This window comes from Ceratotherium simum, chromosome 12 (assembly GCF_057802395.1).
Source record: "Ceratotherium simum simum isolate JZ-2026a chromosome 12, ASM5780239v1, whole genome shotgun sequence".
Lineage (NCBI taxonomy): Eukaryota > Metazoa > Chordata > Mammalia > Perissodactyla > Rhinocerotidae > Ceratotherium > Ceratotherium simum.
In genome coordinates this window covers 38695490-39272205 of record NC_141911.1, presented here as the reverse complement: position 1 = coordinate 39272205, position 576716 = coordinate 38695490, and the positions used below count along the sequence as shown (strand labels likewise).

The window sequence follows — 576716 nt, the reverse complement described above, 5'->3', positions numbered from 1 at the left end:
CTCCACAATGTAGCAAAATGGAGGTACAGCTCCAATCTCACAGATCCAGCATGGGAAGAGAGAGGGACTCTTTTCCAGAAGTATCTGTTAGGTTTCATTGTGTTTCATTGGCTCTGACTTGGTCATTTACTTACCCTTGGCCAAGTCACAGTGCCTTGGAGGAGTGTGAGATATACTGATCGTCTTAGGCCTGGGTCACCTAGTAGAGTGACTCGTGGTGTCAGAAAGGGCAGTGGGATGCCCCAGAGCCACAGACAGCAAGAATGAGTGGAGTGGGACTTCCCAGACCACAGTTACAGGAAGTAGGGTGTATGCACGCTGAGTGGCCAAAAAACAAATGTCCACTACTCTTGGATCCAGACAGAAAGTGTAATGGACTGGTTTGGCATAAAAGGCCTGGACTCTAACTAAGAGGCTGCAGGAAATTATGCTAAGTATTGGATTCCTTAGGGACAATGAGAAAAGATCATTAGCAAATGTGGAGGAAAAGTAGATTCCCTTTCTCACAATTCTTGTGTCCTGTTCTGTAAGCAATTTTTATGATCTAACAAATGAAGAAGGGGAGTTCATTTTACTGAAACATTAAAAAAAAAAGACACAAGACATTAATTTTGTTTTAACCCAGCTTTGGCCTTGAACCATGGGTGTGGGTGTGGGTAGGGAATGAGTTACCCTTCTTCACAAAAGGGAAAGAATCTGTCCCTTGGGGAAGCTGTTGGATAGGAGGAGTAGGTGGGTTTTCTACAGCTTCTTCTGACCAGATTATCTTAAGTAAGTCATTTCTGTGCCTCAGAGAAGTTGGGTCAATGTCAGTTGACTTTCTCGGCCTTATGTGTTAGGTGAGAGCTTGGTAGATATTTTATTATGTCTTACTTTATTTAGTACAGAGAGGAGATGGATGTTCCCCCAGTCCCCCTGCTAGTCACAGCCCCCTCACAAGAGCAAACCTGCCTTCCTCCAAGCTATGGTGTTGAGGTCAGAGGGAAGAGAATGTTCCTGTCACTAGAAAGTCCATCGAATCATAGGCCACACGGAATTGAGAGATCTGCTCACCTCTCCTCCTGCTCTGAAGCAGAACGCCACTTTAAGACCAGATCAAACAGATGAACGCTCCCATGTTCTTTTCTTCAACGCTATGAATGGTTGTTCTGTTGAGTAACAAGTTCCATTGAGCCACAATTGGAGTATCTTGCCTCTTTAGAGGAAAAAGAAAAACACAAAACAAACTAAATAAGAAAATATTTGATTCAATTCAGATCGCAACCACCCTATTTCATTGCCATCGACTTTTTTTTCTAATAAAAAAAGTGTACTTTCTATTCCAAACTGAAAATATTGTAAAAGCGACAAAAATTGAAATTCAGTAAGTGTGTTTCTTTTAGAGAGTGGGGGTGCCAGGTTAGGAGCTGTGCTCTCTGTTGACCTATCTTGCACAGTAAGAGAGCAAATGTGTGTAAATACTTGGCAGTCCTTTGGTTCAAGGTACGTAATGGAAAAAAAAAACAATCTTTGAAATGATGCTACCTTAGTTCTGTTTTGTTTGACCAACTAAAATGCTGCAGAATGTCTTACTTCTTATGCCTCCTTCCTTCACTTAAAAGAGAGAGCATGCAACTTTAATTAATTGACTAGATTTATACACTAAATACTGATTTCCTCCTCCTTGGGGGGAAAATGGGTTTAGAATTTTAGACATGGATTTATAGTCTGATATGACTTGAGCATCTGTTATAAGGCTTTATGAGTCTTCTCTGAGACAAATCTTCCTTGTCTTTCCTCTCTGGCCCCCAACTTTTACCCCCACTGTCAACATCAACCTAAAGGAACCTAAGGAGATGACATGATGGCTTCAAACTCAGAAGCAGCAGGATGTAAAATCTTGACACCAATCTGGATAACTCAGCTAACATCCACCCTTCCCTCCTGCCTTGAATGAATGAATGCAAGGATGAACGATATTCCATCCATTCAACTTCCTCCATCCTGATATCCCTCTAATACTGCCCTAGATCAGCTGTCCCAGAAAATCTCTATTCCCACATCCATTAGCAGGATTTCAGTACATTTTACCCAACTGCATCTTTCTACCATCTGCCTTTTGCCATGGGAATCCCTCTATCTCTTTTACATTTTTTTGATCCCCTATTTCATCAACGTAACTGAAACCTGGATTTCTGTCATGATGCAATTCTCTTACCAACCTTCTCCAACAGAAGCTGCCTTCTTTCTTAGTGACTTCAGATATGGGTTCCATTTAATGCCAACATCCACTGGTATTCTGGAATTCACATTAATGATACCACAACCCTTCAGTTTCTTGATGTCTTAGGCTCTAGGGACAATAATCTCCACTCTACTTTACTGGGCCATTGGTGCAACCTCACCTTAAACTTGGACTTAATTGTCATTTAGGACTGTTCCTTTCTAAGCCTTCATGGTAGGTAAACTCCAAAAATGGCTCCCAATAAGTTTCTCCTCCCTGTTTGATTGATTCTATTGGTCCTCCTCCCCTTCCGGAAATTCTCTCCTCCTTTGGTCATTTTAATACTCAGGGTTTTATTTATTTATTTGTTTGTTTGTTTATCCCTTTGTAATATCTCCCTCATTATTGAGTTTTGTTTGTTTTTGTTTTTTTTTAAGATTAATTTGTGTAATTTTTTTATTGAGGTATAATTGAAGATTTTTTTTTAAATCACACTTCACTTTCTGTGCTCATTTGAATACAAACCATCCTCCCTACTTGCCTGCAAACCCTTTGAGAGCACAGACATGGATTGTTCATCTTTGTGTACCGATGCCTAGCATAGTGCTCTTGATTTTTAGCAGAGGCTCAATAAATGCATATTGAGTGAAATCTGAAACACAATAGCACAAGTCAGTGTATGGGAAGCACCCTCGGAGGGACACAGAGCTGGCCAGCACTTCCTCAGGGTGACTAACCATCCCAGTTTGCCCAGGACACTGAACTTTCAGTGCTAAAACCAGGAAAGCCCTGGGCAAACCAGGATGATTGGTCACCTAGCGCTTCTAAACCTCGTTCAAGTCATGGCATGTGGAAAACAGTCATATTTATAAAGCATCCTGGAGTGGATGTGTGAGACCAGCCTTCACAAGAGCTGGCCTGGGGGTTCTCAAATCCTCAGCCCTGCAGGGCCCCTGGGAGGGCCACAGGGACTTGCCAACTGAGCACTGTTCCAGCCCAGCTGGGAAAGTGTGTGTGCCCTCACCAGGTGGGAAGCCCTGCTGATGGTTGTTCCAAGGAGGAGGCGGCTGGCTGGTGCGCTGGGCCTGAAACTGGAAGACTTGAGTTTGAGCCCTCACTCTGCCACTCGTTATTTTTATGAGCGTTGGTGAGTCACCTCACCTCTCAGAGATTTAAAAGCGGGAAAACAACAATAATAATAATACAATATTCTCTAGACCGATTGTGAAAATTCAAAGGAAATTGTGTACATGAGAGCATTTTGTATACTAAAAATACCATACACATGTTATATCTTATTATTGCTTCTATTACATAATATAAATGTTTAGAGGGAGAAGAGCTGGTTGAAAGGATGGAGCCACAGAGGAACTCTTCAAGACAAAGGTGGAGGGTGAGGCTGGAACATGGGAAAGGATACCATCTTTCCTGAGAGAAGAGAGAAGAAAGAAAGAAGAGATGAAAACGCACTGAGTTGGGGAGGGTTAAGTGGGGGCCTGTTTAAATCTCACAACTTTAAACCTCTCAGGAAAGTTAAAAATAGTGTTGTTTGTTCAAACTTAGGTGACACTGGGAGCTGAAGACGTCTGAAGAAGGTTTGGAATAACTTTGTTTTATTAACACAAGTGTGGTGGTGGGTGGCAGGGGAAGGCATTGGGGCTGTCTTTGGGATAAGTGAGTAAAGGAGACCCCCACAGGTATTTAGCAGGGGAGCAGAGTCGGGAAGGAAAAGCCATGACTGAATATAATCATCTTATTTTCTCTTCTTTCTTTCATTTCCTCATCTTTCTCATGTCTCTTTTTTTTCCCCTTAACTGACCATAATGCACCCAGTTTAAAAACATTAGTCCTATTACTTGCATTTATTGAATTCAGTATTACTTTAAAAGCTTGAAAGTTTTAATGCTTCGTCTTCCTTTCTCTCTCAAAAAAGAAATTAATACTGAGAGTGTTTTCATTTCCATGTGACCAGTAACGATTTTTTTGTGTGTGGATCCTTTATTACTCTTATAGGGGGAAAAAATCTCCCCACCCTAAGACTACTCTATAATGCTTAAGATATGTGGCATTAATGGCTCTTTAATATTCATGTACCACCTAGTGTGTCATTTTCAACTTTTATTTCCTGTGCAACTTTCTTTCTGGAGAGGCAAAAATCTCTTTTTTGACCATCTTTCCCTTGATGCTAAGGGTATACAATGGTTAGATACTCCCAAAGGTCATCTGCCTTGTCGCCTGTCCTGTAGCCAGTGCTGTCCTATGAAGAGGAGGATTTAGGTTCAACAGCAGCTAAGCCTTACTGCCCCAGATGTTAGTATGCTTTGAGTGGTTATGATTATTCTCATAAATAATGAATTTCCTTAAATTATTGCTTTAGTCCTCATGTTGTAATTTAATTTGTCCCTATTCTCATGACCATGCTCTCACCATTTATTTGCTATGCATACCTTCACACGAGCACACTTTTTCACATGCTTTCTGGAACAATCAGGGCCACATCTCTATCTTTGGCCTGCAACAAGAGAAAGATTAACCCTCTGCCATTTCTCTGTTTATTGAAGTCTGAGCCAAGAGATCATTTCTCAAGTTGAGTTTACTTATTTGGCTTTGCTGTTTGAAGTTAATTTATGACATGCCCAACTAACTTGTTATCTCCTTACCAACCCATGACGGTTTGATTTTGCAGTCACAAGGGAATATTATGTAAGTGTAGAGTGGTCTTAGACTTTCAAATGCTATATTTATCTTCTTTCCTACGGCTTTAAATATCAACCATGAAGTCAATATGCCACTACTTGGCGTTATTGTTCAATATGCAAATATGTCTCCATCCATCTGGGCATTTCTAATGACCATAGATTACATTGAGTTACTGGGATATCTGTTGAATTCCACATTTACACAGGAAGCAGCTCAAGACATTAATTACGGTCATGCGTCACTTAACAGGGGTATGTTATGAGAAAAGCGTTGTTAGGTGATTTCATTGTTGTGTGAATGTCATAGAGTGTACTTACACAAACCTAGGTGGTATAGCCTACTACATACCTAGGCTGTATGGTACTAATCTTATCAGACCACCATTGTATATGTGGTTCTTTGCTGACTGAAACATCGTTATGTGATGCATGACTACATACAGAGTTTTGAAATACTCAAACTCAGATATTTTAATAAGACTACTGGGTTTAATACATTATTCTCTATCAAGATTGTATCCCATTGGAATCTCATTTGGTATCAAAATGAATGACTATCAGAAAATTAGACTAAACCTTTCTCACTGCAGGGCATTGAGTCTACCATAATAAAGTCAGTTTTAAAACTTACACCTAAGAATTTAAAGATTCATAAATAAATTTATAATAGCTTTGCCACCTCTCCACATCATTATTTGCTGCAATCTTCCAACCTCCAAGTTACTCTTCTGCTTTTGTGGAGCAGTTAGAATTCCTATTTGCTATTTTTCTCTCCATCCCAATTCCTGCCATCAGCGTAGGTTACATCGGTATCCGTGTGAGGATCCATTAAACACCCTACCTCACAGCTCCTTAATCTCCTGGAGGCCAATGACCTTGGTCTCTATCTTCCCAAACCTTTACCAAAATCATACCCTGTACTTTGTTATCATCAAGAATCACCTCACCTCTGAAACTCCACTGTTCTCCTTTTAGACTCAACCTCTTATTCTTTCAGCTCTAGTTCTCTTATTCTATACCTTGCAACGCTCTTCTCTCAGTCTTCTTCACTAGTGCCACCTTTTCTATTTCTTAATATGCTATTGAAAAAAGATGCTATTGATTATAAAATACATCATTGTTTTATATACCACTAGGAAAAATAATGATGCCAATCAAACAATGGCATGACGATTTCTTATCACTTAGAATTTTTGTTTAATATTTATTGAAAGAGCTCTTTTAGACTTATTTAGGCATACTTTTTACTATGTATCATTCTTGTACATATACAAATAAAGGAACTTGATCACAAAAAGTGTCTGAATTTTCTGAATCATGTTTCAAAGCAGAGTCATTGATACCCGTGATTTTCCACACAAAGTTGTCTTCTGTGTTGTTCACAGTAGTGGTGATGTTGCATTTTCTAAGAGAGAGCACCACTATTGTCTCTACGTTTTCTTCCACGACAATGACACTCACTCTGCAAGTTTTGATGCTGACACTTTATTGATCTTAGAAGAAAGTATCAATGGAAAGTTTTTGACAACTACAAGCGCTCATATTCTTCCTCTAATGGTCTTTAAATGATTTGTTGATTGAAATGTCAAGGGGATGTCGTTGTCCAGTCATGACACCAGAAATAACAATAATATCACCATACTTTCTAACAAGCTTATCTTTAACTGTTAATATACAAATTCATGAAATGCATCAAGAGATAAATGTATTGGGTAGGTTATGTGGGGTTTATGGAGGACTATTCCAGATGACAGTTAGTGATTTCCACTTTCTTTCCCTGTGCTCTGGGGCAATCTTTTTTGGTCCAGGAGAAAACCTCTTCTCCTCAACCTTATTTGAGAGGACCTCTTATGTCTGTGAATTTCTTTCCTCTAAAGGCTAAGCCTATGATCAAACAATGTACCCAACTCAATTAAAATGATACAATATAAATAGATATGATCACATGTGCACACACAGAGACTGAAACAACCATGTTGTAACTGCAGCCTAATAACAATTGAAAGACAGCTTCCAACTTTAGAGAGGTTAAATGTATACCTTAAGATTTCTGCTTCTAGGGACATGGAGTAGACTAGGTGTAATTTTCCCTATTCCTCCTGGTAAGTATAGCTAAAAATCCTAGACACTATAAAACAAACACAGCAGAGCTCCCCTACAAGAATAGTTATGGGGAATTTCTCTAAACAGAAAGGCAACAATAAAAAAAGAAACATTGGAATATCAGGAGGTAAGAAAGAGCATCCCAAGCAAAAATATAGGTAAACATAATAGGCTTTCCTTCTTTTCTTGAATTTTCTAAATTATGTTTGATGGTTGCAGCAAGAATTATCGCACTCTTTCATGTGATTCTAAATGTATGTAGAGGAAACTTTAAGACAATTATATTATAAACAGAGGAGGGTAAAGGGACCTAAAGGGAGTTAAGGTTTTTATACTTCACTCAAATTGGTAAAATGATGACACCAATAGACTATGATAAGTTATGTATGTATAGTGTAGTACCTTGAGCAAACACTAAAAAGGCTATACAAAGAGATACACTCTAAACACTTTATTTTTTTATGTTTTTATTTTTTGTGAGGAAGATCAGCCCTGAGCTAACATCCATGCTCATCCTTCTCTTTTTGCTGAGGAAGACCAGCCCTGAGCTAACATCTATTGCCAATCCTCCTCCTTTTTTTTTCCCCAAAGCCCCAGTAGATAGTTGTATGTCATAGTTGCACATCCTTCTAGTTTCTGTATGTGGGACGCAGCCTCAGCATGGCCGGAGAAACAGTGGTCAGTGTGCGCCCAGGATCCGAACCCGGGCTGCCAGTAGCGGAGCGTGAGCACTTAACCACTAAGCCACCGGGCCAGCCCATCTAAACACTTTAGATAAATCAAAATGGAATTCTAAAGTGGATGAAGTAATCCAAAGGAAGGCATGAAAAAGAAAAGAGAAATAAAAAACAGAGAGAACAAACAGAAAACAAAAAATAAAATGGAAGACTTAAGCCCTACCGTATTGATTGCCATATTAATGCTCATGGTCTAAATATACCAATGAAAAAAACAGTGGATGGCAGAGTGGATTAAAAAACATGACACAATTACATGATGTCTACCAGAAACTTACTTCAAATATAATGACATAGGCAGGTTGAAAGTAAAAGGATATAAAAATATGTATATATCATGTAAGCATTAATCAAAAGAAAGCATGAGTGGCTATATTTATATCAGATAAAGTAGACTTTAACACAAAGAAAATTTCCAAACCGGAAAGGGACATTATATAATGATAAAAGAGCCAATCCACTAAGAAGATATAGAAATCTTAAATGCGTGTGCACCAAATAATAGAGCTGAAAAATATGTGAAGCAAAAATTGACAGAACTGAAAGGAAAAATAGACAAATCCTCAATTTTAATTGAAGACCTTAACTTTTCTCTCTCAATAATTGATAGAACAACTAGACAGAAAACCAGCAAGGATTTAGAAGAACTCAACAATATCATCAACCAACAGAATCTAATAAAAATTTATAGAACACTCTAGCCAACAACAGTAGAATACACATTCTTTTCACATACTCATGGAACTTATACCATGGCAGACCATTCCTGGGTCATAAAACAAACCTCAACAAATTTTTAAAAATTGAAGTCATACAGTGTGTGTTCTCAACTACAATGGAATCAAACTAGAAATCAATAACAGAATGATAAGAGGAAAATCTTCAAACACTTGGAAATTAAACTACACCCTGCTAAATAATCCATGGGGCAAAGAGGAGCTCTCAAGGGAAATTAAAAAATAACTTTAACTGGAAGAGAATAGAACATATCAAAATTTGTGGAACACAGCTAAAGCAGTGCTAAGAGGGAAATTTGTAGCACTAAATGCATAGTTTAGAAAATAGGAAAAGTTTCAAATCAATAATCTAAGCTCCTACCTCAAGGGCTTAGAAAAAGAAGAGCAAAATAAGCCTAGAACAAGCAGAAAGAAAGAAATAATAAAGAGTAGAAATCAATGACATTGAAAACAAACAAACAAAAAAACTGAGAAAAATCAAGGAAACAGAGAGCTGGTTCTTTGAAAAAAATCCATAAAATTAACAAATGTCTAGCAAGACTGACAGAGAGAAAAAAAGAAATGACAAAAACTACTGATATATAATGATTGAAATGGGATATCACTACAGACCCCGCAGACGTCAAAAGGAGAATAAGAGAATGCTACAAACAACTCCACAACACATAAATTTGAAAATTTGGATGAAATAAACCACTTGCACAAAAGAACATAAACTACCACACTCATCCAACATGAAAAAGATAATTTGAATAGCCATATAATTATTAAGAAAATTTAATTAGTAATTTAAAAACTCCTAAGAAAGAAATCTTCAGATAGTTTCACTGTAGAATTCTCATGAACATTTAAAGAAGAATTAACACCAATTCTACACAGTCTTTTTCAGAAAATAGAAGAGAAGGGACCACAACTCAGTTCATTTTATGAAGCTAATCTTATCCTGATACCCAAACCAGATAAAGATAATACAAAAACTAAATATACAAATATCCCTCATGAATGCAGATGCAAAAATCCTTAACAAAACATTAGCAAATGGAATCTAGCAATATATAAGGAGAATTATACACCATGACTAAATGTGGTTTATTCCAAGGATGTGAGGCTGGTTCAGTACTTGAAAATAAATCAGTGCAATCCACCATATTAAGAGGCTAAAGAAGAAAAATTATATGATCATATTAATTGCAGAAAAAGCATTTGACAAAATTCTATACCTGTTCATGATAAAAACTCTGAAGAAAAATAGAATAGAGGAAAACTTTCTCAACTTGATAAAAAGCATCTACTGAAAAAACCTATAGCTAACATTATATTTAACAGTGAAAGACTGAATGCTTACTTCCTAAGTTGGGAATATGCCAAGAATGTCTCTTTTCACCACTCTTATTCAACATAGTGCTGAATTTCTAGCCAATGCAATAAGGCAAAAAAAGGAAAGAAAAAGCATAGAGATTAGAAAGGAAGAAATAAAACTATCCCCATTTGGAGATGACATGATTGTCTACATAGAAAATCTCAAGAGTATACAAAAAAACCCTCCTAGAATAAGTGAATTTAGATTGCAAGATACAAGAATAAGTGAATCAAGATACCAGATAAACATACAAAAATCAATTATGTTTCTATTTAGTAGCAATGAATACATAGACACTGAAATTAAAATACAATCCCATGTAAACTTGCTAAAAAGAAGAAAATAAATAGGCATAAATCTAACAAACGTGAACAGTACTTATATGATGAGAAGCATCCAAGACTGATGAAAGGGGGAAAAAAAACCTTAAATAAAAGGAGAGACATACTGTGTTTAAGGATTGGAGGACTTATACATAGTAAAGATGTAAATTTTCCCCAAACTGATATACAGGTTTAATTGATTTCTTTCAAAATCTCTGCAAGATTTTTTGTAGGTATTGGTAAGATTATTTAAAAATTTTATATGAAAAAGCAAAGGAAGTAGAATAGCTAAAACAATTTTGAAAAAGAAAAGTAAAGTGGGAGGTATCAGTCTACCCAATTTCAAGAATTTCTGCATAGCTACAATAATAAACATTGTGGTATTGGTGGAAGGATAGACACATAGATGAATGGAACAGAATAGAGATCCCAGAAATAGATCCACAAAAATACGCTCAACTGATTTTTGACAAAGGTGCAAAAGTAACTCGACGGAGGGATGCTAGCCTCTTTAACGAATGGTACTGCAACAAGTGGGCATCCATAGGCATAAAACTGAATCTCAAATTCAACCTCACATCTTATATAAAAATTTACTCAAAATGGATAGCAGACTTAAATGTATAATGTAAAACTATAAAACTTTTAGAAAAAAAATAGGATAAAATCTTCAGGATTTGGGGCTAGGTGGAGAGTTTTAGAATTGACACCAACAGCATAATCCGTAAAAGTAAAAAATTGATAAATTGGACTTCATCAAAATAAAAACTTTTGTGTTACAAAAGACTGTTAAAAGGATGAAAGACAAGCTACAGAGTGGGAGAAAATATTTGCAAACCATATATCCGGCAAAGGATTGTATCTGGAATATATAAAGAGCTTTTAAAACTCAACAGTAAAAAACAAACAATTCATTTGAACATGGGCAAAAGATAGGAAGAGGTATTTCATTAAAGAAGGTATATAGATGGCAAGTAAGTACATGAAAAGGTGTTCAGCATCATTAGCCATTAGGGAAATGAAAATTTTAATCACATTGCAATATCATAACAAACTTATCAGAATGGCTAATGCTATAAAATATAATGACAACATCAATTGCTACTGAGGGTGCAGAGAAACAGAATCACTCATATATTGATGGGGAGAATTTTAAATGGTACAGAGAGTATGGGAAACAGTTTGGCAGTTTCTTAAAAAACTAAACATGCACTATGATATGACCCAGCCATGGTACTCCTGGGTATTAATCCCAGAGAAATGAACACTTATGTTGACACAAAGACTTGTATATGAATGTTCACAGCAGCTTTAATTGTAATAGATTCAAACTGGAATCAACCCAGATGTCCTTCAATGGGTGAATGGTTAAACAAACAGTGGTATATCAATACCATGGAATTTATTCTGTACTGTGGAATAAAAAGGAACAAAATATTGATACATACGGTAACTTGGATAAATCTCAGATGGATTATGCTGGGTGAAAAAGACTAGTCCCAAAGTTACTTACTGTATAATTCCACTTATATAACTTTCTTGAACTGACAAAATTATAGAAATGGAGAACAGTTTAGTGGTTGCCAGGGATTAAGGAGTGGGTAGGGAGAGGAGGAAACTGAGTATGGCTATAAAAGGATAATATCAGGGACCCTCGTGGTGGTGGAAATGCTCTGTATCTTGACTGTACCAGTGTCAATATCCTAGTTGTGATGTTGCAAGATGTTATCGTTGGAGAGAACTGGGTAAAGGGTACACAGGACTTCTCTGTATTATTTCTTAAAACTACACGTGAATCTACAATTAGCTAAAAAAAGTTTAATTTAAAAAATGTACATCTTATATCTGATAAAGTACAGTATCTTGTTCAGGGTCACACAGAAAACAAGTAGGGGAGCCTATTGGAACCCAGCCTTCTGGCTCTGTCTTAACCCCTATGTCATAGTGCTTCTCAATATGTCTATTTAACATTCCTCTCTTTCTTTCTCTTCCCTTCCCTTCCATTCCTCTCTTTGCCATTCTCTTCTTTTCTCTTCCTTTCCTTTCCTGAATAATTTGGTCCTAAAGCTGTTAGGTGGGGCAGAACAAGGTAGGTGTCTGAACATAAGGTAGGGTAGGGGGTGAGAGCGGACCTGCGGTGCCCCAGAATGGGCTATCAGAGCCTGAGTGGGGTATCTATACGGAGGGCAGTCCTGCAGGAGGTGTCCGAGGCTGAGTGGGGTGAGGAGGGCCTCTGTGCAGGGGAGGGAACAACAGGAGAGCTGGGATATGGGTTACATATGGTGGATTGATCAAAAGTAACCAGAAAGCCAGGTTTTTCACTATTGGTGAATGGACTTACAGATAAGGAAAAGGAGAAAATTAGAGTGAACCCTGTGACATTGGATTGGAATTGGCAGTATCAGTATGAACTCATGGTTTTCACTATATGTAGATAGATTTGAAAAAAATAAAGATACAAATGTGTGTGTGAATCTATGTATGTTTGTATGTGTGTATGGATGTAAGTACACAGATATATTAGCTAGCTCTGTTCACTGAGAGGGCCTGGAACAGTGACACTCCAATTATATGAGCACATCCAGCCCCCAGAACGTAGCTTCTAAATATTATTCTCCACTAAAAGGAACCAAGGATCCTTAGAGAAATGACTTGAAATTTCAAGGGCAGGTTGGGAAAGTACAAGATGAGTCTGCAATATCTTATTTATGCCAGAAAGCAAAGAAGTGTTCAAAGAATGATAGATCCATGGCAAAAGGGCACAGAAAACAGCCTGAAGGGGCTCCCACTGACCAAATCTGGGACAGTCTGAGCACAGAAATAAATAATGAGAGTAACGGATTGTAACCAATTGAACAAAGAAATCACGAATCCATTCTGATATAAACCAATGAATGAATAAATTGAAAGTTTGATGAAGAAGAGCAAATTTACTTTATAATTACACAGAGAAAAAAGTAACTTTAAAGTGAAGAAAACTGGCAGATATCACTTTGATCAAGCAATCAAAGCAAACATCATCAGTAATGGGATAAATTGAAATTGTGCACCACTTGATAAGATGCAATAAGAAGAAGGTAGCATCACTTCATTGATTTTCCTGCCAAAGATGCATAACCTGAATTTAATCATGAGGAACATCAGACAAACCCAAATTGAGGAGTATGTAACAAAATAACTGACCTGTAATCTGCAAGAGTAAGGACAGGAAAGGAAGGAAGGACTGAGGTACTGTTCCAGACCAGAGGAGACGAAGGCGACTTCACAACCGAACACAGCCCATGATCCTTGAGAGGGATTCTTTTGCTAAAAAAGACTGATGGGACATTTGGCAAAACTTGACTGAGGTTTGAGGATTAGATAGAAGTAATGTATCAAGTTAATTTCCTAATTTTGTTGTTATCTTCTGATTATGCGGACAATATTCCTGTTTGTAGGATATACATACTAATGAATCAGGGGGTGATGGGGCATCAGATCAGCAACTTAGCCATAGTTAGTGGGGTTTAAGGGATATAAAGGATTCTTTTCTTTTGTACTGTATTTACAGCTTTTCTATAAGTTTGGGATGTTTCAAAATTTAAAAGAAAACAAAGGGAAAGAAAAAATATATTGCCACCTGGTTAAACCCCAGGTATTTAAAATTTACTATATCTCAAACAGAAATGTCACCCTTCCAATTTGCTCCTTTTCTGATTCTCAATTTTGATTAATGGTATTTTTACCTAAGCACTTACTAAAGCTGGAAACCTTGGGATCATTCTTAACGTCTCCCCCTCTTTTACTCCCGTATCTAAGCTTTATCTTTTCTGCCTCAGAAACATTTCTCAATTTTAACCCATCTTCTCCACGCCCATTGCCACCACCTTGGCCTCTTTCTTTGTCCCTGACATCACCGGCTAGTCTTTCTGCATCCAGTCTCTCTCCTCCACAGTCCTGCTGGAAATTATCCTACAAAAAGTGAAACTTTTAATGTCATCCCCCTGCTTAGAGACATTGTCTGGCTCGCCAGGGCATTCAGGATAAAATCTAGTATTACAAAACAGCTCTCTAAGCTTTCCTGCATCCTAACCAACACATAGTCATTTTATCTTCTGCCCCTCCTGAAAAACTACAACCAGTTGCCCAAACTTCTCAACTGTCCTCAGACATACCTACCCTTCCTGACTTCTGTTTTTATGCATGTTGCCCCCACTGCCTAAAATGCCTCCTATGCCACCTTTCAAGTAGGGGACATAAATCGGAGGGCTCACAAACTGAATTTGGCCTCCAGAATATTTTGTCTGGCCAACACAGAGGTTTCTAAAAGGGTGAATGTGTATCCAATAGGTGGAGCCTTTTCTCTGCAGCTCATCACGAAACCCTCCACATCTGGCAACTTCACACATTCATTTGAATTGGATCTTTCAACACTTATCTCTCTTGAAGCCCTTTATGACTTCTCCGTCGTCAAAGCTCCATTCATAACCCTAAAATAGCACTTATCATATTATCTTGAGGTCTCTGCTGCATGTTGCTCAACTCTATGAGCTTCTCAGCAGGAACTGTGGCACCAACCTAAATTCTACAGAGGGAAGTATAGACATACAGTGGAAAGCACTAGTTAGTGATTCAAAAGCAATTCACTCCTTGCGTGGAACATTTCTGAGCTCCAACGGTATAATCTGGGGCACTCATTTTCATATGATCCCAGGTCATACATCTTTTAGAGGAAAGTTCCAGGGGGAAAAGTACTTTGAAAGTTTCTTTCATCTTCTTTGGGAAAGCAGTGATCCTAAATGTTTGGTCTGGACAGCATATTTTGTCTGATTATGCTTTTTGCTGGGTTGTGAAGCAGAATGAGAGCTTTTTCTTAACTTTGGCGCTGGCTGAGTCCGTTTCTGTTTCAGGTCTGCAGGTCTTTGGACAGAGAGCAAGCAAATGAAGAAACACCATCGCTATATACGATTATTCCAATCCAGCAGGGCAGGAAACACATTTCTGTTACAATAATGAAAAAGCCTATTGGTTATGTGAGCAAACATCAAACTTTGGCTCAAAGAGAAATAAGCAAAAGGATTTGCATGATTCTACCAATATTGTATGAATGTTTATTTTTTTTGGTAATTTTTTTTGGATTTTAATTATGTTCTCTCACCACATGTTTTTAGAGTGTTTGAGAAATTAAGAAGCACAACAAACAGATGAAAAGAAATGAAGAAACAACAAAAGTACTCACCAGGTGGATTTCCTGGGTGCATTCATAGTTCTGTGCTCCCATCAGAAATTAGGACTCATAAAAGCCAATTAACCACCGGGATGGCCAACAGATGCCAGACACATGTGGTTCTTTTTAAGAATGATCTTCTGTGGGGTGTTCTCCATGCTTCTGACAGTCTTCTCTGTGTGTCCAATTCCCGGATCCCTTAGATTAAAGCATGCTCCTTGACTCCTTCGTGTACTGAGAAAGAAGGAAGTGGGCTAAAAGAGGAAGGGGCATGAGAGGGTGTGGGTTTTGTACTCATAGTGGAGTGGCACTCAATTCCTAAATCAGATCCCTTGTCTATCTACAGAGAAAGCCACAAGTTTCTAAGTCAAATTCTGGTGATAGTCAAAGTTAGCAAACTTTATTTCTTCATTTTACTGTTTTGGATAGAGTTGGTAGAAGTGGAAAGTTTCAGTCTCTCAAAATCTAGAAAAAGGGTTTAAAAAATGCATTATATAATTAGGAATAGTGGTGGTAATACTTAACTGTGTTTAAGATGGGGCAATCTGTTACAGACTTTTTGGTGACAAGTGGGTTTATCAGCTTGAAAGTATTGAGCTCAAATAAATATAATAAGCCTTGTCTCTCCATTTGGTTCTTTAAAATTACCTGGAAATTTGTAATATAAATATAAACTACATATATCTCTGTCTAGAAGCATTTATTAGGACCCTTTAACCTGGGACCATGTGGGTAAACAGCATGCAGCTGACCAAACTGACTTCCCTCATTTAAGTTCTATAGTTCTATAGTCTCTGGTCCTGAGATGCCATCATAGGCAAGATGCACCATCAATCTAATAACTTTTCAGGGGGGAAAACCTCCAATTACATTTAATATGCATATTGATTGTATGAAAAGTCCTGATTTTAGAAATTTTGTAAAGTGTCAGAGAGGAGGAGGGAGAAACACATCTTAAAATTAGGGTAGAAAGGTGAATACCTGGAAATGGTTTGTTCTTATCAAATTGGTTCAACAAAAAATGGCGCTTATTTTAGAGACATAGAAAGATCTCCTAGCATCTGGTAGCGGGAAATACAGGAAGACTTTACAAGAACCACACAGTCGTTAGGCACCAGGATCTCAAGTGCTGGTGTCACCTTCTCTCTGCGTGTCTCTCTACTTCATCTTCCTGCAGATCTTCCCATTCACCAGTCTGTAACTTTTGCTCCCCCATAATTTCAAGTTTGACTTTTCATGATACCAAATTTGGACTCAATTTGACTGTTTCCCACTGCTCAGTGACTTATTCTTAAAGTGTTCCAATTACAAAATTCAGTAGGAGGAATCTGATTGGCTCAGCTTGGGTTAGGTATTCTCTTTTTGTCCAATCAGGTTTGGCCATGGACTTTGGGTCACCTAATAAAAATATGGGCTCATAGACTCACTTCATCAGGGGATGGGTGGAGCTAGGGTCTCTGAATATGGGAGGAGAGATAATGATTGTCATTGCATGAAAATCATGGGTGTGTAGGGAATTTTTCAAATCCATAGATTTTAGAGTGAAAGAAAGCTCGTAGTAAGAACCTTGGCTTATATGTGAAAATGACCAAAATTGTTATGTTTACTGATCACCTAACTTATATCTATTGTTTTAAGTTGTGAGGCTCTATCCTCTAGGCTATAAGCTAGATACTCTGCCATTTAAATGTCAAGGATTTAAAGCCACAGGACACTGGGTTTATGTAACACACAATTTGTGTGACCCATTCTTTTTACTTAAGGTTTTTATTTAACGCAATACATACAGTGAGACAGGGATTTTCCTACACTGCTTGTGGGAGTGCCAATTGTCAGAATCCTTTTAGAAAGCAATTTGGAAATGTGTATCAAGAAGCTTAATGCGTCCATGACTTCATTTTGAATTTGGTTTGAGGCTTATTTGAGCTGGTTACATAGTTGGTGCTCAATGAAAGCTTGTTGAGAGATTAGTTTACATTTTATTTGCTTTTTACATCATGTCTTTTCATGCTTTTCTGTTCCATTTGCCTTACTATGTATGCATATCAAGCTAATGTTTGAATGAATAGAACAACATTTGTAAAAGCAGGTTAAAATGTGTGCATGCAATTTGTATAATTGAATATAGATTGCATGAAAATGGAGCTTTGTATTCAAGTTGGCCTGTGAATACAGGTTTATAATGTGAGCTTCAGGATGTGATGACTGAAGGCAAATGGGAAAAGGGCACTGATGAGAGGTTGAGGTTTATTATGTCCACTCTTGAGTGAAATTTCATCGTCCCAGAATTTTCTTGGCCTGGCTCAACTCAACTTCACCTGCAGCCAGAACTCATCACCTACTGAATGTGCGAGAGGCCCGTCTCTTTCCTTCAACACTGCCTCTTTGTCAGCAGATGGAGAGAAGGTTGTGTGGTATGATGTGTCTTAATGTTATAGGCTTAAGAACTCCCATCCTTTCCTCACTCATGTTCCCACATATTTTATGACATTCTACCTAAGCCATGCTGTTCCTATGGAATTTTCATTTACAAAGTCTTCCAAGAGTGAGATCACTTGTTGGTCCTTCTGGGGCTAGTATGGAAGGAGATCTATTATTTTTTCTTCTAGTTTTATTGAGATATAATTGACATATAACATTGTATTAGTTTCAGGTATACAACATGATGGTTTGACATATGTATGTATTGCAAAATGATAACCACAATAAGTTTGGTTAACATCCATCAGCTCACATAGTAACAAATTTTTTTCTTGTGATGAGAACTTTTAAGATCTACTCTCTTAGCAATTTTCAAATATACAATACAGTATTGTTAACTGTAGTCACCACGCTGTACATTACATCCCCCGGACTTATTTCTCTTATAACTGGAATTTTGTACCTTTGGCCACCTTCACCCATTTTGCCCACCCCCTACCTCCCACCTCTGGCAACCACCAAACTGTGGGCAAGAGATCATATAACCTGATTCTGGGTGTTATTTTACAGAACGACACAAAGTTATTCCCTGATCTTGGAGAGAATTTGTCATCACATATTCTTGTTGCACACATCAAGGTGTTTACTTTGATGTTTACTTGTTTACTTTAGGACTGTTGTTCCCAAAGCAGCAGTGGGGATTGGTGAATGCCAAGATTCTACTTCCTCATTGTAGACAAGCTCAGGTAGACTTCCACCTTTACCTGTGGTTTGTCAGGAACTAGACAAATCTAACTTGAAATCCCTGTACTTCAAGAGTGCGCTGACACATACATGTGCATGGTAATAGCACTTTTTATTTGACATGTTGAATTTAGACATTTTTAACACAATGTGAAAATTCATCACTAAGAACTCAGCCTTTGTGAAATTACTTAAAATAACTTAAAAATTCAGTATTAACTGAACTCAGAGTTTTTCTTTTTGTGTGTGTGTGTGTGTGAGGAAGATCGGCCCTGAGCTAACATCTGCCCATTCTCCTCTTTTTTGCTGAGGAAGACTGGCCCTGGGCTAACATCCATGGGATGCCACCACAGCATGGCTTGACAAGCGGTGCATCCGTGCGCACCCAGAATCCGAACCGGCGAACCCCGGGCCGCCGCAGTGGAGTGTGCGCGCTTAACCGCTTGCGCCACCGGGCCAGCCCTGAACTTGAGAGTTTTTATTAGGATTCTGAGATTCCAATGAAATCTTTAACAACATCTGTCATGAGAAGTGCCACCTGCTTTTGGCAGGTTTGCATGATCTATGCTGAAGAATATTTTACTAATTGCTGCTGTAGATTTCAGACATGTACTTTTTCTCATCAAGTACTTTGGTATGTTACCAAAAAGCAAGGTAGACTGAGTTCTGGGAGTTGAGAATTTGTGAGGAGGAGTAAGGAAAAGAAAACAATGATTTTGTCTGTATTGGTTTTGAAATAAAAGTTCTAAGTGGGCCCCTGCCAAAAATCATTATAAAGGTAGGCTGTTGTAGTTCAATTTATACTCAGTGTTTAAATTGTAATTCTAGCTGGTTTCTCAGGATTTCCTGCTAAAATTTGTATTTTCTAAGAGTTAATGATAGAGTGACAAGATGGCTCTTCTGATCTCCAGTTAGTTCTAGGCCTTAGTGTGCAAAATCCTTTTCTCCCAAGGCTAAGGGGTGATTGTAGGCTTATCTCCGCTTTCCAGACTCTTTAGGGTTCCGGGAAGCCTTGGCCTTATGTTCCTTTGTCCATGAGCTCCCACAGAACTGCAGACAGATCTGGCCACTGGGTCATCATGCAGAACACTAGCCTGCCAGGATGGCAGGGGGACTTCCTATTACCCACCTGTTTTTGTTGTCAATTCCTAAGTTCAACAACAAAGGGGAACTTTCGCCCTGTCCCTGGACCACATTCCTTCCTGGAAGTGAGAAAGCTGTTGGCACTAGTACACACGTTCAGAACAAGAGGAGCCCGTTTTCCTTGAGTCTTGTGATAACTGAAGGTATAGATGACCACAGAGCTTTCCTTGGGAATCACTTTGAGGCACTGAGGCAGATTTGACCTTAGTCCCTTGTCGTTCAAGGTCAGAATAAGAGCTATCCCATGCTGATGCCAGCTGCATGTGTAAAGTATGCTCAACACTACATTCCACATTAAGAATTATATGGAAACAAATTGGAATCTCAGATTCAGTATGCCATATTTTTCAATCTTGTTCAAGTAAATAGGTTTGGAAAGGTAAATGTTTTCACTCTTCCTGCCAAGGGCAAGGTGTTTCAGTCTCTCCTTTGTGGTGACTGCAGCAAAAGACAAAGAAAGTGACAGTGTTCAGCCTGGACAGTTGTTAAACATCTATACTTAATGTCATGACTCTGTCACCATGAAATATCATAATAGAGAACACTGGATTTTTATCTTAATTGCTTGATAAACCACATGAATAATTAAAATTCAAATAAAGACATCTCGATGTATACACCTACAAGGTTTTTTTATGTTTATTTTATTTGTTTGACTTGAACTATTTTTCTAATATAACATTTTATATGTGGATATAAAAACACCTTTTTATATGTAAAGAGTTTATTCTTCAGAAGTTTTTAAATGAATGCTTTCTTGAGTTTTATTTTTTTTTTTTTGGCAGTTTTTTTAGTTTTATAGTTTATTTAGCAGAGGAGAACTCAACAAAATTCTGCAAAGCATTTCTTTAACTTGCAACCGGCTGTGATTATGTTTACAATGCTTACTTATGCTTCAGTTAAATGCGTTAAATACTATTGTTTCAATGGCCCTTGCTGTGTCAAACTGTTATTTCTGGCATTTCAATATAAGCATGAGGTCAAGAAGAATGGAGAACACCAAATAAATTTCTCAGTAGGAATTCCAGCTTCCCTTCTCCTATATGTTCATACTTCTGGTTTCCAGGAGAAAAAAGGAAATCTTATAGGTAGATAAAATTGTCTGAATTTTGCTATCATTTCTGTTCATGACTTTAAGAACACTAAATGTATAGTATTCTATAACACAGTGGATAGTTTTGCATAGTGGATGCTAATTATAAATCTTCTTGGCTTGTATAGAAAGAATAATCCTAAAATAAATATATTTTAAATCCTGAATTTATACTCTCTCTGAATCCTTCCTTGTATAATTCTCCTACAGGAAAATAAACCACCATGAAATCTCTTTGCAGAGCTCTCATTGGCTGGCGCTTTCCAAACTTTGATGTCTGAATGTCTTTAAAAATGTCTAATCATCGTAATATATAAAACAATGTGAAGCAGTCTGACACTGTTTGTCTTTGTGTGGTTGAAAAAATGCAAAAATAAATTGTTTGGATAGTGCTGAAAATGGAGGTTGGGATTAAATTGACCTAAGGTTAATGATAGGATGAAGATCAACTGTCAAGTAGTAAGAAGATGCTATAGCCTTGGCAATAATTAATGTTGAGCAATGACTGGAGTTCAGATTATTGTAATGAGAGATGATATGCTGTTCTGACTATCCAGAGGTCAATGTTACTTGGTTTCCTATGGTTAGGAGTAAATAAGGAGGACTTCCTAGTAAAAACAATGTAACTGGATACGAGTCTGCAGTGACCCAAGGTTCATGGGAGACATTGTTAGTATGTATAAAGAGTTTATAAAATATGTAGCAACCAATGTTTTACGGAATTTGGTGCCTGAATGGAGAGGGGAGGGAGCCTGTGGAGCTAGGGAGGTGTTTATCTCACTGTGGAAAATAGACCAAGATTACAGTTTCCAGAGTGCCATATGCTGGCTATTATCCTGTAATTCTAATGAATCTTTTCTTGAATCCTTCATTTTCTGAATGGCACCATTCTTCCCGTAATATATCATCAGTTGTCCTTGCTCTGATAATGTATTACATTAATATATCATTAAAGCAACAGATGTATTGGAGTAATACATTATCAGAACAAAGCACTCTGGTGTATTTCACAAAAGATGGCTCCATCTTGAGCAGAACAGTTCCAGAAGTAGAGTCAGTTCAACAATACAAGTCCATGTCACATGTTTGTTGGCACCTAACATTTGGCTCCAGCTGTAGGTTGTGACTCGAGTATAATGTACATTCCTGTTTCGACTGGCCCATTGCATCTTCATCAAAATCCTTGAATATGGTGAGTCTCATTTCTGAAAAAGAACAGTGGAATGCAAGTCTTCTATGAGAGAGGATCGTTTGTGGGCAATGAATTATCCAACACTGCTTTGTTTCTGGGAAGGCAAGTTCATCTGGGAGTACAAACCCAACTCTCACTGATCAGGGTGGATCTATACGATTTGCTGACACAGAATGGCAGCTGTGTTTGCTTTCCCTGCCACCTCACTACAAGCATCATTTTTTCTCTCAACACTTGATCAAGTCCTTTAACCTGAGACAGGTGCTTTCAGAACAAAACATTTGATCTATAAGTAAAGAGAACAAGTTCTAAAGATGTTCAATACCTCCAGAAAAAACAAAGTAGGAAAAAAAGGTAAAGAGAGAAAACCAATACACTTCATCTAAGATGGGCGTGTGTGAGTTCTGCTACAACTGGGCTAGAGAAATGGTGCCCAGACTAGAGCAAATATGGAGTATTTCAATACTTGCTTAGTGTACTTTCAGATAAAGATGGATTTTTCTTGTTTTTAACTCTGTCTATTGTTATCTTCATTCTCTCTATAACTGGTTTAGGAATTCAGGATATGGGGAGGGGTGGACCTGCAGGGCATTCAGGTCACATATGGGTATGTTGACATGTTTACATGCAGACAGGGCTGTGGCCAGTGCCATGGCCAGTGTTGGGAGTTTTATGGCAAAACCCCAATCACATTATTCCTACCACTGTGCAGAAATCAGATTTCTTGTTCACTGCCACCCTTTGCAGCTACTAGGCTTGACCTGCAAAAAGTTCAAGGAAAGGAACAGAATATTTATAATAACTCAAAGGCAAGCTCGCTAGAATCTGCAATTGATGGGAAGATTTCATTAATCATGATATGGGTGAGGAGGAGGATACTACTTTCTAGTGACCTCTTCCATTTGAATGAGCCTGAGAGAAAGGGTTATTCACTTAAATTCTTTTCCTTTCAGAATCCTCTCACAGCTCTGAAGTCATTCAGCTCCTCCTTTCCTCCCACCCAGGAAAAAGCAACAGTCACCTCCTAACAAGAGCCTGCAGCAGCAGCCAACGCCTTGAGAAAATAGCCCCAATTTAGAGGATGGCATGCCATAGGGGTTTTCCTTTGACACTTGAAGGAAGAATTTGAGAGTGTCCAAAGGGAGGAGCATATATACTTGCTAATGTGATTTTATGGTAATTGTTGTGACTCTGTCACATGACTTTTTCCTAGACTCTTGGCCTGGGATGTTTGTTGATTAACTGGCCGTTTTCTAAGTGGATGACTTAGATGAATTGACAGATTCATCCCTTAATGGATTGACTATCTCTTAATAGATTGCCAGATATCCCAAGAGAGAGAGGTAGAGGGAGAAAAGAACTGCTGTTGTCTTTCTAATTCTAGTTCCTTACCTGGAAGTTACAGAGCAAAATACATGTGGATTATATGCCTGGAAGGGAGAGAACTTTGAGTGAGACTCACTGAAAAACGCTGACTTTAAATAGAAGGCAGAGCAACAGGCTTGTAAGATCAGACTCTTATCTCTCACACGAACTTGGGTTCCATTGTGTGTATATTTACCAGTGACCTTGCCACTGTCACTTAATACTAGATGATATGAGAAATAATTGAGTGCCATTTTTTACATTTTACCAGAACAGACTCAGTCCCCACAAGGGGACTGATATATCCAGTCCCTGATGTACCATAGATTAATTCATTGATTTTAAATATTTTATAAAATGCACCCTTCAAAAGGCTAGAAGCGTATATCCATCAATTAAAAATTAAACAATCAAGGCAAAACAATACACACACACAAACACACACACAAGAATGCCATCCATTACTATGAATAAGCCATCAACAGGAGACCAAGAAAAGACAAATAACTTACATCAGGCCTGCAAGTGAAATACATTTATCAGCCCACTTAATAAATGCTTTTTGACATTTAAGAGCCTGTTTCTATGTGGTCCTGTACCAAGAGAGATTTATGTATACATACTGTGTGCATTCTCAGAGCTTAGTCTAAGAAAGACAACTGAGCAGGGTCTACTGAGGGCTCCCTGGCATGCTATACTAATAGGAAATTGTTTTTTAAATATAACAAATTAATATGGGTGTCTTTTGGGGGTTTTCTTATATCACAATCTGAATTTGGAAGATAGATGAATTAGAAGTCTCACATCATATGAGTATGCAGTGACTCACAGATATTACTGAGGGAAGAGCAAATTGTTTCCAACTTCCTAGGGCAATTTGGCAACGCATAGTCAAAGCCTTGAAAATTTTCATTCCCTTTGGCCTAGAAATTCTCCCTATAGGAATTTATTTTAAAGAAATAGTCATGGAGATTATGAAGATTTAGCAACAAGAATATTCATTTCAGCATTGTTCATAATAGCCCAAATTTGTAAACAGTCCAAATGTTCAAAACCACAGGATTATTTCAATCTATTATGGAACACTCATATAGTGGAAGCCTATCAAGCTCCTAACAAAATAAATGAACAGTTAATGACATCATAAGATGAAAGAAGGATACTGCAGAACAATATCACTGAATCATCACTTTTTGGTTAAAAAAATACGCACATGAATACACATACATACTCTGAATTTCTGTGTGTATGTAGATAGCACAAGACTGAAGGAAACACATTCAAACATTAATAATAATTACCCGTGTGATAAAATTATGGGTGATTTTTATTTTATTTTGCTTATTTATATTATCTTCATTTCTAAATTGAACCATTTAAAATTAATAAAAATGTGCTAAGGTAGGTGAAAACAAGTGTCAGTATGGCTGAGGATGGGAGTGGCAAGGAGATAAAGTTGGAGATGTGGGTAGAAGCCGGAAGAGCTTTGAATACTAAGCTAAGAAACAAGTCATTTTCTCCATGTGCAGTGCATTTTATTGAAGTTACATAAAATTGACCTAGTGCTATATAAAACATTGGCAGTCTCACTTTATGTTCAAAATTAAAGACGATTTAAATTCCCCTCCCCTACAATTAAAAAACTTTCATCAAGAATCACACACTATCAGAGCTGGCGGGCTGAGTAGTCTGGAACCTGTGTTTGCTCTGTGGCCACATAGTGGCACCACCTTAGCTGCCATCATCCTTGGTAAGAGCCTGGTGAACCACGGCTGTTTACCTGTGTTGGAACTCTGTTGGAGACCTGATGGCTTCTCCTCTGTTATTGTAACATTTCCTGCCATTATAATTTAAAGTCTTCTTTATATCCTGCTTATAATCTTGTAACAAGGTCACCCAAGAGATCATTCAGCGGTAAAGCTGTAAAACACTCAGGAAATTCAGAGACTTTGGAACAGAACTTAGATGTGCTAAATCTCTATTGAGAAGGCCAAACAACCACCGTGATGCTGTGCTGTTAATTTAAGGGAGAGCACTTCAAAATATTAGACAGAATACAGGCAAAATAAAAAGTAGTCTTAAAGCAAATATACACTACAACGTTTGCAGATTTATGCACTCCAAGATTGCATTCCCTCTCCTGCATACACTTTATATTCAGTCCTCTGGGGAAAGCAGGCTTGAGTTATGTAAGTTTTGAATTATAGGAGGTCTCGAGGAATACATTCTTTGCATAAAATGTAACTCTCTTGTACAGTGGGGATGGGGTGGGGTGAGGGTGGTGGTGGCAGAATGGAGGGCAGAGGGGATGTTGTAAAGAGGGCGACATTAAGCGTAGGGTTTTAGAAGCCTGCTCAGGCTTCTGCTCATCTAGGAGGGTCAATTGGAGGGAAAGAAGATGGGGCCTACGAGACAACTGGAAAGGAGCAGGAAGGAATTAAAAGTGGCTCGTATCATATGCTGGGGGAATCGATTTATGTGGATCACGTGGCTTAACTTGCACAACCTACAAGACATTTCTTCTTGACAAGAGGAAAAAACAAAAGAGCCCCAAAAAGGCTGCATGGAAAGATTCCTTTATTTAAGCATCAATTTGTTTTTCATTGTTCTGATAGTTTTAACATGAAACTTTTAATTATAAAAGTAATGCATGCTTTCTTTTAAAAAAAAATTCAAATAATGAGGACGTATTTAAAATAGAAAGTGGAAGTCCCCCATCCAACAACTTCCCTGCTTCCCCACCATTGACTTCTGCTCTTCAGAAAGAATTGCTGTTAACCATTTAGTTATGACCTTCTAGACATTTTTACACATACAAACGGATCATTCTATACCTCTGTCTGTAACTTGCTTCGCCCCCATCCAGTCACATGCTGTGGATACCGAGACATGAAAAATCTTATCCTTTTTTTAAAAAAAAATAATAAACTTTATTTTTTGCAGGAGTTTTTGGTTCACAGCAAAACTGAACAGAAAGTACAAAGAGTTCTCATATAGCCCCTGTCCCCACACATGTACAACTTCCCCCACTGTTGACATCCCAAAGAGCAGTGGTACATTTGTTACCATCAATGAACCTACATTGACACATCATCATTACCCAAAGTCCCTAGTTTACGTTAGGGTTCACTCTTGGTGTTGTACATTCTATGGGTCTGGACAAATGTATAATGACGTGTACCTATCACTGTGTATCATACAGAGTAGTTTCACTGCTCTAAAAATCCTCTGTGCTCTGCCTAGTCATCACTCCCTCCCCCAAGCCACTGGGAAGCACTGATCTTTTTACCATCTCCACAGTTTTGCCTTTTCCAGAATGTCATATATTTGGATTCCCACAGTATGTAGGCTTTTCAGATTGGCTTCTTTCACTTAGTAATGTGCATTTAAGGTTCCTCCATGTCTTTTCATGGCTTGATAGCTAATTTCTTTTTTGCCCTGAATAATATCCCATTGTCTGGATGTACCAAGGTGTATTTATCCATTCACCTGCATCTTGGTTGCCTCCAAGTTTTGGCAATTATGAATAAAGTTACAGAAATTTCCAGTTTCCAGTTCCACATGTAAGGAACTTAGAAGTCACCATGCCATCCTGCTAACAAGTAAAAAGCTGAACAGACTGAAAAATAAACAACTTTTCTTGGATCCACAAGAGATGTGAGGACACAGGGAAGACTGCTGCTCCCAAGACTGGAGAGTCAGATAGGTGAATACAAGGAATCACAGTTGCCAGAATGGACAATCAAGAGTGGAAAACTCAGTGGGAACCAGTGCCGGGGTAGAAAACCTGAACTGTAATTGACAAACTGCTGGAAGCTCAGTGCCGATAACTTGAGAGTTAAAAACTCCAGGGGAAGCCAGTCATGAGGAGGCCCCCATGATATTGTGAGTTTTACCTTCAGAAGCTCGACCCGATTTCCATAGCAAATATTAGAAAAAAATCCCCTTGTGCTTCCTGCAGGGGGAGGGGAAAAAGAATGATTTTGAAATATTCCAGAGCACTCTGTTCTTAATAAGACCTGCCCTCCGGGGAAACTAGTTAACCAGAGCCTAATTGGCTGGGGTATTATCAGAGCCTAACTGACCTGAGGAAGGGAAATACCCCAATCCAGCCCACTCTAGCCATCCTGTGTGCTTAAGAGAGGAGAAAAAGACTGAGCCACACTTGTGAAGTTCACTGTCCAGAGGCATACTCACTAAAGACTGAGACCTAATCCTAGGACCATAGGATGCTTCTCCTCCCCCAACACCTCACCACCACCTCACTAATGGCTTATTTACAGCAATTCCTTTGACCTGGTACATCATGTCCAGCTATAAAGAAAAATTACAAGGCATACTAAAAGGTAAAAAACAATTTGAAGAGATAGAGCAAGCATCAGAAGCAGACATAGCAGGGATGTTGGAATTATCAGACTGGGGACTTAAAACAACTACGATTTCTATACTAAGGGCTCTAATGGATAAAGTAGACACATGCAAGAACAGATGATCAATGTAAGCAGAGAGATGAAAATCCAAAGAAAGAACCAAAAGGATATGCTAGAGATCAAAAACACTGTAACAGAAATGAAGAATGCCTTTGATGGGCTTATTAGCAGACTGAACATAGCTGCTATAAACATCCATGGCCTGTTTTTTGTATGGACATAAATTTTTTTTCCTTCAGGTAAATACTAAGGAGCTTGATTGCTGGATCATCTGGTAAGAATATGTTTAGTTTTGTAAGAAACCACCACATTGTCTTCCAAAGTGGCTGTACCATGTTGCATTCCCACCAGAAATGAATGAGAGTTCCTGTTGCTCCACATCCTCTCAGCATTTGGTGTTGTCAGTGTTTTAAATTTTGGCCATTCTACTAGATGTGGAGTAATATCTTATTGTTGTTTTAATTAGCAATTCCCTAATGACATATGATGTGGGACATCTTTTCATATGCTTATTTGCCATCTGTAATCTTCCTTGGTGAGGTGTCTGTTCCAGTCTGGTTCACTTTTTAATCAGGTTGTTTGTTTTCTTATTGTCGAGTTTTAAGAGTTCTTTGTATATTTTACATAACACTTCTTTATCAGGTATATCTTCTGCAAATATTTTCTTCTAGTCTGTGGCTTGCCTTCTCATTCTCCTTGACTTTGTCTTTCAAAGAGCTGAAGTTTCTAATGTTAATGAATTCTAGCTTATCAATTTTTTCTTTCATGAATCATGCCTTTGATATTGTGTCTAAAAAGTCATTGTTATACCCAAGGTCGTCTAGGGTTTCTCCTTAATTATCTTCTAGTAGTTTTATAGTTTTGCATTTTACATTTAGATCTATGATCCATTTTCAGTTAATTTTTGTGGAGAGTGTAAGATCTGTGTCTAGATTCCTTTTTTTTTCACATGTGAATGTCCAGTTGTTCCAGCATCATTTGTTGAAAAAAGACTATCTTTGCTCCATTTTTTTGCCTTTGCTCTTTGTCAAAGATCAGTTGACTATATTTATGTAGGTCTATTTCTGGGATCTCTATTCTATTCCACTGATGTATTTGTCTATTCTTTCACCAGTACCACACTGTCTCGATTATTGTAGCTTTATAGTAAATCTTCAAGTCAAGTAGTGTCAGTCGTCCAACTTTGTTCTTCTTCAATATTGAGTTGGTTCTTCTGGGTCTTTTGTCTTTCCATATAAACTTTAGAATCAGTTTTTCAATATCCACAAAATAACTTGCTGAGATTTTGATTGGGATTGGTTGAGTCTATAGATCAAGTTGAGAAGAATTGACATTTTGACAACATTGAGTCTTCCTATCCACGAACGTGGAATATCTCTCCATTTATTTAGTTCTTTGATATCTTTCATCAGAGTTTTGTTGTTTTCCTCATACAAATCTTGTACATATTTTGTTAGATATACTGAAGTATTTCATTTTGGGGGGTTGCTAATATGTTTTAAATTTCATATTCCACTTGTTCATTGCTGGCATATAGGAATGTAATTGACTTTTGTATATTAACATTGTATCCTGCAACCTTGCTATAATTGCTTTTTAGTTCCTGGAGTTCTTTTATCAATCCTTTCCGATTTTCATATAGGTGATCACATCTGTGAATGAAGACAGTTTTATTTCTTCCTTCCCAATCTGTATACATTTTATTTCCTTTTTTTAATCTTATTTTGTTAGCTAGGACTTCCAGGACAATGTTGAAAAGCAGTAGCGAGAGTGAATATCCTTGCCTCCTTCCTGATCTTAGTGGGAAAGCTTCTAAGTTTCTCACCATTGAGTATGATGTCAGCTGTAGAGTTTTTGTAAATGTTTTTTTATCAAGTTAAGGAAGTTATCCTTTATTCTTAGCTTTCTGAGAGTTTTTATCATGAGTGAGTGTTGGATTTTGTCAAATGCTTTTTCTGTATTTATTGATCAGATCATATAATTTTTCTTCTTTAGCCTGTTGATGTGATGGATTACGTGAATTGATTTTTAAATGTTGAACCAGGCTTACATGCTTGGATAAATTCCACTTTTTTATTCACCAGTGAATCCACCTGGGCCTGGTGCTTTCTGTTTGGGAAGGCTATTAGTTATGATTCAATTTCTTTGATAAATATAGGTCTATTCAGATCATTTATTTCTTCTTGCATGAATTTTGGTAGATTGTGTCTTTTAAGGAATCAATCCATTTCATCTGGATTATCAAATTTGTGGGCATAAACTTGTTTATAATATTCTTTTATTACCTTTTTAATGTCCATGGCATCCATAGTGATGTTATAGATGCCTCCTCTTTCATTTCTGATGTTAGTAATTTATGTTTTCTCTTTTTTTCTTAGTTACCCTGGCTAGAGGCTTATGGATTTTATCTATCTTTTCTTTTTTGTTGATTTTTGAAGAAGATTAGCCCTGAGCTAACATCTGTTGCCAATTCTCCTCTTTTTTGCAGAGGAAGATTGGCCCTGGGCTCACATCCATGCCCATCTTCCTCTATTTTATATGAGACACTACCACAGCATGGCTTGACAAGCAGTGCACAAGTCCGCACCCAGGATCCAAACCCACGAACCCCAGGCCACCAAAGTGGAGTGCACACACTTAACTGCTACGCCACTGGGCTGGCCCCAGATTTTATCTGTCTTTTCAAGGAACCAGGTGTTTGTTTCATTGATTTTTTTCTAGTGATTTCTTGTTTTCAAATTCATTGATTTTTTCTCTAATTCTTATTATTTCTTATCTTCTGTTTACTTTGGATTTAATTTACTCTACTTACTATAGTTTCCTAAGGTGGAAGATTAGTTTATTGATTTTAGATCTCTCTTCTTTTCTAATATATGCATTCAATGCTATAAATTTCCCTCTAAGAACTACTTTCGCTGCATTTCACAAATTTTGATAAGCTGAGTTTTCATTTTTATTTAGTTCAAAATATTTTTAAATTTCTCTTGAGATTTCTTCTTTGACCCACGAGTTATTTATAAGTGTGTTGTTCAATCTCTCCATTTGTTTTTTGACTTTCTAGTTATCTGTCTGTTATTGATTTCTAGTTTAATTCCATTGTGGTGTGAGAGAAGAAATTCTATGATTGCTATTCTTTTAAATTCATTAAGCTGTGTTTTATGGCCCATAATCTGGTCTATCTTGGTGAATGAATGTCCATGTGAGCTTGAGGAGAATGTGTATTCTGCAGTTGCTGGATGAAGTTGTCTCTAAATATTAGTTATATCCAGATGATTGATAGTACTATTGAGTTCAACTATGTCCTTACTGACTTTCTGCCTGCTGGATCTGTCCATTTCTGATAGAGGTGTGTTGAAGTCTCCAACTATGATAATGAATGCATCTATATCTCCTTGCAGTTTTGTTAGTTTTTGACTCACATAGTTTGACACTCTGTTGTTAGGTGCATACACATTAAGTATTGTTATATCTTCTTGGAGTATTGACCCCTTTATCATAACTCTAATAACTTTCCTTGCTTAGTAGTCTGCTCTGTGTGAAAATAATATAGCTACTTCTGCTTTCTTTTGATTAGTGTTAGCATGGTATATTTTTCTGATTCCGTTACCTTTCACCTATGCATCTTTATATTTTAAGTGGGTTTCTTATAGACAACATATAGCTGGGCCTTACTTTTTGATCTGCTCTGACAATTTCTGTCTTTCAATTGGTGCATTTAGACCATTGATATTCAAACTGATTATTTATAAAGTTGGATTAATATCCACTGTATTTATTACTATTTTCTATTTGTTGCTCTGTTCTTTGTTCCTATTTTTGTCTTCCATTCTTTTTCTGCTTCGTGTGGTTTTAATTGAACATTTTATGATTCAATTTTCTCTCCTTCTTAGCATATTGATTATACTTCTCTTTTTACTTTTTTAGAGGTTGCCCTAGAATTTGCAATATAAATTTACAACTAATCCAAAATCCACTTCAAACAACATTTATCACTTCACAAGTAGTGTAAGTACCTTATAATAACAAAATAATCCTAATTCTTCCCTCCTGTCCCTTGTATCATTTCTATTATTCTTTTCACTAATATATACGCATACATAAGCACACATATATACATAAGGCATATACATAAGCTTACATAATAGAATCCATCATTGCTATTACTATTTCGAACAAACTGTTATCTGTTAGATCAATTAAAAATAAATAATAAAAGTTTTTGTTTTACCTCCACTTGTTTATTCTCTGATGCTCTTCCTTTTCTTATGTAGATCCAAGTTTCTGACCTATCTCATTTTCCTTCTGTGTGAAGAACTTTTAACATTTCTTGCAAGGTGGGTCTACTTGCAACAAATTCCCTCAAATTTTGTTTGTCTGAGAATGTATTTTTTCCCTCACTTGTGAAGGACAATTTTGCAGGGTACAGAATTCTAGGTTGGTGGATTTTTTTCTCTCAACACTTTAAATATTTCACTCAACTTCTTTATTGTTTGCACGGCTTCTGATGAGATGCTGGATGTAATTCTTATCTTTGCTTCTCTATAGGTAAGGAGTTTTTTTTCCTCTGACTTCTTTCAAGATTTTTTCTTTATCTTTGTTTTTCTGAAGTTGAAATGTGATGTGCCTAGGTGTAGTTTGTTTTGCCATGTAACCTTCTCGATGTTCTCTAAGCATCCTGGCTCTGTGGTTTGGTGTCTGATGTTATTTTGAAGGAAATTTTCAGTCATTATTGCTGCAAATATTGCTTCTTTTTTTCTCTCTCTCTTTTACATTTGGTATTCCCACTACACATGTTACATCTTTTGTAGTTGTTCCATAGTTCTTGGATTTTTGTTCTTGTTTTTTTTTCTTCTTCAGTCTTTTTTCTCTTTGCTTTTCAGTTCTGGAGGTTTCTATTGTCATAGAGATTTCTTCTTTAGCCATGTCCAGTTTAATAATGAGTCTCTCAAAGGCATTCTTCATTTCCATTACAGTGCTTATCTCTAGCATTTTTTATATTTTTTCCTAGAATTTCCATATCTCTGTTTACATTATCTCTCTGTCTTGCATGTTGTCTACTTTTTTCATTAAAGCCCTTAGCGTATTAATCATAAATTTTAAAAAATTCCTATTCTGATCATTCCACATTCCTGCCGTATCTGACTCTGGTTGTGATGATTGTCCAGTCTCTTCAAACTGTGTTTCTTGACTTTTAGTATGCCTTGTAATCTTTGGTTGAAAGGCAGACATGATGTAGTCATAAAAGGAACTGTGGTCAATAGGCCTTTAGTATTGTAGTGGTGAGTTGTGGGGGAGGGGAAGCATTTAGTCTTTTGATGAGACTGTGTCCTCGACCATGAATATCACCAGTGCTTCTCATTTCTCCCTCTCCCCTTAGGTGGGACAGGATTGGTAGAGGGGTTGGAGTTGGGTATTTCCCTTCCCCTTGGTGGGTTAGGCTGTGAAGAAACTCCAGCAGGTTAGGCTCTGTTAAGATAGTTTCCCCTGAGAGCAGGCTTTGTAAAGAAGAACAGAATGCTGTAGATGGTTCAAAATGCTTCCTTTTCCCCTCCTTCTGCTGGAAACATGTGGAGATTTTTCTCTGATATTCACTGTGAAAATCTAGTAGAGCTCCTGGAGGTAAATCTCACAGTATTATGGGGTTCCCTATGATTGGGTCCCCCTGGAGTTTTTTTTTTTTTATAATTTTATTTATTTAGTTTTTTCCCCCAAAGCCCCAGTAGATAGTTGTATGTCATAGTTGCACATCCTTCTAGTTGCTGTATGTGGGAGGCGGCCTCAGCATGGTCGGAGAAGCGGTGCATCGGTGCGTGCCTGGATCTGAACCCGGGCCACCAGTAGTGCAGCGCACGTACTTAACTGCTAAGCCACGGGGCCGGCCCCCACCTGGAGTATTTAACTCTCAGACTTGTCCACACTGAGCCTCTAGCAACTAATTAATTACAGTTCATGTTTTCCTACCTGGGCACTGGTTCCTGCGGAGGTTTCTTCTCATGGGTTTCTGCTCTGGTAAGTTGAGATTCTCTGTACTTTCATGTCTGTCTTTCCAGTCTTGGGGGAAGCAGTTTGCCCTGTGACCTCACTTGTGTGATGGATCTAAGAAGAGTTATTGATTTTTCAGTTTGTTCAGCTTTTTACTTCTTAGGATGGAGTGGTGACCTCTAATCTTCTAACATGCAGGCTGAGAAACTGGATGACTCCATCTTATCCTTTTTAAAATAGCTTCATGGAATCTCAGTTATGGTTGTACCATACTTTAACCATTCATCCATTATCACGGACATTTGTCATTTTTTTGGCCACGCAGCTTCTATTCCTTGTCCTTGATTGGCACCTTAGTTTCCTTGTATGTAGTCTTGGTGGGCTGTTAAATCCTGAGTCTGCCTCTCACCTTGAAGTCAAAGGGGTCCATCCTTCCTCTCTCTGTCCCAGAATCTCCTAATTATCAATCATATGTTGCCTCTGTGACCTTGGTAAATGTACATGATCCCCCAAACACCATTTCAATTACTTCTATTTTTAAAAACTTTAAGTATAATTTACATATCATGAAATTCACCCATATCAAGTATACAATTCAAAGACTTTTTTGTAAATTTACTGAGTTATGCAACTACCAGCAAAATATAGCTTTCATTACCCCAGTAGCCACTATTCTACTTCCTGTCTCTATAGATTTGCCTTTTGTGGACATTTCATATAGATGGAATCATACAGTATGTGGTCTGGCTTCTTTCAATTAACAGCAACATTTTTGAGGTTCATTCATGTTGTAGCATGTATCAATAGTTTGTTCCTTTTTACTGCTAAATAATATTCTATTGTGTGGATATACCATATTTTGTTTATCCATCCATCAGTTAATGGGCATTTGAGTTGTTTCCACTTTTTGGCTATCAAAAGTTATGCTGCTATGAACATTTGCTACAAGTCTTTGTGTTTATGTAAGTTTTTAATTCTCCTGGGTAAATACCTAGAAGTGGAATTGCTGAGTTTCAATGACTTTTTATTTGACTTTGGTAAGTATATGGTGAACAAAGATCCCAGTCAAAATAGATCCATTTCTACCTGATCTACTGAACACAAAGAGATATTAATGAGGGCAAGAAAGATAAAATTATGCATGAAAGGATGCTGAAATTTGTGTTAGGAAATTTGTGTTGCTAAATGTTATTTGTTGTACATCTCTTATCCCCAAAGTGAATATTCAAAGTTGGCCTTTGAAGGAACCTATAGTAGATAAGATGACTGTCACTTACCATCCATTCCAACTTCCTCTTCTTGTGCCTTCATGTACTACACATGCTGGAAACCAAAAACCTCTATTTTCCAGACTTCCTTAAAGCTGGGTTTCTGGTTGTGTATTAGGTTCTTCTGATTAGATCCTGAGACTTGGAGAGTGGTAATGTGGCAGGGCCTTATTCTGGTCGCTTGGCTATTGTTCCTGACAAACACAGGGCACATTGTGTTTTTCTGCAGCAGTATTGCTGTGTCCAGGCTCTAGTTTTATGAATGTTGAAGATCAGGGCAGCAGTAACAGTGGTTTCCTGACTCTTTGAATACAGCTACAGTGGAGTGTTCTTATAGTTAGCAGTTCTGTCCAGTTCCAGCTTCAAGATTATGAGAAGTAGTCCCTCCTGGTGAGCTAGTTTGGCAATGTTATAGGGCGTCATTCCTGGAGACCTAGCCTAGTACCACCTTCCTAATGATTTGTAAGGGCTTAATTCCCTTATTAAATTCCTTCTGCTTAAAACATTTAGAGCTGAGGCCAGCCTGGTGGCCTAGTGGTTAAGTTTGGTACACTCCACTTTGGCAGTCCAGGGTTTGTGGGTTCAGACAGGGCATGGACCTTGATGAGTGGCAGTGACCCACATACAAAATAGAGGAAGATTGCTACAGATGTTAGTTCAGGGCCAGTCTTCCTCAAGCAAAAGGAGGAGGATTTCGTCACCAAAAAAAATCCCCCAAAAACCCACCTAGAGTCGTTTCTGTTTCTAGCAACTGAATCCTACTAATTCCAAAACCTATAAAATATTACCTAGTAATGAAAGATAATCAAGGTGTCTGGTTCCAGTTCCCCAGGAACAATTATTTAGCAAGACAAGAATTCACAAGCAAGTGATTTATTAAGGAAGTTCTTCCAAGAAAGACTAGTAAGGGTATGGGAGAAGCAGACAGGGGAGGGTAAGATGCCAAGCAAGTATGGGATTTCAGTAAAGCCCTGTGGAGGATAGTTTCCACCTACTCCCACCAAGGAAGTGATGGTAAGTGTAGGGTATAGAGTTATCCAGATCCAGGGCAAGGCAGCTGGGTCTCATATTCCCACATCTGTCGGCTGCCCCAGGGGATGAGAGTTTTCAGGCACTTCCAGCTCTCTGCACTTGTGGGCAATGTGGTTCCAGTAGCAACGCTAGTCCTCCAAAGAAGAACTGCAGGTGTCTGCTGTTGGAAGTGACAGCACATCAAAGATAAGAAGCATGCACAAAACTGGTAAAAAGGGAACTGAGGGAGTCTGATCAGTGCTCAGGGATACACTAGGCTTGTTGCTAGACTGGGGCTGAGATTCTGGAGCACTGGCAATCCTTAGACATAGCTAGTTCCTTTTTATCTTGGTGTAATTTGGGGGTTAATCATAAAAACAAAGTTGACGCCAAGGGGCAACATTAGCCATAGACAAGAAATTTCACTCAATATTTACTTTTTAACTAGTTACGATTTTCTCAACACTGCAGGTTTGTTTTCTCTTTTGGTCTCGACAACCATTAACACTTATTGGGCATCTGCTTTTATCAAGGCACTGTTAGGCGCTGAGGATATAAAGAAATGTAGAACCCAAATTCATTGGCAAGGCCCACAGAGAGCATCATGTTTCAATCCTGCCTTCTTCTCCACTGTCTCCCATTTCCTTGCTCACATCTGGGGCTCCAGCCATACAAACTTTTGTAAACGATTAGAATACATTGTTCTTTTCCCCAACTTCACGTCTTCTCACATGTCATTTCTTTAGCTTGAATGGACTTCCTTGCCCATTTGGCAGTTTCCTACCAATTCACCAGGATCCAGCTGATGGAAGATGCTGTGGAATGGACCCAACCACACTCCCAGATCCTTCTACCTTGTTCATTTCCCCTGTAAAGGAGAGAGATGGTCGCTTTTGTAGCCTCCTTTGCTGCCATGGTGGACCATGTTCTAGGCAAAAAAGCAAAGGGGATATCTATATCTATGTGGGGCTCTTGGGAAAGTCTTTGCTTTCTAATAAAAGGGACAAGCACAAGAGGAGAGCTGCTGGGGTTGCCTCTTCCTCTTTCTGCCTGACTTGAACATGGATGGACCCAATGCCAGAGCTATTAAATTCATCTCGTGTCATGAGAAAACAAGCATGAAGGAAGGCAGAGAGCAGACACATGGAAAGAGCCTGGAATCATAAAGGCAACCAGGAGCTCCTGAGCCAGAACAAATAACCACACACTTCTGAGTTCTTGTTACATATTAAAAAAAAATAGACTTCTATTTTTTAAACCAGGGGTTGGCAAATTATGGCCCTGGATCTGGTTGGCTGTTTTTTCTATTATTTGCAGCCAAAGCATTCTTAATTGAAATGTGACTGAAAGATCACCTCTTCTGAGAGCTTTCCTCCACTTCTTGCTACTAATGTATCATGTATGTTCATAAATTATTTTATTGCACTCATCCCACAGAGCTAGAATAGCTGCTTTCTCTCTAGGCTTTGAGCTTGTGAAGGGGAGGGCCTGTGTGTTATTCACCCTAAATATTTAGTACCATTCCGGGCCCCTGCTCAATTTTCAGGAAATGGTTGTTGAATGAAGGAAAGACATAGTTTTCCCTCTGCGGGGGACACTGAGGGTCGCCTCCCCAACAGCCAAGTCATTCTGTGGCTGCAGCGTTCTTTCCAATCTGCTCGATGCCTAGCGTGGCCATTCTCCCTCCTCCTTCATTCCGCAAAGCACCACCACCAGCAGGCTGTTGGGTCTAGCCACTTACAGTGAGAGTTTGAGGGTAATGGATGAAGATGGGATGGACGAAGAAGCACAGCTCAGAGCAGAAGCCAACTTAAAATGAAGTTTGGTATTGGCCATCACTGTCTGAAATTCTTCAGTGACCTGTACCATGGGGAATCTCACATTGGTTGTCTTTCATTTCTCTCTTTCTCTTTCTCTCTCTCTTTTGCCCCGGAGACCCCCTCTTTTTCTCCCTCTTTCCCCTCATTCCAGAGCTTGCTGCCTGTATTTGCCCCACCTCATTACCTAAATATGTTAACCAATTTGACTCTCAAGGGCTTTCTGAAAGTATTGGAGTTACTTTTGGTTATCAATGGTATCTTGCTCAACAAAAGTGCCATCTATCTCTGATAACACTAGGCAGAAGTTTTGAAATTCATTTTTCTTCTACTTTTGCAAGATCAGTTTATTAAGCAGGTTTACTGTACCGTATAATCTGTGCACTAAGGGTAGAATGGAGGTGGAATGATTCTTATTCTTGCTATAGGTGGGGAAAAAGTGAGATGATTTATTCTAGAAAAGAGAAAGCTAAGAAACAATTTAATAGGTTTCAAATAAAAATTTTATTAGTATCTTGAGAGAGGAGAGTGGTAGCTCTGATAACCTCAAATTTATGAACAACACAGAAATGCATATGTTTGCACAGTTGACTTCGCTAATTTTATAATGAGTTTGCATTCATCTGCTTTTTGAGAATATACTAGCTGAGTCAGAAAAGATGAAGCTATGGTAATGTGTAGGATGGCAGGGGAACCTAACCTAGGATTTAAAAAATAAAATACCACAAAGTGGATAATTAAGAGCTAACTATCCATGGAGAGATATTATGTAACTATTCTTCAATCCCAGGAAAGACAGAAGTGGGTTGAGGGAAGGGGAGGGGAGTGAGAAAGCAGAGAGGATGAGCTAGCTGTTCTGTTTCTTTATGCTTGTGGTGCTAAAATTTTCTGCCATCTCTGCTGAAGGTCTTTCCTGTCCCTTTAAACAAGAGTCACAAAGTCTTTCCATGGCAGCTTGTGACTATCTTAGTTCACTCTGCTGAAACTATGGATCTAGAAGCTGGTAGTACAGTCTAGACATACACAGCCTAGGCCAATGCTTTTCAGCCAAGATCAGTGTTCCTTGGAACAGCTTCCACTGAGCTTCTGAGAACTAAACAGAGACCAAGTAACCGTGTGCTTGACTCTCCCCTTCCCTCCTCCCACATGTTGTTTTCCTGAGGATGGCATAGAAAGTATGCACAATCAGAGGAAGAAGAAAAGGAAGACCATTCTGCTGCCATACAAGAAGAATAGAAATGATAAAAATCCCAGGTTGCAGGGCCCTTCAGGACCCTATTCCCTGCAACATACTCACTACCCCCAATCCCATGTGTCTACCTGGTTTACGAATGAGTGATCAAGGGTGTATCTGAAGTGTGTCTTAGCACAGGCCTGAACTCTACTCCATCCAAGAAGCAGGTTTTCTAGATTCTAAAGAATTAAAGAGACAAAATGAAGGTTGCCTTGAGGGAAGGGAGGCAAGGGGATTAGGTAAGTGGGTGAAGAAGAGGGAGGGAGTATGGGAACCACATGATGCATTGTGATAAAGGCTATTGTCCAGATCCCAGGTTTGGTTAAAGGTGGTGGGCCCTAGGTGCTTATGATATTATTAAAAATAACCAAATTACCAAATAAGCCAAAGCAGGTTATGCATGAAGCTGCAATGATGAGAGTGTGTCATGAATCAAGGATTCTGATCAACCCAGTGCTGATTTCCTGAGTGAACAGAAAAAAGATAGAGACTGGTTCTCTCCCAGAGAGAGAATGTTGAATTCCTGACCCGTTTCAAAACTTCGAAATACTGAAAGGAATGTAGGAGGGAAGGAAACACCATCGATTGTGGTAGGTGAGCCTAACACTGAGTTCTACGGATACGCACATAATACAATCTCACTCAATCCCGCAGAGAGTCCATGGATTTGGTGTTACACCCATTCCACGGATGAGAGAACTAAAGCTCAGAGATTAGATGGTGTGCTCAAGGTCGCAGAGTTAGGAAATGCTGTCGTCAGGTTTGTAACCTGGGTCTAACTCCCAACGCCTGAGCTCTCCCTCCGCTGTACCACTAACAGGCCAGTGGCCCATGGAGAGTGATGGGTCCTAGTCTGGTGCCAGGTCTGTGGCCAGTGTTTGTACTTTTGTAATGATCCTTTAATAGCGTGAAGCACAATAATAAATCATAATCCTTCCCCACACAACGGACAGGCTCAACATACCCAGTTTCCCAGAAATCTTCATTTTGGGTAATAAAAATGCTTTCCCTAGGAACCAAGTTTTATAAGTTTCTAATATTAAACAATATTAAAACAGTGCTACATTATCATTTGTTAACCAAAATATCAACAACAACAACAAAAATAACAGCAAAGCCCCACAGTAGGCATAAGGCACTCTCAGGACTAGCAAGAAGAAAATATGGTGACAAACAGGCTGGCTATGCAACACGAGGTCATGTAACCTCTCTGTACAGGACTCACAACAGTGTCCCTTAAGATAGCCAGTCTTGAGCCGTTAGTGGGTTTTGAAATTAATCTAGTAGGTCTCAGCCAGTATTTAAAAAAATAAAGAAAAAAAGAACAGAATGGAAAGTAGAATTAATCTATATAGTAAGGGTAACTATTGTTTTATAAGGCTTCTGTTTCTGTCATATAGGTGTATTTGCACGTGTGGGCGTGTGCACATGTACATGCCTTAGGTTGTGGACTTCTTACTGTGAGTAGTGGTCAAAAAAGCTTGAAGGCCCTTCTGTGCGACCCCGTCAGAGTATTAATGAATGCCTTGGAGGTGTTAATGGGAAGGTAGCTGAGAATGTACCCCGAGCTTGTGCATGCACAGGGAACACGAGTGAGTTCACATACAGGATTTATATCTGTGACCGGTGCTTGGCAGGGTTAGAATTAGATATTGAGGCAAATCATGAGTGTGTGCCACTTCAAAGCAGATGGCACCTGGGTGTAATTTGGAATATGAATGGTCAGTTAGAGAGTTGGGCTGGATGTAGCCATTCAGACCAAGTAATTGCATGAGTTATAAGAGGGTAGAGAATTGCAGGCCCTTAGAAATATTGTGGCCTAACTGCTATTTCATGCCTTTAGATACATTGGGAAAGAATGTCTTCTTTTATTATGAGAAAGAATTTCTATTTATTATGGACAGTAGTTATTTATTACTCCTTATTAATTCAAGACCTATATAATTATCTCCAAAATACAAATAATAACAACAGCAATAACTCCCACATGTTTTGTCTACTAGGTGTCAGCCATCCTCTTAGGTGTTCTGCCTACATTACCTTTAATCCTCTCTAAAACATTACAAGGTTGTTCTTGTAGAAGTGTTACATAAAAAGACAGCAGCTATTCGTGGTTCCTAGTTAACAGCAAGCTGGTCATCCATGCACAAGGCTCACAGGATGCCGTTAATTTGGTGGCTTTAGCTTGGTCTTTAGCTCTGCAGGCTCAGATGCCTGTTTTGTCAGCAAACTGAGAATTGGTCTCTCAGACGCAATTCATGCCATCCAAGCTGATAGTGCAGGTGTGGACAACCAGAATGACTGTTGAGTAACTTATGATGAGAATAACTATGACACTGCCTGGACGACTGAAGTAAGCGTGAGCAGCCCATGGAAACTCAAACTCAATTAGAAGTTATCTTGGTGAACATGGAATTAGAAAACGGGTGGGAGGTAGCTATCAGGGTTTAATGATGTCAAGTCTGAATGGCTGAAGCATCCCTTGGAGGTGAGGGTTGTTCATCTTAACCCTTCACCCAGGTAGGGTTCTCAGTGAGAAGGAGAACAGACGCAGGGAATTGTTCAGGGGTCAAAGTAGTAGCTGTCCCCTGAAGGCCCCATGCTCTGAGCAAGAGATTTCAACTTGGGCTTGAAGCCAAAATGCTGACTTTGATAATTCACCCAAACTGAAGAAAGGGCAGGACCAATCTGACTTAGCCATCCAAATGCACCCTGAGAAGCTGGAGCAGAGAGAAGGCAAAAGGCAGCCTACCGAAGACGTGAGGCTCAGGGGCCCCTGTGCTGGGCAGGCTGATCAAACAAAGCAAAGGAGCATGCCAGGCACGAGCAGTGCCCTTGACTCCATGGTCCCGCTCGTGGCACACGAGGTCCAGTAGTTGACAAGCTGTCCCACGTCTGATGAGCTCCTCCTCCTTTGAGGAGAAAAGGATAAAAGGGTGGAGGGAGAGATTCCAACTGTTCTCTACAATAGTCTGCAAATTGGGTGCGGGAAGGTCCTCTCATCTATGAGCCTGAGATGGGAACATGGGAAGGGGAATAACATTCGTAGTCACAAAGGGGCCAGCACTGCCCAGGGCCTGCAATATTGGATGTCCTTGACCAAGCTGCCTTTTTCCCCTGAGTTCTTCTTAGATGGACTCTGTGACTTTGGCCTGGGACCCCGTGAAGGCAAGGTAGGTAGGATTTTGTTCACTGCCTTAGCTCAGTGCTTAGCAGTCCCCCAAAATGTAGATGGAGTGCATGAATTTGCTCTCTCTGCTCTCTCCTTTTCCTTCTCCCATAGTTTCTAACCCTACTTCAAATTGACTATTATTCTTTTAGCTGTGCTAATAACTTCAGTCAGATTAGTATGTTCAACATGATGACTTTGCACATCTCTGCTCCATAATGTGTATATTGATTTTGTTGTTTAGCTCTTGGAGGACAATCTCGTTTTCCTTTATTCCTGATATCAAGTTCTTTAGGGGGACATTTCCCTGTGGCTGTCAAGTGCTTTCCATCTCATTCCCATTCTACAATTGCTTGAGAGCAACGTCAAAGTTAAGATCCAAGGTCACAGGAAAAAAAAGTTAGTGGATGTACTGTTTGAACCACTCCTGTTAGATGAGTGTTTCAAGAGAATTCATCAGAGAAACCCAAGTCTTTGCAAAATTCTACATTAATTTCCATCTCCCACAGCAGTCATCTTACGCAAGAGAGGAAATTGTTTCCAATTTGTACATGGGAAAGGGCACCTTCTGAAAATTTTCCTTTGGGGACCAGAATTTAATCTTATCACTGGGTTAGCACTCTTATTTGGGTGGCTCGTGAACCTAACTAAGTGAGCGATACTTCCTCCAACATCACTTCTATAATTGCTGTGAAAAGAGGCTCTGGTGGGCTTGCTGCGGAGGCAGCCTGGGGAAATCCAGTGAAGTTAGATGCTGCTGCTTGAAAACAGAGATGCCCACTTCCAGCCACTCCAGCCCCAAGCCATGAGATCTGGTCACCAGGAGAGCAGGGCAAAAAGGCTGGTTTCTCTATGCCATTTTCTTCCACTTCCTGTTCTGCTGCTGCTTCTGTTGCCTTGCCACAACTAACCTGGGAATGCTCCTTCCTTTTCTCTGCTCTTTTCATATTCTCAAATGACAGGATAATTTTCAAAGCCTTTCTTTCCTCCCTCTGTCCACATACCCTCAGCTACTCAAATGCACAAAGTTCACCCTCCAGCTAAGGAGACAAGGCAACTTTCATAGTTGAGAAGGTAGGCCACGAAGCCAGACTTCTTGGGACTGAATCCCTGCTGCCTCGGAGAATTATTTAATCTTTCAGTGCCTCAGTTTCCACATCTGTAAAATGGGGGTAATACCAATAGTACTTACCCCATAGGGTTATTATGAGAATCAAATGAGTTAATACATGTGAAGTGCTTGGAAATGTTGCTTAACACAGATAAGTGTGTTTGCTGGGGGGAAAAACCCCAAAACATGTCACAAGTGGGTAAGAATTAACAGGAAAGTGAAAATGGGCCTTGGAACACTGATCATATTCCACGCTTTGTTTCTTTGATTGAGGATGGTAGCTTGGCTGCATCTGTGTTTCTTCTCCTAGAATACCCATGTATTCAACCCTGGATCTGTCCTTTTTCTGCAAGCTGAACTTAGTCCAGAAGTATTTGCTCATATTTGCTACCATTTTCTTTTTGCAGAGTAAAAAACTCTTTTGTGAAGAGATATCTCTGGCCAGTTTTTAAATACTGTTTATATTAATGACTATTGTTTACGCTCATGCGATGTAAAAGCTAAGTGACTGCCCTGCATTACATGATTCAAGTCCCAAGGTATGGGGAGAAAAATGCCAGGATAGCATGGAGGAGAAAAACAGTAAACATCACCAACCCACCAGTAAACTACCCCCTCCCATGTTCACTCTTTAATTACAGAGCTGTATTTACGTACACATTTAGATAATTCCATGTTTATATGTCTTGTCTCCCCTAGATCATAAGCTAGTGTCTGTTTTATATTATGTACTCTCAGCTCTCAGAACAGTGCTACTTACTTACCTACGGGCGTGTATGTATAATTTGCTGACAAACTGAAGTTGTTTATGCAAATCAATAAAAATATACATATATTAAGTTAGTTTCAAAAATATAGAGTCTGTCAAATTTATGAGTTTTACTTGACGAAAGTTAAAGGAAAGAATTAAAGAAAATGAGAGTGGTTTGCATTTTTCTAATCACATTTTCTGCAAAAAGATTTGAGAGGTAATGCTAAGCATACTTTTATTCCCATAAGTACATGGAAGGGATATATATGGCAAATATACGTGAGGCATATATATATATATATGTGTGAGGTGTATATATGTATATATGTGTATGTGTATGTATACACATATACACACATACACCTACCTAATGGGTGAATTAAGTTATTAAGTCAGTTTGCCCACAAGGAGGAAACCATGTACAGCCAAAATTATCTTAGAAAACTGCCTATATCACTCGGGGCTCCATGCTTAGAAGCTCAAAAATTAAAGTTTAGCTCCTTTTGTTTCTATTTACATTCTCCCTGTGGCCTTGTTCTCTTTGGAGCACTGGAGTCTAGAGTCTAGTTTGAAAGGGGGGTACATGAAATGGGGTAAAAAAAGAATTTTTCCTTTTTCGTACACTGAGATTTATGAAAACCAAATGCTTTTAAATATAACCTCATAGGAGAGATATATGTGTGTCTGTATGTGTGTATACATATGTATGTGTATATACGTGTGTGGCATATTATAACACTTTCATTTTCATTATTTCATTTAATTCTGTCAACAAACCTGTAAAACAAGTTTTCCATTTACAGAGCAGGAAACCAAGAATGTTGAAGGGGTTTGCTCACAGCTCGTAGGTGGTAGAGCCCTAGGTTGGAAATGGGGAAAGAGGCTTATGGTTTGATGCTTCTCTACTAACACTACTTCCACCAAAGCTCATCACAAATCGTAATAATGAAGGAAGCTTTGAAACTATGGATCTAGAACATCCTTTTTACAGCATCATGTGATCACAGGACTGGAAGGGCCCTCAATGAAATAATTCTATTTACAGACGGGGAAATTGAAGCTCAGATATGCCAAGAGACTCACCCCAGGTCACACCTTGTTGATGGAAGGCCTAAGAGACCAAGTCTGGCTCTCCACTCCCAGCCCTTTCTCCACTCACCTCCTTCTCCCTCAACCAAGGGCTAGATCTTAGTGTGCAATAAGAACAATCCTTTGCTGATAAATCATAAGACCATCATGCTAAGTGTTAACAATTCCTTGGAAAATGACAAGGAGCATGCATAGATAATTTATAAAGGAAGATACATATTATTTCTAAAATTTCACTTATCTTGTCAATTAAGAAATGTAAATTAAGAGCCAGCCCTGATGGCCTAGTGGTTAAAGTTTGGCGCTCTCACCGCTTTGGCAGCCCGGGTTCGGTTGCCAGGCATGGAACCATACCACTTGTCTGTCAGCGGCCATGCTGTGGCAGTGGCTCACATAAAAGAATCAGAAGAACTTACAACTATACACAACGATGTACTGGGGCCTTGGTGGGGGGGAAAGAGGAAGAAAAAGGAGAAAGATGGGCAACGGATGTTAGCTTAGGGTGAATCTTCCCCTGTGGGGAGTGGGGGGGAGGGTGGGAAGAAATGTAAATTAAAAGAAAAACCATTTTGACTTAGTTAGCAAAAATTTTTTTTAAATGCTAATACTCATTGTGTGAGTATTAGCACACAGTGAGGGACCTCACTGTGTGACAGACACCGTTTTAGCAGGTGAAAGAAAAACTGTTTGAATCTTTCAAGAAAGCAGTTGAGTATTGTGTATCTAGAACCGTATAAATGTTTAAGGCTTTTGATCTAGCAATCTGAATCTGAGGAAAATTCTCCAAAGATAATCAGATATATGACCAAAGGATATTACTTGCAGTATTATTTATAATAATGAAGAATTGATAATCATGTATGTTCTCCCCAAGTAGAAGAATGATTTAATAAATTAGTGTAAATTCATATGATGTGATATTATGCAGCTGTTAAAATCATAGCTTTGAATATTGTTTGATAACTTGGGGGAAAGATTTATGATATGTTAAGTGAAAAAGAGAATCCAAAACTGTATAGAATCTGATTCCTATTTTATTATTAAAAGTGCATTGAGAAAGGGCTGGAAGGAAATCAATCAGAGGCTAACATTTCTGGATGGTGAGCCTTGGAACATGCCCTGCACATAGTAAAGTGTTCAATTTTGTATATTTGTCGCTCGATTAAGCAAATGAATGAATTGTGGGATTATGGATAATTTAGATTTTCTTCTTCATAGTTTTTGGAATTTTCCAGATTTCGGACAGTGAGAATATATTCTTTTTATTATCATAAAAATTTACCACTATAGAAAACTTGTAGTGTACTGACACTGACTGAACAAGACAAGAAAAACTAGGGCGTTTTTTTTTTGTTCAATAGCCTTCATTTTTATCATTTTCCAAAAGTTCAGAATACTCGGGCTTAATGTTGGCTCAGTACTCTTTTCATGGGGAGGCTGGATGATTCTCTTTAAAGATTAGTTTGCTCTCCATTCCATTCAGGGATCCTGGTTGACAGAATTTCTTCATTCCTTAAGACCCTCTGCTGAAGAGCACCGTGGTGTTAGTCAGAGTTCTCCAGAGAAACAGAACCGATAGGACATGGAGATATAGATGTAGATATAGCTATAGATACAGATGTAGATATAGATGATATAGAGATTTATTATGAGGGATTGGCTCACATGATTATGAAGGCTGAGAAGTCCCAGGATCTGCTGTCCGCAAGCTGGAGGCCCAGAAAAGCTGGTGATATAGCTCCCGTCCAAACCTGAAGGTCCAAGAAGGGGGGCGAGGGTGTAGGGGCTGATGGTCTAAGTCCCAGACAGGGTCCAAAGGCCAAAGAACTAGGAGCACCAATGTCCAACGGCAGGAGAAAATGGATGCCCAGCTCAAGCAGAGAGAGCGAATTTGCTCTTCCTTCCACTTTTTGTTCTGTTTGGGCCCCTCGATAGATTGAATGATGCTCACTCGCGTTGGGGAGGGTGATCTTTACTCAGTCTACTGATTCCAGTGGTAATGTCTTCCGGAAATACCTTGACAGACACAGCCAAAAGCAATATCTTACGAGCTATCTGAGCACCCCTTAGCCCAGTCAAGTTGACACATAAAATTAACCATCATAGCCCTCAAAATTAAAATCATTGTAAAAAGCTCTTTCCAATTTTGCAGAGAGATTTTTGTTTTGCTGCGTGAATTGTAGATATGCCCAAGGCTTGTATCATTTTCGTATGAATAGAGACATGTGTTTTCCAGAGGGCAGACTGTAGTTAGGGCTGTGCTGGTCCTATGGTGTCTCTGATAAACCGACTGCCCTGTGTGGATGGGAATAGGACTTTTGAGCTCAGTCTCATTGGTGTCATACATTAACCAAGTGACTTTATATGTGCTAGAGGTCACAGTGGGAGCTCTCAATGTAGAGTTATGGATGGCTCAGCTTAACCCATTTCTTGTTTCTGAAAAACAATCTTAGCTTAAAACCTAGAGCTGGAGGCAATTGGGTTTTATTCATACAAAGGCAGCCCAATTTCCTTCCATGTTATCATTTCTTTAGAAAGTCAAAAATAAGTTGCTATGTGTCATCACCAAGCATGGAGAAATTGGTGCGGAAATTATAAAAGATGTCTCTTTAAGAAGACCCATCTCCCACTTTTTCATAATTGAGTAATTTTTCATAATCTTTTATAATTTAGAAGGGCAGAAATTGCCCCCAAAATTACTATCAAATTATCACTGACTTTTTTGCAAAGGCAAATGGAAAAGTTTTAATTTTTACTAGATATGGAGTTACAAATTGGGAAATTACTGAGGAACCAAGAGGAACCTATGTACCTGTTCCAAGTAGAGAAATTATATTAAAATAATTCTGTCATTACAAAAGGAGAGAGTGAGACACATGGCTGAAGTCAAATAAGACATCTCCATCTCAGCACAGAAAGCAAGATTCCACCTAGTTCCTACTCTCAAGGAGTCCATTGGAATTTATTGTATATTTTATAAGAATTTATTGCATATTTTATAAGAATTTATTGTATATTTTATAAGTAATCGAGCAATTAAAATTATTTTGAACAGTGAAACTATCTGCCCTTACAAGTTGTTAAAAAAAACCTAAATACATAAATTAGCTAAATGTGATATTAAGTTTGGTTTCTATAAACATATATGTAAGAGTCAAGCTGAGAACAATCTGGAACATTGTGCCTGACCTGTTTCATATGGAAACACATGAGAATGGGTTAGGCATCTCCAAGACACAAATAGTAGCTAAATATATTACTGCTTTTTTTCTGAGCAGAATTGAGCAGTCTTTTGCATAAACAATGACCTGTAAGATCATAAGATGAAAAAAATCATCTCTTATGGAAAGAGCATTCATTCTGAATGAGACTCAGTGCTGAGTGGTTTCCCTCAATGACTTGCTAAATGATGAAATTGCCCGCTGTGATAATCAGTCCTACAGGCCTTCTAGACGCCTACTCATTTCCTCTTAACTTCCAAATAAGTTTTTGGTGAGTATCTCCTGGGTGCTGAGTGCTATGGGAGATAAATAATTAAGCAGACAATGACTCAAACCCTAATCCTGTCCCCAGTGAGCTTTCTCTCAAGTCAATAGGAGGACCACACATCTACTCAAGTACTTATATAATCCAAGAAGAAAGTGTTAAATATAATTAGTAGAAGTTACAGCACAGTCATCTTTGAGTTACACTGCTGTGGGAATTTGAAGGAAGGAGAGTTCATATTTTAATTGGGTTAAAGCATTAAGTCATCCAGGAGGATTACCAAACTGACAGGATATAGATTGTTTCATGGGTAAATTGCTACCACCCTCCATTATCTTCAGCAGTGATTTCTAAACATTTTTGATAGTACAGGCCAATGGTAAGTAACATTTTGAGTAGCAATTCCCAGGTGTGTATATTTATATTTTGTCCTATACATGTATTGATGTATTAATATGTCAAATACATCATAACATACACAAAATAGACATTTTTAAAGGATGAGCTAAATTTGAAATAGACAATATTTGGAAAAATTTGTCAACTTTTATTCATGGCATAAAATTTTTTTCTTAAAAATGCTATTTTTAATCAGTGCAAGGTGGTTGAATATACTTCATTATTTTTGAAAATTGTAGTTTAACATTTTGTGATACAGGAATTCAAAGGTCTGCTTCTAAGTTCAGTTTGTTTTAACATTGGTTTTAATGGCTGTCATAGTTGAAAAAGACATTTCACAGACTCAATATAAACTCAGCAGATACAGCTAAAATAAAATTTAGGTGTATGATAATAGATATATTTCCATATTTCTGGTAGTCTTCTTGACATTTTCAGTTTGGTGGGAACAGCTTGTTAGATCTGATTAGATCATCCTTGTTTTTACTGGGTGACGTGGCTGAAGAAACCTTGTTCTAGGAAGGCAAATGTCAGCTCTGCCTTTATCTTGTTTGATTTTGCTTGCCTTAGTAAGATCTTCAATCAGAAGGGCTTTTCTTTTTTTCTGTCATTTTTTTAAAATTTTTTGTTTATTGCAGTAACATTGGTTTATAACATTGTATAAATTTCAGGTGTACATCATTATACTTCTATTTCTGCATAGATTACATCATGTTCACCACCCAATCATCGATGCAAAAATCCTCAACAAAATACTAGCAAATTTTCTGTCATCTTTTAAAGTCATTTGTATGTTTTGTGAGGGCTAGTTTACATAAAATTAGACACATGATCTATAAATCCACTTAACCGGGCATAAAAAAATGGCCATATGTTGCAAGACATTGGAAGAGCAGGAAGGATTAGGGTGCCACAGTCAATCCCCCCAAGCTGTGGACTCCTTGACCTTCCATAGAAATATCCCCTATGGTAAAGGAAGCCTGACCATCTGACATCTCTACCTAGTGTTGGCACCACTGTCAATCCATATATTGGATATTCATAATGCCTATTTCCCTTATTTTTAAGATAATCAATTTTTAAATGTTCTAATATTTGCTTCTCACATCCCAATGATTGCATTGAGAATCCCATGTGGTGCATGCTTCCACCCCACTTTGGAGACCTTCGAACTAGAAGAGACGCTCTCCTTTCCACAAAAGAGGTGATGGAAGAGGGACTAGACACCCTAGGATGGATCCCTGAAGTGGCGCTCTTTCCCTGGCAAATAAAATTCTAGGTGTTCACAAAGTCAGACAACCATTATGTTGCAACTACACCTTCTCTTTTCTTTTTTGGGACCCTTTTGACAAAATAACCAGATTCACTCTGTCCTATTCTCCAAGTCTCTTTAAGTTTTTTCTTAAACTTGTGCCAGTACAGTAGATTCATTAGATCGACAGATTAGAGCCCCGTTCCCCAGCATATCAACAATGTAACACAGAATATGAGGCTTCGATTTGTTCATCATTAGCATTAGAAGCTTGATAAACAGTTTTAATACTAAATGCCAAATATCTGTGTTTGTAGACGTATCAAAACAGATGGTCCATGTTGTTCTTTTCTTACATCTCGGACTCAAAATGAAACACTGCCCTCTCTAGGATCTCACTAGCTCCGAGGACAGCCCCCATGGCCGTCTCTGGGGTCTTGCTAATGCACCAAGTTCGTTTTATTCTTGCTCCTGCAAAGGCCAGAGAACCTCTGCCTTCTGCTATTTAATGCTTGTCTTCGACCAGCCCCTGGACTCCAGCTGTGTCCCCCCCGCAGCTCTTTTCACTCCATTAGCTAGTGTCTCACTTTCTGGAATTTCTATTGGCCTGAGAATATTTGTATGACACGGAAACCACCAATTCAACTCTGAGTTCACTTAGATTAGTTGTTTGACATCTTTGAAGTGGGCACAACACCTAGATGCATGCTTATTAACCTTTTTTTCGATCATCTACTCCTTTAAGGATCTATGCAACGTTTAATCAGAAAAAATGCTCAAACACATACATTATGCACAGATTTCAAAGAGGAGTGTAGCTTATATTTCTTCTGAAGTTCATCTTAAACTAAAACTTTTTTTTTAAACTAAATTTACTGAATTGATGTCCTACAAACCAGTTCATAGTGGAACTGATTGTTTTAGGTTTTTAATTTTTATTGCAGTTTTTTTTCAGTAGGTTAGCTTTGAACAGTTATAAAATGTTTATGGTCTATTTATATTGCCTTGAACAGTTAAGGACTGTTCATTATGGCATAATGTTTACCCTTAAAGACATAGTTACAAAGCCCCCTGCTTTATAATTTGGTTGTCACAGAAGCCTGAACATAGGCTGCTAGTTGTTTACCCAAAATCAATCTCTCTCCTTCTTCCTCACTAAGAGAACCCTGGTTTTGTTGCAGGTGGCAATGTGCCCACCTGAAAATCTATATTTCCTAGCTTCCATTGTGGACAGAGGTGGCCATGTGGCTACATTATTGCCAATGCCGATTTAGGAAATGCTCCTTAAAAGAGGCTGACTCAGCTGGAATTGCCCTTTTGCCCTCTACCCCTCCCCCCCATCATATTCTTTCTTTTCTTGCCTAGCATACAGATATCATGGCTGGAGCTCTTGTAGCCATCTTACAACTATGAGGCAACCTTGGGAACAAAAGCCATGCTCTTTGCAGATGGTAGAACGGAGAGTTAGAAGGAGACTGAAAAATTTATAATCTTAAAGCCTCTAACTAGCTTTGAGCCTCCTTCCTTTGGCCCTCTGGTCTTTAAGTTACATGAGAGAAAAATAAACTCTGACCTTGGTTAAATAAATAAATAAATAAATAAAGTGTGTGTGTATACAAACACACATGCACACATGTCCATATACACACATACACACATTTACGCAGCTTAACACATTTCTTAACTAATACAGCCTCTTATACATGCATTTTTAAAAATTTTATCAACCTTAAGTAGCAAATTCTTCCTCATAAAAAACTGATAATTTCAGCAAATTCAGCAAAGTCTTTTCAAAGTGAGTTATTAAACAACCTATTTGTAAGGTATCATCAAAAAATATATATTGCTGTATAGCATACAAACAATACATTCTTGCAAAAATTCCCATTTTAGAAGTATTAATGTCTCTTCATGTCTCCTGCCACTTCTCTCTCCCCCAAAATCTACTTCCCAAGAATAACAGTTTCCTATTGCTGCTGTGACAAATTATCATAAATGTAGTGGCTTAAAAAGAAACCCCACAAACTTATCATCTACAGTTCTGGACATTGGAAATCCATAAAGGGTATCACTGGGCTGAAATCAAGGTGCTGCCAGAGCTGAGTTCCTTTCTGGAGATTCCGGGGAAGGATGCATTTCCTTTCCTTTTCCAGCTTCTAGAGGCTGCCTGCATTCCTTGGCTCCTGGATCCCTTCTGTTTTCAAAGTCAGCAATGGCTGGTTGGTCTTTCTCACATCACATCTCTCTGACACTGACTCTCCTGCCTCCCTTTGTCACTTGTAAGGACCCTTGTGATTACACCAGGAACACTGGAATAATCTTGGACAATCTTCCTATCTCAAGATCATTAATTTCATCACATCACTGAAGTTTCTTTTGTCATGTAAGATAATATATTCACAGGTTCTGGGGATTAAAATATGGACATATTTGAGGGGCCATTATTCTGCCTACTACACCACTATTCCAAGTTTGGTGCATATCCCTGAAGACTTGTTGGGAACGTATTCAGTTATATTTGTATTTTAAATATTTCACCAAAATGAGATTTCATACTATTCTGCAACTTGCTTGTTTTTACTTAACATACAAATGTACAACTTTCCACATCAGAATAGATAGATCCAGTAAGGTAATGTTTTAAAGAAAGGCTTCCTTCTCTGGAATTTTGAGAAAACGTGTGTTTTTTTTGCTGTAGAAAAAATGAGAAGAAGAAAAAAAGAAGATTCTCGGAATCTCTCCTAAGGCTAATGGAAGTGAAAAACCAAAGTGAGAGTTTCAAGAGAAACATTCTCACTTATTTACATACTGCAGGTGAATGTGATATTTTAGAAAGCAGTTGATATCCAACTGCGTTCACCTTAGCTCTGTTGAAAACACTGGAAGCTGTCTGCAGTGGGCATTCATGGTTATTTTACTGCTTAGCACCCATTCCTCTTACCAACAGCATCTGAATTCCCTTGGAGAATTACCACTTCTCAAAGGATAAAGTTTGTTAGGATTAAAATAGATGCCTTGCCCATCTCTTAGCCAAAGATGGCCATGTGACCCAAGCTAGGCCAATCAAATGTTCCCTCTCCAAAATCTGAATTTTGATCAGTGTGTTATGGACTGATTGTGTCCCCCCCCCCAAATTCATATGTTGAAGCCCTAACTCCCAGTGTGATTGTATTGGAAGATGGGGCCTTTGGGAGGTAATAAGGGTTAGATTAGGTCATGCTGGTAGGGTCCTTATGAGGGGATTAGTGACCTTATAAAGAGGAAAAGAGGGAGATTCCCCCTACCCTGTGCCCATGTACCAAGGAGAGGCCACGTGAGGGCACAGGAGAAGGTGGCCGTCTACAAATCAGAAAGAAAGCCTTTACCAGGAACCTAATCCACCAGGACCTTGACTTCCCGGTCTCCAGAACTGTGAGAAATAAGTCTCTGTTGTTTAAACTGCCGGTCTGTGGTATGTACGATGGCAACCCGAGCAGACTAAGACACAGAATGACAATTAAACTGAAAATGGCTGACGTTCATGCATCATTGCAGCGACTCTAAAAAGATTGAAAACAGAAGGAGTACTCAGTGAAACATAAAACCAAACCCCTAAAAACAACATTGAAGCAGGGGCGGCCCGGTGGCGCAAGCGGTTAAGTGCACGCACTCCGCTGTGGCGGCGTCCCATATAAAGTAGAGGAAGATGGGCATGGATGTTAGCCCAGGGCCAGTCTTCCTCAGCAAAAAGAGGAGGATTGGCAGATGATAGCTCAGGGACGATCTTCCTCACCAAGAAAACAAAACAAAACATTGAAGCAAGTCTCCAGAAATATATCCAAAAAATTGTTAAGAATTGTCAGTCCTGCGGTGTTAGATAAGGGCTATTTGCTGAGATCTCTTGTTTTTATCATTGGGGTAAAAAGTCAGGGTAGTCCTTGGAATTGCTTAGGTACTCTCACGAACACCGAGAGCGCCTCAGCTTTAGGAAACTGATGCTACAATTTAGGGAGATATGTTCCCTATCACACCTGAGATGTGGTGCCTGCCTACCCTAACCTGTAGCCAGACCAGCGCGTTTAACAGCTTTAGTCAATATCTGAGCTGGGGGCCGGGGGTGGTGTCAGGGGGTGGAGAACTGCACATGAGAAAAATCCCAGTAAGAAGGCATATGTTCCTTAGAAATCAATGATTGAGAAATCAAAAAGGAAAAGCCGTAGAATGCTTTGCCAGATTTTATAACAATCTGATATAACAACAACAAAGGTGAATGCAGTACATTCATCAGGGCTCTGAGTTGTAAATACTAGAAACCCCAGTTGACTTACTTTGAGCACAAAAGAAGAATAAGGGGAAAGACATGAGACGAGGTTGCAGAATAGAGGGAAAAGGGGGACGACCAAGCCCCAGAAGGCGGAGGAGGCCAGAAGAGGGCAGTGATGGCCCCAAACACTAGAGTCAAGGACACTTTGTATCACCTATCTCTGCAACTCAGCCTTCTCCATGTGGTGGAGTTACATGGCTGTTTCAGGTATCATCACTAGAAAAGAAAGAGCTCTCTTTCTACCCCTAGCTACACTTCGAAAATTCTGGAGAAGACTTCTAATTGGTTTAACTTCCATAGCCTCTTGGAACCATCACAAAATACAGTGCATAATACATGAAGATGAATCACATTCCTGACCCCATGACAGGAACAGAGAAGTCAGGGCTCCATGACTGGAAGTTCATACTTGAACCACATGGTTGAAATGGAGAAAGAACAGTTCCCTCCAAAAAGTGAGGAAGTTGTTATCAGGAGAAGGGATAAGCTGTACTAGGTAGACCAAAAATAAATAAATAAATAAGTTCGACAAAGCCTGTGTGGGGGGCAATACGCCAAGGAGTGCCTTTGGGTGCTCAGTAGGCACGTGGGAAGAAAGAATCGAGCTATCATTTGCTTTTAGAAACCGATGCTCCGTCCAATGTCAAGACAAATAAAATAGGATTTATTCAACAAATATTTATGTAGTTTAAAATGAGCAAAGATTGTTTATTCCTGATTTTTGACCATTCTCTGGCTTTCTTAGGACAATACTGATATTTTCTTCCTCTGTGAATGTGGAGGCCCTTCTAAATTTGGCTTAGCAATATCACTTCTGGAGGATTCCTACTATGTGCAGGAGATAAAGGACGAGCTATCATCCACTCCCTCCCAGGGTGGATATCTTTGTAAGCTGCGTTCTAGAGGGAATACTGCGTGCATTATCAAAGTCAAAATGCAGAGTCTGTAGAGCTACAATTTAAAAACATTTAAAATACAAAGTGTGTGTGTGTGTGTGTGTGTGTGTGTATGCATATATGTGAAAACTCTTCTGTAAAGTGAAAGACAAAGGGGGCTGAGGAACCTAATAGCTCAACAACTTTTAAAGGAAAAAAGTATACCTATCAAATTTGGCTTAGAACGTTTATGTCTCCTGCATCATGAAAACGTTGATTTCATTAGTCTTAGTAGTTGGCCAATGATAGCAATTCCAAAATAATCCCTTGATAGTTGACAGCCTTGCCAACTATTTCTATGGTTATTAAAACATTCCTCTTCTTATGGTATGAGTATGTATTACTGCACTTTTTTCAAAGTTCAATTTCCTCATTCTTTATAAACTAGTGAAAATAACTCTTTTTTCCCTATTCTTCACATTTTTATTATTACTACAAATATGTATTACTTAGGCCTATTGACTAAAATTGTATTATTTTTCTCAACAAAATTATTTATTTTTACAGGGAAAGATTTGCCCTGAGCTAACATCTGTTGCCAATCTTCCTCTTTTTTTTTCCCCTCCCCAGAGCCCCAGTGCATGGTTGTATATCCTGTTGTAAGTCCTTGCAGTTCTTCTATGTGAGCTACCGCCACAGTATGGCAACTGACAGAGGGGAGATGTGGTTCCGGGACCAGGAAGCAAACCTGGCCACTGAAGTGGTGAGAGCACTGAACTTTAACCATCAGGGCTGGCTCTCAACAAAATTATTTTTGTAGCAAATAAATCAGTATGGACAGACATACTTATAAAATGAAAACTTTTAACCATCTTTGTTTGGGTTCTCCAAACAAACGGACACTGAGATAAAAAGTGGACTGTGGGTAGTATATTTGGTGATCCCAGGAAGCTCATGGGATGGAGTGGCCAAAGGGAGAGAAAGAAAAGAGAAAAGTCAAAAAGGTGCATTAATGAGCAGGTGACACTTTGGGCAACTGGGGCTCACCTCCACTGGGGGTCCTCTGAGAAACCACATAGAGCATGTCTCAGAACTAATCACTGAGGGGTGAGGAAGTTGGAGCATTTGTCTTCTGACTCTTGAACCTCACTGGTTAAGGATTGACCTTGAAGGCATTAATCCCAGCACTTCCAGGCTACCCTACCTGTGGGCTGAGAAGAGCCTCAGGCAGAGCAGCAGAGAGCTATGGGACTCCAGGTAGGAAACCGTCCGTGTACATGGAGATGTTTGCTACTGCTGCAGCGGAACTAAGAGGTGGACCTGACATGAGCAGGGTATCAACAGTGACCATCATGTTCACTCCTTGCTCTGATCAGATCCTTTCATTCCCACCTTGAGATTACTCTGTTCCTGGCATTTCAGGGTTGTGACTGGCTACAATCTCCAAAGACTGAAAATAACAGAATCAGTGGGACAAGCCACAATGTCTCCTGTGGTGGCTGGTCCCAAGGCTGTAATCTTTCTCATCATCTCTCTCCTCTCCTACCTATTCTAGATTTCTCTTACCCTTGGCTAGTATTTCCAAGGTCTAAGTTGCTTGCTCCTAGGATAACCAGAGCTTTATCTCTGAGCAGTTGAGCCCTGGTTACCCTGCCCTTGTCAGGCCACAGTTGCTTCAATCGCCCTTCTATCATTGTCACCAGGTGTAGAAGCACTAAGGGGTACCCCAGTGAATCCTCCAAGTTCCAGATGTCTTCCTTCCTGTCACCATTATGTAGCAGCATCTTCAAGAGAATCAGAGTCATTTATCCCCACCAACATAGTAATTCCCATTTTTGCTTACTGATCTATCAACGTGAGGATCCTCAAATCATCAGGTGGCAGTCATTGGTTTAGATGCAGTGGAACCATTACTATATCCCTGTGGAAATGTGCCAGCACTGTGGTCTAGTCGTTAAGATTCAGTGCTTTCATCACCATGGTCTGGGTTTGTTTCCCAGTCAGGGAACCAAACCACCTGTCTATTGGTTGTCATACTGTGGCAGCTGCGTGTTGCTGTGATGCTGAAAGCTATGCCACTGGTATTTCAAATACTAACAGGGTCACCCATGGTGGACAGGGTTCAGCAGAGCTTCCAGACTAGTAAGAAGGACCTGGTCACTGACTTCCAAAAAATTGGCCATGAAAACTCTATGTATAGCAGGTGAGAAGAAAGACCAGGCACAGTTCTGCTCTGCTGTACACAGGATCACTTGGAGTCCAAATCCACTTGATGGCACTAACAACAAAAGTGGAAATTTCCCTCTCTCTATACACATATACTGAGACCAAGGCCTCCTTTCAGGAAGAACCTAAAGTTATAAATATTAAAAACACAATTTCCATTAATGGGTCACTGGGAGTATGGTGAACTGGGCCAATCCTACTTGGGTCCTTTAATTAACATTCTTATCTTTAGAAACTGGGGACACAGCACATATAGTGATGGTTGGTTTAACTTATATGCTGCATCCTTGAGGACAATGGCCCAACAAAGCAAGGTGTCATCCCTAAGCTGATCCATTAGCTGAGATTTTAAGAGGCTATTCAAATACTTTATCAGGATCACTCAAAACCAACAGTCTTCTACTAAATGAGTCAGAGTAGTATTCTCAAGGGCTGTATTTTTTGCCTCAAAAATCCAAAGTAGCTCACCAAGAGCTGTGCCACTTTCTTAGTGGTAGTACATACAATGCATTCTTTTAGATGTGACATCTTAGATCTTTGGGCCCCTAAAATCTTCCCTGATTTGGCAGGCTTGAGAAACTGTGTAAGGTTTATCTCTCATCCTCTGGCATGCAGTATTTTACTAAAGTAACCAGCACACTTTCTCCTACCTAGAAACCAAGTCCAATTATCATGCTCTTATTAATATAATGGGCCAGTATGATGTTCTGCAGGATGTCAGGATGATCAAGGTCCCTGCAGACTATATTGTAACATAAAGGAGGACCATTAACATATCCCTAGGACCAGGTAGTGAAGGATGAGTTGAATGCATTCACTAAAACAACAGCCTTTCACACTTAGCAGGAGGCTATTGCTAAAGCGGTTCACAAAAACAAGAAAAAGGTAACAGTGCACATTCACCATAAAATATCTTACGAAAGCAACCATGCTCTTCACGTGCCTTGGCTTTCTTATGGCATGGAGGCATCGGGGTAGTTGGTCTTCTAACCTGGTAGCTCAGGCCTACAAAGGCAAAGGTCCCCATGAACAAGGCAGAAGCTGCGTCACCTTTAAAACTCAGCCTTGGAAATCACACAACATCACTTCTGCTGTACACTGTTGGTCAAAGCAAGTCAAGTCCAGCCCAGATTCAAGGGGAGAGGAATTAGACTCCATCTCTTGGTAGGGGAATGGCAAGGTTGCATTGCAGAAGAGCTGTTGGGATGAGGGATATTGTTGCTGCCATCTTTAGAAAATAAAATCTATTACAACTATCACCACAGGAACTCAGGAGATGCTGAGACCTCTCTCTAGTTTTTGAAATGGAGGCAGTGAGGGGAAGTAGGGATAGACCTTGAAGTAGACAAGCATAGTCTATGAGGCATGTGCTTCAGAGGAGGGCTTTGTAGGGTCTAGGCATTGGGAGGCTGTTCTCTTCAACTAACGGGGTGAAGGACACTTCTGCCAGCCTGGATGGTTCAGGGAAATCTAGGGGTTCAAGATTCTTTAGTACATCTACCCCCATGCCCTCATCCCAGTTCTCGGGGCCCATTTCCTCCCTGCCAGGGCTTTGACTTTTGCATTAGAGGCCTGCCTGGACTGTGCCTTCAATCTACGTTGCAGTTCTGTTACCTTTATAATTAACCCCTGGCCTGATTTTTCTGAACAGTCTGCCCTCTGGCTGCAGGAAATGGGGATCTCCAAGGAGGCTTTCTGGCTTTCATTCCATGTTCTGAATTGAGAGTTGTATGATGTAAACCCAGCATTCTCTTTCCTCAATGCTTCTGGCCAGTGAATGAAAGCCAGATACCTCTTCAATTCCTATCATTACCACAAGCCGCATATCTTTGAGGTGCAGCACTGTTGCATAATCCAAGCTCCTCTTTTCACCTTTACCTTGCTGTGGTATACCACATGTAAAAGTTTTGGTAATTGTGATTCTACAGAGTGCCAGGGTTTATCACCACCCAACTTACCACCATCAATTGGGTCCTTATTGCTGCCGTACTATTGAGAATATATTTTCAGGGGCCACTTCTAGTACCAATTGTCTTAGTTTGAGTTCCTCCAAAATCAGACCTTGAGACGAGGCCTTGGATACAAGGAATTTTTGTGGAGAGGATCCCAGGAAGCACAAGTGAGAGTGTGGAAAGTGAGAGAGGGAAAAGATAAAATCGAATTGATGAATGGGTTATTCCTGTGGGCATCTTAGGCTCAGTCCCACTGGGGACTTCTGAGGAACCACACGGAATGCCTCATAACAGCCCCAACAAGGGATGAGAAAGTTGGCTATTAATCCACTGATTCCCATTCTTCATTGTGTAAGAGGTGTTAAATTCCCAGCAATCCTAGGACACCTTGTGTGAGGGCAGAGCAAGCTCTTGCCGTACTGGAGAAAATCCTGTCAGAGAAGGAGAATGATGCAGGTGCTTGAAGTGGGAAGCTGTCAGCACGCTTAGGAAGTGTTCACTGCAGCTTCAGAAGTGAGTCAAGGGGCGATGGAGAAGGGCATCAAGAGTGTCTGCTATACCAACTATTCAGTAATTCATATGAGAAAATCAGGAAGAGGTCTCTGTTAAACATGGTGGATTGAATGCATGCATTTATCACACCTTTGTCCTGTAGCCTCTCAAAAATGAGTGAAAAGGAATAAAATTTTGAAAAAATAAAACTCAGAAGGATAAAGAGAACAGAAGAGGCAACAGCAGACAAGAGCTAGCAACAAAATGTTGGAAGACAGAAGGCAGATGGAGGAGTGGTAACAAAGTTAACAGAGCAGCAAGTTTGCTTTGCTGTGGAAACCATCTCAAAGCAAAGGGATCTCCACTCTAAAACCCTGAAAAGGCTCAGAAATTGGAAGTAGTTTTTATCTCTGTAGGAAGGGGTGCAGGGTGGGGCTGAAATAAAGAAATTGTAATTGGACCCTCAGAATCCCTCTCCTCTCCTGTGCAGATGAGGCTAACATCATCACTAACCCAGCTGGAACAAGACTTTTAATTTCTGGGGAAATGGAACCAGAGTCTTCAGATTGAATGATACCAGGTTTGGTAGAGGACAGGAGTAACACTGAAAAAGGAGGATTAGGTAAAGTCTACATACCACATACTGAATAGTGAGACCCCATCCTCCTTCCCTCACAGTACCAGGGCACTGGCAGCTGGATTTATATTCCCCAGACAGGCGATTGGAAGATTCACCTCTGATGAAACCACGTGGTTGGAGAAAAGGCACATACTAAGTTGGAAGTCCCCCAGTGAGGACCAGGTGCCTGACTGATTATTCTACAGTAAATAGCAGTAATTGACAAGCACTGCAAATATACACAGAGCTTTCAATCAGTTTTTTTCAGTGCCTCATTCTTAAATATGAAGACAGTCAAGTAACATCAGACATGTAAGGAAAGTCTCTAACATAAAATATAGAGATTAAAAGAAACAAACAAAGAAATGAACAAAGGTAATTTAAAGTAAACAAAGACAACGCAAGTGAAAAGCAGAACATTTAAACAAACTTGTTACTAATGACCTTAGAAATACAAGATAAAATAAGAACATGATGTTAAGTGAAAAAAGGAACATTTAAAGAATAAGAAATAGCTCCTGGAAAATAAAAATAGGATTACAGAAATAATAGATTCAATGAAAGAGCTGGAAAATAAGTCTTCAAGGAACTAAGCAAAAGACAAAAGAGATGGAAAAATAGGAGGGTCAAGTAAATTAAAGGATCAAACCAGGACACCCATCATTTACTAACAAGAGTTCAAAAAAGAGAAAATGTAGAAAACAGAGAGAAAAAGTTATTAAAGATACGATTCAACAAACTTTCCCAGAACTGAAGATTCTGAGTCTTCAGATTGATAGACTCATGACAACAAGCACAATGAATGAGAGAAGAGCAACTCCTGGCTTACAGTCACTCTCTCCAATATTAATACCCTCGTAGAATTCTTGGTGACTCAATATCTATGTAGCTATTTCTTCCAGAATCCTGGCCTCTTGGCTCCTTCACCTCTTTTCCTTCAATTATTTAATTAATTTCCACCATTTTTTCAGCCAACTTCTTCCCACTGGTCAGATCCTAGATCTTATCAATACCAATAACTGCATTCATATTAACTTAATCTCAACTTCAAGCTTCCCACTTTCTGACCACTACTGCCTCTTTTTTCAGTTCACTCCCGCTAGCATCCCAACTCCTAAAATATTTCAAGTCCTTTGGACCTAAAATCAGTTAATCTGATCCTACCAGCTTTTCACAGTCCCCCATCCACCTCATGTCCTTGCCTAGTTTAGATTCTATGATCCATCATTATAAACATGCCTTTGCATATACTTTCAACTCTCTTGCTCCTCTCTCCTTTCATTGTATTTTCTTGAAAAAGACCCAATCCTGATTTAATCTAACTTTCCACCTCTTATGTTCTCACACATGCATGCAGCATGACATGGGTGGAGGAAAATCCATTACCATACAAGGTGGTCTCAGTTTAAATTCATTATCACTCACCTCCAGAAAGCCTTTTGTGCTACTCAGAAATCCTACCACATTTTCTTAGTCTACACACTGTCCACTCTTCTTGTTTATTTCCTCTCTCTCTCCCCTAAATGACTATTAGCATCTTCTCCTACAATATCGCATTTCCTACCCTCATTTAAAGTCAATGACCTTGCTTCCTAATTCACTGAGAAAGTGAAAGCAATCTGAAAAGAACCTCTGCTCATTCCCACCACCACATCCACTTGCATCTGTTGGTATACTCTACCTGTATATAGGCTGTTCTTGCTCTGGTCTAAAATAATCCCTCTATTTGCGTTCTAGAGCCTGTCCACTTGTGTGCAAGTTCCAGCAATTGTCACTTTTCACTCCTGTATCATGTTTTTTTTTTCTCTCTTGGATCATTTTAACCAGCCAACAAATAATACTATAATATCTTCCATTAAAAAAATAAAAAACTCCTTATATCATATTTCTGCTCTTCTTCAGGACAAAATTTAAAGAGTTGTCTATGTTTTACTGTCTCTACTTCCTCTCTTACACTTCCTCTTGAACGCAGTCCAATCATGTTTTTTCATGTGTGTGAGGAAGATTGGCCCTGAGCTAACATCTGTTGCCAATCTTCCTCTTTTTGCTGAGGAAGATTAGCCCTGAGCTAATGTCTGTGCCATCTTCCTCTATTTTTTTTGTATATGGGATGCCACCACAGCATGGCCTGATGAGAGGTGCGTAGGTCTACATCTGGGATCCGAACCCACAAACCCCGGGTCACAGAAGTGGAGCATACAAACTTAACCTCTATGCTGTCGGGCCGGCCCCAATCAAATCATGTTTTTATTCTTGTAGGTAGATCTAATCAAAGTCACTGATGACCCCTGTGGGGGATCAGAATAGGCCACCCCAAAATGTGTCTCTTTGGCATGAGGATTATTTAGGCTGGTTACTTGTAAAAACTGTGGACATGGGAGAAACTCTGAAAAGTAGAGTTTACCCTTTGTAAGAGACATTTACATTTGTAAGGGAAATCTCCATTTGTAAAGGTATCTCCCTCTTTGTGCCAGGAAGAAGGGGGCATGAGCTTATCTCTAGAAACTCTTATCAGTGCAGAAGGCAAGGACTTAAATCTGCGTAGTAACCTTACTCTTGTTTACTGTGCTTTTCTGGTAATCTCCCATAACTGACACCCCCTAACCCCCAACATCCTCCTTTGCCTTTACCTGAAGATGCTATTTAAGATGACAACCTCAGCAAGAATGCTGAGTTACCCAGTTTTTCCTGGGTGTCTCCCATGTATACATGTTATAAAGCTTTATCTGATTTTCTCCTGTTATTCTGTCTCATGTCAATTTAATTTGTACCCTAACCAGAAGGACCCAGAGTGGGTAGAGGATATGTCTTCCTCCCCTACACCCCCATGTTGCTAAATCCAAAGGTTAATTCTCAGTCCTTATCTTACTTCATCAACCAGCAGTTGATCACCTCCTTCTTCTTCAAACTATCTCCTGGTCTTCTTTCTACCTCCCTGGCCATTCCTTTTTAGTCTCTTTGGTGGGTTCTTCCTTTGCTCCCTGATCTTTCATGTATTGACATGCCCCAGGTTTCAGTCCTCAGACCTCTTCTTTTTTCTGTATTCCCTCACACCTTTGCTGATCTCACCCATTTTGTCATTATTTCTATGCTGATGACTTCAAAGCTTATATATCTAGCCTAGACCTCTTCTCATAATTTCAGACTCCTATATCCAGCTGCCTACCTGAGATCTCCACTCAGATGTCTAATAGGTATCTCAAACCGAGATGTCCAAAACTAACCTCCTGCTCTTCCTACAGACTTCTCCACTTCAGTAAATAGCAACTCCTTCCTTCCATTTGTTCAGGATAAAAACATTGGTGTCATATTTGACTCCTCTCTTCCTTTATCCCACATACAATCATTAGCATATCCTGTTGGCTCCACACTCAAAACATAACCAGAAACTGACCACTTTTCGGTGCTTTCAACACCACTAACCGGAACACCACTCCCTGGGAACAAGCCCATTATTGCTTGCACGGCTTACTGCAGTCAGCTCCTAACTGGTCTCCCTGCTTCCGCCCTTACCGCATTCAGTCTATTCTCAACATAGCAGCCAGTATGATCCTTCAAACATATTTCAGATCATGCCATTTCTCTGCTCAAAACCCTTCATTGCCTCCCTGGATTATTCTGAATAAAAACCAAACCACCAAAGCCTGATATGATCTGGCCACTGACTACCTCTTGCATTCCACATCTTACCTCCCACCCCCTCACAAATTCTGCCCCAGCTGACCTGGGCCCTTGCTATTCCTGCCCCTCCCCCCACAGTCTCTTTACACTGGATATCCATTTTCTGGATTGCTCTTCCCTTAGTGGCCCACTCTCTCACTTCTTTAAGCTCTTTTCTCATACTTCAAGTAAAAAGACAAAGTAGCAATGCCTTTAAAAACTTTACTGGAAAAGATTTCTAATCTATAATTCTCTATGTATCTAGAATATCAATCAAGTTTGAGAGTAGAAATGATACTTTAAGGCATGAAAATGCTCAACAAATTTCCCTTCCATTTCTTTTTCAGGAAGCTCTTGGAGGATGTACTCCACCAATATGACATAATAACCCAAAAAAGAGGAAACAGGGCATCCAACACCAAATAGAGGCAACGGGAATTCCCAGGGTGATGGTGACGGGAAGTCCTGAGCACTAGTTGTGCAGCCAGCTTCAGAAGAGGGCTCTGGGTAGAAGGTACCAAAGGATAAAAATGGAACCGCAAGATTGCTTCATGTATTTGATCATAGGAAGCAGAGGGATGCAGTTTTAGAGAGTTTGGGGGCGATATATGAGAGTTACATAGAAAACCAGGGCAGGGGTGATCTTCAGGAAACAAAGCAATTGGGCAAGAAAGATAAAACACATCCATAATATTCAACATGCCTCAACTGTTAACAGTATTTTCATAGTCGTAACAATGACTTAACACAAAATTGTGTAACAACTATCTTGGGAGGATATAAGACGGGTGTGTGGAGGAGAGGGGCTAGGAAGACAGCTAGAGCCTCAAATTCCCAGTTAGGAAGCTAATACATTATGTCTAAAAGTTTAAAAATAAAGATATAGCATTGGAGTCATGTTATTTAAGGATATGGAGGTAAACACCAGAAATGACAACTAAAAGATTTGAAAATGGTTCCCTCTGGGAGCAGAAATTATGATAGAGGAGGAGGTTTTTTCTTTTTTAAATTAAAAGCCTTATAATAATTGACTTTTTAAAACTAAGCTGAGAGGGTTAATTTTATGTGTAAACTTGACTGGCCATGGGGTACCCAGATTAAACATTATTTCTGGATGTGTCTGTAAGGGTGTTTCTGGATGAGATTAGTGTTTGAATCAGTGGACTCATTAAAGTAGATTGCCCTCCCCAATGTGGGTGAGCATCCCTCAATCTATTTGAGGGCCTGAATATAACAAAAGGCCGATGAGGGAGGAATTTGCTCCTTTTTTCTTGCCTCACTGCATGAGCTCGGATATCTCATCTTCTCCTGCCCTTAGACTGGGATTTACACTCTCAGGTCCCCGGCCATTCAGGACTTCAGACCTGGACCGAAACACATCACTGGCTTTCTCAGGCCTCCACCTTGCAGATGGTAGATTGTGGAACTTCTCAGCCTTCACAATTGCATGAGCCAATTCCTCATAATGAATCTATCTATCATCTATCTATCTATCTATCTATCTATCTATCTATATCATCATCATCTATCTGTCATCTGTCTATCTATATCCTGTTGGTTCTGTTTCTCAGGAGAACCTAATTAATACATAAGTACAATAATTTCTTTGTGAAAATAAAAATAAAATAAAAAATAGAGCAAAAAAAAAAAAACCTCTCCAAACCACACAAAAAAGAAAATCATGAATTACATAAATCATACTTAATATAATTGACATGTAAGTGGTATAAATTTCTCATAGGGAGGAAACAAAGGAAATTATCTCAGTATGCTATAACCCTATGGATATCTAATAGCCTGGTCAGCTAACATTCCTTTCTTTTAGGGAACGCATCCCTTCGTTTTAGGGAATTTCTACTTTTTCCAACACAAACACACGCTTTTGGATGTATCTATCAGAGTATCGTGTACATAGGGTCAGGCACATGACTCAATCAGGATAATCTGAGTCCTGTCCTGGAAATTTTTGAACTGAATAGAGAAAGAGAGCTCTGTAAATGCAGCCCCAGATCTGCTAGCAGGCGCCTTCTGTGTGAAAATCCTGTCTGGCACTTCTGGTTTACAGTGCTGCATGGAAGGAGCTTAGAAGTCACCACTCCAACCTAACAACAGGTAAAAAGCTGAGCAGACTGGAAAATCAACAAATCTCCTTAGTTCTGTAAGAGACAGGAGGACACAGGGCAAACCACTGCCCCAAAGATTGGAGAGACAGGTGAATACAGCGAGCCACAGTTTACCAGAGCAGAGACTCACAATTGGAAACCACTGCAGAAACAGTGCCGGGGAGGAATACCTGGACTATAATTGATGAATTGCTGGAGGCTCAGTGCAGACAACTCTGAGTTGAAAATGTCAAGGGACCCAGTCACAGGGGCCGCCCCCGTACTTTTGTGAGTTCTACCTCCAGGAGCTCGACCAGCTTCTTACAGTAAATATTGGAGAAAAATCTTCTGATGCTACCTGCATGGGGAAGGGAAAAGAAACCATTTTGAAATATGCTGGAGAACTCTGTTCTTTTTAACAAAGCCTGCCCTCAGGGGAAACTAGTTAGCCAGACCCTAACCTGCTGGGGAATTATCAGAGCCTAACTGATCTGAGAGAAGGGAAATACCCAACTCCTGCCCACTCTGGCCATTCTGTTCCACCTAAGAGGGAGAATAAAACTGAAAAACACTTGTGAAGTTCACAGTCCAGAGGCATAGGCTCCCTGAAAGACTGAGACCTAATCATAGACCTATAGAATGCTTCCCCTCCCCTACACTTTACCACTACATTACTAAAGGCTGATTTACAACAGTTCCTTTTACCTAGTACATCATGTCTGACTATTAAGAAAAAATAACAAGGTATACTAAAAAGCAAAACAAACAAACAACTCCCCCCCACACACACAATTTGAGGAGAAAGAGCAAGCATCAGAACCAGATATGGCAGGGATGTTGAAAATATCACACTAGGAATTTAAAACAACTATGATTAATATTCTAAGGGCTGTAGTGAATAAAGTAGACAGCATGCAAGAACAGATGGACAATGTAAGCAGAGAGATGGAAATCCTAAGAAAGAACCAAAAAGAAGTGCTAAAAATTAAAAACACTCTCACAGAATAAAGAATGTCTTTGATGGGCTTATTAGTAAACTGGACGTGGCTGAGGAAAGAATCCCTGAGCCTGAGGTTATGTCAACAGAAACCTCCAAAACTGAAAAGCAACGAGAATATAAACTGAAAGAAACAGAACAGAATATCCAAGAACTGTGAGACAACTACAAAAGATGTAACATACACATAATGGGAATACCAAAAAGAGAAGAAAGAAACAGAAGAAATATTTGAAACAAAAATTGCTAGAATTTCCCCAAATTAATGTCAGACACCAAACCACAGATCCAGGAAGCTCAGAGAACATCAAGCAGAATAAATTGGCAAGAAAACTACAGTTAGGCACATCATTTTCAAGTTACAGAAAATCAAAGATAAAGAAAAAAATCCTGAAATAAGCCAGGGGGAAAAGAAAACCTTACTTATAGAGGAACAAAGATAAGAATTACATCCAACTTCTCCTCAGAAACCATGCAAGCAAGAAGAGAGTGGAGTGAAATATTTAAAGTGCCGAGACCTAGAATTCTCTGCCCTGTAAAATTATTGTTCAAAAGTGAAAGAGTAATAAAGACTTTCTCAGACAAACAAAAATTGAGGGAATTTGTTGCCAGTAGAGCTACCTTGCAAGAAATATTAAAAGAGGTTCTTTAGAGAGAAGGAAAATAATATGAGTCAGAAACTCAGATCTACATAAAGAAAGGAAGAGCATCAGAGAATAAATAAATAAGTGAAGGTAAAATAAAAACTTTTATAACATATATATGCTTATGTATGTGTGAAATGAATGATAGCAATGAAGACACAAGAAGGAGGAATTAGAAATATTTTGTTATCATAAGGCAATTGCACTACCCATGAAGCAGTATAGTGTTATTTGAAAGATGACTTGAATTACTTGTAAATATATATTGCAAACTCTAGGGCAACAACTAAAAAAGTAAAAAGAGAAGTATAACAAGCTAAGAAAGGAAAGAAAATGAAATTATATAAAATGCTCAGTTAAAATGACAAAAGACAGAAAAAGGAAAACAAAAATAGGAACAAAGAACAGGGACAACAAGAGAAAACAATAAAAAATATGGAGGGTATTAATCCAACTTTATAAATAATTACTTTGAATATTAATTGTCTAAATGTACCAATTAAAAGACAGAAATTGTCAGAGCAGATAAAAGCAAGACTCAACTATATGTTGTCTACAAGAAACCCACTTATGAGGAATAACCCAGTTATCAGGGATAAAGAAGGGTATTACACAATGATAAAGTGGTCAATACTCTAAGAAGACAAAACAATCCTTAACTTGTATGTGCCTAACAATAGAGCATTGAACTATGTGAGGCAAAAACTGACAGAACAGCAAGGAGAAATGGATGCATCCATTATTGTAGTTGGAGACTTCAATACATCTCTATCAGAAATGGACAGATCCAGCAGGCAGAATATCAGAGAGGACATAGTTGAACTCAATAATATCATTAATCAACTAGACATAATTGATATTTATAGACAACTTCATGCAACAACAGCAGAAAATATACTCTTCTCAAGACCACATGAAACATTCACCAAGATAGACCACATTCTTGGTCATAAAACACACCTTAACAAATTTAAAAAAATAAAAATCATGGAATGTCTGCTCTCAGATCATGATGGAATTAAACTAGAAATCAATGATAGAAACTTGAAAATCAAAAAATAAACTTGGAGATTAAACAACACACTTCTAAATAACGCATGGATCAAAGAAGAAATCTCAAGAGAAATTAAAAAATATTTTGAAGTAAATGAAAAAGAAAACACAACTTATCAAAATATGTGGGATGCAGTGAAAGTAGTGCTTAGAGGGAAATTTATAGCATTGAATGCATATATTAGAAAAGGAGAAAGATCTAAAATCAATAAACTAAACTTCCACCTTAGGAAACTAGAAAAAAAGAGAGCAAATTAAATCAAAAGTAAGCAGAAGATAAGAAATAATAAGAATGAGAGCAGAAATGAATAAAATTGAAAACAGGAAATCAGTGAAACTAAAAGCTCGTTTTTTGAAAAGATCAATAAAATCAATAAGCCTCTAACTAGGCTAACTAAGAATAAAGAGAGAAGACACAAATTACTGTAGGGCCTCGATCTTCTTAGAATCCCTGGCTGGGTCTGAAAATTAAACTCACGAAGACAGAGTAGCAGGAGAAAAGTATACAAATTTTATTGAATTTTTACATGTACATGGGAACATTCACAAGAGAATGAAGACCTGTAAAAGTGACCAGAGCAGGAAGCTGTTACATTTTTTTAGACAAAGAAATAATAAATTTGTGAAGCATTGACAAGAAAAAGGGGTTTGGACTAGAGGTAGTAAATGGTGAAGAACTAACTAGGAAGATAAGGGTTATTTTAACAAGGTTTGTCTGTACAGATTTCTTGGCCCCAAATTCCCTGTCTCTGGTGATAAGAATGTCCTCCCTCTTCCTGGTATGGGGAGGGTACCTTTCACATGGGAGTTTAATGACCTATTTCAGAGAAGAAAGGCAAGTTGGGTGGGGAAGTCAGAGTGATCTTCCTGCTTCTGCTGTTTTTTAAAATTCCTTCAGCTTAAGATATTTCATATGCCAAGGTGGCATATTTTGGGGTAGTGGGTACTGAATTCTATCATTACTAATATAAGAAATGAAAGAGAGGACATCACTACAGATCCCGTGGACATTAAAAAGATAATAAAGGAACATTATGAACAAGTATATGAAAACAAATTTGATAACCTAGATAAAATCCACCAATTCCTTGAAAGACACGCTCTGCCAAAACTCACACAAGAAGAAATAGACAATCTAAATAGGCCTATATCCATTAAAGGAATTGAGTAAATATTTAATAACTTTCCCAAACAGAAAGCACCAAGCCAAGATGTGGTCACTGGTTGCTATAGGCTGAATTTTATTGTCCTCCAAAATTCATATGTTGAACCCAAATACCCTATGTGATAGTATTAGGAGGTGGGGCCTTTGGGAGGTGATTATGTCATGAAGGCAGAGAGCCATCATAAATGGGGTTAGTATCCTTATAAAAGCAGCCCAACAGAGCTCCCTAGCCCCTTCTGCCACATAAGAACACAGTGAGAAGTCTGCAACCCAGAAGAGGGTCCTCATCCAGTTATGCTAGCATGCTGATCTCAGGCTTCCAGCCTTCAGAACTGTGAGAAATAAATTTCTGTTGTTTATTAGCTACCCAGTCTGTGGTAGCTTATTATAGCAGCTTGAATGCATGAAGACACTAGCGAATTCTACCAAACATTTAAGGAAGAAATTATGCCAATTCTCTACAATTTCTTTCAAAGGATAGAAGCAGAAGAAATACTCCCTAACTTGTTCTATGAGGCCAGCACTACCCTACCACCAAAACCAGACAAAGACCTTACAAGAAAAGAAAACTACAGGCGAATATCTCTCATGAACACAGATGCAGAAATCCTCCACAAAACATTAGCAAGTTGAATCCAATAATGTATAGAGAGAATTACACATCATGACCAAGTGGGATTTATTCTAGGCATGCAAGGCTGGTTCAACACTTGAAAATCAGTTAATGTAATCCATAACATCAACAGGCTAAAGAAAAATATCACACGTTCATATCAATAGATGGAGAAAAAGCATTTGACAAAATTCAACACCTATTCATGATAACAATTCTCAGTAAACTATGAATAGAGGACGAAGTTCCTCAACTTGATAAAGATTATCTTCAAAAATCCTACAACTAACATCATGCTTTATGATGAGAAATTTAAAGCTTTTCCACTAAGAGTGGGAACAAGGCAAGGATGTCCCCTTTCAGCACTCCTTCTCAACATCATATAGGAGTCTTAGCTAATGAAATTAGATAAGAAAAGGAAATGAAAGGAATAAACAAAACTGTCTTTTTTCATAGATGACATGATTATCTATGTAAGAAAACCTAAAAATTTGACAAACTCCTGAAACTAAGAAGTAATTATAGCAATGTTCAGGATACAAGACTAATATACAAAAATCAATTACTTTGCTATATACCAGCAGTGAACAAGTGGAATTTGAAATTAAAAACACAATGCTATTTACATTAGCACTGCCCAAAATGAAATACTCATGTATAAATCTAACAAAAGATGTACAAGATATATATGAGGAAAACTATAAAACTCTGATGAAAAAAATCAAAGAAGAACTAAATAAATGAAGAGCTATTCCATGTTCATGGATAGCCAGACCCAATACTGTCAAAATGTCAGTCCTTCCCAATTTGATCTATAGATTCAATGCAATCCCAATCAAAATTCCAGCAAGTTGTTTTGTGGATATAGATAAAATGATTTTAAATTTTATATGGCCAGGCAAAAGACCCAGAACAGCCAACACAATATTGAAGGAGAATAGGATTGGAGGACTGACACTACCTGACTTTAAGACTTATAGCTACAATAATCAAGACAGTGTGATATTGGTGAAAGAATAAACAAACAGATCAATGGAACAGAATGAGAAGCCCAGAAATAGACTTACATAAACATAGTCAATTAATCATTGACAAAAGAGCAAAGGCAATACAACAGACCAAAGATGCTGGAACAACTGGAAATCCACATGCAAAAAAAAAAAAAATATCTAGACACAGAACTTAGACCCCTCACTCTTCACAAAAATTAACTCAAAATGGATCATAGTGGGCTGGCCCTGTGGCTTAGCAGTTAAGTGCCCTCTCTCTGTTACTGGCGGCCCGGGTTCGGATCCCGGGCACGCACCTACGCCCCTCTTCTCTGGCCATGCTGAGGCTGCGTCCCACATACAGCAACTGGAAGGATGTGCAACTATGACATACAACTATCTACTGGGGCTTTGGGGAAAAAAAGGAGGAGGATTGGCAATAGATGTTAGCTCAGAGCCAGTCTTCCTCAGCAAAAAGAGGAGGATTAGCATGGATGTTAGCTCAGGGCTGATCTTCCTCACAAAAAAAAAAAACACAAAAAACCAAGGATCATAGACTCATATGTAAAATGCAAAACTATAAATCTCCTAAAAGATATCATAGGAGAAAATCTAGATGACTTGGGTGTGGCAATGTCTTTTTAGATACAACACCAAAGGCAGGATCCCTGAAAAAAATAATTGATTAGCTGGACTTCATAAAAATTAAAAACTTCTGCTCTGCCAAAGACAATGTCAACTGAATGAGAATACAAGCCACAGACTGGGAGAAAATATTAGCAAAAGACACATCGGACAAAGGACTGTTATCTAAAATATAGAAAGAACTCTTAAAATTCAACAATAGGAAAACAAACTACCTGGCTAAACAATGGGAAAAATATCTCAACAGATACCTCACCAAAGAAGATATCCAGATGACAAATAATCACATGAAAAGATGCTCCACACTATATGTCATCAGGGAAATGCAGATTAAAACGACAATGAGATACCACTACACACCTACTAGAATGGCCAAAATTCAGAAAACTGACAGTATCAAATGCTGCTGAGGATATGGAGCAACAGGAACTCTCATTCATTGTTGGTGGGAATGCAAAATGGTACAGTCACTTTGGAAGATAGTTTGGCTGTTTCTTAACAAAACTAAACATACACTTACCATATGTTCCAGCAACTCTGCTCCTTTGTATTTACCCAAAGAATCTTAAAATTTGTGTCCACACAAAACCCTGCACACGAATGTTTATACCAGCTTTATTCATAATTGCCAAAACTGGAAGCAAGCAAGATATCCTTCAGTAAGTGAATGGATAAATAAACTATGGTACATCCAGACAATGGAATATTATTCAGTGCTAAAAAGAATAGAGCCATCAGGACCGTGAAAAGACATGGAGGAACCTTATTGCATAGGATGTATATTGCTAAGTGAAAGAAGCCAATCTGAAAATGTTACATACTACATGATTCCAACTATCTGACATTCTGGAAAAGGCAAAACTATGGAGACAGTAAAAAGATCAGTGGCTGCCAGGAGTTGAGGGTAGGGTGGTGGAGGGATGAATAGGTGAAGCACAGAGAATTTTTAGGGCAGTGAAAATACTTTGTATGATGTTATAATGATGGATATATGTCATTATACATGTGTCCAAACTCATAGAATGTATAACACCAAGAGTGAACCCAAATGTAAACTGTTGATTTTGGGTGATTATGATGTGTCAATGTAGAGTCATCAATTGACACAAATGTACCACTTTGGTAGGGGCTGTTGACAGTCAGAGATGCTTTGCGTATGTGGGAGCAGGTAGTATGTGGGAAATCTCTGTACCTTTCTCTTGATTTTCCTGTGAACCTAAAACTATTCTTAAAAAATAAAATCTTAAAAAATCCTGTTTGGGCTGGCCCCATGGCTTAGTGGTTGAGTGCTCATGCTCCGCTACTGGCGGCCCAGGTTTGGAGCCCGGGCGCGCACCAACGCACCGCTTCTCTGGCCATGCTGAGGCCGTGTCCCACATACAGCAACTAGAAGGATGTGCAACTATGACATACAACTATCTACTGGGGCTTTGGGGAAAAAAAAGGAGGAGGATTGGCAATAGATGTTAGCTCAGAGCCGGTCTTCCTCAGCAAAAAGAGGAGGATTAGCACGGATGTTAGCTCAGGGCTGATCTTCCTCACACACACACACAAAATCCTGTTTGTAGTAGGTAATAGGCAACAATGACTCATATATGCAGAGAAATCTGGGGAAGAGATGAAGAAAGAACCATAGAGTGGGAGAGAAATAAAAGGCTGACAGCATTCAAGTTCCTGGTTCCAGTTGTCCCCAGATACTTCATTGCATTCCTAGTTCCCAAGCCAAAAAAGCTCTCCTTTACTGCTTAAGCTCTTGCAGGTTGGATTTATAGCAACCCCCAAAAGCACAAGTAATATACATGTTACTCAGGCAGAGGTAGTATCACCAGCAAACATTTATTGTTCCCCTATTAAGTGTGGGGCACCATGCTTGACACTGGGTCCACCCTCAAGGAATTTAAGCAATCATGACAAAAAGGCAAATAGAATCCTGCAGAGCCTCAATTGCAAGAGGATTTGTGTAGGTAGCAAGGGCATGCAGAGGACGGCATAGTAATCCAGGAGTAGGGAACCAGATCAGGAAAGGACTCAAATGCTTACTAGGGCCAGGCATGAAATGAATCAGGCTGCAGGGGATTGTGGGAAGCTCGTGCTCCATCTGCAAAGGTCTCCTGTGCCCAACAGATGAATGCTGCCAGGGAATGCCCCAGTGTTACCAGATCTTCCAGTTTTTCAGGAAAAGCAAGAAATCTAAATTATATTGTGAAATTTATTACTTTTAAATGTTGACAACAATTTTAAAAAATTAAAACAGTGTGTGAGCCAAACATAACATGTCTGTTGGCTGACTCTGGGTTGTGGACCTCCAGTGAGAGACTGATGCTGTAAGCAAAGACAAAGCAGGAGGAGAAGTGCTTGTGTTTGTAAAAAGGAGACCTGGAGCAGATGGTTCGCATAGAATAGTAGTGGAGTTTGGAGAGTTAGACAGGGGCCTCAAGCCCTGTTAACAGGTTATTCAAGAGAAATGTGTGCAGAACAATATTTTAGGAAGATATATTTGGTAGCTGGTCAAAGGATGAGTGAGACATGGGAAAGACTAGAATACTATTTTATTTAAAGATACGATTTTAAGGGATTGGTACTTTTGTGTTTTTTATTGCAAACTGGGGTCCAAGTTATTTTCATGTGAATCCGTCAGGTTTTCCTCCTATGAGCCTGGAGCAGGACTGATCTCTTTGTCACCTCCTGACAGAGCAACGTTGAAATGACAGGTGATTTAGTGGGGAGATGGGGGGGAAGATTTACATTGTACAGCACTTAGAGTACAGTCTAGTGAAATTCCCCCTAGATATTTCTATACTCTCCCAAAGTCCCTCTTTGATCTCCAGCCACCGAGTCTCCTCTCTCAACTCTGTCCCCCTCCATCACTACCCATAAAATCCTCCTCCCAAATAGAGTTGCAGTAGCCATGGAATTGCACACCCAGATCTCCCTTCTAAAGACAATCTGCCATGAGTTGAGTTAGCTGACAGCCTCCAGCTGCAGTACCTTTTGGGATCCGCCACAGGGCTCATGCCGAGGTCATGCTCTCCACAGGCTCTTCCCAGCCAGTAACTGAACACGCACCAGTACTGGTGCTGGTCATTTCTGCCCAACATGGGACTCTTTGGGTGGTCAGTATTTACTCCGGTGCTCCCCCTTGTGCTGCCTGAGATTTTCTCAGAGCTCCACTTCAGCTGGAACGTCTTCCTACCCAACCCTCCTTCTTTCCCCATTTCCTTTCACAGAGTCAAACATACAGCATGGTCTGAAGGTTTTCCCTGACTACTCCTGCTCTCTCGCTTCTATATTTCACAAGTGTTTCTCCCAATAAATCTTTTGCGCTTCCATCTTGGTGCCTATCTCCCAGAGGACTGAACTGACACAGTTGGAACAAGGATTAGTCCAAGAAGGCAGGTAGTAACAGGGGTTTGGGGGCTGGATCATTCACTATCAGGGAAGACCTCCACCTTGAATGGAATGTGGGGCATGGATCATCTTTAGCACAAGATGGTGGCCTAATTACAAAAACTTTTATTGGTGGTGATTTGGGAAATCAGGCCTTTGAAAGTTTGGAGATTGTATTTGGTTATATTTAAAATTATATTTGGTTATATATATTATATATTTATATTATTATAAATATATGTTATATATAAAAATATTATATATTATATTATTTTTACATTCTTTATATTATATAAATAATATATTATGTTTTTAAAATATATAAATATATTTGGTTATAATATCTATGTAGTGAGTTTTCTTCATTTGCAGGAAAGTTTTTCTAGTCTTTCAGAGTATTTCATCCTTGAGAGTGTTTGAATGGGTCTTGTGTATATTCAGTATTTATTAGTTCATTAAAAAAAAAGAGAAAGAAAGTTGTGAGGGGAATAATGTATACAAGGACAATGGACTTGGTGGGGATTTTACTACATTGTCTTATGCCCTGCAAAGGGATTATGAACAAAACACAGGTAAAAACCATGTGTGAAAGACAAAAAAATCATTTTAAAAAATGGGAAGGAGATTTGAATAGATACTTCCCCAAAGAAGAGAAATGGGTGGCAAATAGGCACATAGAAAAATGCTCACTCTCATGAGTAATGAGGGAAATGCAAATTAGAACCAGAATGAAATATAACTATATACCTATTAGAATGGCTAAAATTAAAAATACAGATAACTCAAAGTCCTAGCACAGGTGTGTGACTACTGTAAGGCTCATAGATGGCTGGTAGGAATGCAAAATGGTATAGCCACTTTGTTAAAGTTTGGCGGGTTTTTATAAACTTAAGCATACACATTATCATATTATCCAGCAGTCCCACTCCTGGCTATTTACTCAGGAGAAATGAAAACATAGGCTTCACATAACGAGCTGTGTATGAATCTCTGTAGCAGCTTTATTCATAATCAACAAAAACAGGAACAACCCAAATGTCCATCTAATGGGGAATGGAAAAATAAATCATGATATATCCACACAACAGAATACTATTCAACAATAAAAAGAAATGAACTGTTGATACGTGCAACAGCATGAATGAATCTCAAATGCACCACAGTAAGTGAAAAAAGCCAGATGCAAAAGGCCTCATGAATGATTCCATTTATATGACATTTTGTAAAAGTCACAGAGACAGAAATCAGATCAGTGGTTTCCAGGGCCTGGGGTTGGGGAGGAGAAGACTGATTACAAAGGGACCTGATGAGGGAACTTTTTGGGGGTGATGATAATGGTCTATACCTCAGTTGTGGTAGTTGTTACATGACCATATACATTTATCAAGACTGATCAAACCATTCACCTAAATTTTACTATATGTAAATGCTACCTTAATAAATCCAAATAAAAAAAAAAACCCAAAGTATGAAAGCCAAAGACCCTTTTTGGTAGCTTACAAAGCAGCCCTTGTCTTTGGCTGTGGAAAGTGGGCACAACTGAGAAGTAAAGTCAGTACTTAAGGGAGTCACAAAACTACAAAGATGACGGAATGGTCAGGCAAGGCAGGTCTGTTATGCTAAGGTCAGGGCCCTGGCTCAGAAAACCTGGGACCCTGAAACATGGGATGGGGACATTTGGTGAACGCCCCCCAAAGATCGTGGCTCTGAAAACTCCCTGAACTCTCAGAGCTGCAGAAGTGTCCCACCCCTCCATATGAAGAGCTAGCAGTTCATCTAGGCAGGAAGACACTGCAGGGACCTCTTTCCCTCAAGACAAGTGACCCCTTAGGACACCACCTCTTCTGGTGTCATGTGGATAGAGTTAAGTCCCAGCATAACCCTGCTGAGGATGTGCTGGGCCTAATGAGGAAAGAAAGAAATTACATCCCAAAGGAGCTGGAAGAATTAGCCAGTACGGACTGGCAGGAGCCGGGGTGGTTACTAGTGAGATTTGATGTTGAAAGTGTTTGATCAAAGAGGCCAGAATACAAGACTAGATAAGTAAGAGTTCATTGTCTTAGGGACACTATCTTGGGACATTGGATTTAACATCCTGACAAGGACCCCAGGAGATGAGGCAAATTTGTGGCTGGGTGGCTCTCAGAAACATGGAGAAAGCAATGACTCTAGGAGAAAGTGTTTGCCATGGAAAAAGCTCTGAGTCAGCAAGTAAACAAAATGACTTGGTCAGTTGATGTGGCCAGAATTGGCACGGCTGGCACATGAATGGAGCAGCCATAGAAGCAGAGACGGCAGCCACATATGGGCCCAGTAGCATGAACTGCCATGATCTAGCTATTGCTGCCTCTGAATGACCAACCTTCCAGTAACAGATACCAATGCTGAGCCTGCAATAAGGAACTTCTCTTGAGAAGACCAAATTGCCACTTGGTGGCAAGTTGACCACATTGGGTCCCTTCCAGGATGGGACCTGATTCATTCTCATGGTAATAGACATCTATTCCAATATGAGTTTATATTTCTTGTCCACAAAGCCTCAGCCTGCACCACTATTTGGGAGCTTATGGAATGCCTGATCCACAGGCCTGGAATCCCACACAATATAACATCCAACAGGAGACCAAGTTCACACTAAAGGAAGCCCATGACCATGGGGTCAACTGGATGTACCACATACCATGCCATCCAGAAATAGCCAGCCTCAAAGAGCACTGGAACAACCTTCTAATCACCCAACTTCAGTGCCAGTGTGGATATTATCCTTTGTAAGAATGGGTGTCATTCTCCGGGATTCAGTGTATGCATTGAATCACAGACCTCTTTATGGGGCTATGTCTCTGATGGGAGGAACACATGGGTCCAGAAACCAAGGGGTGGAAGCAGGTATATTTTCATTTCTCACCTGATTCACAGGGGACATTTTATGTTCTGGCTGCACCACTGTGGACTCTGCAGGGTTAGAGCTCCTGGTCCCCAAAGTGGGTGCATTCTTGCCAGGGGCATAGCCAGAGTTCCACTGAACATAAGTTAAGGCTACTGCTTCCACGGCACCTTGGGCTCTTTGTCTCCAGGGACCAGCAAGTGAGAAGAGAGTCAGCTTCTTATCAGGGGTAATTGATCTAGATCAACAAGATGAGGCACTCAGGGGATCTATTTTGGCGTCTCTTGGTACTCCCTTGCCCAACTGTACTGTAAAAGGACATGTACAGCAACCCAGGCCAGAGAAAGGTACGATTGATTGCCCAAGGCTCAGACCCCATAGTAATGTGGTCTGGGTCACCTCACCAGGTAAGTCTCCGTGACTTACAGAGGTACTAGCTGAGTGTGAAGGGAATTTAGAATGGATAGTGGAGGAGGGAGAAAAGAAGTGCCAGTCACAACCTCAAGACCAACTGCAGTGATGGGGGCTGAGGTTCATCCCACTAACCTCCCCACTCTGAGTTTCTCCTCAGGAACCAAAGCTCACAGTAACTCTAGAAGTGCTGCTCCCCGACCTTGCACGGAGAAGTGGGTCACACGGATGAACTGCAGTGGTCATGGATTTGTGCCACTCAAATCCCCCTTCAAGAGAGAGCCTGTTGCAAGGCGTGCAGTTAGTTGACAATCTTCAGTTGCAGAACCTTCTGGATCCTGTGTAAAATTCAGACACATTGAAATCATGCTCTCTTGAATGACTGAGCCTAGCAGGGATACTACAGCTTGTCCATTTCTGCCCAGTGAGGACTCCTCTCATGGGCAGTCTTTGCTCTCTGGTTCCCTGTTGGGCTGTTGAGACTTGCTGAGAGCTGCAGCACAGTCCAAGGATTTTTTTACACAACCCATCTTCCTTCTCTCTTTGCTTTCACAGGTGTCAGTTCTACAACAGTCTGAAGACTTTCCCTGACTACGCCTGCTGTCTCTGTCCTTTTAGAAGCATCATCAGAACCCTCACTGAGGGAGAAGTCTCTTTTGTTGGGCGAATGCCTGCACAGAAACTGGACTTCTGGTGAGATCAGGCATAAGAAAGTGTAATACTTCTCCCCAATAAATTTCTTCTATTTCCAATTCCGTCTTGGCACCTGCTTCCCAGAGGGAGGACTGTGCTGACAACCACCCTTTCTGGTGCCTGATCCCACTAGAAATCCAGTTGCTATGCAAGCATTTGCCCAACAAAAGAGACCTCTCCTGCAGTGAGAGTTCTGATTATGCTACTAAAATGAAGAACAAAAAAATTTATGTTTCTTCACATTTTAATATCCAGAACACCTAAGCTATTAAAATCGAGAGAAAGATTTCATTTATAAATACAAATATATGTAACCATTTATATTTTAGCAAAGCACCATCCCACAAAGTGAGTGCACACATAGTGCATCTGCTCAAGAAATTTCCAAGAGATCCCCAACCAGGTTTGCATCTATTCTTTTAGGTCTCATCGAGTTTTGTTAATTTCCACAACTCCTTATCCTAAAACGTACAAGTCAATTTTTCTGCTCCATAACACGTTAAGAAAAGTTCAAATGTCCATTGATTGAAAAGGAAACTACAGCTTTGGAGGGGCTTGCACCATTATGCTGAAATGGTTTTGAGTGTTTTAATTTCATCTCCAACCAGATTTTATGCAAATAGAGAGTAAGGTCTATGCCTTATGTTTCATATAACCCTCCTAGACCCCAGGCACTCTGCCTGTGCTTAACAAGTTCTCAATAAACAACCAATTTTCTTTTTTTTAATCTCTCCCCATGCCCTCCTCTCTTTCACCACCACTATAGGATAATGGCCATTATACCTCTTAAGGCCAAATCATTTCTTCTCTTGTTTTTCTTCTCCCAATATGCCTAAATATTTAAAATTATTGTTTTTAAATTATAAAAGCAAATATGCTAACTGAAGAAAGTGGAATATATTCAAATATATATAAAGAAAACATCAATAGCCTCTTCTAGCCCCTTCCATTCACACCCTATGGGTGAGCAATGGTAATAGTTTAGTGTACGTTGGTCCATATTATTCCTCATGCTAATACAGAAATGTAAAAACAGGTATACTTATGTGCAGTATGTTTTTGTTTGACAAAAAAAAAAAATCACAAAAAAATCACACAAGCAATTTGATTTTCTCATCCCTCTATCAGTAAGTAGAAACTGGCTCAATTTTTAGAAAAACTATATCATATTCCAAATTATTGGTAAAACCACAATTTATTCAGTTTGCTTTTCTCTGAGTTCTAATGACATTGGGCATATTTTCGTAATATTATAAAACATATAGTTATTTCTCTTCCGTGAATTGCATGTTTATATTCTTTATTTCTTACTTTTAAATCTCCAAGCCATCAGAAACTTATTTTTGTGTATGGTGTGAAGTAGGGGTTTACATTGTTTTCTTCCAGATTGATGGCCAGTGTGTGGTATCATTAAAAAAAATAAACCAGCCTTTACCTCTGAATTGAAATACTATCTTTTCTCTTTTTTTTTGCTGAGGAACATTTTCCCTGAGCTGACATCTGCTGCCAATCTTCCTCTTTTTGTATGTGAACCACCACCACAGCATGGCCACTGACAGATGAGTGGTATAGGTCCGTGCCCGGGAACTGAACTCGGGCTGCCGAAGTGGAGCACACTGAACTTAACCACTAGGCCACCAGGGCTGTCCCCAACCCGAAATACTACCCATTCTATATTGTAAGTTCTCATATGTACTTGCATTTATTTGGGGATCAATTTCTGATTCACTGATAAATTTCTCTATTCTCCTTTTAATGTCGTTTTGGTTATAGTGACCTTATAATATATGTTAGGATTTGGTAAGGAATTTCTCCCTGTCTCTGGTCTTTATTTTCACAATTTTCTTGTCTATTCTTGGATAGTCATTCATTTTTTCATATGAGCTTTAAATTCATTTAATCCAGTTTCATAAAATAATGTGATTCTAATAGAAGTTGCATTATAGCATAATTTTTGTAATAATTAACATGAACACAATCTTGTCTGAAACAATGGTATGTCTCTCTACTTGTCTAGAACTTTTTTTCTGTCCTAAAAAATAGTTTATAGTTTTTTTCATATAGGCAGTGTACTTTACTATTTAAAAAATTCTTAACCATTGTTTTTAACATTTTTAAGAAGACATTTTAAATTTCAAATTGTATTATTAAATATTTCAAACATATAGAAAAGTAATATTCAAAGCAACAAGTGCCCTCTTCTCATGCTTATTAGATTTTAACGTTTTAACATATTTATTTAAGGTTTCCTCTTCTGAGTTTCCTGGTTTCCCATTCACTGGAAGCACATTCACCTGAATAACTCCCTCACCTTCTTCAAGTCTTTGCGCAAATGTCACCTCAGAGAAGCCCAAACTGATGGCTTTATTCAAATTTGTGGCTCACCTCTCTCTATACCCACACAACTAATGTCCCTTACTCTGCTTTTTTTCTATAGTGCTTTTCATTTTAACACAATTTAACTTATGCATTATGTTTATTAACTATCTGTCTCTTCTCCCTCACTGTAGCTCAAAATGGTCAAGGGAAACCAAGGGAAGTTTCTTCTCCGGTTTTATTTTTGCGAGTGGACTTGCCCAATGTTCCTGATACCCACTTCCTACTGAATACACTTTTCTTAGTACTAATAAGACTTCAATTTAGTTTGGCCCCCCCCTTCCCAGCAAGATAATGCAATTCATTCGAAGAAATAAGGTGCTGAAGGGTTTTTAATCTCAGATGAGTACTTTGCATTTCCAGGGACCTCAAGATAGGTGATGCCCATGCTAGTTTGGATTTGGCTCCAGCTAAACTAGCATAATCCTTACAGACATCTCTTCACAGAAACTTATATGAAATAATGTAGGTTCCCCTACGGAATCTGCTTCCTATTTTAAAAGACCCTAAATGCCTAACTACAGTGGTTTTATTAATAAAATATTTCAGTAAATTAAATATTATGAGGCAATGCTTTATAGAGTGCATGGCACATGGTAGGTACTTATTAACTATGTTTAGACACTCTCACATTCTCTCTTCCTTAAAATGTACTACTTATTTAATCTAACATCTTTCTCCTAAGAGCTCTTGGCTCAGCATGGCTCAGGTGAGTTTACAGCTATTACTCCATTAATTCGACTTATGAAGTCGAGAGTTACCAACTGCTATTACTCTCATTTTGTGGAAGGGGAAATGGAGTTACCTGTAAGTCAAAGTGATTTGCCCTAACTTTTATGTGTCATCCTCACAGGTTTTCTTTCCATCAATTCTTGGTACCTTAAAGCCAATGTTTGTTCGCAGTTTCATGAGAGCTTTTAAGTGAAACTATCTGTAAGAAATCAGCCTAGCAAAAATACTTTACATTTATTACACTTCCCTAGGACCCTTGAGAATTCAGCATCTCAGTACTCAAGAAACGGGCAGTAAATTCTGAGGTCCATTTCATGCTGAGTGAAATGATTGAAGTCAACAGTCATTAAAGGTGATGAAAGTGATAAATTCTACTCCATATTTCAACTATCATCACTGTCTATGCTCATCAATCAGCAAATTAGAAGATAGTGCCTATATTGACATTGCTATTCATTCAAATCATTTATTTAACCACTCTCATAGACTTTTAATATAGTAAAAGGGACATTAAAAAAAACCCCACCAAATTTACAAAAAAGATAAATATAAATCCAATTCAACCTATTAGCAGCCTCACAAATTACATTTCTAAGAACTCTAAATGAAAGCTATGAATATCAGCTCAATCAGTAGTTCCCAAACCTGGCCATGTCTGAATTATCTCAGTAGATTTAAAAAAAACCACAGAAAAAAACATGGACCCAATCCCAAACATTCTGGATTCAGTAGCTTTGAGTTGGTGGCTCAGGAATCAGTATTTGAAAAACATCTCCCCACTGAATCAGATGGAAGCAGGTTGGGGAATCACTGAGTTAAATAGACAGACTATTAGGATGAAAAGAGAGTCAGTCTGGAACTTCTCACCAACCGGCTGATTATTAATGGACCCAGGCCGGACAAACCAATTTCATTGGAAAGTCTTCATTCAGAATGTTAAGCAGATAACTTAGCATATTAGATTTCCTTTACAGACTGCTGACCCATGCCATGTAAAGCCAATGTGGCAACTTGCGTAAATATGTGTAGAGACCCATCTCTTCCGATACTGCCATCACTTAGGTATGCTCCCTACCTGTACGCTCGCAAGTGCCCGAGTTTTCTCTTCTCCTCCTGACTAGTCATCGTCTCTTACGCCCTCGCCCTCAATTTCTCCTCCTCCCACGCAAACTACCTTGCCCCAAAGTCTTCTCCCACCCGGGAAGTGTGAACCGAGAGGATGTGTGTGTGAAGTAGTGGGCCTCAGGTAAACAAAGAACCCATGCAGGCCCTGAGTACCCAATTTATTCTGATAGAGTCTTTTTAAATAATCACCCCACACAAGATCATATTTTTATTTGCTGTATTACTCCCTAATCCTTTCCCCCTACTTAATTCGTCCATTGAATCATTACTGTCTTCTGATAGCTATTCTATGTTTATCATTATTAAACTCATTTTATTGATCTCATCCTTTGCTCCAATTTGTCATGATTTTATGAATTTTAATTCAATTCCTTCTGCATTTGTGATCCCTCCAGCATCATATCATCTTCACATTTTTATTAATATGGTCTCCAGTCTATCTTCTATGCTGCTAGTTATTATTATTATGTGATGTTAATGAGACTATTTAAAAATATTGTGTTGCTGTGGCACCTTATTGGAAAAAAGTCTTACCTTGACATTAAGCCATTAATATTAACTTTTATGTTTAATTTTTCTGCCAATTTGGCATTCATTTTACAACCGAGTTGCTTGATTCATGTGTCTCTAGTTTTCCTCTGAGTGTTGTGTAAAGGCAAATGCTTTTCTAACCCAGTGAAATAATACCATGAAACGTTCACTTTGACACTGTATTTCTTTTACCTACAGAACTTCTTAGTCCATCAAATAGACAAATTCTCACCTTCCTACACCTCCATTAGTTAAGGTAAAAAACAAAATTCAAGGCAATGTTAAAATAATATAAAGCCTTTGACATAAAACTACAAATTCTAGGCATTTATAGGTAATGCTGATGCTACATCCTAAATTCGTTCTGTGGAATCTAAGTTCTAGTCAATACAGGATTTTCAGGTCTCCCCAAAGAGTGCTTATCATGGATACTCACTGTACATAAAAGAAGTGGGTTAAAATAAATTAGTGGATTACGATACAGATATCCCAGAGCTTTCTGGCAACTTCAGTCAAAATATTATATGTCTGCATAAAGATGATAAACCTCAGTAGTGACAATCTGCACTTGTTTGCACCTTCTAGTCACAAATTTTAGCTCTTTCTAGAATCATTAAATTTCAGAACCCTTGAGAAACAATTTTAAGCAAGGTTATTCTCTATTTCTATATCAATAAACAGAAGAGTGAGGAGTATTTATGTATCCCTGGCTTTTAAGCCAAGAGATCCATCCCATTCCTGTCTCCAACACTGTTGCACAGTTCTTTCTGCACTGTTCTCTCCCTGGTAATCTCAAGGCTTGCTTCCAAACTGGGCTTTTGACATGATGACCAGATTGCAGGCAGAAGGCCTCATCATTGCCACTTGCCCACTTTTGACCTTTTAATTCCTAATGGCTTAAAACTCATGATTTAGAATCTCCCTCCAACTGGGCTTGTCAAGTACTTCTGGTAATCACATTTCTGGGCCTAGCCCCTAAGGCATTTCATTTCAGCAGGACCTGGGGTCTGGCACTCGGCTGTGTTTACCCTGGATCCTTCTGGAAAATCCAGATGGCGTCCTTGCAACCACAACCTAATAGGCCTGAAATGAAAAATGTGGTTATTTCAAATCAATGAGTTTTGTCTGTATAGCCGAACCATGTGGTACTGCCCCTAATGATTATAAGGCTTTAAGACATTCCCCGCCATACCTATTAATGTGAAAAAACGGCATTTTATGGTATATGTTTGATCTTCCTAGAAGAAAAGACCGAAACTATCACTGAACTAAAAGAGACTTCAAAAGTCAATTTGTCTAAGGTTTTCAGTTACTGGATAGACTGTACAATGCAGACTTCCAAAGATGGTCTCCTGAATTCCTTTCAGTCTCATCAAATATTAGGAGTGGGAGGGAGGAACCTCAAAGAACATATAATCGACCTTCTCATTTAACAGAATAAGAACTATAAATCACAGAGAAGCTAAGTAAAATTTCTAGAGCTCAAACTAGAGCCCAGATCTCCAGTCTTGACCTAATCTCTTTATCACTCTGCTTGACCTTAGTGTGAAAATGTTTCTACTTTTCCAAAGACTAGTAAAATAAGACCATAATGTATTGGTAACAAAATACAAGCACCATAAGGAAAATAGTCTAGCATATATGGAAATTTCTGGAATGCTTTATGAATTGTGCCCTATTGTGAAATAGGACCATGGCATTTTAAAATTGGAAAGAACACCTCATCTTCTCCACTCCAGCTTGCATTAAGAAGGCAGTGGACATGCCTTATGCCTATATTAGCTTAGAGTTCACTAACCAGTTCCCTGTACTTAATTCTATCCATAGAAGTTGCCACATTTGGTGGTCTCATAAAAATGTAGCTGAAACAACCACATGGAGAAATCTGTTTTGAAAATTCTCAAATTCATCCACTGGAATTGTATCTTCATGATTCCAAATAGTTTCATTCAACACCCTAAGCCAATAAAGCCATACCTAAGGCATAACAAGCCAGTCCAAATTCACTGAAGAATTTTAAGCAACGAGAATAAATCTTCACATCATAGATAAAAAGATGACAAGAAAATAAACAAATAAATGTCACTCTTCTGCAAACGGTCAAGACTGGTATTTTAGTTTATGATAATAGATTGAGTGACAACATTCTGACATTGTCTCATAGGACAGCCACCAGTCTACATTTGCTGTCCCTTGGACACCTGGTTCCAGTCTTTTGTGTTCCTTGGCAATTTCATCTGGCTGTTTCTCAATCAGCTTGACACGGTGTGGAACCCCACTTATGGAGGTGAGATTTTATGCAATACTTCAGATCAGTAATTAACTGGATCGATCTCTAACAGCTTAACAGAGTGGTTCTCAAGTTTTGTGGTCTCAGGAACCCTTTATATTTTCAAGAATTATTGAGGACACCAAAGAGCTTTTGTTTATGTGCACTTTCTATTGATGTTTACCCTACTGGAAATTAAACCTGAAAGTTTTAAATTACAGTATCTATTTATTAATTTAGTTAAAAGTAAAATGATAAGCCTCATTACTTATTAACATATGTAACACTTTTAATGAAAAATAGCTTTTTTTCCAAAACAAAAAAATTATTGAGAAGAGTGGCTTGTTTTACATTTTTGCAAATCTCTTTAATCTCTGGCATAATAGGAGACAACAGGATTCTCAGATATGCTTCTGCATTCAATCGTTGCATATTCTTTAAGTTAAAATATGAAGAAAATCTAGCTTCACTCAGATATGTAGTTGGAAAAGAGAAGAGTATTTTGATAGCCTTTCCCGATAATTGTGAATATTCTTCTTTGAGACCATACCAAAACTTGACAATTGGGAATTTCTTAATGGTTAGTTGCAATGTGAAATCTGAAATACACCAATGCATTTTCTATTATGTTTTTGTATTGTGTTTCTATTGTGTATTGCATTAAAATTGATTTAAAATGATTTTGTAACTTGCAATGGTTATTTGGAAAATATTGGTTTACTGAATTATGCAGATCTTCCAAATGTTGACATACCTCACTATATGATATCAGAACCACATTCATTAATGTCACGCCAAACTCATTTAAAAAGTCTTTAAGTATTGGCAAGTTGTCAGGCTGACAGTGGCAAATATAGATTTTCAAAAATTCTAATTTTCACTTGAAAGCTCAAATTTTATCATTAGCAACAAAATCTCTCAGTTGTTTTCCTTCAAATTACAGGATCATTTCATTCATTAAAAAAAAGAAATGTCTACCAAATACATCAGTAGCAAAAACCAGTTTGTCTGAGAGTAATTTTTTCAAATATAAATGATATTCTATGAAAAAAGAGTCTATTTCAAACTATCACTCTAGTACTTTTCCTTGAGACAGTCATTGTACTTTGGAATGCAGCAGAAATGCTTCATGTGTACTACGCAGAGAATATTTTAAAAACCTGTAGTCAAGGGTCTAGATTTAATAAAAGTAATAATTGTTGCGGCCTCAACAAGGACGTTCTTCAGTGAAACTGGCGTTTTTCCCCTGCGAGTGTGTGCTGGTGAAGAACGCCAATGACGACCAGAGCAGTCCAGACCCACTGCCTTGATCCACACTGAGGCACCAGCAATCTGATCTACCATTTTTGTAACTCAGTGTACCATCAGTGCATATGCCAACACACTGAAAAAGGCAAATAATGCTTTAGGATTATTATAATTATAGCTTTGATGTCATAGGCTCCCTAAAGGTTCTTGGGGCCCCCAGAAGTCCATGGACCACAATGGGAGAACCATGGGGCTAATAAGTTAGTGGGTGTCTAAGCCAACCAAATGAGAGGCTTTGTAAATCACTATCATTGCAGAAGCAGGTGAAAATAAGACCCGTCATCTTAGTTTACACTCTTTGGTCATAATTTTATCTAAATAAAGAGTAACCTGTCCTGCTTTCTTGCAAGATCTTTTTCTATCTTACTCTAAGTATAGGCCAAATATGATTTTAAAATCTGGAATATCTGGGTATGTAACACCTTGTGACCAAACTGGTTATTTTGCTACTTTGACCTCTCACACTGTGGTAGGTTGTGCCATAAAGTATCACTAAACTCATTTCGAAGAGTGAGGCTGGAGTGTCAGCAAAGGTTAATTGACTTGAGCTCTTGTAATGATGTGTGACTATGTTAGTTTAGATATCAGAGATTCCAGGAGGTGGGGTCAGTGAAACTTCTCCTGAAATCCAGCCTTCGTGGGTGTTGGCCCCTTGATTAAAAACTTTTAATGTGCAGTGAAATAAGGGGCAACGGTAAAGGTGGGGATGAGAATTTTACATGAACTAGCCTGAGCTGGCACCACAGAAAGGATTCTGCTACTAGATCGTATTATGGGATTGGAAATAACAAGGAGAACCTGCAGTCAAAGTTCTCTTTCCAGTAACAATATATTAGAATAGAGAGCCAGTTACAAACCCACCGTCAGGTTTAGAGAGCTTTCTCACTGGTCATTTTGAGTATTTTAATTAATGAGTATTGGAGAACCTATTTATTTCTCTGGAGAAAATACGTTAAAGTTGCTTTTGTACACCATATCTGGTGAAGCCTGGGGTGAAAAAAATTCTCAGTTTGAAAGGAAAGGTTAATTAGATAACAAAAAGTTAATCACAGTTTAAAACATCCCCAGTTAAAAATATATGATAAAAATTCTAAAGAGAAATATCTGGTAGCCAAATATATATCAAGTTATGTGGTTTGTATTTTTATTTTAAAGGAGTTAAACTGTGAAGAATTGGTGTATATAAAAGGCTGGGCACACAAATCCTTCAAAATACCTCTCACACTTAGAGTGTAGCTAAAATTACAACATGTCATTATGCAGTAAAACTCCTGCATATCTTGCCTTGGGAAGGTAATTCAAGGAATCAGTGTCTTTGGCCTGGCACAAGGTCAAGGTCGTGGGCAGGCCAAGTGCTGGTGGGGCTTGGAGGTCATGAGAACCATCTTCATTGCTGGTGGGGTGGGAGACAGTCCAAATGCAAAACAACATGGCAATATTAAAAATCTGAAGATACACATACTCTAGGACCCAGAAATTCTACTTCTAGAAACATTTCCTGGAGAAACTCTCGCACATGTGCACAAGGGGATATTAGAAAGAATAATCATTACAGCATTATTTATAACAGCAACATTAAAAAAAAGAAATCTAAATAGCCAACATTGGGAAATGGAGAAATAAAGTGTGAGATGACCAAACAATAAAATAATAAATAGTTAAAAAGAGTAGACTAGAGCTACATGTTGTGAGTCTCTCACCATGAATAAATCTTATAACTATAATTGTGAGTATAAAAACCAAGCTGCAAAAAGTATACACACATCATGATAACATTAATGTAAGAAGATAAAATAAGCAGCATACCAAATTTTCTTATGGATACATTCACAAGAATTAAATATATATACAAATATGAAAACACGGATGGGAAGGATGCTCCTTAATTTCAGGCTAGTGGCTGATTTTAGAGAGGGAAAAGGTGGGAATCAGGTGATTTTAATTTTGTCTATGACATTCTATTCTTAAGTTGAAAGGATCAGAGGTAAATATGGCAAAACAATAACATTTATTAAAAGGAGAGTATGTGGAAACTTGATATATTATTTATATTTTTATGTTTATCATTTTCATATTGAAACAACAAACAAATATTTAAAAGGAGAATGGGCCTGAAAGTTAGAGAGATCTAGGTCCCAATTTAGTTCCCACTATTTACTAGCTGTAGATCCATGGGCAAGTTATTTAATCTCACTAAGTTGCTCCCCCGCCTCAGCCTGCCCCATCTGTATTCACTTCTTGGGGATATTGTGGAATTTAATGGAGATCGTATAATGCACCCGGAACACAGCATACAAAACAAATGCTAGGTCCCTTTCTTGCAAAGTAAGTTTGGTAACATTGGTTCAAACTCCATGCTTTTGTGTAAATTAGAAAAAGGCTCTAAGTGGGGAGAGGAATGCAATGAGACAAGATACTTTCCTATTTGCCTTATCCTGCCTTTCTCTCCTCTTAAACCCCTACTTCGTCTCAGGCGTTTAAATGCGTATGTGCATCCATGTGCACATAAGCAATAATTCATAAATGCTTTAGAGTAGAGGCTAAGCTTTTGGAGGGTGGGAAAGCTGTCTGTTTAATTTCACATAAGCATGAAGCATCTCTTGAACTTATGGGCTCCTAAGAATTATATTGCAGTGAAACTGGAAATCGGTTAAACTTTTCATGTTAAGAAAAGTGCTTGCTGGTTAAATTCTCATAGTGTATGCATTCATTTTTATGTAGGCTTTCATAGCAATATAATGAGGACAGTTTTGTGTGGTCAGCTTTCAATTATCCTTGCTATGGAGATATCAGAGAGCTCAGAAATCCAGTAACTTCATCTGAATCGATAGTTTCAATTTTTTTCAATTGCCATTTGAACTAGCAGAAAAGATAATAGATTCCAGTACCTATTCCTTTTTTTTTCATGCTAGAGACTTTATTAAAGAAAAAGGTGAAAGTCAAGATATCAGCAGCAATAAAGGTAAAAAAAAGTGACTGAACAATTAAAAGGTCCTTATTACTTTGGGGATCTTGTAAAATGCCTACTAAAAATCAAGCTGACCAAAACGGTTGCCTGCGATTCTACGTTGTATGTCTCCAGACAGAAGCTCAGAGCTTCTTATACGTTAGCTCAGTTCACAAAGGGGGAAGGGGTGGAGAGAATAGATGGGAAGGAGGCTAGATCACTGAAGAGTGCCATATATGTTGTGCACTGCACAACCCCAGAGAGCCCCTTTCATGTGAACAACCATATGTGTATGCAGGGCCCTGAAAGGAGATATCAAAGTAAGGAAGAGAAAAGGCCCCTCATGGTACAAAAGAGTCCCCAGTCTCTGGAAATGCCCTACAATCCAACTCTGTGGGTAGAGATCATTTTTACCTCACTACTGAATAAGTGACAGATTATGGAGAATCCAAGTCCATAATGCAGTTAACATATAGGATTATTCAGTGGAGTACCTCCCAAGAACATGGGAATAAAGAGAATGAAACTAACAAGAACAAACATAATGAATAAGGTTACCTATCTGCAGAAGTTACCCAAAGGATTGAAATTGTGTAGAAAATAGAGTGATAAACAGCCAAATATAATTTAAAAAATCAGTCAATCAGACCCTGATGTATGTTGGGTAGTTTCCTATTTATATAAGGTTTATAAAGATATAAAGATTTATAAAGATAAGATAAGGCAATAGTAACCAGTATTGGATTGAAAGAATGTATTTAATGAAGAACTCCGTCTTTCTATTAGTAGACACATCTGAGGAATGCAGTTTATACAGTTTTTGCGGCTCTGAGAATGAGCTACTAAATGTGTAGTGAAGAAAAATAGTACTGGACAGTTTTGAAGAGTATCTTGAGTTTCATTGCTTTGGTTGGAAGCGTAAAGTGGTGAACCCTCAAAACTCCTTCCATTCATGTATGAAATCAAAGGTAAATTCATGAGTTCTTTTTAACTTTAAGGTTCTGTGATTCTATTAGCAATGATGGGTGATACACAAGGAAGAGGAGCAGAAAGAAATCATTCCTTTCCATGGATCGATGTTGTACTCCTTTATCACTGTATTTGTGCATGATTAAATACTTTAATTTTGGTAAAACAATATACTATTCCAAATGCTTTGCTCCAAATCTGAAGAGAGTGTCTTTGATGTAAGCAATGCAGGGCAATTGTTTAAAAATGTGATTTGGAGATCAAGTTCTTGACCTAATATGGTCAAGGTCTATTTAAACTCTTTCATTTGAAAGTAGCAACAACAGATTAAGAACAAATTTACACTGTAAATTGAAAGTAGAAATGTCTTTTTGACCAACATTGAATTTCTTGCTCTTTAAGATTCAAATTTGCTAAGTCTTTAGAGGTTGAATATTAAGATCATATTACTACTTTGTGCAGAAAAATAATTCTAGTCTATATAATGGAATGGTAAGCATTCAGAGAGGTCCACTGCTTGTTTTCATGGCACATTGATGGCTACTGGCTTGTGACCCATTAGTAGGTCAAGTTCATTGTCAGTAACCACCGTATTATCATAACCTTTCATGCTGACCACAGAGCAAATGAACCAGAAGATAAGGTTCTTTCCTGGATCATTAAATGTTTCCATTTTGGTAAATTTATATCTTTCCCAATGTAACAATGTAGCATTAACCACTGTAATTTCAAGAGCTGAAGCAGAGGTGTTATAGAAAGAAGCCAGATGGCTGCCAACACAGTGGTGGTGTTGTGGTGAGGGCTCCACTGTCCCAAGTCTGTACTAAGATTTTTAGGTCTAAAATTAGTTCTGGATTTGATTGGGCTCAGGAGTAACAGCAAATAACCAAACTCACAAGGCATTGATGTAAAAGCCAATATTCCAATTACTTAATTATAGTGGTAAATATTACTATATCATGAACAGATTATTTAGGTTTCATATTCATGGACCACTTTTTTAAAGAATCTCAGTTTCTGGGAACTTGAGTGAATTTCAGATACTTGCTATATGAGCCAGGTTCCAGTCAAGAGAGAGAAAAACCACACAGTAATTCAAACAGGGAGCATTTAATATAAAGAATTACTAACTGTAACAGAATTGGAGTTATAAGGAAGTCGCTAGTAAGAACTATAACTAACTCTGAGGCACACAGGAATAGCAGAGACAAGGAGCAGCCACCACCCCTTGGGCTGAGATAGAGCACTCAAGGAAGAAACAGATCTCATTGGAGAGCGTGCAGTCATGGCTCACTGGATGGCTAACAAGTCACTGAGATGCCTTGCCAGTAGAACTTGCTGGAAGCCCACCCTCTGGGGTGTTGCAGAAGCTGTCACAGAGAGGCACCACAGATGGAATTTACTGTGAAGTAGTTGGGGAGGCGCAGGCGGAAGCTGCTGGCCACTGGGTGCTGTTGGCTGCTGCGTGCTGCAGGAGCCCGGCAGTGCAGAGGCCACACACAGCGAGGGAATCTGGAGGGAAGAGCAGACCAGAGCCAGGAAGAGAAGCCACTTCCTCCTCTGGTGTCCCTCCTGCACGCTCTACTGACATGTATAACATCATGCCAGATGGAAAAGAAAAGATATTTACAGGGCCCTCCTCCATTCACATAGAGTAGGTAATAAAGGATGGATTTAGGACCAAGAGGCAATAAATTAATACACGTGCCAAGTTGGTCAGATGAAATTAGTTCAAAGAAAGGTAGACAGTTTTGAAAAATACATCATTCAAGCCAAGGAAAATCCAATAAACAGAGCATCCTGTCCCAAACAGAGCATACTTCTCTGTTCAAGGAAAATGTCTATTGGGTTCCAGACTCATAATCCTTGGGCAGTTCTGGATGAACACGATCCAATTCTTGTCCTATTGTCTAATATCTGTGATGACCATCTTCTTGCTATTTTGGTAGGGTATAATACAATCAACCTGGTTTACATTTTCTTAGGTTTTCATCACTTTCATGGCCTATCTCCTTCATATTATAATCTTATTACTTTGATTAACCTTGGGTGTTACCTCATGTCTTCAGCCATACATTACAATCTTTGAGTGAGAGCTACAGATGGCTAACCTTCCAGGCCAGAGTTCCAGACCAGAATTCCAGACCAGACATGACTTTAGTTCCAAGTTACAAAACAGCTGTCACTATAGCCTCCTTCCTGCCTATGGGAGGAGCTCTAGTTCTCTCCAACCTGATCTGAGAGAGGGGAAATCATTTATCTTTTTAGGCCAATAGTGTTTGATTTCATGAAGCAGTAAAAAACTTTAATAGCCTTCCTAACAACATTTCTTACTCCCTGGAAATAAGCTTTGCAAAGGGAAACTTATAAAACAAAAGGAACACTTACTCAGGAAGATAAGTATTTACTAATTGTGTAACCTTAGGCACTCTTTGTGCCTTGTTTCTTCACAGAGCAAAATATGGATACTAATAGCAACCGTTTCATTGGGTTATTGAGAAAATCAATTGAATTAAGACATGCTGAAGAGCTTAGGCCAGTGCCTGGTACATAGTAAATACTTGCAAGTGGTATATATGATCTGGTGTGAAAACTGGGAAAAGACTGAGAGAAATTATGCCTACTTTGAAAGAAAAACATCAATAAGAATAAAGAATTATAATTTTTGAAATAAAAAGAAGGTATTGTACCCAGTGGTACTAGACTAAGTCTACCTCCATTGACTACAGTCAGATATGCTCTATTTACTAAGCTTAGTGGGAACTTGTGAAAATTTAGAGCTGTCCACTTAGGGCCTAAAAAACTTGAGGGAAACACTCTCTTCAACGAGTTTATGATGAATTGCGATGCTTGGTGCAACATTCAGTGTCACTAGATGGCGCTGTAGAGCAATTAAGCTTTGTACTTGTTAAGTGTGATTTTAAACATTATTTTAAAATTAGAATATTCTTATACAAACATTTTGCACGGGCACGGGTAGTTATGTGAACTGAAAATAACATGGGGGTATGTTCGCCAGGTTTTTTTACTCTCAAATGGTTGGTGTGGCAAGTGTGAGAGACCTTGAGAACAAGCGGACTAGGAGGAACAGTACGCATTTAGGAAGACAATGAAACACAAAGCAAGGTCATATTCAGTCACTAGTAGAGCAACTAAGGTTCAAGGTCAAATTGTCAAGGTAAGGCCGACATCGCCAAAATGAAATTGTGTGCTAAATAAACACTTCAAAAATAGAGCGTTAGAAGAGTATGATTTGATATCATTATTTATACGTGAGGTCTCAACAATATTACCTGATATTTTGCATCTAGTTCACGTAAACAATGCTAAATTAAAATTATATTTTTTTCTAGTCTTACTTTGCATTAGTATTTTCACTTTGTAAAGATCATGTTTTAAGGGATGTAAGCACACACAAAAAGTTGTGTTCAGGATATAATACTTTTAAGGAGATAGCGAGTGAAGTAGTGAGGCATGAAGTCAAGCAAGACACGAGTTGGTTTTATATACAGATGTTAAGGAAGGCTGTAAAGGAAGAGAAGGTGTGGGCTGTGTTCAGACATTTGACTCACACTACAGTGCAGTAAAACTAGTCGATTCAGCTCATTGCCTTCAATCTCCTCAATCAGTACAGCCTTGCCAATTTTTAGATCAGACAGCAGAGAACAAGAATGACTGGATGGCCATGCTGCAGTCTATTTATTGTACTACACAGAGCTATAGCTAGATTCCTACTATGCGGTAACATCAAAAAGGAGCAGATTCCACTTAACTTATAGATGAATGGTTTTTGATGGGGACTTGGAGATAAGGGAAGTTAGCTGTAATGGCTCAAACATTAGAAATGGGGGGAAAAGGAAACAATCTAACAGCCTTAGAAATTGGGGGAAAAGGAAACGAACAAAGGAATAAAGAAGAAATGGAGATAAGAGATTTACAAGGTCAAGAAACGAAGAGGAAATATAAAAGAACTTAAAAGGAAACTATTCCTTGGCTTCAGGAAATTGCTGATTTTTTCCTTGGTAAGTTGGAGCCTTAAGTAGTCAGAGATGCCTGTGGTGTGTTGAGAGGAATGTCTGTCTGATTGTTTTGTAACTCAGGACACTTGTTGATGTCCAAAGGTATAAAATTTCAGTAATCTGGACCTTAGAATCCCAACTGGTTTTACTGCTGTAATCTTTTTAGTCTCTACAAAGTTCTCCACAACTGAGTATTGATACTTCGTTATCTTCAAATTATTAGACTTTAGGTTGAGTTATAGAATTCCTACTTTAGATATCTTAAAATTAACTAGGGGCAAACGTGATTCTTAGGTATTGCCTCTACAGTCAAGGTTCAGGTGATAGTTCAGTTAAAAAAAAAGTCAGTTACTGAGTATAATGATACAGAGGAAATGTTATTTCTATTGCAGCTGGTATGAGAATCCCATCTTTGAAGGGGTTTTGCTGAGCAGAAGCGGACCACTCGTCCCAGGGGCTCTCAATGGTGGGAGGTGAGGTGGGGATGGGCCTATGGGGAAGATGCTAAGGGAGGGGAAGAGATGCTGGTGAGATGGCAGAAAGTGAAGCAATGCTCATTGTAACCTGTCCTGTGGCCCATCAAATCTTCTATCACATTACTTAATACGTGATATGCTTGGTGTGACTAATTACAGGGTTTTTAGAAAAAACCCTGAAGATACTGGGCCTTGTGTCCGGCTGGCATGTTTGAACTTAGGGGCAAAGATAGAAGCAGAAACCATGAGAAAGTATGATGTCAGAGAATTATGACATTTATTTCCTGCAGTCATTTAAAGCTGACAACAGGTCACCCAACAAGAGAGCAGCAGACCCGCCACACCACACTTACCCTAACAGAGTGTAAAAGTAAACTCTTGTACAATGAAATTAATGAACATGGAAGTTGCTTCTTTCTAAATGCTGAATAGTATTCCATTGTATGTATATTGTATATCACATTTTCTTTATCCATTCGCCTATTGATGAATGTTTAGGTTGTTTCCAAATCTCAGCTATTATGAAAAGTGCTACAGTGAACATGGGAGTACAGCTATCTCTTCAAGAGCAATATGCAACAACATGGATGAACCTTGAAGACATTGTGCTAAGTTAAATAAGCCGGTTACATAAAAACAAATGCTGCATGATTCCACTTATATGAGGTATCTAAAAGAGTCAAATTCACAGAATCAGAGAGTGGAATGGTGGTTGCCAGGGGCTGGGGAGAGGGGGAAATGGGGAATTACAAATCAATGAGTAGTTATTAATCAATGGGCGTAAAGTTTAGTTAAGATGAATAAGTTCTAGAGATCTGCTGTACAATTCTGTACCTACAGTCAATAATACTGTATTGTACACTTAAAATTTTTTAAGAAGGTAGATCGCATGTTAAGTGTTCTTACTACAATAAAATAAAATAAATTAAAAAAAACTTAATGAACATGGAGATTAGTGAGGCATTCCCTGTACCACAAATGACCCCTCTTTAATTATGTGCAACAACCCTTATGTTAGCCAGCACCTCCCTGTCCTTTGAAGGCTTAGGTAAACTGAATAACTGATAAACTACCCCTTTAGTTTCCTTATCTGTGAAATGGGGACTTAATAGGGCCTCCCTCATAAGATGTGGTGATAGTTAGTATAAAGCTCTTAGACTATTGCCTGCCGTATGGTTGACTATAGAATATATGTTAGTTCTGATTATCATTAAAAAATGAATTGGGGAGTTGTTATTCAAAGGGTATAAGATTTTAGTTATGCTAGATGAGTAAGTTCTAGAGATCTGCTGTACAACATAGTGCCTATAGTTAACAATATGGTATTGTGCACTTCAAAATTTGTTAACAGGGTAGATCGCACGTTGTGTTCTTACCACAAAAAACAAAACAAAAACAAAAACAAAAAAACCCAAAGGGACACATCGAAACTCTGGAAGGTATCGGATATGTCTATTACCTTGATTGTGGTGATGGTATGAATATTTGCATGTGTCCAAACTCATCAAATTGTACATATTAAATATGTGCAGTTCTTGTATATGAATTATACCTCAATAAAGCTGTTTTATATATATATATATAAACCCTAGTCTGGTGTTCTTTGCAGTAGTAACAGGTGAAGGAAACATCTTCGGTGTTTAAACTTCCCTCGGCCTGTGCTTTACTACCACGATTTCCGAGCCCCAGCAAAAGTACCAACTCTGGAGAAAACTCTAACGTGGGAAAACATCCAGAGGTCTTCATGCCATACAATCCACCTTCCAGCTGTAGACACTGTGACCAAACGCCAAGCATGAAAATATCCCAAGACAGATGAAGACTGGAGCCAGAGAAAAAAGATATTATAAAGGGAAAAATAATCATTTTAATGACACCCAGTTATAATTAAATAGTACTCAACTAAAACTGAGCATTTTTTATTACACCTTCTATGAGTAATATTTGTACTCTGAAACTTTTAAAATATTTAAGGTAAGAAGAAATGAAGCTCATGGCAACCAGTTAAGGTCATACATTTAGGACAAAAATGATAAAATATTAAAATGAAAGAAATAAATGTTCTGACTGAAACGCTAAGATTCTGTGGAGATGAATTATTCAAGGTAGGAGACACATGTGACCTCCAATCTATTATATAATGAGGGAAAAGGGTAGTGAAGATCAAGTGTAGAGCAACGCCAAGAAATGAGGAAATGACAGCAGGTGCTGCTTAATAATATTCTAACTTTATGCTTAGATTCAAGGGAAGGGACTTCAAAGAAAGAAGAGATATGGTTGGTTGGTGTGAAATGGAGTTGGGAGTGTAGATCCTGGGGGCTTGAAAGTCATGTTTTCAGTCAGGACACCTAAGTGGTCAGGACAGACTATGTTATGCTGCAGTAACAAATAAGCCCAAGCCTCCAGGCCTAAAACAACACAGCTTTATTTCTTGCTCACAGTAGATGTTACCACGAGTTAGTAAAGATCTCTGTTCACCAGTCACTTAGGGAGCGAGGTTGCCGATGGTACAGCCACCATCTTGAACTTTGCCAATTTCTGTTCTAAAGGGAAATGAGAGCCCAGGGTTCAGATCACGTGAAATGCTAAGGTCCAGAAGTGACACATGCCATCTTTGCTCACAAATCCCTGGCTAGAAACACCCTGGTGTTGTCCTCCAAAGAAGTTAAATTAATAAATTAGGATCAGTAACATCACAGGAGCATTGGTCAGAAAGTACAATCTTACCCTGTTCCCAGAAGTCAGGAAGGGACAAAAAGATTTGGAGAAAAACTCCAGCGATTCCCATGAAGCTCTAAGGAAAGAAAGGAACGAAGGAATGAAAGGAAGGATTTCCTTGTTGGAAGGAAAACCTGTTTGCTTGGCTGGGGGCTTCACATACCGTCTTTGTTCATGAGAAAAATAGTTCCTGACCCCAGCACTTAACACAAGCAGAACATTTGTGGCTAGGATGTTCATAAACTCAGGGTGACTTTAAGAAAAGGATTTTAGCTTTAATTTTAGTACTAATTGCCATAAATGTAATGGAAATTCAATAGATCACGGGAACAGGCAAGAGCCTTAATAATCATCCAGCCTCAGGGTCTTGAACTCAGACGGCTGCAGGGTCAAGGCAGGTAATGTGAATGAATGGAGAGAGCCAGGAGTCATACAAGAGGGAGCAGTGGGGACAGGGTGACAGAGAGGACACGTCCTGTCTAAAGGGAGTAGCTGCTTCTCAGCACAGCTAATTGTCATCATGATGCACTGTGAGGTGAATGTTGCCAGATTTTCTGATATTTTAAGAGGAGCCAAAGACATACATATAATTTTTAATGTGAAATTTTCTGATTTTTAAATGTTGATTTCAAATTTCAAAATTTTACAACACCATTTGGAACCAACAAAACATGGCTAGAGCCCATGGCCTACCAGTTTGTGATGACTAATTTAGACAGTGTTTTTCACCAACCGCCCCCCCACCTTTGCCCACCCCCCCAAGCCCCAAGCAGCAGTAGCAGCAGCAGCAGCAGCAAAATCCTTTGTTCGGCCAAAATTAAACTCAGAAACCCAATCTGTAGAGTGGATGTATCTGGAGAACTGCTCTGATTGAAGAAGAGTGAGGGTCTGCACCATAAAATTCAGCTCTTTTCACTCTTCTCGCAGGACTCAAGAAGCACAGTTTGAAAACCAAGAAATGAGTGGAAACCTCTCCTTCTGTAGGTGAGGCTTCTGACCAGGAGAAAGACCAGTCAGAGGCTGAAGTCAGGGTCCAGTTCCCCTTCTGGAGTATCAGCATTCTGTGCAAAGAGTGCTCATCAAATGCGCTGACCGAAAATGCCCATTAAAGTTCCCTGTTTATTTAGGGATTCACTGGGGTCTCTGTTAGACGTTGTTTTGGTTGTCAAGGTCATCACCACCTTCACCATCACAAAATGTGCCCTGAAAAGACTCTTGTGTATGACACCCTGCTGGTAAGAGGTGAAGCAAATGGTGCAGATGCTGCCTTCTCCACCTTCTAGGATGTGCATTTCCATCTCGGCAAGCTCAGAGAGAAACACCCCGGTGTCGTCCTCCAAAGAAGTTAAATTAATAGATTAGGAGCAGTAACATCACAGGGAGCACTGGTACAGGTGTTCTTTGTGTAGTGGGAGAGGGGAAGTGTGAGTGACATGACAGACTCTGTGGCAGGGTGGTAGGACTTACGTGGACTCATTGGTATACGAGAGTTTGAATAATTTAATAAGCATCATTACTTTGCAAAGAATTCCATGTATCTGCACCCAGACTTTTCAGGTCTGGAGATATATATATACATATATATAATTTTTATATAATATATACATATTTGCATAAATATATAATTATATATATTTACTATATAATTTTTCCAGTGAATTTTATTTTAAAATAAAACATACACAAGTTATTATTTTTTTGAGGAAGATTTGCCCTGAGCTAACATCCACTGCTAATCTTCCTCTTTTTTGTATGTGAGCCACCACCGAGTGGTATGGGTCTGCACCCTGGAACCAAACCTGGGCTGCCAATGCAAAGCATGCCAAACTTGACCACTAGGCCACCGGGGCTGGTTCCACAAGTCATTTTTTTAAATTCAAATATGAATATGTGCAAAAAAAACAACTCATTCATCATCTAATCAGCGGTCAGTCAATTACGGCCTTAGACATAAAGTACTATTATTAGTCTCATGAGAAAATTGCGGCTCAGATTACATGATTTGATGGCAGAGTAAAATTCAACCCCATGTGTTTCTCCCCTGAAGACCCTGCTCTGATTCAGAGCATCTCACCTTTGTTTACACCACTTGCAGAGGATGTCTGAGCCTCTTATTTACCTCTAACTTCCTTATTCTTCCATCCCTCTATTTCTCTGTTGCCTATTTCTTAAAATTTTCACCCTGAAGGATACAGACATCCTCTGCAAGTGGTGTAAACAAAGGAGAGATGCTCTGAATCAGAGCAGGGTCTTCAGGGGAGAAACACATGGGGTTGAATTTTACTCTGCCATCAAATCATGTAATCTGAGCCGCAATTTTCTCATGAGACTAATAATAGTACTTTATGTCTAAGGATTATTAAAAATAGTCTACGTGAAAAATTCATACAGGCTTGACTCATATTTATAGCACCTACAAGGACAAGGGGGGACCATCAATGGAGTAGGGCTAACTTTCTCTGATGCCTAAAATCAGGGGGCTGCCTCCTCCTCGGTGTTGGCCCACCCACTCCTTCACTGTAAGCATTCTCACCACTGACCAGCAGGCTCCCTTGGCCTGGGCTCATAAGGCGTCCATAGCATAGGAGTTGCTCAAAGGGGAAGGGTACTTCTTGCGATGTGCTTTACCCAGACATTCCTGAAAGTCAAATAGCGTGCCTTTAGGATGGCCTGGGCTACTCGCTGCCCTCAGGATCTGAAGTGGGGGTGGCTGTCCCCTTTCCTGCCTTAATTATTATTTTCTTCCCCAAAACTGACTATAGTGGGTCAAGTCAGACCTGCCCGAGGCTGTCCGTGCATTTAGACTTCTTCTGACCAATGTTCTTCATCTTTAAAATGTACCAGTTCTGGGGGCCGGCCTGGTGGTGCAGCGGTTAAGTGTGCGCGCTCTGCTTCTGCGGCCCGGGATTCTCAGGTTCGGATCCTGGTGCGCACTGACACACCGCTTGTCGAGCCATGCTGTGGTGGAGTACCATGTAAAGTAGAGGAAGATGGGCATGGATGTTAGCCCAGGGCCAGTCTTCCTCAGCAAAAAAAAAAAAGGAGGATTGGCATCAGATGTTAGCTCAGGGCTAATCATCCTCACACACAAACACAAAATTAAAATGTAACAGTTCTGTAATTTTTTTTTTAAATTTAGGGTCTCTCATCCCTCCTATCCAACACCAACACTACCAAGCAGGACTGTTGCATAACACAGAGAGAAAGAGAATACGTTCACTCCATTTGTGGGCAACTATATTCCTCTCCTGCTCTTATAGATCCTTCCTCGCCTCCTTTAAGGTAAACAAAGGCCAAAAGTGAGTGGGAAAATGCCCAAAGGGAAGAATAAAGCCACTATGACAGTCAAAAGCGGGCTCACCATTATAACCTCAGGGACCCCCCTTCCTGCCTGCCATCACACATGCACACTCCTTTTTTAACCAGTATCTCAGTTAGCAGAGAACTAAACACTTCGGGAAAGTACTAACATTTCTTTAGGAAGTAGTAGTCAATGCTCTTCACAAACTAGAGAAGTTCTAGCTGTCTCTTGAATTGGTAATACATTGTATTGGCAAAGATGAGATCGCACAATCCAGACAACCTCACTGTGACCACAGAAAATCTTCTACCACTCTGTTCAATGGTCAGAAACTGAAGAAGTAGTGTCGGTATTTTACCAACTTCAGAGCGATTGCTGAGAGCACCAGCCAAGTTTTTGAAACAAAGAGGAGATGGCCATGCACTTGCAAAGCAACTACAACTCAATCTAAATATTCCAACAGTTGGTTTAATTGCTAACAGGAGAAAGCTGCCTGTTTCCGTGTGGAGTCCAGAAAGTGAGTGGAAAGGTTACATTTTCATAAAGATGTGTATAGGGATGCAAAACCAGTCCTTGCTTGCTTAAGAAGAGACAGCAGCCCTGTGTGTGCACGTACTTTCAAGTGCAAGCATGGAGACCAGTGATTGAGTTTGTCCCAAAATGACTGCCTTAATGAAGCCACTCTTGGGTCTACATGAGGGAACAGCCACCAATCTTTAGGGAGATTCTTTTGTTGTCCTCATCTACCATGTCCCAACTCTATTTACCTAATATATTTCCCAGTGAAACGATTAGTTAATGCATTCACATGTGAAACTAATTATGATAGAATTAAAGCTTCGCCTGCTCCTCTCTGCAAACTGAATTACTGAGACAGACTGAATTCTAAAAAATCTCTTCTTGAGTCACTCAGGGGGAACATGAATCACGCGTGTTGTGAAGCTTGAGCGTCTCGGTCTTCTTATGTCGCACCAGTGCCGGGAGTTACATGTTCCTGGAGGAGTGGGTGAACCTGCATGACAGAAATCAGAAAATGGGAGTGGGAACCTCAGCTGGATCTTTAAAACAGACCCCAGGGAGCACAGAACTCAAAATAATGACACAATTGGTCTTGTAGCTGAGATTTAGACAGTCTAAGGCAACCATTTGTAAACTTGTTTAGTGATGACTCCCTTGAGAAATTGTAATGTCTGTCACGTCTTGGGCATTTTGTAGGTTCCAAATCATAAAATAGGATGTCCAGAATATTCTGAATGGCTGTATTTACATCATCCGTTTTAACTGACATGTCAACATACACGTTGCTGGAGAAGTCGCTTTGGAAACTATTGCTCTGAATACAAATTAATGATGGACTGCACCAACCCAATAGGATGGTGTGCTGGAAAATCTCAAATACTTTTTTCAAAAACTATATATGAATTGTATGTGTGTGAGTGTGCTTGTGTGCTAGTGAGTATTAATAAACTGGTACTGGGCAACACAATTAAAACTCACTTCATTGGAAGCACACATTACATTAGGATTTTTTTCCAAATGGTGTTTCAGAACAGGATGCTTTTGTCTAAAATACAGTGAAACGGGCAACAGTGTGAATTCTAAAGCCCTTCACTCCTTTCTTGTACCTAGTAGATTAGAGGCACTGTGGGAGACACAAAATAATCAACCCCAGACCCCACCTTCAGGATATTTACAGCCTATTAAGAAATAGTATGTTTTCCCTGTAACAGAGAGAATTAAAATACAGCCAGTTCCTCCATTTGTTGTCAAAAATAGAAAGAACACCATACTCTGCTGGAACATATTATTATTTGCTTAAAAAAACATATAAACAGATGCCAGCATAATAAACTTAAAGTACCATGGAATTGGAAGTCCCTTGTTTATACCGACCAATACACTGAGTCAAAGCAAGTTTGAATGTCTTGCCCAGGGTCACAGAGCTATTTAATGGCTCAGATGGCACCAGAAACCAGTTTTTTGACAATCAGATGGAGACTTATATGCACTCTGAGAGTACCAGACTAGGTTTTGGTCTGGATCTAAGAATCTATGACCCTTTGAGGACTCTGTGACCATGCTGCCACATCCCTGTCATTCCTTTTAATGAATAAAATCACTCAATTGAACAAAAATAATTGTTTCATTAAGATGGAGAAAATGCCACATTTAATTACTAAAAATGATATAATGCCTCATTCACTTTAGGGAAACTTTTGTATTTACAAATTTATTACAGAGATTTTTTTTTTGAGAATTGCCAAACAAGGTAGCAACTAGTCCATTATTGCATAATGTTTGATTACCTATAAACTTTTTTTTTTTTTTAAAGATTTTATTTTTTTATTTTTTTTTATTTTTTCCCCCCAAAGCCCCAGTAGATAGTTGTATGTCATAGCTGCACATCCTTCTAGTTGCTGTATGTGGGACTCGGCCTCAGGATGGACGGAGAAGTGGTGCCTCGATGCGCACCCGGGATCCGAACCCGGGCCACCCAGGGCAGTTTCTACTCTGCCATTTTGTTGTTTCTAGAACATATTTCCTTTTATTTGAAATGACATTTTAAACTGAGCATTTGATGTCAACATCGTCACTCACTAAAAAAGTGCTCTCTAAGCGCTTCCTGAAGAATGCAAGACAGAACGAACCTTTTCAAATCAGTGCATGAGGCTGTGTTAGCATTTGCTGTGTCCAGCCTTCAGCTCGGCTTGTGAGGTGAAAAAAGAAAGTTTGTGCCTGTTTTTATTGCATGTGGCCAGTGCCTTTGTATCAACTTGCTTCCCAGCCCCTGCTTACTCAGTCTTGGGAAGTCAGTAATTGTATTGGAAGACAGCGGTAATAGTGATAAAATGCGACATTTGTATAGATAGTACTCTGAAACCTTGTTTCAATGCACTTTCCTACACAGTATCTCAATAACCCTAAGGGAGACAGAAAAAATATATTATTATGAGAAAACTGAGGCTCAGAACATTTAAGTGACCTGCCTGAAATTTGACAGAGGTCAGACCCTGGACTAAAATCCAGGTCATCGGAAGCTGGATCTGGCGCCATTCCTCCATGACAAGGAAGGGCATGTAAATAGATTACTCCGTTTCAAGCCTCCTTAGGCATGGGAAATATTTCTGCACCTGTCCTCCTGATGATCCCAGGAGTGGATCTCTGGCTGGTGGGTATCCCCGTCTGCAAACATCTTACCTGACATTGGTCATGGCTACGTCTTACCCTCAACGTTTATGTACGGCTCTGTGCTTTGGTCTGTTTTGTTGGCACTTTGATATGTCAATCATAGGCTACCTTACACTCCCAATTTTAATTTTTAGATAAATTGGAGGAAATGGTTGGAAAACTTTGGACTGCAAGACTTTGAGCCTAACCCTTCATTCTTTTTTTCTTTTTTCTGCTGAGGAAGATTTGTCCTGAGCTAACGTCTGTTGTCAATCTTCCTCTTTTTGCTTGAGGAAGATTTGCCCTGAACTAACATCTGTGCCCATCTTCCTCTATTTTGTATGTGGGTCACCACCACAGCATGGCCACTGATGAATGGTGTAGGTCCACGCCCGGGAACCAAGGCCGGACCAGCAAAGTGAGGCATGCCAAACTTAACCACTAGGCCGTGAGGCCAACTCCCTGACCCTTCATTCTTAGTCCCAAGCTATGCCTACATTTCTAAAAAGATATCATTGGAATATGAAAATAATATCATTAGCATTTATTGGGCACCTAAAGTGCTAGGCATTATGCTAAGAACATCGAATGTTCTCAATATCCTAATGAGATGGAGACCTCAGGCATTTAAACCCAGACAGTCTAACCCTAGAACTCACACTCTGGGATGTGAAGGCACCATTGTCTCCCACAATACTATACTTGCGACTTTTCTGTAACACAACATTTAGAAATCTCTTCAAAATTATGGGATTCTGGGTTTTCTTCCTTTGCTGTGGCATCAACACAAACTAAGAAGATACCTAATGAACAGCTGCAATTGATATTTTCATGTTAATTGCGGATTAAATATCAAAGAAATTTTTCTATTTAGCATGATTTATGGTGTCCTAACTCGTCCAGTAGTTCATTTCAAACAGATTTTTTAAATAGTGGGAGAAAACAGTACCATAGTAGCTTCTTAAAGGATATGTGGGAAATTAACCACAAATATTAAAAAGATCACTCACCCACTGTTAGCATTCATTTTTAACCCCCAAACAACAGCAACATGAGCAAATGGGACTATTATTTCTCTTTTATCTTTGCTATACTTTCCTCTCTGAAAAATAAGCCCATTAATAAGGAGGTATGAAAAGAAAATTTAGGTGTCTCAAGACAAATTATGCTAAAAGTTTTTTCCAAGAAGTAATTTTATCAGGACAAGTTTGCATATAAAAAAATAACTACCAATGAACATAGCATAGCCATTAGGCATGTTTTTATTATGCAATAATTTATCCATAGACAGTTTATATTTCACATCCATATTACAGTATTTCTTCCCTGTCACTGGGAGTACTCAAGCAGAGTTGAATGAATACTCATCAATCTGGAAAGTTCCAGAAGGGATTTTGCAGAGGGTAGGAAATTGAGTTAGGGTGGACAAAAAGATCTCTTCTAATTTGGAGATTCTATAATTTCCAACTTAGACAACTAAAATAAGGTCAATATTCTCATGGACTTCATTTCATAATGAAATAAAAGGCCCTAGTAGTGGTAAGCAGTAGAGAGCCCTCCTGGGCTCTGGAGCCAGCCTGCCTGGTTTTGCCATTTGACTCCACCACTTACTAGCTGTGTGACCTGGGCAAGTGACTTCCCGTGTCTGTACCTCAGTTTTTCATCTGTAAAATAGGGATAATAATAGTTCCTATCTCATACAGTTACTGTGAGTGCATGTATATAAAGTGATTAGAATGGTCCCTGGTACGTGGTAAACATTCTATAACCTTAGCTATGCTATTATTTTCTCAGAACTGTGGGGCTAGATTGTTCATTTCCAATTAAGAGTCTTATCTGGTCCCCCTCATTGTCTCCAGCGTGAAGCAAAATGTGGTCTATTCTGAGTTTAATTAAGGTGGGGTTAGGACTCATATCTTGCCTGAAGTAAAGAAAACACGGACGAGAAGGAGAGAGGTAAAATGAGGGATTTTATTTAAAGAGAACAGAGAAATGTCTGATGTTCAGGGAGAGAAATGAAAATTCCATGAGCCTAGCGATGTTGGGAATGACAGTATAATATCAGGAGGGAGAAAGCTCATAATACTTACTCGCATCACACACACACACACACACACACACACGCATTAACAAACAAATTTGGGAATTACTGGTCTCTCAGTGTCTTAAGGTTTCCACTGTAGCACAAGTTTTCAGTTCGAATATTGACCTCTGGCTTCAGTTTGGCAGTTCAAGGCCACAGATTCGCCCTGAGCCCTGCTAAGGTAGAAAGCACAAGTATGAAGCACTATGGAAGCAAAGACGATGCTGCCCTGAGGTGCTCAGTCTAGGAGGGGAAGCCAGAAGGCAAACACCCACGGTTCTCATTCAGTGTGGGAGAGCTATGATCAGCCTCTGTGTAGGACACCATGGGACGGGGAAGACTTTCAGGAGGAGGTGAAAGCTTCGTTAGACTTGAAGCAGCTATTAGACCGATGAAGCAAGTAAGCCATACAAAACAAAACAATAGCCCCAAGAAAATTAGACTTATGAAGTTTTAATTCCCTCCATCAACTTTGAAATTTGACAGACCTCGTTCTGCTACTTATTAGTTATGTGATTTTGGGCAAGTTGTCTAAACTCTCTGCACTTCAGTTTAGACATCTCTGAGATGGAGTCTCCAGCTCATTAGGTTGTTCTAAGAATTAGGGAGACAATGTATGAAAGGCTGGTATCCCTGTGCCTTATTTGTTTATTTATTTTTGGTGAGGAGGACTGTCCCTGAGCTGACATCTGTGCTAGTCTTCCTCTATTGTGTATGTGGGAGGCTGCCACAGCATGGCTTGATGAGTGGTGTGTAGGTCCACATCTGAGATCCAAACCCGCCAATGCTGGGCCACCGAAGTGGAGGGCGAGAACTTAACCACTACGCCACCGGGCCGGCCCCTCCCTGTGCCTCATTTTGAACACTGGTGGCATTAAATCAGTCATATTAAAATATAATAAAAGAGGAAGTAATGATTGTTGAATTCAGAGTAGGAAGTAACGTCAAGCAAAGCCAAAAGTAGCGCAATAAGCTCGGCGTTAAGACTCATGTGTTTTCCTGCCGGAGCCACTAGTTCGGAGCCTGGGTAGAGGGAGCTGGCTGAAGTCCGCCACATTCCATCTAATGAAACGCCTATGGGGGGCGAGGGGAAGGCTTTCAGCAACTCACCTTGTCTACTGCCCTCCCGTTGTACCACAAAGCTCCAGCCTAAACTGAAAATTTAGAACAATCATCAGGATCTACTGTCTCAATGACTATGACACTTAAATTGTCCACAAAAGTTTAATGCAAAGTATTAATCTATTTCATTAGCACCATCTGTTATTCCACCTAAACATCAAGAGAAAGCCAAACAGGGGCCTGGAAATTGGTTTATAATAATAGCTACCATTTATCAGAGGCCTGCTATGACTTGGGCACTCTCCATATGCTGTTTCTAATGCACCTTGCAACTTACAAGAAGCTTCTGTTCTCGTTTCCAAATGAAGACTCTAAGGCACAATTGGTGACTTAACAAAGGTCACATTGCTTCTACGTGGGAAGCCACCGGAAGTCAGAGCTGTCTGGCTACAGAGCTGCTGTCTCCATCAAGAGGCTAGTACACTTCTTACTCTGTGATCGGGAATAGGAGGTGCCATGTGTGGTCAAGGAGCTCCCACGTCCCCAGGAGTCTAGGGAAGGCCATTCTTCATCTTTCTGCCTCTGTGATTTTGCCACCACAATGTTGTAATAATATTGTGAACCGTCCTGGTAAGTCAGAAATTTTTGCAGAAAAGAGAAGAGAAAGGATCATCCAGACCGAGAGAGGAAAGACTAAATTGGAATTCTCCAGGAGGTGAGTGGAGTTAAGAACTTGATCCTGGATGGGGCTGTCACAACCCAACAGTGCACTTAGTCATGTTAGATCTCTGCTTTGCAAATGACCCAAGATGCAGATGCAGTCTCTTTGAAAAAAGAGGGAGTTCTCTGGTTGTGAGGCAGTGTATTTACTTCTTAGGTGGAGTGGAATGGTTTTTTTTGAAAGTGAATTTTAAAAATCAGAGACCTTAGTTCAAATCCTGTCTCTGCCACTTAATTGTGTGATATACCCTTCTAAGCCTCACCTACTCATCTGCTAAGTGAAATTAATAGTATTTACTTCACTTTTCTTATCTCTAAAATGGTGATAATAATACCTCCCTCCCAGGATAGTTGTGAGGATTAAATGAGAATGAAGCTTGGCAGGTAGACGAATGTTCCCCAAAATTATCTATTATTTTTGTTTTCATTAGCTATATTACAGCATTCTTATATAAAGTGCCTGGATGTAGTAGATGATCAATAGATGGCAGCCATTGTTACTAACAGGCAACATTTTTGTATTGGTGCTGGCCTACTGGTGGAATTTAGTGGGTGGAATGAGGAGAAATCCTAAGTCCATGTGCAAACATAGAAACAAAAACAGCAATAAAATGCAGAACTGGAAGGAAAAGAATCCTAGCTGGAGTCAACCAACTTGTTACCAGAATCCAGTAATCAGAAATCTCTACACTGTAAATTTGGCCTTGAGAGATTTTTTAAATTGCATCGTTTACTGTTTTCTTTTGTTTTTACCGAAGTCTACTTGAAGATTCCAGTCTTCAGTGGGCCAAGGGAGAAAGGGAAAAGGATTTAAATTTCTATTCATTTAGTTAGTCTTGCTTTGTGAGAGAAAAGAACCGTTCTGTCCGGGGGCAGATTCTTAACTCCACTCACCTCAGAAGAATTCCACTCAGTCTTTTCCTCTGCCTCTTTGGGTGGTGCTTTGTCGATGTCCATATTAGAGGGAAATGGGAACCATATGCCCCAGGGGTGATGAGGACAGAATGTAAAGCACTCTATAGAAAGAGGAAGATTCAGGGGAGAGAGTCAGAGGCTCCTTGTACAGTTATCCTCCCCTCCCCTTGGACTGGTTTGTCCCTAAATGCTACCTGTTTGTTCTCTTGGCAGTTTTTTTTTTGCCGTACCATGGATCTTGGTGGAGCTCAAGTCATTATATGGCCAAACACCCAACAACTGCTGTCTGGTGAGATGGCCAGAGCCAAGGAGGGTCAGCTGGAGGAAGGGTGTGAGGGTTCCTGAAACACCACATCCCCAGGCTTAGGCAGAGCAGCCTGGGCAGCCAGCAAGCATCACATCCCTGAAAGTGTGATCGTCTGCAAGGAATGCTGCCACATCGTGGGTCACCTGACCTATGAGCAGAGACCAAGAGGGAATGCCGACTTGCAGGCGGACATGGGAATACTCTGGAGCTGTGGCAAGCCAATATGGAAATAGTTCTCAGGAAGTGAAGCTCACAATTTCTCTCTATATCTATCTATCTATCTTCTACCTATCACCTACCTACCTACCTACCTACCTATTTATGTGTGTGTGTATTTGGGGGTAGAATGGTCTAAGGTAGGTTTGCAGACACTGCTATTTTTAAACCTACCTAGACTTTGTGCCTCTTATTCTAGGGGTGGAGACAGAATTAATCCTCAGGGAGACCATCCATTTGTTTGGGAAAACACTGCAATAGGTTTTTTGGTAAAACAAAGATAGGGCCATGCTTCTATTCCGGAAGACACAGATTAAGTCAGAGAAAAGCTAAACTGCTCTCTAGAGATTTTTTTTTCCCCTAATAGGTTTTTTATGGCTTCCTCAGGGGAGAGTGGAGATAAACAAGGAGATTCCATGAGAAGAAGTAGACGTTAGCCTTACAGTGGCAGGCAGGAGTTTCCAAACAGAGTTTAATTGTAAGGGATTCCTTTGACAGGGCTATGACCAATGGGCTTTAGGAGCAATTATATCAAGTTTTTAATTTCTCTTTTCTGTGTTGTGACTCCTCTTTACTTCCACACTTCCAACATCCTTCATTGTCTACAGACCTATAATTAAAACGCCAGCATGCCTTGTGGGGGGAGGCGGGAGCAATTACAAAGGCAAATATCAAAGCAAAAGTCTTTATAGAAAAAGAATCAATTTTCTTTGTATTTTATATTGTCAAAAATATCTTTGGGGTATGATTGGGGAATGGATTTTCAGGTGCTAGGTCAAGGAGGGGGACAACACACATGTAAACTAAAGAGACTGTGTCTTTATCTTGGTGGGGGGTGGCCTTCCAGGGCTTTCTCTAGGTCCTACGCAAAGAGTTAATCAAACCAATCTAACATTCACCAGGGAATTGCTAAGATTAATGACAAAATTAGCTATTGGAAGCATAAAATGGTTTAGTATCCCCATATAACTTTCTGGTTTGACTGGAGTAGAACATGGATGGATCTTAGAGAGTAGAGTAGGTTATTGTCAGCTCAGTCAGATGATGACTCTAATTGCAGCTTCTACTCCAGACGTGGCCTCGTTACTGGAGGAAATTATCAGAGCCTGTGTGTGCAGATTAGTTGAATCTGTTTTCTTTATCATATGGTTCCCATTTCCCCGTACCATAAACTTAGACAAAGCATGAGCCGAGCATGAAGCATGCTCATGTTTCAGGTCTCCCACTCTGCTTACCTCCACATTTCTTTTTCCTAGAACTAATTCTCTACTCTCTCTTGGTTTCTGTTTCTGCTCGTTACTTCTACAATTGAACAACTATTTTTAATCTTCTCTGTTTATCTTAAGATTTCTGTTCACTCAGAGCTTCTACTACCATCCACTTTTTGCTTACTGCCTTCTTTTTGCGCATGTGTCTCTTGGCCTCTCCAGCCTGCTGACTCTCTCTGAATGCTTTGTATTCAATCTCTCAAGAAGAGTTTCTGGTTGGACTCTTAACTCCTATCCAAGTCCTTCATATGGCAGAGCTCTTGTGCTGGTCTCCCTCACAGGCCTCTAGCCCAGTTATAGATGGCTCACAAACACCCATCTCTGGTCCAATCAGCTTTGGCCGTGGCTGTGACATCACATGATACAAACGCAGGAAGCGATGCAAGGGATTTTTCAGAGGAGGCCATGGTTGTGGCAGGCACACTAAAACTTCTCAGAATGGGGACATCGTAGCCAGTAGGCACCTTTGCTGTCCTACTGACAATTTACTTTGCCTGTCCAGACAATTTACTTTGCTGTATTGACTAAAGGAGGACCTCAACCTTTAACACCTTAAAGATTTAATGAAAAAAATGAAAAATCTTAGTAATTTCAATTTGGCAGATGAGTTCACAAGTTTTGATTGAGAGGAAGGTACTTTGGGAGATTTCCAGTCACTAGCATCCTTTCTCTTCCCCTTTCTCTGCTTATCTAGGTAAGGTTTTCCTCTCAGAAGATACTCTTGGTTTGTGGTGGGAATATGAATAGGGTTGTGAAGAAAAAGAATACAGTGGCTCCTACCCCCACAAATAAGTCTGGTGGCCGCCATATTGTCGGAATGCTATAGAATTAGAGCTCAGTGGGATACTTTGTTAGTCCCTACTTGGGTTGGGTCTTGTGTTCAATGATCAACTTCTTGCTGGTCTTTTTTTTCTTTAAAAAAGTTCAGCTGGGGCCGGCTCCGTGGCTTAGCGGTTAAGTGTGCGCGCTCTGATGCTGGCGCCGCGGGTTCGGATCCCGGGAGCGCCCCGAGGCACCACTTCTCCGTCCAACGCGAGGCCGAGTCCCACGTACAGCAACTAGAAGGATGTGAACCTATGACATACAACTATCTACTGGGGCTTTGGGGGGAAAAAACTGAATAAATAAAATCTTTAAAAAAAAAAAAAGTTCAGCTGAACTTGGCAACTATGTGTTTGCTCATGGAAATCTGCTCATTGAAACTGTTGGCACAGTTGGTTTGATTTTTGAGTCCCTGCACTCAATCTGCAGGCCTCCCCAGCCTCTCTCTGGCGCTGACTACAGAGCCCTGCAAGGTGTGAGTGATGAAAGCATGTCATTTGGATTTTCTCTCTCTGGCTGCCTGTCACAGCGGCTGCTATCAATCCCTGGATTCATCCCTCTTGAATTCTGTGAAATTCTCTCCTTAGTCAATCAATGTGAAAAAAAGAAAACTCTTTTTTCCTGATCTAATTTTTTTGAGGGAAGGGGCTTTATTGATTGCCTTTTCAATAACAAATGGGTTTCACTGATATTTCCCATTATACCCACAAACACTCCTTACCTGTCATGATCTTGTTGCTGTCATTTCATATTAATGTTAAGAGGTTATTGAATGGAATCTTCTTTCAATCACCACTCACATTAGCACTTATTTTGTTTGCAATTTTGAAACTAAAGATCTATGGAATATAAAATATAAACTCCCCAGACAGAGGTTCTCAAACAATCATGAGTTACTGTATTTAGTACTGAACTTAAAATTCAGAGAGAAAGACTTGGTGAAGTGAAGAATACCTCAGAGACTCAGAAATCATATCTCCAAAAAGCTATCATAGGTTTTATTTTTTTGAATCAAAATGGCACCATAACAGGATTAATTCAAGTTAATATCTAAGAAAGTTTCAACCTATGCACTGTACATAGCTTCAATACACAGTTTCACTTTGCTACAAGGAACTATAAATTTTATTGGACAAGCACACAAGAAGCCTGTCATATTATTCATGACCCCTAGAAGCAGGTCATAGAACAGCAAAGTAATGTCACTAACAAGAAGCAGTTTTCTGTCATAGACAGCAATTCTTACCCTGTCATAGATTTATCTTATTTATCTTATTATTGACAGCAAATTTGGTTGGCATGGACTAGAACTAGTGCTCTATCCAGCCCCAAACCAAAGCCTGAACATCAGATAGGCTTATACCACACTCAATGTCAGTCATGTGTTTCCTCCACTCAAAGACACACCCCTCTTCTGATCTGAATGATTAAGGAGGCTGTTTAAAACACAGACATTTCTATGCTTTGTTATAGAGTGGTTGGTAAGCACTATTTTGCAATATTTTGCCATGGTCAACAATTGTATGAGGAGACAGCAACTACTTTAATGTGATTAAAGGTAGCAGCATTCACTACAACAAATGAAAGTGTAACATTGGCCACCAGTCATTTCTTTGTGGCTGGCTAACTTTCGATTTACTTTGTTCAGAAAAAAGGAATTTGCTGGGCTCACAAATGACCCCATGAAGAGTTGGCATTCTATTTTTCTAGTTCTATTATTTCTGTTGTCTTTTTAAGATATGTTGTATGATAAAGTATAACGTGACACTCAATCCTTTAAAGTCACTTGAAGGATGTGATACCGATGAGAATCTGGGGATGTATCCAGAGGCAGTAACTGGTAAAAGTTGCATGAGTAATTGGGCTCAGGCTGTGCAAATAAACAGAGAGTAGGATGTGCCCCCTCAGTGAGCAAGTGCTGGGTTGAAAGCTGCTGAGATGGGGAACCTGCACGGGGTCAGTGAAGGGACTGGTGAAGCAAAGACAGCTCCAGGAAAAATGACGCCTGACACCGAGGCCATTTGGATGATGGTGTGGTTAGGCACAGATTCCACCTCAGAACATGGGAAAAAGAAGTGAGGCCTCTTAAAAGGAAAAGCCAACTTTTCTAGCTGGCTGTCGAATATGATTTGGAAAAAGGAACAGGACCAAGAAAAGTGAGGCAATGCTCTTCCCTCTGCCTGTAATATACTGCTTATCACCATCTTTTTGTCCATTTAACTCTTCTTCCTCCTTCGGTTCCTAGTTTAAATGTCACTTCCTGTATCACTGGTAATGTTGTCCTTTTCCCTAGTACTTTTCCTTCATAGCACTTTTCACAGTTTGTAATTATATATTATTTGAGTATCGATTTGATTGATGGCTATCTCCTAACTAGATTGGGATTTCTTTATTCAATAAGTAGTTATTGAGCACTTACTATGAGTTAGGTGTACAAGGTGTTAGAGATATTTGGTGAATGAATAATATTCATTCTGATATTTGGGTGAGTGAATGATGTGAGGATTTTATTTCCAGGGACCCAGGGATATTGAAATCCTCAGAAGAAAAATGAAGAAACCAAGTATCGTGTTTTTGTAAGATGACCTGATTTCCCTGGAGAGAAGTTTTGTGTTTCAGATAGTGTAAGTCTTTCTTCAAGTGGGGTCAAAGGTAGAATCTAAGAAAGTCTTAGAAATTGTAGAACGGAAGAGTCTAGATTGGAGTGTGTGGGCCTTAAGGTCATATTTGGAGGGAACTTTGGGGAGGTTTTGACAATTCCTCCAGGTCTAAGGGATATCAAGACAATTAAAGGTCTTATTAGACAAGAAGCCACTGTATTTTTATTTAAAAATTGGTTTTCTCTGTAAGCTGGGCTAGACAAGTCAGTCTATCTTCTATTATTGTCAAGAAGTATGAAGGGCTTGCAGTCTTACTCTACTTGCAAGCTAACAACTTGGCCTGGCAGTTTCATGGATACTGGCAGAAGACGTGAGACTCTTAGGTCAGAGACAAAGAACTGTATTACTCTCAGCACAGCAATAAGCATGCACATCAGCATATTTGTGTCAATTATCCCTGCTCCCAAGTCCTATGGGAGATATACAGATCAGCCCAGATAGATGCCTGCACATGTAGTAGTTGCATTATAGGATAGGAACCCTGAGCTTAGGGAACTTGAATCTTTTATATTAAGCAGTAAGCATGCTTGATCTTTGCTCCAGAGGGAGACATTATCTTTATCGTCCAAGTCTGTAAGCAAACTTACCCTTTCCTCTGGAAGGAGACATATCTTTATCTTCTGAGACCATTTGCTATACAAACATCCTTGAAAAGGTATTCTGAAATTAAGAGAAGTTGTACCTGTTTTCAAGACAGGCAAGAATGCAACAAATCAGTAGAGAATTGCCTCTAAACAACATCCATCCCTTGTTTAATACTGTCTTGGCTTCTGGAGAATTTTCTCATCAGTATGTTACTCCATTGGTTACTCTGAGTAATCTGACTGATGGAGGCTGGGACCAAACCCAATGAATCTGTCTCACGTAGCATTTATGAGGCTACTATGAGGCTGCCACAATTAAGCCTACTATTAACAGGATTGCAAGTAGCAGGATGAGGGCAACCTACAGTACTGACCTCAACCATGCACCCCAGAGTTCTGGGCCAACCAGCTTAGCAAATCTCATAAGCCATCGAGGTCTACCTTAGAAAGCCAGATGGTTTTCTCCTTAAGTTTCTGCTTTGACCTTTCCACTTGGCCATGACATTACTCCAGGTGCAGCAGGATATATTAGTGATTGCACAGATTCCTCCTTGGCCCATGAGGAGGAAGTCTAGGGCAATTCTATCATCCATAACAAGCCTGGCCAGTGAGCTGAGCCGGGCCTACATGCCTTCCAGGGCCTGGGTCATATCATGATCACTTCAGCTAAAGGCAAGGACAAATTTTATACCACCTTTTCTAATTGGATGACTCCTATCCCCTATCATAGTGATAATTGCCTGCAAAGTGTACATGAATAATGAGATGCCTATCTGGAGAGCAACCCAGAGGAACCAAGGTAGCCTCATTTAGTCTCCACAGTCGTCTGAAGCCTACATGATCTACTCATGGTGTTTCCTTAAACACTTGAAGGTCTATTGTGACACTCCTCCCCAAAGTGCAAGTTGTCATATTTTTTGAAGAGAGGCAAGTTAATGCCTGGCTTCCACACAAAAAGTACAGTCCTGGGGGTGCATATGGTACCATGGAAAGAAAGTTTTGTTGTTTATAATTTTTGGGGATCCCCAGGTGGGACCTGTATCAGTTGGCGGGCATAGATTGACAGTGCTTCTAATGTGGCCTCCTAGCCAATTGGTAAACCTTAGAGTTCTCAGTTCAGTTCAAATAATTGAGTCTAGTCCTTGGTTTTGGAGAAAAGACATCTATACCTATATTTATATCTATAGATACACAGAAAAATAATAATGTTGAAAAATTATCCATCTAGACTTGTTTTATTAAGCATTTGGTCTAGAATATATTTGAATTCTATCAAATGCTTTTGAGCATCTAACCATATGGTTTTTCTCCTTACATACAGTAATACGAGCAATTATATTAAAGATTTCTAAATACTGAAATTTTCTTACATTCATAAACCCCATTTAGTCATGGTGTATTATTATTTCAGTATGCTGCTGGATTCTGTTTATTAATATTTATTTAGGATATTTTTATTGATATTGATAAGTGAATTTGGTCTATAATATTTTTTTAGGTGCAATCTTTGTCAGCCATTGCTAGGTTATGCTCACTTCATATAAAGAACGTGATCTATATATAGTACTTGGGATTTATTAAAGTTTTCTTCATGGCCTGCTCATAATAAGCTTAAAAAAATATTCAATAGGGATTTGGAAAGAATGTGTAATTTTGTATATTGGATAGCTTGTTAATTGTGTGTGATTTAAATTCTCTATTATGTTCCCCTCTCTGCCTCTTATCCCTATCCCCTTTGTCTTAAGATAGCCAATGTCAACAGTTTCTTGTGCATTCTTCCAGAAAAGTTATTTATGTATTTAATATCATATATGCCAATATCCTTTTAAATATATGAAAATTAAATATTTTATAATTTTGTTGTTTGGAGATGTTTTTAAAGCCACACATGTAGAAGTACCTCATTCTGGATAGTTCATTCTCTTTTTTTTTTAAAGAATGACTAAGATAGTCTTTTCTCCCATGTAGTTAGATTTATTTTGGATATATTTTGTTCTTAACATCTAGTTTTCTTGCATAATGATCATAGAATTTGGCTGTATATAATATTTGGAGTTTACTGAGATTTTCTTTATGGCCTGATACATAACAGAATTTTTAAATATTCCATGGGGATTTGGAAAGAATGTGTAGTTTTTGTCTCTTGGCTAGCTTATTAATTGTGATTCACATTCTTTATAATGCTATAGATTTTGACTACTTGACCTGCCAAGTTTTGAGAGGTATGAATCTCCCATTATGATTGTGCTTTTGACAATTCTCCTTACATTTCTGAATTTTAGGTTTTTATATATATTTTTGATCACTGTTGTTCAGTATAAAATAGTTCCTGGCTATTTTATCTTCTTTATATATTGTATTTTTTAAATCAATATAAAATATCTCACATTACACTATTGATTTCTTCATTAAAATCCATATTTTTGACAAATATTTTTTTACATGCCATTTAGTTTACATTTGGCTAATACATCTTTGCCTACTTTTTATGTCCAACCAGTGACAGTTTGCTTTAAGTATGCTTCATAGAAATAGCACGTGGCTGGATCTAACAGCTATAAGAAGTCTATAGGGTGTATAGAGGAATTTTTTGGAGTCTCCCAGATGGGAGACTAATTGAGGTCAGAACTAGTTTTTATATTTAGGCTTTAGTGCCAGATCTAAATCTTGGCCCCACCATTTACTGGCCATGTGACCTCATGCACATTATTTAACTTCTCCAAGACTCAGTTTCCTCATCTGTGAAATAGGACAATAGGCTCATATTAGTTAGTTCTCTGGATTATAAGAAAAAGGCAATTCAAATGAGGTTACACACAAAGGAAAACTTCTGTGGTATCTCATAGGAAGCAATAAAAACCAAACCATGAGGAAAGGCAGGGTTGCCCTTGGGCTTCATTCACTTTTCTTACGGTCCAGCCTCCTCCACCACTTGTCTCTTACCCTCATGTTGCTGTCTCCGGGAAGAATCTACCTCATGCTCTCTCTGTCCCAAATTCTAAAATCTCAGAGGACTCTTGACCTCTTTGGGGCTCATTTGAACATCACTAAAGTTAGGGGAGAAGTATTTCCTAAGAGAAAGGGGAGGAAACGCTGGGAGACAAAGTCAACTTGCAGGATGAAGCAAGGACCACAGATAATATCTGTAAAGCACCTCCCGCAGAGTAGGTGCTCAATAGATGCTAGACTTCACTGCTAGCGATCGTTGCTCTTCATAATCATTGTTTCATTTAGATAAGGAGTCTACCTCAGTTAAGAGGACTGTTTTCCCCTAACCTAGTCACGAAGTGGGAAATACTTCACAACATTTGCTTTCATGCTGGATGGCTATTGCTTAGCGAGGAGATGATCCTTTAAGAAACAAACCTTTTGGCTTCTCTGAACTTTAAAAACGGGGCTCTCTCAAGTTGGTTCTGAGGTTCCTGAAGGATGAAACCCCACTCTCACTAGCCTGGCCCAGTTTCTAAGAATTAAGTTATGCCAGAGATGTCCTGTTCTAAAATTCCTCCACCCTTCTCAGTCTATCTTTCCATTTGCTTAGGGCAGGTCTGATTCTGAGAGTCAGCAAGCCCATGGAGTGAAGACCCACACTGTACTGCCAGACAGGGTGTTTGTGCAGTTCTTTCTCAGCCCTGCCTAGGTCGAAGGTACAAGTCCTAATTGTCTTCCTAAAAAGGAGTGGCATCTGATACTGCTGAACATCACATGAATTGTGCGGAAGGCAGGCCTCATCATCTCATTATCTTTTGCAATGAACAGAGTTGTAACCTGGGATGTGATGGAAACAATTCATCAGAGTTTTGGGATCATAAGTATAGTTGGTTGGAGGCTTCAGCCCAAAGGGTCGACAGGACTGCAGAAGAAGCTGAGGCTAAATGTAGTGAGGGCTGAGGGCACTAAAGCCTAAATATAAAAACTAGTTCTGACCTCAAAGGCAGGGCACAGGCCCAAGGTCCAGGCAGAAGCCCACACTTTGCGTTAGCAGGTGGCAGCAGCTAAGACCCAGCCAATCAGGATCCTTACAGTAGAATTTCTGGATTTCTGGCTGGTGATCAGGGAATCCAGGGTGTGGCCAGGCAAGCAAGCAGTGGGTGCCAGGTAGGCGGGCGGGGACTCCGCATAGGCCAGTCCCAGCAGAAGGCTGGAGGGTGGGGTGCGGAGAACAGGTGGTACCCAGCCACACAAAACTTCCCCTTCTCTCACCTCTCTCGTCCATGCAGGAACCTCCTTGGTCTTCTCCACTGCTCTACCTCTGGTGCCTTGCCAGTGTGTGGCACACAGTAGGTACTTAAACATATTGTAGAATGAAAACAGATGAAGTGGGCCAGCATGGTGGAGGGTCAAGAGAGAGTGTTATGGGTTGAATTGTGTCCCCCAGAAAAGATATGTTGAAATCCTGATGCCCAGTTCCTCAGAATGTGACCTTATTTGCAGGTAGTAAAGTTAAAATGAGGTCAATAGGGTAAGCCTAATCCGATATAACGGTGTCCTTATAAAAAGGGAAAATTTGGACACTAACATAGACATGCACAGAGGATTATGTGAAGAGAGATAAGGAGAATTCCATGTGAAGATTGGAGTCATGCTGCCACAAGCCAGGAATGTCTGGGGCTACCAGACCTGGAAGAGGCAAGGAACCTGGCTCCTCTGCAGGTCTTACAGGGAACATGGCCCTGTCGATAACTTGATTTTGGACTTCTAGAGTACAGAACAGCGAGACAATAAATGTCTGTTGTTTTAAGCCACCCAATTTGTGGTACTTCGTTATGGCTGCCCTAGAACACTAATACAGAGAGGGGGCCACTCAGTGGGTCTCAGGTACAAAAGAGTCACGCCAAGTATTCCAGATGGTGTATGGTGATAAGGCTAATCACAGACCCCACCAGCTGGCGGCCTGGGCTGCTGCTGAGGAAAGAGAGGTTGAGGAAGTGCATGGCTGAAACTGCAGGTAATAAACACTGATTAATCCAATGGGGTGTGCCCGAAAAACTCTGTGCCTGACCACTAAGAACTGAGGTCAGCATTATGGAGAATGGCACCTTTGGGGAGAAAGAAATCATTTCTTACTCTGTGCAGAGTTGGTTGTTGAGTGTCTGAGAAGTCAGAATTGTGAAGGAGAATACTCAAAACTGAATGAGTAATCAATCATGTACCACTCTTATTTCAGAAGTCAAAATCATGAAAGGAAAAGCTGGGCAGGACACTATTTATGAGCAGCATTTGGAATGTCAGAAGTAATTGTGGAATTAGAATTCTAAAGGTTATTAGGCAGGATAAATTAACAAATTACATGAGGAAGACTGAGGAGGAAAATGACCTGATTCCCTCCTCTGATCTTTAATTAGCCACAAAGAAAATGCTTGAAAAATTCACATGTCACTCCCACCAAGCTGGAACTTTTCAAAGCTCCTTGTGAATAGTGCTATTTGTGTGGAGAGGTACTCAGCGACAGTCAGTTTAAAAAGTTGATTGGAATGATCAAAATTTATGTGATTTGAAGCCAAGATAAGGAAATATCCACATGTATAAGTCATTCTAATGAGCACTACTGGGAATTATGGACACACGTTTCTATGCAAGAAGCCTAGAATACATTCAACATTAGAAGACATTAGAAATAGACCATTAAACCCAAATGATTTTGCTTACCTTTCAATAAATGTAGTCCAATCAACTTACTTCTTCCTGTTCTTTCGGTACCATCTCCACAAATAGTACAAAGGGTTTTCTTCTGGCTTTTGTTTTTGAATTCAGTGCTTTTCACTAGTTTCAAGTAAATAATTGGGACCTTTTGGTAAAATAACCTTATTTCCAATAATTATAATTTAGCTGAGACTAAGAGGCTTTTGGTTTGGTTCCTACTCCCTTATCCTGATTTTATCCCTTTAAGGTTGACTTTTTTTAAATGCTATACAAAAAATAGTAGGGAGAAACTAAAAGTGAGTTAAACGTGACCACGTTTACTTTGACCACTATGTAATTCTTCATCTTGACTTTATGACTTACATATTAGAAAAACATGAAGCACTTTTACAATCAGGAAGAGAGAGATGACATAAAACTGGGCTCAGAGCAATGGCTTCTTCTATTCCCACTCTGCAGAGAAATCCACTTGTTAATAAAATGGAATCAGTTCAACAGCTAAGAGAGGCTGAACTGATGGACCCATATTCTGGTATGTTGTCAATCAATTCAAATAGTGATGCAACAACTCAAAGAGTGAGTTTTTAAAGTCTTCAAACAGGTACTTTCTTGAAGTTCGACCAGAGCTTCTTTATATTTGGCTTTGTATGTAATGCTGGGACGTATGTCTACATTGAGATACAAATTTCATTTCACCAGTTATCTGTGTAGTTGTCATTTACCAGGTTCTGCATCTTGATGACCCAGTATCTCTGTTATTAAGTTATTGAAGTCTTCAGCTTAATTTTCTCCTGTGCTGTTTATCACCAGATTGCTTGCAAGTCACCGCCATCCACAGAGGGAAATATGGGGTAGCTGTGCTAACATACATTCAGAACCCTCTCCAAAGTCTTTCTTATTCTAATATTGTCAAGTTTCTTTCTTCTGCACTAAAATTTGGTTGTTACCAAGCTGTCTTTCCAATTGAGGAACTCTTTTGTACTAAATATGCAATTGACAAGAGGATACGGGTTGATGGCTGGCCTGCTGGACCTACTTGTTGCAGAGCTGGTTGATCCCATAGGGCAGCTGAGGCATCAAGGACAAACAGGAAGAGTCATTCCCCAAGTAGGTAGCGGTTATCTGCATCTACCCACTGTGATTAACCTGGGGACCTCCCCACACTGGCTCTGATTTCTATATTTGCCCAAAGGACCCAGCTATGAAGTTACTCTAATGAAGGAACTGCTTGGGTAAAAAACTGTCCTGCACTCCAGTTGGCAGATACTAGCTATATCTTTTGAAAGTCAACAACCTTGCCCCTTCCTGCTCCCCCTCAGGCCCAGGAGCCCCTTCCTGCTCCTTCCTTGTTTTTTCAGCTATTTGGGGCATTTAAAAATAAATCCAACTCTGAGCTGCAGCAGTGACATTGATACCATCTTTTCCCTCTCCCTGGCACAGGAACTCAACACAACTGTTTTGATATTTCTGGTCTGAATCCTTCTCCTGCCCAGATCTGATGTGCATACTGGTTCTCTAGCATGTCTGCACTCATACCCATCAATTAGTATGGCAGGATGCCCACTTAAACAAGGTGTAGAGCCAATTTCAACAAGGCAACATGCCAGTCCAATCCTGGCTCAGACAGGCACAGAAGCAAGTGACACAGCATGTCCACGAAGATCCTTCCTGGTGGACAGTGTTGTCAAAGTAGGACCTGGTGTTTCACTCTAGGGAACTGTTGCCGTAGAAATCTTTAATCACCGTGCACCATTTTCACTCTACGCTTTTTCTTGTTAGAAGAGGAATTAGTATTATAGGATTCTATGGATTCGGGATTCTTCTTTTAAAATGAAAAATTCTCTTGTATAAGCAGAAGATATAAATGTAGGTGTTACAAAGCATAGAAGGGCACAATAAGAAGTATAGGGCCGTCCTTCCTCCCTGAAGCTGAGAACTGCCCTGACAGTCAGAAAAGCATGATCAAATAAAATGAAAAGACAACCTACTGAATGGGAGAAGATATTTGCAAATTATATATCTGAAAAGGGGTTAATTTCCAAAATATATAAAGAACTCACGCAACTTAATATCAAAAAAACAAATAATCTGATTAAAAAATGGGCAGAGGACCTCAATAGACATTTTTCCAAAGAAGACATACAGATGGCCAACAGGCACATGAAAAGATGCTCAGCATCACTAATCATCAGGGAAATGCAAATCAAAACCACAATGAGATATCACCTCAAGCCTGTCAGAATGGTTATTATCAAAAAGACAAAAAATAACACTGTGTTGGCAAGGATGTGGAGAAAAGGGAACCCTCATGCACTGCCAGTGGGAAAGTAAATTGGTGCAGCCACTATGGAAAACAGTAAGGAGGTTCCTCAAAAAATTAAATATCCAACTACCATACGATCCAGCAATTCCACTTTTGAGTATTTACCCAAAGAAAACAAAAATATTAATTTGGAAAGATATATGCACCCTTAAATTCATTGCAGCATCATTTACAGTAGCCAATATATGGAAGCAACCTAAGTGTCCATGGATAGATGAATGGAAAAAGAAGATATAGTATATATATATATATATATATATATATATGTAGTAAAATAATTATATATATACACAAGAAGAATATATATATGTAGAATAATAATTATATACATATACATATAGTATATATATGTAGTATAATAATTGTATATATACTACATGTTAGTATATATATACACATGTATACATGTGTATATAACTATATACTAACATGTAGTGTGTATATATATATATATATATATATATACATATACACAATGGAATATGACTTGGCAATAAAAAAGAATAAAATCTTGCCATTTGCAACAACATGGATGGACCTAGAGGGTATAATGCTAAGTGAAGTAAGTCAGAGAAAGACAAATACTGTATGATTTCTGTTATACGTGGAATCTAAAAAATGAAACAAATGAAGAAACAAAACAAAACAGAAACAGACTCACAGATATAGGAAACAAACTGGTGGTTACCAGAGAAGACGAGGTGGGGAGTTGGGCGAAATAAATGAAGTGGATTAAGAAGTACAAACTTCCAGGGGCTGGCTCCGTGGCATAGCGGTTAAGTGCATGGGCTCTGCTGCTGGCGGCCCGAGTTTGGATCCCGGGAGGGCAGCGAAGCAGTGCTTGTCAGGCCATGCTGTGGTGGCGTCCCACATAAAGTGGAGGAAGATGGGCACAGATGTTAGCTCAGGGCCAGTCTTCCTGAGCAAAAAAACAGGAGGATTGGCATGGATGTTAGCTCAGGGCTGATCTTCCTCACAAAAAAAGAAGTACAAACTTCCAGTTATACAATACATAAGCCAGAGAATGTTATGTACAGCATAGGGAATATAGTCAACAATATTGTAACAACTTTATAGGGGGACGAGATGGTAGACTTATCGTGATGATCATTTCGTAATGTTTATAACTATCAAAACACTATGTTGTACACCTGTAACTAACATAATGTTGTATGTCAATAATACTTCAATGAAAAAAAAAAAGCATGATTGCACAACAACAGCAAAGCCCTCTTCATGTGCTGATGTTGGGACCTAGAAAAGGTGGCTCTGATGGTTGTAGAGAAGAGAGAAACACTATTGCAAAAATCCCGTAGAGTTGACCTTTCCCAAGAAGGTACTCCCTGGAGCTCATGGATAAAGGCCTCAAGTGAACTAAGAGGCTAAAGGATAGAAGGAACAGGTAGGTTATAGGATGGGGATGAGAAAGGTAACCTCTCATTAGTTTATATAATGTATAAATGAAAAGGAGCTGTGAAGCTTCCCTCCGACTGCCCTCCTCAAAAAAAAGACATAAAAAAGCCTACTCATTTAAGAACTGTCCTCAAGGTGCAATGAACTTTTTCAACAGTGAGGCAAGTTCAGGTAAGTGTCGTGGAGCCATCTGAGTGCAGGAAAACAGGGTAATAATATTAATAGTGTTTTCTCTTTTAAGGGGTTAGTTTTGCTTTATATATTTTCAATTTAACTATATTTTCCCATTTTTTTCCTGAAATAAATGCACAATTGCTTTTTTCCCCCCAGTTTTTATGTTTTATTGTACTTACATTTAAATTTCACCATTAAACACTGAGCATAAGATATACTGGCCTTGTGTCCAGATATTTGAAATGTAAAGATAAATGGACAGATAGCTTTAAGGATTGTGGAATATATTAAACAATTAGAGAACCTAGGGTGGTGGTAAAGTTTTGTCTACACATATTTAAACATTTAGTGGCACAAGTAAACGCTATGGGGACATGAAGACATGTAAAACTTTGGGTTTCAATTGGAAGAAAAATCTATTCAGGACTGAACTGAGGTCCTTGGTTGCTGACAAAATCTCCCCTTGACTTCAGACTTTAGACAAACTAAAGTCTGTATACTGTATACTGTATACTGTATACTGTTTTTGTCAGTATACAAAAACAGCTGAATTGTACAAAATCCCTATTAGTCAGGAGAAACAGTCACAACAGGATAGATTAAGAAATTGACTCATACCAACTCAGATTGTGGGGGCTGGCCAGTCTGAGGTGAGCAGGGCTGGCTGGAGGCTGGAAATCCAGTTAGATGTTGCAGGTCAAGCCCAGGATCTGTAGATTAGAACAGCTGGCTGGAAAGTCAGGGTAGGGGCAGGAAGGTTAGTGCATTCCTCAAAAATCCTTGTTTTCCAAACAAGTTCCTAGGATGCTTTCCTCAAACAGGGATGGTTGCTTTTTTTAATAAGGAAAAAATACAAAAATAAAAACTTCGTTTTGGAAAAATAAGATGGCATTCGAATATAACCAAAGGAATTTGGGAGACGTGAGCAAAGTTCGCTAGGCATTTTGGCAAGTAAAGGCATTAAAATAAAAGGTTGGCAAGGAGGAGGAATCGCTAATGAAATGCAAGAAGGCTTCCTAGAGCTTGTACTACTGTTACGCTCTCTCATAGAGCAGAGATAATGAAGCCCTCATGCACAGAGATGAAAGTCATGGATTTGTGGCAGCTGACCTTGCTCAGGAGTGTTTTCAGTTAAATTCAATAAATATTAGCCAATGCAAACCTTGTGCATTGGGAGCTGTCAGAGCCACAGCTGTGGGTGCTGCTGATGCTCCGGGCTCCTGACACCCGAAGTGCACTGAGCTCTGGGGCCCTGAATCAATGGGGTGCTGGAGCCATGCAGACAGGCTGACAAAAGCTGGTTGTGACATCTTCAGGAATTTTGCCTGTAGTTGTTAAACAGAGACATTATTAAAAGCTAAATTATAACTGAGTAGTATTCCATTGTATATATATATATACCACATTTTCTTGATCCAATCGTCAGTCGAGGGACACTTAGGTTGCTTCCACTTCTTGGCTATGGTGAATAATGCTGCAATGAACATAGGGGTGCATAACCCTCTTTGGATTGTTGATTTCAGGTTCGTTGGATAGATTCCCAGTAGTGGGATAGCTGGATCACAGAGCATCTCTATTTTTAATCCTTTGAGGAATCTCCATACCGTTTTCCACAGAGGCTTCACCAGTTTGCATTCCCACCAGCTGTGCAAAATCGTCCCATTTGCAACAACATGGATGGGCCTGGAGGGTATTATGTTAAGTGAAGTAAGCCAGAAGGAGATAGACAAACACTGTATGATCTCACTTATATGTGGAATATAAACCAACTCATGGACAGAGAAAACTGTATTTTGGTTACCAGGGGCAATGGGGGTGGGGGGTGGGCACAAGGGGTGAAGGGAGTCATATATATGGTGATAGACAAACAAAAATGCACAACCCAAAATTTGACGATGTTAAAAACTATTAAAACATCAATAAAAAAGCTAAATTATATAAACTTGCAATTAAATTATATTAAAAACAAAAGCAATAAATATTCAAAATTCATCAAGTCCTAATTATTTTACTATGATCTATGTTCTTAAGGTTTACTTTCATCTATTGTATCTGCAGAGTGAACACATGTAAGGATGTGTTACTGTCCATCTTTTCCAAGCCCTATATTTAATGACATCACATTGGTACCTTGAAATTGGCCATGGTGAGAAAGTTTACACCAAGAAAATGAGCAAGTTCTACAAATTTGGGCTTTTATTTATTTATATTTCCAGAGGGCTGGTTGTTAACATTTATCAGCACACCACTGCCTGAAATCCACAAAAGCCAGGCTTCCACGTACTGTAATAAAGGGGCCAACATCCTTTACACTCCCTTAAACACTATTCTGCTGCATTTTCCCAAAGCTGAGTTCTGCTTTGGATTTCCAGAGTCTCAAGAAGGTTGTGAGAAAGGCCATTTCAGTCTTTTTCTTTCTTCCGACTACTCAGGCACAAGTGTGATGTTGAAGTGGGATGTGGGGGAGAAGGACACCAAATGGCACTAAGAACTCCCTCCCTCTGAGCCTGAGAAGTTGTCTCCTCTCTTAGAACCGCTCTTCCTCACGAGGCTCCTCAATCCCCCCATGTTCCTGTACGCTGCCACCAACCTCAAGCCCTGCTTAGTCTCAAAGCTCCTGAGACTAGCGGTGAAGTAAAGGTTGGGCTACAGTGATGCCAATGGGAACAGAAAAGAAAAAACAAAACAAGACAGATCTGAGCAAGAAGGAGGAAATGATGCTTTATATCTCATTAGTTCCAGGTGAGGAAAGAGAAGCTAGAGTCAGAGATAATTCCGTTTAACATTTCTTGATGCCATTGGGTTCAGTACTAGGAACTACCAGGATTGCAAATAAGAATAAATTCTGTCAGGACCTCACACCTGAGAGTAGAGTGTTTCAGTTTACAATCCTGAGAACAAGGGGTGACAATGATCAAAGTGTGGAGGTGATCAAAACTGACATCATTTTACCTGACCCAAAGCTTCTCTGTGTCCCTTATTTTGATAATCCTTAGCGCTTTCCATAGTCAGTACTTCAGTTGTCCGAGAAAAAGACCTGGGAGACCATGTAGACTCGTTCTGTCCCCTCATCACTCCTCATTTACAGGTTTACTTACCTGGATCTGTTGAATCTTTCTCATAATCTGTCTCATGTGCTCCCTACTCCCCACCCACACTGCTCTTGCCTCAGCTCTGTCCGCCATTTTTCCTTTATCTGTAACAATAATCTCCCCACTGCTTTTGTTGCCTCCACAACGATGGTCTTAAAACACAAAACGATGATATTACTCTCACGCTCAGCAGCCGTAAGTGGCTCCTTGTTGACTCCAGGTAATGTCTCAACTCTCATCTTGGATGGTGTTGCATGTTTAAAATGAAGGGCTAAAATTTTCTCCTGAATGATTTAAAGAAAAAGCCCCCTACCTTCCTTAGAGGTACCAATGTGTCTCTTTGGATTTGAAAAGGTATTGTCAGAATTAAAGTGAGGTTTGGGGATCAGAAAAGTAGAGGGTATTGCTGATGTTTAATTTTTTGGTTATTTGTTTCTGACCACAGAAAATTGACAGCTGACTATTTAGAGATTACTAGATCAAATAGTCTGAATGAGGCTCTTGATTGACTTGGGAAAATGGAACAGTTAACACCATAACTACGTTGAACTTCCCCACACATCAGAAAATGCTGTCTGCTTTTTAAAAAATGACATTATAAAAACTTTTAATGATACAAGATGTTGCAATATGAAAAAAAGCTGGTTTCAACATAAAAGTTTCACCTTTACACCCTCAAGTGGTGAAATGAATATATTTTTCTACACAAAGACAAAAATTCTGGAAGATGACATCTCGAACTATTAATAGAGTTTATTTCTAGGGAAGGTAGATTGGTCATTTCTGTATTACTCAATCTGCTTAATTGTGTTTTCTAACATGTCTACAATGAATATGAATTATTTTTGTAATAAGAAAAAAATGTGGTTTTTAAAAAATCTTGGCAGCCTACTAGACTGACCAATCATAGTCCACCTATGTCCAAGATGACCTTGATTTACCTCTTTTCGATGTCTCTCAGTTTTTTTTTTTCTTCCAGAAAAACAGCATGTCAATTTGAAATAGTCAATAGTGTACTTTCAGTGCTCATCCATGTGGTCTGGCATTTAACGTATTTTCCAGAAGGTAGTACAACCCAACCATGATGACAGCCCTTCTAGAAAACCCTAACTCCTCTGTTTGAGAGTTTCAAAGTAAAAATTGCAAACTGGTTTAATCTCAAAATATATAAAGGGTGCATACTGAGATGTATAAAAAAAGTAATTTAAAAACCTCTTATTTAAGCCAAGCTTACTATTTATTTGGATTTATTAATATACCAACCCATTCTAACATCCTAAATAGTTTATCAATTCTGTGTGGATTCCCCCTCCCTTTTTTTAAGTGGTCTTATTATGGCTGGAACACTTGATGATTAACTTTCCCATTGTTTTCAAGTAGATTTCAAGACTACCTAAAATGTTAGTTTTTCTTTACCTTGTTTGGAGTAGGTGGGTCGTATGCCTTTACTTATTTATTTTCACTCTTTTATTTAAAAAGTAACTTTCCCTTTCAATATGCTAAAACAAAAGTAATTCTAAATATATTATGCATGGCTTTTAAGATTTTATCTTCACCCCAAGAATTAATTTCAAAATGAATTAAGTTGCTATAATGCTGAGTCTAATACCTGAGGAAAAAAGCGTACATATTTAATTCAATTAGAGTAACTATCTTCTTATTTCATTATTTTCTTTAATAAATATAACAAATTTTAAAATGCTGACTTGCAAAATTTCTGAAATAAGTCACAAAGTCTTTTCTCCTCTAAAGGATCACAATACAGAATTTATTATTTTAGTTCTTCACATAACATAACACACTCACACTTGATATAGTTCTTTGGCATTTGGTGATTTAGTGCCCCAAATTTTCAATAAACATGGTAGTTTAAAAAATGCAACATAGAGAAATGAGGGTTTGTTCTTAGGAGCAGTGCTGTTCAGTAGAATGTTCTGTAATGAGGGAAAAGTTCTATATCTGTGCTGCCCAATACTGTAGCCACTAGCTACATGTGACTCCTGAACACTTAAAATGTGGCTAGTGTGACTGAGGAGCTGAATTTTAAATTTTATTTAATTTTAATGAATTCAAATTTAAATAGCCACATGTGACTAGTAGCTACCATATTGGACAGGACAGCTCTAGAATTAAGGTTCCTTGAATTATATTCAGATAAAAGTATTCATGGATATTTGCCACTTAGTAATGTTCCTTTTGCCTTAATAAAATCAATGTTGGGACTTGCCTAATTTCCCAAAAAGAGTAAATTAGCTATTTTCATTAGCTCTTTACTTCCAAAGTCTTCCCTGGCAGATGGAAGGAAATGTGAGCTCCATCTATTCCCCTGGAGAAGAAGCTGGCATTTCACCCATCCCAGCAGTTGTCTGGTGGAGCCCTGGGGCCTCTCCTGATGAGCCTCAGACTGATTAAAAAATGAAGTCCTTTATTTTCTACTTATAGGAGAACAATGAACCGATAATAAAGCTTTTATTTTTACACGTCTAAGGAGCATTTACTAGTAATCTACTAACAATTATTAGGGCTTACTTTTGTGGGTCTAGGGGTGAAAATTAATTATATTTCTGTTCCCACCTATATAAGTTAGGGTCCGAACAGCAAAGAAAAGGCACACTCGATCTTGTAATTAAAGAGAGTTTAAAAATGACTCTTTACAAGATGTGTGCTGTGTTAAGGGAAACCTACAAGGATTGGTGCAGTATCCCAGGGTTAGCAACAGAGGTGAGCTATCTCACTATTCTTAGAACTGATAGGGCAAGGGGAAGAGGCAGTTTCTGGAACCATTTGAGCATTGCTGTAGAAGATTGCTTGATAGGAGCTATGGTCTTAGTTAAAGGGACACAGCTAACCCTGGCAACCTTACTCTTATCCCATATTCTGATCTCCTCTTGGTGCGTCCCATTGGTGAAATCAACTGGAAGCTAGAAAACAGGGGAACCTATAGATACAGTCTATAAAGGCAGGGCCGGCTCCGTGGCTTAGCAGTAAAGTGCGTGAGCTCCACTACTGGCAGCCCGGGTTCGGATCCCGGGCGTGTACCAACGCACTACTTCTCCGGCCATGCTGAGGCCGCATCCCACATACAGCAACTAGAAGGAAGTGCAGCTATGACATACAACTATCTACTGGGGCTTTGGGGGGAAAAAAAATTATAAAGGTGGCCTTCCAGAGCTCAGACAGGTGGATAAACATGGATAGGAGATCTGAAGAGGCAACAGAAAATATCCAACCACTCCTCCCAAGTTTGGAACCAATTGAGAGAGGCATAGATGGTTCTAAATCAACCATGAGAGACCTTAGATGAATATAAAAACATCTGCTTTATTACTCCTGAAAGCTGGATTGAAAGACAAAGTTTAGATGTGTGCGTTGGACCCAATTTATGTATCTCTCTAGACTCACTTGGCCCCACCTGCTCCCACTGGAGATCCCTGCCCACTGTCACTGATACCTAAGTTAACCAGCACCAATTTCTAAGACCACTAGCCATCTTGACCTCCTTCAGGTTGAGGACTGGCTCTATAATGACTCAAGTGCCTACCATTGCAAGAGCTACAGCAGCCTTACCACCTAGGCTTGGAGGCTCTGGATCCACCCACATACTTCTGGACTCAGAGGAAGGGCCATGCAGTGGATCATGGACTATGGCTTCCCCAGCAGCTACCTAGAAGGAAGGGGGGCTAAGTGACACAACTCAGAAGTATAAGGGTTGCCAACTCATAGAGCAAACTTTGACCAATGAAAGACAAGAGACAATGTGTGGGTTAGGAACAAGCAAATAAGTTCTTCTTCCTTCTTCTCCTCAATAGACTATTCTGAGGTGGTTTTTCCAAACGTCCTACTTGGAGACTGAAATGTTCAAACAACTGGCTTCATTTTCCTGTGAAACTCTGGCCAGCTCAGTAATGCACCATCTTATATTTCTTGTCCCTCTTTCCCTGCCTGTGGATTGTGATAGATTAAAGATGGCTCCAAATTTGTTGCTATTCTTTCCATTAGAGAAGTCAAGTCTAGTTTCCCCTCCCCCTGAATCTACATTGACCTTAGGGACTTGCTTGGGTAATAGAATGTAGTAGAAGTGACATTCTAGGACTTCCAAGGCAAGGTCATAAGAAGCCTTGCAACTTCTGTCTGGTTCTCCTGGAATGCTTTTTCTTAGGATGCTCTCTCTGGATACTGAGCCACAATGCTGGGAGAAGCCTAAGCCGCGTAGAGAGTCCATGTATCAAAAGCCCCAGCTGAGCTCCCAGCCAAGAGCCAGCATCAATTACTAGCAATCCCAGACCAGGTGCCATATGTGAGTGAGGAGACCATTTTGATACTGGATCCTCTGTCCCAGCCACCATAGCTGATGCCACATGGATCAGAGATAAACCACTCAGCCGAGTCCTTCCGGGACTCCTGACTCACAAAATTGAGGGCAAAATAAAATGGTTATTTTAAGCCACTAGGTTCTCAGGTAGTTTGTTACATAGCAATAGAAAACTGGAACACTCCCCTCAATGGACTGTTCTGAGAAGGTGTTTCCAACAGTTTATATGGATACTTCTCATATGATCAAGCCCTTGGCTATGTTTTACTATGAAGCTCTGGCCAGTTCACTAATAGACCACCTTGTGTTTGCTGTCCCTCCTTCTCTGCCTCACTTCCCTTTTTTCTTGACTCTGATGTCCTGGGATCACACTACCAATAAATAAAGCATTAGCACACTAGCTTTGCCTCAGGATTTGTTTGCTAAGAAAGTTAGTAGAAGTATCCTAGAAAGGAGACCCTCAGAATGGGATTTTGGACTTGATTGTCTGAAAACAATAAGTAGGATAACCCTTAGAAGTGGCTTTATAGTTAGCAGCTCTTTTACTTGTGGTTAATTGGGATAAAGTACAGGTGGAGGGCAAGACTTTGGAAAATCATGAAGCTACCGCATTTGATCAAAGGGACAATTGTGGTGTGGGGGTGGCTGCTTTTAAGGCATTTGAGGCGTTGCTAAAAGAAAATTATAGGTTCAGGGCACCTATTATCAATTTAAGTCATACTCTGAAAGCCAGAGGACCTCGACAGCAGCTTTAAATGAGACTCACACCTCCTGCAGCTGAAAGGCATCTGTACTTAAATGCTGTGGGGAAATGGTGGTGGTGGTTGTGGTGAGGCAGGGGAGAGGTACCAGCATCTTTGAGAAACTCTGTAGTGGCTGTCCTCTGTAGGCCGGGGTTCACAATGGGAGATGCTATCGTGTAATTGGGCCCCCTCTTCTCCATGGTGGGAAAAGGAATCTGGACTATCAAAGACCGGGTGGCAGCCCTTAACCATCAAAGGAAAGAGAGACCTAATTAACATTAAGATTAGCAAGGCCCTCATATAATGAGGGTGCCTACTTTCAGGGATATATGACAATGGGAAACTGACAAGGGTGATTATTGATTTGAATAATTTAAAAATGCAGAAGCTGTTGAGCAGAAGGCTATCATTGTCTTCCATGACGGAAAATTATCCTCCATCATTGAGTTTCCAGGTCTAAGTCAGTTAACAAACCCAGAATCCATTGACTGAAGGAGATGCTAGATTCCCTTGAAGAAGGACCCTAAAATGCCACTGAAAGTATATACAGTAGTTATTCCTCTGATCCTTCCCCAGAGGAAACAGAAGCAATTTGCCAGAGTAACTATACACTAGGGGAAGAGTCAAACCTAGACTTTTCAAGGACTATTAGATAAGAGTGTATGAGATGATACTGATATCAGGAGGCCCGAAACACCAACACAGTTCTCTGGTTAGAACAGAGGCTTATGGAGACCAAGTTCATCTAACGGTGGGTTCAGTGATTTTGGATCCCCACTTTGTGATTATTTCCTTGATTCCTAAATGTATGATCAAGAAATATACTTCGCTTCTAGCAGCACCTTCAAATTGATTACCTGTCCTGTGGAGTGAGGGTCATTGCGGTAGGAAGGGCTAAGTGCAGAGTTTCTCAACCTCAGTACTATTGACATTTTGAGTCAGAAAATTCTTTGCTGAGGGGGCTTTCTTGGGCATTGTAGGATGTTTAATAGCATCTCTGGCCTCCCCCTACTAGATGCCAATAACGCTTTCTTGTTATGACCACCAAAAATGTTTCCAGACAGGGGCTGGCCTGGTGGCATAGTGGTTAAGTCTGCGTGTTCTGCTTTGGTGGCCCGGGGTTCGCCGGTTCGGATCCTGGGCATGGACCTAAGCCATGCTGAGGCAGTGTCCCACATAGAAGAACTAGGAGGATCTACAAGTAGGATATACAACTATGTACTGGGGCTTTGGGGAGAAAAAAAGAAAAAGAGGAAGACTAGCAACAGATATTAGCTCAGGGCCAATTTTCCTCCAAAAAAAAAAAAAAAAGGATAGTGTAAATTAAAAAAAAAAAGTTTCCAGACATTGTCAAATGCCTCCTAGGAGGGCAAAAATCACCCCTGATTGAGAACCACTGGCCATGTGGAAGCCCCTGAAACTCTTATTCCTTGCCAATTGCAGGTGTAAGACCACAATCTTTGAAGAATTACAAAGATTAACATCATTATCAAAGTTAGAGGGGTTCCCATAATATCCTCTTTTGATTCAACTCGCTGATTTCTATAAAAATAAGAGGGGTCATAGAACATGACAGTGAACTACTGCAAACTTAACCAAATTATAGACTTATGCACAGCTACTGTGCCAGAGGTAGTATCTTTACTATAGCCCCCAAGCTCTAATACCTGAGATGTGGCTGTTGATTTGGCAAAGAGTTTCTCCTCCATAGCTATTAGCAGGGAAGGAAGGAAACAGCTTGCCTTTATGTGGCTGTCAAGAACTATGTAGAATCTGAAGTTTTACCCTATTTACCCTATTTACAAGTTGTCCTGCCACAGTTCCATGGATGTTGGCAAAAGACATGAGACTCCTGGGTCAGAGACAAACGACTTTATCACACATGGAAAAAGCAGTAGCCAGAAATTCATATCTGTTTGCATTGGCTCCCCATGTCCCCCAAGTCCCACAGCAGGGAGGGAGGGTGATAACATGTGTGGGCTGAGATGGATGCCATTTCACTCAGTGGGTTGCCTTACAGGAGACGAACACTGAGCTTGGGGAATCTACTGCTTTTATTGTCAGCCTCCTTTTTGCCTGGGAGGAGATGTTGCCTCATGTCTCAACGTTGCTCACTGTAATCATAACCCTGAGAAATGGCCTGGGTACAGAGTGGTCAGGGCTTTGTGTTCTTGGCATACCCAGGAACAATGTGCAGGGACACTTGGGGCCCATGGCAGGTTACCTCTCCCAAGAGCAGCAAGGTCAACTTCATAGTCTTGCCTCAGAGCAATGTCAGCTCCCTTGCTCTCTGTCATAATACACTTCACAGGGATGATGACTATCTTTACATTGCATAAAACATCATGCTGGTCCACAATATCAAAAAGATCATGCTAATCATACATAATCAGCGGGAGACTGCAAAATCCTAGGTACCCAGTAAGTCACATGCATGCCAATGGGTGGGAAATTAATTCCAGAGAAATTCAGAGTCTCCACAGTGGTGAAGTTTTTTAGGGGCCAAGTTGCCTGAAGCACAGCAGAACAAACCCTCTAAATTAAAGGAAAAATTGTAGCCCTTTGTACCTCCTTCCGCTAAGAAAGAGGCACTGTGCACTTTGGTCCCCTTTGAATTTTAGAGGCAGCTATTTCTGTTGAGAATATTTCTCTGTGATGAGCTCAGTATTATCAGATTCATGAGTCATAAGATTGGGCAGAAATATTACTTGATGGAAACAGTATAGTCAAGACTAGGCTCAAGTTGATATAGAAGACACAAAAAAATTATAATAGGTGGCCCAGATCTGATGCTCTCTACCTCTGTGGCACCTATAGCTCTCCCTTAACTTGTATGTATGATGTCCTGGAGAGGGAGTTACAATGAGACGATGGAGGAAGAAGGGACTTGGGCCTGGTTCACAGAGTTTGGCTTCCTGCCACCCCTAGGTGTTCACTCTGTTCCTGAATGCAACCCTGGTGTGGCCCTGCATGGAGTGCAGTGTCCTCCTCCCCAGGCTGTGAGTATACGTGACTAATAAACAGCTGTCAGTCTCATCTGTCCAGCACTGGGTGTCATGTGTTCAGCCACCCCTATACCCTTAGAGTGAGAATCCCCTCCTCTCCAACAGGGCAAGAGGAAGTGATGAAAGTAGGATCAACATTTCACACTCTGCAAACTTAGGTTCTACTGGATTAGAGGTTCTGGTTCTAGGAAAGTAGGGTCCTGGTTCAGAGACAACACTGAGGGTTCCACTAAACTATGAGCTGCAACTACCTCCTGGCCGCTTTGGGCTTTTCATGCTAGTGGAGCAACAGGGAAAAAAAAAAAAATGACGAGTAACTATACTGGCTGGTAAAACCCACCTTGATTATTATGAGAAGCTAGGGTTCCTACTACACCCTGGAAGCATTTTTCAAATGTGTCTGGAATGGGCCCATGGCTGTCTTAGGGGCAGCCATAGCCACTCTTCACTTCACATCCCCAGGTGTCCAGTCTTCCCAGGGTGAGAGCTAGGCTCTGATGTCACCTCTGTCATGAGTGTCATAATGAAAGCCATAGCAGCTTTGTTGCCTAGAACCAAACTGATGGGATGCACTGAGAATCTGGCTCTTCCCGCCTAGTGGGTGTGGGATCTGACTTCCCCACCAGCTGCCTGGGAGGGTGTGAGATGCAGCCTGTATGAGAGTAAATGCCATCTAGGGCAAATTTTGACCAATGAGAGACAGTATACAGAATGGTAAGGGAGGTGAACTAGGAACTAATTCTTCTCCCTTCCTCCCACCAAAGAACTCTTCTGAGATGGTGGTTTCACACAGCTTGTGACATGTGACAAGGTAACTGATTGTATTTTATTTTTTTGTAAAGCTGTGACCAGCTTGGTAATATACCACTTTATATTCATTCTCCTTCCTTTCCTTCCTCATATGTTCTCCCTCACTCCAGTTGCCCTGGGAGCACACCCTTTCCCAGTAAAATTTAGCATGTAGGCTTCATCTCAGGTTCTGAGACCTGGTAGGTCTCCTGGAGGTAAAACTCACAATAGTGTAGAGGCCTCCTAGGACTGGGCTCCTCTCCCTTGGTATTTTTAACTCTCAAACTTGTCCACACTGAGTCTTTTAATTAATTAAGTACAGTTTAGGTTTTCTGCTCCTGGTACTGGTTCCCACAGAGGTTTCTGCTCTGGTAAGCTGTGATTCTCTGTATCCACCTTTCTGTCTCTCTAACTTTTGGGGCAGAGGTTTGCCCTGTGACCTCAATTCTCTGAGGGGTCTAAGAACAGTTGTCAATTTTAAATTTGTTCAGCTGTTTTCTTGTTTCGTGGATTGATGTGATGACTTCCAAGCTCCTTATGTGCCGGACTGGAAACCAGAGGTTGAGACTTTCTTTTGCTTGTCATTTATAAACAAAATTAGTATGTTAATAGAGTCTAATGAAAGTTTTGATTCAATATTTTATTGATGAGGCTGCCTACCATGCCTTGCAATATTGTAAAATTCTTGCTGTGCATGTATAAATATATGCAGATGATGAAAAACAGAAAATGGAGCTAATAAGGCATGAAAGGTAAGAACTGGTATGATATGTGGGCCATGACGTCTGGTGCTCTGCCTGAGTGAGCCATGGGCCAAGTTTAAGGGCCACTGTAGTATACTGTGACTTTGCCATCTATGTTCCAAGGCTGTTTAGTTTCCACACCTCCACTGAGTCTGAAATCTCACCTACTATATATCGTCACACTTTGAACCCAAGACACAACAACGAAGAATGCTCTAGCCATACGCACAGTCTTGGATATTGTGCCAAGATTGCAGCCATGTCTTTATTTCCTCTCCTACTCCAGTGAAAAATCAAGAAACTCTTCATCTCTTTCTCTTAGAACTGAGAAAAGAGATGGCTTAAGAAATTGGCCTGATCTCTTTTCTCTTGGCCCTTACCTGGCTCGCTTCAATCCTCCAGATCTGAAGGTAACTCCTAAGCAGAAGGCAATCCAAGTCTTACCAATAAAGAGAAGGGAAATCAGATGTCTTTCCAAAGGTCCATCTTCTCATCCTTGACAAGTGGGAGGCAAGGCATCATTCTCCAGTGGGCTGTTAGGGTCTCTATGTTCCACCTGCATCGGAATCAACAGGGCTATCTATTAAAACTGCACATGTCTGGGCCCCTGTCCAAATTCACCAAACCAGAATTTCTGCATTAATAATACACTCCTCTGATTTTCTTGTGCGTGTCAAAATTTGAGAGCCACTGGGTTAAAGTAGCATGGAGTTAGCAGGGCATGCATGAGGGATGGTAGTCGCCATTAAGATTTGCACACAACTTTGCACCCATTTTTATGTCAAATTGGCCACATATAGTCATCTAGAGCTTGAAGTACGATCCTTTGAGCAACCATGAAGAAAAAATAATTTCCATTACAAACCATATACATCAGGTAATTTTATATATTCTGAAGTATTACAAATGAGATTTTAGCGAAAGACACATGACTAATATGGATATTCATCTGTTTTTAATAATAGTAATGATAGGGAATGATATTTATTGAGTGATTAACCATGCTTTAGACATGGTGGTAGGTGATTTTCATTGATTAGCTCAATTAATTCTTACAGAAAGCAAGTGAGGTAGGTAAAATGATTATTCCCATTTCACATATAATGCAACTGAGGCCTAAAGAAATTCGGTAACTTTTCCAAATCATATAACTTGTAAGCGACAGAGACAGAACACAGCCCAGGACTGCCTGCCTAAGCTCATAACCACTGTTTCACTGCAGTAAAATTAATTAGATAACAACATATTAAAAAAAATTATAGTCCTTTGTGATATTGGTCAATTCTGACCCTTGCCTTTGCTGTTTGGCTCCTTTACACAATAAATCTTTGATACTTAATTTTGAGTGTTTAGATGGCTGAATGTGCCTAGGTTTAATTAAAGAGAAGTGCATTTAATTGCACTGGCAAATTTTAAATGCTTGGCTATCCTCTGAGCTGGCAAAATCTTCTAAGTTCTTAAGTTAACCCTAGTCCTTCCAGAAATTTTGTTTAACAAATGAAAGTTTATTCGAATAGCAAGAGCCTACCCGGTTTTTGAGTATTAGGGTTTTCCTTGAGAACCACGTAGCAGCCTCATTCTCTGATGCGGTGGAGGGTGCTTTTGGGATTTCATGGGAAATGGCTTTCAGAAGGCACTTTCTCTCCTTTCCCAGGTACGTGGGATTTAGCAATGTAGCAGTTCTCAGATTATTTGATAAAAATTCTTCCTGTTCAATCAGGAGTGGGTAGCAGTTTTAATTAGGGAGCTTAGGACAAGGACCTTTGACTATCAGCCTCTGAGAATTTCAAGCTCTTTTCAAAACCAGAACCAATATTTTCTACACAAAATGCTAAATCTTTAAGGCCTCATTTGCAAATAAAAGACCTCTAGTTTCTGGCATTTGCTTACTGTCATTTCTCCAGTCACAATAATAGCACACCCCGCTAATGACGATGTGGCTGTCAATATCACTCTCAAGTTATGAGACCTATTCAGAGTAGGATAAAGGGGAGAAAGAAAACGGTCAGCAGGCAATCCAGCTTTCATTTTAACACTCCCCGGAGGATCTTCATTACCCTTCTTTATCACGCCTTACCTTTTCCCTTCTCAAGGTCAGGTCTGTCTAGACCGTTCCTGGCTTCAACTTCCTGCAGCGAATGCACACCCACAATAGGCTTGTGACCATGACCTCACACTGTGCCCTTCCACCTGAGTGGGGAGAGTCCCTCCTTTTCTGTCTTATTTGTGACCTTTCTCTAGGTTAGAAGGTCCCTTCTGCAGCAGCCAGGTCAGCCTTGTTATGGTGATTGCACTGCAGAAAGCTGCTTCTCCCTTGTTAGAAGTGACATCACTGTACATTAAAGACATCATATCTCCTTTCATATTAAAATGCCTGTCAGCTCTCCTGCTCAAAGGTTGTAAATCTGCCAGAGTAGCCTGAGCTTGGGGAGTTTTCATTATGAAAATATGAAGATAACCACTCTGTTTTACTGTCAAAGGGAAAGAGGTAGGCTTCTGGTAATGACATTACTTTAAAAAATAAATATACATTTTCTTAACTGAGTGTTATATAAGCAAATTCTGAAAAGATAGCTCCCTTTCCTTTTTTTTAAGTTTTTAAAATTCAGGCTTGAAAAGCAGGCTGGCGCAGCTCAGATAGGAAATACAGCTGGAGTAAGATTTATTAATGCATGCATTTCCCACTTGCTCTTATAGTAAATCATTAGACATTTTCAATGATTTTAGCCCTTCATTTTTAGTTGTCCAGTCTAAGAAGTTGCAAAAGAATACTTAACCCACAGTTCACCTTTAATTCACAAATGAAGTAGCCTTTGTGTTGGATTTAAGCTTTTTCTTAATATTTTTAAAGACTATCACCAAATTGTCACTTGCTAGTACAACTTGTTTGACCTGCTCGTTTCATACACATGTATAAGGTGAGTTGGAGGAGTCTTATTCAGGTGAGGTAGGGGTTCATTTCTACCTAACCACATAAAAATACAGGAAAATTATTGAGGGGCCTGCAACTCTCCCATAACCAATTGCCTTTGGCTCAGGCTTTCAGTTAACCCTTTCCAGGCACAGAGACATTTAGACTTTCAGGATGGTCTTATAATCAGAGACCTAAATTAAATCCTTGGACACCATTGACTTCAGGGAGCATGAGTGATCGGCCGTCTGTGGAGCAAACTAGTGATTCTCAACTCAGATTTTAGGTTCCTCTCAGAAATTTATTCTTACTTGGTAGTTTGGTATGAGGAACTAAGATTTCAGATACTATTATTTCTCTCTGCAGAAGTGACCACCAAGATCAATGTGGGGTTATTCCAGGCACCCCATTAAGTGAAAAAGGTAACACGGCTACGTTCGGCAGTCACTCACTCTGGATTCATAAAGACTCAGAGAACTCAGCTTCTCCAAGCTGGCAAATCAAGAACTTTTCAGAGGATAGAATTAATTCCTTTTTCATTCATAAAAGGCTAAAATATAAATATCTCTGTATTCATCGCACTGACAAATGAATAGAAATGACACAATGCTTCCTCTCTTGCTTTTGACACAATGCCATAGACTGAACATTATAAATTTCCAAGGTAAGCTGTGAAATAATTTTATGGACGGTGTTTATCTGTAATTCAGTAAGTCTAGGCCATGTGACTTGTGGCTTTCTCTGGATTAATTCAAATGAGAATGGCTACATTCAACAAGCCAGGGAAAGGTGTGGATATGCTACAAACCATCCAATTACCACAGCAAAAAAGAAAACCTTCAGGGAGGTGGCTGGAGCCCAGACACCCCGCTGTACTCTGTTTGATGTGCTCTGCGCAATATGTCACAACTCCAAGCCTTGATGGCTGAGGTCTGCTCCGGGGCTTTCTCAGTAGAGGTAGAAGTGTAGGTGAGGTTAGTTGACAACCTTTGCAAACATCTAGAAATAAAACCAAGCCAGGGAACAGGCTCTGCAGTCGATCCCTCGCGGCAAAGAATACGTTTCAGCAATGTTGTAAAATAGCAATTTGGGGTGCTCAATTATCTAGTGAGGCTAAATGATGTTTTCAGTTATCAACAGCAAATTCTCAAGGGGAAGTATGGCCCCTCCCTGCCCCCCCGAGAATTTAGCCATGTTACAAAAGTTAACAACTTAAAACTAATGGCAGTGTGTTGAAGCTGACGTCTGGCGCACCTCAAGAACAATATGGCAGTTCCGACTCCATCACCGGGAGAATTACCTAAGGGGAGTCTGGGCCAGGGGGAAATGAAACCAAATGTTCCTTCTAAGCATCAGATCCAATGAGCACTTAAGGGAATCCCTGACTTAATGATCTTTCTGCTGAAGGAAGGGGGGAAGCCTCAGTCTTTTTGGGATTTCTCAGGGTTTGGCTTGGGGCTAGGATGCTTTTCTTTCTAGCTGTGCTACAGGCATCCTGTACTGAATGTGGGAGATGGTGTTGGTTGCTGGTTCCTTTTGAAGTCACAATCACACTCTCACATAAAATGGGCCAGTGCCTGAGCTGCTCCGTGCCACTGAACATAGTAAGTCGGGCATAGAGCCTGTTTTGGACTCCTCCAGGCCACAAGGGGCCACTTAGCACAGAGAGGCAGTGGTGACATCAACCGGAGTCACTAACCTACCCAGAAACGTAGTGTCCTTGAACTCCACTAGTTTGAAATCAATGACGAGCTTTATAAAACAAACAAACAGTAAGAAATCCAACAGCCCCAAGGCCACGAAAGAGTGCCTTAATCACTCTGAACTGGTTTCCCTTCTGGAGACCTTCACCTTCTTTACCTATAGCCAAGAGTAAATAGGACTGAAACCTCCAGCAGTCACTACTTGGTTCTCGAAATGTCTTCCTAAATTGGCCTTGTTTAGTAAATGAAATCGCAGCTGAAAGGGGACAGGCCACTGCAGTGGTATCGCTTCATGAGGAGAAGGTCAAGTTGCCTTTGCCCTTTGGCTCCCAGCCCTTTATTGCTGGCCTGCTGCCAGAGGCAAACACTTGACTGGATATCAGTGACCCCAGATAGAAACCACAGCACTAGTACAGTCAGCAACATCGAATCTAATTCATGTATATAATAAAAAACAGTTTTGTAATAAGGATAATTTTTTAGAAGCAGAAAAAGTATATCTTTCCCACTTAGTTGAAATTCTGCAGACAGCTTTCAAATCCTGGACATTGAGGTCAGGGTCCCAGGTTCAATTTATATAAAGGCTAGTCAGTTCATTTTGATCCAGAGCCATAAACTATACCTCCATCCTGTAAATATACTCTGCCAATGTGCCATTTTATAAGCATGTTTTATCAATCAGAAGAGTGAGTTGCTGACAAACAAGAATGAATCAACATAAACATTATCAGCTCAATATGAAGTATGAGTTTTAAAGCATATTTTATGTGCTGAAGAAAGTTTTAGTTATGTGGCAGATGGTATTTTTCAAAGAGAATCTTTGAAAACAAGATCAACAACCAGACAACAAGATCTCTCATCCCGTGTGTTCTTACAATGTGACTTTGACACACCTCCCATTGAGAAGTGAGGTCAATGATGCCCTTGAAAGTGGAGGTGCTTTGTGACAGTTTTAACCAATACAATATGGTAAAAGTGACTCTATGTGACTTCTGAGGCTGGATCATAAAAGTCTTCTGCGTTGTTTGCTGGAGCACTCACTCAAAAAGCCTTTAACCACCCTGTAAGTTGTCTAATTACTGAAGCTGCCATGCTATGAGGAAGCACAACTAGCCTGTTGAAAGAGACCATATGGAGTAGCCCTGTGACCACATAAATATAGAGAGAAATGCCTAGCTAAATTCCAGCTGCATAAGCCCATTCTAGTTCTAGCTCTAGCCACCATCTGATTGCAACCTTGGGAGAGACCCCGAGCTGGAAACACCCAGGTCTGTCCCAAATTCTCACCCATAGACACTGTGAGAGATAATAAAATGACTGATATTTAAATAAGTAGGCTTTGGGGTGATTTGTTATGAAACAATAGATAACTGGAAAGAAGTTAGCTATTTGGCCCACGACCACTGCAATGCATGGACTGGTATCTGTGCAATTTAAAAGAAATCAAAGTGGTGAAAGACCGTGGACTCTGGAGGTCAGCTGCGTAGGTTCAAATCCCAGATCCACAACTGTATGACCCTGGGCAAATTACTTTTCTGAGCCTCAATCAGGTCATTTACAGATTGGGGATGACAATTGTAGTAACTTCCTAGGGTTTGTGTGAGGATTAAATTAATTCATATTCATAAAATGCATTGAACAGTACCTAGGAAATAGGAGGTGTTAGCAGGAGAATTCCAGGTTATGCAGGACATGAAGTGTACACAATTTGGTGCCTCTTAAACACAAATATATAAAATTACAAATACTAAGAATGCTCAGGGTTAGGCAGGTGCTAGGTGCTGGGACATGATGGTAACTAGGCATTCTCCGTGTCTTCCAGAAGCTTACACTCCACAAATGAAGACAGAAAAATAAACGAACTTTTGCAAACCAGTCAGATCATTTTTGGCAACAGCTGTCTTTGGGCACTCTCATTTATTCTGAAAGGAGTATAAATTTGTGTTCCTGGAAAGAAATATGGTAATCCTGATAGCAAAATATCCTTTAAAATGTGCAAATCATTGGAAATAATGATTCTACATTGGGGGATTTATCTAAGGAAATACTCAGACAAACATTCCCTCTGCCCCCAAAATACACCACACACACATATTTAAATATATGTTGTTATTATGGCAAAGAATACAAAATACATACTTGTTTAATAGTTAGGGGATTAGCTAAATTGTGGCTGAGTATTATGCTGCTATTAAAATGATTTTATATGCAATGACACGTAAAGATCTTCACTAAGTATAATTAGATGAGACAAAAAATTATACAAGTGAGTGTCATACTGAACAAGAGAGAGTGAGTGACAAAGACGAGGTATGGCCTGGAAAGCTCTGTACTCGCATGCTGTTTTGCTTTGAGTGATGAAATGACAGGCAAATTTTGAGGGTTTTTTTCTTTTTTATCTGTAATTTATCTACAGAAAACATGCCACGTTTATGTGATAAACATAAATTTTTTAAAAAGAATGACTACATCTCACTCAGCATTCACCTTTTTCCTCAAGAGTAATAAACCTGTCTCATTAAATATTTGGATTTGCCCTCACTTCTTGGTCCATCTTCAATAAAAACATGTGTCTTATAAACCACCAGTTTTTCTAGACTTGGAATAACCTTCTGGCTGGGATTTAGGTGTGTTGGAATAGTAGGTGAAATGCAAGTTCGTTAGCCAGGACAGGACATGAGCTAAGAAGACACAAACTCTTTCTGGAAGACCTTCTGCCCTTCCAAATCCAAATCCATGGATGGAGCATAACTACATTCTAAAGTGCAACAAAAAATGCTAACGGTATTGATAGAAAATAACACATCATCTCTGTGGTTTAATTGGATCGATTTTCTTGGAAATAATCAGGCATGTTCACCTCGCACATCTTTGGAGCCCTCGCCTTCATGACAGCTGCCACTATTTTGATTGTCTGGGTGGTGGAGGCCTTTCATTTTTCAGGGATGGCAGTAAGAGGCTTAAATCTTTTGGCTTATAAATATTTAGAGCATTCAAGTTAAATAAAATATATCCCTGCCACCCTCACATCCTTCCTTTCCCCCCTTTTTTTGCAAACAGTTGCTATTTTATTCCTTGATTTGAATGAGATGGACAGAATATAATATAGTCCACTCTTAGCTCTATACAACAGGAAGGCTAGTCAGTAAGTGGGCAAGTGGGACCATCTCCTGCTTATCTGGGAAGACCATCACTCCTATAAAAACCTGCACTATCTCCCCACATCTGGCACTGATGCCAACATTTCATAATAAGAGCTTTGTTACTTTAAGCCATTAAGGAACTCCACCTTACTAAAATGCACATGGGCAAAATCATATATGGGATCTGCTATTATCACCTTATCAGAAATGAGTTTATGAGGTCTCCACCATGGTGACATTTAGCTGAAAAACTGCGGAAGAGACTGAGAGCACATGAATTACTTTGGGAACATTTAGAGGTAGAAGTGCAGAGTCCAGAGCCAAGGCTCAGTTAGGAGGGATGCACTGGTGGGAATTCCAGTGTTGTTAGGGGGTGTCCTATGAGACTAGGGAAGGAGAAGCACCTTGGCAAGGAAACTTTGGGAAGACATCAAAGACAACTATTTTCTTCAATCAGTTCATTTCTATTGGCCAGCACTCATTATCCACACGGGAGGCTGAAGGCACCATCCTAGAGGCATACTTTCCCCTATAAGGAGGCAAGACTTACCCCTTCCTCATGTCCCTTCTTGATAGAAACTCTGCTTCTAGTGTGTCTTCCAGTGGATGTCCTTTTTTTTTTTTTTTAATTTTATTTATTCATTTATTTTTTCCCCCAAAGCCCCAGTAGATAGTTGTATGTCATAGCTGCACATCCTTCTAGCTGCTGTATGTGGGACGCGGCCTCAGCATGGCTGGAGAAGCGGTGCGTCGGTGCGCACCGGGGATCCAAACCCGGGCCGCCAGCAGCAGAGCGTGTGCACTTAACCGCTAAGCCATGGGGCCGGCCCCCAGTGGATGTTCTTTTTGTTCTGTGCCACCATATTTGACTTGCCATGTCCCTCTCAGACTAAGGGATAAGCGAGCTATGGTGGCCTACCTAATGGTTGCTACAGTTTTAACGATCCTTGCAAATTCCTGTCAGATGCATACATTCAGCTTTGGTATTGGTCTTGCAAATGGTCAAAGGAGCAAAATAATCCCTGCTCCAGTTTTGTTCAGCAGCTGTTCTCATGCAAAAAGTATCACTCTTTCTAATATGGCTCTTTGTGCAGGTTTCTATGAAATTCACGGCCTCACTCTTTGTCAAATAATACCTCTAAGTTAGGCAGGCACTCTTGGGCTGACGGAAAGTTGCCAGTGGTTTAGGAATGAAGGAATTTCGAAGATGGAAAGAGGCCATGAACAGAGCTTAGCCACGGCTTCCTCTGCTCCAGCTAGTGGAGACTAATAAAATATTATTCTTTAAAACACATACAGATGCCCCAAGAATACAAAAGTCTTCTTCCTTTCTATTTTGAAAGAGCAATCAATTTTCTCTGCAAGAGAGTTCCTCCAGAATCTCTTTTTCTCTTGATTTTGAATTTTTATAAGTGTACGACTGAATTTTGCTCATAATAAATTATACTAGAAAAGCCTGTTTAAATTATTTGGGGTGAAGGAGTTGGGATCCATAAGACTCTAGTTTTCCTTCATGTGCAATTAGGGAGTAACTTATGTTCTGAAGGTGGAACTGCTGTGTTTTTATCTAGTTAGGAAAGAGAAGAGTGAGCTTCAGTGAAGGTTCTGAGATCTTTGCTGCCCCCGAATAGAAATGGATGCAGAAAGTCAGATTTGGACAACAATCATCAGTTTCAGGCACTTAATCATTGATGAAGAAATGTTTATTAATTAATTGTGTGATTGGGGTCGAGGGAACAAGGCTCAAGAAGTGCTGAGATTCTGATTACTGTAGAATCCGCATCAAGAAACTTCATTTTCTTTCATATTTTATTTAATATTTACTTAAGCTGTGGTACTCAGAGGGTCTTATCCTGGGACCAACGGAGGATTCATCCATTTGGTCATATATTCATCCATTTATATTTAGGAGCACCTTTGCTTTGCCAGGCACCAAAAAAATACATAAAACTTAGAAAGGGAACAAGTTGTCATTTGGACATAACGTTAGGATGGATCCCAATCTAGCAAATGCCTATGCCAATTATTCAGTACCTCACCCACCCAGTGTGAGCAGAGTAAATCCAGCAATTTTAACATTCAGCCTGGTTCTTGACTAAATTGGAAGCTGTGTTTTCTCCCCATGTTTTGTGTCCTCTGCAACTTGTTCGTCCCAATTCTTCAGCACAAATCAGAAGGCCTTGCTTCTCCTTCTAACAAAAGGTAGCTAGGAGTCTTCTCAATTGAATTTGTAGAGAAGATCCTCAAGGTGAGAGGATATTATTCTTTCCTCTAGCTACAATTTATGAAAACGGTTATCAGTTCCCCAAGTTCTTTTTGGGACAGGAATGAAAAGAAGACAATGGAGTGTTTTTGAGACAGCTGATCACCTCTATGTTTGGGTGACCTTCTAGAAATGTGTCCAGACATTGGCGCAGGTTTTGTCACAACAGAAACAACTATAGTCTTTGCTCCTGAGAATTTTAGATAACAACAGATATGCTTCTTATTGCAGTGACTTCAATGGCTGAAGAGACATCCATCTCTCCTGATAATAGAGAGAGAAAAAACCAACTACTTCAGAAAAAAAATTGAGATAGAAGAGCTTATGCTGACATATTAGTAATTTTCAGCTACATTATGTTCACTAATCCAGACTTGGGAAAAACAGCTTCTAATCTGAAAAGTTACAGAGAAGTAGTATCTGGTCTTAAATTTTTGTGTTCTCCCTGGATGAAGTCCTGAGATTCTGGAGTTGTTCTTGAACTCAACCAAGCTAGTTCACAATATGCTGCATTTTAACTATACCACAGTGCTGGTGAAAGAAATCTTTACACCAAAAAAGCATATGGATTTGATAACTTGCCCTGGAAAATTAAGGACATCTGTTTTTTTGCTGTAAACATTTTTTTGAAAGTCTAAACATAAAGCACTGGTCCAATTCACTAATATTTTGGAATGAATTAGTTACGATATTTCATAATAGAAATGGATTGCAGGTTTTTTGTAGTTGAAAAAAATCAAAATTTTCACATTATCAGTTAAACCCACATTGGAAAGAAACATTTTGAAAATTGAATTTATTTTAAATAAACTTGGTGGCAGGTATCTAGCAGAGAAAATCCTTCTAAGATGTAGAAATGCATTTTTAAGAGTTAAAAGAATCACATATGTTGGAAATCATTTGCTGATATCTAAAATATTCCTAAATTTTTATATACTGTACTTTCTTTATTTGAACTGGCCATACAGTTTTAATCAGTTTCACTGTGGTAGATTTAGCTTCACTGAAGTAGATACACTGCACTGCAAGATGAACAGAAGCCTTATGTGCCACAGATTTCCAACATAAACTGTAATTCATAAAGGCCAACACAACTCTTCTCTTTGTAGCTGGGTAACCATTTATGTTTGAGGTGAAGATGTTAATATGGAAATTTTGTGAGCTAGAAAAGAGGACGAACGCTATCATTCTAATTTATGACCTTTCATATAAGGCCAAATGTAAAGCCAACTTCAATTGTTTTATATCTCAGGGCCAGCACAGAGCAGATGTATGAAATTTGGAGTATTAGACATAAACTTTTATTACCAAATTATAAATAATTTCTCCCACTTATAATGTTCACCTTTCAAGTTCATCTTGATTAAAATACAAGGGCAGCATCACACCGATTTCACTGAATTTTACAGCTGAGAGAGGTTTTCTAGAGTTCATGATGGAGTGTTAAGCATCACAGCATTTGGATAACTCTCCTCACAGGAGTTCAGGACCCTGACCCATCTCTGCTGAAATTCAAGTTATACCAAAATGATGGCTGATGAAGTCTGAACACTTATTTAAACATCTCAGTGGTATATCTGAAACCAAGCGCCCATGATGTAAAATATATCCCATGTTTGGGTAAAAATAAAAGGCACACTGCCTTTCCTGAGAAATTTGCGCATCAGTCAATAAGCTTATATTACTTCGCAGAAGATATTCAACAACTATGGTGTCTTTATGCTCATTTTCTTTAACAAATAATTTCCACATCCCATGAGATAATGTGGATAACAGTGCTCCAAATACCCCAAACTAGTATGTGACAGGTTAGGTGTTTTTATTGTCCAGTCTGAATGTCCAGGAAAGGTTCAAGGGCATGCCAGCACTTCATACCAGTTGATGCATTTTGGAACAAGACCAGCCAGTATTCTTAGACGCATAATACTGATGTAGGTATTAAAATCTACTTTGGAGAATGTTGATCAATCCAATTGATCATGTTTGTATCTATCACCATCAGCATTAACATAATAGAATCACCCACATGTCTACAGGGCTGTTGGATGTTTTATAAAATAAGCCAGACATGCTACGTTCTCTTATGAACACAAAACACTGAAGGACATAGTTTTTTAAAGGCATAGGTACAAAGAACTATAGAAGTTTGGAACAAATAATGAAATGGCAAGAGTTACTTTAGTATTATTATATCAGCATTTGCCTATTTTAAGAACAATAGTTTCAAAAGAATGAGAAGACAAGTCACAGACAGGGAGAAAATATTTGCAAAAGATATATCTGATAAAGAGCTATTATCTAAAATATACAAAGAACTCTTAAAATGGGCAAAAGTTCCAAAAAGACACCTCACCAAAGAAGATATATAGACGACAAAGAAGCATGTGAAAAGATGCTCCACATCTATGTCATTTGGAGTTTGCAAACTAAAACTGCACTACATACTTAGAATGGCCAAAATCCAAAACACTGGAAACACCAAATGCTGGTGAGGACGCGGAGCAACAGGAACTCTGAGACATTGCTGGTGGGAATGCAAAATGGTACAGCCATTTTGGAAGACAATTTAACATCTTGTAAAACTAAACATATTCTCATGATACAATTCAGCAATTGCACTCCTTGGTATTTACCCAAGCGAGATGAAAACTTATGTTCACACAAAACCTGCACACAGACATTTATAATAGCTTTATTCATAATTATCAAAACTTGGAAGCAACCAAGATGTCCTTCAGTAGGTGAATGGATAAATAAACTGTGGTACATCCAGACAATGGAATGTTATTCAGTATCGAAAAGAAATGAGTTACCAAGCCATGAAAAGACATGGAGGAAACTTAAATGCACATTACTAAGTGAAAGAAGCCAATCTGAAAAGGCTGCATACCGTGTGATTCCAACTTTACGATATTCTGGAAAAGGCAAAACCATGGAGACAGTAAAAAGATTTATGGTTGCCGGGGGCTAGTGGGGGGAGAGGGACGAATAGCCAGAGCGCAGAGGATTTTTAAGGCAATGAAAATACTCTGTATGATAACGTAATTGTGGATACACCTCATTATATGTTTGTCAAAACCCATAGAACGTACATCAAGAGTGAACCCTAATATAAACTATGGGCTTTGGTGATAATGATGTGTCTGTGTAGGTTCATCATTTGTAACAACTAAACTTAACTAAACTATGTAAGCTAAACTAAACCTTGTCAAATTATTTTTATGACTTTAAGGCTCCTTAATAAATTAATGTTTGTGTTCAGGGTTTTGAAGACTAGATCTTGGTGGACTAGTATTCAGAAAAAGTCTTGCACATGTTTTCTGTGTATAATAAAAGATGCTAAAAAAGACCCATGAAATATGGAAAGTTGCTTTGCAAATTGGTAAAAGCCAATTACAAGCTGCTGAGGGGGTTCTGGGCACCACCACATTTTGAGAAACTTGTGGGCTCGTGAAGTAATTCATGGTGTCCACCCACTTTGTCTAGCTGGGCCCTTATAGATCCAAGCCAGAGAAAAAGTTGCAGCAGCTCTGCAGATGAACCATGCCCTTAAAATTTTTATCCTCCTGGTCCCCTGCCCATCATACTGGTCTTAATGACTCCATCAGGGCTCTGTGGTAAGGGGAAAGAGGCTATGAATCAAAAAGTCCTTTTTTTGAATAATTGAAACAACCAGTGAGGAATGTGGTACAATTTGATGTCCTTTGTGAAGAAGGTCTTTAGAGACAGGGCTTTATATTCTATTGTTTGTTCTTTGCAGCTAATTATTTTATTTAAATGATACTTTACTTAAAAATTTTAATTTACATTAATTTCATATTGCAAGATCTTCACATATAGCCCTTTCAATAATTCTGTAACGACTTGGTCTTTACCCAAAATTAGCTTTCATAGAAGGATATAAGGAAGCCTTTTCTTTTCTACCAAATCACACCCAGTTGTTCTCTGTCCACCATATCAATCAAAAGTTCTTAGGCTTAGGAGAGAGGGAACTCATTTTTGTCTTAGAAAAAAATTCTGCATCTTAGATTCTATAACATTTAACAGGGTTAAGGATCTGTTTGAATATTATCACTTTGTTTATAGCGTTACAAATCATAAATAGAATTAAAGTATCCGTTTTAAGCTGATGAAGGTATATGTGTAGGGGGAAAAAAAAGAGTCAAGTCTTGGCATAACAGTTTTCTTCTTTTTCCTCTCCCTTTCCATTAATAGTAAGAATACTGAGAATTCATGCAAAATTCCAAACCAAGTTCCCATAGCAGCGCTTAAATACTGTCTGCACGCCATTTCCAATTAGAACTAGTTTGTAATGTAACGCAACTGATGCCATTAGAATACGAAGTTACTTCCGTGATTTAATTCTTTTTGTGTCGATTAATGTTGCCATGGAAACAACCTCTTGCTAATAATGACTTCGTCTTCACATATTTAATCAAAATCCAAAGATGGATTTAAAGATTTGAGGCTGCTTGTTTTATTTATTTGCATTCAATTATTCAAGGACGTTTCCAGATACGTATAGTCATTACTTTAGCAGGAAATTCCAGTTTCCCATGACTTCAAGCTACTTACATTTCTGCCCAAAAGAAATCCTGGCTAAAAGATCACTTCCAGTTTTCTTGTTTTGTTTTGTTTTTCTGTGGAAGAGGGGTTTTTGCTTTTTATTAGAGAAAGCACTAACGCTTTTTTACTTAATTCCACAACACCCACTTGGACCTTAGGCAAACTGGGATTCTCGGATTCGCATGCTCCGGCAGGGTCCGGCCTTTTCGGTCCCCGCGGGCTGCCGTAGCCAGGGAAAGCTATGATTGGCTGAGGTGGAAAAACCGCAGGCTGGGCGGTTTCAGTTTCGGTTCCGCTTTTTGGTTCACGGAGGCCGGGTGTGTGGGGCGCCTGGAGTGGGCCTCTGGATCTCGGCCAGGAGGTGAGCCAGGCGGCCGCGCGGGCCGTTCGAGGCCCCAGTGTTCCGTCGCCCCGGGCAGGCTTCGGGGAGCCGCAGGCTTGGCCCGACCCGGCCGCCCCTGAAGGCGCCGGGGGGGAGCGCGGGCTCCAGCGCCTGCGGGTGGCGTGTCCCCGCGACGTGCCGCGCTCACCCTCGCTCTGCGGTGCCCGGCGTGGGAAGTTTCTAGTCGTCGGCGCCGGGGTGACTCATGGCGGCCCTGAGAGCCCCTCCCCGAAGGGCGCCTAGACCGCGCGGCGAGCACCTGCGCCGGCCGGCCCCCGACCTCAGCCCGGGGATCCCCAACCTTATCCCGCGGATCCGGCGGGACAGCGGACCGTGAACACAGGGCCAGGCTTCGCCCGGTTTCCAGGGCTTCAGGGAATTGCCCGGCCTCCACTGCAGCGGGGTGGCTGCGCCTGACGCCCAGGCATTAAGAGCTGGACCAGCTCCTGAGTTGTCGGGTTGGGGATGCCCACAGTTGTGTGGCGTTGAGTCCTACCGCCAGGGCTTTTGTGTGTAGGTGTGCTCGCGCGTTCGCAGCGGGTATTTCTGTTCAAAGTGTCTAGAATTAGGGTGATGCAGATAATCTTCATAGTGATTTAGTGTGTCCTCTCCCCACCCCTTGTTAACACAAGACGGTTATAGAAAAATTGGAAATACAGGAAGTTTAGTGAAGAAAATAATATGCATCGAGCCCTTCGACCTACAATCTTATGTGTTTTACTCTTGTATGTGCTAGTTTCTACTTGAAGCCTGCACCTATTTTATCACTTAGTATATTTAGTTTTCCACTTTCATTTAAAAATTATTCGTAAATATCATGTCTAATTTTGTGTCGTCTTTTGATTGGCTACCTGTTCCATCATTGTGTAGGTCCCATGGATTATTCAGCCACTTCCCCACTGGGGCATTTAGGGTGTTTGTGAACTTTTGCTTCATTTTAGTATCCGAGATAATGCTTTTGTAAACTTTTTTTTAAGCTGTAATTCAGTTTATTTACTTGGACTAGATTCCGAGGAGTGAAATTAGTAAAACAGATGCTGTGATCTAGTAGGGTTTTTTTTAGGTTTTCATAAATTGCCAAATTGTTTTCCAAGAAAGTTTTGATGATTTACATCGTTCATGTATGACTGTGCCTGTTTTTCTAGAAGTACAGTAGCTCGGAATACGTTTCTAATACATCAACCAGCAAGGTTGAGCCTCTTTTGGATTGTTTTATTTTTATGGTGGTGTCTGGCAATTCCATTTGCTTGAGTTTTGTGCAGGAATTTTCAGAGGATTATGTTAGTGTGTGTGTATTATTGGAGTTAGGGCATAGGCTGACTGAGTGTTAGAGCAGGATGATCACTTAAGTGACCACCGACCATCACTCCCTTATTTTGCAGGTGAGGAACCTGGGGCCTTGAGAGATGAAATGATGAGTTACCCAAGGCACACAGCTAATTAAGTAGCAGAGCTAGGATTAGAACTCAGCTTTCCCACCTCCCAAGTGAGTACTCTTTATCCTGGGTGGTCTCTGACTAAACTGTGGCACCCTTAATATTAGAATTTAAAAAGATGTTTATGTCACCTGGATTATTCTATCCTTTTGGAACTGTACCAAGTAACATCTGAGGGATCTGTAACTGAAAAATGGGAAAGTGACCATTTTTCATTGAAATCTGTTATTTAGAATGGTAACCACTTGAAGATTTCTTGGCAGTTGTTTTCAGATTCTCTATTTGTTGGAATAAAATATCTAACGTTATAATTTGTACTCTATCATCTGGTTAGAATTTAATTGTTGGTTCTCATTTGTTATACCTTGAAGATTTTTTAAAACTCTTTGTTGCCTTAAGACCAGAGAACAGTGGTTTTTTGATTTAGGGCTCAGCAGAGTTTCTCAGCCTCGGTTGACATTTTGACATGTCAGTTGAGGCTGGGAACAATTGACATTTTGGGGCAGATCATCCTTTGTTGTGCAGGGCTGTCCTGTGCTTTGTAGAATGTTAAGCAACATCCCTGAGCTCTCTACCTACTAGATACCAGTAGCACCACCCTGCTCAGTCAAGGCAGTCCAAAATGTCTCCAGACATTTCCATATGTCCCTGAGGGTGGGATTTAAAATCACCCCTGGTGGAGAACCACTTGCTTATAGGAATTATTTGGGGAACTTTATTAGGTGTAAATTACAGTGCCTGTTGCCTAGAGAGTCTGACTGGGAGTAGGCTTCAGGAATCTGCATTTTAAAAAGCATCCCTCTTGGTTCGGATGCAGCTGGTTCCTGGACAACATGGAAACATTTCTGTTTTCTCTTCTCCATCTTTCTTTTAATTGGTTCTCAGTAATAGAGATGTTACTGTGTTATAGCTATTTAAGTGCATGGATGATGCTGTACTAGTCACTGTAGCCATAGTCTGGTGGGGAGGGGAAGGGACAGGGATTTCCCTTGGCGCTGCCCTTAAATGCCTGTTCCACAGGCTTAGGTAGTGTGCTTAAGTACCAGGGATACCAAGTGAGTAAGACATTTTCCCTGTCCCCGGGAAGCTGAGAATCCACTATGGGAGACTGGTCAGCAAACAGGAAAACCACAAAACAGCCTGGTAAGGGCGATGACTGAGAGTGGAAAGAGGTGCTCTGAGTGCGTGGAGTATGGACTCACGTGGCCCTTGGGAGAGAGGGGAAGAAAGGAGTACCCTACTGTGTGGGAAGGAGGGCTAGGTATTCCACTGTCTCAGAAGGGAGATATTTAGAGAGCTGCTCTCCTCAGTGTCTGATGCCCTCTGAGACACCGATATGTTAGTCTAGAGCTGCATTTACTTGGCTGGTAGTGTTATGTTTTGTTGCAATTTTTTGCTTTTCAAAGTTTTTGCACCCTAATCTGTAAGTACTCTAAGAGTAGGTGGAAGTTTACAGGTAAACATTGCCAAGAAACAAGGATTTGCATGTCTTCTGCTCAGTGACATAATTCAAAATCACATTAAATATGTTTCTTTCCATTTGACCATTATATTTCTTTGCAGGCTAATTTATAGTACTTTTTCATATGAGATGTTTTCCCCCCGGTGCTACTCTCCAACTAGATCTCTCACTGTCTCGATGGCCATTCCCCAGGTTTCACAAGAGAATCTTGAGATAGTCAAAAGGGCCGCTGTACCTTTGAAAAGGCATAGGCTTTGGGGTCAGCCTTAGTTCTGCTTACCCCTTCACAGGGTCACAGTGTGCATTGCTCATGAATCTAATGTGGCCTGGCACATAGTTGGGTGAATAAAATTTGGTTCATTTTCTACCCCACTTTTTTACTAAAAAAAAAAAAATCTCTGCAGAGTAGTTTGCAGATGTTCTCATACTAGACCTTTCAGTAGCCTCTGACAGAAAATATACTGCCTTTGACTTAATAGCCATTTATGAAAATAGGTCATTTAAAACAAGCCTACGTAGGAGTCAGGGGAGGGAGAGGAGGCGTAGAGGGTGATTATGGCTTTGATTTTGAAGAGAAGTTTTTATCAAGGTGACCCTGCAGAAAGGAGGCCTTTTTCCTCTTAAATGTTTATGGTTCAAGAGGCTTTTCTTTTGCTTCAGAAATGGTCAGAACTGTTTCTTCTGCCTTATCCAGTTTAAAAGATGAAAACTTAAAATTACGTGAGCCAAGTGAAGGGACAAATTGTGGTGTCGAGACCAATTTACTCATACAAAATGGATTTATGGGTAAGTCATTAAGTAACAGGGAGTACGAAGGAAGCCTAATGAAGACAAATGTAGAAGATATGGTCTCCTAAAGTGATGGGTAAAATGTGTTTGAAGAAGCCATCCTCCTTCCAAATAACTAAAAAAAAATTTTTTTCAAGAGATTTACCACAATGTAGATATTCTAGAGAATAAATGAGAAGGTTGGTACTAGTCTCTTCTTTCATGTGGCTTACAGTCTTGTGAGGGAGAAATGACTCCTATAAAAGAAGTAAAGAATATAAAAAAGAGTAAAGAGGGATAGGTTATATGAAATGTAACCAAATGCGAAACGTTATGATGCCAGCACGAAGGGTCATGGCCCATCTCCAGTCGTGCAAGTCTCTGCTTAAGACCCTCCCACGTTCCCTGTCACTGACTCAGTATTCCCCATACTTGCCAGGTCATAAGAATCTCCTAGGCTTGGGCAAACAGATTCCTGATTCCTACCGCGGAACTACTGAATCGGAATTTCCAAGGAGTCCAAATGATTCCTGTTTGGGAAACTGACCTAGAGGCTCAAGCCCGAGGTCTTGTAGCCTGACTTGCCGTGCTCCCCATGAATGTGGCCTTGCTCCCGTCTGCAGCTGTGTCTTGTCCCCTGTGCCTCTGCAGCATTTCTCCTCAAGCACAGTGTCCAGTGCATTTGCTAAGATTCCTCTCCTTTCGGCTGGTGGACTCCTTTTCCTTCACAGTCGGCGCAGATTCACCTCCAGAAATCTTCCTTTGATCTGCCAGGCCTGGGCTGAGTGAGTCTTCTCTATGTGCTGTTCTCTGCATGATTCTATCCAAATACATACAACTCTTTAAAAATTCTCCGTTTACATGTTTTTTGCCCCCTTTGGAATGTAAACCCTGAGGGCCCAAGGCCATGTCTTATTAGTATTACATCCTCAGCCTAAGTGCCTGACACTTGGGTGCTGTCTGCAAGTTTGAAGTGTTGAATGCCTTCGGGAAGAGATCGGTGTTAATTGGAGTAAAGAGGAGGCTTAATGGCAGAGGTGTGATCTTTGATGAGCTTAGAAGAAGAATATATCTGTGCTTTTTAAAAAGGCGAGGAAAGATAGTATTAATAACATTTTTCAAATAACTAATACCAGCAGTTAAACAACTGATAGTCTAGGTTTGTATTCTTTTTTCTGACGTTAACTTTTAACCTTGGAGAAAGTAGTTAATAATATCCCCGTGAGCTAGATTTTCACATCACAATGCATCTTGGTTTTTTAACACAAAATAAGTAGCTAGTTTTATCTCAGTTTTGTTCCTGAAGAAGCTGGTATAATGGGATTTAGCATCTGATAGGAAGTGAACCTAAGACTCACGACTTGTCTCTATCAGGCCTTTAGAGTTAATAGTCTCTCTAGACCTGTTCAGCCACAAAACAGCACATGTTCAAGACATAAATAAGGCAGTTTATAGATGAGTGGGAAAATCTGTTTGTTTTTACTAAACTCATTAAAGGTACTGAATCTGGTACAGTATTTACTTTGTAATTTTTTTCTTGCGCTCAAAACAGCATAAATAAAATTTGTTGTGTGGTCTGAGTCATGAATGAATGGTGGTTGTCCTGAATAGTAGTTGTAATTTCAGTTATCTGTTGAGACTGTGTAGCTAAAAAAAAATAGACTGGCAATTCAGTGGAAAAGTTAAATTAAAATTTGCTGAGCAAAATAATCGGTTGATCACATTTAAAAAAATCTTCCATGCCTTAGGGAGATGGAGTGGATGGGGATGGTCCAAATAACAGACCAAAATTCAAGAATGGTTTTTGAAATTTGTCTTTTCTTTTATTTGACTTAGGATGTTGACTTTTCTGGTTAAGAAAGTTGTTTTACTTAAATCATGATCACTTTTGTTAACTCGCACCCTTTAAACAAGTTTAAATTCTTTTTCTAGATTCCAAGTCCTTTAAAGTCAGAGCCTGTATGTATGACATGTTTTTGAATTTCCTTGCACAGTGTGTACATACACATATTTGTTGAACAAATGAAGAGCCTAACATTCTAGCTGGTCCAAACTGCTGAGCCTGCACGGATTCGCTTTGAGAATGTCTCCAGTGATCTTAAACCTGAGTTCAGATCATTGAGTAGATAGACTTGGAGTGAAATAAGCAGTACTGTTTAGAATGTTTTATGAAAATTTCGGTTGAAAACAACCAAAAGAAGCAACTTGAGTTCTTGAGGAGAGTCCTTGAAATATTGTACCTACACTGGTTTTTAAATGTGAATACTATATGGCTATTAAATAATAGTGATGCTGAATTTGACTGAAACAGAAAAATTAATTTACAAAGTCTTTTTACTCTGTTTTTGCTTAAGTAACTACAGTTTTATTACATTTGCTTACCAAAATAGTTTGAGAGAGATTACACATGTAACAAGATGAGTTTTGAAAGGAGTGATGGGCAACTCGGTGTATCTTCTGTGATTGATTTGGGGATATAGTGCTACATTAACAGCTTTCAGGAGGCTAAGGTTGTGACTAAGAGCATGAGCTGACCTTCTGCTTATGTGACCTTGAGCAGGATGTTTAACCCTTTCTGTGTCTGTTCACCCGTAAAATGAGGAGAAAACGATCCCTCCCTCCTAGGATAGTGAGGGTTAAGTGGATTAGTCCCTCTAAAGTGCTTAGGTACGTGCTGCCATGTACTACGCTCAAATATTAGCTCTCGGTTACGATTATACGTGTTTTCAGGGATACTATTTTGGCATTAGTTGTTAGTAAATATGTCTACATTGTATAACATAGACTTTAATATATGACTGATTTGAGCTTGAATGTTGGTTCCATCACATTTAGGGGCGAATTATTTTGTCTTTCTGTGCCTTTATTTTCACCAGCAAAGTGGGGATAGTAAGACCTTCCTCCCAGGGTTCTTGTAAAGATTAAATTTGATGGTGTTTATAAGGGTCTTAGCAGAGTGCTCAGCATAAAATAAGCATTCAGTAAATGGTGGAGGTGGTAGTGGTTGTCATGAGTATACTGACTCTGTGAGACTGTAGTGACGAGGGATTAAGAACAGGGGCTCTGTAGACACAGGCCTCTTCTGTGATGAGGCTATGTCATAGGGTTGTCTGAGGACTGGATGAGATAGTGCACGTAAAACACTTAGCTTAGTATCCGGCTCCTGGTAAGTACTGAAAACGTTAGCTGTCACGGTGTAGTAGTAGTGGTGGTGGAGTAATGCCATGTCTTCATATGGGGACCTTTGATACTTGATTCCTATAAATATGTTAAGGGCTTCCAGGCTGTTTTGTTGAATAATTAACTTCTGTCTTTACCTTTACTGCTCCCTTTCAGATTTCTGATCAGGATTGTTAAAATGAGTCTGCGGAAGCAAACCCCCAGTGACTTCTTAAAGCAAATCATTGGACGACCAGTTGTGGTAAAATTAAATTCTGGAGTGGATTATCGAGGTAATATCTTCATGTTTCATCCTCACTGGTTTTAACTAAATGAGTAAATGTGACTTAATGATTTTTATTAACCTCTAAAATGTTCCAGATGGACACAAAAAAGCATTGGCTGTCAGCAGTGTTTATGCCCATTTCCGTTTCTACCTCTGAGATGGTTCCTTTTAGAGAGACAGCTCTGACAGCATTGTGTGCTTCTGACTTCTGGTGTGATCTGTGACTCCTGTCTCCTGTCTCTGCTTTGGCGTTGTGCGTGCCTAAGTTCCCTGGTCATAGACAGGGATTTCCAGTCACCCCAGGCGTGAATAACTGGGTACTGAGGAACACCTCGGTACAGCAGCGTTTGTCTTGGCAGAAGTATTTACGATTGGCAAGCATCTATTTAGATGGTATCATTTTGCGACATGAACATCCACTCATATAATATGTGAGGTAGCCAAAGCCACCTTTCTCTTCTTGTAGAGAAGCCTCTTTTCAAGAGGTTGTGACACTACTGAAATTAACTTTGTGGGAGGCATGGTATAAAATTCCATTTTTTTAAGTTGCTAAATTCCTAATCTTTTAAAATTAAGGTAGATGAAATTACTGAGAATCTTTCATAGGTACAGATAACTAATTTATTAGTGGAGTTTTCAAGCCTTTCCTTGGTCTCTTTGCTGAATGATAGTAATCTCTTGAGCTTTTCCCTCTTTCCACACGTGCAAACTGAATTTTATTGAGAGCTTACTGTGTGTCCACTGTGTGTTAATCACTTTCATTTTCATTTTATCCTCACATAAACCCTTTGAGATCTCTGTGGATTGTCCTCACCTCATAAGGGAGTAGCCAGGATGCAAACTCAAGCTTGACTCAGAAGCCTTAAGAGATCACTTGGCTGTTCATGTACTGCTTTAGTTTCTTGACGTTAATAACATCTCCAGTTTAATTTGATTTTTATAGTGGAACTAATTTTATTTATACTGAATACTGAGATATTGTGAAGTCTCTATGTACTGCTTCTCACCCTTGAGCTTTGGATGAGCCTCTATGTACTGCTTCTCACCCTTGAGCTTTGGATGAGCCCAAAGGAAGTAACAGACTTCTAGAGATTTGAGTATATTTAACAATTGATTCGAGTGGGGACATTGTGTTCAATATCTGCTCAGGACCTGCTTCAAGGGGAGATCACCCAGCGTGACCTTTTTTCTCTATACTCTTTAGAGAAAATTTTTCTATTTATAAAGGTAATATATGTGTTTTTCTTTTTTTTTAGAAATTTCGAAGCAAATAATGGAGAAAAGTATTTAGAATAAAGCAAACTTGCCCAAAATTCTACCATCTAGAGATAATCAGCTTTACCAATTTGGACTTCTCTCCCTATAAGCATAATTTCACATAAATGGGATCAGTTGTACATACACCCTGAATTTTATTTCTTTTTACATTAAAAAATACATTCAGTTCTCTGACAATATAGTGTTTAATGGCTGCATAGGAGTATGTTGTGTGGATGTACCACAGTGTTGTTTTTGTTTTTAACAGTTTCCATTAATGGACATTTAGGTGTTTACCAATTTTTTGCTATTATAAACAACTCTGCTCCTCTGACATGTCACTTGTCCAAATATCTCTCTTCTTTTTTTGTTTCTTTGAGGAAGATTAGCCCTGAGCTAACATCTGTTGCCAATCCTCCTCTTTTTACTGAGGAAGATTGTCCCTGAGCTAACATCCATGCCCATCTTCCTCTATTTTATGTGGAACGCCACCACAGCATAGCTTGATAAGTGGTGCGTAGGTCCACACCCGGGATCCGAATCTGCGAACCCTGGGCCGCCGAAGCGGAGCATGCGAAGTTAACCACTACGCCACTGGGCTGGCCCCCCAACTGTCTCTTCAGAATAAATTCCCTGGGCTAGTGTTTCTCAGTCAAAGAGCATGCCATATGACCCTCTGTTGGGGCAGATGGGTTCATTCTTCTCTATGTTCTCACCAACGCTTATATTAGTCTTTGTTTTCAACTTTTTCATTCTAATTGGCAACAAGTAATACATCGTTTTATTTATATTTCTTTGTTTACTAGTGAGGTTGAACAACTTTTCACATGAGTAGTAACCATAATTTTTCGCCTTTTATGGATGTCTATTCATGGCCTCTACTCTAGTAAAGCAAAATGTACACTCCTGAGAGCATTACCATGAAGATTGCTCTTATTTTCTGGTTAAATAATAAAGAACCCAGCTCTTCTCTAGCAATTTCTCTTTAAGTTGGAAGAAAACTTCTTGTTTTCTGTTATTCATAGTAGTTTATCCCTTAGAAAAGGGAGGGGGTTACAATTCCAACCTCCTGGAACTGTTTTCTTAAAAAACGTTTGCTATGAGAATAGATATTCTTATTAGAAGTGAACATTTCATTTTTAAATGCTTTTAATTAATTTTCAAACATTTGCATATCATGTCTCAGAAGTTTCTTATTCGTTTATGGTTGTAGTTTAGATGTAAAATAATACAGCAGGAAATAAATTGTAAAGTTGTATCTTAAGCTTTCTTTTGATAGGAAATAATTGTTATTAATTGTTCACAGTCCATTCTGATTCTTTGAAAGTTTACAGGTTCTAGCAGAATTCTGTTCGATTAATGTCTTGTGCTCTTGTTACACACACACAATTTTGAGAAGAAAACTTTTTTGTTTAGAGGATAATGGGGGTAGAGGCAGAGAGTGAGGAGCATATTAACGAAGTTGAGACCAAATGAAGCTATTGACTTGGTTAATTGAATCAAATTTGTAGTATTTGTTTTTTCTTAAAATTTTTTATTCTAGAAAATACCCCTTTAAAATTAGAGACTCAGAGTTAGAGGCTTATATATTTTCATCTTTTGAAAAAAATCATCAGGTCAAATTTTGCAAAATTTATACCATCTTGACAACAATTAAAAAGATTCACTTGAACAGTTTCCTTGAAAGCTCCCTAGAATGTTTTTGGCCATTTTTCTATATCAGTCTGGATTTGAAAATATTATAAGTGTAACAAAACAGAAAGGGATATGTTCTGATGCAGTATGTCGCCCTGTGTCCTCAAGCTGCTCTTTGCTGTGAGTCACAGCTTTAAGATGTTCTTTCAGGAGCACCTGCTGTCTCCTCTTCTATTATGTTAACAGATTGTGCAGACTTCCTCTTAACCCTGGAGTACATTCATCTGCTGCAGTAGATGTTGTGCAAGAATGAAATAAATCTGCCAGGCCCGTGTTTCAGTTAGTGGCTAAAGTAAGAAATGCCACTGGAAGTGAGGAGTCTTGGCTAATGGTCATTTGTTCTTGCATAATTGCCCACTCCTGTTTTTAGCTTTCAAAGAATGGCATTTTATTTGGAATATTCATATTATGTTACTTTTGTGAAGGCTTTAAAAGTTGCTGTTGTTATCACACATACCATGAGGGAAGTGACAGTTGTTGTTTCTCCTTCTGGCAGTGGGTGCTTGACTGCTTTCGTGCTGTACGCTTAGCCTTCATTCAGATTGGCATAGAGTAAAGACACTTTTTTGTGCTTCAGTCTATTGAGTTTCATTTACAGTGTGAATTTTTATATTAAGCGTGTAAGAGCTAATGAATAAAGAGATTGTCAGCTCTAAGGTATACTCTGTAATTTTCAACTCTTTGCTTTGTATCTCTTCTCTTTGAATAAATCTCTCTCCAGGGGTCCTGGCTTGCCTGGATGGCTACATGAATATAGCCTTGGAGCAGACAGAAGAATATGTAAATGGACAACTGAAGAATAAATACGGGGATGCATTTATCCGAGGCAACAATGGTAATGGGCCTTCACTCTACAGTTGTACAACATCCAAAATAAGCCTTTTTGTTTATAATCAGGATCACCAGCAAGTTTTCTAGATAATTTAAAAGTTCAGTTTTAGTTTTGCTTTATTTTTAAATTCTTATATCTCAGCTCTTTCAGTGTGACCAGTTCTTTTTTAAATGCTTCATGCAATTTTTCAATTAGAAATTCTCTCCTTCCCTCCCTTTACTGATTAGGAACTGGGAGGCATTGGTATACGACCCAGAACTCTGTTCTTTTGGATACAGTTTATTCTGTTCCCCCAACACTGCCTCTCGCACTGGAAGGTGGAGCTGTGAGAATGGCTACTACTTCCCTGCTGTCTTTGGTTTGCATCATTTGGCAGTTAGCTTGTCCTGTTTCTCTGTTAAGTGTACAGATGGTTTTTGTGGAAATTTATATCCTTTAGTTTGGCAAAAATGACAAAATAAGAAATATAGTTCTAAAGTTACTCTGCTTTTTAACAGCTAATATATTGCTATGATTATTATGGTACCTTGGTAAGGTACCAAGGTATTAAGTACCTTGTTTAAAAACACAATATCAATAAAGTCATATTTGAATTTTTGAGGGGGAAGGGTAAGACATCAAAACTGTAGAATTATTCTTTGACCTATCCCCACTTTTTGGTCCCATCCGCCAAATGGAGTCCCGAGACTCTTGTGTTTGGATTTTTTTGTTGATGGGCATTCTTTAGTTCTGAATAACTTCGTCAACCCTCTTAACAGTTGGATCTTTTTGCTGTGAACTAAATATCCTGACTTTTATTATAGGTATTGTCTCCTATTCTTCCAGTACCATATTTCTTCACGTCATATCTTTATATACATCTTTTGCTTGCTTTTTAGTCTTCTCAACATGAAGAATTTCTTCTATTTTTCATATTGTTCTTATTTCAGTCCCTCCATTTACTAAGAAATGTTATGATCTTTCCCCATTTCAAGACAGCTGATAGCAGCAGTCAGCTGCAGGTTCTGTGTGTGGTGGCAGGGTAGATCCTGTCACATGCACACTACATCTGGGACCTGCCCGGCTTCCCAGGGATGTGTTTACTATCATTCTGATGCTTCCCTTCATATAAATTTTTCTGTGATGTAATCAGTGGTAGTTATCTTTAGATTCCCAATTTCACATCCTTAGCTCTTAAACAGGATCCTGACTTATTTGATTAATCTGTGCTGTGTTCTTTGATCAAGATATCTCTTAATGTTCACTTTGAACAAACCTGTCACAATCTGAGTAGGCATGGGAGGTAGGAGGGGAGGTACACCTCTGGTGAAGGCTTGACCAGAGTGACCCAGTCATCACATTTTGTCTTATTCTTATGTACCACGTAACCTAAAGGGTTCAGTTTGAGTGGTCACGAGAGGACTAACTAAGCAAAACTCTGGGTAACGCCAAGGTTGATACTTTAACAGGGAACTCGGAATAAGGACTTTGGTATCTTTAAAAAAAATAAGAAACTCCTCAGTTCTTGTTTTTCCAATTAAAAAAGTAAACAACAAGTTTAGAGTTTATATTGGGGAGATGGATAAAAATATGTTCTTTATCTGAAGTCTAGTCTGGTAGATTTACTGATATACTTTATTACAAGTATAATTATTGTACCTATAATTATAAAACATTCTTTGGTTCCGGGGACATTTTATTTTATCCTCCTGGTCATAGTTTGCAAAGTTAGATGTATAGCTAATCTAGAAACACAGTCCTATAAGACATCAAACCCAAGTCCGATTCATAAAATTAGTCTTATAGTAGTTCTAGAATTTACTGTGTGGTATGAAAACTCGTTTTAAATTTGTGGAATTGTCAGACCAAAATCTTTTTGCTTTTAAAACTTGCTATTATGGTACCTAAGAACAGTTTTTTTCAATTAATTTATTTTTTCTTTTCAGTCTTGTATATAAGTACACAGAAGAGGAGGATGTGAAGACACGAAGAGTTGTACACCAAGTACAATACTTTTCATTCATACTTGGATCTATATTTTATGAAGTTTTTGGTTCTTTTGTGATATAATTTGTCCTATTTCATAATAGTTGGTGATTTTTCACTGACATGTGGGTAACATATGTATAAAATTGTGGATTTAATTATAAAGAGTTCTTTCATATTTAAGTTTCAGTCATTTTCTTTTATTGGTATGTCAGTGTGCAGAATGCAAAAAGAATAAAAAAAACAAAAAAGAAAATCTATTTCTCCCTACACGATTTTTAACTTAAATTTCAAGCAGTCATTTGATTTGATTGCTTTCCTTATGCGGCTGACTAAAATGATATGTATGATAATTATTAAAACATTTTAGAGAGATCCTTATTTATCCCATCCCCTTCTATTTGCCATACAAAATACTTGAGTGAAAATGTTCTATAAAGGCATGTGGTTTCATTCTGAGGCTGAAAAAGGCCCATGCGGTCAGTAGTTCAGTCTCTGGTTCAGTCGCCTGGATAGAAAATAGAAATGGGGATCTAACAGTGGCATTGCCACAAAGGGAGTGGGAATCCAAACTGAGTTGGAGAAAATCTGAAAGTTACCAAAATGCCAGTTGGGTGAAAATGTTCCATTTATGCCATGTCTGTCCGCAGTCATCTTGTGTCTCCTCCTGTGCAGTTAGACCTGTTAGATTTTCTTTCTCCCTTGCAGGAGCATTGGCGTCAATGTCATTCTCTCATTTATGAACATAGTAGGGGAGGAGCCATTCCTGTACATCTGTCTGGCAGTCATTTATTTAGATTAAAGCAAAGCCTGGAGTTTGTAAACTTATGTGGGTTCCAGTTGCTAAACTGATTGGGGAGGAATTTCTCCTCACTCTTGCTTAGGGAGGGGCTTTCAGGATGCCCTTCTCTCAAACCTGAGCTGTGTTTGAGTGTGACGTTGTCCAGCAGCAGAGCACCGAGCATTCATGTTGCTTGGCACAAGGCAGCCCCTCTGTGTTATGTGACTCCTGCTGAGAGGGTTTTCTCAATTTATTAATGAGATTTCCACAACCCTGCTTTATTCTCTGAACAGTTTATGCTGTCTCTAGGAACAACAGATATATCTGGGCCCTGTGGTTGAATGAACACCAGACAATTGTGTGAACGTTGTATTGGCCTTCCTCTTCCCTCCCACCCCAGTCTAAGCAGCATTCCTCTTCTAGAAGCCAGTGGTGTGATTTTAAACAATTGCCTGGTTGAAGGATGTGGGGGCAGGATAGGGAAGGAGGGAGGAAAGGGGTGATGCTGGTCTGAAGAGGTATATGTGGCATTTTGTCTTATTTTAAAGATCACAGAGTAATTGGAAACAATTATTTTTTAATTAATAACTCGGGAAAGGTGAACAGAAACATTTTACAGGATTTTACTGTGTGCACACCATAAATAAAACACTTAATACTTTGCTTCAATAATTTATCACTTCTTGACAGGGGCTTGAAAAGGGTCCAGTCTGTAAGTACAAATCACCAATTTGCCCTTATATAAATGACTTTTTTAAGGAGAAAATGGATGTCCCTCCAAGTGGAGCATACATGTTCTCATTTGTTTTGTAGAACATATGGGCTGCCGGGTTACTGTGTCTCTTCATTCACTTACATCAGCTGCTTTTAAAAGCAATTCCACTGTTATCTCCCACCAATCTGTGGCATCCTGTTTTTGCTAACTTCTTCCCTGCCCTCCTTTCAGTGTATGTCTTTAGTTTCCCCTCGCCGTCTCTCTATTTTAATAGCTCTATGGTGGAGTAGTGTTTTCAACCCTGGAACTACTTTTCATCAAGATCGACTTTGGGAAATGCTACCATTTTTATGGTAGTAAAGGACTGTATTATGCACTTGTACCAACGCAAGTTGTCCCCTGTGTATACCTTCCAAAGTAGAACCATGAAGCTAAGTGTAAATGCTAAAATTACCTTTTTCTTTTTTTTTTTTATAATTTTATTTATTTATTTTTTTCCCCCAAAGCCCCAGTAGATAGTTGTATGTCATTGCTGCACATCCCTCTAGTTGCTGTATATGGGACGCGGCCTCAGCATGGCCAGAGAAGCGGTGCGTCGGTGCGCGCCTGGGATCCGAACCCGGGCCGCCAGCAGCGGAGCGCGCGCACTTAACCGCTAAGCCACAGGGCCGGCCCACCTTTTTCTTAAATGTAGTTTCCTAGAGGTCAGTGAATGATTTCCAATTGCATTGTAGCAAAGACATTTGTTCTAGGTTGAAGAATTTTTCACTTGAGAAAATATATTTTCCCTGTCTCTCTGCCCTCAAACCCTGGCTTCCACGCTCTTTCTCTTGGGCTGTGACAAAACAGAATGTTTAGTGAGAAACAGAAAATTGTGCTTGATTTTTTTTTTAGACTATCTGACTTCATGTTCTGTTTTGGTCTTCTGAGCTATTCCTTGGCTAATCTTCCAACAAGTTGAATTGATTCTTACTTTAAAACTGTTTATCCCAAAACAGAGCTGTTGACAAGTACAAATACAGATGGCAGACATGTGGTATGATTTTCATGTTCTTGTCTTAGCATTCAATAAGGGAATGTTATTGAGAGATGGTTTACATCTTAAGCTTTTTTATTCAGGGCAACGTGGAGTGCATACTGGGAGTGTTTAATTATGTGACAAATAGTAACAAATGTTTAAGGGATTTCCTTAAGGTCTAAAAGCTCGGCAGCGTTGACTTGGTGTGTATGGTTTATCACCCCAGAGGCTATAATAATCTACTTTATAAGGATAGAAGCAACTTCTGGGGGAAAAAATTGTCTTTGATAATCACACTGACTTACGAGTGACCTTAGTACAGCATTGCAGGCTGAAGGGTCAGTCTTCTCCTTTCCTGTGGACCGACACTGACCTTTGTGCTCAGAACAGATGATCTTCAGAGTATTGGCTTGCTCTCCCATTCAGAGGCAAATCCCAACCCATTCTGTGGCCAAGGCTATTCTCCACAGCCAAACTACCTTAACCATTCTTCTCTCCACAAAAAGAAATTGTTGGTGAAAGGAAGACAAACTACAGTTTTGTCTCCCATGACCTTGTTTCTGCACTCAACAGCATGTCTCTGACTGCCCTGACTAAGATTGCCCCTGATGGATGTTGAGCTAGACTCCACCCAAGAGTTGCAGGGTTAGTGCTGACCTCTCTGGGCTCTGAATATCTAGCAACTACTTTCATTCCAACAGCTGCTGCCAGTTTGTCCCAGTGCATGGCAGTGCAACCCCGAGTGTCTCTGTTGTTGGCTGACCAGCTTTGACTCACCAGTTGGAGTCCAGTTAGACAAAGTGGGGGCAAGACTGCACAAGTGGACAGGCAAGAGCGGTACATGCCGAGTGACAGGACAGTGGAGGTGACCTTAACTGATACCTGCTCTGCTCCTCTCTCAGCCTGCTTCCCTCGTCTAGGAGGAGGGAGAGGTGGCCAAATAGTGGGGATTTGAGAAAGTGGTAGCAGAAGTCAGTTTAGCATTTTATTGCATAACTGTAGGTAGGCACTGTGCTAGGCCTTGTGGGGGACAAGGAAGTAAATATGACCCTGTTCATGCTCTCTGAACTGAGTTTGTAGGTTTGGGTATTTATGGGAGAAAGTGATGCTATTCATCCTTTTTTTTTCTTTAATTGGGCCAAAATTTTGAGAATTCTTTTTAAAATCTGAACACTTTAGATGGATTTGATAATCTCAATTGTATGTTCATATCTTGAAATTTCAGATAACCTCAGGACTAGATAATTTTGAAATCTGATTATCTCCATCTATCTATCTATCCTCTTTGCCCACAGGCCCATGTGGTTCAGCCTCCTATTTTTATACCCTTTTTTTCCCCATCTAGCAAAGGCCAGATTTTCTGTTTTGATTCATCTGTCTTATTGAAAGATTTTCTTTAGTAGTAATTTCAGAGTTATAACAGATAGAAAGTGGACATATTCTAGGATCTTCATAAAATCGTAAAACACTGGAGCAGTTGGGATAGACTAGTTTTAAAAGTCTTGTTTACAAAATGTTCAAATCCATATGGACTTCATTAATTCCAAGTTTTATATGGCATGGATGCTGGTGGGTTTGGCAAAATATGGTACCAATAATTTGGATTAAAGGAGAAGCCAGTTTGTGAAAAGTTGGCATAAAATGATTTTAGAGAAACTATTATACTACCATCATGTGCATATAGTGTTCCAAATCAGTATTCAGTGTTTATATCAAATAGAAGTCCTACTGAACTTGCAATAATGAAGAAAAAATTAAAAATTTGTAATCAGCATGTTGATTGGATGTTGAGTGGATGTTGCTAGGACACAGGACGACTTTTTTTTTCTCCCAAGTGGTGTGTCAGTCATAAACAACCCCCACGTCTCAGTGGTTTGAAACAACAAGTGATTCTCACTCATGCTCTACATCCACAGGGGCTGATAGGTGGAACTCTGCTGATTGTGGTCATCTGGAGGTCCAGGCTGAGGGTAGCAGCACCTTATGTTTCTACCATCTCTACGTGATTCAAGGCTTGGTGCTGCAGGGGAAGGGCATAAAGAGTCATGCCCTGGCTCTTAAATGCTTTTGCTTAGGAGTGACACCAGTCATTTTCACTCCATTTTATTTATTCATTCATTCATTCATTCATTTTGCTGAGGAAGATTCACCCTGAGCTAATATCTGCTGCCAATCCTACTCTTTTTGTGTGTGAGCTGCTGCCACGGATGAGTGGTATAGGTCCACGCTCGGGGACTGAACCCAGGCCGCTGAAGTGGAGCATGCTGAATTTAACCACTAGGCCACCAGGACTGGCCTCACTCCATTTTATTAATCAAAGCAAGTTTCATGGTCTGCTTTAAGTTTCCAGGAAAGTGTAATACTTGTATGGACCCAGAAGTAAAGAAAACCAGAAATATTAGTAAACAATGATAATATTTACCACAGTATGTGTATTAGGGTTCTCTAGAGAAACAAAACCAATAGGAAGTGTGTGTGTGTGTATATATATAGAGAGAGAGAGACAGATTTATTTTAAGGAATTGGCTCACACAATTGTGGAGGCTAGGAAGTCTAAAATTTACAGGGTTGGCAGGTGGCTGGAGACCTGGGGAGGAATTGCAGTTCGAGTCTAACGGCAGTCTGCTTGCAGAATTTCTCCTGGGGGGATCAATCCTTTTCTATTAAGATCTTCAACTGATTGGATGAAGCCCACCCATATTGTGGAGGGTAATCTGCTTTACTCAAAGTCTGCTGATTTAAATATTAATCTCGTCTAAAGAGTACACTCACAGAAACATTTAGAATGTTTGACCAGTAACTGGGTACCGTGGCCTAGCCAAGTTGACACATAAAACTAACCATCACAGTATGTTAACCGTATCCTTTGCATTATAAATTTTTCTTTCAGAAAGTAATAAGTATACCCAAATACAAAACTGCAAAGTCTCAGACTTGTATTGCATCGAAAAGAGAATCGTTTCTCTGTGAAGACAGGTGGAAGGACCTGTATTCCTGATGCCTTAATCACTTCTTCATTAGATTCCCAAAAACAAAGTAATTAGTTCCTTCTGTGGTTTCAGAAGCTGGGTCTGGGTAGATTGCTTTGGTTTGGTTTTGTTGGTGCAGGATAACTTACAAATTCCCAGTACGTAAGATATTTCTAGATAGAAAATGCAGAAGATAATAAAAACATTTCCATAGGGCAGGTAAGCATTATCTCAAGCCAAACAACTATGTGTTCTGTCCACTGATTGTGGAGATGTGGTCAGGGAGTCTTCAGTATACATCAGAACCATGCTCTGTGCAAACTGCTTCAGAGGCACAGCGGGTGTTATATCTAAAACTCAACCTTATCACTTTCGTACATTAGCTTTGCATGGCTCTCACCTTCCACTGTATCTAAAACTCTACAAGTATCTATGTCCTGAGAAATTGAATGTGCTGCCCGTCTTGTTCAAAGATGTCCTGTTAGTAGGACCTGATCTTCGAGTTTGGGAGAGCCTGCTTGCCTCTCTGTCTGAGTTCCCCTGGCACGAGTACGGCTGCAGAGATTTCTGAGATGACTTCCCCAGGTTGGGAGTGCAGTAGAGGCTCCACCTGGGGTCAGACCTCTGCCCTGATTTCATTAGCCAACTGGGCTAATCCTCACAGGCTCCCTTTGCGGTCACTGAACAAGGTAGTCCCCTTTTCCAGGTGTGGAAACCTGAAGCAAAGAAGTTAAGTGACTTGCCCTGGGTCGCTTGGAGTTGCTGCAACTGGAATAATAGTTCCCACTGCTGTTTGATCAGGCTCTTAAGTGCTGAGCGCCATTGATTCTTTCCTAGTGTGCATTTAATCAATAAATCAATTTTCTCTTCTATTCATCTTCCTAGTAGTCGCAATAAGAAGGTCCCAAGGTGTGCACACAGACTGCTGTCCTCTACATTCAAAGATGATGTTGCTTGCTGACAGTGATTTGTTATCACTTTGCTTGGGTGTGACAGGAAAGATCAGTAGGCGGCCATCAGCCCATTACACACTGGCCAAGGTAAAAACTGCCCCTCGGCTTGTGTCTGCAGGCAGTTTGCAGAATCGTGCATTTTTTTGCGATGACTGTCTCTTAGAATTTGTTTTTCCCCTGGATCCCCCTAATCCTATTTACCACATGACAGGCTGTTTCCCAGCAGACCTTTGCTGCGTCTTCGTGTTAGAAGCTGCGTCCTCAGACCCAGTAAGTACATGAGAGAGAAATGGAGACAGGCCATGTGTGACTCTGTGTGTCACCTTTTCCTCCTCGGCCAGCTCTGCACCCCAACTCTGAGCACATGTGGAGCTTAACTTAAAATCCAACCAGGTCATGTTGTGTTTCCTGTTAAATACATTTTAGTTGATAAGTTTACTTGTGACTTCTCTTTTGCTGTTCTCCTTGTCATTTTTCAGTTTATTATGAAACTGTCTCTTAAATAACTTTTTAAAAAGCTTTTCATTTAACTGATCGCTTTCAGAACTGTGAGGAAAAAGTCCAGGATGTCAAGAGATGTAGTAGGTCTTGATCAAAATGTTCTATTATGTTTACATTTTGGGGAAAAAGGGAAATACCTATTTTAAGAAGTATTTAAAGTAGAGAATGGGTGAGAGGTTGAGAGAGAATAGACACTTTTGCCCCAGTTAGAACTGTGTTTTCCTAAATGAATCTGTTTTAGCCTGTTCAGAGAAATGAAAGTATTGTTTTAACTGCAAAGAAAACTGAGGTAAATAATCAAGTCATCAGGCAGAGGATTTAAAACCATTCTTTTTATTAAAAACCGATGCAGACTTTTAATATGAATACTTTTGTTATTGTTATTCAATTCCCTTTAATGAAGTGAAACTTACCCAGAACTAACACATTCTCTTCTTCCTTCCATCTTTCCTCTTCTGTTTTCTGGGAGAGACCAGCTTTTGGACTCCGTAGTTCCTATTCCCGACACCATCCCTCTCTAATTATACAGGCATTATTTCTCTCCAAGTTCCTTTATTCTCAATTTCATGTCAATCTCTTTGTTATTTTAGCAAGCTGACCCTTCCTCAAGCTTTCTGTGTGGAGGTGGAGGGGGTGTGCTAAAGTCACTGTTGGATTTCAGTGGAAGCAGGACTCACACCAGAGTCAGTGACTCCTGGGAGGGCGGGTGGGTGAACATCGCTGACCCAGGTGCTGTAGGAATTTAACAAAACATGAAGAAAGAGGTTCCTATCTGGCATGTGTATGTGAGAGACACATTACTCCAGTTTAAATTGGAAACAGTGAGGAGACTAGATGACCTTTAGAGCCATTGTAGGCTGGAAGCTCCTTGAGGGTAGGGCTGTGTTTTGTTTGGCGTTTTATTTCCAGTGTCTGAAGATGTCTGGCACATTGGTGTTTGTTTGCTGTCTTCCTGCTGACAAGTAACCACACAGAAACAATCCTGACACCCTTGAATAATTTACCTAGGTTTTTGGCAAGCATTTTTGCTTCCAGATAGACCTGCTCTCATCCTCAGCATCAGGCCCATTATTATTATTATTATTATTTTTAATTTAATTTTATTTATTTTTTTCCCCAAAGCCCCAGTAGATAGTTGTATGTCATAGATGCACATCCTTCTAGTTGCTGTATGTGGGACGTGGCCTCAGCATGGCCGGAGAAGCGGTGCGTTGGTGCACGCCCGGGATCCGAACCCGGGCTGCCAGTAGTGGAGCGCGCGCACTTAACCGCTAAGCCATGGGGCCAGCCCCATTATTATTATTTGAAAGTTTGAAAATACTGGCAAAGAGACAAATTACAATGCAATGGGAACCTTAATTTTCCAACATCTCCTGGAAGTTCATTCTGCTACAAGGAGACCATCTGACGCATTTTTGGCTTGCCTAGCTGATGGTTTCGTTGCTTAGAAAGCAGAAGAAACACCAAGGAGGGCTGATACTGGATTCATAAGGAGGAGATGCTCACCGACAGGGAAGTGATGGGAATTTGGGAAAGTGACTTTGTCATTTTGGTATGGGTACCAGGGAATAAAATAAAGTGTAGTCAGACTCTATCCCAGACTTTAGGAAGGCAGATATCAAAAAGTTCAGAGAAAACCTTGCCTTGTGGGAAGAGACTCCAGAAATTGAGGAACCTTTGTCAAGTTTCTTCCTGTACACAGACTCCAAAGAGAAAGTAAAAGTTTGGCCTTCAGAGAGTTCCACATCGTAATGACAACAATAGCTAACATGTATTCAAGGCTTCCTTTGTGCTGGCCACTGTTCTAAGCTCTTTACAATTCATTTAATCTTCACAACAACCCCATGAGATAGGCATTGTTATTCCTCTGGCAAATGAGGAAATTGAAGCACAAAAAGGAATTGCTCAACATCAGCCAACTAGGAAGTGGCAGGGGTGGGATTTAAACCCAGCAGTCTGGTCCAGAGACTTCAAACCATCTCCTGAATGTGTCAAGAAGCCCAGACCCCCCAAATGAACCGAGGCTTTTCAGAATAAAGTGAACAACGAAGGGTAGGCCCACTTGTTAATGAGGGTAGCATGGTGATAACAGGTGGCAAGAAGACCAGGCTACTCAGGTCTCATTTTGTCTCTTTATTAATCTCCAAGCTGAAAACATTTCTAGGAGAGAAACAGAATCCGCCAAAATACAGAAGACCGTAGCTCCTCCAAGTTAATTCCAGTGGCATTGAATTACATCCTGCTGCACAAAACAATGTGTAGGTGACACTGAGGAAACACTGTTGGGAGCCTGTGAGATGCAAGAAAATGAGAGATGAGCAAGTGCCCTGGTTAGAAAAAAGAAGAAGAAAAGCTTAGGGAAACACCAGACCAGTGAACTTGATGTTAAAACCTTGAAATTCTCAAAAGAATTAGAAAAAGACTTAGGAAAAAAAGGGAGTGATTTTTAGGAGGCAGTAAGTGTTCACATGAAGAAGTGTATCAAGACCACATAATATTGAATCAGTATGGTGTCTAGACTACTAAACTAGAGGAATACAACCATAACGTCATCATCGTCGCCATCAATGTCATCCTGGCTAACGGAGCAGTTTCTGGGTGTCAGGCACTGTCTAAGGCACTCAGCATATATCTTTTAATCCTCAGAACCAACCACCATATGTCATAGTTATGATATCTCTTAATCTTAACACATTGAACAAAATTTCTTAACTTTGTGGACAAAAATAAAATAGAGTCATTGTTAGTAAGATTGGAGGATTTGTAACTGATTCTTGGAAAAAGAAAAAGAATTAAGTGCACACAAACAGCTGTGTGGACAACCAAAAACAGCAGTCTTCTGTTCTTAGTTCTGTTCAGTTTAATATTTTCATCAATTATTCAGGTAAAGGAATCAAAGCTTCTTCAGATGATGTGGTAGAGGTAGGGACAGATAATATTAGGAATAGAATCAAGAGTGGAAAAGCTCAATAAGCTAGAATAAGAGAATGAAAGCAAAAACTGGAAGCAAAAAGTACTTCAGTTTAGGGTTTTGGGGTATGTTTTTTTTAAGCTACATAACACAGTTTGGGGAAACCCAGAATTATTGGACTTCGTTGTTGGAAGGAATTTTTGGTCTTCCAGCTCACCCAAGCAGTCCCACTAAATAGTTCTCTAGTCCGGTGTTTTTCACTCTGCATGATATGGCATGAGAGATGAAATAGTGAATAGTGAAATAGTGAATAGTGGAAAGTTTAGTGAATAAAGGTCAACATTTTTAAAAAGTAAAATAGAGGGGCCAGCCCGGTGGCGCAGCAGTTAAGTTCGCGTGTTCCACTTCAGTGGCCTGGGGTTGGCCGGTTCGGATCCTGGGTGCGGACCTACTCACCGCTCATCAAGCCATGCTGGGGTGGCATCCCATATAGAAGAGCTACAACAACTCTACAACTATGATACACAACCATGTGCTGGGGCTTTGGGGAGGAAAAAAAGAAAAAGAGGAAGATTGGCAACAGATGTTAGCACAGGGCCAATCTTCCTCAAAAAAAAAAAAAAAAGAAAAAAAATCAAAATGCACCATTTATAGTAATTATTAGTATTACTGTGTTAGACTTTTGTTTCCATTTTATCCTTGGTTGTGTATGCACTTGGTGGTGGTATTATATTTTCTACTATAGATTGTGGTCAAAAAATTTGAAAGCCACTGCTGTGGGCAGTTTTTAAATACCTTTCTTTCATTACTTCACTAATAGACACTATCTATGGGGAAACCTGAATTTTTATACTTTGTGCAGATATGACTCATAGGAAGATTTTTTTCTTTTGATATTGAATTTAAATTTGTCTCACTGTAGCTTGAACGCATTGGTTATGTCTCAGCCCTGCCACATACTGGCAGATAATTTGATCTTGCTCAAATTATTTTACATCTTTAATCCAAAATATCCTAATCTGTAAAAATGGAAATATTACTAAAAACAAAGCAATAGTACTTTCCAAACCTAATATGATAGGTTTTTTTTTTTTGTAAGAGAAGGCACTTTAAAAACTCTGAAGGTTTTACAAATGTTATTCCTTTATAACCCTTGGACAAGCCTAATCTTTTCTCGTCAACTCTTCAGCTATTTGAAGACAGCTATCATGAATCTTCTCCCCTCAAGAAACTCCCTGTCTGTTCAACTGCTCTTGAGCAATTCACGGTTCAGAGTCTACAAACGCCTCTGGTCACTCTCTTCTAAATGCACTCCCATTTGTATGTGTTTATTCTGTTTTATTTATTTTCTCATGTATACTCATTTTAAAGTAAGGCTGCAACATGAAAAAAGATATGCAAGCAATGGAAATAGCAGTGTTGGCGGAGGAGCTTATTAATTATTACTTTGCTGTTTCAAAAATTATTTTTAATATTGGTATATACCCATCTTCCATGGAAATAAAGCAGGATGCCTAGAATCCAATTCCATATGGGGACTAGTAATCTCAGAGTATAATGGGAAAATTATATCCCTTGTTCAGGAGACAAAATTGCACTAAAAAATTTTTTTGTTTTGCTTTTTAATGATGTGTTTTCAGCTTAAAACTCTAAACTTTTTTATTATTTTTATTTTTCTAATGCCTGCTGCTCAGCCATGTCTCCTCCATCTTGGTTTTATGCCATTGGTTTTTTTCTGACCTAAGTAAAGCACTTAACATTTGTCCTAGTTTAATTTCATCTTGTTAGATTCAGCTCATTGCTCTAGCCTGTCCAGATCGTTTTTCATCATTATTCTGTCCTGCAGTCGTCTGCCTGCTCCTCCCAGCGGCTGGTCACCCACAGGCCAGAGTTGCATGCCCGCTACACCTTCCTCTCACGGCCTTGAAGGGAAGGAGCCACAGGAAGCCCTTGTCCAGGTGGCATGATGGAGCTGACAGTCAGCGTCCTTTAGGGAAGTCCTTTAGCCAATTTGGAATCCTTTTTGTTGTCCTTCTGTGATTGTAGCCCATTTTTTTCCCCTATAGTCCATAAAGATGATGAGAAGTAAGCAACTAATTATATTTACCTTTTTTACTTAGCTGCCAGGAAGCTCAGAGCCTGGGACAATCATCTATTTTTAATAGGTCTAAGCCATTCAAAAATCCGTAGAAAGAAAATAACAACACATGTGGAAAAGCTTTTTTCCCAAAAATGATGTATTTATATAATATATGTAATTTTAAGGAATTTGGCTATATAGAATAAATCCTACTTGGGACTGTTTTGTATCTTGTATATTTCAAATTGTTATTTCTATACACATAACATAGAAAAGCAAAACATATTAAGGGACTGCCATATTTGAATTTTGTTTAAACTTAAAATATGTTCAAATAATATTTTCTGCTTAACTCTCGATCCTTCAGTAATACATGTGTGAATCTGGCTTTGGGAGAAAAATACAGGTGCTTTGGTGAGAGGAGTAATACTGATTTTAGCAAAGACATCCCTGTTCCTCAGTCTTGTGAGATAAGCGAGTAAGTCGGCATCAGGTTTAGTGAAATGATGGAGGTAAAGTGGTATCATTGACTTGACCTATGGTAGACCTTCTGTTACACTTTTAAGGGTGCTGTTGCCACGTGGATTTTGCTCGCTTCACTGTAGCATTTTTATGTGAAGGAAGAATTAAGCACTGGCCTGGGAATTGGGAAGTCTGCTGTTTCTCCAGCTTTCCTAGACTGCTCTATGGTTGAAAGCAAATGAGTACGTTTCTCCACAGTGCCTCAAACTGACGAAGATGTGGACCACCCTCACATATTAGAGGTGTGTGCAGAGGACACATGTCAATAATTCGATAATGATGCTGAGCATTTTGCTCTCGTGAGCTCTGGCTCAGACCTCCAGTAGTAACTGCAGGTGTAGGATTGAGGGGCCAGGGGCCTAACTTCTGCTGTTAACAGGAAGCCAGTGAATGAGGCCTGTCAGTTTTAGGTGTCTGCTTAGTAGAAGAAAGGGCCGTTGATAACAGAATGTGACAGAACTACAGCTGCTTTGGGGAAAATATGGACCCAGCTCTGGAGTAGAGAGTCACAAAGCAAAAGAAGAAATTTGTCCTGCAGAAATGGTCTATAAAAGTGAACTAGAGAATCATTTTCAGAGTGTAGTCTTTGTCAGTGCATTGAAAAATATTTAAAAAGTAGAAAAAAAAATTTTGATGAAGAAATCTGACGTTCAAAAATTTTGGTATTTTCCCCGTTGCCAAGGGAAGGCGGGGGCTAATCAAACAATTTGCTTCTTCGTGATGCAGAAAAGATAAGTGGTTTGGATGGCTTCTATAAAGGAGAATAAACCCTGTTTGTTGTGACTATTCCTGTGATGGGAGATAAAGGGCAGTGTGAAGGGTGAGAAAATGAACAATGATACTTAGGTAACTCGAACATAATGCTGCATCCTTTATTTTAAAAAGAGAGAAAAGGGAAAAAAGAAAATATATCCTGAGAATTTTTAAATGTTCTTTTATTTGAGAAAATCTGCCATAGATAGAAGGAAGGAAAAACACTTGTTCAGCATTTAGGACTCCTGAAGTCCAGTTACACCGCGATGGCTTTTATCTGCATGCTGTGAAAGAGTGGGTTTACCTGTGTAGGTAGGTTTGCCGGGTGGACATGCAAGGTCTTCAGTGAGGGGATGTTCTAGCTAGGTGTCCTCCTTACCCTGAGTAGCCTTCTAAACCCTGGTCCCTGAAGTAGGAAATTGAGGCCTCGCCCCCTGCCCTTAATTTGCTATTTAGAACCATCACAACCCACTCTCTCTGTCTATTTCCGTTTTCTTGAACATCTGGAGGCAGTTGTAACAGCACAGAGGTTAGGAGCACAGGCTCCAGAGCTCCTCTGCAGGGGTTTACAACTCAGCTCCTCCACTTATCTTAACCTTGCTATGCCTCAGTTTCCTCATCTGTGAAATGGGAGGTGTTTTGCAGGTTGTTGTGAGGCTTAGATGAGTTCATACAAGTAAAGCGTTAGATGTGTGCCTGGCACATAGTAAGAACCCAATAAATGGAAGCTATTATTCTTACTTCCCTAGAAACGTAAGAACAAGGATGATGAAAATAAATGAAAAGCATAAAGTCCCCTGAACAGAGAGATGCACGCACCTTGATCTTCCGTAGCTTCTTGTCTATGCTAAATTATTTAACAGATGACTTACGATGAGTGTGGTGCTGTGCTGTGCATGGGAGCTAAGCCATTTTAAGATGATTCCTATTCCCAGGGGTTTAGAGCTAGGTGGATATGAAAGACAGCACACACAAAGCCCATCTGTTGCCATGCAGGGCAGTGTGTGGGACCAAGTGCCCACATGAGGATAAGGAGTGTATGTGGAATGGGATCCTAAAAAGATGCTACAAAACAGTCATTTATGTAGAAGTCTCCAGAATTATTTCAAGACTGATCTTTCAGACTAATTTCTGGCATCCAATCACAAGCTGTGAATGTTTGGTTTTTGAAAAGGGAAAAGGAAATTCTTAAGCCCCCAGAACAGAACCTCTTTTCTGTACTGCTGTAATAATATGTGATTATGTCTCTCCTAATAATTTATCTCATTGTTTGTGATAATTTGCTGATGCATTAGTCTCCAGTACCAGGCCTGGAGAGGCAGACACAGTGTGTTATTTATCTTTATATCCCCAGCCCTGAGCACAGGGCCTGCACGTAGTAGGCCTTTAGTAAAGGTTGGCTGAAGGAATTAATGACTGCTGAGTGCATTTTCAGCATATCTAACATCGAATGCCACCAAATTCCCTGTTTCAGATGTAGGGTATATTATTTGTTCAGGCTTTCTAAATACCAGTCTTTTTTTAAAACCCCTCCTTTGCCTACATACAAACAGTCTCCACATCTTACTGATTCTTCTTTTACTTCCATTTACTCCCATCCACATCACTGTCTCCATCACCCCACGTCAGATACGCCTCATTTTATTTCTGGGTAGTTACAACAAACACGACGTGTTCCTTCCGCATTCACGCCTTTGTTCCAGCTCTCCTTCCTGCTTTGAATGTTCTGACACCCCTCTCTGTCTGTCCAAACCCACGTAACCTCCAGGATCAACCATCTTTTCTTGCTCCTGGTTGAAGTATCCCTCTCTGCTCTAAATTCTGGTAGCCTGGCTTTTTTCTCCCTTCTGTTAAGAGCTTTCGTTTATTGCTGTGCCTCACTATGCTAGTACATCTAGTCCCTACAACATTCTTGTGAGAACTCTGATAGTGTCCCCAGTTTACGGATGGGAAAAATGAGGCTCACTAACCTTAATGAACTTGTCTTGTTCTTTAACAGGGAGAATGGAGGAGAGGATAATTGAGTAGAAAAAGAGCACTAAACCATTCTTTTTTTTTAATGGAAGAAAGTGCACGGTAGCATGGAGAATGAAGCAAAAGTCAACAGGTCTGCTAAATGTACATAAATGTCCATTGATTTCTCATTTTTAAGTAAATTAAAGTTGAGTTTCAAGAAAATTGTGAGAATTTTTCTCTTTTCTTACACAGATTGTCCCAGCACTCCAGAAATCTGTAGGCTTAAAAAAAAAAAACTAGGTAATTATTAAAATACTCAATACAATAATGATGCTAGAATAGCCAATGTCTGTGTAAAAACACTAGTCAATTTCAGTGGAACCTCGTGACCAAGGCATGAAAAAGGGAAAAAGGCTGTTAACGAGTTACCAAAGGCCGTGCTCCATTTCCAGAGACCTCTGAAAATAAAGAAAATGTCCAAGTGTCTGCTGGAGTTAAGGACCCAGAGACGGGACTTGAATAGTGAGCTCTGTCAACCTGCTGGTCCTTCCTTTCTGAGGATTCAATGGGAGTTTGCAGAAACTTGTTCAAAGTTGGCTCCTAAACCAGGAGTGATGCAGGATGGTGTGGATGCTGGTAATATGTGCCAGCATACCGTTATGACTGAAATAAAACTTGAAGAATATGTATAGTTCTCTAGCTGGAAGAAATTCAAGAGATTATTTAATTCAAACCTTTCATTTTATACCTGAGGCAACCCAGAGAAGTTAAGTGATTTGCCAAAGGACACAAAGCTTCTGATTTATAACCATAAAACCCACCACGAGACTTTTCCTTTGTTTGACATTAATGTAACTGTTCCAGTCAGGGCCATGCGATGTTAATGTAACGCTTTAGTCACGTTAATATATCAAGTCCAGCCTAATTGCTGGTGTGAAGTGACGCAAGCAGGTTCAGTCAAAAACCAATGTTTTCTCACTTTCCCGGTGCACACGCTGGGCCTCCTTCACATTGGAATGGGGGCGTGGATCAGAATGCCAGTGGAGCCCGGGATGCGCCATGCTCTCTCTCTTGCTCTCTCTCACGTTCACACTCTTTCGCCCTGTCTCAGGGCCGCGTGCACAGAACCCTCTCCTCTCTTTGCGTGGGCTGTGTCATCTGTAGCTTAGCCAGCTATCTCCTTCCCCAAACAAAACATGTCTGAGCCCTTCCTTTGTATCAAACTCCATGCTAAGAGCTAAGTGCTTATTATTTATTACCTCATCGAGACTTCACAAGAACTTTGGGAGGCAGGTACAAGAATTACAGTGATCCTCATTCTGTAGATGAGGTTACAGAGGTAGTCGGTGGGAAAGCTGTGGTGAGAGACCATGTCTACCACAGTCTGAACTCTGTGACCTTCGGCAAGTTATATAAACACTGAGACTCAGTTTCCTCACCTGTAAAATGGGATAATAATAGTTGGGACCTCATAGTGTTGTATTAATGAGGTAACTTACTAACTGGTTGACTAGCTTTGTGGAGAGTGGCATGGGGCGTGCTGCCGGCTCAGTGGAGGCTGTGGGTGTGGCAGGCAATGAGGGTCATGTCTAGGATGAGGCGTCCTCCTCGTTTCTTTGACCAATCAGTCATGGTGAGGAGGGTTGTCATATGGTATATAAGGGCTCTTCCAAGGGCTGAAATCTGGGCAGATTCTCTAGAGCAGTGTTTCCAGGCCTTAATGTGCCTATGAATCCTCTGGGGAGCTTGTTAAAATGCAGAAACCAACTCAGTGTATCTGCAATGGGGCCTTGAGCTTTTGCATTTCCAACCAGCTCCTAGGTGATGCTGATGCTACTGGTCCATGGACCACAGTTTGAATAGTGAGAGTCTATAAGGGGTTGTAGTCAGGGCATGTAGTAAAAAGAAATCAATACATTCCTTTTATTCTAGAATGTTCTCCATTCTTCACTGCCAGGAAAAATTCTGCTCACAGATGCAGTTCCCATGTAACCTCTATGAAACTTTTTTGGGCTCTTATAGAGTTAATCTCATGTAACTCCTTTATGATAAATGACTTATCATTTGCCTAATAGTTACTTGGGTATATTTGTCACCTCCATTTTTTTTATTGTATTTTTTCATTTATGTACAGTAAAATTCACTTTTTGGTGCACAGTCTATGAGTTTTGACAAGCTCATACAGTTGTGTAACTACCACCACAATAGATCCAGAACAGTTCCATCACCCCAAAAATTCCCTCAAGTGCCCTTTGTAGTCACTCCTCCCCACAACCCCTGCCCCCAACAACCACTGACCTATTTCTGTTCCTATAATTTTGCCTTTTTCAGAATGTTATACAAATGGAATCATACACTATGTAAACTTTGGAATCTCCTCCATTTTGCTGTATTTATGGATTTGGGATAGCATCTAATGCATCTTTGTTTTTGCCCAAATAAATGCCTAGCACAAAGTTGGTGTTCAGATACTCGTATTGATAACTCTTATTGTAGTAGGTCAAATGTCCTTTCAGAAGCCTGCCATCTTTATCAATAAATCCCTGATGGGATGGTGCCTCTAGAAGCTTGGTGGTTTTATTGGTTTTGTAGTGATTTCCTAATTTGGCTGGTCTCAAGAATCTCCTGGGGTTACTACAGATTTCCAGGACTCTCTCCTGCAGATTCTGATTTCACAGGTCTAGAGAGAGGCCTGGGGAATCTCTACCAGTGCTTCTCAAATTTTGCTTGTATCAGAATCACCTGGCATGCTCGTTAAAGCACAGATTGCTAGATCCCACTCCCAGAGTTTCTGATTTGGTAGGTCTGGAGTGGGGTCCAGGAACATGCACTTCTAAGTGCTTCCAGGTGATGCTGATGGCGTGCTCTCTTTGAGAACCACTCGTCTACAGGCTCTGTGAGATGATCAGATGTCTCAGGTGATTCTTATATTTATCCAAATTTGTGAAATCCAGCTTTAGTGCAATTCACTGGAGGAGTGTGCTGTGGTACTTTTTTGTACCAAACATTGCTCTCTGGCCATGGCATCAGTCCCACTTCACCAGGGATAACTTGTTCAGCCCACATTGCCTCAGAAGCAGAGAATGCTGAGATTTGATTCAGTCATTTTCCCCTTGGCAGGCAGACCAAGATGAAGGCATCCGGCTCCTGCTGAGGGTGCCGGTGCCAGTCGTGTGCAAAACCAGTTCCAGGTCTTTCTAGTTCTTCACGCGAGTTTGGACAAGGTTGATGTGGAAACTGTGTGAGAATGTGTATGTGGTCTTAGAGACAATCAGTGCGATTAAGGCTGGACTTAGACACGGAGCGAAAGTTCCTATGAATGCTGAGGATTAGCGGTAACAGCTGGTATCCTGCCCATTAGAGGAGAGACTGAAGGCAGAAGAAAAGACTTATTTAAAGGATGTGTCTCTGCAGCCCTGAGGGGGGATGCCGTTCCATCAAGCCTGAAGGCAAGTGTGCTCTGAGGTAAGTGGATGTTTTTCTGGGTTCAGGTAGACAAGGTGCTGGTGGGAAAGAAGGGGAAGGGTGGGATTTGCTGTGGCCATGGTCTGTGGGATGTGGCACTCACCCCCTTCCTCTGTAGGCATCTGTGTTTGATCTGCCTTTGGAGAGAGGAGACCACCTTCTGCCGTCAACAAGGGCTCGAGGGGCATTTTCTCTGTGGCCCTTCTGAAACAACGTGGGAAGGGCCCTGGGTCCCCGAAACTGAAAATATGCCTTTATAGCCCTCGTTCATTATCTCCTAATGTGTCTGGGAAGCTGTAGGAGTGCTCCCTTGTGGGGTAGAGGTTTTTGACTCAGTGTCTCATGGAAAGCAAACCTAGCAGAGAAAAGTATTATCTGAAAGACTCGGAAGATAAATCTAAGAGACCCAAGTTATGTTTTGTGTCTCCCTGTGTCTGGTCAGTGTAGAGAGTGGTGGTGTGTGAAGATAGGATGGGAGTATGGATTAGCTCCTCAGCCTACTGCTTTTATAGCTAGTTTCACTAAATTTTTACATTTTATTTTTACCTTTTAAAACCAGCTTATTAGAATGGAAGGCTGTTGTTGCCTTGCATCGCTCCTTAGATCAAAGTATTAGCAGAACTTTTAAAATACCTGTGCGTAGGACTATAAAAACAAACAATTTTTTAAAAATGCCTGACAGTCCTGAATATTTATTCAGAGAGCTTTTCCACCCGTCTTATTTGCTCTCTCTCTCATTTTATTTTCATCTGTGAACTTCTATACACAGTCAACTTTTAATTCTTTCTGTTGATGGGCATTAGAGGTGGCAAACAAAAATGAAATTTATTCTATAAATGTTATTTTATCCAATCATTTTATTCTATTCCTGAGCCAGTTTTTTTTCTAGTATATTTAACAAGGTATAGAAGGGATTGGCTTGGGTATAACTTTCTCTGTTCATCTTCTCTGTGAAAAAGTAGTGAAATAACTAAAAACAGTCCACAGGAGAAAGGGCAAGGAGCTATCAAAGCATTGCAGATTTAACAATCACATTGAAATAATTGATAGTCGGCAGAAGTTTTGTAGCATTTAACCCTGGAATTTGCAACTGCAGCGATAATACGCTAACCCAAGCTGCCATGTGCCGAGCTGCCTGGCCAAACGGGAATATTGGGGTCTCACTTCAGCAATAATATTTTATAGCTCACACTGCCCTTGGTATTGGCTTGTAAGGAGTTCACTGTAGGATACAAACATTTTCTGGTCTTATTTCCTTGACTTAATTATTAAATTCTCTCTTTAAAAAGAAGCAGCCTGGGGGCCGGCCCGGTGGCGCAAGCGGTTAAGTGCGCGCGCTCCGCTGCGGCGGCCCGGGGTTCGCTGGTTCGGATCCCGGGCGCGCACCGACGCACTGCTTGGCAAGCCATGCTGTGGCGGCGTCCCATATAAAGTGGAGGAAGATGGGCACAGATGTTAGCCCAGGGCCGTCTTCCTCAGCAAAAAAAAAAAAAAAAAGAGGATGATTGGCGGATGTTAGCACAAGGCTGATCTCCTCACAAAACAAACAAACAAACAAAAAGAAGCAGCCTGGTCTTATGAGAAAATTACAAGAGAGGGTTAAAACACAAAGGGTTTAGAAGTGAAACACTTCCTGCAGCCTGGCATGTCTTTTTGATCTTGACCTTGAGCGCTTGTGGTCTGGGGAGGCAGCACCAACCATCTCGGGTTTTAGGCAGTGTGGACTCAGGTCAGTCACATTCAAAAAGACGTCATATCCTTTTCTTAAGTAGCGTCTGGATTGAAGCTGTCGTTTCTTATGACACAGGAAAGGGCAGGATGAGGGTCCCCGCCGCTCTCGCGGGCTGGGCTTGTGCCACCCTCTGCCTGGCTTCCTGCTCGTCTGCCTTTTCCCATGGTGCCGGCGTGGCGGCCTGTGAGCACATGCAGCCCACGCACATTCGAGCCCAGCCTCAGGACCCCGGGACCCACCATATCACCATTCACACCAGCAGCTCTTCCTACTCACCGGGTGACACAGTTCCAGGTACGTAGGGGAGAGGCTTTGAGACCCCGAGCAGCCCCAGGGCCCTAGTGACAAATCCCAAGTCATGTTTGTCCCAGGCAGGAGTTTCCTGGGCTAAAGTTTGGCTTAATCCTAAGAAGCAATTATGTGGTCAGAAATAAGCATAAAGTACTTATGTCATGTAAACCACCTAACTAATCTCTATATTCACATTAATCTTTATAAGAGAAGAGGGCACAAATGGCATTATTATAAAAAATTATTTTGTCCTTATTATAAGATAAAAATATAGTTACCCTGAACAAACTTCATGTATCGTGTGTGTGTGTGAGAAATAGACTTTTTTCCTCATTATTTAAAACTCAAATTGTTTGGAGAGTGAAAAGAGCATTTCCTGTGATTTTAGTTTAGGTGCCTAGAAAAGCAGAGAGAGAACTTGAGTGTGGGTGGTTTATTTGGGAGATGTCCCAGGAAGCACAGACGAGGAAGAGGGGACAGGGAGACAGGCAGGAGAGAGACACCAGTAAGAGGTGTGAAGTAGAGAAGGTCACTGCTGTGGCAACACACTGGGGCTCAGTTCCAGTGGGGACCCTCTGAGAATCCACATGAAACACACCTCTGAATCATCTCACGGGAGGATGGAGGGACGGGATATTTATTGGTTGAGGGTGCAATGCCCTGGCGCCCCAACACATGCACACACTTCAGAGTCACACTTGCCTACCTGGACCAAGCTCCCAAGGTGCCAGCTAGAAAAAGCAGAGAAGAAAGCTACAGGTGCTGAAGGTGGTAGCTAAGTGTAGATGGAGAAGTGTCCATGTGGCTGCAGGTGGACTCAAAGCATCAGTAGTGTTTGCTCGACTCCCTTTGGTTTTTGCTAACTCTTTTGATGGGAATTAGAGGTGATAAGTCAAAATGAAATTTACTCTCTATGTATTGGTTTATCCAATCATTTTGTTTTATTGGTAAGTGTGGGGAAAAAAAGTACATGGGTAATATATTGGCCCTGACAGCAACAAACTCCGGAAACTGAAGTTAAGACTCTTCTAACAGAGCTTCCCAAACTGTGTCACATCATGTCCCAGCTAGTAAATGATAACACGTGTATAGCATGCTGGGGTAAAGGCAAGAGGCTACTCAGGGATGGAGGCAACTTCTCTGGGGCTCCTACCTCCCCAGTAAGCACCCAGCCACCCCCAGCATGAGGGGTCAATATGTCGGCACCCCAGTGTTCTGCTGCTAGGGGAATGAAAATGGTAAGAACCAAAACACTATACTAGGGAGGAAAATCTGTAGAAATGACCCAAAATATTGTGACATCGGAATTCTAATAAAAGGTGACCTGAAGGAAACATATTGGATTGTGACTGGAACTAAGACAACATATTTAGTAAAGGGCTCAAGGGAGCACCACATGGATTCAGTGCGAGTCAGTTATTACTTTGTGTTGTGATTACACTGTTTTTTGCTGGGATTCCACACTAATCTGTGAGCTCCTTGAATGTCAAGACCATGTTATCCTGTTCATGGGTGTATACTCAATGCCTTGCACAGTGCCTGGTGTTAAATAATAACACTAAATATTTATAAAATGTTTATTACTAAAAGTTCAAATGCATGGAAAATAAAATTATCACCGACACTCAGCTGCATTTACCAAGCCCATAAAAGTTATGACCCTGATTTTAGCCGCTTATTTAATTAAAGATGAGTGGCTAAAATTTTTTTTAATTTTAAATAGCTTAAAGATATTATTGTAAGTTTTAAAAATATTAAAACAGTATCAAAGGGTAGAAAATAAAAAGTAAAAGTTTCCCTTCCCTTGTTCCAGACACTCTATTTGATTCCCCAGAAGTAACCATTGTTAAGTTTCTTGCACATCTTTCTAGAAATTTTCCATGCATATAAGCATATATAAGTGTGATATCTCAAATGAATATGGCTTATGAAGATAGAAATTAAATCATTCTGTTCAACATCTGTATTTTTCACCTAACAATCACGTTGACATGTTTCATTGTATACGTAGCTTATTTTCAGTGATTTCGTGACGGTTGGTTTTCTAGGGGTCATGTGATTGATTTAACTAGTTCCTTTTGATGGGTATTTACTTTTTCTAATTTGGAGCATTATAAATAATTTTGACGGACATCCTTATACATAGACCTTGTGCTCATTGTATGAGTCAGGATTCTTTTAGTTACAAGCATCAGAAAGGCTAACAGAAAGTTAACTAACAAGACATTTAATTTTCTCACCTAAGTCTAGAAGTGGAGTTTCTGTATTTGGTGAAGCCATTCAATGACCTCATCAAGATCCTAAGATGTTTCCATTTTCCTGCCCTGCCACTGTCATCGAGTTGGGTTTTCATCCATTTGTCATTGCACAGTCTCAGAATGCCTGCCACAGCTGTAGGCTTCACACTGGTATCGAAACTGGAATAAAGTGTCTGGGGGAAAAGATTTATCCTCAGGAGTTACCAGCCCTCTCGGCAGTCTTACTGTCATTGGCCAGAATTGGATCACTGGCGAAGAGTAATGGAATTACCAACACTGATTTTAGTCCAATCACAATTCATCCCCTGGGATAGGGAGAGGCCTAACTGCCTTGAGGACATGAGGTCTCCACTTGCCACTAAACATAACATCTGGGTTCCCTTAGAAGAGAATAAAAGTGGAGAAAGTCTGCTGGGTAGTGAACCTCAGTGTTTGCCATATTTATTTATGCAGATATGTCAGTAGGAAAAATTCCTACAAGTGAAATTGCTAGATCAAAGCATAACTGCCTTTTGTGTGTGTGTGGTAAAATATATATAACATAAAATTTATTATTTTAACCATTTTGAAGTATACTATTAAGTGGCATTAAGTACATTCACAATGTTGTACAACCATCACCACTATCCATTTCCAGAACTTTTTGATAATCCAAGACAGAAGCTCTGTACCCATTAAACGATCACTCTCTATCCCACTCTCCCCTTACCCCCTGGTAATCTCTTGTCTTCTTTCTATCTCTATGAATTTGCCTACTCTAGGTACCTCCTCTAAGGGGAATCATACAATATTCATCATTTGAGGCCTGGCTTATTTCACTTATGCTAATGTTTTCTAGGTCCATCCACCTTGTAGAATATGTCAGGGGTAACTGCATTTTAAATGTGGAAAATATGATCAGGTTACCCCCTCAAAAAGTTGCGTGGTTTATAGTTCTAGCACTACTGAATGAGTGCCCTAGTTTTTCCTTAGTCCTATCAAATACTGGTTATAATTACACATTTTAAAATTTGTTAATATGGTAGATATAAAAAAGTATCTCATTTATAATTGTTTTTTAAATTATGATTGAGCTTGTTTTTTTTATTTTTAAGAGTTTTTTTTTTTTCTCCTGAGGAAGGTTGGCCCTGAGCTAACATCTGTTGCCAATCTTCCTCCTTTTTAATTTTTTTCCTTTTTTTCTCCCCAAAGCCCCAGTAGATAGATGTATGTCATAGTTGTACATCCTTCTAGTTGCTCATCAAGCATGGCTTGATGAGCGGTGAGTAGGTTGCACCCAGCATCTGAACCAGTGAACCTTGGGCCTCCGAAGCGGAGTGTACGAGCTTAACGGCTACACCACCAGGCAGGCCCCATGATTGAGCTTGTTTTATTTTCTGTTTGTGTCCTTTGATAATTTTGAATTTGGTCATTTTTTGTGATTCACCATAACTCTTCATGTATCTGTCTGTTTTGTATCTTACAAATACTTTTCTCAGTTTATCATTTGTCTTTTGATTTCTTCTATATTCGGAATTTTAAAAAATCATCTTTTCCTTTATGGCTACTGCGTTTTGCTTAGAGAGGCATTCCTAAGTCCAATATTAAAAACAAACAAACAAACAAAAAAACCCAAACCATTGTTTCTAGTTCTTTTGTATTTCATTTTCACATATTTTTGGTTCAAATGGAATTTATTTTGGATGTGAAATACCACTTCAACTTTTTTTTTTTTTTTTGCCTAATTGTTTACTTTCTAGGGGCTGGTCTTAAGCTTTTAGTTTTGGAAATACCCATATAAGATCACGGAATGGAACTACATCAGGCGTGCTCACCTTGGATGAATGTTTTCTGTTGCAGTGACTGTGAGGAGCAGTCGTAATTTCATGGGATTTCTACTTCAGGCCCGAAGAGTGTCTGATCATCAAATAGCTGGCACTTTTGTTTTCATTCCTCCTCATTCCAAACTGATGACTTGTTTTGAAGAGGCTGACACAGTCACCCACTCTGACAAGTCCCGGAAGAGAAACCTCTCGTTCGAGTGGAAGGCCCCTGCCCAGCCTGTGGGGGACGTCAGATTCCTGTAAGAGAGAATGAAGTGCTGGTTCTTAGTAACTGAGCCTTCCACTTTGAAGTCAGGGCAGTTTCTCCTTCCTTCTTCATGTTCCCTGTTCCCTACCTCTGGCCACCTTATAGCAAGGACAGGGTCATGAGGGCTGCCCCAACTAGAGAACGTATGCAGAGGGTGACTAAAAAAATTTGCCCCAACTCTGTGTTTGTCATTACCCGTGGTCCAGGAGTGTGATTTCACCTCCTGGGTGCAGAGGAATCTTGGCCAACCTCTCCAGGAAATTCTGACTAGAGGACAAAAGAGCTGCTGGTGGGAGAGTAGGGAAAGAGCTGAGAAGGAGGGAGACGGAGGCAGACAGAAATGCAGGCACTTCCCTGGGCCCAGGGAAAGTCACAGAAGTCTCTGTGCCTTGGCTTGTTGTCTATCAAATGGGTGTAGTAATGATAGCACCCACCTTGTAGGGTTGTGTAAGGATGAAAGGGCCAATATATGCAAAGTGCTTAGAACAGTTCCTGGCAGCAGTAGGCACTAGATAAGCATCATCAGTACTCAAAATGAGACACTTGCTTTGTCATTCTTTTCAGACGCTTACATTTACCAAAAAAATCTTTTTTTTTTTTTGCTCATGGGAAAGGGTGTGTGTTCCTCAGTTTCTTTTCCCCACACCCTCATATATGTAACAGGGAGGTTGTGTGTGCCTAAGGGTGGAGGCATCTAGACCACATGCTTCCCCTCCTGGGTTTCCCCTCTGTTTGTCTGGGGAACAGAGATGAGGTATGGGGCCCCCACCCAGCAGTGTCTCTATTCCATCCTTTCCTGGTGGCCTAACACAGCAGCAGGACAGCAAGGAGGAAAACGCTGTGCCCAACAATTTTGCCCATTTGGAAAGGCGAGTGTCCACTTAACTGTTGGTGTAACCCAGGTTCTGCCATCACTTTGGTTCTGATCCAATGCAGGGGATGTGTGCTGTTTGAAGTCTTTAAATCAGTAGTTACTTTCATTTCTCAAAGCACCTCCATTTCCATTTTCAGATTATTATCATAGCTGCTATGTGCTACACAGGAAGTAGTTTAGAAGCTATTATCTCCATTTGACAGCCAAGTTACTTGATCAGAAGCCTCTCCCAAAGTCACCCTATGCCCTCTCACCTCCTAGGATCCTTTCCCACAATAACGTTGACGTGTCTGAGATCTGAACCATGCCTCTTACTGGCACCTTATCTCTCTGCGTGACCTCAGCTAAACCAGTCATATGTTTATAACTGTCTTACTTAAAGCGAGAAAAATGATACTTACCAATAATCCCTACCTCAGTAGGGAAATTTTGGGGAGGATAAATGAGATAATGTTTGTGAAAATGGTTTTTACTGAAGAAAGGCATGTATTCAAAATATTATTTAGAGTGTTAATGATTTATCTCTAATTTTCAATAGAATCTATAATTATAATTAGAATTCTACAATTGTACAATAGAATTATAAAATTTTCAATTAATGGTGTAATTCAATTAACAATATACCAGTAACGGCTAATAATAAAGTTGAAAATGAAACCTTTGAGTCTAAACAGTTTTAGAAAACACCCTTTAGTCAAGAGATTTTTAATGACTATATTTATTTAGGAGGGTAATTGATTTGTACATATCCTCTCCTATTTTAATTATTTGCTGCTATTGAGTTTTGGTTTATCAAGAGTGGAGTCCCCTAAAGATAATACAGTCATCTCTTTTAAGTTCTTCTATTCATTTAAACTTTGTTCTTCTTTATCTTTTTGTTTGTTCTCTCCTTTCTATTAGCATGGTCTGAGGTATTATTTAAGGGAAACTAAATCCTCGAATCCCTCTGCTTTCTTTTTCTGCAGTTTATCAGTAGTCCAGTCATATTTCGTTTACTGGGCAAGGATTGAATCATCTGTTGTGTCCCAGCAGACACACAACCGAGCCCTTTCTGACGGCCGCGTGGAGCCCGGCTTACTGATGCCAACCCCTGGGCAGAGGCCGGAGGGTCTGGAAGGAACTGCCCCAGGTACAGCTTGCCAAAGTATTTGCTAGCCTAATTAGCATCATTATTTTTATAGTTATCTATTTACACTTAAAAGTTACTCCTGCCAGTTTCTGGTTCCTGCAACATGAGCAATAAACACCTGCCTTGGCTGACTGTGGCCGACGGACGGCAGCCGTTCTTGGGAACGTGATAACACAGCCGTGAGCAGGAGGGCCGTGAGAACGCAGCTTGCAGTTGCTGTGTTTGTTGCAGCAAACACACTTTGTCCGGCTCAACCTCACAAATTAAGTTGGGCCCTGGGGTAGACAGAACTGTGCTGCAAACCCAAAAAACAGCACACCCCTTCCCCCACCCCCACATTTACCAATCTCACAATATTTCAGCATATTCCTCAGACCCCTGAAGCTACACAGGGAGCGCAAGAAAGAAATGATCTTTTCTTCTTTTTTTTTTTTATAAAAACACATCCAGCTTTTATTGTTACTTTCCACGGATGGTAGATGGCTCTTTGCAGCTTGGATTGGAGAAGAAAATCAGGAATGAGAGGCTATTTTGATAGCAGTAGTCTTTTTCCTGGTTCACCACATGACTTTAGATTCCATCAGCCCATGAACTTCTGAAAAAAAAAAACTAACCAGCTAGAGCGTGTTTGACCTACATGAAATTTCCCGGTGATGTGGACCTCATTTTCATTACTTATTTCTAGTTAAATGCTCTGAACAGATGCACTTGTAAAGGCTCCGATCACTTGCACGGAAGATCCAATCTTTAATCCATTCAATCCCACTTTCTTTTATTTTTGGCTAACATGTTAAAGCTGGGATCTGATCTGAATCCCCAACTTTGCTCAGTCTAGCAGACCCAGGCACAAAGATAACCCTGGGCCACCCTCCATACTCTGCCCATGACCAAAATCTTCGTCTTCTCCTCATTGCCCAGTGCTGTTCCTCCAACCTTTCCACCAAGATACTCCTCAAAGCAGAGGAAAGATCTCAGGGTCTGAGAGTGTGGTCTGAAGAAGACCCTGCAAACCCAACATGTGTTTGAAGTCACGTGTTTATTTTATAAATCATGCAAATGTTGCATTCTAATCCCAAGCATGTTTGTTTTAATATGAATATGAATAAAAGTGAGGCTTCAGGATGTTGCATTATGTTGACCCTGCAGTCTCTCTGATGGTTGACCCTGCTGGGAACCTTGTCCCCCAGGGAGCAACAGACTCTAGTCTGAGCAGCTACAGGATAAACTCCTTAGTATGCTGCACACATCTCTCCCCTTCTGGCCCCAGCCTGTTTTCTTGCCCATTCCTCTACACAAACCCTAGTGTTTCCCAAAGGAAAAAGGACTGTGTGTGTGTGTGTGTGTGTGTGTGTTGGGAGAAGTGTCACCTAACAAAGTGAAATAGATTTCTTAACTGTAAGACGATTTCAGTAGGCAAATGTGAATTATGAAATTTCACATTGGGAAGATAGTATATTGTATTTCTCAAACGTATTTCCCAACAGACCCTTGGGACACTTTGGGGTCTACCTGACCCCATTAGGCATGATCTACTTTTATAGCTCCATGTTCTCCCTTCTGACATTTCCTCAAACTGAGCTGTTCCTCCTGATGATCTATTTATCTTTCGAGGGGTAGTTCAAATGTCTCCTTTGTGAAACTTTTCGCCATACTTCTTGGTAGGCAAATGTAACTTCTTCCTTAGTTCTGATTTTAAAGCTCTCATCACACTGTAATTTATAAGGTTGGGCATCAAAGAGTCCTAGATTTTGAGTTCGGAAACAACAGTAACCAGTCTGCATCACTTCTGCATCCCTAGCACCTATAACGATGCTCAGCACACAGTGGGTCTGCAGAAAATGTCCAAAAGTGTTTAGAGTTCAGGCAGGAGTATAAAACTGTCTGAGCTTTTCCCACATTCTGTGTGTCTGTTAGGCTTCTTTGTTTTTCACTTCAATCTCAACGTTTTTGAGTGATGAAGGCATTAGAACAAAGTGGCCAAAAAAAAAAAAAAAAAAAGGATTCAACCAAACCCAGTTAGAGCTCTGGCCAGAGAAAGTTTTGTCAACATGCTTTTTGTGAACACCATTGTCATCATCCTAATCATCACCATGGTAAACCCTCAGTGCAGGTTGCCTCTGTGCCGGGCACTGTGCATCATGCTTCTACATCAGTGATTTTATTTCACCCCCTCAGCAACTCTAAGCTGTAGGTACCGTTACTGGCCCCATTTTGCAAAAAAAGAAACTGATGCTCTGGGAGGACTTGCCCCAAACCAGGCATTAGCAGAGTGGAGAATTGAACCCTGACAATAATCTGACTTCAGAGCCTGTGCCTGCTTACTGTGCTGTGTGAAGCTATTTCTAATGCTCTGGGCCGTCATGTCAGCCAGTCAGGAATGGGAAATGAGATGGCGGAAGGAAGGCAGTGGAGGGCGATGATCTCGTCTCTGCCCATAGCAGAGGCTAAGTTATTATCACCACTGGTAAAACCTTAGTGTGAATAACATGGCAAGAAAAATCTAGGACTTTTGAAAATCTTTGATTTGTGGGATTCTACTTTTTTTTCTAGCTAGAAGCAGTTTTTGGCAGAGGTGAGAAAAAATCAGTGGTCACACTGGTTTCTCCATTCCCTGAGTGGTGACTGTTAAGAATGCACAAGCTCAGAAGGGCCAGGGACCTACTTTTTAAAAAGATGTAAGAAATTCAGTCCTTTGCTGCTTGGTCAGGGGCTTATATTACTGGGCAGATCATCTTTTTGTTGACACTTTTGAGTGTCTCACACTTAACGGTCTGTTCTCAATGCACGTTAAAGTCTCTAGTATTTACCCCATTATCGTAGTTGTTTGTGCTAATCAATACGAAGAAAATTCCCTCACTGCCTCTTTGTGGTGTCTTTGGGTCTCTGCTTAGCTCCCAGTCTCCCCATCACTCTTCTGCAGCAGCGCACAGATGTCTTGGCTGTTGCCCTAACTGGAGCTGCAGAGGAGGACAGCTTAGATCCTGTTCCTGCCAGTTTTTGGGTGACAGAGTTTCCTGGGGGTGCAGAGGTTCTCTTTCAACCATCTTCACACACAGCTACTGCAGTCAGCAATGGCCAGCAACCCAGTGGAGACAGCAACCCAACCCTAGAACCATCCCTGGATGTCCATGGGCTGGAGAGGCTGGTGGCCCTCAGGAGATTCTCCTCAGAGGGTTTTGCTCCCAGCCCTAGCACCCACCACAGGTAATGGGCCAGGGGGTGGGCCGTTCAGTAAGGTGGTGGGATGAGGCCAAACACTGGGGTACTGAGGAAATGTAAACTTCTTGGAGTCTGACGGAAAAAGATCTCACCATATTTATTCTTAAGTGCCCAAGAAACCCTGACTGTAGAAAGGGTACTGGTCAGAATATGAAAATCACCTGAGGAAACTGTACTTTCTTAGGCAGGGTGAGGTCTCTGAGATACTGTTATAAAAATATATATATATAAATATATGTTTTATATTTTAGTTATATAAATTTACAATATATAAATATATGTTTTATATAAAATAAATAAAAGCATTCAGTGAGTCTTTTCTGCCATTCTCATTCACCTCTCCCCCTATCCTCCATTACCCCCCCAGCCCCCAACGCCAAACTCAGGAGTCTTTCCAAGGAAATCTGATTTTTTCGATATACACAGCAGTGGTAGGAAACATAGCTTTTTGATCCGTGTATTTAGTGACCCCTTCTTGGCCCTTCTATTCTTCCCTTTAGGACTCAGGATGATCCAAGGTTTGATTCATCAGAAACTTGCTTGCCATCTGATAGGGATGAACAGGTAACAGCCCGAGTTGTGCATGGGCAGTGAGGTTAGCATTTTGACCCCAGAGTGGGAAGTTCCAGGCTGGGAAATCAGAGCTGTTCGACTAGTAGCCAAAATTAGAGAGAAGGAGGCAAGGGTATGATATACACACAGCATCTCTTTACAAATCAATACCAGCCTTTCCATTATACGCGGTGTCTCTGAAGTTATCGGCAATTGTAGAAATTGATGGTTTTAGTGATTTGTTTTCCCACTTAGCTTTGGTTAATGATTCCTCTCTCCTCCCCACCCTCCCCTCTCCTTCATAACATTGGCCTCAAAACACCATATATAGTCCCAGAGGTTAAATCAATGGGCAATTTAAAATATACATGCCCACTGATTTACTACTCCTTTGAAGTCTTAAAAGGGACACAAAACATTGTCTAATATTCTTCTTCAAATTTATCGGAACCTACAGCAAGATTAAATGGTCCCTTTTGCATGAGTCCTAGCATAAAAGGACACTCAAAGCTTTCAGCCACTTGCGTTGACAATCACCATATTGGTCTGGAAGCCTCTTAGAGGACCCTAGGTTTGTTCTTGTAACTGGCCTCCATGGTCTTTCTGTGGGGCTTCCATTAGCCACCCCATCCCCATTTATCTACTTGGGCATTTTACTCTGAGCTCTTGTAGGAGAGAGCACGAGGCTGGGTTTTCAGCTGCTGCCTGGGATTCTTTAAGGAAAACAGGTTAGTTGTAAAGTTCAATGGCAGCTTGGGGGAAGGCTAGCTCCTTTGACTTCTTTTTTTGTTTGCTTTTCTAGGATGAGATGGAGATCTCTAATAAGACCGTGATAAGGCCTCCTCTGTACACTGTCCATCTTACCTATCCTCAGCGCCTCTGGTCCTCTGAAGCACTCACTGGAAATGGGGCTGGGGCAGCCAACCCAACCCCTGTCTTCCACACCTCTGCTCCCAGGCTACCCACTGCTGGTGGCCAGTCAGAGGTGTCAAGGCCCTCTGCTAGCTTCTTGCCTCAGTCAAAGCACAGGGAGCCCAGAGTGGGGGAGGGAAATGGAGAGGGTAGAGGGGGATACCCCAGGAAGACCCACCCAAGGCCTGAGGTTGGGCAAGAGGGAGCCAGTGCCCCTTCAGGGATCCAGCTCAGGACTGCCCAGCTGGGAATCCTGCTTTGCCTTTCGGCCACCTTGGGCATGGCCCTGGCTGCTGGCCTTTGCTACCTCTACACCCAGTATTGCCGCAGGCAGGCGGAAGTGTCCTTCAGTGAGCCTGCCCAGGATGCCGCTGTCAGCAGCGACAGGGGTGAGATTGTGCATGTCAGGAAGATCGGGGAGAACAGTTTTGTTTTGGTTGAAGCAGAATACAACTGGACCACTCCCTCCCTGGGTAACAAGAAGACAGTCCTCTGAGAAGACCATTATACCAGGCCTCTCAGCGGCCCTGCGTAGACCCTGTAGAGCATCTCAGCCGGAACAGAGCTAATGAGAATAGCTGATCAGGACAGGGATGCACTGTGCTCCCGTCAGTGAGCAGTGAGTGGAGGAGGCTGCGAAAGGACAGTTTATCAACAGAGGGAGTTCTTCCCAAGCTTTGTTCTCTTAACATCTGTAATTTAGCTGCTTTTTTTCTTTTGCAATTAGATGTTCTGTTTGAAGAGTTAAACTCAACACAATGAATATTGTATAACCTGCTCATTAACTAGACTCCTGTGGCCGCTCTGAACTTCCTCTGTTGCCTTAAGGAACCCGCAGAAATAGAAATTCTGTCCCTCCTCAGTGTGTTAGCCTCATCTCCTCTAACTCTTTGAAAGAAAGCAATGTTGGGTTGTGTTTCTTGCAAGAAAAAGAACTGCAGTCTTCACTTCACCTCTCCAAACCACCCCAAAAGGAGTTTTGTTTTCAAAAACTGGAGTTCAAAATTGGCTCTGATTTAGTTGCCTAGGTTAGAGCTAGGGTATTCCGTCTTCTTGGAAACTCAAAAGCCTGGCAAATCCACCATGGAAATTGATCTGAAGCAAGGAGAGGTTTAGAGAGCTTGATTGAACACGTCTGTGGGAAAACACATCCAAGCAGCATCCACACCAGAGTGGGGTAAGCAAGCCTCTCCATCAGGTGTAAATGGATCTGAGGCCTCCATCCATTTACACTTGGTGAGAGGCTCTGTGTCCTAACAGCTAACAGACTGCCTTTTGCCAAAGGTCAGGCTGAAAAAAATGATGATACCACACAGTCTGAAGAACAGCCTCTGCTCATCTTTTCAGGAGGAAAAGGAAAAAAGCATCAAGGACGAAGATCATCCACCTGCTCTTCTGACTTTATGAAGATCACTTTGATTTAGCAGGAGTCCCATAAATACTCCAAGAGGTCAAAACAACAGGTTTGAATATAACTCTTGCATATGCTCGCCTAATATGACCCATTGGAGTTAGCTGCCTTTTTGGAGGTAAACCTATTCCAGAGTCATGATCCATTTTAATGTGGAAACAAAAACCACTATAAATTCAAAAAAGGTATTTATTGATTGAGCACCTAAATCACACCTGTGCTGTTCTAAGAACTTTACATATATTTTCACATTTAACTCTCACCATAACTTAATGAGGAATAAATTCAGTAACTTGCCAGAGAGAGAGAGGCATTCATGACATCTCAATTCAACAAGATATTCTTTTTTAATTGAGTGTGTAAGAAAGAGACAATTCCTGCTGTTTTTACAACCCCTATTTAGCTCGTTGGGCGTCAATTCCAATCCATCTCTTCTCCTGGATTCTGGGTGATGCAGATCTATTCCCTGGCTTCAGTCAAGTGCCTCATTAGGCACATGGAGACCTAGGTAATTGTGTGTTCACAATTGAAAGTGTTCTAGGAATGCTGAGGAAAGAAACAAATGTACTGTACTCCAATGGGGGCCACATCCCTACTACATACCCAACCCTCCTCAAAGATATCCTCCCCAAGGTGCAAACAAGGGCTCTCATAGTGAAGAGCTCTCATCTGGCCACATCAGAGCCAGGTGCACAACATATACAACACCTTCAAGATCTTTCCTGTCCAAGAGGATATGTCCTGTGTAAACAGACTGTAACAGTTTGTTCTGGTTATCTATTGCTGTGAAACAAAATACTCCAAAACTCAGTGGTTTAAAACAACCACTACCACTACCATTTATTATCTTGCACAATTCTGGGGATATCTGGGCTTAGCTGGCCAGTTCTTCTAACTCGTGTTGTTCAATGCGCTGGAAGATCCCAGATGACTCGCTCACATGGCTGGCAGTTGGTGCTGGCTGCTGGCTAGGGAGTTCAACTGAGGGTATTGATGAGATGGGAAGCAATTTGGTTCTCCTCTTCGTGGCTTCTTACAGCATGGTGGCTGGGTTCCAAGGGGAACTGTTCTAAGCAGACAAAACCAGAAGCTGGAATCTCTTAAGGCCTAGCCTGGGAAGTTACATGGTTTCACTTCTTCCACATTCTGGTGGTCATAGCAAGTTCCAGGGCCAACCCTCATTCTTCAAAAGGAAGGGCAATAGATTTCACTTTTTGATGGGAGAAGTGGCAAAAGATTTGAAGCTATCTATCTTTAATTCACTACATCTCTGTATAGACTGCTGACCTGCTAGGGGACTTACGTGAGAGCAGGAGAAGCTGTTCATCCCCAGGAGATGCCATTGGTCACCTTCCCTGCAAAGCATCAAACAGAGTGAGGGAAATGTCCAGACTTTAGGGTTAGGCATTTCCTCTTCTCTAGCTGGGAACTCCAGCTAAGGCAAAATAGTGAAGTGACGCAGAAGAGTCTGCCAGACCTCTGAGTCTCAGCTTCCTCATCAGAGAAAAGCAGATCACAAAATTACGTACCTCTTTTGGCTGTTGTGAAAATTAAATGCGTGTTCAACACTTAGCTATCTCTGCCTACCTACCTACCTACCTACCTACCTACCTGACATGCCATTGTTATTAACATCATCCTAGAGCTGCAGCACTGTCTTTAAATCTAGCCCATTTAGAGAAATTCTGTGACCACCAAAAAACATTCCCTTTTGGTGACAACTTCTGCCTCTGCGGCTCCTCCTTCCCCAGCCCAACACATGGAGGTGGTCATCACACTAGTTGTCATGGTAGCCGCTGGCTACAGTTCCTGCTGGGGGTCAGACACTTTTGCTGAGACATTCTGAGTAAGCTCCTTTTTGGCAAGGGCAGCTGGAGTCCGTAGGCCTGTAGTTGGGAGACATAAAACCCCTCTGTCTGTTACTGCGATCTTGAAGGTCCTCTAAGCTCGGCTTCAGAGAAGCCCCAGAGGGGAGTGAGTAGGAAGTGTTAACTTGAAGGCTTTACTGAAGCACAAAGCCATTAAAAGTTAGAAAAACGCAAAAGAGTCAGATGCAACATCTTAAAATAGCTTTTTTTTGCAGGAATCGTTCAGCCAACCACTTCTTGGAGGAGGAGGTTTGAGGCTAAACACATATTTAAGGGAAAATAACAGGAAAACAGTTGCTGAAAACTCTTTATATTTAGAACAAATGTTTTCACATCTATTGTGTTAATTTAGTAACCACAGGTCAGGGGTAGGGGCGAGCCTTAACCTTTTTACATTCAGAGACTATTTTTGATATTTCTAATTAATTTCTCCCCTTGGATACAACAATTTTGGTAAATCACAACATAATGCTTAACTGGAGCCTGGCTGAGCTCCCTCACTGTCGAGGCTGTCTGGATTAATTTGCTGTTACAATGTTTGTTTCCTTTAAAAAAAAAAATCTAATTAACAACAACAAAATAGGTCAACAAGCCAGTAAATATTTAAACAAGTGTCACATTTTATTTGAAAAGTTGTCTGGGAAGGGCTGGCAATTTATGAATAAATTACAGATAGCACACCCTTTCCCAGTCTTGTACTTCCGGCATTAATCAGTGATCCCAGCATTTCTGGAATGCAGGCCTTGTGATTTGATTTCATTCACTCCAACCTATCCTGCTCTTCTAAAAGTGGTGTGTGGCGAGGAATTTCTTTTATTCAAGTGAAATGAATTTGCATTAATTTGTTTTATTAAACTTGAGAACATCTTCAGAAGAACTCTGCTCCATCCGGCCTTAGGGCGTTGCAAAACCAGTCATAGCGATCTCTGGTTTGGAATAGCAGGAGGGCCTTTATGATGAAAGGAAGGCTAATGTTTTGTTTGTTTGTTCTGTTCTTTAAATGCAAAAAGAAAATTTTTTGCATTCCATTGACAATGATGAGTGGAGCAGCCAGCACAACTGAAGCCTGTCAAATGGTTTTTGGTATTTTTCTGCTTTTAAAACAAATCAGTTTATGCCCCACTGTCTCTCACTTCTCTAATGGCTTCCCAGCTGTCTCAGAATAAAATCGGAACATCTGATTGGCCTGACCAAGTACCACGAGACCTGGCCCTCTGACCACCTTCTTCCGGGCTCCCGCCATTCCCTGTGCTGCTATGAATGCTCCTTGGACGCTGTGCAGCTCCCCTTAGCTCACTTGCTTGGGCTGTCGTTTTTGCCTGGAACCCCATTCCTCTGGACGTCCACAAGCCTTCAGAACTTTGTTCCAGTGTTGCCTCATCAGAGAGTCTTCTGGCCATTGCAACCTCTTCTCACTCTCTGCCCATCCCTGCTTTATAATGTTTATAGCACGGATTACTTCCTGAGTCTTAACGTAGTTATTTATGTTTTGTGTGTTTTCTGCCTCCTCCTGACTAGGATGCTTTATAAAGGCAGACACTTTGTTTTGTTCATTGCTATACCCTTTGTGCCTGGAATTGTTCCCAGTGCAGAGTAAGTAATCAATAAATATTTGGTAAACGAGGGAATGAAAAGTTCAGTATTTGTGTTACTATCACCAGCTCTTGGTCTAGATTGAAGTTGCTTGAATGTGTAGCACCTTGGGCAGCTCCAGGACGCTTGGGCATCAAGCAAGGAAGGTTTCTCTCTAGAGGTGAACTAGAGTCGCCTGGGCAGGGAGTGTTCTGTGTCTCAGCTCCAAGGCTCAGGGGAGTTCTTGGCAGGGGGGAGCTGAGAATAGATTTAACCTCTCAGTCTGAGCTGGGGCAGAAGGAGAGCTACATGGGGTCTTTCCACCTCAGAACCTCCCCTGTGAGCATACTTGCTTCAGTTCATGTAGTCTGGCACAGAGTTTCTCAGTCTCCACACTCTCAACATTTCGGGCTAGACCATTCTTTATTGTGGGGCTGTCCTATGCACTGTAGGAAGTTGAGCAGCATCCCTGGCCTCTACCCACTAGATGCCAGTAGCTCCATCCTCCCTGGTTGTAACAACCAAAATGTCTCCAGACAATGCCAAATGTCCCCTGGAGGACAAAACCACCCCCATTTGGGAACCAGTGGTCTAGTAACATAGGCCCCAAGATGAAGCAGCATTTCCTAAATCATTCCCACACTCAGTGATGGAGTGGGCAGTATTGAGATAGAGAACTATAGGATTTAAAAATTGGAAATGGCTTTCAAGATCATCTCAGTGGTTTTTGAATTTTGAATTTTGCCTATTGGGTGCAACAATAAAAACTGAATGCTCTAGTGGAAGTTTCAGGATATCTTCCTCTTTTTCTCCCCCATTCTCCCTCTCACCTCACCTTGAGATATCAGGAATTTAGAGCTCCAACAAGCATGGATTAAAAACCGTTAACAACACCTCCTTTTTACAGATGAGGAGAACAAGGCCACTGAGAGGTCACAAGCAAATAACAAATTAGAGTCTTGGGTAGTCCTTGGATTCCTTCCTCCCATCCTGACTCCCAACCCACTTTTCTTTCCACCATCCTTGGCAGATCATTTATTTTCTTGGAGCATGTTGGATGCTATAAATATTTCAATGGATCCAGAAAGAGCCTGGAATCAAGCAGAAAGATGGCCTGGAATGATTAATCTACAGCTACCATTACAACCGGGAGTATGATGGGACTTTGAGGACTGTCCACTCATGGTGGGCCAGGCCAATGCATGGCCTGCTAGCTGTGACAGGGCCCCAGCAGTGGGCCGAGGGGAGAAGACATACCAAAGGGAAAAGGGGCCCATGGGCCTGGTGGAGAAGGTGCTTACTATCATTGTCCCACAAATCAACTAAGAGCCATCACTGTAAGATGTTTCTTTGGTTTACAGCCACCATCTTGAACTTGCTGCCTCCCTTCCTCTGGGCTCTGCATTTTCCTTCCTTCAAATGGCACCTTGGGAGAATCTTCCCCCATCAGCTGATGATAGATGGTTTCTGCAAAGAGTTTTGTTACTTTGTAGAGGAAAGAGGCTGCCTGGAAATACATTCCATTGGATATTAAAGAATGTATTTTCCTGATTTATAGTCAGGCTAGGCAGAGTTGTCGGAGAGGCAAGGAACCAATGGGGATATCCATTCTGACTAATGATTAATTATTATATCTAAAGTGATGTTTTCCTATCAACTGATAGGCTGGAAGAATAGAGCACAGCTTGCTAGATTAGCACCACGGGTCACAGATGTTGCCTCTGCGTTTTCAGATTGTATTATCCATTACAGATAGTACCTTCTCATTTAGAAACATAATTTGTTGTTCTCTCAGACAAAAAAAAAAAAAAAAGCTGACATTTCACATGCAAGCCAAAGATTACAATGACCGCACAGGACGGCACACAGAAGTACATTAGGATGTGGTGTCCCTGAATCAAGGACAGGAGGTGGCTTGTGCTGAGAGAGATGTAGAAGGCAGTGACTTCTGATCTTTATTATGCAAATGTGCAGCGCTGTGAGCCAGGCTGTTTAACCTCATCAGGCGAAATGTCACTGATCATTTCAAGCTCCAAATGTGGCACAACCATTAGTCTTAGTATGTTATTATTATTATTATTTGTAGGGCATTTTGTGAGCCCGAGCCCTCTGATTAAGTGGAGTCCCTACTTGCTCAGATTGTCTAGAATTAAAAATCAACTCCTCTTGATAGTAACAAACAAACATTTTGTTCTCTCTCTTTAATGTTTGTGGAGGGGTTGCTTTCCCAATCTGGTGTCCGCCGGGCCTGGGTGAAGATGGTGTGAGTATCGCAACATCCAATTTCCGCCCCTAGATGCTCAATGACAGGCTGCCTTCTCTCTCCTCCAAGGTGTATGCCCCAAGGGTAAGGGTGTCTAGAGGAAGCTTAAAGAATGGTGCTGGGGTAGGAGAGGGATAGATCTGGGGGTGGAAAATGGGAAGGAGGATTGAAAAGAGAGAGATGCTGCATGAGATTAGAGAAAAACGTCTAAGGAGGGGAAAGGTCCTTTATTCCTGCTCCTGGGCCATTGCTGTCCACCAGAGCCATAAAGAAAACCGAGAAGGCTGCCAGATCTACAAGGTGGAGACAAAAGAGCTTGGAATCAAGCCACAAAGGAAAGGAAGTCAAGGAGAATTGGGAGAGTCATGGGCAGTCGATTAGGGCCCAGGCAGATAGAAGGCGAAGGTCGCACATCTCTGAATCCAGATTTCAGGACCTGAATTGGCAAGGTCCTTCTCTCAGAAGAAAAGACTCCTGATGTCGGAAACTAAGAAACAGAAGTTAAACATGGCTGTAGTAAAATTCCGGAGGAAATAAAAAGCAAGTTGTGTACTTTCCCTTTTCCTCCCACAGCCTGGTACTCGGGGAAAGGTCCAACTTTAATAAGTAACCGAGGAGGGAGATCGGCCCTTTGCACAAATGGAAAGACTAGAATGCTTCTCTGCAGTTCTTCAGAGCCCCTCTCATCCAGCTCCCAATCCTTCAGATAGGAACACTGATGTCAGGATCCCAGTCCCATTAAATCAGACTTCTTGGGCTGGCCCCGTGGCTTAGCGGTTAAGTGCGCGCGCTCCGCTACTGGTGGCCCGGGTTCGGATCCCAGGCGCGCACCGACGCACCGCTTCTCCGGCCATGCTGAGGCCGCGTCCCACATACAGCGTACTAGAAGAATGTACATCTATGACATACAACTATCTACTGGGGCTTTGGGGGAAAAAAAGGAGGAGGATTGGCAATAGATGTTAGCTCAGAGTCAGTCTTCCTCAGCAAAAAGAGGAGGATTAGCACGGATGTTAGCTCAGGGCTGATCTTCCTCACACACACACACACACACGAAAAATCAGACTTCTTGGGAGTGGAGCCCACATCCACATTTTTTTTAAAGCTTTCCAGGTGATTCGAACGTGCCGCCAGAGCTGAGAACGGCTGCTCTAGAGTCTGATGACTATAAACTCTATAAAAGCAGAGACTCCTGTGTATTTTCTGCTACGTCTGCCAGCATCACAGCACATAGTAAACCTTGAATATAGATTTACTATATGAAAGGATAGTGGGTGAAACAAAGCATTTCTGTAATAGAAACAAGTCTGTATATAATTAGGGCATTCAAAGCATCTGTGGAGGGATGTTACCTCCCAGGCCTCTAATTGCCATGCTGTCAGGTGCACATTTGTTCCTCATCGTTCCAGCGTGGGTAGAGATGCAGTATGCTCCCAGTTCTTCCTGAGTGTAAAGCTTAGGTTGTACTCGTGGGACCAGCAATTATCTTTATAGAATAGCCTGGGAAGGCCTCATGGAGCCCCTTCCAGGGGCCATGCTTCCTGAAGGCTTCCTTTGAATTCTGGAGGAAACCCCTTTGCCTTCTCTCCAGCCCTCTCTGGGCTTGGTCAACAGTGACTTGGAAGATGAGAGGTTGAACATCAAAGAATACAGAAATAAAAAGGGAAGGCTTAGACTGAAAGGACTAAACAAAGCAAATCCTAAGCTGGAGACTTAACTGAATCCCGAATTAATTCAGATCACTTAGGTAAACACCGATGGAGGACCTGCCACGTGACAGGATTTGTGTTGGAGGTGGAGGATAAAGAGGGAAGTAAGGCTTGGTTCCTGCCTTTTAGGAAGGGGCCAGGGGCGGGCTGGTGAATCATCTGATTTCAAAGCTGGGCCCTCGAGCCAATACTATGCTAAAGGTTATTACATCCAGCCCCTCACCCAAGCCAGCTCTTCCCTCTTTCCTAAGCATCCCAAGTCCTTTTTCAAAAGGAATCTGCTCTTAACAGAAGCCCAATGTGTAAGCTAGATCAAAGCATAGCCACTCTGGGTTGGAGAGAAGTCCAGCTCTCTCACCTCCCCATTGCTTGTCCCTCTGTCACTCCTCCTCAAAAATGCTTCCCTAAGTCCTTGGGGGCAGAGAACCCAGGTTGAAGACCACTGCTCTGAGTAAACTATTTTCTCTAAATCTGTGTTTAGTTGACACCAAATCAACAACCCCATCACGCAAGAAATCGATCCAACTGTCCTCTGTTCTCCTGGGAGAGCGGTGTGACAACATGGCTTTCAGAGGAGATGGGGTTCAAACCATCACACTGCTGTCTGCATGCAGCCCACTGTGGGTTGTTATCCTTCCCCACCAGCAGCTGAGGAAGAATCAAGGGTCACTTCTGGTGGCCTTTCTTTCCTTCCTGTTCCTGCTCAGGGTCCTGTCAGTGATGAGTTTTGCATAAGTGGAGGGTGACCTTTCCCAGAATCAGGAGACCTGTCCCTTCCGCTGCTGGATGAGAGGTGCCTCATGAAGGGAAGCTAAGGAGGAACCCTGGGCGTGAACTTAGATTTGAGTTAGCTTGGTAGAGGAGCACCTCATCAGCATCTCTTCAGGACACAGGCTGAGGGAGTCTGCAGCCAACTGGTAGACTTGTGTACCACTGTCAGGAGCTAGTGAAGCTACACGCTTAATTGAAGGTGTAACCAGTGTGCCGTCTTGGTCCTTCCTCTACTCTAGCAAGAGTCCTGCAGCCGGATGCTGAGAGGTTGGTGGAGCAGTGTACTGTTAACCCACTTGAGACAGTCCAGTGTGCCCTGAGAGAGATGCTGGGATTTCATTGCTTATCCCAGTTTCCACCAAGCAACATAGCCTAGGAAAAGAAAAAAATAAAATATTTGAGAGTAAGATGGGCCTTAATTCAAACCTTGCTAGTGCTACTGATGCACTCCACAACTTTTGGCAAGTCCTTTCATAGCTCTTAAACTCAGTTTTCACATCTATAAAATGGGCATGATGCAATTTACTTGGCAGATTTGTTGTAAGCAATAGATCTTAGGGCTATTTTGAAATCCTGTTGTTTGAATCTTATGAAATTTTTATTTCACCATTGGGCTCTGAACTCTTTGAAGAAATGTACAGGTAGCATTTTCTTTATCTTTGTAACCTCAACCTCTAACACAGTAAATAGCTGGCACATAATAGATGCTTAAATGTAACCTTCTCAGAGCAGTCTGCCCAAATGCTTCATCTAGGTAGGTGTCTCCTTGTTATTCATTACACTGTTAGTTTTCTTCATAGCCTCAAAATGATATCTTGTCTGTCATCTGTCTCCACACTAGACTGTAATTTCCATGACATCAGGGTCTTGTCTCTCTTGGTGGTCAGGGTCTAGAACAGTGCCTGGGCCAGAGTAGGTGCTCAAAATATATTTGTTGAATGGAGAAATAAAGGAATGGCAGCTGTTTTGTTACTACTAATAGTAGCGGTGGTTACAAGATGAATCAGAATCACCCCAGACAGAAAAAAATTAGTCATCTTTGGAAAGCTCACCAGAAAAGGGTGAGAATGGTCAGAGCCCTTTGAGTTCCCTCCGCACAGACTTCTGCCCTGGAGCCTTGATTTACGACTGATGATTTCCTCAGGCCTCCGCCAGGAGGCGCTTCATGCTAAACTGAGCAGAGTGAATGAGGTTTCATGACGTGGACGAGAGCTGCCTCAGAGCCGGCCCGCACTGGGGCCCTCTGGGGGGGGTGTGGGTTGGGGGCAGCCCTCCCCTGGGCTCTGCACCATTGAAAGGCTCCAGACGGCTTGGGCCCTGCGCCAAGCTGCTTGGTTCCAGTGGGAAAGCTGACCTTGGCCAGGGAGAACCAGGAAGAGGCACAAATGACTCATTGTCCCACATCCTCCAAGGTAAAAACCCAGCAGTGTGTGTGGCCTTCGGGGCTGGACATTATTGCAGCCTTGGCTCCCTCCGCAGCCAAAATAAAAGTACCCGGCCAGCAACACATGCGCAGCCTAGGAATAAACCAGGGGGTTCCTTCCATTGTCTCGTTCCACACACTTCCCTGCACTTCAAGTTTCAAAATGCTGTCCATAGACCATGATTTCCAGTTCCAAAAGTAGAGCACGATTTCCTTTTAAAGACTTAAGGCAGCCTTCATTTCCAATCAAAGCCATGTGGCATTTTATGGACTTGTGGAAGAAATCTGATATGTTTTCAGATCACGTGTGAAGGAGGTCTCACTGGAATGTGCCTTATTTTTATTCAGGAGTTTGGGATTCAAGTCCCTTATTTGTGAGACGTGCTACTGCCTTCAGATTTCCACTAGAGGGCACTCTTGGAAAATATTTATAAATATATTTTTTATTGCTCTGTCTAGGAAATGCTGTTTTTAAAAAGAAGGAAACAACAACAAAAAAAACCCAGGCCGTCTAAATTTCAGGGCGAGCCTTTTGCCTTCACTTGGAACTATTCCTAATTCTTCCAGAAGCACAGCTAGAGAAGGAAGCTGGAGAGCGCACAGGCAGCTGCTTCCCTCCTCCCCTGCCCTTTTGTCCACATGGGATGCAGCTGGCCAAGCAGCCAGCCCACCGGCCAGAGCCCAAAGCGTCGCTCCGCGGGGGCCATGCCCGGCCTGCCAGCAGAGTCACCCTGGAAAGCGGCCTCGAGACGCTGAATCTGGGGGCCTCTGGTTTGAGTTCAGCCTTTGCTGAGATCCTTTGCAAGGAGTCTCGTCTTCTGCCCTTCCCTCACAAGCTAGCAGTGGCCGGAAATTCTCAGAAAAGTGCCAGGAAGGGTCAGAGGGGCGGCTGGGGCATCGAACAATTAAAAATAGGGCTTCCGGGCAGGCAGCCATGGAGATCTCGCTCGATATGTAAATAAGTGTAAATAAGACCCAGTCTTGGAGCTGGAAGGACGCTGTGCACGATTTGTGTAGCCAGGGCTGTCCAGGGCAGCAGTGAACAGCCTTTTTCTTTTTTTTTTTTTTGGCACACAGAACAATTTAGGAAAAAATATTTTTTTCCACCCAAAAAGAAAATGGCTCCATTGAGTTCCCTTGGGGGGGGATTATTATTCTTACAACTTAGACATTTTACTCAATGAATAGAAGAATGTTAATTAAGTTAGAACTGCTTTTTAGCCACTAAAACCTTAATTCTGGAGCCTGTTTGATGCACAGCACTCAACTCTCCCGTCCCTGAAGTTTGTGTCGCCCTTTTAGTTGACATCATTCACTCCAGTGAATGACCTCATTTCATCCTGGAAACAGCTCGGTGAAGTGGTGTTACCATCGTCATCCCCGGTTCAGAGAAGGAAACCAGACTCAGGGAGGAGCAGTGACCTGAAGGGGGATGGACACACAGCAGAGGTAGGGCCCGGGGTAGGAGCAGTTCGCTTTCTTCTAGGTGGTGTTTCATTGAGCGTCTGCCATGTGCCAGGCTCAGTGCTAGGTGTGAATGGGATGCTGCTTCCTGCCCTTCCTCAAAAACAGGCTCTCTAAATGTCAAGACAAGCCCTTTACCTTCCCTTGGAATCATTCCTCATTTTCCGGAAGCACAGCTAGAGCAGAAAGCCTGAGAGCACAAAGGCTGCTGCTTCCTTTTGTCCACGTGGGCATCTCCTGGGTAGTAAGAGCTTCACTCTGCTTGGGCTGGACCAGCAGAAAGTTCCCCTCCCTCAGGGCATCGCACTTTCTGGAAGATCAGGGCTAGGCCAAGTGCTCAAGAGCATAGTTTGCTTCAGGCTCAGCCTGGCAGGCAGGTGTCCATCCGGCCTCTCCTGAGGCCCATTTCCCCTCTCTGACCTTGGTCCCTCTGTGCCCTCCCACAGGAGCAGCCCAGCTGTCCTCAGAAGGCTTCTCTCTGTCTGGAGTTTGTGCTGCGGGCTGCTTCTCTATTTCCTCTGCATTTGCAAGTAGGCTTGAGGGCTCTGGGGAGAAGCAAGGTGGCCGCAAGTGACTCCTGAAGGGCTCTGTGGTGGCCAAAGGGCTACAGCAGCAGAAGCTCAGAGAGGCAAAGAGCACAGAGGGGCTCTGGGGCAGTGGTTCCCAAAGTGTGCTCTGCAGATCCGACTTTTCACTCGACTCCATTCTGAATTTTTTTCCGTGAGCATGTGGCTTTATAGCTAAACACGCAGGTGCACGTGCAGACAGACACACAGCTTTAAAACTCGGCTCCTGTCCAGTTCGTGAGGAAAAGTAACACCATATGCTGTAGCAGTGACTGTGCATATGGATAGAGCCCCGCAGAAGTTTGGATGCAGCAGGGAATCTATATTCAAACTGCTGGTGGATGTGAAGAGCAACAGATACGATATGGGTGTCTCATTGCACAATACCAGTGCGGCTACCGGAGAGTGGAAACAGAATGACAAATGCAAATTGGGAATTTTAGGGCTTCTTTCTGCTTCAGAAAATCTGAAAGGAAGATAAGAAGACTGGGGAGTGAGAAGGGCAGGGGCAAAGGGCTCTGGCTGCGGCAGGTGGTCTGAGCTCTGGGACTCGCCCCGTGCCCCAGTCTCTTCTCCTCAAGTCAACCAAACAAGGGGTGAGTTCCAGCTCAGGTCTGGGGGCCCTGCTCTCCTGTCCTCACAGGCAAGCCTAGAGGGACACAGAGAGGAGGAGAAAATGGGTTTCTGAGGGACAGAAATGTGACTGTGGGTCCCCGGCTTCTTTTCTCTTAGAGATGGCTCGCGAGGTCCCTCCACACACCTTGGCCAGGTTCCCACAAGCCAGGTGAATTCTAGAGTCTAGACGGCCAAGCCACTGTGGTCTGGCCGACTCCGGTCAACAGAAGGGACACACAGTCTGCCCCACGCTGGCTGAGGGAATTGCCAGACAGCAAACTCCCTAGAAATGGACCCAAACAGACGAACGGGCTCCTTTTGTCCAGAGCCGGAGAGTCTGGGGAGGGCTGGGCACTTCCTGGATGACCTAGGAGGGGGCGACTCTGCAGCAACCCCCCCTGCCAGGAGGAGTTAAAAAGAAGGGCACTTGATGATGAAGCTCTCCAAGGGCCAGACTGGAGTTGCACAGTGCTGACAGGTTTCACGGCCCCGGTGAAGGGGAGGGGATTGGGAAATTCACAGCTGAGTCAGACCATGCTCTGCATTTTCCAGAACAATCCAGGGCAGAGTGTGAGTTCCTCCTACTTGGGTGTGGTGAGGAAAGCCCAGCCTGTGGGTGTTTGTAGATACTCTTCTGAAGGATTGGCAGGGCCTGTCTGTGCTCAGGAGGGGAAGAAGTGTCTTCCTAAGCTTGAAATGCCTTTGGACTGCTAGCCTAGATGGTTCTAAGAGGGAAGAAGAGAGGTGAAAATGAAACTCCCCCCACACTGAGGGAATTGTCCCCCAATGCCGCTCATCCAGAGAGCTTCGTGGTGAAGCCGCCGTGTCCTGCCAACTCTGCCCAGGAGCCCCTCGCCTTCCACTGGACATACGCAGTGGCCCAGCCTGGCCTGGCGCCCCCAGCCCAGCCCCGCCCTGCCAAGGATAAAAATATCCCTTTAGATTTTTTTCTGTTGTGATTTTGGCCGCTCTTCTTTCAATGCCGCAGCATCAGATTTTCTCAATTGTTCCATTATTTCAAACTACTTGTTAAACACTGTCTTCAGAGGAAAAAAAACAACCGGATTAATAAAGTGCTTGTGAAAGGGGTGAGATGTGGAGCTGTCAGACCCCACGCAGAGAATGCTGAAGTGCAGGCTGGGCCTGACCCCAGAGACCTGCCTGAGACAGGGGTGATTGTCGCCTGACTTCTCCTCCGTCTCCACAGAGTCCAGAGCTGCTTAGTGCCAAGTGTGATGTGGACACTGGCGTGCCGGACGGAGACAGAAACTCATTTTCCATCTGTCAAGCAGACTGACACAGAGCCGCTAATGATTTTCTGTCAGGCGAGGCCAGGCTGGATCTGAACAAGTGACCCAGAGGTAAAAGGCCATGGTGTAGGGCTCCCTGGACAAGAGCGGGCCTGCCTGTGCCTCGTTACCCCTGGCCCAGGGCTCTCTCTTACCCCTGGCCCAGGGCTCTCTCTTGCATCTACCCGTGTGTTATCCTCAGCTAGTTGAGTTTTGGTTGGATTCTAACTTAGCATTTGAGGCTGATGGTTAATGTCCCAGGAGGGCAAGCTAGGGATGCATTTGTGTCCTGGGGGAATGGGAAATGGAAGGCAGATGAAAGGCAGGGAGGTGGGGCCTGTTTGATTAGCCTGGGGCTAATCATCCTCCTCTCAGTCTGGGTGCCTGACCATGACCTCAGGGCCTTTGCACAAGTGTAGGCCAGAGAGATGGTTCCCACAGCAAAGGCTGAAACAAGAGGCATGCATCTGGAGGAGTACTGAGGCTTAGATTCTCTGGGTCTCAACTACTCTGGGATTGAAATTGTCATCATTATTTTTACTCATTGTTTTCATGAAAAAAAAGTCCTTTCAGGAGCATTTGTAGATTGATTAAATGATGATTCCCATTCATTAAATGATAATTAAGAGACATATGCCACTCTCCAAAAATAGCATTTCATAATCTGAAGACATATGTCCTCCAGAATGAGGAAAGCAACCTGGAGGGCCTTAAGGGAGAACTCATTATTCAATAAACATTTATTGAGGTTCCTACTCTCAGGCAAGCACTCTGCTAGTTATCAGGGTTACAGGGATAAACAAAACAAGATCCCCGTTGAAGAAATTAATCATCTAGAGGGGGAGAGACATGTGGACAAAGATAATTTGGCACAACCTGATAAGTGATAAGTTAGCAAGTGAAGAAATTCAGTAGACAATTGGAAACCAAGGGCTGTGTCTCCCGTGGTGGGGGATGTGGCGAGAGACTGAGGATCGGGAGTCAGTAGGGCAGAGGTGGAAGGAAGCACAGGTGCTGGCCAGGTCAGCAACCCACGTGGAAATCCAGTTACAAGCTGTGGCATCTGGAACTTAGTCTCTTGGTGCCTCCATTTTCTAATCTGTGAAATGGGACTAATTACACCAACATCAAAAACTGTCGTAAGGATTAAATGGGATAATTCATGTAAAGCACCAAGCAGAGCACTCAGCACGCGGTGGGTGATGGATAAACGTCAGCCACGGGTTTCCTGGATTGGAGAAAGGCGTTACTGGGGGAAAAAAGAACACTAGAAAAGGTATTTTAAGACAGTGGCAGTGGGATGAAGAAGGTAGAGATTAAGGAGAGGTTTTGCAGATAGAATCAAGAGAATTTGGTGACGAACTGAATATGAAGAGTGAGATGTGAAGGCTGAGGGAGAGGACACCGGGCCTGGTTGCTATGCCAACATAGGAAGCTGGTTTAGGGAGGACCAAGTGCAGGGAAAGAGGTTACTGACTTTCCCTTCAGGGCAGGTGGGGTTAGAGGAGCCTTGAGGATACCCAGGTGGGAATGTCCAAACGCAATTGGCGATGTGAGCTCAGGGCTGCAGGTCTGGGAGCTCTTGCTGGTTTACAGAAGGTGCCTGACACCCAAGAGTTCCCACTGGGAGAGCACGTGAGGTGGGGAGAAAGATCAGAAACCAGAATTCCTGGAAATGTTAGCATTAAAGGGATGGAAAAGGGGGCCTGCGACAGGGTCAGCCAGCCACTCCAGGACCATGGTGTCACTCCACGAAGTAGAAAGGGGACATTTCAGCCTGGATACAGTCAGAGCTCAAGGAGCGGCCCTCTGAGAGGGTCCTGATCAGAGTGACTGCGTTTGGGGCAGCCCTACCGACGGAACTCGTCTCAGAAGGGTGTTAGTGAATCAGAATCCATCTGGGGGCAGCTCTGTCTGTCAGCTGCTTTATCAGATGGTTCTCAGCCAGACTCAGGGCTTTTGGGAAAATTTCTGCTTGGAGTTTTTCAGGCTAGGCAGAAAAAGGCAAGCCCCAGGCAGCAACAGTGGGCTGGGAAGGCATTTCCATCCCTGCTGGAAGCCAGGATTGCTGCAACCATCTTAAAATTCAGAACGAGGTGTCTTCATTAATTGATAGAGTGGAAACTTGTGCTCTGGTCACGTCCTGACTTGATTAGTGACATTTAATGGACTTCGTAATAGATCTTTTGCAGAGATTAGAAGTCATGCAGAATAGCGCCTGATACCTGACCCCACACGTCCAGTACGGTTTACCCGGGTCCCATCCATGCTGAACAATAATAATAGCTGCCACTTACTGGGTTCTTACCAGGTGCCAGGCACTGGGACAAGCTATTTGCAGGGATTCTCTCATTCAGTCCTGATAACCAACCTATGATATTATGCAATTCTCACTTTGACTTCAGTGCAAAGAAGTGAGTTATACAGATGATATTTTGCATTGTCTTCAACATGCATAGGTGTAGAGATATTCTTAGGTATGGAGACAGAGTAGCTGCTAAGAGTGAGGGGGCGTTGTGAGAATGTATCACATATGAGATGATAATAGCAGTGGGTCCCAGGGTAGGAAGCTGTGGTAAGCATTTGTTGGTGGATGAGTTCTAGCCGTGTTGGCACAACAGCCCAGGAGGCCACGCTGACAACAAGTGCTCTCTGTGAACACCTAGAATCAGAGTCTAGATCTTCAAGTAGTGAGCATAAATCGACGTGGTTGCAAAGATTTCAAGTTTGGAATTGCCAGTAACAAGGGAATGATCAATTTCTAGGGCAGAGGCCAGGATCAATTTCCTCAGTGTGTCATCTTTTCCTACCAGTGGACTCTGAGTCCTGGTGTATGTCAGAAACCCTAGGCTCCTTCCTTCTAATTGTCTGTAATTTCTGAGTTGTGGGGCTTTTGATTTGCCCCACATGAAGAGAGAACAACATCCTTTACCAAAACCTTGGTTGCACAACTCAGAATTCAGAATCACTGCTAGTTTCCAGAATTGAAGAATATGAGAAGATAAGATCTTGCAAGGAGCACGTGATTTTCGGGTTGTAGAGGAGTCTACTTAGTGGTTAGTCATGTGGGCTCTGGAGTCAGAAAAATCTGAGTTCAAATCCCAACTCCACCACTTAAGAGTTGTGAAGCTTGCACTCACCACTTACCTTTTTGGCCTTAGTTTCCTTATCTGTACAGTGCATACAATCACAGTACATATCCTCCTAGCGTTGTTGAAAGAATTAAATGAAAAATTGGAGTAGAGAACCTAGTATTGACCTGTAGTGCAGAGGTGCGCTGGAGTCCGCTTGTATCATCTTGTGAGAGGCAATCGTGCACATCTCTTCTAACGCCGCCTTCAGGAACAGCGTGTTGATAGCTTGAAATCGGCCAGGGAGTGTTTACACCACAGAAATCGGCAAGTGCTACGAATCAGAGCACTGAATATTAGCTCCTACTCTTGCAATCCTGCAGTCCACCTGAATACATATTAACTTACATTTGGATACAATAGTTTGGGAATGAATTCCATGTTCTGTGGGAAGTATTCTCCCCCAAGATTTCCAAGAGTTTCCATTCTTCTGATTGCCTCATGCACAGAATTCCTGCCTATGACTTGGTGTCTTTATTCCTGAAATGTTCTATGTTCTTTCCTCTATATCACCTCTTAGTAGATGTTGAACTTTTTACTTCATTAACCCCTAGATGAACAAAAAGCCCTGGTGTAAAGTGGATTTTTTTTACTAAAGGTTCTTTTTGGGGGTGACGGGGGGTGGTGTTTTAGAGCTGCAGAAAGAGCCACTATGGAAAACAGTATGGAGGTTCCTCAAGAAATTAAAAACAGAACTACCGTACGATCCAGCAATTCCACTTCTGGGTATTTTTCCAAAGGAAATGAAATCACTAACTTGAAGAGATCTGTACTCCTATGTTCGTTGCAGCATTGTTCATTGCAGCCAAGATATGAAAACAACCTAAGTGTCCATTGATGGGTGAATGGATAAAGGAAATGCAGTGTATATACACAATGGAATATTATTCAGCCTTAAAAAAGAAGAAAATCCTGCCATTTGCAATGACATGAATGAACCTGGAGGATAGTATGCTAAGTGAAATAAGTCAGAAAGAGAAAGACAAATATTGCACGGCATCATTTAAATGTGGAATAAAAAAAAAAATGTAGAACTCAAAGAAACAGAGAGTAGAAAAGTGTTTGCCAGGGGCTAGGGGGTGGGGCAGGGAAATGGGAAGAGGTTGGTTAATGGGTACAAACTTTCACTTATAAGACGAATAAGGTCTGAGGATCTAATGTACAACATGCTGACTGTAGTTGATAATGCTGTATTGTATAATCGAAATTTGCTAAGAGAGTAGATATTAAGCATTCTCACCAAAAAAAACAGAAAAACCAAAACTGTAAGGTGATGGATGTGGTAATTAACTTAAAGGGGGAATCCTTTCACGATGTATATGTGTATCAAATCATCACATTGTACACTTCAAATATATTACAATTTTGTCCATTATACTTCAATAAATACTTCAATAAAGCTGAAAAAATTTAATAAAAATGATGATGATGATCACCAGCATCACTTACACAGTCTCCTAAGTACGTGCCAGGCACTGTGCTACATGCTTTACACGCACTCACTTATGTAGTTACTGTCCTCAGAAGGCCATTGGCCGTTCTGCCATCAGACAGTTCTCCCTGGATTATCGTCTCTCATGTAGCCATGTACTGGGCCCTCTTCCTCTCTTCTTCCTCTTCTCCTTATTTTTGGACCTCTCAGCCCCCTGTCACATGCTGTCTACTGCAACTCAAAATTCCTCTCACCTCAATTCATTGAACAATCGATTCCCTTGTCTTGCCTTCGCCCACCTGGTTTGTGCTGAGAGGCCTTCATCTTTCTCGACCAAAGATGCTTTGCTTGCCAAGTGCGCCACTGCTCAGAGATGAACTATGCCATGCCCTCCAGAAGCAGCAGAGGTAGCACCAGTTTGTGCTTTGTGCTTATTATAACCCCTCCAAAGTGTGATTAAAATAAAATAAATTAAAGATATAAATATCCTTTCTGCATTCTTGCTTCCTTGGAGTAACCACTGTGAAGTAGTCTAATCGTGGTTAAAATGTGCCCACTTAATAATTTTGCAGCCTTGGGCAAGCCACTTAGTCTGGGACTCAGTTTCTCATGTGTAAAATGGGGATAATACTACCTGCCTCATAGAGCTGTTGAGAGGGGTAAACGAGATGACACACAGCGCTTGGAATAGTGCCAGGCATAAAGAATGAGCTCAATAAATGTCAGGTATAACTATCCTTCTCAACATTTTTTATGCATGTAGTATCCCTACACGTATGTAACATATATCTTAACTAATGAAAATATGGGATCTATAAAAATAGGATGACAGAATGCACATTTTTTCCTGAAATTTATCTTTCTTCCCACTGAAAAATGTATTGTCATTACAAGGTAGTCTACCCTCATTTCTTTTAATGGCTAAATAATGTTCTTCAATGAGAACATACCATTGATTATTTAAACATTTCCCTGATTTGGGGAACTTGGGTGGCCTTTCGGCCTTATCTGTGCTCTGGAAACATCCTTGTCAATAGATCCTTGGATGCCAGTCTATTTCTGCAGGGTAAATTCTTAGAAACGAAGAGCTCAGTTGAAGAACACAAATGTTGAAACTTTTGATGATACTGCTAAATAGCCTCTAGAAATTCCATCGCCATTTGTGCTCCCAATAGAAGGGCGTGAGTGCCCTCTCCCCAAACCCTCATCAGTATTTGGATATTATCAAACTTTAAACTTTGTGTCAATCTCATAGGTGAAAAATAGTATCTCATTTAAATGCATATTTCCCTGCTCTCTGGTAAGATTGAATATTTTAAAATATATTATCCATTTTTATTTCATCTTGCATAAATTACCATTCATATACTTTGCCTATTTTTCTAGTGTATATGGAAGAGTCACACGCTCCCTCTCCCCTCCTCCCTGACATTTGGGGTACAGCTTGTCCAGGACATACATAAGTTCTCATATTGCCTCATTTCAAAGCCCAGTATAGAAATGTGAGCTGACCGAAAGGAGAGGAAAATGGAAATTATGAAGCTTCTGTCACCAGGTTATGTAGCCATCTAAGGGAAGACGGCTTTTTAGGAGTGTGCTGTGGCTGTTGCAAGTAGGCCCTAGGGCATGTTCTGGAAGTCAGAGAATGAACAGAGATGGCTAAGTATCTGTGAATTTGGGAGTTGGGGAGAGAAGGGGGTGGGAAGAGCTGGTAATGGGGCATGTGGAGAGAGCCTATGGGGTGGTCAGGGTGAAATTCCAGGTGGCAGGGTGGCTGGGAGATGAGTGGGAACAGCACGGCTAATATTCAATTTTAAGTTTGTACCTCCAGACATTCAGTGTGTCTAGACTTCTGCAGAAATCAAGGAACTGGAACTGAATTCCATGGCTGGGTGGTGGAGCGCAGAGAACAGCCGTGGAGTCTGAGGAGTGGAGATCTGGAAAAGCCCACTGGAATCATCTGGATGACCCTCTTAAGACTCAGTATGGCCCTGCAATCTCAGTGCTCTCCTCTGCTCTTGTGTTTACGAGCACACTGACACCAACCGATCGTTAGAGTTGGATTTAACGTTTAATACAGTTTCTCATAATTGGCTCTGTAGATAAGTTCTCCAGGGTCTATGAGAAATTTTTTTCCCTTTAAATGAAGTTAGTATTTTACTCGCATTTGAGACACTGTCCTATAGTGCAAAGAAGATTAGTTGGTTTATTAAAGAGAATAAAGTCTTACGAGAACTTTTGTATACATCTATATACAAACCAATGATATGATGATAATCATAATAATTTGTATCTAGTCTTTATAGTATGTCAGAATTTCTATAAGAAAAACCCTTTATTTTTTATGCATATAAAGTATTCACTAATTCAGATCAACCCAACCTGATTTAGCCCAAATTATCCAGGGTTTATTGTTCTGCCAAAGCACATAAGATGAAAGTTATTTGCACATTACATGTGTAGCCTCACCTTGGCAAGTTAATGTTTACACAGCTAGGAAGTAATGCATTTCTCTGAGTAGCACAATGCAGCTTCACAGTGTTACTCAGGATAGAAATAGTAGTAAAAAAGTCAGTTTTCTTTGTAAATTAGTCATGATCTATATGTAGGGAAGGGCTCTTTCATAATGTGAAGCCTCATGTCCTACCTGTTAAGATCACAGTTTGGAAAGTCAACACACATTTTTTTGGCTATTATTCTGAGCCACGCACCATGCTGGGCAGAGGAGAAAAACAGAAATGAGGACCACGTTGGAGGAGACAGATAAGTAAGTGATGATTAGACGATGCACAGGTTTCAGAAGACTTGAGGGACGTGTTCTAAGGGCACATGGAAGGGGGCAATCTAGCACTGGCTGGCGAGGCAGGAAAGCCTCGTCGAGGAGGAGACATTCTTGTCAGCCTTCCAGAGAGAAAAGAAGACTTGCTAAGCCAAGTCAGCAAAACAGGAACACAAAGGCACGGAATTCTACACAGGGTAACTTGCTCACATAAAACACTGGGTTTGGAAAAGGCATTCTAAGGTTTCATCTGTCCTATCCTTCGAAAATATGACAAGGTGGTTTTAGATTACCTAAATTTTGCCCTTTCTTTTGGGTATTTTTCTCTTTTGGTCCTCAACTCTGAAGCAGGGAACATGTATCTCTGATGAAAAAGCAGAGCTCTTTCTGGATTTTAACATTATGGCGCAGCGACGGTATGGAGATGGATACCCAGGAAGACTATGAACTTATGTCTATTGAACCGCAAGTGATGTAATAGTCCTGGAATGAATCAAGAGCAATCTATAGATACTTGGAAGGTATTTTGAGTGCATCTGAAATTAGGTTAAAAATAAGCCAGAGGTTCTCTTGTGATTTCTGAAACATCTCTTTGTTTAATCACAGAATCATTTTCATCTTCCGTTAACCATAAATAACCCACGTCCTTACTTCAGCAATCCTTTTGAAAAATTTGGTATTTAGCATAAACAAATACTGAACATTAGCCAGAGGTGTGTTAGTTTTAAACAGAATAGGGAAGAATTAAAAAAACCACAAATTTTTAAAACTTAGAAAAGAACACACGAAAAGATTAACATTATCACCCATTAAAAAATCAAATTTCATAACAACCCTTAAAAAAATGCAGGTGAAAAAATTAGTAAACATAAATATAATCTAATGTATTTCTCTCATAAATACATTTAGAAAAAATAAATGCATAAAACAGAGAGCTTGCCAGTGCATAAACATAATAAAATATTTTAAGATATGAATTATTAAATCCCAATGAACATGATTAAAAATGAATTTTGATTTTATTTTTTGTTCCTTATGGAAAAATATGCCACAGCATTTGTGTAAAAAAAGAAATAGGCATAAACATATCACTAAAGCCACCAAAAGTCACTAGGTAAAGAAGACTATTTGAAAACAAAACACATTTTTCAAAGCAAAAGATAAAATGTGATAGCATTTTCAGTTGAATTTTATCCCATAATCACACCTACTATAGGTGTTAGACAATAGAGGTAGATAAGTTGGGGGAAAAAAATCAGTATTCAAACGCTAAGGAGAAAGATTTTTATGATAGCTCAGACAGACAGACAATTCCATTTACTCTGAAATTCAAAGAAGCTTGTAGGAACAAAACATGAAAGGCTTTCTGTGCTCCATATGTAAGCATCAAAGTATCGCGCAAAATTACTGTAGTTTTAGACACAAGTGAAATTCTTGACAACAGAAATTCTTGACAAACAGCCTGTTTAGCATTGATTTTTGCGGGGTCTGGCAGTAGTCTTAAAATTTACACTGAGGATGACTCTTGTGAAATTTATGAGCTTCAATGATATTGGAATGAGTCAGAAGTACCTGGCAGTAACAATAGTATAAATTTACACTATTGATAAACTTGGTAAGTTTTGAAGGAATGATTTTTTCTTGTTGACAAAACAACAAGACAGCTGCTGCGGAGAGAGTGCGGCCTCAGCGTGACCCAGGATGCCAATATCATCTGTCAAATCAAGAAAGGACACGTAGAGACGATGTGACAGAATAGTGTGCAGGAAACAGAAAAAAAGCGTTCCCTTAATTCTATATATCGCTTTATTCTCTCTTTGGGTCCGGTGAAAGCTCTTCCAGCCGTAGTAGAAGCAAGTATTGGATACTCCTTTGAAAGCTGATGCTCAACTGGGAACTAATTTTACTTAATATTTTGGTTAATGAATGGTTTTGATTTTCTGTGTCCTTTTCTCTTTCCATCTGGCTAAACAGAATGTGGATATGTAACAACTGTTTGCATCTATGACTTTTATATTTTCATGTATTCATAAGAGCAATATGATTTAATTTTTTTAAAAAATATTGCAAACATTTGTCAAATCTGCCAAGAAAATTCTCACTAATAACTTGTGTCAAATGCCTTAAGTGTGCCTAATTCAAGGATGTACCAGGCTGCTTCTGGCTAAAAGGGGCAATTTGTGCTAAGTACATCTGTGGAACAGGAAAAAAAGTTTTGGTCTCAGTTATGAATGTGAATTGTTGCCACTCTCCAACTGTAACATTTTTGCGTCTCATATTTGGCTGTTATGAGTTTGCAAGTGCGTTGGAAAACACGAAAGAAAAAAATTATGGAAGAAAAAGGAAAAGCATATTGAAATATAATTTAAAAAATTCTGAAAACCAAATCCTGTAGTTTATCTCAAAACTTCACTTACTTGACTCATAACTCAAACATCAGGCCCTTTCTTTGAAGCAGCTTATAATAAATTTAAGACATATAACACCACAATCTCTTATAATGGGACTGAGGAATTTCTGTGTGGAAACTATTTGAAGGAATGTCTAAAAAAATGATGTCAAGAAAAGCAGATAAGTTACGATTTTCAGCATCTATTCAATCTATGACCCCTGCTGAGCTGATAAAGAAGAGGCATGTCACAGTTGTAGAAAAAAAGAATCACAAAGAAATCAAAGTATTCGTGAAGACGACTTTGGAAATTTTCACTGTCATCAGAAGGGCATTTTCCTGATGGTGCGACCTCATTTCAAGCAGTACAGTGACTAGTATACAGTTGTATTGCACAAAAGGTGGAAAGAGGAAAACATGTTTGCTTTTTGTCACTTAGATGACTGTTTCTTGCGTTAGGAAAAAAACCATTAAACAACTCCAAAATACTGTACCACCCCTGGCAGTAACCAACAAACTAGGTTTTGGAAATAACGCTCTTGTCAAATACATTTTAAGGCACTTAAACAGTTATATCATATTTTTGTGTAAAAAAATAAAATATGCATCGAAGCAACATTCACAAGTACAAGTCTTCAGAACTGTTTGTATGTACAATCCTGTACATATATACATCGCAGTGTAAGGAGCGCCTCCTTCGTTATACTGTTGGCCTCGTCAACTTCACTCCCTACGAGAAAGGAAAACATGCTGTTCAGAGTTGGACAGTATCCATGGCAAAGTGAAAGCATCAATTAACACCAGATAATTCATGCTACTAGAAGGAAGAAGAGGCCACCCAGATAGCATTATATAACCAATGACCCAAACCTCTGGATACAAGCAGATTCACCTGCCCACCTCACTGGTCAGCAGCCTTTGTCATCTCCCCCAGCTCGGCCTGGCTATTCATACTCTCCTGTTGTGCACTAGATGGTGACCGTGGGCCTCAAGCAGTATTGTTCGTAAAGCAGAGGAGACACTCATGGACACTCTTAAGATTGACACTTTGTATTTATTTTTGTGGTCAAATGGGATAGATAAATATTTCAAGTCTTCTGTATTATTCTAAATTAGCCAGCGGTCCCCTGCTTTGGAGTGGTTTCTTTGCAAAGGGAAAACGAACAGCATTGTCCAAGTTAGTCTCCCTTTTGGAAATGCTTCTGTTATTCTGTAGAATAAATCCTAGAGCTTTTAAACATTTAGAGGTAAACTTCATTCTGATTAATTTGCTGTTCACTACGACTGCATATTATTGATAGAGTATTATGATTTTCAAATAATTTTCTTCATATTTTGTCAAAATTTATATGCATAAACTCTGGCCTACAATGCACACACACATTGATAAACATAAGCATAAACATAAATGGAAGTTTTCAAAGGGGATAAATAGCAAAAGAAAGAAAAAGTTACTAAACTACTCCTCTACCAACTCTTAGTGGGAGGACCAGAGCCTGGAGTGGTCCCCAGCACAGAATGGTGATCACTAACATTTTGTTAAATAATGAAATGAGTGAAGGTGCTGGATGGGCTAATCTTTTCACATAGGATCCTGGGGACCTAGGATGCTCCTTCTAAAAGCAAACTTATAATCCTGTCTGGAGTGTCATCGTGGTGTAGGGGAAAGGTGTTGGGGGCCAAATAGACTAGGGTTCAAGTCCTAACTCTTCACTGACTAAACCAACCATATAATCTTGGGCAAGTTGCTCAACACTCTGAGCCTATTTCCTAACCTGTAAAATGGGGATAGCAAAGCTTGCTATAAATGGTGTTGCAGATAACAACGAACAACAATGACAATAATGGTAATTATAGCAGCTAGCTTTTATCAAACCCCTGCCACCTAGTCTCCTACAACTCTGAGGAGTAGATATTATCATTAGTCTTAGAGTAGCAGAAACTGAGGTACAGGGAAGTGAAGTAACGTGCCCCAGGTCGCCCAGTGAGAAGGTGGCAGAGCCAGCAGGCTGGCTCAAGGGTCCACACTCTGAACCAGGTACAGGTTGGGATGTGCTTAGCACACACAGCTCAATAGGTGGCATTGTGGCTATTCTGTTTTCAGGACACTAAGGACAGGACACAGGGCACTCCTTTGTCATTGGCTGTCTCTTCTTCCTACTCATCTCCTGATAAGGGTCGCCACCTTGTGTACAGGCTGAAAGACGTCCTGTAAAGTCCAACCACTGGGAAGGAGCCAGCTCTACGCATGCTTCCACGATGTATGCAGCATCAAAACTTCATGTGACTCACCCGGCTGATTTTATTTTGGGTGATAATTTAGGAAATCAAATCCACAAATACCAAATAAATAACGAGACTCTGAGCTAAGTGTAGTGAATTGACATTGTGTGGGCTCCTTTGCTACTGAAATTTTTTTAATGCTCAAACACGTAGTTTTGCTATACAAAAAAGTTATTATGTGTCTAGAAACAAAAATAAAGTAGGAATTCTAAATAAAGGCAGGTACCATGATATTTAGACAGATGTGAAATCAGGACACATATGAAAGATCGAGCGGGGCAAAGACAGTATACACTTGGGTGGAGGGATACATATATTTTTGAGTATATTTACTGAAACTTTACCCCATTGCAATATGCCCTTCAATATGAGCAAATTAAAAAGAGCTTTTTAAAACTGCATTTTAAGTATAACTGTACCTTTATAACAATATAGAATATTTAACCCTCAATTCTCCTGTTCAAATTGAAATGGATCAATGCATCATTATTATTGTATTTAGTTAAGAAAATATATACTTGAGAATAAGGATATGCTCGCACAAGTTAAAGTGTATAAACAGCCAAGATTCAGAACCAGCATTTCAATCTGATTTGGATTCAAATAAGATCCTTCTAGAGTCTCACCTTCTGCCTTGACACCATCCAAGACTTTATGGTTGGCACCAGCACACTTCCCAGAAGGATCTGAACCGGGTGGTAGATGAGCAGGGGTACGGATATTAAAGAGAGGTGCTCGTGGCCTGCAAACACTATCTTCAGCATTGGAATTCCTGACGAACAAAGAAGACAGAAAACCTAGAGGCAAATTCAGTCTGTCATCAAATTAAAGACATACTCCATTAAAATCAGAACTTGCGAATAGACCATTGCCATGTTTCCCCCATATGTATTCACAGAACTGAAAAGGGAAGGTCTCAAACGAGTCACCAAATCTTTCCATCTTCCTTTCACTACATAAAGCTCTAAACTCTACCTAGAACAGATTAAAGCTGAAAAGATGGTCACTATTCAAGGGCACCAATAACTCACACCGCAAATTAGCAGCCTCTAACAAGGAGAGGAGAGAAGATAGTGTGGAACAGAGTTGCTTCAAGAAGACTGAAAAATGCCAGTGAGGTAGAGGTTCAAAATGGATCTTTTCTTGCTTGGTAGTGAAACAGTCTGTTGGTCTTTAGGGAGGCCTGCCTGGCACCATTTCAAAGACCTAAAGTTCACTTTTGAGAGTCGAAAGGATATGGTAAGACAATGTATGGTATATACTGCTATAAGTAGGAGGGTACTTTAGCCAAATGAACATTAATAAAGGCTTTGCACATTCTCTTTTCACCAAGGATCTCAAAGCACTTTACGCAATGTTGTGTATGGCAGGTAAATTCTAAGATTAGTGCTGAATGTTCAAACCCCACAGTGAAGGTCTTAATAGAACTCCAGTAAATGAATACTACTTCCTGAGTCTCCCATTCTATTAACACCCAGGCAAGGTGTGCATATTTTGCAAGCAGCTGCCTATAGTGTGTACCTATTAAGCCTCTATAATAGAATTCAGACACTGGCAGTTTGACTATTATCAACAATTGTTTTAATATGGCCCAGTTCTCAGAACTGCTGTGTATGCATGTCAGCTTTTCCAACTGAATAGCTTTAATAGCTTAGCTTTCTTCTCGTTTCTTTGAGAACAGCCTCTGAAAAGGACCCAAGCTCCTAACCACCCGCAATGATGGCACATAAATAACTTTTTATTATAATCCAGCGAGGAAAGCTCTGCTTTTTCAATTATTTCTACCTTCTAATAAATTTCAAACCTTTATGCAAAAATGTATTCCATGGCTGCTTTCTTTTTCACAGCCTCACATATCATTGCCATAAACTGAAAACACTTAACCCTTCCCAGACAATGTCTCTCTCAGAGCTTCAAAAGCACAGATTTTTGCAGTTTCTGTTGTCTCACAAATAGAAAAAACAACAGAGCTTTATTTTAAAAAACAATATGCTTCATCCATTTATAGTTGAAAAGCAGCACCTGGTATTATAGTCCTGAAAAGTTATGAAGATGAAAAAATGAGACCTGAACATACTCCTCCTGTCTCCAGCAAAGACTACTTGGCCCAAAGGGATGATGCTAAGGAGCTGGGGGAGGAGGATGGAGTTGAAGTGGGGCTAAGGGGAGCAAAAGATAGAAATATGGAGATATTTATTCCTAAAAATGATCAGAGCAGGGGTCTTTGACCCAAAATTCGAGGACCGTAGCTGCTGGGCTAAACGACCTGAGTTATCCTTTCTTGGCCAAGACTCAGGCTCTGTGTCATTCTTCAGCAAGCTGAAGTGGGCTCTGAAGGGAAGCCACAGACACTCACAGGGCTGCTGCCACAATAAGTAAACAAAAATCGACTGCAAGATATACAAGGTATCTTAATGTAAGCAACGTCGGAAATTCACGTTGGTGTGATGAATCAGGTACACAAAGGTAGCAATGACGATGATGACAATGGTTAGTGTGCAGTGAGTGCTTACTAGATGTCACGTGCTCTCAAGAGCTTTCCCATATTAACTGAACTAAGCCTCACAGGAACCCAAGGAGATTGATGAAAACTATTGTTGGCAGCATTTTACTGGTCAGGAAACTTTCCCAAGTGGTGAAGGCCGAACTGCAACCCAGGCAACTTAAATTTCCAGTTCTCTGTGTCAGGTAAGGTTCAAGGCCTCTGAGGTCTCAGTTCAAGATGCCATGAGGATTGCAGCTCCATTACACTAAAGAGGGCCTGGAATGTAAAAACCTTTCTAGTCCAGAAGTACTTTTGGAACTCATTCCCCTTGGACCCTTCCCAGAAGCACTTCCAGAAGCACTGAGGCAGCAGACCTCATCAATCTCCCCTGCTACCCACAACAGGATGTCCTGTGATTTCACACACGTGAGGAGCTAAGTAACTGCTATGATCACCCCAATCGCGGCAAGGGAACCAGAGATTGAAAGATGTAGCCAAGTCTTTACCCTCAAGAAGCTTCCAGTGTGCAAGTGACCTTCTACCTTCTTTGGACCCTAAAACCAATTTGTGTGAAGGTGTCTTCTGGCCCTGTGCTGGTTCTTCAGCTCTTATATCTCATCTTCAAACACACCCTTCTGTACACTGCTCGATGATGGGACCAGGACTCTGGAAACATCACTCCTTGTCAGCTGGCTCTCAGGACAGTTCTGCCAAAGGGGGCACTAGAGGAAGGCTGGCCAAGGAGGAGGTGCTTGGGGTTCCTGCCAGCAACAGCACTTTCAAGGGGGCAGCAGTAGTTGGCTCCAGCCCACAGCTCATTGTCCCCTCCTCGCAGGTCTGAGCCCCCATTTCCTCCTCCAAGCGTGTAGGTTCTGAGAACCCCAACTTCTCCCCTTTGTTCCCCTGGCTTGGGCTACTTCCTGCAGTTATTCCTCATTCGTTTTCCAGTACATACTGTTTAATCTTCCCTATATTGAAGGAGTGGTGTCTGTCTTCCTGACTGACCCTGGGGAGACAGGCCCTTTTCTTACTTTGCCTCGCATCACAGTCATTCACCATGTGCTTGAAAACGAGAAGGGACCCATGACGACCTGCAGCTGCTGTAGACATTTGTCAAATTAAATAGGGATTTCTCCTCATCACCTTATGTGCTTGCAATACCTTCTTGTTAATAGTTAATCAAATTCCCTATCACCACCGCTTTGAGCGACTAATGTTAAAAATATGATTGAAAATAATATATCAGTGAAAAAAACTTAGCTTCCCAGAGATTAGGCCCAAGACCTTTCACATGTCGTTGCTTGTCACTCTCATGTGGTGGATTCACAAGTCAATTACTGGGCGGGCGGAGGACTCCAGCAATTTTCCCTCAGTCTTAAAATCTACCTTACTTTTCAATCACTCGATTACCTACTTTCCTTCTCAAATATTAGCGTTTTCCCTCTGTCTCCTGTTAATCTCCATCTTTCTTCCTTCCTGCTTTCCTTCAGTTTCTTCCCCACTCCCCTCCCCATCCCACACCAGCAGAGCGTCCACTGAGTGCATTTTCATTTTCTGGAAGGCCAGAGATGAAAGAGAAGTTGGGAGAAGCAGAGTGAGAGTTAACTTCTCCATGTTTGAGTGATCCTTGCCACGGTGGCAATCATTGGAAGCAGTGAGGGTAACATCTCTGTTCTAGGGCATCTTTGCCATGTCTCCACACTATCAGGAAGACAATGAGAAACTCAGCAGAGAGGGGTTGGAAACCTGCGAGCTCCACTGCACTCACCGTACTGTGATTTCTGACGCCTGGTCATGAATTGGGCAAAATTTGGTCTTCAAGTCAAATCAAAGAAAATCAGCTGTAGCTTTTATTCCAGAAACCTATGTAATGAACCACCCTTGCATCCTCTTCACTCACTCACTTAATAATTCACTTGATCACTCATTCATTCATTCATTCAATCAGCACTCATGGAACTGATTAACTACTCTGAAAGGGCTAGACATGAAGGGGGATGTGACATAACCCTGCATTTAAGTAACTTACTGGGCACCTCTGTGCCCATTCAAATCCCCTCCAGATAACTTTCCTTCAGGGCACAATCAGCTCTCAATTGCACTTTCCACACTATCTCCAAACCAGTCTCTGCCTTTAGGCTTGTCCTGTCCAAGCTATTTTCCACTCTGCAGCCAGAGTGAACATTCTTTCTTTTTGGTGAGGAAGATTGTCCCTGAGCTAACATCTGTTGCCAATCTTCCTCTTCTTACTTGAGGAAGTTTGTCCCTGAGCTAACATCTGTGCCAATCTTCCTCCATTTTATATGTGGGACACCGCCACAGCATGGCTTGATGAGCGGTGTAGGTCTGTACCCAGGATCCGAACCTGCAAACCCCGGGCCACTGAAGCGGAGTGTGTGAACTTAACTGCTACGCCACCGTGCTGGTCCCAGAGTGAACATTCTTGATTACAAATCTGACTATGTCAAATCATGCAGGAGTTTCTCACACAAGAGAGCGTGGTGTGGTGGACAAGGACCTTCACGACCCGGACCCCCCTCCCACTGTGTCTCATCTCTCCTCCCCTCTGCTACCTCTGGGCTCCAGCATGAGGAGCACCTGTGGTTCCTCCTTCACTCATCCCTGCCCAGGCACCCATGCCCACGCTGTCTCACCTCTAGGCCTTCGCACATGAACTCCTTTTGCCTACAATGCCCAACGTCCACTTCTCAACCTGCCCAATCCTTTAGTTTTCAGTTCTTAAGTCACCTCCTCTGGGAAGCCATCCTCGAAGTCCCAAGTCTGGCTTTACATCATTTCTACTCTCTGCTTACCTAACCCGGGGCACATTCCAGCCTAGCGTTCACAGCACTTGTTATCGTTGCCTGATTCTTGTGTGTTTCCCTCACTAAGCTGTAAGCTTCTTAGGGTCAACAACTATTTCTTCTTCATCTTTGAGCATTTAGTAGGTGCTCAAAAGGAGTGTGTTGAATGAATGGATTTGCATTTTTCCAGATCCCATCATAAAGTTACTGTGCAGACTCTCACTCTATTTTTATTACATTCTTTAACTAGGAAAAAAAAGCAATAATTTAAAAAAACCAAACAAAGTTACTCGAAAGAGTTTTCTTTTTAAAGTAAAATTTAAATATAGGACTCTTTTCATCTTGCTATCACTGCAGTAATATAAATGAAGCAAATTAATTTTAATGCTCCCAGGTACTGATTCTGTGTCACCATGGTTGACAGGATCCAACCAGGCTTTATGAGACGGCATTTGACTTTATGGAAGTGAACACTACGCACGCATTTACAATTTTACAGGGACTTTAAGCTGTCATGCTGAAAAATGTTTATAAAACATTAATCAAAAAATGCCTCTTTAATACAATGCATTGTCTGAAAGATGTTAGAAGGCGCATATTGTAAATGGATTCTTTTTCTGACTAAAGTAATTTCCACCAAAAGCATTTCCCCACTGCTCTACAAGTACACTGTGTGGAGAGATAAAGAGCCCTTTCCCAGCACATTACTACCTGATCCAAACACTTGGGAAATCACTAATGTACAGCATGCCATATTTCCATGTCACACATGACACATTTGTCTAAAATTATCCAACAGAGTTTGACACTGCAGCATATTCCATAAGCAGAGCTTTCAACTGACATCTGCCAAGTAGGAACTTCAAGTGAGAGCTTTATTCTTCTAACAAGCAAGTAAGGGGTTTCTTTTATCCTATACCCAGGATGGAAAGGATAAAACAAGACGTATGAGAACAAGTTTTTTTTTCCTATTTTAAATATGTTTATTTTATGTTCTCTGAATTAGAAAATTCCCTTTGTATCAGTGTTGAAGATTCAACAGTTACGACTTTCCATGGGATGAACAGTTTTTTTAATTTTTCCTTGAGAAACAGACATTTTTCTTCCTAGATTAAATATGGACTTTTATATAACTCCCACTGAAGGCTGCTCTGTGGTTCACAATATAAAAACTATCTATCTTATATTATTGTTCAGAGTTTACTTATTTATAGGTGCACAATGTTCTCACCACCCATCCATCCATTCATTCATTCAAAAAATAGTTTTTGGGTCTCTGCTGTATGTGAGTTCCTGTTTTCGGTGCTAAGGACATAAGGAAAATAGCACAGATAAGGTCCCTGCCTTCTTGGGGCCCCCTGTCTAGTAGCTCTTGGCCTGACCACCTCAACTTCCCTCCATCCAAGAGATGAGTGCCGGGACATCGCGTGTAACCCCTTCTGTCACTGGCTTACCTGATTTCTAAACTCAAAGCCTGAGGATCATCTTTGACTAATCCCATTGTCTTTCTACCTCTAAATCAAGCCACCAAATTCTTTCCTCACCTACCATTCTCCTTCTCCCTGAGTTTTCACTGCCACCTTCCTAATTTAGGTCCTCAGAAAATCAAGCCAAGATTACTTTTACAGCCTCCTGACATAATGCCCTGTCTTCAGACTCTTCCCTTCATCAATCATACAAACCGCAGCCAGATTAATCTTCCTAAAACTCACATTAATTAAAGCCAATACTCTGCTCAAGAATTACAACGACTTTCCAGTGCCCATTCATCAAACCCTCTACCTATTCAACTACAGCAAAAAACCATTGCTCCTACCACCATGTTGTGCTTACTGCATGCTAAGTGTGTTGCATGCATTATCTCATTTAATCCTACAACAGCGCTAAGAAGTAGGTGGCAATTTTCCTATTTAAAGATGGGGAAACTGAGGTTTAGAGCAAGTAAGTGACTTGCCTAACATCGTACATCTGGTAGGTGGTAGAGGCAGAATGAGACCTCAGTCTGTTGACTTTTAATCACTAAGCTACGTTAACTCCATTAAACCAAACTTTCAGTTGCCAATTGCTGCCATGAGCTCAGGCCTCGCACTTTCTTGTCTTTGTAAAAGCTGCGCCCCTGCCCGCATCTTGCCCTTTCTCTCTGTGTGCCTAAGCCCTATGCGTTTGTTCGGGCTCAGCTTCATAGTTTCCTCCCCCATGAAGGTAACCTCCCTATCGATTTCTCCTTCTTTGGAAGAATGAAGACACTCTTCCCAGCTGCACCACATAATACAGCATTTGCTTATGTTGCCATTATTTTCTTACATGTAGGTTTTGTTTTCCCCTGCACGTAGGAAAGTGTCAAAGTGTTATATTTTTCTAGTCTCCTGCAGTGTTTAAGCACAGGACTGGTACTCAATACATAAATGATTGATTATTCAAGAATAGGTGCTAAAGTCATGCTTCCTATTGAAAAAGCAGGATATAGAACACATACTGGAGGCTTTACTAGATGCTAAAGAGAATCATTCACACACCCCTCTGGGAGAGGACTGTATTTCATAGGACAAAAATACATTTGATATGGCAGGAAGGTAAGAAGGTGAACTAACCGTGGAACACAAAATTTGAAATGAGTATTGACTGTGCAGTAGGAGAGGAAATAACGTGAGAAACCCCCTTTGTATCTTTTGAAGTCTAACATTACACTTCCTTTCCCACTTAGCTAAGGGAGAGTACACGCCAATCACCTGGATCATTTCCTGTCTTGCAAAGATTCATTCGCCTGAATTCACATGACTTGTTTCCCATTTAAATGCTTTCTCAGACTTTTCACTGAGTTCTGGAAAGAGCTGCTGGCAAATGTGGAATCCAGTTGCTTCTCTCTTTAGTTGTCATGGTGATTTCCCACTTTTGTTTAGCTTGTTCTTAGTTAGAAACATCCATAAGTTTACGATCCAAATGTCCTCCGCATTGTTATTTGAATTCTCTCTCTTCCCCCTTAGTGAATCTCTCAGAAAAGCCCATGTGTGCCTTTAAAAGTCATTGGGAGAGATGGTCTCCCCAGTCATAATGTAATCCAGGGAGGCAGTCGCTGTCTGGGGAACACAACCACCCTTTTCCAGCATCGCTAAATGCCAATCTCTGTGTCCCCTTCCCCACCGCATGTGTGTGCGCGCACACACACACACACACATACAGTCTTTCTCTTTAGAGACAAATAGTCACAGACAGGCAAACTCACTGGCACTGATTTATCTCAATTACTAAACAAAGGGGCAATTGTATGCCATTTCTAGAGCACGAAATGATGCCATGATAAGGTATAACAATAGTTTTGGAATTTGGTTAGAAAAGGCTTTCAGTTAGTATTATCCTAAAGCAAGCTATAGTTGTCATTTCATGCTGCAATTTGTAATTTACTGCATCCAGTAGCAGACACGAGGCAGTCCAGTGTAGCAGTTAAGAAGCCTGATGCAGGAGTCAGAGAGCCTGACTTGGAATCCCATGTCTACCACTTATCACCTGTGTGACCTTGGCTGGGCAAGTTATTTAACACCAGTTTTCACATCTGTAATATGTACCTACTTTGTAGGTTTCTTCTTTTCTTATATTATTTATTTATTTATTTTTTTGGTGAGGAAGATTGGCCCTGAGCTAACATCTGTGCCAATCTGCCTCCATTTTGTATGTGGGATGCTGCCACAGCATGGCTTGACGGGTGGTGTGTAGGTCCGCACCTGGGATCCAAACCTGCAAACCCCAGGCTGCCAAAGCAGAGCGTGTGACCCTAATCACTATGCCACCAGACTGGCCCTTTTCTTTTTAAATAAACAGTAAGTGAAATGCTACACAATGTCTGGCAACTAGTAAGTCTTCCTTCTTTATATGCCAGACACTCTTCTAGGTGCAGTGAACAAATGGGCAAACCCCCCTGCATTCATGGAGCTTATGTTCCTACTCATGTAATAAGGAGAGAAGACAGACAGAGCCATGCCACAGCTAGGCAAAGAGAAAATTCCACCCAATAACAAAATCATGCCACTGGGCGGTGAGAAAAGGCAGCACTGCTATCTAGGAAAAAAGGTGTTAGGCAAAAAGTGGATCAGTGAACATTTGGGTTATTCTAATTTTTATCTCTTTTTTAGAGTGGGTAAAAAGAAAGGCCACCTACTTCCAGGTTGACGGGTGTGCCCTGGCTTGCTGTCCATCAGAAGCCTGAGAGATCAGTCAAGAGCTGCCCGAAGGTGTGGCATTTTGGAGCAGGTGGTGTTTAGTCTGCACAGCCCCCAGAATTATATTCTGCTCATAATCCTAGCTCTTCTAGGACTTCCCCCTAAACCCATTCTGGAATGTTCCAAAGGCTGGCAAGTCAATTCCTGCAGACTCCATTAGGAAGGGGGATAGGAGGTCACAGATCATGTGACCCGCTCTCATTCACTCCCATCTAAATTACTGGTCTTTTGCTCAAATTCTCCAAGGTATTTTAATACCTTGCCAATGATTTACATTTTACTTGCTTTCCTATTCTTCTCCTGTCATTCCATCTTTAACTGAAAACTCTTGCCATATTATTTTTGGTATGACTCCACCACAGCATCAGAACCTCTATTGTTGCTTTATGAGACACAGAAGAAAAAATTTTTGTCCTTTTTATACAAAGATTCATCCCAAATGAGGTACAACTAAATAATGTACGCAAATAAGAGCTCTCTAGTAGTTTTCTCAGTGTGATGGGATCAGGGAACCAACATAGACGTAGAGCATTTCCAAATTGCTGAACACAAAGCCAAGAGCAGCAGCTCCAGGATGTCTAACAACCCCCCTTGGCCAGACCTCTGGCAGAAAAACAAGATAATCGCGCACCAGTTTAACAGATATGTACAAACGGAATTTTAATTTCCAACCCCTGAAGCCTGAAAAATGTCATATGGTTATCTCTGCAGATAGCATAGGAGAGGGAAAGGGACACTTTGAAATCTACACAGGAGATGTCAGCAAACATGCTTTACAGACTGGACTCAAACATTCTCTCTGCCACCTTGAAGGGGCTCCCACTGCTCTCCCACCACCCCACCCCTCTACAGTTAGGAAGATTTTAAAGCTCCATGTCTTTTCTGGTATAGTCAGGAGCTATTTCGCTATGTTAAACAGAGGTTTATGTAAAACTTTCCTAAGAGATTTATCCTTCCTTCATATTTCCAAACCAGAATTCAAAAACATTCCTTTATCCAGAAGAGAGATTTAGTCCTGGAAGAGCGGGGAGATGAACAAATATAACGTTACAAACTAAATGTCTGAGGCCATTGTTAAGAGAAAGGAACAATCTTTCCACTAATTAAGAGCTTTAGAAAAACAAGAGCAGTATTCATGTTTTAGTCCTTCAGCGATCCCACATCACATGGATTTTGGAAGCCATCTCTGGAGTTCATGGACACTTTTGGTTTTCATATGTATGTTGTCAGGCAGAAGACAGACTGCAGAAAATAATTACACGGGGCTTACTATGTGTCAGGCCATTCTGAGAGTGTGCAAATATCAACTCATTCACTCCTCACATCTACAATGTGAGTAAAGCTACCACTATCATCTCCATTTTTCAGATGAGGAAACTGAGGTAGCAGATGAATAAAAATTTCCCCAAGGCCATGCACAGCTTGTGACAGGATATAGCTGGGATGTGAATACAGACAGACTGGCTCCAGGGTCCGTGCTCTTCACCCACTCTGTGCCTGCAATGCCTGTTATCTGTCAGAGCAATTGGGAACCCTAGAGAAAAGAGATGCCTGATAATATTAACATAGACTAACAGAGGGTGAAACCTAAGGAAAATAATATTTACACAAGAAAGGTCTGGAAGGAAGAGAGGTGCTCCTTTCTACAAAGGCGCTTACGTGGCTGGCCTTTACTTGCTTTGAATAAAGGTTGGTTGATGATCACTTTTGGCTCATTAGGAAAATTAAAGATTGTGTTTTCGCCTTCAGTTACCTGGGCTATAATCCTACCATCTTGCTGAAAGTTTTATGTAAATAAAGATGCAAGAAAAGACCGTGATGAGCAGCTGGTGTTATTTCTCTTTTGAAACAGATATGTTCTGACTGGAAAAGATGTTTAATGAATGGCCTGAGCTGGCTCACCAGATGCTGACAATGAAACATTTAACTCTACCAATTGAAGGTTTCTGCCCCAGAAGATTAGGCACACCCTCACCTGTCTGACAGCGTTGTGGGAGTAATTAGCAAACAGGGAAATCAAGAATGAATTAAAGAACTGAGCCACGGAGCCTTCATTCAAATGCTGGCGGTGTCATCCAGGAGGGGTCACCATATTTATGGAGATAAGGTGGGCAGGAAATAGAGTGAGATGACTTTTTTCCTTTTCTAGGCTGTAAATGAAGAGTTGTTCATCTTCTAAAGAGAAAATCTAGCTAATGTTCACACTCACAGGATGTGAAAACATCAAAAATAGAATGAGAATTTCATATGACAAAAATAACACAAGGTCATCAGAAAATATTTAACATGGTCATCAACACAGAACTGGCTTCCTCTGACAGGCTCTGGAAAGCCTTGTCTAACTTTATAGAATATTTTGATGTGTTTTATATCAACGAAGAAAAACACTTGAACATTTTCAGTCTCAGGCAAAGAGAAGCCGGCGGGTGTGCCACGTACTTTCACGGATTCTGCCAAGCTACTACCACTTTAAACTTAGTTTTCCCTAAAATTTTGCATTCATAAACCTCTTAATAGTGGAACTTCCGGAAGGCTTCCAAATCTTAGATAAGTAAATAAATTTGAGTAAGCTGTGACCCAAATGCACAATAACTATTTTTAATATACATTTTTTTGTTTTGTTTTTGCCATTATTCACCCTCTGGCAGTAATTTTCTTCATCATGGTTCCATGTTTATGAGGAACATAAACCTCAGAAGAGATGTCTTCTGACACAAAAGAACAAGGCAGTTTTGATTTGGGGATTAGAAATCACAGTCATTTATCCCTAACCATCTGTCTTAAAAAGGTTGACTCCGGTTTCTGTGGTTTAACTTGGCTAGAAGATGTCCTGCTAACCTACTCCTGCTCTTTTTTAATTTATTCTCAATAACATAAAAATTGGAGAGTTAAGACCTCATGTAGAAGACTTTTAGGCAGAGGAAGAAATTAAGAAAACCTTGGAAGCCATCTCTGGAAATAATGACGTTTTTCTAATCCTCTCGGCTTCCTTTAAACTCTGAATACTTAGCACACGTAATCATAACACAGAGAATTGTGGTTTTCACAAATCAGTACAAATGGTCGATTTTATTAACAAATGAGTAGGTATAATCCTACCTTGCATGTTTTTTGGAACAAACAAATACAGAACATAGTCTCAGGCAGTGGTTCTCACCACCAGCTGCACATTAGAATCACCTGAGTGGCTTTTAAAAACTATGATGCCTGGGTCTATCCTGAGAGACTCTGAGTTAACAGGTGTGGGGAAGGGTCCCAGCAGCACTGTTATTGAACAGCTCCCAGATGATTCTAATGTGAGCAGAGTTGAGAAGCTGGATCCGGTTATAAGAGAGAGCTGGAGGACTCTGGAGCATTGTGGAGGTAGACAGATGGGCTACTGCATGCCGGCTCTGCCCTTTACACACTATGTGAACTGGAGTGAGTTATTTGACCTCTCTGAGGCTCGGTTTTCTAGTTTGGATAATGGGATCAATAATAGCTATTGTGCAGGGTTGCTGTGAAGATTAAATGAGATAATAAGGAAATTTATGTGCCTAATACAGGGCCTAGCATGTAGTAGGTACCAAATAAATGCCGGAGCTTTCTCCTTTCAAAGTGCCTTCACATCTACTTTCTGAGTTAATGTTCACCTCAACCTTGTGAGACAGGAGGAAAATACAGGCTTGCCAGTTTGGATGTCTGTATGTCTGGCTGATTTAGATTTTCATATTTTATTATCAAAATAATTTCATATCCTCTCTAACCTCTGGAGAGCCTCAGGGCTCAGTCCCCAGAGCTGTTTTCTCCTCTACCTACCTACAGGCTGGAAGCTTAAAATAACACCTATATGCTGAAAAATCCAGCCTGGATCAGAATTCCAGACTCATAAAACCAACTCTCCGCTGGGTGTCAAAAAGACACCTCAAAATTAACATGTTCAAAACGGAACTCCTGACTGGCCCCCGTATCCCTCTTCTACCACCAAAATCTGCTCCTCTGCAATCTCCCCCAGTCCAGTAAATGGCAACTCCATCTTTCCAGCCTCTTGTGGCAAACACCTCGGAATCATCTTGAATTCCTCTTTCTCTTACATACACATCCAATTTGTCAGCAAATCCTAGTACAGTTCTGCATTCAAAATATATCCAGAACCCAACACTTGTCACCACTTCCACCTCTATTACCTTTGACCAATCACCCTCAATTCTTGTCTGGATTAAAGTCTCTTGACTGATCTTCCTGTTTCTCACTGCTGTACCCTTCCACCCATCCCACCCCCGTCTTTATTTAACGCAGCAGCCACAGGGATCCTTTCAAAGTGGAAGCTGGATGTTGTCACTTGTCCATCAAAACCTTCCAAGGCTTCCTCCTTATTCTGAGTAAAAGGTAAGTCCTCACCATGGCCATAGGCCTTATACAATATCGCTTGCTCCCTCTCCCGTTACCTTTTACCAGGTCTCCTGTCACTCCCTCACTCATTCTGTTCGCTGAACACTGGCCCCTTCCTCTTCCTCCAACTTGCCAAGCACACTGTTGCCTCAGGCCCTTTGCCCTCACTGCTCCCTCTGGTTGGAATCTCCTTCCCCTACATATCCACAGGGCTTGCTCCCCCTTTTCTTCAGGTCTTTGATCCAATGTCTCCTTTAAGCCTGAAACTTTCCCACCTCCACTCTGGCACTCCTTATTTTCCTTCCTAGTTTTATTTTCCTCCATAACACTTACCATCATTGGATGTGCCATATATATAAGTGTTTGTCTGTTTAACCCCACAAAAGAGCAAGCTAGATAAGGGTGAGAACTTCTTTGTGTTTGGTTCACTGCTCTACCCCATAGGGCCTAGAACAGGGCCTGGCACATAGTAGGCACTATAGAAACACTTGGATGAATGAATCAAGTAGATTGCGTTTTAAAGGCATATTTCCATTGGCACCAGTGCTTCCGGTTCATCTCTGTACTTGCTGTCAGTTGCAGAGGGGTTTATTATTATTATTATTAATATTATAAAGCTTGCTCTAGCAGTACTGGAGTAGCATAGTACTAGTACACAGAGGAGAGTACTAGTACTAGAGCAAACCTGCAGCAAAGGCGGCTCTGGGAAGGGTCACCGCTTCACTATCATTGACACGCCCAGCTTCCGGATAGATGACATTCCAAATGGGCTGGCTTCCTGGGGCCCAGGAATCTTTTGCATTGCGTCCAATTTTACATCTCCTGTCCCCAGAGTAACTTGTCAAAAACCTACTGTGTAGCCCATGGCTTTAAAAACCGGGCAGCTCACTTTAATTTCTTGCTAGAGTTGCTTGGATGGGGCTGTAGATGGGGACAAGGAGGTGGTGAGGACCACCCTCATTTTGCAGCTGTAGGTTCATTTATTTTTTACTGTAAAGAAGCACAGAGCTGGCTGTCATTAAGGACATGCCAACTGGTTTATAGTGTCTGGTTCAGTTAAGGGAAGTTCTGGGAAGAGACAGGACCCAATAAATAATTGGAGAGATGCAACTCAAATGACAATTGTTATTCACCGATCTCTGTTTGCAAGTTGAGATTGAGAGATATAAACTTCAAGTGAACGAGATCTCCTGGGTGAGATTCTTCACTTCAAATACAGTAAACAACTATTGTTCTATGATGCACATTTTAGTACTGCTTGAGGCAAAGTTTCTAAATAATAATAATAATAATAATAAAAACCCTCTGCAACTGACAGCGAGTGCAGAGATGAACAGGAAGCACTGGGGAATAGGCCCTTGTCGGCTCTCCTGGATGTGGCAAAGGCCTCATCAGAAAGGACAAGCTCCAGAATAGCAGAATGTGTTCCCCTAACTTCTTGTGGAATTTCCCTTTCAGAGCCTTGGGTGTATATGACTTCAGGCATGTGAGTTGATTATTAGTGTGTAAAATTGATCTCTTTAGAGCTACTTCTAACTAGGACAGAGTGGTTTTTACTTTGAAATAAATATGCAACTATGGAATTAAAAGCTTCTACCACTAAGAGCTGACATTCAGAAGCACACAGGGATAAAGATTCAGTATATAGTTTGAGATGCCACTATATAACATGGGGGATTTTTAAGTCTCCTTGCCATTGAGCTGCAAAGTAACAACTCCAAGTGGAGCTGGGCTGCAGTGAAGCGGATGCATGGAAACACTGGCCTCTCTTGCTCTGGCTCCGTCACTGAGACTGAGCGAGCAGCAGACAGCTAACACGCCACTCTCAGGTATTTCTAGAGGACTGGGTGGTGTGATGCGCAGGACGTGGGCTTTGATGTCAGAGACCTAGTTAAATACTTATTGTGCCACCCATTAGACATGTGATTGGGGGATCTGACCCTAATACACTCAGTTTCCACATCTGCTCAAAATGAGGTTAAAAATAACTATCTCAAATGGTGGTCGGAGGTTTCAATAAGACACAGTATGTCAAGTACCTAGTACAGCGCCTGGCATAGAGTCAGCACTTCCAAAATGATAGTTATCATTATTGTTATTAGAAATAGCAATACGAAACAGTATTGTGGGGCTTAGTAGTCTATAGAACTGAGCAGGGAAGGGGTTTCTCACTGAAATCATCTAGGATGAGGTCTGAAGCATTCCTAAAATTTTGGAGAATGGTGGCTGTGAGAACTGCCACAGGAACTGAAACATCCTACCCCAGATGCTGTCCAAACCTCCAATGGCCTCCATCTGTATACAATTTCTTTTCTTTTCTTTTTTTTTTGTGAGGAAGATCAGCCCTGAGCTAACATCCATGCCAATCTCCTCTTTTTGCTGAGGAAGACCAGCCCTGAGCTAACATCTATTGCCAATCCTCCTCCTTTTTTCCCCCTTTTTCTCTCCAAAGCCCCAGTAGATAGTTGTATGTCATAGTTGCACATCCATCTAGTTGCTGTATGTGGGACGCTGCCTCAGCATGGCTGGACAAGTGGTGGGTTGGTGCACACCCGGGATCTGAACCCAGGCTGCCAGTAGCAGAGCGTGCCCACTTAACCGCTAAGCCACGGGGCTGGCCCCTGTATAGAATTTCTTGATAAGAGCTTAAGATTCTATTTGGTCTACTGCCCCTTTTGGGGTGCTGACTTCCAGAAAGAAGTGATTCTATCTTGTGTTTCTTTTTTTTATCTTTCCACAGTATCAGTTATGCTGTGAGATTTTTTTGCGAAAATCATACATAGTTCCTTTCATAAGGGGACTTATATAACAGTTAACTTTCAAATAGTAGGCATTCTGAAATTATTTTAAATATGCTTAAATTTTACCCTCAGCTTGCTAGGAAGACATTGTCTTAGAGAAGGCAAGCCCCACTTTTGGAGTGAGTGCTAGGTATGATGGGCCCTAAATAAATGGCTTTCTTTTTTTTTTGGTGAGGAACATTAGCCCTGAGCTAACTTCTGTTGCCAATCCTCTTCTATTTGCTGAGGAAGATTGGCCCTGGGCTAACATCCGTGCCCATCTTCCTCTACTTTATATGTAGGACACCTGCCACAGCATGGCTTGATAAGCGGTGTGTAGGTCCACGCCTGGGATTAGAACCCGCGAACCGTGGGCCACCAAAGCGGAGCACTCGAATTTAACCACTATACCTTCAGGCCGGCCCCAATGAATGGCTTTCTTTTGATCTGGTGTTATACCTTGTTAAAGCTTGGCACACTTCCACATCTAAACGCTGTGGTTTAACCAAACTAGTACAAAGGGAACTCAAGAGAACATTTGAAGGCAAAAATATGGGAAGCCCAGCTACAGATTGGAAAAACGGGTGCAGGTTTTTATTTTTCCTAGACACGATCGTGAATGGAATGAAGAAGTGGGTGATTCCTAGAAATCAGGGTCTGGGCCTACTGAGTTGTTGTTTTTTAATTTTATTATTTATCTTTTTATAATACTTAGTTGTGTGTCATAAGCCTCTACGTCTTAAGTATCTCATTTTGGCTAATAATGAGATAAAAAGTATCTAAAAGTGGGGCACACCATGGCCAGGCTAAAGTTAAAAAAACCCCAACAACCTAGGATGGGCTAAACTGGTTCCACTGTCATCAAAAAGGACTTACACAAAAGCTGACTGAATGCTCTGCTAGGTCAAAGATTCCCTAAGAGCCTGGGTGGGTGAGCCAGCTTCTCTGGAAGCTAAGAGGTGGTTATGGATGTCTGTAATATGGTGGCTCTTAAACTTGTGTGTGCATAATACTCTTTTTTGGAGTGTGTTACAAAAATCAGACTCCAACGTCTTATTCTTAAAAATTCTGAATCAGTAGGGCTCAGAGGAGACCCAGTAATCTACTTTTTTTAGGAAGCAATTTGCTATAATTTTGAGGGCCCGCCCTTTGAGAAATGCTGATCTTACGGTGTCACTCTGAACGACTCTAGATTCTAAAGCTAAATACTTAAGTCTTTCAAAATCAGAGACTTCTTGAAATGTTAGAACTAGAAGGGTGCCAGGGATCATCTAGCCTAAACTTTTCATAGCTAGCAGACCACAGCACTGATTCCAGAGCCCAAGTTTCACAGCACAGGACTTTTCTGCAGACAGCTCAGCACAGTGGCTCAGAGTCAGACTTGGCTTGACTTCTGGCTCTGCCACTCGGGGTCATGTGACTTGGATAAGTTGTCTATCACTTTGGAACCTCCCTTTCCTTATCCGGGGTGATTGTGGGAGTGATGTGTGCTGGTGCATGTAAAGAACTCTTGATGCATGTAAAGTGACCTATATCAGGCTGCCCATGCATAAGTTCCAGATTCTTTCCAGCAGATAGTGTCGTGGCTAAAGAAGTTTAAGGTAGGTGAAGATTAGTTATACCCCACAACCTTGCCCGCAGGTTTGAATGAAAGTAAGCTGCCACACATATAGGTATTTTTTAACTTAACACATATTAGCAGTTAGGCACAAAAATAGTTTAAGCAACTTATCCCATCTACTCAAAAGTCCCAGCTCTGACCTTTCAAGTGCTCTTACCAGCACCTTGCATGAGAGGGTCTCTCAGAGCAGAACAGCTCCACTCCAGAGCAGGATCCAGTGACCCTCACAGTCAGCCTCAGGCAACCACAGATCCTGCTAACAGTAGCTGGGCACAAAACTGGGTAGAGATTGAACCTCCAGCAAGGCCCTGAGAATTTCCTATTCAGGGTATGGGATTTGCTAGATTCTTTTAGCAGGTGGCAAGTGTCTTTAAAGTTTTTAGGTAGTCTCCATATCAAAGAGAGTCCATTTATTACATTTATCATGCAAAGTAGTAAGTCAGTAATTTCATCAATAAAAACCTATTTCTGAATTTATTATGCTAATTAGTAAGGTCTCCGTTGATAGAGATACAGATAACGAAAGCATTTGTTGTAGCTGCCTCTGGAGTATTTCCTTTCTGATAAAATAGTAGCTGAACACTCCAGTGAGAATTTTCCATTAGAGCAACTGGCAGTCCCTGGCGCTGAAGTCTGTACTAACTAGTACATACAGAACACCACACTGTCAACACAGAAGTATTTTCAAGTAAATACAACAAGCACTTAGCACAGTGTTTGCCTATTAAGTACCCAATTAATGTTAGCTGCTATTATTATTATTATTACTATTGAAAACATGTTAATGAGAGAAACAATTTAACAAATAAATCAACAAAAGTCACAGAAACTCTGTTATATAAGCTGAATTAATAAAATCTAAATGCAGGTGATCTTACGTTACCACAAATCAAGAATTACTCTAAGTCTTAATTTAGCTCTGGTTCCTAGATGGTATCAGAAATTTGGGTTAACAGTGAAAAAGGGACAGCAGTAGCCAAAGCCTACAGGGTAACTATTTGAATAAGGGGACAAAATCTCACCAAGCCAGATGTAAAGTAATATTTTTCAGACCTTGGATTTTCAGACCAATTAATGAGTTGCAAAATCAACTTAGTGGGTTTTCTCTAGTACTTGGCTAGAATATGGAATGTATCACATACAGTAAGAGTGAATGTTGTTTTGTAAAACTTTTACACATGTGCAAGTATTTTCTGGATCACACTGTAAATATATTTCTAACTGTAGGTTGTAGTTAAAAACACACTCCCTGGCACAGGAAACATGGAGGAGGAGGAGAAGTGTGGGGGTATTAGGGCATTGGTCTTCCAGCTGAACATCTCCTGGCACATCATTAAGATGAATGGTCCTTGAGGGACAGGCTGGGGATCCCCCAAAGAGGTTTTATTGTCTTTAATTTCATACTTGCTGCCTAGAACCTGAGGACTTCCTAACTTTTTATTACAAAGTCTAGAAACACTAGCAATGATTTTCAGACACCAAATCCAGAAACAAAAATATGAAACAAAACAGTCCACAAACCTCGTAGGAACGTAAACGTATAACTCTGCTTGAGAACTTGCATTTCTCTCTTTTGTGGATCAGAAAATAGCACAAAATGACAGACACTCCCCTGCTTTTCTTCAGCATGGCAGTAAAATCTACTGGGTCTTTAATTTCAGTGGCATCTTTAAAAATCTGTCAAATGGCAGGGGTCCCCACACTGCCTTTCCTTACAGAACTGTAACTCCAGGGGCAAACTGCAGGACAAAAACATATTTATGGCTATGCTCAAAAGACAAACTTCCATTTTCTCTCTTTACTCTGGATTTCTAGTTCTACTTTAATAGTTTATGGTCAAACAGCACTGTGGCCCTTAGTTTGCCAGAATAGAGTGCAGACAGTGATGCCTCATGAAAGGTAAGGACTGGCTCATCAAGATTCACTTTAAATAGAATATAACTTTTTGTTAATGAAGAAAATATAAGGAATGAGTGCCAGTTTATGACTGGGTCACACAGAAATATATGCTTATGGGAACAATTAAGTATTTTTAAACCACCTTATAACTAGCAATGTAATTAGAAGTAATTTTCTTTTTTTTAAACAATAAACGAATTCAAACCCATGCTGAGATTGCACATTTATGATACTTGGAATCAGTATAGCACTTTTTGGTCTTCTAAGTGCTTTCATAGCCTCTGATCCAATGCAGTTCTGGAAATTAGGAGGCCTGGAGTCTAGTCTCTGTTAGTTATATAATCTGGGATAAGTTTAAAATTTTTTTCTATGCTTTCATTTTTTTCTATGCAAAATAAGATAATAATTCCTGACTTGCTAATATTCAAAGTTGTTCAGGTAACATGACTTAACGGCCTTTAAAAAAGTGTTTCCCATTTGTAGGGTAGTTTTATTAAGATAGTAGTCTTTACATGTCAAATAGAATCACAGATAAGCTTTAGGGGAAAGAAAAACAGAAATGCAAATTTTCGTATTTCAATTCCATTTCCCCTTGAGAAAATAACCCAGACGTTATTAAATGATCTTTTCAGCCCAAGTTGCAGGCAATCCTTTAGCATTCTTGAAAGGCTTCCAAGCAAAATTGAAAACAAGATCCTTTTCAGATTTTGTTTCTCCTATGAAACTCTTTGGAGAGTATGAAGATATTTTTTAACCTCTTTAGGAAGAAGTAACAGTCATATTTCCTTTCCTGTAATATTATAACATTATTTACATAACTGTGCCTTTTAAGAACTCTTTTCCATTTCACACATAGCAGGAAACTTATCTTATAGAACGGAAATATCAGTCACTGAGCACAGCCTCATAGAAGTTTACAACTGGAAGGAATCTCAAGTATCATCTTGTCCATCTTCTCATTTTACAGATGAGGAAATTGAGGACTACAGCATTTAAGTGATTTGTTCCAGCTTTTGGTGAGAGAACTGGAACTTGAATCCAGACTAGACTCAGGTATGTGTTCTTTCCACTCTTTCCAGAATCCTATGTCTACCAAAAAGCTATATTCTTTTTGCTTAATGCATAGTTTCTCGTCACAGTTTAGCTGTGTAACCGCAACCATAGACTCACAATGAAGTTCAACGTGAGGAATAGCTGCCTTCATTCACCTTTGTAAACAAATGTCTACAAGTGGTCAGACACACAATGGGCTTTTAATAAGTGCTGATCATGACACTCTTAAAATTTAAATAGCATTCTTTCAATTCAGAAATGCTTTTGGAAATAAGAACCAACTGGGAATCTCACAATTGACTGCCAATAGTCAGTTGATATGCTCTAAGAGTATGTGCTTTCATTTTGCTATTTAAAAACATTAAAAACTAATATAAACACACACTTAAGGATCTCAAACATCCTGAAACATTCTCTTTCTAGGTATAGTGAGAAAGTTTTCTTCATGTATTAGAACACTAGGTAAGCAAAGTGATTTGAATACTCAAGAGAAAAAGATGAATAAAATAAAAGTAACACAGTAATTCCACAGGGTTTCTTGGATCGAATTTCTTTCTTGATGAGATCTATTGACTGACTGTGCAGTGAGCCATTGTTAACCAGGGTACAAGCTGTTCTTCAATCTCTGCTATGTAAATTATCTTCTTATTATTATACAAATATTACCATCAAACTAGAGAATAATTTGGGACAGTTCATGGCTTTTATAGCAACCCATAGCAAGTGATGCTGTCTTGACAAAATATAAAATCACCTCCAACACTGAGCTGAAACTCTAGGAGAGCAGCAAACGAGCCCTGTAGTATTGTTTTAGATGAAGCACAGTGATAGCCCTGCACTTCCTCCAGGCCTCCTCTTTCTTCCTGAATGAACTCCAGGGAATGGCATCATGTCAGGCTTTCCAGATGGATTATGTGAAGCCATAGCTCAATGTCATTTTCAATAGGAAGCCTCATAATTAAAGGTCAAATAGTCACTTCATCTGCAATCAATCAATAGAAAAAGTACTAATACGAAGAACTAATCAATCAATGGCAAATGCACTAATAAAAGCAATGAATCAAATTCAGCATGTGTGTAGATGCAAGCACATGGAAGAGATTGAGGCAGGGCAAAAGCAAGAACAATAAAATAAATTGAAAGTATACGTACATGAGAATATTCAGAAAGCTTCTCAAGCAAGAGTTTTCATCTTTAGTTCATTAGTTACATGGGTACCTCTTGGCCTGCAATGATTTATTCTTAAATACAAATACTGGATGTAATAATCAATGGTATTTCATAAGGCTCACTTAATGTATTCTATTTGAGATGTTATGTATGCATATGTGTGTGTGTGTAAAATCACAAAAGGAAATATTATGACAGTGATCGTAAAAGGGATAGGTAGATTTTCTAAATGCCAAATAGATATATTATAATCTGTTGTATTTCATCTTTGTGTGAGAAGTGAGAGAAAGTATAACTCTGAGTGATATTACCTGAAATTTCCCCCCTGCTTTCTGGAATATGAATTCTTCACACTTAGTGTGATGGTCTTTCATTTCCATGCAGATAAGAAGTTCCATTAGGATACTTATTAGCCTGGAGCTCAGGTCACTGTCATGGCATATCCTCTGTACCACTGAGGTCAGGTCACCAGTTGAGGGTAACATGTATTGGATCTTGTGAAAACTGATACAGTAAATTTATAGGGCTTAACAAGCCATTTTAGCAATGGGATCCTAACACTTCTTGCTATATGTGGAAATAAGGGTGCTCCTGGGACAAGGGCGATCCATGCTCCCCTTCTGAGATAAGGTTAAGTGGCAAAGAGGCCATTTTTATAAATGTGACCTAGAAGACTGCAAGAGGGTAGCTAGGTATGAGCATGGCATGATAGAATAGTTGAGTTGGAAGTAAAAATGTCTAATCTAAGAGCTATGGAAACTGAGGCCTGGGGAGGTATCAGCGGGAGAGCCAGGATGAGTATTTAGTTCTTGCAATTCCAAGAGAGCTTAAGTGTGTCATGTTATGGAAGTAACTAAGGATTTACATTCCACGCTTACTTAGATATTTAGTTACACCAATATTTTATTGGAGGATCTAAGCGTCTGCTTCATGGAAGAACAATGCAAAAGCAAGGCAAAGTCAAAGTTAACCCAACCCTTTTTAGCAAAACTGCTACTTCTGATTGGTGATCAGAGCACCTATCTGCCCGAAAATTAGCTTTCAAAAATCATCAAGAACAGAAGAGTATGGCTCTGTGATTAAGAAAAATGAAAAGACAAAAAAAGATTTAATGGATAGGTATTTTGCTTACAGAAAAGAAAAGAAGACTGATCATGCCGCAGCATGCTTCTTGGGTAGAGCTCTTTGTTCAACCCAGACGGCTCCAGCACAGAACATCATGGAGAAACAAAAAAATCCATTTTGGTTTTCCTGACAAAAGCAAACTCCTAGGGGTGGGTTGGGTTTAAAAGCCCATTGCAAAAAAGGGTGTATCTGGTGAAGCTGTGGTTCAGCATCTGCTCTAAGAACACGGGATCATTTGATTCCTAACTCTGGACATCTGAGGCATCTGGTGGCACCCACCTCTGGGCTCCCTACCTTTGTGACAGCCCCTTACTTTTAGGGAACCTGGAACACTAGACATCACATCACAATAACCACATGGGAAAAAGTTCAAGATGATTTCTTTGAGTCAACAACTAAACCACACTTGTTACATGAAAATCGACAAGACAGGGGTCAGCAGACTGGAACCCTGGAAATGGTAACACAGTCATAACTAATCTAGTTAATAATAACTAATAACAATAGCTACTGCTTAAAGAGTATCCACCGCGTGCCAGGTAGCACAGCAAGCTCTTTAGGTGGCTCATTTAGTCCACAGCAATCTCCACACAGTGCAATTATTGCACACATTCTGCCATGTACTGACCAATTGTTATGTACAAGTACTGTGCTAGGTACTTAACAAATTTTATCTTTATTCTTTTACCTTACAAAGTAAGTATTATTCTGCCCCATTTTACAGATGAGAATGCAAGAGTTCAGGGAGGTTAAGTGATTTGTCCAGGGTCACAAAATCAGGATTGGAATGTGGCTTCCAAATTTGATGATGATGATGATTATGAAGAAAACCACACAAACATACTGCAGTGTATGGACAGTATATATATAATTTATTCAAGTAAGCTGAAGCCCTAGATAACAATTGTTCCTTAAGGCGTTTGTCCAATTTCTAAATCATTTTCCAAACTTGGTAAGACTGACAATAGCCTCTATCAGACAAATATGCTTGGGGTTAGTAAAAACATCGTGAAATGTCTTTGTTTTCTAGTTTACAAACTGAACTTTTTTAACGTGAACAGACTTAGAGCAATATCACGATTCTTCAATCTCGTAACATGCCAAAATATAAAGAAATTTTTAATATGACTTTTTACCACAATGTGCCTACTACCCCAAGGAGTTTGTGAATGATGTATATTTCAATAAAGTTTCTGATTACTTAATGACTTTTAATGACTAAAAACATGGATTCCTGATGTCTGGACAGGTTATTGGGATAATGCCATTAAACTGGATAACGCTAAGTAGAAAATAGCATTTTTATTCTTAATCTATTTTTTCCATTAAATAAACACTTATTTTACTTTAGGTGCTAATCAGATTGAGTTAATGATAACTATACTGTGTTTCTTTATAGAAATAAGGTTATGTTATATAACCTTCTGAAATGAACTTCAAACTACTGTCAATATCAAATTAGAGTAATAACATTATTCTCACCTTGCTCCAAGCTTCTAGAATAAATTTAACATTTTTCCAGGAGCAACTCTAGAGCCTTCCAAAGCCAAGTTTTTGCCCATTCCTTTTTCAGAAGTAGTTCCCTGTGCCCCCACCCCACCCTAGCTTTTAACATTAACATTCTACATTGAAAACCTTTTATGAGAATCAAAAACCTGATTACAAATTAAGCTAAATCCTGCGTTATTCAATTTAGGCCCTCAAAATTGGTTCAATCAAATAATGGTATTTCAAAGCAAAGAATCATCCTCACTTTTCTACTGTTCTTTATCTAACATAGTGAACAGTACACTTTCCATTTTCATTTGAAGAGTTGCCTGAACTCCAAAATCATAAGATGTAACTATCTGAGGATAATATTAAGTTGGTTTTTAAGTCTGTGAATCACTTACCTAATGTGAGGGACTTGTGTGTAGAACAGAAAATGATAGCCACAGTGTCTGCTGGTGTGAAACCCGAATTACTCCTAGAGGCAAAAAAAGTGTTTTACAAATACTTTTATAGAAAACCTATCTAATACATCCTAAATCAAATGCAGTACCTACCTTCATGTTAACATCTCTTTGATCAATCCTGGTGACAGAAGTAATTCTATGCCCAAATGTACAGAAATGTCTAAATTTCTTTCTAGAGAATCATTTCTGAGTCATTTATCCATGAAAAGGAGACAGTTTTAAAAACATGTGGTGGAGGTCTCCTAAGATCATGTATGTAATCAGCCTGTGGTGCAGGACTTCATGAAAACCATGCAGCAAGGGACTCTGTCAGCTAAGTTGCTAGGTTATCACTTGATATTAACCCAGTGGCTTGAAAGAGTTAATGTAGCTCCAAAACTGTTTCCCTCAAGGAGCAATGTATCCTTTTGGCAGCAAACACACCCTTTTGAGAAATACATGGTATGAACAAAGATCTAACATCACATGTTTTAGTAAAAATCATAACATCATTCTTCGAGCAGTTACCGTGTATCAGGTACTCCTCTAATGTCTTTGCATGTAAAGACAACAACCCCATAAGGCAGGTGACACAACAACCCTATTTACAGATGAGAAAACTGAGGCACACAGAAGTTGTGTAACTTATCCAGGGCCCCACAGCTAGTAAGTGACAGAGCCAGGATTTAGATCAAGTCTGGCTCCTGGGTCTATGCTCTTCACTGCTTGTTATATAACACGCTAAGCTTAAAAAAAAAATCTGGCTTAGTCAAAATCCATTCAATGTCACAAGGGTCAGTACTGGTGAACATCATATTCAGATATCCTATTTTAGATTATAAAGATTTAGAGAACCAGGAGCCAAAAAGGTTAGAAATATCATTATTATTGTGTCCTTGATTTGTTGGAAATTATTCCTTCCTGGAGAATCAGGGGTTGAAGATATAGTGAGTCTACTCATTTCCTGCCCTGAACTCAGACAAGAGAGTTAGCAAACGGAAAATACTCTAGAACCTGACTGAAAGTATATTGTTGCAGATATAACAATCTACCAAATTTTTAAGAATCTCTAAAGAAAGAGATCCCACCATTTCCTTTAGTAACTTCATCCTCATATATAAATTTTTTTGGGAGAAAAATGTTCCCTAAATGGATCCCACATCGTGTTTTCTTTGTTATACACTCACTGGAGGGGAGAAAGGCCTTCTCCTCCCCCTCCTCCTCTGCATCCTCTGTGCATATGTTAAGAGAGTACTTAAATTGCCCTTTGGTCTTCTCTCTTTTGAAAGGTCACCTATGTCATGCTTCCTAACCAGTCTCACATCCAGCTCTTTTTTGATAACAACTTTCCAAACTGATTTTTTGGTGTTTCACCTCAGTTAAGAATTCCTTACAGCTGTGTATCACTTGAGAATAAGATTGCCTTATTGTTCCCACATTTTATTCTCATATTTATATTGTGATACCACTCATTTCTTAAACATTGCACTACATGGCTGACACATTCCTTGATCCTTTTATTTGCCATGTAGGCCTAATGTGGAAGGAGCTATGTAAGGTTGTGTAAATTCATGGATGAAAGGAGTACAGATATGTACTCTATAAAAGAGAAAGAGATTGAGAATGAGAGAGAGAGAGAGAGAGAGAGAGAGTGAGAGAGAGTTTTGGCACCGAAGAGAAGGATTATCTCAAGCTTGGCAGGGGGGTGGGGGATCTTGATGGAGCACATAGAGAACCTTCTTGGAGGAAATAACAATTGAGCTGGGCTTTAAACAACATGTTTAGACATGTGAGATGTGTATTTTAGGTAAGGGATAGTGAAACTGAAGTAAGTATGGGAGTGAGAGGGGCAGTTGGAAAAGATCAGATTCTTCAGGCCGACTTGTGTGCAGGGACACTGGCTTGTGACCAGGAGTGTGGACTTGATAAGATGGGATAAGGAGAACTGATGAAGGACTTGGAACAGTAGAATGATAAGATCAGATCCATTCTTAAGGAAGGGTAATCACACAGCACAGCCTAAGACTGAAACTGATGAGGCCAGGCAGGAAGCAGAAAGCTCTAAGGGCCTGAAGAACCATAGTGCAGGCAGGAGACAGTGGTAAGAGACATGAAGATAGAATTAAAAAATTTGTCAACTGTTAACGTCTATGAAATATTCCCTCCCAACACTTAAGAGCACAGGCTTTGGGGGCAAATGAACTTGAATTTAAATCCAGATCATCCTTTTGCTTATATATGAAATAAGGATAATACTGCCTGCCTCTTAGGGTCATTGTGAGGATAAATGCCAATGTTTGCTAAGAATTTGGCACATTGCAAGTATTTATTTAATACACTCTAGTTGATATTTTTATTGTTATTGTTGCTTTGAGAGAGCAGGAGGAATTACAGAGAAATTAGAAGCTTTGAGCAAATAGGACAGAGAAGAGCATTTAGGCACTGAGGCAAATAGAGAATGAGAGAGGAGGCCAGTGAGGTCTGGGGAGGAGGCCAAGGAGTTGACGTTTACACGTACTGAATTTGTAGTAGTAAGAGGGCACTATGTTTTCAAGAAATCTGGTGAAGAGAAGAAAAGGGTCTTGGGAGATTTTAACACGAATAGAGAGAGAGCGAAGATGCAGCAGGTGGAAACAACTGATGAAACCAGGTCCTCAAATACGCCTGAGAGGACGAGTGGAGAGTTCCCTGTAGCCTGTGAGCTGGAAACAAAAGATGAAAAGGTAAGTGAAAAATACGGAAATTTTTCAGGTGGAAAATGGGAAAGTGGAGGCAATTTCTCTGTCAGAGCTTGTACTTTCTTTGTAAAGCGTGAGGCACTTCACTCATCCACAGAGTCTGAGGTAATACTGAGGCCTGGGAACCTAAGAAATTAGAAAAGCCTGAAATCGGCAGATTGGGGAATATGATCTACAGTCAATTCACAATGAATAAAAAACTTCCACAGAGATGAATGCCCACCTGTGCTTGTAGCACATGTAGCTTAACCAAGTGGCCTAGTTTTGGGCTGCTCTCCAGCAAGGCTTGTGGTGTTAGTAACACTACACAGGCCTTTTTTGTCTTTTGCTGCCCTTGTTTAGAACCAGTTGTTGCTGCATCTGAATTTATGCAGTTTGGTTTTCTTCCAAGAGAGTCTGGCAATACACTTCTCCTTTGGTGAACTCTGTTTTGCTTGATATCTTGCTCTTTTCCAGATTTTAGCACATTTCCAATGTGTCAAAATCTCTGGCCAAGAAGGCTCTGATTTAATCTGGCGCTGGCTGCCATTCCGTAGAGCAGCCCTTACAGTGTGGCTAAACAGGATATTTGCAAGACGTGCTTACCTGTCCTCTCTTTTAGGTAAGGAGACTGAAGCTAGGCCCACACTGGGAGGCTTCTGGCCTGATTTGAGTTGACACATTGCCCTATCATTCTATTGACACAAAGCCCATCAGGTGGGAGAGAGGACATAAAAATGGAACGTTTAAGGTTCAAAACAATATTCCCCCTAAGCAGGGCTGACTTCTACTCTACCTCCAAGTAACAGACTGTTCCACATCACGGATCTCGGGGAAGGCCAACAGAGCAGATGCTCACTTAACCCTCCACTCATGATGAGGATGATGACAATGATGACGAATGACCAGCAGTAAACATTTGTTGAGCACTTTTCTAAGCACTTAGCTTCCTACTACTTCTTCTCAGAACAGTCTTATAACATAGATAGTATTATTGCCTTGCTTTTTCCACAAAGGGAACTTGAAGCACAAAGAGGTTAAATAACTTGCCTAAGGTCACACAACTAGTAAGTAGGCTCCCCCAAATCTTGGAGATAAGTTTGCCTGTTGAGAAGGAAATTATAAAGAAACAAAAACAGAAACAAAATAACCACACGATTTAGTGGACGAGAGCAGCCATGCTCTGTCAAGGGGTGGCTTAGTGGAGGAAAGTCATGACAATACACAGAAAACCGAAGCATTCTGTACATTATACTTAAGTAGTAATAACTGTAATTATTTTCAGTGATTAACATCTCTATTGTGTCTGCTCACATTCTTGAAAGGAATCATATTACTATTTCTTTTCTTTTTTTTTTTTAATTTTTATTTATTTATTTTTTTCCCCCAAAGCCCCAGTAGATAGTTGTATGTCACAGCTGCACAGCCTTCTAGTTGCTGTATGTGGGACGCGGCCTCAGCATGGCCGGAGAAGCGGTGCATCGGTGCGTGCCCGGGATCCGAACCCGGGCCGCCAGCAGCGGAGCGTGTGCACTTAACTGCTAAGCCACGGGGCTGGCCCTACTATTTATTTTCTAACTCTATCTTATCTCTTTTTAATATTGATTTTCTTTTTATCCTGTTTTTATAATTCTTTTGATCACTTGGCTTCCCCTGAGATGTTTATTTCCTTTTCTTCCCAACTGGTCTTTTTATTCTCTCTTACAAAGCTTTCAATCAGTGTTTTCCACATAATATTTATTTTGCCTTCCTTTGCAGTACCCACAAAGGAAAACATGTCAGAAGGTTTTACCAGTAGAATCACAGAATGTGGAGCAGAAAGGGTCCTCAGAGATAGTTCTGCCGGAGCCCACTGTTTTTAGAGGAGGAAACTTCCATGTGAAATACTTTCCTTTGTTAACCTCTGTACCTGTGTTTTGTCCTTACTCATTTTAGGGGAAGACCTTGTCTGTCATTAGCTGTGTGGTACTAAACAAGTTACCCAGAGCTCTGTGACTTCACTGCCTCATCTCTGAAATGGTGTGGATACTCACCATTAATAATAATGCCGTCTTCCCTCTCTCCCTCCTTTTCCCACTCTCTGATCCTTCAACCACCCTTCTTCCCTCCCGGGGCTATCGTGAGAGGCCGATTGAGACATCTGATTGAAAATGTACTGACAAGGATTAAAACACCTACACAAATATTGGTTTTCTCCCTTTTCCTTTCTTAACGGTTTCTTTTGTCACTCTAGTGACACTCTAGGTTTCTATTACTCTAGTTCTCAGCTTACCAAACTGTCTTTTATATATTTTTAAAGGCTCCCAATTACTGCTTTCTTTTTCTAAGCTTTTTCAACATTTTTTTTTTTTTTTAACTTTGACAGCTTCCCAAAGTTGCAGAAAGCTTAGGTCACTATGGACAACTGACTGTTGGTTTAATGAATCAACTCTCATTTCCTAGCAACTTTGACAGAGAAATGTCAAAAAGAATGTATTACAAAGCTAGAAATGCTAATTCCCTCTCTTCCATAATTAGTTTTTGAAATAATATAAACTATTTTGACATAATAAATAAATATTCTACAGTAGCTAACATTCAGTGAGCACTTACTATATGCTAGGTATTATGCTGACGGCTTTATGTACATATTATTTACTTCTCCAAACGACCGGTACCACTACTATCTCCACTTTATAAATGAGGAAACTGACAAAAATGACAAAGTTTTTACATAGGATTGAAACTCAAGTCCATTTGACTCCAGAGTTGGAATTTTTAACCCTGACACTATTCTGTAGACAGATAAATGAGAACACAGAATGACAACTCTTAAATGTACTTTAAGTACTCAGAGTAGAAGAGGTTCACATGCCAGACACTAGAATGGTCACGTCAGGTCAGTAAATCTAAGAAATGTTAACCAGGTAAGCAGAGTGTTGCAGGAAAGTTGAATTTTCTAGGCTGGGTCTCTTCTGGTTTATGCTAAACTTCCATCATTCAGAGGTCAGTGGCATGCTGTACAAAAAAAGACAGACTGATTTCCATGCTGAGATTTTTGTCTCTTGATATCTAGATTGGTTTTAGATTCACTGAACTGGTAAGAAAAAGATGAGGAAAAAACCACAGACCAATTTCACTAATTTAAGTAGGAAGGAACAAAAAGTAGGAAAAGAAAATGAAACTCAAGAGAGTATAAACCAAGGGGTCCTAGTTCAAACTCTTAGTATCTTAGACTAATGTGTGTGTGTGTGAACTTGAAGAATCCAGTTAAACACTACAAATTCCCTAACCAAAACCAGTATAGGAATTTAAAAAGTAATTGAAGTAGTTTAGTGCAGTGGATAAAGCATGGGCAAATGTTTTTGGAAACGTCAAATAGAAATAGATTTCAATTCTACATGTACTATTTGCCATCTGTTATTAAACTACTAAAATCTGATTTTAAACTAAATTAACTATTCTAAGTGTGGGTCCTCATCTGCAAAATAGCAACAAAAACACGTAGTATCACAGTCTTTGCTGTTAGACTTACATGAAATAACATATGCACAATCCCTTGCATAGTGCCTGGGACAGAGAAGGGTTCAATCAATGTTGGTATCTTTCATTCCTTCAGTAAAATCTTCAGGCACTATGGGGTCTCTCAGCACGAAAAAAATGTGAACACCATCTTCTAAATTTTGTCCAGTTGAAAAATCTCCAAATTTTAATGGAATACTTTGGGGCTACACAACCATTACACAGGAGGCATAGTTATGGGCACCCCATATTCTGTTGTTTATCAAAGAACGCGCCTGTGTGACAATGGGCCAAGCAAGTTCAAAACGTGACAGAACTTCAGTGAAGGCAGAATAGAAGGATCTCAAAACCACAAGGTCTTATGAATGTCCAGTCTACCGCATGCTGAAAATTCTCAATTTTAATTCAACTAGTTGTGACACCCCAGCCCCTGCCTTCAGCAATCCCAATAGTGGCTATTCTGTGCTTTTCAAGGAATTTTTCGGTCACTGACAGGATATCTGAGAGGATAGGATGAGTGGGTCTGATTATTACTTCTGCCACAAGGACCAGCAAACAGCGGCGAAAGGCAAACATCTTTTCTAAGGTGACATAACAAGCCATTTATAAAACGAACTTTAAAATAGCTTCTACTCTCAGACTTGACCAATTAAGTCACATTTTCTCTGTGACTTAATGGCTCTAGGCTTTACTCTTACTTCATAAATCACAACCACAAGCTTGGGAAAATGCTTCCAATTATACCAGTCGATAAGTTTTTATTGACTGTTTACAATCAGCCTCATGCCAGACCAAGTGCTATGGGAGCCAAGCGCCTAATGTGAGGCCTGAACCATCCACAGCTCTGACACTGTTTCAGGCCTTGTAAACAACCCAGGACCTTTCCCTCTGGCAGCTCATTGCCATCACCTGGAATTCAAGAGCCTGGCAACCTGGCCCAAGCTTACCTTTCCAGCTACCCCTCTACTCCTGTTGTCTCACCATGTCTTGTTTTTAATCTTCCTCTACTCCTGTTGTCTCACCATGTCTTGTTTTTTTTCTGGGTGTGTGTCCACATTTGCATTATTGTTTCTTCTCCAACCAAGAAGCCCCTCTCTGCAACTCTGTTTGCTGAATAATTAGCCATTCTTCATGACTTACGTCAAATCCCATCTCTTCCATGAAGCCCTGCACCACCACTCTCTTGGAAGTGCTTTCTTCTTTGAATTGACTACAGGTCGGCTTACTGTACCACTAAGAGGACACTTAGTTATCAGTGCATATATGTAGTCTATAAACTCATGCAGGATCGGTATCATCTCTTATTTGTTGTATTCACTATGGTAACTTTCTCATACCAAAGGCTTAAGTAATATCTGTTGAATGTACAATACTGGTGGAAGAAGTTGCATTAGAGGTGAGCCTTTAAGAACAGGAAAGATGAACTAGGACATGGAGACCAGTTTAGATAAGGGATAGCCTAAGCAAGGTATAAAAATGAGAATGCATGAGGTTCCTCTAGGGAATAGCAAAGATTTTATCTCAACCTAAAGCTTAGACAGCATGAATGCTAGTAGTGGTTCACTCAGTCCACCAAAATGAACTTCATTCTGTGGGAACTGGATACCCATTGAAGATCTCTGAACAAGAGGGCTATTATCAGAACTTCGAGTTATTGGAACCAGTATGAAATGCGTAAGAAAAGTCTGGCCTAGAAATGAAGATACCAGTAAGATATCCATTGTAATAGTCTAGGGAGAAAACAGGCAACAAGAGCCTGAATTAGGGAAGTGGCTCTGGGAGCATAAAAAATATTTCTACAGAGGTAGGAAAAGACATTTTAGGGCCGGCTGGGTGGCGCAAGTGGTTGGGTGCGCGTGCTCCGCTCCCGGGGTTCGCCGGTTCAGATCCTGGGCACGCACCGACGCACTGCTTGGCAAGCCATGCTGTGGCGGCGTCCCATATAAAGTGGAGGAAGATGGGCATGGATATTAGCCCAGGGCCAGTCTTCCTCAGGAAAAAAAGAAGAGGATTGGCAGATGTTAGCACAGGGCTGATCTCCTCACAAAAAAAAAAAAAAAAGGGCCAGCCCTGTGGCTTAGCGGTTAAGTGTGTGCGCTCTGCTGCTGGCGGCCGGGGTTCGGATCTGGGCGCGCACCAACGCACTGCTTCTCCCGCCATGCTGAGGCCGCGTCCCACATACAGCAACTAGAAGGATGTGCAGCTATGACATACAACTATCTACTGGGGCTTTGGGGGAAAAAATAAATAAATAAAATAAAAAAAAATCATTAAAAAAAAAAGACATTTTAAAAATAATGATGTGAAGGATTCCAGTTTGAGTAACTCTGCAGGTGGTGGTTCCATTAAAAATAAAGAAATGAGAGAGAGAGAGGAGGTTTTGGGAAAAAAAGATTAATTCCTTTTTGAATATCTTGAGTCTGAGGTCCTGTTAAGACAGTCAGGTGAAAATATCTAAATGGTAAGTGATAAGTAGTGCTGGAACTCAGGAAAAACGTTGGAATGGAAGGTCTAGGCTCAAAAATCATCAGCAGGAAGCTGGCAGCTGGAGCCAATAGAATGGAGGAGGCTGCCTAAGCACATGATGTGAATAGATGAGACAAGGGCCAAGGACAGATCCTTGGTAACATCTACAACTTGAGGGTGGCAGGAGCAAGATGGAATGGTCAGGAGATACGAGAAAAAGCAGAACAAGTGGCATAGAAGCCCAGTAACGAGCATGATTTGTCATTTAAACAACTAACAACGAGAGATACCAAATCACTTACCTTGTTGAAAAGATGAAGGTTAAAAGCATAAAACTCAGCTGAATAGAAAATACTGAAGGAAAAAAAAGATTGAATCTAAATTAGCACTATAAAAGCACATTTACCAGTATGCTTAGTTTTATCTGAAACTTATGGGAACTCAAATAGAAAAACAAACAAATGAATAAACAAACAAACATACCTTGAGCTAAACTGATAGAATCATTTAAATTGGTGGGCTCAACTTGTTCTTATTGAAGACATCCCTAGATATAATCTATGATATCTACTACTCAGGGCAAGTCTAAAACTCTCTTTGATTTAAGATTTGGTTATTTAATTTATTCAATTTAGAAAGAGCCGGTATATACTATAAATATTTATAGCAAATAGCATAAATGTGGTGGCATATAACATATATTTTGGAATAACTCATTTTGATTTTAATAACAAAAGATTCTTTGATATTATAATTACCAAAAGTTGTTTTTGGTATCACAGCATAAATAGAACAAAAGGTTGATTTTTGAGCCTAGCAGTTAGTCATGCAGTGCTTAATGAACGATGGGGATACTTCTGAGAAATACATTCTTAGGTGATTTCGTTGTTGTGTGAACATCATAGAGTGTACTTACACAAACCTAGATGGTATAGCCTACTACACGTCTAGGCTATAGGGTGCTAATCTTATGGGACCATCGTCATATATGTGGTCTGTCGTTGACTGAAACATTATTATGCGGTGTGTGATGTACTTGCATTTTATAGTCTGCTGCTTCTTAAAATGAAATAATATTATGCTGGGTATATTTTAATAGAAAAGATTATGTAAATATTCACATTTTAGCCAATGCATCTGATTATTATAATTATAAAATAATAGTATCATATACTATAAATCCTACTTTTAATTCACAATAAAGGATAAGATTAGCTTAAAGTCATAATAAAATAAATTGGCAAAAAGTGCTCAATCTAACATTTGAATTTGACAGATATTATTGCTTCTTTCATCTGACATCAACTATCGTAAATCAAAAATAGAAAACAAAGGAGATTAAGTCATAAGTGCGTAACTGGTGTCTTTTTAAAGGCCAGATACACATGATAATATCACTGAGTACATATAATATGATACTAAGTATTCTTTTCTAATCAAATTTACGTTTGAAATGAATTTAGGGAACACAAATTGCTACACTTTGCTCTTGGGGAGACCGAGTGGATAGCAAGGATCCATTTACCAACTTACTTATGAACAGTATGAGAACAAGGCTGAATTTATCCAGGTCAATATTTGGGTTAGAGAACGTGTCACAGAACGTCGTGTAGATGATCATGAGGAGCACACTGCTGCTGATAGCACCAAAAGGCGGTTTCTTCCTTTCAAGCCAATCCTTGATGTATCTTCGGACAATCTGAAATACAGATCAACAGGCTGCCTCTTTTCAGAAATAGAGGGAGTTGAACTGGGCATTGCAAAGTGATTCTGACAGCAGAAAGCCATAAAGGAAAGAGAATAATTTGGATGACGGCCACAGTGGATTTCAAAGCTTTCCTGCCACACCGCTCTTCTTCTGAGGAATTTAACATTTGTAGTGCAACTTCCACTGGTGTCCATAATGAGAGTATAGTTTCAACTGCATTCAAATCCATCCTTAATCATGCCAAATGCTCTTTCCTAGCTGTCACTGAGACATGCCCATTAAGCCTCCCCAAAGTTTACCTCCTCTGCTGATCCTAATGGATGTGTGTAATTATCATAGTCCCCTTTGCCTCAACAGACAATTCCAAGTGCAACTTTGGGAATCTTAAAAATCTGACATCTTCAAGAATTTCAAGACGGTAGATAATCGAAAGTGATCCATGGAACATATTAATATTTAAAATGCTAGCAATGCACCAGAAGTTTTTAATTAAATTATAACTCATGCTTGAAAAGCAAAAGTGCATGTGTTGTGGGAGTTTAAATAATTCAAACTCTGAATATCTAGAGTTTTTGTGAATCCAAAGACAAATGCCATTTGCATGCTTTTAGAATTCTAGAATTAATGCTTAAAAATGAATACACCTGTCCTAACTTTTCTACAAAAGGATGAGTGAAATATAAAGTTATATAGCAATCCTCTCTTATTTTAAAATCAAATCAGATATTTAAAATCAGGACAGTCTGAATATTGGTGATAACTTTTGTTTTGTTATCAAAGTGAACTACTCTATTTAAAACCTTTCGCTTTTGAAAGAAGCTGAACAAGCCCTATAATAAGGACTATAGCTGAGACATACTAAGGTTTGAGTCACTCATTATCCTACATAATTGAACACGAGATTTCACAACAGGCTGAATTACCATGATCCATTAGCAATAATGAGGTCAGGGAGCTTCTCCTGACTAGGCTGATGCGGTGCTATCATCTACTCTGTCACTGAAAAGCCTTAGTTTGCAATGGAGCATACCTTCACAGATACTCAAGATCAAAATAAACTACTCTCAAGAGAAACTTTGAACAAATGCCTTTGGATCAACTTTATCCATTCTCAAGGACTCAGTAAGTGAAATCACAGTGTTAATAAAGGGAGTCCTGGCAGAAAGCTGACCAGGTGGTACAAGGTACACTTACAATACCTTGAAGGTTGGGTGGGGGTGGGAACGAGGAGAAAGAGTGTTTTATATATAGATAGATAAATGGTTACATATTTTTAAAAAGTAGATCTTGTAATTAAAGTTATAACTGGATTTATAAAAAAAAAAATATATATATTTTTGTAGAAGTGATCCCAAACTACAGTAGTTTATCTAGTGTTTCTTTCTTTAAGGTTAAAATGTAGTGCGGTATAGAGAAATAAGAGCAGTTCTGTCACACAGTGTTACTGACCGATGTATTAGAACACAAGTTTGGATAACAGTGCTCAAGTCCCGAGATGGCCCCATGTTCGGATATGTCACCGTGGGGGTAGCTGCTTATTAGAAAGCTACAGAGAGACTTCATTTAAAAGGGCATTTCATAATCTATTGTGTTTAATAGCATAAAGCTGTTAGTTGCCCAGATTTAACACAACTCAATCCTTTAGGAAATAAAATAAATGGAAATTACATGGAGTTATTGAAATTGATGCTGTCCTCCAATCTTATTTTAAAATGCAATAGTTAAAAACACAAAAGTCCTCTCTCTGCAATAAGTTATAGAATGTGTGATCTCAATTCCAAAAGTAAAAGTATCTTTTCCCACCACTATCGACCCCTCTGACAAAATAAACAAATAAATATGAATGAGGTGTAACTTGGAAGTCAAAGCCATTTTAAAAACCAAGACAAATCTCTAATCATCAATCAACTTTATAAACTGTAATTTGACTTAGTCAACCTAATTACATCTTTCTTCATTACAAACTACTCAGAGTCTCTTTCAGTACGGCAAGAAACAAGCGCTCCTGAGTCCTGCATCCTCCTGGCCAAAATGCCTTTCTTCTAAACACATCAATGTGTTTACGTTGGATACTTAATCTCAATAAAGAAAACAACTAGAAAGTTGGAAATTGGACAGACCCACAAGTGAAACAGTAACCCTAGGGGAAAACAGATTGTCTTTCACTGTTTTTAGTTTTATAGTGATATTTGTGTTTTCTAAGTAAACCACTTTATAACTGGCCAGGCTCCATAGAGTTTTTCCATCTTCTTCTAAAATTAAATTCACAAAGCAGCTGCTTTTGAATTGTGGAGCTAGAAAAGTGTTAAAATGTTTCATACACTACAGGGTGAGGTAGTGTTGACACGCCTCAAAGATGTGCTGTGGACATAAACCCTAGGAAACCTCGGCTTCTCTTAGTTCAGCCACTTACACTTTTGACACAATCATTCTCCATTTGTCAAGAACCATGTCATTTTAAAATTCTCCAAAATTCTTTGCCTTAAGAAATGTTTAATAACCTTATAGGAAACAAGATTTTGCTAGAGATAGGTCAACACGACCTGATAGAGATGCCTCAGATTCTCTCTTGGGAAAATTAAAAAACCAACAACTCAAGATGAGATGGGAAAAGGCACTCTAGTGAGGTGGCCAGTTGTAGCTTTCTTCAGAATCTATACTAATTCAGTTGCCCACATAGCTCACAGAAACTTAGACATTCAAAATCAAATGACAAATCCTCATTAACTTGTTTGCTTTTCCCTACGGAGAGAGGAGGAAAAACATCTTCCACAGGAAGCTTTTTATTTTATTTTCATCTTCTACATTTTGATTTTCTTTATTTTAAATTAAGCACCAGGAAAGGTTAAAGGGAAAGTTAAATTTGAATCCCTGTACTTCTAATAAGCTGAGCTACATATCAATTACTGCATGACCTACAAGCTGGAAACCTGGAAAAATAACACGTCTTAGGTGAAGAATGTTGATAGACTGAGATAACCGAGAAGTGTAATATCCATCATTTTAGTTTTCTTCATTTTTTTTCAGGGTATTGTCTTGCTTTTCTCTTTCTACTCTGCCTTTACATTTATAAATTGATTTCTGAGTGGGGATATATGATGGATTATTTTTCAAGTTAAGTCTGAATTTTAAAATATATTTTTCTTCAAGGTGGCTTTAGATTGTTTCTTCAATTTTTATCCTCTACTCCAATGAATCCATATATGTTCATAAAGTGTTTTGTTTCTTCATTAATATTCTGTTGAAATGTATAGTCAGGGATATGAAATCAAATCCAATTTATATAACACTTTTCTTTAAAGGTATTTTTTATTAAATATTGAGTAGATTCAAAATAATATCTGTATACTTTCTAAAAAGGTATAAACAATAATAATAAATGGATACATTAAGCACACGTCATCTACTTAACTTTTTGAAAATTCTTTCCCACTATTATTTAATTTCATTGTCATGAGAAAGGTCGTGCAGATATTATCCTGCTCAGTTTACAGTTGAAAACAAAGGCACAGAGAACTCAAACAACTTGCATAAATTTTAAAAAGCTAGTCAAGTGGATAAGTAGGAACAGACCTATATTTCCTGAGGGAACAATAGCATAGGGGTTAATGGTACAGACTTTGGAGTTTCTTACTCTGTGATCTGCCCTGTGCCTCATCTGTAAAATGGACATAATAGTAGTCATAGTGAGGAGTATGTAGTTAAATAAATATAAAATGCTTTAGAACCTGGGCCTGTACATGGTAAATAATGGCCAGTCTTATTTCCAAGTCTCAGATTGGTGATGTTTCTATCACAACACTGTTTACCAGTATATCCCACTGCATAATGTAACCGCTAGTTTTCTCTCAAAGCAATGAAAACAGTTCATAACTAATATAATTTTATAAGTGCAAAATTTTATTAACATTAATAACACTAACTTCCGCTTTAGCTGAAGATTATTATGAAAAGCCAATCTCAAATTGTGAAACAAATCACTAATGAAAGGCCAGAGAATGCATGAATGATAAATGATAGATATGCTTTTGATTATTAATTTATAGGAAAAAAGTGGGGTTTAGTGTGCTGTTTTGAAAAACATTTTTCAAAGGTGGTAGAAATTCTATTTTATTAACATTTATTTGTAAATCTCTCAAATATAATGCATAAAATAAGTATTTGTCACAAGCACTTAGATGTATTGAAGGGTTTATCAGAAAAGGAGAAGAAATATTACAATAACACACATTTTATTTCTTTCTAGAATTGACAGAAGAAGCAATCCCTCAACCATCTATGGAAAGACTAATCTTATCTCACAGAGTCACAGCATCTTCGAGCTGGAAGATATTAAACTCCTTGTTCTACAAATGAGGAAAGTGAGGCCTAGAAGTCATATGGATAGCCAGGTGGTGGCAAAGACCAAACCAGACTTCAAGTCACATCACAGTCAGACAATAATGATTGCAACCAAAAAGAAGTATTGTATGAGAAAAACACAGAAAAATAAAATAAAATTCACTCTCAGAAATATAAATAAAAAATTGAATAATGAAGTTTTTTGTGTGTGTGTGAGGAAGATCAGCCCTGAGCTAACATCCGTGCTAATCCTCCTCTTTTTGCTGAGGAAGACCGGCTCTCAGCTAACATCTATTGGCAATCCTCCTCCTTTTTTTTTGCCCCAAAGCCCCAGTAGATAGTTGTATGTCATAGCTGCACATCCTTCTAGTTGCTGTAAGTGGGATGCGGCCTCAGCATGGCCGGAGAAGCAGTGCGTTGTTGCGTGCCCGGGATCCGAACCGGGGCTGCCAGTAGTGGAGCGTGCACACTTCACCGCTAAGCCACGGGGCTGGACCCCAATGATGAAGTTTTATCATCACTACAGATTAAGGAAAATATTTTCAGCTCACCCTGCATGGTCTTTTTCCTCTCCCTCTAGTTCCATTGATTATTTAAAAGGTAATGATAAAGTCTCATTTTAAAAGATGCATATAAAAATCTATAGACATGTTTAGTCTCATAATGTGGCAGCTCTAGTTACAATTGAGAAACGAGGCTACCTTGCCCGGCATCTGTTTCCTCTGAAGTGCTACATACGAGCACTTCTTACAAGGTCCTCAAAGATCACCTTACAAAGTTTAGGTGAGTCAATGGATTACAAATAAATACAGAGATAAACAAGCAGACAAGGTCCCTGGTCTCATAGAGTTTACATTCTAGTTTGAGAAGATAAATAAAAAGAAAAACAACAAACAAATAAACGAGAAGCAGATAATGATCCATACTAAGCAGAGGTTTAAACTGGATGATCTGACAGTGACCAAGTGGCTACTGGGTAGCCCCTGGAGGAGGGTGAGGAAAGGTCTTTCTGAGGAGGTGAAAGGTGAGGTGTTCCAGGCAGAAGGAACAGCCAGCGCCAAGGTTCTAGGCGGGATCAAGGCTGGCGTGTCGGAGAAACAGAAGCAGGGTCAGTGAGACCTGAGTGTAAGGGCAAGTGGGGGAGTGTTAGGAGAAGTAAGAGGGACTTGAAAGTAGAGGACAGGGCAAAATAATCCTATAAGGAAGTGGAGCAGGGTTTCTGGGAAGTGTTGAATGACATTTTAAATTTGGCGTCATGAATTTAAAACAAGATGAGACCAATTACATGTTTCTCTCTAGCAAGGCCGGAGATCTAGGGAAAATGGCTGCTGGGGGCTCTGTGAGGGTAAATTCAGAGTTTTCTTCAGTCAATCTTTTTATACAGCTTACACCCTACTATTGAGTATGCTATTAAATATAATATAAGTCTCTGCTTCTAGGAAGCTCACAGATAAATTATAATCTCTCCTGACAAATATTACGAATCAAGTACCATGGGAGAATTGGAACCTGGTCTAGGCCAGGGGAGTCAGAGCAGGTCCACTGCATGTCAGAGGGCATCTCTGTACAGAGTCTTAAGGAATGAGTAGGAGTTTGCTGGCAGAAAAGGTGGGAACAATAAGATGAAAGGCATGGAGCAGTGCGGGGCACGGTCAGGAGAGGGAGTGGTGCGCATACAGCCCCCCAGAAGAGACGCCTCTATGAGGGGGATGGTGGGAGGCGACTCTGGAGAGTACGTGGGGCCAAACAGTGAAGGGCTTTGTGGCCCACACAGAGATAGACGACAGGGAGCCAGGAGGGAAGTTTTTCAGGAGAGGGATAACATAATCTGATTTGTTTTTTAGGACTACCCTGGAGGCAGTAAAAACATGAGATAGGAATTGGAAGAGACAGCACAGAGACTAATTTGGGAGGTGCAACTGTTTAGATAAGAGATGATGAAGGTGTGGCATCCTCTCTGGCAGTGTGAATGAGGCTGCAGATGCCAGATCTGAAAGATTTCTGAAGCAGAAATGGTGGCATTTAGTGACTGCCTGCATGTAAGGGAGTGAGGATGTAAGGAGAGGGAGGAAGCAAAGTGGTTTCTAGATATGGAGACTGGGGGTGTGATTGTTAATTCCTAAGACTAGAATACAAGAGGGGGGCAGATAAATGCAAACATAAAGGTTGTTCTCTTTGAAAAAAGCCATTGAAGTACTTTGGTACTAGAGTACTTTTAAAAAACCACCTATATTACTTTTTGACTACCTTGACTGCTTTATAATTTACTGTAATACTTGATTACTGGGCATGCAAAGGATAAGCAATCTAATAATTCATTGTTCTCTCTGGATAAATATTCTTAATTACATAAATTATGTAACCCTATATATTAAAAAAAAAAACCACTGAATAGCTTAGACAAAGGGTTTTTTTCCTATATGTTTTAAGCCAAACATTTATTGTTAATAGAGATTTCTTCAAGATTGACTAAGAGAAGAATGTATGTGCCCTGAGTTATTATATGGAATTATTTTCAGAACCAAGAAAATAAGTTTGGGTTTAAACTAATACTCTGCACATCTTAAACTGTGGCTAGAGCTGAGAAGGGCAGGCGGGTTCTGTTATGCCTCTGTAAGACACAGTACTTCCCCTATAGATCACAGAATTCCTCTCACTCATTCACTCCCTCCCTCACTCACTCAACACATAGTTACTGGGTGCCTATGGTCTGGGTATGTAATGATAAACAAAACAAATATAGGTCCTGTACTCATGAAGCTGACAGTCTAATGGAGGAGACAAAGAGTTAACAAGAAACAGAAGATAAGTATATATTGTGACAAAGGCCAAGAAAGGACTCAAACAACATGCTGCAATGAAGAATAACCAGGGAAACACACTTCAGATAGATGGTTCAAAGAAGAGACGAATTAAAGACTTAAATGAGCAATGAGTTGGGGTGGGAGGGTGGGTAGAAAGACATTCTAAACAGAAAAATTAAGCAGGAATTGAGAAGAAGCCAGGGAGGCTACAGAATAGGAAATGTGGCAAAGAGGTTAGAGGGGTAGGTGGGGGATGTAATATTTATTCAGAATATCTGTTACGTGAGCAGCAGTGTGGAAGAAGTATTGTTTTCAAGTATCCTTTTATATTCAATTAAATGGTATTCTTTGAGTGCTTTTAAGTCCTCCCCTTTTACCCTAAATTTAGTCCCTTTTCTAAGCAGAAAATTAAAATTAAAAAAAGATTAGTGCATGAGTAGTGGATGCAGTGGTGTTCCACCCTGATCCATCTCTTCAGGAATGAGGTGCCTATTCCCACATCTGCAGGGCATGTTGGTTGACTGAAAGGTCTCAGTTGAGCTCCTCTTTGGAAACTGCCTTCAATTCAGTTGAGTTCCTCTTTGGGAATTGCTGCCAAGAGAGCAGACTCACCCAAGGTCATACCTCTCATGGGGAGTGGGATCTAATGACTGGTCAATGCAAGAGTATAGAGACCAGGCACTCTTGTTAGGCAGGACAACACTGAGGGGTCATTCCACTTGAGGCCTTTGCTGGGACGGCATCACAGTTCAACTCCTCCCTCAACCCCAGCCAACTTTTTTCACTCTCCCAAAGGTGTTGATCCTAAGGGTGCTCCCCAATAAACTCCCTGCATGGAAACCTCTGACTCAGAGTCTGTTTCCCAGAGAACCTAATCTAAGACAACATGTACGTATTACATGTCTATACATATATACTTTTTTATAGTTAATATTTCAAAGAGTTGCTTCTTAGTATTTACAGGGAATTTGAAAATGATGTTGATAGACGCTCTAGAGCACTTACCTGTGTCAGGCTCTATGATGACAAAAACTTTATATGCATCCATACTACATTTAATCCTCCCAACAACCCTTTAAGATAGGTACTATTATGTATTATACAATTTGATAAATTACGAACCTGGACCTAGGGACATTAAATGACTTGCCCAAGCTCACATACCACGTACAACATTGAACTAAGAACTAGAGTCTAGTTGCTCTTAAACCAACATCTGTGCTCTTAACTATCTTAATATACTATATTCCTAAGACTCACTCATTTTAGCAGTACATTAAATTCTGCTCTGTTACTGTGGCTACCGAAGATTAAAAAAACAACAATCTTGTTTTTAAGTTTATATGCTTATAGTTAAATTATATGCTCATTATTAACTTGTAAGAAATTAAAATATAAGAATTTTTTCTATTAGTCTAATTCAATAAGAATGATAAAGGAAACTAAACTTTCTAAGATCTAATTTTAAGAGCTAATAAGATTAAATGTTAATTTTATCAATTACATGATCACAAATATGACCACCACTGTTGGAGAAGTCTGTGAAGCAGCCAGCCAAAGACAGATGCTTGTTCCCAACAATGGTCATAAATGCTGAGACCTTATGGGAAGTCGCAGAATAAGGTAATGATTTGCTAGATGTTTCCAAGCTAGCTACACAGCTACAAAAAAGGGAAAATAAATTTAAAACACCAAGATTCTGTGCAGGTGTCTTTATATATAGCTATCTGTAAAGCACATTGATATTAATTAAAAAAAATTAAAAGATGAGAATATTGTGATTGATGAAACTGTGTTTCACAGTCTTATATTTTCATTTAATTGTCTCTTCCTCTATCTTTCCTCTCAATTGTCCTGACGTTGCATAGGAATTAAAATTTGATCTATAAAGAAAAGAGCAGATAGAATTGGAGACCTTACCTGCCCAATAATGAGAGGAACCACAACAGTCATAAAAAGCTGAGAAAAAATAGATGTAAAAGGCACAGAAGAGGATGAGCCAAGCTGTAAAACAAGAACATAAGGGGAGTTAGAGTTACTTTGAATCAGTTATCAAATATTGCTGTTAATTAAATAATGCAATAAATGAATTCTCTCAGATGCACCCAAAATTTGACAGCTATATACAAACAAAAAGCAAGTGAAGTTACTTTTAATTTTCTAAATTTAACACAAAATAGACTGTTGAGTAGTTTAATTTATAATTTCTAGGGGGAGACTAAGATTCAGGAAAAACGATAACTATTGTTTTGCAATGAACTTAAATTGCTTATTATTATTATTATTATTATTATTTTTTTTTTGTGTGAGGAAGATCAGCCCTGAGCTAACATCCATGCTAATCCTCCTCTTTTTGCTGAGGAAGACCAGCTCTGAGCTAACATCTATTGCCAATCCTCCTCCTTTTCTTCCCCAAAGCCCCAGTAGATAGTTGTATGTCATAGTTGCACATCCTTCTAGTTGCTGTATGTGGGACGCAGCCTCAGCATGGCCGGAGAAGCGGTGCGTCAGTTCGCGCCCGGGATCCGAACCCGGGCCGCCAGTAGCGGAGCGCGCACACTTAACCGCTAAGCCACGGGGCCGGCCCAAATTGCTTATTATTAAATACATATCGAAAGATTAAAGACATTCTGTGTTCATACTGTCTATAATCACATGCCATGATATTTCACCTATACTCATAGTGATTTCTATTTCACATGTCTGCAGATACCTAACACAAACAAGTATGTCTCCTTATTCTCTTTTCGAGATAATATATTTTTTTTTGAGGAAGATTGGCCCTGAGCTAACATCTGTTGCCAATCTTCCTCCTTTTTTTTTCCTTTTTTCTCCCCAAAGCCTCAGTAGATAGTTGTATGTCATAGTTGTACATCCTTCTAGTTGCTTTATGTGGGATGCCGCCTCAGCATGGCTTGATGAGCAGTGCGTAGGTCCGCGCCCAGGATCGCAAACTGAGAAACCCAGGCCTCCGAAGCAGAGCGCGCAAACTTAACCCCTTCACCACTGGGCCAGCCCAAAAAAATATCAAGATAATATTTTTATTAATGCAAATAAAATAGTTTCTAACTTTCCTACTCCTTCAAAACAAAGGCAATGAATCTTATATCCTTTAAAATTTATTCTTACACAAAATCTATGGAGTGGGAAATACTGAAACAACTTATTTTTCAACTTAAAATTTCAATATACCTCTCCTAAATCTGTATGTCCTAACAGTGTTCATAATTCCTATTTTTTCTCCCTCCTCACTTTTTGGATCTTTCTTTGCTAATGACTGAAATCTCAGGTTCATGAAGATTCTATCGCCAGCAGGACAAGTTAGTGTTTATCTATGAACACAGTCACACACCCACATTAGCCTCAACCACCAAGAACTGCTGTCTTCCTATTAACTTTCTAATGGTTTTCAAAACCTCCTTCCGGTTTTCAAACCTTTCTGGACAAACGATAGCCTGTTCCATAGATGTTATCTCTTTTATGACGCCCTTTTGCAACCAGGTTCTCCCAAACCATCAATAATGATCTCCTTGGCCCTTGGAATTTACTTCATCCTTCTCTTGCAGACCAAACCTCAATTTTCATATTTACTTAAGTTTAGTTAAACTTGGAAATACCTTTCGGAAAATAATTTTTATGAAAGACATTGAGGTGGTAATGACTGAGGGCATAGAATGTTAAATAAATCAAAAATTTAGATAAATGAAGTCAATAGCTCAGAATGAAATGATGTAGGATCAGTGTTTTCACTAATTTCTGATATCTGTATGAGCTAGCTTACCAAAATTTTTTCTACACCCTGGTGTATTTTGTAAAATTCTGTCCCCAATCCTCAGCCCCAATCTATGTGCACTCAAAATGCCAAGAATGTATGTCCTGCCCATCAATGGCCTGCATTAACAAAAGCTTCAACATTGACCACTGGCTGTCAGTTTAACCCATAAAAATTGTAGCCTCTAGCCTTTTCCTCCATAAGCAATATAAACTAAAGAAATAAAGACAGACAAGCAAAAACAGTCAAACTGGTGAAGAATACATGGATCCTGGTGTGTTAAATGTTACATGGCTGTTAGATGTTCCTTTTTATGCAAAGCAAGAATATTAGAAGCTAATAATTACACCCTATTTTAGAGCACCTATGTCCTTGAAGCACAAGGTATTTACCAAACATATTCTGTCCACAAATATTAACACTAAGGATGCTCCCGAGGCAAGAATTGAAAAAAAGAAAATATATATTTTACAGAGAAACTGAAGGCACTGGATGAATAAAAAAATGAACAAAGTTTTTGGGGCCAGCCCCGTGGCATAGTGGTTAACTTCGTGTGCTCTGCTTTGGCAGCCCGGGGTTAGTGGGTTTGGATCCCTGGCGAGGACCTACACAGCACTCATCAAGCCATGCTGTGGTGGTGTCCCATATACAAAGGAGAGGAAGACTGGCACAGATGTTAGCTCTGGGACAATCTTTCTCAAGCAAAAAGAGGAAGATTGGCAACAGATGGTAGCTCAGGGCCAATCTTCCTCACCAAAAAAAAAAAAAAAAAGAACGAAGTTTTCAAGTTCAAAAACATCCAGCTCAACGCTCTATCCAGAAAGTTCACAATATTTGTAGAGAGACAGTAGGATTCAGGGTGATAACCTTCAAGTAAAAGGTGTTAATTCTTGCTTGGGATCCCATGAGTGATCTCACACATCTCTGTTCCTCTTCTAGCTCAACTTTATTAAGTTATTTAATATGTTTTTAAAATGTTTCAATGAATAACCATATCAAGCTATATTCCCTCTGTAAGCCCAGGGCTTAACCCAGAACCTGGCACAGAGAATACGTTTGTAGACAAATAAACCTGTGCAGAATGAACAAATGAAGTAATTTGTAACTATGAGGTGCTAAAAAGTGACAAACTCTTATTCAAAATCATATCTCTCTTTTTTCTAAAGTTAAAAAAACACAAAACTTAAGTATATCTAAAAACCTCTTATTATTGTGATATTTATACAATCACTTGGTATTATTTTTCACACTGCTTATTTATCATTAGTGACACAATTAATTCTAACATGCACCTAGAAACAAAGGGCGTCTAGTCACGACAAGAACTATGTGAAGAAAGGACATGCACACGTGTGTAAAAAGCAGCGTGAGGGTGGCCTGCGCGTGTTCTTTGCCCTTGGTTCCCCTCCATCCCTCCTCCTCAGCTCCTTAATGCCGTTCTGGAGGGGAAGACCTAAAACTGATAGAATCCCAACTCTGGAAGAGACTTGTAGTCCCATCTCTCTTTTTAAAGATGTGAAGACTGAGGTCCAGAGAGAAGTGACTTGTAATTAACATCTCTAATACCTGCACTATGATGTGAAATTGGCTGTGCTTCTCAAACACATATAAGCAACTCTTTAGCTGAATCTGCTCTGTGATAATAGTTCTCCTACATTGGGGAGGCTTGTTTGTTTAACCAAAAAGTATTACTGCAGAGCAGTAAACTCAGAGATCAAATGGAGAGAAAAGTTAAAACATCACTTCAGGGCTGGCCCCGTGGCTTAGCGGTTAAGTGCACGCGCTCTGCTGCTGGCGGCCAGGGTTCGGATCCCGGGTGCGCACTGACGCACCGCTTCTCCAGCCATGCTGAGGCCGCGTCCCATGTACAGCAACTAGAAGGATGTGCATCTATGACATACAACTATCTACTGGGGCTTTGGGGGGAAAAAATAAAATTAAAAAAAAAAATCACTTCATTTATTAAGTGAATTTTGGGAGTTATTTTTAATCCCTGTTCTATCTAAAAGATTGAACTTGGAAATAAGAGAAGTAAAGAAAACGCCTTTCAACTTTGGTTTTAAAGAATATTATGTGTTTTAAATTCTCCATCCATCACATAATAGATTTATCTGCATGTTCAATGTTTGGAAGCCTCATGTACCTAGAAGACAGTGGAAAGGGCTGTGGGGTGAGCGGGAGGGTGTCTACAATCTCCAAGGTCCCTTTGTCCTCTAAAAGGCCTATAATCTCTGAGCCACTTGATTAGGAACACAAGTTAGAGCAGCCCTCCTCCGAGGCTTTGTCAGATCACAGGCCAGAGCAAGCTAGCCAGGGATGTAATTTAACTGGGTACATGAAGCCAGGGCAGGGATGCTGGGGAGGAAATCCCACGGGATGGTTCCCTTAGAAGTGGCTTTGACAGGAAGGAAACCTCAGTACTGGGGTCTAATCTGGCACAAGTCTTTTCTTTTGAATTGGCCACCAGACCTGTCTCTGTGGCCAGAGTGAAGATGCAGAGGTACCCTTGGGGAAGATTCTGATGCTATGAAGTATGCCCTGGCATCCAGAAGAAAGAAGAGCGAGCATCTGGCATACAGCAGCATACGAGAACATGACGAGAAAAGTACAAGACCCAATCATTTTGTATGCAGAGTTGATTTTACCTAAAGCAGAAGGAAATGTGCTGCCTGGATATTGGGTTCTTCATACTTTAATGAGGAACTGTCATGGTTTCTATTGCAAAGACCAATGTGTTTGTAAGAAGCATCAATAATTTGCACATTTGGATAAAGTTGCAAGTTCAGGATAAGCTTGTATCAAGCAAGTGCTCTGGCCTTCACTGAGCCACACAGATTTAGAGGTAATAGGTCTCATACTGCCAACCCATGCTTTCAGATACAGCATGTTCAGCAAACAATCCAGTCATTGGCTAATTTCTTGCAGGAATATAATGCTTTAAAGCAGAGAATTCAAAATTAGGTTTAGTTGTTTTAATATCTTATGCCGAGAAGAAATGATTCAGTGAAAATTAAGTATGTGGGAATTGAGGACCTTTGTGTTTAGTCACTCAAATAATTACTGGTCCTCCTGTGAGCCAGGGGCATGTTCTAGGCATTGGGGATCTAACAGTGAACAAAACACAAAACCCCTCCTCTCCAGCTAGTTAAGCATAAAAGTTGAGGTCTGTAGGTGGGTCCACCCATCACCAAGTCAGATCAGCAGTGCTCCTTTCTATGGAATGTCCCCCCCATTTATAACTGGAAAAGTTCTAGTCTTTTTCTAAGACTGAGTTCAAGCATCACTTCTAGGAATTCTTTCCAAACCCTCCTCCCAAAATGCAGACTTGGCCACCCCCCCTTTTGTGGCTCTGTGTTTCCACTGTACCTTTCAGCATCCTTGGCTGCTGTTGTTTACAAATCTGCCTCTCCCAGTAGACTGTCTGTTCCTGAAGGTCAGGCACAGGGTCTTACTCATGTTTATATTCCCAGTGCCCAGCAGAATGACTACACTTTACATCTAGGGCAGTGGTGCACAAAAGTGGTGCACATCAGAAACACCTGCAGGGCTTCGGAAAACAGAGATTGCTTGGCCCCACCTTCAGAGTTTGATTCAGAACACTTGGGAAGAAGGATGGAGGAGGATGGTGACAGTTGGCATTCTAATAAGGCCTCAGGTAATGCTGATGCTGCTGAGCTGGGGTTCACACTTTGAGAACTACTACTCTAGTACATAGTAAGTGCTCAGCAAATGGGAGTTCAATGAATGAATGCCCACAATACATAGGTAGAAAAAGAGGCTTGACAATGTTCTCTTTTCTTTCTATTCTTCCAAATACAAGTAAGCTACAAGCCCTACTTAATTCACAGACCCAAGAAAGATCACTAGCCTGCCGTCCCAACCAATTGTCTCCTATAATTTCAATAGTGGCAACATTTATTGAGCACTTCCTATGTGCCAGCCACTGCTCTACATACTTAATGTGTGTTGAATAATTTACTACTCACAGCAACCCCTTCAGGTAGGTCTTATTAGTACCCCATTTTCATGTGAGGCAACAGTGGCACAGATCAGTTAAACAACTTGGACAAGGTTCACCATGGCTAGCAAGTGACAGAGCCAGGTTCTAAACCCAGAAGTGTTGCTCCACAGCTCTCACACTTAGTGCTTACACTCTACTGCATACTAATTACCAGAAGGTACAGAGCAGTGAAATGGGGAAGTGGGCAGGAGAGGAAGCCAAAACCGGGCTCCCCTCTTCTTGCCCCTGTGAGAGAAAGAGGGAGTGTGTGTGTGTGTGTGTGTGTGTGTGGCTGCATGGAGCTGGGGAGCTGGAAGGCAGGCAGAAGCAAGAAGAGGGAGGAAGAGAAAGAAAAAAAGCGGTGGGGGAAACTTGATAAGCAGAGGTTGATGGTGCAGCCTTTCTCAACTGGGGTTCCGGATTTGAACCATGGGACACAGAAAATTACCTGAGTGACTATTTTCTCAACTCTCTCAAGGATGGTACATAACTAGTACCAAGGTAGATGCTCAGAAACAGTTAATCCAGTATACACAGTGGATGCCTTAAAGCATTAGGACTGAATTCTCTAACCTGGCAGAGAAAGGCTGAATGGAAGTAGGATTGGCTGCTATCAATTCATTCAATTTAGAAACTATTTGATTTGGAAAGAATCTGGGGGTCCAGTCAGTAAGATATTATGAGGCCAGACTAACCAGACTCAGAAACACAAATAAGAACCAATTCTTGATGAAGAGACATTGACTGTCTGTAAAATCATAGTTATCAACCGACAGCTAGAAAACAGATGGTGCGTTTTAAATCACTCCTGTAAGTGAGCTGACCTGTAAATTGTCATTAATGCACCAGGTCTTCACTTGCTCTGCTGTGTAATCAGCCTTTTATCTCCTACCAGGGAAATCCATTAGCCACAGGCGTCTCCTCTATTTGTGTCTCTTCGCAGCTATTAAAACATTATTGTATTAAATAATTCACCCTTGATGATTGGTCTTTGCTTTCATTAGCACCAAATTCAGGGAAAAATAAGAATAGATATTTACAGTTTATATTGTAGAATGACGAATGTTAAATCTCTTTTGTGAGAAAATCAGCAAGAAGCCGCTTCAGACCTAGAGCAGGATTTGTTCACTTCCTGCCCAATTTCCACCCTGCCCCCATCGCCCACAGAGCCCAGCCCTGGGGTAAGGGAAAGAAGGAAGGGACTTGCTTGCTACTGGATCTAACTTTCTTGTCCCCACACACAGACACACTCATATATACCCATCTCCACGTTACAAGGACAAGCATTCAGACAGAAGAGAGAGTGTCCCCAGGTCCCAATACCCCAGATCCTTCTAGATTTCCATCTTTCTCCAGAAACTATAGTTCAGCCTTTCTTTCATCCCTGCTGCCCCTTCTCTCACAGGGGTACTTGCACACTAAATTGATTACTTACACAAAATCGATGACTTAAATGTACACCAGCTGATAGGCTGAATGTAAAAATGACTATGATTTTTGTCAAAATTAAGAATATGACTGTTAATCAGCCATATTGATTCAGCTGCATGTATCAAACTAAAATTAGGTTACTGCATGGAAAGTATATATTTAGTAGAGAAAAGGATCCTTTTTCTATCTAGATGCATGGTAATTTTCCTTCTCTGAGAAGTAAAGAACAAAATAATCTTTAAGTGACTTTTTAAAGGTAAAAAATTATGTGAAACATTTCTTTTTGTTATGTGTTAATTTAAAATGTAAGATGAAAAGGTTACCTTCCAATAACCAATGGAAACTATGTACAATTGTAAGTTTTGGTTACTCAAACCACATACAAATTTTAGAGAAATATGCCCAAATGAACTGTAAATTGGCTTATCATAACCCAAAGAGGAAAGCTGTGGGGACATGGAATTCCAGGACATGGAGGCCTGGAGATAGGGATACTCAGAGACAGCTAGGGACAAATTTGCTCCTAATTCCCTGACCACAGGATTTGGTCTTGTCAATCTGAATTTGCTTCAGGAACCAAAGAGCCCACTGTTGCTAAATAGTCCCTTAAGTAAAGCAAATGTTTATGTTCCTCCAGAAGAGCGTTCTAAGCTTGGGGACCAACAGGCAAGGGTGGAGCAAGGAAGCAGTGTCCCGCTCACTCTGGCTGGACCCTACCTGCTGAGGGAGCACCAGCAGTAGCTGGTGTTGGGGAGGGAACCGAGAGGCAAGGGAAAAGCTTGGTTAAGACAGTGCCGCGCCTGAGCTCATCCAGCGTCACCACCTCCTTTAGGTTCATCTGGGAAGTCCCAGACCAGCAGTAGAGTTGGTGTCTCTGGGTCAGTGGTCCTTAAAGGGGGAGGGAGTTTATCAGTGTCACCTCTAGAGCATTCGAAGATGGCTTACCAGACGCTCCCGCTAGCCCATTATGGTTTAATAAGGTCTAGGGGGAGCCCTGGCACGAGCACTTACAAAAGATTTGACAGATTATTTTGCTTCACAAAATTCTCTCTGTGTGAGAACCACTTCTGCACGATTTACACACGCAGTCAGAAGATAAGCCACTCTCAGGTTCAAGAGGAGGAGATTCATCTTCACTTGCTTTAGGAACAAACACTCCTGGGCACAAGGTGGAGAGAATGGTTCAGTGTGAAGTAACTGGGGCAATCAAATGGACAGTTTCCCTTTAAATGCTTTACGTCTTATTACCATTTTATACATTGCACACACGTGTGACATCAATTATGCAACCTTTGCATAATTGATGCATTGGGAACATATTATAAAAAATAATCAGAGTATTATACATGACACTAATGGCTGTATTCATTGTTTTTGTTTATATTGATGGGATCAAAAGTTGAAGAATTTTCTATGACAGGTAGCCAATTACTAGGGAAACTAATGATAATTGTAGCCTCAAAAGCTGCCATCAATCTCTCTCCCCCACCTGGACCTCTCTTTTCTATGAACTCCTACGAAACTCAGTCTCAATCATAGTTTAGCAGTTAATTTTTCCTCTAAATTTCTCTCATATTCTTTATTGTTGTTTACCCAAATAAACTTTCAGTTTCTTCAAGGCAATAATTATGCCTTATTCTTTTTTGTCTTTCCTATGTTTCCTAGAATACAGATGTTCAAGAAATAATAATTGAGTGCTGATAATATGTCTTAAAATAAACTGTGTCTCCTAAGAGGCATGCTTTGTAAGCATAACCTGGAAGGAACACTCAAGGGGAGGCAGGCCTGGCTGAAAGGGCCTTGTGTTCTTTACTTGTGCAGTCTCAAATGAGTTCACAAAACCTCTTAGAACCTAAGTTTTCTTCTATAAAGTGAGGATAATATTTATGTCTAAAGGTAGTCATGCTCTTCACATGGGATTATGTATAAAGTACGTATTATAGCTACTCAATAAAAATTACGTTTCCTCTTCCTTCCATCTCCCCTTGCAGAAAAACAAAGTTTCTAATACAGTGTTGTGGGAATTCAAGCCTATTGGATTTAAGAACTGCTGAAATGGAAAGTAACAGAAGACAGTCAGATCAATGGAACATATAGTTAGCCTAGAAACAGAGCCAGGTGTGCATGCATGTGAATGTACATATGTGTGTGTGTGTGTGTATGTGTGTGTATATGTCCAACTATCACAATGCCTTATAAATATCTGCTTGAGGAGGGGCTGGATTCCTAAAAAATCAAGTCATATGAAATCATTTGATACAATAGCTGGGCTAGTGGTGCTCCCACTTACTTAAGGGGGTACTCACATGGTACTGAATGGGTCAGCATGTAGGTGAATGTTGATCAGATATCCTAAGGTATTGATGTGACCTTCCCCCACATATGAAGATGGTCTGGTCTATAACTCTGAGGACATGACTTTCAGCAGTGGTCAAAGTCTGGACCCTACACGTTTCCAGAGGCCTTGATGTTCAATGACCTTTATGGCTGGGGTGGAAACGAGGCCTTGATCTGTCGTTCTAGTGGCACAAGCTCAAAGTGTTACTGACCTTCCCCTGCCAAGCATGAACTTATTTAAATAAATTGGTGGTCTACAGAATTATCGGGCTTGAGTCCGTGAACATGATCTGTAATATATGAATTCCTGAGATCGCAACTGCACAGAATTAGACTGACCTGTTCTATGGTGTGTACACAGTTATCCCTGACTTCCTTTCTCTAAACTTCCAGAGCGAGTAGGAGAGAAGTTTAGGCATTACTTCCTTTCATTCCTCAGAGCAAGCAAGATGTAGTTGGGCAGAAGATATGAGGTAGCTGCTAAGGAGACTTCGGGGGAACAGAAATCAAGGGAACAGGAGCTTCACACTCATCACACTCTTCTTCACTCCAGCCTGATGGTCTGTCCCAGTGCTGTTCACCAGGACTTCAAACGCTACTGGCTGACTTCATGGCCATAGTGCTTAACTCAGCAGTATGACCTCTTCATCTTAACTACCACACTACACTATGTTTCAAGTTTTAAAATCTCTCTCCTTCAGTCTTCTCCATTATTTGCTGCTGAATGAAGACTATAATAATGGCTGGAAAACATAGTGTAAGTGATAAACCACATCAAAGGAAAGGGAAGATAGGCAAGTTTTTAAGTGATGTCAGACATAACAGAGAATCAGAACCACGCATATGAAAACATCTGAAGTAAGCAGGAGATCCCTTGAGAAATATTAGAAGTTTCCACCAACCTTCTTTCTCCTCAAATTAAAAGTTTCCTTTCAGTATAAAATCCATTGTAAAAAAGAAAAAAACGCACTTCTTCCATGAAATGAAATGTTTTCTATTTTAATAATCTCCTTTGAAATATTATACTTGTGATACAATTTCTACCTTAGATTTTAATTATCTTTAAATGTATTCTATTTTCTCTATTAAATCATAAATTCTTTGAGGGAAGGCTCAATGTCAGATTGATCTTTGTCATATTCACTGTGCACAGTAGGCATTCAAACACTGAATAAAAGAAGGGATGTTTTGTTTAATATTATTGAAAAAACTGAATTACATTTCATAGCAAATACAAAGTAAGATTTTACCAGTCAGGCTGAGATCTTAACCTTGTAACCATTCATTTATCATCTGAACCACTCTAATCATTCATTACTGACCCACCTTTCTACTCCCCTCCTTCCGACAAATATTTATTGAATATTTGGCATCGGAGATAAGGTAATGAATAAGGCATGCACCGTTCCTGGCTTAGTAGAACTTAAAATCTAGTGGATGCTTACACTTGTAACACTGTTTTTTGTAAGGAAAATTAATATGGAATTCCAAGTAATGAATTTATAAGTGCAGTTTTTAAAGCTAGACAAGGCCTTAGTTTATCCTCACAGATAGGAACTCCATGGACTGATGCATATCCACTGACATAATAAAGACAATAATTTCTGACCCTGCCAATATCAGAGGTTATCAAGAAAATTGAGGCAATATAGGTAAAAGCACTTTGAGTCTTAGGAGCAAATGGTAATATTTCAGGAAGTTTCACTGCTCTCACTGGCAGCCATGGTAAACATTGCATTTGTTTACATATGAGATTATAAGATTATAGATTATATAGATTATATATGTATTATAGAATCTTAAAGTTTTGTTTTAAGACTTAGCCCATCATTAAGGTCTGAATGAGTGGGACTGTTGCTGCATTTCAGATAAGTGCTTTTGCAGAATCTTGACATCCTTCTTGGAATTATTTTCTATTTTCCTTTATAAAGTGTCAAATTTAAATAATTAGCACGTGCATGGTTCTTTACAGTTTACAACATGCTTCCACACATGCTTCCACATAAATTAACTTACTTCATCTTATCATAATCCTCATTTTACAGAGGTAAAAACTGAGGCTGAGAAGGGTTAAAGAAAATCCACTGTTACAGAACTGCTACTGGCTGCAGACTGGACCAAAATTGGATGCTTTCTCACTATACTGTGCTGCCTCTCTACAAACAGACTGTGAGGGAAAGTGAAGTCAGTCCCTTCAAAATGGCTTTACAATAAGGACTGTGTGTCTGAAGGCAGAGCATGTAACAAGGAAATACTAGTCTTAATAGTAGCCCTAACCCAATTCTCTGGACAGATGCATCCATCCATCTGTCCAGCTAAGATGCGATAGAGTAAGAAATATATATTCGGTCTTCGTCTCCAGTTTCTGGCACAGAGCTTCTAAAACTCTTGTAAATTCCTGAGTGATAGGGGTGATAGGAGTTTCTTTTAGTATAATATTTGATTTTTGTCCCCAGTTCCTGGTACAGAAGAGTTCAGAGAGCTCCTGGATTGGTGAATGCATCCACATGTAGGGAGAATAGTGCACCCCAAACTCCATGGGGACAGAAGCTCCTGCACTTGGGACCCTTCTAGACCTCATCCTATGTTCCTCTGCATCTGGCTGTTCATTTGTACCCTTTATAATATCCTTTACAATAAACCAGTAATAGTAAGTAAAGTGTTTCCCTGGGTTCTGTGAGCCATTATAACAAATTATTGAATCTGAGGAAGGGGTTGTGGGAACCCCTGAGTTGTAACCAAGTCAGACAGAAGTGTGGGTAAACTGGGAACCCACTACTTGCAGTTGGTGCCTGAAGTGGGGGGCAGTCCTGTGGGACTGAGCCCTTAACCTGTGGGGTCTGCACTAAGCCTGGGTAGTTAGCATCAAAATGAACTAAATTGTAGGACATCCAGTTGGTATCTACAGAGAACTAGAGAATTGCTTGGTGTGGAAAACCCACAGATTTGGTGTCAGAAGTGTTGTGAGTACAGAAACAGTCTTCCTTTACCAATCACCCATTCAAAACATGTTTTTCAGTGGCTTCCATGGCAAGGGACTATTTTGAGCATTGGAGTGACAGTAGTGACCAAAACAGATAAAGTCCCTGCTATCCTGTGATGCTTACATTGTAGTTGGGGAAGACAAATAATAAACAAATTAACAAATGATTAAGATGTCATGTGATAATAAATGCCAACAGGAATAATCAAGCCTGGTAGGTGGCGGGAGAGTCATGGAGTATATTATTTCAAGTGAAGTAGTTAGGAAAGGGCTCTTTCTTAAAACGACATTTGACCAGAGACCTGATGAAAGTAAAGGAGAAAGCCACATGGATGGATATCTTGGGGGGAAAATCCAGGCTGAACCAATGCAAAGTGTAAGGACTCTGAGGACGGTCCTTGGTGCTGCTGGACCATCCCACTACATTTGCCCATTCCATTCACTCTCCCACCTAACTATTTCCTATCTTCTCTCTTATCAAATCTTCAACGTCTCCTTGCCTTTCTTGTCTGCCTCCCCAACTTTACTTGCCTTTTCACTGAGAAAATATAAACTTCAGAAGAGAACTTACACAAGCTCTTATAGTTACATCAACTAATTTACTTGCATCTCTGCCCATATACCATGGCTTCTCTCCCATTACTACGGATGAACTATCTGTGCTTAGGAGACCACACTCCTCCTTTATGCACTAGAGCTCACCCCCTTTCTCCTACTCAAGGACATGGGTCCATGAATTCTCCTTTCTTTTTTCTGTATCAATTTATCCCTCTCTTACTGGATTAATCTATCAATACAAACATGCTAATTATCATTTTTTTTTCTTATTTATTTTTTTCCCCCGAAGCCCAAGTAGATAGTTGTATGTCATAGCTGCACATCCTTCTAGTTGCTGTATGTGGGACACGGCCTCAGCATGGCCAGAGAAGCGGTGCGGCCGGAGAAGCTGGGATCCGAACCCAGGCCACCAGCAGCGAAGCGTGTGCACTTAACCGCTAAGCCACGGGGCCGGCCCCCAAATATGCTAATTATTTTCCCAACTTAAAAATAGAATCCTCTCTTGATCCTACATTAACTTTGTTGCTGGTCCATTTTCTGCACCCTTTATAGAAAAATTCCTCCAAAGAATTAATGATTACTACTGTCTTTAAGTCTTCCTTCATGCATTCTTGAACTGACTTCAATTAGGCTTGCACTTCCACAACTCTGCTGAAATACCTGTAGTTAGGGTCCCCGGTGACCTCCATCTTGTTAAAATCAACAGTCAATGCTCAGACTGCATTTTATCTGAACTATTACCAGCATTTGAAGTAGTTGACTACTCTCCCTTTTTTGAAACACATTCCCTGCTGGGCTTCTAGGACACTAAAATCTCTTGGTGTTCCTCCTAAGTAATCTGGATATCCTTGATCTTCTTTGCTGACCTCTTAATGTTAGAATGCTCCAGAACTCAGTCCACTGATACCTTTCCTTCTGTATTCTCTCTTGGTGATCTCATCCAGTCTAACTTAAAATCCATTTCTATGCTGACCTCTCTCAAATGTGTATCTCTACTCCAGACCTCTCCCCTGAATTCCAGATTCATATAGTCAGCTGCTTACTTGACTTCTCCACTTGCATGTCTCAAAGGCATCTTAATCCAAATACATCCAAAGCTGAACTCATTACGAGTTCCTTCAACCTGCTTAACCCTATCTTAGTAAATGGTAACTCCATCCTTCCCACTGCACAGGCTTGGAGTCATCCTTGACTTTTTTTTTCCTTTTTTTTTTGTGAGGAACACCCGCCCTGAGCCAACATCCAATGCCAATCCTCCTCTTTTTTACTGAGGAAGACTGGCCCTGGGCTAACATCCATGCCCATCTTCCTCTACTTTATATGGGACGCCGCCACAGCATGACTTAACAGGCAGTGTGTCGGTGCGCGCCTGGGATCTGAACCAGCGAACCCCGGGCCACCACAGCAGATATCCTTGATCTTCTTTGCTACTTCTAACGACTTGCGCCACGGGGCCAGCCCCCTTGACTTTTCTTTTCCCTCATAACCTTCATTCAGTCTCTCAGTTCTTTCAAGTTCTACTTCCAACTACTCCCCACCAGATTTACTCAACCATCCTGGTCCAAGCTAACAGCATTTCTTGCCATAATATTGCACTTGCTTTCTGACAGGTCTTCCTGTCTCCACCATGATCCCCTTACAATCCATTCTCAACCCAGCATCCAGAATCATCCTTTTCAAAGGTATGTCAAAACATGCCATTTCCTTGATCAAAAGTCTTTTAACGGTTTTCTGCCTCTCTCAAATTAAAATTCAAAGTCCTTACAAAGGACTTCAAGGTCCTACATCATTTGGCCCCTGCTATAACTTTGACCTCATCTCCATTTATTCTCCTTCTTGCTCACTCCATTCCAGCCACACTGGCCCCCTTGCTGTTCCTTAAGGACCTGAGGCACACTCTCAGGACCTTTGCACTTGCTTCCTTCCACCTGGAACATTCTACTGCCAGAAGGCTCATTCCCTTATCTCCTCTAGGCCTATGCTCGAATATCATTTTCTCAGTGAGTCCAACCTTGATCATCCTATTTAAAATAGCAACCCCCCAACCCACTCTGGCACTTCTTATTCCCCTTCCTTACTTTTTCTCTTTAGCATGTATCACTCATCTCATACATTATATATATATTTTTTTTTTAAAGATTTTATTTATTTTTTTGCCCCCAAAGCCCCAGTAGATAGTTGTATGTCGCAGCTGCACACCCTTCTAGTTGCTGTATGTGGGACTCGGCCTCAGGATGGACAGAGAAGTGGTGCCTCGATGCGCACCCGGGATCCGAACCCGGGCCGCCAGCATCGCAGCGCGCGCACTTAACCACCAAGCCACAGGGCCGGCCCTATATTTTTACTTAGTTGTTGGATATTTCTTTCCACTAGTATGTAACCTGCATGAGAACAAAGATGTATCTGTTTTCCTCATTGCTATATCCTTGGTACCCAGGAAAGTGCCTGCCTACATATAGAAATAACTCAATACATATTATTGAATGAGTGATGAATAAGTTTAAACAACTTCTTTGAGGAATTTTGCTATAAAAGAGAACACAGAGCGCAGGTAGGATAAGGTAAGATTTAATTTTTAAGATATATAATATTACAGAATGCTTATATGCTAATAGAAATGATCAGCAGAGATAGAAAATTTGATAATATAGGCAAAAGAGAGAAATCTGTGTGAATCATATTGTTAAGTAGGTGGTAAGATGGCACAACTGGAGGGACTTGCCTTAGATGGGAGCAAAGACAGTTTATCTACAGAAACAGGAGAGAAGGCAAAGAATATAGATGCAGGTAGGTGGGATCTTGTAAAATTTCTCTGATTGCTTCTAATTTCCTCATCAGCTAACTTCCTTTCTGTATCAGTTGAGATGAAAAAAGAGGCATTGGAAATTTGAGAGGCAAGGAGAAGGTGTGAAATGATTTTCTAGAGGGTGGGAATATGAACAAATTAGGGGAAGGTAGTAGGATTGCCAGGCTCACTTACAGTTAGTTGTCGTGAATTTCAAATGAGACCAGTCAGCATGATAGTGTGTGCTCCAGTCATGTTTAGGTACATATGCAGGAAGGTATAGAGCTGGATTGGGCACTTTACCAGCCAAATAGGAGCAAGGTTGTTGATGATGTACACAATAAAGTAATTATAATGATGGGCTGTGAGATCTAGGCTAGGTAAGATGGGATGTGAGGGTAAGGGGGTGAGGGTAGGGTGTGTTAGATAGAGGCATTGTTAGGGTGATAAGGTAAATAATTGGTCGCTCTAGCAAGTTTGAAGAATTTTTAATTTGGGGAATAAGTCACAAAGATAGGAGTTGCTGGTAAGAGAAGACATTTGAAAATAGGATTATGGAAGGATGCAGTTATTGGCAGTAATAAAGATAGGGTCTGACTATAGGGGTGGTTGGCTGAGATGAAGTGGAAGGCAATCCTATTGGAGAAGAGGTCAAGAATTTAGAGGCCAGGGTATTGGGAGGATCAACAATGTGAATATTGAAAACATCAAGAATTAATCCAAGTGTACTGTTAAAAAGACGACAATGGGAAGATGCTACCATTTTTTTGGACTCATAGAGAGTGACCTGGGGTTCTACTGATAATTAGAACAAGGAGCAGCAGCAGGCAGTATAGGCAGATTGGCATAACCTTCAAAGGAATTAGGGAATTTTATCGAGAAGTCATGCAGAATGATCTGGAACTGGTAATGAGGTACAAGAAAGACACCTTACCCATTTTCAGTGCTCAGTGATATGAAAGACGACTATCAGAGGATAGGTTTCAGTTGAAGGAAGACTGTGAAAGGAACATTCTGAGAAGAGGTTAAGAATATAGGGAACTGAGATTCCATCAGCAAAAATGGCCTGTACCAGCTACTACACCTGAATATCCAGAAATTTCCATTTTCAAGATACGATTTAAAAAAGACAATTCAATTTTCAGGGGTTGTATTAGTTTCTTTGGCTTCTGTAACAAAATACCACAAACTGGGTGGCTTAAACAACAGAAATTGTTTCACAGTTCTGGAAGCTTTAAGTCTGAAATCAAGCAAGGCCATGCTCCTGCTGAAATCTGTAGGGGAGAATCCTTCCTCTTCTCTTCTAGCTTCTGATGTCTGCCAGCGATCCCTGGCATTCCTTGGCTTGTAGATGCATCACTCTAATCTCGGCCTCCACCAGGACATGGCGTTCTCCCTGTGTGTCTCTGACTCCTCTTCTTGTAAGGACACCAGTCATCCTGGATTAAGTGCCCACCCTACATCAGTATGACTTCATCTTAACTAATTACATTTGCAATGGCCCTATTATCAAATAAAGTCACATTCTGATGTCCTGGGGGTCAGAACTTCAACATATCTTTTGGGGAGACACAATTCAACCCATAACAGGGGTACTGATAAAAAATACTACTTCTTTTATGGAATGTGTTCATATTTTAAGTTCTTCAGGTTTTGTCCTGCTCAGTAAATGAAGCCTGGTAACTCAAGTGTTTAAGCAATTCCCATTGTTTGTAAAATGCACGACAACCTAAACAGACAAAAAGTGTTACATACTGTGCATGCGATGTAAGGTCATATAACACAGAAGTATCTATTGATGTTGTGTGATGATTCCATTGAACCTATTGGGACAGCCCAGTTAGCTCAGCAGGGAAGCATTACACTTTGAAGTTGAAGGTCTTGGCATCTCTTTCACTATTTAAAATGTTGAACCAACTAAAGCTCACAATCCTATGGGTCTAAGAGTGGGGGACAGCTTGCAATAGCATGATGTCATATTAATCAGCTGAGAACATTTCTTGCTATGGCATGGAGACGGGAAGGAGAGGGAGAAAAGTACTCATCTGATTCTTTAGTCATGAGCCGAAACAGGGTCCCAGAGACTCCAGACTCTGAGATATTCAAAATTGCTACCCTAGGTCTCAGCCCCTTAGTTGTGGTTGTGACTTCTCTCCTGTTCTTCTTAAAAGAGTTACATGAGTAAGAGATGCCACTCTTTTGCAGTGGAGAAAACCTAGGCTACAGAGCCATTTATTGCACACTTACTAGATGCTCAGCTCTATACTAGTCCTCTGACCCACTGCAAGTGGGGACCTCAGACTGGGCTGCATCCTGTGCCTGTTGGGGACTGCTCTTGGCAAACTGTGATCCAAGGTCTTGGAAAAAACACTGAGGGATGATCCCAGTTCCTCCCATCTAGGGAGCAGGTAGGTAAATACCAAGTCTTTTTTTCCAAACAAATACAAATCAATATTCACCTCAGTTTCAATTTGACTCACTGCAAATTCTGAATTGATGGACTCCACATTAACGAGGTTTGTTATGCTGAGGGAAGTGATCTGATTATTTGACTCTTCTTACCTTGTCAGAATGGAGCTAGCATTTCAGAAGGGATGGTAAGGCAGAGGTTTATTACTTGAAAGTAATGTCTTTCATGAAAGATGCAGAATACAACTGTTTAGTAGTATCTCTCTCTCACTCTCCACTTCCTACACAGCTTGTAAGAAATGAAGTCCCTCACTCTATTACTCTAATTGAATTCCAACTTGGGTAATTACATTATAATTAAATAAATTTTCCCCATAGTTTTAACTCACTGACAAATAGTGCTAGTCAAACACCAACATGTCACTCCCAGAAACGCATCCCCACTCCATTTCAGTGATGAGTGGAGTGATTTATATTTGGGAGATGTGTGTATGAAAAATGCATAGTTCATAAAATATTTTAGGTATCATTCATGATTACATATGCTTTTCTCAGCATGAGATAACATTAATTTCTATTATAATCTTTCATCTAATTTCTCATATGCTTAGTGCCAAAAGAAATAAGACAGTTAATTAGCATTTCTTATTTTCAGAATGATTTTGCTTAGTTAACCAGTAGCTTGCAGTTTTTATTTCTAAAGCACATTTCATTATCCCTGGGAGACAGACTGGCATAGGTGTTATTGTTTCCCATTCTACAGGTAAAAAAATCGAGGCAGAATTTCCCCAAGTGAGGAAGCCAGTTACTATCAGTTCTAGCCTTGGAACCTAAGCTTCCTCTGGTCCCCTGGTCCAAAGCTCTTTCTATCAAACACGGTCATTAGCAATCACTTTAGTTTTACTAATGAGAAAATAAACAGCAGCACATTTGTGACCAATGTCACAGGTCATTAATTTATAACAATTAATGATTAACCAGGAGTCAGAGGTCTAATAACTGAGTCCTGATACTGTCCTTGGATCATGAGACCACAGAGATTCTTTGTGTCTATATGTTATTACTTGGTGTAGCTCAACTAGAAGAACAGTTCAAAATGTGATGCAAACTGGTGCAAAAGGATTCAAATTTCAATTTTATTTTAATGACCTTTCTTAAAGTGTTGTAGATGGCTTTTAATAAAAAATATTAAAGACAACATCAAAATACTCACAAAAAGCAGCAGTAGCAGGGGTGTTATAATGATGCCCTGAAAGAAATAAAAGAGATGATGATCATTTATCAGCTTGAAAAGCAAGACACTTTCTTTGCCATTTTAAACTCTGATGCGTGGAAATGCGTATCTTTCTCACTTCCATTTAATAAAGTCTAGAAGATAAACAAGACGGAGCTCCAATCTTGGCCCTACCATAATGCCTTAGCATCTTTATTACAATTATTTGTATTTAGCATCATTAAAAGTACAACCACCAATCCTCCTTAAACTTGTCTTCCCTTTTTTGTTTTTTTTTGGTGAGGAAGATCAGCCCTGTGCCAACATCTGCCAATCCTCCCCTTTTTTTGCTGAGAAAGACTGGCCCTGGGCTAACATCCGTGCCCATCTTCCTCCACTTTATATGGGACGCCGCCACAGCATGGCTTGCCAAGCGGTGCGTTGGTGCGCGCCTGGGATCTGAACCGGAGCACGCGCACCTAACCGCTTGCGCCACCAGGCCGGCCCCTTGTCTTCCCTTTTTAAAACTTAAGTTACCTTCTCCATCGCATATATATCAGTTGGGTGGAAGCTGGCAAGCTTTCTCACTCCAAGGCTTTCAACTCTAACTTGGATAAAGTGCCCCTTTTCAAGAGAAGACAGGTGGTTTAGTCCCAGTTGGAGTCTTCTCCTGAGCAAAGACCACGTCAGTTGTGATGAATGAGATGTCATGATTTTGTAATGTGAACTGATCTCCCCTAGGAAATGAGCTGGGATCTCAAAACTCATTTCACTTGATTAGACTCCATGTCTCCATGGTGGAAAGCAAGTCTTTCATCTAATTCAGCCACATAGGACCACCTCGGTCCCTCTGCCTCCCCTAGGCAGAAAGGAGCAAAAGATTTGTTTTCTGCAATGACAGGGAACAGTTTGAGGCTGTTGTCAATGAGGCAGGATACAAGCTTTTAGGTTCCTTGAAGGTAAATCTTTAAAACAAGGTGTTTGAGTTGGGAGTTAACATGACAGGTTTCAGTTTTAGAGAAGCAGATGATTATTCGTCCCTCTTAGTTCTTTCTTTAGCTCTCAACACTACATTATGATTTATACAAGACAATGCATTTCATATTTTCATTAATGAATTCTACTTGGAACTTTAAAATTCCAAAGAGTTTATGTCTGGGTGTGTGTGTGTGTGTGTGTGTGTGTGTGTGTGTGTGTGTGTTTGTTGTATGAAAAGAGAGAGAAACAGACAGACAGACAGAGACTGAGCCCAGGATCTAGGTCTGGGACCACTGCATTACTTTTGGAAAAAAGTCCTTTTGATATTTATATGCAGTCCTTTTGTGATTACAGTAACTAAATTCTCTTGGATGTGGCCCAAGAGAGAGTGGCTTACCTTATATGACACTGCTAATATGACTTTCTTAGGCATATATGCACGTGGATATTCACATACAGGCTTGTTTTATTGTTAAATAATAGAATAAATGCTTCTTTATTGTGCAAACATTTGCAATTGGCAGTAGAGAGTACAACATTTTAATTTAAGTGTTTTATTTTTTAATCTATTTATTAAAACATGTATTGTGGCTTATCAACTCCATTGGTGTCTAAGAAACAGGTTTCATCAGCACATTTAGGAGAATCAAATGTGCAAGCTGCCAAAATAGTTTTTAGAAGCTACTGCCTGTCAATGACATGGAAAATAGTCAGACTTTAGGAAGAATTTTAAACTATACTAGGCTATGTGGAAATGAAAATATCTGCTGTTTCAGTCTATGTGGGAGCTAACCGATTTCAAGTCAATTTGTTTAAACATTTATTGAACGTCCACCTATAGGCCAGGCACTGTTCCATTAAATAGAAGAGTTAATGGAAACTGATCTGGCAGAAAGGGGATAAGGATATTCCAGGAACAGGGAAGGGCATTCACAAGGCTATAAAAAGTTGAGCAGGGTGGGAAGAAAAGCATGAAGTGGAGAAGTCAGAGACCAGATCACCAAAGGCCTTGTAGGCCAGGAGAGGGGGCTTGGACTTGATCCTACTAACAATAGCAAACTATTGAAGAACTTAAAGTGAAGGTATAGTAAGTTGGTAAATAATTTAGTATATGAACAATGGATTTGACTTAGCTTATAACCTAATGAGTTTTACCTTTGTTATCTATCAATTTACCTAAATTCAGATAAAAGAAAATAGAAACATATTAATTATGAAATATCAATAGCACTAATCACACTTCTGAGAAACAAGGTATGATATCCACCATAGGAAAAGAATTTTCACCAGGAAGAAGGTTGAGCATTGTCACCACTCTGGGGACATTTGTCCTGTATTAGAGGAGTCGAAGCCACCCGGGTGTCACATAACACATGGGGACCCATATTCTTCCTGGTGCCCATTAATTTTCCTTTGCAATAGTGGAATAGTAATAGTATTAGTAGTAATACCAGTACTATTAATGGTATTTGCTTCAGCACTTTCAAGCACATTTTAAAATTTGACCCTCCCGTATTGAAGGAGTTAGGTTACATAATAGCCCCATTTTATAGATGAGGAAACTGGGTTCAAAAAAGCCAAGCAAGCAGCCCAAAGTCACACAGTGAATAAATGCCCAAGCTTGGACTTGAGCCTGCTCTGTCCAATTCCGAATCCAAAACTGACTCCGTGACACCACTGGTCCCTGGGTAGCAGATTTGAGCAACCAGTGCAGTTTTCTACAGAGTTATGCTTAGGATATACATGTAGTAATTATTTGCTGCATGATCTTGGTCTCGAGTTGATAACCAGTTCTCAGAGATGACCTTATTCTGGAAGGCAGAGCACTATTATCTGTAGGTTTTCCTGCCTGAATATTTCAAGCATATAGTCACCAACATATAATAGTTTCTTTGCAGTTCTTCCAAGAACTTACAATATTTGTTCCTAAAATAATGAAAATTTCCTAGCGAATGGTATGTATTTTCTAATTCTGGATCGAAGATTTCTCATTATTTTCTCAAAATGGCTGTTCTAGTTCATTAACTAAGAATGAATTGTTATATAACGCTGAAACCTGCTTTTCAGTTGTATTAGGAAACAAGTCAGCTACGATGCCATTAATACTGACAAGAGCACCATAAAGTTTTGGGGAAGTAGTTATAATTATTACTAAAATAATAATAGCTAATATTTATGGAGTGCTTATCTTACGTCAGATGATGTGTGAAGGACTTTACGTACGTTAGCATACGTAATCCTCACAACAACACTATGAGGTGGTTACTATTATTATCCCCACCCCTTAGGGAAGGAAACTGAGTCTCAGAGACATGCAGTGAAGTACGAAGAGGCAATGCCAAGAATTCAATCTTTATCTCCCTGACTCCAGAGCCTGTGATCCTGAATGGTGTAAATAAAATCTTTGCAATCTCATCCTCTTTCCTCACGGTTATATTCTAAGAGTAAACCAGAGAGGAGCTTCAAACTCAGTATGTCTTTTTGATGACAGGAAACAAATTGAGAAATAAGCCTTTATGTAACGTGGCTGATACATTTTTTTAAAGTCAGGTTTTTTGCAAATATCAATGTAAAAAGGGTGAACTAAAAATTTAAACTGTAATAGCAACAATTATTGGAAGCTGAAAAGTCAAATAAACATATTATTTCCTCTTGGGTATTTAGAAGGCTCAATTTGATGACCTCCATCTACTTTCTCTTTCCCAAGGAAATTCTATACAAAGAGATAAAACCAAAGAGGTGGTGGATAAGCACTTCCTGCAAGAGATGTTAGCCCCCTCTTTGCAGATTCAAGGCTGAGACACAGTTTTAGCATCCTTGCAAACTGGGATGGTGTGTTAAGCTTTCCAATTGCAACACCTGAAGAAGTCAAGTCACAAAGTGACTGGCTTTGACTGTCTCTTAAAAAACCTTCAGAAAATCCATTTACACCTCTGATGTGAATGACTGGGTGAGTATATTTCAATGACTTTGGTGAAAAGGAAAAAAAAAAGTGTCAATTCTGAGACACTGAGATTTAGTTGCATTAAAATACAAACCAAAAAACCCCCAAATAACAACAAAAACAACAACAAAATTGTAAATGCACTTCTCTCAGCAGTAGGACTTGTAAAACAGGCAAAACTGAAGTGAATTATCATTATTTTAAAAATAGAAAATGTTATTGAAAGGTTTTGCCGCAAACAACTATTGTGATCACAGAGATACTAAAACTGACTTCTTAGGCTCTGTCTCCAGAATATTGAATGTTAAACCTTGGAAAAGGTGCTTTTTATTTTTTAATTAAAAGGCAATAACTCAATTTTTACAGAATAACAGCATCTCAGTTTTGCAAGGGATCTTAGACCCACCCTTGCCCAGGCCTCATCTGACCCTGGACTATGTCTATCTCCCTCTGTTTATCTCCCTTCTGTGCTCACCAGTGATGTGAGGCTGTGATGGCTGCACCTCTGCCAGAGAACCCACAGAGAGACAAAGCTCTTGCTCTCAAGGCACACAGTGCCCTGGCTGAAGCTCTTTCACAAGGAGGAAGCTCTTTCTTATACTGATTCCAAACCACTTCTGTTGCTGCCCTGTCTTCCCCTTGGAGCAACTTAGGGCATGTCCCACCCCTCCTTCCTTGTGATGGCCTTTTAACTGCTGCCCGTGAATGATGTACATAAAATCTCTGCACTCTTAGACTCTTTCCTCAGGACTATATTTTAAGAGCAATGCTGAAGTGAGCATTTGGGTCCCACACTAAGTCTTCTCCAGGTTGAGTCCTCGGGACCTCCCACTGTTCCTCCTGGGAAAGGGCTCTGAGCCTTCCCTTAGACATAATCCCATCCAGATGAATTTAAGAGTCCACAGCACTCACTTAATAAAAATTGACCAAATCTTGGAAATGAGGCCAAAAGAGGACTGCACGTCCTTTCAATGTCATCCTGGAGCATTGTCTAACAGGCCAAACCAAGGATTATTTAATTACTTAGAGGGATATATCTTTGTTTGATTTCTATTTACTATTGATTAGGGCCTGGACAGTGAAATTACATGTTAATTTACAAAGTGTTGTCCAGTAGAGATAGAAATCATTTCTGTCTAGCAGAAAAAAACAACCATAAACATTACAGTTTTATTACCCTGTAGGTATTTGCCAGTTTTCTCTCTAACTTAGCAAACTTATCTTGGTGTGCTTTTCTGATAGACTATATAACCCCCATTTCTATAATCTCAAAACCAACTTTACCGTCCTGCTGGTTCCCTCACCATTCAGCTAAATAAATGTTTGACATGTGTTCATTCTACATTTGTAAGAAAGTTGTGTTTTCAACTTTTGAAAATTATATTTTGGAAACTCCTTTGTTCTGAACTTTGTATTTACATTAATGCAAAGATCATATTTTTTTTTTAAAAGAAGATTAATGCCAACTAAAACTTCTAGGTTGTCTTCACATTTTGTCCCGTGGCCAGTATATAGTGATATCTTAACAGTTAGAGAAAAGTTTGCTCTTCAAGAACGAAATTATGTAAAACCAATATGTAATAAGTGAGATTTGCCAACACATCCTAATGAATAAATTATAAAGGGGAGGGCGTATGGGGAATTTTGGAGATACCTAAATTTAAACAAAATGGTCAGGGTATACGGTCTCCAGAGAATATGACCTTATAAACATGGATGTCAAAATATATTGTTGAGTAAACTCTACGGAAGAAAGAAAGAGGCATTAGGAGCCAAGGGGAGGGCAGTTGGAAAGAAAGTGGTGGTTAGTTGGTGGGTGAGGGCCTCTTTCCCCTCCTCTGTCTATACTTTTCTCTTTAAAACTGGACATTCACAGAGTAAGTGTCTTAACATCCCCAAATCAAGGATTTCTCAGTACTTTCATAGCTCTGTCAGGGGAAGAGGGTGTCCTAGCAGATGCCATGAGCATTCTGGTTTGTTTACCAGGCACAGTGCACTATGGTAAAGACAGCTGCATCTGACTATTTAAGCTAGATAACACCAGCCACTGAAAACATCCAGTTAATTCTCCCTGGTCTGAGTCCACACTTGCCAGGACAACACTGAATAATAATTTTGTTTTCCAAATAGCATTTCCGATAGGAAGAGAACACACTGATGAGCTGACACCAGTCTTCTAGAACACAACCACATTGGGGTGTGCTAATGACAGTGAGTTTCTGAACCTGCAAAGCTCAGGGTCTATTCCTGGATTGTGGTGACCCCAAAAAAGCAGTGTCACCCTGCGAGGCCTTGCAGGAATGACAGCTGGCTTGTCTCAATGACATACATTTAATTAAACAAACATTTATTGAGCGCTAACTCTGTATCAGACATCCTGGGTGCTGAGGGTAAACGGATTCCAAAGTCTCCTAAGTACATAAAACTTCAGTCATTTTGAAGCGGACTTTTACATAAAATTCCAGAAAATAGTTTCCATGAAGTCCTTGAGGTTGTCTTTGAAGACTGTCTTAGAAGATTGTTGTTCTTTCTTACCTATTTTCCTTCTCCTACAACCACTGTTGAGCACTCACTAAGGCACTTAGAGTAATTTTTGTTTTTTTAAGCCAAGTCTCTGATATGATATGCATATATTTGATATTTAATTTATGCTATGGTCCATGCCCATAAGGAGTTCCCATTATAGAAACCAGTTCTACCTTGTCCTTCTGTAACTTCAATGCTTCTGTTAAGAAATACCTCTACTATCTTATTCCCAAAAGATTGTGACTTTTTTCCAGACCAAAATTAAGGGTCTTATATATGTTCATATTAAGTATTATCTTACTAGATTTGACCTATTATCTTTTTAGATTTTGATCTGTCACTAATAAATTCAACAAATACCTACTGAGTAACTACTGCACCAGGCCCTGTTAGATGAAGAATAATGGTGAATGAAACACACACAACTGATATCCTCAGTTTTTTAGAGAACTCAGACAAGCAATCACAATAAACTGATGAGTGTTCAAAATTAAAATCTCAGGGTGCTATAAGAGTGCTTAATAGGAAGGTGAGGGCAATTAAGATGAAAACTGAAAGCAGAGTAGGAGTTAGCCAGGCAAAGGAAGGGCAGGCCAGAAGGGGAGGGAGAGAAAACATAGGCAGGGAGAAGACACAGTACAAAGGCTTTGGAGGCAACAAGAACATACAGGAACTGAAAGTGAAGAATACAGTGTGAGGGGTACAGTTGTGGGAGATGAAGCTAGAAACAAGATGAAGCAGGAAGGCCCAGTAATTCATGGTGAGGAGTTTGGGCTTCATTGCAAAGCAAGGGGAAGCCACTGAAAGAATTTATGCAGGCATGGCTGTGGGGAAGAGCCGGTGGCAAGGGCTTGATGATATCTGTGTTTAGGTAAAAATCACTCTGGGTGTAGTTTAGAGAAGAGATTAAAGTAGTGGAATATTAAAGGAGGGGAGACTAATTAGGAGGTTGTTCAGTAATCCAGGCAGGAGTTGCTTTGGGGTAAAATTATGGAACCTTAATTATCAAGAAAGAGAGACATAACATATTCAAGAAGTATTTGAAATGTAGACTGGTAGATTAAATATAGGGGGAGGGGTGTGATAAAAAGGGAGGAGGGATAGTTTCTTAGTCTTCTGAATTAAGTGATTTTTGACCAAATAGGTGGATTATAGAGCCAATTACTGAGCCAGGGCCGAATTGGTATGTATGGATTAATTTTTCTTGATGAAGATGATGAGTCTGAGGTGTCTACAAGGCCTCCAACACTGTAAGCAGTTGGATATATGGGACTGAAGCTCAGAATAGTGTGGACATGGCTATAGATGAGTGAGTCCTCAGTATATAGTTGGTGGTTTACTGTTACAGAGAAGATAGGAAGTTAAGGCATATAGACTATATATTGCAGCTCAGAGGAAGCCTAGAAAAAAACAATTTCAATGGAATGACTAGTGTAGAAGTTAAACTGGAGTAGATTGAGGGCTGAGAAGAAAGAGAGGAAAGAGAGACAGAGTTTGGCCAACTCTTTCAAGAAATCTGGCTGTAGAGAGGAAGAGAAAAATAGAGCTGTAACTTGAGGGGAATGAATATGAAGTAAAGGAAGTTTGTTGTTTTCTGTTTTGTTGTTTGTTTGCTTTGTTTTAGAAAGGAGAAACTTGAGGATTTCCAAAATTCATATAAAAGAGCCAAAAGGGGGCAGGGGAATGAAGATTTCCTTATTATACCTAAGGAGGCAGCAGAGAAGGAGTTCCAGTGCACAGCTGGAGGGTCTAACTTTAGAAAGGAGGTGGGGCTGACACTTCTTCATGGTGAAAGGAGAGAAAAGGATAGATTAGGTACAGATGAAGATAGACTTGTATGCTTGATATTAGAAAGTTGAAGAGACTTTCATTTAAGAGCTTGTATTTTCTATATTAAGTAGAAGGTGAAGAGTTTTACTAAAATGAGGGGAAGAAAGGTTCAGAAAATGGGAAAAGTCAGTGATTGGAAACCTGTGTTGTGACTAATGAGAGACAGTGTCCAAAACTGTGAAGGGGCTGAGATTTTACCATACTTTGAAGATAACAAGTTAGCCTGCCACAGTTTCATGAATGCTGGAAAAAGACAAGACTTCTGGATCAGAGCCCAAGGACTGTATCACTCACAGCACAGTAAGCAGCCTAAGCATGATGTTTGCATCAGCTCCCCTTGCCCCTAAGTAAGCAGGGTGGTGCAAACAGGCTCAGATGCATGCCTACCTATTGTTAAGGTGGATTTGAGAGAACCTATCCTCCTGCCTTCTCGTTTTGGCAAATTTGAATAAAACTTTCTCCATCTCCAAGCACAAGTGTCTCAGTGATTGGCTTATTGCAGATGGGGCACATGAACTCCAGATTGAGAGGTCTGGTATCACTATCAAGCTCATTACTGCTCCCCTCAAATATCAGCATTTAGCCAATGTCCTCATACAAGGAATGATAATTAGATAATCATTAAAAAATGACCAGAAAAACTTCTCTTCAAGATGACATTGATCTTCTAACACTCCTTGGACACTGTGATTCAAATAAATAGGAGTCTAACCAACTGAACTGATTTCCAACTCATAATTCACTCTATTTCTTTTTTTAAATGGGGGAATTTGCTAAATGTCTTTGAAATCTAGATCCTCGCTAGGTTGAACTGTGGTCTGTGGATCAGCAGCATTGGCCTCACCTGGCAGCTTGTCAGGAATTGCTGAATCTCTGACCCCACTGCAGACCTATTATACTATCATCTGCACTTTTAACAAGATTTCCAGGTAATTTGTAGATACATTAAAATTCAAAAGGAACTGATTTAGATGCTAGAGGAGCGGTAGGCAAACCTTTTCCGTATAGGGCCAGATAATTATTGCAGGCTTCGCTGGCCATACAGACTGTTACAATTACTCAACTCTGGTGTTGTAGCTGGAAAGCAGCCACAGACAATAAGCAAACAAATGCCAAAGACAATAAGTAAACAAATGGGCGTGGTCAAATTTGGCCCAAGGGCTGTAGTTCTGACCCCTGCTCTAAAGTATTGTTTTGGATTAGCAATTATATTAAAAAAAGAAATAAGTTAGTGTAACAAACTTTTATTTTTAATGACCCAGTTTTTAGTGAATCCATGCTGGCTTCTAAACATCACAGCATGTTCCTTTTTAGCTGCTTAAAACACACTACTTAATTACCCATTCTTCAATTCTTCTCTAGACTGAAAACAAAATTACCAGTTAATAGTGTGTAAAATCTACTTTCTTCCCCTTTTTGATATTTGCAGTGACATTTGCACACGCCCAGCTGCTGATTCTACTCCTTTTCTCTATGATTTGTCAAAGATAGCAATTCAGCAATCTCAAATGTTAGTTTTCTCAGGACCCTATGAAGTAATTTGTCTGGACCAGCAGATAGTCTGCTTATCTTGGGCCTATTTTCCTTTTGCCAATATTTACTTTACCATTTCTAATCTGCAGATGGTTCTCTTTGCCAAAGATGATGGAAGCAAAGGGAAGGGTCATTGGGGTGGGGGAATTAAGGATGCTGAACAGCAGGCAGAAAGTGTGGAGTTTAGGCTCCTAATATCCAGCACTGTATAAGAGAAAAATGAAGAACACCAAAGAGGAATAACATGTACATTGCTAATTAGAACTCATACAGTAATATATGTTAAAGCCGAAGAACAGTCTTCAAACTCTTGATTTTTCTTTTTACTTTTTAACTGACAAAGTGAATCTTCTTTTCAGACTATATAAATTCATAGACTTGTTTAAAACTATTAACTTGGCTTTTTCTATCTAGATTAAGAGTGATAAGAACAATCTGAAATTTGAATAAAGCCCAAAGTGAGATGGATGTGGGAATTTTCTGTATTTCCCAAGAATCTTTCATGTAAATGTCTTCTAAGTTTATAGATTTAACATGCAATAAATAATTTTCCAAAAGAGCTTCTTAGAAATGCTTACCTGTAGATCATATATTAGACCAAAAATGCGGCAAAAGGAAATTAAGTCAAAATTTCTTTTTTGATGAAATAAGCTTTCATAGCTGAGGAAAGATTTGCCAGGGTTCATTTTGGCCTGCAGGCTGCCACCATGGGCACACAGTGCAATCTGATGTGTTGCAGTTTTATTTTCCTTGGGAATACATGTGGCAGCCTATTAAGGATCATTAGCAGCACAACAAACATTATACACAAGAAGTACAACTCTCTTAAAATGTCAAGAGGATAGTCCCACATTACCCAATGGTCAGCCCAAGTTCCTATGGCCTGAATCTTATATATCAGAGCTTGTAGTATTTCTTGCTTTAGAATCACTGCTTCAGTGATACCAAATACCACCAACATAACAACAGCCAACATTTATTAAGGTATATCACATACTAGGAACTGTGCTAACTGCTTTACAAACATTATCTAATTTAAAATTCCAATAAGTAAATTGATTATCCTAATTTTAAAGGTGAGAAAAGAGAGGCTTATAGAGACTATGGCTAAGCTGTAGGAAGTACCAGGAGGTAGAACTCAGCCAAAGGAATAAAAACAAAAGTTGAGAGGTCAAGAGATGGTCCAAAGGGAAGAAAAGCTGTTAGAAAGAAAAAGAAAAGCACAAATGAGGAAGTTGGAAACTTAAAAAGATATTCAGGAAATGAATTGTAGGAAACCAATACAAAATATGTAATAAAAATCAAAAATAGGGTCAAAGATTACACATACAATCTGCCAGTGGTATAGGAATATATGAAAAGAATGCACCAAGTAACTCTCTCAGGCCACTGGAGTAACACTGAATATTTATTACCCACTGGCTTAAAAGATTTAATGTCTGTCTGCCATTTTGTTCACTGACACCTAAAACAGAACAGTACCTGGCACATATTAGGCATTCAATACATTTTTTTGCTGAATGAAGGAATGAATGAATGAATAAATGAATGTGTGTCCACAAATGCCTCTCTCAGGGAGGAGCATATCCATTTGACGAGAAACACACTTTCTGAAATGCTTTAAAACCCTTATGTTTGTAATAATAAGGAGATTAGTTGACATTTATTGAATGCCTACTCTATGCGTCAGGAACTGTTCTATGCTCTTCATGTGTACTAACTCTTCATACATGCTCTTCATATGCTCAATCCTCACAACAAATCTATGAGAAAGGTGTCATTATGATTCTTATTTTACAGAGGAGAAAACTGAGTTAAACAGAGAGAAGAATTATACAAAATTCCTAGCAATAAGTGGCAGAATGGAAAGCAAGCTCCAGAATCCACGGCCTCTATCATTATGTGTTTATGTAGTGGTTAAGAGTTCTTTGAGAATTTAGAGATATCAGAGAATTCTAGCTGAAAGGGATATTAGGGATAACTTGCGATCTCGCTTTACAGATTGCAAAGTTGAGGCCCAAGGAGGCAGTGTCTCTCAGAGTTAGTGGAAACACTAGGACTAAGACAGTAAGTGTCTCAAATTCCCTGTCCAGTTCTTTATTTCTGATACCACACTGCCTCCTATAAACCAGTTGAGTAGAGCAAAACTCACATATAGAAGACCTGAAAACTATTACTCAGCACTACATCATTTATCATATGTATAAGACAAAAAAGATGTGAATAATAAAATAGAAGAGACTATAGGAGAGTTTTTTGAAGGAAATCAAATCATGAAACAGGTGCTCCCTTCCCCCAAAAAAGGCTCATGAATTTCCAACAAGGCTATGGGAGAACATTGTTGCAAAATTTTGCAAAAGCAAGGTAGAGATGTGCAAGATGGAGGAGAGGGATAGTATGAGAGTCAGTGAGGATAGAGAAGGGAGGCAATGAAAAGTGATTTGTGGAGATTTGGGGAAGTGGTTTTTAATGCAGACCTGTGGATGTTAAAATAAACTTGCAGAATAATTATAAATTGATTTTCTTTTAAATAAGACATTCAAAATAATGGTTTAATCAAAACTAGTGTTCAAACTTGTAACTGACCTTTACCATAAACAAACAACAAACAAAAAAACCAGACTATGTCTACACATGTGAAATGATTTGGTTTGGCACAGCTCATCCATTCCTTTGGATGTGTCTAAATGACAGATCACAGTGCTGATCTAGCTGTGACGATCAATACTGAGTGTAAAGATGGACAAAATGAATGGAGACAGCTGCGGTCCACTTGCCTTGTCTCATATATCAATAGTCTGATTTACTCTGGTTTTTATAATATTCCTTAGCCAGAGCCATTCCTACAGCTTAGAAAACTGGCCCTGAACTTTGTGACTCAGAGAGGCTTCAGTTGGGAGAAGAGGGTGGATTAACCAATGGTCCTAATAAAAGTCTGCTCCTCATGTGAGCATCATCGGTCCACAAATCCTCCCGCCATTACCAAGGCAGAGGCAGTAGCATTCTGATATTCTGGCTAACTTTTGGGAGTCTCCTTTTCCCACCCAGCCTCCACCATCAATGTCTATTTTAAACAGGTTTCTCCTGAATAACTGTTTATTTTTACGAAATATCAGTGGACAGGAGAAGAAAAACATACAATGTGATATTGGGGTCTGAACAAGATAGATCCTAGACCCTGAAACTCTCTAGGGCAGTGCTCCCAAAGCCTAACAGAGTTCCTGGAGGCAGAAGGAAAAGCTATGATGAGGTAGGTGAGGAAGAACACTGTCTGATCAATTTATAAGAACTGGGAAATAGACTTTGCCATTTTAGGATCACTTTTTTTTTTTTTGGTATAAAAAGTTCAATAATTAATACAACAAGTTAATCACTTCTGCATAATAAAATTTCACCTTATGACCCAGGAAAATGAAAAGGAGCTATCTAAAAACAAATTTTTAGTGCTTAGATTTTTACCCTCCAAATTCCCATGGTGAATTGCTAAAAACAGTCCTGACTCATTTTTGTTGTATAATTATATACAGCTAATTCCCCTTAATGTTTCAGCAAAGACTCATTCCTACACAATTACTTCTGGATCTATGCTATTGAGTATTGTCACTAAGGAGTTTTTAAGAAGGAATAGCCAATGTTTTCACTCAGAAGTTGCTGTAGGTACATTCACATCAGATATTTATTTTTAAATGTACTCTGCTAACCACTTCAATATTTTTCAAAGTTAAAAGTGTCAGAGAGCAAGAAGTGATCATCTGGTAAATCACATCAATGCTTTTAACTAAGAGTCTTTAAAGAAACTGAAAATCTATGTCAACATAATTTTTCTAGTTCCCCAGTAGAGGGCAACTTGTACACACTTTGACAGTTAAAAAAAAATCGAGGCACACTGCATCAGTAAGAACCACTGTGTGTTTAATATAAAACAATACAGTTTATGTCTATGAATGGATTTTCACTATCAGGTAGCTATAAAATGTCATGAAATTTTAAATATGTAATTAGGAATTCAGTATATTTAATAATGAGTAATTAGGATTTTATGATTAATATAAGTGTTACTGTAGGAACTTTAAAGTAGCAATCGTTTAGATCACTATGATAGAATTATCAGTTACTGAAATATAAAAAGCAAATGATGAGAGTACCGTTCTTTAGTAAACATTTTGATTGAATTTCATTGTGATCGAGTTACAAGTATAGCTACTTGGAATGCATAAAGTCTTATTAAGAATAGACAAAAAAATAAAAAGGTCATAACACAAACATCTCAAAGTATAATGTTGAATGCTTTTGTTATGCTAAACTTTAAAATAATACTTATCAGTGTTCATGTTTTAAATGACATCAGATATAAGAATGTAACTGTACATATATATTTATGTATATGCAAATAGAGTAAAATAAGGTTCTACTACAGTACATCTCATTACTATATAGATTGGGACACAATGTGATAGATTGTCATTCATTCACTCATTCAACACTTACTTACGGAGCATTTATTATGTGCCAGATACTATTCTAGAAGTCAAGGATACAGTGTGACATATCTGACAAAATCCTCTGCCTTCTTGGAGCTTACACTCCCCATAATAAAAAATAATGTATCATAAAGCCTTTTGAAAAGATAACCCTATGAGATAGAGGCGTATTGTGTCTCATAACACTAGTTCTTCTGTTTTTATTTTAAAAATTAGGCTTTGTTTTTAATACAGAGAAATATTACAAGGAAAAATGAAATGGCTCATAATATTCATATTCAAAGAACCCCTATTGATCTTAAAGTATAGATGAATTTGATTAGAAAAAATTTAATCGTATAGAAAAGTAAAAAAATGAAAAATGAAATTTTCTAGCACCCTACTCTGCCCGGAGATGTGAAGTTTCTTGTGACTCCTTCCAGAAAAGAAAATAATATACCAGTATCCATCCATCCCTCTACCCACCCATCCATCCATCTAGCCTTCTTAAATTATTCAAATTTATACAGTTTCCTTAAGACAATGATACTATACACAGTATTCTGCATATAGCTTTATTTTTTCTCACTTCACTGGATTTCTTGGAGCACTTTCCATAAAAGAATAAAGTGCACCTCATCCTTTTATTTGACGCATTTTATTTTTTAATGTAGAAGTATTTTATAACATTCCATATCTAAATACCTCAAAATTCTAATTTTAAAAGTGGTTATACAATTTTGTCTAAAACTGATAAGAGCTGTGATGTTAATTAGTGTAGTTCAATCTATGAAGACTGGGAATTCATGGACTTCAAAAAGAAGCCTGGAAAAATGACCTTTAATTTATTATAGAGCAGCAAATAAAAAAATAAAAGGAATCAGCATCTGCTTTGGAGAAAAAACTTACTAATAACTCCATTAGGTCACACACAATGTAATGATCTTCCAAAGAGTGTCGTTGCTTGTGAATTAGCAATACTAGTAAATTTTTTTTTACTAGTAAATTTTTATAATAGTTCTGTTATATAATCAATATTTTTTTGAGTCCCACTTAAAATTTTCCATTAAACATGTAAGAATTACTTTATCTCATTCTATTTATAATACTGCTTAAACTATATATTTATTTCAGTGCCATATTTGACATTAAAATGTGATCAGAATTTTTAAATGTACAAAAATATTATGCAAAATAAAATACAAGGCACTAGGTGGTGCTGTGGGACCTTCCAGATAAACCAACGCTGCAAAGTTCTGCAATTGGTAAATTAATTGTGTGGCTGATTCTATATATTTAAATGTATATTAAATTTTTTTTTCTAGATAAACCAATGCCATGTAAATAATAAAAGTAACACAATGCAAAGTTTTGATAGATGACATCTCTCAGGACGACATGACCTCCTTTCATAATTCCATGCCCTAACTCCTATGTTAAACTATTAAAAATATCTCTATATAATAAATATCATTTTTGAGGCATGCCTCTCAATTAATCATAATTTTTCACTTATCTTTAAAGTTATGTTTCCATATTCCAAGAATAAAAACACCAGCAATTATATAGTCTTGTCAAATAATTTTCTATTAGGTGATTTCTTATGTCACAGTATATATTGTAATCTTCTTGGGTTCTATTTTTCTATTCTCCCTAAATGTGACAACTTGTTATAGAACTATTAATTCAAATGCTGACAGTGGCCAGACTGACAAGGTAAATGCATGAATTAGGCCACATGTAAGATAACAGGGAGTGGGAGCAACCTAGAAAAAACAGTGTATATGCATTCAAATTCAGATGAGAAACAAAAACGTGCGTGCACGCACACACACACACGCACCACAGTGCTATGCAGGCCAAAGAAAGCACATCTGTGGTCTGCATGTGGCCTGTGGGCCACTCATTTGTGACCTGTGACCAAGCCCAACATGTCCCAAACTATTTATCTATGAGTGACACATCTTAAAAGAAAACCCAAGAATTTCAGTTCAAATGAAGAAGTGCAAATGACGTTTCAGCTGTCCCTCTAGAATGTTTTTTTATCACAGATGTGTGTCCTTCCTTAAAGACAGAGATTAGTAACGATTCAGGAGATAAACTGTAGTGGTCAAGAGCATTAATGCTCTATGATGAGCTACCGGGTTAAAGAGAAGCATAGATGTAGCAGCCTTTTTCCATTGGCACAGTGTTCTTCTCCCCGCAGGTACTTTTATTACTGTGTGTGTGTGTGGGGGGGAATGAACTACTTAATATTGAATGGATAGAAATATATGATTCACATAAATGAAAAAAGAGTAGAATTTCTTCTCACTAATAGTGATGGTGGAACTTACATTATAGGAACAAGGGGTGATTAAAAGAAATGAAAATGAATTTTTGACAAATGCAACAAACTAATATAAAGGAATGTTGTTCTTCAAGTTTGTCATTGAGAGAAGCCAATCTCATTTTTAAATGATGCATTATTCCAAACATTTCTAGCTGTCTTCAGAAAGAGCTTGTGTGCCTCATAAGAAAATGATATAAAATTGTATCATTTCTGAACTGGAAGAGACCAGAGATGAACAATCCTCTTGTTACTCTAGCTACACCTCACAAATCAGCTCTTCTTGAAAGATAAACACAGGGAAGCTGCAGTCTCCAGGCGAGGCTGTGTCACAGGAAGCCAAGTGACCTGATGCTCACAGGAAGCCATGAGGGAATCACAGTTGACTTTGAATGGAGAATAAGCCTTACACCAGTAACCAAGGCAAAAATAGCGTGTTTCAGGAATTTCAAATATTGTCTAAACATCCATAAGAGTCTCTTCTAACACTAAAAATCATTTGGAATTTTTAGAGGATTTAATGGGTTCAAACACAGATATATGGACAAAGTGATGAAAAGCAGAAATAGATCAGAGCCACATTGCCTGAATTCTTTCAATTTACTTTTGAGACTGCCTGAAATTCCATCTCCGAGAAGGGTCTTTTGACTTAACGAGAGTCTTGCTTTTAAATAGCATGTCTTCTTCTACAGCAGCAGATCTTAGTGTGGTCTGGGGACTCAGGGTCCCTAAGACCATTTTGGGAGTTGGTGAGATAAAAACTACTTTCATAATAATACTAAGACATTATTTACCTTTCTCACCCTCATTCGCTCACAATTGTACAGTGGAGTTTTCCATAGGCTATATGACATGTGATACAGAAAGATTTAATACAGAAAGAGATATGAGACTCTAGCTGTCTTTTATTAAGCCAGACTTGAAAGAGATTTGCAAAATGTAAAACAATATACTATTCTCACTAGTTTTTCTTTTTGTTTTGGAAAATATAGTTATTTTTCATAAAAATATGTATGTTTACATATCATGGGGTTTATTGTTATTTTTAAGTGAATGATTAATTTCCTAGCTTTAATTTCAAATATGATAAATACAGATAGATATAACTGACAAAAATAAAAGCTCTCTGTGGTTCTCAACAAATTTTAAGAACATAAAGGGGCCCAAAAAGTTTGAGTGCACTATTCTTGAGGTAAGCTGCTCATATCTCAGCCTAAATCAATTCTATCAGTGTGCTTTCCTCTAAATACTTATATAAATCTAAAACTTCTACCAGAATGAGGTTTTACTAGAAGCAGGAAAGCTGGAGCATTTTGGAGTAGGAGGCACTTCTATGGGCAAGGTGGGCCTGACCAGCTTGATGCAGAGGGGTAGAGAGTGGCATGAGAGCTATGGGTGAAATGAGCCCAGTAGAAGAGGGAATTGAGTCAGGAGGGTGCAATGGCAAATATTTTGATTTCAAAATTTAGCCTGGGACCAATGCTATATCTAGGAAGGGTCATTTTTCTCTGCCTTCTTTTACCTCATACTTTGGGAGACTCTAACCAAGTCTCCAAACTGAAATGCAATCCTTCATTGGTTTTTGGTCTTTAAAGATCAATCATGGCCCTCAACATTCTGTATGATCTGCTCCTGTCTACCTCTCTATTTCCATCTCTCCTCGTTCTCTTCCTGGCTCTCTATGGTCCAGCCACAGGGCCCTTGGTCCCTTTTCTTGACTGAGCTATGTTCCCTTACACCTGCAGACTTTGGTTTCCTTCAGTCATCAAGGAAGCCTTCCTGCCAATATCAACTTCCACTGAATATGCACTCTCATGGTATCATGGATTTCCTTTGTACCACTTACCACAGTTGCAATTTTACATTTATTTGTATGATTTTTAAATTAACTTCTATATCTCCTCTACTAGGCTGTTGGCTTTATGAGGGTAGGGACCATGTTTATTTTTACTCCATCTTGTGTTCTCTGTACCTAGTAAAATGCCTGGGATATAGCAGGGGCTCAATTAATATATATATATATATATATATTTTTTTTTTTTTTCGTGTGTGTGAGGAAGATTAGCCCTGAGCTAACATCTGTTGCCACTCCTCCTCTTTTTGCTGAGGAAGATCGGCCCTGGGCTAATACCCGTGCCCATCTTCCTCTACTTTATATGTGGGACTCCTGCCACAGCATGGCTTGATAAGCGGTGTGTAGGTCTGTGCCCAGGATCCGAACCCGCGCACCCGGGGCCATAGAAGTGGAGCACGCGAACTCAACCACTATGCCACCAGGCCAGGCCCTCAATATTTTTGAAAGAAAGAATAAATGATTTCTTGCTTCTAGATACTGTTCTATACATTTGGCAAGTGTTACATAATTCTGAAAACAAGCCAATGGACAGGAACAATTATTATCCCGACTTAACAGATGAAGAAACCAAGTCACACAGAGGTTAGCTAATTTGCCCGTCAAACAGCAATTTTTAAGGTCAGAATTTGAATTCAAACAGTTTGACTCCAGAGTCCTTAACACCAGACTGTAGTTTGTGGGTCTAATCTCCATTTATAAGGTTGGAATTCAAAGTTTTTTGCCATAGAAATCAACAACTGATTTATAAACCTTAGGAAGCTAATTTGCAAACTGATGAGTGACTCTAATGGGGAACTGTGGAATATGTTCTGAAATTAAAAGGCATTAAAGAAAAACCAAACAGCCATTTTTACATTAGAGAGAACTTTAGTAGCTTTCTATGTTTCATTGGTTAAAAGAGGAAACGACGTTTGTACCTTCTGTTTTCTGAAGGTATAAAGGCAGTCCAAGAAGTAATGACAAAAATGATGTTCTCTTCCAGATATCTAGAACTAGATAGTACAAATGTTAGGATTTAGAAAAATTCTTTGCATTTATAAGAAATTCTATTTTTAAAAATGGAAGAAAATCAAAATAAAGCAACTAGCCTAAACTTTCAGAATTGAATAGATATATGTCCCACTCCCGAGTTTGGTTTAATTTGAATTAAAATTTCCAGCTATGTTTATTTGTTAACTAACACAGGTTTTATTTATATTAACCTGGTCATTTGAAATTACAAATTAGTCTCATCAGTCCTAAAATGCAAAACATAACTGCAATTCAAATCAATTTTTTTTTCTGTTACCAAAGCATTCTTAAGAATATATATTACTATAAGAAAAACAAAGTGAAAATCTAGGAATCCTAGAAATTCCAACAATTTGTTATCTAAAATCTAACAACCCATATCATCATTTTTATGTTTAAGTTCCATTTTATATTATTAGTATCTTTGTAGTTTCACTCAACAAATAATTATTGGGCACCTACTCTATGTCAGGCACATCATAGAGGTTGGGGAAACAATGATAAAGGTGGCCTGGTCTCGACCTTAAAAGATCTTATAGTCTAGGTGTGGCAAAGTAAAAAGACAAAGGCCAGGTAATGGGGCGAGGAGAGGCTCTTACTTCACCTTCATCCCTGAACAAGCGATTCTGAAAGAGGTGACATCTAAACTGAGACCAGAATGATGAGGAGAAACAGCCGAGAGGTGGAGGTGGAAGGTACCCAAAAATGGTCTAGGAAGAGGGGGAACAGCATGCACAAAGGCCTAAAGACAAGAAAGTGTGCTCACGGTGTTTAGAGAAAAAGAAAGATGGGCACAGTGAATGGGACATAACAAATGCCACTCCCATGACAGGAATCTCACAAATTTCTCATGAAAAGATAACCGGTTATATCTACTAGCCTTCTCATCTTCTAGTAAATCAAAGAAACAGAAAGGGCAATTAGATTAAGCAATATCTCAAAAAGCGCCATTTGGAATTTAACTTTCCTCAGCACTAAACTTTTTTTTAAATATTATTACCAAAATGTCAGCAAAACCAAACATTACCAGTGCTGCTAAATTGAGAAATGGGTGGAGCGGAGGATAGGGTAACAAAAGTCAGGATCTTAAGACTGTCCAAATCTCCTATTGCTGGCAAATGCCTTGTTCTCTGAAGAATATTTATTACTATGGTAAACTTACTCCTTCTGGAATTTTTGTTATTTAGCAAGGAGTTATTTCTATTCAGAAATGGAAAATTCAAAGACCTAAAGCCCCTCACTGTGTGGTAATCTATATGGCTTGTGTACTGGTGCTGTCTGCTGGGCCCTAAGTCATCAATTATGTATAGAAATGTACAGCTACAGCAGTAGCCAGTGTCATGGGCCTGTCAGGGATTTCTTAAGAGGAACAAAAACATTTGATTGTGTCTTCTTTTAGAAAACACAGGCTAGGTGAAAAGAGGAAGATCTTTGAAAGAAAATATGAATAATCTTCAATACATAAATTGACTTCTTGTAATGAGTGAAAAATGAATTTTAAAAATGTACTTAAAATGAAACCAGAAATATAACTGGGGGAAATGCCTCGGAAATAGATACAAGAAAGGCTGACATTAGTTCATCAAAACCCACGTTAGAATACAAATTCTTTGTCCTTATATATGTGAGGAAAAAGAACTAATCGGGTTCAGCAAGCTCCAACCTCTCTGAACCAAATTAAGTGGATTCAGTGTTTACAACAAGGAGTAGTCATGTTATTTAAAATAAAATGTCTTATAATCCCCAAACCTGGCTGGCTTCTAAGGTGTGAGTTTTCATTCTAAATGAATGAAGCATGTTTACAGACTGACCAGGGAGCACAAGGACTAGGAAGATTACCATGAAGAAAATGCAATCTAAGAAATCTTATGGAATTTTTCCTATTATACCAAACACAACAAAAGCTTTCACTGGGATTTCAATAAATTTAGTTCTACACGTTGCTGCAGAAATTTCGTTATTCCCCTTTCTCTAGTGGATATCTGGGGTAGCAGCTGGTCTGTTTTGTATTTAAAACATGAAAAAGAGCTCTCCATCTCTCTCAGTACCTACATCAATGTGCTTGGGAGAATTTGGAAAAATGATTTACTTTAAGTAAAATGACTTTATTTCCTTTCCTGTAAGGTATTTGACATGCTTTTAAACATCTGAGAGTAAGAGTTGTGTTTTCAAAAAGCATACAGATTTCTTCTGGAGGAAACTACAGTGCATAAAAACATATCATTTAAATTTATGTAAATTTAAACACACATGCTTGAATGTGTATCCTCATTCTTCAACACTTTCTGGGTAGAATTCTTAATGCCTGATTTTTATAAAATAAATTAGGCGACCTGTAAATATTGCGAGGTGGCTAGACAAAGATATCATCATTTTCTGTTACTTTAAAGAGTGTGTAACAGTCTCATTTTGTCATTACCATACAGGTTAGATCACATGTCATATTATTCAGCCAAATTCTGTAAAATTGAAAGCACATTTAAAAATCAATGCTCAGACATTAGGGAATGCCTGAAACATATGAGAACCCAATCAATTTCCTTATTTCTTAGATTTAAAATGAGAATAATTTGTTGATCATTCATAGAAACTGTAATTTAGCAAAACAGACTCCTGTGAATGCTGAAATATTTGATTTCCTTAGCTCTTATTTGTTAAACAAATGATTTATGCCAGTTTGAATGTGAAAAATTCCAACATATCTAAACACATTGCAATTCACATGACACGTGACACATGTGACACAAAACACATGACATGACACATCAAATTAACTACTTGCTACCAATATAGTCCATTAAAAAAGACCAAGCTACAGTTCCACAACTATTATAGTTTAATTTACTGATTTCCATATTTTGGCTTACATACACAGTTAATAAAACATTTTGCAAATTCAGTGAGAAACTGATTGAGACCATTTAAAAATATCTACCACTATGAATTTTTAAATTCACATTTTATTACACACATGAGATGTGAAGAAAATCTTCAGTCACCTGTCTGCTATACGACTGGTGCTTTACATAAATTACTTTACATAATCCTCGGAAATATATTATTGACTATTGCTCCAAGAAGGTAAATAACTTGTCCAGGGGTCACATGGCTACCGAGAGCTCCTCATGTTACTCCATCACTCAATAGCATTTGACTTCCTCCTTCTTGAAACACTTTGTTCCTTTGGCTTCTAGAATATTACAAACTCCTCTTTTATCTTCTTCTCTTAAATCTTCCTCCCTCACTTAATTCAGGTCTCTTATAAGACCTTCCCCGACCACTATCTCTCCAACAGACAGACATACACACACACACACACACACACACACACACACACACTCCTATCTTCCCTCCTCTACTACTTTCTATTCCTTTCTATTGCTTTATTTTTGTTCACAAAACTTATCACCACTTGACATTACATTTAGTTATTTGCTTATTGTCTGTTTCCCTTACCATTCACCCATCCCCACTCCCCAACAAAGTTCCACAACATCGCGATCTAGAAGGTTGGGATGCTGTCTGTCCCCACCCCGGTCATCTCAGTGACTACAGCAGTGCTTGGCACAAAGTAAGCCCTGAATAAACGTGTTGAATGAAGGAATGGCTAGAAGTTGTGGAGCTGGGATTTACTTGAATCCAGGTCTTTCTAACTCTAGCCCTCTGCTTGTTTTACCACATCTGGTTTAATTTCAAATATAGCACACTTTCATTAAAGTCTCCAAATAGCAAACTTGCATTCTTTACAATGAATCCTAGAGCCCTGCCTCTCTCTGCTCTACCCAAAGCCTATAACTAAAGAAAGCTGCTCTACTGAAAGAAAGGGAGTGAGAGGTCACCTAGTCCAGGAAGAAAGAAGAAAGGAGCTAACATTTATTGAGCACTAACTTTGTTCTGAGTAATATATGTACAGTATATATGCATGCATATGTGCATATTTATGTATATATATAATTCATTTCTATTTTATCCTCATGGCCATAATATAAAGCAGGTAATATTTATCTCTTATGTTTAGATGTGGACACAGAGGCTCATAGAGTTATTCACTGTCACCCAGGAAGTCTCAATAATCTTTGTCCATGGGAATGTGTGTGTACATGAGAAAACCTATATTTCTCAATCTTCTTTTTTCTACCTGAAATATTTTTGAAGGAGAATACTAAAAAACAAAAACAATTGCACAGTATTTAATATTCCAGAATGCTTCTTTTCATTCAGAAAAACCTCGAGTAACTGGAAAACAAGGTGGAGCAGGTAAAATGATTACTTCTCTTTTGGGCAAAACTATTCATTTATCCTCTAGCTTAAAACAATAACTATGCTCTACTATAGGTTCATTATTCACTTTCAAGCTATGCACGAAAGGCAGAAGTAAGATTGGGAGAAGCAATTTCTTTGGGGAGGGTTGTCATTGGACCGTGTAGATATCCACTCCCCTCTCCAAGGCGGTTCCCACCCAAGGTATGTGAGGGGAGCTTCAGAGAACCACTTGCAGAATGTGTCTCCTGGAGTTTGGGGAAGGTGGAAAGGGAACACCAGGGTAGGGCCTGGTTCCCGCTTAGAGAAACTTCAAGCTGAGAGGCTGGGAGTGGAGAGAGGCCACAATGGGAGCAAACTGTAAGTTCTTTACTGGCCAGGTAAAGACATGTCAGATTTCCTCTGGGTCAAGTAACCCAAGGAAGAGAACTGGACTTCAGTCATTCTGACCAGGACTCCACCCAGAGAAGCAGATCACTAAAAGCCAAGACCTGTGGCTGGAGTTATAAGAAGATCATTGCCCATGCTAGGCAATGTTGTATTAGAATGTTCCTAGCGAAGCAGGATCACCGAAAAACCCACAGAAGCACCCCCACAAGAGAAAGCACTAGATTTTGGAGATGTGCCACACTTAGAGAGCTTCAAAGCCAGATTACAGCCCAAGACACATCAGACTTTGTTCATTCTTCTCTAATCCCTCCTTCCCCTCCATGCCTGATCCTACAGGGGACAGAAACAGTGGCTCAAGAATGGGAGAGGAGGTGAACCAAGGATGAGAAAAGAAACGTATCACAATTCTCCCTTCCCTATTGCAGATTATTGATTATGAGTTGATGATGTGAGTTGAAGAAAGGGGAAAAGCTTTCAATAGGATAAGAGACTGAAGTTTTGACATTAGACTGGACTAGTCTTTTTCTTTGTTTACTGAAGTACAACAAACATAGGATAAACTTTTACATACACATTTCATACATATATACACATACCTGGGTAATCACTATGCAGATCCAAATATAAAACATTTCTAGTAATCTAGAAGGATCCCTCACGCTTCCTTCCAGTCAATATCCACCCTGCCAAAGTTACCATTATTCTAACTTTTATCACCATAGGTTAATTTTTCTTATTTTGAACTTCATATACATGAAATCATATATATAAACTCTGTTGTGTCTGGCTTCATTTGCTCAGTATTATGTCTGTAAGAGTTAACCTTATTTTTGGGTGGGGTCAGTAGGTCATCTTTTCCATTCATATTTTGTGTTCCATTGTACAATTACATCACAACTTATTTATCCATTCTCCTGGTGATGAACACATGAAATTTTTCCATTTTGACTTATGAAAATAAGTTGCTAAACATCTTCCTGAAACTGTCTTCTGGTGAACACATGCACTCATTTCTGTTGGGTACATACCTGAGAGTAGAATTGTTAAGTTATAGGATAAGGCATATGTGTAGCATTAGTAGATACTGCCAAACAGTTTCCCAAAGTACTTGAATCATTTTCTACTCCCACCAGCGATATATGAGAATTTCAGTTACTAGACATCTGCATTAATATTTGATATTGACAATCTTTTTCAATTTTAGCCATTCTGATGCATGTGTAGTGGTATCTCATTGCAGCTTTAATTTGCATTTTCCTGATGACTAATGATGTTGAGTCCTTTTTCATATGCTTCTTGAAGATTTGGATATCATCTTTTATAAAATGTCTATTCAAATCTTTGCTCATTTTTCTCTCTTATTTTTTTATTGACATTGGTTTATAACATTATACAGATTTCAGGTGTACATCATTACATTTTGATTTCTGTGTAGACTACATCCTGTTCACCAGGCAAAGACTAATTGCCATCCATCACTGTACACATGTGCTCTTTTACTCCCTTCGCCCTCCCCCCCATTCCCCCATTTACCTCTGGTAACCACCAATCTAATCTCTATATCTATGTGTTTGTTTGTTGTTGTTTTTTGGTGAGGAAGATTAGCCCTGAGCTAACATCTGTTGTCAGTCTTCCTCTTTTTGCTTGAGAAAGATTGTCACTGGGCTAATATCTGTGCCAATCTTCCTCCATTTTTGTATGTGGGACACCGCCACAGCACAGCTTGACGAGTGTTGTGTAGATCCGCACCTGGGATCCAAACCCGCGAACCCCGGGCCACCAAAGTGGAGCGTGTGAACTCAACCACTAGGCCACTGGGCCAGCCCCTGTTGTTGTTTTTATCTTCTATATATGAGTGAAATATGGCATTTGGCTTTCTCTGTCTGACTTATTTTGCTTAGCATAATACCCTCAAGGTCCATCCATGTTGTCACAAATGGCAAGATTTCATCTTTTCTTATAGCTGAGTAGTATTCCATTGCATATATATACACCATATCTTCTTTATCCATTCATCCATTGATGGGCACTTAAGTTTCTTCCAAATTTTTGCTCATTTTTTATCATGTCATCTATATTTTTTATTGATTTATATGAGCTATTTATACAGTCTGGATACAAATCTTTTTTGGATATCTGACAAACGATGCATGTATTCTAACTATCTTCTCCAACTTGAGGCATGCCTTTTATCCTCTTAATGTTGGCTTTTGTTGAACAGATGTTTTTTATTTTAATCAATCTTTTTAATCAATTTTGATAAATCTTTTTATATATGGTTATGTTCTTGTGACAAGCAGATGTTATCTGATGTTTTCTTTTAGTGGACTGGACTTTTTAATACCTGCAAGTGCCTGGAAAAACTATGGGTTCATCTTGAAATTTTATCCAAAAAGGGGAAGGAATGATTTCAAAGAGCAAGAGTAAAAGGGTGCTAATGAGTGACAGTAATATTGCTCTCTGCTTGCACCCAATAATGTCTAGCTCATTCAGTAAGTCAGTTATACTTGGCTTGACTATGAAGATTCATTTGAGAAGTAAGTATATCACATCTTTTTTTTTTTAATAAACAATCCTCCTAGTGTGTGTATGAGACAATCCTGATTTATTAGCTAAGTTTATTATAGATATGACATAGTTATACAGAATCAGAAGACTTTCCAGTATTGGATATATATTGAGTTCACTAGGGCAGTCCATGCAAAGATATGCTTCTCTTATAATTTGATTTTCTTAGAAATGATATTTGCCATGGGAGTTTGTGTGTCATACTGAAAAGATACTGGGCAGGAATTTAGAAGTATCTCCAGTCCACTATGACTGTATCTCCAGTCCACTGACTACCTAGCAATAATAGCTCTTCCATATCCATAGAGTTGATTTTCCACAACTGTAGGTTACAAGGTTGGATTTGGATTTCTAATATGTCTTTCTGTACCCACCCAGTGGTCCCAAACTAGAAACCAAGGAGTCACCCTTAACTCCTCTCCGTCTCACCTGCTATATTAACACTCACCAAGGACTCTCTATTCTACTTCTAAAATAACTTTTCAATATATATTTGCTTCTCATCATTCCCACCGCCACTACTTTATTCTAGGCCAATGTTCTTTTTCCCTCGAATCACTGTACCAGCCTTTGAATTAGTCTCCACACCTCCAATCTAGCCCTGCTCCAATCCATTTTCCAGATGCAGTCAAGTAAATAATTTGACTCTAAGTTAATAACAGCTAAGTTTTCTACAGCACTTACTCTGTGCTTGGTACTTTATAAACATGATCACATTTAATGTTTACAACAACCCTAAGAGGGAGGTAATATATTTCTCTTTCTTTTTAAGTGGAGTCACTAAAGTTTAAAGAGAAAGAGTAACTTCCCCAAGGTTATTTAGCAAGGAAGGAGTCTACAAATCTGATCAGGCCACTCCCTCCACTTGTTGCTCTTAAGTTCATCAAATGAACCAGGTTATTTCTCTGTGCTGGGCCTCTGTGCATGCTGTTCCCTCTGCCTGGAACATGTTTTCTCTACTCTCTACTCCCAACACCCCTTTTTCCTAACTCACGCCTACCTTTCGGGCATCAGCACTCCTGAGGTCCCTGAGGGTTAAATTCTCTACTTACATACTCTCATAGTTTCCTATCTTCTCTTATCATAGCATTTATCACATTTTATTTTAATACTTGTTTAAATGTCTTTTCCACTAGATACAAATTCTTTGAGGGGAGGGGTGGTCTATCTTGCTTGTTACTATTCCTGTGGCACCCAGGAACAGTCATAATGCCTGACTTTTAGGAGGCATTCAACAAATATTAGTTAAAGAAAAAAATGTCAGCAAGATATTTTGTGATTTGTGGGGATTATTCAATGAGAAATACAATGGACCACAAAACTGCAAATAAAGCATCAAATAGAAGTTATATTCTTTTATCAGATAGCGCCCAAATAGATCATCAGAAAGGTTGTACACTTGCTATAAGCTCCTTGAGTGCAGTGTCTGTATCTTATTCATTTCTGTAGTGCCTTCCACATGATGGGTATTTATTAAATGACTGTTGAGCAGAATTGCTCACAATGCCTCTCTTTGGATGATCTTCCGCATCTATCACTCAAGGCATACTCATGCCTCTTGTCATTTGAAAACATAGACTAGTATGGATTGTGGAGCCAGACTACCTGTGTTCAAATTCTAGCTGCGCCAGGTGTATGACCTTAGCAAATGATTAAAGCCTTATGTGAGTCAGAATCTTCATCTGTAAAATGGAGATAGCAATTGTACCTACCTTATAGAGTTAATGCAAGGGTTAAATGAGTTAATATAAAGTATGAGAATGGTGTCAGACAGAGAAAGTGCTATGATACTGCTGCTGCTATGATTTATATTACCACTACTACTACCAATGAAATGAATCCTCCTCTTCTCTGAACTTCTTGAAAGTTCAAGAAGCAAATGCATTAGATATTTTTTTACCTCCCTCCACAATGCCAGGTATAATGCCTCACACCTGTTGGTCCATAATAAATGTTAGTTGGATAGACTGAGGGATTTTGCATTTCTGAAAGGAGTCAATGCCAGACAGAGTGAGACAAAGATTTTTTTTAGGTAGGTCAAAGGTTCACTATTTATTCCCAGCTACATCAAAGTTGTGTTTTGTAGGTAAGTTGGAAGAATGGATTTGGAAAGCTTTAGAAGAGTTCTTTTGAGGGAGCCAATTAAAATGGGGCTGCCAAAGCAAAAACACAAAGAGGATTAGGGTGCTGATTCTTGCTTGATTTTCTAAGATTCCAACAAGTGCACAGTTGAAGGGAAAAAAACAAGCTAATACACAATGGAATTGTCTTCCATTTCCTTTATTAATAAAATACTACTTTCATTTGAGAGTCTCTGACGAGGTAGACACCCCCTAAAAAGCAGATGGCCAATCTTGAGCAGCAATTGAAGTCATAAGATCAATGGACTGAGTAAAGTGTCAGGGGACTCTGTAATTCTAACTCTGATTATTGTACATTAAGATCACATTACTATAGCTTAAGATCCAGTAAATATAGAAAATATAAAATTTTACCAAAAATTATGGTTCATTAATAGTATCTTTTGTACTTCTAGAAAGCACAAAGCAAAATACTATCTTATTTATATAAACATTGAATTCAATTAATAATAAGACAGATATTTGCTTTCTTTTTGTCAAATACCTATATTTGCATTTTTAATTTTTATCTAGGTACATAACTATTTAAGATATAGTAAAATCACATCTATGATTTAAAAATCACAAAGTATACATCAAAATATTATTTTAGTACTTCATAACTGATGGTAGCTGACTTTATGACTCCATTCAACATTCAAGTTTATCTCTACTTAAAACACAGTTAACAGAAGTTTTAAATTAAACCATTAAATTCAGGCTTAGAAGTTTAATAAATCAGAATTTTCTTATTATTGGTGAATAATGCTTCAAAATTATTACACTGAGTGGTAAAGAAAGGGATGGTTACCAAGTTATCAATATCTGCAAGTTCTGCTCAGGGTCTTTAAGGTGGGTAGGTTTATATTTACTATTTCTCAATATATAGCAATTTTACTCAAATGAAGCAATGTTTTAGGATCTCAAATTCTGGAGTCAGAGAAGTCGGTTTGAGTCTTGGCTCTATTTCCCACTAGCCATGAGAGCTTGAGCAATTATTTACTGTCCCTATATCCTCTTCAGCAAAACTCAGGTAATACAGTTTTACATCCTTTATCCAAAAATCTTGAGGCCAGATGAGTTTCAAAATTTTTCACATTTTTGAAACATTATATGGTGTGTGTATATATATATATATATATAATATGTATACCACATTATATGTATATGCATATATATTATATGTACATACTACTATATACTACATGTATATGGTGTATATATATGTATATGTCAGTGTATATATGTATATATTATATGTATATTACATTTATACATATATATGGTATATGGTATATATATGTATATAATATATATGGATATATCTTAAGTAACCACTCCAGTACGCTCTGGGGAAGCACTCTATAATCAAATACATTACATATTTCTGCAGCAAAACATATTAGTATTCATGTTTAATGAGATAAATAAAGTATAAAAACAGCCTCATGTCATTTCAGGTCAGATATTGCCCTAACTCATACCCTTTCAGTTTTGCTCTTGGTTTTCAGAGCTTTTGGTTTCTGAATGTGGACAAGGAGTGGAAGAACTGTAATTCCTCCTTCATGGAGCTGCAGTAAGTATTACATGATAACATGCATGGCCAGCACACAGCACATACTAAGCTATATATAGCTGTCAGTGTTGTTTCTGTCATCAACATTATTATAATTTTGAAAGACTAGAAAATATATCAAAGTTTTTTTTTTTTTTGTGAGGAATATTGGCCCTGAGCTAACATCTGCCAATCTTCCTCTTTTTTTTGCTGAGGAAGATTGGCCCTGAGCTAACATCTGTGCCCATCTTCCTCTACTTTATATGGGACACCGCCACAGCATGGCTCGACAAGCGGTGCGTCGGTGCGCACCCAGGATCCGGGATCCGAACCGGAGAACCCCGGGCTGCTGCAGTAGAGCGCACGCACTCAACCGCTTGCACCACCAGGCCAGCCCCTATATCAAAGTTTTAAAAGTAATGATTGCTGTGGCCAGTCCGGTGGTGTATCGGTTAAGTGCGCGTGCTGTGCTGCGGTGGCCCGGGGTTCGCAGGTTCAGATCCTGGGCGCACACCGACACACTGCTTGTCAAGCCATGCTGTGGCAGTGTCCTACATAAAGTAGAGGAAGATGGGCACAGGTGTTAGCCCAGGCCCAGTCTTCCTCAGCAAAAAGAGGAGGATTGGTAACAGAGGTTAGCTCAGGGCTAATTTTCCTCACCAAAAAAAAAAAAAAAAAAAGTAATGATTGCTAACTGATAGAATTCCAATTGAATTTTATCTTGTTGTCTATACTCTTCTATATTTTATAAATTCTATGTAATGGACAGATATTACTTTTATAATAAAACAGCTTTATACAACTTAAAAAAATATTTATTCTCCCTTCATTTGAAAGGATTTACTTTCTTAAGTCATTGTATTTCCTTCTAGATTTTCTTGGTCTTGCTTTTTCTTTTATCACCTAGACAAAAATTCTTCTGAGTTTTCTGTGTTGAAAATCTTGGGTTATAAATTCATCAGGAGCAGGGCCAGCCCGGTGGCATAGCGGTTAAGCTCACGTGCTCCGCTTCAGCAGCCCAGGGTTCATGGCCTCAGATCCTAGGTGTGGACCTACACCACTCTGCCATGCTGTGGCAGTGACCCACATACAAAAAACAGAAGAAGATTGGCACAGATATTAGCTCGGGGACAATCTTCCTCAAGCAAAAAGAGGAAGACTGGCAACAGATGTTAGCTCAGGGTCAATCTTCCTCATCGAAAAAATAAAATGAATTCGGGCTGGCCCTGTGGCTTAGCCGTTAAGTGCGTGCGCTCCGCTGCTGGCGGCCCGGGTTCGGATCCTGGGTGCGCACCGACATACTGCTTGTCCAGCCATGCTGAGGCTGCATCCCACATACAGCAACTAGAAGGATGTGCAGCTATGACATACAACTATCTACTGGGGATTTGGGGGAAAAAAATAAAATAAATAAAAATAAAAATTAAACAAATTTAAAATAAAATAAAATAAAATAAAATGAACTCATTAGGAGCAAAGAAACTTTATTTTTTGAATCCATATTCAGATTTTTTCTCTTCTGACCAACCTATAAACAAGGCTTTTTTTGCTACTCATACTAAAAGCATGGTTTAGCTAATCTATAAGGCATTTCTTCAGTTCCTGAATTACTTGAATAACGTATTTATAGATCTGTGAGCTGCTGGATATCATAACAGTAAGATATCAAGATGAATACCAAAATTCTCACATTAATTCTCCTAACAGTTATAGTTTCTGCTTCCATAAAGGAATATTTTAAAATTATAACTAAAAATCAAAACCAAAAACAACAAAACAAGACAAAACAAACAAAACCTTGGGTTGGCTTTTCCTATTATTGTCCAGTGCAGTGCTGTCCAACAGAACTTTCTGCAATGATGGAAATGTTCCACAATCAGCATTGTTCAATACAATAGCCACCAGCCACATGGAGCTATTCAACACTTGAAAGGTGGCTAGTACAACCAAGGACCTAAATTTTAAATTTTATTTAATTTTCTAATTAATTTAAATTTAAATTGAATTAGCCACATGTGGTTAGTTACTAATGTATTAGATAGAGCAGGTCCACAAAACTCCAACTGTTTACGCAGTCCTTTTCAATGGAGACACTGAATGCCACTTCTATTTTAAAACGATTTGTAATGTTATCCGTATGATGAAATTTGAGAGCTCTTTTCTACAGTCCTACTTGAAAAGGATCATTGAAAATCAAATTGTCAGAGCCTGCATGAATGAAAGTTTCTGCTTGATTGTGCTATGTTGGTAGTAGCTGGCTAAAGTCGCTTTACGCTTGTCTTTATTCTCTAGTTCTTTAGGTTGTTCTATCCACTCTACGTTGCCAATTATGTCTAATAAATAAATATCCCCACAGTGGCTTCAGGCAGACAAACATTAAAAACAAAACAAAAAAAACAACCACCACCAAACAACACAATTAATAACAAACGAGCCTTCAATCAAAGAACTGTAGCAAGTGCCAAAAGCCAATTAAAAAATCTATCACAGTCAAAAAAAAGAAAACCCTTTAAATTCCACCCCAGCACGCTGATCCTATCGCTCAGTATTAAAGACCCTACTCAATTTTTGGAAACATCCAGAAAGCTTCTGTTTCAGCATTCATTATACTGCAGCTCACAATTAACACTGCCAGACTCTTTTCTAATCAATTATTCGCTAAGATGTCTAGCACTTCTTTGGAGGCCCTTACCTCAACATCACAATGGTTTAAGAGGTGACACATGCCTGTGTACTTTTCAGAATAAGAGGCAGACTTTAAGCAGGTTTTAACACTAAATGAGAACAAGGGTAAGAGAACAGAAATCAACTCTTTTAGTCAAAGCTGAGCTTCCGGCGAGCTGCAGGCAGTGCACAGCGTGACAGAATCTGGCCCCAGAAAGTGCCCATGTGTTGACAGCTTAGTAAGTCTGAAGGCTTAATGGCACAAGTGTTCTGTCAATGGTACTGTTACACAGGGCTTTACTCGGCCAGAACTGCCAAAAGTCTCCAAAGCCGTTGACAACCAACGATGTGAAATTAATTCACTCTAGGCTTTGACATTAAATTAGCAAGTTATTGTTTTTACAAAGGTAGTAACTCTGCACTGACACAATTAACTGGAGAGAGGAAAGGATTGTTTTGTCCAGTCTATAACTTTACAGAAATAAGACAATTAAAGACTATAAAAGATTACAACTTGTGCCCCTTCCTTCCTTCTTGAATAAACCCACTAGATATTAAATTGGTATTGTGTAACATTTTTATCAAGTGTAAATTCAATTTATGGCACAGGTGAGGGTTGCACAAATGGAAAGTTTTCCCCAAAGTGTGAATATTCAAAATAATCCGGGAGTAAATTAGAATCAGTAAGAGATAACTCTTACCAGTATTTAGTATCACATGTAAAAACAAAGATACTGCAGTCTATAAAATTACTTCCAACATTAACATTTGGTGTTTGGATTTTTAAAGCTTTTCCTAGGCATCTCAGTTTTAAGTAAATAATGATAAGTTCATCTGAAAGCTACCCAGCCTATAGTAGTTCTTGTCTTTTCTCGACTACATGCAGCACCTATCAGAAGGCCCTTATCTGCTACTTAGTGGATGTCTTCTATTAAGACTTACTATTCATGATACTGTTTATGATTAGTATCATAAAACGGGAAGGCAAGCCACTGAGGAGAGGGACATCTCTCACATATTCCTGCAGCAGGGATGCGATATTAGCCAGGAGCACGGGCCCTAGGGCCAGATATCCTGGGTTCAAATCCTGCTCTACCACTTACTATCTGTGTGACCCTAAGCAAGTTACCGAACCTCTCTGGGCCTCGGTTTCCTCAGTAAAATGGGGATAACCACAGTACCTACATACCTTAGTGTTATTGCAAGGATTAAATAAATTTATACATGCTAAATGCACAGTATTGTTCCTGGTTCTTAGTAAGCATTCAAAAAATGTTGGTTAACATTATTTTACTATTAGTTTTTGTAAGCAAATATAGTTAAAAAATAACACAACAGCATCATTTTTAAACATCACATATCAAGGTAAATAGAGAGAAGAAAGGCTGACAAAGGAAATGGGTTTATCCTCTTTTGAATATATCTTTTTGATAATACTGACAGGTAAATGCTTCTATCCTAAATGATGTTTCTATGAACATTCACCTTGTGATTCGTATAATATGAGGGCTCTACAGCAGATAAATGAGTCTTATTCCTAAGGCCTGATTACTGATAGAACATAAAATGAGTAATGTTAGAGGCATTATCTTGGTTATTACAGTGAATGATTTATTCCATAACATAGCTCAGTAATCCTAACATTAACATATCTCACAGCAATCAATCATATTCAATTTTGACTTTCAAATCTTTGTGAAACATCAAATGATACTGCTAAGCATATAGCTTAATTGTATAGAATGCTGATGTGGACAATAAAGCCATTAGTGGGCTCAAAAAGCTAAATCAGCAGTATTGAGTCTGAAAATAAGAGCGGTTGGAATTCTGAAGAAAAAGAGTTAATCCACCAATTTAAACAAGATAAAAACACTAAAAATAATTTGCAAAACAATTTTCCTCATGCATTTAATAAATGTGTGTCAGAATAAACAAAAATCACAGAAGCTGAAAGTAAAAAAAAAAAATCAATTAAAATAAAGTCACAGGGCATGGTAGAGAATTATTTCTGGCAGTTATTTGATATAATATGGTTAATACTTCTAGTCAGTCGAATTAACACAATTTTGCCACTGTAGATTTACAGTCACAAAATGCACACTCTCAAGAGACTTATTCTAAGAATCACAGGAATAAATTCATTTTAGGCATGGAACAACTTGACCATTTTCTTCTGAACATAAGTAATGAAAGAGAAATCATCCCTCAGAAAAAATTAATTTGCTAAACATTCACGTTTGGCCATCTTTTCCCTCCTTGATTTCCCGTTCAAAGTCCTTGGATAGAAACCAGTCCATTTATTGCTCCATTTGTATCAGCAGATATGCTTTTATTTCTTATCGGTCTGCCTATTCCTATCATGTGTACTCCACCATGTTATTGACTGAAAGAAGCTCAGGCAAGGTGGTGTCAGCTTATATTCCTAAAGGGAGTCCCCTGAGGACATTGGTGAGGCACTAAAATCACGTCAGAATTGTCTGTTTCTATATTAAAACTGCAGGGCTCAAAGAGAAGAAGAATGTAGAATTTTCAAGCATGCAAAACAAACACCAGCATTCAACCTTTTTTGTTTTCATCTTTGCCCACAGAGCTCAGAGGTACTTTTCATGGTAGAAAACTTGGATTTGTAGAAACAAAAATTATTTTAAACCATTCTTCTTACTCTCCACGCTTTCTTCTTATTCTCTTTTATCTTTCTTATTTGTCTTTCCAAACGGTTACTCCAAAAGAAGAGAAATCATAAGGCAAATAAAGTCACTAAATCACATCATAGCTAGAGAGAGAGGATCTAGTAACTAACCTTGAAGGTTAATTGGGCATTTTCCTGGCTTGTGAAGTAATCTGTACACTTGGAAGACGGAGAATGTAAAATTAACCACATTTGCCAACTGTGTTCTTAGCACCATAAAAATTTCCCAGATCTGGTTTATTGGAAGAACCTCAAAATTCATTCACCAACCACCTTTCAGAGCACATTGTATGTGTAGCACTTCTGGAATTAAAGGTGAAGATAATATTCTTGCCTTCAGGGAATTCACAATTCATTATCTTACAGTATATGTGCTGTGATGTGACACGAACAACATGTCAAAGGACAGAACAACATGTCATGGCATAAAAAGCCATGTGGGAGTTAGACAGATTGGGGTTCCAAACTGCCTGTCTCCACATACTGGGGGACTCTTGGAAAAGGCACCCACCTTCTTGAATTTCATTTTACCCACATATAACATAACCATAGTATTATTTATCTGACAGAGAGCCTTTGGTAGATGGTTAAGAAAGATTAGTTTACTTTCCTCCTTGTATACAAAGTCAAGAACACTTCATTTGGTCTAAAGGCAGTGAAGATGATGTGAGAAGGGGCCAAAGAAAGAGCAGAGTTGGGGCTGGGCTTTGTGGAAAAGTAGGATTTCAATAGAGAAGAATGGGAAGTAGGGATTCTCAGCAAAGGGAGCATCATGAGGCGAAAAAATGGAGCTGTAAAAAGTACGTGGCTAAAAAGTAAAAAAGCACACGGTGTGTTTAGAGGCAGCAGAGCATAGTGGTTAGGAGTGGGAATTATGGGGTCAGCCTGCCTGAGCTGGGATCATGTTGCCTACTAGGGGTCACTGGGGTAAATAACTTGCTTACACGGCGTGTCACTTTTCTCATGTTTTACCCACACAACAGTACCTAAGTCATAGAGTGTATTGAGGATTAAATGGGAACGATATATACATATATATATATAAACAGAGGCTCATGCATGATAAATGTTATTGCTACTACTGTTAGAGCTATTATTACTTGAGAAGTCTAGATGTCTGGCGATGGCTCAGGCATAAGGAAAATGGAAGTGTGGGTTATCAGAGTGGTATGTCTCATTCTGCCTTTTGATTCCCAAGCATCTGATTACTTAGTACTCTGGAAGCTATATTTTACCTCAGATGGGTGAACGGCTTACTTCTATCAGGTTACTCTACGTCTTTTCCCATTGCTAAATATATTCTGGTCCAGTGGTTCCTAAACCTGGCTGTGCATCAGAATCCCCTGGGAATCTGATAAAAAACAAGGACTCTTAGGTCTAAACCTAGAGATTCGTTCGTATTCAGTAAATTTAAGGTGGAGCTGAGAAACCTACATTTTTAAAAAGCTTCCCTGGTGATTCTGAAGGACAGGCCAATTTGAAGACCTTCATTGTAGCCAATTCAGAAGCCAGGTCAATATGTTTTACTCTTATTACCCACTGAATAAAATAACATCTAGCTTATCTAATAATAACAGATTCGTAAAAGCACTAGGCTCCTTCTTATTTTTAATCTTAAAAAAATCTCTGATTCATTTAAAGAAGGCATTAATGAGATTAGAACTTCTTTCTTAATTAGTTACGAAAGCATTTTGCAAGGATGATGGCATAACAGAGCAGGGACAGACAGAGAGGCAAGTTAACTTTTCATCAAACATTAAAAAAGGAAATACCATAGTCTCCGATTAAATATCACAACACTGCCAAAATATGTTGTTTCACCATTATTTACTCTGCTCTCAGTTACAGTTAGCAATGCAAATTATGAAATGAGAAATCCAAGTAATTCATCTCAGTTTCAACATTGTTACGAGGAAGATCTAAATTTTGATATGCAGAGTCCATTTGTTCTTCTAGTAGGTCTGTCTTAAAGAATATCTGTCAGCCATCTCAGAGAGCTCTTTTGTTTCACAAAATAATTGTTTATTTTGTTAAAATCATTTATAGCTTCTTAGTGCACCTAAGAGTTTGTTGATCATTATTTGACAGGAAGTTCTAGCGAAAGAACATTTTAAGCAAAAGGCCAATTAGAAATACAAATAAACATCCCTGAATAATAATTATATAATATAAACATAATTTTATGTGATTTATAAATAAATTCAAGGGCAGGACGAGATACAAGGGCTGGCAAGGTAAGCCCAGGGACCAGGTCAAGAAGGGCGATATTAAAAGTTTGGACTTTATCCTGAGAGGAAAGAGAAGCTACTCAGGGATTTTAATGGTAAAATTTACATTATAAAAGGGCGTAATACAATAGTTCTCAACCTTGAATACATATTAGAATCACCTGGGAGCTTTTAAAAAATACCAATGCTGGGGCTGGCCCGGTGGCTCAGCGGTTAAGTGCGCGTGCTCCGCTTTGGTGGCCCGGGGTTCGCAGGTTCGGATCCTGGGCACGCACCAAGGCACCACTTGTCAAGCCATGCTGTGGTGGTGTCCCATATAAAGTAGAGGAAGATGGGCACGGATGTTAGCTCAGGGCCAATCTTCCTCAGCAAAAAAAGAAAAAGAAAAAAAAAACCCGAGGACGACTGGCATCGGATATTAGCTCAGGGCTGATCTTCCTCACAAAAAAAAAAAAATCAATGCTTAAGTTTCTCTATACCAGGATCCTAATATAACTAGGCTGGAGTGGGGTGCACACATCAGCAATTTTTTAAAAAACTACCCAGAAAACTACAGCCAGGGTTGAAAACTACTGCTCTGACTGGAAGCCTGGAGACCAGCAAGACTATGAAAGATGATGGCTGAACTAGGGCCCTAGTGGTAGAGACGGAGAAATGATAACTTTGACAGCTATTCAGGTGATAAAATCAACAGAATGTATTGATTGGTTACGTGTGGAAAGTGAGGGAAATACACAAAGCAAAAATTACCACGAGGTTCCCCCTAGGACAATGGGCAAACTATGGTGCTATTCTTTGGCCTTGAATTCTAATGGATCTGGATTTGGATCTAGCTTCTCCATTTTCTATTTTGAGGCTTCGGGCAAATTATTTAATTTCCCTGAATCCTACACAAAATGGAGACAGTAACACATCACAGAAGTATTGTAGAGATCATATGAGATAACATACACAAGGGACCTAGTACAGTGCCTATCACACAACATGTGCTCAGTAAGTGTTTTCCCTTCTATCTTAAAACAGCTACTCCAGGTGTAGCTATTGTGAAAAGTAAAGTGTACTCATTTAAGTTCCTAAAGAAATTAGATTTGTTTTAATATATGAAATTGTTTTAACGTAGTATTTAAACAAATATTATGATTTATACTTCGCAGAAGATACAAGACATTTCAAAGGATGTCTTGGATGTTGGAAAATAGTGTACTATCATTTCTAGAAACACAGATACATCTGCTTCTAATATTGTTAAATAATTTCAAAAACAAACAGTAAAGATAGACAGGAACTTGATAATGGAAGACTGATCTTAGGAAAAGCATTCTAGTTTCAATTTATAAGAACAGGGTCTCTGAGTACCTGGAGGGATGCTTTCACCTTAGGGCCTTTGCATTGGCTGTTCCCTTTGCCTGGAATGTTCTCCAGAAATCTTCATGACTAACTCCTTCATGGCCCTCAAGGTTTTGCTCCTCCTAAATGAGGCCAACTTGATCACCTACCTAAACTGCAACCTCCTCACCCCTGCCCCAGCACTTCTGGCCCCTTTAACCTATCTAACTCCTCTTCATTTTCTTTCCTTAGCTCTTATCTCTTTTTAACAAATTATATAATTTACTTATTTGTGTTATTTTTTTATTGTTTGTCTCTTCCCAATAGGATGTAAACTCCACGAGGGCAGATATCTAAGACTGTTTTATTAATTTGTTTTTATTAGGCCAAGTACTTAGAACAGTGCCTGGCCCAAAGTAGGTATGAGATGAATATCTGTTGAATAATTACAGATTTAAAAATTGCCAACAAAATTCAAAATTCATAGGTATATATGCCAGTATTGTAAGTAAGCATGCTACTAATATAAAACCAAGTCATCGAAACTGATCAAAAAAAAAAAAATGGTAGGTGAAGGGGTTGTTGAAACCAAAAATACTTGTACACTGGTATTAATCAATGCTCTCTCCACTCTTAGAGCATCTGTGCCAGGACTAGCAGAACATAGAAAAGGGTATGTGTTTTAGGTGAAAAGCCTGGCTTTTGTAGGCAGTACTTTGGGAGTGAAGCCTGATCTAGTGATGAGAACAAACATCAGGATTGAAGAGTCTGTCATTTTGCTTTTAAGCATTAGAGATGTTTTCTTATGCCAAAGAAAGGCATAAAAATCCACTTCCTTATCAACAGTTTATCAACAGTTTATCAGGGATACTACCTGCCTAGCCATAGAGATGATTGCGATAATTTACATCCGGCTAAAATGTCATTAGTGTTCTCTCTCTCTCTCTCTCTTTCCCTCCTTTCCCCACCCACACCCTGCCTCCCTCCCTCCCTATGTCCCTTTTTCTCTTTGTTTCAGAAAACATAGGAGAATGATGATAAAAATGATTGCTAAAAATATAATTCACAACCCAGCCTGATATCCTAATCCACAGAAACTGTGACTCACGGAGATAACCGATCTTTCTTTTGACTGAACCACAGCTGCCTTGAAGGGCACAATCAAGCAGGATTACCAGGGCACCAAGGACAGCCTAGGCTGGAATGACTTCATGAATTTCCAGAGAAGAAATTAAATTACATCGTAATGCTATACCTACATTATAGAAAACATGAAAAAACGAAGGGTGTTTGATAATTCCATTTTGCATGGATTTCATGATACATCTGTTTTCTAGTCTAAAGATTTCTAGGCGATAAGAGTAAAATAAATGGGGTTTAGGCAACTCTAGAGAATACAGATTAAGATAGAGAAAATGCCAGACCAAATAAGCCTAAAGTCATTTAACAAAGCAATGCCTGTTGATTGATTTATATTTGGTTTTGTAATGGGATTGCACACAGAGTCCACTGTGCCTAACTTCCCACACTTCACATTTTAGCCCCATCCTTGGCAACTGAAAGCCCAATGGGAAGGCTGATGATAGAAGATCAGATAATCTGCAAAGCAGATAATCTGCTTCTCACAATTGAGTATTAGAACAGTCTAGTAGGCCACCTGAGCCCCCATAATATACCCTTTCCAGGCCCACAAACAGGGCCTTTCAGGTTATTGACCTGAGCCCAGAGGCATCATGGAGGCTCACAATTAAAAGGCTTTGACCCAACTTCTGACCTCAATGTCCGCTTCCTGTGGAGAATGTCTGAACTGGCCTAACAGAATTGCAGATTTAGGAACGCTGCCCAAATTACTTTCATTCTACCTTCTAGCTCACAAAACCATTAGGATCCTATTTGTTCAAATATATGCTGGTCCAACAGCTCAAACCAGTTCATATTAGTCTTTGTTACACGGAGGGCTTCGATGTTCTCAACAATTACTTATCCCTTACCCCTATCAAAAGTGACAATCTTTACTTTAACACATGTAATATGTGTATTTGCAGCTTCAGCTCTATGCTTAATTGATGAATACAACATCTTTTATTGATGCAGATTTACCAGAAGCCTCAGCAAGATCATCAGTATAAACAGGTCTTTGAGAAACACGACCTCCAATAAAAAAGTTACTGGTTACTTTAATATTGTAATTGCTGTTGCTGGGAGAATAAATTCAAAACTAGGACAGCTGGTCTAAAATGAAACAAATACTTTATCTTATTTAATTGCCTGTGAAAACTGCCTGAATAACTGAGAAAATCAGAAAAGTGAGAAATAAGCTTCTTTGGAGATGAAAACCCAAATCTTAAGAACCTCTCAGTCAGAAGAAAAAATTTTAAATGGGCAATTTTGATGCTAGCAATTAAGTACTTTGTTCTAAATCAATGTATTCCTTTTTATATTTATTATTCTTTCCAAGGAGTATGGCAGTAAGAGACTGTACTCTTTTACTGAGTATTTCTAGACCATCCCGCCATTGAGGTACTGAATCAGATATATTACTCCTAGCTGAGAGATATAAAATTCTTGATACCTTGAAGAATGGCCCCAGCTCTTGTCAAATTATGCAGTTCAGAGTTCATTCAGTGATTCACGCTACACAAATATCTTCTTGCCAAATAACTATCTATGTGTGTGTATTGTGTGTGTGTGTGTGTATATATACACAAAAATATGAATAACTAAAAGAGAGCTAACCTCCTGTGTCTTAGAAAGCAATTGGAACAAAATTTGATATCCATTGGGAAGAAAACCATCCAAGGGATATAGGTTTCAGATACAAGTATATGACTAGTCAAATAAAATTTTGTCTAAACCCAAGTATAATCCATTAGTTATAATTTATCTAGGTCAATCTACAACTCTATCAAAAGCAGGAAGGCAAAAAAAGACCCCCAGATCTTTCAAGCATATGTGAATTTTCAGACAAGGCACATAGGATGCCCTAGTTAACCATGTACTCACCCATCAAGTAATAACGTGGTAGCAGGTTTGTGATATTATGTTAATTGTACTTGCTAAAGGATGATTATGTAATTTCTGGGAAAGTAGAGAGTTTTGCTCTATAAACGTTACTTGCCATCAATGTGCAAACCACTATATTTAGGTTATGTGTTTTATTTTTTTCAAACCAGACAGATTCTGTTAGCATTTCTTTTTAGTTTTAGAGCAATTCAATTCACAACATATACTTAGTTTCAAACCAACAAATACTTTTTGACCACCTACTATGTATGAGGCACTAAATTAGGTATTGCTAAAGGGTACAAAGATGAATTACATCACAATTCACAATATAGGAAATCTGTGAATCTTTTTAAAATGAATCCATTTGATTCTCATTTATAATTATTGTATCAGTACACAGAAACATATACATTGGTACCTTTATATTATTATATCATAGGGTTTTTTCCTACTTCTTTTTTAACATCACTAACACTATATTTAGGGAATAAAGTAATCACTATACTCACAAAAACATGTAATTAGCTAGTACACTGTTCATCTAAATTCCTAATTTCAAAAAATAGATAATTTACAGTAAACAGATAAAGATCTAAGCATTTATTAAATTTAAACAGTTCCAGAATCCCTAAGAAGTGAAGAAATCCTGGCCTTCATTTTGGAGAACTTTTCAATTTATGTCAGATCACTTATTTATAATTGAATTTTACTAGCAAGGACAGATCCAGGTTTTGTGGGACCTGAAGCCTATACAATTTGGGGGGCTTTTCTTTAAGAAAGGAATGCAAAATTAGTTCCAGGGCCTTAGAAGGGGCCTATGCATGTGAGGGGCCCTAAAGTTTAAGCTTCATTAGCTTCTGAGCAAATCTGTCTCTGGTTTTCAACCATCAGTAACGAGCTTTCATTAATGACATGATGTAAAACAGAGCAACAAGTATCTGAAACTTAAGTTGGGGCGGAAACATATTTTTCTGAAATTTAATTATAGAAGCTATGTGGACTTTTGTGAAAATGAGCTCCTAATGCACCCCTCGGAAACCTACTCTAACATTGCCATGCACAGCATCAGGAGGAGGCTCAAGGTTAATCACTCATTTCCCCTTTCAATCTGTCTCAATTACTGTTATGGGATGCTTCAATTAGTCATTCTCATTCTCTCCAGGGATAGGGAGAGATTGCAGATAACTCATCCCAAATAGACTTCACAATTTGAATCCCTCCACCCCACTAAAGAAAAATCTTCACTGGAGACAAGCAAGATTTGCTATCATCCACTCTGTACTCTGTCAATGCCACTCTTTCATCAGACAAAGAGAAGCCATAAGTCTTCTGGGATGTGAGGCCTTCTTTTCCCTTCCCCCCAAAGGAGCAAATTCTATTTCTACCACACACTCAGCCCAAGACAGCCCTAGGCAATTGTTCTTAAAACTACCCTTGGAAGGCCCTTTCCAGAAGCTAGCCCCTGAGACAGACAACCATATTATCAATCACCCAGACAGCATTTATACCTTTTTCTATGCAGGCTCTTCACTTGTAAGAAGACTGCTTAGCCCTAAAGTCTAAAATCTGCAAAAGGAGATATTCAATGAGTCTTTAAGAAGCATGTATGGTATCAATAGCTTACAGAAGACTATATAGAAAATAATGATTTCTAAACCTAGAAAGAATAATGCCTCCTATCATCAGAGAAGGCATTTGATCTCTCTAAATGCATGAAATAAGAAAAAATTCTAGTCCAACGAAAGGCTTTGTTGCAAAAGTTGAATTTTTACCTTTGCAAAAAATCTAAGTAGTCTGGGTTCTGTTATGATATGGAGATTACACACATCGTGCAATTGTAGCAATGCTATAAAATAACACCTATGAATGGATAAAGATTTCCAGTTATGTTGGGATTTCAGTAATTGTGTATTCTCCTATAAAAGGAGTAAATTTGCTCAAGGATTGTGTAAAGTAGCCTATTTCTGATCAGTCATTTTTTCCTTTGTGCTATCACTGGATTTACAGCATCACAGCACTTATATTAGCCTGCGATTACTTGTTCTCATGATTGTCTCACCCAATACACTATAAACTCCTGGAGTTGGGGTGCAGGGGAGCACTGGGGCTGTTTTCATTTTTGTAATCTTAGTGATAAAAAGAATGCTGACACATGGTAGGCACTCAGTGAGTGAATTTATTTATTGAAGGAGAGTCATGGAATGGATAATATTAAATGTTAAGTTTATATATTTTAAAAATTGACTTTGAATGTGCTCTTCAATTAAATGTGAATGGCAGGGAGCCCAGCATTTTAGGAATTAACACGGCATATTGAAAACCAAATAATAAGCTACTTTATAAGGAGCTGGAACAAAAGATGCTCTTGATGAAACTGAGTAGTACTAAGTATGGAGTGATTTTTAATACATAGTAATGTCTCCTTCCAGAAAAACATTTCAAAACCCAGAGATTAAAGATGTTCCAGATGTGTTTAAAATTACATCATTTATTTCAAATTTCTTATATCCTGACTTTCCTTCTCATAACATTTGTATTTTTGCACATGAGAAAAATACAAAACTCAGTGGTGACTTATGAAATTCTCCTCTATTATGAGTCTAGGACATCTGGAGACAGAATTACATCAGTATTAGGGGGAGGGAAAGAGGAGGATTTAATCCATATCAGTGAAACTTTCCTTGGTACCTTCTAACCTCCTCTTGGCATCACCTCCTTCTTGCATGCCTCCCATATTTTCTTTTCGCACACAGGCCTCTGAAACAATTGAATATTCACTTGGTCTCCTTATCTATTTTGTGCTCTGCTCGCTCATCACACGGTTTAATTGAGCATCTTTACGGTTTCAGTGACCACTTTAGATAGTGCTTACAATCACAAATCCAGAAGGGGGTGGGAAGTAACTAGACAAGATTGGTTGGCTCAAGCTGATTTTAGGAGACTGAGTGGTTACATTTTACATAATATTTTACATAATATTTACATAATTATTATTTTGATCCAGGTACTGCTCCAAGCGCTTTGTGTGTGTATACATATTTATTAAATATATAAAAATATAAAATATAAAACCCAACCTGTTTCTTCAATTCCCTGTAATATAGGTTCCATCACTCTCATGTTTTATAGTTGAGAAACTGGAGGCTTAGAAAGGCTAACAACTGACTGCTAATATCACTGAGACACAATCTCAGTCTGGCTCCAGAATCCATGCTTTTTATAAATAATGATGATGATACCATGACAACAGCAAAGTAATAATAATAGCTAATCCTCAGGGAGCGTATATTAGGTGCCAGGCATGTTCTAAGTACCTTATACATATTCATTCACTTATTTAAGAAACAACATTAGACTGGAAGTCAAAAAGACCAGGATTCCAGTCCAAATCCTGATATTGATTAACTGCAAAATCTGGAGGAAGTCATTTCAACTACTCTGGGTCTCAGTGTCTACAGATACACGTTGAAAGTATTGTACCAGATGATCTCTGAGGTCTGACATTATATTTATAGTCAGCCCACTCAGAACAGGACAACAGAAGACGCCCTGGAGATGAGTGCAAGGGTACTAGAATGAAATAGTCTTGCTCTCTAAAAAGTTGTATACTAAGTCAAACAATATCAATGATTAAAGACCAACAAAGGTCTTACATGGTGCCCAAAACTGCTATTTGGTGGATTAACACAGAATACAAAATGAAATTTGGTAATTATTATGGACTGAACTGTGTCCCCCCAAAATTCATATATTGAAGCTCTAACTTCCACTGTGACTATATTTGGGGATAGGGCTTTTAGGAGGTAATTAAGGTTAAATGTGGTCATAAGGGTAGGGCCCTAATCAATATACTGGCGCCTTATAAGAAGAGAAAGAGACACCAAAGATCTCAATATTCCTCTCTCCACCATATGGACACAGCAGGAAGGTGGCCATATATAAGCCAAAAATAGACCCTGCGCCAGGAACTGAATCAGACTGCACCTTGATCTTGGACTTCCTAGCCACTGTGAGAAATAAATTTTTGTTATTTAAGCCACCCAGTCTATGGTCTTTTCTTAATGGCAGCCCAAGCAAACTAAGTAATTAAAAGAAAAATTTTCCTAAAAGCTATAAAGGAAAAGACTGCTAAATTTACTTGCACATTAAAAAAAAATTACAGGGGCCAGTGCAGTGGCTCAAGCCGTTAAGTGCGCGTGCTCCGCTGCGGCAGCCCGCGGTTCACCGGTTCGGATCCTGGGCGCGCACCAATGCACCGCTTGGCAAGCCATGCTGTGGCAGTGTCCCGTATAAAGTAGAGGAAGATGGGCACGGATGTTAGCCCAGGGCCAGTCTTCCTCAGCAAAGAAAAGAGGAGGATTGGCAGATGTTAGCTCAGGGCCGATCCTCTTCACAAAAAAAAAAAAAAAACTACATGACAAAAACATACAGTCAAAAGATAAATGACTGGAAGGGCCGGCCCGTGGCGTAGCGGTTAAGTGCGTGGGCTCCGCTGCTCGCGGCGCGGGTTCGGATCCCAGGCGCGCACTCACGCACCGCTTGTCAGGCTATGCTGTGGCGGCGTCCCATATAAAGTGGAGGAAGATGGGTACAAGCATTAGCCCAGGGCCAGTCTTCCTCAGCAAAAAGAGGAGGATTGGCGTGGATGTTAGCTCAGGGCTGATCTTTCTCACACACACACACAAAAAAGACAAATGACTGGAAAAATATTTAAAACACATGTAACGGACATAGATTATTGTTATATGAACAGCTTATAAAATCAATGTAAAAGAGTGATGGGAAAATTGGTGAAAAGATATGAACATGTTTATATCCTTGGTGCCTAGCCCTGTTCCTTGAGAGAAACAGATGGTCTAGAAGCTAATGATTAATTGAACTTAATACATAAACTATGTAATTTTCTTACTACTCTTCGTTAGTTTTTTTTTCAAAAAGCACACAACCTATATATATAGGGATTTAGACAATAATAGGTTAATTTTACAGAATTATTATAGAATTTTATAGAAATATAAAATCAGAATATCATATTAAAAAAGAAAAAGGTATGTAAAAGCCAATGAACATTTTAAAAACTGCTCAACCTCACTTGTAATTGACAAGTAATATAAGAAATGCCATAATAAATAATTGAGAAATATACATCTAAACAAGGTAATATTTTCTCTTAACGAATTTACAAGTTGGTAATACCCACTGTTTGTGAGGGTATGGGGAAAACAGCATTCTCTCGTACTGTTGGAAGGAGGGTAAAATAGCAGAGCCTTTTAAGAGTGAAATTATTTATCAAAATTAAACATATAAACACTTTTTGGTCCAGCAGTTCTACTTCTAGGAACTGATGCTACCAATATGCTCCCCAAACAAACAAACATCAAGATAAATGCACATGCATTTATATACATAAATGCACATTTATTGCACATGAACATGCATCATGTTCATGATCGGTTGTTTGTAACAGTAAAAAGCTAAAAACAACCTTATATGTTCATTCATGGGGGATTAGTTAAATCCATTATGATATACCTTGTCAATGGACTCTCATACAGACGTTAAAGAGAATGAAGGAAGAGCGTATTAAGTTAAGGAAAAAAGAAAGTAAGGCCTCTAGTTTCATATGATATATGACCATTTGTGTGAATTTTTATAAGTATACATGTATGAATGTGCGTGCACACACATATATTATGCTGGTATTGCCATAAATATTTTTCTGGTAGAAAACATGAGAAACTTAACAATGGCTATCCACAAGGAGAGGTTGGGTAGGGATACTTTCATTTACTGCCTTATTTTTTGTGTGTGCTAGTATATATTTAAAAATATAATTATTAAAAACAAAGCATTTATATAAGAAGTCTTTAAATTATAGGTCTACCTTTAATAATTTCTAAGAATCAACCACCCTTCCTGAAAAGACTCCTTCAGAGTGTTCAACAGTCAGTATAGCAAACAACTCAATTAAGCTAACATGTCTTCCTTTCCATAGCAATGTCTTCCTTTCCTTAGCAATTTCTCTTTACAAACAAACAAACAAACAAACAAACACGTTGAGTTTTTCCTGAGCTCTCTTTCCTCCTCCTTGTTTCCTCAAATGCAATCAGTTGCCAAATCCTATTGATTCTCTTCCATTCCCCCTGCCACTACCCTAATTCAAGTATTCATTATCTTTTATTAGATAATACTAATAGTAGCAGGACATGTTGTTACTGAGTTCTTTTATGTGGCAGGTACTTCATATGCTCTGCTCTCTAATCCCTACAGCAATCACAGAAGGTTGGTATTAACATTTCTTTTTTTTCAGATACTCACAATGTGACTATACTTAAAAAAAGGTGTAATCAAGTGGGTGAAAAGTAGTATCTCATTGCTTTAAATTAACTTTCTCTAACTCCTAAGATATTGAACATATTTTTATTTATTTATTGGCCATTCTTATATTCTCCTGTAGCATTTTCTGTCAGGTTTGCCCCCTCTTTTTTTTTTTTTGGTGAGGAAGATAAGCCCTGAGCTAACATCCATTGCCAATCTTCCTCTTTTTGCTGAGGAAGATTAGCCCTGAGTTAATATCTGTGCCCATCTTCCTCTATTTTGTATATGGGATGCTGCCACAGCATGGCTTGAGTGGTGCACGGGTCCGTGCTTGGGATCCAAACCTGTGAACCCCGGGCTGCTAAAGCGGAGCACGTGAACTTAACTGCTACACCACCAGGCCAGCCTCTTGCCCATTTTTTTAACTAGGTAATTTGTCCTTTGGTTATTGATTATAAGAGTTTATGTATTTTTTTTCCAAAAAATTTCAAACCTCCAGAAAAGTTGCCAAAAATAGTATAACAAACACTCATATACCCTTCACCTATATTCACCAATTACCAATTGTTAACACTTTGCCACCTCTCTCTCAAACCTCCAGTGCCCAAATTATTCTCTGTTACTTGCAGACTTCACAACATTATGATACTTCTCATCTAAATACTTCAGCATGTAGTCTGTGCCTATTAATATCTTCTGCTATGCTGTCCCTTCATAGATCTTTTCTCCAGCCTAACGAATTCTCACCACTTCCTGTACCCTGCATTTACTGTTTCCTTCCCTTGGAATGTACTTCTGCTATTCTCCACACCCAAACCTATCCATCCTTCAAGGCCCAACGCAAATGTCCTTTAATCCATGAAGTCTTCCCTTCTCAATTTCCCTTCTGTTGTCTGTGCCTCTCTATTATTGGTGATAATATTGATGATGAAATAATAGCTTTCTTTTTCAAGACTAAGCAGTATACATATACTGTGTCATTTAATCCTCACAACAGCCTTATGAGGTAGACATTATTACCATATTACAAGAGGAAGCAAAAGTGTAGAGAGATCGAGTAACAAATCCAAGATGTGTGATGTGTTGGCTTACAATTTTTGTCTTGTTCATCTTTGTATTGTTTGTATTGCTCTCCTGACCCATAGTAGGTATTCAATAAATGCTTGAAAAGCAACTTGTTAAAATTGAGTGTTTCTTTGTGCCTGCTTGCTATTTAGCCAAAAAACCAAACCAAAACAAATAAATAACTCAGACTTGATAACAGATAATTAAGGAAAAGCTGATACCTCTGTTATATACAAAAAGTGACATAATGATCTTTGGGACTCTATAATAGATTGATTTGGATTTTAACTTTTTGATTTATCATGAACAGCAGTAATCCTTAGAGAGGCACATGCTTGAAACATATGCAAAATTAAGGGGCTTTCTCTTTGGGGGGTTCTGGTAATAAGCTAGGTAATTTTAGCTCTGCTTTCATAATTGGCAATTCCACCAAAATCCCTCAGATGGGAATCTGTGATTTCTCTATTAAACATTTTATATTAGAAAAAGCTCAGGCCAAGAGTCCAGTGTCAGGGCCCTTTGTTACCATACAGGAAATCTGGCTCCCAGCTCTCACAGGTCTGCGAGTCAGTGGGCCAAGTAACTTTCTAGTTGACTAGGGCTTTGGAACCTCAAATAATGGGGCTATAATTTAGTTCTCTTAAAGTGTGATGCCAAAGTAACTGATAAGCTTTGCTCTTTAAATGAAAAAAGAAAAAAGGTTAGTGCATAGAACGATTTTTATCAAATTTTGTTTCCTTGAATTATACATCTAGTGGTTTGTCTCCCAAACCGCTGCTGTGTTTTAGTTTTGAATATATACTCTCAATGAGATCTATTGACTCTTTTAAAAGCAGTAAGTAGCATCAAGACACGTAGTAGACCTATGCCCCCAGAGAGAACTTCATTCTCTTTGGTCCAGTCTCAGTGTCTTCATGGCCAAGGTCAGGGGATCAGCTTCTAATATAACGGGGAGGGGGGGGTGGGGATGGCTGTTATATAGATAGAACTCCAGATGTGGAATTAGGAGGCCTGGTGGGTTAGCCTCCTGGCCTTGAGACTCTGGGCAAATCACTTCCTAGCCTCTACAATCCTTAGAGTCCTCAGCTATAAAATGCAGACGACCATTCCTCTGTGGGGTTGCTGTCACGATTTGTGAGATAACGGACGTGAAAGCACTTAGCACAGTTACCTAGTTTAATAAATGCTCAATAAATGTTATTGAGTTGAAAGCAACCTATGGGGACTCAAAACATATATTTTTAGGGATTATGATAATGAAAAGTGTAATAGCATATGACATTACTAAGGTGTGTGTGAGTTTTAATCATTTAGCAGTAAAATTTGTTGAAGACATCCTAGGTTCTGCTATTTGAAGGACTATTTTTACTCTTATTTTATACCTTACTCAGAGCAATCAATGAAGAAATGTGTGTGTTCATTGAGTGAATAAATGAACACATGACTGAAAATAGGATTTTTGGTTATAAACATAGCTGTTCACAGGAAACTGTATTGAAATGGACAAAAGGCAATCATAATGTTTTACGGCTTCAATTACTGATAATATTGCTAAAGCTAGTAGTTATTAAGGGCTTAAGGTATGCTAGGCATTGAGGAGTTGTGGGGGAAGGATACAGAATATGTAAAAGATAGTTATTTAAATCAGAATCCTAGAACTAGGAAGGTTCAGAGTAGGAAGAGCCAAGAAAACACGTGCATTTTCCCTTCTTACTCCACCAGATATATTCCTTTTAAGTTATTTAAATTTACTGAGTTTAAACTTGCCTGCACTGCAAATATTTTCTGCTTTTAATTCTAACTTCAGATTTAGCAGACATAAAGACAGAAAATTCCAAATGGAAACAAATAGTTGTAAAGATAGAGAATATAAAAGCAAGCAGGGCTTTTGGAGAAACTAATACTCAGAGCAACTTGAAAGGGAAAAAGAATCAGACAAACAAACCTTGATCTATTTTCATTAAGAAGAGAGATAGATACTGAAGCTAGAAAGGGCAATATCATCCTTCTAGGTAAATGCTGATGTATCATGTAATTGAAATTTCTGATTGTTTACAAAAGATGACATATATATGTCATCTTGATTATAAAGAAAATTTGTTTTGCTCAAAAAAGGACATGGAGACCATATAAACTTATGCCCTTAGTACAACAATTAGTAATTATCTCTATTTTTTATCTTTATTACAATTCTCATTTACATGTTAATATAAAGTACACCAGAGCTTTTAAATATCGGTCCCCCAAATTTGAACACTGTAAAGGTGTTAAGAGGAAAACAATGTCAGGTATCCATTTGTGACTGTGCAAATCAATGTCTCTAAAAAGAGCAGTCTGGACTATGGGTTATTCTTGTTACCAAAAAGAAAAACAGCCTGTGTGACCATTACCAAGGAAAAAAAGTGTAAAGTAAAAACACTGCTAAAAGCAAACAGAATTCTTGAACTCTTTGACCTAATTTGAGTTGAGAAATAAAGTGAACCTCAGTCCTTTAATTCATAGTCCACTCAAATCTTTGAGGCTTGTGGAGCTGGATTTCATTGAGTAACTGGTCAGTTATTAGGGACAGAGCCACACAAAAGGCAGAGGAAGTCTTCTCTTCTGAAAGTCAATATATCTTCTCTAAGGTCTCCAAACATCCTAACTCTAATCAGTAATTGTCATGAAAAGCTCTCATTATGTGAAGTAAGTGTAATTAGAGCATCTTGCCCTCACAGGGTGTACTGCACCAAGAAGGCTAGAAGAGTTCATAAATTAGTGCCAATTCACTCTCCCTCTATTTACCAAGCAATCTGCCGTGAGAGAGAAAAATCGTATTTGTACACATTAAGGCAAAAGCCCACTGGCCCCTACAAAATTAACCTAAACACTAACTGTGGTTATTTGAGGGACTCCCTTTTTCATTATGTGTCTCAGAAATAAAAGAGATAAGTTTGCTGCCATCAATAACACTGAACATATCTGCTGAATCCCGCAGATTCCAAGACATTAATAATTCAAAATCTTGTGGGAATTTTCTTACGGTGGAGATACGACTTGTCTGCAAACGGAGCTCAGGGGATGCTCAGTATGATCTATTCTTGTATATGCACACGACTGCTGCATTTATCATGACATGGAGAACAACAGGATTCTCTAGGGTCTCTACAATTTCTGAAATTTTGGAATCTATATTCTAAAGTCATTATGCATAACATGTTTCCAATCTCACATGAAGAGTAATCATTATGATATGTCATTATACCTTACAGATTAAAAGGATTGGTAAATGTATTTCCTGTCCCTCATCTCTTAAATATATATACCATAACTCCAAAAACATTAAGATTGAATAGTCAGAGGCAGAAAATAGGAGAGAAAAACATGTTGGACTCTCTCCCTATTGGGAGACAGAATATGTGTGTGTGTGCATACATACATACACATGTGCATATTTATATGTATATGCATGCATATACACATACAGTCATAGTGTGTTTATATATATTTATGCATATATGTACACACTCACACGTATACACACTCACATACATGATCCCCAGATTTACTGAAGAACTGGAAATCAACAATGTCAATTATGTCACTGACTATTGTCCCAGGGACCAACACTCAAGAAGGTGACACTAGCAAAAATATCCACCAATATTTTCCCCAAAAGATCCCTTTAGAGATGAATCAGACCTTTAATTCTTGATGAAAGATTTCAACCATTCTCAATACTAGTGCCAGAACAATCTTTCTAAAATTCAAATTTAATCATGTCATTCCCCTGTGGAAATGCTTCCTATTGTCCTTAGAATAAAGTCCTAAATCCTCCTTAACAAGGCCTACGAGACCCTGAATGATCTAGCTACCCCAGCCTACCTCAGCCTCAGCTCAGGCCATTCTCCTCTTCATTTTCTGAGTCCAAGCACAATGGCCTTCTTTCAGATCTTTGAAAACATCATGGGAGATCCTGCCTTAGGGCCTTTAAACATGGTGTTCTCTCTTATAAAATGTTCTCCACTTAGTAAATTCCTACCGTAGTTCAGATCTCAGCTTAAAAGTCAATTGCTAAGAGAAGGCTTCCTTGGCCCTCCCCCTCATAAAAAAAAACTAATAGGTAATAATTAGTAAATGTTACCAGGTATTAGGCACTATGTACAACTTTTTACATGCATTTTTTTCCTTTAATTTCACAACAACCCCATGAAGTTAGCATTATTATCATCTCCATTTACTGTTGTGAAAATGAGTCCCAGAAAGATTAAGAAATATATGCAAGATCACACAGCAGGTCAACGGTAGAAGAGGAACTCACTGAGATGGTCCTTCTGATACATTCTCTCTTCACCCTTTACTCTTTGGTAACACTTACTAAATAATCACTTGTTTAATATTTGCTTTCCATACTAGAATGTCACCTCCATAAAGGCAGAAAGGGTGTTGTGAAAATTAATAAAGAGAAACTTCATTAAAATGGAGTCAGGAGGCCAAAAGGGGGGGCTCTCACCCCTTGATAGCAGAGCTCAGCAAGAAGAAGAAAGACTTTCTGTTCTTGATGGGCAAGAAGCTCAGCCAATGAGAGACTGTCACAACTCATTCAATGAAAAGCCACTACACTTCGAACTCTCAATTCCTCCAATGGACTCTGTTTACAATGGCCCTCCCAACTTCCTCTTTCCGTCTATACAAGAGTTTCTCCTCCCCTTGTTCTCTGGATTTACAGGCCACTCTCCACGGTTGCAGATCCTGAACTGCAATTCTTTGCTGAACCCGAATAAACCCATTTTTGCTGGAGAAGTAACTAGCTGTCTATTTTTTTAAGGTCAGTAGTGTCTACTTTACTAAGATACTGTGCTGGTGCTGGGAACACAGAGGTGAACAAATTTTTCTTGTTGAATGAACAAGTGAATGACACACCAAGTCATTTCTAACACAAAGAAGAGAAAGGCTAACTAAAAATGCTCATAAGTTGCTACCTATACAATTCAAGCACTGAATTTGGAAAGCTGAAATAGGCATAACTTATTATTAAGTACTATATGACGTCCAATCAAGTCCATAGTAAATATAATCTGAATAGGAAATGTATGAAGTACGTCTTTAGGGAAAGGCAACACAGTGTACATATCAAATTTTATGCTGGAACCTGCTAGTAAGTCCCTCAGAGAACTCTTTGAAAATTCAGTTCTCCATAGCTTTCAGAGTAGGCTTGATAGCTTCCAACTCCAATTTCAAAGTATAAACACATATAAAATCACACTGAAAAATTATGTATAATTAAAGTAAAATTGTTTCAAAGACCCACAGAAGATCTACCTCAATGAATACAGGTAATCCTTGCATCTAAAGAGTCAGTATTACTCCATATTATGTCGAGAAATCTAATCAGAATGATTGCAAATTTTCTTGAACCTAATATGTAAGGCCATTTACATTGACTCTAGGGACTGGTCAAGGTCAGGCCTAGATTTCAAATTCTCATAATCCATGATTAAACATGAATGAAAACCTGATTTAAGTTTTTATTTCAACATCCTACCTCATTAAATCAGTGCTGCAACTGAAGAACAAAATAAATGTGTCTTGTTTAGTATTCTTCCTTTCTACCTTTCCATAACAAAGTGGTTAATGAGTATTGAAATGGCCAAAGGCACGAGGAAGCTTGCTTTGAAAATTTTTCAGGGAGTACAAATATCATAATTTAAATTGCAAATTATAAAGGACAATAATACTGATCAGAATTTATGTGAGGACACCAAGACAAAAGTCTGTAATCTTATTGTTAGCAATATGTCTATTTAAAGAGCCTACAGAATCCACCATGTACACACATAATAAATATGAACCATATGAACAAATGAAAACATGGAAGACCTGGGAAAGAGTCAAAGACATCTTCCTTCTAAGTCCATTTTCTTATCCATGGGATCCTATTCTTCCATATTCTTATTCATGAGTATAAAATGAATAATCTATATTTTTCAAAACCCATGCCTTATTAGACACACACAAACTTTGTTCAGCTATCAGAAATGTTAAAAAGGAATATTATTCTCTGATCAACATCTCTACTACTTCTGTGAAGCCTTCCTTGATCATTTCCATCTTCCCCCCTTAATCTCTGAGCTCTCACTCCATGTTACCACGTTACCTGTCCTTTCATTAATACTTCTCTGTTAAAGCATACAGTTTCTTCTATCCTGAATTTCATTTATTTATATGTACATGCCTACCTTTTTAAAGTGGAAGCTCGTTCTGGGCAGGTTTTTCATCTGATTAAATTTTGCCTCCCCCTCTCCCAGCACTTTTCATAATGGATGCTCATAACAGATAGATAGAACAATTTGTTTCACTAATAAACGAACATAGCTGTTTGTGGGTGAAGTGGAGTCAGGTGCTAATATTTGCTCACAACAAATACTAACATCAGACATGCTCGTTAATACTAAAATGTAATAACTTAAGTGAAAAACTGAAACAAGTGTATACACATTGCACAGCATGAATATCTTGAGAGGAGTGTTATTACTTTGGTTATTCAATATTTCAATGTATTTTCTATCCCTTGAGGTCCCCTACACACTGTATTTGTAGATAACCATATATGTCATTCATTCTTCTTTGCTCACTTTGGACTTTAGAGAACTTAACATTCATAAAAATCAGTAAGATGTCCTCATAAAAGTAAGCCAAGTTGGCCCTTGAATTAGAGACACGGATCATTCTTCTCTTTGTTATGCATCGTGGATTGTTCTCATTATAGGTCAATCTACAAGGTTTTTCCCCTCCACTTCCTTCCAATATTAATTATTCCTTCTTCTCTCTGGCCCAGATCAACCATCCAACAGGTTGCTTTATCATGTCTACCTGAAGAGAATTGATAAGGTAACTGGACTGACATCATTTAATATTTTGTTCCCCAGCTAATCTCCCTGCTTAGTCCAATTCTTTGACTACAAAAGGGGATCATTATGTTAGCTTTTTTTTTTTTTTTTTTGCTGAAGAAGATTTGCCCTGAGCTAACAACCATTGCCAATCTTCCTCTTTTTGTATGTGAGCCACCACCATAGCATGGCCACTGACAGATGAGTGGCGTAGGTCTGCGCCTGGGAACTGAACCCGGGCCACTGAAGCAGAGCATGCTGAACTTAAGCACTAGGCCACCAGGGCTGGGCCTCATTATGTTAGCTTTTAAATAAAGAGATAACTAATTAAACCAAAGTAATTCAAAGGACTTAGAATATTGAAAGACACACAGATACGGGTAAAAAAGTCTATTTCAACGGAGGCAACATATTTAAATAAAGATTTTCCCTCCAGTGATAGACATTTTACCAAAAGCTTTAAATAAAATGCATTATTTCATGCATTACAGTATGAAAGTCAAAAGCTCATGAAAGTAGAAAAGGTTGATAGTTTAAGATTACATTACTCCAAATAAAGAAGGAATTGTTGCTGACATCACCTTAAATATATTGTATATTGACATGTTTTTGAAGGAATTACAGTTGTGTGGCACAGGTTAAAATCAAATTTAGTCCAATCAGCTACAGCATATATTTAAAAAATAAAAACATATTAGGACAGAAATATATGAAAAGGCCTTTATCAATCTTGCTCTTTATGTACCAAATTTTTAAATCCCTACTTATTTGCAAGCAAAAAATATGTACATTGGTAAAATTGTGGGATTATGTATATATTCATAAAAAGTAATTTCACATACAAAAAGATTTCTGACCACTACTTCTTCCAAGTTCACTGAAAAAAGGGAGGGAAGGATCTGCCCCTTCAGAAATTCAGTACTAAATGTTTAAACCCATAAAATGAAAAGTCACCAAGATTTAAACATAAATAACAAAGAAAAAAAGAGAAAAAGAACAAAAGAATTAAGTCAAACACTCTGTAAACTGAATTCAGACTTTAGGGTTTTAAAGGGCATTAATCTAATACATGCCAAATTAGATTTTCAAATTCCATAATATTTGATTTCTTTTCTAAAACTCGTTTACCCTCAATCCCAGAAGTTTTTCTTTCAAAGATAAACTACAATTCTAAGTGAAATTTCTATTCAACTAGGAGGTCTATTGTTTTTTTTTAAGTATTTATGAATCATATTATGATTTTACCCTCCCTAAACATTACTTTTGACTTTAATAAAGCTAAGACTGATGTAAGAACAAAAAGATGGTTTAACATGGATTAAATAATACTCATTTAAAAACAAGCCCACTTGTACACTATTTGTCAACTAAAATAACATCGGAAGTTTTCATACATCTGGGAATTTCTTCCAAATTAACAACTACACGCAAGACGAAAGTCAACCAGAAATTTCAGGATAAGATAAGTCTGCTTTTGAAACACAACCCCCAAAATATAAGATAACTTTTCTGTCTTTGCTGTAGGACTATACCCTTTAGCTTGAAAAAACCATGACTATGTTCCAGTCTATACCAGGAAGAATTTGCACAGCCTAGAATTTTCAGCAGTTAGACAGCTTGACCTTTCCTTCACACCCTGCTTAATGGGGCTGCTCATTAATCCCACTCCTGAACTTCCAGGCACAGAGTGAGATCATCCAACAGAAGTCCTTCAGTATGGCCACTTCAGTGATGCTGAAATGGTGTTGAAATGTTAAGTCTGTGGGTTGTTCAAGAGCAAATGAAAGACTACAGAAGGATATCCAAATACGCAGTCATCAGATAGTGAGTAGATCTGGGGTAGCTTCAAAACAGGAGAGCAGAAGAAATATCCTTAAGAATTCTCTGGAGTATGATTTAACAATACAAAACAAGAGTGGAAACTAGAGCTGAAAGAAAAACTGGATAAAGCAATAACAAAAGAGGTTGTTCATTTTGGGCAGAGACTCCAGGGACCAGAGTTTAAGAGGTGGAATTGTAAAGCACAGTTAGCTCTTCAGGCAGTGCAGATGTATTTAATGTCACAAGTGTTCTAAGTGTTATCAATACAGCCTTGGTATTTTCTGCAACATCATGTAATCAGAACACAGTAACTCTTAGGAACACCTGAGATTTCTGGAAGTGTGTGAACATGTATGTACATGAGCAAATGCCTGTGAATGAGTAGAACCACTCTTCTGCTGGACCCTCTCCCCCCCAAAAAAGATTCTATTCTGAACTGAAAAAGAATAGATAAATCTCTTTACACAAGTCAGTGTCCTACAATATGATATTTATTCTGGCAATGAAATATTAATCAGGATATAACGAAGAGCCATGTGAAAAAGGGCCATAGTTATATACAGTTATACATACACACAATGAATGTGTGGCATCCATTATAGCTTAAATATTTTGGTTATCTTTCTGGTTAAAGAAATAGTAAGAGAAGAAGTATCAAAAAGATTCTTCATTACAAAAGAAGTCAGAAAAGACAAATTAAGATCAAGAAAATCAGAAACTCCAAAGGAGAATCTATATGAGATTACACTGCTGGTAACAACAGTGGAACATTTGTTACAAGAAAAGTAGACAAGCCTTGGACTAGCGATCAGGAAGTCCTTAATTTGATATAATAAGAAACAGCTTTATGGACCACAACATGTCGGAATTACTCTCCTTTAGACAAGAGTCTCTGAGTGATATCAAAAGACAAGAAGGATGAAATGTGGCTTTGTAAAGGCTGTTTAGAGATGGAAACAAAAGACAAGTCCATCTTGAAGAAGGAGAAAAGATGGGAAAAATGAAACTTTGCGTGTGAACACTATCACAGACCACTAACTGATAAGACTTGCAAATCCCCAGACTTTTTGTTCTACCTTGAGTCCTGGAAAATGGTTAATTCATTCTACAGCTATTTAGCCCAGACTAGATGCCAGTCACTATATAAACAGCAGGGATATTGGAATGAAAAAGACCGGCAAGGACCCTCCTCTCTCAGAGCTTACACTCTAGTGGGGATTGATACACAATAGATAAATGAATGAGATAACTGTTGATAATGACAACGGCTCTAAAGAAAATAAAACAGGTATATGTGATAGAAAGTACTGGGGAGGGTCTCAGGGAAGGTCATTGAGGAGGTGCCATTTAAGCTGACACCTGAGTGCCAAGAAGTAGCCAATCCAGTGAAGACCAGAGGGGATATTCCAGACAGAGGGGATGGCTAGTGCAAAGGCCCTAAGGAAAAAACAGGCTTGGTATGCTTGAGGAGAGAAACTTTGTGTTGCTGAAGTATGCTGAATATGAGGTATGATATAAGATGGGGCCAAGAAGGAAGGCAGAGCTAGATAATAGGACCTTACTGGTTAGGATAAGGAGTCCAGATTTTAGCTCTAAGAGCAAGAGAAGACACCGGAGGTTTTAAAACCAGGGAAGAGGGGCTGGCCCCGTGGCTTATCGGTTAAGTACACGCACTCCACTACTGGTGGCCCAGGTTCAGATCCCGGGCGCACACCGATGCACCGCTTCTCCGGCCATGTTGAGGCGGCGTCCCATATAGAGCAACTAGAAGGATGTGCAACTATGACATACACCTATCTACTCGGGCTTTGGGGAAAAAAAAAAGGAGGAGGATTGGCAATAGATGTTAGCTCAGAGCCGGTCTTCCTCAGCAAAAAGAGGAGGATTGGTATGGATGTTAGCTCAGGGCTGATCTTCCTCACACACAAAAAAAACAAACAACCAGGGAAGAGTTGGGGGAAGAGTATGGTGACACAATGTTAAGTTTATATTCTAAAAGATTATTCTAATATTCTAAATGATTACTTTAGCTGATGTGTGACGTCAGAATTTTAGGGAGATCAGAGTAGAAGCAGGGGGACAAATTAGGGGTTAACTGCAGCGTAACAGGCAAGAGCTGATGTCATCTTGAATCTGGTAGGAATAGTGAAGCTGAAGAGAAGTTGATGAACTATACATTTTGAAAGTAGATCCAATTGGATTTGCTGATGAGTTAGATATGGGGAAGGGGAGATGGTGGAAAGAGAGAAATCCAGAAACACTCTTAAATCCAAGTAACGAGTAGAGCCATTTACTGAAATGAGAAATATTGAGGGAGCAGCAGTTTAAGGATGGAGGGATCAAGAATTCTATTTTGCATATGGTAAACTTGAGATGCTTATTAGATAGCCAAGATGAGACATCAAATAGGCATTTTGATATATGAGTCTGCATTTGGCGGAGAAGTTAGAGCTGAAGATATCAATCCGGTAGCAGACGAATTTTGATACTACATCAAACCATGGAATTGGATGAACTTTCCTAGGGAGTTACTGTAGATAGAGAAAAGACCAGGACCCATGACCAAGCCCTTAGACACTCTAACATCTGGAAGTTAGCAGAACAGAGAACCCATATAGGAAGCTGAGAAGGAGTAGTTGGTGAGGTAGATGGAAACCCCAGGAGAAGGAGGTATCATGGAAATGAAGAGGAAAACAAGTTTCAAGGAAAGAGTGATCAATTGTGTCTAGTATTGCCAAATGTTTGAGTAAGACAAGGACAGAGAAACCACCACTAGCTTTGGCAAGATGGAGGTCACTGGTGACCATGATAAGAGCAGAGTCAAGTTCTAAGTAGAGTGCTAGGGAGGCTTGAATAGAGTAAATTGAGGAGGTGTGGTGCTGTAAGGAGTGAAGATTGGGACAGCTGTTTCAAATTTTGCTTGCTTGGAAGAGGAACAGTGATATGGGGCAGTGGCTGGAGGGGAACTTGGAAGGTGTCATAAGAGCATGATCCAGTAAAGGTCCACACTCAGTCCTATTCTGGTTTCTAGGCTTAGTACAAATATCTGGGATGAAAAGCAGGATCTTGAGTTATTTACTGAGTCACCGGTACAATAAACACTTAATGAAACATTTATTGAACATCTACCAGACGTGAGGCACTGTGGTAGGAATCAAAATAGAACTAAGGATACGCGCTCAGAATTTCAGCACTTGAGCTCTCTTGCTAGGAAGCAGAACCCTAATCCTAGACTTGTGGAATTTGGTTCCAAGGAACCAAAAAAAGTAGTCTAAAATTCAGGTCCCACTGGACTTATTGTGGCTCACATCTGACGACAGACAGATGAATGGCCAGACTGTCAATAAGAGCTCCTGCTCTCCACACATACAACGTTTATCAGTCTGGCCTTGCAGATATCTTTTTTCTTTAGATTTTTTTCAACTGGAGGTTTGTACCTTTTGACCACCTTCGGCCATTTCACCCACGCCCCACCCCCTTGCAGACATAAAAGGAAGAAGAAGAAGACCAAAAAAAAAAAAAAATAGAAATGAACTTACATGTAATAAAGATTGCATAAAATGTGTGTTGACATTTAGGGACTATCTATTTATATATAAAAGTGTAAAGAAAGTGAGTAATCAGACAAACACCCAGGGGCCGGCCCAGTGGCGTAGCGGTTAAGTACGCATGCTCCGCTGCTGGCCGCCTGGGGTTCGGATCCTGGGCGTGCACCGACGCACTGCTTGTGAGGCCATGCTGTGGCGGTGTCCCATATAAAGTGGAGAAGGATAGGCAGAGATGTTAGCCCAGGGCCAAGTCTTCCTCAGCAAAAAGAGGAGGGTTGGCATAGATGTTAGCTCAGGGCTGATCTTCCTCACAAAAAATAAAATAAAATAAAATAAGAAAAACACCCAAAAAAGAACAAAGAAAAAAATGAAGCTATCAATGAAGGAAAGAAACTGCACACATTAATGGCCACAAGACTCAGAACAGCTAAAATTTGCTTGCTGAGTAAGGAGTCAGAGAGGAGAATCAGACAGTCACTGGGCCATGATTAATCAGTATTTTTCTGAGAGATCATAAGCTACTCTGACAGCAGATGAAAACAGTCTCCAGGTTGGAAAGCCCTGCTCCATCCTATCCTTCTCACTGACACTGGCTACTGGTCCCCTAGTAAGCCACAGTGCTCTGGCAATCCTCTTGTCCTCTCTCTGCTCTACTCCCATCCTCCCCCCAAACTGTGATCACGGTCTGGCTTGATTCATCTTCTGGATGATGATGGATGAGTTAATTACAGAAATAAAGGCAAAAATCAGATACAAGGAGGGAAGACAAATACCAACAAAAGGGCAGGGACAGAGCCCTTTTCCTATGGTCCCTTACCAATAAGCTTTGTATTTCCCTACACCCAGGAGGCCTGCATGAGCACTTTTGGTGAGAGAAGGAAGAATGAAGAGAGGGAAGGCAACACTCACTGCATGCCTCTTACATGCCAGCAACTCTGCTTAGGCTTTTCATGTTTCCACATTTGTTCCAGACGACAGTCCTGAGTTGCCTGAGGATGAGGAAACTGTGACCAAAAAAAATATAAGAATTTTGCCCACATTCACACAGCTAGATAGAAAGAACTGGGGTGTGAAACCAAGTTTTTCTGACTCTAAATACCATTCTCTTTCCATTATAAAACACTGTGGGGCAGACTTTACATGTCTAAAATATATTAAATTAAGAAGAAATTACGTGAAAAATAAGTAAAAAGTATATAAACGTAATAAATTTGTGACTTGGGGTACTTCGAATCAACATTTTTTGTAGAGATTGCAAAGGTCAACTAAACTAAAAACTACACAGAAATAAACTTTATGAAACATTTTTAGAAACCAAGTTAAAGGGTAATAATTAGGGGCCAGCCTGGTGGCATAGGGATTAAGTTCGCATGCTCCACTTTGGCGGCCCTGGCTTTGCAGGTTCAGAACCCAGGTGCAGACCTATGCATCGTTCACCAAGACACGCTGTGGCAGCATCCCATATACAAAATAGAGGAAGATAGGCACAGATGTTAGCTCAGGCTAATCTTCCTCAAGCAAAAAGAGGAAGATTGGCAACAGATATTAGCTCAGGGCCAATCTTCCTCACACAAAAAAAGGGAAGGGTAATAATTAGGTATTAAACAGGTCTGTTTAGAATGGAATAAAGATTTACATCTACACAACCACCACCGAAGAGGTATAAACAGGCACACAGACAATCATTATCTTCAGAACTGAGAGTAGGTTGGAGATATGATACACCATTAATACTTTGGTGTATACTTCCTAAAAGACAAGAGCACTCCTCTACATAACCACAGTAAAACCTGCTAAATTAGGAAATTATTTTGATAATGACACTACCATCTACCATCAAATTTCACCAATTGTCCTAAACTTTTCCCAATCTAGAATCATGTCTTGCATTTAATTGTCATGTCTCTTTATCTGGAACAATTCCTTAATCTTTCTTGCCTTTCACAGCCTTGGTATTTTGGAAGAGTACAGGCCAGTTATTTCACAGAGTGTCCCTCTGTTTAGGTTTGTCTGTCTCATTCTGATGATTAAATTCAGGTTATATGTTTTTGACAGGAAGGCCACAGAAGTAATGCTGTGCTTTTCTTAACGTATCACATCAGGAGGCAAACGCCCCTTTACTGGGGATGTTCACTTTGATCATTAAGTTAAGGTGGAAGTTACTATTTTCCCCTTTTTAATTAAAACACTTGGAGAATACTACCATCCTGTTCCTTCATTAACTGTCACAAACTAGTTTTTAACATCTATTGGTGACTCATGCCTGAATCAATTATTAGTATTATTCCTATGATAGTTGCCAAATGGTAATTTTTTAACTCCATCATTCCTTCTATGTTTATTGCCTAGAATTCTCCCCCACTGATTTATTTATTTATATCAGTATGGACTCCTGGGTTCCTATTTTATTCAGTGGGGTATAATCTTTTACTATCTTTTACTTTTACTATCATTACCACCTTCCAAGACCCAGTTTCAGTCACCTCAGCTCCACTGCTGACTGGGTCCAACACCCCTCTTGGGCCTGACTGCCTCCTCAGCCCCGGACCACAGGCCACCCCAACCCCAGCTGCCTCAAGGGAAGGGAACCAAAATTATTTTTAAATTGTTTTTTTAAAGAAAAACTTGAGGAAAGGAAGGGGGAGGAGGAGGGAGACAGGAGAAGAAGAAAGCTGCCTTTTCTCTTTGAGCAGTATGTGTAGTGGTTAAGCGCACAGATGGGGGAGCTAGACGATTTGGGTTCACATTCCAGCTTGGCCACATACTAGCTCTGTGATCTTGGGAAAATTTAGTAACTTCTTTATGCCTTATTTTCCTCTTCAGTAAAATGGGGATAATAGTGAGTTACTATCCATAAGTAAGTTAATATATATATAAAGCACTTAGAAGATTACCTGGCACAAAGTAATCACTATAGATGTGTTTGCTATTACTATCAGTAGAAGTTGCAGTTGTGTAGTCTTTGTTGCATTGAAATTTTATTCTGATATATAGGTGTGGATTTATTTATACTTATCCTACTTGGGACTTGGTAAACTTCTTTAATCTAGGGATTCATGTCTTACTAATTCTCAAAAATTCTCAGCCACCTCTCTATTTTCTCTTTCTGGAAGTCTTGTCTGGAACTAGATTTTACATTAATTTCTAGGCTTGGAGTTTCTGGTCACACAAAAATAGGATAAATTCATACTCCACAACCACTTGTGGTTCAGGCTTGGAGTTTCTGTTTTTCACAGGAGACTTATTTTCTTCCACTCAAACTCCCAGCCTAAGACAACACTGTCACTTATCTTGGCCAATGAGCAGAGTTTTTCCTAGTACCCCTTTCACTGAGGGCACTTTTTATGTCCTTTTGTTCGGTGCTCTCAGTTCCAGCTAACTGCCTTGAATATGCCCAAACTACATTTCAGATAGCTGCATGTATACTTAGCACCTAACTACAAAGGTATATAACATTATTGTGAGTACAACTGGGCATTTGATGATTACCTTTTCAACATAAATTCCTAGAATTGGAACTGACCCACCAAGAGCAGGGTGAACAGCACAGTGGTTATCATTGGGAGTCTGGAGTTAGAAAGATATAAGTTCAAATCTTGACTTTATCACCTAACAACTGAATCACTCTGGAGTGGGGGAGACTCTTTTACACACCTGCTTACACACCTACCAACAGTGTGTATTTCTTTTTTTTTTTTTTTATAATTTTATTTATTTATTTTTTTCCCCCAAAGCCCCAGTAGATAGTTGTATGTCATAGTTGCACATCCTTCTAGTTGCTGTATGTGGGACTCGGCCTCAGCATGGCCGGAGAAGCGGCGAGTCGGTGCTCGCCCGGGATCCGAACCCGGGCTGCCAGCAGCGGAGAGCGCACACTTAACCGCTAAGCCACGGGGCCGGCCCAACAGTGTGTATTTCTAAGTCTTTCCATTCTCACCAACAATAGGTCTTGTCAATCTTGTTAAACTTTGCCAATTCTATAGATGGAAAATATTTTTATTTGCACTGATATGATTAGCAGTGCAGTTTACATCTTTTCTTAGGTTTATTGCTCATCCATAGTTGTTCCTCTATGAACGGCCAGTTTAAGATCTTTGCTTATTTTTCTATTGGTATATGTATTTGTTTCTTCTTTATCTGCACGATTTATTTATATATTAAAGATAAAAACATCCTTGTCTATATTTTGCTTCTTTGTTACAGTGAACTTCAGATATTCAAAACACTTCCTTTATACAGAATGAACTCACTGATGTATCACTGTCTTAGTTTCTCTTAGTTCTTAAATAAATTCACCCAAAGCTTTTAAAAATTACTTTTCAGTTCCCGTTAAGTAGCTCTACTTCTTATTTTTCAAGAGAGTTTCAAGAATGCCCTTTCATCTTTCTATTTCCAGATCTACCATCTTGGTCCATGTTCACCTTACCCATGCCATTCATGATTTGAGAGATTTCTACTTTTCAGGCCAAGGAGTCCTAATCTTTCACTTTGTCTTCATATGTCAATTCCTCTTCCCTCTCTCCTACTCCTCTGATCATTTTATAATGAATTGGTAACCACAATAATGAAATTTACTGAGAAAACTAAATTTTGAGATGCTGCCATAACTAATGGAGTCAGAGAAATGATGAAAAGGGCTTTAATGAGGTTTGAGATATGGTTGGAATATTACAGATAGAAAATCAATTTGGAAAATGCTGTCAGCTTCATCCACAGAAGGAAAAATTATTTAAACGCACCCACATCTAAAGGACAGGAGTATCTTTGAAGGCAATGAATAACTGAGAATTGTTGTATAATAGAGAAAAATAGTTTTTTTTATCTGCCTATATCTACCTATCTCTTTCTCTCTCTCTCTCCATCATCTACCACTATTTTGCTATCACTTTTTGCTAAAAGCCTAACTAGGTAAACATTCAAATACCTTGGGCATTCAAATTCTAGAAGGCCCAGTAAATAATTAAGCATTTGACTATTATAACTAATTTACCCTTAACTCTATATAATCTTGGATGTAGAAGGAAGAATTTTATGGCTCCTTTGCAATACCACTTACAAAAACAATGCATAAATTTGGTCATCCCATACAATATGTTTTATCTTCCTCAAAATAAAAACTGAATTTTGTGGACTCAGGACTGATGAATATTTTGGAGAAAAGCATATCTTCTCCATAAAGTCATTAATGTCATATACAGCACATACTGTAAAGCACCTTATTCATCAAAGAGAAATTACTGTCTAAACAGATTATCAGGTCATAGAACAATTAGAAGCTGCAGTTCTCTTACAATAACTCTAATAAGACCTGGAAAACTGCTTCCCATCTGGGTTATTTAAGCACTCAACAGATTCTCTGTTCTTAATCTTTGAAAATTAGATGAAAGCTATGGCCTTTCTCTCTAGAAAAATCCATATACAATTATGGAATAAATTTTGAATATAAGTTTTTAGATCTTACTAGGATTCCAAGCCTCCAGCCTAAGGAACTCTTGCTCTAGAAGAAATTTTGTTTTTAAGATCAATACTAAATACCTAATATATAAACTAATCTCCTATTTCTACCTTAGGCATTCCATCTATTTATTTTGAATTATAGAAGAGTTAAAGTTTCACCTCATCCGTAAGCTCTTCATCAGTGCTTTGCAAAGTAAAGCCTTGTCAACTCCTAAAACTCACTGCTGATGTAGCTCCTACCTGATCTCCACTCTCAGCTACAGACAACTTCCAAGGAGCATCCTGATTGACTATACTGGAGACTTAATGATTTGCCAGAGCATCCTTTGCAATCTGACATATAAGAAACCAACTACCACCAATCTGTTGAGTGCCTGGTTCCTAGAATCCTTCCTTATGAGTTTACCATAAGGTAAACTCTGGTCTCTCTGATTCACTTTGGTGGTGAACCCTTTCCTGTCCCTCACTTTCCCTTTACAAATTACCAGCATAACTCAATGTATGCAGAAGTCATACCATCACAAGTGAGGCTGAAAGTATACCTGAAAAAAGAAGTCAACTTTCCAGCTCCAAGCCTCTTTCACAGTAGATGACAGTTTCACTATTAAAGGGGAAAAAAAAGTAACTTCTGAGAGTAACAGATATATATTTTTTCAAATCCAAATACACCATATTCCAAGATCAAATACAATTTATTTAAATAAACAGCTACTATATCAGACTCTATTAATTGCCTACCTAACAGCCATTCCCATCTTCTTTTATGCTTACAGGACCCTGTTTTCTTTGAGGCAGCAATATGTCCAGTCTAGGATATGACTAATGACTAGTCTAAACCAGTCATTTCAACTAATATGAGCTTCAAAGGCAGCACAGATAGCCAAGATGTTGATTCTCCTTAATGCTCAGGGCAGAAGGGCAGGGCCTAGGGCAGCAGGAGCACTCTGTCTACCCCGACGATGTACAACAAAGGTTACATTTCCTAAGTATGCCACGAATGGAAGGTCAAGAAGCATAGTTCTAAGCCAAATTCTGTTCCCTTTGATACTCACTCTGTCTCATTTCCTTACAGCTAATAGCAACCCTGTGATTGACTTCTGGCCAATGAAATATTAGAGAAAGTCTGCTGAGAGTTTCTTGGGAATGCTTGTTCTTACTTATTAAAAGGACAGAGATTAGAAGAAAGCTTTCTAGCAATACCCTTCCCCTTCCATCCTACCTTGAACATGGATACAATGCCTGAAGCTGCAGCAGCCATCTTGCCACCATGAGGCAACAAAGCATGAAGATAAAAGACCAACAGCTAAGTAGAGCCGAGCAGAGAAATGGAAAGAGTCTGGGACTCAATTACATTATGGAACATCAGAATCAAGATCAACAATTGTCTACTTCCCATCTTCTTATCAATGGGGATAAAAAATACCTATATTGCTTAAAGCTGACGAATGCACACTGGTGAATGGGAGATTTTAAGTCAATTGTTTTTTCTCCAAAGCATCCTATAGTTCTCAGTTTTGTAGGAATATCAGCCCTTCTTCTCCTTCCTCCCAGGTTATCTAATGCTTTATTATCTATTAATGCCTTTACCACTTTGAGTCACCACTTTGAACCTTACTAGGGTGACACCAGGTTTAATGCTATGAAATTTCTATTGTACTCTTCATAGCTCAGAACTTAAAAGTCTTTGAAAAATTTTAATACATTATGGCAGTACTGTGTGTAATTTTGCAACTATGTGGAAATTCCTAGAGGCCCTGTAAACTCTTACATTCAGGGTGTATTAGTCTGCTCACGCTGCCATAACAAAATACCACAGACTGGAAGGCTTAAACAACAGAAATTTATTTTCTACGTTTTGGAGGCTGGAAGTCAGAAATCAGTTTGCTAGCAGGCTTGATTCTGCAGAGGCCTCTCTCCTTGGCTTGCAGAGAGCTGCCTTCTCGTTGTGACCTCACATAACCTTTCCTCTGTGTAGGCACACACCCCTGGTGTCTCTTTCCCTTCTTATAAGGACATCAGTCCTGTTAGATTAGGGCTCCACCCTTATGACTCATTTAATTTCAATTACCTCCTTAAAGGTCCTATTTCCAAACACAGCTACAATAGGGGTTAGGACGTTAACATGTGAATGTGGGGGAAACACAATTCATTCTATAACTTAGGGCTTGGGGTATTAAAAAATTTTTTTAAACTACTGAACTAAAAACCTGGGAGAAAATATCTTTTCATATATTCTGAAAGATAATTTAACTATTTTTTTTTTCAATATATGGGACAGACAGAGAGAGAGGAATTTTTAAATGAGTATGCACAGGCAGAGGCTCAGGACTATTTGGATACTCTCAACTTTTCTATAGGTATATAAGCCATGAACATCAACTAGTGTTTCTCAATAAATGAAAAGCACACTCCAGAGATGCAAATTTGGAAGTCTTTTTAAGAAATAAGTGCAATAACAATTTTGTTTCCAAATAGAAAAAAATGGTGTTTAAAAATGGTACATTAACAAAAGTGCCACATTTGTTAAGCTCAAAACACTATATAATGTATGATTCAATTTACATAATGTTCTGGAAAAGTCAAAATTATAGGGACAGAAAAGAGATGAGCAGTTGCCAGGGGCTGGGAGGGTAGGTGGAGGCATTGCCTCCAAAGACACAAAGGAAAACTTTACAGGTGATGGAATGTGCTACATCTTAATTATGGTAGTGCTTACCTGACTATAAACATTTGTCAAAACTGGTAGAACAGCACAATAGTGAATTTTATGTAAATTATACTTTAATTTTTAAATGGTGGAAAATGACACATTTGTGAACTGACATGAAACCAAAGAGTTATTCTGTACTGGGTTAATTCAGACTGTGTGGATTATGGATTACATAACACAGTGGATTACACTGTGCTAACCAGTCAAGAACCCTAGAAATAGAGCAGTCACCCACATATTACATAAATTTTTAAGCTGTAAATGTCTATGGCAGAAAGAATCTTGTGTTGTAGGATACTGTTATGTGTGTTCAAGACTTTTATAATGTATAAACTTATCTGAATTACATATCAAATTATTAGATTTAATTTACCAATAAGGGATCACAAAAAATGATATTCTTTGCTGTAGAAATAAGCAAACAATATTTTATAGCATAATTGTGCCTTCCAACGGGAAGAAAGTCTATATTTGATAATGATAACTTGCAGATGATAATGGCTTAATTAACTTTAAAGAACATTTAATATTTCACAAAGTCTCTCACACACATTGTTTTATCTGATTCTCACAGTAATTCAGTAAGGTTAGATAGGTAAGGTATTATTATTATTTTCCCCACTGTACAGATGAGAAAATAAAGGCCCAGTAGGTGGGATGACTTGTCTACAGCCCTGAAATTAGTACATATAGAGTCAGAAAATGAACCAAGATATTCTGACTCCAAATCTAATACTCTTCTCCATATATCAGTCTGCCAATTAAAGGCAATATATCTGAAAACTCCCCAAATCTCTAACTACAAAGCCAACAAAAACTGGAAAAAAACTATATCAACCCTCGAATGCATTTAAAAAGCTTTACAGCTTCTTGAACGGTGCTATAAAATTAAGATGAGACTACAGCAGAGGCAGGGTATTCTATGAGGCTAGCTACCACCCCAGTGAAAAGGAAGGTAGACACATACCGAGTTCCTACAATGCATGAGGCCCACTGTTTGATATTTAATCTCACAACAATCTCCAAGAGTAGGTATTTTATTATCCCCATTTAACATTCAGAATAATTTGGATCAAAAGTTGTTAATTTAGTTGCTGGAGTCACACAGCTTATAAGGGATGGAAACAGGATTCCAATCCAAGTCTGCTGGATGCTGAAGCCCTTTGTTAGGAGCCAGAAGAAAGATATTTTAAACCTACACATTTGCACAGTCTGAGTCAAAATTTCAGCAGTTCCATAACTTTGAATCTCAACAGAAATAAAAAATAAATAAATATATTTTAAAAAGCATATCTGGTTCGCAGCTTCTTCACCTTTAAAATAAGGATTAAGTGTTCGTCTTCCTCCTTGACATACATAAAACCTCTTTGGATGCTCTGAAGTGATCCGAGTTCACCAAAAGCGGGTGTTTTGATACCGTATTAACTTCTAGGTACCACTGCAGTGCCCTGTAGCAAGGTCAGCCAGCCCTTGAGACCAAAAGCAAAATGAGCCAAAATGAGAGTAGAAATAATTCCAGGAATTGTGATATTTCCCTTAAAATGTAACTCTGCTTTAAAATTACATATTGAATGTTTAAAAATAACGCAGTTTTATATTTAACAAAGTCAGGACTCTTAATTATAAGGTTATAGAAGGAACGGCCTATTTTTTAAAATCTTACCCAGCACAGAATAATGCACATGCACACACTTGAGCAATACTTCATGGCGAGGTTGATGGTGATGATTAGATAGCTACTTTCACATTGATTTGTCTTTAGTGGCTTTCATTATAACAAAAGTGAGGAAGAAAAATAATTTCCAGTTTCTATTGTTTTATATTGTCACTTAAACCTGTGAGTTATCTGTTCCTAGGCATATTTTTTTCCACATAGAGATGCAAGTCATTCATTTGCTGGAATAAAACTTACAAAACAAAATTCATTTCGCTTGTCAAGTGCAGATAAAAGGAAGAAGGGGAAGAAACAGTTTAAATATAAAAGGCACCTTTTTCCTAACTCCTGAACTAGTTCATACAATAAAATGAATAATTTAACTTCCTGAAACTTCATATGTGCAGAATGCTGCATGCAGACAGTGGCATTTTCACTTCAAATTTGTATAGTCTTTAGTCAATACACTTCATCTGCATTTCTAACACCTGCTTCAGTCAGCTGTGAAGTAGGCTGTTATCTCTATGGCCGTCTTTTATCTTTACTCTGTCCACCTAACAAAAAAAAATTGCATTATAGAATGTAATTACTTGGCCTAAAAGAGATAGAGAGTAATTCACATGATCTTCTGAAGGGCATTTTCCTTTATCTTATCAAAAGGTAATTTTAAAACAAGTTACTAATTAACGTTGTCATTCTTTACTGTATACATCTCCTTTAAACATTAATATTAATTTTGTACAGCAAAAATAACAGCATCTACATTTCTCTGCAATGAGTCTCTGTTTTAGGAGCAAAGGAAAGTAAAAAATTAAATGCAATGACTGATAAGATTTGTAAAGTACACAAATATCTTTTCTAAACTTGTTATTATTGCACTGCTACCAAAATGATCATCTTCTAGCCTGGCCTGCCTAACATGACTTAACATCAATGTAATCAATGTACATCAATGTAAATATCAGCCACATTTTGACTGTCAGCCAGCCCACTGTCAGTGACTCACATTATTTGTCTTATAGTAAACAACTTCGTATGGAGGATTTAAGCAAAACACTTAAAGACTGAGGTTCTTTGGTAAAGAAATTATCTTACAAGAGGAAGAAAAGTGGGGAGTAATTGGGAAAAGAACTGGACTAAAACAGAACAATTTCTTGTTTATCATCATTCTGCTTATTTCCTTCATAGCACTTAATTATAAAGTGATTATTTTATCTATCGTCCATCTCCCTATTTGAAGTAAACTCCACCTAGGCAAGGATTATGTCTGGCTTGTTCACCACTCTATTCCTAATGTTTAGCTTAGTTCCAGGCACATAGTAAACACTAATAAATGTTTCTTAAACAAATGAATTTCAAAATTTTCTACCAGATTGAATTGAAAGGGATTCTGCAGGACCAATTAAACTCTATTTCCTTAAAATATATATGTGCTTTGCATATATACAAGAAAAACCCTCATTTATCTAGGACGATTACAGAATATTTTCTACATAAACTGATTTTCTCAGCCAAAGATGATTTCTTTAAGATACCAAAACATTTTAATTCCAAGCATTTTAAACAGGGGTCATTCAAGCATACATCATTATTTATTTCTCTACCTTGCGTAAAAAAAAGTAGGTTTCCACAGCCAACATCATGCTCAACGGGGAAAAACTGAAAGCCATCCCTCTGAGAACAGGAATAAGACAAGAGTGCCCACTCTCGCCGATCTTATTCAACCTCCAGTACTGGAGGTTCTGGCCAGAGCAATTAGGCAAGAAAAAGGAATCCAAATAGGCAATGAAGAAGTGAAACTCTCGCTGTTTGCAGATGACATGATCTTATATATAGAAAACCCTAAAGTCCATCAGAAAACTATTAGAAATAATCAACAACTACAGCAAAGTTTCAGGGTACAAAATCAACTTATAAAAATTAGTTGCATTTCTATACTCTAATAACGAACCAACAGAAAGAGAACTCAAGAATACAATCCCATTTGCAATTGAGACAAAAAGAATAAAATATCCAGGAAAAAATTTAACCAAGGAGGTGAAAGACCTATACAATGAAAACTACAAGACGTTATTGAAAGAAATTGATGATGACATAAAGAAATGGAAAGATATCCCATGCACATGGATTGGAAGAATAAATATAGTTAAAATGTCCATACTACCTAAAGCAATCTACAGATTCAATGCAATCCCTATCAGAATCCCAATGACGTTCTTTGTGGAAACAGAACAAAGAATCCTAAAATTCATACGGGGCAACAAAAGACCCTGAATAGCTAAAGCAATCCTCAGAAAAAAGAACAAAGCTGGAGGTATCACAATTCCCGACTTCAAAGTATACTACAAAGCTATAATAATCACAACAGCATGGTACTGGTACAAAAACAGACACACAGATCAATGGAACAGAATTGAAAGCCCAGAAATAAAACCGCACAAATATGGACAGCTAATCTTCAACAAGGGAGCTAAGAACATAGAATGGAGAAAGGAAAGTCTCTTCAATAAATGGTGCTGGGAAAACTGGACAGCCACATGCAAAAGAATGAAAGTAGACCATTATCTTTTGCCATACACAAAAATTAACTCAAAAGGGATCAAAGACTTGAAGGTAAGACCTGTAAGTATAAAACTCCTAGAAGAAAATATAGGCAGAACACTCTTTGACATCAGTCTTAGAGGGATCTTTTCGAATTCCATGTCTACTCAGATAAGGGAAACAAAAGAAAAAATATACAAGTGGGACTTCATCCGACTAAAAAGCTTCTGCAAGGCCAAGGAAACCAGGATCAAAAAAACCCACCAACCGGGAGAGAATATTTGCAAATTACATATCGAACAAGGGGTTAATCTCCCTAATATATAAAGATCTCACACAAGTGAACAACAAAAATACAAATAACCTGATCAATAAACAGGCAGAGGATATGAACAGACATTTTCCAAGGAAGATATACAGGCGGCCAATAGGCATATGAAAAGATGTTCAACACCACCAATCGTCAGGGAAATACAAATCGAAGCTATTCTGAGATATCACCTTACACCCATGAGAATGGCTATAATCACCAAGACAAAGAATAACAAACGTTGGAGAGGATGTGGAGAAAAGGGAACCCTCATTCACTGTGGGTGGGAATGCAAACTGGTGCAGCCTCTACAGAAAACAGTATGGAGATTCCTCAAAAAATTAAAAATAGAAATACCTTATGAACCAGCTATCCCACTTCTGGATATTTATCCAAAGAACTTGAAATCAACAATCCAAAGAGGCTTATGCACCCCTATGTTCATTGCAGCATTGTTCACTGTAGCCAAGAAGTGGAAGCAACCCAAGTGTCCATCGACAGATGATTGGATAAAGAAGATGTGGTGTATATATATACAATGGAATACTACTCAGCCATAAAAAAAGACAAAATCGTCCCATTTGCAACAACATGGATGGACCTGGAGGATATTATGTTAAGTGAAATAAGCCAGACAGAGAAGGACAAATGCTATATGACTTCACTCATACGTGGAATATAAACTAACACAAGGACAGAGAGAACAGTTTGGTGGTTACCAGGGGGAAGGGAGTTGGGGGTGGGACAAGGGGTGAAGGGGCACATTGATAGGGTGAGTGACAAATAATAGTGTACAACTGGAATCTCACAATGTTATAAACTATTATGACATCAATAAAAAAATTTATACTACCATTAAAAAAAGTAGGTTTCACATAATTTAATCATTTCTTGATGCTTTACAATCAAAATTATATATTAAAATTCTCTTACATTCTGCGACATAATATAGTGGTCCCTCAGATGTTAATGAAGTCGGTAAGGCTATGTGCCCCTAAATCAAGGGGACTTGTCAATACAGACTCATATTTAGTGATTTTGTTGTCTCTTTTCTTGCTTTTAACTTTCAGTATTTCACCATCTAGCTGCCTCTCTTCACTACAGTTTCTTGTTCCTAATAAGTTATAATTCATTACCCAGGGTGAATTAAAATAAAAAATCTATAACAGGTGGCCTGCCCCAGTGGCATAGTGGTTGGGTTCGTGTGCTCCACTTTGGCGGCCCGGGGTTCATGGGTTTAGATCCTGGGCGCGGACCTATGCGCCGCTCATTGCGCCATGCCGTGGTGGTGTCCCATATACAAAATAGAGGAAGATGGGCACAGATATTACCTCAGGGACAATCTTCTGCAGCAAAAAGAGGAAGATTGGCAACAGATGTTAGCTCAGGGCCGATCTTCCTCACCAAAAAAAAAGAAAGAAAAAAATCTATAACAGGAATATTATGAACATATTCAACTACATCTTTTTCTTTTCTATTCAGATGTAAAACTATTCCTTGCAGCCTCTCCATTCAGGATAAGCCATTAGGCTATCACCAGAGCAGGGTGAACATAGTTTATAGCATTAAAGTTATTATTCAGTTTTGACTGTCAAGTTAGGTTTATTTGAGTTCCTAGAGAGACAAGAATCTTGCAAGACATACTTAGTGTCCTTGAGAGAGGAAAGAATTTTCTAAAGTCTTTAAATTTCTATTACAGATTACAGGTCAAATCCGAGAGAGTTAAACACCAATCTTTACCTCAAAGAGAGAAAATTCAGGATCTGATGCAAGGGAACTCTTAATGGGCCAGGAAGAGGGACCTATGCTTCTAGAATTGCAGGAAGGAAAATTCAGAGAAATATGGAGGAAGAAGAGGATGGGGAGGTCAGATACTAAGGTCCTTGCTTAGAAGGGATGGTGAAATAGACATATCCAAAACTGTGAACACTGGAGTTAACAGCTTGTTCAGGAATAGCCCCGGGGAACCCGCAAACTCCTGGAAGTCTCACACTGGGCCGTACCCAAGATAACTAGGAAATAAAAGGAGAGCACTGGTGAAAGTAGGTTTCTAGATAAATGACCATTAAATATAGCTCCTGCACAGGGGATCCAGACACGCCCATATGCCCCTGCAAGGAGACACCAAGACGCCACTTGAAAAAAATAGCAACGCAGAACTAATCATAAGGTTTTTTCACAACACATCTAGCCCATTCAAAAAAGCCCGCATAGATGTTTGGCCATGACCTCCTACAGGAATGTGTGTACTACTCATCAGTAAAATATCCAACAGTGGAGGCTGGACAAAAACAGAGGCAAAAGTCAGACTGGGAGCAGATATCTTCTTAAAGTCTTAATTTAATAGTCCCAGAATCACCACTTTCATTCCTCATGGAAACAGTAAACAGTGAACTGTTGAAAAAAACGGTAGAAAGAAATTAAGCAATTTCTAGAGAAGGAATAATTTAATAATTCAAAAGAGGTTCAAACTTTTGGACTACTTCAAGGAAACAAAAAACTAAACGATACATGGGGAAATCCCACTTACATGGATTAACATCAGAAGGAAAGAGTGTGGGTCAGGATGGAATACTGAAAAGTTCAAGTTATAGAATATTTTAAGAGAGAGAAACTTTTACTACCTTCCTTAACTCGAACTATCCTCTTTTAAAGTAGAACTCCTTCAGCTACATGATACAAAGGAAAGCAAAGTGTATGAGAAATAACAGGAACTGGATTCTAGCTATGGTTCTTCTCATTACTAGCTAGATAAATTTGGACAAATCAGTTGACCTTTTTAACTCTTCATTATCGATTAAATGACCAAAATAATGACAGCTAATATTTATTATTTACTAATGCACCAGATACTCTACTAAACATTTAACAAAGGCTATTTCATTTCATTGGCACACTACATAAGGCTGGCACATTTCCTATTCCCAGGAATCGAGGGCACAGTGAGGAAATACAAACCCAGGCAGTCTGACTCCAGAATTAGTCTCATTTGAAACCTGAGTCTCACAATACTGTGCCTGACTCACAAGAGAAGTGTGGTGCTTGCCTAAGAAAATACATGTACAAGAGCTTTGAAACCTATAAGATGCTATACATATAAAAGCAGTCCAGGGAACAGCCTGTGAGAATGCCCTGAGGCTGTAATGTGCTTGGCTCAGAAGCTACCACCTCGGTTTGAGCCACTATCATCTCCTGGCTGAAGTAGTGCAAACATTTCCTAACTGGTCTCCCTGCTCCTGCCCTGAATCCTACAGTCCATTCTCAACACAGTGGTCATTAAGTGAGATCACATTACTGCTCTGCTCACAACTCTCAAATGTCTTCCCATCTGTTATGAACCAAATTGTATCCCCCTAAAATTCATACGTTGAAGCCCTAACTCCGAGTTAGACTGCATTTGGAGATAGAGCCTTTAGGAGGTAATTAAGGTTAAATGAGGTCATAAAGATGGGGCCCTAATCCGAAGGACTAGTGCCTTATTAGAAGAGGAAGAGACATCAGATCTCTCTCTCTCTCTCTCTCTCTCCCAAGGACATAGTGAAAAGTCCACTATCTACAAGCCAGGAAGAGATCCTTCACCAGGAACCAAATCAGCTGGCAGTCCTTGATCTTGGACTTTCCAGCTTCCAGAACTGTCAGAAATAAATTTCTGTTGCTTAACCACCCAGTCTGCAGCATTTTGTTATGGCAGCTCACGTTGACTAATATACCATCTCATTTAGATTTAAACCCAAAGGCCTTTCAATGGCTCACAAGGCCTTAACTTTATAATCTGGCCCCATGTTATATATCTGAATTTATCTCTATTGACCACTCTGTTCTGGATCTTTTCCAGCCTCAGTACCTTTGCACTTTGGGTTTTCTCTACATGGAACACTATTTCCCCAAATATCCTCACGGATTACTCCTTCACCTGCTTCACCTCTCCGCTCAAACATTCTAAGTGAGACTGTCACCTAGCACCTTTTAAAAAATTGTAACCCATATAGCTTCCTCCTTATTCCCCCCCCTTCCTGCTTCATTTTTCTCCATATGACATATATATATATATATATACACAAAGAGATATAACAACTAAAATACAAAGATTTGCAGCTAAAATATGTATATGTAATATAATAGAATATAATATATATTTTAGTTGTTATAGCCCCTCACTAGAATGTAAGCTCCATGAATTTTTGTCTGTTTTATACATTTCTGTAGCCTCAATACAAAGTAGGAGGTCAATAAAGTATCTGTTGAATGAAGGAACTGGAGAAACCTGTGGTGCAAATGTGTATATATATATTTTTAATTTTAATCCTTTTTTTAAGGGACAATCTTTATTAGATCTGCACCTCCATCCTAGATCCTCTTAGAGATGCTGTTTTGCTATTAGCTTGGTTAAAGAGTTCAGACTGGGTGGGTTTGAAGTTTCAAAAAAAAAAAAAAAAAAAGCCCACATGGAAGCTGTCTTGTGGGTGAAGAGGGTGGCATGGGATGACGCTGGAGAGGAAGGCAAGGGATAGATCATGCAGAACCTTGTAAGCCACGTAAGGGACTTTGATATTTATCCCAGGAAACAATGAAGGATTTTAAGCAGAAAAATGACATACCAATTTACATTTTTGAAGGTCTTTCTCACTGCTATATGGTGAATGGAATGGAATGGGCTAAAAAAGAGATGAAGAAATCCAGAGCAATTTCCATCTCCAGGGTTGATGCACGTTTTGGTATGTCTCCATGTGAGGATGTGTACACCCTGAACACGTGCTGATGTAAAAATAAGTCATTGCTCAACTTATCACAATTATATTTGCCAAGTTCCCAATACTATTTCTCAAAATTTAAATGTTTCTTTCCCAAATCTTTTCCTTCTAAGTTCTGAAATAAAAATGTGATTATATAACGACTTTTAGCAAATTCTCATTACTTAGACTCCAATACATAATGTAGTCAGTACTTTGAGCTTGCACAAAACATCTCTGAACAAGGTCCATAAAGGTTATGAGTAGCCTAATTTTCTGAGATTCTTTTAGCTATAAATTTGGCTAAGCGCTTGGGTAGTATGAGAAAGAAGATAAGTGAGAGAAACACTGGTGATTTAACCTCCAGTGTTCCCTTAAGGACAAACATTTGTCACCTTGACAGCAAGGTGAAAGGTTTGCAGCGAGTGTGCTTATAACAGGCCTCACCCCACCCTCTCCTCCCTGGGGACCTGTGATTTCTGAACAGGCGTTATCTGAACGGATGATGATGATGATGAGCCACAGGAAAGGCCAGGGGAGGAAAAGAGGTTGAGACTCACATAACTCAGAGCCTCAAACTGAAACACTGCTCCAGGGACCATCACAAAGATTTACCATTTGCTGCTCTTCTTCCCAAGGTTCACTTGCGGCAGGAGTAATCAACCCTATACATTATCACACAACGTTCAAACAGTGTCCAGTGTTAACAGCACGGAACCCATCGCTAATAGTTATGAGTGTGTTATAAAGCTAAAGTAGGTTCTAGCCATATATATCTCCACTTTCTATACAAATCTCTGATTTTTATGTTTCACAATTCTGATGTGAAAGTCTGCTGCAGGCTTAAATCAGGCGGTAAAACGGGCTTGATTTTTCCTCTTGATGAACACAGATAACTCGAAGTGGCATTAATGTGATGACACTCATGCATCAAAAAGACACTTGGATTTCTGTTTTGGCCTATAAGCTAAATTGTTGATACTGTTTTCAAAGTGAAGTAGGAAGAGATATTTTGAAAGCTAAGAACTTTTTAAAAAAGAATTAAAGTTATTAGTTTATGAGCATTTGGGGCTCTAATTTAATTTCAGGAACCAGTGGCATTTATTTATGTGTTCCTTTGATGAAAGGAACTTTGTCTAAATCAAAATTGAAAGCTATCATCCATTCTATTTGAATATTTTTCTTTGCCTAATCATCACTGATTCTAAGTACTGTCAGAAGGGCCAAAATTATTTTTAAGAAGAAAATAAACTTTTTAACATAATGAACTAAAAAATACATAATTAATAGAAAAGTAAGGTTATAAAGTATACCAAAAACTGTATGGTAATGGAGGCGAGTGTCAGTAGAGACGTGAAGACTGGAACACTGGATGAGACCAGAAGTTTAAAAAAAAAAAGGAGGAAAAGGAATTAATGGTCAACCTAAAAGAATCTATACTGGTTTAAGATCCATGTGTCCTTCATTCACGTAGAAAAAACAGATATCAACCATGTCCACCCCTAGACACACACCTTTGGATGTCCCAGCACCACCATGTAACTAACAGGTATCAAATCAAACTTAATCATCTCACCCAAAATTATTCTCTCGCCTAAACGCCCTGTTTCTGCTCACGACACCACAGTTACTAATACTAAGATCTTTGAGTCCCCGGTCTGCTTATGTTCCTTGCACTTACTGGCCTTTCTACCATAAAGATATCCCAGACTCTTTCATGAAAAACTTGGCCAGTAAAAGTCTCTAAGTAGGAAAAGAGCACTATAGTTACGTTTAAAAAATAAGAGAGAGCCCTTACTTATTAGATTCATGTTGAAATAAAATGATGACAGAGGTTTGCCTCAAAATAATACCTGAGAGAGGGAAAGTGGATGGGGGTATAGAGGAAAGAAGACTGGCTTGAGTTAACAACCATTGAAGCTGAGAGATGGGTACACAAGGTTCATTAATATTATTTATCTACATTGTATAAGCTTCAAAGTCTCTAATGAAAAATGTTGTTGTTGTTTTTAAGGGACCAGAGATTTAGGAAAATACCATATCTAGGGACTGGATAAAAAGTCTAGATACAGGATTATAGAGAGGGTTTTGGCCATAGTTACGTAAATGAAAATAGGAAAGGAACAAAGAGGAAAATTTCTCCTGTAGGGTATAACTGTCTCCCAATCATGTATAATACTTTATAAGTTCGACGAAACATCAGTCTTTTTCTTAATTCTTGTATTTTGTAGAACATAATTTAGAGACCATACCATAGGCCAAATTTAATAGGGCTCTGCTAAGATGTCAATAATATTGATAAAAGTAAATGAAGTCTTCACTTATTTAACTTTTATAAAAGAAAAACTATTTTTCAACTGAAGATTAATATTCTATATAGAGAGACTATATATATGTGTATATGTACACATATTTTTTACATTTACCTAAAATGAACATTACTACAGTTTAATCATGTGTAAAAGTGTAACTAAAAAGTCTAATAAATAAATTTGCAGGCCTTTCATGTCAAATACACCTTTCTTGCAGAAATTCAGCTATGACAAATATTAGACCAGGCCTCGTTCTATCTATTACTTGTCCCTTTTGGTTTATTATTTTGGATTATACCAAATTTTGTCTACAAGACACTAATATTATAACTCATCATAAACTAAGCCTACTAGATAGATTTTTACATAGAGAATCAGTAATAGTAAGATCCCCCTAGCCTTCTGGAATAAACATCACTATTTTCCCAAGTTCTATCTATTCTGCAAGGCTTTTTCTAGTACCATCCCTTCTGGGAGGTATTACCAATTGCCCATACTTTAGCTATTCTTTCACATGTACTTCCGTATATACTTAATTACTACAGTATAAGCTCTCTGAGAGCAGGATCTGTGCATGGAGACATCTTTGTACTCCTCTCAGCAGCTACAATGTATCCATTATCTTTAAAGTACTCAATAAAACGTGACTTTTTCTAATGATAAGAACAATTGTGTATAAGAATATGGATGAATAAATATATATCTGAGTGTATATAAATACACTCCAAGAAGTTCCTTCAGAAATCCACCAAGCACATAAAAATTCCACAAGTGAAAATTATATATATTTTTAAATTTTACCTTAAAAAACACATTTTTCCAAACTATCTATTTTTTCCTAAAATTCTAAGTTTCTGACAAGTGAGCTATATTATCCAAATATTCCCCAAATAGATTTTTCTGTGAAGCTGAATTCTTAGGTCTACTTAAGTTATTTTGTGTTTATTCCTTTGTTTTCATCTTCCTCCAGTTGTGGAAGAGATATCCATTTCTTTCTAGCCTCTACAGAGTATAACCTAGACAAACTTACCTCAGAGTATGAATTAGACAAAAGAAAATTTGGTTAACAGCTGGCATGGCTCAGACTTTAAATAACTTTTTGATAAATCATCATCACTTATCAAATGACCTGATTATACTATAGGATTTCCTTGAAGAGAGACAGTCTTTGCCTAACTAATAGCATAGAATCTAAATCAAAATTATAATTCAAAACACCAAAAAGAGGTGGTAAAAAGATCAATGAAGAAGAAGAAAAACAACAAACAAAGGTTCACAGTTTCAATCATGAAGAGCTTAGGTGTGGGACTAGTCAAAGCTCTAAAGGAATAAGTAGGAAAAATAAGAAGAATGTAGTATGACTATCATAAAGCTACATTTATTGAAGGATGTCTGAAATACATCCTTTTGGGTTTTATGTTTAAATGCCATTCTTTCATGAAATGATGATGATAAACGGCAGTTCTTATTTATCAAAATAAAGAATTAAAAACATTAGGCACTCCCCAAAATTTCTTTTGAAATTTTACTGATCAGTGAAATCCAAATGTTAGAAAATCACTGACTAGTCAAACTACCATGTAAGAAAGACCAGTCTTATTGAAAATGATCTTTCAAATGGGAAGGTGGTTAAAGCAGATTAAAAAATTTAATAGTCCCATGAGAACATTTGTTAAATTCCGAGGAAGGCACACAAGTTAAAAATAAAATCATATTCAGACTCTGAAAATGATTGACTTTCAGGTACTCCTAGCTACAACATTCCACTACTTTTCAAAGGACATCTCATATACATATAAGGTTGCATTTATTTTCCTGGCACTGTCAGCATTTCTGAAGGAGTGTTATTAATTTACCAGAATAGTGTTGAAAAAAGAAAGAAATCTACCATTATATGAATTCAAAATTATGAAAATTATAAAATAACCATTAAGAAATGTTTTGGCTGTGCACTAGTGTTTTTTCTAATACTCCAAAGTAAACAGTCCTTTCAGTAACTAAAAGAGAACTGCAAATGAAATTCATGAGCACTTTTTAATAAGAAAAATGCTTAAGTGCAGGATACTTAATCAACTAGTATCTTAACAACAACAAAATCCTTGTCCGGCTGAACACATATATGTGACAGACTTCAAATTCACTAGGGAAGACTGAAATAGTAAGTTGGGCTATTATCTGAAATAAATGTACAAAAATGAAGACATATAAAAATATTATACACTAAATTATGTTAAAATAGATAATTGCAAAATAGTTTGTCAATTAAACATCTCTTTTCAGTGGTGTCCAACAGAACTTTGTGCAATGATGAAAATGTTCAACATTTTGTCCAGCACAGTAACCAGCAGTCACACGTGGTTATTAAACACCTGAAATGTGGCTAGTGCAACTGAGGAATTGAATGATTAATTTTATTTAATTTTAATTAATTAAATTTTAAATAGCCACATGTGGCTTGTGGCTACTATATATGTCTGTTCAGCTGTATAGATGATAAAAAATGAAAATACTAATGTATCTTCCCCCTCTCTGAACTTGGAAATAAGGGAAATGCCTTTACAGCAAAGACATGCAAAATAACTTTAAAATATTAGAATGTTTTCAATGTCAGCGAGATTTCACTTTAAGGTATGGTGGGTCAAAAAAAGGGGAAACCAGTCACCAACAGAAGCAGTGAGCAAGTACCTAAAAGCAACTCTTAAAAACACCTATCTAAGCACCATCTAGGGAAGAAGATCCCTCGTCCAAATGACGGACCTCTTTCCAAGGGCAACATACCCTTGTTGTGGAGCCAGACACAGTCACTTAACAACAGCCTGATAGAATCAAACTTGGGAATTATCTCCCTACCTCTTCTTCCTCTAATTCCACTCCCACCAAATAAACTTCTTATTCAAACATCTTCTAATGTGAATTAAACCACGAGGAGAGAAAGCATCAACCCAAGTATCTAAGAGTTCTCATAATTGTTTTTCCCACTCTCAATTAATAAATTACCAATCTGCTGTATATATCATTATCTGTGAGTACGACTAATGTGAGTCCATCCCTGTGACGGAGCCACAGAACCAGTTTCTGAAACAGGACCACAGTAAATTTACAAAGGACATGCCACCTATATCCCCAGCAATGGGGAGCTCAATATCTTAAAAATGGATGACTCAGACAAAGAAAAAAAAAAAAGAGTAATGTTACTGGAAATGATTCTGCTTAGGGGTGACATCATGCCAAGAAAAGACTTAAGCCAAGAAAAGAGGTCTCAGATCTTCATGGTATCAAGAATGATTTCCAGCAGAGAAAGAAAAACTTCCTTAATAACTATCTAGCACACAATTTCTCTTTCTTTAAGGAGAAAAACTTCCCCTTCTAGTTTGTTTGTATTTTTGAAAATATATATCAAAATATATACTTTAGGTGACTCACTACTTACAGTTCCCATATAGAAATGAAAGGCTAGCAACATCTAGGAAAACTAAGACAAAGATACACAATGCTATTTGAGATTTTCATTAGTTTATGATATTTTTGTCACTAGAAAACCCTTAGTGATTATGGCACCAGTTGATAGAATTTGAAAAAAGGCAGACATGATGGAAGATTTGTTTCAAGACTAAGGATTGTTTGTTGAGATTGCTCCTTAGGGAGATTTTGATGTTACTTTTCAAATATATCTTGAAAATTCATACAAAAGAGAACAACAGCACTCTGTTACAAGAGGAGGTATTCTTCCTAATGTAGATATTTTCTACTGGTATACACTTAAACTCTTTCTGTTAACTACTTGTCTGCACTGGTAGGAGTTTTTATTCAATTTTTTTTTTTGAGCTGGAAATTTAACCTTTTGACTTCAACAATTGTTTGGTTTGAAACTACATGAGACATGGATCCAAAATTCTATAGAGACATTTAATGATACAGAATCAGGATTCAACCATCTTTGAGGGAAAATGCCTGTGAATTAAAGGGCAAAAAGTAGAAAGTCTCTACATTTCTCTAATGTTTTCATGATCTCTACTCATTTTTTTCTTCTTCAATTTAAAGAGGTAGAAATAAATGAAGAAAAGAGAAAAAGCAACATGTAAAGTTACTATTTTTTTTGTAAACAAGAAATAACCTTTCCTATTGCTGATTTTAGTTATTGAAAAGCTATCCTCCTTCAAATTTGTATATCTCAGTAGCTGCTGATCAGGAATTCTGAACGATTTATTAGGCTGCTATACAAATATAGATGGCACAAATGTATTTTTTAGATCATCATAAGAAAATGGAACCAACTTTCCCATTAAAAAATCATGTCTGATTAAGCACACATCCCTTCTTTTAGTATCTTAAAATTCTGTATCTTCTTTTCTCCATTATATAGAGATACATATCACTTTCCAAAGCTCCTCCACCCCAAGTCACATCTTTATTATTTTCTATATCTCATTTAACGAATTTTAACCTCCAACAAGATAAGACCAAAGTCAAAGCAATATTCTGAATTACGAACCTACCAAACTGAAGCACAGAGGGCTGTAACATGATGCTTCTAAAGAAGGAACTCCATTAGCTTTCATTTGCTGTCATATCATATTGCAAGTTCAGTTATCTGCTTCCTCATTATCACCTTGGCTTTTTTTTCTTTTATTTTTTCTTTCTTTTCCTTTTTTGGCCATTTCTATTTTCTAAGTACTTCTAATGCCTCTCAGATATGGATTTGATCAAGATTTTACATATCATTGGAATGGTTCTTCTATTCTTCAGACTTACTTGTACTTTTACCTCTCCTCTAGGATACTGTACAATTTCTCTTTCAACATTGTCTAGAAATTCGGCTCTCACTTGTCAATTTAATTATATTATATATTTCACAAGTTGTTAAAGGATAAACTTTAACAACAAAATACTTTTCTTTAATACCAACAGTGCAACAATACTCTACAATGCCATATAATGGCAATCACTTATTACATCCTTATTTATAAATCTCCAGCTCTTTATATATATGTAGTAATCACACTTATAGCAGTTTTTCATGGAAAATTTTCTGACATTTAAACTCAATTATTTCAGTGATAATAGCATATGGGTTGGTAACCTATTACACAGGGATAATCTGCCATAATCCATTCACAGGGAGTCATTATAACAAGAAAATCTTACAAATTACCCAATATCAAGTTTAAATGTGGAAATAAGTTTCTACCCCCATTCTAAATCAACACTGTGAAAACAAAGCAATACAAATTTCTTAGGGCTGTAGCATATGTTTTATTGATATTCAAAGCTTACAATTTAAAATCACTTTAACATAAGTAAGAAATATTTGGTGGATAGCCAATTAAAGTGATATTGAGATTTTCTGTCAAACTAATTCAACATACAATTGTAATAACATGCATTTTAAATGTATATTATACACAAGATATTTTATAATCTTAGATAGATGAAGAAGAGAGATTAAAATAGCATTCATTGAATGATTTCTATTTATTCATTTAACAAATATTTTTTGAGTGCTTACCATGTAGCAGGTACTACAGGTTCTGTGGATAGAGCAGTGAACAAAACCAACCAAAACAAATACCTGCTTTCATGGAGCTTTCATTTGAATAAGGGGAGACAGACAATAAACATAATAAGTAAATATATAATATGTTAGAAGATAAGTATTTTAGAAGACAAATAATAAGAGCAGGATAACAGGAAGTGCTGGAGGTGGGAGAGAAGGTCAGAATTATAAACTAACTGTACTAACCAGTTACAATCTAGATGCAAAGTCATCCCAAGAGCTAAATGACCATGAAAGAAAAGCTGGAGAAATTGCTTCAAGAGGCAGACAGGCTTTTGAGAGATGGATAGGATATGGAAAGGATGAGAATAGTGTAAGCAAAGACGTGGGAGCCCCAAGTGTTGGAGGAGAGGAAGGAGAAGAGTGAATCAATAGTTAATATGGGAATGAAAGAAGAAGACTGGGGAGACAGAGGATGGGGATGCACTTGAGGGACTCCTGATTGGCCAATTAGGTGGAGCAATTAAAAGCCATGGGACGCACTGGGGCATAGGAGTGACATACAAAGGTAGCATGTGAAGATTATCTCACAACGATGTATAGAATGGTGAGAAAGAAGATAGGATGCATCGCCTTGGCTCTTGGAAATTACCAAAAGCCCAATAATGTTAATAAACATTATTTCTCCCAAATGAATAGATTAAAAGTTGAATAACATAAGCTTTCAAGTGAAAATCTAGGAAGATTTTAGAAAATAACTACTTACAAGAGAATTGCCTGAATGATAAAAAATGAAACCACAAATATTGACCACTAGACCAAGTACTGTTACAATGTAAAACTATAAACACAGTGGACATTTTTAATTTAATTACTCTACTTATTAGAAACATCACAGAAAAAGCTAGCCAGGAAAAGTAAACAAGTATGTGGTTCTGTCAAAAGAGAAGCAAATGTACAAACTGCAAACTCAAGAGTACAACCACCAGTGAACATGCAAAATATGAATCAATGTTCATCTCACAAGCCTAGAGATCTGTCATGCTTTGACTCTAATTTCCAAGATACCATGTTTGCATCACGAGGATTTTTTTCCCCCGACTAGAAGAGATTGTTTAATTATAAAAGTTAAAATCAAATTGATTAAGGTTTTTAAAATTATAAAACTTATTTTTAAAAAGTCCTCTATTATTTGAAACTGTTATTAAGAGAGCTATTCACTTTACTCTATAATCCTCCAAATAGAAACATTTTACTATTAATTTGTGTAAATATTTGCAAATTAAATTGATAGAGATCAAAATGAGGTTTCTATAATTTTCAATCACTCTTCCATGCACATATCCATTTTACACCTTGATCAAATAATTTTATCTTAAGTAATTGTATTAATGTCATATGTAATATCCTAAGATAGAGAAACAATTTTTAACAGTCATGAATACTGATCTAATTATTTTCAGGGACAAGCATATATGACACTATGTAGATATGAGAGTAACACCACAAAGCTGGACTTGGGGAAAAAAAAGACAAGTATGGACAGTAACAACAGAAACTGACTTCTTTAGCCAATGATACCATAATCAGGTAAAGTGCTATCAAACTGTTATTCGTATTTATTGAACTCCCATATAATGAGCTTTGCTTTTTAACATATATTAGATATGCATTTTGTCTATAAAACTAAAAGAAAATACATGTGAAATTTTATCTGACACTGTGATTAGGGAAGGGCTTTTTAAGTGTACAGGCTATGGAATAATCCATAAAGGGAAAGATGGATACATCTGACAAACACAAAAACTTGAAACTTCTACAACCATATGCAAAGTAATGAAACCCAACTCATACATGGCACCATATATAAACATTAACTCAAAATGGATCATAGACCTAAGTGTAAAAACAAAAACTACAAAACTTCTAGAAGAAAACATAGGAGAAAAATTTTTGTGACTTTGGGTTAAACAGGTATTTCTTAGAGAGGACACAAAAACCATCAGCCATAAAAGAAAAAAATAGATAATTTGGATTTAATCAAAATTTAAACCTCTGCTCTTTGAAATACATTGTTAAGAAAGTGAAAAGACAAGCCAAAGACTGGGAGAAAACTCTTGCAAAATACATATCTGATAAATGACTGGTTTCCAAAACATATTTAAAAATTCACAATCCAATTATAAAAAAGGAAATAACCCCATACAAAAATGGGCAAGAGATTTGAACAGATACTCCTCCAAGAAGATATATAGATGGCAAATAAGCACATAAAAAGATGTTCAACATCATTAGCCATTAGGGAAACACAGATTAAAGCTATGACGACATATTACTATAGATCTATGAGAATGGCTAAAATAAAAAGTACTACTAATACCAAAGGCTGGCCAGGATGTGGAGCAACTGGATTCCTCATACCTTCCTGGTAGGAATGTAAAATGGTACAACCACTTTGGAAAATGGTTTGGTGATTTCATATAATGTTAAACACATACTTACCATATGACTCAGCAATCCCACTCCTAGAAATCCCACATTTCCCCAAGAGAAATGAGAACACATTCTATACAAAAACTTATACACAAATACTCATAGCAGCTTTATTCATAACCACCAAACACTTTGGAAACAATCCAAAATTCATTGACTGGTAAATTGATAATGTAATACCACTTAGCAATAAAAAGGAGTGAGCTATTGACAGATACATACAACATAGATGAATCACAAAAGCATATACTAAGTGACAGAAGCCAAATTCAAAAGCCTACATGCTGTGATTCCATGCACATGACCTTCTAGAAAAGGCAAAATTATAGGAACAGGAAAAAAACTCAGTGGTTGCCAAAGGCTGGAGACGGGAAAGGGGATTGACTACAAGTGGGCAAGAAGGAACTTTCGGAGGTGATGGCAATATTCTTTATCTTGAGTGAGGTGGTCATTACATGACTAGATACATTTGTCAAAACTCAAAGAACTGTACATCTAAAATGCGTGAGTGTTGGGAGCCAGCCCAGTGGCATAGCGGTTAAGTGCATGTGCTCCACTTCGGGGGCCCAGGGCTCCCAGGTTTGGATCCCGGGTGCGCACGGACGCACTGCTTGTCAAGCCATGCTGTGGTGGCATCCCATGTAAAGTAGAAGAAGACAGGCACAGATGTTAGCCCAGGGCCAATCTTTCTCAGCAAAAAAAGAGCAGGATTGGCATCGGATGTCAGTTCAGAGCTAATCTTCCACACACACAAAAATAAATAAATAAATAAATAAAATGGGTGAGTTTTTCTGTATAAAAATTTTATCTCAATAAATCTGACAAAGAAATTTTAAACTTCGGTCAATCAAAAATCATCCCCTCTCACTCACGCACACAAATAAATTAAAAGGTTAAAGAGAAAATATTTGCAATATATGTAACAGAGTACTCATATCTTCAATATACAAAGACCTCGTTGAAGCCAAAATAAGCATTCCAATAAGAAAAATGAGCAAAGCATATGAACAAATAATTTATAATAGAAGAATCTCAAATGGTCAATAAACATAATAAAAGGTCAACTTCTCAAAAAATTATAATTAAGATAAAGTATCTTAATTATTATTACTTCTTTTTCTTTTTTAGGCAAGGAAGATTGGCCCTGACCTAATATCTATGCCAATCTTCCTCTATTTTGTATGTGGGACGCCACGACAGCATGGCTTGATGAGTGGTGTATAAGTTTGTGCCTGGGATCTGAACCGTGAACCCCAGGCCCCCGAAGTGGAGTGTGCAAACGTAACCACTATGCCACCAGGCTGACCCCCTAAAACTTAAAAAAAAAAAACAAACAGCCAGAGTTGGTGAAGATAAATAAAAATGAATATTTCTTACATCCATATATTAGGATGATAATTTGGTTCAATATTTCTGGAGGGCAATTTAGCAATATCAAGAATCCTTTCAAAGTTTGTAACATTTTACCCAGTTATTCCTCTTTTAGGAATTTTTCCTAAAGAGGATAATTAAAAGGGAGGACCACAAATATTTATGCACAAACATTTTGTGGCAGTTTTTTTTTTTATATAAAAGTAAAAGAATATAAACAACCCAAATGTCTATCAATGTGGAAATAACCAAATAAATAGCAATACTCCATCCAAAAGAATATTATACATTATATTATTCATTATATAAAGCAACATCAGGTTGTCAGGGTAGAAATAAGAATATGAGGAAATGCTCACATATGTTGTGAAAGGGGAAAAGGCAGAAAATAAAAGTGTCTATACAAGGCAATATCACTTTTGTAACTATATGTACAAAATACACAGGATATACACTAAAATGCTAATGGTTGTTATATCAAGGTGATTCTCTGTTCAGCAGTTTTATAATAAACATATACTACAACTCTAACAGCTTTAAAAAGTTAATTTTTAACACAACGTTCTCACAGAATGAGTTATGTATGGTGAGGTACTTTTCTAAGTCAGCTTTTGATACACTTACAAACTGAATCCGGTATCTGATAAACTGCTTTTTAAAAACATCTAAGTTGGCAGACACACAAACTTAAAATCCAGTTTTCTTTGGAGTTGCAATAAAAATGGAAGAGTTTTTTTCTTTTTAAATAATTGGAGATGATAATCCACTACTTGAAGTTTTACAGTTAAAATAAGTGATCCTCAAACTTTGTGGGACCAAATCATCAGTTGGGGTGATTAAGAATCAGGTTGTCTGGGGAATCACACTGAAAAATGCCATTGAAATCCAGGAATTTTACGCTCCTTGATGCCAAGAATCATATACTCTTCTTCTTCTTCTTTTTTTTTTTCTTACTTCTAGAACCTAGCCCAGCACCTAGCACACAGTAGAAAGTCCACAAGTGTTTCATTTATAAAATTGATAAAGGTCAAACCGTGGCATGTCGTGGATTAGAGCTAAAAATAATCGATGTTTGATTTTTTTACTTCAAAGTACAATCTACCATTTCCAATAACACAGACTATTGTTTTTTAGAAGTGCTAAATGTTTACTTGAAAACCAGAATCAGCGATGGAGTTTAGATGTCTAACATTGGTTTCATCATAAAGACCAGTAATTAAAGAGAAAGTTCTTTTTGGTTGGTAAAATCCACAAGTCTATACAGTTTATACATCCTCAGATGCCCTTCTGCTTCTTTCCACATATCCAGATTTATTTTGGAATGGAAGTAGTGTCTGAGTCAATGAGGTATATTAATAGTGGAAAATTATTACCTCTCCCACCCCTACCCCCACCATGGGACTTGAAATTCTCACCTTAAGAATCTGTAATGCAGATAAAGCCGGGAACCTTAATTGTTTGGCTCACCACACTATTATTCCCAGATCCCTCAAATATTAGCTTAATAAATAGATTCAATCATGGTAAATTTTTAGTTAGGAGAAATAGAAGCAGAGAAATGAGAACTATCTACATATTATCATCAATTAGCAGTTAGTGGGTATCTCCTACTAAAGGCCATAAACTGATTCTGTAGTAGGTTGGATTCAAATTAAGGAAATTTAGTCTTGGTTTTAACCAACTACTAGGATCTTGTTTCTTAGGAGGTCCTCTATAAATATCCTGTGCCCCCTCAAATTTATATTTATTTATTTTTATCTAAATGGGTATACAAGCAAGTACTTTTCCAGTTTGGGAACGGTGACATTTTAAAAATTAATAAAAATAAAAATGAAAGTACATGGCATTTGTTAAAGGGTAATAAAATAACTTCAGTCAATTGGCTAGTTCTACACTAGTAGATTTCTTTAAATAGTAATGAAATCATTGCTTTAAAAAAATCCATCATTATTAAAAAAAAAAAAAAAAGTTGCCTCAGCCTCCACCAAAATTAGATTTGTAAGTTGCTGGTCATTCCAATAATTAAATCTATGTCACGAATTTGCAAGAAAAATGGTCACTGCGACTAATGCATTTACTTGCTACACAAGTCCTGTCAGACAGCATAGAGCATTATGCTGCTAAAATGGAGTAGGTAAGGATTCTATACATTTTTATTAAGTAACAAAGACCATTTTTTATTTACAATGACTGTTAAGAGTTTGTTTTAGAAACAAATCCAAATGTAGCTATCACAGGGTTTCCTTAGTCAAGCATTAGAGCATATTTTTACCTCTACAAACGCCTTTGGCACACATGCATACTGCTTTTCTGGACAAGAGTAATGTAGAAAATACTCTCACGAAAGAAACAGGAACATGTTCAAGTTGCCAGAGTCCCTGCTCCTGGGGGTTTCCTCAGTTGACCTCCCCCAAAGGTTCCGATTCACCTCTTTGATGAAATGATGGAGAAGTGACCTTAGAGAACGGTGCTGCCCAAAAGTGTAAGAACAGTGCTGCCCAGAGGGGAAGTCAAAGAAGGTGACTTAACGGCCACGTGGACAGAGAATTGGTGATAAAACGTACTCTCTTTTCAAAAACTCTTTTTCAATCCTTCGGATTGCAGAAAGAGACAGTTCTTGCTTTGGTACTAGTATAAATTTCACTTTTCATCAACAGGAGAGCAGGCATGGGACTCAGAGCCTTGTGTAGGCTGCAGAGTTTACCTATAAATTAATAACATTTTTCCATTTGATTTAATTTCACTTACCTTCTATTCATGACAAGATTGTTTTTTATTTACCACGTGGGTGTAAAGTTTTGCTTTAAAAGAAATTTAAATTTAAAAAGTGAATTTTATTTAACTTAATAATACAAATAATATGTTGACATGGCAAAAGGCATAAAGGTGCCTGAAATCTGGAAGACACTGCCTTGAAGGCGGTTTCTATCTTCCCTCTTTTTTAAATCTTTTATTGCTACTTATTTTTTCACGTATTTATGTCTTGTGTATTTGCTTCAGTATCTAGAAAAGTGCCTCAAATCTAACGGACTCTGAGCATATGCATGTTAATTTTATATCCTGTTTTCCTATTTTGTGCCATACTGCTAATTGAACCAATGGTATTTTTCAAAGAGGAAGTAGTCTGTTCTCAGCAATCCAGCAATGATGTTCACTTGCCCAAAGAGGTGATCAGATGAAATGCATAGCATGATGATGGGTTGCATTGTATAAAGGTAGAAACCAATCCCATTGTCTGAACATAGTTCATAAGATATTCTAAAGCCCAAGATAGGTTATTTTAAATCTTTGTTTTATCGAGTCCTCAGCAGTAAAAGTATGAACTTGAAATAACATCGTATAAGGTGGTACTAAGTACTGCTTAAAAATTCAGTTGTTTGTTTGTTTGTTCCAGCATTTAAGCTTAACGAAAATAAAAATCTGTTTTCTAAGCAAATCATGAACTTTTGGGGGAAAACCAAGATGTCAACTGAATAATTTGGGTTGGTTAAAATTTTAAGCGAATTAAGAAAAAAAGAATCAGCATAGTTTTCAGTAATGCATAAAATGAGTATTCCATAAACATAAACTAAATTAAAAATTGACAGCCTAGATTTAGGTGAAAGGAAAACCAAATTAACAATTGAGTCTTGTCTGGCACCACCTTTAACCCTCTTCACTAGTATTTGAGATTCTTGCTCTGATTTTTAAAATGCAGCATTGTACAGCAATCAATGAGTAACCAAGTTAATGTGCTTCCTCTCTGACGGGTCTAAGTGTGGCTGAGCACATTTTTTTACAAGAAAGGAAGAATAAAAGAAGGTGATAAACATATATCCCAAGTTATTAAAACATGGCATTTGTGTTTGGGATTTCTTTTCTTTTAGCAACTACAACAGCATCAGTTAACTATTCGAATTTTTCTACAAAGCTAGGAAATGATGGGGGACCAGCCAAAGCAAAGAAGGAACACAGAACAACTGGTTAAGGGAAGAAAAACGTGCTGGCTAGTTCTTCAGCTCAAGGCAAGGAGCTCCTTTTAGCCCTTGTTCTGGCATGAAAAGAAACAAAAGTATTCATCTTAGAATAGCTTTTGCTGGTTCCAGCAATGACTATTTTAAAAGAGAAGAATTATGGAAAATAAACCCATTTCTTGATACTTTAAATGAAGAGATTTAGAAAGTAAACAGCAACTCAGATTTAGAAAGTCAACAGCAACTCTTATAGATCTTTCTTAGACTAGATGTTATGCATTCACAAAGATGCTTTAACTTTGCTTATAACTCTTTGCTGCTGTTTCAGAAATCTTTACATTTGTGTTGCCACAAATCATTATCATGTTGTATAACAAAAGTTATTAGAAACTCAATTTGGCATGATCAACTTTGTAACTCACTAGAGTCTCCCCTTAAGATCAGCAGTTACCAAAAATAATAAAATAGGCTGAAGAGTCTAAAAAGAAAAAGTTCTACCTTTTCCTTTGAAACTCTAACCTACAATTCTTTTTTTTTGGCGAGGAAGATTGGCCACGAGCTAACATCTATTGCCAATCTTCCTCTTTTTGCTTGAGGAAGATTGTCGCTGAGCTAACATCTGGGCCAATCTTCCTCCATTTTGTATGTGGGATGCTGCCACAGCACGGCTTGATGAGCAGTGCGCAGGTCCACACCTGGGATCTGAAACCACAAACCCTGGGCCGCTGAAATAGAGCGCGCGAACTCAACCACTATACCACCGGGCTGGCCCAAACCTACAATTCTTGAAGACATGGAAACACTTGAATTCAGCCTCCAAATAAAAAATGCTACAGGTCTAACAAATCATGTGATCAAAGTTTTTTTCAACACAGTTGAATCTTTTTAAATTAAAGAAAGAATTTTTCAATTGGAGTTTTTCAGAAAGTTGCCAATATCTATTTTTTTAAAAATCTTCCTTTTGATGAGTAAGCAACACTTGAGAAGGCTGAACTTGAAATACATGGTTTTACATAGAAAAATATATATATGTAAATTTTGATAACATTTAGTTATTCAGGGTAGCTATCAAATTTTATTAAAATCTCATCAAGAGGAAAATCTCAAAACACTTATTATGCTCCACAATTATTGTAAACTGAACAATTTAAATGAGAGGAGGAGATAATGACATTAACTTCTTAACTCAAAGCAATCCTCTGTGGCATGATTTTAAAATATTCTCTTGGTCTGAAATTTATGTAAATTAAATTCATCTATCATTGGTTATTACCAGCCTAGCTACATTAAAGGAAAAAAAGTTTTCTGTAACAATTAGTTCTTAAAAACACTGTTTTAATTAGACCTGGGACATTATTAAACTAGCTATAAATATGTACAGTATTTCGGTTGGTATACCCAGCTGTCTGAAAATCAACAAGAATGCACTCATAGTTATTTCTTCAAAAATTCTTCAAATAAATGCCTTTCATTCAAAGTTTTAATGTAATCTGAAGTGAACACCCTTTGCAGATTCCATTACGTAAACACAAGAGAAATAGTCACTCATAACCAAAGAATAATCATTGAATCAGTGTATTTTAGAACCCACAGGGCTTAGTCACAGATAACAAATTTCTTCATTTTATGGATGTCCATGATTATGCAAAAAAAATTCATGGCAGAGCTGGACAAAACCAGATCAGTTATTTCTACCACAGCATACAAACATTTTACATAGATTATCCCATTTAATCCTCACCACAACTGTATAGTTTAGGTACTATCATTACCCTATTTTTACATATAGGGAAGGTGATGTGGTTAGGCTAGTATTCAGTCAAGTAAGGATTTAAACCCAGACAGTCGGACTCCAGAAACCATACTACACCCATAATCCTAAATATTAAGGATAGATGGTTTCCATTAATAAAGAAAATTAAAAAAAAAAAATTCCAACAAGTACCACCTTTTAAGAATAACAAACTAAAATGTGAAGGTTATAATTTGGAATTTCCCTCCTCTAAAATAAGTATTTTTCCCAAACCCAACTCATGCATCAACTTCTCCCTGAAGCCTTCTCCTATCATTCAACTGAGATTAATTTCTTTCTTCAAACTCTTGACAATTGCTGTACACTGCTTATATGCAGAAAGTGCTAGCTGCCTTTTCATATCCATTCTTGTCTTCCTTAGTAACAGAAATCCAATTTTTAGCTCTTAGCAAACTGCCATATGTTCCAACCTTTCCAGTGGCTAGGTACGATCATATGGCTAAGTTCTACAATAAGATATTACTGTAAGTATGGTGTTGGAATTCCAAGAATGCTGTTTAAAGAAAGCAGACTTAGCTTTTAGGGGAGCTCTTTTGTGGTTTCCCAAGGTAAAGACCTTGCTATCCAGGTATCTTTTTGGCTGGTGCTCCAGCAGCTATCTTGGACCATGAGGCAACCTTGAGGAAAGAAGCTGCATGCTCTGAAGGGTGGAGGAGAAAGACAGGCGTCTCGGTCCACAATGAGATCAGGAAGCCATCATACCCTATTTGGACAGCCTCCCTCCAGATTTTATATGATAGAGAAATAAACGTTTATCTTGTATAAGCCACTATTATTTGTTGTTGTTGTTGTTGTTGTTATTGTTAAATAAGCTGAATCTAATTCTAACTGATTTAGTTCAGACTCATACATAGTTCATAATCTAAGGTTTGTTGTAACTATGGTGGGGAGGGAAGAAAAGAATAGAATTACTTCTCTTAAAACACTGGAGCAAAACATTTCCAAACATAATTTTCATTCTCAAAGCCTTTCTGGTAATTTTCAACTTTGGAAAAGAAAAAGAAGGGAAAGTAAGGGAAAGGAAAAGTAGAAAAAGATACTTCTGCCTCTCTGCCATTGCTCACGCCATTTCCTCTCTTCTCTTCCCTACTAGCTAAGCCCTACCATACTTCAAGGCCCAGCTCTGCGAAACTGTTTCTGTCCGACCTTTGAATTCAGAGTGTATATTGCCCGTGCCATTTGACAATCATATATCATCTAGTAACATCTTCTGTTTGACTTGTTAACTTTTACATTGTATTTCTTTTTCTATGTGTCATCTCCATAACATACTGGGACCCATATCATATTTCTTTGCACCCTCCACAGCTACTAGAAAACTACCTCTATGTGGCAGGAGATCAATAAATACTTTTAATTAATTAATTGAATTAAGGTAAAAAAAAGAAGAAGAGAGCAAAAAGAGCAGAAGACTAAGGAGTAAGGATGCATAACTTCCTAGAAGTGAAAGAACATCATAAAAATCCTGAAGAATCCCTAGACCAAGTTTTACTATACTGGACCTTATCAAAGAATTGGGTCTGGTAGAACAAATATCACGATATGTTCATTGTACATACAGTCAGTGCAAAGCTCAAACTATACTTAGTGAGCTTGTCCTCCAACAAAGGATGGTGTATTTTGCTTCAGTTACTCAGAGAATTGCCTCAGACTTATTTTCTCAATTACCCTAGACATTTTTAAAGAGTAAGAGTCCAGCTTAGGAAACCACGTTTTGATAGTGGATGTGTATGATTCCAAACCATGTAAAAAAATTGGCTTCTGGCAAGATCATATTTTACAGATATTATTCTGTCAATTGTGACAACATATAGAAAATAATACTTGGACACATGAAATAATGACTTAACAAAATATGACTGAGTCTAAAATAAGTAGCTCAAGAGATCATTTTCATTAAATAGACTCTATTGCCTCTCTTCTAAAACCAAGTAAAAATACAGCATTGGGAATAACATTACTACTTTAAAAATAAGATATACTTTAAGCATATATTTTGCAGAAGCTACATCATTAAAAGCTCTGTAACACAGGGACATTAAAAGCTGTACAGCACTATGTAACAATATGTTTAAAAGCTTCAACTACATTTAAATACATACAATAATAAGTGACATAAAGAGCATTTTAAACAGAAGTAATCAATATTTTGCCCAGACTCATGAACCAGTTTATACACCACTGATTTTATTCTCAATTATTTGTAAATAACTGTACTACATATCTGTTAATGAGTTATATACCTACAAATACAATATTCTCATTTATTTTCATGAATTTACCCAAGTTTTAGAGAGGGTAGAAATAAAAATATTTAATTAACAGAAAATGTAGTTTCTTTCTCATTCTTTCATAACACAAACCAAGTCTTTGTTATACGATCTATTTAAAAAATAATGATTAAAAATGCTAAAACAGTATTATCCTTATAATTATATTGGTTCTACTTATGAAAGTTGAACGGTTTTTTAGTCTTTTTAAGTCTAATTTATAGTTCACGTGTTCTTGCAAATTACTCACTAGTTATTTCCTCATTTCAAATTTTTTTTCACATTGATTTCTCAGAAGTATTCAAGACAGTAGCTTCTTTGACAATGAAATGTACAAAATAAATGACATGTCAACAAGTAAATTAGCATTCCCTTTCTGACCAGCTGGGTCATGTTTCCTTTTCAAAATCCTCAGTCCCATGATACAAAATAATAATAATCTAAAAGACCTCGTTAAATGATCAATATATTGACATAAACTCTATAAGGAGACACATAGTGTTTTAATTGATTCCTTGAATCCATTAAATGGAATATTAAACCCAAGCATCCAAATTATACTGTAAGAGAACATTTCCTTTATTTATTAACTATTTTCTTCAGGGTATGACTAATGGCATATGAAAAGATTCAAGAACTTTTATACTTAACCACATAGTAAAAGAAGTCCAATTTTCACTAAATCTTTTATACTAACAACATCACAACAGAAGTTATAATAGACAAGTTAAACCGTGTTTACTTACCAAAAAACTTCCAAAGGCTGAATTAAATATTGCAGCTGCCTATAGAGAAAATAAATGGGGGGAAAAAAACTCACTGAAAGTAAATAGGAAAAGGAAAAGCAAAATTATCATTCTCCCATCCCCCACTATTCAAAACCTTAAAACATTGACTCTCTAAAGCAAAGTTAGTCACTGCTTACAAAAATTGCCAGTGGCCTCTAGTTTACTAAGATAGATGAGCTGCAACTTAGGAATTCATAAATAATGGGTCTCAAAAGCAAGCAAAAAAGGCTTGCCATGAGATGCTTTGAACCTATATGACAGTACCAAAGAATCATCACCAATAGTAAATTGAAACCTTGTTGTATTGATTTTGTTACTAGACTTAAAACAATCAGAGGTTGATTTATTCATCAAAAAAAAAATTCATATTATTGGGAAAAGGAAAACCAGAATTGTAAAGCAAACATTAACTACTCTCTACCAGGGACCATAAGTCCTATGAGTTACACCCACAAAGTGAGATCTGTTGTTCCCACACAACACACATTAAACATATGAACAATACTGTTAGACCACGGAAGTTATTCCTATACCATTAATTTTAAAGTAGAAACTAGCAAGAAAAACTTCCATTTGGTGTTCAGAATTCAAAGAAGAAATACTTTACTCTGTGCTTACCTAAATATCCAGGGAATACATAGTAGATGTAATATAGTTCTTAACTTTAAATCAATCACTGTATTCCATGAAGCTACACCTGAATCCTGAAAGCTTCTCACATTACCCAAAAAGGATAAAATCTTGTATATCATCCAATTTGATTAAAAGAAAAGAAAAGAAGAGAGGAAGAAAAAACAATAAAAGGCAAAAGGAGGGGGAGAGAAAATCTATTGACATCTCCTGTAGATCCAGAGCAGAATTAAATTAATCATCATGGACATGAGCAGCCACATTATAGTAAGAAGAGGATGTCAGTCTAGCAAGTTTGAATAAAGTCCAAAGCCACGCTAAGAGCTGTAGCTGAAAATGCCTTCTGCTCCAGAAGAGGATGCAATGAGAGTGCATGGGTAATGAGATCCTTGGCTCCAGAGAGCTTAGCTCTCCTATTCAAGTTCATAATTAATTCAAAGCTTTGATAATTTCATTAGATTTCTCCTTTGCTGGCCCTATCAATAAAAGATGGCACTGGACCACAGCTCCTCTGTGGCATAAACATAGGCACAGGCACAGACCAGGGAAACCTTTGCTTCCTGAGAGGGACAATGGCATATGGTGTTCTGTGTTGTACAGGGAGCAGTGAAGAAAAAGGTTTGGCTAAATAAAACATTACAGATGACGATTGTAAACTACAGCAACATATTTAACACATCTTCCTGGAATTCCACCATGGATGATTCAGGAAAAAGTTTTATGTGTGGAGAAAAATAAATAAAGCTGTATAAATAAATGAGTTGTAGTGAGATCAACAGGGAACACTGCCTTCCTTCTTACAAAAGTGCACCTTCCCCACAAACAATGTTTATTTCTAGACCCTATTTTGTGCTTAAAATGGCTTTATTTCTCTTTTTAGTAAAGGAATGAGGTATTCCCTTTGAGCTCCTCTCTTCCAAATTTGTTTCTTTCCAGTACCTTTCACCAGCCTTATATTGATAACTAACCATTCTGTCTAGCGTTTAAAGAAACATGGATCGTTAGAAGTAAAAAGACTCAGAAGTCAAAGTAAAATAAGTATCAACTACTACTCGTCAGATCAAATCGCCATACTCCCACTCCATCCAGTTCTCTTTTCTAACCCAAACACAAGCAATATATTTCAGGTGGATTGGCCGTGTTCCTGCATTTTATAAAATGACAGTGATGACAGTGACGGGATATCTTAGGTACCCAAAGATGCTGCAGGCCAACTTCTTCTTAGTTGTTTTTCTGACAGTGGTGATGGATTTGAACGCACTCACCTATACTATCACTCGATGCTCCCATGCAGGGAGCTCTGGCAATCGTTTGTGAAACGGCTTATTAAGGTTCTGGGTACTCTGAAGAACCATGTGAAATTGGACAGTGAACCAAGGATCTTGGGCTCAATAGCAACAGATAATGAAGCTAATAGTTGCCTCAATTCTGCAGTTGCAGCATATGAAGGAATTCTGTTTTCCAGAGTTCCAAAGAGTGATGATAAATATTTAGAAAGTATTTAATTGATATACAAAAGACATGCATGACTTGCGACTTAAGGAGGAATTCCCAGCTCCTCAGCATGATGTACAAGGCCCTTCATGAACAGGTGTCTGTCCATCTCAGTTCTTGCCTCAAGTTTTATATTCTGACAACACAAAACTCTTGTGATTCCCCAAACTCATCATGCTGTTTCTTACCTCTTTGCTCCCTGGCCTGGAATGCCCTTCTCCCTTCCTCTACCTAGGTAACTTCCATGTACCTTAGCGACTCGGCTTGGGTTTTGTCCTTCCAAGAAGCTTTCAATCACCTCCTCCAACACACACACATCCACACTTCTAGAGGGACTAAGTGTCCCCACACCTGCTACCACAACATCTTGAGCATACCTCTGCAATGGCACTTACCACATTATTGAAATGGCCTATCTATATGCCTCCCTGCCCCAGTAGAGACTATAGTCTTCTAGGAAGGCATCTGATGAAGCTCATCCTAAGCACCTACATGTTTGCTAACTGAATTGCTGAAATTTGTAGGATTCCCAGGAATGTCCAAAGTCTACCTCTTTTACTAAGTTACTCTACGTGTTTGGCAGAATCCAAGGACTGGCAGACACAGAAGACTGGACCTGACACCTGGCACCACAGCCAAGCAATAGCAATGACAGACTTAGACTTTGGTCTCCTATCCAATATAAGCATCTCTTTCACAATATCTTGTTTTACTTCCCTTAACTTCCCTATTATGATACAGTCATATAAATATGCTTAACATAAGTAATGTTTTAAAATTTACTACTAATATATAGCAATAGAGTTAGTTAAATAAAACCTGGAATTACCCAGGAATACTCTGCAGCCATTAAAAAGAGGATAATCTAAAAATACTGATATGAAAGCAGGCTAAGATATTTTAAATGAAAAAGTAAGTTTCAAAACAGCATGTATAATTCTTTCAATGTTTTTTTCCACACTGCTAAGCAATTTTCCAACACCAGCTGGGTGTCCTACAATTCAATTCAGTTCTGCGACTATCTACCTGAAACTAGTGTCAGATCCCACAGGTTAAGGGCTCAGTCCCCCAAGACTGCTCACACTTTAGATGTTAATCACAAGTCTGGGTTGTCACCTGTGCTTCTGACCAACTGGCTATAAATGGGAGGTTCCCACAACCCCATCTTCCAATTTGATTAATTGGCTGCGAGGCTCACAGAAGTCAAGAAACCAGTTTACTCACCAGATTACCACTTTATTATAAAAGTATATAACTCAGGAAGAGCCAGACAGAAGAGACGTATAGGGCAAGGTGTGGGGAAAGGGAGTGCAGCTTCCACGCTCTTTCCAGGCACACCACTCTCTCAGCATCTCCACGCGTTCACCGTCCTGGAAGCTCTTAGAACCCATCCTCTTGGGGTTTTATGGAGGCTCCATTACATATGTATGACTGATTACATCACTGGCTATTGGTGATGGAATTCAATCTCCACCCCCCACCCCCACCTCCCAGAGGTCTGAGAGTCTGATCGAAAGTTCCAACCCTCTAACCACTGGTTAGTTCTCCTGACAACAAGCCCGGTCCTTAGGTTGGCTAGGGGCTTTCCAAAAGTCACCTAATTAACAAAACAAAAGACACCTTTTAGAGCTCTCATGACTTAGGAAATTCCAAGAGTTTTAAGAGCTGTGTGCCAGGAACTGGGACAAAGACCAAATATGTATTTCTTACTATAAATCACAATATCACATTCCTATTGTGTAAATATGTACACACTTACATACCTTTATACTGATAGGTATAAAAAATACTATTTTTTCTGAAAGAAATCACAAAAAAACTCCTAACGATGGTTATATTTGTTGAAAGGGATTGGGTAAGGGGTTGTTTTTATTTTTCATTTTGTTCTGTCTGTCCTGTTTGGCTTTTTGTTTTTAACATGTTATTTTTCTATATTTCAACAAGAATTATTTGGGCAAGGAGATGTTGAGCCATTTATTGTTTTCATTTTTAATCTCTTTGTGTTAAAAATGTAATAAATGTTTTATTTTAAAATAAAATTAAGATTTCAATCTCTACTTTGCACATTAGGGATATCTTTTACCGGTTGCTTAAGCTGGATGGTGAGCACCCTCTGGAGCACACATCATTGTGCTGGGGGTATAAGAAGCCACAGGATGAACAGAGGGCATCTTCTAGGAGTATCTGTAGCATGAGAAAATTTGATTTTGAAAATAAACCAAAAATCTACTATTATTTTCGTATTAAAAAAAACATGGCTATCGAAATACAAACTTCATGTACTGAGATCAAACACGAGCCACCAAAGACAATTTGTTCTGAAGATAAGACCCTTCAGATGATACAACTAGGATCTTAGGATATGAGTTTCCTCTCCTCTGCCTTCTAGAAGCCATACCTGAGACAGTCCACTGATTTTTAAATATAGCATTTCATTTGTTATTCCCTTTTGTTAGAAACAATTTAATTACCTGTCTCCCCTCTAGAATGCTACATTACAACAAAAATTATGTCTAATTTGTACAAGATTGTATCCTCAGTGCCTAGAACAGCACCCCGCTTGTAGTAGACCCTCAACAAATATTATTGAATCAAAGAATGAATGAATGAATACTTCTTGTACTAACTGAATGTCCTGTACAGTAATGTTTTCATTATTAACTCATGAATCCCATCTGCAAAGTCTATACCTTGGTGTAATCACATTTGATGGATAATTAGATCAATGCTAATGGAAAAAAGTTTATATTGAGGTGGTTTTTTAATACTGAGTAGATTGGCTTCCTTTATATTACACATTTTTAGATAATATATTGCTTTCAGTGTCAACCCAATTTTACCCAATACATAGTATTTTACTAATGTTTCATTATATGTTGTACAGCACATCTTTATTAAGTTATTTTGGAAAATCGAGTAAGTTCAATAACACATTAATTTCTTCATAACCTACTTGGAATTATTTGAAATAAAAAGGTAAACTAAAAAACACTGGAAACAATGGGGACAAAGAGTTCTCGAATCACAAAAGCAACCTCTTCCATTGCTGAATGCCTTTAAATGTTATGGAGTTCTACCTTACAGTAAGCCCGAAACCTTCATCTTCCATAACTGCCATGCAATGATTATGTTCCACACTCTGGAGTTAGATAAATTTGTAGTCCTTTTTTAAACGACTGTACTTCAAATATATGAACACTGCTGGGTCCTACCCAAGTCTTTTCTGATAATACTATATCTAAAATTTTCATAATGCTGGTCCAATACTCCTTTTTTTCCTTCCTTCATCAGTCCACTAAATCAAAAAACGAAATCCATTATTTACATTACGTGTGAATGATCTTTTGCAAGTTAGTTTATGAAAATTCCAGCTTTCGCTGTTGCATACCCTGCTTCCCCAATCAACGTATACAGAAATGTTTACTAAAATGTTAAAATGGGACATTTATGGTTGTGTCAGATTTCAAATAATGCTCCAAGTTAAATAGAATGTGTGGCAAGTACTCCACTATTCTAAAGTAAGATACCAGATATATTCAAGCAAATACTTATAAAAAGATATGAAAACTAGACCAGGGACCATTTCACATACAGGCCATATAAGAAAACACTAGAAATTCTAGAGGAGGTTGATAAAAGGAAATTTCCAGGAGTAGTGGGTCTTTTGACTTTTCCCTCCTCACCTAAGGGAGAAAGCTGACGTGCCCACCACACCTCCCAAGTTGGGAAAGGGGCAATATATACAAAACCAACAGCAGGGATAAGAGAAATTGCAAGGAAGCTAAAGAGTAGCATTGCTGTCCTGTGTGGGATGTTTACTGAGGGAGAAAGAACTCGCTAGGCTGTCAGGGGAGCAGAGTGCACTTTGTGAGAGTTCTTGGAAAATCCCTAGAATTGGGGTAGGGGGACAGTGAGGGTGTGTAATGAACCAGAGACAGGTTTTGCTTCCTGACTAAAAACAGCAAAGGTGAGGATGCCGCTTAGAACAGACCATAGTGGTAGGGCAAGGAGAGAGCGTAAGCAAGTGGGCAAAGTATACTTCAGTTCTGTGATGGGGCAAGGTTCTGTCAAGTCCATGTGGGCCAAGTAGATGCCTCAGAGGACAGCCATCACACTTGATTCATTTCGAGCGACCTAAAACAGCAGCCTTCCAGGGTGAAGAGAGTCTAGCAATAGGAGGCTGAAGGGACATGTTTAGGGGCAAGGGCTGGAGGTGTACTCTGAAGACTCCCTCCTCTAACCTGTCCAGCAAAAAGAGATAGCATGTGGATTCCTGCTATGACAGAGGGCACTGAGGGCCAGATTACAACAGCACCAATCAGACAAGACTCTGTCCTACTCCCTCTAACGCACTTGTCCTATTCTTACCCGGACTCTAAAGAGGCCAGAAGTAGGAGGGGGAGAAGGTAAAAAAATAGTGCAACAGACCAAGCCCTCTTCCCCACTGGTCCTGCCGCCTATCCCATTTTTATATTTTTATCATATGTGTATATGTTCATTTTTAAAAAATTATAATTTTCTGTGTTTTATAAAGACAGGTTAGGCCTAGATTGGGAAAGAAGGGAGTCTGGAGTTTTAAGCTAGACTGTCCTGGATTATTTAATACCAAAAATTATTATTTAACACATAATTACTAAATATATGACTATTTTTGTAACTAAAAGTAACCAGAAAACCATGAGATCTGCCAGAGATGCTCTCAAAGGAGAGGGTAGGGGTGGGGAATAGAGTATGTGAGACAGCATTTCATGTATATGATCCTCAAATTCACACCACTCAATAAAGAGATTATAACAGCATAACATTTTAAATGTATAGTTGAGCTAAAAGAAAATAAAAAACCCCAGGTACTAGACATATAGAAGTCAGCCAAAGAAAGAGCAGTAAAGCATGAGAGTTGATGCTGCACTCTCCGGGACAATACAGACTCGTGCCCACGAAGCCATAAGAAGCACAGGCTTTGGCCTGTGAAGGGTGAGAACCGAAGTGAGACATGTGCAGCGGGCAGAGCAGAACGCTGGAAGGACCGCCCCACCCTACAGGAGCAACTAGAAAACTCTACCTACAAAGTCAAGAAAGGAACAGGAAGGCCTGCATCAAGGGTGGGCACGGGACTGAATTTACACTACACACATGATTCGAGAGTCCCAAACTAACGATTAGTTCAAAGAAAAGAAAAGACACAACGGATCAAAGACCAGTGGAATTCTGAGGCCTGGAAAGAAACAAATGCAAAACTTCTCTTTGGGGTTACTTCAATAATCCAGAACAAAGGGGATTCCCAGATAAAACAACCCCCACTGAAGAGGATTTTACAATTAAAAAATTACAGACAATGTGAGAAAGCTGTATATGACAACAGCACCATTATAAAGCAGTTAGGAAAGGAGGAGAAACTGAGTTTTCCACAATATACTAAAAAAGAAAATACTAGATAAATTAAAGACATAGAATTGGAAAGCAAAACTTTAAAACATAGAATAAAATACGAAACTATGTGTTCAGAAAAGGAAACAATTTTTTAAATAAGACACAAAAAGTACACATGAAAAAGGAAAAGCTAGGGTTGCCATGCAACAAAGGTCTGGCCAATGAGATATAAACTGACATCTGCTTGATGATGTGGGGTCAGGGAGGTTAGCTTGGCACTGCCCTTCTTTGCTTCTTCCTGCCCAGAGCAGGGAAAGCTATCTTGTGACCAGAAGAGAAAGGCCAATAGCAATGGAGAGACAGCCACTCTAATATCATTGAGCCACAGAACAAACACCAGCAACCCCTACCTCCAGGCATCTTGGTATATGAGAAAAATAAGTCCCCGTTTAAGCCACTTTTAGTCTGATTTTCTATTACTGGAAGCCTAACTGATACAATCATGTCCCTAAACAAGGGAGAAAATAGTAAAGGACAAATCAGGCAGGTTAGATAAATCGCTCTAAGATATAAAATTTGAGAGGTATATTAAGTTTTATTTAGCACTTATCTCTTGTTTCCATTGCAAACGGCATAACACATTAAAAAAGAAAGAAAAGAAAACTGACCATTGGTGACGATTGTTGGAGATCAAAACTGCCTTGTCTCACCTTGGAAAAGTTCCCTAGCTACGTGAATTTATGTCGCTCCAGCCTCTGATTCACAAGAACTGGCCTTAATATTTATTTCCTTTCTAAGCCTAGGTTCAGTTAGAAAAAACATAAAGACATCCAAGATTGATTTCCAATCCTTGGTCTTCAACTAAATATGGAAACACAAAATATTTTCTTTTTACTGTAAGATATTTTGCAAAAGGTTATATAGAAATGCAAAAATAAGACTTTTTTTTAAAGTTTATTCTGTTTTAAAAACCAATTATAATTGGCTGTCTGATAAGCACATTAGTTGCTAGGACATTTTAATATTGCCTACTTAATTACCACTATTTTTACTGTGTAAATCTCATAACAAGTAAAATTTGAGTTACATATTTCTATATTACATTTAAATATTATTGAACCATACCACAAAAAGTAAATATATGGGATATCAAATAAAATGTGAATTTATACACCATGCTCAACATTAAAGGGGCACTCTTCATTTGATTCCATTATTTATGTAACTGGATTTTTTAAGCAGCAATGGCTGAAAAGTAGAATATTATTTTAAAATCATTGCTGAATATTTCTTCTCAACAAATAAATCTAAATGAAGACCATAGTACTACTACAGGTATTCACCAATTTAAAGAAAGATTGTTTTTAGAACATGTACCATCAAAATTCACCATCTTAATGACCACTTTAATTCTTTGTTTCAAAACCATTACAGGAATGAACAAAAGTTCATATATATGCAGGTTACCAGTAAATGACACTTAGATGCTTTTCTGCAAGTAAGCCACATTTCTTGCCTGTTTCTACAGGTCCATTTCTTGATACCAATGGAAAAAATTATTTAATATCCTTAATCTTGAAGTGAATGGGGGTAGCTATTCTTATTTGAAACTATTCATCTCAATTCAGGCAAGGAAAAAATATATTTAAGTTACTGTTTCTGGGTGCTAAATTGAATCAGGTGTCCTCTCCTCTTAAGAAAATTAAGTTGCTTTTGTGCAAGAGTGTTTTAATGAAAACACAGCCCGCCGACAGTGATAAATGAGAATGACACCAGAGAGAGCATGTAAGCAGGACAATATGTGCACGTTACAGTCTTACAGCCAATTTTTCACTGACTATTCTGAATGACTTCGCTGTTTCTTAAGGGGCCTATTAATCTCAAATTTAGTTATTACACAACGTTTATTTGAACATATATTCTGTGGATGATGACAGTTAATAAAGGAAATCTTTCACAAGCTGTATTTTTACATATTGTTCCAGCTACAGCTCCCAGTCATTTGATGGTATTGATGGAATAACCTACATTGTGCTGAGACTTTAAAAAAAAAGGCACATATATTCAGATTCCTTTCTAAGCACATGGGGACTCTTAAATAACCGTTAAAATGAATACAAAAAAATCCTACTATGAAATGGCAAAAGTAAAAGGACATCTTAACAGTTCAACAAAATTTTTTAATGTGAAAATTGACTCTTCTAAGACAAACCAGACACCTTTTAACACTTTTAAAGTTTTGCTGCATAATATGCAATAGTTTTTGCATACGAATCTATAATCTTCACAACATGCATGGAGTAGGGGAGGGAAGACAAAATCAATTTTCTTGAAGTACAAAAAGAATCAAGTAACATAGCTGCTTTGATTTTCTCCTTGGTATGCTTTTTTGATAAAATACCATGTATTTAAAATAGTGGGGATCCTGTATTTCTTATTTCTGGTGGCACACTTAAAGGCTGACAAGAATTACTTCAACATTTTCCTAAAAACATATTTATCAGCTCAAATAACTTCATCAATTCAGATTGTGGTTCTTGTTCCAGAAGAAACTTGTTACTTTAAGTATAACTGGTTCATAACCACAAAACCTATTAGCAGGAAATATTTACACTAGTTTAAGATTTTTAAATCTGCCTCACAATCGAGATGAATACAGACTTAATCAAACACTTTCAATTTCATCCTCCTGAAATCTCAGTCTTCAAAGGTGTTCAATTTCAATGACATCAGAATTTTCAAGTGGGAAAGGCCCTTAGATACTATGATAATCCCTTTATAAATGAAGAAACAGAACTCTAGACAGATGTAGGATCTATCCCAAGGTCATATTGGCTAGCGGCAAAGCCAGAATAGAACTCTTCTCCAGACATTCCTTGTACCTTCTCTATTATATCCACACTGCCTATTGCACGTATTATTTTAAACAGATATTTGTAGACATATAATACAAAAAGAGCATATACCAAAACACTAATAGTGGTTATTCTGTGGTAATGGGATTATGGATATTTTTTTCCTTTGTACTTTTCTCTGATTTTCAAGATTTTTGTACCGGTTATGCATTTATTAGGAAAAAAGCATATAATAAGTGTTATATGTTAGTACAACTAACATTTAGAGGTTCTCTCTTTAATCTTTAGGCAAACCTTGAACAATGCTGTGCGCATATTAGGTGCTCAATCAATGTCGGACTAGAAATTGAATGAAACTGAAGATAACACCAAGAAGAAACTACCTAAATAGTCTTGTTATATTAATGCTGAATACTCAGAGGAACAAACTGTAACTCAGAATATCAACTGTTAAACTGAAAATACATATTTATTTATTAATAGCTTATTAAGCACTTGTAAATATCTAAGATGAAGCTGAATAAAACTTACTTAAAATATTACATGCTGCTTGACATTACATCTTTTTTTAAATGCCAACTTCTCAATATTCCTGAAGTTTAATTGTTCTTAATCTTTTGGGTTTCCTATGCTCTGACAAAAAGGAATAAAATAAATACTCCTTTAATTACTCATTCATTTAACACAAATTTATTAAGAAATTTATTAAGCTAAGCAGTGAGAATACAAAAATAAACACCATAGAGTACCTGCTCACAGTATCGGGCTAGAAGCCAGACATCATAACCGCTGTAATACAAGATCAGTGGGATCAAAGAGTTATGGCAGCACAGAAATTAACTACTAAAATTTCCTTTAAAGTGATCTTTTTCCGTACTTCCTAGTGATATACAACAAGCACTTCTCTGATCAATTAATGGAAGCTCTATTTAATGCCAACAGATGAACTAAGCTCTCAGCACACCAACAGAGAAATTGGCCAAGAATTCCCCTAACACTTTGTTTAGAAGGGCATCCATAAAATGTAAGTGACAACCTATGTCAAGCCATCTAATGTTTCTTACAAATTTTAGACTCTAGCTACCTAACTCTGTTATTTCTACTCTTTTCCAACCATTAGGTCCGGGAATCTCAGAACTTCTTAAGAGGGCAATGGATCAATCCCTCAGTAATAACTCTCTCATCAGCTTTTCATTAGCAATAAAATAGCTTTCCTACCATCTTCTCGGAAAAAATTTACCATAGATTCACAGAACTACAACGGACTTCTGCAGATCATCTAATCAAGGCACCTTTCCTCAAAAAGGACCACACTGAAATCACTAACAAATGGAACCTACCTATCCTATTCTTCATGTCTTCAGGATCGGAGACTACACAATCTCTTTTAGAATCCTAGATTTAAAATCTAGAATTTAAATCATATTTTTCACTAGCAAGTCCTTTCCTTTTCTGAATTAACTTTTCATCTGAGATCATCTTTTTATGTTAGATCCCTTGAGAATAAAAAAGAGCTGTGTTATTGCTATTACAAGTAGTATGCTGGTAAATGTTTAACAACTGGCTCTCAGAATGAGGGAAAGAACCCCAGTTTGTAATGTTTGCTGATTTTTGTGCTGTAAATACTCCCACCGTGGCCAATTTTAAGCTGCAAACGTAAACACAAAGATGGGAAATGATGGCATAATTCCAAAGGTATAAAAAATTAGAAAAAGAAGGGCAAATTGAACACAAAATAAGCATAGAAACTAATGAAACTAATGAAATCAAAAACAGAAAGACAATAGAGATCAATGAAATCAAAAGCTGATTCTTTGGAGAAAGAAGGACTAAGCTGCAGGTATCACACTCCCTGATTTCAAACTATACTACAAAGCTAAATCATCAAAACAGTGTGGTACTGGCACAGCAACAGACACATAGATCAGGAGAATAGAAAGAGCGCCCAGAAATAAACCCACACATACATGGTCAATTAATCTATGACAAAGGAGGCAAGACTATAAACGGGGAAAAGATAGTTTCTTCAATAAATGGTGCTGGGAAAACTGGACAGCTACACACAAAAGAATGAAACTGGACCACTGTCTTATACATATATACAAAAATAAATTCAAAATGGATTAAAGACTTGAATGTAAGACCTGAAACCATAAAACTCCTAGAAGAAACATAGGCAGCCAGCTCTTTGACATCGTTCTTAGTGATATTTTTTTGGACCAGTCTCCTCAGGCAAGGGCAACACAATCCCAAAACAAATGGGATTACATCAAACTAAAAAGCTTTTACACAGTGAAAGAATCCATCAACAAAACAAAAAGGCAACCTACTGAATGGGAGAAGATATTTGCAAATCATACATCCAATAAGGGGTTAATATCCAAAATACACAAAAAAAATGTATACAATTTAATATCAAAAAAACAAACAACCTGATTAAAAAAATGGGCAGAACACTTGAATGGAAATTTTTCCAGATGGCCAACAGGCACATGAAAAGATGCTCAACATCACTAATTATCAGGGAAATGCAAATCAAAACCACAATGAGATACCACCTCACACCTGTCAGAATGGCTATTATCAAGGCTATTATCAAAAAGAAAAAAAATAACAAGTGTTGGTGAGGTTGCGGAGAAAAGGGAACCCTTGTGCACTGTTGGTGGGAATGTAAATTGGTGCAGCCACTATGGAAAACAGTATGGAGGTTCCTCAATAAATTAAAAATAGAACTACCATTGTTGTCGTTGGTGCCGTCGTATAGATTCTGACTCCTCGCGACCCTGTGTACAGCAGAGCAGGACCTTGCTTGGTCTTTTTGTGCCATCCTCTCACCTTCTAGCACTATATCAGACAATGCTCTGCAGCTATTCACAGGGTTTTCATGGCCAATTTTTCAGAAGTGAATGGCCAGGTCCTTCTTCCTAGTCTGTCTTAGTCTGGAAGCTTTGCTGAAACCTGCCCACCACGGGTGACCCTGCTGGTATTTGAAATACCAGTGCCATAGCTTTCAGCATCACAACAGCACACAGCCGCCACAGTATGACAACTGACAGATAGGTGGTGTGGTTCCCTGACCAGGAAACGAACCCAGGCCACGGCGGTAACAGCACTGACTCCTAACCACTAGACCACCAGGGCTGGCTAGAACTACCACCAGATCCAGCAATTCCACTTCTGGGTATTTTCCCAAGAAAACAAAAACACTAATTCAAAGGGATATATGCACCCCTATGTTCATTGCAGCATTATTTACAATAGCCAGATATGAAAGCAACCTAAGTGTTCATTGATTGAAGAATGGATAAAGAAAATGTGATATATATATATATATATATATATATATATATATATATACATACACAACGGAATATTACTCAACCATAAAAAAGAACAAAATCTTGCCATTTTTGACAACATAGAGGAACCTAGAGGGTATTATGCTAAGTGAAATAAGTCAGATGGAGAAAGACAAATACCATATGATTTCACTTTTGTGAAATCTAAAAAACAAAACAAACAAAACAAAACTGAAACAGACTCATAGATATAGAAAACAAATTGGTGGTTACCAGAGTGGGGGGGAGGCAGTGGGGGGACTGGTGAAGGTGATTAAGAAGTACAAACTTCCAGTTATAAAATTAATAACTCATGGGAATATGTTCAGTATAGGGAATATAGTCAATAATATTGTAATCACTTTGTATGGTTACAGAGGTAAGTAGGCTTATTGTGGTGATCATTTTGTAATTTATATAAATATTAATCACTATGATATACACCTGAAACTAACAGGATATTCTATGTCAATTAAACTTCAATTAAAAAAAAACCTGGTTCTTTGGGGAAAAAATCAATCAAACCACAATACTTTTAGAACAGGGATTGGCAAACTTTTTCTGTAAAGGGTCACTATTCCATTTCAACTCAACGGATCTAACACCAACTGACTATATATACTGCAATACAATTCTGACACTAACCACCTGGAGTTAGTGCAGAGCCCACAAGTTAAAGGCTCAGTCCTCTACAAGACTGCCCTCACTTCAGAAGGCAGCTGCACTTCAGGAGTCCCCAGACCATCAGCACTTCTGACCAACTGGCTACAAATGTGGGGGTTCCCATGACCCCCTCTGGTTCAATAATTCAATAGAATAACTCACTGAACTCACTGAAAGTGCTATACATACAATTACAGTTTTCTTATAAGGGGAACACATAGAGTGAGGTCTGGGAGCTTCCATGCCCTGTCCCCATAGAGTCAGAGTGTATCACTCTCCCAGAACATCAATGTGTTCACCAACCAGAAGTGTCCCTGAGCTTCAGTGTCCAGAGTTTTTAATTGGAGTTTCATTATGTAGGCATAACTGATTAAATCACTGACTATGTGATTGAACTCAACCTCCAGACCCCTCTCCTTCCCTGGAGGTTGACTGGCTAAAAGTTCCAACCCTCTAATAACATGCTTGGTCTTTCTGGTGACCAGCTACCTTCCTGAAGTTATCTATGGGCCCATCATGAGTCAACTCATTAGCATAACAAAGACACTCATCACTCAAGAAATTCCGAAGGTTTTTGAAGCTCTGTGCCAACAACCTGGGACAGAGACTAGATATATATATTTTTTATATCACAGCAACTTAATAAATGTTTTAGGCTTTGTAGCCATTTTGGTCACAAATTCTTAACTTTGCTGTTGTAGCACAAAAGCAGCCATAGATAATTATAAGCCAATGAGTGTGATTGTGTTCCAATAAAACTTTATCTATGAATACTAAAATTTGATTTTCATTTATTTTTTATGTGTCATAAAATTCTTTTCTTCTTTTGATTTTTTTCTAACCACTAGAAAAATGTACAAACCATTCTTAACTCACTTACTATACAAAAATATGCAGCAAGCCTGACGTAGCCTGCAAGCCATTGTCTGCCCATCTCTGCTCTGAGAAAAAGAGAAGATAGAAATGACCAATATCAGGAATGAAAGAGGTGACATCCTGAGATCCTTCAGATATTTAAAGGATGAGTATTATGAACAACATTATGCCCCCAAATTTGACAACTTAGATGAAATGGACAAATTCCTTGAAAGACACAAACTACTAAAGCTCTCTCAAGAAGAAATAGATGACCTAAATAGCCCATTATATATTAAAGACATTGAATGTGTGGTTTAAAACTTTCCCACAAAGAAATATCCAGGACCAGATGGCTTCACTGGTGAATTCTACCAAACATTTAAAGAAGAAATAATATTAACTATGTGAAAACTCACCCAGAGAACACAAGAGAGGGGAAAATTTACCAAATTATTTTATAAAATCAGCTTTAGTCTGATAGCAAAACCAAATGAAAACATCATAAGAACTAAAGAACAATAATCCTCATGTACAGAGACAGACACAAAACTCCTTACAAAATGTGAGCTACTGAACCCAATAATATACAAAAACGATAATACATCACAACCAAGTAGGGTTTATTCTAGGAACGCAAAGTTGGTTTAACACTTGAAAATTGATCAAAGCAATTCACCTTATCAATAGATTAAAAAGGAAAAAAAAATATTATCATTTCAAGAGATGGAAAAAAAGTATTTGACAAAATTCCACATGTATTCATGATAAAAACTCTCAGAAAACTAGAATTGATAAGAATTTCCTCCATCTGATAAAGAACATCTTTATGAAAAACTGAACAGATAACATCATACTTAGTGGGAAAGGACTGAATGATTTCCCCCTAAAATCAGGAACAAGGTAAGGATGTCTACATTTGCTGCTACTTCTAACCAACATTGGCCTGAAAGTTCTAGCCATGCAATAATGCAAGAAAAATAAATAAAAGGCATATAGATTGGAAAAGAAGAAATAAACCTGTTTATTCACAAATTATGTGACCTTAAAAATTTCCCATCTCCCCCTAAAAAAACTATAAGAAATAACAAGTGAGTTTAGCAACACTGAAGAACACAAAGTCTATACATAAAAATCAATCTATTTCTATGTACTAGCAAGGAATAATTTTAAATTGAAATTAATAAAAATACCACTTACAATAGCACATAAAAAATATGAAATATTTGAGAGAAAATTTTAAAGTTGTAAATAAACAGACATATATGTATTGGAATCCTACATTAAGATGTCAAATCTTCCCAGAATGATGTATAGATTTAATGTAATATCAATCAAAATCCCTGCAGGACTTTTAGTAGAAAATGATAAGATGACTAAATTTATTTGGAAATCTTTTTCTTGAAAAAAAAAAGAACAAACTTGGAAAACTCATACTATTGATTTCAACATTTCAAATAAAGCTACACTAATCAACACAGTGTGGTACAAGATTAAGGACAGATACATAGATCAATGGAACAGAATAGAAAGTCCAGAAATAGATCTTTACAGATATGGTAAATTGAGTTTTGACAAGGGTGCTACAGTAATTCAATGGGGAAAGAATAATCTTTTCAATAAGTGGTAACTGACATCTATATGCAAACAAAACAAAACAAAGCAAACTTTGACCCTTACCTCACACAAAACATATATACACCTATATAATCGTATATACACATATACAAACCTTATATAAAACATAAGTTGGAATAGATCATAGACCTAAATTTAAGAGCTAAATCTATAAAACTTCTAGAAGAGAAAATAGAGAAAATCTTTGTGACTTTAGGTTAGAACAACATTACTTCAGATAAGATACAAAAATTATAACTCTAAAATTAAAAAAATGATAACTTGGACTTCATCACAATTTAAAACCTCTTTCTTTCAAAGATATTGTTAAGAAAATGAAAAAGCAAGCCACAGATTGGAAGAATATATTTGCAAAACACATATCTGATAAAGGACTGTATGCAGGATATATTAAAAAAATTCTTACAACTAAATAATAAGAAAATAATCCAACAAAAAAGTGGGCTAAAGATTTGAACAGACACTTGGGTGGATACTTAAAAACTCTATGGGGGGCCGGCCCGGTGGTGTAGTGGTTAAGTTTGCATGCTCTGCTTTGGTGGCCCAGGGTTCGCAGGTTTGGATCCCACGCACGGACATACATGCTGCTTATCAAGCCATGCTGTGGCAGGTGTCCCACATATAAAGTAGAGGAAGATGGGCACGGATGTTAGCCCAGGGCCAATCTTCCTCAGCAAAAAGAGGAGGATTGGCAACAGATGTTAGCTCAGAGCTAATCTTCCTCACAAGAAAAAAAGACTCCATGGCCTTATCTGCCATTCAAAAAAGATACCCTTGTTTTATACTTATTTAAAGATGATAAAAATATCATGTCAAATAAATTTTCAATTTAAAATCATCACAGAGGCATCTGTGAAATACTAGAAAAAGCACTGATAATGAAGTCAAAAGACTTGGTTTCAAAACACCTTGGTCATATACTCAGCTATGAAAAATCTTTAAATCTCAGTTTCTTCATTTTATTAAACAGGAATAACAACATCTACTTCCTAAAATGTTTGTGAGGATTAAATGAGATGGCAAATATAAAACCCCTGGGTATCCTACAACCATATAAAGTAAGGCCCAGAAGCCTTCATTATACAAGGGTTCATTCTCCAAGTCCCTGAAGAACTTAGGTTGTACATGGAAACAAGAGACATCACAGCAGGAGAAGGTTCACTAATAAACTGTTCATTTCTAAAATGATCCCTAAGAAAACATTTTCCCTTCCCACGCTCACACCTCAACTACTTCACATTAATATCTATTTCTGTATCTCAGGTTTGTATGGTTTACTCTCATGATTGTACAGTATTTTAAACACCTGATAATACTTCACAAATAAAACACAAATAGGTTGCTAAATATAATTGCAAGTCCTACAGAAATGCAGGATTTCAAGTCAATGAAATCAGAACAAAGTCAATGACAGGTAATTAGAAAAAAAAAAGACAAGATATGTGCTTAAAAGGAGAGTAATCAGAATATTTTTTTAAATGAGAGCACCTGTGAAAACTGATGAATTCTTTTTGCAAATTTGTATCTTTATGACTGGGTTGCAAAATTAAACAGGAGGGGAAGATGCCACATTATGTCATCATACAATTTTCTTGGGAAAATTACATTGATCCCCCACCCTCCAAAACAACACTTGATTCTTTCTTCTCTCACTCCAAGAATTAGTGAATAGTTATAATATGACTTGAATTTTGTTAAACGAATTATAAAATAAGCTTATTTTCATAATTTAGTTTCATTTTCTCAAAATAAAAACTAATTAAATACATTTTTTATAATTACCACTAAATGCTAATTCACTTTTTAAAGTTCATTGACTTGAAGTGAGCTTTCTCCTGTATCATTTACCATTGAATAATATGGAATCTTCTCTTTTTTTATTCTAGTTACCAAAATTTTTATAGAGGGCAGAATAGAGCAATTCTTTTTATTTCCTATAAAAGCATAGCTAAGATTTAAAAAAAAGATTCAATGTGTTACATTCAACAGAATGTAATTTAAATTGTCTACAAATAATAGAGTAATACAGGAAGAAATATTAGAGAACATCTTCCCAATTTCCTAATTTTACACATAAGTATTGGACAGAAGCCCAGTGTGGGAAGTGACTTGCTCAAGATCACACTGTTTCTGGCAGCAGCCGAGTCGGATTACAAGGAAGAGCTCCCAAACACTCTTCCTTCTCTAGATCATTAATCTCTATTTGACTCTAATGTACCACGTAGATAAGATATATGTGAATATCAGAAATACAAGGAATGGAAATTGTATAGACACACTAAAACGTACAACACTAGTCAGCAAGCAGTGAAGCACTAAATCGACTTCAAATTTTTATTAAGGTTATCCTTCTGTTAGTGATTGAAGGTATATTAGCTTAGTGGGCCATGCAATAGCTGTAGCACCGCAACTAATGGACTGCCAAGAGATGATTTAATAAAGAGGCCCAGCTGAACAACGGTGTATAAGTAACTCTGACAACCTGCGGCTTTCTTCTGGTCAAACGTTTTGTATCTGTAAGTGACTTTCTCTAAAAAAATTACCTGAGAAGATACTCTCAGAAGGTTTCACTGTAATAACAGTAGCCCAAACATTCTTATATAAGTTCAGATTCTCCAAGATCTTAAGATGTGATTAAAAAAAAAGCTTAAAGGTCTTGTCCCCAGATCCTTCTAGAGGCACCATTTATAACATGGTTAGAGATCTAGTTAAACAACACCTTCAGCAACTACAATGTGTATTTCTTTTGGTTGAAGTAAAGTAAATAAATAGAGCAACTTTTTAAATGTTTCCCTCAAGATTCTACTCTAAAATATGAGCAATAGAAATGGAGGGGAGGGGAGATGAAATCAAAATATTTATTAAATACACATTTCTATAAAATATTACGTAGACTCCTCATCTTTACAACATGGACCGACTTGCACTGAGAAGAGAATACAACAGTAGAAAGTAGGGAGAAAACTATGAAATGAGCAAAGATTTTAAAAAATAATAACACATTTTTTTTTTTTTATAATTTTACTTTATTTATTTTTTCCCCCCAAAGCCCCAGTAGATAGTTATATGTCACAGTTGTACATCCTTCTAGTTGCTGTATGTGGGATGCGGCCTCAGTGTGGCCAGAGAAGCAGTGCCTCAGTGCGCGCCTGGGATCCGAACCCCGGCCGCCAGCATCGGAGCGCGTGCACTTAACTGCTAAGCCATGGGGCCGGCCCAATAATAACACATTTGATTGAGGAGAGTTCAGGGAAAAGGTGCCTTCACATCCTTCATAACCTTGCTGCAAGTGTAGCAGTAAACAGCAAAACCCTAAAAATGTCCATACACACCCCTTGACCCAGGAATTCCATTTTCAAAAATTTATCTAAGGAAATAACACAGATCCAAGAAAAGACTTAGCTAAAAGGATCTTCATCACAATGTTATTTTTTAGTAGCGAAAATTATCCAGGGCTGAAATAAATCATTGCACATCTGTACATGAGAATAGTAAGTAGTCTTTAAAAAGAATGTTTAGAACACTGTGGAGACATGTTCACCATATATTATTAAGTGGACAAATAGGATTACAAAACCGTATGTATTATATGATCGTGTTTTATTAAACATGTACAAATAAAAAGGTCTGGAAGATACATATATAAATATCAATATGGTTATTTTACCAGCGAGATTATGGTATTTATTTGCTTTGCTTACCTATATTTTCTAGATTATCCACTAGGAACACATACAGCTTTGTAATAAGAAAAAAATAAGTTATTAAAAAAAATTTTAAACAGTACAAGAACATAACATTTTATACAGTCATTCTGGAATATTGTATGTGACTAGGAGATGCCACAACACAGTATGCTAATTTAGGACAGGTAAGCCTTTCCTTCGATATGCCACTGGTCAAAAATTATGTTTACATGATAATGTGAACCTAACCCCAGAGAAAAAAAGTCACTTCATTGAGAATGCCAGTAATTTTATGTTATTAGAAAAAGAATCCATGACAGCCATTATCAATTTTGGGGAAAGTAAACTGCAAATAAAGGAAGAGATTTATGTGGAATGATTTTAGGTTGTAAGCAAAATGGATGAGTTTAAAGCCACAGTTAGTATCTTAGATAAAAACAGAGTTTTTATTTCCTTTAAAACAGTTTATTGGGGCTAGCCCAGGGGCGTAGTGGTTAAGTTTGTGTGCTCTGCTTTGGCGGCCCAGGGTTCGAGGGTTTGGATCCTGGCCACAGACCTACACACCGCTCATCAAGCCATGCTGTGGTGGCGTCCCACGGACAAAGTAGAGGAAGACTGGCACAGATGTTAGCTCAGGGCCAATCTTCCTCACCAAAAAAAAAAAAAAAACAACCAAAAGAACAGAGTTTATTGTCTACTCATTTAAAAAATGTATTTCCTTAACTACTCCTTACAATGGCACAAAGTTGAAGAACTCTGTTCCAGATGTAAAGTCAGATTAATGATTCTATTTTAAGGATGCTTGATTTCTTATGAAAAAAGGACAGAGCTTCCCATCTGAATTTTCACATGAAATATTTCTACTAAGAGAACATTTTAAAAGACTTTGAAATTTGTTTTTTAAAAAATTATGTTTATAGAATTCAATAAAATATTAAGTAGCCAGTGGGTGTAACTAACACACACACACTCTAGAAGTGGTTTGCGCATCACATCCATAGTATGACTCGTTCAAAACAGGTTTATGAAGTAAATATTTTCCTCTTCTAGACACAGGTAAATATACAGAGATGACTTAAAAATAGGAATAATACCTTTGCATTTAAAACTGTGTTTAGATCACCTTAAAACGGATTAATTTAAAACATGTTCTTAGGAAAGTTTAAGAATAAAAGGAGCCTTCAGGCACAATGTTATTCCAGCAGCCTTTTGAAAAACTGTTTTCAGATTCAACGTCAAATAATTAATTCAAACACTTCATTCTCCCAATCACTGAGAGATATGACTGCCTAATACGTTTTTAAGACCTTAAATCTCAAATTTTAGTATTCTTTAGAAATTAGAAAAAAATAAGCATTTGTTTCTCTTCCAACGCTACTCTTTATTTTCATTAATACAGTGAAGTTGTCATAGAAAAGCGCTGCTTAAATGTGAATTGTCTACGCACAGAGTGCCTATTACATCTAATTATTCATAAAACACCCCCTTGGCCAGGATATCGTACGGAAGATTGAAGCATCAGATAACAGTTGAATTGAGAGACTTCTCCGTTGCCACCTCCTTCCCAATCATTCTCTGCAGTTCTTAAAGATCTCAGTTTTACTGAAGTCTTTACCAGACACCAAGTGAGTTAAATGTACTGAAAGACTCTTTAAGAATATAAATGAGAAGGTTACTCAAACCAGCCTTCCTTCTTTAACCACAATTACCTTAAATTCAAGATCCAAATTGTCAACATAGTTTGAAGATTTTTCTATGTCCTTTAACCTGCTTCCTCCTCTTCATCTTTCTAATCTTACAGTTGAAAGGGGTTTACATTTTTTAGAAAAATACGGATGCTTTTTAAATGTATTCCCTTAACTACTCCTTACATCTACTTTCTAATCCCCAACTCACTTAATTAAATTCAGCGTGAATTTAAATTGCAATTAACATCTTTTGAGGGATTACTTGTTCTAATCACAATTATGCAGTGAATATTTGAAACACATATATTTTGTTATATTATGTGAAATGCAAATTGCAGTACAAAAGAGATGTTTAACAAAAAATGTATAGTACTGAAGACTTTATTATGGAACCCGAGGGACTAGAAATGAGATTAAAAAGAGTAAAAGCACTGATACAAATACAAAAACAAATTGCTTCACCACCAAAACCCCTGGAAATGGCCCCTCTTGACTCCCATTTAACCGAGCTTCATCACAGTTTCAAAACTGCCTTCCAAGAGGTTTCATTAACCAAACTGAATTTCATCTTTTCCCCTAGATCAGTAGCTTACAGAGTCTTAAATGAGAGATGATGCATAAAATTCTACAAGAGCAGGAGACAAAACCTGTTTTTCTGACCCAGGAATTTATAATAAAATAAGACTTAACTTTTATTTTACTTTTCCTTCAAAATAGCATTTGCACAAGAAAAAAAGCTGACATTTATTAAGCATCTTCTATATGCCAGATAATAAGTGTGATTTCACTTAATCCTCAAAACAACTCTATGAGGTAAGTATTATTCTATTTTGTAGATGTGAAAAATAAGGCTCAGAGAAGTTAAGTGGTTGAGAGAAAGAAGCGAAATGAACTCGTGGTGAAATCAGGACTCTTAAAGCCATGCTCTTGTAAAAAGACAGTATCATAAATGTGAGACCTTAAGAGAAAAGCTCAGGACAGAGTACCTATTTTCAATTTTCTATAACTATAATCCTCTCAAACAGGCCGCTGGGATTTCGGTGGTTCCACAAGACAGCTTCATCTCTGGGGGTAAGCTTGGATAGAAAGCTTCAAGAAGTTTCATTCTTGGGGCTCCCAGAGCTCTTTCTGCAAATCCAAGTGCTTGCTGAAAGCCAGGCTTACTTCACCATCTTCTTAATCAATGTTCTGCAGTCAGGACAGGCTTTATCATGCAGTAAAGATCTCATTTATTACTGTATGCCCAGTTTCCTTTTGGTAACTTTCCTCTTTCATCTCAAGGTCTGTTTGTACACTTATCAGATTGTTAGCTCCAAGGTTAAGTTTATCTTTAAGGAAGCTAATGCAAATTCAAGTTCTGCCTTTCGTTCTCTTCAAATGCCAGCTTCCTGTTCACTATTCACAAATCTTTTGCTGCCAAGCTTTACTAGCATGAGTAGGACTAGTTAGGCTAGCTCTTACTATTTCCTTTGAGATTGTCATTACGAGATAACCCCACGTTACTAAACTTCCAACCCAGTCAACCCTGAAAAGTAGGGTTAAAAAAAACTTGGTAGCATGTGACATGATTATGCCTAATGTGACACAACCTCCTGCGCAAGAATAGATATGGACACGTCCCAAAGATCGGAGGGAGGCAGTTGGGAGAAAATAGGTGTGTTTCAGTATGTAGTTATCACCTAAAACAGCCATAAGATATGCAGACACTAGAGGGCGCTAGATTCAGTTTACCTTGGTCTGAATTCAGCTCCACAGCTAGAGGACCTTGAATAACTTGAACCATTTCAAGCCTTTGTTTTCTCATCTCAAAAATGGGTGTAATATTAGTATCTACTTGTAAGCATTTTGTGAGAATTAAATGAGATGATTCATGTAAAGCATTAGCATAGTAAATACTGAATAAATATTAGCTATTATTAGCAATATCATCATCAATATTATCACATTAGTCATTAGAGACAAAGGCCAAGATTATCCACACCCTTGTATTCCCAATTACTATGGACAGGTGCAAAAGCAGGACAGTGAAGAAGGCTGACAGGAAAAAAATGGATTCATTTGAAATATGGTGTTGGAGGAGAGCTCTGCGGACACCCTGGACTGCCAGAAAGACGAACAAGTGGGTCCTAGAGCAAATTAAGCCTGAACTATCGCTGGAGGCAAAAATGATAAAACTGAAGCTGTTCTCCTTTGGGTACATCATGAGAAGGCAAGATTCTTTGGAAAAGACAACAATGCTGGGAAAAGCAGACGGCAGTAGGAAAAGAGGAAGACTAAATATGAGATGGATTTACTCCACAAAGGAAGCCATAAGCATGAATGTACAGGAGCTGAGTAGGGCTGTTGAGGACAGGACATTGTGGACACCACTCATAGGGTCTCCAGGAGTCAGAGCCAACTTGATGGCGCGTAACAACAACAAGGTGGTGAGAACCATTAATCAATGACTTGCCAAATTAGGATCCCAAGTGTAGAGAGAAAATTTCTGATAAATTTGGAAAAATAGAGAAAAATAAACATTTTAAGACAGGAAGAAGAAGGGAGGATGGATAGAGATATGAGGCAAGACTTTTAAAAAATGCAGTGTTTATTTTTTACAATATAATTCACTGTGATTTTAGAATCATATTCTGTTATGTAGAATTCTTTGCTAATATTTAGAGATTTGTGAGACCTAGGAAAATATTCAACTTTTTTTTTTCATCATCTTTGGGAAAAAATCTAAAAGAAATCCTCAGAGGAAAACAAACGTTTGTGGAGGAATGGGTCCTAACAATTCTAATTAGGACTGGGGTTTAGAACAAAAGAATAATTTGGGGTAAATCTTAAGTTTCTTGAAAAGCAAAGGATGAACGGGGAACACAACCAGAGGGATAGCATAGTGACCACAGAGGCTAATGGCTTCTAGAAGGGCAGAAACCAATCTCGCTGGCAAAATCTCTACATCTTTCCTGTAAAGTGCATCTCTTAACTCAGTCATCACTTCTCCAGCTCTGGCCTTTCTTGTGCCTCTGATAAAATAACAATGTGGGGAGGGTAGAAAGAGGCGCAAATGGTTGGTGGAGGTAGGAAGGTGGTCAGAAGAGGAGGAAGTTACCATTGGTGTTAGAGAGGTTGGAAAGTTAACTCAGTTAGCAGCTTCACAAAGCTGCCAAAGGACACATGGATAAGGTCCCTTGAGAGCAGTATTAAGGAAAAGTAAGAGAAAACAAGGAACACTGGGATCCATCAACTTAAATCTGATTATCAACAAAATCAACCCAATTATTCGGTCAACAAGCATTTCATGAATTCCTACTGTGTATAAGGAACTGGAATTTTTTTCTTTTTAATATAAGATGTGACCCCTGTCCTCAAGAACATTTCACCCTATAAGGGAGTATAGGATGTGTCAAAACCAAAGCTACTTTAAAGAAAATCAGGCATTGGACAAACGTTTATTTATTTATTTATTTTTAATTTTTTGTTTATTGCAGTAACATTGGTTTATAACATTGTAAAAATTTCAGGTGTACATCATTATACTTCTATTTCTGCATAGATTACATCATGTTCACCACAAATACTAATTACAACCCATCACCACACACATGTACCAAATTATCCCTTTCACCCTCCTCCCTCCCTCCTTCCCCTCTGGTAACCACCAATCCAATCTCTGTCTCTATGTGTTTGTTTATTGTTGTTATTATCTACTACTTAATGAAGGAAATCATATGGTATTTGACCTTCTCCCTCTGCAAATCAAAACTACAATGAGATATCACCTCACACCCGTCAGAATGGCTATAATTAACAAGACAGGAAACAACACGTGTTGGAGAGGATGTGGAGAGAAGGGAACTCTCATACACTGCTGGTGGGAGTGCAAACTGGTGCACACTATGGAAAACAGTATGGAGATTCCTCAAAAAATCAAGGATAGAACTACCATATGATCCAGCTATTCCACTGCTGGGTATTTATCCAAGGAACTTGAAAACACCAATGCGTAAAGATACATGCACCCATGTGTTCATTGCAGCGTTATTCACAATAGCCAAGACTTGGAAGCAACCTAAGTGCCCATCAAGGGACGAATGGATAAAGAAGATGTGGTACATATACACAATGGAATACTACTCAGCCATAAGAAACGATGAAATCCAGGCATTTGTGACAACATGGATGGACACTGAGGGTATAATGCAAACGTTTATTTAAACCAAATAGACCACATAGATTTTCTTCAAAGCAGACTTCCTTTATTATTTACTAATAAAGAGTTTATTATTTACTCTCTGATGGGCTTCTTTCCACGTATGATGGCTATGTTTGGGGCAGATGTATAACCATGTTCTGACAACCGGCAGTGTACGCATCCTGCCCTGTTGGTTGGTGGGAGAACAAGGATGTAAAAAAAGGTATAATCCTTTGACTATTTCTCTACCTATCTCATGGTCTTGTTGCTTCCTCTAATGTCCTTTCTTCAAAGTCTTAACAACTTAACTATTGTTCAAACTTAACACATTATTTAAAATGCCATTTTTAAGGAATGTGCTTGACTGGAGCTCCTCGTGAAATACTCCTAGGTATACGTCAGATTCTGAGATGAAGATGCACCCATTACATGTAGCTATAGATACACATACATATGTATATTCACGTACCCACATATATAGTCATGCATATATATCTATACATACACACATATCCACATACCCCCCTACACACACACACACCATATATGTAAGTAACTAAATGCGTAATATGAAGACATGTTATAAGCGAATTTTGCTATAACTATGAAAAAGGATTGCTTAGACACAAATGGTTCCTTCTCCCTTTATTCTATATATGCAAAGTAAAATGCACAATTACCTTTTCAGGAAGGAGTCTCTTTTCTAATATAGCACAAGGTATCTACCTCAAACTTTAACAAAGTTTTCACTGGACTATTAAAACGATTACTGGATCATTTGAAAATCATGTGGATTCTTTTTCACCAGATATATGGTAACCAACCTACTAGCCGATGGAGCCTATACTAGACCCAACTTTCTGCATTAGCTGACCTTGACATTCTCCCTGAAGTTCCTCCTTTTAAATCTGCAGAGCGTTACTAATGCAGGCTGGTCTGTTGGTATGGAACATGCATTGACACTATAACAATGACCATCATTTCTCAGTCCCTCAATGTGTGCCAGGCTCGGTGCACACATCTTTACATACATCATCTCATGTAATAGGTACAGTACTAACCAAGTAAAAAACACAAAAGATACATTTAAAATAGTTCTCAACCATATATTGCCATTTTAAATTAGTTTAAATAAATAAAAGTATTAGAAACAGTTACACAAAAAGGAATTTTGGAAATGTTCCCAAATTTAGGCAGACACTAACTTTCTAGAAGCTGTCTAGAACACTGGTCCAAGTAGATTTTCTTTTCCATTCAATTTTCTCTTAGCATTTGAAGTATGGCTTATTATAAAACTAACTGTTTAAGAACATAATCTAGCATTAACCCTTTAAGTGAAATAACGTCTATGTGAATATTTTTGTCTCAAATTCTGGTTGAAACTAAGTCATTCCCATTTAGTGAGGCTTGGTCAAAAAATCTAGGGGAAAAGATAGAAACTCTTCAATCCATTGAAAGTATAAGCCATACATATTAAAATAATGGGCTAATAACTGAAAATTATAACTGTTATAACAATTAAGGATCATTATTATAGCAAGCATTTTTCAATACTGTATGTCAGGCTAAATGATTTATATTCATTATCCTCTCACTTAAAATTCATACCATACCCATTTTATAGCTGAGGTAGATGAGAGGTAAAGTAATTTATCCACAATTAGATAGCTAGTAATTAGTAGCGCCAGGATTTGTACAAGTCTATAGACACCAGAGCCCACATTCTTTTCACTATGTTATGGCATCAATGTTAAAAACCTCAACTGAAAACAAAACGCTACTGCAGTTTGAACCACCACGCATACAAAACTCATAAACCCAAGAAAATATCCCTCTACCTCATCCAACCATTTGCTCGCCTCCACCCACACCCACTCCCAAAAGATAGGTTTATGCACTTTTCTAAAGCTGCATTAAAGATAAAAAGAAATAAAAATGATGTCAACACAAAATATAAATCCTTCAGCATCTTCAAAAAACTTTATTAAAATATAGTGGAATAACTGAGGGACGAGTATTAAAAAGTAATGAAGGTGCAAAAAAATGCACTACTGTCAACACTCTACCTGCATCACCAACGTGTTAGAACATCTTGGCTGAAGACAAATCAACCTAAACGCCTGTTTCGGAAAACATTTTCAAGTACTGTATTTGCAGTATTAGGAAGGGAAGCAAGCCCAGAAATTAATTAAGAAAAGAGTGGTTTTACAGAGTGCCATGAGAGAAAGAACTGTCTAATAAACTTTCTCTCTATACTTGGAGTGAAATCTTCCTACAGATTTCCTTCCCTCATTTACATATCTGTGAAGCCCTATTCTTTTTTTTTTTCCTTCCAAGCCCCTTTGCCCTTTCAATCATGAAGCATATTACTCCACTGTCAGTGCAAAGCAGTTCCTAACGACAGGGAACCCAGCTGGGATAGGAAGAGGGCAGCAGGCTCATGCATTAACATAATAATCCAACTGTGTTCCCACAGGCCCTTAGGGCAGACAGCATATTAGGTAGGCCTCCTGTGCAGACCCTGGTGGAAGCTGCCTGATCACCTGCCTATCAACCTGTGGCAGCTACAGCCGGCTCAATAGCACCAGCTCCTGCCAAGCAGTGGTGCCCAATTACCTTACTACAAAAGACAGAAATCCATTTTTCTATGTCTGTTTAATGTACTCAATGCATTTTCTTATTTACAATTTGAATCCACAGTTCTGCGTCGTTTCCAGGGGATTGACTTATTGCGTTTTAACTTTTGAAAGTCTAGTTGTCTAAAGGCCACATCGCTGCAAGTAGGCAGGAATGAGACTGAAAACCAAATTTCAAATACAAAAGCCCCGTTTGGTAAAGCTAACTCTTTGGTTACCAGTTGTCTAAAGATTCTTTCATTGACACAGAGGACTAGAGGTGTGAGGAAGACCTGAATGGCAGCCATCACCATTTCCTCAAGCGGACAAAGGTGTGGGGCAATCCTACACCAATGTCTTCTTGAAATGTAGATTTTTAATTCTAATCCAAGCATATTCTAAGGTTCCCACAAAGCAAAAGCCTTTGTGTACACTGATCCCCTCATGTGGAAAGTGTATGGATCACTACAATTGACTGAAGGAACAGAGAATCACAAAAGATACCTTAAGACAAAATTATTTTTTAAAATCTCAAATTATTATGGAAGACTCTTTAAAAAAAACCTGGCCCATTTGTATGTTTTTTTACTGATTGCATGTATGAAATGCATGTTTTATTTTAATGCTGCTCGGTTCCTGGAGTCTTTGATTTACTCTAAGTGTGGTTTTCTTTCCAAGCCACAATACCTATCAAATAAGGAAAAGCCAAAGGGGTATATTCCACTAAAAAGATATTATTTATATGTTACACAAGATCATCTTTAAAACACCATAAACATATGTCTGAAATTATAATTCACTTCAGTGAATTAAACACAGTAGTCTCATTCCTTAATGAAATTTCCTCCTTAGAAACATTGCGAAGAAGGTACATAATTTAACATTTAATTTAACATGGGAAAAAGTACTTTTAGAAGTATTCCAATTAACGCTATTTAAAAGAGCATGAGGCTACCAATTTGGCTAGGGAAACATTTTCTACTGATCAAGTATTTCTTTAAAAAAGGAGTTTCTAGAAATGTTATATTTTAGATTTTTTATGGCTATTTTAATAAAAAATGAATCCTCCAGTCAAACAAAAGTGCATTTATCTAACACTTCTATGAATTTTAAATGTTAGGGAACTAATACTATTATTTAAGCCAACCAACCTGATATGTTTTATACACATTCTAATAATTAAGTATCAAGGACCTATCTGCACATGGCACTGATTTTCACTGTCAAGGTTACCTCCGTTACCTTAGCATTAATAGTTTGTGCGTTAACAGATGATGGTGACCATTCAGCAACTTGTCAGTCCTTTGGATTACTTCCATACATACCAGACAGGGTTTTATATAAGGTAAATGCCCTCATTATGAACAAATTTGTTGGTTCTTTACCAAACAACCTGGGGAAAATTCAAATAAAAGAGAAAAAAAAAAAAAAACCTAAAAAAATTTTTTTCTTCTTCTATGAGTAAATTCTGAGCTATTTAATGGTCTCTAAACAATACACTATAATATATGTTGATGGAAGTATAAATACAAAATACTAAACTCTATAATAAATATTAATGCTTATATATGTGTTAAGCAGTAAAATTATATACATCCCTTTCTTGATCTTTTGGGGATTCCAGAGGCTCTTTATTCTTCATAAATTCTTACATTTTGACAAGATATAATGCATCTTCCAAGTCATTAAGTACAGAAACTTGATTTTTGATTAAAAAACAATAAACAGCAGCCATGTTGTGACAGGATAAATGGTGGCCTAGACTTTACCACTTTAATTCCTTCGAGGGGTATGCTTCCACTCTAGGGTAAACAAAAGAAAAGCCTTTATATAAAAGAAATCTAGCTATTCCATTAGTAAGAACTTGATTTTAACCTCAATAACAACTTATGCAGCTGGAATAATTTGGTTTCTAAAGGATGGTAGAGAAGGAAATAAGAGACAGAATTATAGTATCATTTCTAGCATAAGCAATTCAATTTTGAATGAGGTTAAAATTTAAAAAACAAAAACTAAACATAAATGAAGGAAAGTATTATTTCAAATTTAAGTGGGAGTAAATAGAAATAGAAAATGATGTGAAAGAAATCATATTTATGTTTAAGTTGATACACCATTTTTTAAATCTGTCCCCTCCCCTCCCCGCAGCAGTACCTTTAAGCCGTATATTCCCATATTTGAAATACATCACTTCTTCATTTTGATTCTGCAAGAGCATGCCCTTCCCTCCAGAGAATTACCTAGCAAGGACCCTCTTCTCCCTGTAGAAAACTATTTGATTCTTAAGGTCTGTATCTACCTAGTTCAATTTGGTAGTGTAGATATGGCTTCAGAAACGGTTTGCAGCTCGTATATTTTGACATTTCTGCCAAGGATAAGATTAAGTATGAAACATCGAAATTACACGTTAAAATAGATGCCGCTTTACTTTGTTTCTTCCTGAACAGCCCTTCAGCTGTTGAGGCACATACATTTTTTCCCCAGGCAAAATCCCCAGGCTAAAATAACTAAGCCTCATATCTTTAGGAAACCCATCTTCCCAAACATTATTCTTAAGTATCTGATTATCTATCAGCTGTAGTTTCATTTCACATTTAATCATGTAAATCTTATTTGGAAAAGGAAAAATATTCCACTTAAAACATTTCTTTTCTGTCAATTGCTTACATTGGATATAATCAATGATAATACCTAACTTTCTACTACTACTTTTTTAAAACGTTGCTCTTTATTTTAGCAATAGAGTTAGAAGTCACAAGGATTCAAGAACTGACCATTTTTGTATTCAAAACATAACTTTCCTTCCAGGACTGCCCTCTCGAGCAGCACGCTACCCTACATTTGCCACTGGGGAAAGGACCCTCCCACCTGCTAAGATCTAATCCTATCACTTTGCAACCTCAGATTCTCAGGCAACTTCAAGTCCAAGACCACATTTTAAACAGTAGAAGATGTTCCAAGGCTATTACTCCAAACCTCAGGTGAGGATAAACATAACTTTAAGTTAAAATTAAAGAAACAAGTAAACAAGTAAAAAGGTAAATAAATAAGTAGCTCCTAAGATCTTTCAGACCATCATAGATTAAAAAGAAAAGTTTAAGATTGTACACTTAACCTCAAAGCTTTTAAATTTAAGACAAATTAAAATGCATATTGAATCATCACATTCTAACAAAGCCAACTTGATTTATATTGCAAGCATTTTTATTTAGCACATAATTCTATCAAAAAGTTTATAGATTATTACCTCAATACCCACTCAAGTACTAAATCATTATGCATTAAGTTATCAAAAGAATTTTTAAGAGATCTTAACTCCCTGCTCTTAGAACTTAGCTCTTATTTCAAATCAGAATCCATCCTGGAAAGCTATAGATAGAATGCTGAAACAGAACTAAGAACTAAAAGATAAAGAAAAAGAGAAACAAAATATGACAGGGTAGAGGAGGTAATATAAAAAGAAATCTATAAATAAGGAAGGTAGAGTGAATAAATAAAAAGGAGAAACTAGAAAACTAACATTCTTCACCTCCTTAAATTTCATATTTATTTATTTTTTTTGCTGAGGAAGACCGGCCCTGAGCGAACATCCACTGCCAATCTTCCTCTTTTTTTTGCTTGAGGAAGATTAGCACTGGGCTAACACCCATGCCATTCTTTCTCTATTTTATATGTGGGTCACCACCAGAGCATGGCTTGACAAGTGGTGTAGATCCGCACCCAGGATCCAAACCCATGAACCCTGGCCACCAAAGCAGAGCGTGTCAAACTTAACCACTAAGCCACAGGCCTGGCCCCTGATATCTATTTTTTTAAGGCATAATTAAACACTTCTCCATACACACTGTTGCAGTAGAGATGCCCCATAAAGAGATGATACACATAGTAATGGTCCATAAGGTAAATGGGAGAGGGGGAGAAGAGAGGGGGAGGAGGGAAAGGGTGGAGGGGAGAGAGCAAGAGAGCACCAATAGCCAATGAAGCAACCTAAGATGAACACATCAACAGGTTAGTGGCCAGCAACATTGGGAACTTCTGAAAGATAAAAACAGGAGGCACATTTGGGTCTTCTCCTTAGCGAATCCCTATTTTAAACGTGTGTGTATATGTGTGTACCCGGGCGTGTGTGTCTTGGGGGTGAGGAGGAAATGGGAGGCACATGAGGAGGCAAGAACGGCCCCTGAACCACAATAGAGTGGAATGCTATTTCTACCATTGGACTTTAGTCCTGGAACTATGACTCTGATTCCCTCAGATCCAATCTTACTATACAACCAACTCCAAGGAACTGACAATAACATTGTGGTCCTGGGAGGTGTTTTGTTACTCTAAATACTACCTGCTTAAAGTAAGCCATTAACTGAGGCTTAGAAATATTTATGGTACAGTGGTCATAACTGACTCAACTTTCATTCAAAATAGGAAAACATAACCTGACTCTTTGGTGATAGCAAATGGCATTGTTCACAATGGGGTAGCCAGTAACAGAAACACAAGGATAAAGAGTGAAAACACAGATCACCCTGTCATTGAGGCAACAACAAATTCTGCTCTGAAAAAAAAAAAAACAAATACAGTTGCCTCTCCAGTTCTTTGTATTGGAGAGGCAACTATATTTTCTTCTTGCTTCAATACTTACATCTAGAAACAAAGAGATAAATCAATTAACCCTTATAAACTGCTCCTAGGAGTTTCATTTTCCTCAAGGAGTTAAAAGAAGCCTTGACCACTACACAAAGAACATGAAATCTCTGCACTATATTGCTAACACATATCTCCAATTAGGTTTAAAGACATTTTTACTGCTTTTATGCCAAGTTTGTATTACTAGATGTTAAAGAATGTGTTGTAGCACTGAAAAGGGCTAAAGCTGGCTAATCATGCTCTCGATAACAATGGTTTATTATTATATTTCAAGGAAAGCAGGAATAAGGCTTTTACACGATTTTGTGGTTACATGATGATATTAACAAAAACAGAAACAAGTGGCAAGGCCAACCAAAATCTTTGGTTCTCTTTTTTGATACACTCATCTAGAGGCTAAGAAAAGTTATAATTAGCTTTTACTCATCCCTTGGAATGAATTCAGCTAGAAGTTTCTGGAGGCTTTAGGATTAAGACTAACTCAAAATAACAAATGTATTCCTATTTTCCAAATGTGTATATGTCTAAACAATGCAAAATTGTACCTATAAAGCAAACAGGTAAAGGATAGCAAGAATTTTTAATTAGTATTTCATTACAATACCAACGTGAAAAGAAAGGGGTCAACTATCAATAAGGTACAGATTTCCCACCACTGGGGTTTATTCTGAATTCATTTTAAGACCAAGAAGCTGTGATCTAAAAATCTCCACGCTAAAGCAGTTAAAGTTGAAATAACAGTACTTTAGAAGTAAGGATTGGGGCTTTAAGAACAGCTCTTCATACATATAAGCCATGTAGTTCCCGGTCATTAATTTGTAATTTTAACTTAGAACCATAGCTCCTTCTTATTTCACGATAAATGATTACAAATTGGACAGCATATATATCTGGATAAGAAAAACAGCTTAGATTTCAATCAGGCACACAAATTCCTTTTCATGTCTCTTTTTTGGTATATGTACTTCTCAAAACTACACAAAAGAAAACATACCAAAAAAGATATATACTCACTAAAATTTAAGTTTACTCCAACAAAAGGGTTAATTAGAGAAACAAATTTTCTCAGACTGTTAATAATGGGAATGACACATACTATGTGCCCATAAGTAATTCTCAGGTATCTTTGATCTTCAGCCCCACGTGATTTCTGTTGCCTACCGTAGCCTGGCCTCTGGGACTCTCTCAGAACCAGACATCTGGCTACTTTGTTGTTTTAGACTAATCTCCTCCCAGGAGAGCCCAAGAAATGACACCAGGCAAGGAGAGTCCTGGCAAGGGAAAAAACATTACAGTATTAGCAGATTTCTTTTTGAGTGGACCCGAGTATCAAAATTGTCTTCAAATTTCTACAGGAGTCTTAGGAGCTCTTCTGTTCTGTGGTTTTACTCTGGCATAATTTAAATGGGATGTATATATTATATCTTTAAGGCCCATCAATCATCTTTAAGAACTCACTGAATGTTAATCATGGACTATTACAATGTGTAGGAGAAAGTTGTGGGGAAAAATACAAATCAGATTAATTCTTCACCCATCTGTTAGGGTTGGGTGATGGCTGATAAAACAAAGATTTTAATTGTCAGCTGAAGGGTTACACCAAAATTGTGGGATAATGTCTAAGACTTGCAAATACAGTTGCATGCCTCCCATTACACCAACTCCCTATCCTGTTTCTTCTTTTTAACTGGGATTTTTTCAAAGAATCTTAGCTACCAATCTATCAGAAAGGTTTTATTAAAGTGTACTTCTGAAAAGCGCCTCGGAGGAAACCAAGAGCGAGCAAGAAGTGATATAAGCTTTAAAACAAACAGTTAAGTCCAGGACAAAATGTTATTTTTGAAGTGACAAAGATCATCAATATTTTTCCCAAGGCAACAAATAATCGATATCTTAATACCTTTTTAAGGACAATTGTTCAATCTCAAAAATCTATACATTCTCAGAAAGAAAAAATAATTTACCATTTGTTACACAAATAGAATATAAGCCAAGTGGGAGAGCTGCTTAATCTGTGAACTTTAATATTTTATCCTAAAATCACATTTTATCTATTTCTAATACATTCAGATAATATATGAAATCAATTGTTATACTACCATATAACACTTACGTTCTTATACAGAGTGACAGAAAATTCACCAGATTGCTAAAATACATAATGCACTCATCTCATATCTACTCTTAAAAGAAAGTTTTTGTTTTATGTTTCAGTTGTCTTTATAACATTAAAAACACATAACTATATAGTGACTTCTACCTTGTACTGTATTTCATAAGTTAACGATTCCAATATCCTATTTTATCATAACACTATATACTCCATTAGCTAGCCCTGGTGGTCTAGTGGTTAAGATTGGGCACTCTCACCACCACGGCCCAGGTTCGTTTCCCAATCTGGGAACCACACCACCCGTCTGTCATTTGTCATACTGGGGTGGCTGTGTGTTGCTGTGATGCTAAAAGCTATGCCACCAATATTTCAAATACCAGCAGGGTCACCCATGGTGGACAGGTTTCAGTGGAGCTTCCAGACTAGACAGACTAGGAAGAAGGACCTGGCCACCCACTTCCAAAAAAATTGGCCATGAAAACCCCATAAATAGCAGAGGAGCACTGTCTGTTACAGCACCAAACAGTGAAAGGATGGTGCAAAAAGACCGGGCAGAGTTCCGCTCTGCTGTACACAGGGTCGCTAGGAGTCAGAATCAAATCCATGGCACTAACAACAAAATATACCCTGTTAACATCCATTATAATTTCCACTAAAGATGAAAATCTTCTTCAGAAGATGAACATAAGAGACACAATCTTAGGCAATAATAATTCATTTATGATTAAATAATTTCCCAAGTAAAGCAAAAGAATTATGTTACAGTGAAATAAGCCAGTCACAAAAAGATAAATATTGTATGATTCCACTTGCATGAGGTTTCTAGAGTAGTCAAATTCACAGAACCAGAAATACTAAAGCTGGTTGCTAGGGGCTTGGGGGAGGGAAGGATGGGGAGTTATTGTTTAATGGGTATGGACTTTTACTTTGGGAAGATGAAAAAGTTCTGGAGATAGATGGTGGTGATGATTACACAACAATGTAATATACTTAATGCCACTAAACTGTACACTTAAAAACAATTAAAATGATAAATTTTATGTTATGTACATTTTACTACAATTTTTAAAAAACAATTATATTAGAAACATAATAATATGAAAATTCAAAGATAATGAAAATTCAGAGATCTTTTTTTTAAATGTCCCTCCTTGACCAAGGATGCATAAAGTTTATGGAAAGCATCACCAACCACACTTTAATTTGTACATTCTTATCACCATCATTCAAGAAATGAAAAAAAAAATCAGTCCCAGAACACATTAGCAAAATGGATTCCAGAAAGAATGTTTCCAAAAATTCCCCTAGACATCTCGTGTTTTGTACTTAGCATTAAGAATACTGCTGCCAATTAACAAAACTATTTCTCAGTATTAATCTGCATTTCCAGAAGAATCAAAGAGGTAGAAAACAACCCATGAGACAACCAATGAGATATTTTTTACAATACTATACACTATTAAGTTATAATGGACTCAGGAATTAATTTAGCTACTCAGGGGCCTTCTAAATATCATATTATTTTGAACTGTATTTAGTGTAATCCCAGTGTTAAGTATACTTTATTATATTCTATTATTTGAAAATTATACTCATAATTTATATTAATTGTGATCAAGTTTAGCTGTATACAAGAAATATCCCAAACTACAGTAGCTTATACAAGAGTATTCACTTCTCCTTCACGTAAAAGAAGCCCAGAGGTAGGCAATCGAGGGCTGGCACGGCTGCTCCATAGTCAAAAGGACCGAGAGACCTGTTCTTGCTGCTCCACTATCATTAGCAGGCTGACTCATGGCCTAAGATTGCTCCTCAAGCTCTGCCATCAAATCAACATTCCAGTAAGCAGAGAGAGGAAGGAAAAATGAAGGCTGTACCACTCACTTTTAAGCAGAAGTCTTAGATGCGATATACAATACTTTCATTTACATTTCACTGGACAGAATTTAGTTACACAGCCACTAGGATGCCAGGAAGCCTAGTAAGTACAGTATTTAGCTGAACGGCAGTGTGCCCAGCTTAAAATTGGGCTTCTGTTCTACAGATGAAGGGGGAATAGATATTAGAAAGCAACCAGAGGTGTCTGACACATATATTAAATAAATGAGTTTTTATACAAATTCATTACTATTACTGGTATCTGATTAGTATAATTCATACAAAAGAATGGGAGTTATCAATAAATCACCATGATGAAAATAAGAAATTTAAAATTGGGTCAATTTGAGAAAATACAGTAATATCAATTAAAGAGACAGACACAGGGAATCACTTCATTTCCTTGCAACGTAGTGAATTTCCTTAAGTATGAATTGAGTACTCACTAAATAAATGAATCAGTCAGATTCTCCCAATGAGTGTGGGCTTAGACTGAGTCAATGCAGAGACCAGAACATAATTTTAGGTATGTACTGAAATCAGTGATCACCCCACCCCTATCCCTTCCATCACTGGAAAAAAAAAAATGTTGGAAAAGAAGTAAAAGAGTGAAAATCAAGTTAACCAACCAATTTCCTCTAAAGCCTGTCTCCCAGATCACATGAAAAATTATTTGTATAGAATCATGCAGGAGGGAGTTTAAGGAGATTATATGATCTGACTCTGACTGGAGATTTTAGAGTTATAGGCCAACTTCTGGTCAGTTAGCCATCTATCTCCTTGACTTCAACATCCAAATAAAGCTGCAGTGATTCATTTTGAGAAAACTTTGGAAGCAGCACTTTAAGAGTAGGTGGCCACCTACTCTTTAGGCCCAAAAGTGCATGACAGTAGCAGCAAGTTTTGGGATGGGTCTTGTGGTCATAAAAAACAGGGTCAAACATTCTAGAGGAGGCTTTCTAATGTCTTGGTGCTGTTGGCAAGAATGCCTCATGGAGTCCCATAGACCCTGCAAAAACCTGCTATTCACAGAGTCAGTGTGGAGGGTAATCCCTCGTCTTAGAAGACCTTCAGAGACTATCACTGCCAGAGCAGAATGACCAACACTGACAGCTTCTGGAAGAAAACACAGTACCAGGAAAGTATACACTTTCATCATTATAAGGCCAGGCTCAGGATTTGTAAACCTGAGAGGATGTCCCATTCTGGGCTGAAAAACAGTTATGCCCAAAGAAAGAAACCATACAGTGATGAGATGATGATGAGGACAATGACAACAAAAGTGCCAGAGGACCATGCAGGGACCTACTCTATGAGTCTAGCTTGGTTAAGACCTGGTTAGTGGAAGAATTAAAATTCACCAAAAAAGGGAGGTAGACACGATGATGAAAGAAAAAGAGAAGAGGGACAAGAAAGAGAAAGGGAGAAGCTCAGAAGACAAAAGCATAGATTTAAAAAATACAAAGATAGAAGATGAAGAAGCTTTAAAAAAATCAAGTAGACATCATAGTATCCTCTCTTCTCAGCCTTATGCGGGGAAAAGAACTATGTGAAACAACTTAGGCAAGGAAGAGAGAAAATACTAAATGTTTTTTCAGGTACCATGATAAAACTATGGTTTTCTGAACCAAGGTGGAAAACATCACATTTAACTTCTAAGGCCAAAAGTAATAACACAACATTCAATAAGTCCACTCAGTATTCAACTAGAAACTGTAGGTCATTCAAATAAGCTGTTGAGAGAGCAATGATTAATTTATGAAAAATTAACTATATCCAATAGACTTTCTAATCAACAAGTTTTTTAAAAGCCAGTCATCTAAGTAACACAATTGTATAATGTTTTGTAATTTGCAAAACATGTTCACATATGTTAATTTAATCATTTAACACGATAACACTAAACAATATATATCTATTGCCAGGAAATATTTTATATAACCTAAGCAGTGGTGGGAAAAATAGGTATGTACTAATAGGCTTTCTAATATTGAAGTTAATTTTTTTTTCATTATTTAAATAAATAACATTTAAAGAAAAAGCATGTACATGGTGTCTTACAGTTTCAGATACCGGAATAACATTTGCTAGAAAGGGATATATTTGCTGCCGTGTTCCTGGGTGGGAATGGCTTCCTGGTGGTAGAGTTTGTATCTGTGGTACCAAAACAAATTCAAGACAAAAGCGCTCATGTTTGAGGTATAGAAAGAAATTTCAGCTTTGCTTTCATCTTCTCATCCTGCAGAGAATGGAAGTTGATGAAATGTATGTGAAGAATCTCCCTATGACGAGGGCAGTGGTGATCCTTTTTTTAATTGAGGTTAAATCGGTATATAACATTATATAAGTTTCAGGTGTACAACATTATAATTTGTCATCTGTATACACTACAAAGTGATCACCAAAAGTCTAGTTTCCATCCATCACCACACAATTGACCCTCTTCACCCATTTTGCCTACCCCCCAACCTCCTTTCCCTCTAGTAACCACCAATCTGTTCTCTGTATCTATGACTTTGTCTTTTTTTGTTTGTTCATTTGTTTTGTTTTTTAGATTCCACATATGAGTGAAATCATATAATGTCTGTCTTTCTCCGTCTGACTTATTTCACTGGGCATAATACCCTCAAGGTCCATCCATGTTGTCACAAATGGCAAGATTCCATTTTTTTTATGGATGAGAAGTATTCCATTGTATATTTATACCACATCTTCTGTATCCATTCATCTATCAATGGACACTTGGGTTGTTTCCATATCTTGTTTACTGTAAATAATGCTGCAATGAACATAGGGCTGCATATGCAGTAGTGATCTTTTCTTTTAACTCGACAACTCCACAAGGCAGGGCACACAGGCTTGGCCTACCTATGCCACTGACCCACCCACACCATCCAAGTGTTTGGTTATTCCACTCAAATTTGCATCTATGGGGCACAGCAAAGCCATCATTCTGCCACCAACTCACTATAAGGAAGCAACACTTGCAGTCAAATTGTCAGCCGCAACGCAATTGCTTCCTCAGCCAGCCTGCACTCCTGCTCCCACATGCAGGTAAGTATACTGCATTGACCAGGCCACTGGGAGAAGATTTATGAGCAGGACCCCTTCCACCAGACCCATTCTTTTGGATCTTCCAACCACTTTGTTATCTTAACCCCACTGGGGAGGCCTTTCAAAAAATGCCCTAACCACTGGGAGAGAATCTGAAAGCCTATCGCTTCTAAGAACCAACTTTCAACCAGGACCCATGAGCCTGGTTCAAGCTCTAGGGACCTCTCCAGCCCCCTCCTTACTTACTCCACCTGCTCATTCACACTCACCTGTTGTTTACGCTCCTTCCAATTTTCCCCATTTCATTACCGATCTCTGTGAAAGCAGACTACGTTGGGTTCTCTTTGTACTCGAGCTCCCCACTCCACAAAATATTAGCCCAGTGCTCTGTAAACTGCAAATGCTCAATAATTTGTTTTAAGCTAATATTACACTGACATTCATCTCTCAAAAAAATTTCAAGCCATCCACTTTTAAAGAGGAGACAACACAAGATCTAGGTGTTCCTTCTTATGTGAATGATTTCTGGAGTTTTGTTGTTTTTGCTTGAGATATTATATAATAGGATGAAAGTGTCCTGGAGAAGGAGTCCTACTTCCTAGCTGTGTGACTTTAGTCAAGTCACTTCACCTCTAAATCCTAATTTGACCAACTACAAAAATCAGGATAATACCAGTCCTATCTACTTCATATAATTGTTGGGAGTTAGAAAGAGAAAATACAGGTAAAAGTTTTCCATAAGATATGCAAAATAATTTAAAATGTACTTCTCACAATAGGAGATGACCTACAGAAGTATTCTCATATAAATTTTAATTCTACATATAGTGAAACTTCCATAGAGAAATCATTATTTATTTTAAATAAGGAAAAGAAATTTTACCTCATCATTCATTGAAAAAAATATTTATCAAGTATGTACTAACATCTTCTAACATCAAAATCATTTTTCCTGCATGAGATATTTACTTGACTACCAAGTTTAAGATCATCCAAAATTAAAAAGGGAAGAAAACAGACTAAAGGTCCCATTCAGCTACCAAAATGTCTGTGTCACTTAATAGGCTTGAAAATGCAAGATCAACCCTATAAAAGTCTTTTATTTCCTTCCAGGCCAGGTCAACCATATAAAACTCTTTTATTTCCTTCCAAGCATTAGAAGTCTTTTATTTCCTTCTAGGCATTATGCCAGCCATTTTGGAGGTTGCCACATTGTAAATGGCTGTGGCTGCTGATGCTTAGATGAAGCAGAATAGGTGTGAATAATTGAGAGAGCCAAAAATAGTATGAGACATCCAATTATGTACCTTGATTTTTCTATAAAAGTTTATTTAACATAGAACAAAGTAAAACAATATGAATTATTACCTTAATAAGATGTATTTAAATTGAGACACTGATAGGGCTAGATTTAAACAAATTCCTTCAAAAATATTAATATGTTCACTGTACCCTGATACATGCCAAATACTTCAGTAGACACAAAGGATACAACTGTGAGTAAGAAATACACAGTCCCTGCCATCTAATGAAAGCCTCAGTGAGACACACAGGCATTTACAATAGTCTGTGCTACATGTGTCTTGATGAGGTAAGTACCGCAGGGCCCTGGTAGAGAGATGGGAGAGTTTTCTGAGGGGATGCTTGCAGTCAAGTAGAAAAATCAATACCCACACAACTTCTTAGGGATCATTTTTACCAAACTACTGGCTCTTTGGTCTACTCTTAGGTCAACCTTTATTTTTTTCACCTACGTAGTTCGGGCACTAAGCCATGTGTAGATGGAGCACTTTTAGTGCCATTTCTCCTACCTCCAGTGTTAACTGAAAGCCCGGCAGTAAAGGGAAGGTTAGGAGCACAGGCATGGAAAGCACAGTGCCTGCGTTTACATCCTAGCTCTTCCTCTTTTGCACTGTATAACGCCGCACAAGTTTCTTAATCTCTTTTTTTGTGTCAGTTTTCTCATCTATAAAATGGGGATAATAATAGTACCTATCTCAAAAGGTTGTTAAAAGGAGTAAAGGAATTAATATATGTAAAGCACTGAGAAGAAGGATTGACACATATCATGTGCTATAAAAGCACTGGCTACTCTTATTTTGATGGCAAGAGCTTACCGTGATTGCAGCCATCTCTTACTGTGAGGGTTAGCAGCTAGCTACATCCACATAGGGCAGAGGAATGGCCCACAAAAGTTAAGAGTGCTTCCTGGAATTGTGCACTGCTGCCGTCCTGAGTCATTCCATTGTGTGCCCTTTTTTCCTTCCAAGTCAGAAATTAGGAAAGTGCAGAAAAATGATAGCATTTCTTCACATCCCTGAGAGGCTTTGTAAAACCTGAGGTTAGGCTTCTCCCAACCACTAAAGGCTCCTTTACTTAGCAAGCTTCTAACTCAATTAACTTCTTTCCTCTTTCTCTATTGATAATCAATTTATAATGAATTGGGCCTGAAGTTGTAAAACTTCATCAACCACAGGCAAACTGTTTCTTAAAGTAGGCTCTTTTTTTACCCTCAGGAGTATTTCAAACACAATTTGAAAATAAAAAAATTTTAAAGAGAGCTACATAATTCCCCCAACAAAAATTCCATTTTTGGTTATCTACAAAAAGATAACACTATCAAAGCAACAAAATTCATGTCTCTCTTTATAGACTACTTGAGCATAGTAGATCCTTTTTTAATTTTAACGCCAGCTCTCATCTTTCATATGAAATGTGACTATGTAGCCCACCTTTAACAGCAAGTGTGCAAACACACAGCAGAATAGTTGGTAACTAAAACTACTATTGGGGAATTGGAAACATCAAACTTTGGAGGAACAAAAGAATAAATACATGCCAACAACTCCATTGCACAAATGCAATGAGTATTTATGATGGCTTATTTTGACAAGGGCTTTTTGTAAACTCAAATGAGAGTTCAGGCATATCAGTCCCTGCTGTGCTTGATAAGGAGGGCCACAAAAGTTCAAAAGCATTTTTCATAGACTAACTCATTGTACGCTTAAAAAAAGATTAGTACATACAAATATATAAATGTGCTTTATCTCATATAGTTAATTTCTCAGAATTAAACTATCATGGTCTGCCTATTTGAGAAAGTACTATACCATTTTCAAACCAGTGTGAACTTAATGTAACTGTAATTAGACTGGAACTTTGTAATAACACTGTCTCAGAGTCCATATCTGAAAGATCATTAAATGAGAAACACCATGGAGCACAAGCTGTGAATAATTCCCACAATAAGCTCTCTTAAAAGCATCTAAAATGTACTTGCAATAGTGAGAAAATATGTCTAATCTAGATAGAACATTGTTCAATTCTATCCCACTTTATTCTGGCAGAGTAAATACGTGAGAAGATCCTTGAAGGAGAGATTGAGTTTTGGAAATTATTTCAATGTAAGTGCTTTCATCATTGTTCTGAGAAACTCTGTTGGGATCATTATATGACTATGAGGAAAGTGGAGTCATTCTCTAGCTTCCCCAAATCCTCCTTTGCCATTTTTATTATGGATTTTCTTGTATTGCATTAAAGGGATACACAGAAAAGCAGTTCCTGCAAAGAAAATTCAGAAACTGGTTGGAGAGCCAAATATATGCAAAAATATCTAAAAAACATCTAAAAATAAGGGTGACTGTCACAACAGAGGTACAAAAAAAGTACTCTATTGGGGAAGGAAGAAAAGGTTAATTTTGATTGGACATCTGCAAAGGCTTCTTGAAAGGGAAATGATATTTGAGCTGGGCCTTGACTGATGTGCAGGACTTCAACTGGTAGATATTGGGGGATGAAGAGGTCTCTATTATAGGAGCAGACTGGTCAAGAGAGCTGACCACAAGCAGCAGAAGAATTTATCCAAAACACCAAGTTCTCAAAGTGGTCTGAGGGCCAACACCAAAGGAATTGTCTGTAAGTAACAAGAGGCCAAGAATCCTCCTGAGAATAGACCAAAGGCCAAAAAGTTTGTCCAGAGGATCAGAGCTGCTGATTCAAGAGAAAATATGGATGGCAGGTGTCCACTACAGTTTAGGGCAGTGTTTTTCAAACTGTGATTCACAAAATCAATTTAGTGAATACTGATTGGACATTTTTTTCCAAAATAGAAGAGGATAAACGTGGAAGAGAGAGAGGGAGGGGAGAGGAGAGGAGAGGAAAGAGTGTGAATTACACATAGAGTAACGACACTTTGGAAAATTTTCAGTTTCTATCTGTGGGTTGTGTTTAAAAAAAAAATTAAAAATTACTCATTTAGAGGGCCTTGCAAGTCCAATATCTTCGCACTTGATTAGAATGCAACTCAGTCCCACTTAATATATTCAGACCATTAGTTTGGAGCCAAGTGTTCTTGGTTGTGAATAATCTGCTTGCAAAATCTTATTGCACTAAGCAGGATGTTCTCATTAAACACTTAGAAGACATAGCCTGATGTCTTCATACAGCAAGTAAAGTTTAAAAGGGTCATTTCCAAAGTTTGTAACAATGCAGTAAAGATTAAGCTTGATTCCTTCAGTTTGATAGATACTGAACACCTTCATATGAAAGATATAGGTATAATATAATCCTTTTTTATGAAGCATATAATCTCATAGGGAGAAAAAGTTGAGAAAGCATAAAGATCTACAATTAATGCAATAAAGCAGATCATATTTCACCAAGAAGCAAACAGCTTTCTACAGATTACTTTCTCTCATTTATATAGGTCCTTATATGTTTTTTCCTAAAATATTTTCATCTAAAACAACCCTGCCTACATATGATTAATCAAAAAGCTGAGAAAGAGAATATCCAAGATCATAGAGCTAGTTAGGAATGGGGCCAAGAGAAAAAGCTAAGTGTCTTAGATTTAATTTACTGATATTTCCATAATTCCAAGGTTTGGTAAATTATTGAGATTGTCTCCTCTTTTCAGCAGTAACAATTTCATAAATATACACAAATATAGGGGTAACTGGTATGTAGTCAATGAAGAGACAAGCCACAGAACCTAAAAAGGGTACATGCCCAGAATTTGGAAATAAAGGTAAAAATAATCAAATTCTCTATAATAAGATATAACAAATATGAACATTAATCAGATAAGATTATCTAAGAAGCAAGTTATATGTTTTTGTTTACACTATTTTTTTTAAAAGATTTTATTTATTTTTTCCCTCCAAAGCCCCAGTAGATAGTTGTATGTCATAGCTGCACATCCTTTCTAGTTGCTGTATGTGGGACGCGGCCTCAGCATGGCCAGAGAAGCGGCGCATCGGTGCGCGCCCGGCATCCAAACCCGGGCCGCCAGAAGAGGAGCGTGCGCACTTAACCGCTAAGCCACGGGGCCGGCCCTTGTTTACACTATTGTTTCCTCAAAATCACTAATGAACTCAGAGTGCCTCCCTAAAACAGAAGTCTGATATTTAAATGTAACTAATCAAAATAAATCTAATTATTGAAAAATGTTTTACGTTAGTCATAATATATACAGACATTCTGATATTGAAAAAGAATGAGATAACAAATTTTCAACCTATATGTAGAACTGTTCAAGGGAGACATGGCACCTGTTTTTGCAGTTGGTTGTTTTGTTGGATAGAAGTGGAGTGGTTTTCTAGGCTTCACAGTTTAGAGGAAACATTTTGCAAATCTATTCAGTCCCCTTTATCTGGTTCTAAAGTCCTAGAGCAATCTTTCCATTACTAATTTGGCTTCCCATGCCCTTTAGTTTCCAGAAGGAGTAATCTTGGATATCTGACATAAGCATCCCAGGTTATGGTAGGAAATATTTATACAACAACATTGAGGACCTATAATACAAACTAATAAACTGGTATTACCTAGTTCATTAAATTTATTTAAAAATCCACCATCTTGTAAGGTTATTTAAACACTAACTCTCTTATATTGCAATTTACTGTTTATGTTTTACATCTCTTACTAAACTGAAAATTCTATGAAGGTACTATATATAGCAAGGTATAGCAAGTGCTCAACATATATTTTTAGATGAATGAAGTGAGTGAATGAGTGAACTTAGAAGATCAAATTCTTGAGAAAGCAATGAGAATGAATCAGGAAAACTGGATGATTTCATCACTGACAAACCTCAGCAATGATGATAATGCTGATGCTTGCTTGATATGTTCCCTCACAATTTACAAGAACTTCTGCATACCATTTTGGGAGACCCTTGGAAGCCATTCTACAAAAGAAGGATGTAAATACTATTGCTCCCCGGATGAGGAAACCAAGGCTCACAGAGGTCCAGGGCTTACCTGGTGACCACTCAGACCACCAGGTGAGTAATGGTAAAAGCAGGAATCAAACACCTGCTTTGATTCCTTGGCAAGTGTGTCCTTTGCTAAAGGTCAGGTGGCCTAGCAGCAAAGGTGGTGACATTGTGCCAGAGCACGTTAAGCTGGCATTGTTTAAATACTTCTGACCCAAGATCAGGACTGGTCCTTATGTATGACGCAGAGTTAGATCCAAAGGTGAGGGTCAAATGTTTTCAGCTACAGAGAGAAGGACTCAGAAACAGGAATCTGGCAATACTAAACAAGATGTTTCAAGATCAGGTCCCTGACAGGCACTCACATTGGGATGGGAAAGGAGCCAGACAAGAATAAAAGGAGTGATGAGAGATGTAGGCAGAGAATTAGGAGAGAAGAGCATCAGGGAAGCAAAAGGAAGTTGGAGGTGAGTAGCCACGGTGTCAAAGGCTGTAGTTAGGTCACGGAGGACGAGAACTGAGAACTGGCCACTGGATTTGGTGAACAGAAATCACTGCCAACCATTAAGAGGACTCTTTTCATTAAAGTGGTAGAAATAGAAGACAATTTGAGAGGCATTAAAGGGTTAAGAGAGAATTCTAAATTACACATAAAAATCTTGGGAAATCTAGGTATGTTTCACACAAGTTTTATAGCAGCTTAAACGTAGTCAACTCTTTCCAGGGCTCCCAGGAATGCTAACCCAATCCAGAAGATGAGACTAAAGTTAAAAATCAGATATGGAAGAAGAGTAGGGATATGGAATTTCTTGCTGCTGCTAGGTCTACTGTTCTTTCATCTGTCAAAGACGAAAAACTGTTCCCATTTCCCAGAAAGCACAGGAGGCAGGAGGGTAAAAAGTGCACAAACGCCAGCTTGCAAGAGGGCTCAACACTGAGAGGCGTTTTCAGATAAAGATTTCTCCAGAATGCCATTAAACTTCCCCTCCAAGCAAAAGCTGTAATGGACCCCATTTCACAGAGGAGAAAGGCAAGACACAGAAAAGCCAAGTGATTCCTGAAGCAGAGACAGTGACTGACAGATCAGATTTCCTTCTCATTTCAAGTCCTCTCTCTGCTGATCAGATCTGCTCTAAATGCCTTTATAAATGTTTCAATGAATCTTATCTTCATGCATTGGATTAGCAAGATCAACTCCCCACTGATAATGCAAAATAACCCTGAAATGTTTCATGCCTTGCTGATAAGCCAGAAATTGAACTTTCTGTCTCCATTTGGACTGTGATGATCTTGATCTTTCACCTCTAGCAAAAATCTTCTTATAGCTATAAATTTAAAGTTAGTAATGAGTGCTTCATTTGCTTTCCAAGCAGACAGAAAATCTTTTTTAAATATACTCAGACTGCCATGACCTTCGTCTATGACTTAAAGAGTTCACCACATGTAATAATTTTCTTTGCTCAGGAGACATTCTTAAATTTTCTTTGAAGAGATTTGGGCAATAACCCCACTGATGAAATTAAATACACACATACAGGCGCACATACATGCATACACACGCACACTTTTAACTTGTTACTTTTCTACTATACCTGAAATCAAAACTTTTCTTTAAAATGTATTTGGAATTCTACATGACTATCAAAGGGTTCTAAAATCCTTCAACCTGCTAACTAAAATATAATAAAAATGCCAGCTAAATATGTTTACATTAAAACGAGCACCAGTCTTAACCCTAGACCAGGCGAGAGGACAGCCTAATGCCTAGAAGAAGCAAACACAGTCCAGATCCCCAAACTGAAGTTCTGGCTGTCCCACACAGCTGAGTGGGGCTGAGCCCAGTTGGGGTGCATTTTGGTTTTTTCTACACTAAAGAAGGAAAACAATAATTTGATGATATGGGCCATTATAAAGCCATTCCACTCTTTTTGGAATTTTGCCTATTTTTGTGAGGTGTATAACCCGAAATAGAGGTTTTGAATAGTGTAATATCACACTAAATGTAGGCTTCTCCAAGGCAGGCACCAGATTTTATCCTCCTTTTTATTCCTTATGGTAAAAGACAGTGTCTACATAAGGTGGGTGCTTAATTACTGGCTGAATATCACATTCTATTTCTAAAGCTGGATGGTGGGCAGAGCAATGTTTATCATTATGCTTTAAAGTGTATATATGTGTTTTACACATCTTTTGTAGATATGATAGATTTCATAATTTTAAAAAGATTCCTGAGGCCCATTCACCACACATTCTAATTCAGTAAGTCTAAGGTGGAGATAACGAATTTATTTTTTTTTCCCTAATCACCCCAGGTAATGTCAGTGTAGGTAATCTATGGAATTCACTTTGAGAAACAAAAAAATAAACAAACAACATAAATAACATGCCTGTAATCAGTATACTGCTATTAGTGGTGAAGGTGTCTTATTTTCCTGGTTCAAATTACCAGGCTTAGCTTTAAACACAGACAACAGAGTTCAGTATAAAATATTACTCTCAGATATGACTGGAAACTCCCTCCTAACTTGCCTTGATTTTTATCTATTACGATTCTCACTGCTTTTCTTTTTCTTTTTTCCTTCAGAGATCTGAAAGCAACAATTCCCCCTTAGTAAGTCCCAAAAGGTTGAAAACCTTGTAAGACCTTTTGGGGAAAGAGTTGTATTTTTTACCACAGAACTTTACATTTGGAACAGAAATTTTAAACCAAATAAACGTATAGAGTTTTAGGCTAAGAATAAGTGTTTATCCTATGTCTCCCATGTTAGAATAAAATAGAAAACATTTTGATTTATCTTCTTTCTTATATTTGGCAATGAAATTAGGGTTCATCAAGTCTTATTACTTTTTCTATTATTTAAACAAGGAACTAAAACTGTATGCACACACACACAGACACACACAATCACCATCACAACCAATCAGACTACATCAACAGCACACTCTACAATCTTGTAGTTTTGAAAATTGCATTTAAAACACTGGAATGAATAAATAACAATCATAAAAAAAGAACCTAACCATGTTTCCAATATTTAAATGAAAGCATTTTAAAATTTAAAGGCCACAAAATAAAACTGTAGTCAGCTATCTCATTTTAATACCTAAAGGACATGCCAGCATTCCAGCATATCTGCAATGTTATGCACATATATTGAGATCCTTCTGCTGCTAAAAATTATTATAAATTCTATTTGGCTCACTGAAACAGAAACAACCTAAGTTATAAAAACAGAAATTGTTTTTTATACTGTTTTTTATACTGTTATACTTTTTATAACAAAAAGTAATAAGGCTATTTCTCACCAAAGTACGGCTGTGAGTTTAAGGGATGCAATAACCTTCAATCCATGACAAAACCTTTTGGTAACCAAGAGTTTTAGGGAAAAAGCATTTAAAATGAAAGGTGTATAAGTAACAGAAAAAATTTCCTCCTAAATTATATAACAACTTTTCAAAATAAAAATAAGAGAATCATTTCAAATGACACTATTTTATCTGCATACATCCCCCAAATCATTAAATACAAACATGCTACACACTCACTTTAATACATGATAGCATATATTAAACACGTGTTTGCATATTAAAGCTGTATATATAAATACATGAGAGCAGAAACTAAATGTAAAGAAGTTACATTATACAAAATCTGGAAGGAAAAAAGTGTTCTTACATGTCATAAATACTGCAAAGAATAGTCAGTTTGTAAGGACAGTGCAACATGAAAACGTGCTCCAGCCAATTTTCCCACCATGACAAAACCCTTGAGGGTAAAGAGCCGCGGCGGGCAAGGCAGAGCAGAGAATCACGGATAAGTAGAATCAAAATCTTCACCTAATGGTACCTGACACTAGACTCAATTTTTGGACCTTTTCATTTACATGAACCAATAAATTCACTTTCCATCCTTAGATTAGATTTCTCCAAGATACAAAAAATTAATCTTCCCTTTCATTTACTTCAACAAATGCCTATATTCAGTTACCTTTTACCATTATTTTAGAAAAACATTAAGCTTAAAATTATCTAATACTTGCAGATCAGTTTCTTCCATAATCTGACACAAATATAAAATAGTCTATTCATTTCACATCAGAAGATATGACCAAACTGGACTTAGCAAGCTCAATGTTCAACATTTATGAAAAATTGTATCTTCCTCCCCAGGACTACCAAAATGCTTGATAATCATGAAGTTGCACAACAGAAACATTTAAAGAACAAGACCAATGATATTAGAAAACAAAGGAGATATTAGTAAATTCAACATTATTAACACGTAACATTAATGTAAATAATTTAAATATCTACTGGGGAATTAGCATGTAAATATACTTTTTAATGCTATATGTTAATCTCAAGAAAATGAGTGAACTTTGAATTTCCGCCAAAAGTCATTTAAGAACAAAAAGGTTTTTTAGTCTTAAAGCTCTAAAGGGAATCACATTAGAAAGAAAGCAATATTTCTTTGCCGTGGCTTAGCTGTTGGGTGGGCGTGCTCTGCTACTGGCGGCCCGGGTTCGGATCCTGGGCGCACACCGAGGCACTGCTTGTCCGGCCATGCTGAGTCAGCGTCCCACATACAGCAACTAGAAGGATGTGCAACTATGACATACATCTATCTACTGGGGCTTCGGGGAGAAAAAGGGAAAAAAAGGAGGAGGATTGGCAATAGATGTTAGCTCAGGGCCGGTCCTCCTCAGCAAAAAGAGGAGGATTGGCGTGGATGTTAGCTCAGGGCTGATCTTCCTCACAAAAAAAAAGAAAGCAATAAATGACACCCTTATGCCAATTAACACTGGTCTCAGATACACCAAAAATAACCCTTTCCTCAAATTCTTTCAAGGCAATAGAAAGATAATCATAACAAGCACTAGTCCAAGACTCCTATAACTCCTCTCTCTCACTAATTATGTAGCAACCAAAAAGAACTACCTGTCATAATGAAAACAATCTGCCAATTCCATTCCCACACCAAGAAGCTAAATGTGGCTAAGAGGAAACATACAACCATGATGCCTGGCTTCACTTTCAATGCATGACTATGCATTTCAGCCAGATCCTTAGCGCTTCCTAGCAATGCTACCATACTCTCCAGTTAATTCACTCTCTTCATCTAGATGGCAAGTGCACATTTTCCTTTTCATCTCAAACATCAATACCACCTACCCCATCATCACTCTCAGTTACTGAGAAAAAATAAAAGTCATCAGAAGACAACTAAGAACGTATAAGTCATCAGAAGAGAATTTCAAAGTGCACCCCCTCTACTCACCTGCATGAATCTATCATCTACACTCTGCCTTCCGTCCTGTTTTTATGAATAAATGGTCCAAGCTCCTACTGAAGCTCATACAATCCAATACCATTCTCTTCCACTTGACCAAGTAAATGACTCCAGTACTCTCTCTTAAATCAACAGCTCCCTCTCTACTGTAAAATTTCCATCATGATAGAAATATGCTGTCATTTCTCCATTTAAAAAAATCTTGACCCCACATCTCCCTTGAAACACAGGCCCATTTCTCTCTTCCCTTTTATCACAAAGGACCTCAACATAGTCACCTATACCTCCTGTCTCTAATTCCTCTCTTCCTATTTTTCCTTTAGCCTACTCCAAACAAGCTTTTGCCCCTACACTCCACAAAACCACGGATCAAGGTTACCAATAATCTCCATGCAGCTTAATTCAGTGGTCAATTCTCAAAATTCATCTTACACAACTTATATCAGTAGAATTTGACACAACTGATAATACCATGCTCCTTCAAATACCTTCTCCACCTGGCTTCCAGGATGCCATACTCTCTTGCTTTTCCTTCTAACTAATTATGCTTTCTCTGTTGCCTTTGCAGGTTACTCCTCATTATTCTAACCTCTTAATGTGGGAGGGTCCCAGGGCTCAGTCCTTGAACCTCTTCTCTTTTCTATCTATGCTCTCTCCTTCAGTAATCTCATCCAATCTTTGGTTTAAATATCATTTATTCACTGATGACTCCCTAATTTATATCTCCAGTTTTGAACACTCATGAACTCTCAACTCTTGTATCTTTAATTGTATAGCGACATTTCCATTTGGATATGGAAGAGGCATCTTAACACATTAAAAAAACAAACTCTTGATCTTTACCCATATTGCTGACATTACAAGTGTCACCAATATCCAGTTCTCCTCTCCTTCAGAGCACATGAATGACAACACATGGTAAGGCCATATGACTTGTTCTGGCCAATTTAATGTGAACAGAAGTGCCATGTATCACTTCCAGCCTGGAGAGTGAAGAGCCCATTTGTGATTCTCCCATGTCTCTCTTTCCCTTCTGTGGCAACTGAAAATGCTCTGTGTTCCATCCAGATGGTGTACCTTCAAGACATGATGCCTCCATCAACCAGGCTTCCTTAGTGACGGCAAAGACCTTCCCACTGATCCACATGGGAAACGTACCAGGAGCAAGAAATAAACCTATATGTTTAGCCACCGAGATTTTGATTTTGAGATTTTGTAGCTCTTAGTTATCACAGCATAGCCTCACCTACCCAGACTAATATCCCCCAAACCTGCTCTCACATAGCACTCTTCTCCATATCAGCAACTCCATTCTTTCAGCTGCTCAGTCAAAAACCTCGGAGTCATTCTTGACCCCTCTCTTTCTCTCATATCCTACATCCAATTCATCAGCATTTCCTGTGCCTTCATAATACATCCGGAATCCAACCACCTTTACTGCCTCCACTACCATCCTGCTCTTCAAAAGATACAAGTAAGAAAACGAAGACAAGCCACAGAGTGGGAGAAAATATTTATAATATTTACAAAATATATATCTAAAAATATTTACAAATATATATCTGATATATATCTGATGAAGAACTTATATCCAGAATATATAAAACTCTCAAAGCTCATCAATAAGAAAACAAACCAGCCAATTAAAAAAAAAAGCAAAAGACTTATCAGACATTTCACCAAAGAAGACATGGATATCAAATAAGCACATGAAAAGATAATAATACTCAATATAGTTAGTCACTGGGAAATGTAAATTAAGTTAAAACACTAAACACATACTAGAATGGCTAAAATTAAAAAGACCGACAATACAAAGTGTTGATGAGATGTGGAACACTGGGACTCTCATAAACTGCTGATTGAAATTTAAAATGTACAACCACTTTGGAAAATAGTTTGGCATTTTCTTAAAAAGTTAAACATACACCTGTGGTAATTGAAAGAAATGGTATATTGAAAGAAACGGTCCACTTCAGAAGCTATTTGTAGATGATTAATAACTATTTATTGGTGATTCTTACCTTTGTTGAAAGGTGCTAAAACATACACCTCCAGATGATCTAGACCTTCCACTCCTGAGTATTCCCAATGAAAGTATATTTTGACTTAAAGATCTGTTACAAATGTTCATAGCCCCAAACTAGAAACTGCCCAAATGTCCATCAACAGGTGAATGGATAAACAAATTGTGGTACATCCATACAAAATAATACTACTCAGTAACAAAAAGGACTGAACTATTGATACACACAACACAGATGAATCTCAAAATAATTATGCTGAGTAAAAGAAGCCAGAAAGGAAAAAAAGAAGAGTATATACTATATAATTCCATTATATAAAACTCTAGAAAACATGAACTAATCTATAGTGACAGAAAACACATCAGCGGTTGCCTGGGGAAGAGGGATGCTAAGAAGGGCAGAAGCAAGGGATTACCAAGGGCACAAGGAGACTTCTGAGGGTGATGCATATGTTCACTATCTTGGTTGTGGTGATGGTTTCACAGGTGTATGCATATGTCAAAACATTAAATTGTTTAAATTTGTGTAGTTAATAGCATGTCAATGATAATTCAATAAACCTGCTTTTAGAAAGAATATAGCAGGTACTCAATAAATATTTTTAGAATGAATAAAGTGGATGAAAATGAAAATAGATGCTAAGAAAGCAAAATCCTATGAATGAACTGAAGTAGGAACCCCTTATATCTTCCTTCATCCAATAGTATTCTTTTCTGAATGAGAGAACATAAGTAGAAAAGGAAGCACAAGCTATTACAAAACAAAGTCCCTCAGTGCGAAGTTGTAGGGCCTTTCAGACGTGAAGGACCATCTGTAAGTGGCTCCTGAAAAGGACAATCGCTATTCTACACACAAGCCATCTTCTTTCACCATAGTTCCCTAGCAGTTGAATAATGTCTTTGAACTCATCTTAGAAACCTGGCCTCATCTCTCTTTTTTATATCATCTTCACTTGCCATTAAACTTATATTGACCCTTTTACCACAAATTTAGTTTGTTGCAAATTTTTTAAGAACTAAGGAATGGCCATAGCGGGTGTCCTCAGTTCATGAGTCTTGGATAAAAAGTCCTTTTCCTTGGATTCTTTGTCCTCTGTCTCCCAATTTCCCACTGAAGTAGAAAAATCACCATCTCTATTTCATTCACCTCCTTGCTCTTCTCTTAGAAATCCTAAATTCCACTTGTCATCATCAATTTTAGCATCATCCTAATATATGAATATACTCGCTTCCTTCATAAGCTACTATGGTTATGTGTTTTCTGTGACATGACTCTCTTATCATAAAATAAAATAAAATATAAAATAAAGGCACAGCACCCACGTATGTTTCAATAAAGTTAGCCTCGTGACTCACCTCATTTCCACCAACTGCCTTGGTTAAAATCACTGCAGAAGACACAGGGGGAGGCATGCAACCTACCGTCTGCAAACTGAAAAAGAAAAGAAAATGCAATTATAAGTATGTTTTCTTTTCAATTATAAATAGTTTTTTCAGTACATTTATTCTAAAATAGCAGAGCTGAGTAAATGAAAACAGGAGAATGTTTATTGATGCATATGCCGTGTAGAGTTTAGACAACTCTTGATGAGGCAACATGGCTTAGAAGACTCTGCAAGTGCATGGGGTAGCTCTCATTCCATTCCACAGGCTTGGGTGATTTTATTTTTTTAAATTATTTAAGCTCTTATTATACAATTCAAAAAACAGTCAAGTTATAGTGAGTGTAGTCATTGAAAGATAACCAAAATGGTTAATCATTTGCTAAGTGTATATAATTTTAGGTTATTTTCAGGTATCTTTTCCTCATATTTTTTGTAGGAAGTCTTTTGGCAAAAATAAAACTTTAAAACCACTTTCAAAGTTCAAAAATATTTAACAAAACACAAGCACACATTTGCCGATTCCTTTCTATAAAACATCAACTTTTAAACTTTCATCTCATAAAAGACATTTTCATGTTGTTGTAATATCAATATAGAAACAAGCATGACACAACCATATACTTCTTGGATTCAGACTCTGTAGTAAATTCTAGGGTCTATCCTACATTACAGAAGTTTATGCTCTAGTGTCTATTCTAAATTTAGTTTTTATTAAACTATATGTATACTCCCTAGAACATGACAAGAAGTCTGTTCTCTGAGTTTAGGATAGAAAATACGTTGCACGACAAGCAAACGAAACTATGAGTAGTAAATCTAAGTACTAAAGATAAAAAACATTACTTAGCATTCATATAGAATACACATTCTGGGGACAGAGAGTAGCTGGCCCAATTAAAGTGGAAAGTTCATACAGGGAATAGAGGACACAGAGTATCTGACTAATATTTTGAATGTAGGATTACAGACGATTTTTATTTACTTTTGTAATAACGTACTGTCTAAACTTTATGTAATGAATGTAACATTAGCTCTGAAATAAGAAAAAATAAAAGTTTTATCTCATTTTGACTGAAAACATAAGAAAACACCTTTTATGGAATTTCCAGCTCAATTCAATTCAATATAGTCTTGTTTTTAAGGTCTATTTTCCCAAGTGATGCTCAAGTAGTGTGTCCGATTCCCAATCTCTAGCCTTCCTTATGATCATCACCACCACTAATACTTACTGCATTTACCATTTGTAGTAGATACTGTTCTAGACACTTGACTCACGTTTCTCACAAGTTAAGGCAAATACTATTATTATTCTCATTTTACTGAAAACTAAAGAAAGAAGTTAAATAATCTGCCCAAACTCACAAAGCCGCCTATCTAGGGTTAAACTGTTATTCTGGAATCCAGGGTCAAAGACTTATCTAGGCCTACTCCTCCAGCCCTCTGCCTTCTATCTCCCCTACCACCAATACCAGGAACAGGTCTGCTCAGGTATTTTCAATCTTTCTAGCTTTTTCAATCTTTTCCTCTCTTCTGGCCCCTTCTCTTCTATGTACAAAGAAGCAGAGTTCTCCCTATCCTTAAAAAAAAACAAAAGCCCCAAACTATACTTTGAATACATATGCCTTCTATATGTAGGATAATACACAAAGGTATTAAAAAAAAAGCATAAGACATCATCCCTGCCTTCAAGGAGGCAGAAGATTCAACATATAAATGTAGATAATTAACCTCAAAATTAGTACTCTTGCCTCAAGATGTAATTCTGCTTTTTTCATTGTAGCTCACAGTTGACTTGCTTTAAAGAGTGCTCCACTTCCATGACCCCAAAGCTCATTCTCTCCTCACTCCCTTGGAATCTGACTTATGCCCCTTCTACTAGTAAAAGTAGCAACCTTAAAAGTAACCAGTGATCTCCTAATCACCAAATCCAATATTCTTTTCCCCATATTCCTTCTCCTTACCTTCTTGCTTCTCAAAGCACTCTATTCTCTTGGTTACCATGGTACTTCATCATTCTAATTTATCTCCTGTCTTTTAAACCAGCCATTCTAGTTTTTTTGCTGGATCTCCTTCCTTCTTCTCAATCTTATTTTCAAATCTAAATCTGTAGGAATACTTTCAAATTTACATTTCTGGCCCTAACCACCATTCCCAAATTTGTAGCTGCCTACAATGGCCACCTCAAACTAAACATGTCTAATATTGAATTTATATATTTTCTAAAAAATCAATTTTGCCTCTCAATTTACCTATTTCTGTCAATGGGACAGTTTTTTCCTAATAATCCAGTTTGAAACTTTGGAGTTATATGTGGCTCCACTCACTCCTCATAAATTAATCACCACAACCAACTTTCCATTCTTTTCCATGACTGTTGCCATCATCCCCCTTCAGATGCTTTTCGTCCATGTCTGGGCATTTCCAAATGCCTACTAAATAGTCTCTCTACCTCCACTCTTTCCCTTTAACATAGCAAAGCGAGGAGTATATGAACAGAATATATTTATTTCAAAGACTTAACCATGATCCTGACGTAGAAGTCTGCAACTCCCTCAAGTTAACATACTAAGTGTGTACTCTCAAATTGGGGTGGGGAAGAGAGAAAAAGTGAGCTAAGAAGAGCTTTCTCTAAGTGAGTCAGGCTAAGTTTGTACTCCTTTAATATCCTGAGGTGAAAACTGTATGCTTGTTTTATTTAGCATACTGAAATTGAGATTTCAAACCCTATCTACTCTACCTACATACTAGGTACAATGCTATCAGATTAACCTTCCTTGATGACTGCTTTTTAGCATGCTGTTCTCTTGTTTAGCACATTTAAGAACTCTCCATCATTTACAGATTCAAACCCAAACTCCTCAGCCCAGTTCTCGCCTTCTGCAACTTGGCCTTAAGGAAACTTTTTATTTTTGTCTCCCACTAATGCCTGATTTTTGAACTCTCTGCTTTAGGAGTACACAACTCTTGCTGAACCTCTTACTCTTTAACTGATCACACCCCTCATCTGACAAATCATATCCTGCCTCATTTTGGTTGGTTACTATTTTATGTATATGTCCTATATATCCAACTAAATTAGAAGTTCTCTGAATACAAGGAAAATGAGTTAATATCTTCCTATTTCTTGAGTGCTCTATACATGGCAGATACTCAGTAACTATGGGTTCTTAACACACGTCTTACATTGTTGCTCTAAAATGATGTCATCATATTTATGTGGCATTTTATGCTTTCTAGCCAAATTTTATGTTCATTCTCTCAAACTCAGCCTAGCCAGAACAGCACTCTTGATTTCCTTCTCTCATCCTAACGTATTTCTCCCCAGCTAAGTAAATGATGCCACCAGTTACCCAGTGGCTCAGACTCCACATCCAGAAGTGATCCTTGATTTCTCTCTGTCCTTCTCTCTCCACAGCCTATCTGCCCATGGGTTCTTAAAATATATCCTCCATACAACCATTCCTCTCTACTGCACTGCTACTTCACCACACTAGCCTCCAAGCTGGTCTCCTAGCTTCCCCTCAGGCCCTTCTACTATCTCTTCTCCACACAGTAGCCAGAAGAATCATTTGCAAATATAAATCAGACCATATCACTCTCTCATTTAAATCCCTCCAGTAGTTTCCTGTAGCACTCAGAATAAAATATGAATGCTTTACCACAGCCTACAAGGCTCTGTGTGTCCTGGCTCCTGCCTACCTTTCCAACTCTAAGTCATAGTATTCATCCTCTATATCCCCAGGCTCTGGCCATCATGGTCACTTTCCCAATCCTAGAACACACCAGGCTTGTTCCGGCCTTGGAGCCCTTGCACATTCCGTTTCCTTTGCTTAGAACATTCTGCCTCCGGAACTCTACACTCTAAAGTAATCTCCAGCCTGCCCACCTGACCACTTTCAACCATATCATACTGTTTTACTTCATCACTTATCTCTATCTTGATCATCTATTTACTTGTTTATTGACAATCACACCCAGAGTCTATTCAAAGTACAAAACTAACTGGCAATTTGCCAATTTTGTTCAATATTGTTTCTCCAATACCTATAATAATTCCTGGCACATTGTAAGAGCTAAATAAATGACTTGAGTAAGTGAATGAATACGTGATCTCAGTTGATACCTTCAACATTGTTATTAAGCAGGCAGTAAAAGTATGATTAGCCTCACTTTATGGACAGGGAAATTGAGGTTCAAAATTATTAAGTGACTTTCCTCAATGTTACATAGCAAGCTAGGGACAGGGTCAGAACGCAATCTTTGGGTTTTAAGTTCAGTGTTCTAGCTGTTATATATGATGTTAAAATGTAGTTAGTTTTAAACCACTTCAAATAATTTTTAAAAATCATTAAATCTTTTTAATAAACATGGCAACATTTTTAATGGGAGAAAAGATTCTAATAAAAATCTATTGTTAAATCAACTATCCCATCAAACATAAAACAGGACAAGTGAAAAAGCAAAAGTTTGTCCCCTATATATATTTTTTCTTTCTGATACATTTTAAAAACACATATACTCAGCCATTATCTGTATACATTTGGTAAGATATGGAATGCAAAAGTGAAAGCATCCAATTGACAGCCTACATTATACACATGCATACAGATCTTACATCCTTTAGTCCCTTCCATTTTTCTACCAACACAACTCATTTAAATTCCCAGAAAAATGTCCATCCTAGAACCTTAAGATTAAGCATGAGGGTGTATTCTACGATTCTGTTATAAAATTCTTTGATGAACCTCCTTGATGAAATACTATCATTCTAAAGGATAATAATAATGTTAAAAGTGTTTTTTTCCTTATAAGATATCACTCATAAGCCCTTTGTGTATAGCTGCCACAGAAACAACAATGTCACTAGAGATGCCCCATTAAAAATGGACCCTTCAAAATATTTAAACATACCCTTTTAAAAGCCATTCATTGATGGGTGTGACTGATAAAAGCTGAAGAAAAAGCCATATTGCTGCTGGGAAGAATGCAAGTGTAAAGATCTGAATAAAAAGATGCAGTTTTATATGCACCAAAGCACTGGTCAGCTCCTGTAAAAATGAAGGACACAAAATAACAAAGGTAAGAAAACTACTTCTGAAGAGAGACTGCTACTAAAATAACATCACATGAATTAACGTTTTTTCCTACTGGCATATAATTGACTTATAATACTATATTAGTGTCAGGTGTATGACATAATGATTTGACATTTGTATATATTGCAAAATGATCACACAATGTCTAGCTAACATCCATCAATTTGGTGTCATTTCATAGCTAAAATTTTTACCTATAAGCATATGCATGAGACAAACTTTAAGGAAAAAAAAGTTATTTGTGATGATTGTAAAGTATTTTTATATAAAATTTCTGAAATATTGTAATTTCTTTTGAATATACAATATATCCTAACAATTCAGATTTGTACAATTCTGGAGCAGCACTAAGCTAACTACATTTACACTAGTATAGATTTAAAGATTGTTGATACTGTAAAAAACATATATGTTTAACTACCTTAAAAAATAAGTCCTGTTTAAAAATTTTAGCAGGACCTATCACATTTTAATTTACTATGATAATTAATCCTTATTCCTTACACCAGACCTAGCAAGGCCTCAATTTGGCAAGATGTTACTAAATCTATACACAAATCATAATTTTTAAAAATGTTTTCCCCAATGATATTCTATAATTTGAAATGACTTTTTCCCCAAAATCTACTCACTAGATTTCTTTTTTAGCATTTACTGAATAGTAGCTACATACCATGCTCTGAGCTTGTCACTTTATATATGTTATCTCATTTAATCCTTACAACAACCCCATTAGGTAGATATTATTATCCCTATTTTACTGATGAGGAAATGGAGGCTGAGACCTACTATACAGTAAAGCTCAGAACTAAACCCATTTCTGGCATGCTATCAAACCCATGCCTGCTTCATCCACCATGTCATACTGCTGCCCCAGGAGGGAAAAGTCACATGAAACATGACAAACTAGGCACATGTTATGAGTCTCACAGCTAAAAAAGGATACTCAGTTAAACTTTGGGGTTTAAATATGTACAAACTAACAAGCATTTGCATTTGAATTTGAGTTATACGGTTATTCAGTGGAAATAAATTCAGAAAGTAGTAGAAAACTTATATAAAACATGTAGGCAGTCATTAAAGCACATTAAAGATGCCAGAGATTCACTGGTTATAGATATAGCACTGTATTGACCCCCTAGTTCAAGCAAAACATTCAAGAGATCCTCAGCCTCAGAGATATTAGCCAAAGTTTATACTATTCTTTAATAAACAGTAGGTTAATGCAGACTCATTCTGATGACCACTTTCTGGGATCTGTCTCCTGGGTTCCCTTTGTGGAGACACAAAGCAGTTCCAATTTGGTCATAAAATGTCCCTAATGACATCTAAGGAACTTCTGGCAATCCAGGTCTAATGTAGGGCAACTGGGAAACACTGGGCAGACCAGAAGCCACACTAGGTCCATGGATCTGAGCTAAGTTAAGAGGAGCCATCCTTAGACTGAATCAGAATTTTCAGCCCAGAACAAACTTGAGCACCAGCAGTTCCAAGAATTCTCAGCAGTCTTGAAACCAAATCTCACTCAAATATATTCACAGGCATTCAACAAATACCAAATAAATACTAGTGATATTTTTATTTTTAAAAAATTGTGATAAAATGATTAGCCAGAATGCAGTAACTAAGGTACTTGCATATACTTCTCACAGGAGTATAAAATGGTATTAACTTTTCTGAAAAGTAATTTGAGAATACATATCAAGGACTATAATACAATTCATATTCTTGGACCACAGAGTTTTATATCTAGGCATTTATCCTAAGGATATAAAAAGTGGTTACAAGCATTATACACAGAATTGATTGTCAGAGCATTATCTATTAAAGCAAAATCTGGAAACAACTTAAATGTCCAAAAATGGGAGAATAACTAAATAAACTTAAGGTATAAACATAGTGTTGAGAGCTATTAAAAGCCATGTTAAAACTGTGTTGACAAGGCTATAGGAGTAGAGGGTCTCTCCCTACTTAACCAATAGGAGTGTAAATTGGCACAATCTATGGAGAGCAATTTGGCAACCCATTCCTTCATTCAACAAATACATACTGAGCACCTGCCACCATTCTAGGTACTTGGAATACCTATCACAACTTAAACTGCACATACCATTTAACTGAGCAATTCCACTTCTAGGAATTAATCCTTCACATATGCTCCCAGTGTGGGAAATGACATATTTTGAGGTTATCCTTTGCAGCATGTTTGTAATAGCAAAACCTTGTAAATAACCTAAATGCCCATCAATAGAAGACTAAGAAAATATGATGACACATTCATAAAATGGAATACTTTTTGGCATATAAAAAGAAACAGTGAGGGGCTGGCCCCGTGGCCTAGTGGTTAAGTTCAGCGCCCTCTGCACCAGCAACCCGGTTTCAGTTCCTGGGCGCAGACCCACACCACTTGTTGGTGGCCATGCTGTGGTGGTGACTCACATACAAAACAGAGGAAGATTGGCACAGATGTTAGCTCAGGGACAATCTTCCTGAACAAATAAATAAATAAAAAAGAAACAATGAGTTCTTTATGTGTTGATATGAAGGAATCTCCAAGATATGCTTTTTGAGTAAAATGAGGGTAGGTGGCAAACAGTATGAAATACCACAATTTGAGGGCATGAAATACACATATGTGTATGTTTTGCATAGAATGTCTCTGGAAAGATCCATAGAAACTGTTAACATTAGTTGTTTCCAGAGAAGAAAACTGGATATTTGGTAGAGGGGTGAAAGGAAGACTTATCATCATATATACTTTTGTACCTTTTGCTTTATGTTCATAAAAGTAAACAAAACGTAAATTATCTTATTTTTAAATATATATAAATGAAGAAAAATTAAATTACATGAAAAATGATTATACGTCACATAGAAAAAATACGATTATATATGTGTAGATATGTATGGAAGTATGTGTATACATATATACATACATATATATAAAATTTTTTTAAATATTTTATTTTTAAAATATTCTATTTGTAACAAATGTGTCTAAGAAAAAAAGAACTAAAAAACACATAGATGTTAATAGCAGTTATGTTTATTCTTTCTAATCTTTCTACAACGGGGAAATACCACTTTTGTAATCAGAAAAAAATTATAAAAAAATACATGTAGTTAGGGGCTGGCCCGGTGGCACAAGCGGTTAAGTGCGCGCGCTCCGCTGCGGTGGCCGGGATTCGCCCGTTCGGATCCCGGGCGCTCACCGACGCACCGCTTGTCAAGCCATGCTGTGGCGGCGTCCCATATAAAGTAGAGGAAGATGGGCACGGATGTTAGCCCGGAGCCAGTCTTCCTCAGCATAAAGAGGAGGATTGGCAGATGTTAGCTCAGGGCCGATCTTCCTCACAAAAAAAAAAAAAGAAAAGAAAAAGAAATGTAGCTGGAAAATACTAGCTGACCTATAAAATGACAATTAGAAACAACTGACATTGCATCAGAATAACGGAACAGTAAAAAAATTCAGCAAAATGAATCACAAGTGCCTACTATGTTGGGTCATGAGGGGCCTCTTAACACCAGGGAAATAACAGATGTGAAGTGTTCCTAAGATTTTCAAGACTGTCACAAAAACCCAGTGTTATATATTTTCTATATCTTCTTCATGCTACCTTAAAGATAAAATAAGGTAACACTGGAAAAGAAAAAGCAAGTAAACACTATACAATCCAAAATAGTATTATTCCATATATATCCATGTAGAATTTAGGGCCACATACTCAAATAAATGCCATCATGAATAAGTGAAAAGTTGATTTTGCATGAGACTTTGTTTATTCACATGTAATACAGGTCAAATTCATCAAAATAAACTTAAGGAGATACTCTACATATTGATTATACCAGAGTCTCACTGACAGCATCAAGAATTGCTTAAAATCAGAGGCTCTGACTGGGATGTAGAAATATTTTCATTACATACCAATTTTCCTTCTAACCCTTATTTGACCTTCATGTGATTCACTTTCTGAGAGTCAGCCTCGTAGCTCTGGGCTGGAAACAAGCAGCATTAGCCTAAAGTTTAGAATTTGCTATATTTACTTCTAAGCTAATGGGATTTTAAAAAATAATATGTTTGGGAAAATAAGGAAAAACCTGTATATTCTGCCCTACACAGGACCCTTTTCAGGCCCTGAGAGTCCTGCTCATCTTTGTTTCTATCCCCAGTGCCACAGTGCCTTGTAGCCATACGCACCTGATAGTAATTGTTTAAATGAGATCGGTCCTGCCACAGTCTAAGTGACAAATTCTCTGAAACTGTAGGTTTGAAGATAGCTAAATATGAAATATATTTCAAATGTGACTTTATTTCATTTCAGTACAACAAAATTTCAGAAACCATTTCAACAGGTTATTTCGAAAACTAGAAATCAACTGTCATAAAACTGAAGATTTAGCATTAAATCTTTTCAGCATGAAGTATTAACACAGAGCTCTTTATAATTTTAATAATTAGCAAAACAAATTTTAGAATACACAGCATTACATCAGTGTATGAGTAATACTATATGAAATGTTCAATGTAAATCAATCTTGAATGGGACCAATGCAAATGCTCTCAAATAAATTCAAGTCAGTAATAACTTACGGTCTCCTGTATGCAAAAATGCAGTATTCTAGGACCTAAAAGGATACAAAAATAGTTGTCCCAGCTGAAATTAATTTAATATTATTAACTAGAAAACAATAACAATAAGATTGCTACCTCCTAACTTACAACTGTTCGGTTGCCCAGGAAATTAGCAGGGTTTAGAGACGGTTTAACATTACACAATGATGCAATCTAGGGCATCTTAAGTTAAATGGATCTTGAAAATGACTTAAGGCTGTATTAGTTTGAAAAGGGCCTTTGATGGAGGAAATGGCTTTGATGGCTACCTAGATACCGTAGTAAAGCACAGGATCAAGGCATTTCATCATTAGATCCAAATTAGCTGGATGACTCTGAAGGTTTCCTAGGCGCTTACAGAAGAATTTGGTCCTTAGAGAAATGCTGATAGCTGTGACATTCTTCGTTCTCCAACCCGTGCATCCCATGAAGTTGACTGCTTTACAGAATAGCATTAAGCAAGAAGCTAAAGGAGTGAGAGAATCAAGTCTCTTGCCAGATTTCCCATGGCATAAGTAACAGCTGTAGCCATTAAGCAGCCACCAGGGGACGTAGTTAGAGCAACGCCCCAAGTAGAGGACTTCGGTGAGGCAGCTGCTCCACAAAGAGCATTAGCCAAGGCCAGCAGGCAGACCTCCAAGGAAGATCAGGCCAGCACTACGGGAGTGGCAAACACCTTTCTGTATCACTGGGCCCCACATTTGAGAACAAGTAGCAGAACCCAGGTGTTGACAGAAAAAGCCTGTGCCTTCTAAGCACTAATCATAGTCCTTTCATATGAATATAATTTACAAAAACTGGAATTTAACATATTTAGGAAATCCTATCCCATGTCAGTTATTTTCAGAAGAACAGGTAATTAGTGAGAATATTTAGAATTCTTGAGACACAATTTATCAGACACTACACAGGGATCCCATCTATATCAAAATGCCTCAATGAAAAGATTTAGATCAACCTGATAACTACAGAATACATAAATTTAGCAAAACCATCTTTTTTCCATGTTGCTACTAGGATAGTCAAAGGAGGTAACTAAATTTAGTCTTCATTCAAATCACACTTAAAAGAAAAGAAAATAAACTTAAGTAAAGGCAAGACATGATGCTGAAACAGAATTTTAACTTTTAAAGCCAAAAAAATTCTTACATAGTAAGATTTCTCTCTCTACATAAGAATAAGTATCTTAGAAAGATAACTTTAAAAATTCTATGTAATTTCTTCGAAAGCAAATATGTACTTTCTCCTCTTTTTTTTCTTCCATTATAAGTGAAAAGAGAATCATAAATTCTATTCATTCCTCTCTTGGATGTAAAAATGTCTGAATTTTTTAAATTCCAAGAGAATCCCATGTTCAGTGACACCTAGATCAGTAAATAACGTTACCTGTATGTGTTCATGATAGGTTGCAACTTAGTATGAAAAATTCTAATATTTCTCTTAAAACATTCATCAATATTTAACAGATATACTAGCAAAGGATATACTTTTTAAAAATATATATAAATTAGTTAAAAGTTATAACAAGCATCACTTGAGCAGCATGAGTCCTGGAAACAAAAGATGATCCACAAAAGTTATGGAAACCTAACTAAACATCAACAACTCAAATGTGGCACAGCAGACATCACTATGGCTACCACCATAATCTGAGGAAGACCTGAAGTAGATGCTTCAGCGCAGTTGCCATATTAAAAACAACACCATTATAACCACACTCTCAGGGTCCATACAGCTCTACTATAAAGTTTCCATAATATGTAGGTACCAAACACAAGTCCTTTGCTGAAGTCCAAGTTATATTCTGTTATAGTGAAGCCTTCAGACTATAGCTACACAAGGCTTTACAAAAGGATTCTGAAATTTCAAAATAGTAAGTACAAATTAAATTTTTCTCCCTGCTTTTCATGTGCCCCATAGGTGACAGTACCTCTGTTTTTAATGATAGTCCACTGTTAAAGAATATTGTTGAGACAGCAATGTAGGAGACAGTTATTTCCGGCTTCAGTGGTCCTAAAGAGAGAGAAATGAGTTGCTGTTAGATAAGAAGTTCCAGTAGATAACTTGGTATGAAGGAAGAATCCATTCGAGGAGGACAAATAGTACTTTAAATCTTAATGTTGCCCCCCAGTACACTACTGTGCTGATAGAGTTAAGCATTTGCTGGGATGCAGTCTAACTCCAGAGGGGATTTTCCAGAAGGCAAGGACCATGGCTGTCCAGATCAGCACAGTATCCTCAGATCAGAAGAATGAAAACAAACTGCTCTCCTAATTATATCTGCTACAGTGTCAGTGCTTTTATAACAGTCAAAATTCCCCAAACCAAAGGAAGAGAATCGATGGAAGAAGTTCCCTTCTCTTTAGCAAATATTATTTTATTCCTTCTAGGATACCAGAAGTAAAAGCTTGTATTCATGCATACTTTCAGTTCTGTCCAAGAGTATTCATTCTACAAATATTTATTGAGCTATTACTATGAGAATGAGATATTGCATACAGAGTAATAAAGTACCTAAAACGTGTTAAGATTGTAATTATTTTTAAATTATGCCAGGCCCTGGGCATACTGTAGTGAACCAGACATGCTTGATCCTTGCCCTCTGGAAAATCCTCTCTGGAGTCAGGCTGGCCTCACCCCAGATGTGTTAACACTGTGAGTACAACAGGGGCAACCCTAATATTTATTTATTTTTGTAGCTTGTACACAATTGGCTTGACGACCTAATGTGCTAACCAAAGAACAACATTCTTTTAAAAGCTATAGGTCTGAGAAAATGCCATTTTTTATGTAGTTACGTAATTTACACGTTTTATACCTGTATACCGGTGGTTCTCCAGCAGTGGCAATTTTGCCCCCCAGGGACATCTGGCAATGTTTGGAAACTTTTTTGGGTTGTTATAACTTAGGGAATTGGGTGTGTTACTAGCATCCAGTAGACAGAGATCAGGAATTCTGCTAAATATCCTGGACGATAACCCTGCCCCACAACAAAGAATTATCATGTCCAAAATGTCAATAATGCCGAGGTGGAGAAACCCTGCCATATACCAGTGTTTTAAAATCTGAGACCATCTCATGTGAGACATTTTACTCAGCCTTCTTGTCCTGGGTTGAATAGTGTCCCTCCAAAATTCATGTCTACCCAGAACCTATAAATGTGACCTCATTTGAAAATTGGGTCTTTGCAGATGTCATCAAATTAAGATGAAGTCTTATTGGACTAGGGGAGACCCTAATCCAATGATTGGTATTCTTACAGTAGAGAGAAATTTGGACAGAGTCACACATAGAGGGAAGATGGCCATGTGAAGACAGAAGCAAAGACTGGAGTTACATTACCACAAGCTAAGGAACACCAAGGATAGCTGGCAACCATCACAAGCCAGAAGAAACAAGGAAGGATTCTTCCCTAGAGCCTTTGGTGGGAGCACGGCCCTGCTGACATCTTGACTTTAAAATTCTAGCCTCCAGAATAATTTCTGGAAAACAAATTTCTGTTGTTTTAAGCCACCCGGTTTGTGGTAGTTTGTTGCAGCAGCCCTGGGAAACTAATACCCTTCCTTAAGCAAAACAACAGGACCACAGTCATGGCTCCTCCATTCCCTGCAACCCTCCACCACACCTACAGATATTGCACAATAAATATGACCAAGCTCAGGAAAAATCACCTTCATTCATTCAACAAGCATTTATCGAGCAACAACTATATTGTAGGCATTTGTAGTCGACTAGTGAAAAAAGGAAACAAAGATCTCTTCAAACACTGCAATAAATTCTTTTATATACCTGGCACTTATACAAATCATTTTGCTGAGATCTGAGAAAAGAGAGAAAAAGGAAAAGGCAAGTGCAAAAGGCATTACATTTCAGGGCAGTAAAAGCTGTTCCAACACTTAAAAAGAGGTACTTATTTTTATACTTGTGAGAGAATCTGCCTCAGCAACTCACACTAAGAAATAATATTTCCTCAACAACCAAGGAAGGTGATTCTGGAGCAGATTTTAAAGTCAAGGAATCTGGCTTGTTTTGGAAGTAAATGCCTTCCAGGAATTTTACATACCATATTTTAAATCATTTTTATTTTCCTCCAATACCCTGCTTTTTATAAGACCTTGTTTTTGTCAACTGTGCTTCTGCCCACAGTGGTGCCCCAGCATTTCTATATAGGTTAGAGTTAGCAACATGGTCACAAGTGAGAGCTAGAAGACACGTCCAAAGATGCATCTCCAGAGCAAGCACATGGCATTCACTTAGGTTGCATGTTTCTTTGGAGCAGCTAAAGCATCTACCTTAGTTGGCCAACAACAGTATTTTTTAAGAAGCTAACTCTTCCCACACTCCACACACACATACATAAATACACAAAGTAACTATTAACTAATTGGCATAATTCAGTGGAATGATTCCTAACTTTTAATGTTTAAAATCCTAGAGACAGGGTATACTGTCTTTTGAGTTAGATGCACATCTAAATAACTCTAATCCCTGAAAGGACATGGTGAGGATATTCCAGGGCTACCTACAATGTACCTTTTAAAAGGGAAGGAGGAATTAATTCTGTTTTGGAGACACCTAAGGCCCCTTTGAAACATCATCAACGGAGATACTAATCGATTGCCCAAGTTGGGAATGCAGAACTAGAAGTCACTCGGTGGAAATAAAAACTTGGGAAATATTTGTACAGAAGTAAGAGTGGAAACTAGGATACAAAAATGATATTTGGCCCCTCTCCAAGGTAATGATTATATCTTCCACGTCACCAAAATAACTAGATTCAGATCTTAAGATGGGTATAAAGCTCAAAGTGAAAATATAAGTTTTATCTTTTCCTTTAAACAAAAGCAAAAAAATGTTTACTAGTGAAAATGGAATGGAGAAGCAAAAAAAAAAAAAAAAAAAAAAATTGGCCATAACAAATGAAGCAATTTCTGGGTTCCAAAACCCATGTTTTTTAATGGGAGGGAAAAAGAAAATGATTTGGAATGCTGAGGAATGCAAGAAACTATTACCATTTCATAAAATCTACTCATCACTAAGTAAATTTCACTTCTAAACCCAATCTAAGATATTCATGCTAATATGCTTAAGCTTATAGCATGTTTCTGGTTATGTTTTTTAACGGAAAAACGAAGCAGTTTCCTTTTCAGGATTTATGTCTTATTAATGGCAATAATTTAAGTTAAGATGCAGTAGAAATGAGAAACTTAGTCTGTACTTCCAAAGAAGTAAACCTTTCTCTTCCCGAGAATGAATAGCACAGTGTTGAACTCTGGTAAACTGTAAGGTGTGCATAGCTCAGCGCTTCCCTGGGTCAAAATGGAACAGATTATCAACACTTCAGAATCTACACGTTCACATCCTCTGTGGCTTTTTATTTTCAACTTTCTTCTATATATTTAAAAGTGAAATGTAACTGAGTAAAAAGAACAGTGAACTAAGAATTAAATTATCTAGGCTAGTACCTGATGTGCTGTTTCCCATTTGGAAAGTCATTTGACTTCTCTAATTTTAGGGTCCACACATCTATAAATTTCCTGTTATACATAACTTGCCAATTGGCTATAAAGATTTTTTTTTAAGGAAAGTCAGATCATAGGTGTCATACTTTAAGTGTAGAAAGAAATCTTACACTTAAAAATAGAGTGTAGTCATTAAGGTATTGATCCAGGTATAGGTGAAGTGAGCATCTTAATAAATTGAAGACTACCAAAACTTTTCCTGTTTGAAAGAATGTCTAGAAAACTTCTACTGAAAATTGTTCAATGTGAATGCATTAAAAGTCACATTCCCAGAGTACAGAGCCCATAAATGGAATCTTTGTCTAAAAGTTACAAGCAAAAAGAGGTGCTTTAGACTATTCTAAAGAGCAGGATATGACAGAAACGTTTTCAGCAACCATTCCTCTGCTTGTTCCTAGATTTTTGTTGTTTTAACTAGTGGAGTGAAAATGTTATTTGGTACTATTTGGACATTCATTTTTATTTAAGAGGTTTTACAGGAGGGAATGTCAATTAAAAGCTCAACAGAAGTATCAAGAACTTAGACTGACAGCCTATATAAGAAATCCCAAACAATTGTTTGCTTAAATTTTGTTTTTAGAAAAAGTAACTTTTACCTACGGACAGCTATCAAAGAAATCATATGAGTACATTGTTATCTAATATTAGCTGATTCTGCTGTGCACCTTTGGGCTAAAAATCAGGGCATGGAAAATGTCTTTATTACATAGAGTCCTTCTTAATACTGATTATTCATTTTTAATGATTTATTTGCCAAGAAAATTTGTATGGATTTTACAACTGGTATGAAATAAGGGGAAGTCCTGATTTCCAGCCCTTCCTCTGTCTTAAGCTAGCTAACTTAACCTAGGGTGAGTCACCGAGGTCTAACCTCAGGTCTCCGTATCTTCAACTGTAAAAGAAGCATGTTGGCTTAAAATACTTTCAAGGTCCCTTTCAGCTCTTAACATTCTGCTCTTTTATAATTAAACAAAGAAATGAATTATCCTAGATTAACAGCATAAGGACTAGTGAAATTGGGAAACAATACTTCTAAGATACAATAATATACCAAAACTTCAAGAAGTAGAGTCCAAGGGAACAAATAAGATTACAAAATCCATCTCACACCTGCCACTGCAAGGAATCATTTCCACCCTAGGGAAATGATTCAGCATTCAACAACCCTTCTTCCCACAGAGTGTCCCAGGAATGTAAGATGAAAAGTATTTTACCAAAACTAGTCCCTGCAGATTTAAACTTAAAGATCATACATTACCTGTAATTTCACCTGAACACTGAGCAAAAAGAGATCTAACACCAGAAGCTATAAAGTGTGCTAGTGAAGTGTGCATTCCAGATCACCACAAAGACACTCTCTAACTTTAATTCTTACTGTCCAGCCAGCTGCAGGGACAGAGGGTACTCATTTGACAGGACCTGATGTTCCCAAGTTTCCCAAAAGCTCGCAGAAAAGCTATGTCAAAAAAGAAACTGGTGTCTTCAGAAGGAGAAACTTCGACGAATACCAGCTTGTTATTCTCACAGTAACATACTTTGAACATTTTGTACTAAGTCGAATACAGAAGAAAAAAATAAAATAAAAAAGTTTTAATCCCCACAATCTTAATAATAATTCCTTTTAAAATGTTCCCTGAAGCTACTTCTAAATGGAGGAATTGAGGGCAGAGTGTAGAAGGAACCACTGTTCTCCTGAGAGATCATTTCATTCATTTCCATCAAGTTTTAACAAAAAGGTACAAATAACTTCAAATATCCTTCTGAGCACTTTCCAACATAAAAAGATTCTGTGTACTCACTTCTGTCCTTATTTGCCCCTGTTGTACGACTGATGTATTATTAAACCTGCCAATAAGCGCGGAAACTGACAAACAAGGTCAAAAACACTATGAACTGAAGAAATTCAATTAATGATTATGAAAAGTGGGACACGATTGTCTAAGGGTGGAAATGACTGGAAATATCATAAAAGACTAATGATATTTCCAGTCATTTCCACCAATGCCCACCCCCACATTACAAGACTCCCACTATTCAGAGATCTGAGTCTGATTTTAGCCCGCCTGCATTTTCTTGCCAAAATACATACTACACAGCCTAACACAGCCTGTATCTGTTAGGCTGCTGGTGTAGCAACTGAGTCCTGGCAGCACACGGAAGTAGCGTCCTGTAATAAAAAAGTGCAACGTGTCAGTCGGCTTGGCAGTCTCTGGAGCGGCAGCAACTGCAGCAAATCATCACTCTCCAACATGTGGGCCATAAAATCTGAGTTGGAGGAGGAAGGGGTGTCCCTTTTTCTTCCCCCATTTTTTTTTTCTAAATGTGGCGGGGGGGAGGGGGTCGGAAATTGACATGGTAATGATGTCCACTCCAAGACAGATAAGGAACTCCTGGCAACCTAACGTCCCTTGGGATAGGATGCTACTTTGAAGGCAAGAGGAATAAGTTTCATTCTCAGTAACCTCACTCCTTGACGCTGAGGATACTCATTGATTGTTCGCGGAAAAGGTAACCTGCGTTCAAATTCCTTTGCCTCATTTCTAATTACAAATCCTCTCTGGGGTTGGCATATTAAAACAATCAGCAAAAGGGCCAAAGGACACCCTGGGCTAGTCAGCGCCCCTGAGAGAGGCAGACACTTCCCAATTACGCTTTCCCCTCCTTTCCAAGACTCGAAAATTAGTTCTGAAGTGGGAATCGCGGTGGAGCGTGCGGAGGTGCAGCACTTACCCCCATTCACCCCTATGGACGGCTTCAGCTTAGCTCCGGCGATCGCCAGCACTATTCCAACCATGAACCATTCTTTCCTCATTCTCTCCAGCAGCCTCATGTTTGTTAGGGTGGGTGGGTTTTGTTTATTTGTTTGGCTTTTTTTCTTTTTAAGCTGAGGTCGCTTAATCCCCCGGGCGTCTCCACACTTTCCACGGTCCCTGCTGACATGCAGCAGAGCAAGTCAAATTGCCACTTGTAAACTAAGGACCAGGGGTTTGCTCAGGCGGCTTTGAGGAGGGCTGGGAGTAGTAGTATCCAGTGACGGGAAAGTCTCACTGAGCGCCGCCATCACTACCATGCACCTCCTAATAGACGTGCATTTAACTACGGCGGCTCTGGCCGGGGCTCCCAAGAGCAGATGCTCTAAAGCGGACACTTGGGCCAGGCCGGCCAGCGCAGGCGATCGGGGAAGGGAGGCTGGCCGCCGGGTAGGGCTGACAGACTCGCCACCGCCAAGACCTGCGGGACTTTAGGAATAACTGGGGTAGGGAGCGGCATGAGGCGCCACAGCCACCTAGCTTTATCGAGGGTCCCGCTACAACAAACCTTTAGTCACAGCTGCCCGCGTTCCTGAGCACATCCACGGAGAGGCTTTCTTTTAACTCCCCATGAGCCTGCGGGAAGGGCTACCGTTCGCCTGGGGCGGCTGCAGCGGCGGGGTGCAGGTCTTTCGGTGGCGCGTTTCTTTGGGGCATTACGACGCTTCCCAGACGCCGCCGTTGACGTGTGCGCGGGGGGAAGGGGAGGCCACTCAGTCTCCGGGTTCCCGGCCGGAGCTGTGGGCGTTAGACGCGCTCCGAGGTCGGCGCGGGAAAGCAGCTCCTTGGTAGGGGGAGCTTTACCCCCAGGGATGGGTTGAAAATTGGGCTCCCAGCCGAAGCCTAACTCAGCAGGACCCCTGCCTTCCAGCGTCCGCTACAGCCCGGGAGGGCGGTCGGGTGGGCGGCACCCGCCAGGTGGGTCGCCTGCAGGTGGGCGCTCAGCCCGGAGCCCCCTCGCCTACACCGCCCGGGAGTGAGGTGGACTGCGAGGGTTCAGCCCCCTACCGGGAGGTGAGGACCAAATCTTCCTTCGGGGGCGGTGGGTGAGTGCTCAAGCTCCCTCACTCCCCACCAAGCTCACGATGGGCGGAGCTGGAGAGTTTGAAGGGTGCGCGAGTGCACGCTCTCGCTTGACCCCCAGAGCTTGCCCACTCAAGCACCAGGACATCTGTGGGAGGGGGGTCAGGGATCCCAAGGTAAAAGTAGTGAGGGACCGAGTAAGGGGGGCTCCTGCCTTCCATTGCCCCGTGTGCTAGATTCTATCCGTCCCCCAGTTTCTCGAAGTGTTTTCTGGCAACCAGTGACAGAGAGAGTTTCATGAATGCGTTTCCTACCCATAGACCCTGCAAGAGTATCAACTCCTCCCCACAATGCACCCAAATAAATAAATAAATAAAATACTGTGTGACATTTTGAAGTAGTCTGGTATCTAATCCTTAAACGGTTAACTATGGAATTTAGGATTTGTAAGGGTCTTCCGGGATTGCTTGGTGATGCCAGACTTTAATTCTGAATTTATTCCAAGAGTGAAAGCGACTCATCCTGTAATTTCCTCTCTTTAATTTAGCTTTTTCCTGATGGCATGACTTGCTGTCCAAAAACTAAGTTGGTTTATGCAGTTGTGCTACCAGTTGTAGGTTACACAGTACCGGGTGTCGTCTACTTATATATCAGGCAGAATAACAAAAAGTGAATCTCAAGATAAAAGGAACTTAATAAAGAAACACAGATGACATTAAACAACTTAACCTGAAAAGAGAAAAGAAAGCACATGAGGTGTGATCAAATCTGATGTTAATTATCAGACAGTCACAAGATAAGTGGAGATGCATGAAAGATAGTTTACAACACAATTATTTTCTTCGAGTAATTTCTTATTAGGTTAAAGAGTCATATATCTCAGTCTTTGAAGGTATGCTCTTGTATTAAAGATCATTAAACATTATGCTTACAGAAATTGAGCTGATTGGCCTTTATGGCTGTTCACAAATTCTTATTTACTAAGAACTCTTTGATCTGTTTAGAGCAGAATCTAACTCATGGACAGGGTTTTTTGTTTTGTTTTTGTCGGCACTTAAAGGAAAAGAATACAGTGCACTGTGAATTCTGTTCTGTTATGTTAAGGCGTTGTGTTAGTTTCCCACTGTGGCTGTAACAAATACCTAAAAGTGGATGCCTTAGGATAACAGAAATTTATTCTCTCATAGTTCTGGAGGCCAGAAGTCCAAATCAAGGTGTTGGCAAGGCCGCACTACCTCTGGAGGCTCTAGGGAGAGGATCTTTCCTTGCCTCTTCCAGCTTCTAGTGGTTGTCAGCATAACTTGGCTTTCTTGGCTTATGGCCACATCACTCTAGTCTCTGCATGTGTCTTCACACTGCCTCCTCCTCTTCTGTGTGTCTCTTATAAAGACATGTGTTGTTGGATTTAGGGCCCACCCACATAATCCAGAATGATCTCAAGATCCTTAACTAGATCTGCAAATATCCTTTTTCCAAATTAGATAACTGTACTGTGTTGAATGGGGTCCCCCAAATATTCATGTGTACCTGGAACCTCAGAATGTGACTTCAGTTGGAAATCCAGTCTTTGCAGATATAATTAATTAAGATGAGGTCATAGTGGATTAAGATGGGTCCTAAATCCAATGACTAGTGTCCTTATAAGGAGATCATGTGAAGACACGCAAGAGAGACACAGAGAGGAGATGCAGTGTGAAGTTGGAAGCAGAGATTGGAGTGATGTATCTAAAGCTGAGGAATGCCAAGGATTATTAGCAACCACCAGAAGCTGGATGAGAAGTATGGAACAGATTTTCCCTCAGAGCCTCCAGAAGGAAACAACCCAGCTGACACCTTGATTCAGACTTCTGTCCTCCTGAACTGTGGGAGAATAAATTTGTTTTGTTTTAAGCCACCCAGTCTGTGGTACTTTGTTACAGCAGTTCCAGGAAACTAATACAGTACCATTCATGGGTTCCATGGATTTGATGCAGACCCATCTTTGGTGTGGCCATCACTCAACCCACTACAAGGCCATTATCTGCTTTCTCTTTCTTCCATTACTCTTTCTTCAATAAATCTATCACTCTTCTTTCTCACTTATTTTTTCTTGTCATTTTTTCCTTTCCCCTGCCTCTTCACCACCATTTTTTCCTTTGTTACCCCTGCCACTTCACTGACGTGAAGACATCCCAACCAAAATGTACATGTGAAAGCACGCTTCTCTAAAAGACACGCAATAAATGCTCTTTATTCACTAGATATTATATTTGTTTATTGAACAAATATTTAATATGCCTCCACTGTATGCCAGGCATGTGTCAGTGCTGTGCAGTCAATTATGAACAAAAACAGACACAAAACCTGCCCTCAGGAGCTTATAATCTAGTAGAGGAGACAGATGTAAACAAACATGTAATTACAAATTGTGGTAGGAAAAGAACAGGATATTGTGAATAATCTAGGTTGGGGAAGGCCTCCATGAGATCTGAAGGATGAGCAGGCATGTGGAGAAAGCTATTGCTCAGCAAGGAAGAGCTTGACACCGTGGAATTCAAAGACGAGGGTAGCTGGACTAGTCAGTGAAGGGACAGTGACGTGAGAAGGGTGGGGAGCTAGGCAGGGTACAGATTATGTTGACCTCTAGTGTTGCGGTAAAGGCTTAGATTTTGTTAAATACTATAGGAAGCCACTGAAGGATTTTAAACTAGCTAGTGATGACACGTCCAGTTTTGCTGGAGAGATTACTTTAGAAGCAGTCTCTGGACAATAGTTCAGGAAGAAGTGACGAAGTCAATAGAACTGGAAAAGGCAATTAGTATAAGAACTGTTAAGCAGGGAGAATAAAAAGTAAATGACCAGTCATCTATATGGGAGTAGTGAAGCAGTCAAAAATGATTCCCAGAATCTGTTTAGATAGATACCAGTGCTATTCACTCAGCCAGGGAATCTTTACGAAGTAGATTTGGGGAGAAGATTATAAATTTGGTTTATATCTTATGTTCAAAGCCATTGGGGCATGTAAATAGAGATGTCCAGAAGGCAGGTGGAACGGAAGTTTGAGCTCATGAGAACACAGTTGCTATAGCTCTGGGATTCTTCAACAATAGATTATGGAAACCATGGGCATTAATGTAGCAAATATCTACTTTTAGACTTTGTTACTTACATTGGATAGTCGATCTCTTTGAATATGGTTCATTTACTCATAATATTTATCAATGTTTACTATGTGCCAAGAACCTGGGTACACCTTATAATTGCTCTCATGGGCTTTATGTTGAATAAAATGGTGATAGGAATGCTATCTCATGGGGCTGTTGAAAAGATTCAGTGGGATAGCGTATGTACGTTGCCTTGCATGGAACAAATGCTCAGTTAATTCATTTGTTCAACAAATATTTGTTGAGTTCCTACTTTGTGCTAGGCATTATTCTAGATACTGGGGTTACAAGGAAAAGAGAGAGACAAGGTTTCAGCTTTCTTTCTGTGTTCTAATAATGACATAAAGAAGAAAAGTAACAAGTAGTGATAAATGCCATGATGAAGATAAAACAGGTTATGTGATACAGTAACAAGTAGGCTACTTTGAGTGTTCAGGGAAGGCCTTTCTGAAGGATGCATAAGCAGGCACCCAAATGATGGGGGGAATGTCCATGATGCTAATATGTGGGAGGTGAGCACTTCAGGCAAAGGGAACAACAGGGACAACCTGTGTAAACGCCCTAAGGTGAGAATGGTCTTGGCATGTGTGTTTCCTATTGCTTCTGTAACAAATTACCTCCACTTAGTGGCTTAAGGCAGCACAAATTTATTATCTTACAGTTCTGGGGTGCAGAAGTCCAAAGTGGATCTCACTGGGTAAAATAAACATGTCAGCACGTCTGCATTCTTTCCTGGGTTTCTAGAAGAGAATCTATTTCCTTCTATTTTCCTTGCTCCTAGAGGCTGCCTGCATTCGTTGGCTTTCAGCTCCCTTCATCTTCAAAGTCAGCAATGGCCCATCCAGTCTTTCTCATGATGAATCACTCTAACACTGACTCTCCAGCCTCCCTTTTTCACTTACAGTGACCTTTCTGATTACAATGGGCAAACCCAGATAATCCAGGATGATGACCCTATCTCGACATCCTTACCTGTAAAGTCCCTTTTGCCATGTAAAATAGCATATTGACTGGTTCTGGGTATTAGGATGTGCCATCTTTGGGGGCCATTATTATGCGTACTACAGCATATTAAAGGAATAGAAAGAAGGCCAATATGACTAGAATGCAGTGTGTTCGGGGGGTGGGAGGAGGCAGGGGCCGGATCATGTAGTTGTTTGTAGACCAGGTTATGAAGTTTAGATTTTATTTAAGTGTGGTAGGAAGCTGTAGGAAAATTTTAAGTAAGGAAAGAACTTTATTCTTAAAAGGGCACTCTGGATGTTGTGTGGAGCAGGAAATTTAAAAAAGGGACACCAGTTAGGGGGCTTTTGGAGTGGTAGAAGGGAGAGATCCTGTTGGCCTGCGCTGGAGGGGCGGGGGTTGTGGGGAGGAAGAAAGGTAGATTACTTTTAGTGGCAGAGACAGCCTTTGCTGCTGGATGGGATTAGGCGAGTTACGGGAAGAGAGGAATCAAGGATGACTCCTCAGGTTTAGCTAAATCCACTAGTTGAATGTTGGTATCATTTACAAAGATGCAAAATATAGGGAAGAGCAGATTTAGTGAGGAAAATCAAGATTTATTTTGAGACAGCTTTGAAGTGCCTGTTAAAAATTCAGGTGGAGATCAGACAGTTGGCTAAACAGTTCACAGATGGAGGTCAGGGCTAGAGATAAAAATTTAGGAGTCATCGGCATGAGTGGTCTTTAAAGCCGTGGGATTGGATAAGATTACCCAAAGACAGTGTGTACGGTGAAGAGTCTTAATAAAGGAATACAGGTCAACTACCCCCCTCCTGAGATCTCTCTCTTTTCAGAAGTATGGCCCTGCTCTGGTCAAAGATCTTCAATGGCTTCATGTATCCTGCAGAATAAAATCCAGATTCCTTAGTCTGCCATACCCTGGTCTACAGACTGGGTGACTTAAACAACAGAAATTGTTTTTCTCACAGTTCTGGAGGCTGGAAGTCCAATATCAAGGTGCTGGCAGGGTTGTTTCTCTCTCCTTAGCTTGCAGATGGCCACCCTCTTGCTGCTTTTTCACATGGTCTTTTCTCTGTGCACACACAAATCCCTGGTGTCGCTTCCTCTTCTTATGAGGACACTAGTCGGGTAGGATTAGGGCTCCACCCTAATGGTCTCATTTTAATTTACTCACCCCTCTAAAGACCTGATCTCTGAATGTAGTTACATTCCCAGGTACTGGGGGTTGGGACTTCAACATAGGAATTTCGGGAGGCCACAATTCAGCCTATAACAGTGGACATATAGAATATGGCAGAAGGGATCAGATGCCACTTCCAAGATTAGATTACAAAAAAACTATGGATTCTGTCTGGGGCCTTCTCTTCAGGCTTGCTCCTTTGCTGAGGGAAGCTAGCTGCCATGAGGTGAGCTGCGCATGGAGAGGCCCAGTGGCCGGGAGGTGATCTCTCCCTCTTACAACCAGCCAGAGCGTGAGGCTTGGAAGTGGATCCTCCAGTAAAGGTCCACTGTACAAGTTATATTAATACCACTGCTTTCAGTATCTCTATAAGAGTATAGTGATACACAATTGGTAATCTCAGGGTTTTTCCCTATATATGCAAAATCTACACTGCACTTATTTTTCTTATAGTTCAACAGTTTTTCTTTAGCAAAATGAATTTAGTTTGGCATTTGGAAAAAAAAAAAAAAAATGACTGCAGCCCTGGCCTCCACCTTGAATGCACCCAGTAGCATCCAACTAAGCCACACTCAATTTCTGACCCACAGAAACTGTGACATAATACAGTCCCTGTTTGTTGTTTAGAGATTTGAAATTTTGGAGTAGTTCATTACACAGTAATAGATAACTAATACCTAAGCCAAATGGGAAAGAGTTGAAAGGTGGCTGCAGTAAGCATAGACAACTCAGTCAAGAAGTTTTACTACGTTGGTGAGCACAGGAGTTACACGGGAACTGTGGAGAGATGTGGATCAAAGGGGAGTTTCTTCTTTTGAAGATGAGTGATATTAGAGCATTTTCATATGCTGATGAAATGATTCATTAGAAAGGGAGACTTTAATAATGATGGAGAAATAGAGGCTATGATAGGCAGAATAATGACCCCCCACACACTACTTCCTAATCCCTGGAACCTATGAATATGTTAATTTACCTAGCAAAAAAGTGACTTTGTAGATATCATTAAGTTAAAGACGTTAAAATAGGGAGATCATCCTGGATTAGCCAGGTGGCCCAATGTAATCACAAGTGTCTTTAAAAGATGGAAGAGGGCTGCAGGAGAGTCAGAGAGATGTGAGCTGGAAGCAGAGTTTAAAGTGATGGGATTACCAGAAGGGGACCATGAGCCAAGAAATGTGGGCAGCCTCCAGCAACTAGAGAAGACAAGGAAATGAACTCCTCCTGAGCCTCCAGAAGTAGGGCAGCCCTGCCAACATGTTAGTTTCAGCCCAGTGAGACCTATTTCGGATTTCTGACCTCTAAAACTGTAAGATAATAACTTTGTGCTGTTCTAAGCTACTAAATTTGTGGTAATTTGTTATAGCAGCAATAGGAAACTCATACTGTGGCTAACTGCTGTAATGAAGCACTTGAGAAGGTAAATATTGACCCTTTCTATAAAGATGGGAGGGAGGATAGAAATGTTTTGCTCTCAAGCAGCTGAGGTCTGGAGGAATCTAGAGCACAGGCAAAGCCTGTGTATTCCCAGGCGACATTCACCTGGGAAATGACCACATGTCCTTTGAGAAGGGAACTCTTATACAGTGCTGGTGGGAGTGCAAACTGGTGCAGCCACTATGGAAAACAGTATGGAGATTCCTCAAAAAATTAAGGATAGAACTACCATACAATCCAGCTATTCCATTGCTGGGTATTTATCCAAAGAAGAGGAAAACACTAATGCATAAAGATATATGCACCTCTATGTTCATTGCAGTGTTATTCACAATAGCCAAGACTTGGAAGCAACCTAAGTGCCCATCAAGGGACGAATGGATAAAGAAGATGTGGTATATATACACAATGGAATACTACTCAGCCATAAGAAACGATGAAATCCAGCCATTTTTGACAACGTGGATGGACGTTGAGGGTTTTATGCTAAGAGAAATAAGTCAGAAGGAAAAGGTCAAATACCGTATGATCTCACGCGTATGTAGAAGATAAAACAACAACAAATGATCATATAGAGACAGAGATTGGATTGGTGGTTACCAGAGGGGAAGGGGGGAGGGGGGAGGGAGGAGGGTGAGAGGGATGATTAGGCACATGTGTGTGGTGATGGATTGTAATTAGTATTTGGATGGTGAACATGATATAGTCTATGCAGAAATACAAGTATAATGATGTACACCTGAAATTTATACAATGTTATAAACCAATGTTACTGCAATAAACAAAAAATAATTGTGAACAACAACAAAAAAAAGAAAGCTTGTTTCTATATTATAGTTTAGGATTTCTTTAAGGGATAGACAAAGCAGGGATATAAAGATAGGTCCAGAAGAGGAGATATTGCGTTGACTAGCTGCATATTGTTCTGTTATCTATTGCTGTGTAACAAACCACCCCAAACATAGAGGCTTGAAGTGTGAACCAGCTGCTTCTGTCTCAAAAGGCATAGCTCTCTTTGCAGTCATCCACACTGCAAACTAACATTACCCTTGATCGCCTCCTTTCCTAATCTACAACTAATCAGTCACCAAGATTAGTTTGCTTTTTCACCAAAATTTTACTCACTTATGTCCAATCTTTCCTGTTTGTTACTTTACTACCTAGTTCAATTCCTCATTTCCTTTTACCTGGACCATTGCAATTGACTCTGCCTAATGGATCTTTCCATCTCTGTAACTCTAATAACACCAATTCTCTGCTCAATTAATATTTGATTTCTTTCCAGCACAGTGCCTGGAACACAAAAGGTTTTGTGCCCATGAGAGAAGCTCTGTGAGTTCGATTACCTCCGGGATGCTGACAGGGTCAAACTTCTGAGCCTATAAAACTGGGGAACAGCTCCTGAATGGTAGTGAACCCACCCCAGTAAATAACTTCTTAGTGGCCAGCCAGGTGGTCTTCTCTTGGTAACTCCCCAACTGTAGTTTGCCATTCAAACTACAATAAGAAACCAAGAAAGTTTTCACCTGTTAACTGGCACTCAGGGTTACAACCTAGATAAGGTTGACCTTGGAACACCGAGCAGTGTACCTTAGTGGTTAAGAATATATCTGTAAGCATCCAACTGCCCAAGTTAAAATCCTGACTACTACTTACTGCAATACCCATGTGACTCTGGGAAAGTCACTTGACATTCTTTAGCTTCAGTTTCCACATCTGAAAATGGGGAGTAATTGTAGTACCTACCTCTTATGGGTTGTTACGATAGTGAGTAAACAGAATCATATCAGAAACATGCCCAACGTCAAAATATATTGTGGTATTGCCTCCCTTATATCTTGACCCACATCGAATCTTACATCTTTCATGAAAGCTTCTCCTGCTCTCTTGAGCCAGAAATAATCTTTCCCTCTTGTGTGTTTCCTTCTTTGTTGTGGTTACCATGGAGTTATTTGTGTACATACTTTCCTGTACCAGGTCGGAAGCATCTCAGGAATAATGACTGGGTTTTTTCCATTGTACTGTCATCCACACCAGCTAACATAGTACCATGAGATATAATAAATGTTTGATAAATGTTTATTGATTTGAATAGTTGGTGTAGAATCAGAGGGTACAACGTAGAGGGAAAAAACAGGAGTTTTCTTACGTTATGGTGGGTGATAAAGAAGATGTGTCTTTTGATTTTTTACGTGCCCCCAACATCTACATAGTTATAAGGTATCCTAGATGATGGTGGCTGTTGCTAAGTAATAGGTGTCACCGGATGGAAGTGAGCTAGTATTCAACGGAAGCTACACTGGACAAGGAGTCAGAAAAATCTGTGTCCTAGCCATGACCCTACTTTCATTAGCTGAGACCTTCAAATGAGTCACTTCTTTACCAATTCAAAAAGATTCACATAAGAAATAGACCCAATGTATTTATACATTCAGTTTTCTCCTTATCACCTAATCAGAATCTGGTTGGTAAATTCAGAATTGTCATGTTAATATAAGTGGTTAAGAAACATGGGCTTTTTTGGGCCGGCCTTGTGGCTTGGTGGTTAAGTGCGCGCGCTGTACAGCAACTAGAAGGATGTGCAGCTACGACATACAACTATCCACTGGGGCTTTGGGGGGAAAAATAAAATAAAAAAAAAAAAAAAAAAAGAAACATGGGCTTTTAGAAAATAAATGCTGTGAATCTATCAAGGAGAAAAAAAAATGTGGGCTTTAGAATCATTTATTGATTTATTCACGTATTCAAGTGCTTCAACAAATATGAAACTGCTTTCAAATTTAGGCAAGTGTCTTTTACTAGCCATTTACTTTTGGCAAGTAACATAACCTCTCTGTGACTTAGTTTCTTCATTGGTTAAAATGTGCCTCATGGAGTTATGCCCCCAAAATTCCTATGTAAAGTATTTAGCCTCACAAGGAGTACATGCTTAAAAATGAATTGTGGTGATGGGAATTATTGTTGGTTAGATTTGTGTAGTTGTTCTTTTTGTTGTCATTACACCGTGTGTCAGAAGTACACATGGACACAGCCAAACCACATGTTTTGGGTCATAGAGGCATGAGTGTTGAGTGTAGACATAGCATAAATGTTTCCCATGGTGAAATAAATACGGGTTTGAGTAACAAAGTACACACCAAGCAAATGAGTCTCTGAATCTAGTAAATAGCTAACAACATGAAATAAGTATAGATAAAAAACAAGTGAAAAGTTTAAAATTTAGTCTCTATTAATTCTTAGGTTCAAAATCAAACAACTAGTTGCTTCCATATGCTTCAAGTTGGCTGCCTATGCTGTAATAATTCACTCAAACTTTACCAACGCTTTTGAGTCCTCACGACGCTTCTAACTCAACCCCCTCCCACACTCTCCGTCAAGAATTTCTCGAGTCTTAGCATGGACTTATAAGAGACTGGAGGTATAGAACTCCATTCAGACAAGTTAAATAAAAAGCCACCTGGTGATGCGTAGAAACATAATTTAAATGGTGGTGTTTGGTTCAATAATCAACCCGTGTAATTTATTTATCACTGGTGGATATTTGTGAAAATTATGTAGGGCATGGTGATATTTCATATTTTTCTTTTGAGAAGTTAAGTAAGTCATTTGTATTCTTTTTAATCATTTGAAGTAATTACAAATTAAATGAAAAGACCCATAAAGACAATCTTTGACATGTAATGTAATCTGCGAACAAAGACATATTTGAGAACAACTGTTTTGATCAGAGAATGCTTTTTTATACTAGTGAATATTGTTAGCTCCAAAATGTTACCATGAAAGAAAATGCTGACTTATTTTCCTGTATTCTCAATATAGCAAAAATAAAGATATATAGAGGCCTTGCCGATTGCAATGGAATACCACCAATACATGCATAATTTTAAAACATATTGTAGAAAGCTAGCTAATTTCCAAAATAAATATCTCCGCTTCTCTAAGTGTTGCTAAAATGCTTTATGGAGATAGAGTACTATTTTCTTCTTTGATATTGCCTCTCCCTAGAACAACTCACAGACTAATATTAAACACTTATGAAAATTCCAACTCAAATATAGGAGGCCATGTTTTACATTAGACTAGGAATATAACTACTTCTCTTTTCTCTGCTCAGGAATTTAGGCACTTAGCTTCTATTGTATTTGTGTTAATAAAAGTTATGCATGTGGATTTCCACAATTCAAATGCAATTATGTCCTCTGCACATTGATAACATCTGGGTTTGTCAGCGTGGAAGATGTAATGCTACTTTCTTTTTTGAACCCATAGTGGGTGAATGTGTCTCTTTGCAGAAGACCTTATGCTCCCGTGGTTTGTGGAAACTCTCCATCTAATAGTTTCTCAGTCTCTTAAGTGGAAATCTGTCTTAGGAAATTAAGGACAAAGAGGAGAGTAGACAGCAGTGGATGATAAGCTATTGGGAGGCACAGTAAATAATGGAGGGAAATGCAGCCCGAAAGAGAAGGATCATTTAAGGCTATTAGATGACAAATCCACTTCAATGCACTTATTATATCTGTAAATATAGAAAAATGATAATGTTGACAAGTGTTCATCACACAATCTGTGTCGTTAATAAATGATGAAGGATAGAAAGAGTAAGAGAAATAAAGCCAACACTCTGTGCATAACAAAATCAAAGAAGCACTTGGAAAAACTAGCTAAGCTAAAAACAAAGATGTAACTTGGCACCATTAATGAAGAATGACTGAGATAAAAAGAGAAAATTCAAAAGTGTGTATGTGTGGAAAATAGTATGAATAATATAGGTTTTGTTGTTTAAAATAAATTAAATATATAACTTTACCTTATATTATTAGAAAAAATTAATATGTAATAATTACAGTGTAATTTTTCTTAAATGTTGGTTTCCAGGGAAAAGATAGCTGCCTGCATTCCTCTAGGGCAGGTCAAAGATCATGTGTAGAGTGGTTGCCCACTTCGTATTCCTGAGAGAAATGCCAAACATATTAAAATTCTCCAGAGGGCATTTTTATCTCCTCCTAGAAAATTACATATAGCTATATCTCTGATTGTCCTCTAAGATGGGGCATCGACTGGAGTTATAAATCCAATTTAAGAAAGAACAAAGATGTAAAAGAAATTTGGAGAGCCTTGTGTCTCTGTGATTTGGAGACCTGCATACATTACATTAGGTTCATGCAGCTCTCAAAAGCTGCATGTCTCAATGACTAGACTTGATTGATTAGTATGAGGGCTGCGTAATTAGAATGGGTGGTAGTGATTGCTGGCAGTCTCTCGTTATCCATTCTCTCCTTTTTTTCTTAGTGGTAGAACTCCTGATTCTAGCTGGGCACGTGGCCACCAAATAAAGTTTGTAGCTTCCTTTGCAGCTAGTAAACAGGCATGTGACTAAGCTCCAGGAATGGAATGGAATTGGAAGTGCCTGATTTCTAGGAAGATTCTTAAAAGAAGGGGATATTCACCTCTTTATATTCTTCCTCTCGCTGGCTGGAATGCAGATGTAAAGGTTTAAATCCCAGCAGCTGTCTTCCACCAAGACTGGCAGAGCAGCAAGATGGGACCATCCTGGAGCTGTCATGTTCGTTTAAACACCTATTTCCAGATTGTATGTATATAAGTTGGAAATAAACTTCTATCCTGGTTATCATTATTATTGTGAGTTCTCTATAATTTATAGCCAAGCCTAATCTTAATTAATGTGCCATGTATTTTTGAAAATTAGAAGAGTAAGCAGTAATCTCTTGATTTAAAGAGTGATCAAAAAAGTGACTTGCAAACCCTAACTAATGCCTAATTGATTGCCTTCAACTCATACAATCTTTTGAACTTACACTGGAGAAACTGAAGCATCAGTGATAGATTATTTTGTTTTGTTTTGTTTTGTTTTTCTACAAATTTATTGTGAGGTTATCAATGTCAAATAAAATATTGATTTTTATCACTTGCTTCTATCCATCTGTTCTTGACCAATTCCTCATTTTTCCTTCCAAAGCATTGCATGCCACACTTGAGGCAATGAAAAATTTTTGAACAGAACAGCTAAGGACATGAATATTCATTTGCAGATACCTATGTGCTCCTTACGTACAGCTGTGGTCCTAGTAGTTTTTTCATAGCTGTCCTCTATGACAAGTCCTTGGAAGACATTTATCACAATGACCTTCATACATCTTCAAAACTCATAGGCTTCATTGCACCTCAAAGACTTTGCTGCTGTCTGGTGGGCATGGCTGATAGTACCTCACACACCTTCCTCCCTTGGCAGCCTTGCAGAAAAGCAATAGATTGATTATTAAAGTAGAAAACTAAGACTAGAGTTTGCTGTTTTGATTGGCCTACCTGTCTTGATCAATCCAATTTGTGCATATTTGGAGGGAGAAAAAGTCTGACCTGGAGGCCAGAAGCTGTACATGAAGACACTTTAGAGCCATACTAGCCAGGCATCTATAAATATTATTTTTGAATACATTGCATCTCTTAGCATCAATTGTGAGGCTAGCTCATGAACTCTAAGTGGCCCTGGGTACTGGGATTGAAACTCTTGAACAATGAAGAAGAAAACAAAAGAAGGGTCACTATATTATATACTGTATTATATATATTTATATACCATTCTCCAAGGGAAGTGTCACTTTATTCTTCTACTTCAAGGCTGTTGTAATTGTGTTTCCCTAGAAACAAAGGTTTGAATAACTAGACCAATGGCATTTCCTAATTTATACAGTTTATCAAAGCAGAGCTCTTAAATTCACATCTTCAAATTACTAGCCTAGTATTTGTCCTATACCAGGAGTGGGCAAACTAAAGCCATTGGTTATGTAAATGAAAAACAACTCCCATTTTTTAAAATAAAGTTTTATTAAAACCTAGCCACAGCTATGCCCTTTTGTTTAATATTGTCTATGGCTGTTTTTACTATAAAGTAGAGTTGAGTAGTTGCAGAGCGATCATATCACTCAGCAAAGCCAAAAATATTTATTATCTGGCTCCTTACAGAGGTTTGCCTCTGTAAAAGAAATTCGTCATCCCCTCCCTCTCTATACTATACCACCTTAGATAAGAAAAAATTAAGGTTCTAGAGCTTCCTCTTTGACTTTTAAGTCCTTCCTACCCTGAGATAACTCCCAAGATCTACTACTTCTGGGTGCAGCTTGCGTGCTTTGCTAGGGCATGCATGGAAATTTATTATTAAATTCCACTGGCAAATTTGCCTGCAACACTTTCCTGACAACGTGATATAAAGACCTGAAGCCAAGAAATATATCGATGGAACATAGTACCTGCATCTAGAAAGTTATTTCCTTGGGTAGCCAGAGGATGTCATGACATAATTTTTGGCCCTTTCTGGAATGTAGCAAAAAATGCAGAGGAAATGAAACCAACAAAAGATCAAAGACAAACATAGAAAAAAGATTCAACAGACAGATATGCGGCTGAGGGAAATAAGTAAAGTTAAAGAGAATTAGGATGATTTAAAATAGCAGAAAGGAAAAACAGCACAAGAAGTTATATCGAGGTAGGCAGAAATAATTCAGATAAGATGAATAGTTTGACTTTCCTGGTTGAGTCATTCATTTCCAGTTGAAAGTTATTCACATGTTTCTTCTATGAGTGCTTAACCAAAAAAGATTGTTAGAGATCCATTCTATTAGGATTTATCACCATTTTTGTGGAATTTTAGAAATTTAAAGCTGGAGGTGAACTTTAAGATAATTCTAGTCCTGGGGCCAGCCAGGTGGCAGTTAAGTTTGCACACTCTGGGTTCGCAGGTTCAGATCCAGAGTGTGGACCCATGCACCACTTGTCAAGCCATGCTGTGGCAGCATCCCGTATAAAGTAGAGGAAGATGGGCACGGATGTTAGCCCAGGGCTAATCTTCCTCAGCAAAAAGAGGCAGATTGGCATCGGATGTTAGCTCAGGGCTGATCTTCCTCACAAAAATAACTAAATAAAGTCTAGTCCAACATGCTCATTATACCAACAAAAACCAATTGTGCTACTCCTAAAAATCACATGCCACACAATGACAAAGCTGAGACAAGCAGTCACAGTTCCTAATCACAGTGTTCTTTCTCCCATGTATACTACACTGGGACATGCCCTCCCAGAAAAGCTGTTTCAATGGTGAAGAGTATTAGATAGAGAACTCCATTTTGGGAAAGAAAGTATAAAACCTTTAGAGATTTAGAATTGTCTTAGAAAATTGGAAGATATGCCTTTAGATCTTCATTTGGAAGATAAAATCAGTTCTTGTGTACATGTGCTAGCTGTGAAATGAATGTCATGGAATAGTACTTTGAGAACCCAAATATATCTTCAGATTAAGATTAGAGAAGGGGAAAATTCCACTAATATTTTTCCTCTTTTCCTTATATAGTGAACAAATTAATAAAAATTTTTGAGTGTTTTAGTTATTGTATCTCTTAGATATATTTTTCTTTGAATTGTGTGCCATCTTTCTTTTACCAGCTACTTCTAGTAATTAAATTTGCTTATCATTCTTTTATTTCCACATTCTTAAGTCCCTGGGCATTTATTTTCCTTAAAGTGATCTCAACCACTGTATTCCATCGTCTCTGATGGAACCACATTAAAGAATATGGAGTCTATTAGAGACAGAAACTAGAATAAAAAGGTAAGCCATACTACTCGATATTTAGGAATATTAATTAGGTCATAACAGGACTTATATTTAAGTGCTTCTCTGTGGTTTCAATAGCACCCTTGCTTACAAGTTCACTTCTTTGTCTTTTCTCGAGTGGCAGATAATGTTTTTTACATCTCTTCTTCAGCTGGATACCAGCTGCATTGTCCCAATGGCTTTCAAAAGGAGACTAATGGGCCTAAGCCATAAATACTGACTAGAAGCCAGAGTAAAGGCAAGGGGCTCTGTTTATTGGCCATTAGTCATCAATAAATGATAACAGTGTTAAACAATAAACATAGAGATCGTTAACATTACTTGCAAAAAATATGTTTCTGTGATACATCAGTGTTTGGTAGCCAAATCCCCACAGGGGTCTAGGAGTAGATTTGTCATCTGCTGTGTTTTGAACTGAAATATCTTTTTTTTGTGTGTGTGTGAGGAAGATCAGCCCTGAGCTAACATCCATGCCAATCCTCCTCTTTTTGCTGAGGAAGACTGGCCCTGAGCTAACATGTGTGCCAATCTTCCTCCACTTTATGTGGGACGCCGCCACAGCATGGCCTGACAAGCAGTGCGTCGGTCCGGGCCCAGGATCCGAACCCGGGCCACGAGCAGCGGAGCGCGTGCACTTAACCCCTACGCCACAGGGGCAGCCCTGAAATATCTTTTTAAAAAGCTATTTTTGGTTCTCTGCTCTGATGGACTTATAAGAAGACTGGTATTTTCTCAGAGAATAAGATCTTCATTTCCTCTGATTATGTGTCAGTTTTCAGTGAAGACACTTAACTTCATGAAGAGCTGGGAATATCTGACAAATATTTTGATCTCTTTACAACTTGGGTTGCTATACCTGAGGTATATATTATAGGAAGCATGCCTAAACCCGCCGACTACCTAACCCAAGAAAGTAAAGATTAAACCTTGAGACTTTAACAAATAACTAATCACGAAACAAGATAAATCTGTTTTTGTATTGCTTTCTAGAAGATCATAGGGAAAAGCAATAAAAAAGTACTTTGTAAACAGCCTATTTTCCCCCCTTTTTCTTGAAATCATATGCCTCCTCACTTGGTACCACACTGCAAAGAGCTGGAGTCTATCACATGTCATAGTGTTATTCCCACTTGTTGAATTTCCTAAAACCAAACACTCTAAAAACAATAAAGAGGGAAAGAGTAAACATGTTTTAAATGATTCCATTTTCATGCTTTATGACCTTCTCATGATCATTTTAGTCATCTACCTAAAGATTTATTTTGAAGGCTAAGTGGTGATTACAGCTGAATACACTTCTGAAACCCATTTGAAAGGCCTTATTTTAAAACACTTAAGAATGCAAGAGAATGAAAACCTGGAGGCTTCAAACTCCACATCCACCATTTGAATAAATTGCCTAACCACAGTCACAGGTATGTTTCTTCATTGATGGAACAAGATAGTCAAGAAGCAGGGTTAATATCTGGCAAACTTGAATTCTCAAAAATCATAGGAAAGACACGATTTTGTTGTTACTTTTAAGAATTGCATAAAAAATCTCATGCTACCTCATTGAGAGGTAAATGACCCTTCCACTCCCCAGTGAAACATGTCATGGTTAATAATATCTACTTCATAAGGTTGTCGTGAGGGTTAAATATAGAGAAAGCACCTGGCAGTAGAGTTAATGGTCAAGAAATGTTCATTCTTTTCCCTTGTGTTTTGTCTTTTTCCCTGTTCTTAAAAAGGAGAAAAGGCAACAGTGTTCCTAAACATTGATATTTGCAGAATGGACTTAGGAACAAATAGGATGAAAGTCTCAGGCTTTTTAATGAAAAACAGAAAACTATAGCAAGACATGTAATCCTTTTCTAGAATCTTTGCACAGGGCAAATACTATACAATGCTCCTCATTTTAAAAATATGGATATAGAAGCACCAAAATGTAAATACTTTCTCTGAAGTTACTTAAGAACAGATCCAAAGAGAATACAAAAATCTCCAAATTTGAAGTTCAAAATTCTAAAAACAAGCACATTATTTTTGAGAGATTGTTTGGTGTGTTTGTATGTGTATCAGCAACCAGTAGTGAAATCACTAGTTATTTTTAGGTTGTATTTTTTTCTGTGAATTTTTAAATAGATACCCCATTATGTGTTTAGATCAGGAAGGCAAACAGGGCCTAGGAGATCTCGTCAGTGGAGGGCGAGGAATGAGGTTATGAGTGATCAAGTGCGCATGCAGCTGCCATGGCTGTGGTTGCTTGAGAAGCTGTTTTGTTTCAGTGGTTGGCGTCATCATCCTCCGCCTCTAACTGAAATTCCTGGTTTTCCATTGCTGAGTCTTTGCAGCTTTATTCTATGCTATTCCAGAGCCAGGTTCCACTTGCAGAGTTGCCTGGGATATCTACCAGGGCTGCACTCCCCAAGACTCATTTTTTTCTCTAGTTCTCCCTATTGCCCTTATTGACTTGGCCCTCTGTCAACTCATACAGGCTTCATTGCTGCCAGGTTATCACCCTCTGCACCCAGGATGCTAACTTAGTATGTGATCTCTGCTAGTCCTAGGCCGTCTTTTGCTTGATAGAGTGTAAAACGTATCAGCGCCCTGTGCCAATGTTAGAACATCCCCCAGTATACTGTAAGTGGGTAACGTACAGTGTTTGCATACGTATAGCTCCAACCATCTTCCAGATGCATGGCCCCATTCCTAGACCATGGCCGCTCATCCCTCAGCTGAGGGATGAGAGTTTTGCTCCTGTCACCAGGTTGAAAGTTTTTCAGAGAGTCACTTTGATCTGGTTTCAGAGTAGTCGCAATGAGATGGCTTTAATGTTCCCCAAGGGACTACAGTTAATCACAAGCGCAGGCTTGAATCCTGCTACAGTTCAATATCCTCAAGATGTCTCTAATCTTAGCTTTCTTGAGATAGACTGAAATGCTCTTGGAAATTCTAAGCCACATTTCTGGATGTTCCCAGATCACAAAGAACACAGGACCAGGCCATTGCCTTTGGATGTTTCCAAATAGCAGAGCAGGATGAACTGTACACAGCGAGCCATGCTGACATTTAGCCTTATTTGCAGTAAGGACCCAGATATGTGATCAGCCTGCTGCTCCTTGGCAAAGTGCACTTCAATTTCCAGCTGATGTGTTTACGTTCCAGGGTTGAAATTGTTGTCAGCAATTTTTATTTTAAATAGAAGTTGCAGTCACTGGCCTTTTAGAATACTTCACATTTACAAAGGTGCATTTTATAAGAACATCCTAAAGTGCTGTATGAATATCATTTCATTTATCCTTATAACATCTGTGCGAGGGAAAATCGCCCAGGTTGCCCTCCCCCATCATCACCAGACCCAGTGTTCAAATGAAAGCACACAAAGGCCCAACACAGAGGGCTTCTAGAGGACCAATATAGAACTCACACTGGACCCAAGAATAGGCCTGTTTGGGTTGTAGATGAATATTCAGCCTCTGGCAAAGGGTTGGGGGGCATAATTCTATCACCACAAGTGAGGAACACAGGAATTTCCTGAGGGCAGAAGAAGGGAGTACAGGAAGAGAAGGCTACAAAATGAGCCTGTTGTGTTGAAGTTCCTTCCTCTCTGCCCTCCTCTTTCTCTAGGTCTTCGGTTACCGTTGTTATTATCACTGTAGAAGGGGAGTGGAAGGGAGGCATGGAGCAAACTGGAACATGAGCCCATGAAATGTTGATCCTGTTATTTGCTTTTGAAATACTCAGCCATGTTCTAGATCAGAGGCCAACTGATTTTTATTCTCTAGCACTTTCAAGTGATTAGGATAATCCATTAAGCATATCCCAAGAACCTTTTATTTTCTAGATTAAATCAGTTTGATTCAACTATTTAAATTTATTCAGTAGAACTTTTGATAACTATACATTACATTGACAAAAAGAAGTGGATGGGGTAATGATGATAGAAATCTTTCACCAAGAAGAAAGAAAAGGAGTATTTATTGAGTATCTACAGTGTACCAGGAGGTCTTAAAGGTGAGGTCATCTATGAGATTCATTTAACACTGAATTTGGGGAGTTATGATTACCATGCTGCCTTCCAAGAAACCAAGGCTCAGAAAGAATAAACAACTTAATAAACAACTTACACAGCTAGTAAAGTAAGCTACAGCGTCTAGATTCAACCTACACATGTCTGATTCCCAAACTCCGGTTAAGAGCTGCTTGGGAATTGTTCTCATTTGCTAATGTGAAAGTACTCAGGAATATGGCAGAAATTCTCTTACCAAGAGTCAGTTGTATTTGTCCCCAAACCAGTTTATGTCTTTGGTACTTGTTATTTGAATTATATTATTTAATTAGCTGCTACCTAAACTAATGAAATATGAATGCAAAAGAAAGAGGTTTATTGTTTTTATGAAGACCAGCTAGAATGCTTTGGAAACACTGCAGAAGAATTGGTGTTGTATATATGTGAGTGAGACACCAGCAAAATATTGGAAAAAACTCATAAAAATCTAGGATTCTATCCTGAGACTGCTTCGCGATTCTTATTGCACCTTAAACAAATGGAAACTAAAAATTGTAGACAATGCTTATGGATGGGGTTATTCAAGAAAGATGATGCGAAAGTCAAAAAAAGGCCTTTCAAAAGATTGAAAAAATGAATAGACATTTATATTTTTAGTGTATATATATATACACATACATATGTACATACATATATACACATATATAATATATATAAGGTGTATATAAACTTAAACTTTGAAAAAGGTAGTTTATCTATATCTCTTCTTTAACGGCCTTTTTCAATTCCTTAACCAACTGCAGGTCCTGAAAGCTTCGGATAGCAAGATGGCTTCTCCTGTAAAGCTTTTGTTCTCTAATCTGGGAATTCTAGCAGCTGATTAATTATATATATTGCTACCAATTTGAGAGAAACTTACACAAGAGCCTAACTTTCCTTCTGAGTGAGGGGAAGAATTGAAGAAATAGGAAGGAGAAATATCCAAGGATGGGTTCCCAAACAGAATTCAGATAAATTTAAGAACTGAGTAGCCAATAAACCATTCAATTAATGTCTAGATCTTAATTAATGTGAAGTTAGAAGCCCACATTGTGTAAAATTATGTTTCTGTGCTTTTTTTATGCTCTTGCTTTTATTTGCTTTCATTTCTTAATGAAAGCTTTATTTTGAGAAATGCCAACCTAAGCATTCTCAACACTGCTTTCCCAGTCAGCCGGAATCACACACCAGGTAGTCATCCAGGGTTCCCAATAGCAGAGACAGAGCAGGTACCACTATCCCCAATTGACGGCTAAGGACGCTCAGGGTGGTTTGAGGACTCTGAGCACATTGCCCAGAGTTAGCATTGCGTTCAAAAACAAATACATCAAGTTGTCTGATTCCTAACAAGAGCTTGCGCATAGGCAGTTGCAGAATATTCTTTTTTTCCTAAGAAGGGAATATATGAGAGGTAATATTTTAGGCTTGGTAAAACTATTTTTTAAGGGTAAAATCTATCGATACAACCAAGGAATAGAAAAAATGGGTTTAAAATTAATTCTTCCTTGACTTCTTTATCACGACCTTATATATAAGGACAATAGTTGTATTAAACAGACATATCTATCATTAGCTTATAATAAGTCCATTTTACCTCTTCAGCTATCTAAGACTACTCAAGTACAGAGTTAAATATTTACAAAAAATGAAATATAAAGGTTTTGCCTGATTTCTATAAATCTGAAAGGAGCATGTCTACATTTTTAGGTACCGTAGACGGAAATTAAGACAGTGTTTACACTTATTACTACTTTTATGGCAACCAGTGAAACTATGGAAAAAAAAGAACTTAAGATTTTAATGACTAAAAATGCTCCAAGGAAGTGAGAACTTTTTCTCTTTGTTCACTGGCACATTCTGAAGGCCTTGAACAGGACTGGAATATAGTTGATGCTTAATAAATATTTGTTGAATGAATAAATGAAAGAATAAAGGAAACAGACAAAGAAGTTGAGGCTTATGACCTTAACTTATCAGAGAAATGGAAGATAATTCATCTATTCAATAAATATTGACTGAGTGCCTAAGGAGTTCTAGGCAGATTCAGAGGCTCTGGACTAGGACCACCAGGCCCCTGCTAGTGCCCCAGGGGGAGGTAGTCTACTTTAGGCTGGATGACTAGGGAAGGCATCTCGGAGGAGCTGCCCTTTGAGATCTAATGAAGTGAGAGAGCAAGCCACGCAAAGATAGTAATATGACCCACCTGTTGTTGAAGCATTAAATTAGATGATGCATAGAAAGCACTTACTTCATTGCTTGGCACACCCTCAATGATCAGCAGATGATAGAAAAGGGGTTCAGGACATGCTACCCCAAAATATGGGACCTTGGCATATTGAATACTTCCAGCTGGAGGAATCTGAGAAATGACAAGTTCAGGAAGGACTCTCTGACCTTCCCTGAAGCAAGCCATAAAACCCTCATCGGAGAGGTGCCTCCCTTGGAAAGGACATCCTTTCCTGCGTAGACAGAGGGACGTTGAGGGGAATCTGAACAAATGGGCTGCTTCCCCCAGTTTATGGCTCTTCGCTTATACCCTTTTTTTTTTTTTGGCTTATCACATTTTCCCACAACTCTCCTCTCTGTATCAAACCTAGCATAAAAACACTGAGGTTTAACTGCTTCTTCAGGTCTCATTTCCTTATGAAAGCTCCTGTGTCAGGTAAAACTTATATTAAATAAATTTGTGTGCTTTTCTCTTGTTAATCTGTCTTTTGTTACAGGGAGTCCAGGCGAGAACTTAGAAGGCAGAGGAAAAAGATAACTTTCCTCCCCTCCGGTAGACATTTTGTTATTTCTGTAGGTGGCAACCAAGATATTCATTTCACCATATTCAAAACTGAGACAAATCCATGGTGTTGTGATAAACACATCTCTTTACATGGCTTTTTTGGGTTTCTTGGAAACCTTGGTCTTGCACGCATCATGTCCTTGGGGAGAAACCGAGACTTCCTGTCCTGGGAAGAAGAGGCTCTGCTGTACATTCTGACTTTCTGTATCAAAATCCGCCATTTCAAAGCCTGAATATCCAATTTTGACAGATTTTCTTATTGGGTTTAAGGGCCTTGAACAGGATTAGAGTTTGCAAATGGTCTGCTTTTTGTACTTGGGCCATAACATATCAGCATACTATAAATCCTTTATGCAACTTTTTAAAATCTGCCAAATTTTAAAAATTTTACTAGTTTTCTGGAGTATATACTAAGCCTTATATTTGAAAACATAGTAGTAATTTTTGACCTTTCAAAAACTTGTTTATATAGTCTGTATTTTACAGATTTTTAAAGTTTTTTTTCTTAAATGTTATTTATAAAAGTGAAATTATTTTACTGATAACTCTTTAATCCTCTTTTTATCTCATTATACAAATAAAACATGCTATATTATAGTCAGTCAGAACAAAAAAATATTTTAAGAAAGAAACTAAAAATCACCCAAGATAACCTCTATCAACACTTTGTTTTTATGTTTTTTTTTCGAGGAAGATCAGCCCTGAGCTAACATCCATGCCAATCCTCCTCTTTTTGCTGAGGAAGACCGGCTCTGAGCTAACATCTATTGCCAATCCTCCTCCTTTTTTTCCCCAAAGCCCCAGCAGATAGTTGTACGTCATAGTTGCACATCCTTCTAGTTGCTGTATGTGGGACACCACCTCAGCATGGCCAGAGAAGCTGTGCGTCAGTGCGCACCCGGGATCCGAACCTGGGCCGCCAGTAGCAGAGTGCACGCACTTAACCGCTAAGCCATGGGGCCGGCCCCCCACTATCAACACTTTGATAACTTTTCTTTAATACTTCTGTTCAGACTTACATACACAGACTTATACATAAAATTTTGAGGAAGAGGATCATATTATACACATGTTTTACTGAGAATACTTTTTAAAATATTTTGTTAAATTGTTATTTCTTTCCTGTCTTTCTCTCTTATCCATCCCTCCTCACCACTACCACAAAAAATGCTAGAAAACTGTTTTTCTCACTTGAACGTATAGTATACAAATCCCTCCAAATCAACTAATACAGATCTTAGCACATTCTCTTTAGTGAACACATGACATTTCATGGTATGAATGGACCAGTTTACTTATGTATACCCCTATGGATCAGCATTTTTTTTGTGTCTCATGTTTTGCCACTATGAACAAAATTACAGTAAACATCCTTGCACCTGGACCCTTATGTGCCAGTAGTTTTGTTTTTATGGAATTGCTAGGGGTAAGTGTACGCATACTTGTAATCTTAACAGATATATCCAGAACTGCATTCTCAAAAGATGTTACAGTTTATATTTCCCCTTTACATTTTATCCAATATTTATTTTTAATGTTTATACACACACATACACACATAATTGGAAGTGATTACTATAGAATTATTACATTATTAGTGATGCTAGAAAGATTCAGTTATTACTCAAGTTTTATCTGGCTCATTGATCTTGTCACCCGTATTTTAAAAGTAAGTGAAACAGGCCTTCAATAACCACATTTTCAAAGCTATGCCAGGCAGCCAAATAGTTAGAACCATAGCTGACAGCTCTGAGAGCCAGTGTGGGAAGTTAGTCACTTAGCCGCACCAGTTCTGAAGTTAAGAATTCTCTCTGAATTCCATTTAGCAGAAGAAAACAGCTCCATTTTGCCAGCATTGCTTTTTGATTTTCATCCTGCTGCTATGATATTTGCTTCTAGCACCTGAAAGCAGTATAAAAATGCATTTTAAATCATTGAATAGAATTTCTCTGCTCTGATTTGCATTATAAACTTTAAAAAGAAGTAGAGCTATGAGTCTCAGCTTCTTGGTAGCATTCTTATTTTTTAAGTGCTGGGAAAAAAAAGTCACGATCACTCATCAAAGAAATGTAATGCCATTAACGCATTGTACTGATACATGATGAATTATTTATAATCTAATTATTATAATTAGAATTAACTTGCCAAACACATTTAGGCTCGGGTTTCCTGGCAATGTTCTGATTGATTTTCTGAAATACACAATAATTGGCATATATTTGCCTAGGTGGAAATTGGCATCTCCTTGGTTATCCTCCCAGGTACACCCCAGTCTCTTAACCTTTGGTTCTTATGCCAAGCTCTGAATTGTAGGCTGGAAAAAGGCAAAACATACTAGTCAGCCTCAACCACCATATTTTCAGTCACTTCTTCAAGTTAAAAATAAACTTAAATTATCCTCTACTGTAATCATAGAAAAATGTCTAAAGATGCCTTAAATATTTTTAAAAGCCTGCTATTGTGGTTATTTGATCCACATCATAAATAGCTATTCATCTCCAAGTATGACAGAAAAACAGTCTTGGGGTATAAACAAAGCATAAACATTTTTTTTTAATCTTCTGTCCAGTAGCTGTGTATAAACAGAGTAGTGAGTGAGCCCTGAGTGAACGCCCAGCAATAATCACTGTGTATACGCCAGTCCCCAGTGAGCTGTATATTAATGTCTGGCTGGTAATTTAATGGCACCTCTAGGCATAAACAAAGGTTTATTAAAATAGTAAGTAAAATATTCCTGAACACTGGATCGCTTTTTAAATTTTCTTATTCTGCTTTGAAAATTAAGAAAGCCTATACTGTGATGCCAAAAGACACTGATTGAATCAACACTTGGCATCATTTTGTTTAGGTTCTATTTAACATAGCCCAAAGCAAATAATCTACCTATATTTATATGCAAAAATTTTTATTTCTGGGGAAAAAACTATAATGGTAATGAATAGAGTCCCTTTCTTCAGGTTCTTTTCTTCTGTCTACTTTCTAGTTTTACGTCCACTCTCTCCCCACCTCCTTCATGATGGCAAAAAAAAAAGCTTTTTTTTTTTTCACGAAAAACAATCAAATAATGAAAGCAAATTAATCTTACGGATACTGCCTCATGAATCCATCTTGGACTAGCAGCTTTGAAGTTCTTGTGGTCTCCTTATAACGATTGTATCCAACATGGCCTCTGGTGGTCCATAGATGAGAATCATTCTTACTTTTTCAAAGAAAATAGTCTGAGGCTATTGCCAACACCATTGAGCATTTCTTTATAGACTCCCAGCAGGTAGAACACACTGATGTCTTGAGAAACATTGACTTCAGAGACCGTGGTGTGCTATACCATTACGCTCAGCTTAGAATCTTTTATCTAAAAGAAACAGCAAAACTGTATCTAATGGTCTTATCTGTCCCATCCCCTTTTACAAATGACAATACAACTCTTTTTGAAGGGATTAGAGCTCATTATTCTTGACTTTCTCCTAAACATCTATCTATCTATCTAATCAAAAGTTAACCCAATATAATAAAGCAAGTGCTTTGTGAAACTTTGTCACCAACATTTTTTTATGTGGATTTTGATTTAAATTATGAAATTCTATTTGGTACTGGTACTTCACCAATGGATAGTGCTCATTATACAACTGGTTGACTTTTCAATAGCAGAAAAGGATATGTAACAATGAAAATCACTAATGGTGAAAAAATGATACACTTATAGTAGCAGTTTGCAGTGACTTGTATCACAAGTTTATTTTCCCTGCGGATAAAGTTACAGGTAGCAATTTTAGCTGTGGGTGCTAACGAGGCACTTTGAGGTGCTTTCATGAAATAGTTTTAGCAGTCTTAACCAGTTTAGGTACAGTTTTCTGACCAAAGAGAATATATTTAAGGACATCTGGAGGACATCTTCCTTTAGTCCTGTGAGTTAATATTTTAATCTAAAATCTATTTGATATAATGTCTCCAAAAGCAAACATTGTTTTCCTACGTTAAAAAGAATACTTTTCCAATCTTCATCTGGAAAACCTAGTTTAAAATTCTAATCAAGGGCACAATCTACCATGATGAGTAATACTTACTTGGGTGGTTTATTTCCCCTCCAAAAGTGTATACTCATTCTTTATATCTTTCCACAATGCAGAGTGTGGGCAAAACAATGACACTTTATGAGCTCTGCCTACTCGTTTTAGTAAAAATAATTGCTTTACCAATAAAAAGAATGACAGGAAGTTAAGAAATAAAGGATAGACTGGTCTCAAAAAGAAGAAAATTGCCCTAACGTGAGGATAAAGTTTAATTAGGGAAGCTCAGTGGTGCCCCATCTCATAAAACTCATTTTATTAAATTTATGTCCCATATTTTTGCCACGCTATATTGCTTTCTGCACTTAAAATCCAGGCGTGAGGATATGAAATGATTTTCCCGTCAGTCACTGGCTTCAGGGGACAGGGTCCTGATTTCACCAGGGTCTTTGGTTCTCTTGACCTTTTGTTTCTTATTCAAAAGTTTCAGCAAATTTGACCTCTGAGAAGACACAATTTCCTGTTAGCCTTATAGCTTGACTTCTCTGTTTGTGTATTAGAACTCTGCTCAGAAGTAGAAAGTCTTACAGCTCAGCTCAGGAGCCGGAGCCAATATCAGGTGAAGTTTTGTTGTCAACATATTTCACAGCTGGACCAGTTTCCTTATTCAGGACTGAGCATCCGAATCCTATTTCTTTTAGGGTCCACTTTGGAATGACAGGCTTGTATAACTCTCTCCACGACCCACTCTTGAGTATTATCTGGTTAATTCTGCAAAATGTCTTTGTCTCCAACAATAAATCATGCTTTTGAAGAAAAAAACCCATGTATTTCAGAAGTTCTGGTTATCTAGGGGGGCTGCCTACACTGATAACATCCTGCTCAACTCTTTTCTCCTACATTTTTAGTGAGCCAGCCTGACCGGAGCATTCTTTTGCTGAATTTGATCCTGTTTGAGAAGAAGCAATATTCCTAATTCAGACTTGAATTGTGCTTCAAAGCTTCCTTCATTAGCTAGATGCTTGGAACTCATTTTCCAATGAAAACAGTGTTAAAAATCAGAGACAGAGGGGCCGGCCAGGTGGCGTGGTGGTTAAATTCACGGGCTCTGCTTCGGTGGCCCAGGGTTTCTGGGCCCAAATCTGGGGTGGGGACCTATGTACTGCATATCAAGCCATGCTGTGGTGGCATCCCACATATATAAAGTAGAGGAAGATGGGCACAGATGTTAGTCCAGGGCCAATCTTCCTCAGCAGAAAGAGAAGGATTGGCAACGGATGTAGCTTAGGGCTAATCTTCCTCACCAAAAAAAAAAAAAAAAAAAAAAATTAGAGGCGGACATGCAAACACAGGCATTTGAGATCAGGCAAGTTACTAACAGTGAAGTAGGCAGGGTGCAATATGCGTGATTTTTAAAGATTCCAGTGAAACAGAAATTACTGGACAACAAGAGGCCTGACCTTTATTCCCTACCAAAGGCAGTGCTGAAGAATAAGCAGAGAGTACCCACACCGAGCCCCTGACCCCCATGTTCTGACATTAGACTTCTCCTCTTTTGGGAATGGCACGGGGCTCATGGAGGACTCAGCCTTCGGAGGAACAACAGAGGGTGACTCATGTTTGCATAACTGGGTGGTGATTCAGAGAGGAGGGGTGAAAAAACAGGGTCAATGGTTGGGTTCTGATTCATCTTAGTTCATTAGGGCCGAAATTATGGCCCTATGTGAACATCCAACACAGCTCTCTTACCCTGTCTGGGGACACTGAGGGACAATTGGTTCCCTGGTCTTTTACAGAAACCAGAAAGAAACAAGCAAGCTTTTTAAATAAAGGATCTTTAAGCAGAGGATTTTCAGACATCTCCTTGTGACCTATCTTCCGGAAAGTGGCACACCGATTTTGGTCTGCCTTGCTTAGGAAAAATACATACTGATCACAAGTCATTAATCCCATTTGCTTCCCATAAGGAGTCACTATCTGATTGTGTTAGGGGGGCTGAGGCCTTATAAAGGGTCCATTAAGGACCAGCCCAGTGGCATAGCGGTTAAGTGCACACGCTCCAATCCGGGGGCCCGGGGTTCGAGGGTTCTGATCCTGGGTGCGGACTGACACACCGCTTGTCAAGCTATGCTGTGGCAGCGTCCCACGGAAAGTAAAGGAAGATGGGCATGGATGTTAGCCCAGGGCCACTCTTCCTCGGCAAACACAGGAGGATTGGCATCGGGTGTTAGATCAGGGCTAATCTTCCTTTCACACACACACACACCAAAAGAGTCTATTAAATACTGTGTACTAAATACTAAAATTCACATGAAAAATAGTAGGAAATTAATCTTATAATATTAGTAAAAATGCAAATAAAACAGTGAAATCTTAAAACATCTCAAATGATTAAACTTGAGGGAAAGTAGGTTTAATTTAATGTGGATAAAGTGTTGGAGAGAAACTTGAGGAAATTCTGAAAGTGACTACTGTGTATTTGTATTTTGTCAAATTTAATTTGAAAGTTTATGAAATTTTCTTTAATACAAGAGCTGTATAGCACTGCCACAAGAAGGATGGCAAACAGATGGCCTGCAGGCCAAAGCTGCCTTAAAGATGTATTGTGTAACTTTTTAAATTTGAATTTGAATAGTTCGGGGTGGAGCAGACACGCTCCCCAAGACCAGTGTTTCTACAGTCAGCTTCTTCACATATTTATTGTGTGCTTGGGTCCTGAAGGCATTTTTTTTCTTTGCCCTAGATTATGTTACTTTGGGACTCAGAAATGTTACGAGAAGCAATGAAAGACAGAAGACCAGGAGATGCAAGGGTTAGAGAAACAAAAAAAAGAGATATGTATGGCAAATATTTATTTAGTTCCTATTATGCACTGAGCAATGTTCAAAACACCAGGTAAAAACCAATAAATAAAACAGACAAAGTCCCTACTCTCATGGAATTTATATTCTAGTGGGAAGAAATATAAAACAAACAAATAAGCATTGTCAGTGGAGATAAGAAACATGAAGAAAAATAAAGCAAAATAAGAGATATAAGTGATGGTGGGGGAATAAAGAAAGATGCTAATATGTAGAGTGAACAGGGCAGGACTTGTTGACAGGGTTGCATTTGAGCAGAGACTTGAAGAACGTAGAGGAATGACACTCCAGGGGGAGAAATAGCAAGTGCAAAGCTCCTGAGGCTGGTGGACAGATAGAAGAGTTAGAAGAGAAGGGAGACCAGGTTGGGGGAGAAAGACATGAGCAGGGAAATGATAAGACCTGGCAACGGACCAGATGATGTAGAACACAGCCATACTAAGAACTTTGGAGTTTCCTCTGAGGGAGATGTAAAGAGGATTTTGAGTGGAGTAGTGATATGATCTTGCATGAATTTCAGAAGAATGACTCTGGTTGTTGTGTTGAAAATATAGAGGCAAGGGCAGAAGTTAGTAGAATGGTTAGGAGGCTCTTGCAGTAATAATTGTGAGTGGCTGGGGGTAATAATGGTGGAGATGCTGAGAAGTGATCTGTGTATTCTCTGAAGGTAGAATAAATAGGAATTGTTGATGGATTAGATATGGAGCGTGAGTAAAATAAAGTGAAGTCAAGGTTCAGTCTACTTTTTACTTTTAAAAATGTCCGTGAAAAATTAGTAAAAGAGAGAGTCGAGGATGACTCAAAATGTTGGGCTCATGAAACTGGGAGAATGGAGTTGTCATTTACTGTTATGAGCAAAAACAGGGAGAGGAACACATTTGAGGGGGTGGGACCATGAGTCTAGTTTGGGATATGTTAAATTTTAGACGCCTGTTAGACTTCCATATGATGACACCAAGTGGGAAGTTGATTATATGAATCTAGAGTTCGAAGGAGAAGTCTGAGCTATAGATAGAAATTTGGAATAATCTACAGATATTTGGCATGTAAAGTTAGAGGATCGAGTAAGATCATGTGAGGAGTGAATGATAAAGAAGAGATCTGAGGATTGAACACTTTGGTACAAGTGTTTAGACTATCTGGAATAAGAGAAGGAACCAGCAAGGATATGACAGAGGGAATGACCAGAGAAATAGTAAGGCGAAAAAGAGCTAAGCAAAGAAAGCATTTTAAGAAAGAGAGAGTGATCAGCTGATCCAAATGTTACTGATAATGGAGAATGATGAGAACTGAGAAATAACCATTAGCTTGGCAACATGGCAGTCACTGCTAATCTTGGAGTGATAGGGCACGCAAGCCTAATTGGAATTGGTTCAGGAAATATTAGGAGAAGAAACGCAGGCAGCAAATGTAGTTCACTATTTTGAAGATTTTTGTTACGAAGGGAAACAGAGGAATGGGGTACTATCTGGAGGGGCATGTGGGCCAAGGTTGAGTTTTATTTTTAAAGATGAAAATGGTCTAGTTAGAGAGGGAAATATCAATGATGCAGAGAAGACCAGCAACTTCAGGAAGAATGCCCTTGAGTGGAACAGGAGATCCATTTTGTACGTGGTGGGGTTGTACTTAGAGAGGAGCGGAGACAATTTACTCAATCTAACAGAAGGAAAGCCAGGATGGGGGCAGAGAGGGAGGAAAGTTTATGGATTTGGTGGTGGGAACATGTGGAAGTTCCTTCTAATTGCCTCTATTTTCTTAGTAAAATGAAGAGCAAGGTCATTATAAGTAAGAGCAAGAATAAAGGATGAAGTGTTGTAGGTTTGAGGATAGAAGAAAGGTGCAAAATAGTTGTCTAGGAGAATAAGAGAGGAAAGTGACTAGGCAAACGCAGTAGAATTTCTTGGCAACAGTAAGAGGCCACTTGAGATTAATAGTCAGGGATTGAAGTAAAATCTGTCAGCATAAGTGTGTGTTTTCCTTCAGCCACTTTCAACAGTTCAGGGACAGGAAGGAGTAGAGAGAAGTTTGGATTGAACTAAGAACAAGTAAATTTGATGGTGGGAGAGAAGGACAAGGGAATTGGGATGTATGCAAGGTAATGATTATCATGTTGAACCATTGAGTCTTCATTAAGGAAAGAGGTAAATTAGGACATGGGGAGGTGAGACACAAATGCTAAGTTCAATAGATAGGTGTTTCTTCTGGGGCTACAAAATGATTAGAGGAAGATGGAGAGATGGGATGCAGTGGTAGAAGTATGTGATGTCTGAAATTGACATTATGAATGGGGTGCACTTACTGGTAGTGATAGCATCTAGGGCATGACCATAAGAGGAGGTAGCTAGAGTGATGTGGAGGACAGATCATGGGAGAAGAGGACGTCCAGAGCCCAAGAGGTGAGATTATTGCAAGGATCTTCTCAATGACATTGAAATCACCAAGAATTATGAGAAGAGTATTGTTGGAGAGAGTAACAGTGGGTTGAGCATGAGAATCTTCAAGGAATGACGAGAAATGACTATGAAGTCTGTAGATGATTGACACATGGAGAAGTGGATGACCAAAATCTGAGCTTCAAAGGAAGCAAGAATATTTAGGGAGAAGGAAAGGAGACCTTCTGGAATTGGCAGTGAGTACTCACAGCTGTGGGAAGAACAGGTTTCATCTAGAATAAAGAAGTGGAGGTAGTGTGGGGAAGACTTTGAAAACATAGGAAATCTTGCTGATGGCAATGTGTTCCAGGGGGCACAGTGAAGAGTTTGTGTTGTGGGGAAGAGTGTGAGATTGGGTCCTATAATGGGATGCACAGAGCTGTATGGGGATGTGATTTAAAAGGATGAGTGGTGTTGGGGCTCCGTTTGGTGGCTGAGATAGCATGAATGTACGTAATTTGCAATTGAAGAGAAATTTCCAAAATAGTTTACTGAATTTCAAGCACAGAGAAAATGGGAGAATATGGCTTGTGCATATTCTAAAGCCATTTGATTAGACAATTTACCACCGTGACCAGTAGGTGGTGCTGTTGGCCCAAGATAGTTTGGTTGCTGTTCAGCAGAGTGGAGAAGAGAAGGGAAGGAGGGCACAGATTGGGTATGAGGAAGAGGGGGCAGTGTATTCGCCACGAGGTAAATTGTAAAGGATGCTGGTAGATTTAGGAGATCTCCCTTTTTGGACTAATCATTCTTATACAAAATTAATGTTTCTTGGAATGGATAAAGAAGCACTAATTCTCAGGAAGAACTGGAACTTTTGGGCATAAAGACAATTATGGAAATATATAAAGTGCAAACAATGGTGCGTTTGCTTTTTATTTTTATTTTTTGGATGAAAAAAATGAGAAATAGAGAAAGAGAAGAGAACTGCAAGAACTTGCAGACCACTCAAGACAAATCAGGATGCCAAGCCACTGGGATTTCTCATTTCTCTTATTTCACCTCTGGGACAACCATGTGCACTAATCCTGGCAGGCAAGTGTCTGAGAAGTCACTGGTTAAATTCTGATATTTATCTGAAAACACATGCTTTGTAAAAGGCAAATTCAATTTTCGCTATAAAAACAAACAAAAAAACTCATCATCGGTCTTTTCTCTTCTCCTGCTTGCTTTGGGGATTCAGGACACAGAGCTTAGAAAGCCAGAGGCACAATGACTTTCTTTTCAGAACGAGGAGAGACTGAAAGAGGCAGATGCTGATCAGAGTCTATGCACTTTGCATATTCATATGCCTCAGTTGTTCAGCATTAGAAAATTCCAGTAATGAGCATGTGAAAACTCTAGCAGCCTTTGTATAGCTTGGGGGTTTGCTATTCTCATGTTCTCTGTGTAGAACTGATTCTTATCAAATCAGGAGCCTTCACCCGCCTCCCCCCACAATTGAATCAGCACTTGTACAATGAAATTTTCAACATCACCCCCAAGATTTTTAAGGGCTTGTCAAAAGAATCTTCAGAGTCTCTAACCATGAATAAAAATGATTTCAGATATCATCTCTATTGCACATTTTATTTCATGGGATTAATTTAATTGATTGAGCCGAATAGTTAAGGGTTGTTAAGTGGTTGCTAGCAATAAGGAGAAATTTTTAAATTTTTAGGAAAATATACCACAGACATTCTGACATATTGATTTCATTAAATGGTTGAAACTCTTCTTTAATGTTAGCACAGTCACACCTTGATTTAATAATCCTCTAGGGCAAAAAAACCCCCAAACCCCAAAACTCCTTTATAATGAAATCAGCCATGTTAAGAAAAATATCTGCAGCTAACACATGAAATTGATATGCTTGGTGTTTTATGCAAATTAAAAATGCCATATGATTATCCCTGCCCACATCTTCTATTTGGCCAAATATAATTGAAAGTTAATAATACTAGCTCTGGAGAAAATTAGTATTTTCTGAATTTCTCTTGGACACATCATCCTGGCTAGGCATTTGAAGGCCAGGTTATTATTTAAAAATTTGTAAAAGATTCAAAGACTGGAGTTTATGAGCTAAATCTCCAGAAATTTTCTAGAGGGAATTGCTATTTCTTCTCTTAATTAAGAATTACAACAAAAGAACAGTTTTACCCAGCTGTTAGGTAGACAGTGGACCGTGACTTACTTCTTCCTTAAGAGTGATTCATTTTGGAATAATGGAGGACATTCTAGAATAATGGAGATCTTCAGCATTTTGTTATAATAAAACTTTTTTTTCTCTGATACTTGAGCAATTCTTAGCTTCCAGAGGCTGCTGTTTGGCGGCCGTGGCTCCTGACACCAATCAAGGGCACCCCTAACTCTCGGTAGCTGTTTCTATTAACAATTCCAGTTTGCAAGCAACTCAGAGCAGTGTTTATCACAGTGTACAAAATCATCTATGGTCTTTGTTAAAAATTCCTGGACCTCATTCCACAACTAATGAATTGGGGTCTCTGGGGTGGGCTGAAAATCTGCATTTTGCAAACTCGGAGTTGAATCTTCGCTTCCATCTCCTATTGGCAACTAGTGTGCAGATGTGCTTCTGAAAGAGCTTTAAACAGAACTATTTTACATGTCCATAGAGTTGCACTTGGGAAGAAAAACAGCATGAAATACCATTATGTCACAACCCATTTGATGAGTCATGAGCAGGCTCAGAGAAATCTTTTTGATGACCAATCCTACTTTTACTATTTCTCAAAACCCCTACTCAACCTTCTTTACCCGTCTTATTCTCAGCACTTGACCTTGTGTCTTACTTCATCAAGAGAATGGAGGTGATCTTCTCTGATTCCCGGATTTCTAGATTTCTTGAAAATTTTTCCTGACCTTCACTCTTCTCTCTTTCAATAATTGTGTGAGCTTCTAACTCCCTGGTATAATTATTGTGATTGATACAGGCTGCTTCCAACCTTTTCTTTTTATTACAAACAATGATAAAAAATAATTTATACCAATCTGGACTTAATGTCTAAAACTCTCTCATCCAGAATCACATATCCAACTATTGCTCGACATTTCACTTGTATACGTGTATAATAGGCATCTCAACTTAATTGTATTCAAAATTGAGTTCCTGATAGTCCCCCCAAAGTCACCTTCTCCTGTCACCTTCACCACCTTGGTTTATGGCCATTCCCTCCCCCCAGTTGCTCAGGCCAATCACTTTGGTGTCGTCCTTGACTCCTTTATTTTCCTGACGACTCACACAAGTCCATCTGCAAAACCTGGTGCTCTACCTTTAAAATATATCTGGAATAAGACCACTTCTCACCACCTGCTTTACCATCTCTCTGGCCCAAACCATTCATCTCCCATCTGGGTTATAAAAGCCTTTTTCTTGTCTTCTCTTACCTCTGCAGTCTGTTCTCAGCACAGTGGCCAGAGTTATCTTGAAAAACATAAGGCAAGTAATGTCATTTATCTGCTCAAAATCCGCACACTGAGATTAGTGCTGATGAATTTACAGAGAGACCAGCAGGGAGGGGAAGTGTTGAATTTCACCAAGTGGGCATTTTCCCGTGTAACGGCTACTAGAAGAAAGAAGAGCGAGAAGTTTGAGGGTATGTGTAAGGAATAATTCAAGGAAGGATAATTGAGTCTAAACTGTCAGAAGGGAAGTAAAGACACGAGGGGAGTAAGGCTGAGTGAAAAGGTGGCAGAAACAATGGATTTCGAGGTTCCAGTGGGGTTGAAGAGAAGTCAGTGTCAAGATACTGGAGGGCGTAAAGTGCGATCAGAGAGAAAAATGATTGAAAATGAGTTATGGGAAAGGTAATGAGAAGGTCTCGATGACCTTGAAAGTAGGTGGCTGAGTAGTGTGAAGGACAAGATCCTTGCAGAGAATAGTCAAGGGCCTGAGAACTTGCATTAATGGAAGGATCATCTCAGGGCTAGTGAGATGACTGGAGAGGTTGACAGTGAGCCAAGAGCTAAAATCTGTAAGAACTTATGGAAAGTGACCTGGAGAGCTGGAGGTGACTGCAATGTGGAAGAGTAGTGGGTGGAATTGACAAAAGGCATGAGGTTCAAAGGAGCAGGGAGGTTTAGGGAAGAGGAGAAAGTGTGGTTTGGAAGTGGCAATGGAGGACACAGAGGACAGCTACCACTTCTGGGCCCAGTTGTAGGAGACAAAATGTCACTATCTAAGGGGACTACAGGGAAAGTAGTGTTCTCAGGGGAGAGCCAGGTTCGAGTCACAGCAAGATGAGACTGAGGATATAGGAGGTTTTGTTGATTACACATGTGAGTTCCAGAGGGAACAGCCAAAGGGACCGTAGTTGCAGAGGGAGGAAAGATTGCATCAGATGATTAAGGGATTAACAGAGCGTCATGGGGATGAGTGTTGAGGTGAAGAGGCATGATCTGGGAGTCTTGACCTTCTTGAGGTTGCTGAAGTAAACAGGGATGGAGAATATGAAAGGACTATTGCTGGTGGATTCTTGGGCAGACAAAGGGGTGGCGGCTGTGAGTGTGTTGAAGAGGAAGTCAAAGCTCTTGGCTACAGCATGAGCTTTGGTGAGCTCATGGCTCAGTCATTCTGATGGTGGCTTTGAGGCTGACCCAAAGGTGGTGGCACCCAGGGTCCAAAGGGACTTTGACACAATCAATTTATACAGTGGGGCCTCAGTTCGTAACGGGCAGAGGGAAGTTCTTGATGGCCTTCCATCAATATGGACAAATTAGCTTTCTCCACCTAAAAGAGTAATGTTAACAAATGTTTTTCCTGGTAATCTCTCACGCATCACTTTCAAGAGCATACACATCACTTTACATAACTAGAAGGGAGGATCAGATTGATTTCTCTCTCATAAGAAAATGAGTACTCCACAAAGTAGATATTTGAGGCAAAATTTAAATTTAAAAACATTACTTAAGATTCTTGTTTCTGTTGGCTTGGAATTTCAGAGGTGAATTAATTCTAAGGTGGCTTAGTATGAGTTTCATTGAGATGGAGATGACTTTTCATGGAAAACATTCATTGACTTATTAAAATGGAGCCCACCTAAGGGGCTGGCTTTAAGTGTGTCTCTCAACACAGGAAGATTATTTATGTCACTGAATGACCTCCCCACAGGCATTGGTACTGATTGGGTCATCTGGTGATTTTCTATCCATTGCTTCTGCAAAGAAAATGTTAGTGATAAATTGAGGAATTTAAGACTTGAATATCTTCTTTTCAGGAAGAGTGACATTTAGGAGGTGGAAAAAAAGGAAAGCACTTGAGGGTAAGGGAAAATGGGTAGTATTTCTCTCCTTCTTTCCAAATCAGAAACTCTTCAATCTGCCTTTTCTCTCATGAGTCAGAAAAATAAAGTGCAACAAAATCCAGTCTATTCCTATGCCTTGAGGCATGACTGTAACTAAACCATTAAGGGATGCAAATTGAATTCTCTCTGACTAAATTTCAGTGTATAACACACAGTTTGGACCACATGCAGAAACCACCCATTCATAAATAGGATTTTCTCTGAATATTCATGGGCAGTCTCTGCTCAAGCATGGAAAAAAGTTTGACTCACAGGATTATGAAAAATGAAGTAATACTTTAAAATTTTTCCTTAAGTTAATAGACAATGAACTGAGAATGAAATCGGTTTTAGTCACTGAATTCTTAAAATGAGACATTTCATTAACTTGAAAGTTTATGAAAAGCAGTGCTAGTGGTAAGGAGTAGATTGCTTCTTTCTCACCTCATTGTTTGGGAGCCTGGAATTAAACTATTGTCGGGCAGGTTTGGCCTCTTCTGTGCAAATGATAGATAGGATTGAAACATTCATTTATTGTAAGCTCCTGTGACTGCTTACAAAAGCTAATGGCAAGAGTAGGGCAGGTCCTTGAAACAACTAAAAATAGGATTACTACATGAACCAGCAATTCCACTTTTGGATATATACCCAAAAGAACTGAAAGCAGAATCTCAGAGACACTTGTGATATTTGTATCCTCACTTACATAGAAGCATTATTCACGGTAGTCAAAAGGTAGAAGCAACCCAAGTTCCATCAACAGATGAATGGATAAACAAAATATGGTATATACATACAATGGAGTACTATTCAGCCTTAAAAAGGAAGGAAATTCTGACACATGCTACAACATGGATAACTTTGAGGACATTATTCTAAGTGAAATAAGCCAGTCTCAAAAAGACAAATACTGTCTGAGTGCACATGTATGAGGTGTCTAGAGTAGTCAAATTCAGAGAGACAGAAGGTAGAAGGGTGGTTGCCAGGGAGTAGGGGGAGGGAACAATGGGAAGTTACAGTTTAGTGAGTACAGAGTTTCAGGTTGGGATGATGAAAAAGCTCTGGGGATGGATAGTTGTGATGGTTGAACAACAATGTGAGTGTACTTAATAACACTGACCTCTACACTTAAAAATGATTAAGATGGTAAACTTTATGTCATGTGTAATTTACCACAATTTTTAAAAAAAAGCTAATGGCTCTATGAATTTGCCTATTCTGGGCATTTTATATGAATGGAATCATACAATATGTAGTCTTTTGTGACTGGCTTCTTTCACTCACTGTAATGTTTTCAAGGTTCATTTATATTATAGTATGTGTCAATACTTCATTCATTTTTGTTGCTGAATAATATTCCATTGTATGGATATACCACATTTTTCCAGGAGCTGGAGGGAAGAGGTAATAGTGACTGTTAATTAATACAAGGTTTCTTTTCGGAGTGACGAAAAAGTTCTATGACTAGGCTGTTGCCATAATTGTACAACTCTGTAGATATACTAAAAACCAGTGAATTGTAAACTTTAAAAAAGTGAATTTTATGGTATGTGAATTATATCTGAATAAACCTGCTATAAAAAACTGAACAAAAGAAACCTAATGGCATTTTAGATACGTTAACAAAAGTACAGAGGGCGTAACAAATATGGTGAAGAGAGCACACACTCAGGGTCAGAAGGCCTGGGTTTAAGCAGTGACTGGCAATTATTTGTGTGATTTTGGTCAAGTATTAATTTCTCTGAACCTCATATTTATCATTTGTAAAATGGAAATAGTAAATTAATGCCAACTTTGCAGAACATGGTGGGACCAAATAACATAATGGATATGAAAGACTTTTTGTAACTGTGAGTTGATGTATTAATATTCCTTCATTGGAATGCAGGGGGTATGTGCATGTGGGCAGAAGATAGTTTTCTTTTGTTCAAAGGGCTGTTGAGTAGAAGAGGATTGGATTTATTCTGAATTGTTTTAAGGGAAAAACTGAAAATATGGGTATAATTTATAAGGAAAATAGATGTTAAATTGATAATATAAAGACCTTTCCAAGGAAGGTACTGACTGAGTGCCCCTCACTGTAGGTATTAGAATAAAGGCTGGATTCAAGCTTACCATAGACTGTTTATGTAGAGGATTGAAATACATCTAAGGGCCCTTCTAATTGTGAGACATTTTTTTCTACATTTTTCCCAAATTTTAATATTTCTTAACTCCAATGTTTTTCTAAAAGTATGTCTTCTACGTGATGACCAAGTCTTTAAAAAATGTAACCTCTTCTTTCTCCGCTGCTCCCCATGTGTTTTCCAAGATGCTTCTGTTCTTTATATCTTCATTTTCCATCCTTTCTAACTCCCACCAGCAATGAAGCAAAAATCCTAGGGTTCTAGGCAGTGGTTCTTAGCCTTAACTGCACACTGGAATCACCTTAGAGCCTTACAAACTATTAATGCCTGCAACTCGCTCTTAGAGATTCTTAGAGGTCAGGAGTGTAGATTTGACATCAGGATTTTTAAAGCTCCCAGGTGATTCTAATGTGTAGCTAAAATTGAGACACTGCCATAGAGAGAATGATTGTGTGACTCCAGTGTAACTCAGCTTGGGGTGGGGGGAGGTTGGCATGAAGAGATTCAGTTCTCTGAGCTCCTTCTCTCACACATCTTGTGTTTTGCCATGTCACCAGCTGCCTCTAAGTAGGCAAGCAACAGCTGCAGGTGAATCTGGAACAGATGTCAAGCTGGAATTTCATTCCAGCAATTACCATCCCCACAAAGTCTTTTCTTTCTGTTAAAAAGAAACTCCCCTTTACATTGATATAACTGAAGTTAAGCAGGCCTGAATTGCGCTCCAGTTTACCACCCTGGGGACATAAATGTCCAAACCAGCACTAGAGGGGAAGGGCAGGATTTCTGTATATGAGTATCTAAGGAAAATGCAAAATTGCGTGCAAAATGTTGCTATTTTGCATATACTGACTTTTGCAGAAATTTTCTCTCTTTCCTCACCCCAGTCTTCTGTGTTCTAAAGTATCTCATTACAGGGTTCTCTGTCAATTCTCCTTGATTTTTTGAGTTTTTGCAGTTTTATTTCTTATGTGACATCAAGTTTGGAAGAATGGTTTGACCTTTCTTTCTGGTCATCTCTTTCTAACAATTCTCTTGATCCCTATAGACCCAGGAAGGAGACTTACTCTTTAAGATACAGTCATTTCCTTTGCCCCATCTTGAAGCTGCTCTCCAAAGACAGGGAAACAGTGCCACCCAACCAGTTCTCTGGTTTCCTCACCATTTCCCCACCAACATTTCCTATTCTACTGTGAGTTACTATTAGGAAAAATGGGTCAGTGAGAGAATAAGTGAATTTCCCCTCTCCGAATGTCTTAGGGATGATGTAGATGCACTTCCTGTTTGCCCCACTTGAGAGAAAGGCTCTCAGAGTGTGTGGTCAGAGGGCAGGCCTCTCTTATGCACCTTGATTTAAGGGATGACTTACAAGATAACCAGTCGTGAGGTAAGACTGAGCTACCCATCCATTCCTGAGAGCCAGCGATTGCCTAACTAGTTAAACTGTATAGTGAAGATGGAGGATATTACTATTCCTATATTTGAATATATTAAACTGATAAGAAATTTAGTGTTCCTAAAACAGTAGAATGTATGAGAGTAAAAGTACGAGAATGTTTAGTGAGAAGCTTTAGGAATCTTTCATGTTTGAGGAATTTACTGACAGCAAAAAAGGAATACTCCAGGGAGGAAAGCTCAGAAGTTTTAGGCCTTTTAACGTGAGAAACTTCAAGTGTGTTGAATTGCTGACAACCCAAACTTTCTATGGCCAGCTGCTCAAAATATTTATATCTTTATGAAAACTCCGTAAAATATTATTTCAAAAAATCTTGTCCATTCAGGTATATTTGCCATTCAGGTATACGATTTAGGTATAGAGGTGAATAATATTTCAATATGTTTGTAAAAGCCAAATGCTTGGCCTATGGCCTCACTGGGGGTGGATGTTATCATGCTCCCACCAAAGAAAAATATCTATCTTACTTTAAAAAGGAATCTTTCATTTTAGGCTCTCTGGAAAAGTTTAAAATAGAGAAATATTATTTTCCTTAGAAGGCCTGATAAATAATTCAGACCAGCTATAAATCTTAATGAAAAAAAAATTTTTTCTTTTTCAGTTGAGTCCTCTGTCTATAATGGAACATAGTTGTTCTTTGGCTGTCCCACATCTAATCATAATATTTTCTGAAAATGGCCTTTGATTTTCTTTTCTTTCTCGTTCTCAATCTTTTGTGATTCTGGTGAAATTTATTCTACCCCTGACTCCAAGGGCAGACATATCACCCAAGTCTGGCCAATCAGACCAGGGATAGTGATTGGTTCAGGATGAGCACATGATCCAAGTTAGGCCAATTAGAGACAGCAAGGTTAATTTCAGAACAGTGGTGTCAGCTAGCAGCTAGTATATTTTCAAACAAGTGACCATTATAGGTAACTGGGGCTTGATCTTGCTTTGAAATCACAGAATCAAATGTAAGACACATACCTCAGTGTTACCTACCCCATGGCAAAGGAACTGGGTATTTATACCCCATCTCCCATCAGTCATTGGTTGAGGGCTTCTGGTGGTGGTGGGAGGGGGCCATTAATTCCCTTGCATTTTGGGCTTAGGTGGTCAGAGAAAGCCCTCAGGCAAAGAAATGCCTTTAGAAGTTGGTCCTGTGTGTACCGAAATAGTAATGGCAAGGGAGATACGGGTAGGGCACTGACTCATATCCATCTACTACAATAAATAATGATCTTAGTACATTATCTTATTCCATTTTATCGTAAACACTTAGTAAATGTCAGTTACTGATAAATTTATTCATTCAACAAATATCTATTGTATTGTACTAAGGTACATTCACAGTGCTAGACGCTGGGAATAAAATAAGACACAGACTATGCCATCCCTAAGAAGAAGACAATGTATAACAGATACAAACAAGTAAGCAAGAAGTTATATGCTAGTGATAGAGAAGGATGGGACGCTGGGAGAACACACGTGAGAAGAACCTAACCCAGCACGTGTCTTCTATACACCCTCCCCAGGTTTCAGCAGCAGGAATAAAAAAGTTGGAGGGAGATAAAAAAATAAATAGATTACAGAGGTGGAAGGAAGTGGAGATTTTACTGTACATCTTTTTGTATTGTTGAATTTCATACTATGTGCGTGTATTACCTATATAAAAATTTAACTTTTTAGAAGAATAATTATTCCATTTTAAAGTAGTAAATTTAGTATGCATCAACAGAATGAATAACATTACCAACTGTAGTAGTAATCTAAGCAACTGTCTGTAAAGTGTGGCTGAGGAGATTTGGGGTCACAGGTTCAATTTGGGTGGGTACATGTCACATGAAGGCATGGATGGAATGCAGTGGCATAGATCGGCACCCTGGCCAATCTGAGGAAAGGACCATCGGGGATATGGCAGCAGGAAGCTCAGAGTGGAGAGTTGGAGGTGAAGTATCATTATGTCTCCAGGGCTGTCTGGGGAAGAATTTGAACAAACAGCCGTTACAATTGCTGGATCCTCCGAAGCCCTGCGAGGTACTCAACAGACTATTAATAAATTAAATCAATTCTATTTGAAATGAATAAATTAACCTATCACAACTCAATAACACTAACCATTAAGAACATCCCTGGCTCCAATTTCACACGCACTAAATAACTCTTTGATCATAATCTGGCTTCCCATCTGAATAATCCAGTGGAAACAGAGTAGGCTCTCTTAGTGAACTTTCTGGGCCCTTTGAGAGTATGCATTTCTTAAAGGAATGCATTGGATCTTTTTCTCTGGTTGGTTAGTGTGACTCAGGGACCCTAAACCTGATTATTACCTCAGAGTAAGCTGACAAAAATCATGTTTCTGGACCTACAGAGCCAAGAAGTTCACTGAACTTCACTGACTCTGCCAAGATAAGCACGTGTGAGGGCCTAAATCGCATTTCTGTTTCATTTCACTTTAACTACAAGTACTTACCCAGAATTTTGAAGGTATGTGTGACTATGATGAAATTCATTCAACTTAGGGCCATCCCATTGTTCAAATCAGAGGCTGCTATTCACATGGGCAAAATCCATGTACCCACCTCAGGATTTAATCAATGTAGCATTTTACTATATTTTCTTCAGATATACATATATTTTTTCATTTAGGAAATAAAGTATGCTGTAGTGAACTTTATACCCTTCCATGATCCCACTTTCCTCCCCCGCTCCTTTCCTTCCAGACGTGATATTATCTGAGGTTAGTATATATTGTTTTCACCCACGTTTTTATATTTTTTACTACATATTTTTGAACCTATAAACAATAGAATATGGTTTTGTAAATTTTTAAGCTTTAGATGAATGGTAATCTTCTCTCTATATTATTCTGTCCTTCGTTTGTTTGTTTACTTAATATTGTATTTCTTAGACTTACTTATGTAGCTATACATGGTGGTGCTTATATTTAAAGTTTTAATATGCATAGTCGACAATAAGTTTTTCCAGTCATCTCAAGCTATTCCCTATCTTTGTACTCCTCCTGAACAAGACAAAGACTCTGGTCAGCTTTAACCACACACTGAAAAACCTTCTGTCATCTTTCTTGTTGTTGTGTGGAATTTAATTCCAATTTATGAATACAAATTGTTTTTATTATTAATTTTTACCAATTTACATGATCACTGTTGTTGTTACATCTCTGTCTATCCCTCTGGATCCAGTTTCTCTCTTGCTGAATTACCTCCATTCACGGTTGTTTCAGAAGAGCACGAGGTTTTAGTGCCCTCTTGACTGGAGATCCACACCCCATTTTTCACAAAGTGCGATTATATTATAAATGCAGTGTTGAAGTTTGCTCTTTTTTATAAATGATAAATATAGCTCTATGTATTCATTTCTAAAGCCAACTTTGTTCCCTAATTTGATCCACTGATCCTCTACTGATGAATATTTAAATTGTTACCAAATATTTGCTAATAAAAATAACATTACGGTGAGGGGCCTTGAATACCTAGATCTTTGTGTGTTTGACTGACTCCTGTCTTTGGTTAAATTCCTGATTATGTCATTTCATAGTCAAAGCTACACACGTTTCAAATTTTGATAAATATTGCTAACCTGCCTTCAGAAAAGTTGTTACACTCCTGCCAACATGGTATGTTTTCCCACTTTCTTAGTATTTCATCCAGTATGGTTAATTAACCTTTTAAAACCTTTGACACACTTTACTTTGGTTATTAGTAACATTGAGAGGCCACACCGACCTCTTTCTGTTCACAGAACACACTTGGATCCTTCTCACCTTGGGGTCTTCATACGTGCTCTTCCCTCTGCCCAGAATATGCCTCACTTTCTACTCAACTTTCAGGCCTCGTCTTAAGCATCTCTCAGAGAAGACTTCCCTGGTCTCTAGACTAGTTACAGCTTCTCAGAGCACCCTCCACTTCTTAATATGCAACATAAATGTTGACATAATAATCCATATGATTGGTTATCTCATGCCTGCTTATTTTCCTAGATAGTCAGGCCCATGTGGGGAGGACCTTTGTCTCTCTCATTCACAACGATATCCTAGCACCTGGAACAGGTGCTCTATGAGTCTCTTTTGGTGAGTGAATCAATAAAGCATGATGCAGCCATTGGTTTGCATAGACTATTTTTTTATCATGTTAGGCAAGTATTCAAACTCTTCCAGGTTTTAATATTAAACCTTTGAACATCTAGTCTGCTTCTGAGACAGCAACAACAGCAACAATAAATAGACAACAGGTTCTTTTACTTCCCAGAGCTAACATAATTTCCTCTTTTACCTAACAAGGCACTGGCATACAATTCAGTAATAAACATTTGTTGAAAACCTAGTATATGCTAGGCCTTGAGAATACAAATCTTCAAGAAGTCCCTAAGAAGCTCTTCAGAGAAAGAAATCAAGATGGTGGCATAGGTGGACTCTGAACTTACCTCCTCCCATGGGCACAACAGACTTACAACTACTCTTGGAACAATTACTCCTGGGAGAGAACTGAAAACTGGATTAGAGGAACCCCTGCAACAAACGACAGTCCTGACTGAGGTGGAAGAGGCAGAAATTCTCTTTTAGAGAGCAAAAAAGCCACCTTCACAAGCTGCAGCACTTCACAGCCACCTGGAAGAAATCCAAAGGTATGCAGCTGTCCCTCAAGGAGTGGGGGGACCTGAGCTGGGGAGTGTTGCCACAATAAGCATTTTTTTGGACCCAGCACAACTGAGATGAGTATCATAATATCTGGCTTTGCTGGCTACTAACAACAACAGGAAATACCCCCAGAAAAGCTGGGACATAAAGAAATTAAATCCAGCTCTTAAAGGGCCCAGGCACAAATTCACCTGTTTCAGAAAGCAACCTAAAATCACCAGAAAGAAAGGTGTACAGTCCTCCAGTGAAAAGAGACTCACCAGATAGGCTCTGGGTGCATCTCAGTGAGAAATGAGACCCCTCCAGGGACTGAGACATTGGCAGCAGCCATTGTTGTGACCTGGTGCAGGCATGCTGATACAGACACTGGCAGATGCCATTGGAGTTCTCTCCCTGGCCTGCTAGCCTAGGGTCTGCCCTATCCACTAGAGCACCGATTTAATCCAGCTCAGCCAAGGCAAATAGCCCACCCTAGAGACTGGCCCCACCCAACAACAAGTCTTTGGGCAACCTGTGGGCCTGCATAGGCTAGGTGCCCAGATTCTCTGCAGCCGGGTGAGTGGGCCCACCTCTGTGGAGAAGGGCAGCCGCGAGGAGCCGGTGGAGTGTGTGGGGCCTCTGTGGAGGGGCTACTGGGTCTGCTTCAGGGGGTCAGGGCATGCATATGGGGCAGGTGTTGATGGTGTGTGTGGCTCTGTGGGTGGTAGGGCTTGTCAGCTGCAGAAGACTTGTGCTTCTCAAACAGCCACATAGGGGATCGCCCCATCTTCCAAAGCCTGAAACAATAGGGTGTTCCCGTGCCTGGGGTCAGCACCACCCAGCTGCAATCCTCAGAGAACTGACAAGAACCTTATAGGCCAGAGGCCTATAGCAATTGTAAGCCCCTGAGCCTAACAACCAGCCACTCTGGGGCCTACTCAGTTAACAGAAAAACTGTAACAGGAAAATGCCATTAGACATTGCAGCCAACTGTGCTGGGGCTCCCCACACCTGATAAAGAGACTGAAGGGTCCACAACAACCACATGCAGCTGAGCATTACAACCAGCCGGCCAGGGGGACAGGTCAGCCTCCCTGAGCACTTACAGCAAGAACAACCCTGCCACAACAGAAGGACACATGTAGGCCACACGGGGGTCACTCCTGGAACATTTGGAACTGGTGATGGGAGGGAAGCACACTGCTGGGCCTCATAAGGCATCACTCACATAAGGTCACCTCTCCATGATCAGGAGACATAGCTGACCTACCTAATACATAGATACAAGCACAGAGAAAGAGGCAAAATGAGGAGGCAAAGGAATACATTCCAAGTAAGGGAACAGGACAAAACCCCAGAAAAAGAACTAAATGAAACAGAAATGAGCAATCTACCTGAAAAAGTGTTCAAACAAAGAGTCATGAGGATGCTCACTGATGCTGGGAGAAGAATGGATGAACTCAGTGAGAACATCAACAAACAAATGGAAAATATAAAAAAGAAACAATTAGAAATGAAGAATATGGGCCGACCTGGTGGCGCAAGCAGTTAAATGCTCATGCTCCGCTGCGGTGGCCCGGGGCTCGCCGGTTCGGATCCCGGGCGCACACCAATGCACCGCTTGTCAGGCCATGCTGTGGCAGCATCCCATATAAAGTGGAGAAAGATGGGCATGGATGGTAGCCCAGGGCCAGTCTTCCTCAGCAAAAAGAGGAGGATTGGCAGATGTTAGCTCAGGGAAGATCTTCCTCACCAAAAAAAAAAAAAAAAAGAAATGAAGAATATAATACTGAAAATGAAAAATTCACTAGAGGGACTCAAAAACAGCATAGAAGATACAGAAGAACGGATCAGTGAGCTGGACAAAAGACTACAGAGGATCACCCAAACTGAAGAAATAAAAGAAAAAAGAATTAAAAAGAGTGAGGACAGTCTAAGGGACCTCTGGAACAATATCAATTGCCCTAACATCCATGTTATAGATGTCCCAGAAGGAGAAGAGAGAGACAAAGGGGCAGAGAATCTATTTGAAGAAATAATAGCTGAAAACTTTCTTAACCTAAGGAAGGAAACAGACATCCAGGTACAGGAAGCACAGAGAGCCCCAAACAAGATAAACCCAAAGAGGCCCACACCAAGACACATCGTAATTAAAATGTCCAGAATTATAAATAAATAAACAGAATAATAAATACACAAAAAAACTAAGAGAAAGGAACCCAAACATAATACTAAGTAAAGCCATCAAACCACAAGGGAAGAGAGCAAGAGAAGAAGAAGGGAACAGAGAAGAACTACTAAAACACCTAGAAAAAAAGTAAAAAAATGGCAATAAGTACATACTTATTAATAGCTATTTCAAATGTCAATGGAGGGCCGGCCCCATGGCTTAGCGGTTACGTGCACGCGCTCCACTACTGGCAGCCCAGGTTCAGATCCCGGGCATGCACCCACCGCTTCTCCGGCCATGCTGAGGCCACGTCCCACATACAGCAACTAGAAGGATTTGCAATTATGACATACAACTATCTACTGGGGCTTTGGGGGAAAAAAAGGAGGAGGGTTGGCAATACGTGTTAGCTCAGAGCCGGTCTTCCTCAGCAAAAAGAGGAGGATTAGCATGAATGTTAGCTCAGGGCTGATCTTCCTCACACACACAAAAAATAAAAAATAAAAAATAAATATCAATGGACTAAATGCTCCAATCAAAAGGTATAGGGTGGCTGATTGGATAAAAAAACAAGACCCATATATATGCTGCATACAAGAGATACACTTCAGACCTAAAATCGCTCACAAACTAAAAGTGAAGGGATGGAAAAAGATACTCCATGCAAATGGCAATGAAAAGAAAGCTGGCATAGCAATACTTATATCAGACAAAATAGACTTTAAAACAAAAACTGTAACAAGAGACAAAGAAGGGCACCGCATAATGATGAAAGGAAGAATCCAACAAGAGGATATAACACTTGTAAATATGTATGCACCCAACATAGGAGCACCTAAATATATAAAGCAATTATTAAAACAGACATAAAAGGAGAAATAGACAGTAACACAATACTAGTAGGGGACTTTAACACTCCACTTATACCAATGGATAGATCATCCAAACAGAAGATCAATAAGGAAACATTGGCCTTAAATGATACACTAGACCAGTTGGACTTAGTAGGTATATACAGAACATTCCATCCAAAAACCAAAGAATACACATTCTTTTCAAATGCAGATGGAACATTCTCTGGGATCGATCACATATTAGGCCACAAAACAAGTCTCCATAAATTTAAGAAGATTGAAATAATACCAAGCATCTTTTCTGACTACAACAGTATGAAACTAGAAATCAACTATAGGAAGAAAATCAGAAAAGCCACAAATATGTAGAGATTAAACAAAATGTTACTCAGCAATAATTGGGTCAATGAAGAAATCAAAGGATAAATCAAAAAAAAATACTTGAAGACTAATGAAAATGAAAATACAACATGCCAGAATTTATGGGATACAGCAAAAGGAGTTCTAAGAGGGAAGTTTATAGCAATACAGGCCTATCTCAACAAACAAGAAAAATCTCAAACAAACAATCTAACAGTGCACCTAAAGGAATTGGATAAAGAACAAAGACCCAAATTAGTAGAAGGAGGGAAATAATAAAAATCAGAGCAGAAATAAATGAAATATAGACTCAAAAAACAATAGAAAAATCAGTGAAACCAAGAGCTAGTTCTTTGAAAAGATAAACAAAATTGACAAACCTTTAGCTAGAATCACCAAGAAAAAAACAGAGAAGGCTCAAATAAACAAAATCAGAAATGAAAGAGGAGAAATTACAATGGACACCTCAGAAATACAAAAGATTATAAAAGAATACTACAAAAAGCTATATGCCAACAAATTGGATAATCTAGAAGAAATGGATAAATTCTTAGAATCATACAACCTTCCAACACTGAATCAAGAAGAAATAGAGAATTTGAATAGACCAATCACCAGTAAGGAGATTGAAACAGTAATCAAAAACCTCCCTAAAAATAAAAGTCCAGGACCAGACGGCTTCCCTGGTGAATTCTACCAAACATTCAAAGAAGACTTAATGACTATCCTTCTCAAACTCTTCCAAAAAATTGAAGAGGAGGGGAAGCTTTCTAACTTGTTCTATGAAGCCAACATTACCCTGATACCAAAACCAGACAAGGACAACACAAAAAAAGAAAATTATAGGCCAATATCACTGATGAACGTTGATGCAAAAATCCTCAACAAAATACTAGCAAATCAAATACAACAATACATTAAAAAGATCATACATGATGACCAAGTGGGATTTATTCCAGGGATGCAGGGGTGGTTCAACATCTGCAAATCAATCAACGTGATACACCACATTAACAAAATGAGGAATAAAAATCACATGATCATCTCAATAGATGCAGAGAAAGCATTTGACAAGATACAGCATCCATTTATGATAAAAACTCTGAATAAAATGGGTATAGAAGGAAAGTAACTCAACATATTAAAGGCGATATATGACAAACCCACAGCCAATATCATTCTCAATGGTGAAAAACTGAAAGCTATCCTTCTAAGAACAGGAACCAGACAAGGATGGCCACTTTCACCACTCCCATTTAACATCATATTGTAAGTTCTAGCCAGAGCAATCAGACAAGAAAAAGAAATAAAAGGGATCCAAATTGGAAAGGAAGAAGTGAAATTGTCACTATTTGCAGATGACATGATTTTATATACAGAAAACCCTAAAGAACCCACCAAAAAAATTTAGAAATAATAAACGAATATGGTAAAGTTGCAGGATACAAAATCAACATCCAAAAATCTGTTGCGATTCTATACACTAATGACAAAGCAGCAGAAAGAGAAATTAAGAATACAATCCCATTTACAATTGCAACAAAAAGAATAAAATACCTAGGAATAAACTTAACCAAAGAGGTGAAAGATCTGCACACTGAAAACTATAAAACATTGTTGAAAGAAATTTAAAAAGACACAAAGAAATGGAAAGATATTCCGTGTTCTTGGATTGGAAGAATTAACATAGTTAAGATGTCCATACTTCCTAAAGCAATCTATAGATTCAGTGTAATCCCTATCAAAGTTCCAACAACATATTACACAGATATAGAACAAAGAATCCTAAAATTTATGTGGAACAGAAAAGACCTGAATAGCCAAAGGAAGCCTGAGAAAAAAGAACAAAGCTGGAGGTATCACACTTCCTGATTTCAAAATATACTACAAAGCTATAGTAACAAAAACAGACACAGAGATCAATGGAACAGAATCGAGAGCCCAGAAATAAACCCACACATTTATGGACAGCTAATTTTTGACAAGGGAGCCAAGAACATACAATGGAAAAAGGAAAGTCTCTTCAATAAATGGTGTTGGGAAAATTGGACAGCCACATAAAATGAAAGTAGACCATTATCTTACACCAAACTCAAAATGGATTAAAGACTTGAACGTAAGACCTGAAACCATGAAACTCCTGGGAGAAAACAGGCAGTATGCTTTTTGACATCGGTCTTAGTATCATATTTTCAAGTACTGTGTCTGACCTGGCAAGGGAAACAATAGAAAAAATAAACAAATGGGACTACATCAAACTAAAAAGCTTCTGCACAGCAAAGGAAACCATCAACAAAATGAAAAGACAACCTAACAATTGGAAGAAGATATTTACAAACCATATATCTGATAAGGGGTTAATCTCCAAAATATATAAAGAACACACTCATCTCAACAACAAAAAAACTAATAACCCAATTAAAAAATGGGCAAGAGACCTAAACAGACATTTTTCTAAAGAAGATATACAGATGGCCAACAGGCACATGAAAAGATGTTCAACATCATTAACTATCAGGGAAAACTACAATGAGATATCAACTCACTCCTGTCAGAATGGCTATAATTAACAAGACAGGAAACAATTGTTGGAAAGGATGTGAAGAGAGGGGAACTCTCATACACTGCTGGTGGGAGTGCAAACTGGTGCAGCCACTATGGAAAACAGTACGGAGATTCCTCAAAAAATTAAGTATAGAACTACCATACAATCCAGCTATTCCACTGCTGCATGTTTATCCAAAGAACATGAAAACACGAATGCGTAAAGATACATGCACCCCTGTGTTCATTGCAGTATTATTCACAACAGACAAGACTTGGAAGCAACCTAAGTGCACGTTAAGCGATGAACGGGTAAAGAAGATGTGGTATATATACACAATGGAATACTCAGCCATAAGAAAAGATGAAATCCAGCCATTTGTGATGACATGGTTGGACATTGAGGGTATCATGCTAAGTGAAGTAAGTCAGAGAGAGGAGGTCAAATACCGTATGATTTCACTCACAAGTAGAAGATAAAAACAACAACAAACACATAGAGGCAGAGATTGGATTGGTGGTTACCAGAGGGGAAAGGGGGAGGGAGGAGGGCAAAAGGGATGATTAGGCACATGTGTGTGGTGATGGATTGTAATTAGTCTTTGGGTGGTGAATATGATGTAATATATGCAGAAATAGAAGTATAATGATGTTCACCTGAAATTTATATAATGTTATAAACCAATGTTACTTACTGCAATAAAAAAAGAAAAAGACATTAGGGGATGGTGATGCTAATAACATCAATAAGTTAGTTTATATAGCAACTTTAGTCCAACGAGTTCCAGGATCATATTATAAGTGTTTGGATTTTAGAACTTTTGGATTATTAAACTTATCTTCTCTGTGCTTTTTTTAAAATTCAAATATGAACTATTATGCCTACACATTTAAAAATATGCCTTATAAATTATGTTAAAAGTTACAGTAAATATCTATACTGGAAGGAAAAATTTGTTCTCAAAGGAATTAACGCCTGAAACTTAGTAGAGACTCAATAAATACATTTCAAATAAAAAAACAAAAAAGGAAATTCTTCATCTAGTACAGAGAAATAGGCTTATAAATAACGAGGTCAGTAAAATATGCTATTAGAGTTGATGTAGAGTATGGAGGGGCCACAAAGATTTCAACCCGGGGAAATGGCCCTCAAGTATCTTGAAAGACAAATGAAAGGTTTTTTCCCCGGCAGAGAGAACAGCAGGAGTAAAGTCATGGAAGTCTGTTGACAGGTTGGGGAAGACACCACAGAGAGAAAGAAGATTGCAGAGTTAAGTAAGAGACCAGAACTTGGTGATCCAAGTGGGCCATGACTAGCTAGCAGTTTGGACGTTAGTCTTTAGGTGATGGCAACACATGTTTCAGGAGAAAGGTGGTAAGATTATTGATGATTTTAAAAAGTAGTTGGAAACATCTTGCTTAAAATAAAAACCTAGCAGATATAGCCTTGCTAATGTAATACAATGCTGTCTACCTTTGTAATCCTGTCTTCTTCAAACATTTCCAATGCAGTCTACTAGAAAAATATATTTCTGACTTTATCATGTTGGTCATCAAGAATTCAATTCAATTCCCTTCATTGTATGTTTATTGAACATCTATTATGTCTAGGTCATTATAGAAAGTATAAAAATGAATTAGACACTCTCTTTCTCTTTGTATAATTTAGGGCCACAAGAGTAGTATAAACAAAATCCTATTAAGACACGGGACAGGGAGACCTAGTTCTGAATTCTTTTACCAAAATTCATTTATCTTCCACGGGGCTGAAATATATTCATTTCCCAGTAGGATATCTTTGGAGGGAGAAGGAAAGGAAAAATATACAGACAATTCCCACACCTAAAAACTGGAGTCTAAGAAAATCTGCTGTCCCTCTGACACAGAATGTCTCTCCAACATCCTATTTATGCCACCTGTAAACAGAGCCCTCCTCAGCCAGTACTTGCCACATGTCTGCCCAGGCCCAAGTCCCTGCCTCCACCTACCACATGTAAGGTATAAACTCCTGGGCCAGCCTCTCACTTCTTTTATGACCCCAGCTGTTATTGGAGCCTCCTCTTGTCTCACAGTGTGCCGTGGGAGCTACCTAGATGCTGATTCTCCACCCAGCCCTGATCCTGTTTTACCTCATGTCTAGGTTTAGAGAAATTCTAGTTTGGGGGCTGTTCCAACCTTACAGGGATTTGGGCTCTGGACTGAGGAAGATTCAGAGCTCAATGAGTGCTCAAGGTTTGGAAGAACTTAGGGGAGGAAGTCAACTCTGATTTTTTATGAGTAATATTGAAGGTGCATTTATGACTCCAGTAGACTTTTTGGGTTTGCCAGGAATGGTGTAATGAGGCCAAGACTTCTAGCTGACTTGGATTAACATCCCAACGCTGCTGTTTGTAAGCTGTGTGACCATCAGCAAGTTACTTAACTGTTTCAGCTTCAATGTCCTCATCTGTAAAATGGAAGTAATTTACATGCTTCGTGGTATTTTCTGGGAGACTAGAAAATCATATTTGTAGAGCACCCAATATAGACTAGGCACTTTATAAATGCTGACAGTAATAATTGTTTTATACAGAAATGCAAATGAGATTTCAAACCAATTTTGGGAACACCACTTATTTATAAATTGGGACTACCCATAATCAATACCTCACTAAAATTTTTTTACCACTCAAACGATATTTACTGACCAAAAAACTGTTTAATGTGAGACAGACAGCCTTTCAAATCTTTCACCCTTTTAATACAAGGGATAGTTTTCAATAACTATTAACTTAGAGGTAATCATGAAATGGATAGATACTATACATGATTATGCAACAATGGAGTATATTCATGGAGAAAATGACTATTTCTCTACTCTAAGAAAGGAAAAAAAACAAAGAAAAGAGTCTCTATTTTCACAATTATTCTAATTCTGTAACATACTTTATAGTTTCAAGAACAGAAAGATAAGGATGTTTAACCTTACTTTGAAATGTAACACAAACAAGCAAACAGAAGCAAGGTGATTTTAGATCACTGGTTCTCAAGGAGATGATTTTCTTCCTATTCCGAATCATAGCCCTTTATCTCAGCTGTCCACGTTGTGGCCAGGCTTCTTACTTTCCTCGTGCATTTGGGTGGCTGAACACTTAGTCTGTAACCTTGGGTCTCTCTCTGGGTGAAGCAAAAAATCTATCTTACAGGCTTTTTGTGAGGATTAAAGGAGAAATCCATTTTAAGTGCTACTGTAGTGTCCTGGCCCATAGAGACCCTCAATTAATATTAGCTATTATTTATTGTAACACACAATGAAACCAGCTACGTTGTATGAGATAGTATTCTGATTCCATCCTATGCTGGGAAGCAACTGCATCTAATTGTCTCACTGCATCCAATCCACCAATCTAAGCCGCCATCGTTGCTTGCCTGGACCAGTGCCCATGCCTCCCGACTAGTTTCCTTGTGTCTATTTTTGCCCTTCCTGCCCTCTCTTCTCCACACAGAAGCCAAAGTTATCATGTTAAAAATAAATCAATATAATTTGGGGATGGAGCAGTTGGAATAAAATTGTTCTGAGGTGCTTCTATCTTTTGGAAGAGGGGTTAATATATTGGTTAACTTTAAGCTTTTTTAAGTTGTTACGTAACCATGGTAAAACTTCAAGGACTGCTACTAAAAGAATAGAAACAGAGCAAATAATGAAATGAGAAAACAAAGAAACAGAAAGAAATTAAAGTCAATTTTTAAAAAGTCAAAAATGTAATCAAAAGAAAGCTAGTTTTCCCATATTAGTATCAGACAAAATAGACTTTATCTTAAAAATCGTTTTTAAGGATAAGAGATATCATTATATAAAATAGAACGTTTGCTTCATAATAATGAGACAGTAATGAAAGATATAACAATTCTTAAGTAATAAGCCTCTAATAATAAATTGACTTCAGAATATATAAAGAAAAATGTATGAAATTATAGGAGAAACTGATAAATGCACAATTATAGTTGGAGAGTTCAACACCTCTCTTTTAATTACTGATAGATAAAACAGCGAAAAATTAATAAACAAATAAGACTTGAAGAACACAATCAACAAGCTTTATTTAAAACACATACAGAAGTCTAAACCCCTAAATTAGTCTAAACTTCTCCCATGCAAGACCTATTCATCATTGGCTGTTCACGAAATTAAAAATTACCAAAAAAGACAGATGCCATGCCAACATCAGATGGGTACAGAGCAGAGCAGATAAACGCTTAGAGACTTAGAGGGAACCCTCTTGATATGCAATCAGTGCACCAAGATGAGCTAGAGACACCAGGAGACCTTTCCCACCCTAATCATCTGAGAATTATCTTAGGTGATTTATTGGCTTTCCCAATACTTTTTGAAGGTTGCTTCTGGCATTGTGTGTGATACAGTACCTGTTGATTGATATGTTTCCTCTTTTTTTCCAGGCATTGCCAGAAATGGCGATGGATAGCCCTTAAAAGAAATTTCTGTATGGCCCACTCTTTTTACTGTTCTGCTGACATATTTCATGATACTTCTGGTGAAATGAGAGATTTTAAGATAATTCTGGTGTGTGGAATGTTCAATATGTGGGTTTTGTAATTTTAAAGACAACATGCAAAGCAATTATTTTGAAAAGTCGACAATTTATTTTCCCCTTTGGAGGAAAATGTAATAAATTGTCTTGGATTTTAAAGACATTTGTTAGACTGTATAGTCTTTTGCCCCGCAATTGCCAGAACCTTCTATATGGCACGAGTACCTGATCATGTGGTGTTAGATATTCTGGACTTTTTGTTTCATACATGTGAACTATATATCCACATTATTAAGACAGTTATGGGGCATTTAAAGAGGAAGGAGAACAGAGTAAGGAGGGAGAAGACAGGATAGTTAACCATAGCAAGTGAAGAGCTTGTGTTTGTAAGCAAATGTCAGTTATCTAAAACCCAACCAGTTGTAAGTCCCAACTAATCAAAAGTTTATTTTGCGGTCTGGCCCAGTGGTGTAATGGTTAAGTTCGCCCACTACGCTTCGGCAGCCCGGGGTTCGAAGGTTCGGATCCCGAGTGCAGACCTCCGTACCGCTTATCAAGCCATGCTGTGGCAGGTGTCCCACATATAAAGTAGAGGAAGATGGGCACAGATGTTAGCCCAGGGCCAGTCTTCCTCAGCAAAAAGAGGAGTCATCTATGAGACTCTTTTTCTCTCATGTCTCATATTTGATCTATTAGCAAATCCCATACCTTCTACTTTCTAAAGATGTCTTGAAACTGACCCTTTCTCACTACCATTATTGGTAATACCCTAATCCGAGCTGTCATCATCTCTTGTCCGAACTACAGCTACAGGCTTTCAAGTAGTTTCCCTACTCCCAGGATGATCATCTATATGCTGTTCTCAACACAGCAACCAGACTGAATTTTTAAAACCAAAACAGTACAAATCTCCTTCATTTCTCTGATTTCAGTCCTCTAACAGCTTCCTGTCATTTGGGGAATAAATTCATTCTTCACCATGTTTTATAAGGCTCTATGTGATTATCCCTTGGTGACCTCTCTGAACGCATGCCCTACTCCTCCTCCACCTCCTACCCCCTTCACTATGCTCTACTCATTCTGGCCTCCTTACTGTCCTGCAAGAATCTTGCCTTCTCCTTCCTCAGGCCTTTGTGTAACTCTTCCATCTTCCTGGAACACTCTTCCTCCACAAATCTCTAGGGCTGGCTTCCTCACTTCCTGCAGGGTTCAAATGTCACCTGCTCCGATCGGCCTTCCAGAGCCCACGTAATCTAAAATAGCACATCCTGATATTCTCTATCTCCTTACCATCTTTTATTTTTCTTCATTGTTTTTAAAGATCTGATTTTATACGTCTATTAGGCTACTTGTTAATTATCCAACCATCTCACTAGAATGTAAAAGTTCTGGAGTTTTTCTTCCTCACTGTTGTTTCCATAGCACCTAAAACGATGATCTAGCACATGGTGGGCATTTGATAAATTTTTGTCAAGTGAATGAATGAAAGTTTTTCTGCTTATACAGTACGTATAGTTGAATGACTCGTATGAAGAACATATAACACCTTAAACCTCCATTTTTCATCTTCCCTCCAGTGCAGGCCAAACTGAGAATGTTTTAAAACATAAATCTGTTGTTGGTATTTTAAAATACATCTACACTTCAAAAACCTCTATGTTATACATCTAAAGTTGAACTTTCTAAAGATACATTCTACTTTTGAAATCAAAGATTCCAAACAAGACTCATTTTTTCTTTCGTAGAAGACATGGACCATGTTACTAATTATCATTCCTATGCATGTACCCAGCACATTCTCTCCACTGTGGAAAACACTTCCTTGGCAGCAGGGACCTTTAACGTCAATGAGAAGAAACTGAAATTCTGAATAATGGGAAAAACCATCCACACAGCTCGAGGTTTAAAATTTTCTTTTTCTTCCTATCTATAACCATGATAGACTATAAAATTCCTCTCTGTTTCAGGAAGTATACTAGAAGGGGAAAAAATCATGTAGAAAGAATGTGACCCAGAGAGTCTTCCTCTTGCATGTTTTACACTGTATGCATTTGAACAATGGAAATCAGAGATAAGATTAGAAACAGAGAAAGCAAAAATTAATGAACTCTGCCTAAACAAGAAAGCCTATAATCTAAGGAAAGAACTTAGAACAGTTGCAGATAAAGTGACTCAAGTTCTCCACAATTACTGAATAAATACTAGTATTTGAAAGTGGCTAGACCAATGTGGGTCAGAGTAAAATGAGAAATATGTGGTGGGTCAGAGACACAGAACCAGGACACTGAACCATGAAGGAGATCACCGGTTCATAAGTTACCATACCCCCTAGAAGGGGGCCTGGAGGTAAACCACAAATCAACACTGGGCATCATCACTTGTTTAACTCACATGAAAATAGACTGCTTATCCATAGTGTTGCAGTCGCTTTATCCATTTGTTGTCTCAGTCAAGAACTGAGTAAATACAACTCCTTTAGATGTTATGGAGGTGAGCTGGGAGGTCTGGTTTCACATTTTTGTCCTTAGATACAGAAAGAAAGCCACAGCCTATGTAAAATGTTCTCTAAGCCTCTATTTCTGTTTAGAGGATTCATCCCTTCAATCGACACACACAGTCAATTGTGGACCTGAGGTATCTAGACTAACTCTCCCATGAAAGGAAACAGAGTATATGTTGCATTTTTCTGAATAATTACCCAAATATCCCATATTATTCTGTATGTCTGTATATTCAAGCAGAGTTTCTTCAAATCTAAGTATATAACACATTTCTAAAGTCCAAAAAGTCGTTCCATCAATTTCAATGTTTTGATTCTCAGAAAAGAAAAATGTTTAGCCAAAATACACTCTATTTCTCTTTTACTAAGAAGCTGAGATAATAGTACTGCTTTATATCACTGGAGATGAATAAGAATTACTTGATTACAATTAATTCCATAAATAAAAATCTGAAAAAAAAGGCTGCATAATCCCAACGGTAATTTTGGCATGAAAGCAGTTTACCTAAAACCGAATATGTCCATATTTAGTTTTTGAATATACAGTTAGCTGTCATTTTAGAAAAAAGGAACCAGAAACAAGATGTCTTAGAATCTCCAAAATGGTACTGTATTCTGTCCACAGCTGACACCCAAGATTTTCCTTACCCCTCTCACAATAGGTATCTGCATTTAAGCAAGGCATTCAGGATTCTGTGTTAACAAGAGGTAAACGAGGACCAGGGCCTGTTTGCCAGCTTGCCCTCCCCCTCACAGTTAAATTTTATAAAATATCCTGCAGATATAGAACACGAGAGAGAAAAAACAGAGAAACACCATGTGGTATAAGCTAATAATTATTTATATTCCTAATCAAAGGCTCGGTATTTTACATGCATGGTTCCCTACTCTGGCCCACCCAGGCCCTGCAGCTATTTTTCTTTCTTCAAAATAGGAATCTGCTGATCAAATCAAATGCTGATTCTCTATCTAAAATGATATGTTTTCTCTTTGTGCAAGTGATTAGGTCCTGCTAAGAAACTAATTACTGCCATTTCAAACTGCACAAGCAGCGAAAGTGCTTTCCTTAAGAAAGAATGCCAGCTATATCCCTCATATTTTTTCACTATTTTAAAGCCATGTTTTTCTTCAGCTCTGTTGTTCCATCCGTGAAAATGGCAATGAGTAACTGAATGAATAAGGCCAACATGGGTAAAATTTAAATACATATTTCCTTTTGCAAACTTATTATCTCCCATCAATCTTATATGCATGTAGATATTTACATGAATGTTGAATTATTGAAGACAATACTTCAAAATTGTCTTCAGTTTTACGTATTGTCGTTTCATAAGTTTAAGTTCAATTGGCAATAGGTCAACTCCTATTTAGTTTAGCTTCTTTTTGTCGTGTCCACCCTAGAGAGTAGGTAGAATAAACATCAATTTGTATTACAAGATTTCAGGGCCACTTCTCCTTCACTTCTCCATTGTCTTCCTCGCTAATGCTGGACACTCTACAATTAGAGACTCACTTTGAGGAGCTCTATTAAAATGCAAATTTCCCCAGAAAAGATGACTCTTTATACCTGCCTGATACAGCAGGAAGTCAATTACACCTTAATGTGAAAGAATATGTCAGAGCCTTTCTTGAGAGCTGGTTTTGAGGAAGGTTGGAGCAGGAGAGCCCTGGGAGAAGGAGGGAGTGGAGTGATCAGGGGAAAGAATGAGAAAATGCAGAGGATCCAGTTAGTTCTTTTCAAGAGGCATTCAGGCCATCTTCCTTGTGAAAATGTGTTTATAGGGAAATCATCAGTGAACAAAGTATGCTGCCCTTGAAACCTCTTTGTGGGCTCTTGTTAGTGGAGAATATTCAAGAGCTGCCAACTGCTGCAGCCCCACATGGTTGGTCTCAGGAAGAGCATCTCCAATGATTTCTCCTCTCTTTTTGTGTTGCCAGAAAAAACTGGGCCAAATGATAGGGACAGTTATTTGGCATGAGACTGAAGTTGCCGGAGGAATAAAGAATGAAAACAAGCAAAATTAAAAAGAATTTACCACCGGGGATTTTATAACATCCCATCTGTAAGAGGGAGGAAATTTTAAACTTGTACTTCAACATCTAGTGCCAACTGGAATCAAACTTTTGTGTGTGTATTCACTGTGGTACAGCTTCGTTCACTTAATGGTTTCACAACATCTAAATGATCTACTTACAGGTTTTACTATTGCTCAAAATGAAGGAGATTTAAGGGAAAATGTGTTTCTTTATATTACTATTCTGATGCTAGGGTACTGCTTTTCGGAATTATTTCTGTTCAAAATAATATTTTAAATTCTAGCACTAGTGCCTATTTAAGAGCTAAAATTACTTCCAGGGAGAAATAAATAAGAACCTAAAGATATTGTTGAATGTGTTTTAATTTATTGTTAAAATTAGCCCTGGAAACAGTCCCTACCCCAGGCTTTGTAGGGTGAAGCTTTTACTAGGACACATTTTTTACTGCCTAAATTATGTATTTCAGACAATATATTTCAGTGCCCAAATGATGGTACATAAAATGCTTAATCCAACGTTTGAACCTCAAAGAAAAATTTGCTGTATTATGCTATTACTAATGGTTAGTTTAAAGTTTTTCCTTTATCTGCTTTTCTCTGAAAGAAATAAAAGAGTACAACTAGTATCTACACTTATATTATTTGTAAATTATATATGTCAATTATATCCACTTTTCTTTCATAAAGTCTTTGAGAAATACAAAACATTAAAAGTTTTTGAAAATGACCACTCGTGTATTGATCTTTGATAAACATCTAAACAGTACATACTAGCTAATAAAGACATTGGCCCTATAATTTGAGCAAGAACCAACACCACTTAATTGTATAGTTGTAATTTTTTTAAAAAACACACAAAAAGTGTTACTAGCAGAAATGTAGATTGCATCTTTACTAACTTCCAAACTATTTTCAGGTTGATCTGGGCCAATCACTACAAGACATTTATAGGCTTAACGTGCTACAATTGATCCATGCCCATCCGTAAGATTGTAGAAGGGGTATGGGCAGTTGACTGGATTGTCCTAAAAACCAACTTAGATCAGTATCGTGCTAAGACAACAGATTTCTTAGAAATGGCTTTTCATGGAGACTGAACAAATTTAAATTTGATAAAGGAAAACAGATTCTGAGCTACAGCAGAAATCAACAGTGTTGACTATTGCTATATGAGTGAATTGAGCCAATGATGCTTGCTGGAAGCTGGACTTTATTTAGGATATTTCAAGTCCCCTATGGCCCTGATCTCTGGCCTTCAGATCCAGATCCTTCTAATCATATGCTACTCTTTTCCTGTGGACCCTACATTAGCCAGAGAGGTTACTAATCAACTCAATAAGAAGGTTAGGTCTGTAACCAGACTGCCTGATTTTGCTATTTTCTCACTGTAAGGCTTTGAATAAGTTAGTTAATATCTCTGTGCCTCGGGTTCCTCTTCAGTAAAATGGAGATTATTTCACATTATTGATATGAGACTTAAATGAATTTATACATATAATGTTTTTATCAATGTTTTGAGTACATAGTAGGCCCTAAGTAAATATTATCACTATGATTACCATCATCATCATTGTTTAGAGCAAGAATTGGCAAACTATGGCTTGGGAGCCAAATCTGGCTCACCTGATTTGTATAGCCTACAAATAGTTTTTGTAGCTAAGAATAGTTTTTACATATTTAAAGGGTTATAATCAAAAAACAAAAAAGAATGTGCAGCAGAGACGTATATGGCCCTCAAAGCTTAAAACACTTACTATCTGACCAATTACATAAAAATTTGCCAACCCCTTGTCTTGCAGGTGCTGTTTAATTGGAATATCTAGTCCATTCACATTTAATGTAATTACTTGTATATTTAAGTTTAAATTAACCATATTACTATTTGTTGCCTCTGGTCTTTGTTCCCTATTATTTACTTTCATATTTCTTTGGGTTAATCAGGTATTTTTAAAATTCTATTTCCACTCTCTAGTAGCTTTTATTATTCTTTTAGTAGTTACCTAAATATCACAACATGCATCCTTAACTTAATAGAGTTTACTATACATTACCTCTTGGATAACACAAGGATTTTAGGACACTTTAACTCTATTTAACTACCCTTCCCACTCTTCAGTGCTATTATTGTCATAGACTTTAATTCTGTATACATTTATATTACCCTTTGTTAATCCTTTACAATGCTCCCCATTTCTCCATGAATTTCAGTGCTTCTCTCTTGGATTATTTTCTTTCTTCCTGAAGAACTCCCTTTAGAGTTTCTTTAAGTATCTGTCTGTTGGTAAAAAAATTCTGTCAGTGTTTGTCTGGAAAGTCTTCATTTTAAGGCATATTTTCTCAGTTTTTGGATTATAGATCGACAGTTATTTTCTTTTGGTGCTTTAAAGATCTCATTCCATATTTTTCCTGGAAAGTCTGCTGTGAGTCTCATTTTTGCTCCTTTGAAGTTCATATATGTTTTTTCTCTGGCTATGTTAAGACTTTCTTTTTCTCTTTGCTTTCAGGGGTTTTACTATGAAGTGCCTAAGTATTGTTTTCTTTGTATTGATGCCACTGGAATTTCGTAGAGCTTTGTAAAGCTGTAGTTCTTTTCTGCATGCTTCATCCTTTTTTCTCTCCATGACTCAGTCCAGATCTATATTCCAAGACAATAATACTCTCTTCTGCTATGTCTAATTTGATATTAAACACATTTACTGAATTCCTAATATCAGTTATTATTTTATTCACTTCTAGAATTTCCATTTTATTATTTTTTATGGATTACAACTGTCATCTAGTTTCTTAAGCATATTAATGACTGTTATTTAAAAGTCCATGTCTGATAATTCAAATATCTGGATCACCTAGGGGGTCCATTCTATCATCTGTGTTTTTTTTCTTCTTGTTTTTTGATCATTTGCTCCTATTTCCTGGCATGATTGATAATTTTTTTCATAAATACCACACATTGTTTAAAAAACTCTCCATTTCACATCCAGGCAGTACTACTCCTAAACCAGGGCAAATTGGGCAGTGTATCAGACTCCACACTTCAGGAGCCCTGTGCTTCGGAGTACCTTCCTTAAAATTTTCTGTCATCCTCCAATGCCTCGAATTGGCCAGCAGCAGAGTGCAATCCAGATAGGGCTCGCCAAGCCCAGACTTGGTCTTGCATGGGCTTCAGTTGCCAGAAGTACTTCCTGGAATTTTTAAATTCCTCTTCTGTTGCCAGAATGTGACTGGGCCATCAGAGCTGTCTGAGAAGTGCATCTTGTGCCTGCACTGTAAGCTGCATGGACCCTGTCCCTGTTTCTCTCCTCAGCTTGCTTTCAGACCCTCTACTCTACATGTGGGTTCAACCACATACCCCAAAGAGCTCCAGGACTGGAGCCTATGGGGTCACTCTAGATTACTGGGGCCATATTCTTGTTCCAGGAAGGCAGCTTAGTAAGTGGATCACTATTGCTGGCCTGTGTAATATTTCTTTTACAGAAGAGTACAAAATTGGACCACCAGAATGCTGCTGACACTCCAATTTTGGGCTTGAGCCAAGTATCTGGGCCTTTGTATTGACTTTTGCCCATCTGTCTTCTAACCAGAGTCACCTCTAGTCTACAGCACCCATGGCAGTGGAGGAGGGGAGGATGCCAGGCATCTTTTACTGTTTGCCTTCCACCCCTAGCAACAAAGGTTGTTGTCCCACCCCCTTTTCAGACTCTATACCACGTAAGTCGTCCTCTGGATGGCCATGCCTTCCTCCTCTGAGAGCTTTTGAGACCATGGCTCCACAATGCCAAAGTTCCTCTGATAGATGTCCTCTCTTGCCTGTTCCCAGACAGATGTCATGTTCTCCTGGATTAATGATGTCATGTTCTCCTGGATCATGCTGAATTAGGGATGGATATCCTTGAGTAAATGGGACCACTCTTTTTCTCTCACCTATTCTCCCTGCTGGTGGTGGTGTGTGGAAGGCAGGGGTACAGTCAACATTGAAAAAGATCACAATCTAGGAAGGCACCATTATGGCTTAAAAAATTTCAAGAGAAAACATCTTGGAAAATATGCTTTTTTACCTTTATCCTATAAAATTCTGAAAGGTAAATTTAAAGTTACCAGAAAACAAATTATAATTCACATTTTTCTGCATACTCTGAGTATGACTTGCATTTGAGATCATCATCAACAAAGCACAATAACAGCATTTGAGAAAGTCAATGGAAGTCAGTATACATGGATGGCAGGACAGGATGGCAGGATGGTGTTGCAGAATCATGACTCATCAACCAACATGAAATAAATGGTATTAGGACAACACATAGCAAGAAAATCTATATTGTATCAGCAGAAACAGGTTCCAAAGAGCTACCTTTTTCTTATGGTGGGAGATATGAAATAACACAGGAACAGCATACTTAACAATAAAGAACATGATGAAAGGGTTCCTGGACGTGAACAGGAAGAGAAGTTGCCTGCATAGTAAGAAGAAAGAACCTTCGCATGCATTGATTGGACAATAAACAAATATGTAAGTACCTCTTCTCTATTCATCATTCTAAATCTTCATCAATAAATCCCTCTATCTCACATGGGCCCATGAATCTTATAATACATTTTTTAATCAAATTATTTATATAGACAAAGCCCTGCACAAAATACTTGCTGTAGGCACGCATATCTCAAATTCAGCCCTGCAGTCAGGGTTTTGATTGAAAGCAGGTTTCTCTCTCCTTAGCCCTCAAGAGTTCTACTTTTCGGAGGTTTTAAACTTAGCTCTTATGTCTTCCACCCCACATGCGTTCAAAATGTAGCAGGACTTTGACTCTTATGTTTTGCAAGACAGCAGGAAAGTTCATTCTGCCTTTCTGGCTCAACGGCCCTGCTGCCCTGCTTACCCCGGCACCCAGAAAATATGTTGTGCAGAAAACAAGCCACGGGTTTGGTGGTCCTGTATCTTTCAGTCTGTCATCCCAGTGCAGGCAGCCATGAAAGCTCTGGTTTCTCTACCGTAGTAGATCCCCTTTGTCTACGCCAAACCTGATCTTCAGCTAACATGCTGAATCAGCAAATGTCCTCAGAGAAGAAAAGAGTCTTCGATCTCAGTTCAACTAGCAAAGGCTCCTTCTTATCTAGAAGTTTAGTTCTTTCAAAGTTCATTGCTTCCATAGTTTCCATATATTAAAAATTTTCATTTTTGTAGTTATATTTTTTTTCTTAGCTGCTGCAGTGGGAGCAAAGGACTACTCAACAGGGTATTTTATAGAATCACAAGATATTAGATTCAGAAATATCATCAATTTTCTTACACAAAGTACTCCTGTGGACTCCTCCAGCAAGCTTCCCACCTTCTGATATCACCAGATAAGAAGCAGTCACTGGTCTTTATATTCAAGTATCCCATCCACTTTCAGAAAGTTTTCCAAAAGTTCCCTCACCATACCTTTCAATTGGGGTCTGAAAATTATGAAGCTTAGCAAGTATCTAGCCAAGGAGGAGAGAAGACCCTCCCCTTCTAGTGGATTTCCTAAGTAGCCATGAGTGATTCTTTAGGTGCCTGCCTTCCCCACCCCAAATACAGCAAACTATCTTCACAGCGATGAGGCATATACTTATTCTCTCTCAAGCTAGCCTAGCGAAGAGCCTCATACAGAGTAGACACTCAGTAAACACTTGTTTAATAAACAATTGAGATGAAGAAAGAAACTCAGTTCACCTGCATGTCAATTGCATGGTAATGAAATTAAACTTCAACTATGACTGAATTTAATTTTAGATTTTATCTGAACTTAGCATATTTGGTTTCATTTTAAATAGTTGTCTTCCTAGAATAAATAGAAAGAATATCAGTGGGGAAACCATGTAGAACAAATAATTTAAGTAATTAAGTTGATAATTTGAGAAAATCATTTGTGTTAATTCAGCAAATTCAGTTACAAATTAATTTTATGGTAGAATTATTTAGCCCTGCATTTTCTTTTCACTATAGATTCTCTGTGACCATTTTGTTCTAAGGAACATCAGGAAGGAGAAGAATTTTCTCATCTTTCAGGGTCTTCCATGATGAATTTCAATTGAAGAAATATTTGAACTTAGATTAGTAACTTGTAGTGAATTATTAAGTAAAGGATATTAAGAGATGTTAAAGAGAAAAATATAGATCGCATTAGTCCTGTCTTAGATTAAAACCAACCAACCAACCAACCAATCTTATATATATGGTTCACTGTTGAGGTATTCATTAGTTATTGGGAGAGTATAAGTTCACATAATAACACCAGTTTGCACTTGAACCTTTGTCATGAGATGCAATGTGATATGCTATGTGTGTAATTGAATCCAATTCTCTAATCAAAGAACCAGAAATTACCCTTCTGGACACCTGTGGGTAACTTCTTTGTTTCCTCCGTGTCACTAGGGGGTAGAACCACTAATCTTCCTTCCCCATCAAGCAACTGTGGGGCTTTCTTTTCTTATATTTTATCTAACTTTGCCATATGTTTGAAGCTAATGGGTAGTCAAAGAGTAAAGTTACTGTACCATCTTGAGCATAAATCCAATCATCATTGTGTGTTATTTTTTCAATTAAAAACAACAGCAAGTAGTTTACAAAAGTTCTCCACGTATACATCATCTAGGGACTCCAAGGTAGGGAATATAATAGAGCCTGCCTCTGAGAATAGAGATGTTATTTTAACACTTTCTTGATAAAGTATCTCTTTCCCTTAAACTAACCAAGTATGCATTCTTTTCCCTAACAAAGTATTGGAAAGAGTGAAAATAACAAGTCTGATAATATACCCCTTCTTGTCCTGTCTCTTAGCTACCTGGGGAGCATTTTGATCCAGTTCTAGGCAAAGAGAGGCACTATGGATTACAGCTGGAATGATTTAGGCCATTTAGAGGATCATTCTGTGGGATTCCCAGCTAAGTGTATGACAGTCAAGATTGGCTCCTCTACATAAGCCTGTGAGCTTTTCCACATTTTAGAGATGTACCATAAAACTTAGATGGCAAAATATATCCTTCTCAAGTCAATTAAATACCGTTTCCCATCTATAAATATTCACTGCAGCTAGTGATGGTGAATGAGTTCAGCTGATGGTTCAGCTGATGGATCACTTAGTTACAGCACTTTAAACAAGAGATGCAATGAATCTTACATGAAAAAGTATGCAAGCTGGGAAAGTTATATGTATAACTATATCTAAATGTACACACACATATAATTCTGGTAATATGAGGAATGAAAGTTCATCATAGACAATTTGGAAAATTAAAATCTCTCACAATGCAATGCTAAAAATGAAATACTTTTTTTTTTTTACTGTTTTCTGTGCATCTACATACTTCTTTTGAACAAAAAGAATCATTGTTTTGTATTGTATTTGCTTTTTCTTAAATAGTGTATTTTCCCATGTCGTTAAATAGTCTCTGAAAACATGATTGTAGTAGCTGAATACAATTTAATAATGTGGTTGTACTACAGTTTTTAAAACTATTTCTCTGTTTAGACGTTTAGATGTTTCCAGTTTTCACTCTTATAAACAACGCCTTTCATCTTTTGGTGCATTTTTTATTGTTTTCTTGAGAGAGAGTCCAAGAGGTATGTTTCATAGGAGGAAATGAACTCTTTTAAGGACCTTGATATGTCTTAATGAATTTATTTCTCAGTTACATTCTTATCAGCCAATGGTACTTACTCTAATGAGTTGACTATATCCTTGGATATATATCTCCTTGAAAAATACAAAGCTATTTTCTGTGTTTATGTATATAAATGTCTTTATACTACAGACCTTGCTCAGCTTCTGCTCAACTTTTTAAGGTCTTTCTATATTGCCATAAGAGTCATTGCTTCTATCTGCTGCCTCCACCTCTCTGCTGTTATAAACAACATTGATAGGAACATCTTCATACATATCACCATTTGGATTTGTAGAAAAATTTCTTTGGTGTATAACTCAGCAGTGGAATTGGTAGGCCAGTGGGTATTTGCATGGTCATGTTTACTAAAGACTGCGAGTTTGCTTTTCACAATGGCCATCCAATAATTATACCTCTATCACTATTACTTTATGGTTTCTATCCCACATCCTTAATAACTTTTTGTGTTATTTAACTTTCCAATTTTATGAAGATGATAGTTATAGAGTGTTACCTCACTGTTTTAATCAACATTTGTCTGGTTACTTAGTGAGATATGGCATCTCTCCAATTCCAGTTAGCACTTGGATTTGCCAATCTATAAATTGCCTATTTATATCTTTTGTCCACTTTTCTATTAGGTTTCTTTTCATGTTAGTTTGTAGGGATGCCTCATATAATCTAAATTTTTCCTTTGTAGTTTTTAGCCAATGAAAATGTTTTCTCTCAGTCTCTTGTTTACCTGTAAACTTTGGGTCAGGTACTGAAAAGATTCAGAAAAGAACAAGCAATAGTAATATTTGAATGCACAACACTCGTATCATTTGCTGTTATAATGATCATCCATTCAAGCGGTCAGTGATTATGTATTAAGCATCCGTTCTATACAGGACGCGACGATAAACATATTGAGGCCACAGGAGGAATTAAATATAGACCCTATCTTCAGGGATCTCACAGTCTCACATAGGAGATCAGACAAGAAAAAAGAACATCATACAAATGGAATGTAATAAAGTCCATAAGTGAAATACTGATAAAATGGTTTGGGTCTGCAGGGATTGGGTTTGAAGGTAGAGCAGGTACCCAGTGGAGAATTCTAATAAATTGTTGGAACGTGAAACTGACTTTCAGAAGAAATCAGAGTAATATAGTTTGGGGAGGCATTTGAGTGAAGGAGAAGCTATGAAACATGAAATTAGCAAGGGAGAAGCAAAACTAGAGTTGATTGATCCTTCGGTAATCACTACATTTCAGGAAATGGGAGAATAACCAACTAAAAGAAAAAAAGTAACAGTGCCTCAGAAGATACATGTGCAGAATACCTTTGACTTGAGAGAAGGAACTATATTGTATATGCTCAGGTATAGATATTGAGTATGTTTTTCTTTCAGAATATGTTAATTTTTTTCAGGAAATAAGTTAGAAGTGATGTAGAACTGGTAGGGGAAGCCTAGCCTCAAAAATTTGGGTCTCCCTAAGCTAGATAAAGCATTTAACCAACAATTAACCAAGTATTAACCCCCTACTTCTCTTAATGTCTTTGAGTTAGTGAATAAATGACACGTAAGCCCACACTTTGGATATAACAGCTTTGGAGAGACGGGCCACTGGGGAGCTGGCCTTGTTTGATGGACAGGAGATGGTAGGAAAAGAATACCAACAAAGGACGAAGCCTAGTTTAAAGGATGATTCTGTTGAGGCTGACACATCTTGCATTTACCTTTACAAACCATATGCTGAGATCCAAGTCAATCCATTTCAAGAATGAGAGAATTGCCAGACCTCAAATTCTGCAGAGATTATTATTGATATTGTATTATTTGTTGGTGCCGTTGAGTCTATTCCGACTCCTAGTCACCTTGTGTATGGTAGAGTGGAACCTTGCTCAGTGTTCTTCTGCCAACATTTCACCTTCTGGTGCTGTATCAGACAATGCTCTGCTGCCATTCATAGGGTTTTCATGGCCAATGTTTCCAGAAGTGGATTGCCAGATCCTTCTTCCTAGTTTGTTTTAGTCTGGGAGCTCCACTGAAACCTGTTCACCATGGGTGAACCTGCTGGTATTTGAAATACTGGTGGCATAGCTTTCAGCATCACAGCAACATGCAGCTGCCACAGCATAACAACTAACAGATGGGCGGTGTGGTTCCTCTACTGAAAATGAACCCAGGCCACGCTGAATCTTAACCATTAGACCACAAGGGCTGGCTTTTTGTATTATTAGCTAATATTTATTAAGTACTTATTACATACAAGGAAATATGCCAAGCCTTTTACATACAATATGTCATTTAATCCACTCAATAATCTGGGGGAAGAATATGCTATTATGATATACGTTTTTCAGAGGGGCAAAATGAGAATTGGAGTCAATAACTGGTAGAGCCAGCACAACATTCCAAGTTTGAAACCCATGCTTTTGGAAAAAGTGTCACAGAATGTGTAAACTAAAAGGTCATTGGTATCTTAAGCAGGAACACCATCAGTAGAGAGTTAAGAATGGAAGTAATCTTTCCAGAAGTTAAGAGGTGATTGAGTGGTGAGAAAACGGAAACAGTAAATGCAATTACCATTTTCAAAATTTGATGGCAAAAGAAAGAGAGATATTGGAGAAAAGAAATTTAAAGAAAGTTTTTATTATATTTAAATTTTATGTCCAAAGCATCTTGAATATATTTGTAGGGTAAGAAGAGATAGACTGGAGAGGAAAAATTGAAGATGCAAGTAAAAGAGTAAATTGATAGACAGACGTTCTGTAGGAGGTGAGAGGGTAAGAAATCATGAGCACGTGAAAGGGTTAACTTGAAGGAGAAGGTTCACCTACAGGAGAATCAAATAAAGAGAAGTGGGGCGAAAACACAGAAAAATTGTTAGATGGCAGTGGGAAACTTAAGGGAACGTGTGGTAATAAGCTATTCTCTTAGTAAACTGTGAGGTGAGGTTACATGCTCAAAGTCATGATGGCAGAAGTGGAAAATATTTGCAATAGATTCTGTAAGGAACGAGATGGAGAGTCAATAAAAGTGAGTAAAAAGGATACTGAGGGGCTGGCCTGGTGGCATAGCGGTAAAGTTCGTGTGCTCCGCTTCGGTGGCCCAGCGTTCACCGATTCGGATCCTGGGTGTGGATCTACTCACCGCTCATCAAGTCATGCTGAGGTGGCATTCCACATAGAAGAGCTACAACTCTACAACTGTGATACAAAACTATGTACTGGGGCTTTAGGGAGAAAAAAGAAAAAGAGGAAGATTGGCAACAGATGTTAGCACAGGGCCAATCTTCCTCAAAAAAAAAATTAAAACAAAAAAAAAAGGATACTGAGCAGTAGAAAAAATAATGTTAAGGCTGGAGTATCAGTCAGGATTTAGCTGCAAGTAACACTTTATCTATTTTAACTACTTTATCTTTTTAAACTACTTTATCTACTTTAAGCAGAGAGAGATTTGATATAGGTAGATGCTTGCAAATCTTTGGAAAAGCCGAAGTAGCAGACTCTAGGCTGAACTTCTGGTAAGGACTTCCAGAACAACAGTGCAGAAGTAGGTTGCGAGGAAAGCTGAGCTCTACCACAAACAGGAAGGAGGGGAATAAGGAAAGCATCGATGAAACTAGATGTCAGGAATACACCGTCTTAGTGGCACACAACTGTTGGCTTAAAGGAAGTATCACTCCTTTTAGATTCACATCAACAGAGAATAAATGACCCACACTTCTGCCTCAGTCACACGGTAACTGAACTGTAAGAGAGTCTGGGAAATGTAGTTTTTTGCTTCACAGACTGTGCAGCAGAAGAAGGCACACCAGAAGGAGGCTGGAGGGGGTGAATGCCAAGCTTTTACAGACATATATATACTATTACAGCTTAGATATACTATACTATTATAGATGTACTAATACTATACTATTACAGATATATAGATATCTATATATCTACTAATATATAGCCTATTCTCCTTACTATTTCCAGTGAAATCAGCAGTCTGTGGACAAAAGTAGAGAAAATGGATAATTTGATAAGAGAAAGGTAAGGGAGCAACAAGATCAAGGTATCTAGGAAGGTTACTATAGAGATGACTGATTATGTGGTCTAGACCAGATAAGTAGTCAGTGGAGGCCAGGAGAAACCAATGAAATATGAGGACAGGAATACGCCAGATAAGCACAATGTCGATAATGCCTACATTGGTCTTGCCCTTGAAAGCCAAGAAGGGGTGCAATGAGCACATGGCACCACAAAGTAAGTAGCATGTGTTTTGAAGAGGACAGTTATTAATGCTTTCAAATACAGCATTCCCCTCATGATGCTAGGGCAATTTAATGTCTTAAATGCATAGCAGGAAGAACAAGAGAAGGCACAAAGCTATAGCATCCACCAGAGCACATGTTAGCTGAACTATATTTGATGATCTGTATATGCATATAAAGGAGAGAAAGGAATAAGGAGACAATAACAGATATTCGAATACAAATATTATAATTATATGGTTGATTTGCACACTTCTGTATATATGAGATTTTCAGGCAATCATAGGCCAAATGTAAAATTTCAAGACAGGATACATGTTTAAAGGTGAGTTTGTTGTCATTGTTGTTGTAATGTTTTTCTGCTGCATTTTAAAAAACTGCGAGCGGATGCCTACAAGGAATCTAACATGTTTTATGCACTCAACTCGTATTTATATAGCTAAGAAGTATTTAACTCATATTTATATAGCTAAGAAGTGTTTATAATCTTTGCAGTCAATCAATCAGCACTTCTCCTTAGGTTTTTCTGTTTCCTACAAAAGGCATGCTGTTTTGTTTCTAATTTATCTGGGGATGGAGAAAGAAGGAAGGAGGCTTCAAATTCCTTAGATGCGCAAGATTTGACATGGAATGTAAGTCTCCACTTCCTGGTGGCTTCCCAGCAGATGCCTCAGCCCTGACTTCATTGAATTCCAGTTGTATGTCTGCAAATCTCTCCTTTTGTAAGATTTCCCTTTATCTCTGAAAAGAGGCAGTAAAGTTTGCTTTCCGCCAGGCTGCTTTGATTTCCTCCTAGTGCCTCCACATGTCAACGGAGCACTCTAGGGGCAATCCCATGTGTCTCTCAAACAAAATAAAGAAGAATATGCACTGAAAATCAGAATAGAGTTACTATAGCTTCCTTTCCAACACCTTTTAAAAGATCTAGTGCATGATTAAAGGTTTACTGCACGATTATGTGGAGAATACTGCTCTAAAGACTGGACATATTGAAAAAGACATACTGGAAAGAAGACAAATACAATTCAGGTAACAGAAAAATACATTTGCACATTTTAATACTTGGTGAGGAGTACAAGAAAAAGGTTGACAATGAATCCTTAAAGGATGATTAATCTTTTTTAAAAAAGTGATCACAAACAGGGACAGGGAGCAAACTGCTGTCTTTAGAGGGTCATTGTTTTGTGAAATCCTTGTGGGATGGGATTGTCCAACTAAAATCTATTACAGAGGCATGTAGCTCTTAGGCACCTATAAATATTTGTCAATGGGGATGGTTAATAGACAAGCCATCTGGTGCCCCCCCTTATCTTCAGAATTCGATAAGGTCTGTATTGTTATTGCTCAAGAGATTTCTATTGTATAAACTCTGACACTCAGTATATATGCTGATGGAAAAGGAAGGTCCAAGCTAACTCTCAGAGAATTAAAATATGCAGGTGGGGGAAACAAGGAAACTTGTCTCCTTTGACAAATGCGCAGTCCTTGGTTAACTCCTCATTAGCAGTCTGCTCACATCTCATTCCCATTAAGAGTATTCCGTTTTCTTTGTCTAAAGTGTTGAGTGGTTATGAATAGTAAGGATAGACTATCTGTAATTATTTTTTAATTATTAATGGTTTTGTTAGATCCTTTCACTTTTACATTACATTTCTGTTAATGTAAGTTAAATCAAAATGTACTTCAGTTTCTAAGCTGTTCCCCAATGTATTTTTCATTCTTTCATAACATTACTTCAGATTTCTATAAGATGTCTATGAGAAAGCTTGTCCTTCTGGAGTCACCCACACCATGCTAATAGACTCGGGGCTATTCTGTTCTACAAATTCACTGGCCATGGCATTAGTCATCACCAAATTTCCAAATTCCCAATGGTACCCAGTGTCAGAGTCAGGATGTGTACAAAAGTCATTTGATCTTAGCTAGCATCTTTAGGCTGAACGTGGGAGGATTTATTTTATGTAGTGCACATAGATGAAGGTTTTTTGGCACTTTATATATACGAAGATTCTCAATCAATTAGAAGCCAAAGGAGAGGAGAAAATGAGTGAGTTTGCAAGGAACAGGTAGCAGAGGAAGAAACTAGTGTCCAACATTTGTGGCCAAGCTAAACACCATGAAGGTTGTTTAGTCAGAACAAATATTCTAGTACTGTGCCTTAGAAAGATGATGACACTTAGAGGGGAAAAAAGATCTTCCCTAGAGAGAAGAAAAAAAGTCCACCTTCTAATCAATTTTTCCATCACCAGCAGAATGGCACTTTTTGATGGTGCACTATTCCCTCCGAGCAATGGTCCTGGCTTGTATTTACTACTAAGGGGCCTGGTTTCAGATCTAGCAACTCACACAAATTCAAATAACAGCCTTGGTGAGCAAAAAGAAGAAAGAACGGTTGAGATGTTTTGTTTTTTAACGACACATGACACTCAGCCTCGGGGATTCTTGTATGTTACAGTTGGTGACTTCTGAAAAGAAATGTTACCAAATCAGCTCTGAGGAATGGGAGGAAGGGGAGCCTAGTGCAGGGCAAAATTCCCGGCTGAGGTGGGGCGCAGCGACCCCCAAGGAATCGATGAAGGGGCCAGATCTTAGCCAAAAGTATAGAGTTAACATACACTGCACCGAACACAAACGCTACTAAAAATGACTGGATAAATTATGCAGAAGGATTTCTGGATTTCTTTCAAGTAATTAAGTTTCGATTTCTTGCATTTATTTTAGTTCCAGGAAGCGCAAGGCGCCATGGATTGCAAAAGTCTTCATTGATTGTTCCAATGCTTTAAGTTTGATTTCGTGACTGGACTTAACTTTGAGAAGAGGTAAACACATGGACCAAGGAAATTCACTGCGACGAAAAATAACAGTTTCACCGGGGCAAGTAAACACAGGCGTGCATGCTTGCGGACAAGAACGTGGAGGTCCGCCCTCCATCCCCCAAAGTGGCGCGCTGCACGGGGAGAGGAGAAGCATGTGTCCGCGCGCGCGTCTCAGTGTTAGTGAGTGTGTCTGCGGGAGTGGGTGTGTAAGGGTGTGTGTATGTCTGCTCATGAGTGTGTGAATTCACGCTCCCGCGCTCTGGGGAGTGCGGAGTTGCATACGGAGGACTGAATCTCCCCGCCCCCCTCTTTGTGTTTGCTCCAAAGATTGGTCGACTCCAGTGGGCCCAATCAGCTGTCCCCGCGCGAGTTCCTCTCCACACTCCGCCTCAGCAAACCTGCTAGGCAGAATCGTGAAGGGGTGAGCCTCGCAGGCAACCAGCGGGCCTGGGGCTTGTGTCTCGTGTCCGCCTCCTCCCAGTCTGCTTTATTTGACATTGAGCTCTGCTCCCTTCCCTCCAACGAGGAAAGAGAGAACTGTTGCTTTCTTTTCTGCTGTGCTTCCTCTCATCCCCTTGTCCCCTGCCCGGCCACATCTCTCAGTCCAGAGTTACCTAGAGAGAGCCCCACGTGGCTCGTTTGGTAACTTGCCCAGGCACAAGTCTCTTTCTACCCTTAAAGCACGCCCTCCAGAGCGCCAATAGTCACTTGCTTTTGTCCCCCTCTCTCTGCCCTGCCTGGCCTTGATGGGAGGGCAGGGGTTGCGAGTCCGAATTTCCATCTAGAAGGGCCTGGGAACTGCCGGGTGCAGAGGTTTCCGGAGATACTTGCTGAGGCTTGCATTGGGAGGGTGAGAGTGAGAGAGAGTTAGCCAGGAAGGCACTGAGAGGAGGCTGTGCCATACGGCAGAGGGGGTGCCTGGCGTCTTTGGGCAAAGGAGGGGCTCCTTCAAACCTATAAGTGAGGGAGACTGGGCTCACAGGGAGCCAGCGGAGAGGGAAAGCTAGAGAGAAACACAAGAGCAGTGGTGGACATGCTCCAAAGAGGGAAAGATGTTTGAGCAAAACTCACCCATCACTTCTCAAGCCTAGTCCCTTATTTCAGGAGGTGAGAGCCCAGGAGTGCCCTCCTCCCCCAGCATTTCACTCTGTGGCCAGCTCTCTGGGCACTCTCAGAAGTCTCAGTTTCAGGGATAATATCTTCCTTTTTTCTTCCCTGGAACAGCCCAGGCCATGCAGGAGTTTAATCACCCCCACCCTTCTGCCCCAAGCCGCAGAGACCAGAGAGAGCTCACGGGGGTGTCTGTTTCTATTCAGAATCGGAGCAGATTGACCGCCTTGAGAAGATGGGATGAGGGGAATCCATCCTTTCCCTTTTTACTTCCCCAAGCCCTGTCTACCCGAGATCGAAATAGTGCCTGAATAGGGCTTATCTGTCCTTTAAGAAATCTTCCACCTCAATTCTGTTTGAAATACAAAGAAAGCACACTGCCCTTAATAGATTAAAATTTAATAAAACACATTAGATCCAGTAAAATATGAATGCACTGCTTAAAATTTTAATAGTAAATTAGGACCCAGATACAAGGGAGGAGACAGTGATCTCTCCTCTCGGTATGGCTGCGGGCCGATTTCGGGGTGGGGGTGCCGCTTACTGTAGGGACCCCGCTGCCCGAGATCTTGGGTGGAACCTCAAGCAACTCCTCACCTGCCCAAAGGGGAAGCTGGTCACATCTGTCCGCATCTGGCAGCGGATGGGACAGAAGCTATTGTCAAACAAAGAGGCTTGGTGAGAAGAAAGGCACTCCTCGTGTAGTCACACAGTTGATCCATTTTTCCACTGCTCTGCTTTAAAAAAAATCACTTCTCTGTTTTCGGTATTAGGTAGGTCTGTAGGTGTGCAGAAGCGCCAGCACGGGTAGGCACTTGGGCATAAAAGTGTGTGTTGAGGTCATGTGAAGCAGATTTCGTATATTGGGCCATTCGCTTCCACCCCTCGGGTTTATTCCCAACTTTGCGGTTCTTTAGATGGCCTCCGCTACCTGGGGGGCTGAAGTCTTTCTTCCTCAGAGAGCGGCTTCCACATTCGCTGGAGCACTTTGCAGTAATGCCTGTGGGCAAAACCGAAATGGGTTTTATTGACATCACCACAAAGACGTTGGTATTCTGGACACTCCTGGAAGGAGAGATTGCAAGTCCTGGTGATGAAAAAAGAATTGCATTTTCCCTCTAATGCAACACAATCACTGCTGTTCATTTTTCACTTTGAGTGAGAAAAGGAGAAATCTAACTCTGTGACTTTTTTTTTTTTTTTAATGTATGTGTTTTCTAGGGGGAAGGGAATACGGGTAAATAGACTCTTGAATTACTCTGCAACTACATATTAATTTATCTCAACTTGATAATTAGAATAAAGGGCTTCCTTTTTGTCTTGTCTAGAATTAGAGATATCACTGAGAAATATCTGAGAGATAAAAAAAGTTATATTAAAATTAATTAATGATATATGGATTTTAGCCATCAGGAAAATAGCCTCTTGGAAGTTGTCCTGCTTAAAATAGTTTTAGCCAATAAATTCCATATCAAAGTTTGTCCAGTCATTTCAACCATGCCCTCTTTATTTCATGAATTTATTATACTACCTTATTTACCATATGAAGTGGTGACAAGTGTTTAGCATTTTGGAGATCAGTTGTCAGTTGCTATTAAAATCAAGATTAATTCATATTAACGATATGCATTTCTCAATACTCCCAAGTGACAACATACATTAAAAAAACTATTGCAAGTAATTAAGCTCAATAAAGGGGGAGGGGACAGCGAGAGGTTCAAAACACCCCCAAATATTTGATTTTGCAATCCAAGTTCAGCAGACTGTTGCCGCAATAATGCTCGGGAAACTCCTCAGGGTTGCTTTTCACTTTACATCTAATTAGGCACCTAATGAAAGAGAAGAATTTTTTCCCCATGTGGTTTTTCTCCTTGATATTCTTATGCCTTTATTTAAACACATAAACACACTGTTTAGGAGGTGCAATACCCAAAAGTTTCTCCTGAAATTCACTTAGTGTTATAATCTGGGGGAAGCAGGTAGATGCGGATATTTGTCTTCCAATTATTGTCCTCCTGCACTCTCATTTTAGCCCTTTGGCCCTTACACAGTACTGATCGAACATACCCAAAATATTTTAATGGATTTTTATTAGGCATTAGAGATGCTCAACAGTTTATATTAATTAGAGCATCCAAAGCCTTTTGAAGATTAAGCAAATTGGACAACCCTTGTTAATTAGAACATAATTTGAAGTTTGAAATTATATCACTGATGAAGTAGTCTAATTAGTATGACGATATGTTAATGGACCAGTGAGACACAGCAACAGTGGAGTTTGGCGTGAACCTCTCCAAGGCTTGCACGAAAATCCTCCCTCCTATACCGACATTAATAAAAGATTTCTATAGACTTCAGCCTTTCCACGATGACATGCAATTTATAGTACACACAATGCATTAGCCCATAGTGCTGCTCATTTTTTTCACTATTATGAAAACTAATAAATTCGTCAAGCTGAATTAAGCATACAAATCAGATGAGGCATAGCAGATTACACAGTGAAGCGCGGTGTCTCCCGAGCCTAAATGAAATTTCAATCTAATAATTCCTTTCTGGCCCAGTCATAATTTGTTTAGAGATGTTGTTGTACTTCTTTCAAAGCGCTATTCGCACTATAATTAAATGATACTCAAGCTTTTAACTTTGATTTATTTCATTTCTCCAAGCTTGAGACAGTGAGAGCTATACAATGTCAGTTTTTCATTTCCTTGAAAATTACCCTGGCTGTTGTTGAGGTAGAAATTAAACACCTAAGCATTTACTTGAATCGTTCGGTTTACTTGAAACCACATATATTCATGTCAACACCCCCTCTCCAGACCCGTGTCCAAGCTTCTCCTGGCTCATGCTCGGGAACACTGCTAGTAGGAACCCCCTTCGGCTACTATTCATTATTTTTCTGCACAGAGGGGAGGAGAAAAGCAAGCCCCGGAGTAGCTCAGGAAAGCGCAAGGGGGTTAAGGACCATGGACAGAGCCCGTCGCGCGTCGTTTGCTGCGAAGGACTGTGCTCCCAACTTGAACCTGCCGTCCAGCCTGGCTGAGGTCATGGGTGAACAGGCAGTCCCCTACAGCGCCGCGGGGCTTCCGGGCGCTGACCACTCGAGGGCCCCCCTTCGCCACGCTCTTTCCCACTCTGTTTTGTCCCAGCGCGCGCCAGCGCCTCTCAGGCCTGCCGCCTGCTCTCGCACCTGCTCGCCTTCCCCAGGCACCGTGTGCCTGCACCTGCTCCCAGCCGCCCCCGTCCGGGTCGGGCCACCCGCAGGCTCCAGAGTCCTGGTTTCAGGGCTTTCGCACCCTCGCCTGCACCCCGCTCCTTCAGCGCTCTAGGGAGGTGACAGCTGCCTCCAGCACGGAAGGAAGTAAAGACCAGAGCCGGGAGGAGAGGAAGGCTGTGTGTGTGCGTGTGTATATGAGGTTGTCTCCTTTTACAACTGGAACTAAGAGTGTGTGTCCACATCGAAGAAAAGTGGTCTGCACTGGGACAAAAGTGCGAGCAAAGTGTTGGCTAAAAATAGGCTCTCTCTGCGGCGAGCGGCTGTGGAAATGAAGATAAGTGGGGCTTACGCCAGCTTGTGTGTGTGTATGTATGTGTGTATTGGTGTTGTGTGTGTGTGTGTGTGTGTGTGTCGGGGGGTGGGATGTTCAGCAGCACATGCGCCCTATGATCTCTGGCCCTCCCTCTCCCTCTGACAGTTGCCTCTTCCTCCTTTGATTGTGGCTAATGAAGAATAACAAATCCAGTGGCAGGGTTTGCCAGTGGATCCGCCCAAGACCCAACTCACACTGAACTGGATACAGGGAGGAGCGGGAGGAAGATCCGGAGGAAGAGAAAAAGAGGGTGGAGAGGAGTGTGTGTCGCTGGTGGTTGTGTGTGGGGGAGAGTACACGGGGGCTGAGGGTGGGGGAGTCGCATGCGCACAGGCGACCCGGGCCGGCTCCGCGGCTGTCCAATCCGCTGAGAGCTGCGAGAAACCGAGTGAGAGAAAGCCCTGCAGCCCTGTCGACCCCATGTCTCTTCGGCACCAGGCACCCGCCGGGCCAAGGGGGCGCAGAGCAGAGCGCGAACCGCTGCGCGCACCAAGCGGAAGATCAGAGCCGCGCGGAGGGTTCGGATGGGCGGCAGCGCCGGCATCCTCCGCTGTGGCCGGGAGCCAGGGATCAGGGTCACCTGCGCTGCCAGGAGGGACGGGCAGAGTGGGGGCGGAGGCCTGAAACTTAGCTGTAAGCAAGAGGCTGGGGAGGCAGCCAGGTAAGAGGCGTTTCTAGCAGTCTAGGGAAAAACCCACTCAAAGTTGGCTTGGCCCCTAACTTTATTTAGGAGTTTCTTTTCCTGGCGAGGCGGAGACGGGGCGGAAGAAGCGGGAGTGGCTGGAGGCTGGCTCTTAGGTAGGAACTGCCCCGTGACTGGAACGTGAACCAGGCCAGTGAGGTGGGGTTGAGCCGGGACACTGATGTAAGTGGCAGCTGCGAGGCGCCGGGGAGGGGCGGCGGCATCAGAGCGTGGGCGGGGGCAGGAAGGGGAGGTGGAGGGCGCGGCGGGGGAGCTGGAGGCGGGTGTCAGGAAAGCTGAAAGGACCCGAGCCTGGAAGGAGCAAAGAGGGAGAAGGCGCGACACGAGAAACAGAGCAGGAGAAACCAGCGCTTCCTGGCGGGGGAGGGCAGAGGCGCGCAGGAGGGAGGGAGGGTCGAGGAGGGTGCGGGGGCAGGCGCGGGGAGAGGGGAGTATAACTCGGCGGCCGCGAGGCGCTGGGGCAGTTTCGGTCGCCCAGGTCTTCAGCCAGCGCCAAGCGGAGCCCAGCATCCGCTCAGACTGACAGCGGAGGAGCGCGTAGCCGTGTCAAGGCGCGCAGAGCTCGGAGGCGGCGGCGAGTGAGCGCAACTTTGCACCGCCCTTCCCCGCTCCCGCTCTCTCCTTGCACTTCTTCGGAGGGTCCCGGCAGTCGCAGTCAGTGCGTGCGCTACGGCAGAGCGCCCGGGAGGGCCGGGAAGATGATGATGATGTCCCTGAACAGCAAGCAGGCGTTCAGCATGCCGCACGGCGGCAGCCTGCACGTGGAACCCAAGTACTCGGCACTGCACAGCGCCTCGCCCGGCTCTTCCGCGCCCGCGGCGCCCTCCGCCAGCTCCCCTAGCAGCTCCAGTAATGCTGGCGGCGGTGGCGGCAGTGGCGGGGGCGGTGGAGGCCGGAGCAGCAGCTCCAGTAGCAGTGGCAGCAGTGGAGGCGGCGGCGGGGGCTCCGAGGCGATGCGGAGAGCGTGTCTTCCAACCCCACCGGTGCGTATTTCTGCATAATCACCGCTTAAAGGCACATTTTGACAGCCTCCTTTATCTGCTTGATGTTTTTTTCATGTCTGCACAGCAAATCACCCCACACCTCCAACCAATTTTCCCCCTCTCTCTCTTATGTATTCAGCGGATTTTTCCTTTCATATTAATTTTTATGACTTGGGATGTTGCCCGTGCGCTTGTTGTGTTGTGTTGTGTTTGCAGGCTCACTTTTTCCCTCATCGTGCACTCTTGGCTTCTCTTGGTGGCTTTGCTCCTCTGCTCTTCACCCATTTGCAGGATTATTATTCCTATTCCTATTATTATTATTATTATTTTAAGGTTCTGGGAATGTAGGCGCGGCAGCGGTGTAGAGCGCCGGGCCGGGGCTTCCGGAGAGTGCGTACAATTCCCTGCTGAGCGTAATGTGTGCCTTTTACTTGCAATTGCAGAGCAATATATTCGGCGGGCTGGATGAGAGTCTGCTGGCCCGCGCCGAGGCTCTGGCGGCCGTGGACATCGTCTCCCAGAGCAAGAGCCACCACCACCACCCGCCCCACCACAGCCCCTTCAAGCCGGACGCCACCTACCACACCATGAACACCATCCCGTGCACGTCGGCTGCCTCCTCTTCGTCGGTGCCCATCTCGCACCCGTCCGCATTAGCGGGCACGCACCACCACCACCACCATCACCACCACCACCACCACCAGCCGCATCAGGCTCTGGAGGGCGAGCTGCTGGAGCACCTGAGCCCCGGGCTGGCCCTGGGTGCCATGGCGGGCCCCGACGGCGCTGTCGTGTCCACGCCAGCTCACGCGCCGCACATGGCCACCATGAACCCCATGCACCAAGCAGCGCTCAGCATGGCCCACGCGCACGGGCTGCCCTCACACATGGGCTGCATGAGCGACGTGGACGCCGACCCCCGGGACCTGGAAGCATTCGCCGAGCGCTTCAAACAGCGACGCATCAAGCTGGGAGTGACCCAGGCCGATGTGGGCTCCGCGCTGGCCAACCTCAAGATCCCCGGCGTGGGCTCGCTTAGCCAGAGCACCATTTGCAGGTTCGAGTCTCTCACTTTGTCGCACAACAATATGATCGCGCTCAAACCCATCCTGCAAGCGTGGCTCGAGGAGGCCGAGAAGTCCCACCGCGAGAAGCTCACCAAGCCGGAGCTCTTCAATGGCGCGGAGAAGAAGCGCAAGCGCACGTCCATCGCAGCACCAGAGAAGCGATCGCTTGAAGCCTACTTTGCCATCCAGCCGCGGCCCTCCTCGGAAAAGATCGCCGCCATCGCAGAGAAGCTGGACCTTAAGAAAAACGTGGTGCGCGTCTGGTTCTGCAACCAGAGGCAGAAACAGAAGAGAATGAAATATTCTGCGGGCATTTAGGAGACCCTTGGCCTCTCCAGGGACAGCCCCCTCCTCATCCCCTCTTTTCCCTCCCTGTCTCTCCTTGCCTCTTTTCTTTCCACTTTTGGCGACCAGAAACAATTCCAGTAAATGTGAATCCACAGAGAGCGAGGATTGGAGAGCGAGCGAAGAGCGAGCAACTGAGCCCCAAGTCCGGTGAGAATGTGAAAAGATTTCTCAAAGGAAAGGAAAACAAAAGAAGGGATTTGTCAAGTTGTAGCAAAGTTGTCCCTTTTAACCCCACCCCACCCGGAAAAGGCACCCCGGCTTCTTCAGAGAAAGTCTGGAGCTGGCTGTTTGCAGGAAGGCAGACGAGATAGCCTTTTAAAAGGCCCCCAGAATGATCAAGTAAGATTCGTTTTTATTCTTAAAGACATCACCCTTGTTCAAGTTTAAAAGTACACTTTGCAGCTATTTTTCAGACATAGAAATTGATTCAGGACTGAAACTTTAAATTAGAGTTGATGCTTAATGTGATAAAGACATCTCTAAAGTATTTTGAATTTTAAAAAGAGATGGCAGATTTTCTGCATTTACACTGTATATTATATATATATTTTTATTGTGGTTCTTACCCCCTTCTTCCTTCTCTGAAGTGTTAATGCTTAAGAAAGGAGTTGCACCTGCTGTGTTCACTGATCTTGAAAACTATTATTAGATTATTGCCGAACAACCCTCTGTAAATTATTAATTTATCTCTCTAGCAACTTAATTTTGTGCACATTCTAATTAATTAAACTTCGTCAGTCTGAAAAAAAAAACGGGGAAAATGTATGCCTAGTGAAGTTAAAAATTTTTTAATGTTTCATGAGTTTACTGAATTTTTACAGCTTCCTCTTATACTGTGTTCCTTTTGGCCCGTTTGTATATTCTCACTTTGAATGAAGATTGTTTTTTCTTTGTTTTTACTGGTAGCGTTCTGATTTGTGAGTCAGCACTCAGTAATGGATGTCTTAATCGTGTAGACCTGATTCACTGTCCAAAGTATTGTTTACTTCGTTACATATTTAATGGGGATTCCCACATTGTCCCCGATATACACGCGCTCTCTCACTCACCCTTACACGCACACGCGCACACACAAACACACACGTACACACACACACCTCTAATGGAAGAGAAGTGAAGCAGTTGGAAGCATGACTATGATGCATCATTTTCTAGCTTTAGGTGCATTTGCCGCTTAGCGTTTGCCCATCCAGATTCTAAGATTTCACCAAGGTATTTCCATCTTCTAGTTTGCAATTGCTTTGTTGACTGCATTTAAACACTTACAGGAATCCTTCGGTTTTTCCTTTTGGAGGTTTGTTTGTAGAAAAACTAATTTGAACTATAAGAAAGACAGTGCACTGCTTGTAAATTCACATTGTTTGGTAGAATTCTTTTGGAACAACAAAAAAATTAGGTACATGATGACCCGTACCTTATCTATTGTAAATATTTCATTCAAAATAATGCACATATAGATATATTCTTACAAATTTTGCTGTATTGCTGTTCCATTTGAGGCTCTTTGAAGTCTTGAGTTCTGTATATGACCTGGTTTCTTGTTTTTGTTAATAGATGGCTTATTTACTATGGTAATGTATTAAGTTATTTTTGGTGTTGTTTGATTGTCTTTCACTGAAGAGATGATTTTAATGTTTTATTGGCAAAGTATGCTGCTTTTTTCATTAAAATATGCTATTAAAATTAAATGGCTTTTAAAATGTGATGTTGTTTTTAGTCGTTTACATGGGAATTATTTTGATGGGGGATTTTTTACAAGTAGAAACATATTTTGATGGTTTATTAGGGAGTGGTTGTTATCAAAGTCTGGCTTGAATTTAGTAAGGGGTGTTTCTCTAGGAAAGTATAAAAGAAGAGGGCTTATAATAGCCTTCTAATAGCCAGAGCTCATCTCACAAGGTTCTTTGCTTTTCTGCCCAGATAAAAATCACAATATTTGTCTCCAAATACCTCCCTTGGAGTCCTTTCTCTAGAGCTGCAATAATTCTGCAAAGAGAATCTTTGTGAGCAGAGGTATTCCATGGGTAAAGGGAAGAAAGGAACTCAGTTCAGTTTTCAGCAGCATTGGAACACTGGGTGTGGCAGGAATCAAGGCCTGGTTGGGGGAGTAGGACATCCTGGGTGAGGCCTAGGGGCTGGCCCATCACAATTCTCAGTTTAGTCACCACTCCTGGAGAGCAGTGCCCCAAAGCCAGAGTAAGAAACACCTAGATCACTGGGTTATGAAGTAAAGTACCTCTCTGTCTCTCTCCATTTCCCATAACCTTTAAGGAAACTCACATTCTGCAATAGGCAGAGTGGGGCTGAGAAAGAAGTCCTGGGTGGTTGGAAGGAGCAAATTTCTACCCCCTTTCTATGACTCACCCAGACTCTAGAGTTGGTGGAAGTCTGTCTAATGGTGGTCTGGCACAAAGAAATTCTGCGCACTTGAAATTCTGTGCACTTGATACATAACTTTTCTGATCCTAGTTTAAAGACATCTCCTCACCCCTGTTAATACTTTTCAGACTTCCTAAAACAGTTGAGCAACATACTAGGTTTTCAAAGTTTTTTTTTTTTCAGGAACGCTTTGGTTTAGATATTTGCATTATTAATAATGAGAATATCATACTAATCTATAGGTCAAACAAGAGGAAGGAACCAGGCCATCCTCCAGGGGTAATTCTGCTAACCTGTGCTGTGACCCGCTCTGATATGGAAATGTCTTGAGCTGTTTCTTATTTTGAGGATGAGGTTAGAAAATATCCCACGAGGCAATGAAAATTGTTATGGTGGCTCAAGTTGGGATTAAATGTTGTTGGAAAACTGATTATGATTTTCAGATGTAACAAAAAGAGTTGTGAAAGTTGGATGGGTAATGGGTGGAGGGACTTCTTTTTCTATAACTGAAATAAAGAAGACACCTGAAGAAACCAAAATCCATGTGTCCATTTAGAAATAATGAGACACATTGCATAGATGCATAGAAATATTGAAAGTTGTAGGGATTTAAAAGAAAGAGTTGTGAATTCAGATAAAGTGATATTGATGGTTTAATTTTATTCCTATATTTTGGAGGCTGAAAGTCTCTTCTTCCATTTCACCCCCTATTCTTAGATTCCGTTTTCCTGAAAGTCTTTTCAAACAGCCAGCCTCCAATCTCACTATGCTGAGTACTGATTTCAGCACCACGGATAGTAACCACATGATTCAGCCTTACTCCAACACACGTTTGACCAAGCAGTTCCAGACAGCTGGAAAACTTGCTGCTTGCTTACTTTTTCAAGAGTGGAGAAAATGAATTAAGTGGCTTGAATGCATAGCAAATCAGGATTGCTGATCTAGGATAAAAATTATCTTCAATAAATAACACCTCCTCCTCCCTATATGTGGCTGTTATCTAAGGGTCTAGGATATGTGCATTAAGAGAAAGGGGAGGACAGACACGTGTGCTAGTGTTTTCTTTCTACAAATATGACATCTTTAAATAAAGAGAGAAATCCTGTGAAAGTAGAATAAATTGAGAAATATATTGAATAGAAATAAAATAGGTGTCCTTTTTAGTATGTTTGAAGTACATGATAGCTTGTACATATGCATATTTGTCAAAGATGTTTGTGAAGAAAGTGACATAACAGCAACTATTCATTTACTACAACAGTTGAGAGTGAAGGCCTGTATTTCCCCCCTCATTCACCAGTGTTCTTTGTCTTCCATGTTCCTGGACTTTTAAAACAGTATCACATTTTAAGTTCATCTTCTCTATGTCATTACAAGAGTTAAAAAACATTTCTTGCCTCCAAGATGGAAATTATATCCATTGTTTAAGCCTGCTTAAATGTGTTGGTTTTATGGGAAAAGCAGAATTTTAAAAAGAAATATATTCTGAGAGTTTTTATTAATGAGAGTTGCAGAGATATACCAAAACAAACCAAAGAGATTTGGAGAGAAGAAGATTGATCTTAAAGAAGAAATTAAAGGTAAGAATAGAATAAACCATGTACGAATTGTTGAGAATGATCCATTTGGTATTGACTTTCAAAATACTCAAATGGATAAATAGCAAAATATGGCTGAAGATCCTTGTCATATCAATCAAATCTATTGGCATTCATGACTCATTTCCAAATTGTTTTTCCTCAAGGTCCACAATTACTATTTTATTGGAAAGAGATATTTTACGAATTGACTTAGTAGCACACCTAGTCTTCCTCAATTTGACATTTCAGAATATGTAGTTTAGTTTTTAAAACTTCTTTAAAGGCACATGGTTGAATCTTTTTGTTCAATGCGATCATCTAAATCAAAAGTGGAATTGAATAAGTGTGTAACAGCAAAGATCATGTAAGGGCTGGTTGATATCTAAGTACTCTCTACACCAACTGAATGTGTAGCAAATATTATCCAGAAATAGTGCAGTTTCCTTTGGATGTTTGATACTAAATCAGTTGGTCAATTCTTTATCAGATTAAGTTTCATTGACACATAACTTGGGGAAAAATAATGGAAATATGAAAAAGCAAATGAAATAATTAGGATTTACATACAATGTAATACTTTCCTATTTTCTATGTAATATATTTTTAAAATAAATAAAAATACACAACTAAGTCTTTTTACTATCAAGGACAGATTCTGGGACCTCTCTTTGCCAAAAGAATTGGAATTTGGGGGTAAAAATGCTTTATTTCAAACTTTAAATGAATCAACTCATTTTGATTTATCTATAGGGGAAACTCTTGAGGAGATGATAGAAAAGGCATTAAAAAGGTCACTTGCTTTTAAAAGGCTTATGATTCAGAGGATAAGGCTTAAACTTTTCTAGGCAAGCCATGACAGTAAGTTTAGAAATTTATCTTTCCAGTTGTTTGGTGAAAACAATCTGTATCTCTAGGTAAATGATCCACATGAGAACTCAAAACTGCACTTTACTTTCCAGGTGGCCTTGGAGGGAGGGGCTGCAACAGAAGGAAAAAAAAGTTGGGTTGGTATCCTGATAGGATAAAAAGGAAGACAAAGGTTTCTAGATAGTTATGATGGTAGAAATGTTCTGAAGTCTACATTTGTCAGGAGACAGATTTATGGCAATGGGAAAAAAAAATCACTAAATTTCTCCTGCTTTGCCCCTTTAAAGGAGCCATTCCCAGTACTGAAAAAGCTATTATGAGCGAATTAATAAATTACACAGCAAATTATTAAATCCAGATAATTACAAGGAATAAGTAAGTAATCATTAGTTATCTCAGCTAATTACTGTGGGTCAAAGCTAGCCGGAATGTGAAATCCTCCTCGGGAATTAAAATTAACTTTGCACAGTGAGTCTCCCTGCTTGACATCCCCAGTCTGTAGGCACATGGCAGCTCCCTTGTGAGCCAGTCTTTCTATTTAACTTGGATAGAATAGAAATAAAATTAAGTGGCGATGTGATAATAGGAAGCTGCTCAGAAAGCAAACTGTGGGTTTTATTCTGTACTTTCAATGCCTGGAGATGAAAAGCTTTATTTACACCAGTTTCAAAAAAATTTAAAGCACAATGTTGAGACGGGCTCCCTGAACACACACACACAACACACACACACACACACACACACTCCTACAGTCATCTAGCATGACAGTCAGATTAGTAGCACATGAAGAAGGCTCAAGAAAAACAAACGTTTTGAGGTGTGTGTGTGTGCCTCTGTGTGTGTGTGCTGGGGGGGGGCAACAGTGAAAAAGAAAGAAATAAAATGAAAATGTTACTCCTTGCTTTCATCCTACACAGTGGAAGGGCTGTTGAAAAGTGCAGCCCGGTCTAATAATCTGTTTGTTTTGTTTGGGTAACAATATGCTTTCCTCTTGCCACAGGAAGAACCAGCTTAGTGCAAATGTTGTCTCTTGTTGATCTTTCTCCAGATGCTTCAAGAACCGATGTCACCTTTTTTTTTCTTCATATAGCATCGCTTTCTGAAGCCAGCCCCCACTACCCTCTCTCCCTCCACTCCCACCAACCCCCCAGGCCTTCTCAAAGGGCAGAGAAGAAAGCACAGCCCCGTGCCTGTTGGAAAGTAGAGAATGTAGGTGTGTGATAAAGTGATTGTGTGCATCACAGGGCTGGGAAGACTGGACATACCAAGAAAATGGTTGTTAATATATTAAAATGAGAGGGGAATCTAGGAGATTTTTTTTTTTTATCAATTGCAATTAGATGGACAGTCTTTCTGCTCATTCCCTGCTCTAGTCTGGGATGATAATAAAAATTTAATGAAGCCTGGGACGAGCAGAGAGCTCTGTCTAGGGACCGTGGAATAGAATATTTTAACTGTACGTTTATACCAACTGTCTGGCTTCAAAGACGTGACTGCTTTTAATCTCAAATTAGAAAACCACAGACTTGAAATTAAATGTTAGATACCTTCGGATCCCCTTCCTTTCTGAAATATTGTCACGATGCTGTTTTCCTCCATTGGCCACACATATCTTAGGTCTCCAATTACATTTCCGTGAATAATAGATGGCTTTGATAGGGTGCAGTATTCTGGTGCTTTTGTTTTTTTTTAATAGAGTTAATGCAATATTCATTGGCTGTAGATGTTATAAGAATGCACAGCCGAACAAATCGATGAGATAGGGATATGAGAGAGAGCGAAGGCTTTTCCCAGCTTGGGTCACTTCTTTGTAGAGGAGACCTTCTTAGAGCTTTGGGTAAGTGAAGAGGCGTCTTGAGTTCCGTGGCTCTGGCTGCTCGGGCTCGGCAGCCTGGAGAGAGGTCTATCGGTGAGGGCGGAGACAGAGAAAGGGAACAGGGAGAGCGAGAAGCAGGGCGCGGGAACGGTGATCACCGAAAGGCTTTCCTCGCTTTTCAAGGCTAATGCTTTTTTGCCAGTCTGGCTGGCTCTGGCGGTGCGGAGGAATCAAGATCCTCGCCCTTATCCTCTGGCTTACCACCACTTTGCACCCGCCGGCCTTGGGTTGCCTGCCAGCCCTTACTCTCCTCGCCTCCAGTACCGGGTGCTCGCTGGTGAGAGGCTGGTTGGGAGGGGGTGAGGGTAAGAGTCCATAGGATGGCGGGGGGGAGCTCTGCTATACAAGTTTGCCCTGGCCCCCTGTGGCCCCTACAACCTGAGAGAGCAAGCGCCTTGCCAGGTGCGCAGCCAGGAACCCGCGAGAAAGAGAGGCCCGGGCGCCTCGCCCCCTTGTATTTTACTAATCACGTCTATTTAAATTCTAGCGCGGTCCGCCGCGCTCTCACCGGGAAAGCTCTGGAGAACTGGACCCATCAATTATTCTGAAAAAATCCCAGACTCACTACGTGAGGCTTCCAGCCTGCGGGAGGGAGGCAGGGGGAGGGGGTGGAGAACCTCGCCCCTACCCCTCTCCCCTCCTCTCAGCCCTTCCCAGCGCGATCCCTTGGTGTACACTTAACTTCAGGGTTCTGGGGCCCAAGGGAGCTTGTACGCCTTCTGAGGGTTTGCGCTTTTGTGGACTGAGAGGGGAGATGGGGGGAGTGGGCTGCGAGCTGGCCTGGCTTTCCCTTCAGCCCGCGTGGAAAGGTTTCAGTCCTGTGCAGACAGATCAGATGGATCACCGTTTCCTGGGCTGTTACTCCCTCCTGCATTGCCCGCCCACCTCACTGTTTGCCAGGTCCCTAACGCGAGCGGAGTGGTTGGGGGCTGCTGGGTGTGGAGCAGTCTCTGCTCGGCCTTCCTTTGCTCCGCAGCCCTGCAAGGATGGGGCCTTGGGGCCATTCTAGTTCAGAAGGCTTTTAGGAACTTCGATATAAAGTCCTCTAGCACGCACCCCACCCCCATTCAGGCTCCAGAATGCCCCGAGGCCGAGAAGCTAGCCGAGCGCGCAGCTGGACGCGCAAAAAGAACGCGTTCGCTCTAAAGTAGGGAGGCGGGTGAGCTCGGCTAGTAATTACTACCACACCCCCAGCCTCACCCGCCCCCACCCCCGCACTGGGTCTGTAGCCATTACTCCAGCTGTCACTCGGCGGAAAGCAAGCGCCCTCTCCCATCCCCAGACTTTGCCGTAGCTAACAGAAGCCTGTGCTCCCCTCGCCCTCCCATAGTATCTGGGTCGTGGTTCTCAAAATTTTATTATAATTTTTTATAAATACAATACTTCCTCCTTCCTCTTTCCCCTATCCTTCCCGTTTTCTGGACCCTGGGAACGTATTCAAAGTCTAATTTGTGTATATTGGTCAGTGTTTTTTTTTTCTTCGATGGGGGTGGGGGGAGTGTTCTCTTGCAGCGTCCAGGCTTCCCTGAATAATTTGTGGCGACAAGAAAATGAGGAGTATGTATCCAATACTTCTGAAAGAAGCCAAACTGGCTTCTGGAATTCTTGTATGGTGCCAAAGTTGTCCTGTTCAATCAATGGGGTTTGATTTTAAAAAACAAGTTTTTGATGGGTTTGTAAGTGATTAAAAGGCGTAAATCAACACCAACTGTATGAGTGGCTCCGGGGAGGTGTTTGTCTTCTCGGAAGGTCTGGGTGACTCTCAGGTTTTTGGGCTCACCGGGAGACAGAGGGTTAATACACACAGGACCAGACAGTCCTACTTTCCCAATGGGCCACCAGGGCTTTGCTAAATAGCAGTCTGCATCTCCGTGCATTTTGGTTAAACAGGAGTGGAGGCTCCCTTGCTTCCAGAGACGGAGTAGGTCTTGGTTTGGGGAGTTATTGCCTGGCGTGTGAAGTGATGGGGGTGGGGGAGTAGAGGGGGAGGTAATCCCTTTGGGAAGAACCGGTCACCGTGTGCTCCAAATCCGGTAGCAGGCTGGGGCCCAAATATGTAAATAAATCTCAATTTCCCGGGAAGGCCCCTGACCCTTGTCCAGCATAGGCACCTTTTCTGCTCCAATCCTGATCTCTCGCTTTCTTAGTTATAAACCAGTGGGCTTCTATTCGTGGCACTGGGGGTGGGGAGACTAGGAGTGAGGTGTTTCTCCTCTGGTAGAGATGGTCATCTGAGGTGAAGCCAGTCCCCTGGCGTAGCAAAAGCAAAGCCTGTATTTTAAAGGTGCGATAAGAACGGCCTGAGCCAAATCACTTTACCGCATGGAGGAGGCGCACCTCTGGCCAGAGTACATCCGAGCCTCCGCGGGCTTGGCCTGAAGCCATAGACTGGAAGAAATGTAGAGGTCCTCTGCTTCAACTCCGGCATCTTCCTCGAAACTTCTCATCCGGGTAATAGACACATGTAGATGGATGTTCAGAAACCAACACACAGGTACACTCAGAGCCATTCCGGAGTCAGCATGCCTTGGTGAAACTTTACGGACTGACTCAAAATTTCTCCTTCTCAGTCTAATAAAAACACGTGATTCGCCTGGAAAGGTGCTCGAGACTCACCTCAGTGCTTATCTTTTTTTAGGTGCACTTGACACGCTTTGACCCGTCGTTTCTCACAGGTGTCCTTGCCAGTCCTGCCTTTACACCGAGCCCAAACACCGTGTCTTTTGGTGGCAGCATCTCTGGCTCTGAAGGCGGAAGCAGTCTGTGATCCCAGGAAGGGCATGGGGGCCGGGCCTGCAGCTGGGCTCAGCAGGGATGAGGAGCCAGAATTAGATGCAGGGTTCTCTTCTCTTCTGGGCTCTCTCAGACTTCCTCGTGGCTTCCAGAGAGGGCAGGCTGGTTAGCCTGTTTTAAGTCCCATTTTGATACAAACTCCCAGGTTCTAACTAACAACGCCAGAGCTGGCTGAATTTACTTCTCAGTATCTGGAAGTGACCATTTCTTCACCTGGGACCAGCATGAAGGCAACTTCCTTCTTCTCCATCCCCAGAGTCTTAGGTCTTGGGGTGGGGAGTGAGTGGGGAAGAGAACCCAGCACCTGGCTGCCAAGCTGACTTCTGCTTCCTTCCAAAAGAAAGTCGTTTTTGAGGATTGTGAGGCTCACATCCTTAAATTAAATCTCTAACTTCCGTGAAATGGTCCTACGTGGGTTAGGTAGGAATTGGTTGGCGACTTGCACTTTCTTTCATCAACTTTTCACTTTGCAGCCCTGAGAGCTTTTAATTACAGTATTGTCAGAGGGGTCCATTCTTCCATTTCCCAAATCATTTCATTGATTTTGTTCTCATACTGCTTTCCTTTTCAGTAAAACTTAATTTTTTTCCCCTGGGATTCACTCAGAGTTTGAGAGGTGATCAAGAAAAAAGAGGGAATGTGAGGCGGACACCAGGTGGTTAATAGGAGAATCATCTCTACCTTTCCCCAGGGAGAGGAAGAAACGTAAAGAAACACACCTACCCTCTCTCTATCTTAGACCTTGCAGTATAGACCCGCAAAAGGGAAATTAAATCGAAAGAGCCGAGCACGGGGAAGTAGGGCACCCCCATCTCACCAGGTATTCTCAATTTGTTCCTAGGAGAGAAGCCGAAGTACCCAGATAACTGGTCATTAGCCTTGGTAGTATGCCTTCATTCACTGTAAATAAAATGGCAAAATTCCCTAAAGGTGACATCAACTATATACACTCTGGGCAGGAGGAAGAAGTGGAAGAAACAGTAACTCATGCTCTCTGAGCTGAAATGTGGCAAACACTGTCTCTCAACCTGAAAAACTCAGCCACTTCTCCTCTTAAAGCCGGGCAAGACCAGAATTCTGCAGTTCTGTTATTAATTTTGCTATTTACACAACTCTGTTTTATTTTTCAAAAATAGCTTTTACCATCTAATTCTGGCATCAGCATGGAGCATAAATAGCCAGTGGAAAGCAGAAAGGAGCAGGATTTGAATGTCAGACAAAACGGGAGCTGAGGCTGCTCTTTCCACGTGCTCCCATTGCTACAGAACACTGCACTGGAGGGTAGAAGAAATGTCCAGATGATTCCCGCATGTCCCTTTAGCACCGCAAGTGTGTGCGACGGGGGAGGAGAATTGGAGGGGAGAGCAGACAGATTTAATGGAAGATAAGAACAATCGTATTTGTTGTACCCCAATTTAAAACTACTTCATAACTCAGTAGTAATGGTGAGAAGCATCCTTACTCTCTACCATTTAACTCTTGGCCATTAGGTATCAGTTACTGCAAGATAAAATGATTTAATCAGTCTAGGCGAGATCTCTTTAATGTTCAACCCCTAGCCCTCCCATTTTCCCCCTCCCCCTGCCATTTTCTCATTCCTCTCATCTCTCAAATGGCTTAGATGAGGAAATCTTAGAAACTGGTGTCACTGGTAGAAACAGCTCAATTATTGAGGCAGGATTTCTGTATCAGTTTTAACACTGCCCATGAGTTGCTTATAAAAACGATCCCCTCAAATCCATATTTATCTTGCATGTGTAAGGCAGAGAAAACTTCCCTGAGAGGCAGGGATGCTTGGCTTTCCTGTAGCAGAAAGGCTGAGTTTCTCTTTGTTTGTAATTCATAATAAACAAGCCATTGACAAGCTAGAGTTGGCAGGATTTTCAGGTTTTGCAAACTCACTCTTACACAAACTCTTTCCGCTTGTTCAAGAAAGGATGCTATCCCTGAAACTGCAGCCAGATGCAGCTCTAAGCCATCCCAATGTTACACAGGGCATTGGCCCCAGCTGACGCCAAGTAGACGTGATAAAGTGGAAACTGGATACAGGTAACACCATCTTGAAGTAACTCCTCTTCTAGGCTTCTCATTAACCACCCGAGCAGGAATAGGTTGGAAGGCAATCAATGTGAAGAGTCAGTCCTCAAACCCTTTCATACACTCTGATGACTTGAGACTTAAAACTCATAATGTGGGAGGCACAAAGGCAAAAAAAAAAAAAAAAAAAAAAAAAAAGCAAAGCCACAAATGTCTCCCCCACTTTGAATTGGGTAGGTATTAGAGTTCCTCCAACCTTTCCTACCTGTACTTCTGCTTTTAAATTCTTTTCCATGCTTCTTCTTCCCACCTCACCACTACCATCATCATCTTTCTCCTTCTCCTCTTCCTCCTCCTCCTCCTCTTCACCTTCTTTTTCCCCCGCTCCCTTCCCCTTCCCAGCACACTCTTGCAGAACCTGCATTGAGTGCAAAGCTAGGAATGAGATCTCAAGTGATTTCACAGTGAGAGGATTCTAAAAAGTGATCAGTAGAGCTCAGATCCCAGTGAAGTTGTCTGTCTTTGAGGATGATGTGGGGATATGTGGTTAGGGAGCATATAACACGGATTTGGTCCTAGTGAAGGACAGAGTTACACTGTTCTGCGTGTCTTGGTGGGTGTGAGGTGCAGGTCTAAGGGAGATGAGTCTGGATGTTCTCCTCTTGTGAATTTCTTTAACCACGTGGAGGAGATGCCAAGGACATTTTTACTCTTTGGTTGAAGAAGAAGCACACATCGACTCTAGAAGATACCATACTTACCACCTAAACACACTGACTTTTAGATGGAAATGCCATCAGTTGTCTCTGCCCACTTCTGTTGCAGATCTATTAATCATATCCACAAGGATTGCCAAAATGGCAGAGCTCTCTTCGCTTTTCAGTTTATACAGAACAGAATCATTTACATAAAGTCCTTAAGGCAAATAACTGTTGGGGCTCTAATTTATATCTGATCGAAAATTAGCCGTCATTATGCGCTCCATTAGCAGCGTCTTTAATGTGCTTCTAAGCACCATTTGTCAAGCGGCTTGTTAATATCCTTCAAGTCTTTAAAGTTGAGAGCTCATTAAAGAGTGCGCTCTGTTATTGATGTAATTTAGATGAGTTTGGAAGAGCAAGTACACCATGCCTTGAATGGGCAACCTCCAGAAGCCAGGGCATGGGGGCATTTGGTGACCAAGCTCACTATTAATGACTTCCCAGAAGCCGTTGCGCTCCCTTGACAGCTGGTCTCTGGCTCCTGCAGAGGTGTTTTTGAAGGCCCACTCCCTAACTTAGGTGTCAGGCTTTCATATGTTGGGGAAGGCCTATGTTTATCTTCAATGTTTCCTTTCTTTCCCATCAGTTACTATTTTCCATGGCTCACTGAACCTTATGAAGGAGGTGGAGGGGGGAGTGGGTACAGAAAAATGGGCCCTAATCTAAGGTCCTTTATGAAAGAATTTACCGGTATTCTTTTCTCCTATATTCCATAGGCCTAAAGACGGAGATACTGCCCTTGAACCTATTTTGACTGAGGTACAGTAAACCCGCTTAATTATGTACATATTATTACATTATCTATCAACCACCCCATCAGAAGAGCATAAAGGCCAATAAATTACCTCAGTTATTTATCTAAAAATCCATATATTTTGTCATTTTCTTTCTGGAGGAGATTATGTTAGTGTAACACAATAAAGAAAACCATTAGCACAGCCAGAAAATTGCAACTGAGTGCAACAATAATTCCAATAGCAGGAATAAATAACAGTTAAAAAGCTGCATTTTGTCCTGGATTTGCTAGTAGGTTGTATAAGCCTCCTTTTGATTCAAATCTTGAGTGTGTCTGTGAATCCTGCCATCAGAGGGATAGTAAGATTTTGCACACACACCCCCCTCTCCCACTTCGAAATCTTACGTTAAAAGAAAACATTCAAACCACGGTGATTTTTGAACCCCATTTCTCTTCCTACTCTAAATTCACTTCCCCTCCTGAGACCTTCTGGGGACTCAGAGATTAATGCAAGATAATGAAAGACATTAGGCATTTTATTCTCTCCTCTAAATTTCCAAGAATCTTTCAGCCTTAGAAGCTTGTGTGTGAAGATGGCTCTACTTTGTCAGACTGAAGTGAAAATAAAACCAGAGTTTAGGAACTGGACCTGTGTGGGGTTGGTCCAAATACCTCAACGTCTTCTCTAAACCCCTCTCCCCCTTTACTTCCTGCTCAAAGAATAATCTGATTTTCATCATTTGTTGGACAGCTTATTCTTGCACTCCACACTTTGAAGGAGTTCATTACATACACACGGAGAAAGAGAAGGGAGAAAGAAAGATATAATAAGATCAATCTAAGGACATATTGAGGTCATATAACAGCACAAATATTCTCAAGTGCTCTGTATAATGTGCAGCGGGGATTTTGGGCAGTTTTATTGTGTGGTAGGATCCTCATCTCCGTTGTTTTTTACAGGATTCCTCCAGGCTAAAGTAATAAAGCGAGTAATTAGAATGCTAAAGACAGATGTAAATAACAGGAATGAGACAGCGGTGACAGATGAGCGGCTGGGTCAGGAAAGAGCCCAGTTGGTGGAAATGACACCGCTTCCTCGCTCCGGATCCCCTCCCCCACCCCATTCCCTTTTTCTCTTTCGGCCTCTCTTCCCTCCTAGCCGTGGCCTTAGGCGGCGGGCCGGGGACGCGCCGGTCAAATTGCTTTCGGGAGGCGCAGCGCGGCTGCGGTCTCGGGCGAGCGTCCCGAGCCTCGGGAGCCACAGGCTCGCCCACTGATCGGACGCGAGGCGGGCGCCACTCGGCCGCCGGGGTCTTCCCGGGGGCCCTCCCAGGCCGCCAGGACTCCCGAGTCGCCGCAGTCCTCGGCCTGGAAGCCCGCGCCCCGCAACCGGCCGCCCAGCAGCCCGCGCCCGCGCATCCCGCCGGCGCCTCCCGCCTGCGCCCCGGCCCGGCCTGCGGGGGACCTTGGCCGCGGTGGCTGAGCGCAGCAGCCGCTTCGTCCTCCCCTCCGCCCCGCTGCCTGCGAGCCTTGGTCGCCTTCTCTCCCACACCAGCGCGACGAGGCCCCGGGGGTGCCTTCACTGCGCACTTTGGCCGGGGAAGCCCAGGCCCGCCCTGGCGCCTCCGTTGGCCACACAACAGCGCTCCAAACCCGGGAAGCGGCTCAAGCCCGTGAGATCCACGTAAGGGTCACGAAGGCCCTTTTCCTCGTGTGAATCCCAGAGTGAAAGTGCATGATAGGGCTTCATTGGACTCCCCTCCACGTCCACCCCGCGGAAGCCAGCCTTTCCTAATGTAAATATACAAGTTACCCCATGTAGAACCTGAGGAAAACAGCCCACTTTGCCTTTTGACAAATTTACTTTTCCCAGCCCTGACCTATCAACAATTAGATACACAGGAGTGCAAATACAGTTATGCTAAGCGAATGGGCTTCATTTCCCTCTCAACAATGTAGATACTCTCGGCATCCGGGTCTCAGCTTGTTATGTGGAAATTTAAAAATGCAAATGCTGCTTAACCACTATCTTTGACATTAGAGAAGGACGAATAATCAGATCTGATTGAAATCTCGTAACAGGTCCTTTAGTCGCTAAAACCCCATAGATAACTTTCATGCTCTGGTTGCCAGAGAGACCCTCTTATTGGTGTTTTGAGAAGCCCCAGTCCTAAAATTGGGGCCTATTCAGGTCTGAAGGTTCATTATAAGGAGAATGTCAGGTCTGTGCATGCTGCTGCCCTCTGGAGTGGATATGGTGAAGACTAGGCAGAAGTGACGGTGTGTCGCCTTTCTGCTTTAGCTTTAGAGCATTAAATGCCTTCTTTTTGGCATCAGTACTCTTCAGATCACAGAACACACACACACGCACCATACACACCCCCCCCCAAACAAACATAAAACCCCAGAGTGAGCCAAACTCTGCCAGGAGGCAGCTTTCATCTCCCCTGGTAATGTTGGCGGTGCGGTGGGTTAGCAGGTGCTTATGAAACACAGAGACGTGTATGTCAGCTGAGGAATTCCTCTGTTGCTTCCCGGATTACTAACATTAGTTATGCCTGCCACTGGAGGAAGATAACCCTTCTTCCAGATTTTTAAAGGAGGCTTGTCAATGAGTAGGGCAAAATGAGAAATATATGTTTATCAATTTTGGCTTTGATTTTTAATACCTAATCAGTGTATTTTCATCATTTGTATCAATAAATGCAATAAATGCATTTCTTAACCTGTTCCCCACCTGAGTCAGATTGCTTATTATTATTATTTTTTGTAATTCTGTGTTCTTTTTAAACATTATTTTATTGAGGTCATATTGGCTTATAACATTGTGTAAATTTCAGGTGTTCTATTATTTTGTTTTGAGTTAATACTTTAAACAACTATTTCTTCCTTAAAAAAGAAAAAAACTGGGGAATGTCTGTGGAGTATTTATGAAGCTGGTAATGATGGACACTATTCCTCTTAGGCTTTTAGGTCAAATCTGTAGGTGAGATTTTTTGAGGCTTTTATTCAGTCTATATGTAATGAAAGTAAGTATTTCAGATAGGCATGTCTAAAGAAAGAGACCTCTTTCCTAGATGAAAAGTTGATCAACATTGGTGGGCACTGATGGAATACCCATTCATGGAAAATTGGTAGCCTGCTCTGCATGATATATATTTTTCTATCTCTAGTAACTGGAGGTCTGATCAATTATAAAAGGACTGACCTTGGAAAACTTAATTGGACCTAAAACTAATACTTATGAAGAAAAATACTGGATTAATGGATAAATTCCCTCTGTTTATGTGTAGTAGCCTCAGGACCTGAAATGTAGGTCTGATGTGGAGTTTTGATGTAGTCACAACTTGGATAGCAATCTTCACTCATGCTCATATGGGGAAGCTTCATGCATTTCAACTAAGAATCTGGTGGTGGCGGTGGAGGGGAATAGTGGGGACAACACCTCAGAGAAGGTTACAGTGTAAATATGTGGTATAGCTACATTCTGGGTGTGGGCTCCTTATTGCTAAGGTAGCTAGGTGACTGAACACGAGGAGAAGCAGGAGCATGGTGGGAAGGAGTTAGAGGTCGTGTTGGCTTGGACCACCTTTGTGGGAGATGAGAATTACTTTCGGGTTTCCTTTTATCTTTGTGAAGGACCTTTACTGTGTGCAGAAATCCTTTCTGTTACAGAAATTGCAAACATTGGGTTGTGACTTCTTAGTGGGTAATGAAATTAATTTAGTGGGTTGTGAGCAGTATAAAGAAAAATTTTAGAAAATGAAACAATAGAAACAATCAGTGTGGACCACATGTTGTGAAAACAAGTTTCGTTCCATGGAACTTTAGTTTTATTTATATCTGTGTATTTATATTGGGCCATGGTGTAAAATGTATTTCTTATTGTGTGTTTTAGTCAAAAACATTTGAAAACCGTTGTTGTAGGGCCTCCATCATGTCCTCCCTTCTCTGAGAACTCTTTCTGTGTTACACCAGCCCTTAATGGTTTGTCAATCCCTTTGCTCATTATCATTTATTTGTGCCACTTATTGGAAGCTCTCTAATGCTTTCTTGTATTATTAACTTCTCACCTGTACATGTCTTTTCTGTCTAACCGAATTTAAACTTCTTCAAAGATGTGTACATTAGGCTTCTTTGTATACTTCATGGTCTCTAATGCAGTGTTGTACAAATGATGCCCAATCGACAAATGTAGACGGCTAATTGCATGCTTACCAAAAGCAAGTCAGATCTCAGCTCATCTCCGCTTTTCAGGGATGCATTTCTTAACCTGCTCCCTGCCTCTGCTCTGGGCTAGATCGTGTCCTTCTGTTACTGGCTCTCACTTTGTAACATCTTCATAACACTTCCTGCAGTTTGAACCTAAATATCTGTCTGTCTAAGTGATTTGTTTCCTCCACCAGACTGTAAACTTCACTAAAGTGGACCGGATCTGTTGAGCTTACTTCTACCAAACATAGTACTTGGCACATGGTGGGCACTCAATTCATGTTTGTTGACTGACTGATTGACTGACAGGTTACGTGACTTAAAGAACACCCAGTAGTTCTGGCAGAGGCAGCAGACCCCTTCTTGTTATCAGAAAGCTGTTTTGTAATGAGCGTGGGATGACAAGGAAAGACTCAGATCTCAATGATTTGAAGAAGTTAAAGCTTTGTATGGTGACATTGTCTCATTATTTTTGTTCAGTTACGCTGTTTTGGTTTGCCTGTACCTGGCTATAGAAGTGGGCCTGTGTAAGAAACAGCTTTGTGAGTTACATCTCTGCAATCTTTGAATAACTGCTGTGGCGAAAATGGCTTCTATTGTATGAGGTTCAGTTTGTGACCTACATAAGAAATCTCTCTTAGAACTTGTAAACTGTTTCTCCTTCTTGATAAACCCATAGTCTTCTTTTTATTGGATAAATGCTTGCTGCTATCCCTGTGATTTCCCTCTTTGCCTTGGCTGATAGTGCAGGCCTAAGATTTGGGTTAACATGTAACAGGATTTTTTCAATATATATATTTTGGGAATATTTATCTTCTTGTTCTCCAGCCTTTTATAACTTGCTTTTTGTTGTTGTTTGACTTATTTATATATATATATATTTGGATTCTGTGTTTTCTGGTTTTCTTATACCTATGACAGCATACTATAGAGGAAATGGTATGGATCAGTTTTGGCGTTGGACAGACCTGGGTTCAAATTGTGAACAACTTTTTGTTGTAATACTACTTAGCTATGTGATCTTGGAAAAGAACTTCTGTGTCTTGCTATTCTCATCTGTAGAACGAGACCAATACTACTTTCCTCATTGTTTGAATTATTATCTGAGTTACTAGCACAGTGTTTAGCACATTTTAGGTACTCAGAAAATATTCATTCTCTTTCTTTCCATTTATTGTGTGTAACTTCAGATCCCTTTTGGAAGGAGGTATGTAGGATCCATGATAACAAGAGGGTTTGGTGTGTTAACGTAACATTTTCTATTTTGTTGAGAACTTGGGAAAATCTTGTTTTTCTCAATCACTTTATCTACAAAATGCAGAAAATAATAATCATTACATATCACCTCAGAGAGTTATTTATTAATAATATTGATGTATAAATTATTTGAAGATGCCCAGGTATTGTCTCAAGGATAATTCTGAAAAGGCTAGAAAGAGATACCTTGATATGATGAGAACGTCACTTCTAGTTTCAATTATCTGGTTTTGTATTACTCACATGAAAATATAGTTTTTTTTTTACTGGTATTTTAGGTATAAGTTCATCTTATATTTCTTGAGAAAATAGAAGATAAAATAATTCACAGTCTGTGCTATCTTAAGTGGTTATAATATATCTAGAGAAATTTGAAATAGATACTGCTTCAGCTTTGGGAGTATAATGCTCAGCTATAAGTAGTGGCTATAGTACTATAATGATAAGATTTAAATAGCAGCTCAATAGAACTGGTTTTATAGGCACACAGGCTTCTAGTAGAATGAGGTATCAGAAATAAGCTGAATGTCTGTAACCTAGGAAGTCAATAACTTGGGAATGAGAAACCAGTTTTTGATGTTCCAGGTAGGCAGGAGTTCAGCATGTAGAAAATGAAGGTAGTTCAAAATGTGATACCATCAACGGAGGCATAGAAATGAAATGAACAAAGAGTATTTTTTTCTAGTCTCCTTTTTACTTTTGGGGCTTTATAGCTGAACTTAAGCTTGAAGGTGTATTCTGGGAGTAATCACAATTGACGGAATTCTGCTGCTACATTCGTGATTTGAATGAGATATGAGACCTTGTTAACCCAATTATATGTTTTTTTTTTCCACCAAGATTCTTGGAATTGCTATATTAATTCCAAGATATTAACTATTTGTAAAAGTCAAATGGAGAAATGAGATAACTCTAGTGGATGTTCCAGGAAAAATTCTGTTTTGCCATTGAACTTTGTGTGCATTTGCCATTTCAATTAATGTACTTTTTGATATATTTGATCCAAAATTTTAGGTTTATGTACATTTATTGTAAACATTCTTGTCTCCATGAAAATAATAGTCCATCCATTATCTCTTTATTGAGAGTGATTTCTCTTGGTTTCTAGAAACCAAAATATTAGAACTAGAAGAGAATAGATTTTCCTTTTCTCATTTTACAAAGGTGGTATGGTTTTACTTTTAGAATCAACACATTTTTGAGAAATTTAGTAGGTTGTAAACTGGGCAAAGTTTCTCTTTTACCCTTTTTGTGGAGCTATATGATTATATTTTCTGTGCTACAGCTTCAAAGATGTTTATCTTTTATTATTTGCAAAATGTGTCAGTTTAATATTTTGGGAAAATGTTGTATTTGGGAGAGAAATAGCCACTCTAGGCTTTAATGATCATGGATGTGAACAGTGATCATTTTGCAAGATGAGAGCCTCATATTGCTAATAAGTTTAAGAGAATGATAGCATGTCGATAAGCCTCAGTTATCTATTTAAAAATCTATTTCTTATTTGCTTTTAATATACAGTAATCTGGCCACTGTATAATAATCTGGGCCCCACATTCCCAGCAGCTGGGGCACTGGCTTTGGCAGTCGGCTGCCCTGCAGGACTTGGCTAGGAGCCAGGCCACAAGAAAAGGCAGTGTGGAAGTCGGGTGAGGAGAATTAGTTAAGCTTTTAATTAACTAACCCTTTCCTGTTGTAGGGATGTGTAGAGACTTAAATCTTCAGTTCAAATGCTTCAAATGCTCAAACTAGGCCACATATTGACGTAAGCAATAAAACAGTTTGCTAAGCTTTAAGGGTGAGAGTACAGAGGTATAGCAAGGCTTTAAAGAGATCCTCAGCCCACCTAGGAGCCTGCAAGAATTTGTACATAGAGAGAGAGCTGAAGCATCTCAAGGAGCTGGGCGCTTTATGCCAGTCAGTACAGCTGCCCTTCTGGGAGTGGAAGGCATAGATGGTGTTTATTAAAGTAATAAGACACTAGAACACATTCAGCTTATACATTTCTATGTAGCTAACCTGGATACATCTAGACACTTTCAATTTATTTACACCTGCTGACTATTGCCCTTGTGGGGTCCTTAGTCTGAGCATGTTCTAAATCTCCTTTTAAATCCCCTAATTCTTATAGATCACAGTTTTGAGTTGTCATACACTCAAGTGGCCACTGTCCCTGAAGTCAACTTTAAAATTTTTACTAAGAAGAATGTTTATTGTTATCACATAGTAAGTCCTTAGAGAGGGCACTCTAAAATTGGTTAATCCGACGTGAAAGCAAAATGTTATCCACTTAAGGAAAGGAAGGAAGTAACCTACTGCCTAGTGCAGTATCAAACATGATCCACAAAGCAGAATTGGCCATTTGAGTCGCCGGCTCTTTGATGAGTGCAGACCAGCCAGTGTAGGTAATGAAGTAGAAGAGTCAAGAATGTGGTTGGCGGGTAAGTCAGCTGCTGTGACTTGTGTTGGGAGTTTGGGGAGAGAGCTGAGTAGCACAACTGTGTGTAATAAAGATAATTTGATCTTTATTTATTGTCTGGGGGATTTATTAGACATTATGTATGATATCAAACGTGATAAAAGTTGACTTCCCAGGTTTATTTTTCAAATACAAATGAGAGTTTTAACTGAACTTTAGTAATTTGGTTTTAAAAAGTCTGTTCCCACATTATCTAAGGGTAAGTCTCCTCCTTCTTTCCTTCCTTCACTTCTTCCTTCTTTCCTCTCCCTCCCCATATATCCTAGTCCTCATATTCAATCTCCCCCACAAAACTCTCTGTCTTTTCTCCTTAGCATAGATTTTATCTGAAACCTATTTTACATTACAGTAGTTATTTAAATTTTAATCATATTGCTAAATTTTAATAGCTAAAACTTTTCTGTGAAAATGTTAAATGAAAGTGATTCTTTTTGTTTTTAATACTAGCATTTTGATTTTATAGTTGAGCTTAAAGGCTTAGCGTATGTAATAAGCACCTTGGTAAACTGAAGAGTTTCAAATTCATCCTGTGAGAAGGACCCTGGGGAAAGAGGGTTAGCAAGCAATAACAAAAGATGTTGGATTTATCGTGCCCTACATTTTGAAGCACAGTAGCTGAGGCTTTGTGAAAAGAATTCCATAGAATAATAAAATGTTATAGCGAATAGAAGTTTGAGGGGTGATTTAGTCCAAACTTCTCGTATTACAGGAATAAAGAGATGAAGTGACTTATCTGAGGCCACATAACAAGTTAGCAATATGGTTGGTGCTAGACTTCAGGTAGAAGGAAATTTCATCATGTGCCTTTTCATCAGATAATGACTTTATAAGAAATTAGGATGGCACAAAAGCAAAATAAATTACTGCAAATATTAACCACTATTTTTGCATCGCCATCAGACTTAGTTTGAAAGCAGTGTTTCATTTTGCTGACTGTGAGGCTGAATTCTGAGAGACCGTGACAAGGAACTGGTCTATTCTGTCTCAATAGTATAAATAGGATGGGGCAGCTGTGGCACGTGCCTCTGTCTCTGAAACTGTCACTCCCTATTGCCCCATCTTGCCTTATTGACCTTTGACTAGAAGATAATTCTTAATGACCTCCCTCATCCTCTTGAGTAGAAATTTGAAGAGTGATGTGAATCACAATGCAAAGGGATTATGCTGGGAAAGAAGAGGGACATACATGGATTGGGAGTTGGGAAGGTGAGGTCTGCATACATCAGGGCTCCAGTCAAGGGATAGGAAGGACTGAAGGATGGGATAGGGGTGGGGAGAGAGTTGCTAGACCTTGCCTTAATCATAAAAAGACCTAGTGGTTTCTGTTCCATTCCACACAATTTAAATTCATCCTGAAATAAATAGCTGACCTGCACATTATGTTTTGTCTCTGAATAGCACAGATTTTAGAAGATTAGGGAAGCAAATATCCCTACATCTCATGATTAGCTAGCTTGCGCCTCATTCTGTATGTTCTTTTTCAGGTTGTTCACTTTACTAGAGTAGGTAAAGGCCATCAGATCTGTACAATTTTCAGAAATATTTTGAAATAAGTGACTGATTTTGAGAAACACTTTATTTGGGAAGTACACTTGGGAAGATAAGTTCAAAGAACACCCATCTGATACTTAAATTCTTGAGTCTTACCATTTATTAAACCTTGAAGTTAGTGGCTTTTTTGTCATTGAAATTGTACATTTGTTATAGAAAATATGGTAAATATGAAATATTTAAAATATGATATAAGAATATATGTAAAGGATCAACAATCACCCATTGCTTCACTACTCAAAGTCTATTAACATTTTGGAGTTGTTTGTTTCTTCCTCTATCTTTCATACCTGGTTATTTTTCCAAGATTGTATATATAGATTTGTAGTTTGCTTTTTTACTTAGGGCAGGAGTCCTGGTAGCAGACAGTCTCCATGCAGCAGGCGGTATTCTCTACTATGGCAACATCATATTCTGCTGTGAAGTTATAATTTCCCTATTTGTTTTCCGTTTATTGGGCACTTTGAGTACGGTTTTTGGTATATAAATGATGTTACAGTATACTTCTTGATACATATGACTTCTGGGCTTGGATTCTTTCCTTAGCATAGATTGTAGTCATGAATTTATAGGGGCTTGATATATGTTGTCAAGTTACTTTCCAAAATTTAACAGTTTACACTCTACTTGGGACGTCTGAAGTTCCGTGTGATGAGCATCCCTTTACCCCTCTTCCAGTAAGAGTACCTACCTTGTTTGATTTATGTCACCTGATGATGTGATTATGGGGGCAGGGAGTGCTATCAAACAGTAGTATGTCTTCCTAGGTCTTGGCAATTGATCTAATGGGGACACATGACCCATGCCAGGCCAATCAGACTTCTTTCCTTGAGTTTCTTTTTTTTTTGGTGAGGAAGATTGTCCCTGAGCTAACATCTGTGCCAATCTTCCTCTATTTTGTATGTGGGACACCGCCACAGCATAGCTTGATGAGCGGTGTGTAGGTCCATGCCTGGGATCTGAACCCGCGAACCCCAGGCCACTGAAGCAGAGCGTGCAAACTTAACCACTACGCCCCCAGGTTGGCCCCTTTCCTTGAGTTTTTATGTACTGAGAGTTGAAGTATTCTTTCCTCTGGGGTTTCTAAGCTGTGTTCCTCTAACTTGGAGCTGTCGGCTGCCAGGATTCCTGACTTTTGGAAGAAACTCTGCAATTGGAGAAAAGGAGGGCTGTACAAAGAGAGGTGGGAGTGTGAGGGGAGAGGATTAGAGGAGTGGGGAGAGGGGAGAAGGGAATGAGGAAAGAAGTAGATGCACAGAAGAGAGAGGAGAGAGTTGACTTCCTCAACTCAGTTATTCCTGAGGTCAATGGCATCCACATCCTTTGCAGTTACATTAGCCAATAAATCCTTTTATGTGGTTGTTAGTCTGAATAGGATTTCTGTGGCTTATTTCCAAAAGAGTCCCAATATACATTCCTACTTTTTTCTATAGTTCCAGTTTAAATTAAAAATCTAGAGTCAAAATTTCCTCCTCTACCTTGCACTGACACCAAGTGTTAGTAATAATTAGCATCAGTGTTAATCACAATGCATATCCATGCTTAAACTAAAAATGCTAAATTGGTTAGCATTTGAATCAAAATTAGTGACAACAGAAGTAAATACATTTTAAATTGATAAATGATGTGTCAAATGAGTATTAAAATTTATGGGACATTTATTCCTCCCCTTAAATTTAATATGATAGGTTTGTAACTTTTTCTCTCTCTCTCCATCTCTGCTTAAACTGTTTATTCTTAGGTAGAAAAAGTCCAGGAGAAGATGAATTAATTTGCCATCATTGAATTCTTGATTTGTTCAAGAAAAAGAAAATCTTATATTTATTTCCTTCAAGAGCATACAATGTATTTCTTAGCTTTTTGTAATGTTTGGATTGCATCTGGGACCATATTTGAGGGTATATTGTGTCCTTTCCAGGTGTCTTGAGATGCTCCCAAAGTCAGCTGGTTGATATATGCCATTGATTTAAGCAATTCCTAAAAGTCTTCCACCATAAAGTAGATGTGAGAAGGTCTTTGGGAAAAAGAGGAGGGAGGGGCTTGGTTAAAACTGTTGGATTCTCAAAGCCTGTAAAGTGCTAATTTGCGTAGTCAATCCTCTGAAGGGGACTGCAGAGGTTGCATTTCCAAAACATGTTTTAACCACGGGGCACCTTTTTCATTTAACATTTCATCAGCTATGTGTTTGGTCCTGGAAATGCAGCAATAAATACGATAAGAAGTTTCTTGCCTCTCACAGAATTTGTAGGACTTACAAGTCATTTGCCCTGCTGGAACATGAGTACAAATGAGCACTTACATAGCATATGCCTAAATATTTAAAAGCTATACATTAAGCTAACAAATTGTTAAAATGTGTTCTATGCTCTTACCTTGACTGATGTATCTGCAAAATGACCGGAAAGGCCAAGGTTTTATTTAGAATTTTTAGATTCCTTGGCGTTTTGTGCCCTTGTGGCAAAGGGAGAGTTTGTTCCTGCTCTCTGCTCCTAGCCCCTTTCCCGCTTCTCTTCCCACCCCAGGAGAAGCGTTGCTTGCATGTCTGTAGACACACAGTCCCTTCATCCAAAGTCTACCTGCTGACCCCGAGGAAAGCCAGAGCACCAAGGATGGAGGGGAGCACCTCGGGTAGGGGCACCCATATCTGGTTCTAAGGGCAATACTGCTTACGAAATCACCTATGAATATCCTGTGTTCTCAGGGATGTGCTTTGGGAAACCAATTGAGTTCATCACTATGAAAACAATGACAGCTTTCAGAAGACAATGCCATAGGATTTTGGTTTTAATATAGTTAGTGTTGTCTTTTGTGATAGACAGATTAGAATGTTGTAACAGTTACCATAAAGGATTGGAATTATAATAAATGAATCCACTACTTTTCCAGAAGTCAGATTTAAACTATAACACGTTTCTTCTTCTTCTTCTTCTTTTTTTTTTTTGTGAGGAAGATCAGCCCTGAGCTAACATGCATGCCAGTCCTCCTCTTTTTGCGGAGGAAGACCCACCCTGAGCTAACATCTGTTGCCAATCCTCCTCCTTTTTCTCCCCAAAGCCCCAGTAGATAGTTGTATGTCATAGTTGCACATCCTTCTAGTTGCTGTATGTGGGACGTGGCCTCAGCATGGCCTGACAAGTGGTGCATGGGTGCTCGTCCGGATCCGAACCCCGGGCCGCCAGTAGCGGAGCGCAAGCACTCAACCGCTAAGCCACGGGGCCAGCCTCTAACACATTTCTTCTTAAACCTGGCAGTAGCTGATAAAGTCTTCTGAACACCGAAGACCTGCCCAGAGCATAAGCATTTGGTTCTGTAAGAGAGTTGAGAGCTCCCATTCAGTCTTCACTCTGTTTGAAAAGTAGGCAGCACATATCATTAGTAAGTTGAAATGATAGCAAATAGCAGGGAAAAGAGAGAAAATGCAAAAGTTGACAGAAAAATTATGAAAGCACAGCCATCAATAGTCATGCAGTATATAGGAATAAACAGTCTTACACCCCTCAATCCTTGCTCCATAGGACTTGATGGTAGCTTCGTGAGTCTCCATAGATTTAAAGATTGAAATTATTTTATGGGGGGCCAGCCCCGTGGCTTAGTGGTTAAGTGGGTGCGCTCTGCTACCGGCGGCCCGGGTTTGGATCCTGGGCGGGCACCTATGCACCGCTTCTCTGGCCATGCTGAGGCCGCATCCCACATACAGCAACTAGAAGGAGGTACAGCTATGACACACAACTATCTACTGGGGCTTTGGGGAGAAAAGGAGGCGGATTGGCAATAGATGTTAGCTCAGAGCCAGTCTTCCTCAGCAAAAAGAGGAGGATTAGCATGGATGTTAGCTCAGGGCTATCTTCCTCACAAAAAAAAAAAAAGAAATTATTTTTGTATTACTCTTTATTAAAACAGATGATGTGGTACAATAGATTTTTTTACATGTTTAAAATGAAAAAAAAAAGTTTTGAGATAATGGCTTCTGTTATTAGTAATATTCACTTATGTGGCATACCTAACAGGGGAATTAATGTATTTAATAGTTGCTGAAAACTTCCAGATTAATGGCTTTCACTCGCGTAAGACTTACCACTCTTAACATTAAAATCCTGGCTGGCATGACTTGTTTTTCTTTTAAAGGAGGCTGTGCTTTTTCAGTGTTCTCCTACCCACACTGCACGAAGTCCTAGAAAATCTTTGGGAGATGTGTTGATCTCTTTATTGAAGGACGTGATAGAAGAACTCAGATCATCCCCTGATAAGGATTCCTCTGAATACTTGATGGGAGAATTCTTCCTGCCCACTAACTAACCAGCTTTTGGGGGCTAGAACAGTGTTTGCTGTAGGATATTGACTGGCTGGATCTATTGCTTATTGGACCTGATTAAAAGTTCCTTTGTTTTCTTTAGAATGTGTTGCAGACATTTTCTGAAAGTGTTTTGTGATCTTACTCTGACAAAATGTCTATCTGCCAATATATTCAGTGGACGAGGAGAGAGAACAATGAGTGTGCAGCTATTATGTATGTGCCATCGATGTAAGTTGTTGATAGACATCAACTGTGACAATATTGTGCCACAGATGTCTTTTTTCTTTGCAGCTGAGGTTCAGAGACATGAATTACTCTTGATTGCACAGTATCTCCTCATAGAAATTATAAGGAGAATGGCATGCTCTAACAGTGCTTATTTACATAGAACACCCTAGTTCGCTGTTTCCCCTCTGGCTTTTCTTAAACAAGCAATTTATTCTCAACAGTTTTAAATTTAAAATCAATATTTCTAATAAAATAGTTTTACACTTTTCATCTTTATGCGTGGACATGTATTGGAAGAGAATTCAAATGAGTTTAAGCAGTAAAGACGAGGCTATCAATAAAAAACGTTCTAGGGAAGTCTATGAAAATGAAATATTTCTGCTTATCATTCAACACAAAAATATATATGAATGGACGTATCATGTAACTTTTATTCATTCACTAGATATTAAGTAGTAAAATTGGTTTCAGGGAAAGAAAGTAAATTGATTGATGTCAAGTTAAAAAATACATTTGGTAGTTTGAAAATAATTTAAGCAGTTTGCTCTTTTAAAGTAAGTACTGAGTACTCTTCATTGATGGTATGCTACAGAGAACATGTAGAGAAAATTTACTTTGGGTTCCAGGGATTTATAAGCATTCCTGAAGTTGCTCAAAGTGCTTATACTGAGATACGGCCTAAATTATTCTCCTCTAATTTGGGGAAGTGGGATGCTAAGTTTTTAAAACTACTTAAAATTACACAGGTAATACATATTATAGAAAACACAAAAGGCAAATAAGTAAACAAAGAGACTAAAAATCATAGTAAGTAAATGAACAAAAGTCACAAAGTGAGTGTCATTAATATTTTTCTCTATATTTTATGTGTGTGTGTTTACAAAAAAATGATCATACTATGTATTTCTTTTTTTAATTATTTTGTTGTGAATTGGTAATACATTTTTGTATTTTTTAATACATTTTTGTGATACAAAATTTTAAACATCTACTAAAGTATACATTTCTAAGCCTAGCTTTCACTCATAACTCTGTTTTCTCTGTTACCCCAACCCACTTTTATTGTATTCTTGTGTATCCTTCCACTGTTTCATTTCTTTAATGAACTTAAATTAAAAAATTTTAAGATTTTTTTATAGCAGTTTTAGGTTTACAACAAAATTGAGAGGAAGGCACAGAAATTTTCCCATATACCTCCTGCCCCCACACATGCACAGCCTCCCCATTATCAACATCCCCCACCAGAGTGGTACATTTGTTACAATTGATGAACCTACATTGACACATCGTAATCACTCAAATTCAGTAGTTTACATTAGAGTTCACTCTTGGCATTGTACATTCTGTGGGTTTGAACAAATGTATAATGATATGCATCCACATTATAGTATCATATAGAGCATTTTCATTGCCCCCAAATCCTCTGTGCTCTGCCTATTCATCCTTTCCCCTCCCCTTAACCCCTGGCAACCACTGATCTATTTACTGTCTCCATAGTTTTGCCTTTTCCAGAATGTCATGTAGTTGGAATCATACAGTATGTAGCCTTTTTAGATTCGCTTATTTCACTTAGTAATATGAATTTAAGTTTCCTCCATGTCTTTTCAAGACTTGGTAGTTCATTTCTTTTTAGTGCTGAATAATATTCCCTTGTCTGGACATACCACAGGTTATTTATCCGTTCCCCTACTGAAGGACATCCTGCTTGCTTCTAAGTTTTGGCAATTGTGACTAAAGCTGCTATAAACATCCATGCGCAGGTTTTTGTGTGGACATAAGTTTTCAATTCCTTTGGCCAAATACCAAGGAGTGTGATTTCTGGATTGTATGGTAAGAGTATGTTTAGTTTTTTAAGAAACTGACAAACTGTCTTCCAAAGTGGCTGTACCATTTTGCATTCCCACCAATAATGTACGAGAGTTCCTGTTGCTCCACATCCTTGCCAACATTTAATGGTGTCAGTGTTTTGGATTTTGGCCGTTCTAATAGATACGTAGTAGTATCTCCTTGTTGTTTTAATTTGCATTTCCCTAATGACATATGATGTAGAGGATCTTTTCATGTGCTTATTTGCTGTCTCTATATCTTCTTTGGTGAGATGTCTGTTCAGGCCTTTGGCCTGTTTTTAATCAGGTTGTTTGCTTTCTTGTTATTAAGTTTTAAGAGTTTTCTGTATATTTTGGATGACAATCCTTTATCAGAAGTGTCTTTTGCAAATATTTTCGTCTCATTCTCTTGACATTGTCTTTGGCAGAGCAAAAGTTTTTAATTTTAATGAAGTCCCCCTTATCAATTCTTTCTTTCATGGATCGTGCCTTTGGTGTTGTATCTGAAAAGTTATTGCCATACCCAAGGACACTAGGTTTTCTCCTATGTTATATTCTAGGAGTTTTATAATTTTATGTTTTATATTTATATCTGAGATCCATTTTGAGTTACTTTTTGTGAAGGGTGTAAGGTCTGAGTTTAGATTAGTCTTTTTGCCTGTGGATGTACAGTTGTTCCAGCACCGTTTGTTGAAAAGACTGTCTTTGCTCCTTTGTCAAAGATCAGTTAACTATGTTCATGTGGGTCTATTTCTGAGCTCTTTATTCTGCTCTATTGTTCTATTTGTCTAGTTTTTCACCAATATCACACTATCTTGATTACTATATCTTTATAGTAAGTCTTGAAGTCACATAGTGTCAGTCCTCCAACTTTTTTTTTTTTTTTTTAAGATTTTATTTATTTATTTTTTCCCCCCAAAGCCCCAGTAGATAGTTGTGTGTCATAGCTGCACATCCTTCTAGTTGCTGTACGTGGGACGCGGCCTCAGCATGGCCGGAGAAGCAGCGCGTCGGTGCGAGCCCGGGATCCGAACCCGGGTCGCCAGCAGTGGAGCGCGCTCACTTAACCACCAAGCCACGGGGCCGGCCCAGTCCTCCAACTTTTAAGAAATTATCATTTGTGGAAATTTTGGCATATTATCAAAGAAGAATATCC

The 576716-nt window shown here is 39.1% G+C and overlaps 4 protein-coding genes across 11 annotated transcripts; 3 read left to right on the top strand and 1 right to left on the bottom strand.

Annotated features, from left to right (window-relative positions):
• Positions 1 to 153683: 153683 nt before the first annotated feature.
• LSM6 (LSM6 homolog, U6 small nuclear RNA and mRNA degradation associated) lies at positions 153684 to 166854 on the top strand. 3 transcript variants are annotated; one of them, XM_087437565.1, is made up of 6 exons: positions 153737 to 153795; positions 155199 to 155302; positions 158134 to 158267; positions 160819 to 160934; positions 164601 to 164714; positions 166637 to 166854. In XM_087437565.1, exons 4-6 carry the CDS (start codon positions 160841 to 160843, stop codon positions 166669 to 166671), a joined length of 243 nt encoding a protein of 80 aa, XP_087293691.1. In that variant the 5' UTR covers positions 153737 to 153795; positions 155199 to 155302; positions 158134 to 158267; positions 160819 to 160840; the 3' UTR covers positions 166672 to 166854. The 3 variants fall into 3 exon arrangements, with proteins under 3 accessions (XP_004420944.1, XP_087293691.1, XP_087293690.1); XM_087437564.1 differs by lacking the exon at positions 158134 to 158267 and having other exon boundaries at positions 153738 to 153795; XM_004420887.3 differs by lacking the exons at positions 155199 to 155302; positions 158134 to 158267 and having other exon boundaries at positions 153684 to 153795.
• Positions 166855 to 187115: 20261 nt separating this feature from the next.
• Positions 187116 to 202434, top strand: REELD1 (reeler domain containing 1). Its single transcript, XM_014780190.2, has 6 exons — positions 187116 to 187326; positions 191421 to 191643; positions 193491 to 193654; positions 196546 to 196858; positions 197374 to 197437; positions 198228 to 202434. The coding sequence occupies exons 1-6, from the start codon at positions 187119 to 187121 to the stop codon at positions 198831 to 198833; spliced, it is 1578 nt and encodes a 525-aa protein (XP_014635676.2). The 5' UTR covers positions 187116 to 187118; the 3' UTR covers positions 198834 to 202434.
• A 19196-nt stretch (positions 202435 to 221630) lies between these two features.
• On the bottom strand, positions 221631 to 463823 carry SLC10A7 (solute carrier family 10 member 7). Of its 6 annotated transcripts, none has more exons than XM_087437561.1 (12): positions 463740 to 463823; positions 456830 to 456912; positions 450100 to 450236; positions 445160 to 445235; positions 389531 to 389569; positions 289784 to 289819; positions 270216 to 270299; positions 260976 to 261141; positions 259745 to 259796; positions 250717 to 250790; positions 225929 to 226099; positions 221631 to 223749 (listed from the first exon to the last, which is right to left on the bottom strand). In XM_087437561.1, exons 1-12 carry the CDS (start codon positions 463771 to 463773, stop codon positions 223655 to 223657), a joined length of 1047 nt encoding a protein of 348 aa, XP_087293687.1. In that variant the 5' UTR covers positions 463774 to 463823; the 3' UTR covers positions 221631 to 223654. The 6 variants fall into 6 exon arrangements, with proteins under 6 accessions (XP_087293687.1, XP_087293685.1, XP_004420945.2 ...); XM_087437559.1 differs by lacking the exon at positions 463740 to 463823 and adding an exon at positions 463152 to 463469; XM_004420888.3 differs by lacking the exon at positions 463740 to 463823 and adding an exon at positions 463152 to 463467 and having other exon boundaries at positions 225929 to 226074.
• An 81161-nt stretch (positions 463824 to 544984) lies between these two features.
• POU4F2 (POU class 4 homeobox 2) lies at positions 544985 to 547111 on the top strand. The gene is made up of 2 exons (XM_004420890.3): positions 544985 to 545269; positions 545713 to 547111. Exons 1-2 carry the CDS (start codon positions 544985 to 544987, stop codon positions 546652 to 546654), a joined length of 1227 nt encoding a protein of 408 aa, XP_004420947.1. The 3' UTR covers positions 546655 to 547111.
• Positions 547112 to 576716: the final 29605 nt, after the last annotated feature.

What these genes read in the sequence shown, in the direction of transcription:
- LSM6 (XM_004420887.3), top strand. Translation starts at nt 160,841, where the DNA reads ATGAGTCTGCGGAAGCAAACCCCCAGTGACTTCTTAAAGCAAATCATT. An exon ending in TTCTGGAGTGGATTATCGAG is followed by an intron (nt 160,935 to 164,600) that starts GTAATATCTTCA and finishes ATCTCTCTCCAG; the next exon opens with GGGTCCTGGCTTGCCTGGAT. An exon ending in ATTTATCCGAGGCAACAATG is followed by an intron (nt 164,715 to 166,636) that starts GTAATGGGCCTT and finishes TTTTCTTTTCAG; the next exon opens with TCTTGTATATAAGTACACAG.
- SLC10A7 (XM_087437559.1), bottom strand. Translation starts at nt 463,251, where the DNA reads ATGAGGCTGCTGGAGAGAATGAGGAAAGAATGGTTCATGGTTGGAATA. An exon ending in CAGCCTTTGGAAGTTTTTTG is followed by an intron (nt 289,820 to 389,530) that starts GTAAGTAAACAC and finishes TATTTCTTTCAG; the next exon opens with GGCATCATTATAACACCCCT. An exon ending in TTCCTCTCATTATTGGGCAG is followed by an intron (nt 261,142 to 270,215) that starts GTAAGGTCTCCA and finishes TCTGTATTTCAG; the next exon opens with ATTGTCCGAAGATACATCAA.
- REELD1 (XM_014780190.2), top strand. Translation starts at nt 187,119, where the DNA reads ATGAGGGTCCCCGCCGCTCTCGCGGGCTGGGCTTGTGCCACCCTCTGC. An exon ending in ACCGGGTGACACAGTTCCAG is followed by an intron (nt 187,327 to 191,420) that starts GTACGTAGGGGA and finishes TTTCTGTTGCAG; the next exon opens with TGACTGTGAGGAGCAGTCGT. An exon ending in TCTGGAAGGAACTGCCCCAG is followed by an intron (nt 193,655 to 196,545) that starts GTACAGCTTGCC and finishes GTCTCTGCTTAG; the next exon opens with CTCCCAGTCTCCCCATCACT.
- POU4F2 (XM_004420890.3), top strand. Translation starts at nt 544,985, where the DNA reads ATGATGATGATGTCCCTGAACAGCAAGCAGGCGTTCAGCATGCCGCAC. An exon ending in CGTGTCTTCCAACCCCACCG is followed by an intron (nt 545,270 to 545,712) that starts GTGCGTATTTCT and finishes TTGCAATTGCAG; the next exon opens with AGCAATATATTCGGCGGGCT.